Source organism: Mobula birostris, chromosome X, assembly GCF_030028105.1.
Source record: "Mobula birostris isolate sMobBir1 chromosome X, sMobBir1.hap1, whole genome shotgun sequence".
In the NCBI taxonomy this organism is placed as follows: Eukaryota; Metazoa; Chordata; class Chondrichthyes; order Myliobatiformes; family Myliobatidae; genus Mobula; species Mobula birostris.
Genome location: NC_092402.1, coordinates 80,396,451 through 80,861,473, shown reverse-complemented (window position 1 = coordinate 80,861,473; position 465,023 = coordinate 80,396,451). Strand labels below are relative to the sequence as shown.

The 465,023-nt window shown below is 42.3% G+C and overlaps 2 protein-coding genes across 3 annotated transcripts; one reads left to right on the top strand and one right to left on the bottom strand.

Moving 5' to 3' along the window:
* Positions 1-30,780: 30,780 nt before the first annotated feature.
* fam171a2a (family with sequence similarity 171 member A2a) lies at positions 30,781-324,773 on the top strand. Its single transcript, XM_072248783.1, has 8 exons — positions 30,781-31,104; positions 135,620-135,847; positions 169,220-169,312; positions 209,593-209,745; positions 215,513-215,689; positions 289,172-289,288; positions 301,855-301,978; positions 313,145-324,773. The coding sequence occupies exons 1-8, from the start codon at positions 31,014-31,016 to the stop codon at positions 314,706-314,708; spliced, it is 2,547 nt and encodes an 848-aa protein (XP_072104884.1). The 5' UTR covers positions 30,781-31,013; the 3' UTR covers positions 314,709-324,773.
* Positions 324,774-329,659: 4,886 nt separating this feature from the next.
* LOC140191912 (progranulin-like) lies at positions 329,660-408,175 on the bottom strand. Of its 2 annotated transcripts, XM_072249773.1 has the most exons (14): positions 408,137-408,175; positions 405,742-405,801; positions 380,106-380,249; positions 376,308-376,442; positions 374,645-374,794; positions 373,863-374,087; positions 368,792-368,870; positions 364,484-364,593; positions 363,787-363,934; positions 353,312-353,409; positions 351,819-352,037; positions 345,628-345,858; positions 339,385-339,600; positions 329,660-332,281 (listed from the first exon to the last, which is right to left on the bottom strand). In XM_072249773.1, the coding sequence occupies exons 3-14, from the start codon at positions 380,244-380,246 to the stop codon at positions 332,141-332,143; spliced, it is 1,893 nt and encodes a 630-aa protein (XP_072105874.1). In that variant the 5' UTR covers positions 380,247-380,249; positions 405,742-405,801; positions 408,137-408,175; the 3' UTR covers positions 329,660-332,140. The 2 variants fall into 2 exon arrangements, with proteins under 2 accessions (XP_072105874.1, XP_072105875.1); XM_072249774.1 differs by lacking the exon at positions 345,628-345,858 and having other exon boundaries at positions 408,137-408,173.
* Positions 408,176-465,023: the final 56,848 nt, after the last annotated feature.

The window sequence follows — 465,023 nt, the reverse complement described above, 5'->3', positions numbered from 1 at the left end:
CTGTGAGGTGAAGAATGGTTGCAATGAAACCAGCAGAGTTGAGGCAGTGATGCACCCCTGTTTGACCCCAGTCTCAGCTTTAAAAGGTGCTGTTTCAGAGCCACTGTGGCACTCATAGCAAAAAGGGTGACAAAGCTGACTGGAAATTATAGAGGCACCTCCCTCCTCTCTACAACAGGAAAGGTTCTCACCCAAATTTTATGTGACTGGCTTTCTTCTCTGGCAGAAGATCTCCTGCATGAGTCTCAGTGTGGCTTCCATCCAGCCAGAGTAACATCTGACATGTTTTTTACAGCGTGGCAATTGCAGGAGAAAGCCTGGGAACAAAATCTCCCACTTTATATGGCCTTCATAGACCTTACAAAAGCATTTGACTCTCTAAATTGTCCTGCTCTTTGGCAGGTACTGTCCAAAATTGGGTTCCCACAGAAATACCTCAAGATCCTGCAGCTCTTGCACAATGATATGAGTGTTACACACACACACACACACACACACACACACACACACAAACATTGCCATGTGATTGCGCTGAGTGTACGCGCTTCAGTGTCTTCCCCAGTATATTCTCATAATGGGTCCTAAACCCAGCTGGTGTGCTTGAGATGGCTTCATGGTGCCTTTCCCGCCATACACAGTGGAATACTCCAATTCTTTAGTCATAGAGATTTGTGACTGTGTATAATATTGTTTGTATGTTGTATTTAAGGTAGATACTTCTATTTATTTTGTAATCTGATTGTAACTGCATTGTGGGGTGCATCATATTCTAATTCATGTGCAGTTTTGTCTTAACTTTGTGGGTAATTAACAATGGTATGTCTAGGTGCCTAATAAATGGAGCTCATCACTCTCAGTAGGAGAGGGAGATAGGGGCTGCCAGGAGTTCACACTGGGCAAAAATAGTATGGAGCTATGATTGTGTTTTCTGGTAGTTACCTTTTTGTAAATATTGGCAGTTTTCTTTTCACTAATTTTTGTAAGTTTGATTTTTGATGCACCTAATAAATAACCTTGCACTAAGTGCTAAGCACTTCTAGCTATTTTTCCTTTGGTCAAGACACAGGTATATACCTCAAGGATATAATGTTGAGATTTTATAAGGCATTGGTCAGACCACATTTGGAGTATTGTGAACAGTTTTGGGCCCCACATGTGAAAGAAGATGTGCTGGCATTGGAGAGGGTCCAGAGGAGGTTCACAAGAATGGAAGAGTTAAAGTATGAGGAGTGTTTGACGGCTCTGGGCCTATACTCACTGGAGTTTAGTAGAATGGTGGGGGGGAATGGAAATCTCATTGAAACCTATCGAATATTGGAAGGCCTAGGCAGAGTGGATATGGAGCGGATGTTTCATATAGTTGGTGAGTCTAGGACCAGAGGGCACAGCCTGTGAATTGAGGAGCATCCACTTAGGGCAGAGATGTAGAATTTTTTCTTTAGCCAGTGCGTGGTGAATCTATGGAATTCATTGCCACAGATGTCTGTACAGGCCAAATCACTGGGCATACTTAAGGCAGAGGTTGATAGGTTCGTGATTAGTCAGGGCATCAAAAGTTACAGGGAGAAGGCAGGAGAATGTGGTTGTGAGGGATAATAAATCGGCCATGATGGAATGGTAGGGAAGACTCGATGAGCCGAATGGCCTAATTCTGCTCCTATGTCCTATGTCTTATAATTTTGTGGTAGTAATGTGCAGCTCCCTCAATTGTCCAGCCAGTCTCCAGAGATCTCTACTTCAGATAGCTGGTTTGCCCTTTAGATGTTGCAGCTGCAGGGACCAGAACTCTACAAATCAGCATTCCCCTGGAAGTGGCCAAGGCTTTTGTTAAAACAGAGAAATGGCCCAATTTCAGCTGGAAACACTACAATGGGCATTGTGCAATGGATGATGTCACTCTGTGAATGACCAGCTAATGATTTGACTTGCAGAGTGCATTTCATGATTAGAAACACGTGTTGAATACTGCAAAACTGCATGATTCTCATAAAGTAACCATCTTGTTGTGATTTACTAAAAAAAACTTTGAAATTAAGTTGCATAACACTTAAAAACACAGTGCCATAAACCAATTTTGAAGTAATTTCACTAATTATATTTTTCCTACTGTAGGTTTTCACAAATGAAACATTTTATGTTTCAGAAAAGCCATAGCAACTTATTTATTGAACACCAAAAAATTGAACTCAAAGCACTCTAAAAATCCTTTACATAATTGCATCATCATATCAGACCAGTGATGGGCAGAAGGAACAACAGTCTACAGATTAGTGGATTCGAATGAATCAAGGACAGGGGAAGCAGACAAACCAATTGTCTTTGTTGCCGCCACCCCCCACCCCTTTATTTTGTGGACTCTGAACTGATTTTTGCTCTGGGACAATCTAATCAGAGCAATTGAATATGGACACAAGGAACTTCAGGTAATGATCAGCTAAACTTGAGACCATTCTCAGATCAGTAGCTATTTATGTAAAGTGCCAGATCTACCAAAGAAACAATCCATAATCTCATTAAACTCAGTGTCTAGTTTAATTGTTTTGAAACAGTCAGAGTTGAAAGGAACAAATACACATGACTGGGGGCGGGGGCAGACCCATGAAACAATGTTGGCTGTAGCCCTGGCCTAGAACCAGTAAGAAGGTGACCCAGGTAGGTCAGGTGACCTTGAGACAATGGGATGGAGATCCACAAGTTCAATTGATGAGGAACACTATGAGTCAGGAGCTCCAAATACACAGGGGCGATAACTCCAGTAACCAGAGACCAACCATTGTGAATAAGGAGGACCCCACGGACACTTGGAGATCAGGACCACAAGAACCGCCTGGCCAGTGTAAACTCCTTTCCCGGGTAATACCTTTTCTCTTCATTGACTGTTCATGGAGTGTCAGGGTTTCTAGTAGGGTGCACACAGGTAGATAGTTTGTGAACCCACGTGCCTTTTAGTTGAGGCAATAAAGGTACTTGTTGGTAATTACAGATTCTTTCTGTGCCTCTCTGATCATTATTACAAGGGCTGATTTTTGTAACACCAGCCTCCTAAACTGAAAACCCAACTCAATGTCGGTGGTTGCGAATTATGCACATTCTCACCAATTATGTTACCCTATGCAGAGTCCCCCAGAATTCACTAAAGTTGGCACTGTGAGCCTGTCTGGAGCTTGGGCGAGCAGCCTGAATCAGGTCCTATGTTCCAAAGGATGGAGGAACAGCACGTGCCTCTGACTCATCCAGAGGTGCATTGATGGCAGGAGCATGGTAGTGGAATCCTCCAAATCATGATGGGCCAGTTTAAGACGATCTACCAAAATACGTTTGGTTTTACCCCTCTTATCTATGGTGAAAGTCTTTTCTCTCCATTCTAAAACATGGAACAGGCCATCATAAGGGGCCCTAAGGGAATGTTGCTGTGCATCATGGCAGATGAAAACAAATGAGGCAGGATGGAGGTCAACAAGAACCCGTGATGGGAGGTAGGATTCAGTGAAAAGGAATTGAATTTACTGAGGAGGGTGGAACGCTGCTGAGAGGCTGACCAGGCGGTCATGGTGTCAGGAATAAAATCACGAGGAAATATCAGATGGGTGCCAAAATAAGCAATCTAGGTGCTGATGAACACTCGAGCCATGTCTGCGGCCATCGTTGATGCTAGAGGGATGACCTCTGGCTACCTGGTGGTACAGTCCACTATAGTAAGGAGCTACGTGAACCATGGGAGATGGTAAGAGGACCAACAAGGTCCACATCGACAAACACAAGAAAATCTGCAGATGTTGGAAATGCAAGCAACACACGCAAAATGCTGAAGGAACTCAGCAGGTCAGGCAGCATCTATGGAAAAGAGTAGAGTCGAGATTTCGGGCCGAGACCCTTCAGCAGTAAGTCCTGCTAAAGTGTTTCAGCCTGAAACATCGACTGTACTCTTTTCCATAGATGCCATCTGATGTGCTGAGTTCCTTCAGCATTTTGTATGTGTTACAGGGTCCGTGACAGCCAATCAGCCATGGCATTATTTTACCCCTTGATATGTTGTATATCAGTTGTGAACTCTGATATGTAGGCCAAGTGGTATTGCTGCCATGTAGACCAAGGGTCTGATATTTTGGCCATCGTATCCACAAGGGGTCTGTGGTCACCAAGCGCTGTGAAATGGTGACCCTCTAGAAGAAAATGAAAATGGCGGACAGCCAGACAGAGATCGAGAAGCTCACGGTTAAATGTGCTGTACTTCCTTTTGGGGGGGAATGAAGCTGCCGGCTGAAGAAGACGAGCAGCTGCCACACACCTCCAACCAAGTGTTTGTGCACAGCACCCACAGCGCAGTCTGAAGTGTCGGTGGTAATGGATATGGGTGTGTTGGGGAGCAGATGCTCTGGTAGGGTTGCATGAGAAAGAGCTCGCTTGGTGTCTTCACATGCCCTGGTCATGCCCACTGACCAGTCAAGCGCCTGATTAGGGTTATTGCCTTCAAGCGCACTACACAGGGGAGCATACGTTCAATAGCTCACGGAATGAAGCGGTGACAGAAACTCACCGCGCCCAGAAACTCCTGTACTTTTTTAGTAGTGCGAGGCGGTGGGAAATCGATAATAGTGGCTACTTTTGATGGGAGGGGTTTCACACCTCCTGCGGAGATGCGATAGCCCAGAAGGTCAATGGTTGACAACACAAACTGACATTTACCATGGCTAATAATCAACCCGGGTTGGCTTAAGCACTTGAAAAGTGTGCGGAGATGGGATATGTTTTCAGATTTCGATGCACTGGTGACAAGTATATCATCTAGGTAAACAAAAAGAAAGTCTAACAGTCTACAGGGCTTATTAGCCATTTGGTAGTCTGTGCTGCATTTTTCATCCCAAAAGGCATGTGCAGAAACTCAAAGAGGTCAAATGGGGTTATCACAGCTGTTTTGGGAATGTCCTGTAAGTACATAGGCACCTGACAGTAGCCCCTAACTAGATCGACTTCAGCTAAACCTGCTGAAAAGTCTTGGATGTGTGGGATAGGGTAGTGACCGGGGATGGTAACCTCATTAAGGCGTCAGTAATTGCCACATGGGCAGCAACTACCATTGGACTTGGGGACCGTATGGAGAGGCAAAGCCCTGGGGCTATTCAACTGGCATATAATGCTAAGTCTTTCCATGTTGGCAAACTCAGCTTTCACGGTTGCCAGCTTTTCTGGGTCCCATTGACGCACACGGACATGAGTTGGCTGGCCAGCTCTGGAAATGTGGTGCTCGACCCCATATTTTGTGACTGTAGTGAGAATGTGAGCTTGGTGAGGTCTGGGAATCCATCCAGCAGTCAAGTAAACTCACATGTGGTGGTGTATGCACTTGACAGGACTCATTGTGGGGAACTTACCGGGGGAGCAGGGTAAGGACTCGAAGTCCTTCACATCCACAAGCCAGCAGTTCTTAAGATCGACCAGCAGTCTTTGAACACACAGAAAATCAGCACTGAGCCGAGGTTTAGCCACTTTAGCCAGGTCGAAGACCCATGGGTAACATCACCCGCTGAAGCAGAGCGTCACCCATCCTGTCCCATAAGTCTGGATTTTGCTACTGTTGGCGGCCTCCAGCGAAGTTTTGCACACTTTACCTTCTGATCAATAGGCAATGCCAGCAGCACACTCGCTTGAGCACCCGTGTCTCACAAGAAGTGTTGCCCTGGACGGGTGTCCGTAATGAACGGTAGATGACCCTGGGAGCTGGAACCCATGGTGTTCACAGACCTCTGATGTCCCGATGAGCTGGCACTGTCGAAGCTGCAAGGTGGTCAGCACTTCCTAGTGTTCCTACCAAAGCAAGCGTGGTAAAAGCACAAACCCAGCATGGTCTGTTTTGCAGCCGCCGGTATCCATATGTTGGGGGCCTTGCTGACTGGGATTATTGAGGTAGAGAAAGAAGGAGGAACAATGCATTGCTGCCCGGCTGAGTGTAGACTATCGGCCAGTTTAGCCAACTCCTTATGGTCCCTATTGTCTATTAGAGAAGGTTATGCAAACTTGATCAGGCATTTGCTACATGAAGAGTTCTTTAAAAATAAAACAAGGATGGTGATTTCCCAGGAAAGACACCATGTGGTCCATTCGCTCCGAAGGCATAGCATCTCTAGGGCTGGGCAAAGAGAGCAACTGTTTGGTGGGCTCAGACTCCGATAGTCCAAAAGTCTGTAAAAGGTGAGTTTTCAGCAGCTGCTGTTGATCAGCCAGGTGTTCTACTGGACCCTCCGCTCTTGCAGCCGTGGAGTTGCTGAGCGCTGCTACTACATAGAAATATATGGTGTTGTCAGCAGACATTTCTCGAAGTGCGAATTGAGCCTCAGCTTGTACGAACCAAGTGACAGCATTTTGCTCCTAAAACTCCAGTAGTTACAAAGCGACTGCGTTGGCCGACATGTTCAATAACTCTGGAATCTTCCTAGAGCATTGAGGTCACCAATGTAGATTTCACAAATAAAACAAAGTGAGGCATTTTATGTTTCAGAAAAGCCATAGCAACTCATTTATTGAATCCCAAAAAACTGAACGCAAAGCACACTAAAAACCCTTTACATAATTACCTCATCACATCAGACCAGCCTCTTAGAGTGCACCCCAGCCCTATGTCGGTGTTTGGAAATTATGTTCATTTCCACTAATTACGTTACCCTACACAACTTGCTTTTGAGGCAATATATGTAATTTCAGTTCAATACTGTATGATATGTACAAACAGATGTGTTTGTTAGTCACATCCCACATGCAAAACAACATTTAGTCAAATATTCTCATATGAATAAAACTATGTATCCTTACATTTTTATCTTGCACGTAATTAGCACCGAGGGACCAGCTATCTACAATTGAGTTCCTTATGTTCAAAAGGAATTCGCCTGAATATCTAGATTTTTTTCAATGTCTGAACTCCTAAATATATCAGTGATAGCATTGCCTTTCCAAATTTGATATTTACAAGAAGCTTCTCAATTTCAGCAAACTGAATCCGGTTTCAGCAAATTATACATTCAGCAGGAGAGATTGTCATTTATGTTGGTCTGATGCAATGGCTTATATTATCAGATCCTGATCGGCTTACTAAACTCCTAAAATTGTCAGCAAGAAGTACTTCCAGTTTTTCTGAAAGAAGTCCATGTAAATATTGGTGAAGGAATAAAAGTAGTTGTTTAATATCTGTACCTTAAGCAGGGAATTAAGGTGCACAATAAATTCTGTTTTATATTTGGATGCCATTGGTAATACTCACATGCAATTTCCATTCCTAATTGCCTGCGAATTGAAGAAACAGTTAATGGTTAGTCTTATTGGAGGATTTAGAGTCATATCAATCAAACTGAGAAAGGATAATAGATTACTTCCATGAAATGTTTTTAGGAAATGTGTTCAGTTAACACAATGCTATTACAGCTTGGGGTGTCAGAGTTCAGAGTTCAATTCTGTTGTCATCTGTAGGGATCTGGACGTCCTTCCCATGGAAAGCGTGATTTCTCCAGGTCCTCCGGTTTCCTCCCACAGTCCAAAGAGTCAGTACTTCCAGTTGAACTCTGTCTTTTCATGTGTTTCCCCCTAGCTGTCAGTCTGTGGTTTTGTATTGCCATGTGCTCCTGTCCCCACTCCTGCTCTGCTCCGGCCCCTGTATTACTGAGTACTCTGTCTCTCACCTGTTTCTCATTATTACCTATATTGCTGCCACCTGTGTCTCATTGTGCTCCACCTATCATCTGCTTCTCTGTTTATTGTCAGTGTATTTCAGTCTTGTGTTTTCACTTGTTTGTTACCAGATTGTGTCAGTGAGTTTTCCTGAGCCTTTCCATTATTTGTATCTCTACTCTGTCCATCTGAATATTGACTCTTCCTGTTTCCTAATTCTGGTTGTTGGATTTCTCTGGATGTTTTGATCTCTGCCTGAACTTTGAAGCTGACTTTGTTTGCGCCTTGGGATTTGTTACTTAATTTATGTCACTGTGTGCACAGTACTGGGTCTGCGATTGGATCCCTGCTCCAGTGTCCTGACAGAAAGTTATGTTGGGTTGGTTAATTGTTCCATGATTAAGTTAAAATTAAATTGGGGTTGTTGGGGTTTGCTTGACAGTGTGGCTTGAAGGGCTTATTCCATGTTGTATCTCTAAATTTAAAAAAATAAATATATCATTGTTAGGGGACCATATTCTAATATCAATATCTATGATTGTTAATTCCTTTAATTATTGCAGTGCAAGCTCTGCTATGGAGTTCTGGACTCATTCAATTGCTCAGCTTCTTAGTGGTTTGGATATTCTCTCACCACCACCACCACCAAAATGGGTAGGAATTTGCTTTGGTAATTGACAATTCCCCCCCCCCCCAAATGATCTCCACCAACTAATGGACTTGGTGCAATCTTTAAAGACATGAATCTGTCAAGGATTAACTGGATACAGTATCTCCAATGATCAGGTGACAATAATCAAAAATGCCCTCATTTTGAACTTCAATTTTTGCTGCTCCTCCATCTTTTCATTGATTAACTCCAACTCTGCCCTTTCCACCATTTGTTACTCCAAATGGTAGTATGTCACCAGTTATAGTTTTTATTCCACAGAGATTTTCAAGTTCAACATCAGTCTTTGCTGGTCCCTCTGGTGGTGTGTGGACTCCAATTGACAGTCTTTTCTAATGGCATACTGAAATAAGTTAATTACAAACTCTCTTCTTTGGGGTCTATCAAACCAAAGATACAGGAGCCAGAAGATATTGTAATCTGTAGCAACACACAAGATGAAAGGTCTTGACTCAAAATGCCAATTGCCCATTTTTCTCTGTACATGCTGCCTGACCCATTGAGTTCCTCCAGTATCATGTGTATCAAGCCTTTCCTTATGTGAAGCACAATTATAAACCTTTCCCTTTACCCTTCAAGCAACACACAAAAAGTTGCTGGTGAATGCAGCAGGCCAGGCAGCACCTATAGGAAGAAGTACAGTTGCCATTTCGGGCTGAGACCCTTCTTTCAGGACTAACTGAAAGAAGAGCTAGTAAGAGATTGGGGAAGGGGAGATCTGAAATGATAGGAAAAGACAGGAGGGGGAGGGATGGAGCCAAGAGCTGAATATCATTTTGGATCTCCCCCTCCCCCTCCCACTTTCAAATCTCTTACTAGCTTTTCTTTCAGTTAGTCCTGATGAAGGGTCTCAGCCTGAAACATTGACTGTACCTCTTCCTAGAGATGCTGCCTGGCCTGCTGCATTCCCCAGCAACTTTGATGTGTGTTGCTTGAAATTCCAGCATCTGCAGATTTCCTCATGTTTGCCCTTTACCCTTGCCTGGCAAAACATCTTCCTTTATTTTCATAGTATAGTGGCCCCTGTCAGAGCTCTGCTGGGACTTTCAGGTTGAAGCAGATTCTCAGCTTTCTACACCAAGCTGGATATCCAAAGGGTTTAACACATCTGTGGGATTACAATCTTTGCTTTAACCAGTCTTGGTAACTCTGCTTCAGGTCTCTTGAGAGCCACTAGAATGTATTCAGGTAGTCGCTTCCTCTCAGAGGAGAAAAGGCATCTGTATGTTCAACCAATGAATGTGTGGTTACTTGCGTTGATTAAATCAACTTTATTGTCAAATTTACCTTTACTGGTTCCACCTGTTAGACATTAGTCCTTTCAGGGCTGAGTGCAATTTCATTCAGGTCTATTGTAATGAATTCCATATCACAGCTCTCTTGAATCTTTGGGTCCAGCCCCTTGGGAGAGCATCCTCCAGCGTGGTTCTGCTGTAGTTTAACAAAATATATTTATTAGTTTCAACTGCATGTTTGTGAAGGTTATTAGACATTTTTTCTGAGCCAAGTTGAAAAGCCGCTGGTTACTTTTGCAGAAATATTATGGCATAGCAGTGTGGAGATGCATTGGTAAGGTGCTCCTTCCCTCCACTAGGCCTGCAGATCACCCTTGGGAAAGGTGTGGCAACCCCCTCCCACACCCTGTGATCAGGGTCACATGAAGCTATGGGAGCAGGTGATGGATGGTCACATGAGCAACTGGTGCATATCACAAGTCCTGGTTATGCAACCACTGATGCCATGCAGACAATCTCTGAAGGGTATTGATAATGACTGTGGTCACCCGTCTTGAAAAGACACTGCCTAGCAGAAGGCAATGGCAAACAAGTTCTCTAGAAAAATTTGCCAAGAACAATCATGATCATGGATAAGACCATAATTGCCCACATCAATACAACATGGCCCATCATGATGATGATGATGAGTGTGGCTTTATTAACGCCATTGGGATTCTGTGCAGAATCAGGTACACAGTGAAGAACATCATTGGCACTGGGAGCATGCAGCAAACATGGAAATCAGCAGACAGCAAGAGAAGGCCTATTTGCATTGTTTCTTCCACTGAATTGATTTGTTTGGCACCAAATACCCTGCTTTCATTTGGTAATCGGAATCAGTGTCTATTACTGCTCCTGCACAACTCACCCCATCCATTATATGGACTTTGGCTTTTCAAAATCCATGTGTGTTTGGAGAAATGATCTATCCATAACGTGTACATTTTTCCTTCACAAACAAGGTATTTGTTTCTCAGCCATTCAAAATAATAAGCTGCAGTAGTGGTATTTTCTCCTTATTAACATGAGTCTCTCACTTTCTATATTTGTACTTCGTTTGGTCACACAATAAATTTTGTTGAACGTTGGATATCTCTGCAACTTTGCATGTGTGTTTACAGTTGCCTAAAATAAATTCTGTCACTTAACTTTCAACTAAATTTGCAGATCCCACAAATAATCTGACAACTCCTGATAAACTAGTCCTTTAAATCTGGGAAATTGTTATTGCCTGCTTATAATGTTAGTTCTATTTTTAAAAAATCAATAAATTCTCGTCACTCCTGGTACTGTGTAAAGAATCAGCAACAATCACCAGTTTTACTTTTCAGCTGATTGCAACTTGCTTAGAATAAATCTTTCTTTCTGTAACCAGTTAGATAAACAACTTCATTACAATAGTCTACCCTCGTTTATTTGTCATATCCAGCTCAATGTAGAAGACAAATTCTTCATCCCTTAGTCTACTTTCTCCAGACAGGTTACCTGCCTGCAATTTCAGCAGCCCAGGTGACTTCACTTCATCCATCATGTACCCTTTTGGCCGTCACTCAACATATACCAATGCATTAGCTTGCTTAGGAGGGATCAAATCTATTGGTCTGTATTCAGTTAAGGCTCCAATTTTTCCTACCCTTCCCCCCCCCACCCCCAGATCCCCTTCACTAATCTTTGTCTCCCTCCACCTCCTGGCTCCATCCTCCTACTTCAAACACAGGATCTTCCATCCCATATGCATTCTAACTGTTGGTCACCTCTCCTCTAATGGCTCTCATTAACACCTCCTTTACTTATCTAAATCGAGCTCTGGTAACGTTTTGTGTTTCTGCTTATCCCTCCCTAGTTGGGATCTCTTACCTTCACATTCCCTCCACTCCCCCACTCCCCACTTTGCTCCATCTGATTTTCTTTTTCCCTCTCTCTGTCAGCCTCCATCTGTCATTCACCTGCTACAATCTTCTAAATCCACCCCACCCCCACACACTCCCCTACATGACACTGTCTGGCATCTCACACCCGTCCTCAGTCCACCAATTGCATTTCTTTCCATTCTCTTTCTCCTCTTGGCTATCTCATCTCTCCACTCTCAGTCCTGAAGCAGGTTTTCAACCTAAGATGTTGACAATTTCCTTCTTCTCAAAAATGCTGCTCGATTTGTTTTTGTTTGTTTTTTCAAATTAGCAATTCTACTGAGCTTTGCCAAACAACAAGAAAAAAAAGTAATGAAAAGGGACTTGACCAATATATAAAAACCTTCAAGCGGACCACAAACTTGTCATGCTTTGGAGGCTTGCGTGCCTCAGTGACCCAGACAGCTATGCTGGCTGGAGTCAGGGCCTTTTGCTTTTGCTGTTGGTAGGGTCAGGCATGCCAAACAGGTCAAAGGGTAGAGGCCAAGCGAGTACTGGCCCACCAGTCCTCTGGGTTCGGGGGTTCTGCTCGGCTAATAACCCTGGCTGAGCAAACAAAACTATTATAGGAACAGCGATGAAGAATCCTCCTACATTTGAGTGTGACAATATTCCTGAGTCTCCACCCAGGACTTGCATGACTGACAGTAGTGAAAACCGAGAGGAAGCTACTGGCATGATGAAGGAAGCACTGAACACCATCAAGACCAAGACCAAAATTGGTTTTGCCAAGGACAGAGATGGAGGACCTTCATTGCTGCCCTATACTACAATATAAGATGATTTCTAAATGAATGGAAGGAAACCCTTTTCTATTCATTCTGTGAATGATTGCTAACTGATGGTGCAGTGTACCCTGAGGTTTTAAAGAACTAACTGCATTTCATATTTCAGACTCCTTAATGTGCAGTGGGGACCCATTTGTCTAAAGCACATTCCTCCTAATTGTAACATACAAGGCAGTTTTATGCTGAGCATAAACTTTCCACACATGGCAAGATTTACTCCAAATTCCCCTGAAGAAACAAAGTCTACTGCCAAATGTACCTTTGGAATACACAACTCAGTGATGTCTTAGGGTTTCATTTCGGACATGTGATGAATTAGCCACTCTGAACCCAGGTGGACTGGCTGTAAATGAGCTTCAAAATCCCTGGGCCAGGTAATGGGAAAACTGCGCCTGCTTTTGACCTCTCCTGTGAAAACGTACATGAAAACAGGTTAGGCTTTCAGTGTTATTGTGAAAATTTCAAAAGGAAGGTGACAACACTCGAGGAGAGGACAATATTGACAATAGCAGTTAACATGGAGAGAGAGGGGTTGGGTTCTGAGTAGTTTAGTGTAAGTAGAGTTGAAAGTGTGGAAGATGGGTAGCTCTGAAAGGAGATGAAATGAAGGGCTGTGATGGAAAAGAGAAATATGCTCAGGGAGACAATGGCAAGAGGGTGAGAAGAATGGCACAGGGGCACCAAGTGGTGAAGTAAGTGAAGAAGGAAGATGGGGCAAGTAGGGCTACAGATAGAGGACAGCAAGAAACAGAGATTCATGAGGAATCATAGTTCTCCGCAGGGTGAGGACAGCAGGGGGTTTCAACCTTTGCTCAGCAGAAGCGAGGCTATAGTGGAATGTAATGGTTAGGATCTTTGGGAAGTAAAGTGGGTGAGAGAAGGAATTAAAGCTATCAGAATATCCAGCAAATTCCTAACCATTTTCTTTCTTTCCAAATAGGTTTCCTCAAGTACCAGAAGTAAGAGAATGAGTCATCTTCTGTTCTTGGAGTTATTTGCTCCTCTGGATCCCTGACTGTTGTAGTGTGTAACAAGTAGCTTTTCCCAGTTTCAGTGGTTGATCACATAGACTGAGAAAACAGTCATGACACGTACAGGTCAACTCATTACACAGTGCGCTGTACAGCTCCCCCACCCATCCACCTTCGCCCTCACCTGGTCTCACCTTTCATCTGCTGGCTTGTACTCTTCCCATTGCCCCTGCCCCCGCCTTCCTATTCTGGCTTCTGCCCCTTCCTTTCTAGCCCCGATGAAAGAGCTTGGTCCTAAACATCTATGTTTATTTCCCTCCATAGATGCTGCCTGACTTGCTGCGTTCATCCAGCATTCTGTCTGTGTTGTATTGAAGTTAAAGCAGAATAAAGAGTTCCAGCTGCAGAGAGAGTGCAGTGCAGGTAAACAATAAGATGCAAGATCATAACGAGGTAGATGGTGAGGTCAAGAGTCCATCTCATCACATTAGTCTGATAACAGTGAGTAGAAATCTGGTGGTACGTGTTTTCAGGCTTTTGTATCTTCTGTCTGTTTGGAAAGGGAGAAGAAAGAATGAAAATCATGTCAAAATAACAATACAGGACACTTAGACATACCACTTATGTTTAAATTGTTCCTTTGCAAAACACAAGAAATATAATGTATTCAGCTGCACATGCAGTACTTAGATTAATGGACGTAAAGAATTAATGGCATCATTCATTGGTAGCAGACAAAGCACTTCCCACTCTCTGGCATTGCCAATTCCTGCTGTTATACAACTCCTTCACTGCCACCAGCCACTGGCATGCCCCTACATAGTCTTTTTCCTAGTGTAAGTATTTTTTACATGTTTTAATGTCCAATTCTTCATCAATGTTTCCTCTCATGTGTGAACATATAATTAGGAATGCATTGTAGAAAAATAAGGGGTTACCCATTTATAACAGATCTTTTTGTCTCAGAGGATCTTGAGTCTCTGAAACTCTCTTCCTCAAAGAGCAGCTGAAGCAGAATCTTTAAATATTTTTTGACATAGAGAGAGATGGAATGTTGATAAGCAAGGGGTTACAGGTTACCAGGGGTAGAAGAATTGTAGATTTGAGGTTATTATTACACCTGACCCTCAACACAGGTGCCCCCAGGGCTGTGTCCTAAGCCCCCTCCTTTACTCCCTGTATACCCATGACTGTGTCACCACCCACTGCTCCAATCTGCTAATTAAATTTGCTGATGACACTACATTGATTGGCCTTATCTCAAACAATAACGAGGTGGTCTACAGGGAAGAAGTCATTGCTCTGACACAGTGGTGTCAAGAAAACAACCTCTTCCTCAATGTCGCAAAAACAGAGGAGCTGGTTGTGGACTACAGGAGGAATGGAGACAGGCTAACCCCTATTGTCATCAATGGATCTGGGGTTGAGAAGGTGAACAGCTTTAAGTTCCTCAGCATACACATCACCGAGGATCTCACGTGGTCTGTACATTCAGCTGCGTGGTGAAAAAGACATAACAGTGCCTCTTTCAGCTCAGACGGTTAAAGAAGTTTGCTATGGCCCCCCAAAATACTAAGAACTTTCTATTGGGGCATGACTGAGAGCATCCTGACTGGCTGCATCACTGCCTGGTATGGGAACCGTATTTCCCTCAATCACAGGACTCTGCAAATAGTAGTGTGGACAGCCCTGCATTAGGACTATTCCCACTATTCAGGACATTTACAAGGACTGGTACGTAAAAGGGCTTGAAGAATCACCGGGGACCCGAGTCACCCCAACCACAATCTATTCCAGCTGCTACCATCCAGGAAATGGGACTGCAGCATAAAAACCAGGACCAACAGGCTCCGGGACAGCTTCTTCCACCAGGCCATCAGATTGATTAATTCATGCTGACGCAGTTGTATTTCTCTGTTATATTGACTATCCTGTTGTACATATTATTTATTATGTATTACTATAATTGCATTTGCATGGAGATGTAAAATAAAGATTTTACTCCTGAAGGATGTAAGTAATAAAATCAATTCAATTCATTTCAACTCACTGAATGGCAGAGCAGGATCTAGAGGCCACATTACTGCTCCTCATTATTTGTACGTTCAAAATTGTAAAGCAGATTTAGAAGACCCCAAGTCTTGAAGAACCTCTCCTCAGTGACTCCCCTCCTCACTTAGGATTAAATGCAGTCTATTTGATCAAAGGTTTCATAACTGTAGCACTGGGTCCATCACACATTATCACATCATCAAAAACACATCATCCCTACCGTGAAGCATGGTGGTGGCTGCATCATGCTGTGGAGATGCTTCACTGCAGCAGGCACTGGAAGGCTTGTGTAGGTAGTGGGTAAAATGAATACAGAAGAATACAGGAAAATCCTGAAGGAAAGCCTGATGCAGTCTGCAAAAGAACTGTGACTTGGGAGATTTGTTTTCCAGCAAGACAATGACCCCAAGCATAAAGCCAAAGCTTAAAAACAATGAAGTTAATGTCCTGGAGTGGCCAGGTCAGAGTCCAGACCTCAATCCAATTGAGAATTCACGGCTGGACTTGAAAAGGACTGTTCACTCACGATCCCCATGAAATCTGACAGAGCTTGAGCAGTTTTGTAAAGAAGAATGGAGAAAAATTGCAGTGTCCAGATGTGCAAAGCTGATAGAGACTTATCCACACAGACTCAAGGCTGTAGTTGCTGCCAAAGGTACATCTACTAAATATTGACTTGAAGGGGGTGAATATTTATGCAATCAATTATTTTGTGTTTTATATCTGTAATTAGATCACTTTGTTGAGATCTGTTTTCACTTTGACATGAGTCTTTTCCTGTTGATCAGTGTCAAAAAAAGCTAAATTAAATCCACTGTAATTCAATGTTTTAAAGCAATCAAGCATGAAAACTTCAAAGTGGGGGGTGAATACTTTTTATAGGCACTGTATTTCTTTCATTCCCTCTCCCCCACCTCCGTGTCTGGAATGGGGAGCCAACATCATTTTCTCTCTTGTTTTATAAATCTTTGGTCAGACTACATTTGGAGCATTGTGAGCAGTTTTGGGCACAATATCTAAGAAATGATGTGCTGGTACCGAAGACAGCCCAGAGGAAGTTTACGAGAAGTTATCCCGGGAATTAAAGGGTTAACATATGCGGATTATTTGATGGCTCTGAGCCTGTACATACTGGAGTTTATAAGAATGAGGGGGCATCTCATTGAAACATATCAAATATTGAATGTCCTAGATAAAGTAGACAAGGAGATGATGTTTTCAAGAGTGGGAGAGTCTAGGACCAGAGGGCACAGGCTCAGAATAGAAGTATCTTCCTTCTATATCTTCCTTGAACAGAGAAGAGGAGGAATTTCTTTAGCCAGAGGGTGGTGAATCTGTGGAATTCATTGCCACGGATGCTATGGAGGCCAAGCCACTGAGTAAATTTATAGCAGAGGTTGTAGGTTCTTGATTAGTAAGGGTGTCAAAAGTTATGGAGTGAAGGCAGGAGATCAGCCATGATGGAATGGCAGAGCAAACTCGATACGTCGAATAGCCTAATCCTGCTCCTATATCTTGTGGTCTCTCATACCATGTGCTGCATGCTTTCTCCAGGCCTAATGGAACAGTAGCAGTGCCCATAATGTGGATGCTAACAACAAGGCTGGAGGTTCCTCCCGAGATACCCCACCATCTCATGTTCCAGGCAATTCACGACACTCCAAATAATATTAGGAAATGATTGATAACAGTGGCTTTGGAACCATACAACAACCCAGCCATAGTACTGAAGACATGAGCTGCAGTGCTGGCTGTACCTCTAGCCAAGCTATTCAGCATATTTATGACAGCAGCATCAATCCAATAATGCGAGGGTAATCTCTCATGCGTATCTTACTCACAAAAGACAGGCCAAATACATCTGGCTATTTACTAGTCAATCAGTCTGCTTGTATTTGTCGATAAAGTTATGGTAGATGTCATAGGAGAGGTCTTAATCAGTACTACCACCAATAACCTGCTCACAGATGCCCAGTTTGCTGTTGACTTGGTTCCAGACCTCATGACAGCTTGTTCCAAATATTGACCAGAGATTCCAGAGCCATGCTGAAAACCATTGCTTCCGATCTCAAGGCAGCATTTAACCAAATGCTGCATCAAACAACCTGATAAATCAGAGTTCAATGACCATCAAGGGGAAAGCACACCAATGCTTGGAGTCATATCTCACACAAAGGACAATAGTTGGGAGGTCAATCATTCCAACCTCAAGACATTACTGCAGAGGTTCCTCAGGGTAGTGCCCTAGCTCTGACCTCCTTGTGTAGGGCTTCACAAATAACCTTCCATTAGGTCAAAAACAGAGCTGTTCACTGATTTTTGCACTATGTTCCATTTCATTTGCTACGTCTCAGCAAATGGAGAAATTCATGCTTACATGCAGGAAAAGCTAGAGAACATTTAGGCATAGAAGGAAAGTAATACTTATGCCTCAAAAGTGCCAGGCAGTGACTATCTCCATAGCAGAGAGTCTAATTATCTACCCCTTTCATTTAATTGTCAAATTTGCCACCATCAATGTCCCAGGCTCACCAATAATTAAAATCTTAATTGGAACAGCCACATATATACCACAATGACAAGAGCTAGCTACCCTACAGTGAAAGTGATTGCACCCCAAAGTCTTTTCACTATCTGCAAGGCACAGGTCAGGAGAGTAATGGACAACATTGCAGTTGTCTGGATGAGGACAGCATTAAAAGCTCTTGGGGTTTGCATTGAGCTTTTTTTAAGATTGGAAGCCCATCAACTCTCATAAACTCTCCTAGCGGCATCAAAATACCAGCAGCTTCAGGCTCCTATGCAAGTCACACACCATCCTGGTGTGAAAATGTATTGCTGATCCTTCATTGCCAGTGGCTACAATTATGTAACTCCTTCGTCAGCAACACTTCAACAGAAAGAAGGCAGTAGTACAGAACAGTACTTCACTTTCTCTTCCTGAAAGGCAATAAACTTTGGCCCTATTAGTAATATCCAGATCTCAAACAAATAAGTTATTTTCTTCATGAAAGTAACAGATTTTTATCATCCTTGTGTGAAGAACTGTCTTGAATAATCTATCTCTAATCTCCTTTTACTGGATTTTCTCACCAGAATAACTAACTTCACTGTATCCACCCTATTTAGTTATCTTCAGCATTTCAATATTTCCAACCATTTCCTAAAGAATACAGATTGGTCCATGAAAAACATCTTCAGCACCAGTGACTGATGAACAAGAATCTAGGTGTCCTTGCTCATCAGTCACTGAAAGCAAGCATGCAGGTACAGCAGGCAGTGAAGAAAGCTAATGGCATGCTGGCCTTCATAACAAGGGAAGTTGAGTATAGGAGCAAAGAAGTCCTTCTGCAGCTGTACAGGGCCCTGGTGAGACCACACCTGGGTGTATTGTGTACAGTTTTGGTCTCCAAATTTGAGGAAGGACATTCTTGCTATCGAGGGAGTGCAGCGTAGGTTCACGAGGTTAATTCCCGGGATGGCGGGACTGTCATATGTTGAAAGATTGGAGCGACTGGGTTTGTATACACTGGAATTTAGAAGGATGAGAAGGGATCTGATTGAAACATATAAGATTATTAAGGAATTGGACATGCTAGAGGCAGGAAACATGTTCCCAATGTTGGGGGAGTCCAGAACCAGAGGCCACAGTTTAAGAATAAGGGGTGGGCCATTTAGAACGGAGTTGAGGAAAAACTTTTTCACCCAGAGAGTTGTGGATCTGTGGAATGCTCTGCCTCAGAAGGCAGTGGAGGCCAATTCTCTGGATGCTTTCAAGAAAGAGTTAGATAGAGCTCTTAAAAATAGCGGAATCAAGGGATATGGGGAGAAGGCAGGAACGGGGTACTGATTGTGGATGATCAGCCATGATCACAGTGAATGGCGGTGCTGGCTCGATGGGCCGAATGGCCTACTCCTGCACCTATTGTCTATTGTCTATTGATTCTGATGAATCCTTTCTCCACATGTTAAAGTCAACATATCGCTCCTATATTGCAGTACCAGGAATGAAGATAATACTCCTAACGGGGAACAACTGGAATGTTTCACGGCTGTATTATCATTCCGTTCTGTTTGTATTCTAGCTTCATGATTTTAAAAATGAATATTTCATTATCTTTTAGAAATTAATTAATGCTTATATATTAATGTTATGGTTCATTAAGGTTGTCATAGCCAGGAGAGGTGGTGGGTTAAGCTCCCACTACCTATTAAATGCTCCTAATTCTGTTTAGCCTCTGATAGCCTCTGACAACCAAATCCAGCTCCTGGCCTTCACATGTGGCTTAGTTACTAAGCCCCTGTGAAACCATTTCTACTGACAGGAGAAGGGGCAAAGGCGGGTTACTGGTACTTTAAAACCAGTCGCTTCGGGCAGATGGGCTTGTTAGCCATGGTTGGCAGTTCATCGAGGAGAAGGAAAACTCTGATCTCAAACCTCTGCTGCTTTATGGCTATACCCACTCGTGGGGAAGGCTTCAGGAGTAAACCACAAAGAAAAGTCCGGAGCTGGAGTCTGTAAGGCAGTCCTATGTTTAGTTCAATGCTGACTGGCAACTCCTGTGGCACCGCTGGTGCCAAACTGTATTGGTCTCTGCCATTCCTTTGGATTCATCAGCTGCTTGGAGAGACGGAGCAGCTACATGGGCAACAGTTTGCTCTCCATATCGTACTGCACGGGCTTGTGTAATACTAGGATGCAATACTCATGGTCAACCCTAACCATCAGAGGGCCTAACATCGAAACATAGAAACATAGAAAGCCTACAGCACAATACAGGCCCTTTGGCCCACGATGCTGTGCCAAACATGTCCGTACCTTAGAAATTACCTAGGGTTACCCATAGCCTTCTATTTTTCTAAGCTCCATGTATCTATCCAGGAGTCTCTTAAAAGACCCTACTGTATCTTCCTCCACCACCATCGCTGACAGCCCATTCCACGTACTGACCAACCTCTGCGTAAAAAGCTTGCCCCTGACATCTCCTCTGTATCTACTTCCAAGCACCTTAAAATTGTGCCCTCTTGTGCTAGCCATTTCAGCCCTGGGAAAAAAAGCCTCTGTTGATCCACACGATCAATGCCTCTCATCATCTTATACACCTCTATCAGGTCACCTCTCATCCTCCGCCACTCCAAGGAGAAAAGGCCGAATTCACTCAACCTATTCTCATAGGGCATACTCCCCAATCCAGGCAAAATCCTTGTAAATCTCCTCTGCATACTTTCTATGGTTTCCACGTCCTTCCTATAGTGAGGTGACCAGAACTGAGCACAGTACTCCAAGTGGGGTCTGACCAGGCTCCTATAAAGCTGTAACATTATCTTTAGGCTCTTAAACTCAATCCCACGGTTGACGAAGGCCAATGCACCGTATGCCTTCTTAACCACACAGTCAACCTGCGCAGCAGCTTTGAGTGTCCTATGGACTTGGACGCCAAGATCCCTCTGATCCTCCACACTGCCAAGAGTCTTACCATTAATACTATATTCTACCATCATATTTGACCTACCAAAATGTACCACCTCATACTTATCTGGATTTAACTCCATCTGCCACTTCTCAGCCCAGTTTTGCATCCTATCAAGGTCCTGCTGTAACCTCTGACAGCCCTCCACACTATCCACAACACCCCCAACCTTTGTGTCATCAGCATATTTACTAACCCATCCCTCCACTTCCTCATCCAGGTCATTTATAAAAATCACGAAGAGTAGGGGTCCCAGAACAGATCCCTGAGGCACACCACTGGTGACCCACCTCCATGCAGATTATGACCCATCTACAACCACTCTTTGCCTTCTGTGGGCAAGCCAATTCTGGATCCACAAAGCAAGGTCCCCTTGGATCCCATGCCTCCTTACTTTCTCAATAAGCCTTGCATGGGGTACCTTGTCCAATGCCTTGCTGAAATCCATATACACTACATCTACTGGTCTACCTTCATCAATGTATTGTGTTTAGTCACGTCCTCAAAAAATTCAATCACGCTCGTAAGCCACGACCTGCCTTTGACAAAACCATGCTGACTATTCCTAATCATATTATGCCTCTTCAAATGTTTATAAATCCTGCCTCTCGGGATCTTTTTCATCAACTTACCAACCACTGAAGTAAGACTCACTGATCTATAATTTCCTGGGCTATCTCTACTCCCTTTCTTAAATAAGGGAACAACATTTGCAACCCTCCAATCCTCTGGAACCTCTCCCGTCTCCACTGATGGTGCAAAAATCATTGCCAAAGGCTCAGAAATCTCCTCACTCGCCTCCCTCAATAGCCTGTGGTATATCTCGTCCAGTCCCAGTGACTTATCCAACTTGTTACTTTCCAAAAGCTCCAGCACTTCCTCTTTCTTAATGTCTATATGCTGAAGCTTTTCAGTTCACTTTAAGTCATCCCTACAATCGCCAAGATCCTTTTCCATAGTGAATACTGAAGCAAAGTATTCATTAAGTACCTCAGCTATCTCCTCCAGTTCGACACACACTTTTTACACACTTTTTAATGAAATAATTTTATGTGATTTGGTTCTCCAAATCTCTTGGTTCTTTTGTCTGGCCAATCCAGAATGCTACAGACATCACTAATCTCCACTTGGCCTTGGATTACCTGGACAATAGCAATATCTATATCAAGCTGCTGTTTATTGACTGCAGCTCAGTTTTCAACACAGTCATACCCTCGGTCTAATCAACAAGCTCCAAAGCCTGGGCCACTGTACCTCCCTCTGCAAATGGATCCTTGACTTCCTCAGCAGGAAACCGCAGTCAGTGCAGATCGGAAATAATATCTCCTCACTGACAACCAACCAACACAGGTGCGCCTCACATATGCATCTTTAGCCCACTGTTCTACTCTTTACACTCATGACTGTGTGGCTAGGCACAGCTCAATCTCCATCTATAAATTTGCCGATATAACAAATGTTGTAGGCAGAATCTCAGCTGGTGACGAGGAGGTGTACAGGAGTGAGATAGATCAGCAGCTTTGAGTGGTGTCACAACAACAGCCTTGCACTCAGTGTCAGTAAGACTAAGGAATTGATTGTGGACTTTAGGAAGGGGAAGTCGAGGGAACACACACCAGTCCTCTTCGAGGGATCAGCAGTGGAAAAGGTGAGGAGTTTCAAGTTTCTGGGTGTCAACATCTCTGGGGATCTATCTTGAGCCCTACATATTGATGACAATGGCTATATTTCTTGAGGAGTTTGAGAAGATTTGGTATGTCACCAAAGACTCTATCAAATTTCTACAGATGTACTGTGGAGAGCATTCTAATTGATTGCATCACTGTTTGGGAAGGAGACACCGATGCACAGGTTTGGAGGAAGATGCAGATGCAGAGGTTGCAAACTTTATAAAGCACAGATGAGGCCTCACTTGGAGAATTGTGAGCAATTTTGGGCCTCTTATCTTAGAAAGAATGTGCTGACATTGAAGGGAGTGCAAAGGAGGTTCACGAAAATTATTCCAATTGCAGGGCTTATCATATGAAGAGCTTTCGACTGCTCTATACTCACTGGAATACAAAAGAATGAGGGGGTTCTCATTGAAACCTATCGAATGTTGAAAGGTCTTGATAGAGTGGATGTGAAGACGATGTTTTCTATTTTGGGAGAGTCTAAGACCAGAGGATCAGAATTGAGGGGCACCCATTTAGAACAAAAATGAGGGGGAATTTCATTAGCCAGAGAGTGGTGTATCTGTGGAGTTCATTAACACAGGTGGCTGTGGAGGCCTAGTTTTTGGGTATATTTAAGGCAGAGGTTGGTAGGTTCTTGATTATTCAGGGCTTGAAGGGATACAGGGAGAAGGCAGGAGATGGGGGCTGAGAGGGAAAGAATCAGTCATAATGAAATGGCGGAGCAGACTTGATGGGTCAAATGGCCTAATTCTGCTCCGATGTCTTACAGTCTTATGGTTATATGGACGAAACTCCACCAGCAGCATCGTGGGTGCTAGCCTCCCCACCAAAGGGGATGTCTCAGGAAAGTGGCATTCATCATGAAGGACCTTTATCATACAAGACATGTTCTCATCTTATTACTACCATCAGGGAGGTAACCGCTCCACCTTCCAATTTCTGAATCGTCATGAACCCATGATCTCTACTTAACCACTATATATTTCTCTAAATTTAAACTATTTATTTATTTATTTATTTATATTATTGTAACTCATAGATTTTTATGCATTGCACTGTACTGCCGCAGCAAAACAACAAATTTCATATCTATCAGTGATAACATCTACCTATGTTTCATTGACTATACAAAAGCTTTTGACACTGTCAGACAGCAAGATCTTCTGGAAATGATTCAAAATAGAAGGAGAAGTAAGTGAGTATGTGAATATCATGAGAGGAGTCAGGCAAGGTTGTGTCTTTTCGCCAGACTTATTTAACCTGTATAGTGAAAATATCTTGAGAAATATCAAAGACATCAAAGGATTCACAATTGGAGGCCATTATATAAATAACACCAGATATGCTGATGACATCGTACTAATAGCTGACTCAGAAACAAAATTCAAGAACTACTCACTATAGTGGCAGCAGAAAGTAATCGCAGAGGCCTCTAAATCAACACCAAGAAGACAGAAAGCATGGTCATCTCCAGAAAGACAAGCATCCCATAATGTGTGATCAAGATCGGAAATACAAACATCAAACAAGTCAACAAATTCAAATATCTTGGCAGCCTAATAACAAGTGATGGCAGGTGCGACACAGATATCAAATACAGAATAGCAATGGCGAAAGAAACTTTCCAAAAAATGAAGACCATATTAACAGACAAAGATGAGCACGTACACTAAAAACAGAATACTGCAGTGCTACATTTATTCTATCCTGGCTTATGGAAGTGAATGCTGGACCATTTCTCCAGCAATGGAAAAGAGACTAGAAGCAGCTGAATTATGGTTCTACAGGAGAATGTTAAAAATATCATGGAACACACACACATCAAATAAAGAGGTTTTCAGAAGGGCCCAAGCAGTTCGATCACTCATACCAACAATAAGAGAAAGACAACTCAGATTCCTAGCACACATCATGCGGAAAGATGAACTGGAAGAACTCATACTCTGGAAAGATCAAGGGGAGCAAACCTAGAGGAAGACCTCAGCTTATGTACATCAAAAGCATAGCCAGGTGGTTACACATCGAGGAAATGTAAGTCATCTAAAAAACGAAGGATAGATCTATCTGGAAGATCATGGTCACCAAAGTCCACATCGGATATGGTACCTAGACAGACAGACATCAGTGATAATAAACCTGATTCTGATAAAAGCCAATTTAACAAAGGCTTTTCTAAAAGGAATGGACAAATGATGCCATAGAGTCATCTGTGAGGCAACAGCTCTACGAGCTACACTGATGTGTCACCCCAAAATATAAATACTTTAACGGATTAAAGCATAATATTCTTTTGTTTGTTTGCCAATTTACTCTAATGCCTCTAGGACTCACCAAAACCAGATTTGGCAGGTACCTCACAGAGATAGGTAGATTGATAGATAGGTATATTATTGACCCTAAAGGAAATTACAGTGTCACAGTAGCGTTTCAAGTGCATGGATATAAATATTAGAAGAGAAGTAGAAAGAATACAAACTAAGTTACCACAGACAGTCCAACAAGAGGAGATCATTACTTCCCTGGCTATCTTCCAATCTGAATGAGTATGCTGCAGTTGTTACCGACTTCATTAAAACCTGTGTGGATGAGTGTGTGCCTACAAAGACTTACTGTACGTTACCAAACCAAAAGCTGTGGATGAACCAGGAGGTACGTCGTCTGCTGAAGGCTAGATCTGTGGCATTCAATTCTGGCAGCCCAGGTCTGTACCAGAAAACTAGGTATGATTTGCTGAGGGCTACTTCAAGAGCAAAGAGACAATTTCGAACAAGGTTGGAGGCGACACCGGATGTACAACAACTCTGGCAGGGTTTTACTTCCTACAAAGCGAAACCCAACAGCATGAATGGTAGCGATGCTTCACTACCAGATGAACTCAACGCCTTCTATGCACACTTTGAAAGGGAAAATATAACTACAGCTGTGAAGACCCTGCTGCACCTGATGACCCTGTGATCTCCGTCTCAGAGGCCGATGTTAGGCTGTCTTTAAAGAGAGTGAACCCTCGCAAGGTGGAAGGTCCCGATGGAGTACCTGGTAAGGCTCTGAAAATCTGTGCCAACCAACTGGCGGGAGTATTCAAAGACATTTTCAACCTCTCACTGCTATGGGCGGAAGTTCCCACTTGCTTCAAAAAGGCAACAATTATACCAGTGCCTAAGAAGAATAGCGTGGGCTGCCTTAATGACTATCGCCCGGTAGCACTCACATCGACAGTGATGAAATGCTTTGAGAGGTTGGTCATGACTAGACTGAACTCCTGCCTCAGCAAGAACCTGGACCCATTGTAATTTGCCTATCGCCATAATAGGTCTATGGCAGATGCAATCTCAATGGCTCTTCACACGGCTTTAGACCACCTGGACAACACAAACACCTACGTCAGGATGCTGTTCATCGACTATAGCTCAGCATTTAATACCAGTATTCTCACAATCCTGATTGAGAAATTACAGAACCTGGGCCTCCGTACCTCCCTCTGCAATTGGATCCTTGACTTCCTAACCCGAAGACCACAATCTGTGCGGATTGGTGATAACATCTCTTTCTCGCTGACGATCAACACTGGTGCACCTTAGGGGTGTGTGCATAGCCCACTGCTCTACTCTCTCTATACACATGACTGTGTGGCTAGGCATAGTCAAATACTATCTATAAAATTGCTGATGATGCAACCATTGTTGGTAGAATCTCAGATGGATATGACAGGGTGTACAGGAGCGAGATATGCCAATTAGTGGAGTGGTGTCACAGCAACAACCTGGCACTCTACGGTAGGATGAAAGAGCTGATTGTGGACTTCAGGAAGGGTAAGACAAAGGAACACATACAAATCCTCATAGGGGATCAGAAGTGGAGAGAGTGAGCAGTTTCAAGTTCCTGGGTGTCAAGACCTCTGAGGTCTTAACCTGGTCCCAACATATTGATGTAGTTACAAAGAAGGCAAGACAGTGACTATACTTCATTAGGAGTTTGAAGAGATTTGGTATGTCAACAAATACACTCAAAAACTTCTATAGATGTACCTTGGAGAGCATTCTGACAGGCTGCATCACTGTCTGGTATGAGGGTGGGGGGCTACTGCACAGGACCGAAAGAAGCTGCAGAGGGTTGTAAATTTAGTCGGCTCCATCTAGGGTACTAGCCTGCAAAGTACCCAGGACATCTTCAAGGAGTGGTGTCTCAGACAGGCAGTGTCCATTATTAAGGACCTTCAGCACCCAGGGCATGCCCTTTTCTCACTGTTACCATCAGGTAGGAGGTACAGAAGCCTGAAGGCACATGCTCAGCGATTCAGGAACAGCTTCTTCCCCTCTGCCATCTGATTCCTAAATGGATATCGAACCCTTGAACACTACCTCACTTTTTAAATATATATTATTTCTGTTTTTCGTACAATTTTTTATCTATTCAATATATATATATACTGTAATTGATTTACTTATTTAATTATTATTATTATTTTTTCTTCTTCTATATTATCATGTATTGCATGGAACTGCTGCTGCTAAGTTAACAAATTTCACGACACTTGCCAGTGATAATAAACCTGATTCTGATTTTGATTCTGATATAGGTTAACACATTATAGAGCCTGATGACTGAGGATAAGAATGACCTCATACAGTGCTCTTTGGAGCAGCACAGTTGTCTTAGTCTATTACTCGAAGTGCTCCTCTGTTCAGCCAAGTTGGCATGCAGAGGGTGAGAACCATGATCAAGGCTTTTCCAGAGGGCCCTTTGTTTTACCACAGCCTCTGGTATGTCCAGTTTGACTCCCATAACAGAACCAGCCTTTCTAATCAGTTTATTGAGCTTGTTGGCATCACCCGTGTTGATGCCATTGCCCCAGCACACCACTGATTGTACTGGTGACAACAGACTGGTAGAACATGTGAAGGAGGGGCCTGCATACTCCAAAGGACCTTAGACTCCTCAGGAAGTGGAGGTGACTCTGGTCCTTCTTGTACACAGCCTCTGTGTTGGTGCTCCACGCAAGTCTGTCATCCAGGTGCACCCCCAGGTACTTGTAGGTTCTCACCACACCCACGTTCTCACCATCAATAGTAACAGGGAGCAGTGCAAGCTTAGTCTTCCTAAAGTCCATCACCATCTCCTTTGTCTTACTGATGTTGAGCAGCAGATGATTCAGCTACCCAAGGGAGGAAATACTGTTGGGTCTCTTAAAGAGCACTAAAGTGGATATCTCCCTGGGGCCTGATGGGATATATCCCAGGTTATGGAGAGAGGCAAGTGAACGGATTGCTGAGACCTTGACCATTATCTTTGTGTCCTCCCTAGCCAGAGCTGAGGTCCTTGAGGACTGGCGAGTAGCTAATGTTGTTCCATTATTCTTATGTCAGTGGTCAGGATGTTACTGGAGAAAATGACTAGGGATAGGAATTGTGAGCATTTGGAAAACTATGGCTTAGTTACAGAGAGCAAGTACAGATTTGCGTGGAGCAAGTTGTGCATTACTAACTTGATTGAGACTTTTCATGAGGTGATGAGGGTGATTGACGAAGGTAGAACTGTGGATGTTGTCTACATGGATTTTAGTAAGGCATTTGACAAGGTCCTTGATGGGAGGCTAATCCAGAAGATTAAGGTGCATGGGATTAATGGTGAATTAGCTGTTTGGACTCAGAACTGGCTTGTACATAGAACACAGAAGGTAGTGGTTGAAGGGACTTATTCGAGTTGGAGGTCTGTGACTAGTGGAGTTCCACAGGGATCTGTACTGGGACCTCTGCTGTTTGTGATGTACACTGTATATAAAAGACCTGGTGGAAAATGTAGAGGGGTGAGTTAGTAAATTTGCAGATGATACAAAGATTGTTGGTGTTGTAGATTGTGTAGGAAACTGGCAAAGAATACAATGGGTTATAGAACAGTTGCAATAATGGGCAGAGAATTGGCAGATAAAGTTTAACCCAGCCAAATGTGTAATGTTGCACCTTGGAAGGTCCAATGTAAAGAGACAGTACACAGTTAAGGGTAAGACCCTTAACAGTGTCGATGAGCAGAGGGATCTTGGGGTCCAAATTCATAGCTCCTTGAAAGTGGCTACTCAGGTTGATAGGGTGGTTCAGAAGGCACACGGCATGCTTGCAATTATTATTCAAGGCACCCAGTTCAAAAGTCAAGAAGCTATGTTGCAGCTTTATAAAAGTCTAGCTAGGTCACATCTGGAGTATTCCATACTAGTTGCCCCACTATAGGAAAGATGTTGAGGCTTTGAAGAGGATGCAGAAGAGGTTTACCAGGATGCTGCTTGGATTAGAGGGCATGGACTTTAGCAAGAGGTTGGACAAACTTGGGTTGTATTTCTGGAGTGGTGGAGGCTGATTGAGGTTTATAAGATCATGAGAGGCATACCTGTAGATAGAATAGGCAGAAAGTATCTTTTCTCCAGGGTTGAAATGTCTAATACCAGAGGGCATACAATTTAAGGTGAGAGGGGATAATTTCAAGAACGTGAGGGCCAAGTTTTGTGAAAAGAGTGGTGGGCGCCTGGAATGCACTGCTTGGGGTGGTGGTAGAGGCAGAAATATAAGAGACTTTTAACAGACATTTAGATAGGCATATAAACGTGAGGAAAACGGAAGGGTACGGACATTATGTAGGCAGGAGAGATTATTTTAGTTGACCATTTGATCATGCCCTCTGTTATTGTCTTACCTTGTACTATCATAGTGCACTGTGGTAATGAACTGATCTGTATGGATGGTATGCAAGATTTTTTTTACTGTGCCTCGGTAAAATAATAAACCAGTTTACCAATCTGTTCAAAGAAGTGCAACAAATAAATTGCCGTACTTTGAATATTTGTGCCCCTTTGAGCTGTTGCAAGGAATTCAATGAAAAGGTCAGTTAAAGTTATAACGCTTTGTTATAGTTTGTGAATGTGAATCAATTTTAATACTCACAGTCAATTCACAGTAGACTCTCCTAGATAAGCAATTCTACCCTGCTGCTTCCCTTTTTCTCTCCTCACCTGGATCCACTTGCTGCCCCTTCCCCTCACCTCTGGGCATGACTATCTGCCTTCTAGTTCTGATAAAAAGTTTCGACTTGAAACGTCCATTGTCCATTTCTCTCCACAGATGTTTTGGTCCTCTAGCACCTGCAGTTTTGCATTCTTTCTATTATCGAACCTGAGAGTTACAGGATTTGCCATTCGCGCCCAGTGAGAACCCCACTATTCACTTGTGCTCTGCTAACACTGGACTGGAAATAATTCATGGACGGTCCTGTACTTCCCTTTTACGGACACAGCTATGCTAGAGCGGAACACAGGATGGCACTGGGGGCAGGATCTATTTTCCTTCTCTTTTCTTCCTCTAAGGACGCTTAAGGCTGATTTATACTTCTGCGACAACACGATGCCGTAAGGTCTGTGTCGCCGAACCCTACGCGACAGCCTGCGTTGCTGCGACGCGCACCTCTCCCAAAATGTAACCGCGCGTCGCGGCCACGCAGAACGAACTACTGTGATTGGTCCGCTTGGTAGCATCGCATGTCATCCTACGCTGCAGTAGCTTCCCATTGGGCGACTGAAGGGCAGGGAAGGAACTCTGGCTGCAATGCTTTCCATGAAGCTTTACAGACCTCCAAAATTACAGAGGACACATTTCGCATGAAAAAAGACGCTCACGGCTTGTTTACCCCAAGTCTCTATTTCCTGAGGAGACTGAGGTCCTTTAACATCTGCCGGACGATGCTGAGGATGTTCTACGAGTCTGTGGTGGCCAGTGCTATCATGTTTGCTGTTGTGTGCTGGGGCAGCAGGCTGAGGGTAGCAGACACCAACAGAATCAACAAACTCATTCGTAAGGCCAGTGATGTTGTGGGGATGGAACTGGACTCTCTCACAGTGGTGTCTGAAAAGAGGATGCTGTCCAAGTTGCATGCCATCTTGATCAATGTCTCCCATCCACTACATAATGTATTGGGTGGGCACAGGAGTACATTCAGCCAGATATACACTCATACCACCGAGATGCAACACAGAATGTCATAGGAAGTCATTCCTGCCTGTGGCCATCAAACTTTACAACTCCTCCCTTGGAATCTCAGACACCCTGAGCCAATAGGCTGGTCCTGGACTTATTTCCTGGCATAATTTACATATTACTATTTAATTATTTATGGTGCAACTGTAACGAAAACCAATTTCCCCTGGGATCAATAAAGTATGACTATGACTGTGACTATGACTATGTGAGACTACTATGACCATGAAGCCTTGCGCGGGCAGGTGTGTGCGCATGCGTGACGTGCCGAGATACGCAGACACAGCAAGAAACAAGTATAAATGCTCACAACAAGCGTAGCCTACTTGCATAGGTTACGACGTCCAGTTACCGCAGAAATATAGACTAGGCTTAAAACAAACCATTACGCAAGAGCGAAGGGGAGGAGGGGTCGGAGAAGGAGGGATTCGGGATCAGCAGTCTCGGCGATTTCTAGGGAGTCCAGATGGGTGGCTGATATCCGAGGGAGACGGCGGCTGCGACCCAGTGATGTCCCTGTAATAATGCCACCTCTTGCGGCGTTGAGATTCTGCTTTCTGTGCTTGTTGGGCTGCAGTGTACGGGGAGGCTACACCAAAGCGGTAAACGTGCAGGGTGAGTCCAGTACAATGAATGCAACACGTTTCGGGGAGACCATTAGGGGCATGGGGCTCATTCTCAAAGGTAGTTGATGGGCGGTCGGTTGCAATGCTCGCTTCACAACGAGGAGGCGAGAAGCAAGCGGTCTGGATTCGCTGCTGCACAATAGCACTTTCCTCTCTGGGCTACCCGGCGGCGAGGAGGAATGCCGGCTGGGGAGGTGAACAATGACGAGCAGGACAGGGGGACGGGGACACAAGCTCCCTTGCCTCCAATTAATTAACGGCGAAGGGATGCTTTTGATTTCTTGAAGCTTAGCCTATTTTTTTTGTCTTGGGTGGGGCTGGAGGTCACTGTTCGGAGAGTTTCACCAGCTAAAGTCAACTGGAACGTATGAATTTCAGTATAAATCATCCTGTTGGTATTGTCAACAGGGTGTGTAACAAGCGGATTGTTCTGCATCTGAGAGTGATGGCTTCTGTGTATGTGTAAGCAAATTCATAAGCATTGGAGAGATTTTCTTAAAAGTGTACCACTCTCAACTATGCAGATCTAGAGTTAGGTGTGTAAAAGTCGGCAAAATGCCAGTGAACGTTCCCCGAGAAAAAATGAACAGTTGGCCATTCCAGTCTTTATAGGAAACCCTTGTGTCCCTTCGAGTCGAAGATAATTAACTGCTCTCTATTCGTGGAACTCATCAATTTGAAATGATTCCAAATATCGTGAGCTATGTTAAGATTCAAAATAAAAGACCATAAATGGTTTCAGTGGTAGTCGTGGGGTTGCTTTGGTGGTAAAATGCTATAATTAGTGCAGAAGATGTATTGTGATCCGAGCTTTAGCGTACTAACATTGAGGAGGGGTTAGCCAATTGCAGTTGATGTAGGTCAGCCATGATCCTATTGACTAACAGAGTAGGTTTGAGGGGCTGACTGGCAAGCGCCTACTTCCGCTTCTTAAGTTTGAATGAAAAATATTTCCCCCAAAATCTTATTTTCAGTAAACTGTCTTCCACCACCTCTCTGGCCGCCCACTCGTGTTCCTGACCAATAGAGTGACAGTTGGTCCCAAGCTCCAGTCAAAACTCAAGCTCCTCTTGTGTGAAGAGGTCTTCCCGTCGCGTGAGCCTGCACTTCCAATCAATGAGCTCATAATGAGCTAATTTCTTGCCTCAATATTGCCGCTTAAACTGCAGCCCAAAAATGGAATGGGCTGTTCTGAGAGAAGAAATTCACCCTCACCTTCATTTTTAGGGGCTGGCTGTTTATACTGACAATGTTGCCCCCTCTCCTATCAATACAACACAATACTCTTCTGTCAATCCTTGATGTGCCTTGCAATGCATACACCTTTTCATTCTTTTAATGTATAGGTCATTCTGCTAATTTTTTTCCCCTTAAGATGTTACTTTCAGGAATTAGTGAATCTTTGTGACGCCAATTAGAAGGCAAGTCTTTCCTTCATTACTGAGATACAATCTGTTATTTCCAGGTTTGCTCTCATGAAACCCCAGTCCAATTCAAAAAAAAAACTTCCCTTATCTTTGTACTCTTAACACTCCTCATCAACCTCTGTGCAATTAAAGCCAGCATTTCATTTGACTTCCTCCTCTTTTCGCTTTTGGCTAACTTTCTGTTTCTAGTACAAGGACAACAAATCCTCTGAGTAACCAAAGTATTCCTTTCGTTCCTTGCTATCTACTGTCCCTGGCTCTGCAGTTGATTTCTGGGGAAATTTCTCTCTGAGAAAATGTATAGGGGTGGTGATGTGGAGAGGAGGAAGAAGTCATCTGTGCCCAGAAAAGAAACAAACTGTTTATTTATGTTTCTAATTTAAAATCGAAGGTGTTGACAAGATGATGTTTTACTGTAGTGTTCCTTTCACATATAGGTAAACAGAAAAGCAAGATGTGTGCAATGTTTTAAAGCTAGCTGTGTTGCATTAGATTGGCTTCTTCCATCGTCCTTTCATTCCATCATGTTTTCCACTTTTGTTCTGTAATGTACGTGCTTCCTTTTGCTGGAAGTAAGTATCTCGATGGTCTGCATCATTCTGTGTCATCCCTACTATGCTTGCTTGCTTCACGAGTTAGGGTCTTATTGGGGTCAAATGCTTTCGGATTGCAGCAGGCCATATTGTGCAAACCCCCCCCCCCAACAACTTTATCAGCATTCACTATTTCCTCTAAGCTGCGCAGTAACTGAAATGCTCCCGCGCTCATAGCCTTTGTTGCCACGTAGCTGGAATTTTCTTTTGTATAATATAATTTTGAAATTATGCTAAACTAATTTTTGCATCTATGTTAGTGATTTTCATTCTAAATATTCATAATGTGCATATTACAAAAAGCATTTAAAGTGCAACACTGTTTTCAGGCTGTGTTTATATAAGAAAAATAGTAAATTTCCTGCTCAGAGCAATGGTTGGTCCGCACAGCTTTTTTTTTAAAAAAAGGGGAACATTGGGTGTAGTGACTATGATACAAGAATGTGAAATGGAAATTTTAGAATTCAGATCAAAACAGTTTAAGAAGGAGTTCATTTAAAAAAAGAATTATTATGAAGCTATTGAAATGGAGAAATCCAAATACCTTTCACCTGTTTTTGGTGGAGTTTACAAACAAATCTGAGCTGTATGCAACTGCAGAGCAGATCCTGAAATAGCTATGTTGCATTAAACCAATATGGCATAGTATGGGCAGCACATGCCAGTTTTAGGAGGCAGCAATGCAATCATCCTGCAGTAGACTACTAATTGTCCATTTTTGGCAATCCAAATCCAGAGCAGGAATTGTTTCGCCATTCCCATGAACATTGGTTATATTGAGCCTTCATTATGTCTGAGGTGGACCTGGAAATTAAATTGGCAAATTTCTTTAAAATTAACAGCTCAATTTTCTGGCTTTTGAATTGTAAGAAGACTATTGGCTAATAATAGAAAGTTAACTTCAGATGTATTTATCAGACACAGGGAAATGTATCATTTGTGTTGACAGCAGTACAACACTAATGGAGTGTCAGCACACATTCCAGTGCCAGTGTAGCATGTCCACAGGTTTTGTTTGAGATGAAACTATGCAACATAGAAATGAACCCTCAGCACACCATGTCCATGCTGACCACTGAATGCCCATCTATACCAATTCCATTTACCAGCAGTTGGAGTCTTGTTTCTCTACTTTGCCAATTCAAGTAATCCTGCAGATACTTTATTTAAATGCTAAGTGTGCACGTTTGCATTTCTATAACCAACTGCAATGCTCTTCAAATAAATTGCGGAATTGAAAATTAGCTGGTGAGATTCTTATCACTTTCATTCAATGTGTATTTAAAAAGGGGTTTTGCTAATGCACAGCAGGTAGGATCCAATGGATTATGCAAATTTATCATCTGATATGTGTGATTTACATGCAGCTGTTGATACCAAGCATGAACACTGAGTAACAAAGCACAGAACATTTCTCCTTGTACAAAGAAGGTAGTTAAAACAAGTTGATTTCATTCTCTTCAGAGCCACCCCCACCACTACTTTAATGAGAACCCAACCGACATGACCGTGTATGAAATCCCTGACATGTGGGAATCATTTCCAGTGCATTATTACTGAGTGTGCTTTCTCTTTCCCCATCAAAAAGAACTGAGATGAAACAATTAAATGAAACAAGAAGCATAACTGGTGCAATGGTTAATTTTTGAAATAAGTCCCTGATCATCAATTATTGTTCCCAAATTGAAAGTTCTGCATCAGTGGTGATTTATTTATTTTCATGAGTAGACAACATCCCCTGAATATCAGCAAAGGTTCATCTGGTAGCACAGCCAGGCAGGATAGTATGGGGGTCAAGTATCACTCCAGAGACTTTGTCACATGTGACCCAGAGTGGTGCTACCCTGTGTAGTATTTCAGGCTAGTTCCAGAGGAGAATATTGGTCTGTTAATGTGCTGTCTCTTGGTTGAGACACTAAATGAACACGTAGGATAAGGAAGTCTCCATGTCTTGAGCTCCATTTATCCTTTAAAACTTAATTACAAAAATGGCAAATGTTAGAAGTGCCCAGTTAGTCAGGCTGCATCTATGAAGAACGAACCAGAGTTAATATTTCAGGTGAATAAGCCCTGGGCTGTCCACTCTGAATATCCCTCCATAGACATTGCATGGTAAGTATTCTTTGTTTTAGATTTCCATCCACTATCTGAGGTTTCTGGTTCCTAATACTGTCTGTCTGTGCAGGTCATTTCACTGTTGGCCAATGCTGTCTGGACAGCCTGTCAACTTACCCACAGGACTAATCTGATAGCGCTCCAAAAATGCTTTTGGCTGTAAAGTGCTTTGGAATTCCCTGAGGGTGTAGAAAGTGCTGGGTAAAGGTAGTTCCATCTGTCTGCTATCCATATTACACCTACAAGTTCCTGATATGAAACTACTCTGTTCTTGTAATCCTGGTTCCAAATCAAAATTTGCATCACATCTAGCTCCTGAATGTAGCAGTGTAGTAATACACTTGCATCACGTTAAAGCAATACAAACGCTGTTGCTATATGTTTACTTTTGGTCTAATTATTCAGTGGTAGTATTTATGATCTGTGTGTCTCCTAGCTCTTTAACTCTATCAATATTTCCTTAACCTTTTCCTCTTGCTTTCTTTAAGTGATTCAATGCCATTTGATTTAGTGGTGATATGTTGCACATCAGAACCACTGATTGGCTGAAGAAACTTTTTTTGAGCGACCTACTAGACATAATGGTGTCCACCTAACATTTATAATCCTTTGTTTTCACTTCCCCCACAAGTAGAAATATTTTCTTTGCCTTCTGAATTAGACCTTCTGATCTTTTAATATTTCTATGAAGCCCAACGTGGCTTATGTTTTCTTTTCTGTGGAGAAGTCTGTCTGTTCATCCTCCTCTGATACTTGATTGTTTATTTAGCAATATAACATGGAGTCTGCCCTTCAAGCTATGCTGTCCCAGCAGCCCCACAATGCTGATCAATCTTAATTTTTTTTTAATCACGATGATAATATATCAGCACTAAGAATGTATACTTGTGAATTTACTCTGTACCTTCTCAGATGTCGCTATATCCTTTTATTAATATGAAGGAAAGTCCTGTCCAGGGATAGTCCAAGTGGAGTTTAACCAAGATCCTTGTTCAACATAGCCGTTTGTAAATTTCATCCCTTTAGAAATAAATCTTTATACTTTCATTGCTTCCAATGTACCCCAAGCCCTTTGTTCCACTAGGTGAGATTCCTAGTATTGTTGTCCCTTTGTTCTTTCAACCAAAACGCTTCATCTGGCACTGGCCTGGAAACACCAATGCCCTTGAATGGAAAAAGTAGTGAATATAGCCCATCATCAAGGATCCCTCACCACCCGGGACATGGTCTCTTCTCGCTGCTGTCATGAGGAAGGAGATACAGGAGCCTCAGGACTCACACCACCAGGTTCAGGAAGTTATTACCTCTAAACCATCAGGATCTTAAACCAAAGGGGATAACTTCTCTTGCCCCATCATTGAAATGTTTCCACAACCTATGGACTCACTTTCAAGAACTCTTCACCTCATGTTCTCAATATTTATTGCTTATTTATTATTATTATGATTATTTCTTTTTGAATTTCCTAGTTTGTTCTCTTTGGCACACTAGTTGAACACCTAACTTGGTGCGGTCTTTCATTGATTCTATTATGGAATTACTGAGTATGCCCACAAGAAAATGAATCTCAGGGTTGTATATGGTGATACGTATATATGTACTTTGATAATAAATTGAACTTTGACATGAACATTTATTTTTATCCTATTTTATTTACTGCAGGCTTTCTTTTGATGCCATCTGCAGGTTTAGAGTTTGTACTTGGTTCGGAGAATGCAATTTGCAATTAAGAATCCCAACACCTCTGCCCATGGAATCCTCCTTCCTCTTGTTTTGCCAGTATTTGAAGCTGTCTGCAATACAGAAGGTTTTATCTTGTCTAAGTTTGATGTGCTTATCAATTGCCAATCCTCTTTTTATCTCTAAGTACTTTTTTGGTCTTTATTTTGGAATATTATCTTCTTGATAAATCTACGTGCAAGGGAGTTATTTAATGCTACTGATATTGTCTGTGATTTATGACTGTTCTAATCTAGATCTTGTTGCTGTTATGTGTTTTTAAACTCAATCTAATTTCATAGTTTCTTTATTTTCTTTAGTTTGTATTACTTTTTTTTACTCACCTTCACAAATTCTGGTCTGTCACCACTCTTTTATTGCTCAAGCACTTGGTGTATGCATTTTAGGAGTGAATTGAGAGCAATCCACATACATGTGAGCTAGACCAAAAGTAACCATGCAACAGCAGTATTTTAGATAGATACTTCACTGTTGCCATCAGGTAGGAGGTACAGAAGCCTGAAGACACACACTCAGCAATTCAGGAACAGCTTCTTCCCCTCTGCCATCCGATTCCTAAATGGACATTGAATCCTTGGACACTACCTCACTTTTTTTAATATACAGTATGTTTTTGCATGCATTTTATCTATTCAATATACATATACCATAATTGGGATTAGAATCAGAATTCTGATTCTAATTCCAAAGGAAATTGCAGTGTCACAGTAGCATTACAAGTGCACAGATATGCAAATATTAGAAGAGAAGTAAGAAAGAATAAAAAAACTGGACAACAAATTTTTTCCAAAAGTGTTGCTTCCTCAGAATTTTTTTTTTGTTAGACTGCTTGACGATGAACACAAATATAATTTCAGACTACTTGTATCACGTAGGAATTTGGAGAAACAACAAATTAACTTTTATTGAATATAATGTGTTTAATTGCATATTGGTGCTGATGCTTTGCAATAGTTCAACTAAGTTAAAAAAAATTTTGTTAATGATTTTCATTTGTACTCAGTGTCTGAGGCTTCTCGCTTAAGTGTCCAACAATAATTCGCCAGCATTGATGGATTCCAGTTGCCCTGGTATCTTTTCTCCATGACTGCAACGTCCCGGTGAAACCTTTCACCATGCTCATCACTGACAGCACCAAGATTTACAGGGAAGAAGTCTAAAGGGGAATGCAGAAAATGAATCTTTAGTGACATGTTGCATTTCATGGTTTTATATGCTTGAAGCATGCTTTCAACCAGCTGCATGTAGCTTGGTGCTCTGTAGATGTCGAGAAAAATTTCAACAACTTCCTTGAATGCCTTCCATGTGATTTTCTCCGGTCCCACTAGAAAGTCTTCAAATTGCCTGTCATTGGTGACCTGTTTGATTTGTGGACCAGCAAAAATGCTTTCCTTAATCTTGGCATCAGTTATTCTGGGAAGCATCCGTCTCAAATATCAAAATCCTTCATAGAAATTTTTGTGCCTGGTGATAGTAAATTCCATCCATACAGTCCTGAACCCAATAATTATGACTAAAACCTGGCCTGCCATGCAGCAGCTGCGCTGCCTAAGCATGCCTGGTCAAGATAGGAAACTTTTCAACTTACATTGTAGGCAACATTCTAATTGACTTGAATTATGAATTGAAATAATAATCATAAGTGATTTCAAAAAAAATGGTGCGTGATAGGGAAATTTCATGGTGATTTTCATGATCAGTAGCCCAAAATTCATAAGATACACCTAAAGGTATTCAAGAAGCAAAATCTTTGTTGTCCAGTGAAATAAGTTACCTCAAATGGTCTAATGGGGGGGGGGGGGGGTCATCACTTCCCTGGCTATAGATTGACTCATTATAGAGCCTAACGGGTTCTACCGCAGCCTCCAGTATGTTAATCGTTATGTCATTGATTTGGACTATGGGATTAATGGATTTGTAGCTAAATTTGCTGATGATACAAAGATAGGCGGAGCAGTGGGTAGTGTTGAGGAAACAGAGAACCTGCACAGAGACTTGGATAGCTTAGGGGAATGGGCAAAGAAGTGGCAAATTAAATACGGTGTTGTTAAATACGATGGTTATGCACTTTGGTGCAAGAAATAAACGGGCAGATTATTATTTAGATGGGGAGAGAATTCAAAAGTCAGAGAATTGCATTTTGGAAGTTTTGTGCAGGATACCCTGAAGGATAACTGCAGGTTGAGTCAGTGGTGAAGAAGGTGAATACAATGTTGGCATTCATTTCTAGAGGTATAGAATATAAGAGCAGGGATTTGATGTTGAGGCTCTATAAGGCACTCGTGAGACCACACTTGGAGTATTGTGTGCAGTTTTAGGTTCCTTAATTTAGAAAGGATACACTGACATTGGTGAGGGTTCAGAGACTATTTACGAGAATGATTCCAGGGGTGAAAGGGTTACCGTATGAGGAACATCTGGCAGCTCTTGGGCTGTATTCCCTGGGGTTCAGGAGAATGAGGGGGGCTCTCACAGAAACATTCCAAATGTTAAAAGGCCTGAACAGATTAGATATGGCAAAGTTATTTCCCATGGTAGGGAGGTCTAGGACAAGAGGGCACAACTTCAGGATTGAATGATGTCCATTCAGAACAGAGATGTAGAGAAATTACTTTAGTCAGAGGGTGGTAAATCTGTGGAATTTGTTGCCACGAGCAGCTGTGGAGACCAAGTCATTGGGTGCATTTAAGGCAGAGATAGATAGGTTCTTGATTAGCCAGGATATCAAAGGGTATGGGGTGAAAGCAGAGTGGAGATGACTGGAAGAATTGGATCAGCCCATGATTGAATGGCAGAGCAGACTCGATGGGCTGAATGGCCTACTTCTGCTCCTATGTCTTATGGTCTTTTCGTGTGTCCAGTTTGACTCCTCTAACAGAGCCAGCCTTTCTAATCAGTTTATTGAGTATGTTGACATCACCTGTGTTGATGCCATTGCTCCAGCACACCACCACATAGAAGATTGTACTGGTGACAACAGACTGGTAGAACATGTGAAGGAGAGGCCTGCATACTGCAAAGGACCTCAGACTCCTCAGGATGTAGAGGTAACTCTAGCTCCTATTGGACACAGCCTCTGTGCTCCATTCGGGTCTGTCATCCAGGTGCACCCCAGGTACTTGTAGGTTCTCACCACATCCTCACCCTCACCACCAATAGTAACAGGGAGCAGTGTATGCTTAGTCTTCCTAAAATGCATGGAATGGTGCCTTTAGTCCACCAAACCCTCACTGAGCACCAAATGCATTCATCCTATACTAATTTCATTTTATTCTAACACTGACCTACACATTAGAGGCAACTTGGTGGTCCATTAACCTATCAATACAGTTTAGTTTTTGGACTTTATTCATCTCTGTTAATTTGTTATTGGCTAGCTATTTAATAAAATTTGCTCTTCCTGCAATCTTTTTTTCTCAAGAGGAAATATTCCCTGTACTACTTTTTCCCCACAATTACTTAGAGGAAGCACTCCTTCCTTTTCAAATATGTTTTTGGTCTGTTTTCTGAGAAATGATCAACTCCTATGCAGATAATGTGCCCCATGACAATGTGGCAGCTTTTTGGTCTGAGTTTGATGCTCATATGTTAATAGGCTTCTCCTGATACATGGGCATTTAAAACATAGAACCTCCCAATAGATTCTAATAGTCATCCCATCTGTGCTATAGAGTTGGGACATGGGATTAGGTGAAGTAGTTTTTGTTTTCTTTGGCAGCATGTTTATGATTGACCATTTGGTGTCTATTGGAATAAATTTCAATGCCAGTTAGTGTTTGGGGCGGGGGGGGGGCGGGTCTGAATTTTGGAAGAAATAAGCAGAAATTCCACCTACCCTCATGGTTATGCACTATTTCTGGCCAATATTTATCCCTTGGTCAACAAGAGCACAAACTCTCCTTTAGCTCTCTGTTTATGGATCTCTTTATGTCGTGGTTGATCCATTTCACTACATGACCACAGGGTAGTGTATTTCAAAAATGATTTTCATTGAACTATTTCTGGGCATCCTGCATTGTGGAAGGTGTAGTGAATACAAGTAATCTTTTTTAATGCAAATATAGTTTTGCAGTTCTGACCACTGTCATTTCCTCTTAATTAAAGCATTCATTGATTAGATGGTATTTTAGGCTCAAAAAAAGTGTATAAACTATGCACATGATTTGCAAACAAAAATGCTTGTACGGGTTGAATGACAGGAAACAATCTTTCTCATCAAATAGTACTTGTAATTACCAAAATGTAAAGATGGGAAGCAATGTTTATGTTAAGGAATTTGAGAGTGTTTTTGTAGTACTAATCATTGAAATGGCAGGAAAGATAGTGAATTGTAACAGGTGCAATGATTAGGTTACTGTCCATTATTAGTGTGGAGGTACAGGTGTCCCCTGCTTTTCGAATGTTCGCTTTACGAAACTTCACTGTTATGAAAGACCGACATTAGTACCCCGTTTTCGCTTTCAGAAGGTGTTTTCACTGTTACGAAGAAAAGCAGCGTGCGATAAAAGGCAGCGCACGCCCCGAGCAGCCGGTCTCCCCCGGATTCGGAACGGCATTGCTTAAACACATTGCATTGAGCAGCCGTTAGCAAGATGAGTTCTAAGGTGTCGGAGAAGCCTGAAAGAGTAAGGGTGTTACACTTAGCGTAAAACTAGACATAATTAAGCGTTTTGATCGTGGTGAACGAAGCAAGGTCAAAGTGAGTTTGGCTTGTGGAAGCTGATGAAGATGATGAAGAGGTTTTGGCATCCCATGACCAAGAACTGGTAGATGAAGAGCTGATGCAATTGGAAGAGGAAAGGATAACAATTGAAACCGAATGCAGTAGCGAAATGAACGTGAAGCAACTGCGTGAGAGTTTCACTGCAATGATGAAGTATGACTTTAATTTTGAAAGGGTACGTAGGTTTAGGAGATATTTGCAGGATGGTTTGAGTGCTTACAAACAACTGTATGGTAGAAAAATGCACGAGGCTCAGCAGTCAAGCAAGCCTTCCACATCAGCCACAGCAGACGACGAACCTCTACCTTCGACATCAAGATAGGCAGTCATAGGAGAAGATGGGCTGCCTGCCCTGATCGACAATGAGATGACACCCCCGGGCCCCGGACAGATACTGTACCGATTCGTGGAGAATGCAGTGGTAGCCGGGAGGCGCACAGCTTTAAGAAAAAAGCCGAAATAAACATGCTAATTAATTAGGTGACACCTAGCACGTAATTGTCGGCCCAGATCAGAGGCAATGAAATCGGCACTGATCTGGGCCGACAATTACGTGCTGGGCAGCACCTAATTAATTAGCATACTTATTTCGGCTTTTTTCTTAAAGATATTCTGTGTGCCTCCCGGCTACCGCTGCATTCCTGCATGCTTTGTGACAATGTACCACTCGGTGGCCTGGAGGGTGGGGGCCACTGCACCACCCAACCTGCGACGACTCAGTCTAACACACCATCATCAGTGTGCTCGGTGCTGTCCCGATTCTGGTAAGTGATACTACACTGTACATACATTATTTCTACTTTTTATAGGCTGTATTTTTGCGTGTTATTTGGTAGATTTGGCAGCTTCATAGTTTAAAGGTTACTGGAGAGTGCGTTTATGCCAACAGCACTTGCGTGAGATCTTCGCTATGGAGATCTGTGCAGGCAACCGTTGTAGAGAAGTATTTCTACTTTGTATAGGCTGTGTATTTATCATATCTTTCCTGCTTTTACTATATTTTACTGTTATTTTAGGTTTTATGTGTTATTTGGCATGATTTGGTAGGTTATTTTTGGGTCTGCGAACGCTCACAAAATTTTCCCCATATAAATAAATGGTAATTGCTGCTTCGCTTTACGACATTCCGGCTTACGAACCATTTCATAGGAAAGCTGTACCTTCGGATGGTGGGGGAAACCTGTACTTCTATAGATGTGTATTGTTTGTTCAGTAGAGCACACTGTAGTGCTCCTTAGTTGTCAAGAGACTATCAGATTAGCAAATGCTTTTTCTTGTAGTCATGTGTATACCATGAAAATGTGTCCTCACCACCTGTGCTTACATAACTCTTGGAGTTCTCTCTACTACGGGTACCTCATGAAATGGGATGCTTTATGTGGGACGTCGATGCCAAAACTTTGGATAGACTCGGCCTCGAGTACCCAATCATATTCTAACATTCTATGCTTTTGGGAGTCTTGTATGATTATCTCAAATGTCCTGATTATAGGCATTTCAAAGCAGTTGAATTGTATTTAATTAATATTACCATTTTAAAAAAAAAGCAAAGCTAGTTTAATGGATTAAACTACCAAATTTATTGGAAAAAATGAATGTAAAGTGAAATAAAAAAACAGCCACTGCTGCTTGCTCTTTTAATGAAGGCTGCTGACCCATCAAAATGAATGAACCATCAGAAATACAGGTGAAAAGCTGAGGGATCAGATACTGACCAGGCCACTTAGCTTGGGAAAACCTGGAGTTGTCCCAAACCTGGCAGTGATCCAGTGGTAGTGTGAAAGTTCAGATGCACCTGACCTCCAGGTGTTCTGAATTTCAGGAATGCAATGTTGCAGGCATAATGCGCTGACTGAAATGAAGGACAGAAATAGCAGTTCCGTCATGAGCTGACAAGGATGCCAGGAAGCAATTCCCTGCTCTTCGTAATGTCACGGAAATCTTTAATAATTGACCCAAGTAGATTTAACGTTGCATCTGATGCTGCTGCCTCATTGCTGTGAGGTTTCCGAGTGTGATTTGAATCCATAATCTCCTAACTCCGTGCATTACCAACGGGCCACAGTGGGAATAGATGGTGGGAACAGGCCATGAGGCATGTACAGATCATTAAATGAAAACTCAAAGGAAGCTGCTTTTTGCATATATTACAGTGATTGAGCAGATGGAGAATGTGCATGTTGCAAATGTCGGTGCAGCAAACAAACTTAATGGGATGGTGGGGGAGAATGGATTTCAGAGAGAAAATTCATTGGATTGCTACATGAAATCGCGATGCAGTAGGCATGTGCAGAAAATGTAATGAGTTGTCAAGTTTCATCATTGTTTACATGCCTCTCAGCAGTGGAAAAAGACACACGAGCCTTCTGCCTGCTCTATTATTTCTGCATATTACAGCTTCTAAGACGGGGGCTCGGGCTTCCCAACTTGGGGTCCATGGACCCCTTAGTTAATGGTAAGGCTCAATTGCATTAAAAAAAGGTTGGGAACCCCTGTTCTAGGAGTATCTACTGCTAATTGTGGGCTCAACATTTTAATAATTTGTTGAAAGTGAATTATCAGGCATTCAACAGGAATTCTGCAGATGCTGGAAATTCAAGCAACACACATAAAAGTTGCTGGTGAACGCAGCAGGCCAGGCAGCATCTGTAGGAAGAGGTGCAGTCGACGTTTCAGGCCGAGACCCTTCATCAGGACTAACTGAAGGAAGAGTGAGTAAGAGATTTGAAAGTTGGAGGGGGAGGGGGAGATCCAAAATGATAGGAGAAGACAGGAGGGGGAGGGATGGAGCCAAGAGCTGGACAGGTGATAGGCAAAAGGGATATGAGAGGATTATGGGACAGGACGTCCGGGAAGAAAGACAAGGGGGGGGGGACCCAAAGGATGGGCAAGGGGTATATTCAGAGGGACAGAGGGAGAAAAAGGAGAGTGAGAGAAAGAATGTGTGCATAAAAATAAGTAACAGATGGGGTACGAGGGGGAGGTGGGGCATTAGCAGAAGTTAGAGAAGTCAATGTTCATGCCATCAGGTTGGAGGCTACCCAGACGGAATATAAGGTGTTGTTCCTCCAACCTGAGTGTGGCTTCATCTTTACAGTAGAGGAGGCCGTGGATAGACATATCAGAATGGGAATGGGATGTGGAATTAAAATGTGTGGCCACTGGGAGATCCTGCTTTCTCTGGCAGACAGAGCGTAGATGTTCAGCAAAGCGGTCTCCCAGCCTGCGTCGGGTATTCATATTGTTGTGCCTTTATCTTTGAGCCTTTATTGTGGTGGAAGTCTTTGTATTGTAATCCGATATTCACATTTTCAATACATATATCAATGGGTTCCAATGTTTTTTGTTTCTCTCTGAAAACGAGCACTGGAATTGGTGTGGTGCAGCTGAGGTTGTTGAGCAATGCAGTAATGACCCTATGCTCGGGGATTGTATTGTATCGACTCTTGGTCCAGCTGTACCTTCTCAACATTCTCACTTTTGTTTTCAGTATGCCTCATGATCAACAATTCTTGGTGCACAAATATATCAGTGCTGTCCCAATTCTGCTCACCAGACCTGGAATATCTAGCATTTAAGTGCCGTCCTTTTTACTACCACGAGAGTTTTCCAGGGTCATTTTGGTAACAGTATACATTCCACCTCAGGCCAAAGTAAATCAGACTTTAGATGATCTGAGCAATGGGATCAACATGCACGAAACAGTGCACCCAAACGCCTTCATTTTAACAAGGCCAGTCTGGAAAAAAAAATCACTAAGCAATTACCATCAACCGATCACTTGCAATACCAGAGGAAACAACACACTCGACCATTGTTACACCACCATCAAGGATGCCTACTGTGCTATTCCACACCCTCACTTCAGAAAGTCTGATCACCTGGCTGTACTTCTACTCCCTGAGTATAGGCAGAGACTGAAGACTGCAGCACCAGTAGTGAGGACCAAGAAGGTTTGGACAAGGGAAGCACAGGAGCGCCTACAGGACTGCATTGAATTGGTGGGCTGGACTGTATTCAGGGATTCATCTTCAAATCTGGATGAATATGCTGCAGTTGTTACCGACTTCATTAAAACCCGTGTGGATGTGTGTGTGCCCACAAAGACTTACTGTACATTCCCAAACCAAATGCTGTGGATGAACCAGGAGGTACGTCATCTGCTGAAGGCTAGATCTGTAGCACTCAAGTCTGGCAACCCACGTCTGTACCAGAAAACCAGGTAAGCTTTGTGGAGGGCTATTTCAAGGGCAAAGAGACAGTTTTGAACGAGGTTGGAGGTGACATCGGATGCACGACAACTCTGGCAGGGCTTGCAAGACAGTACTTCCTAGAAAGCGAAACCCAATAGCATGAATGGCAGCAATGCTTCACTACCAGATAAACTCAACGCCTTCTATGCCTGCTTTGAAAGGGAGAACACAACTACAGCTGTGAAGATCTCTGCTGCATTTGATGACCCTGTGATCTCTGTCCAGAGGCCGATGTTAGACTGTCTTTAAAGAGAGTGAACCCTCGCAAGGTGGAAGGTCCCGATGGAGTACATGGTAAGGCTCTGAAAACTTGTGCCAACCAACTGGTGGGAGTATTCAAGGACATTTTCAACCCCTCTCTGCTATGGGCAGAAGTTCCCATTTGCTTCAAAAAGGCAACAATTATACCAGTGCCGAAGAAGAATAATGTGGGCTGCCTTAATGACTGTCACCCGGTAGCACTCACATCGACAGTGATAAAATGCCTTGAGAGGTTGGTCATGACTGGACTGAACTCCTGCCTCAGCAAGGACCTGGACCCATTGTAATTTGTCTATTGCTACAACAGGTCAACAGCAGACGCAATCTCAAAGGCTCTTCACGCAGCTTTAGACCACCTGGACAACACAAACACCTATGTCAGGATCCTGTTCATCGACTATAGCTCAGCATTTAATACCATCATTCCCATATTCCTGATAAGTTGCAGAACCTGGACCTCTGTACCTCCCTCTGCAATTGGATCCTCGACTTCCTAACCAGAAGACCACAATCTGTGTGGATTGGTGATAACATCTCCTCCTTGCTGACGATCAGCACTGGCGCACCTCAGGGGTGTGTGCTTAGCCCACTGCTCTACTCTCTGTATACACATGACTGTGTGGCTAGACATAGCTCAAATATCATCTATAAGTTTGCTGACGATACAACCATTGTTGGTAGAATCTCAGGTGGTGACGAGAGGGCGTACAGGAGTGAGATATGCCAACTGGTGGAATGGTGTCGCAGCAACAACCTGGCACTCAACGTCAGTTAGACAAAAGAGCTGATTGTGGACTTCAGGAAGGGTAGGACGAGGGAACACATACCAATCCTCATAGAAGGATCAGAAGTGGAGAGAGTGAGCAGTTTCAAGTTCCTGGGTGTCAAGATCTCTGAGGACCTAACCTGGTCCCAACACATCGATGCAGTTATAAAGAAGGCAAGACAGCGACTATATTTCATTAGGAGTTTGAAGAGATTTGGTATGTCAACAAATACACTCAAAAACTTCTATAGATGTACTGTGGAGAGCATTCTGACAGGCTGCATCACTGTCTGGTATGGCGGGGTGGGGGAAGGGGCTACTGCACAGAAGCTGCAGAGGATTGTAAATTTAACTGGCTCCATCTAACCTACTAAGTACCCAGGACATCTTCAAGGAGTGATGTCTCAGAAAAGTGGCGTCCATTATTAAGGACCCCCAGCACCCAGGACATGCCCTTTTCTCACTGTTACCATCAGGTAGGAGGTACAGAAGCCTGAAGGCACACACTCAGTGATTCAGGAACAGCTTCTTCCCCTCTCCCACCCGATTCCTAAATGGACATTGAACCCTTGGACACTACCTCACTTTTTTAATATATAGTATTTCTGTCTTCACAATTTTATAATCTATTCAATATATGTATACTGTAATTTAGTTATTATTTTTTTCCTATATGTATTGCATTGAACTGCTATTGCTAAGTTAACAAATTTCATGTCGCATGCTGGTGATAATAAATCTGATTCTGAGATCCCGGCCTGATTTGTTGCCCATTAACCATGTAACTTTAACCAGCACTTCATCCTCAGGTTGATTCTCTCTCAGGTTTGATTTTCATCACTTGTCAGTGGTGATCAGACCTTTGACTGCCTGATCGATAAGTTTGTTCCTAAATCTCTCCAATTCTTTTAAATTGTACTTCTAAATCTTCCTCCTTAACTGTGATTTTGTCACCTCCTCTATGACCACTTTGTGTTATCAGCTTTTTACTGTTTTAAGGATGCTATATAAATATAGCATCTTAGATCTTTGGAATATGGCAAGATAGGCAGAACTCAGCATGGTTTCCTTAAAGGAAAATCCTGCCTGACAAACCTATTACAATTTTTTGAGGAAATTACAAGTAGGCTAGACAAGGGAGATGCAGTGGATGTTGTATATTTGGATTTTCAGAAGGCCTTTGACAAGGTGCCACACATGAGGCTACTTAACAAGATAAGAGCCCATGGAATGACGGGAAAGTTACATACGTGGATAGAGCATTGGCTGATTGGCAGGAAACAGAGAGTGAGAATAAAGGGATCCTATTCTGGTTGGCTGCCGGTTACCAGTGGTGTTCCACAGGGATCAGTGTTGGGGCTGCTTCTCTTTACATTGTACATCAATGATATGAATTATGGAATAGATGGCTTTGTGGCTAAGTTTACTGACGATATGAAGATAGGTGGAGGGGCTGGTAGTGCTGAGGAAACAGAGTCTGCAGAGAGACTTGGATAGATTGGAAGAATGGGCAGAGAAGTGGCAAATGAAGTACAATATTGGAAAGTGTATGGTTATGCACTTTGGCAGAAAAAATAAACGGGCAGACTATTATTTAAATGGGGAAAGAATTCAAAGTTCTGAGATGCAACTGGACTTGGGAGTCCTCGTGCAGGATACCCTTAAGGTTAACCTCCAGGTTGAGTCAGTGGTGAAGAAGGCGAATGCAATGTTGGCATTCATTTCTAGAGGAATAGAGTATAGGAGCAGGGATGTGATGTTGAGGCTCTATAAGGCACTGGTGAGACCTCACTTGGAGTACTGTGGGCAGTTTTGGGCTCCTTATTTAAGAAAGGATATGCGGATGTTGGAGAGGGTATAGAGAAGATTCACTAGAATGATTCCAGGAATGAGAGGGTTAACATATGAGGAACATTTGTCCGCTCTTGGACTGTATTCCTTGGAGTTTAGAAGAATGAGGGGAGACCTCAGAAACATTTCGAATGTTGAAAGGCATAGACAGAGTGGATGTGGCAAAGTTGTTTCCCATGATGGGGGAGTCTAGTACAAGAGGGCATGACTTGAGGATTGAAGGGCGCCCATTCAGAACAGAGATGCCAAGAAATTTTTTTAGTCAGAGGGTGGTGAATCTATGGAATATGTTGCTATGGGCAGCAGTGGAGGCCAAGTCATTGGGTGTTTTTAAGGCAGAGATTGATAGGTATCTGAGTAGCCAGGGCATCAAAGCTTATGGTGAGAAGGCAGGGGAGTGGGACTAAATGGGATAATGGATCAGCTCATGATAAAATGGTGGAGCAGACTCGATGGGCTGAATAGCCGATTTCTGCTCCTTTGTCTTATGGTCTTATGGAATCGATTCTAGAGGAGGTATGACCTGTATAAAAGTGATGGATTCTGGAGATCCATCATGCTGTGAGACGAAATTTCTGTATACTTCAGTTTTAAATCCCCCTTAGCTTGTGACACTCAAGATTCTCACACTAATGAAAACTTCTTGACATCTACCCTGTTATGTCCCCTTAGAATCCTGCATTCTTCGATTAAAGTCACCCTTCTTTCTAAATGCAACACATTGAGGCAAGCTGTCTAACCTCTTGATAGAACAATCCTCACATTCCAACAATTAGCTTGGCAAATCACTTTTGGGTTACCTCCAAAGCCACTGTATCCTTTAAAAGCAAGGAGACCAAAGCTGCATGCTGTACTCCAGGTGTATCCTCACCAATGCCTTGTACAAATGTAACAAAACTTACTAACTGTTAAAGTCTTTTGCAATTAAGGCCCAAGTCCTGTTTGCCCCCCCCCCCCCATTTGCCACACCTGCCTGCTAATGTTTTGTGATTCCTGCACAAAAAAATACATATTTGGAGGTTATCAGACTAGATAGTTGGTACTGATAATTTCCAAATCCTGAGGCAAGTGTTGATTTCTTTTGTTATTCTAAAAACATAAATTAATTATTGGATTGAAGAAGTATCAGCTTCAAATGCCAATACATATTAGGAAGTATATTTCTCTGTAGGAAGCTAAAAAAAAATCTTTCAGCATTCCTATTTTAATTGCTGGTGAATAACATTCCCTGTAATGATTGTAGTTTATACATTGAACAGAGACCAAGCATAATGATTAATCAAATTGCTTTCTTGCATATACCAGGCATTTTCATAACCTTGAGCTGGATCAGGATGAAGCAGGTTCATTTGGTTCAGCTGAACTCATTGATTCAGGAGCCTGGTATTCAGATTGCTATATATTTTAGATGTACATGGCCTCCATTGTTGTACCTGGAGTTTAATACAACTGTTGCTTTACTTGCTGAGCAAATGAATTGTAATCCAGAGAAGGGTATAGTGTGAAAGGCAGGTAAGGGATGGAACTATGCAAAAACTATATTAGAAACTGGTGAACTTCATTCGTTGAGATGCAAAATAGCAGACCACAGATGGGGCGGTGTTGTCCTTGCTTCTGGAAAGGTGAGATGGGATACTGTGAACAGTTATAAACATTATATTGCAGGGTGAGTGTGGATTGCACAAGAGGGTGCACTGGACACTTTCCAGGATATTGGGGAAATGTGGTGGGGCTGTTAGAAAAGCTTATATAAAGTGTCAAGTGGGTAGGAAGGAACTGTTTCCTGCAGTAGTAACAAACATATTATAGGGAAAAGATTTTTGAGAAATTGTCAGAAGGAAAATTTTGTTTTCCTTTCTGCAACGTAGTAGAGGTCTGTAAATTACTGCCTGGGCAGCAGAAACCCTCTCTGCATTTTAAAAAGTATGTAGCTGAATACTTGATGTGCACAACTATAGAACTGCGCACTAAGGGGTTGAAAGTTCAATTAGACTGCTTTGTACTTCAAGCTAGTGTTGACTCATTCAGTTGAATGTCTTCCTTCTGGCTCGTAACTTTCTGCTGTTCTTCCTGTTTTAAAATTGTATGGTAACTTGAGTCAGGAACAGTTAGTTTTTTGTTCAGCTTGTCCACTTGCAAGGCTCTGTTATCCTGTACCCTACAATCTCTTCTGTTCTGTTACAGCTAATCCCACCTTGCATCCTTCAAGTTCCATCCTACAGATCCAAAGGTGCAGAGAGATCCACTCTGTAGTTGCTACAGATTTGCTTTTGATATTCTGCATCTCTTTCCATAAACTAATTTATTACATTAGTTATGATGTTAACCATTTTGCATTGAGACTAAATTGTGAACTTTAATGCCCAGAATATCTCTTCTTTTCAATCTCCTCTTTCATTTGTTTTGGTCTTAACTTTACTTATGGTGCCTTATATTCTAACAGCATCTACTATAGAAGTTTGGATGTTGCTTATTTAGCCCCATATGCAAATTGTTGATCAGCAATGCCTCCCGAGCTGAATGTTGAAGCATGGATGCCCAAATCAACCTCTCTGATTCCTCATCTGAAAATTTAGTGAGTTGGGGAATAGTGCAATTTTTTTCATAATTATTTACCCCTTTGTGCTATTTTACTGGAAGTCCACATCTACCACTTTCCCCACCATCTGATCTGCCTGGGACCTTGCACTTACACTGTTCATCCGTTAAAGTCTGATGCCTCTCAATGGTCCATGAGGGAGAGTAGGAGAACATTTAGGAATGGGTGAATGGAAGGAGGACAAAAAGCATGGAAGAAATTATTCCTGCAGTCGAGCATCTTTTTGTGCCAATGCTCCATGTCCCTTGTGTAAACTGCCACTTGTTAATAACTGAGGCAACCAGTAAAGTTTGGTAGTCCTTTGCGATTGTATTGCCTTAGTGTTGATTGTTCATTGTATTGTTACATGGTTTATTCTGGCTGCTGGGCTACATAGTATTTAATAGATTTAGTTCAGGGTCTCTGATGTATTTTAATGAATAAACTTGCTCGACTTTTTGAATTGTTAGAGAAATTACTTTGATGCTTTTACAGTGGGTCTGTTAGAATGGATTATTTTGAAGGATCTGGTAAACTTTGCTGGCACTGGTGTAATTTCGCCCTTCCCACTGGTTTGAGAGGAGATTACATTCCGTGAGTGTGAATTATGACCTATTCTACCTCAACGTTACCCCTTCTCTACGTACCTTTGTTATGATGCTGCTCGGATATCCAGTGTTGAATGAGAAGGTATAGGCTCTAATTAAAAGTGTCATGATTAATGCATTGTCTTTGGTTACTCCCACAAATTCTATTCTTTCACCACTCGTACCTGGCCACTGCACTCTTCATAATATCATTAAGTGGGTTTCTGGATGAAAAGTCATCACCCTGAATAATTGAACCTGTATTACAAGAGTTTAACTTTTTATTATGATTGTGTTTCTAACCTGTACACTTATTAAATAGTAGGAGAATGAAGGGTTATGGGGAAAAAGCAGATGGATGGAGCTGAGTTTACGGACAGATCAGTTGTGATCTTATTGAATGGTGGAGCAGGCTCGGTGAGCCAGATGGCCTACTCCTGCTCCTATTTCTTGTGTTCTTAAATGTAAACTTAAATAAAATTACCTTCTCCATGACTGCCATTCCTTGATTTAGAAAAGGGATACATTTCTAGAAAGCATTGCATGAAATTTTAGAAAATGATGAAGCTGTTTGAGTTGCATTGTGGTTATTTTGTTAGTGTACTTCTAATTGGGGGGGGGAGGGAGTGGTGTGCTTTTTATTACATTGAAAAATTGATTTGTAGATTGTACCCCAGAGAGTTAAGATGCTTCCACTAAAAGTTGAAAATATTCATAAATCAAGCAGTGACCATTATCACCCAGGCTGTGTCATCATCTTGTTGTTACCATCACAGAGGAGATACAGGAACCTGAAGAGAGACACTCAATGATTCAGAAATAGTTTTGTCCCCTCTGCTGTCGTATCTCTGAACAGTCCATGAACACTACAGTTCATAAGTTATTTAACAGATTATTTTAGTAATTTCTAGTAATTGTGTCTTTGTACTGCCGCAGAATAGTAGACTTCACATCATATGTTTTGGTGAAAACAAATCTGATTGTGATTGAACCCAAGTCAAGACTGCAGCTCTGCTAGCAACACCACTGTGCTTTCCTGGATGTGTGTGTTGCTGGGTAGGCTAGCATTGTTGCCCATCATAATTGCTACATCTATGACACTGCTTTTTCTATTCCTTCCTCAGTCTATCTGGTGCTAAATGTCAATGAGATGGTTATCAGAAGTTAAAGATATACTGCTGGAAATACATGAAGTGCTGGTTAGATGGCCTTTGCAGAGAGGGGGGGAAAAATGTTTCAGTCAGCATTTCCAACATTCTCTCCTTGGCTGATTCTAACCAGCAAGCTTCATAAATCAAAGCTCATCCAAATCTCATTTCTCAGCCTGTTCATTAACTGCTGTACCAAACATCTCAATATCGACCTTCACATTCTTCCAGCCTGAACTCTGCTGACCTCCTTGCTGCTGCAGTTTGAATGAACCACATTCTCACCCCTTCACTATGGATTGCCTTTGCCTGGTCTCTATGATCAGGAATCCTTTATATAAACACAGGTGGTTTATTACATTAATTGCTAGTGGTTTTAGAAATTATGTCTAGTTTTCCTTATCACGCACTAGATAAAAATGTTACTGCCAGTCTGGGTATGGAGGACCCCTTCCTGCAATTGGTTAACAGGGAATGTGTGCCAGAGTATGGGGCAGTGCTTTATTAGTAATGCTTAGAAAACTTTCCTTGGCTTTCTTGAAGACCTGGAAAGTTCTGTAGGCACAAGATGATTGGAAAAATATAAACTGCTGGAAGAATTCAGCAAGTCAACAGCATCTGTGGAAGCAAAGGGACAGTCAGCATTCACGGTCGAGACCCTATATCAGGACTCAGCATGTACTGACCGTAGCAAGTGTATAGGGTGAGAGAGTGAAGTGAGACAGGCTGATATATTCACATCTTGCTCAACATCACTGAAATAGACTGGCTGCTGCCACAATGCAGACATCTCACCCTGCAAAAACTCATTTCAGGGAGGTAGCACCATCAATTTGCGGGAGACTCCCGGAACTTCCGGGAGAGGTGGGATGCCTGCAATAGAGTAGCTCCTTAGCAGCTAGCCAGCTAGTTTAAATAATATTAGCTATGCTAATGAATGAATGACACCTGTTAAACTCACCTCAACATGTCTTTTATAGTCTTAACCCACCATGGGCAATAGAAAAGTCACTGTTGCAAACAGTGCAGCGAGCAACACTGTCATTATTTTTGACCCCTATTAGGCAGGGATACACTTTAGTGTAGTCTGGGGTGACGTATATTTTATATTTTCTTTTTTTGGAACACTCTGCCATGGTGCGTGCGTTTGCTCTCTCGCTCGCGTGGTCGCTGTCTCAAAAAAAATTTCCAGGACATTGTATATAATTTGTGGGCATCAGGGAGCCACTATTAATATACAGGAGACTCCTGGAACTTCCGGGAGAGGTGGGATGTCTGCACAATGTATCCTGTAGGATCTTGCTAAGTATATCATGTCTAATGTGTTTCTTGTGACAAAAGTGGTCTTAGGAAAGGGACTTCATTGGTTATGGAACACTTTGGGTCGTGCATTTAACAGTGTAAATGCAGTCAAATTTCCTTTACCTTCCTTTCTGAAGGAAGTGGCGATTGGTTATGTTAGAGTGTCCTCACATTCAATAACACATTAACCAAGAAGACTCATTTCCTAGAAACATGCACAAAATGCTGGAGGAATTCAGCAAATCTTTGGCGAGGAATAAACAGGTGGGGACCCTTCAGGATTGAAAAGAAAGGGGGAAGACACCAGAATAAAAAGGGGGGAAGGAGGACCAGCTGGAAGGTGATGGGTGAAGCCAGGTGGGTTGGGGAGGAGAATGAAGTGACAAGCTGGTGGAGGGGGGGTGAGGGGTGGGAGTGATAAAGGACTGGAGAAGAAGGAATCTAATAGAGTGAAACATGGGAGAAAGGGAAGGAGGAGGGGGCCTGAGGGCAGCTGAGGAGGAGAGGAAAGATGGGGGTCAGACTGAGGAATTAAAGAAAAGGGAGGGGGGAGGGGCAAAGATTACTGGAAGTTGGAGAAATTCTTGTCCATGCCATTAGAAAGGAGGCTACCCTGAAGTGTTGCTCCTCCAATCGGAGAGTGACCTCAGGGTGATGCAAAGCAGCTTGGCTACACTTTGATGAAAAAATCTTAAAAAGATGACCACTTAATACTATAAACACAAAATGCTGGAGGCAGCATCTATGGATAAAAGTACAGTCGACGTTTCAGCATTTTGTGTGTGTTGCTCGGATTTCCAGCATCTGCAGATTTTCTCTTGTTTGTCACTTAATACTATAAATGTCCCTTTATTGACGTCAATGGATCTGGACTTGAGAGGGTGAACAGCTTTAAGTTCCTTGGCATAAACATCACCGAGGATCTCGTGTGGTCTGTACGTACTGGCTGTTTGGTGAAAAAGGCACAACAGCACCTCTTTCACTCAGGTGGTTGAAGAAGTTCGGTATGGGCCCCCAAATCCTAAGAACTTTCTACAGGGGCACAATTGAGAGCATCCTGACTGGCTGCATCACTGCCTGATATGGGAACTGTACCTCCCTTAATTGCAGGACTCTGCAGAGAGTGGTGTGGACAGCCCAGCGCATCTGTAGTTGTGAACTTCCCATGATTCAGGACATTTACAAAGACAGGTGTGTTAAAAGGGCCTGAAGGATCATTGAGGACCCAAGTCACCTCAACCACAATCTGTTCCAGCTGCTACCATCCGGGAAACGGTACCGCAGCATAAAAGCCAGGACCAACAGGCTCCAGGACAGCTGCTTCCACCAGCCCATCAGACTGATGAATTCATGCTGATGCAACTGTATTTCTATGTTATATTGACTATCCTGTGTGACAAAATACCAAGTTATCAGAAGATTGAGGCCAATAAGAAAGACAATGGGGGAACATTCAGAAATGTTAATTGGAGACGAGAGAGATTAACGAAAGGAGACACAGTTCCGAGTATTGTCAGAGACCGGTTGCTTTGAACCTGAACTGTTTGAAGTTTGATGGACAGGCGATACCCCAGCAGGGGGATAAAAGGAACAGATTCGCTAAGGCAAGACACACCACGAGATAACGAGACCCTGGAAAAGCGGTGTGCCCCACAAGGTGGGAGTTTTTGGAGGTCTGGTTGCGGTGTGTGTATGTCCACCCTTGCCTGGGTGCCGGGTTCACCGCAGAAGAACGATTGTATCTGGAACGGAGGGGTCACAGTCGGTGACCCCAGAAGACATTACAAAGTGCTTGCCCGAAAGCTAACTGTGAGGAATATCAAAGGTCTGTTGAATCCGATTTGAATATCAGCATTCGGTCTCTCTCTCCCCCCAACGGCACAACAGCGATTACTGCGAACTGAACTGAACTCTGTGTCACTTGAGACTGATCATTTACCCCTAGACTGTGATAGAGCTTGATTGATCCTATTATCATAGTTCTGTGTACATGTGTGTTTTATCATTGCTAAACTGTTGCATTTATATCCTTACGTTTACAGTACTGGGTGTTACTTATTTCTTTAATAAAACTTTCTTAGTTCCAGTAATCTAGACTCCAACTAAGTGGTCCATTTCTGCTGGTTTGGCAACCCAGTTACGGGGTACGTAACATCTGTTGTACATAATATGAAGATTGGTGGAGGGGCAGGTAGTGCTAAGGAAACAGGTAGGATGCAGAAGGAATTAGATTAGGAGAATGGGCAAGAAAGTGACAAATGAAATACAATGTTGGAAAAATGCATGGTTATGCACTTTAGTAGGAGAAATAAATGTGCGGACTATTTTCTAAACGGGGAGAAAATCCAGGAATCTGAGATGCAGAGGGACTTGGGAGTCCCTGTGCAAAACACCCTGAAGGTTAACTTACAGGTTAAGTCGGTGGTGAGGAAGACAAATGCCATGTTAGCATTCATTTCAAGGGGTCTAGAATACAAGAGCAAGGATGTGATGCTGAGGCTTTATAAGGCACTGGTGAGGCCTCACCTTGAGTATTGTGAACAGTTTTGGGCCCCTCATCTTAGAAAAGATGTGCTGGCATTGGAGAGGGTCCAGAGGAGGTTCACAAGGTTGATTCTGAGAATGAAAGGCTTATCATATGAGGAATGTTTGACAGCTCTGGGTCTGTACTCGCTGGAATTTAGAAGGATGAGGGGGGGATCTCACTGAAACCTTTCAAATGTTGAAAGGCCTAGACAGTAGATATGGAAAGGATATTTCTCATGGTAGGAAAGTCTAGGACAAGAGGGCACAGCCTCAGGATAGAGGGGTGCCCTTTCAAAACAGATGTGGAGAAATTTCTTTAGCCAGTGGGTGGTGAATTTGTGGAATTCTTTGCCACATTCAGCTGTGGAGGCCAGATCGTTGGGTGTATTCAAGGCAGAGATTGATAGGTTCTTGAATGGACATGGCATCAAAGGCTATGGGGAGAAGGCTGGGAACTGGGGTTGAGGAGGAGATAGGGGAAAAAAAAGGATCAGCCATGATTGAATGGTGGAGCAGAGTCGATCGGCCAGATGGCCTAATTCTCCTCCTATGTCTTATGTATTATAAATTACTATAAACTGCACATTTAGATGGAGACATAAAGATTTTTACTCATGTATATGAAGGGTGGAAGTACTAAAGTCAAGTCAATTCAATTCAGTAGACATGATTCAGAGAAGGAAGGTAAATAGAAATTCTGTTAGAAGTTCCTCTGGTTCAATGGCTTCATATCAGAATGTATACAATATACAACCCGAAATTCTCACTCTCCACAGACATCCTTGAAACAGAAGAAAAACCCCAAAGAATGAATGACGAATGAAAAGAATCCCAAAGCCCCCACCCCCTCCCATGCACAAGTGGCATCAACCTTTCCTTCCCCCCCTCCCCCCTCCCCCCCCCCCATTTATTCTAGCATAAAACATTGGCATTCCCACCATGCAAGCAACAGCAACCCCCCAGGGAGTAGAGAGAGAGAAACTAATTGACCACTCAGTGCAGAGGCCTCTGACAGTTGCTCTCGCTGCCTTCAATGTTCCGGCTTCTGCTATCCTTCAGTTTGCAACATTGGTGAGAATTCGTGTCCACAGGGCTGCGCAAGGCCATGCCCCAAAGGCGTCTGACTTCAGGCTGAACCTGGACACATCGAAAACGCAACCGATCAGAGAATCCCAAGAATGGGAACACGCCGCCATGCAGAACCACAGTTTGAGTGTAGATCAAAGACCCTGGCAGGAACCCAGCCACCCTGAAAAAGAAAATAGCAACAGTAGGTGTGAATTTTCAGTTGAGAGCTGGAGAGAGAAATTAAAATTGGGTAACAACTTGGAGCAGTGAAATTTGCACAAGGTTTTAAATGGCTCCAGGAAAAGAAAGAGATGGCTCAGATTCTGTGCCCAGTGATGTATATGACCTGGTGGAAATGCCTGGTTTGTTTGGAAAGAATATTGTTTTTGTGTCTATTAGTTACTAAATGGACATTTGATTACAATAGTAACAGTAGTACATCTGTTTCATGGCTACAAAAACCCCTGAAAGAGTCCCAGCAATTGCTGCAGAAAGCAAGAAAAGTTAATGTACTATGCTTCTCAAGCCATTAACCACAGAATTCCCCAACCAGGAGATATGGATGATGCTGGCAGTCATCAGTAACTTGAAATGTTGCTGAATGGTCCAGGACTGTCCTGAAAGGAAATGACACAGGAGTCAAATATGACTTCCTTTTAATTTTGTGTCTCAGTAAACTCAACACACATGTAGCGTAAGTATTACAATAATCAAACGATTAAACTCCCTTCCCTGCCCTAAGTGCTGCTACACAGCTGTCACTGAATATTCAAATAGTTCCTCACAAACAATGGAAGCTCTTTATGATGTCATCCTTTATTCAGTCCTGAAACACAAACACAGGGCTTCAAGTTTGTACAGAGGCCCTTGTGAGAATTTAATGTATTTAAACATGGCCTGTTTGAGCTGCTTTTTTGCTGCTGAGCTGGTGTATTCAATTCAGCGCACATAGAAAACCTACAACACAATACAGGCCCTTCAGCCCACAGTGCTATGGTGAACATGTGCTTACTTTAGAAATTACCTAGGGTTACCCACAGCCCTCTATTTTTCTGAGTTTCACGTACCTGTCCAGGAGTCTCTTAAAAGATATCTGCCTCCACCACTGTTGCTGGCAGCCCATTCCACACATTCACCACTCTCTGCATTTTTAAAAAAAAACTTACTGCTGACATCTCCTCTTAAATCTCTCTCGCTCTCTCTCTCTCTCTCCATTTCAGCCCTGGGAAAAAAAAGCCTCTGACTATCCACACCATCAATGCCTCTCATCTTATACACCTCTATCAAGTTATCTCTCATCCTCTGTCACTCCAAGGAGAAAAGGCCAAGTTCACTCAACCTATTCTCATAAGACATGCTCCCCAGTCCTGGCAACATCCTTGTAAATCTCCTTTACACCTTTTCTATAGTTTCCCCATCCTTCCTGTAGTGAGGTGACCAGAACTGAGCACAATACTCCAAGTGGGGTCTGGCCAGGGTACTGTATGGCTGTAGCATTACCTCTCGGCTCTTAAATTCAATCCCACGGTTGATGAAGGCCAGTGTGCTGTATACCTTCTTAACCACACAGTCGATCTGCGCAGCAGCTGTGAGTGTCCTATGGACTCAGACCCCAAGATCCCTCTGATCCTCCATACTTCCAAGAGTCTTGCCACTAATACTGCCATTATATTTGACCTACCAGAATGAACCACCTCACACTTATCCGGGTTGAACACCATCTGCCACTTCTCAGCCCAGTTTTGCATCCTATCAATGCCCCACTGTAATCTCTGACAGCCCTCCACACTATCCACAACACCCCCAACCTTTGTCATCAGCAAATTTACTAACCCATCCCTCCACTTCCTCATCCAGGTCATTTATAAAAATCATAAAGCGAAGGGGTCCCAGAACAGATCCCTGAGGCACACCACTGGTCATCGACCTCCGTGCAGAATATGACCTGTCTACAACCACCCTTTGCCTTCTGTAGGCAAGCCATTTCTGGATCCACAAAGCAAGGTCCCCTTGGATCCCATGCCTCCTTACTTTCTCAATAAGCCTTGCATGGGGTACCTTATCAAATGCCTTGCTGGAATCCATATACACTACATCTACTGCTCTACTTTTCGTTAATGTGTTCAGTCACATCCTCAAAAAATTCAATCAGGCTCGTAAGGCTCGACCTGCCTTTGACAAAGTCATGCTGACGATTCGTAATCATATTATGCCTCTCCAAATATTCATTAATCCTGCCTCTCAGGATCTTCTCCATCAACTTACTAACACTTTTTCACCAACTGCTCCAAGGTAGAAGGTGGCACTGTGTTTTGCAGTATGTCTCCAGTGATTCGGGTTTGATTGTGACCTTGGGTGTTGCCTGTGCAGTTTGTAAGCTCTCCTTATTACCATGAATATGTGCCGGTTGTCAGCTTAATTAACACTAACTGTCCCATATGCAGGTAATGGGAATAAATAGCAAGATTGCTCATAGAACTGGTCCAGGCTTGATGGGCCAAACAGCCTCCTATGCGAAAGTAAGAGGATTGAAATATCTAACAATACACAGAAGATGGTGGAGGAACTTGGCAGTTCAGGCAACATCTATGGAGGTATAAACAGTCAATGTTTCAGGCCAAAATGTTGACTTTATTTAATCAATAGATGCCAACTGACCTCCTGAGTTCTTCCAGATTTTTGTGTGTGTTGCTTAAGATTTCTAGCATCTGTAGAATCTCTTGTGTGGCTGGGATTGAAATATCTAAGACTGGTTTGCATCACAAATTTTATATTGCAAGGTGAGTCAAATTGAGTTCAAGTTTAAGTTTTTCATTCAACTGTTCACAAGTAGAGGCTGCTGTGGATAGACATATCGGAATGGGAAGTGGAATTAAAATGGGTGGCCACTGGGAGATCCTGCTTTCTCTGCTTCCTCTACTGTCAAGATGAAGCCACACTCAGGTTGGAGGAACAACACCTTATATTTCGTCTGGATAGCCTCCAACCTGATGGTATGAACATTGACTTTTCTAACTTCTGTTAATGCCCCTCCTCCCCTTCTTACCCTATCCCTTATTTATTTACTATTTTTTATTTTCCCTCTTTTTTCCTCCTTTTTTCCTCTCTGTCCCTCTCACTATAACTCCTTGCCTGATCTCCATCTTCCTCTGTGCTCCCCCTCCCCCTTTCTTTCTCCCTAGGCCTCCCGTCCCATGATCCTCCACCTTCTCCAGCCTTGTATCCCTTTTGCCAATCACCTGTCCAGCTCTTAGCTCCATCCCTCCCCTCCTGTCTTCTCCTATCATTTTGGATCTCCCCCTCCCCCTCCCACTTTCAAATCTCTTACTATCTCTTTTTTCAGTTAGTCCTGACGAAGGGTCTTGACCTGAAACGTTGACTGTACCTCTTCCTACAGATGCTGCCTGGCCTGCTGCGTTCCACCAGCATTTTGTGTGTGTGTTGCTTGGATTTCCAGCATCTGCAGATTCCTCGTGTTTGCGTTTACTACCCCATTGTTGGCTGAGGTCAGTTATTTGACCAGTCCTGAAGCTGAGAACAAAGAAACAAGCCATTCACCGCAAGCAATCCATGTTGACATTTACCATCTATACAAGCGAATTGTTCTAATTTCATTCAGCCAGATATTTCTCGTATTCTAACAATCTCTTGCCGTGATCCATAAACTTGTCTCGTCTTAAAAAGCAACAGCCGCCACCTCAGAATGAACCCCATGACTTCTCAAATATGCAAGAAGTTGTTAGCCAGTGGAGTCTGTAGGAAGTGTGCTAGCCCAGGCACTTGGACAAAAGTTTGATCAAGGACAGCTCTCTGATATTACACCACTGTCTTCCTTCCATCATATGCAAACAGAAAGGAAGAATGTGTCAGAGAAGCTGGGAGCAAGCCAGTCTGTTTGCATGCAATCTTCATATGTTTAAATTTCTCTGTCTAAATAGCTCTTTTTAATGAGATACAGCAAAACGTTTGTGCTGGTGATAGAACTCAAATAAGTTCTTAATTATTATAGCTTTATTAGAAACAGTGCTGAATTCTGCAGCTGTTTGTGTAGGAGGAATGGCAAACTAAGTGGAAAATATTATTCAGACTCTAGTAAACTGTCACTCTTGGCAATATTTTCCTCTTCTGCCTGTGTTTCATGTTATTCAACATATTTGTACCTCTTTAAAATGTGGATTTTTGTCACCTCTTGGTTTCATTTTAAGTAATATGTTTTAATTGTATTTACCCAACCTCTTCTCATTTTGATTCACGAGACTAACGTTGAATAGAGTCAGAGAAAAGTAGAGCACAGAACCAGGCCCTTTGGCCCATTTAGTCTGTGCTGGCCGAACCATTAATCGGCCTAGTTCCATCAACCTGTGCCCAGACCGTATCCCTCCATACCCCTCCCATCCATGTACCTATCTGAATTTCTCTTAAATATTTAAGTTGAAGCCACATCCACCACTTGCGCTGGCAACTCGTTCCCCACTTTCACCACCTTCTGAGTGAAGAGGTTTCCTTCATGTTCCCCTTAAACATTTCACCTTTCACCCTGAACCTATACCTTCTGTTTCTGGTCTGACCCAACTCAGTGCAAAAAGCCTGCTTGCATTTACCCTGTCTATACCCCTCATAACTTTAAGGGGTATAGATAGGGTTAATACAACTATAATAGTTTCTGTTATATTCTTCCTTTAATGCTTGTCAATGGTTTTGTTCTAGTATTATAATCAGAACTGAATGTTGTCCCCTCGGGTAAGAACCCATCACTGTCTCAGAATGTTCTTTGGCAGACTTGAAGGTAATGTCCCAACATCATATTCAGTATTCTATTAAATGTTACTAATTCTGCATACAGATCCTCCCCAGTTTAGGTGCTCTGAGCTACGTACAGCCCATACATTGAAACAATTGTTGGGAGACAATGGAAGGTTTGCTTGTTGTTGGGCTATAGCCATCTTCTGTCACCTGGGAACTGTTCACGGCTGCATTTCTGACTTGCAAACTGTTATCGTTATTAACAGTTCGCCGGAATGGAACCCTGCAGTACCTTGGGGGCGACCTAATTAGCAAGTATTAATTTACCATTAATTGCAGTGTGTTAGGTAAAAGTGACTAGAAATTTGTCTTACTGTGGTACTAAATGCCTCGTAGCAGTAGCAACATGATGTGCTTTGTGTCTGAAATTTGTTTCATTGACTACAATGAGAGAGATTTCAGAGACAGAATGCAATACATGGATATTGTCGCAGTGTGTGGTCTGGGTAAATTTCCAGGCAAGATGTTTAAATGGATGGTCATCATGCTGTTTCAAGCACTGACTGTGAGTTGTGGGGAGTAAGAACGAGCAAATATGAACACGTATCCTTGACAGAGCATTCACTATAACCCTATTGTACAGGGAGTTCCCTGTGAGGTATTTACTGAATGCTCATCAAATAGATTCCTCCTCAGAACAGGCTAAGTAGCTAGAGTTTATTCTGTTTCGGTCATTTGTATTGTTCTAGGTGCATTGTTAGAATCCTGTCAATAGCTAATGAGTATCTGCTGTTATGAATTTTGATGGTGTTTACGTACATATTTGCTGACAACATGATCCATGTCAGCTCACTGAATTTATGTCAAGCCCATTCCCCCACTAGTGTTCCCTGCAAACAGTTCTCCCCACATTCCCACCAAATGTCCCTGGATTCTACCAGTTAGCTGTATGTTAGGGGCAATTTACTATCAACTTCCCAAACTCAATATCTTTGGGAATGGTGAGGAGAACCAGAGCTCCCAGAGGAATTAGTTTCAACTTGATCATGGACAAGGATAGATCTGGTCCTAGGGTTGAGGTTCTTAACTGGAAGAAGGCCAAATTTGAAGAAATGAGAAAGGATCTAAAAAGCGTGGATTGGGACAGGTTATTCTCTGGCAAGGACATGATCGGTAGGTGGGAAGCCTTCAAAGGAGAAATTTTGAGAGTGCAGAATTTGTATGTTCCTGTCAGGATTAAAGGCAAAGTGAATAGGAATAAGGAACCTTGGTTCTCAAGGGATATTACAACTCTAATAAAGAAGAAAAGGGAGTTGTATGACATGTATAGGAAGCAGGGAGTAAATCAGGTGCTTGAGGAGTATAAGAAGTACAAGAAAATACTTAAGAAAGAAATCAGGAGGGCTAAAAGAAGACATGAGGTTGCCTTGGCAGTCAAAGTGAAGGATAATCCAAAGAGCTTTTACAGGTATATTAAGAGCAGAAGGATTGTAAGGGATAAAATTGGTCCTCTTGAAGATCAGAGTGGTCGGCTATGTGCGGAACCCGAGGAAATAGGGGAGATCTTAAATAGGTTTAGTGCGTCTGTATTTACTAAGGAAACTGGCATGAAGTCTATGGAATTGAGGGAAACAAGTAGTGAGATCATGGAAACTGTACAGATTGAAAAGGAGGAGGTCCTTGCTGTCTTGAGGAAAATTAAAGTGGATAAATCCCCGGGACTGTCAAGTGTGAGGTATTGCACGTTGGAAGGACAAACCAAGGTAGAACATACAGGGTTAATGGTAAGGCACTGAGGAGTGCAGTGGAACACTGGGATCTGGGAATACAGATACAAAATTCCCTAAAAGTGTTCTCACAGGTAGATAGGGTCGTAAAGAGAGCTTTTAGTACATTGGCCTTTATTAATCAAAGTATTGAGTATAAGAGCTGGAATGTTATGAGGTTGTATAAGGCATTGGTGAGGCCGAATCTGGAGTATTGTGTTCAGTTTTGGTCACCAAATTACAGGAAGGATATAAATAAGGTTGAAAGAGTGCAGAGAAGGTTTACAAGGATGTTGCCGGGACTTGAGAATCTCAGTCACAGAGAAAGGTTGAATAGGTTAGGACTTTATTCCCTGGAGCGTAGGAGAAAGAGGGGAGATTTGATAGAGGTATATAAAATTATGATGGGTATAGACAGAGTGAATGCAAGCAGGCTTTTTCCACTGAGGCAAGGGGAGGGGAAAAAAAAAACAGAGGACATGGGTTAAGGGTGAGAGGGGAAAAGTTTAAAGGGAACATTAGGGAGGGCTTCACACAGAGAGTGGTGGGAGTATGGAATGAGCTGCCAGACGAGGTGGTAAATGCGGGTTCTTTTTTAACATTTAAGAATAAATTGGACAGATACATGGATGGGAGGTGTATGGAGGGATATGGTCTGTGTGCAGGTCAGTGGAACTAGGCAGAAAATGGTTCGGCACAGCCAAGAAGGGCCAAAGGGCCTTTTTCTGTGCTGTAGTTTCTATGGTTCTATGGGTGTTCCCTCGGACCTTGAAGGAGACTAGTGTTGAAATTGCAGGGGCCCTGGCTGAAATATTTAAAATGTCGCTGTCTACAGGTGAGGTGCTGGAGGATTGGAGAGTGGTTCATGTTGTTCCGTTATTTAAAAAAGGATCGAAAAGTAATCCGGGAAATTATAGGCCAGTAAGTTTAACGTCGGTAGTAGGTAAGATATTGGAGGGAGTACTAAGAGACAGAATCTACAAATATTTGGATAGACGGACTTATTAGGGAGAGTCAACATGGCTTTGTGCGTGGTAGGTCATGTTTGACCAATCTATTGGAGTTTTTCGAGGAGGTTACCAGGAAAGTGGATGAAGGGAAGGCAGTGGATATTGTCTACATGGACTTCAGTAAGGCCTTTGACAAGGTCCCACATGGGAGGTTAGTTAGGAAAATTCAGTTGCTAGGTATACATGGAGAGGTGGTAAATTGGATTAGATATTGGCTCGATGGAAGAAGCCAGAGAGTGGTAGTAGAGAATTGCTTCTCTGAGTGGAGGCCTGTGACTAGTGGTGTGCCACAGGGATCAGTGCTGGGTCCATTGTTATTTGTCATCTATATCAATGATCTGGATGATAATGTGGTAAATTGGATCAGCAAATTTGTTAATGATACAAAGATTGGAGGTGTAGTAGACAGTGAGGAAGGTTTTCAGAGCCTGCAGAGGGACTTGGACCAGCTGGAAAAATGGGCTGAAAAATGGCAGATGGAGTTTAATACAGACAAGTGTGAGGTATTGCACATTGGAAGGACAAACCAAGATAGAACATACAGGGTTAATGGTAAGGCACTGAGGAGTGCAGTGGAACACAGGGATCTGGGAATACAGATAGAGAATTCCCTAAAAGTGGCGTCACAGGTAGATAGGGTCGTAAAGAGAGCTTTTGGTACATTGGCCTTTATTAATCAAAGTATAGAGTATAAGAGCTGGAATGTTATGATGAGGTTGTATAAGGCATTGGTGAGGCCGAATCTGGAGTATTGTGTTCAGTTTTGGTCACCAAATTACAGGAAGGATATAAATAAGGTTGAAAGAGTGCAGAGAAGGTTTACAAGGATGTTGCTGGGACTTGAGAAACTCAGTTACAGAGAAAGGTTGAATAGGTTAGGACTTTATTCCCTGGAGCGTAGAAGAATGAGGGGAGATTTGATAGAGGTATATAAAATTATAATGGGTATAGATAGAGTGAATGCAAGCAGGCTTTTTCCACTGAGGCAAGGGGGGGGAAAAAAAACCAGATGACATGGGTTAAGGGTGAGGGGGGAAAAGTTTAAAGGGAACATTAGGGAGGGCTTCACACAGAGAGTGGTGGGAGTATGGAATGAGCTGCCAGACAAGGTGGTAAATGCGGGGTTTTTTTTTTAACATTTAAGAATAAATTGGACAGATACATGGATGGGAGGTGTATGGAGGGATATGGTCCGTGTGCAGAAAATGGTTCGGCACAGTCAAGAAGGGCCAGAAGGCCTGTTTCTGTGCTGTAGTTCTATGGTTCTATGGAAATCCCCAGGGAGCATGTACAGACAGCACCCAAGGTCAGGATTGAAGCTGAGAGTCAGCAGTGCCACTATCCCTGCAGGTTTGATTACCTGAGTTCTGAGTTTCAAATTCCTAATCCATTCACCCTTTGTCTCTATCTCAGTGTGTTCAAAAACCATTGACGTTTGTGGGAAAGATGCAATATTTTAATACCCTGTGGTTTTTTTTTCCTCCCTGGTATCTATAACAGTATTGAGAATATTAATCTTTTAATTCATAAAGGGTCAGTAATTCTGCTGTGTATTCCTGTTGCTGGAAATTTTCTAACCAAATTTACCTTTTAATCTGTTGGTCATTCAAGATTTTTATTAATTGTAATGTGACTCTTATTAATAAATATACTTTTTATTTTAAACACAGTTTGTACAAAATTTATTTTAAGAAAGGCTTCCACCATGACCATCCAAAGCAACAGATGGCTGGAATTGTGCTTGCTGCAAAGCTGCTGCTGTATAAGACTCTTCTTGTATCCCTTTTGCCAATCAACTGTCCACCTCTTAGCTCCATCCGTTCCCCTCCTGTCTTCTCCTATCATTTCGGATCTCCCCCTCTAACTTTCAAATCTTTTACTATCTCTTCCTTCAGTTAGTCCTGACAAAGGGTCTCGGCCTGAAACGTCGACTGTACCTCTTCCTAGAGATGCTGTCTGGCCTGCTGCGTTCACCAGCAACTTTGATGTATGTTGCAGGAGTTGCTGTATTAGACTGTCTACCACAATCTATCCTGTTATTTTTAATGCTCCTGTTCTATAATCAGGAAAATCCTACCATGCAGCACTTACTCAATTTGTTTTCTGGCGTGTGTGTGTGTGTGTTATAAAGCATATATCCTTTCCTTAGAGGGCTATGTGGTAGTTTGCATGGTTGGTACAACATTGTGGGCTGAAGGGCCTGTAACGTGGTGTACACTTCTATGTTCTGTGTTCATGTCTTTGACCTGCGACCATTCCAAGAGCAGTTCATGCACAGAATGCAACTCCATTGGGAAGAATTAACTAAAAAGTAGATTCATCTGAGTCTGCTTGCAAGTCAATGATCTCCTTCTGGTCTTTATAGAGGGTGTCAAAAGAGATTGTGCAGTATGTTCACTAGTTTGAGCATAATGTGAAAGCAGCCTTTTGGTGTATTTCTTGAGGTTAATTATGTTTTGAGTATTAGGTTTTGGGATGCCTCAGTTTCAAATAGTTTCCCTGTAATTCTTGCCCTGTAAGTTTGAGGATGGATCTGCACTTTCTCCAACTCCAAATCCATTTATCTCTCTCCTATCTGCACATCTGAGTTCAGTGTACTTGAGTTTGAACATTGACCACACTTGTGCCCCACCACTGGTAGTTTTCTCTTAAAGTGCTTAAATGGTAAGTTCAGAAGTTTCCTCTCTAATTTGCTGTGCCTTCCCTAGGACCTTTTAAGGCAGATCATCAATTTATGTAAACTACTTGTTTCTCCATTTGAAAATCTTAAATTTTTATTTTATTTCCATTCATTGATGTACCAAAAAAATTTGCATTATATTAACAGCAGTGTGAAAGCAAGGTTTTTTTGTTCTAATGTGAGAAAATTTTTTTCATCTGAGTAGTATTTGGGTTTCTCCATCTTAGTGTGTCCATTCTCCACTAGACCATAGCTTGCTTGCTCTGAGCAATGTAGAACCACACTGATGTTCTTTGCTATGCCTAAATATGGTTAGTTATTTAAGTCCCATCACCCTACCAGGGCAAAGGCCGCCAAAAGTAACTTGCCAAAATCCTGAGTCTTGGGCTAGTCTTTCATATTGTCTCCTGGTGTAGCCCATCTTCGAAGATCCTTCCTCTCCCAGGGATAAGGCCTTTGGACTTTCAGTTGGTGTTTCTCTAGCTCTGTTTTCTATGGTATGGGGTTGCTAGTCCTATGCACAACTCTCCTCCTTTCTCAGCCTGGTTTGGAGCCATCTGTGGCAGAGTTCCTAAGCATGGTTCTTTGCTAATTTGAAGGCATGATGATGCCTTTGGTACTACTTCAACGGCGTGGTGTACTGTTTAAAATTACAGCTGTAGGGTTTTCAAGAGCCTTCAAGATAGTGACTTGAGAATTTCTCTTGGGACATGAGTTTATTGAGCTTTCTTTTACGCATTTGAGGGTCATGTACATTTTGCAATATTTTTTTAAGATATCAGAATTTGGAAAGAATACTTAAATTTTATAGGAGTCTATCTGCACAAGCTGTATCTCTTCAATGATGATTTCATTGGACTCTGACAGTGCCTCATGGGAGTGTGAAAAGGTTTGGGGTCAAGCCTCAGTATGGACTTAGTGCATGATTTCAGATAATGGTCCACATCTGTATTGAGGAGAGGCATGGTTGCAGATGCTATTAGAGGAATTAAATTAAGATTCTGTCTGCCTTTTCAAGATGACAGGTTGCAACTTGGGGAGCATTGCAAGTATTAGTGCCTGGGCCTTGACTGTTTCCAATCCATGTCAATAAGTTAAATGAAGAGACCTGATGCAGTGTATTGAAGTGTGCTGAGAGTACAATGTTAGGAAGGGAAATAACCCATGAGAAGGATGTAAGTGAGCTGGGGGGGGGGGGGGGAGGTCAAAGTGGGAAACAACTGCAAATAAAAACAGAGAATGCCGGAACCTTTCAGAAGTTCAAGCAGTATGTGTGGGAGGAGGAAATTGTTAACTTTTTGGGTTCAAGAGCCTATCGTAACTAGAAAATGGAGATAAAATGATGCCATTTGATCTACTGAATGTTTTCACTATTTTCTGTTTTTAAGTGTAAAGGGCCTGTGAAGTGACAAACCAGTTTTTCACCCTGTCACTTAAGTGGTTTGTGCAAAAGCATGAAAACACCCAGTTTGGTAGGGTGAATGAAAAAGTAGTGATTTGCTTTTGAAACAAGTGTAACTCGTGAATGAAGTTATGCAGCAGCAGTTGGCAGAGTTGGTATGTGAATCGCTGCAGCTGCTTTGTAGGTATAGATTGAAATTAAGGAAGCAATTGATAGGGAGACACAAGGTCTGTAATTGGTAGACATCTGTTCTGTGTAAAGATGATGATATTGGCCATCGACTTTTGGTCTGCAGAGGGGCAATTGAAAGCAAACTTCAGCTGGTGTTTACAGCTGATTTCTACCTGGATCTTGGATTCTGGAGGGTGCTTATGGAGGTTTGTACATGTAGATCATTTCTGTGAATTCCTGGACTTGGTGGCAGAAGGGCTCGGCAAGTATAATAAAGAGAGGGATACTTGACTCTTTAAGTGAGCCCTGCCACATAAAGGTTAGCTATATTTGTTATATGTATATTGATACATACAATGAAATGTGTAGTTTGTGTCAGCACGGCACAGTAGCATAGCAGGAGTGCCAGCAACCCAGGTTCAAATCCTGCCGCTGTCTCCAAGTTTGTACGTTCTCCCTGTGACCATGTGGGTTTCTTCCAGGTGTTCCGGTTTCATCCCACAGTCCAAAGGTGTACAGGTTAGTATGTTCATCGGTCACATACATATATTTGGGCTCATTGGCTGTGCCGTATCTCTAAACAAAAGAATTTTAATGATGAACAAGTGATCATCTGAAGATGCTAGAAATCCAAGCAACACACACAAAATGCTGGAGGAACTCAGCAGGCCAGGCAGCATCTATGGGGGGGGGGCGGGAACTACAGTCGATGTTTCGTGGTGTGACCCTTTGGCAGGACTTCATCAGTTCACAACTTACTAACTGATATCTGTACTAGTTTGGACTGTGTGAGGAAATCCGAGCACCCACAGGAAACCTATGCAGTCACGGGGAGAATGTATAAACTTATAGTGGTGGCAATTGCACATGATCGTCCAATTGCTGTTAAATAAACCGCTATGCTACTGTGCCACTGTAAAAGTGAAATTTAAAAAATATATCTTGCTGGTTGCAGATCTTCATGGAATCAACAGCTCTTGAAATAACTTTCAACCCTTGCATAATTGTCATGATTTTGGTGAGAACTAAGGATTATGCTGATCACCATTCTTTGATAACTGATTCTTAATGAATTCAAAATGGTGATAACATTGTAGTACTAATCTTAAAACTGCTAATGTTTCGAAAACACTGCCTATTCTAGTGTGAAACAGTTGCAATGCGGGTGCATGCTCCTGCGGTGTGGTTCTTTGCTTTGAGGATTTTGTGCTTATCTATTCCAAACTGACATCTCTAATTTGTGGGAATTCCATTCCTGCACTTGGTGCCTCAAATAGCAAGGAGGAGGGCTGGGATGTGAGTAGTCAGTGGAATAAATAGCAGGATTTCCTCTTTGATAACCCATACATAAATCTATCAGGAAGAAAGCACAATTGGTGAAACAGACATGGAATTCAAGGACTGAAATGCGCCAAGTGGCGTCTCTAGTCTGGCCCAGTTCTATATGGCATGGATCATACTTTAGTGTGTGGTATGCCTCTTGTTTTGGTGCTGTTCGGCCTCAGCTCAGCATTACATGAACTGCTCTTGTATGATAAAGGAAATAATATATTTGTAAAGACCTTTCTCTACAGTTTACAGATTTTAAAGAGCTGGTGTTTTAGTCTAGTTATTTTAACACTTAGAAACGGAGCATAATAGGAAGAGGAGGAGTGACTTCTCTCCTCTGAGGCTGTCCATCATTCAACACAAAGCAGATGTGTTCTTAATTCCCATACCCTGGAACTGGCAGCTTCCCTGTCATCCCTCTCAGTGTTGAATGCAATGATTTTGACTTCCAAAAATAAGCAATCCATAGGAAAGAAATTTATCCTTATTTCAAGGATAATTTGATGACTAACTGTGCTGAGACAATCCCATGTATTGCTGCTGCCACAAAAAAACAAGTTTCATGACGTGTGTAAGAGATGATTAACCTGATTCTGATATGGGTCTTTATTGTGGACTGAGAGTGGGAAGGGGGCAGGGAGAGGGGAATCATGGTTGGGGAAGGGAGAGGGAAGGGAGCAGGAAGCACCAGAGAAACATTCTGTAATGATCAATAAACCAATCGTTTGGAATCAAATAACCTTGCCTGGTGTCACAGGGCTGGGTGTGTCTGCACCCATGCTACCCCGACCCCTGGCATTCCTTCTGTGCCACCTGTCCCACACCCCTCTGGTGGCACTCCACCCTCACCATTCCCAATGTCTTTTCAACCTGACAGATTAACAAACTTGCTCTCTGTTCTATGTTGACGAATAGAGTACTGTACAAACTTTTTGGGCACCCTATCTATATATACTGTATGTGCCTGTGACTTTTACACAGTTCTGTAGTTCCAGCCTCCCATATTAGTGGAAGCATTCTTAAAGCATCTACTCTGTAATGCACTGAAGAATCTTATGGCCTGGAAAAGCATTAGTTGTTCACCTTCACTTCACAAAAGTGGCCCAATGCACCATAACACCACACTCCTGCATCATAAATTGTGTGTATTCAAGATGTAGTAAAGCTAAAGCAACTTAATGTTTTTTTAAACTAACGCAACACACATCAAAGTTGCTGGTGAACGCAGCAGGCCAAGCAGCATCTGTAGGAAGAGGCGCAGTCGACATTTCAGGCTGAGACCCTTCGTCAGGACTAACTGAAGGAAGAGTGAGTAAGGGATTTGAAAGTTGGAGGGGGAGGGGGAGATCCAAAATGATAGGAGAAGACAGGAGGGGGAGGGATGGAGCCAAGAGCTGGACAGGTGATTGGCAAAAGGGGATATGAGAGGATCATGGTACAGGAGGTCCAGGAAGAAAGACAAGGGGGGGGGGGGGGAACCAGAGGATGGGCAAGGGGTATAGTCAGAGGGACAGAGGGAGAAAAAGGAGAGTGAGAGAAAGAATGTGTGTATAAAAATAAATAACGGATGGGGTACGAGGGGGAGGTGGGGCATTAACGGAAGTTAGAGAAGTCAATGTTCTCACGCTCTTAAACTTTTCAATGATTTTAAGTTCCCTGGCCCCCACTGCTTTATTTTCACCATGGATGTCCAGTCCTTATATACTTCCATCCCCCATCAGGAAGGTCTCAAAGCTCTACGCTTCTTTTTGGATTCCAGACCTAATCAGTTCCCCTCTACCACCACTCTGCTCCGTCTAGCGGAATTAGTCCTTACTCTTAATAATTTCTCCTTTGGCTCCTCCCACTTCTTCCAAACTAAAGGTGTAGCTATGGGCACCCGTATGGGTCCTAGCTATGCCTGCCTTTTTGTTGGGTTTGTGGAACAATCTATGTTCCATGCCTATTCTGGTATCTGTCCCCCACTTTTCCTTCGCTACATCGACGACTGCATTGGCGCTGCTTCCTGCACGCATGCAGAACTCGTTGACTTTATTAACTTTGCCTCCAACTTTCACCCTGCCCTCAAGTTTACCTGGTCCATTTCCGTCACCTCCCTCCCCTTTCTAGATCTTTCTGTCTCTGGAGACAGCTTATCCACTGATGTCTACTATAAGCCTACCGACTCTCTCAGCTATCTGGACTATTCCTCTTCTCACCCTGTCTCTTGCAAAAACGCCATCCCCTTCTCGCAATTCCTCCGTCTCCGCCGCATCTGCTCTCAGGATGAGGCTTTTCATTCTAGGACGAGGGAGATGTCTTCCTTTTTTAAAGAAAGGGGCTTCCCTTCCTCCACTATCAACTCTGCCCTTAAACGCATCTCCCCCATTTCACGTACATCTGCTGTCACTCCATCCTCCCGCCACCCCACTAGGAATAGGGTTCCCCTGGTCCTCACCTACCACCCCACCAGCCTCCGGGTCCAACATATTATTCTCCGTAACTTCCGCCACCTCCAACGGGATCCCACCACTAAGCACATCTTTCCCTCCCTCCCCCCCCCCCTGCATTCCGCAGGGATCGCTCCCTACACAACTCCTCTTGTCCATTCGTCCCCCCCCATCCCTCCCCACTGATCTCCCTCCTTACACTTCCTCCCTTACCACCATTCAGGGCCCCAAACAGTCCTTCCAGGTGAGGCAACACTTCACCTGTGAGTCGACTGGGGTGATATACTGCGTCCGGTGCTCCCAATGTGGCCTTTTGTACATTGGCGAGACCCGACACAGACTGGGAGATTGTTTTGCTGAACACCTACGCTCTGTCCGCCAGAGAAAGCAGGATCTCCCAGTGGCCACACATTTTAATTCCACATCCCATTCCCATTCTGATATATCTATCCACGGCCTCCTCTACTGTAAAGATGAAGCCACACTCAGGTTGGAGGAACAACACCTTATATTCCGTCTGGGTAGCCTCCAACCTGATGGCATGAACATCGACTTCTCTAACTTCCGCTAAGGCCCCACCTCCCCCTCGTACCCCATCTGTTACTCATTTTTATGCACACATTCTTTCTCTCACTCTCCTTTTTCTCCCTCTGTCCCTCTGAATATACCTCTTGCCCATCCTCTGGGTCCCCCCCCCCCCTTGTCTTTCTTCCCGGACCTCCTGTCCCATGATCCTCTTGTATCCCCTTTTGCCAATCACCTGCCCAGCTCTTGGCTCCATCCCTCCCCCTCCTGTCTTCTCCTATCATTTTGGATCTCCCCCTCCCTCTCCAACTTTCAAATCTCTTACTAACTCTTCCTTCAGTTAGTCCTGACGAAGGGTCTCGGCCTGAAACGTCGACTGTACCTCTTCCTAGAGATGCTGCTTGGCCTGCTGCGTTCACCAGCAACTTTGATGTGTGTTGCTTGTATTTCCAGCACCTGCAGAATTCCTGTTGTTTGCGTTTTTTTAAACTACCTTTTTGTTTAAAATGGAATTATGATGGGCTAATGAAACACTAGGCTTGGGGGTCATGTTTGAGTTGAATTCTAAATCCAGTGCTTTGTCTGCCTTTTCCAAACTCTCCCTTCTGGAAAGTGTTATAGGACTATTAAAACAAAAACTTCACGCCATCTTAAAAGTACCCCCCACCTTCCTCTGCCTCAGTCACTGCACACTTGTTATAAAGCTGTTTACATTGTAAATGCAGGCTGGTGTTTATGTATTTCTGTGCATTTTATTCCATATCTGTACTTCTAACTTTATTTCTAGATAACTTATTCTTTATGTTTGAATTTTTTTGTTACATGTTACAGCAACACACCACTGCAAATTCTAAATACATGTCAATGGCAAATAAAGTTGATCCATGATTCTCTGACCTTTTCAACCCTGCACTGATGTTTTTACAGCAAGGCATCATCTTAATGGGACCAGCTTCTGTTGAACCTATTAATTTCCCCAAGGCTGAAATATTTACTTAAATGTAGTTTAAAATTGAATTGTGTTTTAATTGTCTCCATCACAAATGAACTAAATAATGGTGCATGGACAATGTCAGGCCTTGGAAGCTTACTAAGGAATTTGAAAAATGTAATGAAATTTCTTGAGGTACAGAATAATGATCTGTCACATTGCAAGCAAGTCTCTTGGTGCCATTAGTATCGTACTTGATTGCAGACAGTTATATTGATGCATTCTGTCAAGTAAATTGTACAATCAGCAGATGAGCTCTATTGAAAATGACATTCAAGCAATTGTGAGAGAGAGTAGTAGTACTGAGTCAAGTTGAAGAAAATTTGAATTTCCCGGTGCCCAACCATTTTAATTCCTATCCTCATTCCTTTTCTGACATGTCGGCCATGGCCTCCTCTTTTGTCATGGTGAGGCCACATTTAGGGTGGAGGAGAAACACCTCGTATTCTGTCTAGGTAGTTTCCAATCATGGACATCGATTTCTCCTTGGGGTTTTAAAAACAAAAAATTCCCTCCCCCTTCCCTTGTCTTCTATTCCCCACTCTGGCCTCTTGCCTCTTTTTCTCACCTGCCTATCATCTACCCCTGTGTCCGTCCCTCTCTCCCAGATGGGTCTATTGAGGAATATAGGGAAGCAAGAAAGGAGCTTAAGAAGGGGCTGAGAAGGGGGCATGAGAAGGCCTTGGTGAGTAGGGTGAAGGAAAACCTCAAGGCATTCTTCAATTATGTGAAGAACAAAAGGATGACAGAAGTGAAGGTAGGACCGTTTAGAGATAAAGGTGGGAAGATGTGCCTGGAGGCTGTGGAAGTGAGCGAGGTCCTCAATGAATACTTCTCTTTGGTATTCACCAATGAGAGGGAACTTGATGACGATGAGGACAATATGAGTGAGGTTGATGTTCTGGAGCATGTTGATATTAAGGGGGAGGGGGTGTTGGAGTTGTTAAAATACATTAGGATAGATAAGTCCCCGGGGCCTGACGGAATATTCCCCAGGCTGCTCCACGAGGCGAGGGAGGAGATTGCTGAGCCTCTGGCTAGGATCTTTATGTCCTCGTTGTCCATGGGAATGGGACCGGAGGATTGGAGGGAGGTGAATGTTGTCCCCTTGTTCAAAAAAGGTAGTAGAGATAGTCCAGGTAATTGTAGACCAGTGAGCCTTACGTCTGTGGTGGGAAAGCTGTTGGAAAAGATTCTTAGAGATAGGATCTATGGGTATTTAGAGAATCATGGTCTGATCAGGGACAGTCAGCATGGCTTTGTGAAGGGCAGATCATGTCTAACAAGCCTGATAGAGTTCCTTGAGGAGGTGACCAGGCATAAAGATGAGGGTAGTGCAGTGGATGTGATCTATATGGATTCTAGTAAGGCATTTGACAAGGTTCCACATGGTAGGCTTATTCAGAAAGTCAGAAGGCATGGGATCCATGGAAGATTGGCCAGGTGGATTCAGAATTGGCTGGCCTGCAGAAGGCAGAGGGTGCTGGTGGAGGGAGTACATTCAGATTGGAGGATTGTGACTAGTGGTGTCCCACAAGGATCTGTTCTGGGACCTCTACTTTTCATGATTTTTATTAACAACCTGGATGTGGGGGTAGAAGGGTGGGTTGGCAAGTTTGCAGACAACACAAAGATTGGTGGTGTTGTAGATAGTGTAGAGGATTGTCGAAGATTGCAGAGAGATATTGATAGGATGCAGAAGTGGGCTGAGAAGTGGCAGATGGAGTTCAACCTGGAGAAGTCTGAGGTGGTACACTTTGGAAGGACAAACTCCAAGGCAGAGTACAAAGTAAATGGCAGGATACTTGGTATTGTGGAGGAGCAGAGGGATCTGGGGGTACATGTGACAGATCCCTGAAAGTTGCCTCACAGGTGGATAGGGTAGTTAAGAGAGCTTATGGAGTGTTAGCTTTAATAAGTCGAGGGATAGAGTTTAAGAGTCGCGATTTAATGATGCAGCTCTATAAAACTCTAGTTAGGCCACACTTGGAGAACTGTGTCCAGTTCTGGTTGCCTCACTATAGGAAGGATGTGGAAGCATTGGAAAGGGTACAGAGGAGATTTACCAGGATGCTGCCTGGTTTAGAGAGTATGCATTATGATCAGAGATTAAGGGAGCTAGGGCTTTACTCTTTGGAGAGGAGGATGATGAGAGGAGACATGATAGAGGTGTACAAAATAATAAGAGGAATAGATAGAGTGGATAGCCAGCGCCTCTTCCCCAGGGCACCACTGCTCAATACAAGAGGACATGGCTTTAAGGTAAGGGGTGGGAAGTTCAAGGGGGATATTAGAGGAAGGTTTTTTACTCAGTGGTTGGTGTGTGGAATGCACTGCCTGAGTCAGTGGTGGAGGCAGATACACTAGTGAAATTTGAGACTGCTAGACAGGTATATGGAGGAATTTAAGGTGGGGGGGGTATATGGGAGGCAGGGTTTGAGGGTCGCACAACATTGTGGGCCGAAGGGCCTGTACTGTGCTGTACTATTCTATGTTCAATGTCCATTCTCTTTTCCTATCAGATTCCTTCTTCGGCCTTTTGCCTTTCCCACCCACCTCGCTTCAGCTATCACCTTCCAGCTATCTTCCTTCCCCTCCGCCTCTCCCCCCACCTTTTCATCCTGGCATCTTTCCCTTTCCTTTTCAGTCCTAATGACGGATCTCGGCTTGAACCGTTAACTGTTTATTCCTCTCCATAGATACTGCCTGACCTGCTTGCTGAGTTCCTCCAGCATTTTGTGTGTGTTGTTGAGGATTTCCACACTGTTTTAACTGAATTGAACTCCCCATGTAATTATGTGATGCATACCACCCATTCCTAATGTGATTAGTCAGTTTGTTTTTCGTAACTTCAATTGCCCAACTCTCTTGGAAAATAGGCACCTACCAATCAAGCAACACACAAAAAAGTTGCTGGTGAACGCAGCAGGCCAGGCAGCATCTCTAGGAAGAGGTACAGTCGACGTTTCAGGCTGAGACCCTTCGTCAGGACTAACTGAAGGAAGAGATATTCAACGAAACAATCTCCCAGTCTGCGTCGGGTCTTGCCAATATATAGAAGGCCACATCGGGAGCACCGGATGCAGTATATCACCCCAGCCGACTCACAGGTGAAGTGTCGCCTCACCTGGAAGGACTGTCTGGGGCCCTGAATGGTGGTGAGGGAGGAAGTGTAAGGGCATGGGTAGCACTTGTTCCGCTTACACGGATAAGTGCCAGGAGGGAGATCAGTGGGGAGGGATGGGAGGGACAAATGGACAAGGGAGTTGCGTAGGGAGCGATCCCTGCGGAATGCAGAGAGAGGGGGGGAGGGAAAGATGTGCTTAGTGGTGGGATCCCGTTGGAGGTGGCGGAAGTTACGGAGAATAATATGTTGGACCCGGAGGCTGGTGAGGTGGTAGGTGAGGACCAGGGGAACCCTATTCCTAGTGGGGTGGTGCCCACAAAGCAGGAGAAGGCTATAAGAAGATAGCAAAGCATTTTCAGGCAACACACATCAAAGTTGCTGGTGAACGCAGCAGGCCAGGCAACATCTCTAGGAAGAGGTACAGTCGACGTTTCAGGCCAAGACCCTTCGTCAGGACTAACTGAAAGAAGAGCTAGTAAGAGATTTGAAAGTGGGAGAGGGAGGGTCTCTTACTCACTCTTCCTTCAGTTAGTCCTGACGAAGGGTCTCGGCCTGAAACGTCGACTGTACCTCTTCCTAGAGATGCTGCCTGGCCTGCTGCGTTCACCAGCAACTTTGATGTGTGTTGCTTGAATTTCCAGCATCTGCAGAATTCCTGTTGTTCTGTGCCGTAGGGATCGGTTCTGGGTTCACGAGGGGGAGGTGGGGCATTAGCGGAAGTTAGAGAAGTCAATGTTCATGCCATCAGGTTGGAGGCTACCCAGACCGAATATAAGGTGTTGTTCCTCCAACCTGAGTGTGGCTTCATCTTTACAGTAGAGGAGGCCGTGGATAGACATGTCAGAATGGGAATGGGATGTGGAATTAAAATGTGTGGCCACTGGGAGATCCTGCTTTCTCTGGCGGACAAGAAGAGTGTGGATGCTCAGCAAAGCGGTCTCCCAGTCTGCGTCAGGTCTCGCCAATATATAGAAGGCCACATTGGGAGCACCGGATGCAGTATATCACCCCAGCCGACTCACAGGTGAAGTGTCGCCTCACCTGGAAGGACTGTCTGGGGCCCTGAATGGTGGTGAGGGAGGAAGTGTCTTCTCCTATCATTTCGGATCTCCCCCTCTCCCTCCCACTTTCAAATCTCTTCCTAGCTCTTCCTTCAGTTAGTCCTGACGAAGGGTCTCGGCCTGAAACGTCGACTGTACCTCTTCCTAGAGATGCTGCCTGGCCTGCTGCGTTCACCAGCAACTTTGATGTGTGTTGCTTGAATTTCCAGCATCTGCAGATTTCCTCGTACCTGCCAATCAAGTCCTTCAATTTTCTGTTTTTCACCTGGGATAAGAAATTCCTCTGGGATTATAGGCTGCAGGGTTTTTGAGGAGCTAAAGGTACTGAATATCCCAGCACTTATTCTCAGTTTGTGAGCTTTGAGTGGCTTTATTTTCCCCAGAAGGCATCACATAGTACATCATCAGCAAGTAGTCCTGCAGTGGCACATCATTGCAAAGCTTAATCTATCCCTGTGCCATTCTTAACCAATTTTCCCCACCTTCCTCATGTTAACTCTGTTTTATACAAAGGCAAGGCCAACTCTTATCCACAGGTGGGATGTTATCTTGTGACATTTGTGAATAATGACACACTGAGACATCATTATTCCATACAAGATCTCTCACAGCACCAAGCATCACCTTCAGCCATTAGGCTGGTGTCACAGTCAGAGTAATACAGCTCAGGAATGGCTCCTTCGACCCAACTTGTCCATGCCAACCATGGTGCCCATCAAACTAGTCCCATTTATCTGCAGTTTTGCCTATTGCTCTAAACCCCTCTTATCAATGTACTTTTCCAAATATCTGTTGAATGTTGTTACTGCACCTGTCTCAGCCACTTTCTTTGGCAGCTCATTCTGTTTATGCACTACCCTCTGCATAAAGTTGTTTCTCAGGGTCCCTTTTTAAATCTTCTATTAAGCTTAAGCTTCTGAGTTTCCTGAGCCCCATAAAGAGAGTTAGGTGCACCAAGTTCCTGGGAGTTCATATCAGGGATGACCGCACCTCGTCCCTCAATGTCACCTCCCTGAACAAAAAGGCATAGCAGTGTCTCTTCCTAAGGAGACTGAGGCATCTTCTCTCCCCCCCCCCCCCCCCACCCACCCGATCATCTTATCTGTGTTTTACAGGAGCACCATTGAGAGTGTCCTGACAAGTTGCATCTCCATCTGGTGTGGGAGCAGTCAATATCGAACCAGAAGTTCCTACAAAGGATTGTGAGAACGGCTGAGAGGATTGTAGAGGCCTCCCTTCAGGGACATTTATTGACACTGTGTATGCAGGGCCCTTGGTATTATCAAGTATCCCACCCAACCATTCAGCATTCTCTTGACTTTCTACCATCGGGCAGGAGACTCCGATGCATAAAAACAAGAACGGGCAGAATGGACAACAGTTTCTTTCCCTCAGGCCATTTGGCTTCTGAACTCCCTGCTGCATCACATTCAAAGTGTCACTGGGTAATCTGTACAGTACCCTACAATATCTAATTTATGCACTTTGTTTATGTGTAATTCATCTTTAGATTTTAACCTTATTTCCTAAATTATTGTGTGTTATGTGTACTACTGTGCTTTACACCCTGGTTTGGAAAAACATCTTGTTTGACGGTATGCATGTACAGTTAAATGACAATAAACTTGACTTGAGTTTAAGTTCCCCTTTCTAGGGACAATGACCGTGTGTGTTCACTCTAGCTATTCCCCTCATGATTTTGTACCCCTCTAAGGTTTACTCCTCAATCCCCTGTGCTCCATGGAATAAAGTGCTGACCTGTTCAACCTCTCCCCTCAAGTTCCGGCAGCATCCTTGTAAACCTTCTCTGCAGTCACTCCAATTTAATTATGTGTTTTCTATAACACGGCATCCGAAACTGTACATGGTACTCGAGTGTGGTCTCACCAATGTGTTGTGCAACTGTGATAGAATATTCTCACTCTGACACTCAATCCCCTGTCCCTCAGGGGTCAGTATTGGGATCGTGGTGTTTGTCAATGATTTGGATAATGGAATTGATGGCTTTGTGACAAAGTTTGCAGATGATATGAAGATAGGTAGAGGGTTAGGTAGTGCTGAGGAAGCAATGCAATTGCAGCAGGACTTAGACAAATTGGAAGAACGGGCAAAAAAGTGGCAGATGGAGTACAGTGTTGGGAAATGTATGATGCATTTTGGTAAAAGGAATAATAGTGCAGACTATTACCTTAATGGGGATTCAAACATCAGAGGTACAGAAGGACTTGGGAGTCCTTGTGCAAGTCTCCCAGAAGGTTAATTTACAGGTTGAGTCTGTGGTAAAGAAGGCAAATGCAATGTTGGCATTTATCTCAAGGGGAATAGAATGTATAAGCAAGGAGATAATGCTGAGGCTTTATAAAACACCAGTCAGTTTGCACTTGGAGTATTGCCAACAGTTTTGGGTTCCATATCTCAGATAGGATGTGTTGTCATTGGGAGAATCCAGAGGAGGTTCACGAGAATGATTCTGGGAATGAAGGGGTTAACATATGAGCATTTGGCAGCTTTGGGCCTGTGCTCACTAGAACTTAGAAGAGTGCGGAGGGATCTCATTGAAACCCACCAAATGTTGAAATTACTAGATAGGTGGATGTGGAGAGGAGGATTTCTATGGTGGGGGTATCCAGAACTAGAGGCCACAGCCTCAGAATTGAGAGGTGACCCTTTATAACAGAGGCAAGGAGAATTTATTTTTTTTAAGCCAGACAGTGGTGAATCTGTGGAAAGCTCTGCCACAGACTACGATGGAGGCCAAGTCTGTGGGTATTGAAGTTGATCATTTCCTGAACGATTAGGACATCAAAGGATATAGCAAGATGGCAGATGTGTGGGGTTGAGTGGGATCCAGGATCAGCCATGATTGAATGACAGAGCAGACTCGATGGCTGAATGGCCTCATTCTGCTCCTATGTCTTATGGACTAGGGGGCAGCCATCACCACCCTTTCTAGCTGTGATGTTACTTTCAATGAACTATGTGCATGTAATCCTTTGTCCCTCTGTCCATTATTCCCCAGAGCCTCAACTATTCTATTTCTGTCTTGTGAAGAATTCTGTTGTCAATTATGGAAATAAAGAGTAATCTCTGCTAAGGTCAATTTAATGTAGAGACAGCATAAAGCAGCCATGGGTTTGATTAATATTTACCCTTCCATCATTCCAATGATATTGTTTTCATCTGGGTATTGTCACACAGGCATTTGTGGGATCTTGCTGTGTGCACTGGCTAACCTATCTCCATTACTGCAGCAAATACATGTGAAGAGAATTTCATTGGTTGGAGAACTGTTGGAGCCTGTGATTTGCGGTTAGGAGATGTTTGAGTGTTCTAGCGCTCCGCAGTCTCAGAGGATTCTGAGGGGGCAGAAACATTGTGTGCGAACCTCATGGGCAAGGGGACTGTGGGACAGGGTGCAGTGATGTTTGACTCCATGTTGCCAATTAAAGCTTCCATTGATCACCAATTAAAATATCGAGGGTGATTGAAATATTGAGGCCAATGTGGAAGGTGAGCTCCGACTACCTGCCTTTTGATCACTGGTGGAATCACTCTGCTGCAAGAGAGGGGAGACTGCCTTTTGATCACTGGTGGGATCGCTCTGCTGTAGGAGAGGGAGAGGCCTGCCACTGGGCCCAGAGAATGTTACCCAGGTTTTCTGCGTTTTGGATATGGATTTGGACTATAGACTCTTTTTAGTCTTGTAGTTTTATCACCCGAAGTTTCTTGATTTTATTTGTGTACTGGTCGATATGCCTGTTCCATTTTTATTTTTTTTTGTGTGGGGAGGAGATTGATTGTGCTGCTGTTCTTTTCTTGGTTTTGTGGCCATCTGGAGTAGAAGAATTTCAGTGTTGTATACTTTGATAATAAATTAACCTTTTAACCTTTTATTACGTGTGACAGACTTATCTTTTCCTTTTGAGTGAGATGTCCCACAGCAGGTGTTTGGTGCTGCTCAGCAGGGAATTGATTGTGATTACTAGGACCCATTCTATACCAGAGATTCATCAGCTAATGGGGAGAGTGAAGGTTACCTTTTATCTTGGCTGGATTTTGACCTGAGTCCCAGAGCTCTGCTAATTGCCTGCACATCCCACACCACATATGACCTTAAGATTTATATTTTCCACTTTCCCTTTTAACTGCCTTCCAGTCTAGAGAGCAGCAGAAACAGCAGTTGGAAACAATTTCTTTGGCAACCTTATGCATTCATCTGGAAAAATTGGCCACTGGCAAAATAGGTCTTGAATACCAAGTAACTATTGCTCTTCATATGCCAGGGACAATTCATCTTTAAAGCCTTCTGTCGCAAACCTTTCTGACATGTGTTGTATCACTTTTACAGCAAATATTCTGTCTGGTGATCGTGATAGCACTTTTCATTTTTTAAAAGATAGCTATATCACTCTGAAAGGGACTGTTTCTGTTCTTATTTTTAAACAATACTCAATTGTCATGAACCTTGCTCATTAGATAAGGTAGGGAAATGATTGGTATGATAATGAAGCAATTGTATTGCAGTCTTTCACACTGTTGTAAATCTACAGATGGATGTCCTTCCCCAAGCCTTCCAATTTGCGCATGTTGGGTGAATTGAGCAATGTGCTCCACTAATATCACTCTTACATTTAGGTGCTCTGGCGTTCATGGTGACAGTTGCATAACAAATGGCACACATGCAGTAATTTGTTTTTGGTTAGTAGGTCTAGACTTCAGTCAAATTCAGAAGAAAAGTTCATAAATTTTCAGATGATTCCAAGGTTGGGGGTGTAGTGGACAGTGAGAAAGTATATCGTGGCTTGCAGCAGGATCTGGAACATCTGGAAAAGTGGGCTGAAAAATGGCAGATGGAATTTAATGCAGACAAGTACGATGTGTTGCACTTCAGTAGCACCAACCAGGGTTGGTCCTACACAGTGAACAGTAGGGCACTGAGGAGTGTGGTAGAACAAAGGGATCTGGGAATACAAGTACCTAATTCATTGAAAGTGGTCACAGGATGATAGGATTGTAAAGAGAGCTCTTGGCACATTAGCCTTCATAAATCAATTTATTGAGTACAGGAGATGGGAAGTTCTGTTGAAGTTGTATAAGATGTTGGTGAGGCCTAATTTGGAGTATTGTGTGCAGTTCTGGTCACCTACCTGCAGGAAAGACATCAGTAAGATTGAAAGAGTGCAGAGAAAATTTACAAGGGTGTTGCTGGAACTTGAGGAGCTGAGCTGTAGAGAAAATGTGAATAGATGAGGACTTTATTGCCTGAAAGAGAATGTGGAGAGATCTTGTAGGGGTATACAAAACTATAAAGAGTATTGATAGGGTAAATGTGGAGAGATCTTGTAGGGGTATACAAAACTATGAAGAGTATTGATAGCGTAAATGCAAGCAGGCTTTTTCCACTGAGATTGGGTGGGACTATAACCAGAGGTCATGGGTTGAAGATGAAAGGTGAAATGTTTAAGGGGAACATGAGGGGAAATCTACAATCAGGGTGGTGAGTGAGTGGAATAAGCTGCCAGTGAACGTGGTGGATACAGATTTGATTTCAAATTTAAGAGAAGTTTTGAAGTTCAGCATCCTGATTGATTGTGAAAGAATGGGGAATATAATGCCTTGGCTCCACTGCTGTTAAGCCCAACCTTTAGTCCATTTGAGCTTGTTACGTGCTTACGTGGTGAAGTACAGTACAATGAAACAGGATCACAGACACATAAATACAAAATATTATTTATTAATAGGGCAAAAAATGTAAAAAAGCAAAATCTTAGTTCAAAAGAGAAGGATGCCATTGAAGATAAGTCCATTTTATGAGGTGGTCCACAGAGTTGCTTTTGCTGAAGTAGAGTTGGGGTTGTGCGAGAAGTGTCCCGAACTAAATGGTTGTTGGAAATTAGTTCATGAACCTGGGTCTCAACTTTAACGGCAGGGGATTTTAAAAGTTAGCTCTCTCTCTGATTTATGATTAATCTTGGCAGGACGTAAAGGGATGGAAAGAGGTTGCTGGGAATCTGTAGCAAAAACGTTCAGTGGAGGACAGTTAATATTGCTCATCAGTGAGAATGTACACAATTGCCAAAGCAGGAATGTGAATTGTAATTCGCTGTTTAGAATCAGAATCAGGTTTATTATCACCGGCATGTGACGTGAAATTTGTGAATTTAGCAGCAGCAGTTCAATACAGTACATAATATAGAAGAAAATAAATCAATTACAGTATACATATATTGAATAGATTAGAAGTTGTGCATATTCTCATGTAAATGTGCAGCTTGCTAAATATTTATCCCAAGACAGCAAAACGAACAATGCCTCTGGAAGGTGAGTGAAATCCAGCAGCTACTTTGGCAATCAGTGCAGCCAATTCTAATTGTTCAATGAAAGGGTGGAACTTTGAGCTGAAAACTGATCTTGCTATTGCTCCCACTCAACTGGCTGCTCTCCATCCACACTCTCAGTTGAAGTGGTCATGGTGCTGAGATGTGTGGTATGTCTTCAGGTGTGGATTCAATACAAATAAATTATATAAATCAGAGTGCAATCGAATGTTGTTTTGTCAGTACTATTGGGACCTTTGGTTTATTGTGCATGGCACCTGAAAACTTTTTATTGATCTTATTGTCAGGCTTGGCTAACAACCACGTCAATGCTTCAGGAGTCTGAACAAGGCATGTGTATGATTACATGAATGTTTCTGAATGCTTTCAGGGTTAAATATTCACAGTGGCCAAGTGAGATTTACCTCAATTCCACTTTTACATGAATCGAGCAATGGTAATCAGTGAACCAGGACATGATGACATCTCACTGTGGTAACAAATTATGTTCAATAATTTTAACTTTGGTCTATACCACAGTACAGCTGGGTTGAAGTTAATCTCATGGGCATTTCACCATTATAAATCGAGGTGGCAGGGTGGAGATGTGTCTCTACCAAAGGAGGTCTCCCTCCACTAGCCTGCAGGTCACCTTGGGCAAGGTGTAGCACCTGCTTAGCCCCCCACGGCCCACCCCCACAGATCAGGGTTACATGAAGCCATGGGAGCCATGGGTGGATGGTCGTTTGAGCAGCTGGTGCAGTTCACAAGTCCTGGTTATGTGACCACTGATGACAGGCTGACAATCTCCGAAGAGTACTGATAATGGCTGGGGTCACCCATTTTGTATAGATAGTGCCTGGAAAAAGGCAATGGAAAGCTACTTCTGTAGAAAAATTTGCCAAGAAAATCATAGTCATGGAAAGATTATGATCACCCACATCATACGATACGGCACATAATGATGATAAATCCATAAGACACATGAGCAGAATTAGGCCATTCAGCCCGTTGAGTCTGCTTTGCCATTCCATCATGGCTGATCCCAGACCCCACTCAACCCCATACACCTGCCTTCTTGCCATATCCTTTGATGCCCTGACCGATCAGGAGACGATCAACTTCCGCCTTAAATGTACCTTTGTACTTGGCCTTCACCGAAGTCTGTGGCAGAGCATTCCACAGATTCACCACTGTCTGGCTAAAATAATTCCTCCTTATCTCTGTTTTAAAGGGTTGTCCCTTCATTTTGAGGCTTTGCCCTCTTGTCCTGGATACCCCCACCATAGAAATCATCCTCTCCACATCCACCCTACCTAGTTGTTTCAATATTTGGTAGGTTTCAATGAGATCCCCTGCATCCTTCTAAATTCCAGTGAGTACAGGCCCAAAGCTGCCAAATGCTCCTCATATGTTAACCCCTTCATTCCTGAACTCATCCTCGTGAACCACCTCTGGACACTCTCCAATGACAACACATCCTTTCTGAGATATGGGGCCCAAAACTGTTGACAATACTCCAAGTGTGGCCTGACTAGTGTCTTATAAAGCCTCAGCATTATCTTCTTGCTTTTATATTCTACTCCCTTTGAAATAAATGCCAACATTCCATTTGCTGCCCTTACCATGGACTCAATCTGTAAATTAATCTTCTGCGAGACTTGCACAAGGACTCACAAGTCCCTCGTCACCTCTGATGTTTGAATTTTCTCCCCATTTAGATAATAGTCTGCACTATTGTTCCTTTTACCAAAATGCATTGTCATACTTTTCCCAACACTGTATTCCATCTGCCACTATTTTGCCCATTCTTCCAATTTGTCTAAATCCTACTACAATCGCATTGCTTCCTCAGCACTACCTACCCCTCCACCTACCTTCGTATCATTTGTAAACTTTGCCACAAAGCCATCAATTCCATTATCTAAATCACTGTCAAACAATGTGAAAAGCAGCGGTCCTAATAGGGACACTTGAGGAACACCACTAGTCACTAACAGCGAACCAGAAAAGGCCCCCTTTTATTCCCACTCGCTGCCCCCTGCCTGTCAGCCATTCCTCTATCCATGCTATATCTTGCCTGTAATGCCACAGGATTTTATTTTGTTCAGCAGCTTCATGTGCGGCACCTTATCAATTGTCTTCTGAAAATCTAAATAAGTGACATCCCCACTACCTCCTCCTTTGTCCACCCTGCTTGTTACCTCCTTGAAGAATTGTAACAGATTTGTCAGGCAAGATTTCCCTTCACAGAAACCATGCTGACTTTGACTGACTTTATCATTGGTCTCCAAGTACCTCGAAAACTCATCCTTGGTGAGAGACTCGGACACTTTCCCCACAACTGAGGTTCGGCTAACTGGCCTATAAATTGCCTTTCTGTTCTGTCCTCCCTTCTTAAAGAGCAGAATGATATTTGCAATTTTCCCATCCTGCAGGACCTTGCCAGAATCAAGTGATTCTTGAAAGATCATGACCAATGCATCAGGTATCTCTATAACGACCTCCTTCAGGACTCTAGGATGTAGTCCCAGAGAGCCAAGGTTTTGTTTAGCTTCTATTGAACACAAGAAGTGCTAGGAATCTTATATAACTTCATCCAACCTGCTGTTGGTATTTTGACTTATCCCAAACCAATCTCCATCTTTTCACCAAATCCCTCTTCTCCCACATTTGACCTATGTGGCAAATAATAAAAAACTTGATTGAAGGGTGCAGTTCCTGCATTGTTCACTTTGATTGCGTTGGTGCAGTGTCAGCAATGGCTTTATATTTGCTACCACTGGACACACTGCTTCACTTCAGCAAGGTGATAAACAAGGGCTCATGAAGGAAACTAATGGTCATTCTTGTCTGCTGATTGCCAGAGCATTCCTTTTTGCCATTCTACAAAAAAAAATCGATTAATCAGGAAAATCTTGAACGATTGGAAATGGATTGAAAGTGCTTATGCTACTGAAAGTAGATATAGAGTTCAGTCCATGTTGAATCAGCAACTCACCAATTTAGGATCTCTTGCATCAAATGTTTAAATTTGAAGATAGTTACTCAGCTAAGAAATGTGGAAATATCAATGCCCCTTCCAATGGATTTTAGAAGATTTGGTAAATGCAGAGATTTGGTTGTCAGATTCACATTAAGTTTGTTTTTTGTCCAGCACAAAATCCCATCTATGAGGACTGGTGTGAGTTCCCGCAGCTTCCCTTGCTGTTTTGATTAAACATGTGAAAACTATTTCAGACCCGGAGAGTCTCCACGAAGAAATAAGACGATTGCACACGTTTCCACAGATTGGCTACAAGGTGAAGGAAATCAATTAGGCCCTTAAAAGGGCCAACAGAAAAACTTGGAAACCTAACAACAAGGAGAAACCTGTCGCTACTAGCTGTCTTCCCTGTATTTCCACGGTTTCTGGATGGATCGCTAGGATCCTGAAGAAATTCCAAATTAATACCATCCACAAACCCATGAGGAAGTTCAAATCACAGCTCATAAGGGTCAAAGATGACTTAGGACAGTTGGCGTTTACAGGATTCCTTGTGAATTCGGAGCAGCATATATTGGCCAGATGTGACGCATGGTGGAATCCCGCATCAAGGAGCACAGGAGGTGTATCTGTTTGGGTTACCCAGAGAGATCAGCAGTAGCAGAACACAATGGCCATAAGATTGACCTCAGCACAAAACTATTGTGCCGCGCCAGTGACTTTTAGGACATCCTGGTGAAGGAAGCCATTGAAATAAACCTAGAGAAAAAGAATTTTAACAAAGGCAAAGGTCTCGCTTCAAGTAAGAACTGGAATTCGATTGTTAACAAGGTGGAACAGCAGAAACCTGATTGGTTAGCCATCATCCAATCGGGAAGGATGCATGGCAGGGGTGTATATACTGTGACAGGGTCCTTCTCATTCATTCATTCATTCATTCATTCTCTCTCTCTCTCTCTCACTCACTCACTCACTCACACACACACACTTATTTACCTCTAGACTTGAAAAAGCTTGGTTTTCATATATTTCCACACTTATATATAATGATTGCTAACCTGTTTGATTTATCTGCATTTATATTGCTGTATTGCATAGTTACTAATAAATGCCATTAGTTAATAGCGATACTGGACTCCAAAGTGTTTTCCATTTCTACTGGATCTTTAACCCGTCACGGGGTTCGTGATATGAACAAATTGGTTGGGGGGCTTGTTTGAATTGATTGGGGGAAATCCCTTTTGATTTGCTTGTGTACGTGACAATACTGCCAGACTAGACATGACCAGGCCTCATCCCTGATAAAGATGGCAGAGTATGTCATTGAAACATTGCCTGAAAAGAGTTTATTCGTCAAATACACTGGAAAAGCACTAGCTCCTTTTTCTCCTTTCCTAAAGTCCACAATCAATTCCTTGCTGTCACTGACTTTGAGTGCAAGGTTGTTGTACTGGATGAAGTTGTTTCTTTCACCAGAGGGTGGTGAATCTGTGGAATTCATTGCCACAGACGGCGGTGGAAGCCAAGTTACTTGACACAGTTAAATGGGAGGTGGATAGGTTCTTGATTAGTCAGGGCCTCAAAGGTTACAGGGAGAAGGCAGGAGAATGGGGTTGAGAGGGAAAATAAGTCAATCATGATGGAATGGTGGAGTAGACTCGATGGGCTGAGTGGCCTAATTCCGTTCCTATGTCTATGCAACACCACTCAACCACCTGATTTATCTCTCAAAATCCCAGGCTATTCTACAGCCAATGCAGGAAAATTCTCATTGTTGTCGAGTCTGGGAGACCAATGCCTTTTTAAAAAGTGTGAGGAAGTCTGTTTTAAGTGGACCATCTAAGAGATCAATGCAATCAAAAGGGAATTTAAAAGCAAAAGAGCCATTTTGGTCAGAATAATTCTCAAAGTAGACAAAAGGGAAAAGGTCCTGCAAAAGGGAAACATGAGGTACGAAATTCAGTTGAACAGTTCAAACTATTAAAGAACAAGTTCAAGATTTGGGTTTTGTGGTAAAATCCAACACTTAGTAGCAGTTTCCTTTCTTTGTGGTGAAGGCTGGAGTGATTGTCAGCAAGGAAGTGTTGAAGAGAGTGCATGCATTTTTATGAGCTCTCTCACGTCCTCCTGTCTCTCATTCTCTTTTTCTCAATGAGTCCTTTTATTTTAAAGTTCCTTTTAAGTATGAAAATAGTTCAGACCTGTGATAAATCCAAGTCTTGAGGGGATAAGGCCATCCTTAGAGCTGCCTTTGGTACCTGTTTTCTCGAGTCACAGTTCCATGTTTTGTGGAGTGGTAGTATTAATTCTTTAGTTCAGCAGTCCTCTGTCTTGAGGAATGAACTGAACAGTTGGCCTTGTAAAAGCCAGATGCTGCATGACCCGAGTTCCTCCAGCATTTTGTGTCTGTTGCTGCAGATGAAGTATGGATTTCTGGCCTGGAAGAAAATGCATCGAAAGCTAGACATTTATTTGGATTCATCCGAAAGGAAAGAAGCACCTCGAGCCAAACCACATTTTCTTTTCTTTATCCCAGCCAGTTTTATGTCTGGCTTTCAAGAAGTGCTTCTCTCTAAATTGATTTATTTTTTGGGGGCCTTTGTGGGATTGTATGGCGCTGAGGCCTTGTTGGGCTTGGCTTATGATTTTAAGTATGTGGGTTATGTATGAAGAGACCAGTCAACTGTTGTTTGTGTATTGGGAATCCCTGTGGTTGTTAGTTCAGGGAGTCACTGTTCCTGTTGTATTCCACCCTGTTAAAGTTGCAATTACTGTGGTGAAGGATGATTGTTTCAAGTGCCTCCCTCTCACCTATTTCAACAGAGATATTAACTGTACTTGAAAAAAGAAAGTAAAATTTGATTTTAAATGCTTAATCAACGTAGTCATCTCAACACTCCTCGACAGAATCTTTGTTGGGTTGTAGCTGTCAGAAGAGTTTAAAATGCATTTTTACCTGAATGCGCAATGTGGATTTATTTCAAGCAGCCAAATCTATTGGTGTTCCACTGACGAGTTGCCTGTTGACCAATGAGCCAGCAGGCCATAGATGGTTAAAGTCAATGTCCTCTCTGTGTTCATTGCCCTCAGTCCACGCTCCTCATTATACATAGGGTCTCTGCACCACCCCAGCCCAGTACAACTCTGATCTGCAACTGGTTCCTGATCCAAATCCCTACCCCACCCTCTCCTCTCCCCATCTTGTGTCATTCACCTTCTTCCCCTTGCAGGGGTAACTGCAAGTCTGTGTCTTTGCTGTTGCTTTGCTCATGCTTGAGGGCTTGGTGGTGAGTGCCGTTGTTTTTTTTGGCCGGTGGGAGAAGGGGGCGGGGGGGATTGTTGCTTGCTGCTGCTTACGCGCGGAAGGGGGGAGCTTTGGGGGTAATAATGTTTAACTGTTGTCCATTCTTTGGGGGCACTCCTCTGCTTTTGTGGATATTTGCGAAGTAAAAGCATTTCAGGATGTATACTGTATACATTTCTCTGACATTAAATGTACCTTTGAAATAAAGTGCTATTCTACTCCCTGATCTTGCACCCCAACGTCTGATGTTCGATCCACTGTCTGGGAATGCCAGGAAGTTTGAGTAAATCATTCCAAAGGAACCGACCCCCACCCTGGTTCTCCTCCTGCCTTCCCACAAATCTGACGTGGACAACAAAGACTCTGCTGGAGGAACGATGGGTTGAATAGTGGGCTTCCTCCAGCAGAGTGCTGCTTCAGATTCCAGCGTCTGTAGTCCAGCTCTGAGGCTTTTTCCAGTTTTTTTTCTCATGGGGATATTATATAAAGGAATACTTTAAAGTGGGATCAGTCTGTGGATGACTCTCTTTGTGGACTTCAAAACTTTATTTGCTTGCATTTATTGTTTGCACGATTTGTGTTTTCTTCCTCTCTGCACAGTGGGTGTTTGACGATTTTTTAAAAATAGGTTCTTTTGGGTTTCTTGGTTTTGTGGCTGTCTGTAAGGACATGAATCTTCCGGTTGTACAATGTATACATACTTTGATAATAAATATATTTTGAACTTTGTGTACAGATCCAGCAGGTAGCACTTTAAGGGGGAAAAGCTTGAGTTCACTCCCAACTCCGAGTCACATGTCCTGGTGATTAAATGATTCTCAAACAAGTTATGAACCTTACCTGTAAAATTTGAATACAGGAATGAAAGCTTTAATTGTGTTGTAGTTTTACATTGTAGCCAGGTTTACAGTGATATGGCATGAACAGAGTATCAAACCAGTGTAGAGGACTGCTAGTGTTGGTGAAAGGCCTACTGCTGAGAATGTCTGTTGCCATGCTCCTGGGGTTCCAGTTACTGAAGAAGCAGTGTGTACTGCTGGCAGTGTTTGGGGTTGTGATGTTCGTGCTTAGGAATGTAATGTCATCCAATCAGGATGGTGGAATTGGGAGAAGATTCTAGAAAATGCTGGGCAGGGAGGCTTTGTGATGAACGCTGAGGTGGGTTGAGGTCTTTTTTTTGGCAGGAGATGGAGAGAGAAGAAGCTCGAGAGAACCAGCCATAGGACTCGATCCGGCGGGCATGTGCGATCCAGTAGAGCCCAGGGTGGGGAGGGGAGAGTCATTCTACTAGGGATCGGTGAATATGGAATTGGTGCCGTGAGTACATCAGACACAACAGATTTTGGAAGGTTTGAGCTCCAACCTGTGCAACCTGTTTAATTATGATGGGCCCCTTTGTTCTTCTTTCCTTCTTTTCTTCTTTATTAACAGTTTGGTTAAGTTAACATCCATCAATATACTTTCTCTATAATTGTATGGTCTGTTATTTCTTGCCTACGGGGGATTGCATGGGGGCCACAATTACACAGTATTCACACAGATCGGGGTTCGGGTGGATGAGACATCCCAACCTCCCGGGTTTGGTGGGACCAAGTCAAGTCATATTGACCCTAGACATATGGAGCCTAAGAAAAATGATTTTCTCACTGCTGGGTCTGGCGACTGTTAGCAGGGGTTTTGGGGGGGGGGGGGGTCTAAAGAGCCCTATCTATAGATGCCCAGAAAAAGTTTTTTTTATATATATTTAAATTAGTAGTGCAAAAAGAGAGGGAAAAATACTAAGTGTTTATGGGTTCATTGTCCATTTAGAAACTTGATGGCAGATGGCAAGAAGGTGTTCCCGAAATGTTAAGTGTGTATCTACAGACTCCTGTACCTCCTCCCTGATGGTAGTAATGAGAAGAGGGCATGTCCAGGGTGATGGGGGTGGGGGGGCCTTAATGATGGATGTTGCTTTTTGAGGCATCGCTCCTTGAAGATGTCCTCAGTGTTGGGGAGGATAGTGCTATGATGGAGCTGGCTGAGTTTACAACTTTCTGTAGCTTTTTCTGACCCTGTGCGGTTGCCCCTCCATACCGGACGGTGATGCAACCAGTTAGAATGCTCTCCACGGTGCATGTGTAGAAATTTGCTTGAGTCTTTGGTGTCATACCAAATCACTTCAACTCTTAATGAAATACAGCCACTATCATGTCTTCTTTGAACCCTTGAAATAACTTTCAGGTCTCGGAGAATCCCTGCATAAAAATTATTATATCTACTGCTCGCGGTACATTAGTGTGATCAATAAATTATAGATATAATAATCCAAACATAATTGTCAATGCTCTTTTGAGTAGAGAATGAATTTTAGCCAACCTTTCTCAGAGGAAAAGAAACAGTTGAGCTTAGCTTACCTTTCTTGAAATTAATCTTTTTCCCTTTGATAAATTTTAAAAACTCAGAAGGCAAACATCAATTCTGGTTCGAACTTGAGATACGCACACACGGATTTCACCTTCAACTGAAATGAGACGATTTCTAACCTTGCTCTTGATGCCTGTTAAACAAGAAAAAGCTTCGTCACACATGTAAGAAGTTGAAAACTGCAGCAATATGTTCATTGCTTTCCTATGAATGGCAGGTGACTCTTCTTTCACAGAAATCCAGAGCTTTTTCCAGGTCAGTAAGTCTCATCTTCAGTGCACGATCAGAGTACAGCCCACAAAGTTCTTCCTCTACTCTCAAAGCCAATTTGTCAGGCTGAGCAGAAGATTCAGAGAAAGGGTCCCTCACCCAGTCATACACTTGAGTTGAAAGGGAAGAAAAATACTGTTCAATTTTGTTCTGCAGTTCTTCCAGGTGGTCTTCAATAAGACATAGAAAACCTACAGCACAATACAGGCCCTTTGGCCCACAAAGCTGTGCTGAATATGTACTTACTTTAGAAATTACCTAGACTTACCCATAGCCCTCTATTTTTCAGCTGGTGGCGCAGTGACATCAGCACCGGACTCCGGAACGGAGGTTCCCGGGTTCGAATCCAGTTGGGCCACTCTCGAGTACACTTTTCATCCGTGCTGGGTTGAGTGTCGAGCTCGCAACTTGACATCATAAAATAAAGAAAAATACTGCGAAATGTCTGTGTGAGGAGTGGCGCCCCACACAGCCTTCTGATCCGGGCCTTGTAAGGCATGAAGATGCCCGATGCTGGCCTCTCAGGCCTGAGTCGACGTCATCATCATCTTTATTTTTCTAAGCTCCATGTACCTATCCAGGAGTCTCTTAAAAGACCCTATCGTATCCACCTCCATCACTGTCACCAGCAACCCATTCCACGCAATCACCACTCTCTGCGTAAAACCCCTAACATCTCCTCTGTACCTACTTCCAAGCACCTTAAAACTGTGCCCTCTTGTGTTAGCCATTTCACTCCTGGGAAAAAGCCTCTGGCTATCCACACGATTAATGCCTCAAAGACTTGAGATGTTCTGATATCCTTCCTCACTCTCAAGCTCAAGCAGCAGTGGAAACATTTCAGGATTTCCTTTTGCAACATGATTTTTCCAAAGATTCCGTTTCCTTTTAAATCCAAGAATCTTGTCACTTGAAGTCAACACATTTTCTCCAGGGCCTTGCAGAGCCTTGTTTAACTGGTTCACATGATGAAAAATGTCTGTCAAGTAGACTAGTTTCTGCAGCCATTCTTCATCTTCAAAGCACTCAGCAAAATCTGGCCTACTATTTTCTTGAAGTACTCCTGCAATTCACCTTTCAGCTCAAACACCCTGTTGAGAACTCTTCCTCTGGTAAGCCACCGGATTTCCGTATGTAGCAGGAGACTGGTGTGCTCTTTCTCCAGGTTTTCACACAGGTTTTTTAAATATTCTTGAGTGAACTGGTCTTAAAGCTACTAACTAACTTGCTTCCTGAAACCTTTTACTGACGTTACTTTAATTTCAAAAGCTTTAATCTGTTTGTTTTGAGATTCTAATAATCGTTAAAGATAATCAGCAATTTTGCGTGCCATATGGCTGTGAATTGTTGTTAAGTGTCTTTTCAATTTTGCTGGAGCCATTGCTACATTTGTAAGTTTTTTGCCACAGACTAGGCACAATGGAATAGGACAACTTGGGTCAGCAGTCCATGTAAAACTCATCAATAATTAGCTTTCATTGTAAAGACAGACTTTTTTTGTGTCCTTTGTTGCACTAGGGCAGTGAAATGACGCAAAGATTGTAATTCTTCATCATTAACCTGATCAGAATTGGCTATAGGCCTAGGCCTAGAATCATCCTCTTCTATCTCACACCACCTCTTCAAAAAATCGCTACACTGGACCATTTTAGAATGAAAATTTCCCTCTATTTTCTACTACACTGGTACAGTGTTTGTTCCCGTAAGTTATTTGGTGGCGCTTCAGGGGAATTTGGAGGTAATTCGGGAGAGAAAGGCTGATGTCACAACCCAAGTTGAGCAAGTCTATTCTATGTTCGGAAAATACATTTCACACTCTTTGTCAGCCTACCGTCCTTCCCTTCATGCGATACAGTGCTCACCATCAGCCTACTGTCCTCCCCTCCGTGCAATACAGCGCTCACCAATTATCAACAGCCTCCCCTATCTTGCGTCAAAAACTGAGAATGGGCTCAACCAAGTAAACGCAGTCCTACTGCACGCTGCCATATACTAGGGTGAAGGACCTCTAACGAGATTGTTAACGGGGCTGCTCAGTCATTGACCACCACTGCGAGCGCGAAGTTCAAAAAATATTTTTTTTTTAATCACGATCTCTTGCGGAACCCCTAGCAACCTCTCACAGAACCCTGCTCCAGAGAGAGAGAGGCTGGACTGTATAAAGTAAATTGGAGAAATAGATAGTATAGGAATAATTTTAAAAAAAGATACAATTCCTCTTGAGCTACCAGTTTGCTTTGATGAAATCTCCATGGTCACTTTTCTGATAGGTTCTTTGATATGTTCTTGCATCCACACTGTGAGTGTTTGCCAAACCATCTGCTCCTTTAGCCTAGTCTTTCAGGACATCAAAGTGCTCAGTTTTCTTTCATTCTTACAGTCTACAGGGCTTTTAAAGCTAAACTTAGGAACAATTAGTCCTTGATCAACTGTTTTTTTTTGCATTTTATTCTTTTTAGCCTGTATTCTGGGCTTTGGACTGTCATCCACCATTCTCATTTTTAACAGAAACTCGTGTCAATTGAAGAGCTACTTCAGCATTCACTGGCTAGCCACTCTGAAACATGAGATTATCTCAGCAATTAGGAAAATTCCTTTAATGGCTCGGGAGCAGTAAGATTTGCCGCATTTTTTTTTTACATAATACTCGGAACGTGTCTCCAATTCTAACGTATAACTGCAGTTGATTAATATCTTTCCAATCCAAGTGGTATTCTGAGCCAACTCTAAAATTCCAATCTCCCAGATGGTTTCCCACTGTATTCCAAGCATAACAGAAATGCAGATGCATGATGGAAGCAAAGAATATCCCCAGTTTCTCAGCTTCACTTTTGTTCAAAAACATGCTCAAAGCACGGTTTACAAATCTGAGTCATCGATGTCAAGGATGCTCTCTGCTGGAACATTTTAATTGAGTGAAGCGGCTTTTCTCTGTTGTATTGATTAGCACAGAGTGGGTGGGAGAAAGGCTTAAATCAAATTGCATAAAGATGGATGATTAAGGGTCATTTAATTCAGGTGATTAAAATATATATTTGCCCTACCAAATCTTTTAAGTGCAAATTGATCCGAGTGTGACATCACATGATATAAATGCCCAGAATCTAATAATATGGGTTGGGCAGTGATTTTAAACATAGAATGATTAACCATGTGATTATAAAAGAATTGAGTTAGTTGTGGTTTACATCGCATTTAAAACAAAGCAATATCAATTTTTCCAGAAGTAAGAGTTGGAGCCTGTACTTGCAACACTGAGTGTTGGAAGTAGAGTACAAATAAGTTCAGCTGTTACTGCTGTGTTTCAAGGCCATGGGACCCAGAGGCAAGAGGGCCTGTGAGATTCTGGCTTCTAAGGTTTCAAGGATGGGGGGCTGGGGGTTTTCCAACAGTGTCCAACTTGCTGGCAAGGCCTTTTCTCCATATGGGAGTGGTGGAGTGCCACTTTGTCAGTGTGCAGACTCTGAGCTTAGATTTAGCCATATGTCGGGGACACTTTCTGATTATGTGTGCTGCATCTCCTCCGATCATTCTACCCAGAACGCAAGATTTATTTATTTATTATTGTGACTTGTGGCAATTTGTTATGCCTTGTCTGTACTGTTGCCAAAAAACATCAAATTTCAGGATCAATGTCGGTGACAATAAACCTGATTTTGATGTATGTGCTTTAAAACTCCTCTCGCCTTTCTGCTCAGAGGCAAGGATTTCACATCTACTTAGGCTGAGTGGCCTCCTCTGTCATCAGGAAGTACAAATATGAAACATGTGGTTGAAATCTTTTGGTTCAACATCAGAAAACACCTTGCACAAAGACGGTGGAAATCTGGAACTGTTCCCAGGGAAAAGGCATTCGGCCTGGGGCCAATTGAATATTTTAAATTCAAGATCAAGTTTAATTGTCACTCAACCATACCATGAATACAGCCAAATGAAACAGAGTTCCTCTGGGACCAAGGTGCAAAACACAGTACCAACAGTTATACACAGCACAAGACACACGTGGCACATATAATTATGATAGCAATAAACCATACAGTCACCAAAAAATCTAGCCCAAGTTCCTGAATGTCATGGCCTGTAGATTGATGGTACATGGGATGTTGTCCTGGAGCCATGTTTCTGCAAGGACAAGTGTGCACCAGTTCCCCATCATGTGCTAGTACAGCCGCAGGTGAACACAATCCAGCTTGTCTTCAACTGAGTGAACACTGGAGGGCAGCACAAATGGGTGGGGCCATGCCCCAACCCAGCCTGGATGCCAGCTGTGCCACACCATGCTTCACCACCACTGGCATCCCCTCCCCTGGATGCCTACAGCAGTGGCATGAGGGTCTGATCCATGCGACACCAGAGGCCACACAGCCCCCCTGCTCTCAATCTCGCCAATGAGCCAGTGAATTGGACTTGCGGTATTCTTTATTACCAATGAGAGTACAAGGTTGCTAGGTTTCACTTAGGGGGTGGTGTGATGGGATGCTGGCTGTCAACTGCTCCAGGCCACTTATTTGTCTTTAAAGCCACATTGAAGGTCAGTCTAATACTCTGTCAAAGTTAAATTCAGAGCAGAGCTACACTAATGAGGTTGACATTGTCAGGTTTCTCCATGTAAAACTGGGCTGCAATTCAGTGTTCCTCTGGGTCACAGCCAGGAGCTCCTGATAAGAAGTTGCCAGAGAGTTCTGTAAGGCTTTCCGAATGCCTGCACCCTGAGGAAGTGCTGTGCTTCTTTCTCGTCTCTGCTCTTGTGGGTGAAAGGATTAGCAGATTAATCTGCCACTCTTTGAGAGTGGAACATGGTTGACCTTCCTAATGCAACAATGGGAGACAAACTGAACCTTGGCAGAGACCAGCTGCCTGGAAAGATTCTCCACAAGCAATGCATCATGGTCCTAGGAAGTCACCTCACCGATCTCTGTGAGGACAATGGAGGCAGTGTCAGTTTGGTCCTTTTAAAGAGCATGGTTTTAGGGAAAATTAGGGTAGTAAAAATTGGTGACTCTCAGTTGAACAAAAGTGTCATTTCCCATGATCTTGAACATCTGGCTTCAAAAGATAGATTTTTTTCATGGCCTGTGGTTCTGGGTGTATTTAGGAGAATGTTGTCAGGAAATGAAATGAAACAAGAATGATATTGCCATAAAAGAGAAGTGACAGTTTCTTGATTATCGCTATGGTATTTAGAAAAGATGACGCCAGTCTTCAGCAGTAAAGCACCACTGATTTTTGTAGTTGTGTGCAAGAAATTTCCAGCCCCATGGGGTACATCATGTACCATTTGTGACCAGGAAGAGTTGAATATTCTGACCCCTCCACTGTGGTTTGAGGAGATGCTGATGTCTTTCCATTTTTGGTCATGCCTATACTTTGAGGAGTTTAACACAACAGCCTTCTGAGCTGAATACTGATAGATCTTAGTTTCTTTACAAATTAGAATCATGGTTAAATGCTGCATATGTTGCAGAAACCCATCCTGAGGTTGCGGAGATGATCAGTATGTGCATCCAAAAGGACAGGGCAAGCCTGTTGGTTTAGATAATTTTCTTCCTAAATAAAAGAAATGTAATGTTGCCTGGTGAAAAGGCAATAAAAATATGAATATAAAGTACGTTAAATAGTAATCAAATCCTAATACTTGATTTACAAGCATTCGATGGGCAAACTTGCACTCTTGCCATTGACTGTATAGGTGTGGACTTCTGATTTCTGAAGTCCTGCCTTGTTTTATAATGAGTAGTACACTGCTCTGCACATGAATGAATGCACTGTGCTGAAAATCCAGAATATGTTTTACTCAGCTTTTTTTTTTGGATTTTAAAATTTCATTTGGTGTTTTTTTTAAGGAATGTGTCACTTTTGTACATTTTGGAATAGCTGTGTAAATGATTGATTAGATCAAGAGCAAATCCAAAGGCTGGTATTGTTCTTGTAAAAGCAAAAGTCAGATCTCTTGAGTATTGTGGGTAAGCCATGAATTATATCATTATTTTAAACAGAAAGTTCTGAAGCACGTAACAAAAATGATTAAATTTAAACCAATCAGTAGTGGGTTGTTGAACAGAATGGGATAGTTATTGATAAGTGGTTTACAGAGGGTTTGTTGGGGATAGGAGAGTAGTGATGGAGGGAGAAGGAGTGATGGCATTCTTTCGTCTGTTGGCCCTTGTGCAAGGAAATCACTTGCTGGTTGGATCCGGCAACCCTCAATTTCCTGTGCTTTCAGGTTCTCCGTGATCTGCAGAACAGATCCAGCTGGTTATGAATTCTGTGGAATGCAATCAAATTCATTCATTTGTTATGTGTCATGTCATGTGACAGGCGATTACGGTTATGACCATGATTGTTTTTGGCAATTTTTTCTACAGAAGTAATTTGCTATTGCCGCCTTCTGGGCAGTGTCTTTACAGGGCAGGTGACCCCAGCCATTATCAATACTCTTCAGAGATTGTCTGCTGGAATCAGTGGTCACATAGCCAGGACTTGTGATTGGCACCAACTGCTCATACAACCATCCACCACCTGCTCCCATGACTTCACGTGATCCTGATCCGGTGGGGGGGGGGGGGGGGGGAGCGGTGTTGGGGTGCTAAGCAGGTGCTACACCTTGTCCACTTGCCTAAGGATGACCTGCTGGCTAGCAGAGGGAAGGAGTGCCTTACACCTCCTTTGGTAGAGATGTATCTCCACCCTGTCAATCAAACTTCCTGTCAAATTAAACAATTTAAATGAATCTCCTGCCCCTTGAGAGTGGGTTGGTTACCCACCACAGTTGTACTGTAGGAACCTTGCCTGACTGGTGTTAAAGGCAAAAGCTGTGTGTAGAGTTGAAGTGACAGAGCAAACTTGCTAGTTTGGAATGAAGTCATCTTCCTGGTTTCCACATGGAGCAGATGTCTAATACACTGGACAAGAAAGTGATGAAGTTAATAAGTGATAGTGTGGTAGATTGGTTAACCAGTTTCTGTAAAATCAGAAAAAAAAACTGAGTGGGTTTGAAGAAAACTTGTTCAGCTTTGTGATTTATATTTTAACATCCTACCCAACTTAAATATGACTAACTGTGCGGTTGAAAGTTCCGCTTTTGTAGCAATGAGGAGACATGTTAATGGTTGTCTGTTTTGATCTGTATTTTGCAGAAATTCTTAGCCAGTTGATAGCAGTTCTTATCAAACTAGTTTTAGATGTGTGTGGAACGCAGATAATGGAAATAGGACACTTTCTGACAAAGTCTTTGCAGATCAAAAGCTGGTCATCTCCCTTCCACTCAGGGAATTCCTGGATGGCCATTCCCAGTGGTGGTGAGCTACTGGGCAGTGATTGACAGCAGCCTGAGTTCAGGGATCTCTGGGATGCACCCCATCACAATCCAGGACCAGTACAGATTGACTTTTGACCTGGTCAATTAGCAGATGAAATAGTCATTCAAATGAAAACAAATCCAGAATCAAAATAACAAATAAATCATCGCCAACAAACCAATTGTTGGCTTTCTGTTTGTTTATTTATTCAGGTTGGGAAAATTAAGCTGGTGGCGCAATGACATCAGCGCCAGACCCGGGAGCGGAGGTTCCTGGGTTCAAAACTAGTCAGGTCCGCCCCCGAGCACGCTTTCCATCCATGCCGGGTTGAGTGTCGAGATCGCAACTTGACCTCGTGAAATAAAGGGAAAATACTGCAAAAATGTCTGTGTGAGGTGTAGCACGCTCTCTCTCGCTCTGCGCCTTGGAAAAAGCCATGAAAAATCCATCATCACGGATACACAGACAGACGCACACGCACAGACTCTCATGCACGCAAAAAAAAACACACCTCAGTGAAGCGTCATCAAATAATGTAGTATGTGATCTTCACCAAATGGTAGTCTTTGAAGAGTGCCTTAATAAAGGAACTATAGAGGTTTTAAGCTTTGTCTGTTGAAGATATAAATTCCTTTGCTGGAGGGAATAAAATGAGTGATGTACAAGAGGCTGGATTTAGTGGAGGACATATACTGCAAAGGCTGAAGGTTTTAAAAACCTAGGTGTACTTTATACCTCATACTTTATTGTCGCCAAACAATTGATACTAGAATGTACAATCATCGCAGCAATACTTTATTCTGCGCTTCCCGCTCCCTGGAGTACAAATCGATAGTAAATATTAAAAATTTAAATTATAAATCATAAATAGAAAATAGAAAAATGGAAAGTAAGGTAGTGCAAAAAAACCGAGAGGCAGGTCCAGATATTTGGAGGGTACGGCCCAGATCTGGGTCAGGATCCCTTCAGCAGTCTTATCACAGTTGGAAAGAACCTGTTCCAAAATCTGGCCGCATGAGTCTTCAAGCTCCTGGGCCTTCTCCCGGAGAGAAGAGAGACGAAAAGTGTGTTGGCTGGGTGGGTCGTGTCCTTGATTATCCTGGCAGCACTGCTCCGATAGCGTGCGGTGTAAAGTGAGTCCAAGGACGGAAGATTGGTTTGTGTGATGTGATGTGCTGTGTTCACGATCTTCTGCAGCTTCTTCCGGTCTTGGACAGGACAACTTCCATACCAGGTTGTGATGCACCCTAGAAGAATGCTTTCTACGGTGCATCTATAAAACCCTCACTAATTTTTAGGGGACAGGCCAAATTTCTTTAGTTTTCTCAGGAAGTAAAGGTGCTGGTGGGCCTTCTTGGCAGTGAACTCTGCTTGGTTGGACCAAGTCAGGTCATTTGTGATATTGACCCCGAGGAACTTAAAGCTTTTGACCTGTTCCACTTGCGCACCACCGATGTAAATTGGGTCGTGCGGTCCGCTACTCCTTCTGAAGCCAACAACCAATTCCTTCGTCTTGCTGACGTTGAGGGATAACTTAGAAGCATAGAAAGCCTACAGCACAATACAGGCCCTTAACTGGGAGCTGTGGATTAGCAAGCTTCATGTGATAGCACACCTTGGTGTTCTTTTTTGGTCAGAAGCAATGGAGATTTCTGACCAAGCTTACCTAGTGCAGAAAATGGGTGGGTTAAAGCACTCACTCTGGCGATAACGCAAGCATGAATGAGTCTTTTGAGAGCAGCTGAGTGAGACAAAGTTGGATACTGTAATAGAGATGGAAAAGGATGGCAGGGTATTGTTTACAGCTCTGGTCAATTGTGTACAGTTCTGGTCACCGAATTATATGAAAGATATCAATAAAATTGAGAGAGTACAGAGAAGATTTACTAAAATGTTGCCTAGGTTTCATCTCCTAAGTTACAGAGAAAGGTTGAACAAGTTAGGTCTTTATTCCTTGGAGCGTAGAAGGTTGAGGGGGGACTTGATAGAGGTGTTTAAAATTATGAGGGATAGATAGAGTTGACGTGGATAGGCTTTTTCCATTGAGAGTGGGGGAGATTCAAACGAGGACATGAGTTGAGAGTTAAAGGGCAAAAGTTTAGGGGTAACATAAGGGGGAACTTTACTCAGAGTGGTGGCTGTGTGGAATGAGCTTTCAGCAGAAGTGGTTGAGGCAGGTTCGATGTTGTCATTTAAAGTTAAATTGGATAGGTATATAGACAGGAATGGAACGGAGGGTTATGGGCTGAGTGCAGGTTGGTGGGACTAGGTGAGAGTAAGAGTTTGGCATGCACTAGAGGGGCCGAGATGGCCTGTTTCCCTGCTGTAATTGTTATATGGTATTGGGCTTCTGTCTCCCACCTCCCTCATCCAAAACCCAGTCGTGGTCCACATTGTGTGAAGGGAAGTGTGTAATTCCCCTTGGGCCTAGATACTACTGAAATTTGGTCATGGAGTCATGGTCATATAGTACAGAAAGGCCATTCAGCCCACTTCATTGATCTGACCATCAAGTACCTATCCATATGAATCCTATATAATAGCACTTGGTCCTTAGTCTTTTATGGCCGAGCAACTGTAGATGCATTTTAAATGTTGTCTGAGTACCTGTCTCCTCCACCACCTTAGGTAATATTTTCTCTGGGTGAATGTATTTCTTCAATGGGTTTCTCTGTCCCTCTTACTCCTCAACTTAAGCCTATCCTCTCTGGTTTAAAATTTCTGTTATAGAGAAATGATTCCTACAATCTACCCTATCTGTTCTCCTCATAGCTTTGTATACCTATCGGCTCTACTTTCTATCTCAACTTCAAGGAAAACAAGCCCTTCCCATTTAGTCTCTCTTCATCACTGAAAAAAGCAACACCCTGATGAGTCTCCTCTGCACCCTCTCCAGTGCCAGCACATCCTTCCACAGTTCATTTGAAATTTTAATGTGCACCCAGTACTGTATAATATAATGGCAATTCTTGCACTACCATCTTGTCAGTGTGAACTTGGAAATCTGGTAAATCTTCTACTCTTTGACTTGTAAATTGTGTACATCTTATTTTTAAGGTAACTTTTATTTTGTTTTCACTTTTAATATTTGTATATCTGTGCACTTCTAATGCTACTGTGACACTATAGTTATCTTTGGGATCAATAAAGTATCTATTTACCTACCTTTCTATCTGTTTCATTGATTAAAACATGCCTCAATTTCGAGGTCAGTATTGCTCTCTCAGTAGGCCCATGGTGCTGCTATAAATAGCTTAGACTTGGGGATCAGTGTGCAACCTACAAATATAGGGTCCAAACTGACTGAATTAACTACGTTGCAACATCCTTTAAGGTGTAAAGTGAGGCTCTGAGCTGAAATAATAGTGAAGGTATCTGTGAATTGGACACAATCCTTTCCTGTGTGATAGATTCAGGATTGCTTAATGTCATTTCCTGTACGCAAGTGTAAGAATAATTAAATAATTGTTACTCCCGATGTGATGCAGCACAAAAAAAGATAAAGAATAGAATAATAAAATAAGATAGCTTAAAATGACGTATTAAAGTGACGCTAGGCTGTACATAATGCGACTGGTAGGCAGTAATAAAATGGTGGAGTTGGTGGGTGGAAGTGTTGATCAGACTTGCTGCTTGGTGAATGTAACTGTTTTTAAGTCTGGTGGTCTTGGCATGGATGCTATGTAGCCTCCTTCCTGATGGGAGAGGGACGAACAGTCCATGGGAAGGGTGGGTGTGATCCTTCATGATGTTACTGGCCTGCTTCAGGCACATTACTGTACAGAAACCTAGAAACATAGAAAATATGTACTTGATGACAGGTAGGCTGGTGCCAGTGATGCATTGGGCAGTTTTGGCTACCGGTTGTAGAGCCTTCCTGTCTACTGTAGTACTGTATCGTTTCCATACCAAGCAGTGATGTAGCTTGCTAGGATGCTCCCTACTATCTATCTGTAGAATGACGTGTAGAATTTAATAACCCACTCAATGATCATTGAGCAATTTCTGCAATTGGTAACCAACTTGCCCAGTAGTGAGGTTTGCAGATTCTATGTACCACCATCCTTCCTGACCTTAATGTTGCAGTTATACCCACTAGACTTAAGTGTAATACTTTTCCACTTTGTCCCATAAATGTATTGGAGATCAGTTTCCAAGTTCAGTAATAATTTTCCTTTTCCTGAGCTGTCAGCTTTTTCTACAATTATCTCAATCCCTGCATTGAGAACAGCACGGTTCTATGTAATAAAGCAGTCTGGAATTTTCCCTCCCTATTCCTTAAGGGATGAGGAATCACTATTGGATTCCTTTGTATATTTGAGTCTTATTAAATTGTTAATCTTTAAAAGAAGATAAAAATCATTACGTATAATGGTGGTCAACAGTGGGGGGGGGGGAACTTGCCTACTTTAAGGTAAGTTTGGATCTGAAAAAAATTATTTTTAGAGTTCAATTATTAGTCTTAAATGAGAATATTAATACCACTTTTTATGAATAAAGTGCCCAAATCTGTTTTATTAAATGATCAGAGTACATTTATTATCCTCTCACCCCTTCTCTTTACCTGCCCTAACAGGCATCTAGATGCTGCTATTCTTTGTCCTGGAACTGGCCTTAACAGACGAACTCTTCCTGTAGCCTTCTATGAGTATAAACTTGTCAATCTGCCATGTTATTCAAGAAGGAGGATTTTCTTCTCTCTATTTACTTTGTGTTTTTAGGTGTGTGTGTGTGTGCGCGTGTGTGTATTGTGACTAGAAGGATCCTATCACATGACATGATAATTAGTCATTGGTTAATAATGATGATTGGTCATTTAGTCTACAAAGAATCCTGATGAAACATGAGGTAAATTCCATTAGGAAAATTTTTGAGATTCAAAGATCTAAAGTCTCCTTTAACCTTCCAAATATTAAATCTGCCACAGCTTGCTCGTAAATTGTATCCCAGAACATTATGTTCTGGTTGCTTTAATACACATTAGTTCTAATCAATCCTTGGTGCTTTTACCATCTCCCCAGGGAGTTTCCCCATATAATATCTACTTATTCACCAGAATGTTGTTCCTGTAGATTATTAGTTTTGAACTTTCTCCCCACGGAATGCAAGCTAGTATCTGATTCCCTTGTTGTGCTCCAGTGACGAGTGCTAGGACCTGGTAAATGTAGACTATTGGCAGTTACTTGCAAGTAAATCTACACTTAAGTGTGGGAGTCCTTTAAAAGTGAGATAGAGTTTAGTGCTGCCATGATCCTGTTAGGGGAAGGGTAAAGACAAAGCTTTGACTTTTAGAAAGGAACCATTTGATGGGTATAAAGCACTGAAAATTATCCCCTTTCAAACCTCTCTTTCACCTTGTATCTATGCTCTCTCATTTTAGACACCCCTACCATTAGAAACACAGGCTCTATCTTACCAATATACTTCTATAATGTCAGCTCTTGGCCTCCTTTACCCCTAGGGAGATAACACTTGGTCTATCCAATCTCCCCTTATAACTCAAATCCTTCAACCCAAAACATCCTTATGAATGTTTTCTGTGCCTGCCTCTAGCTTTATCGCGTCCTTTCTATAGTGTGGACACCAGAACTGCACGCGTTACTCTGACCTAACCAACATTTCATACAAGCATAACATAACATTCCAACTTGTGTACTCACTGTCTCAGCTGATGCAAGGCACGCTCAACATAATCCACAATGTCAGCAAGACCAAGGAACTGCTTATTGATATCAGGAGGAGGATACCAGAGGTCCTCATCAGAGGATCAAAGATGGAGAGGGTCAGATACTATAAATTCCTCAGTTTTATCATTTTGGAGGATATGTCCTGGGCCTAGCGCGTAAGTGCAATTACGAAGGAAGCACAGCGAAGCCTCTCCTTCCTTTGGAGTTTGTGAAGATTCTAAAACTTTGACAAATTTCAATAAATGTGTGGTGGAGAGTATATTGACCAGTTGCAACATAGCCTGGTATGGAAACACCAATGCCTTTGAATGGAAAATCCTACAAAAAGCACTGGATGCAGCCCAGTCCATCATCGACGAACCCCACCACCCAGGACATGCTCTCTTCTCACTGCTGCCATCAGGAAGAAGGCACAGGAACCTCGAGACTCCCACCATCAAGTTCAGGAGCAGTTGTTACCCCTCTACTGTCAGGCTCTTGAACCAAAGGGGATGACTCCTCTCAATTTTACTTGCCCCATCACTGAACTGTTCCCACAACTTAAGGATCCTCTTTCAAGGACTCTTCATCTCATGTTCTCAATATTTATTTATTGTTTATTTATTATTATTTATTTCTTTTTGTACTTGCACAGTTTGTTGTCTTTTGCACACTGGTTGAACGCCCAGTTAGTGTGATTTTTCCTTGATTCTGTTATGGAGATTATTCTATTTTGGATTTATTGAGTATGCCCACAAGAAAATTAATCTCAGGGTTGTACATGGTGACATGTATGTACTTTGTTAACAAATTTACTTTGAACTATGTACTTGTATCCCAAGCTGTCTCTGTTCAACAGCAGTCCCCAAGGCACTGATATTCACTGTATGTATCCTGGCCTAGTTTAATCTCCCCAAAATGCAGCAATTTACATTTCTTCTGAGTTAAATTCCAGCTACCATTCCTGTGGCCACTTTCCCAGTTAATCTATATCCAGCTAAACTCCTTCGTTGTCCACTATACCACCAATTTTGGTGTCAATATGCAAACCAATTTCCCCCGGGATCAATAAAGTATGACTATGACTATAACTTGCTAATCGTACCACCACCTTTGTCATCTGAATCATTAGTGTACAATAAACCACAAAGGACCCAAGATCAGTCCCTGCAGAACACCACTAGTCACAGGCCTCTGGTATGAAAAACAATTTTCTATACCATCTTCTATCTATGTTGTCTAGTTCACTCTGGATCCCATATGTTTTAACCTTATGGACCAGTCTGCCATGTGGGACTTTGTCAAAGGCCTTGCTTAAGTTAATGTAGACCAATGTTTTCCAACCTTTTTTTAGCCCAATGTCCCTCTAAAGCACATTCATACTTGCCAACACCCCTCTTGGGCACAATGTACTTTCTGGCACCCCCATAGTGTAAAAACATGTCTATCATATGCTAACATAAGAAAAATTATTCTGCCTTAAATTTTTATTGTTCTTTAAACCTAGCTTACGCAGTACCTGTGCACTGTACAACAGCTTCGATGTCAATGCGATCCTTGAGCTTCATGGTTTTTAGCAAGAATTGAAATATCTGTTTCAAGTTGCGATAGCAAAAGCCTTAAGTTGCCATCCATAACAATGTCCAAGCGGTTTCTGTTTTTTGTACGTATGTGGTTCACTGCATTGAAGCCTCTTTCAGCAAGGTAAGAGGATGGAAATGCAATGAAGAGCAGTTTGGTTCGTCTCCAAACACCAGGAAACTTCATATGATAGGGTAGCCATGTACCACAAAAGCTGACATTTTTGAAAAGCATTTTTGTTGTTCCATTCTGAATTTTGATCATTTCTTCTTGTAAGCTCTCTTCCTGTTCTTCCACCTCACAAAGAAATTGGTTAATTACTCAGTCCAGAATTTCTAGATTGTTCAAGTCCTAGAATCGATTCTGAAAATCCTCCTTCAGTGACTGCAGGTGTAATCAGTACCCTAGCAAATCACAGTCTGGGAAAGAGAGTGCCATACTTTCTCTGCAGGGAAACTGTGAGAATGTTCTTCCTCAAATGTTTTGCTTCAATTTTCAGATAAAAGTGGACTCTTTCCTTTTTGCTTGGATTAAATTGAAATTCTCTCACTGCAGTTTCATGTTTAGAATGTTCATTTTGTCATACAGATCAGCTAGATATGCCACATCTCTCATGTTTCCCAAGCTCTTGTCGACTGAGCAAAAATTCAACCACACTGACAAAAGGATCAAAGGAATATTTTAAGCAGCAGCCTTTTGACAGCCAATGAACTTCAGTGTGAAGAAGTAAGCGTTCAAGCTCTTCCTCATTATCTTGGCATAACTGGCAAAGTATTCTGCTATTTAATGGATGAGATTTAATTTTGTTGATAGCAGATATTACAAGAGTCATGCTTGACAAAATCTGGCTGAGGTTTTTGGCTGCAAGATGTTGACAATGAACTACACAATGGATTGCAAACGGATTTGGAATTTCTTTTCCCATAAATGCCACTAAACCAGCATGGTGACCTGTCATATATGGTGCTCCATCTGTTGCACAAGAAATAATGTTCCAAATTGCAAAACTTTTATCCTTAATATACATTTTGAGCATGTTGTAGATTGATTCTCTGTTGATATTTGTTTTTAACTTTTTGCAAAAGAGAATCTCTTTACCTCAGAGGAATCCTCGGGGTGGGGGGAGCTGGGGGGAGGGGTGCAGGTTCACTGTTTGGTTCCAGCTAGCACTGTATTGTTGCTGACCTGTTTTCCGTAGATCTGTAGAGAAAGTTGAGAGAGTGTACTTGACTTACCAATTGTTAAATTGCATGAACTCGTTCCGTGCCGCGAGTCAAGGGGAACTGTTGGGCACCTGGGTTGTTGATTTATGCATCCCTAATAATGTCTGTTTGGTTGGTAAGGTCAGATGACCTTTTTGTAGTTTTTGTATTGTTTCATGTAGCACCATGGTCCTGAAAAACGTCTCGTTTTTACTGTGTACTGTACCAGCAGTTATGGTCGAAATGACAATAAAAAGGTGACTTGACTTGACTTGACTTGAGATTGTCGAGTTTCAGACCTGTTGTAATGAGTGCTTACCGGCTGCAGAGCTGTGTTCACCAGCAACTTTTTTGTGTGTTGCTTGAAATTCCAGCATCTGCAGATTTCCTCGTGTGAGCTGTGGTTCTTCCCATGTTCCAGTGCCTCATCACTTTTGGAAGTGGATACTCTACTAATGGTCAGTCAGGTCTCGTGCCTCAAGTTTGGGTGCCGTTTACTGCCCCACCCCCCAAGAATCTTGAACCCCCCCCCATGACTTCTATTTCCCTAAACACCCCCTTAAGATACGTAACCGCCCCCATTTAGAATCACTGATGTAGACAATGTCCTGTTCTGTAAATCCTCATGGATACCTTTACAAAAAAAAATTGCTCAAGTTCACAAGACATGAATATCCACAAACAAAGCCATGCTGATAGTTGATTATTTGCCCAAATGCAAATACCTTTCCTTGCCCCTCTGCCCACCCTGTCCTCCACTCTGCCCCCCTCTGTCCACCCTAATGGTGGCGGATCTCAGCGGGTCAGACAGAGGAGTGGAGACAAATAAACAGTTAACATTTTGAGCCAAAACCCTTCATTAGAACTGGAAAGGAAGGGGAAAGAAGCCAGAATAAGAATGTGGGCAGAGGGGATGGAGTACAAGGTGACAGGTGAAGCCAGGTGAGGGGGAAGGTGGGTGGATAGGGGAAAGGAGGTAAAATGAAAAGCTACGAGGTAATACGTGGAAGAATTAAAGGACAAGAAGAAGGGATTTGATAGGAGAGGATAGTGGACTATGTGAGAAAGGGAAGGTGAAGAGAATGGGTGCAAGGGGTTCCAGAATGAAGAATGGAAAAAGAGAGAAGGGGAGGGGGGAAAAATGACTGGAAATTAGAGAAATTGATGTTCATGCTTTCAGGTTGGAGGCAACCCAAAAAGAATATGAAGTTCTGCTCCTCCAACTTGAGAGTGACCTCATTGTGATCGTAGAGGAGGCCATGGACTGATATGTCAGAGTGGAAAGTAGAATTAAAATCGTTGGCTACCAGGAAATCTTGCTTTTAGTGGACTGAGCAAAGGTGCTCGATAAGGTGGTCTCCCAATCTATGTCGGGTCTCACTGATGTAGAGGGGGCTGTATCAGGAGCGCTGGATACAGTTGATGACCCTGACAGACTTCCAGGTGAAGTGTTGCCTCACCTGGAAGGACTGTTTTGGGTCTTGAATGATGGTGAGGGAGGATGTGCAGGGGCATTTCCAGGGATAAGTGGCAAGAGGGAGATTGGGGGGGTGAGATGAGTGGATGTGTGGACAAGAATGTCACATAAAGAGTGATCCCTAATGAAAGTGGAGAGTTGGGGTGAGGGAGGGAAAGATGTGTAGTGGTTAGGATCTTGCTGAAGATGGCAGAAGTCACAGAGAATGGTATGCTGGTGGCATTAAACCAGAAACTCTAGTAAAGCTGCCCATATAAATATTGGTCTCCCTTGGATTCAAGTGCAACACGTCCCTTTTGTACAGGTCCTACCTGCCCCAGAAGAGGTCCCAATTATCCAAAAATCTGAATCCCTGCTCCCTGCTCCAGTTCTTCAGCCACGCATTTATCCGCCACCTCATTCTATTCCTATCCTCACTGTCGCATGGCACAGGCAGTAATCCTAAGATTACTACCCTTGAGATCCTGCTTCTCAACTTCCTTCCTAACTCCCTGTAGTCTGTTTTCAGGACCTCCTCCCTTTTTCTAACCTACGTAGTTGGTACCAATATATACCACCACTTCTGGCTGCTCACCCTCCCACTTCAGGATATTGTGGACGCGATTAGAAACATCCTGGATCCTGGCACCTGGGAAGCAAACTACCATCCGTGTTTCTTTCCTGCATCCACAGAGTCGCCTGTCTGACCCCCTAACTATAGAGTCCTCTATCACTGCTGCCATCCTCTTCCTTTCCCTACCCTTCTGAGCCACAGGGCCAGACTCAGACTCAGTGCTAGAGGCACGGCTGCTGTTGCTCCCCCCCTCCCCCACAACAGTACTCATAACAGAGAACTTGTTGTTGAGGGAGATGGCCACAGGGGTGTTCTCCACTATCTGACATTCTCCTTTCCCTCTCCTGTCAGTCACTCATTTTTCTGTCTCCTGTAGCCTTGGGGTGACTACCTCCCTGTAGCTCCTGTTTCACTTTCCGTAACGAGCTGAAGGTCATCGAGCTGCAGCTCCAGTTCCCTAACATGGTCTCTAAGGAGCTGCATCTTGATGCACCTGGTGCAGATGTGGCCATCGGGGAGGCTGGAGGTCTCCTGGAAGCCCTACATTTGACAGCCAGGGCAGAACAGTGGCTCTGAAGACATACCCCCTATTCTCTCAATGAGGATTGAACTTACCTACTTACCTTGCCTCCACCTGTTCTTGCCAAAGCCTTACCACCCTGACTCAGACCACTCTGACAAGGTCTGCTCCACTGGACAGTACCTGTTTTTTATGGAGACTGGTTTTTAAAGCTCTTCGCTGGACTTGCACGGGAATGCTTCTACTGCGTCTGTGCAGTACTCCAGTCAAAGCCGTGAGAAGTGTTTGATGACTCTGGGCCTGTACTCACAAGAGTTTAGAAGAATGGGGGGGGGGGAATCTCATTGAAACCTATCGAATATTGAAGAGAGGATGTTTCCTATAGTGGGAGAGTTTAGGACCAAGGGCACAGCCTCAAATGGAGGGATGTCCTTCAGAACGAGATGAGGAGGAATTTCTTTAACCAAAGGGTAGTGAATCTGAAATTTATTGCCACAGACAGCTGTGGAAGCTAAGTCATTGGGTATAGTTAAAGTGGATGTTGATAGGTTTTTTTGAGTCCTGACGAAGGGTCTCGGCCTGAAACGTCGACTGCACCTCTTCCTAGAGATGCTGCCTGGCCTGCTGTGTTCACCAGCAACTTTTATGTGTGTTGCTTGAATTTCCAGCATCTGCAGAATTCCTGTTGTTGATAGGTTCTTGATTAGTCAGGGTGTCAAAGGTTATGGGGAGGGGTGGAAGGCAAGAGAATGGGGAAAAAAATTGGAAAGGATGAGCAATTTCAAGGCCCTGGGTGTCAACGTCTCTGAGGATCTATCCTGGGCCCAATGTATCGATGCAGTTACGAACAAGCCAAGACAGTGGCTATAGTATTTCATTAAGAACTTGAGATTTAATTTGTCACCAAAGGCGCTCGCAAATTTCTACAGGTATACCACGGAGTGTGTTCTAACTGGCTGTATTACTGTCTGGTATTGAGGTGGGGTGTGGGGGTGCACGAGACACACATTTGAAATAAGCTGCAGAGAGTTGTAAACTCAGTCAGCTCTATCATGGGCACTAGCCTCCCCAGCATCCAAGACATTTTCAAGGAGCGATGCCTCAAAAAGGCGGCATCTATCATTAAGGACCCCCATCACCCAGGATGTTCCTTCTTCTCATTGCAAACATCAGGAAGGAGGTACAGGAGCCTGAAGGCACACACTCAGTGATTCAGGAACAGCTTCTTCCCTCTGCCATCTGATCTCTGAATGGACAGTGAACCCATGAATTCTACCTCACTACTTTTTTTTTCTCTTTTTGCTCTACTTTTTAATTTAACTTTTTAAATATATATTTAACTTACTGCTTTTGTTATTGTGTATTGCTTATGCCAGTGATATTAAACCTAATTCTGATGCGATTCAGAAGGATAATAAATCAGCCTTGATGGAATAGCGAAGCAGACTTGATGGGCCAACACGAGGAAATCTGCAGATGCTGGAATTTTAAGCAACACACATAAAAGTTGCTGGTGAACGCAGCAGGCCAGGCAGCATCTCTAGGAAGAGGTACAGTCGACTTTTCGGGCCGAGACCCTTCAGCTAAATGGCCTGATTGTGCTCCTATGTTTTATGAAAAGTCTCGTCCTGAGAACAGATGCGGTGGAGACAGAGAAACTAAGAAAAGGGAAAAATGAAAGTGAACATTCCTGTCTCTCAGAATCACTTCCAATAGCTTACCTTCATTGATAGGCACTTACTGGCCTATTATATTGTTCCCTGGCTTTCCTCTATCGCCCTTCTTAAAGGTACGACATTAGCTATTTTATTTTTACAAGCATTTCCTTTTCAAATATATACTAATGGGCAGTGTGCTCCTATCTTTTTCCCCTTTGGCTATGTAATATTATTTACATTCTTCATTGTAGAAGGGCCAACAGTGGAAAAAAATGGCTGAAGATTTGATGTGGAATCTTGCAGAATTGAGATAAGCTAACTGATGATGGATCGCTTTAACTAATGCACAAGCTTGCAAGGGAGACCACGATTTTAAAATCTCTCACACACAATTTTTTGGACCTTTGGAAATTTCTTTATTTTCCAACTACCTTCTATGCCATAAAAATTTCAGAAGCCATTCCTAAGCTCTTTTTAGAAGGAATTGGGTTGTTTTAAATATGCATGTAATAAAGAAACCCAGGACAATGGGATCAGTTGTAAGGAAAAATGTTGGTGCAGTTTTGATGGACCATATAACTCTTTATACCAGTTGAAATACAGTAGTGGAGAAAATTGGATCAGTTTTCTTTCATTTAAATAGCCCTCCTAAGAAAACACAATGTTACTTTTTTTGACCTGGTGTAACTTTGCGACTTGAGCCTTGTTTTAGAAAAATTAGGTGAATGTCTTGAGACTGTGAAGTTTCTGTTATCAAGTTTATATTTTAAATGTATTTATATTGACCAGAATAACACAATATACTTACCAGGCCATTGCTGCTGCTAAGAACATTGCACTATAAATCAAACTGCAGCAGTTTCCTATTAGAATTCATATGAAGAATCAGCTTTGTGTCTTATGAGAACATTATTCTACTGCTTGTATATTTAAAATGAGTATCCAATTCCTTTTACAAAGAGCTTAGGTGCTGCTTCTAGTAGGTTTCTAAGTGCCCCTCCCTACTGTATGCCCAGAGTTTCTTTGTCCATAGTATAGCAAAGCCACTGATTCCCAGGTGGTGCAGTCATGCTGCACGGAACTGAGGCCCAGAAGGCTACAGGCTTCATGCCTGTTCTGTATTGAGTTACCTGATCTCAGACCAGGAAACACTTGGAAGTGCCAAAATTGGCTTGGTGCCTAGAGTAAGAGATAAAAATATCAGGTGCACAGTTTCAGCTAGAAATTGCTACTTATTTCCGATAATTCAGCTTGATAGAGATAAAGACCACATCATGATCCTGCTGTTGAATTGTTCCTCCATTATGTTAACAGTCAATGGCATGGAGTAAGGTAGCCACATTGTTTGGGGGTGTAACTAAAAGAAGACCTGAGCAATAGAATTTTAGTACCTGCAGTTCCTACAGGCCGTGTACCAATTGTGAATTGTGTGGATTCATGGAAAGCACTTTTTATTGCAGCCCTTGGTTTCACTTCACTTTCTCTCCACTTTCTCTCCTCGTTGATGTTTCATACTGCTGTTGAATGCATATCTTGGCAAATTAACAACACCCCACCAGTGTAGATATTTTAGCTCACTCAAAGGGCCCTGGGGAAATGAAAGAAAATTAAATCTTGAAGTGGTAGGCTGATTGAAGGGGCCAACAAATGACTGATGTTGAATGGGTGATGGAAATCAAGAATGGAGCCAGAAAATGACTGGTTGGAAGAAGGGGCCATCAGGTAACATGCATATGAGAATGGCTTGTTCGGCAAATGCCTCACCTGACAGACATCTAATACAATGTTGCACTGGAAAGACTATGTTGGCCAAGAGAGCAGAAAGATAGAAGCTCCCACGTATCCATGGTCCAAGTTACCTGGCAGTGCTCCAAAGGAGTATACATGAGTGAGGTTCTTAGGAGATGACCCACACTGGAAAATGGTAGACTGAATGGTCCCAAATGATCCGGAAATGGGCATTAATGTAGTTTTATTTGTAGTAAGGTCCATGTTCAACTACTTAACATTAGGAGGGGAAAAATTGATGTTCTGATTGGGTGGCATTGTTTATTTTAGCACTACATGATTAAAATGCACATTGAAGAAAGTGTTTTCAGATCATTTCACATCTGACTGGGACCACCATATTGTGATATATTCCTCATTTAGTGCATCTCTTGGAGCTTTGCTGCGGAAGTTAGTCCAAAATCTGTCAGTTGTGACCATCATCATTCACTCTCACTACAGCATTGTTTACATAGGTCGTGGTGTGCTTATCCTTCATATACTCCAAGGGCTATTGAGCATTTGAGAATCAGAATTTAGATGAATCACTCGGGTTACAAAGGCTAATGGAGAACTCACTGAGCCTCAATTAGTTTCCATGTTTGGTATATCACAACATAAACAGCATTTCAGAAATAATTTATTAAATATAAACTACTTAGAAAGATCATGAATGGACCTACTAAAGTTCAAGTTCATTCGTTCTTTCTCATCAATAATGAAACTACATTGGGAGAAGATTCTCCCTCTATCCATTCTAAATCATTTCACTAGCGTAATACCTAATATGTAATGTACCTTTGATCATCTAACCTGCAACCTTACACCCTTCTTCACCCTGGAGGATTAAAATAAAAAATGATTAAGCAGAATTAAGATGATTAATTTCTACGTATCTTCCATCTCACCTGACTTCACCTATCACCTTCTAGTTTGTAATCCTTCCCCTCCCTTGTACCTTCTTAATCTGCTTTCTTTCCCCTTCCTTTCCAATCCTGTTGAAGGGTCTCAGCCCAAAAGGTCGACTGTATTCTTTTCCACAGATGCTACCTGGCCTGCTGAGTTCCTCCAGCAGCTTGTGTGTGTTATTCTGGATTTACAGCATCTACAGAATCTCTTGTGTTTATGATTAAGCAGAAGCTGTCGATTAGACATTCTAAGGTACAATCAAAATTGTTTTTTTCTTAAAAGTTGCTATGAAGTTATGTGGATGTGTGCTTTTTTGTAATGGGTGTTTCTAATGCTTGTTGAAAACTAGTGGTGGTTACAAGGATGTAGGACAGTCCACTGCCAACCAGCTGGTATTTATGAAGTGTGACAAGCTTGAGACTCATTCCCTGGAAAATGCTATTTGTGGCTCATTTTGAAGGCAGGTTGTTTTGAATGTCAGTTTGCATTTGACTTCCACTGCTCATGTATTTGGCCAACCTATACTCCATGTGATGGGAGTTTAACACAAACTTACATTGGCAAGCTTGGTCAGCTTTGGGTAAGGGAAGTTGTGCTGTTGCAACATTAGTGCTTCAACATTACAATGACTTGAGTGTCCCAGGAGTTCCTGTTCTTGTTTTAGGAACAGATTTTTTTAGTGGATCAATTTGAAACTTGCTCAGATGACTGGGAGGCCATTCCTTATTTGGTTGCTGATTTGAAGATGTTAGCCATAGTATGTCACGTGAGTGAGTGGATGAGGAAGTATTGTTTGCCAATGTGCAGAGTCTATTGGTGGATTATTTAGTGTGCTTTCTTTTCATTTCCAATATAAGACCATAAGACAAAGGAGCAGAAGTCGGCCATTCGGCCTATCTAGTCTGCTCTGCCCTTTATCATGAGCTGATCCATTCTCCCATTTAGTCCCACTCCCCCGCCTTATATATTGGCATTGAATTGATTAAAAGCAATTTTCTTACAATTTGTGAATGGAATAATTGGATTAATTTTCGCATAGTCAAAAAGTCTTTAGCAGGATCCTAGCCGTTACAATTCATTTTTCTCCTATTTTTTTCCTCATGGTGATTAACTTTTGATCAGTTTCAGTGATTCTAACTGCACTTTGACTAATAAGCCAAATTTGAGATGAGATTGGAGTGTTAATCTTATTTTTCAGCCACTAGCTGTAATCTCCTTGCCTTTGGGTGCATGCCTTCAACTGGATGTCATTGGTTGCCTGTTAGGCATGAAATTTGGGGGAACTGAGGTGAATCACAGATGCCCTACACAGCACCACCAAAGATCAGTGGTTGAAGCTGAGGCCTTTGTTGCCTGACTGAGGTGACAAAACATTACAGACGATGAGTACTTCTCTTGTTGTTTTGACCTTATTTATTGTGTATCTCATTGGAATTGTTCCTTTACTTGTTTTTTTTTAATCTTTCCCATTAATCTGCGAGGTTCTTCCAGGTATAGTTCCTTTATCTCTATCTATACTGAGCATGATGACTAAATGTTCAGCACTGGTCAGAAGTATCACCAGTTTGATATCAATAGGATGAATTTCAGGAGACTACGCCTCTGGGTATTATGAGGGGCACGTTTTGTGCTGCTGATCATTTAGGGATTTCTCAGTATGGCCCTTAGCAGACTACTTTTTTTGCAAACCAGCCTAAAGTCTCAAACATCTGTCCTCAATGTGAATCTGCTTTACTTCCGGGTGGCAAGTACAAAGTTCAGAATGCCACAGTATTGTGGGCTGAATTGTGTATATCCCTGAAAAATCCGAGTTCAAGAATAGGCTTTGTGCTTATCTTCATGTACTTGCTAGCAACCCCAGATCTATTTTCACCTTGTGTCACACTCAAAGTCAGCATCGTTCCAGCTGAAGTGAGTCACTCATACTTTGGAGGTAAAAGTATTGCCATTCAGAATCAGCAATGGTCAGAATATACTGGGGGATTATCAGAAGCTATTGCCCACTGTCTGATAACTCAAATCTTCTGCCATTTATTTCTACACAATGAGTTATTAAGAACTGGGATGAAGTGAGAGACTGGTTTTGTATTGAGGCTCATTGACACCTTATCATCCACAGTATCTCCCTTTTGTGATCATTAAACAGTTGTTCCTGTAAAAATATATTGTTGACTTCAACAATGCTGTTTTCTATGGTTGAATGGTAAAGTAACATTTACCATTGTGATTCACAGTGTAATAATGGCAGTGCTTGGGTAGATCAAGTGAGATGAAGAGTGAAGGGAATGCTGAAAGGTTTGTGCCATGATTGCTGGGCGTGGACTGTAAAACTACTTAACATGGGCTCTACAAAACACATTATCCTCTAAATACCAGAATTCATGGCACAGACAGTACCAGAGAGCTATGCTTGCAGCAATTGGGTAGGGAATTTGTACACTGACTCAACCTGCCCCTTATCAATTACAGTCTGAATGCAGCGTTAACTCTAGGTTTCCTGTGTACCTTGTGAACAGATTCAGATAGCTGAACTAAGACAAGTTTGATCAAAATCAAGGTCCAAAAAGTCTTAGACACACATACAGTATATAGCTAGGGTGCTTAAGACTTTTGCACAGTACTGTAGTAATTTTATGTATTGCACTGTACTGTTGCCACAAAAACACATTTTGTGATGTATATGAGGGATGATAAACCTGATTCTGACATGGGTCTCTATTGTCTAAGAGTGGGAAGGGAGACAGGGAGAAGGGAATCATGGTTGGGGAAAGGATGAAGAGAGAGGGGAGGGAGCGGGAAGCACCAGAGTGACATTCTATAATGGTCAATAAGCCAATTGTTTGGAACCAAATTACCTTGCCTGGTGTCTCAGGGCTGGGTGTGTCTGTACCTACACCCCCCCACCTCCGCCCCAGCACTTCTTTGCCACCTGTCCTACATCCTTCCTGCGGCACTCCACTGTCACCATTCCCAGCATCCTTTACTCCTGCCAGATTTACAAACTCGCTCTCTGCTCTATGTTGACAAGTACAGTACTGTGCAAAAGTCTTGGGCACTTGTGTATAGCTAGGGTGCCTAAGACTTTTTAATCAATCTCCATTGTGGAACAACCCTGGAATTGAAAGATTAGTTAATTTAATATGTTTAAATTTTCCTGCTCTTTTTTCATTAGGCAAGTTTCTTCAAATGCCAATTTTTAAAGCAATCTCCCAATAAATCTTCTTTGACCCTTTCCCCTTGCTATGATTCAGGAGATTTTGTACTGAATGGTGAATTATGGTGGTTAGCGTCTGGGAGCTCAGACTGGGTGCAGGAATCCCACATAGCGATCATTCAATGTGTGTTTGGTTTCTCCAATGTGGATGAAGTCACACTGTAAACACCGAATGCAGTACACTAGATTAGAAGTACAAGTGAATAATTACTTCACCTGGAAGGACTGTTTGTATCACTGGATGGTGGGAAGAGAAGAGTTAAAATAACAGTGCACTTCCTATGATTTGCAAGGTGGGGTGCGATATGATTGGAGGGGTGAGTGGGTCTGTAAAGAATTATGGTTTTGGATGAGTCTTTGACTGGTAGCTTTGAGGTCTCAAATGAGATAACTGGTCTATCATCAAAGGAGAGATTCAATAGTTTTTGGAGCAGATCTCAAACCTTGTGAGACTTGGTTAACTGGAACTTTTCAGTGTTGATGAGAAGATGAAAATCACTTCTGTATGCAGAAAAACAAATCACATTTTAGCTCATTGTACTTAAAGGTTCAAGCAACATCGTTTTGTTCTGTTGATCATCAGAAACCAAAGTTCAGTGAAACTGCAGGACATAACTGTTGGCTAAAATGATGCGGGTTGTGGGGCGGTGTGGGGGGAAGTCTCTTTGTTATATTCCTAGGATACAGAGATGAATAAAAAATCTCTTGTGGGTGTAAGTTGCCTACATGATTAATTGAAATGCAGATTGTAGACAGATTATAAACCATATTAAAGTAGAAAGATATCACAAAGTACTTAAAAGATAATGTGAAGCTGAGGAAGATGGTACTCAGTGGTGGCTTTAGGAACGCAGGCTGGTGTTTGCCAAAGGGTTAAGTGTGTGTTGAGCACTCCTGGTTGTTGCCTTGTCAAGGTGAGACATGAGCTCCTGCAGGTGGAACTCGATGTTGCTGAGTCTCCCTGGCAATTAAATCAGAGATTAGATCTTTAGATCTATGACTCTGTTGGAGGCCCTCCCATTGATTGAGGTCAACATTGAATGTTGTGTCCCAGCTGTCTACATGATATGCAAGCCGGGGCAGTACAATATAGAGAGCAAGCTGGTGCCCATGTATCAGGCTCCCCCTCTCCACGCAGCTGATAAATCCAAAGGAACAGCAGAGACCGGTACAGTTTGGTACCAGCAGCATTGCAGGAGTTGCCAGTCAGTCTTGAACTCAGTGTAGGACTACCTTAGGGACTCCAGCTCTGGGTTTTTCCTCTGGGTTTACTCCTGAAGCCTTCCCCATGAGTGGGTATAGCCACAAGGCAGCAGGGGTTTGAGATCAGAGTTTTCCTTCTCTTAGATGAGCTGCCAACCATGGCTGACGAGCCCCATCTGCCTGAAGCGACTGGTTTCAAGTTGCCAGTAACCTGCCTTTACCCCTTCTCCTGACGGTAGAAATGGTTTCACCGGGCTTCGTAGCTAAGCCACACGTGAAGCCAGGAGTTGGGCTTGGTTGTCAGAGGCTGTTTGAGGCACACAACATTGGGAACATTTAAAGAACTGACCTGATTGATGTCCGTGGAAATTCTGGTACAATGAAAAAGTTTAATGTTTATTTAATGTTTATAGTTTTAATGTTAAAAGATATTCAGAAACATTTTTGTGCCTGCTGCAGTTGTAACAGTTGATGAAGCTGGAGAGGAGCTTTGCCAGATACCAATGTTTTCAGGGGAGGTTTTAGAAGCAGCTACCTCACCATCTTCAGAGATTCTAAAGTCTGGATGCATCAGGACCACAAGCAACCCACTTACTTACTGTCAGTTTGTATGTGGGATGCTGTTCTGGGCACTTGCCAGTAAGAGCAGGCCTGTTATTTTGCAAGTTTCTAAACTTTTTGTGGTCAGGCAGGAAAGACTAATCAATTGAACAAAGTGTACAAAAGTTAATTGCAATTTAACTGAAAGGGGCAGAGAAAAATTACTTGCGTTTTGTTACTAAGGGTTCCTTGAAACCTCATTTAAGTACTAGAAATGCTTACATGTGAATGGGAGAGATTATCCAAACAATTTTTTTCTTCTCAACCCAATTGACTGAAGTAACAATGAGGATGTTTGTTTTGCTGGAGAAGGGTGACAACATTTCTGAATGTGTGAACTGGGTTAGAGAATAACTGATGTGAAATGAAACTGGCTTGGAATCAATTCTCTTATACATTTATTATGAGAGCGGGCATGCACAGAAGAGAAGGTAGTGGTCTAAGAAGAGTTTTTGACCTCATTCCTACTTTTTCTCTCTTTCCCACCCCTTCACTTCTCCTTTACATGCTGTTTCATTTCTCACACCCTTTCCCTTCTCTTTTGCTCCTCTTCTCATCCTCCTCTCTTGCTCCAGCCCACCCCTCCTCCCTGTGTGCTGATGGATGAGGTTAACCTGAGGGTAATGCATGCAGAAAAAAAGTTGTGCAAACCATCTGCCGCCAGTTTTCCACAGCAGAAACAAATCAATGAAAAGGAGTACATTCTAGACATTGTTAATGGACCTGGATAATCATAGCACTATGTGTGATTTAATCTGTGTAGACATTATTTATTTTTAGGTTCAAAGCATTCAGATAGATTATATTCATTAACATTTGCAAGGCCATGTATGATTTCAGCTGTAAAACTGGAAGATTGGTGGGGTTTGTGGGTTAACTTTACCTTGAAATGACCCATAACAGAAGACCTTTTATGGTCTAAGGAAAAGCCCACAGTAGCTGTAAATTGAAAGCTTCTGGATCAAAACACATTGTATTCATTATTGTAATATCTTCTAGCAATACAAATATTTTTTTTAAAAAATCTCTTCTCTGTTTGGTGATAAAGAATGTGTACTGTGGGAAGCCCTGTGCTGTACTGATTGAGTGTCATTAAATATTAGTAGCCAAAAATAAAGTCTTGCAGTGTTTCTCTGCAAATGTATAACTCTTCACTATGATATCCCTTCAGTAAAGGTTTGTGATGTTGGGTTCAAAGAAAAAAAACTTCAGGAATTCATGGAGGGAAGAGGAAATGAAGAGATATCAGTATCTGGCAACTATCTAAAATCGTTGCATCATAAATATGTTTTCACTTGGGCTGTAACCATTCATGCATTTTTTCATTAATGTTTTAAAATCGTCCAGTGGCAAGATTGGATTTTCAATTTTGAATTGATCTCCTCTTTCAACTGGCCTATCTGCAGTGGAGAAGTTCCAAAATGGTGGATGCATCACTGTACAGAACAGGCAAGAAACAACAGCTGGAGCTTTGCAACTACCTGAGGAACAGTATTTTTATTTACATTCTGCATGGGGCCTAACATCTCATATTTGGTCTGGAGGTCTGTACAGGGCAGTTTTGTTAATTAGATGAGTCAACACGTGTGTTGCTAATGATTTTGATGTAGATTTGACCCTTGAAGGTTGTCCTCCTTAATCACTTCATCTGAAGATTCAATTGCATAATGCTGAAACACTTTTTCCATGAACAAATTATGACAATGGTCACTTCTGGAAAATATTGACTGAGTACGTTTCATTTGTAAATTGTATTTGAATCCCCACTGTAATCCATGACAGTGAGGTGTGGGGTGATGCTATTCCCTGCGCAACATCTGGAGTTACAAGTCAAAAAGGATACGTGCCAGCTAAAAGCAATCTCCAAGTCCTAGGTAGCAGATGGTATCCCTACAGAAATTCTTAAGCCTGACAGAAAATGACTTCAATCACAAATTTGAAAAGGGGACAATATGTGATAGTGATTCTCAGATGCTGTAATTATTTTACTTCAAGAAAGGAGATGAAATTGACTGTGGTAACTATAGAGTGGAGATTTAGAGGTTAGACTGAAGAAACCTTTCAAGGCTATGCTCAAAGCATCAAAACAATGCAGTCACCCCACGGTCTCCTGGGATTTTCTGGACTATAATAACTCAAAGTGGAAAAAGAATAAAGAGTCATAGAAAGGTACAGCACAAGGTCCCACATGGGAGGCAGGTCAAGAAGGTTCAGTCACTCGGCATTCAGGGTGAGGTAATAAATTGGATTAGACATTGGCTTTGTGGGAGAAGTCAGAGAGTGGTAGTAGATGGTTGCCTGTCCGACTGGAGGCCTGTGACTAGTGGTGTGCTGCAGGGATCAGTACCGGGTCCTTTGTTGTTTGTCATCTATGTCAACGATCTGGATGATAATGTGGTAAACTAGATCAGCAAATTTGCAGATGACACCAAGATTGGAGGTGTAGTGGGCAGTGAAGAGGGCTACCATGGCTTGCAGAGGGATAAGTAACAGCTGGAAAAATGGGCTGAAAAATGTCAGGTGGAATTTAATGCAGACTAGTGTGGTTTTGCACTTTGGTAGGACCAACCAGGGTAGGTCTTGCACAGTGAATGGTAGGACACTGAGGAGTGTGGTAGAACAAAAGAATCTGGGAATACAGGTCCATAAGTCATTGAAAGTAGTGTCACGGGTGGGTGGGGTCGTAAAGAAAGCTTTTGGCACATTGGCCTTCATAAATCAAAGTATTGAGTACAGGAGATGGGATGTTATGTTGAAGTTGTGTCAGGCATTAGGGAGGCCTAATTTGGAGTATTGTGTACAGTTCTGGTCACCTACCTACAGGAAAGATGTAAATATGGTTGAAAGAGTAGAGAGAAAATTTACAAGGATGTTGCTGGGTCTGGAAGACCTGAGTTACAAGTAAAAATTGAATAGGTTAGGACTGTATTCTTTAGAACGTAGAAGATTGAGAGGAGATTTGATAGAGGTTTTCAAAATTATAGGGGTATAGTTAGATAGAATAAATGCAAGCAGGCTTTTTCCACTGAGGTTGGGTGGGACTACAACCAGAGGTCATGGCTTAAAGGTGAAAGGTAAAAAAAATTAAGGGGAACATGAGAGGAAATTTCTTCACTGAGAGGATCGTGAAGGTGTGGAACGAGCTGCACACCCAAGTGGTCCATGCAAGCTTGATTTCAACACTTAAAGAGAAGTTTGGGTAGGTACATAGATGGTAGGGATACGGAGGGCTGTGGTCCTAGTGTAGGTCGATAGGAGCAGGCAGTTTAAATAGTCTCAGCATGGACTAGATGGACCAAAGGACCTGCTTCTGTGCTGTACTTCTCTGACCCTTTGGCACAGAAAATACCCTTCCAATCCAACTTGTGTTTACTGACCAACTTAATTCACCCAAATTATGTGCATGTTAATGTCCACCATGAAAACTGCTGTTCCATTCTTGCATGCGTCAGATATTTCTTGATTTTTGCCTATGTCACTGTAATATCATTATTTGGTGCCCCACCCCCCACAATCTATTATGCCTAATCTCTACCCAGGTGGATTAACATCCTGCTCCTTAGATCTTGTATCGTCTCTCGCTATCGCCCTGATCTTGTCCTTAATTACGAGTACTACCCCACCTCCCTTTCTCCCTGTCTTTCCATCTTACCTAATACCCTGGGACCACATTTCTGTAATGGCCACTAAATCATACTCCTTTGCATTGACTTGTTCCACAAGTTCACTGAGCTCATTTCGATACTGGTTCAACTTCAAGTTTAGTTGTCATTCAACCGTACCTGTATTCAGTGTCAAGGTGCAAAACACAGTGCACACTGCATGTGCACATAGGGTTATGTGCACATGCTTATAGGCATTCAGTTAGAGCGGTTAGAATAATCTGTCTGAATGGCGTATAAAACAAAATTTTTCCACTGTATCTCAGTACATGTGGCAGTAACAACCAATTTCCATTTATTAAAATCGTGTGGCACTATTTTGAAGAGCAGTATGGTTCTGCTCGGTATCTGAGGCATATTTTCTGCAGAGACACAGTCGCTTCTCAGGCTCCCAATAATGGCGCTAGTTTTAAATCCTTAGATGGTCTTTCAAAGTTTCCAGTCAGGTATTTCAGTCAATCAAAGCTCTGCGATAACAGCACCACTGAACTCCTGGACAAAGTTACTTTTAAGCTGCTGCAACAGAGTTAGTAGCAGTGCAGAGTGGACTAGGGATTATACGGACAGCAACCTGGCCTTGGTGGCTCAGGAGAGAGTGGCAGATGCAGGAAGCAGAAAAATAGCAGGAGAGCTAAGCTAAGAACTAACCCGATCAGAACGGCAATACCATCATTTTTCCTGAGCAATGTCTGCTTGCTGAATAATAAAATGGACTCACTGAGAATGAGAATGAATTTAGAAAAAGAGATAAGAAACTGCTGCATTCTGGGTTTCACCAAAATGTGGCTAAACAACAAAATGCCCAACTCATTGTTTTACCTCAACGGGATGACTTTGTTCCATGCAGATTCATAATATGTCATGAAATTTGTTGTTTTGTGACAGCAGTACAGTGCAAAAACATAAAACATTACTATAAAGTTACAATATAAAAAATAACTGAATAGTGAGGTTGTGTTCATGGGCCATTAGAAATCTGATGGCAGAGAGGAACAAGCTGAAATGTTGAGTGTCTTCAGATTCCTATACCACCACCTGGATAATAGCAGTGAGAAGATGGTATGAAAAAAAGGCTGATTTTGTTTTTGCATTTTATGCTTCTGTACAGGAAAACCAAGAAACATACAATGATTCAGAATGTAACCCATTCTACTCTGGACCATTAGTTTCATCCAGTAACGTCTGTGAAGCCCTTTGGCTAAGTTTCATTTTGTTCGAAGTGATTTTGGAAATGCTAAGTGGTATTGAAAAGAGGTGAACTTTACCTGTATAAACTAATTTTTTGTGCATGTTAATTGGGCTGGGTTGTTCACAGCCAGATGTTTACAGATCTTCATCAATTCCATTACTTTTTAGCCAAATTGAAAATGAATATGCTTTTCCTCATGAAGTCATCATCCCTTATTGTCAACACAGCAGGCCAGGCAGCATCTATGGAAATGAATAAGGAGTCAATGTTCCTGGCTGTCTGCTGAGCTCCTTCAGTATCTTGGTGTGTGTTGCTCTGGATTTCCAACATCTGCAGGATCTCTTGTGTTGAATATCCCTTTGAGAGGATGAGTTGCTGGTAACCTCATTGGGGAGGGCTACTGAGCCCTGGACTGTGCAGGAGTTTTAATAAACATCCGTAGATTAATTGACAAGATCACCCATCTCACAAGATGAAGGGTTTAGATAGTGTAGGTGCAAGCAAGCTTTTTCCACTGGGGTTGGGTGAGACTACACCTAGAGGTCATGGGTTAAGGGTGAAAGGTGAAATGGTTAAGGGGAATATGAGGGGGAAACTATTTCACTCGGAGGGTGGTGAGTGGAATGAGCTGCCAGCACAAGTGGTGGATGTAGAGTCAATTTCAATATCGAGATGTTTGGATAGGTATGTAGATGGGAGGGCTATGGTCAGAGTGCAGGTCATTGGGCCTAGGCAAGTTAATGGTTTGGTGCAGACTAAATGGCCTGAAGGGCCTATTTCTATGCAGTAGTGTTCTCGACTGGAAAGCCAACAACTAGGCTTTTTACAAGAAGGGGATGAGCAGACTCTATTTTCTAAGGAAGCCGAGATCCTTCAATGTGTGCAGCTGGATGTTGGAGACCGTTTACCAGTCTACTGTCGCGAGTGCAGTCTTCCTTGCGGCTTTATGTTGGGGGAGCAGCATCGGTGCTGGTGATGCAAAAAAATTAAATAAACTCATCAAAAAGGCTGGATCGGTTCTTGGCTACAACCTGGACTCTTTTGAGTTGGTGGTGGAGGGGAGATCACTGAACAAACTGTTACCCATTATGGACAATCTGGTACATCCTCTTCATGACTTACTGAATAGGCAGTGGGGCACCCTTTCAAACAGGGTCTGCTGTCACAAGGATTGTCACAGAAAATCTTTCCTGCCAAATGCAGTAAGCATATACAACAGTTCATCTCCGTGCAACAGGAGAACACACATAGTGCAAGAATCTCTGTTTTTATTATTTTGTGAATTATTATTGCACATTGATAAATTATTGCAAAACACATAAAATGCTGGAGGAACTCAGCAGGCCGGGCAGCATCTATGGAAAAAGAGTACAGTCGACATTTCAGGCCGAGAACCTTCGGCAGTACTCACTGAAGGGTCTCATCCTGAAACCATAGAACCATAGAAACTACAGTACAGAAACAGGCCTTTTGGCCCTTCTTGGCTGTGCCGAACCATTTTCTGCCTAGTCCCACTGACCTGCACACGGACCATATTCCTCCATACACCTCCCATCCATGTATCTGTCCAATTCATTCTTAAATGTTAAAAAAAAAAACCTGCATTTACCACCTCGTCTGGCAGCCCATTCCATACTCCCACCACTCTCTGTGTGAAGAAGCCCCCCCCCCCAATGTTCCCTTTAAACTTTTTCCCCCCTCACCCTTAACCCATGTCCTCTGGTTTTTTTCTCCCCTTGCCTCAGTGGAAAAAGCCTGCTTGCATTCACTCTATCTATACCCATCATAATTTTATATACCTCTATCAAATCTCCCCTCATTCTTCTGTGCTCCAGGGAATAAAGTCCTAACCTATTCAACCTTTCTCTGTGACTGAGTTTCTCAAGTCCTGGCAACATCCTTGTAAACCTTCTCTGCACTCTTTCAACCTTATTTATATCCTTCTTGTAATTTGGTGACCAAAACTGAACACAATACTCCAGATTTGGCCTCACCAATGCCTTGTACAACCTCATCATAACATTCCAGCTCTTATACTCTATACTTTGATTAATAAAGGCCAATGTACCAAAAGCTCTCTTTACGACCCTATCTACCTGTGACGCCACTTTTAGGGAATTTTGTATCTGTATTCCCAGATCCCTCTGTTCCACTGCACTCCTCAGTGCCTTACCATTAACCCTGTATGTTCTACCTTGGTTTGTCCTTCCAACATGCAATACCTCACACTTGTCTGTATTAAACTCCATCTGCCATTTTTCAGCCCATTTTTCCAGCTGGTCCAAGTCCCTCTGCAGGCTCTGAAAACCTTCCTCATTGTCTACTACACCTCCAATCTTTGTATCATCAACAAATTTGCTGATCCAATTTACCACATTATCATCCAGATCATTGATATAGATGACAAATAACAATGGACCCAGCACTGATCCCTGTGGCACACCACTAGTCACAGGCCTCCACTCGGAGAAGCAATTCTCTACTACCACTCTCTGGCTTCTTCCATTGAGCCAATGTCTAATCCAATTTACCACCTCTCCATGTATACCTAGCAACTGAATTTTCCTAACTAACCTCCCATGCGGGACCTTGTCAAAGGCCTTACTGAAGTCCATGTAGACAACATCCACTGCCTTCCCTTCATCCACTTTCCTGGTAACCTCCTCGAAAAACTCCAATAGATTGGTCAAACATGACCTACCACGCACAAAGCCATGCTGACTCTCCCTAATAAGTCCCTGTCTATCCAAATGCTTGTAGATTCTGTCTCTTAGTACTCCCTCCAATAACTTACCTACTACCAACGTTAAACTTACCGGCCTATAATTTCCCGGATTACTTTTCGATCCTTTTTTAAACAACGGAACAACATGAGCCATTCTCCAATCCTCCGGCACCTCACCTGTAGACAGCGACATTTTAAATATTTCAGCCAGGGCCCCTGCAATTTCAACTCCGCTCCAATGTATGGAAAACATCGACTCCGCTCTTTTCCATAGATGCTGCCTGGCCTGCTGAGTTCCTCCAGCATTCTGTGTGTGTTGCTTGTGTAACACCCTGGTTAAGAGTTTTACTGCAATGCTGTAGGTATTTCATTTTAGCAGTTGGGTAAGAACAGTCTGTACTGCTTTCAGCTTGTTTGGGTCTGAGCTGAAATAAGAAGCTTTGTTCAACTTGGGAATGTGCTGTCAGCCAATTAGGATGGTAGATTTGGGAGAAGATTCCGGAGAATGCTGGATTGAAGGTCTTTGTTGGTGGGAGCTGGGAGAAGACAGGAGGAAAGATGGCTGAGGATGCCATCCCTGTTGCACAAGGTGCTTTGTACAGATGAATGACTTCAAGGAGGAAGGACCAATGCTGCAGTGGGAGACCCGTTTGTTTGAGATGGATTTTGAACGACATTGAGAAGGTGGTGTGTACTTTCATGCAGACCGAGGGTCCAACGTGTGAGTGTCAGGCAAGTTGAAGATGAGCTTCTACTTAAGTGCACATTTGACTGTTTCAGAGTAATGGGCTCTTTTTGTTTTTTTTCTTTTTTTCATTTAATAACTGTTCACTTAACATTCTTAAATATACTTTATAATTGTATGCAGTGTACGATCAGTCATTTCTTGCCAGGGACAGTAAATAACATTGCATTCACGTAAACCGGGGTTTGGGTGGGCAAGACATCCCAGTGTCACGGATTTAGCGGGACCAAAGTTGTATACACCCGAGATGAACGAAGCCTGAGACAGGTGGGTTTCTCGCCGCAAAGTCCAGTGGCTAATGAGCTGCGTTTCCAGAGACGCCCAGTAGTAAGGGGGTTTCACCGCGATTTCCAGCATCTGCAGATTTTCTCTTGTTTGTGATTGGTAAATTATTATTGTGTATATTATTATTAGTTTGCACACTGCTAAGTGCGTTTTTAAATGTTGCTGTAATGAAAGAATGTCCCGGTTTTGATCAATAAAGTAATTATTACTATTATTATTTATTATTATTCTATCACTGAACTAATGAGTGTTTCCACCTGTGAGTGCATCTCTCATCTTTGGGGCCTGTTTCTTCCTAGCCCGCCTTGCTGTGATGTTCTCTGTACTCTGAGTGTGAAGGAAACAAAGTGTGGAAAGGAATCATTTTATACTTTCATCTCAGCATACTTCAACACTGTAGTTCTATCAATCGGTAAAGAGCTGGGATTAATTGAATGGTTCTCACTGATGAGAGCTTCTATCAGTACAATGAGTCAAAGGAAGAAAGGGAACCCAAGTTCTAATTTTCAGGGCCTAGAAACCAGTCTGAAAGCTGCATTTGTTGTGCTGTTGAGAGCTTTACCTCAAACTTAATATAGGTCGAATTTATTAAGAGGCTGTTTCAAGTATGTCAGGATCAAAATATTGCAGTTGTTTGTAAACGGTGAAAAGCTATTTAAATTACTGAAATGTTCTTGATTGTTAATGGGACACATTGCTGGAGGAGAACAGCCTGTCCAGCTACTAGATGCCTCTGTGCAAGGAGTCAAGGAGAGGTAGGAGGTTGCTAATAACCTCATTCTGTTATTGTTGAACATCTGGAAGAAATTTATTTAAGTGGTTTAATCTTGTTGGCCTTCATACAGATTTCATAGACCTATCAGAATCAGGTTTATTATCACTGGCATGTGTCGTGAAATTTGTTAACTTAGCAGTAATTGCATATATATATATATATAGAAAAAATAATAATAAGTCAATTACAGTATATGTATATTGAATAGATTAAAAATCATGCAGACAACAGAAATAAAAATAATATGTTTAAAAAGTGAAGTAGTGTTCACTGATTCAATATCCATTTAGGAATCAGAAGGCAGAGGGGAAGAAGCTGTTCCTGAATAGCTGAGTGTGTGCCTTCAGGCTTCTGTATCTCCTCCCTGATGATAACAGTGAGAAAAGGGCATGTCCTGGGTGCTGGAGGTCCTTAATAATGGACGCTGCCTTTCTGAGACACCGCTCCTTGAAGATGTCCTGCGCACTTTGTAGGCTAGTACCCAAGATGGAGCCGACTAAATTTACAACCCTCTGCAGCTTCTTTTGGTCCTGTGCAGTAGCCTCTTCCCCTGTCAGAGTCCTCTCCACGGTATATCTATAGAAGTTTTTGAGTGTATATGTTGACATCCCAAATCTCTTCAAACTCCTAATGAAGTATAGTCACTGTCTTGCCTTCTTTGTAACTACATCAATATGTTGGGACCAGGTTAGACCCTCAGAGATCTTGACACCCAGGAACTTGAAACTGCCCACTCTCTCCACTTCTGACCCCTCTATGAGGATTGGTATGTGTTCCTTCTTTGATATGCCATTACATTCATGGACTTTTGAAATGGCAGCTGGTCCATCAGTTTTACCTGTTGTTTCAGCAGAATATTTCATAGGCAATCCCTCAAGATCATTAATGGTCTATGTCTTCTCCAGTTTGATGATTCTGAGATGGCTGTTGAAACCAATGTAGGAACTGCAAATTCCTCTTTTGGCTAGAAGGAGAGGACTGTTTGTGGGATGGTCTGCTACTTCTGCTGTTTACCCAAGGTTTCATTGTGTTCCTAATACTCATCAGTTTCTATACCGTTGTGAATGCTGCTCTTGAGATCCCCAGGAGTGAGACATTGGATTATAGACAGCATGGAAGCAGGCACATTGGGCCAACTTGTCCATGCCAGCTAAGTTGCTGAACTGAGCTACTGCTATTTTGCCTGCATTTGGTCCATATCCCTTTAAACATTTCCTATCCATTCACTGTCCTATCTGTAGTGATGTTGCTTTACTTCAGGGAGGGTTTGAGCATGTATTTGAATCTCTCTGCTTGGTAATGTCTTCCAGTGCCAGAGATTGGAACAGAGTGAATGTTCTGAGGGTCTGATGGTAGACACACAAATAATACAACCTGCCCAGCAGGTGCAACTGAATGTAATTAGATCCTCACTGCTGAGACGATGTTGGCTGCAGAGATTCTCTTTTCCCACCGGCAATGTGAGGACATTAATGTAATAGAGCAAGTAGCTGTTGACAATGCACGAAATGTGTGCATTGTAGAAATTGAGATGTGTGTTGCTTTGAGTAGCTGTTTGTTGACTTGAGGAGAACCTGAGCACACCTACATGGAGCACTATCCCAGGAAAGCAGCATCCATTCAGGGACCCCCACCACCCAGGCCATGCTCTCTTCTCGCTGCTGCCATCAGGAAGAAGGTACAGGAGCCTCAGTACCCACGACACCAGGTTGAGGAACAGTTATTACCCCTCAACCATCAGGCTCTTGAACCAAAGGGGATAACTTCACTCAACTTCACTTACCCCGTCACTGAAATGTTCCCACAGCCTATGGACTCACTTTCTACAACTCTTTATCTCTTATTCTCAATATTTATTGCTTATTTATTAATTACTATTTTTTCACTCAGCTTATCATCATTATTATTATTATTATTTTCCTTTTTTGTATTTTCACAGCTTGCTGTCTTTTACACACTGTTGTCTGTCCTGTTGGGTGTGGCCTTTCATTGATTCTATTGTCAAAATCAGAATCAGGTTTATTATCACCGGCATGTGACGTGAAATTTGTTAACTTAGCAGCAGCAGTTCAATGCAATACATAGTCCAATGCAATATAATAATCCAACAGAGAGGCAAAGAAAAAATAATAATAAATAAAGTAAAACAATAAATAAACAAATAAATCAAATTACGTATATTGAATAGATTTTAAAAAACATGCAAAAACAGAAATACTGTATATTTAAAAAAAAGTGAGGTAGTGTCCAAAGATTCAAAGTCCATTTAGAAATCGGATGGCAGAGGGGAAGAAGTTGTTCCTGAATCACTGAGTGTGTACCTTCAGGCTTCTGTACCTCCTACCTGATGGTAACAGTGAGAAAAGGGCATGTCCTGGGTGCTGGAGGTCTTTAGTAATGGACGCTGCCTTTCTGAGACATTGCTCCCTGAAGATGTCCTGGATACTTTGTAGGCTAGTGCCCAAGATGGAGCTGACTAGATTTACAACCTTCTGCAGCTTCTTTCAGTCCTGTGCAGTAGCCCCTCCGTACCAGACAGTGATGCAGCCTGTCAGAATGCTCTCCATAGAAATTCTTGAGTGTATTTGTTGACATACCAAATCTCTTCAAACTCCTCATGAAGTATAGTTGCTGTCTTGCCTTCTTTATAGCTGCATCGATATGTTGGGACCAGGTTAGGTACTCAGAGATCTTGACACCCAGGAACTTGAAACTGCTCACTCTCTCCACTTCTGATCCCTCTATGAGGATTGGTATGTGTTCCTTTGTCTTACCCTTCCTGAAGTCCACAATCAGCTCTTTCGTCTTACTGACGTTGAGTGCCAGATTGTTGTTGTGACACCACTCCACTAGTTGGCATATCTCACTCTTGTACACCCTCTCATCACCACCTGAGATTCTACCAACAATGGTTGTATCATCAGCAAATTTATAGATGGTATTTGAGTTATGCCTAGCCACATAGTCATGTGTATACAGAGAGTAGAGCAGTGGGCTAAGCACACACCCCTGAGGTTTGCCAAATTTGATCATCAGCGAGGAGGATATGTTATCACCAATCTGCACAGACTGTGGTCTTCTGGTTAGGAAGTTGAGGATCCAATTGCAGAGGGAGGTACAGAGGCCCAGGTTCTGCAACTTCTCAATCAGGATTGTGGGAATTATGGTATTAAATGTTGAGCTATAGTCGATGAACAACATCCTAACATAGGTGTTTGTGTTGTCCGGGTGGTCTAAAGCCGTGTGAAGAGCCATTGAGATTGCATCTGCCATTGACCTATTGTGGCAATAGGCAAATTGCAATGGGTCCAGGTCCTTGCTGAGGCAGGAGTTCAGTCTAGTCATAACCAACCTCTCAAAGCATTTCATCACTGTGCTACTGGGTGATAGTCATTAAGGCAGCCCACATTATTCTTCTTAGGCACTGGTATGATTGTTGCCTTTTTGAAGCAAATGGGAACTTTGGCCCGTAGCAGTGAGAGGTTGAAAATGTCCTTGAATACTCCCACTAGTTGGTTGGCACAGATTTTCAGAGCCTTACCAGGTACTCCATCGGGACCTTCCACCTTGCGAGGGTTCACTCTCTTTAAAGACAGTCTAACATCGGCCTCTGGACAGAGATCACAGGGTCATCAAATGCAGCAGAGATCTTCACAGCTGCAGTTGTGTTCTCCCTTTCAAAGTGTGCATAGAAGGCGTTGAGTTCATCTGGTAGTGAAGCATTGCTGCCATTCATGCTATTGGGTTTCGCTTTGTAGGAAGTAATATCTTGCAGCGTTTCTTGTATTTACTGCAAATGCCCATAAGAAAATGAATCTCAGGATTGTATAAGGTAACATATATGTAGTTTGATAATAAATTTACTTTGAACTGCTTTGTAAATTGATACAAAAATGTTCAGTTATGGTGGCAGAGGTTAGGTAAACTCTCTTATTCAACATGTGGCTTTGGCTTGGAATGTGTCTGCGATATGGTAAGTGTTGAATATAATTAATGGGCCTCTTCTCGCTCTCTTTTCAGATGTGTCTATAAAAGTGCAAGTTTTTGATAATGGTGACCTCTCTCCTCTGGCGGAGGCTGCAGTGGGCGTGTACGTGAACCAGTCCTGGTTGGCTGCAGGAATCACGGATAAAGATGGAGTAGCACTAATCACTTTCAAGTACCGCCTGGGAACACGACTGATAGTCAGTGCTGCAAAATATGGCTTTGTGACAAACTCTGCTCCCTGGCATGTCAACAAAACACCATGTAAGTGCAAAGTTGTCAGCGTAATCTCAGTGCACTTTTTTGTAGGTGATATATTGTTTTTAAGTGCTGTTATTTTGTGGTATAGAAAATTGTACAGGCCAAGTCTTCTGAGGATGTACTTGAAAATTTTGCTCTGCTGACAGTGTTTTAAAGTCTCTCCCAGAGGGCATGCGTGGGTAAAGATTGCCCCTAAACTGACTCTCCCTCAGAAAGAATCCATGAGATTTACACATCTTGGCAATGGGAGTTTTTGTCAGGTAGTTAACCTAAGGTACAATAATGCTCAAGGCTGCATTATTTTGCTTGAGGAAGGTCCAGGTTGTACGCAGTTGTCAAGGAGACAGTAGTTCATGCTTCTGCCTCACACCTGTGAGGACCTGGGTACAATTCTGACCTTGGGACTCTCCGTAACGAATTTGTATGTTCTCTCTGTGTCTGCATGTGTTCTCTTTTGATCCTCCAGCTTCGTTTCCTGCATCAGAAAGAACTGCTACTAAGTGAATTAGCTGTAAAAATTGCCTCTTAGTATAGATATGTAACAAAAAGAGGTAAAAAGGTGTTTATGGGTATCTGAGAGACAGAATAAGTTGCAGAGGTGTAGGAAAATGGGAAGGTTCTTATAGAACCTGGCCCCATCCTGTATAGTAAAAAAAAATCTGGAGATGATCGAGTTGTGTTCCCTTCACCGACCAATTTCCTACTCTCCATGTGTACTTTTACAGGGTAGCTACAGGATAATGTGACTATTAGAGGACAGGCTGGCATCTAAGATCCCACTCTGCGTTTGAAGGCAAGTGATGTGGATGTGGTTGGCAGACCAGCAAGGACAAGGGCTGGTGGCCACTCACCCCCTTGCTGAGCAAGTTATTGCCATCTTCTTGGATCAGAGTTCTCTGTGGGCAGGAGGCATGAGGTCTGGTGACCCAAAGGTTCGCGAGTTGGTGAGACCAGAGTTTGGGGTCCTGTCATTAGTGAGTCCAGACTTTGAGGCCTAGTGTTTGAGGTCCCGTTCTCGGTGAGTCTGGAATTACAGGGCAGCAGTTTGGGTTTTCATTTGTTTTCTTCAGCTAGTCCTGGGTGGATACTGAAGATCAAAGCCCAAAGCTCAATTTGGCAGTCCAGAAATCTATAATCAGGAATCCATTATATAAACACAGGGTGGTTTATTACATTAATTGTTAGTGATTGTATTGAATTGACATTATTTATATCCTTCAAATACATGAGGAGTAAAAATCTTTACGTTCCGTCTCTGTCTAAATGTGCAATGTGAAATCATAGTAATTTGTAATAGACAGTATGTACAACAGGACTGTCAGTATAGCACAGAAATACAGTTGCATCAGCATGAATTAATCAGTCTGATGGCCTGGTGGAAGAAGCTGTCCCGGAGCCTGTTGGTCCTGGCTTTTATGCTGCGGTACCGTTTCCCAGATGGTAGCAGCTGGAACAGTTTGTGGTTGGGGTGACTTGGGGCCCCAATGATCCTTTGGGCCCTTTTTACACACCTGTCCTTGTAAGTGTCCTGAATCATGGGAAGTTTACATCTACAGATGCCCTGGGCTGTCCGCACCACTCTCTGCAGAGTCCTGCGATTAAGGGAGGTACAGTTCCCATACCAGGCAGTGATGCAGCCAGTCAGGATGCTCTCAATTGTGCTCCTGTAGAAAGTCCTTAGGATTTAGGGACCCATACCAAACTTCCTCAAACGTTTGAGGTAAAAGAGGCACTGTTGTGCCTCTTTCACCACACAGCTGGTGTGTACAGACCACGTGAGGTCCTCAGTGATGTGGATGCTGAGGAACTTGAAGCTGTTTACCCTCTCAACCCCAGATCCATTGTTGCCAGTAGGGGTTAGGCTGTCTCCATTCCTCCTGCCATCCACAACCAGCTCCTTTGTTTTTGTGACATTGAGGGAGAGGTTGTTTTCTTGACACCACTGTGTCAGGGTGATGACTTCTTCCCTGTAGGCCACCTCGTTATTGTTTCAGATAAGGCCAATCAATGTAGTGTTGTCGGCAAATTTAATTAGCAGATTGAAGCTGTGGGTGGCGATACAGTCATGGGTATACAGGGAGTAAAGGAGGGGACTCAGTACGCATCCCTGAGGGGCACCTATGTTGAGGGTCAGAGGGGTGGAGGTGAGGGAGCCCACTCTTACCTCCTGCCGGTGATCTCACAGGAAGTCCAGGATCCAGCTACACAAGGCAGGGTCAAGGCCGAGTTCTCTGAGCTTCCTGTAGAGCCTGATGGAATTATGGTGTTGAATACTGAACTGTAGTCCATGAACAGCATTCTCACATAAGCATCCTTCTTCTCCAGATGTGTAACGACGGTGTGTAGAGCTGTGGCTATTACGTCGCCTGTCAATCAGTTGTGTCAGTAGGTGAATTGTAGGGGGTCCAGTGTGGGTGGTAGCATCCTGCAGATGTAGTCCTTGACCAGCCTCTCAAAGTATTTGCTTATTATTGAGGTGAGTGTGACAGGACGCCAGTCGTTCAGGCATGTTACCTTGGTCTTTTTTGGTACAGGGACAATGGTGGATAATTTGAAGCAGGAGGGCACTCTACACTGGGAGAGGAAGAGATTAAAAATATCAGTAAATGCACCTGCCAGTTGTGCTGCACACATCCCGAGTACTCTCCCTCGGATGCCGTCCAGTCCCACAGCCTTGCGACTGTCCACTCGTTGGAAACACCTGCGTATTTTGGCTTCAGATATGACCAAGCTGCCAGTCGCATCATCTGCAGGTCTCCTCAGGGGCTCAGTATTGGCGACATCAAATTGAGTGCAAAAAAGATTTAGCTCCTCTGGGAGAGGGGCATCCATATTAGAAATTCCACTAGATTTAGCTTTGAAGTCTGTGATGGTGTGCAGACCTTGCCATAAGCTGTGTGTGCTGTTGCTGGAAAGTTGAGTCTGAATCTTGTTTCTGTATTGTTGTTTTGCTGCCTCGATGACTTTGCGCAGATTACAGATGCATTTCTTGAGATCTTGCTGAATACTGGCAATGCGAGGTCTGCGTCATGTGGTAAGTGCTGCTTGCATGGAACTGTTGATCCAGGGTTTCTGATTTGGGTAGACCCTGACCGATTTCTGGGGGATAACATCCTCGATGCACTTCTGGATGAAACTCGTGATTCCATCCGTGAACTCAGAGGTATTCTCATCATGGAAGATATTCCAGTCAGTGTCATCGGAGCAGTCTTGCAGCATGGAGGCCAAATGATCAGACCAACAGTGGACGGTTTTAACACGCCTCTTGTTTCAGCTTCTGCCTGTACTTTGGCAGCAGGAAAATGGAGGAGTGATCTGATTTTCTAAATGGGGGGCGGAGGAGGAGTGCTTTGCCTCACGAAGATCTTATCAGGAGCGAGGGATGAATGGACACTTGGACCATTATCTATGTATAGCTTGAGTAAGCATTGCTCTTTCAAAACACTCTTTAAACCAGGGGTTCCCAACCTTTTTTATGCCATGGATCCCTACCATTTACCGAGTGGTCCATGGACCCCCAGGTAGGGAACATCAAGTAAGTAATTGAGATTCTACTTTAACAACAGACCATGTACAGTCACGTTCCTGCACTAACCTCAGAATATTGTAAGTGGTGAACATTTCCCCTCCTGTGTTATTCAGATCCTTGCACAGCAGTCTGAAGTTTTGTGCAGACCGTAGAGAGGGTTTTGTTCAACTCAGAAATTTATCACTGTGCTCCAGGCTGACTCTAAGCAGATTCCATAATAACTTCATTCCCACCCCCCCCCCACCCCCCCTCATCACTGAACTGTTCCAACAACCCTATGGACTCATTTTAAATGACTCTTCATCTCATGTTCTCTATATTTATTATTTATTTATTGCTATTTTCTTTATTTTTGTGCTTGCACAGTTTGTTGTCTTTTGCACATTTGTTGTTTGTCCGCCCTGTTGAGTGCAGTCTTTCATTGGTTCTATTGTGTTTCTTGTATTTCCTGCAATTGCCCGTGAGAAAATGAATCTATGGTGGCATGTATGTACTTTGATAATAAATTTACTTTGAACTTTAAAGGTCCAAAGTCGATCCATAATTGTAGCAGGTCCCAGACCAGCATCACTCTTAACTCTTTATACAGGAAAACTGTTTGGAAATCCGCTGTGCTGGCTTTCACAAAAAGCTGGTCAGTTTGCCATAATTCATTTGTATCATTGTATTCAACTTCTTTCATCCACAGTGATTTGAGAGCTACTTCTTGGCAATATCTAACTTCCCTGTAAGGCATAAATAGTACCTCCTGTGAAGTAATCATGGGCTCAGTGAAGTGTATTGTGTTTTGTGTGACATAGGTTGCATTTTTCATCTTTGTGCTGCAGGCTTGCCTGTTGGGAGCCCACGTCAGGGAAAGTGTGCAGCCCATAATTTTCTACTTGCCAGTGGTCATACTGTGAAGCAGCAACATTCAACTAGATAGAGGTTCAATTATAAAGGTGAAGAGGCTGCTTTAGGATAGATTTATGGGTCAGACTTCAACTAGAGTATCAAAGGCAAGGGGCGTCAGTGAGTTAGATCGATGGGCAGAATTTAAAAGGAGAGGATTTTTTCTTCAGTGGTTTGATCAAGGCACGACTACGCAGGCGCGTGGACGTCAGTGAGTTAGACTGGTGGGAAGAATTTGAAAAGAAGACACCTTTTATAGAGTGGGTGTCAAGTAGAGGGAGTCAGAGTAGGAGGGCATTGGCGATAACTGGTTGAGGCGAGGTCAGTTACTTGTGAGGAATAGGAAGTATGTCTGTGAGGCCGGTGTTCTGTACTGGGTGTCGGATGTGGGATGTGCAGGAGACTCCCAGTCTCCCAGATGGCCACATCTCACCAGGTGCGTCGAGCTGCGGCTCCTTAAGGACCAGGTTAGGGAACTGGAGCTGCAGCTTGATGACCTCTGTCTGGTCAGGGAAAGTGAGGAGGTGATGGAGAGGAGCTACAGGCAAGTAGTCATACCGGGCCTCGGGAGACAGATAGGTGGGTAACAGTCAGGAGAGGGAAGGGCAAGAGTCAGAAACTAGAGAGCACCCCTGTGGCTGTCCCCCTTAACAATAGGTACTCCTGTTTGAGTTGTGTTGGGGTGGGCAGCCTACCTGGGGGAAGCAACAGTGGTTGTGCCTCTGGCACAGAGTCTGACCCTGCAGCTCAGAAGGGGAGGGAAAGGAAGAGGAAGGCAGCAGTGATAGGGGACTCTATAGTTAAGGGGTCAGACAGGCAATTCTGTGGATGCAGGAAAGAAGCACGGATGGTAGTTTCCCTTCCAGGTGCCAGGGTCTGGGATGTTTCTGATATGCTGAAGTGGGAAGGTGAACAGCCAGAGGTCGTGGTACATATTGGTACCAATGACATAGGTAGGAAAAAGGAGGAGGTCCTGAAAGCAGACTACAGGGAGTTAGGAAGGAAGTTGAGAAGCAGGACCTCAAGAGTAGTCATCTCAGAATTACTGTCTGTGCCATGTGACAGAGAGTATAGGAATAGAGTGAGGTGGAGGATAAATGCGTGGCGGAGGGATTGGAGCAAGAGACAGGGATTCAGATTTCTGGATCATTGGGACCTCTTTTGGGGCAGGAGTGGCCTGTACAAAAAGGACGGGTTATACTTGAATCCGAGGTGGACCAATATCTTGGCAGGGAGGTTTGCTAAGGCTATTGGGGAGAGTTTAAACTAGAATTGCTGGGAGGTGGGATTGAACTGAAGGGACAGAGGAAGGGGCGGTTGGCACACAAATAGAGAAAGCTTGTAGGTAGTGTAAGAGGGAGGACAGGCAGTTGATACAGAAGGGATGCACTCAGACTCATGGTTTGAGTCTATTTTAATGCAAGGAGTATTATAAACAAAGCAGATGAGCTTAGAGCGTGGATTAGTACTTGGAGCTATGATGTTGTGGTCATTACAGAGACTTGGATGGCTTAGGGGCAGGAATGGTTGCTTGGAGTGCCAGGCTTTAGATGTTTCAGAAAGGACAGGGAGGGAGACAAAAGAGGTGGGGGCGTGGCACTGTTGATCAGAGATAGTGTCATGGCTGCAGAAAAGGAGGAAGTCATGGATGGATTGTCTACGGAGTCTCTGTGGGTGGAAGTTAGAAACGAGGGGAACAATAACTCCACTGGGTGTTTTTTATAGACCACCCAATAGCAACAGGGACATGGAGGAGCAGATAGGGAGACAGATTCCATGTACCTATCAGGTCTTTTTACACCTGCAGTTCCTTAGCTCTATCCACAATGAATCAACAACTCTGACCCTATGTCACCTCTTCCTAATGATTAAAATTTCATTTTTTAGCAACAGAGCCATGCCACCCCCTCTGCCTTCCTACCTATCCTTTCAATACAATGTATATCCTTGGACGTTAAGTTCCCAGCTATGATCTTCTTTCAGCCATGATTCAGTGATGCCTACAACATCATACATGGGAATCTGTAACTGTGCTACAAGTTAATCGACCTTATTCCGTATACTGTGCATATTCAAATATAATGCCTTTAGTCCTGTATTCACTCTATTCGATTTTGTCTGCCTTTTATGTTGCAACTCTTCCTGTTGACTGCAATTTTGCCCTGTCTTCAGCCTCTACTTACTTAGAGTGTCACTACACATTGCTTCTGTTTGTAAACCAATTTCCTCATCTTCAACACACACAAAATGCTGCAGGGACCCAGTAGGCCAGGTAGCGTCTGTGGAAAAGTATGCAGTCCATGTCCTTCGGCAGGACCTCCGCCACACATTCACCTGCCAAATCATCCTATTTTCACCTTCACTAGCATGTGGCACAGGCAGCAATCCAGAGATTACTACCCTGGAGGTCCTGTTTCTCATCTTTCTACCAAGCTCCCTAAAATCCCTCTTCAGGACATCCTCACCTTGTCTACCCATGTTGTTGGTGCCAATATGTACCAAGACTTCAGGCTGATCGCCGTTGTCCTGGAAAATGCTATGGACCCGATCCGAGACATCCTGATCCTGACACCAGGGAGGCAACATACCATCTGGGTGTCTCTGTCGTGCCCACAGAACCTCACCTCTGTTCCTCTGACCAAGGAATCTCCTACCAACACTGCAGTCTTCTCCACCTCTCTACAGTTCTGAGCCATAGCACCAGATTCAGTGCCACAGCCAGTAGTGCATCCTCCTCAATAGTATCTGAGGTCCTGTACTTACTACTGAGGGGAACAGCCACAGGTGTACTCTGCTCTGGCTGCGCATTTCCCCTCCTTCTCCTGACAGTCACCCAGTTACCTGTCTCCTGCAATCTAGGGATGGCAAGCTCCTTGTAACTCCTGTCTATCATCTCCTCATTCTCCTGTACGACTCAGCATTAGTTAATAGTTACTGTAATTATTGGAAAGCAGCACTTGGATAACCTGCAGCATTTGAGCTTTTCTTCCTTCCATTCAAAATGAGAACTTGTAGGGGAGTACAACTCCAGACTAAATGGTAAAGAATTAGGTTGGCTATGCATTTAAGGAGCAATTAGCAAAAAATTGTTTAATTAATACACCACAGCTTAACATCTCAAACCATCTCATATCTAACAGAGTGCTTTTGAAGGCAATTCAGTCACTTTTGGCATTATGCACGTATCCTACAATCCAAGTTACTGTGCTCTAAGGATGCGTAGAACTTGCTAAAGGATTGGAAGGATGGAGGGAGCACTGTCAAGAAACTACTCAACTGTGACAGCTCTAACTAAAACTAAACCTCCAGAGAGCTGTGGGAGAAGATATGGGGGAATCTCCCAGTATAAATGAGGTCCATGATGCCATCAGGAGCCTGAAAAGCAACAAGCCATTGGTCCTGACAGGATCCTGAAGGAAGGTTGACCAGTATTCCTGCACCACATGCATGCCTTGCTGCTGTAGGTCTGGGAAAAGGAACAACTACCCTCAGAGCTCAGGGATGGTCTAATAGTGACCATATTCAAGAAGAGAGACAAGGCTGATTGTGGCAATTCCAGAGGCACCTCCCACTTGTCAACCAACTCCTTCCACTGTCTAAAGAAGTACTCCCTGGATCACTGTGTGATTTCTGTCCATCTAGAGGTACCACAGACATGACCTTCACAGCATACCAATTACAGGAAAAAAATCCGTGAACAAAGGCAACCTTTGTACTTTCATAGATTTGACAAACACATTTGATACAGGAGACCGCTAAGCTCTCTGGTGTATGCTGTCGTAATATGGCTGCCCTGACAAGTACTTAGAAGTAGTGAGGCTACTGCATGATGGCATGTCAGCCACAATACTGAGCATTTGTGACCCATCACTGTCCAGACAGGAGTCAGACAGTCTGCATCATTGTGCCCAGAGCTGTATCACTACACCCACCCTATATGCCATCTTTATTGCTGCCATCTTTCATCTCATTGGCCAAGACCTGCCACAGGGAATCCCAATCGTATATAGAATGGACAACAGGCTTTTCAACCTCAACTGGTTCGAGGTCAACACCACCACTATCATGGAGCTTCAGTGTGTAGATGACAACACCATCACAACACACTCTGAAAAAGACCCCCAGTGTATCCTGAATGCCTTTGCCAAGGCATATAGGGTGCTGGGTTTTGTTTTGAATATAAAAAAGGACTCGGGTCCTATATCAATCACTGCCCAACCAGCCATTGATCCATGAAAGTTGACAATATCGCCCTTGAAAACGTAGACCATTTTCCCTACCTTGACAGCATTCTCTCCTCAAGAGCAGACAGACAATGCCTCCGAGATCAACCGCTGCCTGTGTAGTGCTTGTGGAGCCTATGTAAGTTGAAGGAAAAGAGTCTTTGAAGACTGCAGCCTACAGGTCCAAACAAAACTTTTGGGCTATAGAGCAGTCGTCTTTCCTATATTACCATATGGACCACCTACACCAGGCACCTGAAAGCCCTGGAACAATAACACCAGACAACCTTATGAAAGATTTTGAGGATGTCAACATGAACTGCATCTCCACCATGATAAAATAACACCAATGCTGATGGATGGGTCATGTCATCTGGATGCCTAATCACACCACCACAAACAGATGCTTTACTCCCAGTTGAAGGAAGTTTAGTGAGCCCCTGGTGGGCAAAGGAAACACTTCAAAGATAACATCAAAATTAGCTGGAAGAAATTCAACATTACATCTAAAAACTGGGAAGACATTGAACTTAATAAAAATCTGTTCAAAAGAGAGCTGTGCTACATGAGAATGACCTCTGTTGTGCTGTAAAGAACAGGAGAGACTGAACAACCGAAAAACCCAACTGCTAACCACTTGCTCATGTACACACTACACCAATAAGTGAATCCTGGATTGGCCTCTTAGAGCCACCTATTGACCCACCAATAGACAACCCCTAAGGAGAACATCGTACTGGACTCAAGTGATCACACTACTATTGTGCTTTACCCTTGTATTACCTCAGTGTACATATGTTTTAAAATGATCTGCGTGGCTGGCTTGCAAAAGTGTTTTTCTCTGTATGTTGGGGCATGTGACAATAATAAGCTATTTCCAGTTCCAAATTAGTACACAGTAAGCTCCCATGGCTGGCATGAACTCTGTCTGTTTCTACACTGAACGACTCTACCTGTTCTGATTATACTGCTTTGGGGTTAAATATTGGGCTATCTTTAAAATCTTCAGTTTGCTTGTGACTCATTCTTAACCAGAACTGACAAATCAGTTCATGTTTAAGGAGTGACCATTGCATTCGTTGATGAAGGTGGTACATTAACTTCATGAAGTGGCTTAACCCAGCTGCTTATGTGCCCATGACGTTGCATTCTCTCCAGAGCAGTGGGATACCTCAACTTTTGAATGGCTAACTCAACCCATGTTGGTATCAGTCATTGACCATATTAATGTGCTCTGATTTGATCCACAAAGCTCTTGCAGGTGTAATGGCTTTGAAGTTCATTTTTGTGTCATAAATGCACATCCTTCTGAAAGTCTGTGCTTGACGTGTGCTGACAGAACTGCTTGTTGCCCGAGGTTTGATATTTATTGTAGGAATTAAAGCTGGGGTCCATTTGAAAAGACTTGAGTTGGCTCACCCAGGCTCTCCATGATACGCAATCAAGAGAAAACCTGCAGGTGCTGGAAATCCAAAGCAACACACACAAATTGCTGGAAGAACTCAGGAGGCACTCAGCATCTGTGGAAAAGAGTACAGTCAACACTTCAGGCCGAGGCCCCTCAGCTGGACCTCATAAAGGGTCTCGGCTTGAAACGTCGTCTGTACATGATGTCCTGGAGATCAAGTAGCCCAAGCCTTTGTCATACACCACAGGATAGCAAGTCCACTTTCCCAACCATATTTCAAAATCAGAATCAGGTTTATTATCACCGGCATCTGTCATGAAATTTGTTCACTTTGCGGCAGCAGTTCAAGAGTTCAATGTCCATTTAGAAATCAGAAGGCAGAGGGGAAGAAGCTGTTCCTGAATCGTGTGCCTTTAGGCTTCTGTACCTCCTACCTGATAGATAACAATGAGATGAGGGCCTGTCCTAGGTGGTGGGAATCCTTAATGGTGGACATTGCCTTCCTGAGGCACCACTCCTTGAAGATGTCTTAGGTACTACGGAGTCTAGGACCTATGATGGAGCTGACTAATTTTACAACTCTGCAGCTTACTTTGATCCTGTGCAGTAGCTCCTGTCCCCCTCATCTCAGTAATGCAGCCAATCAGAATGCTCTCCATGGTACATCTGTAGAAGTTTTGGAGTGTTTTAGGTGATATTCCAAATCTCCTCAAACTCCTAATGAAGTATAACCCGCTGTCTTGCCTCCTTTATAGCTGCATCAATATGTTGGGATCAGGTTAGATCCTCAGATATTAACACCCAAGAACTTGAAATTTCTCACTCTCCACTTCTGCTCCCTCTACAAGAATTGGTGTGTGTTCCTGCATCTTACCCTTTCAAAGTCCACAATCAGCTCTTTGCCACATTTCCTGCCATGTAATTACTGAAATATTTCATTAGCTGTAGCACAGCCCAAGGTTGTGAAAGCACTGAACAAAATTCATTTCTTTTCATCCTGAAGCACAGATTCCACTCATTCAGTAATTGGAAAAATAGTGTATGTCTGCTCCTTGTTTATTTGGTCCAAGTAAAAACTACGTATACCACATATCTGTTTAAATCATCTCAATGCTGGAAGAGCATGTGGATTTCTGTTCAAGAATAAGACTCATTAATTGTAATGCAGTAGTTATGACACTAAGCATTTTACAGTGTTTTCGTCTTGTGACTAATCCTGTGATGGACAATTCAGCACTACATGGTGAAAGTCAGGCTGCTCTTTGTTCCTGCTTCTGTTGACTTCAAGTTTGCCCGTGAGGGCCATGAAACTGGATCCTGCAATAAATCAGTATGTTCATGTTTATCAAGGATTTTTGATTTTAAAAAAACTTCCGGTTCAGGCAGACAAGAATATAGTGACCTGTGATTAGAGCACTTCTGGCAGACAGCAAAATTAGACATACCATGCTACAGTTTACCTGCCAGAGGCACTGATGATACACAAGGCGAGTGCATTAACTTCACTTGCTTCTCCCTGCCCCCACCCTCCCCATCCAGTTCAACTATTACTGGGATGTCAAATTTTGTATTGACATTGACAGAACACGAGGTCCCAGATACACCATTCTTTCAATGATGACCTCAGCTGGGATTGGAGTTAGTGAGTGAGGCAACGGCTCTCTGTCCCCTAGGGTAAGCTGCAGGTTTAATTGCTGGTCTAGTGAGCTGTGCTGAAGAGGAAGGGCAACATATGAGTGATCTGTTTATGCTAATGGTTTCTCTCCGACAAATAGTTGGTATGAGACTTTTTTTTAAATTGCAGGGACACACTACCAGTGTGCCTTTGCAAGGTGGCAGGTCAGATCACAGTAGTGTAGTGGTTAGCATAAAACTTATTTCAGCGCCAGCGACACGGGTCAATTCTGCTGCTGTTGTACGTTCTCTCTGTGACTGCATGGGTTTGCTTCCGTTTCTCCCCCTTCCAAAAACGTAGGTGTTAGTAGGTTAATTGTCACATGGCTCATTGGACCAGAAGAGCCTTTTATAGTAAATAACTCTTGCAGTTTCCTCATGTACACAGCAAGATCCTACAAGCACCACTGTGGAAATGATGCTTTGGGGGATGTTTGTTCAGGGACTTTTGTTGGTTACAGGGTGTTGATGATCAACTCCAGTGCTCCTCATGGATGCGGGCTTGGCCCACTTCTCTACTCTTTCTACACCCATGACTATGGTTAGGCACAGCTCAAATGCCAGCTATAAATTTGCTCATGACACAACAATTTTTGGGAGAATTTCAGATGGCGACGAGGAGGTGTGCAAGAGTGAGATAGATCAGCTGCTTTAGTGGTGTCGTCACAACAACAACCTTGCACTCTATGTCAGTGAGACCAAGGAACTGAGTGTGGACTTCAGGAAGGGGAAGCTGAGGGAACACACACCAGCTTTTGTTGAGGATCAGAAGTGGAAAGGGTGAGCAGTTTCCAGCTCTTGAGTGTCAACATCTCTGTAGATCTATCCTGGGCCCAATATATTGATGCAGTTACTAAGAAGACATAACAACAGCTATAGGAGTTTGAGGAGATTTGATATGACAACAAAGACACTCACACATTTCTATAGATGTGCTGTGGAGAGCATTCTGACCAGTTGCATCAGGTCTGGTGTGGAGGGGCCACTGCACAGAATCAGAAAAAGCTCAGCCAGCTCCATCATGGGCCTCCGCAGCATCCAGGACACGTTCAAAAGGTAATGCCTCAAAAAGGCAGTACCAACCATTAATGATCCCCATCACCTAGGACATGCCCTGTTCTCATTGCTACCATCAGGGAGGATGTACAGAAGCTTGAAGGCACACACTGAACGAATCAGAAACAGTTTCTTTTCCCCTACCATACGATTTCTGAATGGACAGTGACCCATGAATGTCACCTCAGTATTTTTCCCTCTCTTTTTGCACTACATATTTAATTTATGTTTATATATTCTTGCATTTTATAGTTGTTTATTATATATTGCAAAATACTGTTGCTGAAAAACAACATATTTCATGACACAATATCCAAAGCAACACAGCCAAAATGCTGGAGGAACTCAGCAGGTCAGGCAGCATCTATGGAAAAGAGAAAACAGTCGACATTTTGGCCCGAGACCCTTCATCAGGACCTGACGTCTGCCAGTGATATTAAAGCTGATTCTGATTTGTTGGTGGCATTTTTGAGGAGCTGAGCAGTTGGGTTTCTGTTGGATACAAGGTTGGAACGTGAAGCTGTACATCAGATCCAACAATGCCTTTTATTTGTTTCCTGTGGTCTGTTTGAGTCATTGAGATGGACGGCTGGGCTCCTGCACTGCTGACAAATGGTGAATTTGCTCTGTGTTGCACTGATGTACTTCAACAGGTTTTACATTTTGTGTAAGCCAGAAGCAACTTCATCAGCACAGTCTGTCTACCTGGCTTAGAGAACATACCAGATGACAAGGTTGTTTAAGCCTTTATTCTGAAGCAAAGTGTATGGAGTTTCTTAAAGCTAGATGTTTTAAGGAAAAATCTGTTCCTTTTAAATGAAAGGTTCTGAAGTACTGTGCATACTGCGATGTAGTAAATTCACAGTGTTACTGTCTCATTGTTTATTTGTCAGTAATAAACTGGGGAATCCGTGAATTACTCAGCAAGGTGCGTGGGAGCAAAGAAAATACTTGTGTTCACCTACTCACATAAACCTGCTTTTCATTTCAGCCTAATTAAATTGAACGCTATGTGCGTTGTTTTCGCCAGCAGACAGGTAAATTCACAGAGAATGGGCTTCTCTCTAAAGCTCATTCATTTTGCTCCCGTGATGCTTGTTGCTTCATTGCACTCAGTGTATTTGCAGCTTGCAGTTCTTCCTCACAGACTAAATGCACCGCATGGGGCTCTCCTCGCCTCACGGTGCATTTCAGTGTCTGACCTCTAAGGTGGCATTGACGGGAATTTGTGTTGCTTCTCTATGATCTTTGGGCACTCCAACTCTACATGGATAGAATCTGATCTAGAAGACCAATCAGTGTTGTATACGACACAGCAATCAGGACTGGCAGTTGTGAAAGCAAGCTAGCAGGAGATGGAGGCAGGAATGTGCTCAAGACCAGAAGGCTGAAGGAAGAGCTGGAGAGCATGGGGATAGGGATGAGATGTTCTCTGTGCAATTGGAGGGGAAAAGCATGATTGAGACTGAGAGTATGGTGTAGGCTAGGTTTGGGTAAGGGACTGAGTTATTTGGTGTAGGTCAGTGGATGGGGAGTGGCTGTGGAGACCTGAGCCTTCATTGTGCCCTTGGGGACTTGAGCATAGTGTGAAGGATTGGCAGTGATGCATTTTATATGAATGTTGTTTATTAGAATGAAATTTGTCCATGTAGTTCCAAGATGTGCTTAACTCTCTGAAGAAAAAACTTTTAATGGAGCGACCATATCTCTGTGGTCCTCAAACACAGTAAAGCCCTGCTCATTTAATGAGGTGCTTGTGGTCCTCATCAATTCATTTAATTGAGATCGCCAGTGGGGCTACTGAGACAGAATGAGGATTCTGAGGTCCACTGCCAGCCCTCCTTTCAGTCATCCCTTTTGGAAATGGGCACTGGCATCGTTGTACACCCCTCGAGCTCTGGGGCCATCTCCCTGCTGATCCCCGATCCTTTAAAATGCTCTTTAAATATTCTCTGTTTGTCCATACTTGGGATACCCTCAATTATTTGGATATCCTCTATCTGTTCCCATCTCATCTTATCCTCTCCTGTATGAAATTACTTATGGAAAGGATATTTCCCTCCTGAGGGACTCTAATAAATGCATCTGTTTTCTGGAGACAGGAAGCTGGGATGGGAATGTATCATGGACATGGTGAGCAGGAAGGTCTTTTTTATGATATATGTTTTTAATCCCAGTTGCATATAATGCACAGAGCTGAATAGAGTGGAGCTAACAGTTTGGAATCCCTAGGTTGCCATGCCTTTGATGTGTTCTTTAGTACATTATCTAGCTCCAACACGACGACTGGCAAAGTGAGGCTCAGGATATAATGAATTCAACAGGGTAATCCCTTGAAATTAATTTCAGCTAGTTTATTTGTTTTTATTTAGAGATACAACATGTTAACAGGCCGTTCTAGCCTGATGAGCCCACACTGCGCTATTACACTCATGTGATCAATTAAGCTACTGAGCCGTATGTCTTTGGACTGTGGGAGGAAACCAGAGCACCCAGAGAAAACCCACACAGTCACATAGAGAACATACAAACTTCTTACAGGCAGTGGAATTGAACCTGGGTTTGCTTGTGCTGTAATAACATTGTGCTAACCACATCTCCTGAATATCGTGACTATCTTACTGTGGTGGTGTTACAGCTATTGATCCTTTAATCTGAGTATTGTCTGCTTAAGCCTGGGCAATACCTGCACCGAGTGCGTGGAATGGGCTGCTGGCGACAGTGGTAAAGGCAGATACGATAGAGTCTTTTAAGAGACTCCTGGACAGGTACATGGTGCTCAGAAAAGTAGAGGGCTATGGGTAACCCGAGGGAATTTCTAAGGTAAGGACATGTTCGGCACAGCTTTGTGGGCTGAAGGGCCTGTATTGTGCTGTAGGTTTTCTATGTTTCTGTGTTTCTAAATAGGCACAACAGATTCTGCAGATGCTGGAAATCCAGTGTAGCACATACAAAATGCTGGAGAAACTCAGCAGGTCAGGCAGCATCTATGGAAAGGAATAAACAGTCAGCATTTCAGGCTGAAATTCTTCAAAGATAGACCAAACAGTTCACCAAAAATTAAATATTATTAACAGGAACCATTTCAGGATTTCAAACATCAATTTAGTGTTTGTCGGTTTTTTCTGTTTTAGTATAGCTTCTGTGATATTCTATTGTATTTCTTTTTTCCCTGTTAATGCCCACAAGAAGTTGAAGCTCAAGGTTGCCAAAGATAATAAGTACATCAATAATAAATTTACTTTGAACGATGCTGCCAGCAAATTATTGTGCTTTATGGAATTTTGTATAGAGAAAGATTGCATTCATAGCAATCTTTTTTGTTTCTTTTTGAATGTTAAGTTTTCCAGATATTTATTAATGGTCTTATTAAAGCAGGATATTTTACTTGCTCTTGTGATAGAAACATAGAAAACCTGCAGCACAATACAGGCCCTTTGGCCCACAAAGCTGTGCTGAATATGTACTTACTTAGAAATTAACTAGGGTTACCCATAGCCCTCGATTTTTCTAAGCTCCATATATTGATGCTGGTAGGATGATACTTATCCAAGCAGAGCTCTGTATAAAAGGCTCTCAATTCTCTTTGTTGCCTTGGAGATGAATTTTATCCTGCTTACTGACAAACTACCCAGTGATAGTGGGGTTTCTCTCAACTTAACCTTTTCCAATACATTTTCTGAAGACATTTGAACTCCTCTATTAATCTGAGTAATGGCGGGGGGACATGAGTTTTCTTGTTACCCCCTTCTAATTCTGTGTCATGGCTCTATGGTTTTGTGATAGCTAAAAGCTTAACAGATCATAAATCCCTGGTGTGAATCCAGATGTGCAAGCAGCTGAAGCTACAGTTGGAGACATTACTGTGGGGTAGGAAGAGAAAATATCAACCTAACCCCAGATTGCTAATGGTCATCGTGTGTGGTCTTGATGGGGAAATAGTCTGTCACTATTCACCATCTAAGTTCCCACATGAGTGAATTAAACTCAAGTCCCTGAAGACTGTTAGCATTTATAGAGCAATGACTTTCAGGATACTGGTAGGGTGCAGGAAGAATGAAGATCCTGTGCATTTTGAACTGAGTCTTGTGCCTCTTGCTCTCTGCACTCCCGCAGCCACATTTAGTGACTCCTTCCTTCCTGCAGAGTATTGAGGGTTGGGTTGAGGTGGTTGGGGTGTGGATACCAGCACTCAGGCCTTGTTAAACATATTGAGAGTACTTCCTGCCATATTTACCATTCCTGTACACGATGCAGGCGTGCCATTTCAGTTCCCATCTGCCTGATAGTATTACTGCGATTTCACATTTCTGCATTTATGTCATACCCTACATACCTTTTGCCTTATCACCAAATTGATTTTGCCTTGTGAAGCAGCCTCTTTGATTCCCAGCTGGTGCAGTGACAGCTGAGCCTGGTCTTTTGCCTTCCTGGCTACTAAGGTCAAACTTAAACTATGGTCTCACCACTGGAAGACTTTGAGGAATTTATGACATAATTGACATTACAGTATGCTTATAAGGTTATCGATTAATAATGCTGGCTGTTGAAATGATGCAAATTTAAGTAATGAAGAAAATTCTGAAATGGAAGTGGATCTTAGTAAACTAACCCACAATGAGTTTAGTCCAGCTTTGTCAGTACAAAATACACAAGGTGTTTTCAATAATGAGTTAGTAAGTTGATTGAAGTGAAAGGTTGAATCATAATAATGTGACTTCCTGAGCTGGTTCAGAGGAGAAAATACTGCGTGTACATGCTAGCCCAGTTGCTTGTCAACATGCTGTTACATTCTGTGCTGCCCTATTGTATTTGTTTAATAACAATCTTCGTCTTGGCAAGTGAAAGCAGAAGGTGTCGGAAATATTCACCAGGACGGACAGCATCCGCAGAAGGAGAAACACCATTAACAACTCAGGCCCTTCATCAGTGCGTGTCCTAGGCTGGGCTTTTCCCAGTTCTGCAAAACTGCCTTTGAACTGAAATGTTAACTGTTTCTCTTCTAGCAGATGTTTCCGGACCTGTGGAATGTTTCCAGCATTTTCTGTTTTTGTTTCCATTTTCCAGCACCTGCACTTTTCTTTTTTGATCTTTATTCATTTTGCATAACTTGTCCTCTTAAATACTTAGATATGAAAAGTTATAGCTATAGGAATGAATTTTGGTAAAGTTCAGTAAGTGAGAAATAAAAAGAGTACTTGATGGAAACTATCACATCACATAGTGCCTGTGGTGAGAGTAACACAATTCATGTGTTGGGTCAGGAGGGATGAATCAGCAATGTTTGTAATATTTGATATTTGGATAATAACTTTCTAAGGGTCCACTTACATTGGCCATTATGTTGATATTGAGAAGAATTTTTGTCTGGCACAGTTGCACTATGTGCCTGGCTTGAACCAATTGAATCTTGAAAACTTTAAACATCCTGGAAAGCTTGGGAAATGTTATTAACATGACGGAATGAGAACCAAATTGCTGAAGGATATTGAGCATGCTCATTGCAAGCTGTAACAAATGCTGGTTGTCCAGTACAGGGGTGGGGGGTGGAGAGTTAAAACCCTGCAGTAGTAGGAACTGTTTCTCTTTGTCACATCAATTCCTTTAATATGTTGAAAGCCCTCAGTTTTCTAAATTCTGCAATGCTCTACATAGGTTTTTGTAATTTGTCCAGGATATGAGTTGCTATAAATTGTCCCTTTTGTAGAATGCACCCATTTCAATTCTTCCCGTTCCCATTCTGACATGTCAGTCCATGGCCTCCTCTATTGCCGCAATGAGGCCACACTCAGACTGGAGGAGCAAAACCTTTCTATTCTGTCTGGGTAGCCTCCAAACTGATGGCATGAACATCAACTTCTCGAGCTTCTGGTAACTGCCCCCTTCCCTCTCTTTCACCATTCCCCATTCCTGTTTCCCTCTCTCTCCTTATCTCCATCACCTCCCTCTAGTGCTCCTCCTCCTTCCCTTTCGTCTGTGGTCCTCTATCCTCTCCTATCAGATTCCCCCTTCTCCAGCCCTTGATCTCTTTTACCAATCAACTTCCCAGCTCTATACTTCACCCTTTCCCCCTCTCCTGGTTTCACCCATCACCTGTCACCTTGTACTTCCCCCTCCCCTCCCCCACCTGACTTCTCTGACTTCTTTCTTTGCAGTCCTGATGAAGGGTCTTGACCTGAAACATTGACTGTTCGCTCATTTCCATAGATGCTGCCTGGCCTGCTGAATTCCTCCAGCATTTTGTGTGTGTTGCTTGGATTTCCAGCATCTGCAGATTCTCTCGTGCTTGTGCCTTTTATTTTATTTTTTGTCTGCACTTACAGAACTCAACAAATGCACTGCAAGGGTCTAGCAACACAGAGTGAAAACCGTCATTAACTGAAACACTTTTTCTTTAATGTCTGTAACAGAATGTAAATAATGAAGGTAATAACATGTATTTGGGGAAAAACTGGGTCTAGAATTGAGTTTGACATATTGGGTATGATTTAACTAGGGCTTTAAACAGCTGGAGTATGGCTTCTGACCACATGTACATCAGCATTTAATTAAACATTTTGATTATATTGACCTATTCCTGTCAATTCAATGATCTAATTGCATGGCCCGTTAAGTCTCCAGGCTGGTACTGACTGACCTTTCCAGCATTACAAAAGAGTTATAGAGTACTACAGCACAGAAACAGGTTCTTTGACCCATCTAGTCTGTGCCGAACTATTAATCTTCTTAGTTCCATCAACCTGCATCCCTCCATACCACTTCCATTCATGTACCTATCCAAACTTCTCTTAAACATTGAAATCATCTCCGCATCCCACCACTTGCGCTGGCAGCTTGTTCCACACTCTCACCATCCTGAGTGAAGAAGTTTATCCTCATGTTCCCATTAAAATTTTCACCTTTCATCCTTAACCCATGATTTCTAGTTCTAATCTCACTCAACCTCAGTGAAAAAGCCTGTCTATATCCCTCATAATTTTGTATACCTCTGTCAAATCTCCCCTCAGTCTTCTAGGTCAAGGAATAAAGTCCTAACTTATTCAACCTTTCCCTATAACCCAGATCCTCAAGTCCTAAAAACATCCTTGTAAATTTTGTCTGCACTATTTCAATCTTATTTAAACCTTTCCTGTAGGTAGGTGACCAATACTATACACAATACTCCAAATCAGGCCTCACCGACATCTTAGACAACTTCAACATAACATCCCAACTTCTGTACTCAATGCATTGGTTTTTATGAAGGCCAACATGCCAGTCAACAGCAAAACTGTATGAGGGAGACATTCCCAATGTTCAACCCATTTTGAATAGATTAGCTTTATTTGTCACATGTATATTGAAACATAGTGTGAGATGTGCTGTTTGCAAGTGTCACAGTACCTCGAGCGCCAACATAGAATGCTCACAGTTCACTCACCCTAACACGTACAGTATGTCTTTAGAATGTGAGAGGGAACTAGAGTCGCACTCCTTACAACCGACAGATTGTAGAGCAAACTTGCTTCAATTCTTGAATACATTTGAACAAACCACTGAGTTCTCCAGATGAAATGTGAGGCTCAAGATTTCCAGCATCTGCAGAATCACTTGTGTTTTTTAAAAAAATAATAGCTTAGCAAAGCAGTTGCCACTTAAACTTAGAAGGTCAGGCAGTAAAAATATGTGACTGCTGGTGGGATGTGTTAGAGCCATACTCCCCTGTCTGTATTTCACAGGAATCAATTAATTCATGACTCCCCGGTCCACTCTTTGATCTTTCTCTAACTTCACCTTACCAGGCAACATCTAATCAACCATCTCTTCCCTTTCCACAATCCTTGGACCCAAGCAATTTTGCCTGGTGAAACAGTGATTCACTTGCACTACTTCCAGCCTAGCCTACTGCACCCTATTACAAATACTCTCTTTCTTCTACCCATTGCCCTCACCCAACTTCTTGCTGACTTAGACATGCTTTTTTCTCCACAGTGTCTACCATCTTCAACAGGACTCTACCTCCAAACCTATATTTACCTCCCCACTTCTACTTTCCACTTTCCATAGTCAGTCTCTCGCTCTCGCTCTCATTCCCTTGTCCCTTCGTTGCTCCTCATTGATTTCCCTCCTGGCACTTGCCTATTCCATTCCTCCCTCGCCTCCATTCAGATCCCAAAACAGTCCTTCCAGGTGAGGCGGCACTTCACCAGTGAGTCTTTAGGGGTCATCTACTGTAGCCAGTGCTCCCAATGTAGCTTCCTCTACATCAGTGAAGCACAAAATAGATTGGGGGACTGCTTTGTTGAACACCTTCTCTGTAAAAAGCAGGATTTTCCAATGGTCAACCATTTTAATTCCAATTCCCATTCTGTTCTGACATCTCGGTCCGTGGCTGCCTCTACTGCCACGATGAGGCCACTCTCGGATTGGAGGAGCAACACCTTATATTTCATCTCAGTCTCCAACCTGATGGTATGAGCATTGATTTCTCTAAGTTCTGGTAATTTCTTCCCCCTCCCCCTTCCCTCTTATTCCATTCCCTATTCTGGCTCCCCTCTTCCTTTTTCTCTTTTCCTTACCTGCCTATCACACCTCTGCTGGGGCCCCTCCTCCTTCCCATTTTCCCATAGTCCACTCTCCTCTCCTATCAGATTCCTCCTCCTTCAGTCCTTTACCTTTTCCACCTATCAACTCCCAGCTTCTTAATTCATTCCTCACAACCCACCTACCTACCCATCCACCTGGCTTCGCCTATCACCTTCTAACTTTTCCTTCTTCCCCTCAACACCTTCTTATTCTGGCATCTTCCCCCATCCTTTCCAGTCCTGAAGAAGGGTCTTGACCCGAAACATTAACTGTTTATTCATTCCCATAGATGCCGCCTGGCCCGCTGAGTTCCTCCAGCATTATGTTCTAGATTTCTGGCATCTGCAGAATCTCTTGTGTTTATACTTTCTTTCTTATGAAAAGTCTTTGATCTGAAACATTAACTTTTTTCCCATGATGCTGCTTGAATGGCTGAGTTCTTCCAGTGTTTTTGTTTTGGTGACAGGTTCCAGTAACTGCAGTTATATTTTCTCTCTCCTTATTAATCTGTATCAACATGATTCCTGCGAATGTCATGATAATAATGTTTACTTTCTTTGTTTTTGCCAGCTTGTGGCTGCCTAAGTGTCAAAGATTTTCCAGCCAGTCACAAAAGTAAAGTATTTGCATCATGAGCCGGAAAATGGAGTGTCCGTTGTTGTTCTATTTTCAGCCAGATGTGTCACTGATGGACATTTTGATCCAGAACTTTTCTGGGTTTGACAATGCATCTTCCACCTCAGGAAGAACGTAGAACAAAAAGGACAGGAAGTTTGTACAACTTGTCACCTAAAGTTTGTTGCCTGGTTCCTCTGGGACTGCAACTTACTGTCCCTATCTGCCCAATCGAATTGAATCATGTAAGCAGCATGAAATGGGGCACCTTGCCATTTTGGTTCTTCTAGAGTTGGAGATTTTTTTTACCACATGACCCACCACACCAGTGTGACTCTTACAATGCTATTCAAATTCTTGTATTGAGAAGTTGTCAGAGAAAGAAAACAAGGTACCACTATACCAAGGTACAGACATAAATCACTATAATGGCCTGCTAGTGTTTTGTTTATTTGTTTGTTTGTTGTTCTGCTCTTTCCCCCAACGTCATTTTCTTTTTATTATTTATTTATTGGAATACAGCGTGGAATAAACCCTTCTGACCCCTCGAGCAGCCCCCCCACCCCCCGCCAATTTAATCCTAGACTAATTACGGGACAATTTACAATGATTAATTAACCTATCAACCAGTACGTTTTTGGACTGTGGGGGGAAACCGGAGCACTCAGAGGAAACCCATGCGGTCATGGGAAGAACATACAGGCAGCAGCGGGAATTGACCACTACACTACCGTGCCACCCTGTTCTGTTAGAAATAAATTTACTTCCCTCCTTAAAGCTATTTTGTATATTACTACAAGCACAGAGAATCCCGATCAGCAAAGATATTCAAGGAAAAGGAATGATTTCTGTGGAATTAAAATTGAGAACCAAAAATGTGTCAAACTTAACTCCCTGTGAAAATTGCTGAAGTTGTTAAGTTTGAATTGGAGGCTTCAAATATGATAAAGCATGAGTTAAAACATGTATCTTAATCTTCAATATTAAAAGAGAGTTTAGGATTTTGTATGCAGCATGTTAGATTGCTTGCAAACTTTGATCAGAGACTGCTTAAACATTTTTGACAGTATAAGAATTAAATCCAACTCTTATCTGTAGATGTAAGGTGGTGTCATCTGAGCTAAAGATGTAAGAAGACAATGAACAAAGAAGAAGGGGAATTTTGAAGAAACAACCTAGAAAGTGTATGAAGTTATTGCTTCAAAATAAGTTCACCACCTAGCAAATCAAAGCGGGTGTAGGTGTTTATATTAATAATCATCCAAGATTGACATCAACAGAAGAACATGAACGTAAACTAAAATTGGCAAATTGAGGCAGACAGTTTCCTAAACATCAAAGCTGAATGTTGTTAGTGTGCTGTCCAAATTTATCATCTTACATTCAGAGGTGGTAATGACTTGAATTAAAGTAAACCTGTTATTGTAATTTGAAAACCGGGTGACCATTAATTCCACAACTGGCTTATCCTTGACTCATTAGGAATAACTCTATTAAAAGATTTATCAGTTGCAATCAGATCTGTGCCCCTTTGAGGCCTGACAGCTTTGGAGTCCTCCACAACCTGGATCAACACGTTGATATCATGTGGAGGCTTGCGTGCTTCAAGAACTCCATCAGGCGATGCCATCTCAGGGCTATGCATGTTGGAACGGCTGTGGATGAGATGCCAGACAAAGACTGATCCAACCCTGGCTCCCAAATGGACAGACTTGCATCTGCCCCTCCTGGGCCGTGCCACATGAAACAACAGCAACTTTGGAGTATAGCAAGAAGAAAAGTCTTCATTTTTACTGCTTGCTTCATGCTTTTGTAAGGGGGTTTCGACTTTTATGTTACTGCAGAGGCTAATTAAAATGGTGTCTTTGTTATGTTAATACAGGGAATGTGGCTTTGTTGTGTTAAACGCTGAGAAAGTTTGCGCTAGCAGCTTGTTTTGGTTTAGAGGGTGATAAGAGTGTGCTATTAACCAATTTGGATAGTTATGGTTTTGGTGTATTTGAAGATACTGTATGCGCAGGGTTTTGGGGCAGAAGGCGGGAGAGCGAGACAGAGGATGCACGAGGTGCTGTGAGTCCGCTAACGGGGTCGGACCCCGAACGGGACGTTCGGCGAGGAGACGGACTCGTGTGGAGCGTCTGGTCGACCACCGTTGTTGGTCCCAGGCGGCCGGTCGAGGTGGTCCGAGGGGTCGCAGGGTGAAGAAGAAGGTCCTTGAGCTCCAACTGTTTTGTGCACGAAGAGATTGAACTTTGATAAGTGTGGTGCCTTTTATTATCCTTTTATATTTTATTCTCTATTAATTATATAGTTCCAGTAATATCTATAAACTGTAAATCATTTAATCGTATCTGGTGTATTGTCTGTTATTTGGGCGGGGTGGGGTACATCACACAGCATCCACACAAACTAATTACCCAGTTTGGCGGGGCCGAGGGTTGTTTCCCTAGACGACAGCGAGCCGAGCGACCCTGAGGGTGGCCGGGGGGGGGGGGGGGGCTACACATTGAAAAATGTTTTACTAAGGATGGTTCACGATAGAATTGTGGTTGCTATTCTGTTAAAGGATTTTCCCCTTAGTAATAATGATCAGAGAGGTACAGAGAATCTGTATTTACTGACAAGTATTTCAACTGAAGAGCATGTGCATTTACACAACTAAATTCACTTACTAAGTTTTCCTGACCCTCCATGAGAGTCAGGAAAGAATAGAAAAGGTAATATCCGAGAAAGAAGTCTACGCTGGCCACGTGTTCCTCATGGTCCCGATCTAATCTCCACATGTCCATGGGGTGCTCCACATTCACAATGGTTGGTACCTGGAGAGTCGGCGCTCCTTTGCATTTCAAGCTCCTAACTCATCAGTTCAAATGATGCATTTCTATCCTGTTGGCTCAAGGTCACCTGACCTACCTAGGTCACCACCTTATTGGCTGTGGTCCAGGGCTACAACCAGCATTGTTCTGTGGTTTCTGCCCTTGGCCTCAGGCCTTTGTTCTTTTCCAAGTAATCCAGACACCGAGTCTAACGAGATTACAGATCGTTTCTCCTGCAAACCTGTCACTTTACATAATAAATAGCTACTTGTTTGAGAATGGTCTCAGGTTTAGCAGGCCATTAGCTGAAACTACTTGTGTCCACATTCAATTGCTGTGGTTAAATTATCCCTTAGCAAAAACCAGTTCATCATATAGTTCACAAAGAGTCCTCCTCCATTCCTGTTCACTGATTTACATTCTTTCTGGTCAATAATTCAAATCCAGGAAATCCAGCAACTAATTTGTAGACAGTAAGTTGCAGAAACAGCAAATTGATTATATTCAAATAAATAATTTGTTTTAGTCATACAGACTGAGCAATGTATGTTTGTCAAAGATACTGGGGCATTCATGATTGGCAATCCAGAACCCTACACAAAGTCCAGGCACGACCCACAGAAGGTCATCGTGAGAGTGAGAAGGCAATTCAGTGTGACGTTGAAGACACATTTGGACGTACAGACTATTACTTCCTACAAGACAAAACCTAACAGCATAAATAGCAATGATGCTTCACTCTCACATGAGCTCACTGCCTTTTATGCACATTTTGAAAGGGAAAATAAAACCACACCTGTGCAAATCTGGTGACCCTGTGATCTCTGTCTTGAAGGCTAACATCAGATCATCCTTCAAGAGAGTAAACCCTTTCAAGGCATCAGCCCCTGAGAGCGGCAGTGTAGTGAAAACCTGTGTTGACCAGCTGGTGGGAGTGTTGAACGACATCTTCAATCTCTTCCTGTTGTAGTCAGAGGTTCCCATCTGCCTAAAAAGGCATCAGTCATACCAGTGCCCAGGAAGAACAGGGTGAGCAGCCACAGTGACTGTCGTCCAGTAGCACTCATATCTATCGTGACAAAGTGATTTGAGAGGTTGGTTGTGACTAGAGTTAATTCTGCCTGAACAAGGACCTGGACCCACTGCAATTTGCCTATCGCCACAATAGTTCTGCACCAGACAGAATCCCATTGGCTCTTCATACGGCCTTAGATCACCTGGACAATAATATCAGGCTGCTGTTTATTGATTGCAGCACAACATAGCATAGTACTAACTACCAAGATTCAAAACCTCAGCCTCTTTATCTCCTTGACTTCCTTATCAAGAGACCACAGTCTGTACAGATTGGAAGTAACATCTCCTCCTTGTTAATGGACACCCCTTTATTTTGAATCTATATCTTCAAGTTCTGGATAACCCTGAAGACATGAGACTGCAGATGGCGGAATCTGGAGCAATGTCACGGTGTTGGTGGAGCTCAGTGTGTCAGCCATGTCTGTAGAGCAGGGGTTCCCATTCCCAATCTTTTTCTATGACAAGGACCCTTACCATTAACTGAGGGGTGTGTGCACCCCAGGTTAGGTACCCCTGCTGTAGAGGGAATTGGTCAGTTGATGTTTTGGATGAAGACCCTTCATCTGAACTCCTAGGGCTATTTATATCACAACATTCGGAGTCCTCTTCCATTTTTATTTCAAAGGGCTGCTTTTTCATCCAAAGTAGATATTCTTACAGTTTCTGACATTGCATTCCATCAGTTGATTTCTTGCTCATTCACATAACCTCTATATCTTTTTGCAGGCTCTGACCTCACAACTTGCTAACTGATGTATTTTTTGTAACATTAGCAAATTTAATCCAGTACAGTTGGTCCATTCATCTAAGTCATTAATATAGAGTGCATTTAGTTGAGGCCCTATCACTGACCCCTGTGGCACACTCTCTGGTCTCTAGTTGCCAGCCTGAATATAACACATTCATCCTGTCTCCTGCTTCCCGTCCTAACCATCCTAGTATATTAGCTCCAAACTTGTCCACTCATCTTTTATTTGGCACCTTAATGCGTTCTGAAACTCCAATACACTGCAGCTTGTCTACTTTGCTTGTTACATCATAAAAGAAAATTCAAAGAAATATATTTGTGGTTCTCCAATCCTTTGGGACCTTTGCAGAATCTACTGAATTTTAGGCGATCACAACTGTTATCTATGCAGCTACTTTTGTTCAGATCCAAGGCTGCAGACTGTCATGTCTGAGCAAAGTGGCAGCCTTTAGCTCCATCACTTTTGTTGTGTTTTGTAACTCCAGAAACAAATTGAAAGAAACAAATGAGAGCTGGGTGTGTACCCTAATGCACGTACCCTTAGTTTTACTTTTACTGAGGCACGCATTTAAGATTTGGTCACTTAGTGATGTATGCCATTCATGTACCACTTACATATAATCCATAATGACTTACTTGAACAATAAAAAATGCTTAATCAAACAATATATCTAGAATATTACTCAAGTATTGAAAACACTATAACTTTGGAGTGTTTTTTCTTTAATAAATATTGTTTTTAAGTCTTTCCTCTTTATTGCTCCCCATGAGTTGTGCTGCTCTGAAAGGGGGCATTCAAAAGAAATAACACTTCTATGTACTGTTTTAAATGGTGTGTGCCTTTAGCTAGTAAAATGGTTTATGTTGCTGCTATACTTGATGATCACAAGAGAAATCTACCTTACATGGTACAAGCATTTTTGTAATTTGCACTCAAGTACAAAAATTCAACTTGATTGTTTGTCCGCCCAGTGTATATTGGAGAGTTGTTCAGTTCATGCTGGGTATCCACACAATGTCTGACTTGGATGCCGGAAGGTCATCCAGGAGCATAAGCTGCACTCGTGCCTCTTCCCTTCTTTCTCTAAATCTGTTAATGTCTTCTGTTTTCCTAAAACTTGTCCAATCTTTAAATGTATCTCTGCTGCTTGTCTCAACCACCCCCTGTGGTAGCAAGTCCCACATTTTCCTTGCTCATTTTTCAAAGAAATTGATTTTGAAATTCTTAATCAACGATGTTGATAGCCTCTAGTTATGCCTTTCCAGACATGTGGAAACATTCTCTCTACAGTTACAATGTCAAAACTTTTATTATCTTTATAGATTTTATATAAATGACCACACCTCGGCCTCATTTTCCAAATCCTTTCCTGAAATGGGTTATTTTCCCTGGCAGTGTGGGGAACTGAGTTCCCCAAAACAAAATATACTGGAAGTATTCAAAACTCCAGATAGCATCTGTGGGAAGGGGGGGAGGGGAGTCAATATTTCAGATCAGAAGTTTAAGTTTTAGTCCACAAGAAGATATCAGTGGATTGGTTAGATGAGATTCACAATAAGTGGTGTTTACTTGTTTATGTTGTTTGCTTTCCCAAATGGATTCTTTCATACTGTTTGCCACAGCTATGACCACATAAACAAATTGTTGATATTTTCTTGAAGCTTAGAACCTATTACCTCACACTGCTGGTTATAACATTACCAGCAGACTTCCTGCCTTCTCACTGCACACAGCCATCCCATCACCAAAGCTCCCATTGACCTTTAATTTTTCAACAGCCTGTCACTATTTAGATCTTGTAGGTTTTTAATTTTTCAATCCAGTTGCAATGCAGCATTTTATCGCGTCTTGCTGTTTTCAGTTATCTTTTAATTATTGCTTCTCCGTTAAATGTAACCTAAGAAAAAAATCTTGATTATTCTTTATTTTTAGATATCCTGCAGCTATGACTTAGTGATTGTGTTGCAGTTTACGGGATTTGAGTTCATGCATGGGAGTGGTTCTATATGAAAGACATATCTTGAATAAGATCGAGCAATGTAAAATTAATAGTTAATTTCTGGAGTGGTTTTATCAAATACTGAGGGTGAACGTGAGGATTGAAACTTAACAGGCAGCGTTAGTGAATCGTCAGGCTGCCCAGAAAGGTATCTCAGGAGTAAAATAAAGAACAGTCCAAATTACTTATTTCCTGATTTCTGTTGGTTTGACCTGAGATATTTATATATCCGGGACGTATCTGATGTCTCAGTTAATGAAATGTTATTTACAATGAAGGTGGCTGATAGACACTATTGATTATGAGATAAAACCAGTTGAATATATTAATAAGATCCGTAAACCTGCCTGTCCAGGTAGACCCATTGTCTCAGCTTGCTCCTGCCCCACCGAACTCATTTCTGCATACCTCGACACTGTTTTATCCCCCCTTGTTCAATCCCTTCCCACCTATGTTCGTGACACTTCTCACGCTCTGAATTTTTTCGATGATTTTAAGTCCTCTGGCCTCCACTGCCTTATTTTCACCATGGATGGCCAGTCCCTATATACCTCCATCCCCCACCAGGAAGGTCTCAAAGCTCTCCGCTTCTTTATGGATTCCAGACCTAACCACCTCCCCTCCACCACCACTCTGCTCCGTCTAGCGGAATTGGTCCTTACTCTTAATAATTTCTCCTTTGGCTCCTCCCACTTCCTCCAAACTAAAGGTGTAGCCATGGGCACCTGTATGGACTCCAGCTATGCCTGCCTTTTTGTTGGCTTTGTGGAACAGTCCATGTTCCAAACCTATTCTGGTATCTGTCCCCCATCTTTCCTCCGCTACATCGACGACTGCATTGGCGCTGCTTCCTGCACGCATGCTGAGCTCGTTGACTTCATTAACTTTGCTTCCAACTTTCACCCTGCCCTCAAGTTTACCTGGTTCATTTCCGACACCTCCTTCCCCTTTCTTGATCTTTCTATCTCTATCTCTGGAGACAGCTTATCTACTGATGTCTACTATAAGCCTATGGACTCTCACAGCTAGCTGGACTATTCCTCTTCCCACCCTGTCTCTTGCAAAAATGCCATCCCCTTCTCGCAATTCCTCAGTCTCCACCGCATCTGCTCTCAGGATGAGGCTTTTCACTCCAGGACGAAGGAGATGACTTCCTTTTTTTAAAGAAAGGGGCTTCCCTTCCTCCACCATCAACTCTGCTCTCAAACACACCTCTCCTATTTCACGCACATCTGCTCTCATCCCATCCTCCTGCCATTCCCTAGGAATAGGATTCCCCTTGTCCTCACCTACCACCCCACCAGCCTCTGGGTCCAACATATCATTCTCCGTAACTTCCGCCACCTCCAACGGGATCCCACCACCAAGCACGTCTTTCCCTCCCCACCCCCCTATCTGCTTTCCGCAGGGATCGCTCCCTATGTGACTCCCTTGTCCATTTGTTTCCCCCCATCCCTTCCCACTGATCTCCCTCCTGGCACTTATCCATGTAAGCGGAACAAGTCCTACACCTGCTGTTACACTTTCTCCCTTACCACCATTCAGGGCCCCAGACAGTCCTTCCAGGTGAGGCGACACTTCAGCTGTGTGTTGACTGGTGTGATATACTGTTCCCGGTGCAGCCTTCTATATATTGGCGAGACCTGATGCAGACTGGGAGACCGTTTCGCTGAACACCTACGCTCTGTCCGTCAGAGAAAGCAGGATCTCCCAGTGGCCACACATTTTAATTCCACATCCCATTCCCATTCTGATATGTCTATCCACGGCCTCCTCTACTGTAAAGATGAAGCCACACTCAGGTTGGAGGAACAACACCTTATATTCCGTCTGGGTAGCCTCCAACCTGATGGCATGAACATTGACTTCTCAGACTTCTGTTAATGCCCCTCCTCCCCTTCTTACCCCATCCTTTATTTATTTATTATTTCCCCCCTCTTTTTTTCTTCTTCTCCCTCTGTTCCTCTCACAATCACTCCTTGCCTGCTCTCCATCTTCCTCTGGGCTCCCTTCCCCCTTTCTTTCTCCCTAGGCCTCCCGTCCCATGATCCTCCCCCTTCTCCATCTCTGTATCCCTTTTGCCAATCACCTGTCCAGCTCTTGGCTCCATCCCTCCCCCTCCTGTCTTCTCCTATCATTTCCGATCTCCCCCTCCCCCTCCAACTTTCAAATCCCTTACTAGCTCTTCCTTCAGTTAGTCCTGATGAAGGGTCTCGGCTCGAAACGTTGACTGTACTTCTTCCTATAGATACTGCCTGGCCTGCTGTATTCAGCAGTATTTTTTTTGTGTGTTGCTTGATATTAATACAGTTGTTTCTTTCAGTCGTGATAATCTGCAGCTTTTGTGTTTTATATAATAAGTGTGATTTTTGGGTCTGCTCACTGACTAAAACAAATTCAGGTTATAACACTGACAGGTGTTGTGTATCTTGCAGTGAGTAGCCTGAAGTTGTTTACATATGTATAGTATGTTGAGAGTTTTTCTCAACTGAGTGATTTATCTCTGCCCAGCCGATTCATACACTCTCAAGTGCTAGTACTCTTCAGTATCAATGGAGAGAAAAATAAATGCATGTTAGGCCATTTACAAATCCATCATGTCACCGGAGCACAGTCCTTGCTGCACTCTCAGTCCAGCATAATGTGCTTTAGTCTAGCTGCTCAAAAACTCGTCATGTTCCCATGAACATCTTTTAGTATTGTGTTTGTTAATGTAGATAGGTTAAGTTCATTATATTTAAATCTAAATGAATGCTTATGAAAATAGCAATTCTATATTGCAGAAAGAAAATTTATATTTACATATTTTTTAAGCTTCTCTTAAAACACTGCACACCCAACAACAAGCTTTCAGTGTGTCATCAAAGAAGATTCTCTTGAAATTGAGGGAGTTACGGACAGTGGCGAGGTCGGTAAAGGATAGAGCAGGATATAGATGAGTTATAGTTTTGGGTGGAGGATGTTGGAGCAGGTGGAGTTTAACCTGGATAAGTGTGAGATATTGCACTTTGGAATTTCCAATAGAAAGGGCAAGTATGCAGTTAAAGCAGAACATTTAACAGAGGAATTTTGGGGTCCAAGTCCATACTTTCCTAAAAGCAGTAACACAAGCAGGTAGGGTGGTAAAGGTGATTTATGACATGCTTGTCTCCATCACTAGGGTCAATAGAGTATAAGAGTCAGGAAGTTGTGATGCAAAAACGGATAAAACTTGGATTAGAACACAGCTGGAGATGGTGTGCAATTCTTGTCACCTCATCACAGGAAGAATGTGGAGGCCTTACATGGCTTCAGAAGGATGCTGCCTGGATTAGAGGGTATTAGCTATAAGGAGAGGTTAGAAAACATTGTTTTCTCTGGAGTGTTAGTGGCTGAGGGGAGACCTAATGAGAGTTTATAAAATTATGAGGGGTAGATAGGGTAGACAGTCAGAATCTTTTATCCACAGTAGAAATGTTGAATACTAGAGGGCATAACACCAACGTGAGAGGAAGCAGTCTTAAAGGAGATGAACAAGGCAAGTTTTGTTTTACACAGAGAGAGTGGTAGGTCCCTGGAACACACAGCCAGGGATGGTAGTGGAAGCAGATATAATATTGGTGTTTGAGTGGCATTTGGAATACAATATGAAAATAAAGGTAATATAGGTTTATTGACCATGTTTGGTACAGACTGACATTGTGGGCCAAAGTTCTTTTCCGTATAAATGTCACATGGCACAGCTCTCCATGCAGTCGCATTTATGATGACACGGCTTTCCTTTTTGGGTGAACATAAGACGCGTTGCAACTGTTGTCTGTGGTTTTCAGATAGTGAGAAGTTTTCCTTTCGAGTTCCCCAACTTGGGTGATCTTCTAGGAGGCAGCAATCAGAAGCACCGGTGATCTATTTCTGCGCAAGGGCATTGGGTACGCTCATGTAACTGTCTCCAAGGTCGGAGGCAGTTTGTGATGCGAACACAAAAAAAAAGTGGGGGGGTGGGTGGTGTCAATGAGCTGAGAAACCGGAAGCAGAAGCTGACGTGGAATTCCTTTATTGATGGTGGGATAATAATGAGGAAAGAATGATTCACCATAGTCTGAAAACCTATAATGAATCAAAGTTAATTAGTGGAGCAGCTTGTAGAGCTGCTGTCTCACGGCTCCATTGACATGGGTTCAATCCTGACCTCTGCTGTCTGTGCAGATCTGCATTTTCTTTCCCTGTAAAAGTGAGGTTTCATCAGGTGCTTTGGTTTCCTCCAGGTCGGGAGATTAATCAACTGCTCCTAGGTATATGAGTTGCAGAAGATTTGAGGGGGAAATGGTGAGAGCACAGTGGGGATTACTGTAACTGGGTGCTTGATAGTTGCTATAGACTGTGGACTGCATGGCCTGTTGTGTGTTTTGATTCCATGAACTATGAAATGTCATTCAAAAGGGCTGACATTCAACCTTTGATCAATGTACAAAGTGCCATTTAACTGTCTGTCTTATTTCCTGAATGTTGCTACAACACAATGAATGCAAGTGATTGGCTACAAAACACTTATAAACATCCAAATGATATAAGATGTAATTTCAAAATGTAAACTAGTTCTTCATTTGGTTTTGTGCCACTTGTCTGTAGTAATTAGTGGTAAAGTCTTGCTGTAGGGTATTCATACAACGTAGAGGTATTCCTGGTTTTCTCAAATAGTGAGGACTTCCCATAAGCAAGTACTGTATAATGTATTTTGATTTTATGATTTTAAATTATAAATGGAGAGGGTGACCTGAATCTGTTCTGTTGCAGTGTTTACATCGGTGTGCCTATATCTCCTTCCGGAGCGGCCAGCTACCCTAATGCTGTTTGATGATGTCGTGCAAATCCTATTGGGATCACCAGGTAAGTGAGGAATTCTACATTGTGCTTTCTGCTGCTACATAAGTGAAACATTTGATACTCTTGCAGCATCTAAAAGGAAAAACCAGTAATTTGTGAAGAGATGATATCCTTCAATGTACATGTTCATTCAACGGAAATAATATGAACTAAAAACAAAAAAAAACCTTTGCTGGTCAGCGACCACATGGAGAGGTTAGAGTTGGTCTTTCTCATCATTTAGCATTTTTTTAACCTGCAGAATAAGTAAAACTGATGATAAACACTTTAACCAAAAGGGTAAAATGAAATGGAGAATATCAAAATTAGGATGCAATTATATAAGTAGCAAAAATTTAACATTACCAGTTGTGACAATATAATAGAAAATATGGAGATGATTATGCCATAAACTGTATTTGTATTGGAGAAAGTCTGATGTTGTAAGGGAGTTCAAGTTTAATTGCCATTGAACCATATATGAATAACCATGAATACAGCCAAATTAAGCAGCGTTACTCCAGGGCCAGGGTGCCAGCACATTACCAAGAGGCACACATAGCACATATAAAATATCAGTAAAATACAGCCACACAATAATTCAAGACCCTGAGTCCATGAATGTTGCTGCAGTCTGCAGTTGAGCATAATATGGCTCCTCTTCTCCAGAGCAAACACTAGAGAGCAGCACTGACTCCAGCTTGTATGCTGCACCGCACTGACTCTGACAGCACTGTCCTGGGCAACACCATGGCTAGAGGCCTAGTCCTCGCTACGGCCGAGGCCTTGCAACTCACCCATTGTCCACCCCTGCTGTCCGCCAGTAAATTAGTGAATCGGACTTGCAGCATCCCACATTGACAATGTCCAACGGGGTGTTGTGATCACAATAAAAGCGACTAAGACAATCACTCACTGTTAGACTGCTCACTGCCTTCACACACTGACTCCTCCGACACGTCTCTGACATAGACAGCAGCATGATCTGAACCAGGTCCAGCCCCTTCGGTTTCTCCACCAACGAGTAACTCGCTGATGGGCTAGACCTGCAGTACTTTAAGGTTTTAATGTCCAGCAGTGTCTCGCAATCATAAAAAAAAACATTTAAAAATTTAACACCTTTGTTTAGCTCCTAGAAGCCACTGCATCTGAGCGCACCACCATCTTACCAGATATTAACAATAGTGACTTGCATAAGCAAAATAACAGTGAGGATGATAATGCTTTAAAGAGGGATCAGTCTCCAGGAGAAGCTGATCTTCATTTCAGAATTTTAACAGAAGTACATAGTAATATTGTAACTGCCCATACACACTTTGTTCTTTAAAAAGGTTGAGATACCCCTCTCATTCTTCTAAACTCCAGTGAGTACAGGCCAGAGCCGTCAAACCATCAAATTCTCTTCATACATTAACCCTTTCATTCTGAGAATCATTCTCGTGAACCTCCTCTGCACATCTCTTCTTAGATAAGGGGCCCAAAACTGATCACAATACCAGTTCAATAGTTCCATTTAATATCAGAAAATGTATACAATATACAACCTGAAATTCTTGTTCCTCACAGACATCCATGAAAATAGAAGTGCCCCCAAACAATGGGTGACAGTAAATATATTAGAACCCCAAAGCCCACCCACTTCCCCCTCCCATGCACAAGCAACAGCAAAGCATTGACCCTCCCCCCTCCTCCACTTCCCAGAAAAGACCATGATCTGCAGTCCAACAACAACTAATATTCACCGGACTATTCAGCGCTCTTTTTCACTCTCTCACTCTTGCTCTCTCTCTTGCACGCTCTCTCTCCCTCATAAAGGGGCAGACAGGTGACACTCAGAGAGAGGGAAGACATAAACAAAATAGTTCATTGATTATGGTATTGAAGTCTGCTGCATCGCTTTTTCCGAGTTCTCCAACTTGAGGATTGGCAACACGCTCTCCCCCACCAACGAGAGAAAGGGAGAGAGAGTGCGATCCAAATAAAGTGACACTGGTTGTGAGGCTAATTGGACTCTTGGCGTTGGGTGGTAACATTGGAGTCAGCTTATGAGTTTGGGGTTTGGGAAGGGTTGTGAACACACTATCTGAAGAGGGGGAAAAGTAAGACGGTGTGTCAAGGATATGTTGGGACACAGTCCAGTGCTGGGAAGCCTAAAGAAGGTCTGGACTGAGGTAGGGGTTTTGAGTGGAGAGGTAAAAGGAAAAATCTTAAAGTAATTCTGATCTGTTGGAGTAATTTCGCTGCAGAGTCTAGGGGCATAAGCCAGCCCTTTAAAACTGCAGAAAGGCAGCTCTTGCCCATTAAGCTATCAAAGTTCTTGAGCCTTTTGCCCATGCATCAGTCTGCAGATATGATTGAAATGCAGAGGCTTTTTACCTCACTCCCGACTCTCTTGCTTCTGAATGTACAGTCTCTGAAAATTAAAATTGAAGACCTCAAAGCAAGATTGCTGTACCAGAAGGCCATCAGAGACAGCTGTATACTTTGCTTCATGGAAACATGGCTATCGCCCAGCATTTTGGACAGCACAGTGCTGAAGCGCGATGGTTTTACCATTCACCACAAAGACAGGACATCTGAGGCTTTTAAAGGTCGAGTAGGTGGAGTATGCTTTATGATTAACTCAGAGGTGTACAGACATGGCAGTTCTGTCTCAGTCCTGCTCACCTGACCTGGAACATCTAGTGGTCAAATGTCATCCATTTTATCTGCTAAGGGAGTTTTCTGCTATCGTCCTGGTAGTGGTGTACATTCCACCTCTGGCCAACGTCAGTCAGGCACTGGAGGAGCTGGGCACAGGGATCAGCAGTCATGAAACTGCACACCCTGATGCCTTCCCCATCATTGTGGGGGATTTCAAACAGGCCAGCTTGAAGTCTCTGAACAGCTACCACCAACATATCACCTGTGGAACCAGAGGCGCCAGCACACTTGACCACTGTTATATCATATCAAGAATACTAACCATGCCATCTCACGCTCACACTTTGAGAAGTCTGATCACCTGGCACTTACAGGACTGCTGTGAGTCGGTGGACTGGACAATATTCAGGGATTCATCTTCTGATCTGAATGAATATGCTACAGCTCTTTCCGGCTTTATCAAGACCTGTGTGGATGAACGTGTGCCTTCGAGAACATACTGGACATACCCAAAACAAAATCCGTGGATGAACCAAGAGATTTGCAGTCTGCTGAGGGCTAGATCTGTGGCATTCAAGACTGGTGATCCAGAACTATACAAGTAGTCCAGGTATGACCTATTGAATGCTATTTTAAGGGTGGAAAAAACAATTTCGATTCAGGTTAAAGAAAGAATCGGGTGCACGTCAGCTCTGGCAGGGTTTGCAGGCCATTATTTCCAACAAGGTGAAACCTAACTTCATGATTGGCTGTGATATGTTACTTCCAGATGAGTTTAACACCTTTTATGCATGCATTGCAAGGGATAATAAAACTACATCTGTGCAAATCCCTGCAGCACGTGGTGACCCTGTGATCTCTGTCCTGGAAGCCGAGGTCAAAATATCTTTCAAGAAGGTGAACCATCGCAAGGTGTTCGTTCCTGACAGTGTACCTGCTAGGACTCTGAAAAACTATGCCAACCAGGAGTATTCAAGGACATCTTCAATCTCTCACTGCTGCAGTTGAGAGTTCCCACCTGATTCAAAAGAATGATCATTATACCAGTGCCCAAGAAGAGCAGGGTGAGCTGCCTCAATGACTATCATCCAGTTGCAATTCATCACAGTAGACATGAGTGCTTTGAGAGGTTGGTTACAGCCAGAATCAACTCCTGCCTAAGCAAGGACCTGGACCTGCTGCAGTTTGCCTATCAGCACACTAGGTCTACAGTGGATGCCATCTCACTGATCCTCCACTCGGCCTTGGGTCACCTGGTCAACAGCAATACCTACGTCAGCCTACTGTTTGTTAATTACAGCTCTGTGTTCAACACAATCACCCTCAGTACTAATCAACAAGCTCCAAAACCTGGGCCTCTGTACCTCCCTGTGTAACTGGATCTTTGACTTCCTCACCGGGAGACCAGTCTGTGCGGATCAGAAATAACATCCCCTTCTCACTGACATTCAACACTGGCACACCTCAAAGATGCATGCTTAGCCCACTGTTCTGCTCTCTCTACACCCACAACTGTGTGGTGAGGCACAGTTCAAATGCCATCAGTTCATTTGCCGATGACGCAACTATGCCAGAATAAAATGATGGGTGGGAGGTGGGGGAAGGGAAAAGAGGACAAGCTGGAAGGTGATAGGTGAAGCCAGGTGGGTGAGAAAGGTAAAGGGCTGGAGAGGAAAGAATCTGATAGGAGAGGAGAGTGGACCATAGGAGAAAAGGAAGGAGGGGGGCACTGGGGAAGGTGAGAGGCAGGTGAGAAGAGGAAAGAGGCCAGAGTAGGGAATAGGAGGGGGGGAGAGAGTTTTTTTTAGCAGAAGTAGAAATCGATGTTCATGCCATGAGGTTGGAGGCTATCCAGGTGGAATATAAAGTGTTGCTTCTCCATGCTCAAAATGGTCATCAACCCATTCAAGTGTACAGGGAGTGGTGTGTACAAATTCCTCGGTGAGGACTTGTATGATCATTTTTTTTTCAGCTCAGTTTTCCTGTTTTCTTATCTGAACTGACACCATGTTGCAAGATTTACTGTACATAATCACAACATTACATTGGCTCTGACCTGGTTGGTTTACAGTGGTTGGTGAGCAAGGTGAGCTGCCTCAATGACTTTCATTAGATCTCTCAACCTCATTGTCCCTAATCTCTGATCAGATGATCTCAATTGTCTGATCGTTCAGGAAGCAGAGTCCTAGTTTGCCACTGTTTGTTTGGACACGTTCTCATGAGGTCACTCCTGAAACACATGCAGCTAATCTTAAAGTCATAACACTGTTGGTGCAGATTCCCTCACCCACCCTTACTCCATTGTGAATCAGCTTTTTCATAATATCAGAAAGAAGCAGAGAGAAGTTCACTTGGCCAGAAGAGAGTGTGTCCTTGAATGGCACAAAATTGTTTTTATAGATTGTTGCCACTTCCAGGAATTGTCCTGCTCCCTGCTATTTCCATACGCTTAACAACTTGCTCCTTCAACTTGAAGTGGTGGAACTCAGACTTAATTGCAGTATAATGATGTCTGTAATGGGTCATTGTGCCCAACTAAAATTAGACACCCAGATACTGCTTTTCTCTGGGCTGCTCATTAGGGATTTTTAATTGCTATCTTCCTGACTCTGTCTAGACCAAATAAAGAACTAACTGTGTATATCATGACTCGGCAGCATAATTTCCCTTGAGTTGCATCAAGGACTTGCATCTCGTCATAAAAAAAAATTCAGAGATGAAGCCTAAAATGCTAAGAGAAAATGGCAAAAAATTTTAACAGCAGCTGAGCACAATGTAATTTGCTGCTTTTTTTAGGATTCATAAACCAAATATCATATCATTAGGGAACCCAGCTGCAATTGAACTGATTGCTTCCTGATGTTTAAGTGGTTGCAGAACTGAATTAATGAAGATTTCAGTAGTGTTTAGAAATGTAGATGCTTTCAGTGTGCTAGGAACTACAGCTTCCATTGATGTACTGTGCAGCCTTTAATGTAACCAGATCACTCAAGGCACATTGCAGGAGCCTTATCAAACAAAAAAAACCTGTCATAATGAGAGTAAAACACCTGACCAAGAGTTTGGTCAAAGCTTATTCTCTGAGAGCACCTGGAAAGAAAATTTTGGGATGATAGAGGCCGATTTGCAGGGAGGCAGGCATCTCTGGGGATTACAGAGAAGATTGTGTGGAAAGAGGGGAATTCAGCTACAAGGAAGTGAATTTGAGAATGAGAATAGTGAGGCATTTCTTAAACAAGAGCCAGTGTACATCGACAAGACAGGATGATGTGGGAACAATCTATGGAATTCAGTTGAAATGAGTTTGTCATTCCTTGAAGTCCATTCAACCCCTTACCCATGAAGCTCTCAAGATAATTTTCTGGTAATTCTCAGAATGCTGATAATCTCCAGCAAAAAATACAATGACTTTATGCCATTCATTACCAGCAGAGTTCACTGTTGACAGTGAGCAGAAGGTGGTTGGCCGTGCCCATCAATTACAAGGTTTATAGCAACAAATGAGCTGTGGCAGGGTTGCATGTGGAAAGGGTACAGAGATAGAGGTGTGGATATGAAATCTGCAATTCAACTAGGATAGACATGATGCCGTGGTTGTAAATTGCCTGGTTCAATCTCAGGCCAGGTTCTTCCAACACTTGTAGTTTTTTTTTTTGCTGGACAATCCAGTGTCTGCATTCTCTTGTGCCTTTGCCTTGTATCCCGAGTGATAGCCTCTGGTTGCCTAGTTTGTATTTCTGGGATCATATCACTAACATGAGGTTAAAGTAGTTGTCCAGCTTCCGGTTATATGCCAAGTGTGTATCATGCAGTATGACTTTGGATGCATTACAGTATCAGCCATTGTTGTTGAGATCCATCAATAAAGGGATGTTCGGTTAGCTCATCTTGTTTACTCATCTGAGCAAAACAATATTAAGAACTGACCTACAGGTACTACGAGTGCAACAAGGATAGGATATCGCTAAGGAAACAACAAGGGAGTAAGTGGGGGAAAGGACAGAAGTATTCCCTAGGTGGAGCATTAATGATGGCAGATGGTGAATATGTTAATTAGCTCCTGGGAACCATATGATTTACAGAGAGTAATCAGATAAAGGCAAAGGAGCATTGTCAAAAATGAAGCTTCATTTGTGAAGACAATTGTGAAACCTCAAAATATTTTAGAGATGATGTATGCGTGAAGAATTGCCACAGTAATTATTGGGTGAGTTGTTATGCTTTAAGTTTACAAATGCATATCATGCACCATTTATGGTTATGTGTAGTTATGAAAGCAGTTTAGAGCAAGATATAAAATGTATCACATTTGCACCTTTGGGAGAATTATTCATTGGGCATATTAACACAAGAGATTCTGTAGATGCTGGAAATCCAAAGCAACACACACAAAATGCTGGAGGAGGTCAGGTCAGGCAACATTTATGGAAAGGAACAAACAGTCAAGGTTTTAGGCTGAGACCCTTCAGCAGGACTGGAAAGGAGGGGGAAAGACACCAGAATAAAAAGGTGGAGGAGGGGAAAGAGACTAGCTAGAAGGTGATAGGTGAAGCCAAGTGGATGGGAAAGGTAAAGAGCTGGAGAGGAAGGAATCTGACAGGAGAGAAGAATAGACCATGGGAGAAAGGGAAGGGGGAGGGGACCTGGGGGATGTGATGGGCAGATGAGAAGAAGAGGTAAGAGGCCAGAGTGGGGAATAGAAGAGGGAAGGGGGAGACAAGTGAAGGCAAGTTCCAGGAAGGATATATGGCTGTGGTAGTGAGTCTAGGTGAGTATATGATTGAAGAGTCGGAGGGCATTGGTTTTAGTGTCAGGGATGCATTGTGTTAAGTCGTTTATTCTCTCGGGTTATAGTTGAAGATTAGAAATCCATAAGTATCTGTTTAGCTCAATTTAAAGTAGACTGAATGTATAGCATTTTACAGAAAATATGTATCATGTCAGGCAGCACAGTGTAGCCAATAGAGCCACTGCCTCATAGCTGAAGCAGGTTCAGTCCTGACCTCCAGTACTGTGATGGTATTGGGTTCACTGTCCGCAGAGCCCTGAACTCAAAAAGGAGATGTTAAGCACTATCTGATGTAGGTAACTATGGGTAACCTCACACTACGGAAGGTATACTGCTTCAACCTAACTCTTCAGAAACTAGCTTACTTCCCTGTCGAGTCTCTGTGGCGAGGTCTAGCAGCCAATACCCACTGCTTGTATGGTGGGTTCCCCCTCCCTACCAAGGAGGAGGTACTTCCAGCTAACAAAGTGGTATAAACAGAGTTTCTTTTATTTTTCATGATACGCATTTAAATTTAGACAAATAGTTCTTAACATTGACATGCACAGAGGATTTCTGTAGGTAGTTATTGTTCCTGGTTTGTTATGTTTTTGAAGTAATCTGTGACCTGTGTACATTTTAAACAACTCAATAGTGTGATACACTATGTGTATCTGTCACTTTTAAAAAATCCTCCTTTGTCCATACTCTGTTTTACATTGCAGCTCTCACTTTGCTTCATTATTGTTCGTCATCTATAAAGTAGATTTGGTTAGAAGCTCTATCCTTGTAAAAAAAAAACACAAAAATCCTCTGAGCTGTCAAAGACAGCGTCTATGGAAAGAGAGAAAAGTTAACATTTCAAATGTGGAACAGTTTCTCTTTCCGTTAGATACTTCCTGACCCGTTGAGTGTGAGCAACATTTTGTGCTTTTGGTTCATATTTCTAGCGTACTAGATTTTGTTTTTGTTTTCATTTTCATTATCCTTGTTTCTAGTGTAAATGAACATGAAAGTAGAACAAATTGTGGAAGCTACACCTCATTTCACTTAATTTTTAAAAAATTTACAAGGATGCTGCTCGGTCTGGAGGGCCTGAGTTATATGGAAAGATTGAATAAGTTATGACTTTATTCCCTGTAACATAGAAGATTGAAAGGAGATTGGATAGAGGTATACAAAATTATGAGGGGTATAGATAGGGGAAAGGTCATTTGTTAAGGGTGAAAGATGAAAGGTTTTGAGGGGAAAATGAGAAACCTCTTCACTGTGAAGGTGGTGAGAGTGTGAAACGAGTTGCCAGTGCAAGTGGCAGATGCGATTTTGATTTCAATGTTTAAGCGAAATTTGGACAGGTACATATATGGTAGGGGTATGGAGGGCTATGGTCCTGGTACAGGTCGATGGGACTAGGCAGTTTAAATGGTTCGGCATGGACGAGATGGGCCAAAGGGCCTGTTTCTGTGCTGTAGTTTTCTAGGACTCTAAACCAGGGGTTCCCAACCTTTTTTATGCTATGGACCAATATCATTAATTAAGGGGTCCATAGACCCCAGGTTGGTAAGCCCTGATCTAAACCCATCTGTTGCAATAACTCTTTCAAACTGCACTTGTTCATTGAATACGAATGGACCAGCAATGAAGCCTGCTCTGTCACTCTGAGTTCTTGGCTGATGTGTGATGCAACTCTGCAAAGCTACCTTTGGCCCACTACCTTTAATACATTAGGTAAACAAAAATCCAAAAAATTCAGATTTGAAATTAACAGTTTATGTATTCATCTTTAATAATGCAATAGTGGGTGGGATTATGAGTAGCAAAGAGCATTCAAAAAGGCTTCAAAGGGATATTGAGTAGACAGGCTGAGTGAGTAGGTGACAGCATGGCAAATGGAGTATAATATGGAAAAATGTGAAGTCATCCACTTTGCTGCATGAAGCAGTAAGGCAGAGTATTTATTTTAAAATGGTGACAGAACATGTCACCATTTTAAATACTAAAGTGTTCTTGTAGACAAACCACTAGCATATAGGTGCAGAAAGCAATTAGAGGTGTGTTAAGCGAGGATTTAAGCACAGGAGTTATACAAAGACTAGGGCTTTATTAGCCTTTTTGACTGTTTCTGTACACTGAGCTTAATTCCAGCCTCTGTGAGCCCTCGCTGACCAGATGTTTGCGAAGTGCTTCCATCACCTCTGATATGAAGTTCCGCACCACTGCACCCTGAATGATTACTGTGGTAACGCTTCTCCTTTGTGACATTACCGCAAGACAGATAATCCGCAAAATGTCACTAAATACTCCTTGCAAAGCACAGAGAAACTGGCTATTTCCAAAGCACATGAAATTGGTACCGATGCAATGAATTATTGGAATCAAATCAAGGCAGAATTAATTGATGTTGATGGTATTTATAATAACTGTTTGATGCCAAATTATTTTTGTTGTAAAAAGCATTAGATTTTCCATGTTAAGAGCTTAAGTTTGTTCCCTGTTTTATTTTACTACAATATATTGTCTGCATCTTTGATTTGCAAATAATTTTTTATTATCTTGGGTTTATCACCAGGGAACTTTGAGGTAGAACATCACAAGAGGTGTTTATAGTGTCAGGCTTCAGTAAACCTGAGATTTATTTTAGCAACACACACAAAATGCTGGAGGAACTTGCTGCCTGGCCTGCTGAATTCCTCCAGCATTTTCTGTGTGTTGCTTAGGTTTCCAGCATCTGCAGATTTTCTCGTCTGTGATTTATTTTATTATTTTATTTTAGCAATACAGCGCAGAGTAGGCCCTTCGGGCCCTTTGAGCCACATTGCCCTAGCGACCCCTGACAAACCGGACTAACTCTAGCCTAATCATGGGACAACTTACAATGACCAATTAACCTACCTGGTGCATCTTTGAACTGTTGGAGGAAACCAGAGCTCCCAGGGAAAACCCATGCATTCCACAGGGAGATTCCTTAGAGAACGATGCCAGAATTGAACTCAGACATCCCACCTCTCCCGGAAGTTCTGGGAGTCTCCCGCATATCGATAGTGGCTCCCTGATGCCTGGAAATTATATATAATATCCCAAAAATTGATTTTTTTGAGAAAGAGAGGGAGAGTGAGCATCCTGATTGGTCTCTCTTCATGATAAGAGTGGTCCCCAACTACTGGGCCACGAGGAAACGATATGATTTGGCGATATGAGTCAGCTGCACCTTTCCTCATTCCCTGTCACGCACTGTTGAATTTGAATGCACGCGAGGGCATTATGCACACATCATCCATGTCAGCGCGGGAAGAAGATCAACTCCTCGAGCTTGCAAATGACGGCGGGCTGAAAAGTATGTTTGACATAACATCTCTGCCGGCATTCTGGATCAAAGTCAAGGTTGACTATCCTGAGATAGCTACAGAAGCACTTTAAACGTCGCTTCCATTTCCAACATATCTCTGCAAAGCGGGGTTTTCTGCAATGAATGCAACGAAAACTAAATTGCGGAATAGACTGGACACAAGGAACCCCCTTCGAGTATCGCTGTCTCCCATCACCCCTCGATGGGACCGTCTTGTTGCAGGAAAACAAGCCCAGGGCTCGCACTGATTCAGCAATATTGGTGTGTTGCAATAATTTTATATGTTCATAGAGGAAAATATGCGCTGTGTGTTTAATATCCAAACGTTACTTAAAATGTTATGATGCTATTGACTTATAATTGACTTATTACTATATTCACTGTGTATTTAATATTAAATTCATTAGATAAACCCTTTTAGAAACAAAATTGAGTGTATTAGCCACTTATAAGTGACTTATAGTTGACTTTTCACCTATATTCCGGTCATGATTAACCCACCGCCCCAGTCGGCCAGTCCGCAAGAATATTGTCAATATTAAACCAGTCCACGGTGCAAAAAATGTTGGGGACCCCTGCTAAGTAGACATCAGTTTTCTCTGTGGGCGGGTTTTATAGTCGACCTCAAAAATAATGAGTGTTGCTCTCTGCTCTGTTTGCAACAGTGACTTTTCTATTGCCCATGGTGGGTTAAAATGTAAAAGACATGTTGAGGTGAGTTTTAGTGTCATTCGTTCATTAGCATAGCTAATGTTATTTAAACTAGCTGGCTGGCTGCTAAGGAGCTACCCTGTTGATGTCCTATGTGATGAGGCCAAACTCCCTGTAGACTTGCTTAAAGTTGTAATAGAATAAACATGATAATATAATATAAGTACATATTTTAATGTCACATTTTCTGCATATACCCAACTTGGTTTACAGATTAGACAAAATCACTGAACAAAGTATTACATACACCCTTGGAGGTCGACCGTGGGGGGGAATGCTACCTCCCTGAAATGAGTTTTTGCAGGGTGTGATGTCTGTGAACTCCAGAAGGCTCCGAGCTGTAATAGCACCACACTAACCGCTACGCTACCATATTGTCTTTCCACAGATGAATCTGTAAGGATATTATCAGATTATGAACTCTAGTTAAAGTGACACTCTGGTGTAAATTGGCAGTTCTGTTAAATGCAGTTCTGAAGTTAATGAATCTCGACAAGTTACAGAACAAGCTAGGGAGGTACACCAATCATAGTCAGTGTGATTCACAACCAGATGCGGCCTTGCAGAGTAATGGGATTTGACCTGGGAATTGGCAGGTTCATGTTCCAGTCTGAAAGCAACTCATTTTCATGTAGCACTGGGGAAACAAGTGTTACAAGTCAGAATTCCTTGACTGTTGCCTTGATTTTTACCCGTTGCAGGGATTCCAGACAGAATGAACACACAGTTGTCTTTGTATGGGTATGCAGCACACAGCCTTGGGAGTCGTAAATACATTCCACAGCCACAGTATTTCCCACCTCTAATCCGCACTCCTTACGTAAATGACAACTCTACTGGGAGTGCAGTGATGTGCAATATGCTATTTAAGGTTTCCTTTCATGTTCTTGCTGGCTTGCTTACTCCATCTCAGGGTAATTGTTGCTAGACACTTTCTTCCTCCTTTTGAAAATACCATCTCATGATCTCTTTATACCGACAATGAGCCTCAGTTTAAAATTAATAACGTGAAATAGGATCAGAAATGGGCCAAGCCTGCCCCACCACGCGGTGTGGTTGTGGCTGATCGGCTTCCAGCCTCACTTGCTCCATGCCAGGCCCTCAATTCCCTGATCTATCAAAAATTTCTCAGCTTTCTCTTTAAATGCTTCTGTAACCCCTAGGATAGAGATTTCTAGTGCTTCGCCACACTGTGAGAAGTAAGCATCTCAATTTTAAATTTCCTTAATCTCTCACAAGTGGAAACGTTTGCCCTGTAATGCCTCCTAAGGATCCTGTAAGTTTTAATAAGACCATCGCTCTTTCTTCTAAAACGAAGAGAATATAGTTCAGGGAATATAGATACACTGTGATTTGGTTTGGGGGGGGGTATAGTGGACAGTGAGGAAGATTATCAAAGCTTGCAGCAGGATCTGGACCAGCTGTAAAAATGGCAGATAGAATTTAATGCAGACAAGTGTGAGGTGGTGCACTTTGGGAGGACCAACCAGGGTAGGTTTTACACAGTGAGCAGAAGGGCACTGAGGAGTGCACAGAGGGATCTGGAAATACAGGTCCATAATTCATTGAAATTGACATTACTGGTAGATGAGGCCGAAAAGAAAAGTTTTGTCACATGTCCTTCATACAATGTATTGTGTGCAGGAGTTGGGATGTTATGCTAAAATTGTATAAGAAATTGTTGAGGCTTAATTTGGAGTCTTCTGTGCAGTTTTGCTCACCTACATACAGGAAAGATATCAATAAGATTGAAAGAGTACCGAGGAAAATCTACAAGGATATTGCTGGGACCTGAGAACCCAAGTTATAGGGAAAGGTTCAATAGGTTAGAACTTTATTCGCTAGAATATACAAGATTGAGGGGAGATTTGATAGATGTATACAAAATTATGAAGGGTATAGATAGGGTAAATGCAAGCAGGCTTTTTTCTACTGAGTAACACACACAAAATGCTGGAGGAACTCAGCAGGCCAGGCAGCATCTATGGAAAAAAGTACAGTCGACATTTCAGGCCGAAACCCTTCGGCAGGACTGGAGGAAAAAACGCTGAGGAATACAGTTAAAAGGTAGGGGAAGGTGGGGAGAGAAACACTTGGTGATAGGTGAAACCTAGAGGGGAGGGATGAAGCAAAGAGCTAGGAAATTGGCGAAAGAGACAGAAGGCCATGGATGAAAGAAAAGGGGGGAGGAGCACCAGAGGGAGGCAATGGGAGGGCAAGGAAGTAAGGTGAGAGAGGGACAAGAGGATGAGGCATTACTGGAAATTTGAGAAATCATTGTTCATGCTATCAGGTTGGAGGCTACCCAAATGGAATATAAGATGTTGTTTCTCCAACAGAAGTGTGGCCTCATTGTGGCAGTGGAGGAGGCCATGGATGGACATATCAGAATGGGAAGTGGAATTAAAATGGGTGGCCACTGGGAGATCCCGCTTTTTCTGATGGACGGAGCCAGAAGCCTCCAATGTGATGGCATGAACGTTGGTTTCTCTAACTTCCAGTAATTTCTGCCACCCCCTCCCTTCACCATTTCCCATTCCCTTTTCCCGTTCTCACCTTATCTCTTTGTCAGCCCATCGCCTTCCTCTGGTACTCCTTCCCCCCGCTTTTTCTTATTTTCATGGCCTCTGTCTCTTACACCAATCAACTTCCCAGCTCTTTACTTCATCCTTGCCCCCCCCCCCCCAGGTTTCACCTTTCACCTGGTGTTTCTCTCTTCCCTCCCCCTACCTTTCAAATCTACTGCTCAGCTTTTTCTCCAGTCCTGCCGAAGGGTTTTGGCCTGAAACATCGATTGTACTTTTTTCCATAAATGCTGCCTGGCCTGCTGAGTTCCTCCAGCATTTTGTGTGTGTTGCTCGGATTTCCAGCATCTGCAGATTTTCGCTTGTTTGTGCTTTATCTACTGAGGTTGGGTGAGAATACAATTAGAGGTCATGGATTAAAGGTGGAATGTTTGAGGAAAATGAAGGGAAACTTCTTCACTCAGAGGGTAGTACCAGCAGAAGTGGTGGATGTGAGGTCAATTTCAACATTTAATAGAAATTTGGATAGACACATAGATGAGACTAGGCAGATTAATATTTCAGCAAAGACCAGATGGGCCAAAGGGCCTGTTTCTGTGTTCTATGACTATCTAATTTCTTTCGTTGCTGGTCATAGGGTAATCCACTTGCCCAAGTAGTTAGCCCCACGAATCTCTTACGGACATGCGAGTGTACCCTTGCTGGAATAAAGAATCCACAACTGTGCACAGTACTCCAGTTGTGGCCTCACACATACCCTGTTCTTTTGTATTTCTGTGATTGCCCACAACAAAATGGATCTTAGGGTTGTATATAGTGACAGATATGAACAATAATAATAAATTCACTTTGAACTTTGAAATGCCAAGCCTCTTGCAATCAAGGCCAGTGAGCCTTTTGCCTTCCGCCTTTCTAACTATTTGTTATTCCTGTTTGCTAACTTTCTGATAATTCATGCATACAGACACCTGGTTCCCTCTGTAGTTCACTCATCTGCAATCTTTCTCTAAATAGATAATCTGTCTTTTGGTTTCTTTTACTGAAGTGCATGACCTCACACTTTTCCAACATTAAACTCCAGGTGGCAGATTTTCACCCATTCACTCAACCTATGTGTATCCACTTACCAAATCCAAATATTCTCTCTGCAACATGCCATTTCATGTATGTTTGTGTTATTGGCAAAGTTGAATACCTTGCACTCTGCTCTTTCCTCCAGGTCAGTCATGGAAATTGTAAATAATTGAGAGCAATTACACAGTTTAAGAAACTCCACTGGTTACAGCATTCAGCCTGAAAATTATCTGTTTATTATGATTTTACAATAACCAGTCTTCAGTCTATGCTAACACACTTCCTCTAATTTTGTGAACTTTATCTCGTTCTCCTGCTTCTTCAGCGGCACCTTGTCAGCTGTGTACTGAAGATTCAAAAACACCACATGCAGGTTTTTGTTATTGGCTCTGCATGTTATATCCTCAAAGAACTAGTAAATTTGTCTAACGTAATTTACTTTTCATAAAGCCATGCTGACTTGAGTGAAATGCAAAAGGAATTAATGTAACCAAACTAAAGGCAAGCTCTTATCTCAATGGAAAAAGCTTTCAGATGAACAAAGTGAACAGAAACCCAGGTGGTGATGAGTGTTAATCGCAATAAGTTAGCAAGCAAGTACAGCAAGCAGTTAACAAAGATGCCCTCACCTGCATCTCTTCTTTTTTCTGTGTGTCAGACTTCACACCATCCTCCTGCCACCCCACCAGGGATAGGGTTCCTCTTCCTCACCTACCACCCCACTAGCCTCTGTGTCCAGCACATAATTCTTCATAACTTCCGACATTTCCAACGGGATCCCACCACCAAGCACATGTTGCATTCCCTCCCACTTTCCACTTTCTGCATGGATAGCTTCCAATGCGACTCCCTTGTCCACTCATCCCTCCCCACTGATCTCCCTCCTGGTACTTATCCTTGCAAGCGGAACAAGTGCTACACCTCCTCCCTCACTACCATTCAGCATTCCAAACAGTCCTACCAGGTGAAGCAACACTTCACCTGCGAGTCTGTTAGTGTCATCTACTATATCTGGTGTTCCCGATGTGGCCTCCTGTATATGGGTGAGACCTGATGTAGATTATGAGACCGCTTCGACGAGCATCTACACACAGTCCGCCAGAAAAAGCAGGATTTCCCTGTAGCCACCTGCTTCCTATTCCCATTCTAACATGTCAGTCCATGGCCTCCTCTACTGCCGTAATGATGCCACACGCGGGTTTGAAGAGCAACAGCTTATATTCCGCCTGGGTAGCCTCCAACCTGATGGCATGAACATCAATTTTCGAGCTTCTGGTAATTGTCCCCTTCGCCATTCCTCATTCCTGTTTCCCCCTCTCACCTTATCTCCTTACCTGCCTATCACCCTCCCCCTTCCCTTTCTTTCTTGGTCTTCTGTCCTCTCCTATCAGATTCCCCCTTCTTTCAGCCCTTTATCTTTCACCAATTAACTTCCCAACTCTTAATTCAACCCTCCCCCCCCCATTTGACCGATCACCTACTACCTTGTACATATCCTCTTCTTCCCCCCAACCTTCTTACTCTGACTCCTCATTTTTTTTTCCAGCCCTGAAGAAGGGTCTTGGCTCAAAACGTCGATTGTACTCTTTTCCATCAATGTTGCTTGGCCAGCTGAGTTTCTCCAGCAGTTTGTGTGTGTGGCAAAATGAAAGGTGCATTGGCCTTTATTAAATGGTGTTGGAGTTTAGTAGTTTAGCATTGTACAGGGTATTGGTGAGTATTGTAAATGTCCAGCTATTTCTTCCTTGATTGTAAACTTCACCTTCAAAGTAAATTTATTATCAAAGTACATATGTCACCAATTACTACCCTAAGATTCATTTTCTTCAGACGTTCGCAGTAGAACAAAGATAAAATGCACACGGAGACTGACAAGCCACCAATGTGCAAAACAAGGGGAACTGCAAAAACAAGAAGAAATAAATAATTAAATAATACTGAGAATGTGAGTTATAGAGCCCTTGAAAGTGAGTCCATAGGTTGTGTTCAATGATCATTTCAATGATGGGACATGTGAAGTTGAGTGAAGTTTTCCCCTCTGGTTCAGGAACAATAACTGTTCCTGAACCTAGTGCTGTGGGTCCTGAGGCTCCTGTACCTCCTTCCAGAAGGCAGCAGCGAGAATACAGCATGGCCTGGGTGGTGGGGGTCCCTTGATGATGGATGTAGCAGAAGGAACTTGGGTTTCGATTACTTCATTAGTTGAATCTCCTCATAGCAACAGAGAACATGGATGCCTCATTGTCTACTGACAGTACCAGGGCCTCTCAGAAGCATCTTTATGCATGAATTGAAAGGGGTCAGTGGGAAGTGTATTACCTCAGACTTGACAGTACTAGAGCATTAGCTGCCTCTAGAATGCATATAAATGAAACAAACGCCATCATTTTCATTAAACCATTTATTAATTTGTGAACTTTGATTGCATAATATTTTCATATCAGTGTTTACTTAAGTAACCACCAAAACACTATTCTTTACAGCCATCCATCAGTAGCATAACACTAAATTCAGGAGCACAAATAACATTGGACATTGCATTTTCCTATAATTTTAGACAGTTGCGGATGATTGATGTGCGAAGAATATAGAACATAGAAAACCTACAGCACAATACAGGCTTTTCGGCCCACAAAGCTATGCCGAACATGTACTTACCTTAGAAATTACCTAGGGTTACCCATAGCCCTCTGTTTTTCTAAGCTCCATGTACCTGTCCAGGAGTCTCTTATAAGACCCTATCGTATCTACCTCCACCACCATCGCCAACTGCCCGTTCCACGCACTTGCCACCCTCTGCAGAAAAAATCTTACCACTGACATCTCCTCTGTACCTACTTCCAAGCACCTTACAACTGTGCCCTCTCATGTTAGCCATTTCAGCCCTGCGAAAAAGCCTCTGACTATCCACAAGATCAATGCCTCTCATCATCTTGTACACCTCTATCAGGTCACCTCTCGTCCTCCGTTGCTCAAAGGAGAAAAAAACAAGTTCACTCAACCTATTCTCTATTGTCATCCCTACAATTGCCAAGATCCTTTTCTGTAGTGAATACTACAGCAAAGTATTTATTAAGTATCTCTGCTGTCTTCTCCGGTTCCATACACATTTTTCCACTGTCACACTTGATTGGTCCTATTCTCTCACGTCTTATCCTCTTGTTCTTCACATACCTGTAGAATGCCTTGGAGTTCTCCTTAATCCTGCTCGCCAAGGCGTTCTCCTGTACCCTACCATCCTTTCCCTGTCTCATTGGAATGTACCTATGCAGAACATCACGCAAATATCCCCTGAACATTTGCCACGTTTCTGCCGTACATTTCCCTGAGAACATCTGCTACCAATTTGTGCTTCCAAGTTCTTGCCTGATAGCTTCATATTTCCCCTTCTTCCAATTAAACACTCTCCAAACTTGTCTGTTCCTATCCCTCTCCAATGCTATGGTAAAGGAGATAGAATTGTGATCACTATCTCCAAAATGCTCACGCACTGAGAGATCTGACACCTGACTAGGTTCATTTCCCAATACCAGATCACGTACAGTCTCTCCTCTTGTAGGCTTATCTACATATTGTGTCAGAAAACCTTCCTGAACACACCAAACAAACTCCACCCCATCTAAACCCCCGTGCTCTAGGGAGATGCCAATCAATATTTGGGAAATTAAAGTTTCCCACCATGACAACCCTGTTATTATTACACCATTCCAGAATCTGCCTCCCTATCTGTTCCTTGATGTCCCTGGTACCATTGGGTGGTCGATTAAAAAAGACACCCACAGAGACTCAGTAGACAATCTCTCCATGACTTCCTCCTTTTCTATGGCCGTGACACTGATCAACAGTGCCACGCCCCCCCCCCCCCCCCCCCCCCTGTGCCTCCCTCCCTGTCCTTTCTGAAACATCTAAAGCCTGGCACTCTAAGTAGCCATTCCTGCCCCTGAGTCATCCAAGTCTCTGTAATGGCCACAACATCATAGTTCCAAGTACTGATCCACGCTCTAAGCTCATCCGCTTTGTTCATGATGCCTCTTGCATTAAAATAGACACATCTTAAACCATCAGTTTGAGTGCGTCCCTTCTCTGTCACCTGCCTATCCTCCCTCTTGCACTGTATCCAAGCTTTCTCTATTTGTGAGCCAACCGCCCCTTCCCCCATCTGTTTCAGTTCAGTTCCCACCCCCCAGCAGTTCTAGTTTAAACTCTCCCCAGTTGCCTTAGCAAACCTCCCTGTCAGGATATTGTTCCTCCTCGGATTCAAGTGCAATCCGTCCTTTTTGTACAGGTCACACCTGCCCCAAAAGAGGTCCCAATGATCCAGAAACCTGAATCCCTGCCCCCTGCTCCAATCCCTTAGCCACGCATTTATCCTCCACCTCACTCTATTCCTATACTCACTGTCACGTGGCACAGGCAGTAATCGCGAGATTACTACCTTTGTGGTCCTGCTTCTTAACTTCCTTCCTAACTCCCAGTAGTCTGTTTTCAGGACCTCCTCCTTTTTCCTACCTATGTCGTTGATACCAATATGTACCACGACTTCTGGCTGTTCACCTTCCCACTTCAGGATGTTGTGGACGCGATCAGAAACATCCCGGACCCTGACACCTGGCAGGCAAACTACTATCCGTGTTTCTTTCCTGCATCCACAGAATCGCCTGTCTGACCCCCTAACTATAGAGTCCCCTATCACTGCTGCCATCCTCTTCCTTTCCCTACCCTTCTGAGCCACAGGGCCAGACTCTGTGCCAGAGGCGCGGCCACTGTTGCTTCCCCCAGGTAGGCTGTCTCCCCCAACAGTACTCAAACAGGAGTACTTATTGTTAAGGGGGACAGCCACAGGGGTACTCTCTAGTTTCTGACTCCTGCCCTTCCTTCTCCTGACTGTTACCCACCTATCTGTTTCCCGAGGCCCCGGTGTGACTACCTGCCTGTAGCTCCTCTCTATCACCACCTCGCTCTCCCTGACCAGATGAAGGTCATCGAGCTGCATCTCCAGTTCCCTAACGCAGTCCCTAAGGAGCTGCAGCTCAACGCACCTGGTGCAGATGTTGTCATCTGGGAGGCTGGGAGTCTCCCGGACATCCCACATCTGACACCCAGTACAGGACACCGGCCTCACAGACATGCTTCTTGTTTCTATACTTCACAGGTAATCTACCTTGCCTCGACTCATTATCGCTGAAGTCCCGTTGAGCCAAAGCCCTCCTACTCTGTCTCCCTCTACTCTGTTGCACGCTCTATAAAACAATCTCCTTTTAAACTCTTCGCACTGAACTACCTCGCTGACATCCACGTGCTTGCACAGTCGTCCTTCGTCCTTCCATTAAATTTCTTGGCACCTTCAGAATCAGATGTAGTATTACTAACTTAGATGATGTGAAAATTTGTAAGTAGTGCAAAAAGAAAAGAATGGTGAGGTGGTGGTCATGTGTTCAAGGATGACTCAGAAATCTGATGACAGAGAGGAAAAAGCTGGTTCTGAATTACAAACTGGGCATCTTCAGGCTCCGGTACCACCACCTCTGATGGTAGTCCCTCGTAGTGAGGGTCTGCAGTGATGGATGATGCCTTATTGAGGCACTGCCTTTTGAAGATGTCATGGTAGTGGGGAGGGACTGCAGCTGACTGAGTCCACAACCTTTTGCAGGCTCTTGCAGTTCAGTGCATGGGAGCCATCATACCAGGCTGTGATGCAATCGGTCAGAATGCTTCTCCCGTTCATCTACAGAAATTTATAAGAGTGATGACAGACCAAATCTCCTCAAACTCTGAATGAGATAGAGCCACTGGCATGCCACCTTCACGACAGCATCAATATGTTTGGTCCAGGATAGATCCTGTGAGATGTTGACACCCAGAAACTTGAAGCTCTCATCCCTTCTCCTGCTGACCCCTTGAAGAGGACTGGTGTGTGCCCTTACTTCTCATCATAGTGATTTTGACAAGTTCTTACAGTGTGCAATTGGGCCATCAAATATTTTTGGAATATTTGCATTGTCCTCCACCTTGACGACTGAGGTAAAGTATTGATTTAAGCTACTTGCATTTCTTTGTTTTCTGTTATTAGTTTCCCAGTCTACGAATCTCAAACTTATCTTTCTATTTATATGCTGATAGAAGCCCTTGCTGTTTGTTTTGATATTACTTGCCAATTTTATCTCATAATGAATGTTCTCCTGCATTAGCTTTCTAGTCTCTCATTACTAGTTCTTGTAAAATTCCCCATCCTCTGATCTACCACTAGTCCTTGTCATTATGTATGCAATATTTTCCTTTAGAATCAGAATCAGAATCAGGTTTGTTATCACTGGCCTGTTACGTAAAATTTGTTAACTTAGCAGCAGCAGTTCAATGCAATACATAATAGAGCAGAGACAGAAAAAATAATAATAGTAATAAATAAAATAAAATATAATAAATAAACAAGTAAATCCTCCTTTCTTAGCCACAGAAGTCGAGTCAAGTCAGGTCAAATTTATTTATAAAGCACATTTAAAAACAACCCATGTTGACCAAAGTGCTGTACAATCCATAACAGGTAGCTAAAATCACAAATACAAGAAACACAGATATAAACAACAAGGCATACAGCTTATAGGCACAAAATAAACAACACATGAGTCTAAGCACAAGCCAAAAAATCAGCCACATCAGGAAGATTCAAACACTAGTGAATAAAGAAGTAGGTTTTGAGCCTGGACTTAAAAGAATCAATGGAGGGGGCAGATCTGATAGGGAGGGGAATGCTGTGGGGCTACAACAGCAAAGGCGCGGTCAACCCTGAACTTAAATTTAGGTGGTGGAACAGCCAGGAATGCTTTACTTCTGGAATCCTTCTTTCTAAATGGGATAGATTTCTCCTGCTGTGTGTTATGAATTACATGTTTAAATATTTGCTACTACTGATCCATTGATATATCCCTTAGCTTTATTACTCACTTCATTCCAAACCATTTTCCCTTCATACCATTGTAATTGTCCTTTATTGTTGAGGACATTGGGCATAGACCCTGGTTGTTCAGCCTCAAATTATACTCAGAATACTACCATGATCACTGCTCCCCTAACCACGAAATCTTTAATCCCGTCTCCTTGCATATGACCAGGAGTGCTGGAGTGGAGTGTAAGGTGGACCAGTATTCCTGCACCACATGCATGCCTTGCTGCTGTAGGTCTGGGAAAAGGAACAGCTACCCTCAGAGCTCAGGGATGGTCTAATAGTGACCATATTCAAGAAGAGAGACAAGGCTGATTGTGGCAATTCCAGAGGCACCTCCCACTTGTCAACCAACTCCTTCCACTGTCTAAAGAAGTACTCCCTGGATCACTGTGTGATTTCTGTCCATCTAGAGGTACCACAGACATGACCTTCACAGCATACCAATTACAGGAAAAAAATCCGTGAACAAAGGCAACCTTTGTACTTTCATAGATTTGACAAACACATTTGATACAGGAGACCGCTAAGCTCTCTGGTGTATGCTGTCGTAATATGGCTGCCCTGACAAGTACTTAGAAGTAGTGAGGCTACTGCATGATGGCATGTCAGCCACAATACTGAGCATTTGTGACCCATCACTGTCCAGACAGGAGTCAGACAGTCTGCATCATTGTGCCCAGAGCTGTATCACTACACCCACCCTATATGCCATCTTTATTGCTGCCATCTTTCATCTCATTGGCCAAGACCTGCCACAGGGAATCCCAATCGTATATAGAATGGACAACAGGCTTTTCAACCTCAACTGGTTCGAGGTCAACACCACCACTATCATGGAGCTTCAGTGTGTAGATGACAACACCATCACAACACACTCTGAAAAAGACCCCCAGTGTATCCTGAATGCCTTTGCCAAGGCATATAGGGTGCTGGGTTTTGTTTTGAATATAAAAAAGGACTCGGGTCCTATATCAATCACCGCCCAACCAGCCATTGATCCATGAAAGTTGACAATATCGCCCTTGAAAACGTAGACCATTTTCCCTACCTTGACAGCATTCTCTCCTCAAGAGCAGACAGACAATGCCTCCGAGATCAACCGCTGCCTGTGTAGTGCTTGTGGAGCCTATGTAAGTTGAAGGAAAAGAGTCTTTGAAGACTGCAGCCTACAGGTCCAAACAAAACTTTTGGGCTATAGAGCAGTCGTCTTTCCTATATTACCATATGGACCACCTACACCAGGCACCTGAAAGCCCTGGAACAATAACAAGGTTGTGATTGTGGGAGATTTTAATTTTCCGCACATAGACTGGGAAGCCCATTCTGTAAAAGGGCTGGATGGTTTGGAGTTTGTAAAATGTGTGCAGGATAGTTTTTTGTAGCAATACATAGAGGTACCAAACAGAGAAGGGGCAGTGTTGGATCTCCTGTTAGGGAATGAGACAGGTCAGGTGATGAGGTTTGTGTTGGAGAGCACTTCAGGTCCAGTGATCACAATACCATTAGTTTCAATATAATTATGGAGAAGGATAGGTCTTGACCCAGGGTTGAGATTTTTTATTGGAGATGCGAAAGGATTTAGAAGGAGTGGATTGGGACAATTTGTTTTATGGGAAGGATGTAATAGAGAAATGGAGGTTATTTAAAGGTGAAATTTTGAGAGTACAGAATCTTTATGTTCCTGTTAGGTTGAAAGAAAAGGTTAAAAGTTTGAGAGAACCATGGTTTTCAAGGGATATTGGAAACTTGGTTCGGAAAAAGAGAGATATCTACAATAAATATAGGCAGCATGGAGTAAATGAGGTGCTCGAGGAATATAAAGAATGTAAAAAGAATCTTAAGAAAGAAATTAGAAAAGCTAAAAGAAGATATGAGGATGCTTTGACAAGTAAGGTGAAAATAAATCCCAAGGGTTTCTACCGTTATATTAATAGCAAAAGGATAGTGAGGGATAAAATTGGTCCCTTAGAGAATCAGAGTGGACAGCTATGTGTGGAGCCAAAAGAGATGGGGGAGATTCTGAACAATTTCTTCTGTATTCACTAAGGAGAAGGATATTGAATTGTGTAAGATAAGGGAAACAGGTAGGGAAGTTATAGAAACTATGATGATTAAAGAAGAGGAAGTATTGGCGCTTTTAAGGAATATAAAAGTGGATAAGTCTCCAGGTCCTGACAGGATATTCCCTAGGACCTTGAGGGGCGTTAGTGTGGAATTAGCGGGGGCTCTGACAGAACTATTTCAAATGTCATTAGAAACGGGGATGGTGCCGGAGGATTGGCGTATTGCTCATATTGTTCCATTGTTTAAAAAGGGTTCTAAGAGTAAACCTAGCAATTATCGGCCTGTGAGTTTGACGTCAGTGGTGGGTAAATTGATGGAAAGTATTCTTAGGGATGCTATACATAATTATCTGGATAGACAGGGTCTGATTAGGAACAGTCAACATGGATTTGTGCGTGGAAGGTCATGTTTGACAAATCTTATTGAATTTTTTGAAGAGGTTACTAGGAAAGTTGATGAGGGTAAAGTGGTGGATGTTGTCTATATGGACTTCAGTAAGGCCTTTGACAAGGTCCCACATGGAAGGTTGGTTAGGAAGGTTCAATCGTTAGGTATTAATATTGAAGTAGTAAAATGAATTCAGCAGTGGCTGGATGGGAGACGCCAGAGAGTGGTGGTGGATAACTGTTTGTCAGATTGGAGGTCGATGACTAGTGGTGTGCCTCAGGGATCTCTACTGGGTCCAATGTTATTTGTCATATACATTAATGATCTGGATGATGGGGTGATAAATTGGATGAGTAAGTATGCAGATGATACTAAGATAGGTGGAGTTGTGGATAATGAAGTAGGTTTTCAAAGCTTGCAGAGAGATTTAGGCCAGTGAGAAGAATGGGCTGAAAGATGGCAGATGGAGTTTAATGCTGATAAATGTGAGGTGCTACATTTTGGTAGGACTAATCAAAATAGGACATACAGGGTAAATGGTAGGGCATTGAAGAATGCAGTAGAACACAGTGATCTAGGAATAATGGTGCATAGTTCCCTGAAGGTGGAATCTCATGTGGATAGGGTGGTGAAGAAAACTTTTGGTATGCTGGCCTTTATAAGTCAGAGCATTGAGTATAGGAGTTGGGATGTAATGTTGAAATTGAACAAGGCATTGGTGAGGCCAAATTTGGAGTATTGTGTACAGTTTTGGTCACCGAATTATATGAAAGATGTCAACAAAATAGAGAGAATACCGAGAAGATTTACTAGAATGTTAAAAACGCAAACACGAGGAATTCTGCAGATGCTGGAAATTCAAGCAACACACATCAAAGTTGCTGGTGAACGCAGCAGGTCAGGCAGCATCTCTAGGAAGAGGTACAGTCGATGTTTCGGGCCGAGACCCTTCGTCAGGACTAACTGAAGGAAGAGCTAGTAAGAGATTTGAGAGGGGGAGGGGGAGATCCAAAATGATAGGAGAAGACAGGAGGTGGAGGGATGGAGCCAAGAGCTGGACAGTTGATTGGCAAAAGGGATATGAGAGGATCATGGGACAGGAGGCCCAGGGAGAAGGAAAAGGGGGAGGGGGGGAAATAACTGAGGGGGACTGAGTTGAGATGTTTAATAATTCAGTATCTTGGATCAAAATATCCTGATAAAGAAGTTTGGTTTCAGCATTTAAAATAAGTGAGTGCTGAGTTGAGGGGAAAGTGAGATGCTCAAAGGGAAATCGAGCAGTGTTTAGTTGAAGTGTACATATTGAGAGAAGGAACTGGCAGGGTGTGGACTTTCATGGGGTTGAGTTTTTGCTTTTGTTTTTTTTTTGCTTCAGTACATTCGGATGAAATGAGATAAACCAGTGTAAAAGTTCAGGAAATTTTAGATCACAATCTGTTATGGTCAGAACTGGTTATTTTTGGTTATTACACTATTAAGTTGGTTCAAGATTTAGGTTGAATGAATCAGCCTGCGAGCACAAAAGTGGCCACCATCCAAGGTTGAAATCAAGAAGTCCCACTGACTGCAGCTGTTGACGAGCCTTTTAAAATTCCACCAATCTTCATCAATATATGAGCATCGTGACAAAATTTTATCTGTTCATTATTTGTTTAAAGGACGAATCAGAATTGGGTTTAATATCACCAGCATAGGTCGTGAAATTTGTTTTTATGCTGCAGTAGTACATAGCATAGTAATAAAAAAAGCCTGTAAATTACAGTTATATATAAAATTGTTAAATTAAATAAGTAGTACAAAATAACAAAAATTAAAGTAGCGAGGTAGTGTTCACGGGTTCAATGTCCCTTTAGAAATCTGACAACAGTGCAGAGGAAGCTATTCCTGAATCGTTTAGGTTTCTGTACCGCCTTCCTGATGGTAACAATGTGAACAAGGCATGACCTGAGTGACAGGGTCCTTAATGATGTATGCCGCCTCTTTTTGCAGCTTATCTCAATCCTGTGCAGTAGAACCCACCCCCCGCCATACCAGATGGTGATGCACCCAGTTAGAATGGTACAACTGTAGAAATTTGCGAGTGTGAGGATAAATGGACCCAGTTAGAATGGTACAACTGTAGAAATTTGCGAGTGAGAGGACAAATCCATGCCTCTTAATTAAAAGATTATCCTTCTGCTCATGGCTTTGCCGCTCACTATTTTGTATCACTTCCTTCAGCCCTCTGAACTCTAACTCTGGACCCTCCTACCACCATTGAGTTGTTTCCTAATTGAAGGGTGTATCACCAAAAGCTTATCTTCTGAATTCCTCCTGCAGACTCCACCTTTATCACACCAGCCTTCGAATTTAGCTCTTTCACCAAATTCCTCAAGACTCTTCTTAGTCTTTCCACTTTGGTATCTTCCCATTAGTCAGTCTGTATCTCTGTGAAGTGCCAGAAGTCTTGGTACACGTTGGTACCAATGACTTGGCAAGAAAAAGGGAGGAGGTCCTGAAGAGAGAATTCAGGGAGTTATGTAGGAAGCTGAAAACTAGGACCTCCAGGGTAGTAATCTCAGGATTGCTGCCTGTGCCACGTGATAACGAGTGCAAGAATAGCATGATCAGGCATGAGCAGGGTAACCAAAGGAGATGCAGTAGATTGTGGTGTACTTGGATTTTCAGAAGGCCTTTGACAAGGTGCCACACATGAGGCTGCTTAGCAAGACAAGAGCCCATGGAATTACAGGGGAGTTACTAGCATGGGTGGAGCATTGGCTGATTGGCAGAAAACAGAGAGTGGGAATAAAGGGATCCTATCCTGTCTGGCTGCTGATTACCAGTGGAGTTCCACAGGGGTCGGTGTTGGGACCACTGCTTTTTACGATGTATGTCAATGATTTGGACTATGGGATTAATGGATTTGTGCCTAAATTTGCCGATGATAGGTAAAGGAGAGGGTAGTGTTTAGAGCCTGCAGAGAGATAGTTTAGGAGAATGGGCAAAGAAGTGGCAAATTAAATACAATGTTGGAAAGTGTATGGTCATGCACTTTGGTGGAAGAAATAGATGGGCAGACGATTATTTAGATGGGGAGAGAATTCAAAATGCAGGGATACAAAGAGATTTGGGAGGCCTTGTGCAGGATACCGTAAAGGTTAACCTGCAGGATGAGTTGGTGGTAAAGAAGGCGAATGCAATGTTGGCATTCATTTCTAGAGGTATAGAATATAAAAGCAGGGATGTGATATTGAGGATCTATAAGGCACACGTGAGACCACACTTGGAGTATTGTGTGCAGTTTTGGGCACCTTATTTTAGAAAGGGTATACTGACATTGGAGAGGATTCAGAGAAGATTCACAAGAATGATTCCAGGAATGAAAGGGTTACCATATGAGGAATGTCTGGCAGCTCTTGGGCTGTATTCCCTGGAGTTCAGGAGAATGAGGGGGATCTCATAGAAACATTCCGAATGTTAAAAGGCCTGAACAGATTAGATATGGCAAAGTTATTTCCCATGGTAGAGGAGTCTAGGACAAGAGGGCACGACTTCAGGATTGAAGGGCGCCCATTTAGAGCAGAGGTGCAGAGAAATTACTTTAGTCATAGGGTGGTAAATCTGTGGAATTTATTGCCACGAGCGGCTGTAGAGGCCAAGTCATTGGGTGTATTTAAGGCAGAGATAGATAGGTTCTTGATTAGCCAGGGCATCAAAGGGTATGGGGAGAAGGCAGGGGTGTGGGGATGACTGGAAGAATTGGATCCACCCATGATTGAATGGCAGAGCAGACTCGATGGGCCGAATGGCCTAATTCTGTTCCTATATCTTATTGTCTTATGGAAGTGCCTTAGCAACATTTTTCTATCTGAAAGCATGAAATAAAGACAAGTCAATGTTGCTATTTGTCTCCGTTGGCCAGATTACTTTGATGAAATATTCACCTCTGTTTGGAAAACTATTGTATTGGCAAATCCGCAAAAAGAATCAATGATCAAACCTGATGGATGATGGAAGAAGGCACACAGGAGCTAATTGATCATGATTCTTTGAATTTCAGAACCATCCAATAACTTCCAAAACCTAAGCTAACATGAGAACAAAGAGCATGTCAGTAATTCTATGTAAGGTATGTTATAATATCTCCAGAAAAGAAAAGTTAAAAATTCCACGCACTCCTCTTTATATGTCATTGTTAGGGCATAATTAGTATATTCTGTATTCGTATTAAACGAGTTAATAATTGGGGCAGCAAAGTGATGTAAGAGCTAGTGCTGTTTGTGTGTCATTTGCATATTCCTTCTGTGAATATGTGGGTTTCCTCCTGGTGCTTGAGTTTCTCCCCACACTGAATGGTGTGCAAGCAGGGAAGTTAACTGACCACTCTAAACTTTCTCTAGTCTGTTAGTGAGAGGCAGAATTGTGGGAATGTGAGGTGAATAAAATGAGATTAGTGTAGGGTTAGACTCAGAGTTTGATGGTGTTCTGAGAGCTTGTCTCTGTGCTCAATGACTCTGTCAATGCATGTTAGAATTGTATTGAACATACTGGTTACTGTGGTTGTACGTGTGCTCATTTGATTTTTAATCTGAAAGTATTTAGTGAGAATGGGTCCAGGGTAAGTGGTGTGTTCTTCAAGTCAAATGTGGGAACTTTGGGTGTCCTCCAGTTTACCTGATAACTACATCTGCACAAAGTGCACTGAGCTGCAGCTCCTTAGAGACCGTGTTAAGAAACTGAAGCTGCAGCTGGATAATCTTCTGCTCAAACAGGAGAGGGAGGTGACAGATAGGAGCTACAGGAAGGTAGTCACCAGTAAGGGAATAGGCAGAGTACCCCCGTGACAATTCCCCTAAATAACAATTATACAACTGTGGATACGCTGGGGAGGATGACCTACCATGGGAAAGCTGTGGCACTGAGTCTGGCAACGTAGCTTAGAAGGGAACGTGGGAGAAGAGGAGTCCAGTAGTCAGAGTCAGAATCAGGTTTATTATCACCGACATGTGTTGTAAAATTAGCAGCAGCAGTTCAATGCAATACATAATTCAATAGATTCAATAGTTAGGGAAGCAATATTTTCTGTGGATGTGAAAGAGACACATGGATGGTCTGTTGCCTCCCGGGTGCCAGGGTCAGGTATATCTCAGGTTGGATCCACAGGATTCTAAAGGGGGAGAGTGAGCAGCTAAAAGTCATGCTGCATATTGGTACCAATGACATCGATGGGGGAAACAGGATGAGGTGCTGAAGAGAGGATATAGGGAGCTAGATAGGGAGCTGAAGTGTGTCCACGTCCTTAGATTGCTCAAATTTCAGAATCAGAATCAGGTTTATTATCATCGGTGTAGGTCCATAAGACCATAACAGATATAGGAGCAGAAATAGGGCAGTCGGTCCATCAAGTCTGGTTGTGAAATTTCTTAACTTATCAGCAACAGTACAATACAATACTTAATTAATATAAAAAAAAGTATATCAATTACAGTAAGTATATATGTGCATTAAATAGAACATAGAAATTTACAGCACATTACAGACCCTTCAGCCCACAATGTTGTGCTGACCATGTAACCTACTCTGGAAACTGCTTTGAATTACCCTACCGCATAGCCCTCTATTTTTCTAAGCTCCATGTACCTATCTAAGATTCTCTTAAAATACCCTATTGTATCGGCTTCCACTGCTGCCGCTGGCAGTATATTCCACGCACCCTCCACTCTCTGTGTGAAAAACTTACCCCTGACAACCCCTTTGTACCTATTTCCAAGCACCTTAAAACTGTGCACTCTAGTGTTACCCATTTCAGCCCTGGGAAAAAGCCTCTGACTATCCACACGATCAATGCCTCTCATCATCTTATACACCTCTATCAGGTCACTTCTCATCCTCCATCACTCCAAGGAGAAAAGGCTGAGTTCACTCAACCTATTCGCATAAGGCATGCTCCCCAATCCAGGCAACATCCTTGTAAATCTCCTCTGCACCCTTTCTACAGTTTCCACATCCTTCCTATAGTGAGGCGACCAGAACTGAGCACAGTACTCCAAGTGGAGTCTGACCAAGGTCTTATATAGTTAAATTAAAAGCAGTGCAAAAACAGAAATAATATTTTAAAAAATGAGGTAGTGTTCATAGGTTTAATGGGTTCATAGGAATCGGAAGGCAGAGGGGAAGAAGCTGTTCCTGAATCGCTGAGTGTGTGCCTTCAGGCTTCTGTACCTCCTTCCTGACAATAACAGTGAGAAAAGGGCATGCCCTGGGTGATGGGGGACCTTAATATGGACACTGGCTTTTTGAGGCAATGCTCCTTCAAGATGCCTTGAGTACTACGGCGGCTGGTACCCATGATGGGGCTGATTAATTTTACAACTTTCTGTAGCTTTTTGATCCTGTGCAATAGCCCTCATACCAGCCAGTGATGCAGCCTGTCAAAATGCTCTTCATACTACTTCTATTGAAGTTTTCAAGTGTTTTAGGTGGCAAACTAAATCTCCTCAACTTCCTAATGAAGTATAGCCGTTGTCTTGCCTTCTTTATAGCTGCATCGATATGTTGGGACCAGATTCGATCCTCAGAGTTCTTGACACCCAGGAACTTGAAACTGCTCACTCTCTCCACTTCTGACCCCTCTGAGGTTTGGTTCATGTTCTCTTGTCTTACTCTTTCTGAAGTGCACAATCTTACTGATGTTGAGTGCCAGGTTGTTGCTGTGACACCACTCCACTAATTGGCATATCTCACTCCTGTACACTCTCTTGTCTCCACCTGAGATTCTACCAACAATGGTTGTATCATCAGCAAATTTATAGATGGTATTTGAGCTATGCCTGGCCACACAGTCATGGTTATAGAGAGAGTAGAGCAGTGGACCAAGCACACACCCCTGAGGTGCTGATCATCAGTGACGAGGATATGTTGCCACCAATCCGCACAGACTGTGGTCTTCCGGTGAGGAAATCGAGGATCCAATTGCAGAGGGAGGTACAGAGGCCCAGGTTCTGTAGGTTATTGATCAGGACTGTGGGAATTGTGGTGGGAATTGTGGAGCAAGTTGATAGGGTTGTTACAACAGCATATGGTGTGTTGGTCTTCATTAGTTAGGAAAGGGAGGAGAAGATGGCAGCGCACCGCGTGTGCGCAGCTCTCCGGTGAAAAATGATGTCGTATCTGTTAAATAGGGGCCGTGGACAATTTCTGATTTGATGGAGATAGACGTGAAAGCACAGAGGAACATCTGGAGAAATTTCTGAAACGCCTGTTTGCTGCTGTTGTTACTGCGTGGTCGGGACTCTTTCGGAGGGTAGGCCTCAAAATCCCCGGCCTTGCCTGCTTTTGGCGACCGAGAAAGAGGTCGAATCGCTCGGACAGAGATGGCGCTCAGTACTTGGTGCCGGAGAGCTGATCAGAGCTCGAAGTTTTCGGATGACTCAGAGTCAGATTGTGGTCGGAATGGCAGGGAGAGTCTTTCTTCCCTCTCCCGTCTGTGTGAGATGTGGGACATTTGAGAGACTTTGAACTTTACTGTGCTCACGGGCTTTCTTCATCAAGTTATGGTATTGTGCACTGTTGTAACTGTATGTATAATTATGTGGTTTTGTCAGTTTTTTCAGTCTTGGTTTGTCCTGTGTTTTGTCATATCACACCGGAGGAAATAATGTATCATTTCTTAATGCATGCATTACTAAATGACAATAAAAGGGGACTACGTGTCTTCATAATCTAATTGAGTTCAAGAGCCGTGCGATAATTTTGCAACTCTATCAAACCCTGGTTAGACCACACTTGAAATATTGTGTGAAGTTCTGGTCACCTAGTTTTCAGAAGAATGTGGAAGCTTTAGAGAGGGTGCAGAAGAGGTTTATCAGGATGTTGCATGGACAAGAGGGTATGTCTTATAAAGGCAGGTTGAGCAAGCTTCTTGGAGTGAAGGAGGATGAGAGGTGGCTTGATGGCGGTGTACAAATGATAAGAGGCATAGATTGAGTGGATAGCCAGAGTCAATTTTTCAGGGTGGAAATGGCTAATACAAGCAGGCGTAATTTTAAGGTAATTGGTGGAAAGTACAGGGGTGGGGAGTGGGGTTGGGGAGAATGTCAAAGGTAAGGTTTTTTACAGTGTTGTGGGTGGGTTGAACATGCTACTGGGGTGGTGGTAGAGGCAGATGGATGATAGAAAGATGGAGGGCTATGTAGGAGGGAAGGGTTAAATTGATCTTAGAGTAGGTTAAAATGTTGACACAACATTGTGGGCTGAAGGGTAAAAACTGCTGTAATATTCTATCTTCTATTTTACCCCCTTTTAAGTCAAAATTCCTCATTAGACTAGGAAGGTACTAGAGCAGAAAATTAGCTAGAGAGATAGTGATATTCTTTTTTCTCTTCTATGAGATTCCATTTGTATTGAATTTCACAATTGCGACGAGATTATGACAGTGGATACTGGCCTCTTGCAAATAGACACTTGTAGATTCTTATCAGATTCTTTTGTCTTGAAGTGGATTCTTTACTCTGTTTGTATATCATATCTGCCTGATATAGATAGGTACTTTATTGATCCCAAAAGAAATTAGTGTCACAGTAGCATTACAAGTGCACAGATATACAAATATTAGAAGAGAAGTGAGAAAGAATAAAAAAAAGTTACCTTAAAATAAAACGTACAAGATTTACAAGTCAAAGATCACAAGATTTCCAAGTTCACATTGATAAGATGGTAGTGCACGAATCACCATAATATTATACAGTAATGGGTGCACATTCATACCATCCAGGTAAGAAGTGATTGCACAGTATTGCACAGAGTATCCACAATAGCACAGTGTGGTAAACATAGCTCTGGGAAACAGAGGTTAATAACAGTCTAACAGGAGGGGGGGTCATCACTTTCCCGGCTATAGGTGACTCATTATAGAGCCTGATGGCTGAGGGTAAGAATGACCTCATGTTGCGCTCTTTGGAACAGCGCAGTTGTCTTAGTCTATAACTGAAAGTACTGCAAGAACAATGAGTCAGCATACAGAGAGGAGGTGCAGCAGCTAACGGACTGGTGCAGAGCCAACAACCTGTCTCTGAATGTGAACAAAACAAAAGATGGTTGTTGACTTCAGGAGGACACTGAACGACCACTCTCCACTGAACATTGATGACTCCTCCGTAGAGATAGTTAAGAGCACCAAATTTCTTGGTGTTCACCTGGCGGAGAATCTCACCTGGTCCCTCAACACCAGCTCCGTAGCAAACAAAGCCCAGCAGCGTCTCTACTTTCTGTGAAGCCTGAGAAAAGTCCATCTCCTACCCCCCATCCTCACCACATTCTACAGAGGTTGTATTGAGAGCATCCTGAGCAGCTGCATCACTGCCTGGTTCGGAAATTGAACCATCTTGGATCGCAAAATCCTGCAGTGGATAGTGAGGTCAGCTGAGAAGATCATCGGGGTCTCTCTTCCTGCCACTACAGACATTTACACCACATGCTGCATCTGTAAAGCAAACAGCATTGTGAAGGACCCCACGCACCCCTCATACAAACTCTTCTCCCTCCTGCCATCTGGCAAAAGGCACCGAAGCATTCGGGCTCTCATGACCAGACTATGTAACAGTTTTCTTCCCCCAGGCCATCAGGATTCTCAATACACAGAGCCTGGACTGACACCAACCTACTGCCCTCTACTGTGCCTATTGTCTTGTTTATTATTTATTGTAATGCCTGCACTGTTTTCTGCACTTTATGCGGGCCTGGGTAGGTCTGTAGTCTAGTGTAGTTTTGTGTTGTTTTACGTAGTTCAGTGTAGTTTTTGTATTGTTCATGTAGCACCATGGTCCTGAAAAACGTTGTCTCGTTTTTACTTGTACTGTACCAGCAGTTATGGTCGAAATGACAATAAAAAGTGACTTGACTTCTCTGTTCAGCTAAGTTGGCATGCAGAGGGTGAGAAACATTGTCCAAAGTTGCCAGGATTTTCTGGAGAGCCCTTTGTTCTACCACAGCCTCCAGTTTGTCCAGTTTGACTCCCATAACAGAATCAGCCTTTCTAATCAGTTTATTGAGCCTGTTGGCATCACCCGTGTTGATGCCATTGCCCCAGCACACCACTGATTGTACTGGTGACAACAGACTGGTAGAACATGTGAAGGAGGGGCCTGCATACTCCAAAGGACCTTAGACTCCTCAGGAAGTGAAGGTGACTCTGGTCCTTGTACACAGCCTCTGTGTTGGTGCTCCACGCAAGTCTGTCATCCAGGTGCACCCCCAGGTACTTGTAGGTCCTCACCACATCCACGTTCTCACCATCAATAGTAACAGGGAGCAGTGCAGGCTTGGTCTTCTTAAGGTCCATCACCATCTCCTTTGTCTTACTGATGTTGAGCTGCAGATGATTCAGCTTGCACCATTTGACAAAATCCTCCACCAGGGCCCTGTATTCATCCTCCCATCCTCCATTTATACACCCAACTATTGCTGAGTCATCAGAGAATTTCTGTAGATGACATGGCTCAGTGTTGTATCTAAGATCCGAGGTATACAGGGTAAACAGGAAGGGAGCCAATACAGTCCCCCATGGGGTTCCAGTGCTGCTTAAGTATTAAATCTACTTGGGTTTAAACTTTAAATGTCAACAGAACTAAATTAAAAACACATTGTTATTGGTATCATTATGGCATTTGTCAATTATTTCTATTTCAACTCCACTAGTAATACATTTACTTTTCTGCCTCTGCAAAATGTATAAAGTATAGCACTGTTAATATCATCTGATGTGTTGAGGCCCACTAAACTTAGCTGTATAACAGAATATGCAGCTGAATTACAAATACACAGGGTGGTACATTCCGACAGAAAATACAAAATCACAGATCCAGGAACACTTGCAACATTTCAGTAAGTCCCAGTGAGAGGTGTACCAGCCACCAGACAGCAAACTGAACAATTGGAGACCCAAAATGCTCAGTCATTTTCTTGGGACCATTTGCTGCTTGCTCCAATAATAAATCCAAAAAATGACATTGCCTCAGTTTGACACAAAACCTTAATGCATTCCATAAGGTCAGTATATTTCCATGTCTTTTCTGCATGTGCTTTCTCTAGTGAAACACTGCTTTTTAAAAAGCTTAACTGTTATGTTAATGACTGCAACAACTCTGGGAAGAAGTGGTAGTAATTTTATTTCCTGAACTTTATAACTATAAATTACAACTACAGTTCATCAAAATACATAGGTAGAAAAAGTAACGATTGTGCTAATTTTAAAACATTGCAATCAAACTAATTTCTGAGTTAATATTGATAAGCGGCTTACAGGGTATATGTTGCCTCTAGGCTTGAAGAAATAAAATTCCAATTATATCCAGTGTTCTTTAATGCAGTATTCTTTTCATTTTTGTGTGGTAATCTGAACACAATTGATCTTGCCTGTGTCTGCATTGTACTTTGCTATATATAAGATTATAAAACATAAGATTTGGGAGTAGGAGTAGGCTATCCAGCCCCTCAAACCTGCTCCCTCCAATTCAATGAGAATTGGTCTAATTTGATCAAAGTCTCAACTCCACTTTCCTACTTCTCTGTTGCTTTGTAACTGTGCTGATTAACTGTCTGAAGTATTCGCCGGTATCTTTAACCTCTAGCTTTGCCAGTGTGAGTTACCCACTCAATTTTACCAGTACCTAAGAAGAATGTGATAACCTGGCCCAATGACTATCACAGAGCAGCACTTGCACGCACTGTGATGAAGTGTTCTGAGAGGTTGCTGATAAAGTATATCAACCCCTGCCAAAGAAATGACTTGGATCTGCTCCATTTTGCCTACTGGACCAACATGTCCACAGCAGGTGCCATCCCATTGGTTCTTCACACAGCCCTGGAACACCTGAATAGCAAAGGTGCATACATCAGGATGCTGTTTATCAACTACAGCTCAGCATTCGACACATCCCCTAAAAACTAATCGGTAATCTTTAAAACCTTGACCTCAGCACTTCTATGTGCAATTGAATCCTCGACTTCTTTCATTTGGATTGGCAACAACATCTCCACAATCTCTATCAACACAAATACACCACAAGGCTGTGTGTCAGCCCCCTGTTCTACTTGCTTTACACTCATGACTGTGAGGCTAAGCACAACTACAATGCCATATTCACTTTGCTGATGACACCTTTGATTTGGCCAACGATAATTGTGGTGATGAATCAGCATACAGGTGGGAGATTGAAAATTTGGCTGAATGATGCCACAACAACCTCCTACTCAATGTCACCAAGATCAAGGAACTAATTATTGACCAAGAGGAGGAAACCAGAGGTCCATGAGCCAGTCTTCATTGGTGGAGAGGATGAGCAACTTTAAATTCCTCGGTGTTATAATTTCACAGGATCTGTCCTGGACCCAACATGTAAGTGCAATTATGAAGAGCACAGCAGCACCCCTACTTGCTTAGAAGTTTGTCAAGACCTCTAAAACTTTGAGGAACTTCTATAGATGTGTAGTGTATAGTATATTGACAGGTTGCATCACAGCCTGGTATAGAAACACCAATGCCCTTGAATGGAAAATCCCAGTAAAAGTAGTGGATACAGCTACTATATTGGAGCTATTGAGTGCAAGAAAATGAATCTCAGTGTTATATATGGTGACTTATATGCACTTTGATAATAAATTTACTTTGATTTTCATACCTTAATGCCTAAAAATCCACTTACGTTAGCTTTGGACATATTTCATAACTCAACAGTGCTATCTCAGGCACAGGTAATTTTGGAAAGATTAAATCTAAGTGGTATTGTGGGTATCATTTCAAGATGCTTTAATAGTGATATTGATGGTTCTCAAGGAGTCATACCTTGCTATTAAAGATTTATTAATCAATATTCGAATAAAATTGTTTCTATATACAGTATTAGTATAATTAAAAAGCAGACCAATTTCTCAGCTTAGTGCTAAGAGATGAACATAAAGAAATGCTATGTTGTGTGAATGGCAGAGGGGTGTGCTGAGGGTTTGTTCTGTGACCTCACAAAATCTGCTCCACAATGAGAGCTTTGAACACCTATCATTAGGCCTGTCTGATTCCCTTTTTACAGCACGATGTTTATTGTACAGCGGCTAAAATTGACACACACAGCCAGAGTTCCATCCAAGTGAGGAGATTGGGTAGAATTATCTGGACTAGAATTACTTTCATGGAAAGTACAAGCGAGGTCAGTTGATGGGGCAAAGAGGACAGTAGAAACGGAGTTAATATTGAAAATTTTGGAAATTTATCTTTTTGTAGAAGGTTATGCAAATTTGGAATACGTACTTGTGTTTGGGATGATCTGTATGGATGGCTTTCTAAACAAAGCTTCTTTTGCTATCGCAGCACACAAAATGCTGGAAGAACTCAGCAGGTTAGGACACAAAGTGTCAGTGGTACACTTCCCTCCATAGATGCTGCCTGACCTACTGAGTTCCTCCAGCATTTTGTGTGTTGCTCCAGATTTCCAGCAACTGCAGTCTCTGGAGTCTTTTTTTAATTGTATCTCAGTACGTGTCGCAATATTAAGCCAATTGCCACATAATTGTAGCATATTCTCCAAATTATTCAAAGAGGGAGCTTAAGTTACTTGAAAAATATTATTGGAAGAGATTACATGTCGTGGAGGACTAACTCAAAGCAGATCCAGTGGGCTGTATGGTTTTTAATTTCCAACATCTTTGGCCACCAGTCATTCTGATACTGCCAGAGGCGATGTGAAAAACTACCTGTATATCATAAAGAGATTCCCTACTTCAACAAAGGCGGCAATACTGGCCCCTACATTCCTTATGTTCATGGTAAGACTGCAAAAAAGATGGCACAGTAGCATAAAGATATGGGCTAGGATGTGGAATTCCCAATTGTTTTAGTGTCAGAATACTGACACAGATAATTGTCAAGTCAAGTTTATTGTTATTTAACTATATACATGCATACTGTCAAATGCGACAACATTTCTCCAGATCAAGGTGCAAACCACAGTAGCATACATGGCACACATATGACACACAGTAATTTAGGAAAGAAAGGATAAAGTCTGCAGATGAATTATACATAAAGTAAATTCATAAATATTGTAGGGTACAGAACAAATTGCTCTCAATGGTTGAGATAAATGTAAAAATGATCGTGGAGCCTTCAGATAATAGACAAATAGAAAAACTATGATTTTTTAATCATATTTCCTACAAAAGGAAGTGGATTCAGCCCAGTACATCAAAGGTAAAGCCCTCCTAACCATTGAGCACATCTACATGAAATGCTGCCATAGGAAAGCAGCATCTATCATCAGAGATCCTCACCACCAGGCCATGCTCTCTTCTCACTGCTGCCATCAGGTAGAAGGTACAGGAGCCTCAGGACTTGCACCACCAGGTTCAGGAACAGTTATTACCTCTAAACCATCAGGATCTTGAATAAAAGGGGATAGCTACCCTCACTTGCCCCATCACTGAGATGTTACCCCAGTCATCTCACTTTTAAGAACCCTTTATCTCATTGTCTCATGTTCTAATTATTTATTGCTATTTATTTGTACTTGCATTTGCACAGTTTGTTGTCTTCTGCACTTAGTTGATCTTTCATTGATCCTGTTAGTTACTATTCTATAGATTTGCTGAGTATGCCCACAGAAAATGAATCTCAGGGTTGTATATGGTGACTTACGTGTACTTTGTTAATAAAATTTGCTTAGAATTTTGAACTTTATTTAAAATTGAGGAAAATAGGGAGTGAATAGAAAAACAAAGATACTAAGTAAAATAGTTGAATGTGGTGCAGGACTAATTCAATCCTGGTTATTTATGAACTATTTAACAGCTTTGCTTATAAGAGATTGATGATGCTACACAACTTTAATCCTGAAGGTCTTTCCAAGTCAAGTCAAGTTTATTGTCATTTCGACCATAAGCTGCTGGTACAGTACACAGTAAAAACGAAACAATGTTCCTCCAGGACCATGGTGCTACATGAAACAACACAAAACTACACTAGACTACGTGAGGCAACACAAAACTACATTAGACTACGTAAAACAACATAAAAACAGCACTGGACTACAGACCTGCACAGGACTACATAAAGTGCACAAAACAGTGCAGGGCAGTACAATAATTAATAAACAAGACAATAGGCACAGTAGAGGACAAGTGACAATATAATAATAAATGATGTAGATGTCAGTCTAGACTCTGAGTATTAAGGAGTCTGATGGCTTGGGGGAAGAAACTGTTACACAGTCTGGTCGTGAGAGCCCGAATGTTTTGGTACCTTTTGCTAGATGGCAGGAGGGAGAAGAGTTTCTGTGAGGGGTGCATGGGGTCCTTCACAATACTGTTAACTTTGCGGGTGCAGCATGTGGTGTAAATGTCTGTAATAGCAGGAAGAGAGACCCCGATGATGTTCTCAGCTGACCTCAGTATCAGTTGCAGGGTCCTGTGATCTGAGATGGTGCAATTCCCGAACAGGCAGTGATGCAGATGCTCAGGATGCTCTTGTATGTCCTCTGTAGAATGTGGTGAGGATGGGGGGTGGGAGATGGATTTTTCTCAGCCTTCGCAGAAAGTAGAGACTCTGTTGGGCTTTCTTGGCTATGGAGCTGGTGCTGAGGGACCAGGTGAGATTCTCCACCAGGTGAACACCAAGAAATTTCATCTCTTATTGTTTGATTTCCCTCTAACTTCCAATAATGTTACTATCAGGAACAGTCTTAATGAAGAATAGGTACAAAGATTTTCATCTTTTTAAATAAATTGTAAGTGACACTGCAAGAACAAGAAGAGCTCTGATGTTAGAAGTGGTTAGTTTTTTTCATTGTAATTATAATCTGTTTCCTTCTCATTTAGGTGCCAAGAGTCAACCATGTGTCCAGTTCCAAAGGAAGAATGTTAGGCTTCCAGAAAACACTTCGTACAGTGATCTGTCTGCCTTTTTAACAACAACCACCGATGAAGTGGAAAGATTCCCCTATCTCTTGGGCTATGAAACTGATAAAACAGGTACAAAATGGGTAAAAATGGATTTTGAGTTGCTGGGGAATTGGAGGCATTTGTCATAAATGAAAGCAGAAAGTCACTGATATAATGATGCAACATTGAAAATCAAACCAATACTTATGATATGTGTCCTCACCTTACATAGTTTATTTGCCATTTTAATTTACCTCAGTGGCCACTTTGAGGCACACCTGTACACCTATACACCTACGCATTAGTGCAAATATCTAATCAGCCAATCATGTAGCAGCAAGTCAATGTGTAAAAGCATGCAGACATGGTCAAGAGGTTCAGTTGTTGTTCAGACCAAACATCAGAAATGTGATCTAAGTGACTTTGAATGTGGAATGATTGTTGGTGCCACACGGGATGGTTTGAGTATCTGAGAAACTGCTGATCTCCTGGGGTATTCCTACACAAGTCTCTGGAGTTTAGAGAATGGTGAGGGGAAAAAAAAAAACACCCAGTGAGTGGCAGTACTGTGGGTGAAAACGTCTTGTTAATGAGAGAGGTTAGAGGAGAATGGCCAGACTGGTTCAAGCTGACTGGAAGGCGACAGTAACTCCATTAACCACACCACAACAGAAGTGGATAGGCTACAGCGACAGAAGACCATGAACATTCGGGAGGTACCTAGTAAAGTGGCCACTGAGTGCATATTTCATTTTTTCTGTTTCTCTTCTATATAAATAAAATTTACCTAATGTACCTGTGAATAGATATTATACAAAGGCAGGGAGGATTGGCAAAATCTACACAATGTTGGAGATATTGACCAGATTCGGCATAGCTGTGAAGGAAGAGTAAAGAGTTAACATTTCCTGCCAGAAACCTTTCATCAGAATTGGAAAAGGAAGGAAACCTGTGTATGTTAAGATGTAGACAGGTGTGAGGGTGGATAGAGTGGGGATTACCTGTGATAGGGTAGAGACTGAGATTGTCCACGTAACTGCTTCTAGTGTTTCTGTTGCTAAGAGCATGGAATGAATACTATTTATTGCTGATGTGTTTAGAGAAATGGTAAATGAAGAGTCGGCGGGGTGGGATAATATTCTGAAACAGATACATAACACAGCAGCTGCTAGAAATCTGGAGTAAGAAGGTTGGAGATATATGAAGCATGTATTGCATCTATAGTACTGTGCAAAGTCTTAGGCACGTCTATAGAAATTCTTTAAAGTGAAGATGCTTTCAAAAATAATAAAATGAAAAGTTTCTAAATCTCAAAAAAAATTGCTATAAAGATCAGTAAAGAAATCAATATTTGGCATGACCATCCTTTGCCTTTAAAACTACATCTATTCTCTTAAGTACACTGTTATACAGTTTTAATAGAAAATCGGCTGGTAGGTCGTCCCAAGCATCTTGGAGAACTTGCCACAGTTCTTTTGCGGACTTTAGCCGTCTCACTTGGTTCTGTCTCTACAGGTAATCGTGATAGCCTTGATGTTGTTGAGATCAGGGCTCTGTAGAGGTCATACAATCTGAAACCAAATTTTTAAACAATCTCGGGTGCCTAAGACTTTTGCACAGTACTGTATGAAGTGAAAAAATCACAAATTAATGTTGCAGGTGGGTGATATTTCATCACATTTGACCATAAACAGGGAAGGCAGTTATATGAATTTTTTGAATTCAATAATAAGCTTTCAAGGTCAAGCGCAGGATGAATCAGCAAAAATTCTGACTTCTTGTTGTCATGGAAAGGTATGTTGCTCCGTGCATTGTTAGTGTAAATAATATCTTTGTGCCATGGATAAGTTGGGAAGAAGGACCTGTTACAGTGCTATATAAGTTTCTAAATCCATTTCTCATCTGACCCACTATACAGGGAACCCAACACTGCTAGTGCACGTGGACTATTCTAAAAACTGATTCTGGAACTTTAATTGAAAGTGTCTGGAAATGTCTTTATGGTTATGAAATTCACATTGCATCTATAATACTGTAGTGGAAGAGTCAACCTCTTTAAACTCTGCATCATACTGCCAGAAGTAAGAGCGTATTATCAGCACCAACAACCTATATCTCACAATGTCTGTTGCATTTATCTCTGAAGAGATGTGATGTGATGGAGTGAGTATTAATAGAAATGCCGTGAATGGACCTGTCACTACTTATTTCAATTCATTCTCAGGATATGGGCCTCACTGAACAATCCATTATGCATTGTCTAGTCACTATTTGGCAGATAGTTGTGGGCTTGTCATCTAATGGTGATGCTCATGCATTGAATATCTTAATGACAAGCAAATTTGGTGCTTTTCTGAATTCTTTTCCCATGGACTTGCACTGAGGAGCAATTCACTGTCTACCAACACATCTTTGGGATGTGTGAGAAACGAGAGAACCTCAAAGTCAAAGTGCATTTGTATCAAAGTATGTGTACATCATACAATCTCGAGATTCATCTCCTTACAGGCAGCCACAAAACAAACTCTACAGAACTCATTTTTTAAAAAAGACTGTCAAATACCCAATGAGCAAAAAAAAATAAAAGCAAGCTGAAGTTCATGAAAATGAATCCACAGCCACTGCAGCCGATCCAGTAGGCCGTTAGTTGCAGGCCACAGACTCAGTTCAGAGCAGAGACGAGTAGACCTTGCAGAGCCACGAGCCAAACACCAGCCCCAACACCCTGAACTTTTAAAATCTGGCCTGGCGCTTAAACCTGGAGAGAAACTCACACAGTCACGTGGACAACATGTGAACTCTGCACAGACAGATCGCTGAACTGTGAGGCAGTGGCGATAACTCAGTGTATATTACAAACATGAGAAAATCTGCAGATGCTGGAAATCCAAAGCAACACACACAGAAAATTTAGGAGGAACTCAGTAGGTCAGGCAGCATCTATGGAAAAGAGTAAACAGTTGATGTTTTGGGCTAAGACCTTTCATCAAGACTGAGAAGGAAGGGGGAAGATGCTAGAATGAAAAGGTGGGGGGAGGAGAAGGAGGCTAGCTGGAAGGTGATAGATGAAACCAGGTGGGTGAGAAAGGTCAAGGGCTAGAGAGGAAGAAATCTGATAGGAGAGGAGAGTGGACCGTAGGAGAGAGGGAAGGAGGAGGGGACCCAGTAGAAGGTAATATCCAGATGAGAAGAAGTGAAAGGTTAGAGTGGGGAATAGAGAAACGAGGGGGGAAGGAATTTGTGTACATTCCCACTGCAGAATAATAAATTACAGGATTACTTTTATTTATTCCTTCCTAGGAAGAGGCTGCTACTGACAATGGTGGCATTTATTGTGCATACCTAATTGCTTCTCACACTGAAGAGGCAGGTGAGAATCAGCTATCTATGTTCTGTCTCCTTAGCTGAAAATTGATTGTCCCAGAGCGGCCACCATCATAGTCTCTCGCTCAACGTTCACCTTTTAACTTGCTGGTCCTAACTGGGTTTAACAATGCTGCTGCTGTGATAGAACATGAATGGCATCAGAAGTTGGCCAGACTTGACAAAGCAGTATTTTTTATGCTTACCATTATGCATTTTCTTCAAATACATCTGGAACATTTATTTTAAACTTTTGAATTTTTAAATAATCTCCCATGGCGGGATTTGAACCTAAGCCTCTGGGTCAATGCTCTAGAGCTCTGGCTGCTAATCCAGTAAATTAACCATGTGACCACTGCCCTTTGACCTATGACAACGAGGATGGTGTGTGTGAGGCTTATGGCCTTCTCTATTACCCTTTATGTTCATGGTGATAGAGGTAGCAGGTGTTTGTGACTGAAATGGGGAAGATGATTTGTCAGTGGTCCTGGATCAGTAATCAACTTGAAAGGACAGAGAAGAGAATAAAGGATGTTGCTGGATTGATAAATGAACACCATTTTGTGTGCTTCACTTCAGACATCTTGTATCAGATGTTGTTTGTTTTTGTTTGGCACCTTTTCACTGGGAATCCCCTTGTCAGTTTGACCCTGTTCCCTCAATCATTATTTAGAAACAAAAATGACACAGATGCTAGGTTGAGCTTTGGAGACAGCTTCGATGTAGATGCGTGTACCAGTGTGGGAAAGGTTGAAGTGAGGCATGACCAGTTTGAAGTGTCATGGTGCAAAGCTCTTAGGTTTAATGCTAGTGTAAGGGAACAAAATTCACAGCAGCAGCATTGTTAAACCCAGTTAGCATCAGTAAGTTAAAAGGTGAATGTTGAGCAAGAGACTATGATTGTGCTCACTCTGGGTCAATCAATCTTCAGCTAAGGAGATAGAACATAGATCAGTACCACACAATACAGACCCTTTGGCCCACAATGTTGGCTGTAACCTACTTCACAATCAATCTAACCCTTCCCTCCTACACAGCCCATAACCCTCTATTTTCTTCCATCCGTGTGCCTAAGAATATCTTAAATGTCCTTAATACCACCCTGCTGACAGTGTATTCCAGGTATTTGCCACTCTCTGTAAAATAAAACCTGCAAGTTCAAGTTCAAAGCAAATTGCTGGAGGAACTCAGCAGGTCAGGTAGCATCTATGGAAATGAATAAACAGTCGACACTTCAGGCTAAGGCCCTTCTTCTAGACTGAGAAAAAAGGGGGAAGATGCCAGAATAAAAAAAGTGTGGGGAAGGGAAGGAGGCTAGCTGAAAGGTGATGGGTGAAGCCAGGTGAGTGGGAAAGGTCAAGGGCAGGAGAGGAAGGAATCTGATAGGAGGGGAGAGTGGACTCTAAGAGAGAGGGAAGGAGGAGGGTTCCCACGGGAATGTAATACACAGGTTAGAAGAGGTGAAAGGTCAGAATGGTGAATAGAGGAAGGGGGGGAGAGGAAATTTTGTTCAACAAGAGGAGAAATCGATATTCATGCCGTCAGGATGGAGGAGACCCAGACAGAAGATAAGTTGTTGCTCCTCCACCCTGAGAGTGGCCTCATCTTGGCACAAGAGGAAGCCATGAACCTACATGTCAAAATGGGAACGGGAATTAAAATGTTTGACCACTGGGAAGTCCCACTTGTGGGAGATGGTGTAGAGGTACTCAACGAAACAGTCCCCCAACTTACAATGGGTCTCACCAATGTAGAGGAGACCGCATCGGGAGTACCGGACACAATAGATGACCCCAGCAGAATTACAGGTGAAGCGTTGCCTCACCTGGAAGGACTGCTTGGGGCCTTAAATGGAGTTGAGGGAGGGAAATTCCAAATTTCTTGTCAACTGACTATACATATATGCAACCAAATGAAACAACGTTCCTCTGGACCACAGTGCACCCACAATACATACATCACACACACCACATAAACCAAAATATTATCACAAATAAGTTAGTAAAATATCAATCAAAATGTGTAGCACAGGTGAACAATTCTAGATTGAGTGTTGTGTAATGAACTAGATTTGATTTGGAAGCTTAAGTTAAAGGAACCCTTAGGAGACAGTGATCTTAATATTATAGAATTCACCCTGCAGTTTGAGAAGGAGAAGCTAAAGTCAGATATGTCAGTATTACAGTGGAGTAAAGGGATTACAGACGCATGAGAGAGGAGCTGGCCAAAGTTGATTGGAAGGGGACACTAGCAGGGATGATGGCAGAACAGCAATATTTGGAGTTTCTAGGGAAAATTTGAAAGGTGCAGGATAGACACATAAAAGGATTAGGCTGCGGTTAAATTGGGGGTTGCTGGGTGGTATGGCTTGAAAAGCCAGAAGGTCCTACTCCATGCTGTATCTCAATAAATAAATAAATAAACTGACTTTTGTATACTATCCGTTATTGATGGGGGTTACTGATGATGTATTTCATATCTATTTTTAATCTAGTCAACCGCTCCAGGTTTGAACTGACTCCTGTGGCTGCCATCAGCATTCACCTGTTCACCAGCAATGGCTCTAACGTCAAAGTCTCAGGCCCCATCCAGGTTTCTATCCCTCTGCCCACCGACAGCCTTGTGACAACTGTGAGGGAAATCCCTGCCTGGAGGTTTGACAAGAAGATTGGTGAGTAGCTCTCACTTTGATGGTCATTCTGTATTAGATAACATTGAACCAAAAAAGTTATACTGCAAACAAATTCCAAACAAGACTAGAGGATACTAGAAAATCTTAGCATTGTATGCAGAGAAATAATGAGCTAATGGCTTCAGATTGACAATATTTTACCATTTATTCAGATAAAGCTCTTTATTAATGCGCTTTTTGAAAGATGGTGTTGCTGGTAATGTTTCTATCCCTGGTTCCTTGGGAAGTTGGAGGCAAACTACCTCCTTGAAATATTGAGCTAAGTGTGACAAAGGTACTCCCATAGTGCTTTGCACGCTGTCTTCCACGACCTTCAGTCAAGGATGATGAAGGTTCAGTGGTGTGAATCCATGACTTGTCAGTGAATTCAAAGGCATTTGTGTTAGTTTAGGAATCCTCCACATATCCATTTGAGGTGGTAAAATCTGGGATTTAGATTCAGTTGAATGAAGCACATTCACTAAGGTTAGACTGAATGTTTTTCTGAATCAGAATCAGGTTTATTATCACCGGCATGTGACATGAAATTTGTTGACTTCAGAGCAGCAGTTCAATGTAATACATACATAAAATAGAAGAAAAAAATTAAAATAGTAATAAATAAATATATCAATTACAGTATATGCATAGTGAACAGCTTAAAACTGTGTGAAAAAGACCCAGAAATTTAAAAAAGTGAGGTAGTGTTCATGGGTTCAATGTCCATTTCGGAATCAGATGGCAGAGGGGAAGAAGCTGTTCCTGAATCGCTCGATGTGTGCCTTCAGACTTCTGTACCTCCTACCTGATGGTAACAGTGAGAAAAGGGCATGTCCTGGGTGCTGGAGGTCCTTAATAATGGACACTGCCTTTCTGAGGCACCACTCCCTGAAGATGTCCTGGGTACTTTGTAGGCTAGTACCCAAGATGGAGCTGACTAGATTTACAACCCTCTGCAGCTTCTTTCGGTCCTGTGCAGTAGCCCCCACCCTCCATATCAGACAGTGATGCAGCCTGTCAGAATGCTCTCCATGGTACATCTATAGAAGCTTTTGAGTGTATTTGTTGACATGCCAAATCTCTTCAAATTCCTCATGAAGTATAGCTGCTGTCTTGCCTTCTTTATAACTGCATTGATATTTTGGGACCAGGTTAGATCCTCAGAGAACTTGACACCCAGGAACTTGAAACTGCTCACTCTCTCCACTTCTGATCCTTCTATGAGGATTGGTATGTGTTCCTTTGTCTTACCCTTCCTGAAGTCCACAATCAGCTGTTTTGTCTTACTGACGTTGAGTGTCAGGTTGTTGCTGTGACACTACTCCACTAGTTGGCATATCTCACTCCTGTACGCCCTCTCGTCACCACCTGAGATTCTACCAACAACGGTTGTATCCTCAGCAAATTTATAGATGGTATTTGAGCTATGCCTAGCCACACAGTCATGTGTATACAGAGAGTAGAGCAGTGGGCTAAGCACACACCCCTGAGGTGCGCCAGTGCTGATCGTCAGCAAGGAGGATATGTTATCACCAATCCACACAGATTGTGGTCTTCCGGTTAGGAAGTCAAGGATCCAATTACAGAGTGAGGTACAGAGGCCCAGGTTCTGCAACTTCTCAATCAGGATTGTGGGAATGATGCTGAGCTATAGTTAATGAACAGCATCCTGAAGTAGATGTTTGTGTTGTCCAGGTAGTCTAAAGCTGTGTGGAGAGCCACTGACATTGCATTTGCTGTTGACCTATTGTGGCAATAGGCAAATTACAATGGGTCCAGGTCCTTGCTGAGGCAGGAGTTCAGTCTAGTCATGACCAACCTCTCAAAGCATTTCATCACTGTCGATGTGAGTCGTTAAGGCAGCTCACACTATTCTTCTTAGACACTGGTATAATTATTGACTTTTTGAAGCAAGTGGGAACTTCCACTCGTAACAGTGAGAGGTTGAAAATGTCCTTGAATACTCCTGCCAGTTGGTTGGCACAGGTTTTCAGAGCCTTACCAGGCACTCCATCGGGACCTTCTGCCTTGCGAGGGTTCACTCTCTTTAAAGACAGTCTAACATCGGCCTCTAAGACAGAGATCACAGGGTCATCAGGTGCAGCAGGGATCATGTGAAATTCAAGCTAATTCTGCCTGAGCTGTCAAAGTGGAAAAACACAAGGATGTCCTGACATCTTTTCAAATGAAATCTTTGTTACTTGTGTCATTTCAAAACTCAAGAACTGGATCAGGTTGACATTTTGATTTTGTTCAGCTGGTTTTTCTTTCTGGGGAGGTAATTAATAGGCCAGTGTCTAATTTAGCTGAAAAGAAATGTGTGCCTTCAGGACAAGTGGCTCCCTCACTCTGTTGCCAGTATAATTATTTTACCAAATGATTTAGTTTACAATATGATATCTTCATGAATATCTCCTGAACTTTTTGGAGTCCTGCTTGAGTAATGCTTTTTTCTCATTAAACTATCTTGTCTGTCAGGTCAATGCTGTTCAATGAAAAACAATGGGAAGGTTAATATTGAGTAAGCTTTTGAGGCTAATATCCTTGTTTTGGCATGCTTAACTACTGAATGCATTTTTGTGATCCTAAAGTGAAGTTTCTGGTCCTGCCTCACTAAAACTGCCAGCTACCCTTCAGAAGTATGCACAATTCCTGCCCATCTTTTGCTGAAAACTCTCCTCCCTTTTCTCCTGCTATCTCGGCTATATTTCATTGCTCTTCTGGTGTGCTTCCTTCTTCTGATCACTGTAACATAAGGTCATCCAAAATGTCTGTTACACCCTGGGAAAGATTTCACTGCTAATGTAATGGTTTCTCTGTAGCAGCAGTGTTTGGGTTATGACTAGAGATAATGGGGGCTTTGGAATGTGCGACGTCCAATGGGGGGAGTGTTTTTCTTTTTTGTGTGCCTGAGAGCGAGGGATTCGTGGGCTTTTGTTTGGCAGAAGATGGAGCGAGAAGATGCCAGAATAGAGAGGTTGTAGACTGCAGGGCGGAGTAGACTTGGAATGGGGTCGGGAGTCGACGACGCCCGGGGCGTAATCGATAGAGAATGAATGGACGGGAAAATCATGAGCTCCAATGTGCGCATTATACTGTTTCATTAAAATGGTCCCATTTTCTGTTTGTTTTCTTTACTAACCCTATATTCAAATTAAGAATTATAAAGCTCAATCATTTAATTGCATATAGTGTACTGTTTTTTTATTTAGTGGTACTGATTTGTACAGGGAAAACATCATGCAACATCCACACAAACCAGATTTCACAAGTTTGACGGGGCCAGAGACTGTCTTCCCCTAGACTACTGCTGTCGGCCGAACCTGAGGGTTATATGTCCAAATCTCAATTCAACCTGAAGCAGCCAACATTTTGGGTTGAGACCCTTCATCAGGACTGGAGAAAAAATGATGAGGAGTCAGAGTAAGAAGGTGGGGGGAGGAGAGGAAGATAGGTGAAACCAGGAGGGGTGAGGGGTGAAGTAAAGAGCTGGGAAGTTGATTGTGAAAGAAATACAAGCCTAGAGAAGTGAGTATTTGATGGGAGAGGACTGAAGGCCATGGAAGAAAGGATGGGTGGAGGAGCACCAGAAGGAGGTGATGTACAGGTAAGGAGATAAGATGAAAGAGGAAAATTGGGAATGGGGAATGGTGAAAGAGAGAGGGGGCATTACTGGAAGTTAATAGTGAAGAGGGAGGTATTTTTCTTCTTTCACCTTATCTCCTTACCTGCCCATCATCCCAAAACAATCTTATCAATCCTATTGTCCCACTTTCCCATAACCATCCTTTTTCATATGCTCAATAGCTGTCCCCTCCACTCCCCCCCCCACCCCCATTCTTTGGGCAACCACCTATACATGGGACAGTTTACAACAACCAATAATCTAATGAAATAATCTAGTGTGTCATTGTCTTAAAGGGCTATCAATGATTGGCAGTAATCAGCTTTGGTCCACCTTGTTATGACCGTTCACCTTATTATCTATCTGTACCACACTTTCTCTGTAACTAGTATTTTATTCTGCACTCTGTCATTGTTTTACCTTGTAATTCCTCAATTCACAGTTGTAATGAATTGGACTCTGCAGACAACTTTTCACTGTGTCAATAATAAACCAATTTACCAATTGCCTACCCAATGATGCCTGCATTTCATGAAGGAATAAAATGTTGACGACGTTACCTGCTGAGGCCAAGTCATTGAGTATATTCAAGGCAGAGGTTGATAGATACTTGATTAGTCAGGGCATGAAGGGATAAGGGGAGAAGGCAGGAGATTGGGGCTGAGAGGGAAAATGCATCAGTCATGATGAAATGGCAGAGTAGACTTGATGGGCCAAATGGCCTAATTCTGCTCCTATACCTTATGGTTTACATTATGTAAACACAACAATGTGTGGAAACTGCCGATAATGACAGCTTGTTCTGAACGTGAAACTTTTTCATCACTCACCTCACCCACTGGTTGGATCCTTGTATGAGTCCTACCATGTGCCTATGAAGTTGGCAATGGAAGGGTGATGGAGGAAATAATCATGGCTTCCATTAGTGGGTGGAGCCTAGAGGAGGATGACTGATCATTAAACAAAGTAATGTGCTTACGTCTTTGATGACCGTTGGGTTGGCCAGATTCATGCCTGTCGAAATTAACAGTGCAGATCTACACAAGTCTGCAGAGTTTGAAGCAGCTCCCCACAAGTCGGCACAGTGATAAGCCAAGGAGATGCAAGATGCAGTTGCTGGAATTTGGAGCAACAAGCAATCTGCTGCATGAACTCACCGGGCTGAGCAGCATCTGTGGACGAGAAAGGTTTCTGTCCTAATGCAGGGTCTCAACCCAAAATGTCAGTTTCTGGTGCAAGACTCTCAGCCCGAAATACATTTCCCCCCACAGATGTTGCTCCATCTACTGAGATTCTCCAGCAGGTTGTTTGTTGTTGATAATGATAAACGGATTTTGCCCCATGTTTTCCGAAAGGAGTGCAGATAGTGGGAGGAAGGGAGAAGAGAAGAGAGTTGGAGTTTTATTATGAAGATATCAAAGGTCTCAGATGATTTCAGAAGACCTATCCTGGGCCCAGCAGGTAAGTGCAATTACGAAGAAAACATGGCAGCACCCCTACTTTCGTAGGAGTTCATGAAGATTTGACATGACATCTAAATCTTTGACAAACTTCTATAGATGTGTGGTGGAGAATATATTGACAACCAGGTGTGGAAACACCATTACCCTTGAATGGAAAGTCCTACAAGAAGTAGTGGATATGGCCAGTCCATCACGAGCAAAGCTCTCCCCACCATTGAGCACATCTACATGGAGCACTGTCACAGGAAAGCAGCATCTATCATCAGGGACCCCACCACCAGGTCATTCTCTCTTCTTGCTGCTGCCATCAGGAAAAAGGTACAAGAGCCTCAGGACCCACGCCACCAGGTTTAGGAACAGTTATTACCACTCAACCATCAGGCTCCTGAACCAGAGGGTTAACTTCACTCAGCTTCACTTGCTCCATCATTGAAATGTTCCCACAACCTATAGACTCACCTTCAAGGAGTCTTCATATCATTATTATTTCTCCTCAGCATTATTTAGTGGGAGGGTGAATAGCCAGAGGTTGTGGTTAATGTAGGTACCAATTTGAACATTGAATTCTCCAACTTCTGGTAGTTCCCTCCCCCTCCCTTCCTCTATCCCTACGTCACTCTGCCCCCTCACCTAGCTGCCTACTACCTCCCTCATGGTTCCACCTCCTTCTACTACCCATTGTGTTTTCCCCTATTCCTTCTCCACCTTTCCTGCCTACCCCGTCCCTGCTTCCCCTCCCCCACCCCTTTATCTTTCCTCTTACTGGTTTTTCACCTGGAACCTACCAGCCTTCTCCTTCCCACCCTCCCCCCACCTTCTTTATAGGGCCTCTGCCCCTTCCCTCTACAGTCCTGACGAAGGGTTCCGGCCCGAAACGTCGGCCAATCTTTTCCACGGATGCTGCCTGACCTGCTGAGTTCCTCCAGTGTGTTGTGAGTGTTGCTTGTGGTTAATGTAGGTACCAATGACATGGGTAAGACGAGTGACGAGGTTCTGCAAAGGGATTTTGGGGAGTTAGGTGCTAAGTTAAAGAGTAGGACCTCCGGAGTTGTGATCTCAGGGTTGCTACCCATGCCACGTGCTAGTGAGGTCAGAACTAGGAAGATTGTACAGTTTAACATGTGGCCAAAGAGTTGGTGCAGGAGGAAGGGCATAGATTTTTGGATCATTGGGCTCTCTTACAGGAAAGGTGGGACCTGTACGGAAGAGACAGTTTGTACGTGAACTGGAGGGGGACAAGTATCTTAGCGGAAATGTTTGTTAATGCTGCATGATGGGGTTTAAGCTAGAATTGCATAGGGATGGGAACCAGAGTGCCAGAACAGATAGTGGAGAGGTTGTGGAGGCAGATGTTGGTAAGACCTCAGACAAAGTCCAGAATCAAAAGGTTGAGCATGGTGCAACTAGCGTACTAAACTGCATATATTTCAATGCAAGAAGAATGGTGGGATAGGCAGATGAGCTCGGGGCAAGAGTCAGCACGTGGAATTATGACATTGTAGCTATTGGTGAGACTTGTAGCAGGTATAGGCAAGTGGGAACAAATGGGGTGCTTATGGAGTACAAGAAATGCAAGAGATCACTTAACAAAGAAATCAGGAAGGCTAAAAGGAGGCATGAAGTTGCACTAGCAGACAAGGTGAAGGAGAATCCCAAGGGATTCTCCAGGTATGTTAAGAACAGAAGGATTGTAAAGGACAAAGTTGGTTCTCAGGAAGACCAGAATGGTAATCCATGTGTGGAACCAAAACAGGTGAGGGAGATATCAAATGAATTCTTTGCATTTGTAATTACTCAGGAGACAGCCACAAAGTTTATAGAAGTCGGGCAAAGCGGCATCAACTTCATGGACCCTATATAGATTAGATTACAGAGGAGGAGGAGGAGTTTGCTACACTGAGGCAAATCAGAGTAGATAAAATCCCCAAGGCCTGACAAGATGTTCCCTTGGACCCTATGGGAGGCAAGTTCAGAAATTGCCGGTATTCTAAAGGACCAGATATTTAAGTATTTGGATAGATGTGGACTGATTAAGAATAGTCAGCATGGCTTTGTGTGAGGTAGGTCATATCTAACCACTCTTATAAAGTTTTTCAAGGAAGGTACCAGGAAAGTGGATGATGGTAAAGCAATGGCTGTTGTCTACATGGACTTTAATAAGGCATTTGACAAGGTCCCTTCTGCATGGGACTCTGGTCAAGAAAGTTCAGCATTCAGGATGAGGTAGTAAATTGGATTAGACATTGGCTTTGTGGGAGAAGTGAGAGTGTTAGTAGATGGTTGCCTCTCTGTCTGGAGGCCTGTGACTAGTGGAGTGCCACTGGGTTCGATGCTGGGTCCTTTGTTGTTTGTCATCTACATCAATGATCTGGATGATAATGTGGTCAACTAGATGACACCAAGATCAGGGGTGTAGTGGACAGTGTGGAAGACTATCACGGCTTGCAGAGGGATCTGCATTAGCTGGAAAAATGTCAGATGGAATTTAATGCAGGCAAGTATGAGGTTTTGCACTTCGGTAGGACCAACCAGAGCAGTTCCATACTTCATTGAAAGTGATGTTACAGGTGGATAAGGTCATAAAGAAAGCTTGTAGCACATTGGCCTTTATCAATCAAAGTATTGAGTACAGGAGATGGGATGTTATGTTGAAGTTGTATAGGACGTTGGTGAGGCCTGATTTGGAGTATTGTGTGCATTTCTGGTCACCTACCTACAGGAAAAATGTATACAAGGTTGAAATTGCGCAGAGAAAATTTACAAGGATGTTGCTGTGTCTGGACCACCTGCGTTATAAGGAAAAATTGAATAGGTTAGGATTGTATTCTTTAGAACGTAGACGATTGAGAGGAGATTTGATAGAGCTATACAAAATTATGAGAGGTATAGATAGAGTAAATGCAAGCAGTCTTTTTTCACTGAGGTTGGATGGGTCTACAAACAGAGGTCGTGGGTTAAGGGTGAAAGGTGACAAGTTTAAGAGGAGCATGAGGGGAAACTTCTTCACTCAGAGGGTCATGAGAGTGTGGAATCAGCTGACAGCACAAGTGGTGCATTAGAGTTTGATTTCAATGTTTAAGAGAAGTTTGGATTGATACATGGATAGTAGGGATATGGAGGACCCTTGTCTCTGTGCAGGCCAGTAGGAGTAGCAGTTTAAATGTTTTGGCATGAACTAGATGGACCAAAGGTCCTGTTTCTGTGCTGTACTTCTCTATGACTCTATGATCCACACTACAAGGTTCAGGAACAGTTATTACCCTCAATTATCAGACTCTTGAACCAGAGGAGGTAACTTCACTGACCCCAACAGTGAACTTTGGCTGTCTGCCGTGCTGGTGCAGTCTTACATTGGTTGTATTATAGTTATTGTACTTACTGTGATTGCTCACAAGAAAATGAATCTCAGGGTTGTATATGGTGACATATATGTACTTCGATAATAAATTTACCTTGAACTTTGAACATGACTAAACAGAAAACCATATTTTGATGCTTGTTTGCTCAAATGTAGTCTGAAACCTGTTTAGTGAAGGGAACTATTTTTAACAGAACAGTTGTTGCTGGAGATATTTGAGTGATGTCACTAACATTTCTGGAGTCACAAAGGGTTTCAGCTTCTCCTGGGAAACGTTGAGGTGGATTTCATATGCAGCCCATTCAGAACAGATGAAGTAAACATTGGCTAAATGTTGTCTGGAATGCAAGGAACGGCGAGGGATTGCTGAAAATTATGTGGCTCCTTTTAGCATGTCTGTTTCAATTGAGATGTTCTCCTGCACCTCCCCCTTTTCTACATGTGATTACATTTTAAGAGCACGTTGAATACTTGTAACATCTGATGTAGGAAATACCGGCACGGAGTCGTTGGGTGGGTCATCAATAGGAGATTCTCTGGATGCCTAACTCCTGAGCTCTGTATTACTTTTCTAAATCAAGGGTTAGATACAGCCATATTTTGGATTATTGCTTTAATAGACCAGCATTATTCTGTTTAGATGATTTTTTGTGCATTTGGTGCCTGGAACATGGGAAGCAATAAATGGGGGACCCATTGGTAGCAACCTCCACCAAAGTTCTTCCAACTTCCAATCTCAACTGCACACCACCAATAGAGGGCTGGTGCCATTCAACGACTGATTCTAAGCCTCATCAGCCTTCTAAAAGACTCCATGCATCAGTGAACATTCGCTACCTGTGTGTTCCCTTGCTTGGAATTTCCAGTGCTTTGAAAAGATGATATGATGTCTGTTTTGGTCATTGTCTCACCATGATGCTTTTGTCAGGTACTTCCAGCATTGACAACACACCAGCACCCTTTTGTGATGAGTATGGGAAAGGGAAAGGTTTGGATGCTTCTTGCGGTTGAAAACAATCAGATTTGGAGAGGTTGGACTGTCATGGTCAGATTTAGGAGAGTAGAATGATTGGACTCTTTTGTGGTTGTGTGTGGGAAGAGAACAACGCCATGTGTTTCAAAGATTGACCTAATTGAAGGAGTGAAGGGGCAGATTGGATCAGCATTTGGGAAGGGACTTGTTCGGTTCTGGCTGGTTGATCATGAGCTTTTCAGACATGGAGAATGGGTGCAACAATATGAAAGGTAAAGGGTCATAAGATTCAGTAAAGATGATGCTACCAAACATGTGCGACAGCTTCCTGGTAGTCAAGAAACCCAACTAAAATCATCAGGAAAAAAATACCTTTTCTGAGGTACATTGTGCTAAATTATCACCACAAACAGTGAAGGGGTGAGTGATGTCATGGTGAGTTGGGGGGATGAGTCGTTGAAGGTGGAGTTCCAATGCCCATACAGCTGGCCCGGGAGCGAGGTTGGACCACTCTGGCCGCTGACTGATTTGAAGAGCTTAAGAGTGACTTCGAGCTGAGTGACAAAATTTAGGCCTGGATTGCGTCACTGGGTAGTGTGGTCCAGGCCCAGGGCCCTTCACAGCTGTGGTGCCCAGGTCCTAGTGTGAGGTACCTTACGCTGTTTAGACAATTTAAATGCCGGCCCAGATCGGAGGCAAGAGCCAATTCTGCATACTCTCTGCAATCTCTAGGGTGCCGGAGCCTTTCGCAAAAATTTTCCGTTGTTTGATGAATTTAAGTGCTGGCCCAGAGAGACTGAAAAGGCAGGATGTCGGTCGGGATGAGAGCCAATTTCACTCACTCTTCACGATGGTCATCTCCATGGTGTTGAGGCTATGAAGGTTGCCCTGGCTGCTGTGCTCCATGACCACTAATGTGATGAACTGATAAGCAAGGCTTTGGGCCTACTCTGGGCTGCTCTGGGGTTCAGATCAGAGGGCTCAATTTTGCTTTGAAATGTTGTTTGTTTCAATTGCTTGCATGATTTGTATTTATTTTTCTCTCTCTTGTGCATCGAGTGTTGATCTTTTATTTTTATTTTTATTCTTTTCTTTAATTGGGTTCTTGCTTTGCGACTACCTGTGAGCAAGCAAATCTCAAGGTTGTATAATCTTTACATTCTTTGATAGTAAATGTAATTGAATCAGAGGCACTGGGGTTCAGGAAGTGGGATGAAGATCAGGGATAGTTATGGCAGTGTATATTTGCAGATGACTACATTACTTCAAGTACATATTTCACTACCAGTCTTCCAAGAGGGCTGGAAATAATCATTTTGCACCAGGAGAACCTAACAATGGGCAGGATAACATGATTCAAGTCACCTCACAGTGCACCAAAGGGGTGTTGCATGGCGAATTATGTCATCACATTCACTCCTGGTATAGAACTCGTGTCAGGTCACAAGAATGCTTGAAAGAATGTACCTGGTGGAATTTCATGATCAATGTAATTTGATGTGGAAGCACAAGTTTTCCCTGGTGGAGATGTTTGGCAGGTCAGGCAGCTTTGGTGCAGAGAGAATATATCAGATCAGTGTTGTTTCATTAGGACTATTCTGATGAAGAATGGTAAAGATTAAACATCAAACCTCTTTCCCTCTCTACAGATGCTGACTGGCCTGCTGACTATATCCCAACATTTGCTGTTTCTGTTTCAGATTACAGCAGCATTTTGATTATTAATTACTTCCAAGTTCAATTGATTTGCTATTGCAAGGTGCTGTTCAGTTAAAATTTTAAGGCCATATTCTATTTGTTTCAGACACCTGACAGCAAGCAAGGTAAACTGACCAGTTGCACTAGACCAAACACAGTGTTAACTGTTTCAATATAGAGACCATTTGGCCCACACGGTCTCTGACTCCTGGAAGGGCTGATGACCTGAGAAAGAGGATGGCAAAAGTACATGTCCCTAAGGACCGTGGTGCTAGAAAGTTTGTGAACTCTGTAGAATTTTCTCTATTTCTACATAAATATGACCTAAAATAAAAAGAGATCAGATCTTCACCAAAGTTGTAAGACTAGATAAATTGACACAAAAAGCTTTATACTTGTGCAGAAATAAAGACATTTCTACAAGGTTTTAAAACTTCCTAGCACCAATGTATTATATCATTTGATCAAGAAAGGTCAACGCAATTTTATTAACTGAGATAGCCTGTTTTAGAAAAACGTTGAATCGCATTATGGGGACTGTATTTTATTTAAGAAAGCATGGTCTGAAAACTTTGATATGGGTATGGTTGTTAAACGGCTAGGCCATGGTATGATTCTAATTTTTTGGCTAGTTGTCTCATTGTCCATACCTTTTGTAGAAACAGCAGCCACCCAATCAATAGCCAACCGTAGAAAGCACCAGCTGCTGATTTACCACAACACCAAAGTAACTCTCCATTTAATACAGGCTGGACAGGGTATTGTGGATCAAGCAAGCAAAGAGTAATTCAGCTGCTTCACAGCTAGATCGCCAAACATGAACTTGTTGGACAAACAACAGGAATTCTTCAAATGCTGGAAATTCAAGCAACACACATCAAAGTTGCTGGTGAACGCAGCAGGCCAGGCAGCATCTCTAGGAAGAGGTGCAGTCGACGTTTCAGGCCGAGACCCTTCGTCAGGACTAACTGAAGGAAGAGTTAGTAAGAGATTTGAAAGTGGGAGGGGGAGGGGGAGATCCAAAATGATAGGAGAAGACAGGAGGGGGAGGGATGGAGCCAAGAGCTGGACAGGTGATTGGCAAAAGGGATATGAGAGGATCATGGTACAGGAGGTCCGGGGAGAAAGACAAGGGGCGGGGGGAACCAGAGGATGGGCAAGGGGTATAGTCAGAGGGACAGAGGGAGAAAAAGGAGAGTGAGAGAAAGAATGTGTGTATAAAAATAAATAACGGATGGGGTACGAGGGGGAGGTGGGGTATTAGCGGAAGTTAGAGAAGTCAATGTTCATGCCACCAGGTTGGAGGCTACCCAGACGGAATATAAGGTGTAGTTCCTCCAACCAGACAGCTGTGGAAGCTAAGTCATTGGGTATAGTTAAAGTGGATGTTGATAGGTTTTTTTGAGTCCTGACGAAGGGTCTGGGCCTGAAACGTCGACTGCACCTCTTCCTAGAGATGCTGCCTGGCCTGCTGCGTTCACCAGCAACTTTGATGTGTGTTGCATGAACTTGTTGGACAATGTTTTCTGTGAATGAGTTGTTCACCAACACAGCCCTTAATTGAATATACAACTGCCCAAAGAAGCTGGAATTTTGAACATTGAACCATGTAAGCAGAACGTCTTGTAAAAAAAAATTGGAGCTTCCTCTACGCTAAATATTAGCTTATCTTTTACGAAAGGGTTAACAGGAATCAAATTTGTTTTTAAAGGATGCCCTGCTGAGATTTCATCAAGACTCTCCAGCTTTTAATTGCTGCATTTTAGTGTTGGATAGTAGGGTATAAAGACTGTCTGACAATCTCTACAGTGGCTGAGCTCTAATTAGCTCCATCATCATCAAAGGCAGCAGCTGGTAATCCATGTTGTTTGAGCTATCAGCCATTAGGGAGTTTGGAGGGAATTCCTCCCTCCCAAGAATGTTATCATCTGTGCCTTACAATAACAGAAATGTTGGTACAATTGATGTCAGCATTTGATCATTAACGATCTGCTGTAGGCCATTTGATGTCAGCATTTGATCATTGACGATCTGCTGGAGGCCATTTGATGTCAGCATTTGATCATTGACGATCTGCTGGAGGCCATTGAGCAGCATCAGGCCACTCAGCCCATTAACCCCTTCCAATCTTAAAGCAGGTCAAGGCTGATATCTGCTTTAACCCATCATTAGGATACGGTTCCACCAGTAGCCCTGTTGCATTTAAGTCCACAAGACTATAAGATATGGGAGCAGAATGGGACCACTTGGCTCATTGAGTCTGCTCCGCCATTCCATCATGGCTGATTTATCTTCTCTCTTAACCCCATTCTCCTGTCTTCTCCCTTTGACGCCCTGTCTAATAAGAGATAGGAGCAGAATTAGGCCAGGCGATAGCGGATTTAAGCTCTCAGATTTGTGCATATGAACCTATGCTGGTATTTGTCCCTCAATTAATGATAAAAGCATGGTAGTTAACCCTGTTGTTGCCAAAATATTTACAGAAATGTTATCTGCTCTTTATCAGGTTGCTGATTGTAGGATCTTTCTGTGCATAAGCTGATAGTTTCCACTATGACTACACTTCAGAAGTACTTTATTAGCTATAAATAGCTTGGAGATACACTGATGCACAGCAGAAGTGTGTGTCTTCTTTGTCAGTCTTTTGTTTAACAACAAATCTAAATAATTTTGAACTGATCACCTGCCACTGTTGTACTTTGGGAAAGAAAATGCCCGATATTCACTCTATATAACTAAGTACTTTTTGACCTTCCTCTGGAACAGCCTAGCTCTGTTCTATACTAAGTCCACTTTTTGTGGCTCCTCCACCACAGATATAAATTCTATCTGTTTCCTTTGATGATTTCAAGTACCTCAGTTTTCCAATCATTTAATGTCCAGAGTGAAGCTGAAGGTTTGGGGGGAGCTTACCACATCTGAGTCCCACACGGTGCACTGCCTTCTGTTGTAACCATGACACAAGAGCCCAGTGCAGTGCCCATCTAGTGAATCCTTTTAGGTGCACTAGAATTTCCAAGCCTAAATTTAGATCTAAAAAAGGAAATAACTGTTAAAAGTCTGTGCCTTTTAGCCTTGTGAAGATCACAAATTCATGAATATTTTGTTCACACTTACTGTATTTTACACAGTAAGCCCTGGGTCTATATATATCTAATTTACAGATTTTTTTCTGTTAACATGATTAACTCTTTTGGGTCTGTATCTTCAATTTATGATGTGGATTTATGATATGCCACAACAACAACCTCTCACTCCATGTCAGCAAAACCAAAGAGCTGATTATTGACTATAGGAGGAGGAAACCGGAGGGTGGGGGGGTTATCCGTGAGCCAGTCTTCATCAGGAGATCAGAGGTGGAGAGTGTCAGTAACTTTAAATTCCTCAGTATTATCATTTCAGGAGGATCTGTCCTGCTTCCAGCACATAACTGCCATTACAAAGAAGCACGGCAGGGCCTCTACTTTATTAGACATTTGCGCAAATTTGGTATCTCATCTAAAACGTTGACAAACTTCTGTAGATATGCAGTGGACAGGATACTTTTTTTGTATTTGCACAGTTTGTTGTCTTTTGCGCATTGGTTGCTTGTCCGTCTCTGTTGAGTGCAGTTTTTCAGTGATTCTATTGTGTTTTTTTGTATCTACTGTGAATGCCCGCAAGAAAATGAATGACAGGGTTGTATATGGTGACGTATATGTACTTCGATAATAAATTTACTTCGAATTTTGGAGAATCCACATTACTGAAGTACTAAAAATGTATGCAACGCGCACAAAATACTGGCTCAGGATCTGCAGATTTCCTCTTGTTTGTACTAGAAATATATTTTGCTCAGCCTTTGCAATGTGGCTTAACAAAATATTTTCTGGAAACGTTAATTGAGGAATGCCTGAACCACCTCTTAAAAGAAACAAAATAATTTCGGGGAACAGACATCAGTCAGGATTTGGACAAAAACAATAAGCTGCTTTCAGTGGGTTGGACATCAGATGTTCTTTTTACAGTTCATAGATGTAATGTGTTAACCCAAGGATATGAGCCTAATTAGTTGATATAGACTGTATTAGTGATCATTTACATTATTTAGATTTTTATTCTGAATGTTCATATTTACCTCCTGATGTAGTCTGAACTAAAGGAGTCACTATAGGGCAGAAATTGGGACTTTCCAGCACCATGCCAATCCTGGTGCTCTTTGTGAACCCAGTTTCAAATGCTGGTCTAGGCTTACTCCCCTATGGTACCTTGGGCTGTGTAGGGAAATGTCTAAATAGGAAAGATTCTCCACACAGATCATGGTGAGTATATGGAAGAAGCAACCAGAGGAAGGGGTAAAGGTATGTACAGTAGCAATGTTTAAGAGGCATTGAGACAGGTATATGGATAGGAAGGATTTAGAGGGATGTGGGTCAAACACGGGCAATGGGACTAACCCAGGTAGACCACTTGGTTGCCGTGGACAAATTTGGGCTGAAGAGCCTGTTTCCATGCTGTATGATTCTGACTAAAAACTGGCCACTAAGAAAAATGTAAGTGAAGATTTTCTTAAACATTTGTTAAACTAGTTGGTTTGGTACATGTTTTAGTTTTGAAGAAAGAATCTGCAATTTTAATATTGAATACTTTTATATTCTGGCACATTTTGATGTTTCTGAGTGGGCCAGGCATTCACAGGCATTGATCACAGTGATAACTTTGCCAAGGGGTGAGAGCGCAGCGACTGTCAAGCCCATTCTATGAGTACAGCTGGCTCCCTGCTCTGAACCAGTTCCCCCATGCTATGTTGAACATGTGCACTTGTGCCCAGGACTAAAAAGCCTGTCCAAGGGAAACAGCTAGCGTTCTCAGCAGAGCAACAGTAGATCAGCCCCGTTGATTTTCCTTTGCTTTAAGGAGGCTCCAGAAGCACTATTAGCGATCATCCATTCTGAATATTGCTGCCACTTAACTCTTTATATACTCTGAATTAAAGGAGTCATTATAGAACAAGAATTGGGACCTTCCCACAAATGCCATGCTAATCCTGGTGCATTTTGTGAACCCAGCTTCAAGTGCTGCCCCAGGCAATCAAAGAATCCAAGTAATTGGCTACATATGCTACATGATGCATAATTGCTTGTGCCCTGCTTTATCACAGTCTCTGCCATGCACAGTGCGGTAAATTGTTTGGCATCCAAATTAAACATCATTGATATTCAGACAGTTCTCTCAGAGGAAACCATTCAAAAATACAGCGTACTATAACCGTGGCTTGGGAGTTTGGGTAAACAAAATAGATCCTGTCTAATGTGTAGCCTGCTGAGCTTCATATTGCTGTGACAGGCACTCTCAGTTGTGCTGTAAAGTCGGGTCATTCCTGAAGTCCCAATGAGGCCCTACTTGCAAAAGCAGCAAATGCCCCAAGCCATTTGTCATGCTCGGATACCCTGGCGAAAATTCCATGCTGCTCTGTGATCGGTTTTCTGCTTACAGTGCTGCTTGCTTCAGACTGCTTGCTGAATTGGGGGAAGGTTTGGAGAAAGCCTTCAACCTAATCTTGTTTCAAACTCAAGTTCTAGGTCGTTGGAGGTAAGTGAGTAGTAGTAGTGTTGAGTGTCATTTAGAGTTAACTTGCTGTGCACTCTGTGATTTGAAATGCCTATCAGTTGCTGTGCAAGTATGCAGTGATACATGGGTACTTAATGCCTCAATAACATTTGTTAGCAGGGAGTAGAGTGTGTTGGAGTGAATGAACCTTTTTCTGTTGTTGGAAAGATAAACAGAAGCAGGTTAAACTCAACAGGGTGAAAGAACAAATGCCTGTTGGACTGGAGAGGCAATCAGTGTGATACATCCACTGCTCATTCACCATTGCTAAGTTCCTCAGTTTAGTGTCGAAAATTTTTTAGTAATTTCTGTATTACAAAGAAACACCATGTTCCTTCAATGAAACTTATTCTTTCCAACGTTGTTTTTAGAAACACAGACATTTTCACATGTGTTTTGTCAACTAATTTAAAGACTGCCTTTTTTACGTAGACTGATCATGCAAATAAAATGATAAAAGCTGTGCTGTCTGGTACCTCTGTGGACTCAGGTCCATTCATCATGTTCTACAGCAGATGTGGAGAACTAATCCTTCCGTTTACTGCAGTTGGATGAGTGAGTCATTTCAGGATTTTATTTGTGACCCCAGGCTGTGTCAATACACTGAATGCCGTGTTGCTGTTGTAAGTGAAGGCAGGGCATCAGTTCCCATCAAGCAACAATGAAATAATGAGCGGATAATCTGTTTTGTTGATGTTGGTTGAAGGATGATCATTAGCTCGGACACTAGGAAAGTTTGCTGCTTTTCTAATACTACCCTCATTTGCCCCATTGTTGAGATGTTCCTACTACCAATGACCTCACTTTTAAGAATTCTTTACCTCCTTGTCTCATGTTCCAGTTGTTTATTGCTATTTATTTGTATTTGCATTTGCACAGTTTGTTGTCTTCTGCACTCCTGTTGATCTTCATTGATCCTGTTACTATTCTATACATTTATTGAGTATACCCACAAGAAATTGAATCTCAAGGTTGTATATGGTGACATACATATACTTTGATAATAAAATGTTCTTTGAATTTTACTTAAATTGAGGGTGAGCCTCAATTTGTTTAAATTTCTGAAGTGTGGCTTAGAAATGTGATCTGTTGCTTAAAGAGTTAAGCATGTGAGTCAGAAGTGACATCTAACTCGGCTTAAACTGACAAACTAATTCAGTCTCATTTTTGTGACGGCACCAGACCAGTATCTGGGGTTGATCTTCAGTAGATGGCATAAGAAGAGTAGTGAATAGCATAATGCACAACAGTTCCTTGTTCTGATTTGGTGCTTGAAAGCGGGTACAGAGGAGATGTCAGGGGTGTTTTTTACGCAGAGAGTAGTGAGTGCGTGGAATGGGCTGCCGGTGATGGTGGTGGAGGCGGAAATGATAGGGTCTTTTAAGAGACTCCTGGATGGCTACATGGAGCTTAGAAAAATAGAGGGCTATGGGTAAAGCCTAGGTAGTTCTAAGGTAGGGACATGTTTGGCACAGCTTTGTGGGCCGAAGGGCCTGTATTGTGCTGTAGGTTTTCTATGTTTCTATGGTTAGGTTGTTGCACATGCTACAGTTAGAGTTGCCATAATGTGAAAGCTCTCAGCATTACTCTGAGAAGTAACCCTTATATTTTCACCCAGATGATGCTTATCTGTGGTTAATAGCATGAGGCAAAAGCAAATAGGCTTGCATATTGTGAGTGCTGTTGTAATATAGTCTGTTCAGACCTAATGCTATGAAAGCATAGCCTTTCAGTCTTTTTTTTGGTTTTCCCACAAGGGTGTGTACTTTAAAAGAAGTTTCCTTAGGAGGGTGTACAAAGGGATATCCTTACGAGGGTGTGTAAAGGGATGTCCTTGCGAGGGTGTGCAAAGGGATGTCCTTGCAAGGGTGTGTAAAGGGATATAAAGAGATGGATAAACGTGATTGGAAGATTGCCTTTCTTTCCCTTTTTCTTTATTTAATCATTTCTCCCTCACAGACTTCTGACTTGTAAATAAATAGGAAAGTATAACCAAATGCATTTTCCAAAGGTTTGTGAAACTTGCAGTCTGACTTTTTTTTTTAGTTTTCTGTCAATTAGACATAGAAAAATACACAGCACAGAAACAGGCCCAATGGTCCATCTGGTCCGTGTCAAACCATTTAAACCACCCACTCCCATCGACCTGTACCCAAAGCATAGCCCTTCATATCCATCCCATTTATGTACCTATCCAAAGTTCTCATAAATGCTTCACTGATTTGTAGAACGTGGGAGTGGCTTCGGGCCAGACGGCAAAATCTTAGCCTGGATCGAGTTGCTGGACGATGTGGTCTAGGCCCCGAGCCTTTCATAGCAGCGGTGCCTGGGCCCTAGTGCAAGGTACAATGTACTGTTTAGAGAATTTAAACACTGGCCCAGATAGGAGGCGAGAGTCAATTTCACTCGCTCTCTGCAGTCTTCACTCCTCTCTCCAGGAGCAGAGCTTTACGCTGTTCCATTGTTGGGTCAATTTAAATGCTGGCCCAGATAGACTGGAAAGAAGGTGCCAGGATCGGAGATGAGAACAGATTTCAGTCGTTCGCTGAGATCTTCACTCCTCTTTTTAGAACACCGGAGCCTTTTGCTGTTCCACTGTTTGGTCAATTTAAGCACCGGCCCAAAAAGACTGAAAAGATGGTGTCAGTCAGGAGAAGAGCTGATTTTGTTCCTCCTCTGCAATGGTCATCTCCATGGCTCTGATGCTGTGAAGACTGCCCCAGCTGCTGTGCTCCATGCCCGCTAATACGATGAACTGATAAGGGAGGCTTTGGGCCTACTCTGGGCTGCTTCGGGGTTCAGATCTGAGGACTCAATTTTGGTTCAGAATGCTGTTGTTTACTTCAATTGCTTGCATGGTTTGCATTTTTTTTCCTTTTTCTTGCACATCAAGTCTTTTATTCTGTTTTTCTTTAATTGGGTTCTTTCAGGTTTCTTGCTTTGTGGCTATTTGTGAGCAAGCAAATCTCAAGGTTGTATAATTTGTCCATTCTTTGATAATACTGTAAATGAACCTTGAATCTTGAAATCAAAATTGCATTCACCACCTGTGCTCATTCCACACTCTCACAGCCCTCTGAATGAAGAAGTTTCCCCTCATGTTCCCCTTAAACATATTTGTTTAAGTGTCTTAATTTTCTGAAGATGAATTGGGATCAGGAAGTGAAAATTGATCCTCCTTCAATGTTTCACTCAGGACACCTATGGTAGATGCTGATTGCTTATGAAAAATTAAGCTGCCTTTTATCACTTGTTTTGCATTGCATTTTATAAATCATTTATAAGTATTGATTACACATTTGTTTTTTTCAGTCTTTGTAGAATGTCCCAGCCTTTCAAGGTCAACAGCCTACTTTGGCAACCCCTCATTACACATAGGGTTTGTGTACAGTCACAGGCATCTCACAGGAATGTTATTGAACAAGTTTGCTAAGCAGTTTATGGAAATTTTATCACAGTTGGCCAAAAACTCAAAGAGGTAGGCTTTAATAAACATTTAGATGAGGCAAAAGATGTGCAGAGACACGGACTTGGGGATGTAATTCTGAAATTAGAGTCGAGGAGCTTGACAAGCAGTAGAGAAGCAAAATAAATGATTGAAACAGAAAAGACAAGAGTTAAAGAAGTATAGAAACCTGTCCATTGAAGATCTTAAAAGATGACAAGGGAAAGACTGACTAAAATGTGGAGGGGCTTGTTTTAAAAGTTTCTTTAAAATTCTCTTGCTTCAGAATTTTAAATTTGTGATGTCCTCACATACTTTCCACGTCTCAGATTTTAGCTGGTTAAAACATTCTGAGATCCTCCACACTGAACTGTAAGCAATGCACAAAGGCACTCAAATGGTGCAGAGGGGTTTGCACACAAGAACAAAAAGCAGACGAGATGAATTTGGTTAAAAATTTAATTTCTTTTGATTCTCGAGGGAAAAATTTTGAATGCAGTTCCTGATTTTTCAATACAGTGGATGTTTCAATGTTCAATCTGGTCAGAAGACAGCTTCATTCAGTTGTTTATTTACCACAGAATGAACCAAAGTGATACTCTGTATAAGAGTGTCTTCTGCAAACATGTAATGTTTAGAATTGGGATCAAATCACTATGTATAAATGAACTGTTTAATAGGCTATAGTAAATTAATTTTGCTAGTTTTGCTGAGTGGGATACTGTAACTATTTTAACAATCTTGTATTTTCTGTGTATTTAATTGGTTAATTGGAGGAGTTCACTTTACTTTCAGGAATGTTTCTGACACCAGGTAGAAAGTTGTTGGAATTTGTGATAATTATAAGGAAATGATTTTATCTGTACTTTGAATGTAATTTTGCATGCATCCTCTTATAGCAAATGTTCCATCTTCCTGACAGTTGTAGCCATGACAACTGTGAGGATGATCTTGTAATAAAATGCAGGGTCATCTTACCTCCAGAGGCCTATCTGCAGAAGGTGAGGCAGTAATACTCAACTTTAAATGATATTGATTTATTATTGTCTCATGTACTGAGATGCAATGGAAAAGCTGTTTTGCATACTATCCATACACATTGAGGTAGAACAAAGGGAAAAGCAATAACCAAATGCAGAATATAGTGTTGCAGTTTGAGAGAAAGTGCAATGCAGGTAAACAATAAGATGCAAGTGCCATGTTGAGTTAGATTATGAGGTCAAGAGCAACATGTACAAAATGTGTACCTGGATGATCTCAGTGTTCGGGTCCACCCTGGAAGAGCACAAGTCAAGGCTACTGAAGGTGCTGGGCCACTTGAAAGCTGAAGGGTTAAAACTTTCCCTGGACAAGTGCCAGTTCTGTGGGGTGTCTGTCAACTATGTTGGGCACATAGTCTCATGGGATAGAATAGCTACAGATCTGTCGAAGATCAAGGCGGTAACCACATGGCCAAGGCCAAGAATGTGAGCGCCCTACACTTGTTGCTTGGATTCTATGGGTAATATTGCAGGTTCGTGAAGGACCACACTCTAAAGTGAGTCTCCCTTTGAATCCGCTTCTGTGCCGTCACCCCACGCACAAATTGGAGTTCCTGTCATTGAAATGGTCTGTGGTGGATACGTTAAATGATTATTTATATGGTGCCAAGTTCAAGGTGAGGACGGACAACAATCCATTGACTTATATCCTGACCTCAGCGAAATTGGATGCCACAGACCATCGTTGGTTGGCGACATTGTCTGCCTATGATTTCAGCCTGAAGCACCGGCCGGGGAGCTGGAACATTGATGCCGATGCTTTGTCCCGATGTGCGCATGAAGGGCTGGACAGGGATGGAGAGTGGGAGAGCGTTCCTGCCCTGGGAGTCAAAGCCATGTGCCAGTTTTCCGTCACGGGGAAGGCAGAGGAAAGGCAAGGGCAGAATCGAGTGGTAGATCAATTGGGAGTTTCTGACAGTGCCGTTCCTCAAGCTTACTGTAACCTGACTGCTCTGAAGACAAAGCAGTTGCCAGAGTTGAGTCCAGGGGAAGTGGCCACTGCTCAGCAAGATGACCCTTGTATAAGTACCATTTGGTCAGCTTTATGAAAGGGACCCAAGCTGAAAGGATGAAACATCCTGCCGTATCTTTACTGCTGAGAGAATGCAACAGACTGGAGTTGAGGAACCAGGTTCTATACAGGGTCACGTGTCCCCCAGACAGGCCTCGGCATTACCAGGCTCGTTCTGCCTGAGAAGTATTCGAGGATTGTGTTGAAGTCACTTCATGAAGCTTCTGGCCATATGAGGGTTGACAAGACCTATGGATTGCTCAGAGATCAATTCTACTGGCCCCCAATGAAACCTGAGGTTGAAGAATACTGCAAGTTGTGAATTCAATGTATTCGGAGGAAGATGCTGCCTATGAGGGCTGCTCAATTATCCCATTTACAGAGAGTGAGGCCACTTGATCTAGTATGTGTAGATTTCCTCTCCATAGAGCCTGATTCCAGCAACACGGTGAACATCCTGCTTATCACTGATCACTACACCAGATATGCTCAAGCCTTCCTTACAAAGGATCAGAGAGCGTCCACCACAGCCATAGTGTTATGGGAAAAGTATTTCATTCATTATGGCCTTCCCAGATGGATACATAGTGATCAGGGAAGGGATTTTGAGAGTAAGCTCATACATGAATTATTCAGCATGCTTGGAGTCGAGAAGTTGAGGACTATGCCTTATCATCCTCAGGGTGATCCCCAGCCCGAGAGGTTCAACCAGACATTGCTACACATGCTCAAAACCCTGAAGATCAGCAAGGAGAACAAATGGAGTCAGTATATTGGGCATCTGGTCCACTGCTACAACTGTACACAGAACAAAAGTACTGGGTACTCACCGTATTATTTGATGTTTGGGCGCGAAGCAAAATTGCTTGTTGACCTCTGTTTTGGGGCTGGTGGGGAAGATTTGCTACATGAGACTTAAGTGTGTGTCTGACATGAGGGAATTGCAAAAGGCTTCTGCACTAGCAGAGGTCTCTGCTACCAAGCAGAATCAAGGAAATAAGAGGAGATGTGATCAAAAGATTAAGTTCTCCCTACTGATGCCTGAAGGCAGAGTTCTCATAAAGAATGTGGGGCTACCTGGGAAGCATAAGTTGGCTGACCGCTGGGCAGCTATGCCCTATATGGTGGAGAGTCAGATGCCAAATGTACCAGTTTTCCAGGTGAAACCAGAGGATGGGAGTGGACCTGTCAAGATTCTCCATCGGAACCACCTTCCTCTGGGGTACGGGGTACGAGGTACATGTTGACCCAGAGCCTGACATGGACTCTATACCTAGTAAGAGGACTCTGCGGTGACATGGGAGAACAGAAGGACGAGCAGCAGGAAGGCCTGGAATGGACTTAACCATTGAAGGTGGTAGGGACTCAGAAGATGAGGAAATGGGAGTATGTTATATGCTATCCTTTGCAAACTCCACAATAATTGACGAAGAGATTCCCAAACATTCCCATGCTGACGTGGGTGAAATGGGGGAACTAGCTGTGGACAGGCAGGTTTGCGGCTGGACAATGACGGGAAACTAGGATCTAAAGTAACTGGGAATGAAGCCAAGCTCAGCCAATTTGCAAGGGGACCTGAGCTGCTGCAAGGCATGAGTAATGGACAGGGGGAGGCCTCCCCACATAGACAGGAAGGTCCCAGGGAGGTCTGAAACTGAAGAAGTAGATGATGGGATAAGGAGGTCCCAATGGTCAGGAAACCACTGGATAGGCTGGTCTATGATGCAATGGGGGAACAGAGTGTTGCACCTATTCCACTAGTGAGATGCATCACTACCACTTACAAATGGATTAAAGGCTCTGACATCACAAAATTCCTCTGAAAACTGTGTTATTAATGAGGGGATGGTAAATTTCATGAGGCTATGACTATTGGTTTGGGGGGGGCACAGGGTTGAACTGTAACACCCTGGTTCCCAGTTTTTACTGCTATACTGTAGGTATTTCATTTTAGCAGTTCCGTAAGAGCAGTCTGTTCGCTTTCTGCCTGTTTGGGTTACCGTTGAAGATGAGGGATGCTTACAAATGTGTGTCATCCAATTTGGATTGTGGAACTGAGAGAAGGTTCCAGAGAACGCTGAGGGGAGAGGTTTTGTGAGGGGCAGGAAGGTTGGTGTTGGTCTTTGTTCAGTGGGAGATGAGGAGAGAAGACACTGGAGAGAACCAGTCGTAGGATTTGATTCTGTGGGGACTGTGACTCAACGGAGCCAAGGCTCGAAAGCCTACTGAGGATGGGTGAATATGACTTTTGGAAGATTTGAGCTCCAACCTGGGCACATTTGACTGTTTAATTATAATGGACCCTTTTGTGTTTTCTTTCTTTTCTTTACTGGCTCCTTAGTTAAGTTAATATTCATAAACATACTTTAATACTGTATATATTTAATATTCTTTCATATTCATGTCAGTTAATATTCTTCAATACTGTATGCAGTGTGCAGTCTGTTATTTCCTGCGATGAGCTGTAACAGGGCAGCAAATCACACAGCATTACACAAACTGGGGCTTGTGCAGGAGAGACATCCCAATCTCACGGATTTGGCGGGACCGGAGTGTGTATACCTTAGACGTACAAGGCTGGAGAACAGAGACTGCCAGCGAGGACTAATGAGCCGATTCCGGAGATGCCCGGGAAGAAAGGGGGCTTCACTAGGGAAGGTGATTTCCATGGGCAACATGCACAAAATGCTGTTGGAAGTCAACAAGTCTGGCAGCATCTATAGAGTAGAATGAGTAGTCAATGTTCCAGGCCTGAGACACTTCATCAGGACTGGAAAGGAAGGGGGGAGAATTCAGAATAAGAATGAAGGGAGGGGAAGGAGGGAATGAAGTAAGAATCTGGGATGTGATAGATGGAAAATGCAAAGGGCTGAAGGAGGACAGTGGACCATGAAATGAAGGGAAGAAGGAAGAGAACCAAAGGGAAGTGCTGGGCAGGTGAGGGGAACAGGTGTGAGAAGGTAACTAGAAAGGGAAATGGGGGGAAAAAAAGAGAAGGGGGAGGCTGGACAAAATTACAAAAAGTTGGAGAAATCGATGTTCATACCATCAAATTGGAGGCTACCCAGACGGAATATGAGGTGTTTGATGATCATTATGCTCTGAGACTGAGACATGCTTTGAATGTGTTTCCAGGGATGTAAGGAACTGGAATGAATTGAGAAGGTTAGTAGAAAGCAGCAATCAAAACAAGACAGTTTACCATTGTCAGAGTGTATATCCTGGTTCCAGAGTTGCTGACGACTCCCCTTTCCAAAGGACTTCCCTTTCAACAGACTATATCTGAGCTCAGTCAGTCACCTGGCAGTGCTTGAATGAGTGAGGCAGAGGCAGTCAGTTGGACATTATGGAACTTCGTCAGTGATGACTCAGTGTAATTCTGCTGTTTCTGCGTGTGCATCAATTACTAAAAGACACAAATTAGTTTTATGAAGATACAATAACTCCATACCTAATGCATTGATTGGCATAATACTAATCCATTGTGGGCAAATGGGGCGTGTCAGCTATGGTTAGCAGCTCATCCCAGAGAAGGAAAATTCTGATCTCAAACATCCACTGCCTTGCAGCTATACCCACTCATGGGGGAGGCTTCAGGAGTAAACCCTGAGGGAAACTCCGGAGCAGTCCTAGATGGAGCTCATTGCTAACTGGCAACTCCTGCAATGCTGCTGGTGCCGAACTGTATCAGTCTTTGCTGTTCCTTTGGATTCGTCAGATACTTGGAGAGGGGGAGCTTGCTACATGGGCAACAATTTTCTGTCCATATTGTACTGGCCAGGCTTTGGAAATGACTTCCACAGCTAGGATGCAACATTCATGGTCAACCTTGACCAACAGAAGGCCATAATACTAATCCATTGTTGCTAGATAGAATTTGATCTGTCAATGTGATAGAGTGCTGTGTTTTCAAAGGCTTTTTCTCAGATTTTTAATTGGGTTTTATTGTTCTTTAACACCTGGGTGTGACCAAATATTACTAATAATGTTTGTGCTACTGAGTGAGCTTGTAATATATTGCTGTTTACAGCAAACTTATCCATTCAAGGACTACATTCCAAGAGGAATAATATCCTACTTGAAGCCTGGTGAGCGATCAAATAGGTATTCATTATTTAACTGATGCTATGCAAATTGATCAACAATAGACCACCATTTGCCTAAAGAAATTCCTGCTCATTTCTGTTCTAAAGGGGCATCTTGTATTCTGAGACTGTGCCCCCTGGTCCTAGACTCCTCCACTATAGGAAACATCCTACTAAAATCCACTCTATCTAAGCCTTTCAATATTTGATAGGTTTTAATGAGATCACCCCTCCTCCCTCATTCTTCTAAACTCTAGCGAGTACACCCAGTGCCATCAAATGATCCTCATATGTTAACCTTTTCATTCCTTGGATCATTCTTGTGAACTTCCTCTGGACTCTCTCCAATATCAGCTCATCCTTTCTTAGATAAGGCCTTTTTACCCCATAACCTTCCTTTCCCCATGTTTGGCCTCATTTCATTCTGAGACATTCCAGCTACTATCCTTTGTATGCTCTGGGATGCACAAAACACTGTTGAACCAAAACCATCATTGACTTGCTGCTGTACCTGTTATCTCTACCTCTTCAGGTCTGATGAATTTTTAGACCAGCACTTGTGGCAAATTTCCCTACTCAAAATGGTTTCTGCAGTTGGGAAGAAATTCATTGTTGTGAACTTTTCCATGTTCTGAGGATGTGAAAGGGGCCTTTCAATGAAAATTTGCTACTAGGTACAAAAAGACGGTGACAAATGTTGGTTGCGTCTTTTACTGGTTCAACAGCTATGTTTCATTCCTCACAAAGTACAAAGTAAATTTTATAATCAAAGTACAAATATGTCACCATATACAACCCTGAGATTCATTTTCTTGTGGGTATAGTCAGCAAATCTATAGAATAGTAACTATAACAGGATTGATGAAAGATCAGCCAAAGTGCAGAAGACAACAAACTGTGCAAATGCAAATATAAATAAATAGCAGTAATAACTAACGAGAACATGAGACAACAAGATAATAAGTCCTTAAAGTGAGATCATTGTTTGTGGGAACATCTCAATGATGGGGCAAGTGAATGAGGTTATTCCCTTTTGTACAAGAGCCTGATGGTTGAGGGGTAGTAACTGTTCCTGAACCTGGTGGTGTGTGTCCTGACGCACTTGTAACTTCTCCCTGAGGCAGCAACAGGAAGAGAGCATGTCCTAGGTGGTGGGGGTTCCTGATGGTGGACCTGCTTTGCTGTGACAGTGTGTCACTGCAGATGTGCTCAATGGTTGGGAAGACTTTACTCATGATGGACTGGGCCATATCCACTACCTTTTATAAGATTTTCCATTCAAAAGCATTGTAGCTAAAGGAACCACAGTTTGGTTCATAAGGCAGCCTAAGAGATTTGCAGGTGTAATGTTGCTTTCTTCATACTGGTCCTCCCCCAGGTTATAAAAGCTGACTTGGGTACAGCCCATACAGATGAAGAAGCATTTGGGGCTGTCGGTGTTGTGACCATTTACTCCTGGACTTAATTTGGACTTCAGTGATTCAGAGACCGTGTTTTGATTACGCATTTCACAGTGGCTGTTGGGTTGCATCTAGTGTTCTGAGTTTATGGGCCAGGTACAAACAGAAAACCTCTGCAGTCGTACATTGTGAGTGGCTTTACTGTGAATTCTTTAACTGGTTTAGAGATGGATTGTAGTCTCAATATACAATGTCTTTTGGGGCAAAATAAAAACCAAGGCAAAAAAAGTCTTCAGTTACACTTTTAAATCTAAATCATCTTTAAGAAGACAAACCTAAATCTTCAAAAAACAAGCTCAAATCCTTTATAATTCAAACAGTTCATAAGGGAGAAGAGAGAAGCAAATCAAGTTAAGCAAATATCTTTGTTTGTAGGATATCGTACTAAATTAAAACACAGATCACTTTAAACTTGTTAAATTTGTATCCCCATTAGGACTCTAGCTCCATGGATGTAAGTATAATGAATTGTGCTGAGTGTTTAAATGAATACATAAAATGGTATTTGGTTTCAACAATAATGTCTCATCAGTGTTATAAAGCGTAACACTTTATTATATCTGCATGCACCACCACCTCAGGTGCTTTAGATTCAGCTACTCTCTCAATGACTTTTTCTCCTCAGATCCCCTCCAACCCTCTTACTCTTTACCATGAGCATAAACTCTCTAATTTTAGATCCACCATTATTGCTAAATATCAGAATCATCTCTCCTGCAGTCGCAGGTCATTACTATTCAAATCTTTGCAAACCAAACCTGAAAGCAGATGACTCAAACTTGGAGGGTAGTTTCCAGCCACTGACTAAGGAGATAATGTAATCTACTCTGCTTTCCTCTAAACCAATTATGTAATAATTGGTATAAATTTATTTTTCACCCTTATTTTAATTTTGCCATTTTACGATCATTGCTCCTTCTTTAGCTAGTCCCAGATGTTGTTTGTTTGGAAAATGGAGATGTTGAGTGTAATTTTATGTGTGGGAGGAGCAGGTGAGGGAGAAGCTTTATAGGAGGCTTTTTGGTTGATCATTCCATTTATCAGTGACACCCTTGGGATCTCCTCGATCTATAAATTTTACAGTGCTATAATACCATTGAATCTTTGACATATGGGGCTTCAATTTACAAAGTTATATTTTTCTATAAGAATAATGCATCAATCACAACACAGGAAGAAATACATTGTACTAAAATTCCTTTAATGCATTTCAGTTTGTGAATCTTTGCTTAATAAAATGCTTTTTTTAAGGAATGCGTTCCTTTTACAAAGTATGGAATGGCTACGTTATTTAGAAGTGTGTTTCTTGCTTTAATGAGGATGTCAGCAGTGTTTAGTCTTGTTGCAGGACTGCACAATGGGAACATGCAATGAGGCCGATGCCACCTGCCAGTCTCTCCTGGCATTGATCCCATTCAAAATCCCAAGGGTAGGTCACTCAAGTTAAGGGAATAGGCACTTGGTCCTTTTCCAGTATTTCATGGAAGTCTACGTCACTACAGTGGAGAAGGGGAGGAAAATTATTACAGCACTATCTTGGATTAACTTCAGTTAAGGCACATCATAAATGCCATTCCTAGGATGTTTTGTTCTGTTGTACAACCGTGCCAAGTTATTAAGCATCCCTAATGACATCAGTGGTTAGATATGATGTGTGCAAATATGCATGACACATGTTAAAGATGTGAAGCATACAAGAGTAATTTATTCATCTTTGTAACCAATATGTTTAGAATCTTGCGATTTTGCCTTTCATTTTCTCATCAATGAGTAGTTTGTATTTAGTGCCACTGCAACCTTAAAACTTTGGCATACTTGTCCAGTTTGTATTCGTGACTGCCAGGAACATTCTGACTGGATTTATCTGAGTGACTGGTAGAGCTGGTAGAGTCACTGGTAGAGACCCGGATACAACCCTGAACTTGGGTGATATTTGCGTGGGGCTTGCATGTTCTCCCTGTGGTCACGTGAGTTTCCTCCGGGTGCTCCAGTTTCCCCTCGTATCCCAACACTGTTAGTTGACAAGTTAATTGGCCATAGCAAGTTGTCCTTGGTGTGAGGGTATGTACAGTTCACAGGAAATGAACACTGTTGACAGGGGAGAGCCTGTACCTGTTTATGCTAATTAGCTGCCTGCACACTCAGTATTGCTATTATTCTGCACTGTTTGATACTGGTTTTTGAAGTAGTGACTGTTAAGAATATCACTGAATAAAAGATTAATTAATAACAATAGTTTTTATTATGCTACCTTTGAAGTAATTAGGAAATCCCAAAATGATTCACAGAGGTGAAACCAGGTACATGAGTGAAGGGGAGAAGTTGAGACGGGGCCAGAGTTATAGTCAACCAGGTGTGCTTTCAGGAGAGCATTGAAAATGAATAGAGAGGATTGAATGTGTGATGAGCTTCAGAACATGAGCTCCAACGGAGCCATGAAAGTGAAAAAATCTGTAGGCAAAGGATGGAAATGTTTTGTTTCCCGTTAGTATTAAACCCAGTACTGAGTGGACGTAGGGACTTGATACAGTGCTGCAATGTGAAATTGGAATAAAAATATAATCGAGAGTATAGATGACAGTGAAAGCGAGTGACAGTGTGTATTGATGGGATGGAGTAGATAGCAATGATGGGTAGTTGTGGAGTTGGTTTGACAATCAAACCAAGATCAGACAGGACCTTGCAAATACTCTTAAGTCGTAGGAACTAGGAAGGGGGGCAGTAGTTTTAGTGGTAGCTGACTGGGACGCCGAGTGTCTTGCCGATAATAACACCTATTGGAACAGAAGCTTGTGAATTAATATCCTCGAAATTGACTGTATAATCCAGACAAACACATCAGCCACATTGCTGTAGTAGGTCCCAGCTTTAAAATGATATCTTCGCCAAACAATTTAATTGTGTAGTTCATGTATTCTGCAAACTTGTATAATTGATTAAATCATTTCTGAACATGATTGGACACTTCCAGACACAAATGCAGCTCAGATTTCACATTGGAAGATTATAGCTAAAGCATTACAAATCTCAGTTATTCAGAACTTTCTGTTCCTTTGAATTTTGTCAAAGTCAGGTTTAATATCACCGGCATTTGTCGTGAAATTTCTTGTTTTCACTCATTGCAAAACAACCACTTTGAATGTCTCAGCTCTTTGCAAGAACTAACCCCTTTGAACAACTCCATCCCCCTGTCTACAGTGCCCTTTAGGATTCTTGAATTACTGAGTGTGTGTCTTCAGGCTTCTGTACCTCCCCCCCGCCCCGATGGCACTGCTCCTTGATGGTGTCCTGGATGCTGGGGAGGCTAGTGCTCATGATGGAGCTGATTGAGTTCACAACTTTCTGCAGCTTATTTCGATCCTGTGGAATGTCCCCCCCCCCCCCCATATCAGACAATGATGCAGCCAGTTGGAATGCTCTCCACAGTACACCTGTAGAAATTTCCTCTCTCTCTTGCTATTAAATACAAAGCCAAAGTTTTAAGCATATATCATCCCTTCGTATTTTGTTATGGAAAAATAATCCCATTTTCTCCAGGTTTTTTACATAGTACAAGTGAAGAGTGAACGTTTCTGCTTGAAATCCTTTTGTCAAAACTGACTCAGCATTCTGATCAGGTCTTTGACCTGAAACGTTAACTCTGTTTCTCTTTCCACAAATGCAGCCTGATTTGATGAATATTTCCTGCAATTTTTGTTTCTATTTTAGATCTCTAGCAACTACGGTTTTTGACCTTTCACTTTAGGATATTTCTTACGTTGGTTTTGATACAGGTCAGCAATTCTATGCCCTATGTCCTGCTGAGGTCCTCTGCCAATTACTACATCATCTTCACTGGCACACATTCTCTAATGTTCCACATTTTGAGTAGTTTCTGTTTTATTCCAATATCCACCACTTGAATATTTTTTTCTTTTGAACAAGTGTAATTTTCGAGCATGGGAGCTGAAGGCAGACGATCAGAGTTAGGCCATTCGGCCCACCTACTCTGCTCTACTATTCAATTCTGGCTAATTTTTTCCAACCCCGTTCCTCTACCTTCCTCTCCACATCCTCTCTACCTAGATCTTTCAGTATCTAACTTTAATAAGATCACCTCTTCCCCACCCTCATCCTTCCTTTGGACAATCCTACTGGGAAAACTGTTTAAATGATTTACTCTTGTACCTCTAAATTAAACTCCTCCCAGCAGGCAATACTAACAGTACTGATTATACAGTAATCAAATGATTAATGATTATACTTTGAACCTTAATTATTATGTTTTGTATTTACTATTGTGGGATAATGTCCTTTCCTGACAAAGGGGGTGGGGGGATCACTCTGCTTGGCAGGTTCTCTGGTTCTGGGGCCTACTCTGTACTGGTTGTAGGAGCTGACTCTGGGACTGAAGGAAGTGGTTCTGACAGCTCTAGACACCTTTCTTCTGGACATGTTGGCATCCGGAACAATGCATGGCAATCTTCACTGGGCAAAGGTATGGAGCACAATAGCCAGGTTTGGCAGGAACCTGTTACAGACATCCCACCTCTCCCAGAAGTTCTGGGAGTCTCCCGCATATTGATAGCAGCTCCCTGATGCCCGGAAATTATATACAATATCCCGGAAATCGATTTTTTTGAGAAAGAGAGGGAGAGCGAGCATCCTGATTGGTCTCCCTTCGTGCTAAGAGTGGTCCCCAACCACCAGGCCGCAAGGAAACGATATGATTTGGCGATATGAGTCAGCTGCACCTTTCCTCATTCCCTGTCACACCCACTGTTGAACTTGAAAGCACGCGAGGTCATTACACACGTGTCATCCATGTCAGCGCGGGACGCAGGAAGATCAACTCCTGGAGCTTGCAAATGACGGTGGGCTGAAAAGTATGTTTGACATAACATCTCTGCCGGCATTCTGGATCAAAGTCAAGGCTAAATATCCTGAGATAGCCACGGAAGCACTGAAAACGTTGCTTCCATTTCCAACATATCTCTGCAAAGCGGAGTTTTCTGCAATGAATGCAACAAAAGCAAAATTGTGGAATAGTCTGGACATAAGGAACCCCCTTCGAGTATCGCGGTCTCCCATCACCCCTCGATGGCACCGTCATGTTGCAGGAAAACAAGCCCAGGGCTTCCACTGATTCAGCGATATTGGTGTGTTGCAATGATTTCATATGTTCATACGAGGAAAATATGCGCTGTGTGTTTAATATTAAATCTGTTAGATAAACCCTTTTAGAAACGAAATTGAATGTATTCGCCACTAATAAGTGACTTATCACCTATATTCCGGTCGTGATTAACAACCCCCGCCCTGGTTGGCCGGTCTGCAAGAATATTGTCAATATTAAACCAGTCTGCGGTGCAAAAAAGGATGGGGACCCCTGCTAAGTAGACCTATCAGTTTTCTCTGTGGGCGAGCTTTACAGTGGACCTCAAAAATAATGACAGTGTTGCTCGCTGCACTGTTTGCAACAGTGACTTTTCTATTGCCCATGGTGGGTTAAAATGTAAAAGACATGTTGAGGTGAGTTTAACAGGTGTCATTCGTTCATTAGCATAGCTAACGTTATTTAAACTAGCTGGCTGGCTGCTAAGGAGCTACTCTATTGATGTCCTACGTGATGAGGCCAAACTCCCTGTAGACTTGCTTAAGGTTGTAATAGAATAAACATGATAATATAATATAAGTACATATTTTAATGTCACATTTTCTGCATATACCCAACTTGGTTTACAGATTAGACAAAATCACTAAACAAAGTATTACATACACCCTTGGAGGTCGACTGGGGTGTGGGGGGGGGGGGGGAATGCTACCTCCCTGAAATGAGTTTTTGCAGGGTGGGATGTCTGCTGTTATGGTAATTGACACATACTAAAAATTACTGCAACTGTGACACGTCCTTTGGCCTTGGGGCATCCACCACTGCTTGACTTTTCTCAGCACACTTGTGTAACCCTTGTGTGACCATAGTAAGTGATCCTCGGTTTAAGGAATTCACACTTGTTTCGTTGTGCTCTGTGCCCTGACTAATCAAGAACCTATCAACCTCTGTATTAAATATATCCAGTGAATTGACCTCCACAGCTGTTTGTAGCAATGAATTCCACAGATTCACTACACTCTGTCTAAAGACATAATCTGCAGATGCTGGGGTCAAAGCAACACTCACAACACGCTGGTTTCCAGCCTGAAACGTTGACTGATCACTTCCACGGATACGGCCCGAACTGCTGAGTTCCTCCAGCGTGTTGTGAGTGTTACTCTGTCTAAAGAAATCTCTCCTCATCTTTGTTCTAAAAGGACATCTCTCTATTCTGAGGCTGTGTCCTGAGAATCCCAGTCTTGAGTCTGACACTCCACCACTATAGGAAACTACACCTTTCCACTCTGTCTTGACCTTTCAGAATTCAATAGACTTCAATGAGATACCCCCCCCCCCTTCTTCTAAACACCAGCGGGTACAGGTCCAGAGCTATCAAATGCTCTTGAAACATTTAATTCTTTCATTCCTGGAATCATTCTTGTGAACCTCCTCTGGACACTCCGATGCCAGCAGAACTTTTCGAAGATGATGGGCCAAAAACTGTTGGCAATACTCCAAACGCAGTCTGACCAATGCCTCATAAAGCCTCAGCATTACCTCCTTGCTTTTATATTTTAGTCCATTGGAAATGAATGCTGACGTTGCAGTTCCCTGCCTTACCACTGACTCAACCTGCTAGTTCACCTTCAGGGAATCTGCACGAGGACTCCCGGGTCCCTCTGCATCTCAGATTTTTGAATTGTCTTCCCATTTACAAAATAGTCTACACTTTTATTTTGTCTACCAAAGTTCATGATCATACACTTCCCAACACTGTATCCCATCTGCCACTTCTTTGCCTGTTCTCCTAATCTGTCTAAGTCCTTCTACAGATTTCTTGCTTCCTCTACATTACCTGCCCCTCCACTTATCTTTGTATTGTCCACAAACTTGGCCACAAAGCCATCAATTCTATCATCCAAATCATTGACCTATAACGTAAAAAGAATCGTCCCAACACAGACCACTGCGGAACACCACTAGTCACCGGCAGCCACCAGGAAATGCTCTTTTATTCTCACTCTTTGCCTTCTGCAATTAGCCACTGCTTTATCCATGCTAGTATCTTTCCTGTAATACCATGGCCTCTTAAACTGCTAAGCAACCTTGTGTGGCATCTGAAAATTCAAGTACACAACATCCACCAATTCTCCTTTGTCTATCTTGCTTGTTATCTTGCTTTTATGCTGTCATCGTCATAGAGTCATAGAGAAGTTCATCGCAGAAACAGGTCCATGTTAAAATCATTTAAACTGCCTACTCCCATCAATCTCCATTGGGACCTTAGCTATCCATGTACCTACCCTAACTTCCCTTAAACATTGAAATCAAACTCTCATGCACCACTTGTACTGGCAGCTTATTCCACACTGTCACAACCCTCTGAATGAAGAGGTTTCCCCTCATGTCCCCCTTAAATTTCTCACCTTTCATCCTTAAGCCATGACCTCGGGTTGTAGTCCCATCCAACCTCAGTGGAAAAAGTCTGGTTGCATTTACCCTATCTATACCCCTCATAATTTTGTATACCTCTATCTAATCTCCTCTCTGTTTTCTACATTCAAAGAATACAACCCTAACCTAGTCATTCTCTCCTTATAACTCAGGTCTTCCAGACCCAGCAAAATCCTTGCAAATTTTCTCCATGCTCTTTCAACCTTGTTTCCATCTTTCCTGTAGGTGGGTGACCAAAACTGCACACAATACTCCAAATTAGTGTAAAACCTTGCACTTACCTGCATTAAATTCCATCTGCCATTTTTCCAGCTGATGCAGATCCCTCTGCAAGCCATGAGAGCCTTCCTCACTGACCACTACGCCCCCTATCCTGGTGTCATTCACAAACTTGCTAATCCAGTTAATCACATTATCATCCAGATCATTGATATAGATGACAAACAACAAAGAACCCAGAACCGATCCCTACGGCACAGAACAACAGGAATTCTGCAGATGCTGGAAATTCAAGCAACACACATCAAAGTTGCTGGTGAACGCAGCAGGCCAGGCAGCATCTCTAGGAAGAGGTACAGTCGACGTTTCAGGCCGAGACCCTTCGTCAGGACTAACTGAAGGAAGAGTTAGTAAGAGATTTGAGAGGGGGAGGGGGAGATCCAAAATGATAGGAGAAGACAGGAGGGGGAGGGATGGAGCCAAGAGCTGGACAGGTGATTGGCAAAAGGGATATGAGAGGATCATGGGACAGGAGGTCTGGGGAGAAAGACAAGGGGTGGGGGGAACCAGAGGATGGGCAAGGGGTATAGTCAGAGGGACAGAGGGAGAAAAAAGAGAGTGAGAGAAAGAATGTGTGTATAAAAATAAATAACGGATGGGGTATGAGGGGGAGGTGGGGCATTAGCAGAAGTTAGAGAAGTTGATGTTCATGCCATCAGGTTGGAGGCTACTCAGACGGAATATAAGGTGTTGTTCCTCCAACCTGAGTGTGGCTTCATCTTTACAGTAGAGGAGGCCCTGGATAGACATGTCAGAGTGGGAATGGGATGTGGAATTAAAATGTGTGGCCACTGGGAGATCCTGCTTTCTCTGGCGGACAGAGCGTAGGTGTTCAGCAAAGCGGTCTCCCAGTCTGCGTCAGGTCTCGCCAATATATAGAAGGCCACATCAGGAGCACCGGACGCAGTATATCACCCCAGCCGACTCACAGGTGAAGTGTTGCCTCACCTGGAAGGACTGTCTGAGGCCCTGAATGGTGGTAAGGGACGAAGTGTAAGGGCATGTGTAGCACTTGTTCAGCTTACAAGGATAAGTGCCAGGAGGGAGATCAGTGGGGAGGGATGGGGGGTGGGGACGAATTGACAAGAGAGTCGCGTAGGGAGCGAGCCCTGCGGAAAGCAGAGAGAGGGGGCGAGGGAAAGATGTGCTTAGTGGTGGGATCCTGTTGGAGGTGATGGAAGTTAACGGAGAATAATATGTTGGACCCGGAGGCTGGTGAGGTGGTAGGTGAGGACCAGGGGAACCCTATTCCTAGTGGGGTGGCGGGAGGGTGGAGTGAGAGCAGATGTGCGTGAAATGGGGGAGATGCGTTTGAGAGCAGAGTTGATAGTGGAGGAAGGGAAGCCCCTTTCTTTAAAAAAGGAGGACATCTCCCTCATCCTGGAATGAAAAGCCTCATCCTGAGAGCAGATGCGGCGGAGACGGAGGAATTGCGAGAAGAAGATGGCATTTTTGCAAGAGACAGGTGAGAAGAGGAATAGTCCAGATAGCTGTGAGAGTCAGTAGGCTTATAGTAGACATCAGTGGATAAGCTGTCTCCAGAGACAGAGACAGAAAGATCTAGAAAGGGGAGGAAAGTGTCGGACACAACTAGTCACAGGCCTCCAGTCAGTGTGCAACCCTGTACTACCGCTCCCTGGCTTCTCCCACAAAGCCAATGTCTAATCCAATTTGCTACCTCTTCTTGTATGCTTAGCAATTGAACCTTCTTGACCAGCCTCCCATGCAGGGCCTCGTCAGATGCCTTACTAAAGTCCATGCCTTGCTTTCATCCTGTTTCCTGGTAACTTTCTCAAAACTTTGACTTCTCTTGTCAGCCATGGTTGCCTTTTCCTCCATTTAAAATACTTCTGTATCTTCCTGCTGCTTTTAAATTGCTCCCAGAAATTTCAGCCATTGCTGCTCTGCCGTCATCCCCGCTAGTGTTCCCTTCCAATCAACGTTAGCCAGCTTTTCTCTCATGCCTATGTTATTCCTTTTACTCCACTGTAATAATGATACATCTGTTACCTTTGCAGTTTCTTAACTCTACCCACAAGGATTCTACTTCTTCTGACTCTATGACACCTCTTCAAAGGATTTGATTTTGTTTTCTACCAACAGAGCCACCCCACCCCCATCTGCCTAGCTGCATGGCCTTTCAATACAATGTGTATCCTTGGATGTTAAACTCCTAACTATGATCTTCTTTCAGCCACAACTCAGCACTTTTGTTGCATATAATGGCTTTTTTAATCCGAATTAATTTAAGAAAGTAGTTATTTAGATTAATTAACCATTTTGGGGTATGACAGATTAAGGATCATGATGCTAAATGCAGAAATGAGTAAGCCTGTTGTGATGCAAGTCTGGGGCATTAAATGTAGGAGTGGCTGTCTCTGCCATTAATTTACATTATGAAGCATTGATTAAGGATAGGACCTTGTTGAAGTTGCACTATCATGGCAATGCTGGGATTTTCATTCAGTGATCTTTAGCTATTAATTATATGTTGGGTTATATTGACTGAACTTTTATTGCAGTCTCTTATTGTTGGTCTTAGAGATAGCCAGTTAGGGATGCTGGTGTAGATGTAGATCTACAAAGGAACATGGTAGCAAGGAATTGTGGAGGGGATCCCAAATGAAGGACATTTTCGCCTACCCTGATTAATTAGATCACTCCTTAAAGTTAGGCTTCCTGGGACTGATTCCTGTCAGAGGTATGTTAAGGATCATTATTTAAAAGGTGAACAGTGTTGGACAGCATAATTATGGGTTATCTAAAATGAGAATTTAGATGATACCCTGTTCACAATTTAATTTCCATACTGGTACTGTGGCTGGTGAAACCAATTATTCTGATTCCATCCCATGAAATTACACAGGGGAAGACAACAGATGGATGTTCCTGCTATCAGCACATTGTTAAATGTGTATTTCTGCCATAATGCACAATTCAAGAGAGATCTGATTTGTCAAATAACCTTCAGGTTAGTTGCATATTAATGAAGTCATGATTTTTCCAGTCAAGATGGCGCCAAGATGTGATCTCCATCGAGATTGTGCCTCAGACTTGGTTTCTTTTTAAAAGTGCATAGGGATGGTTTTGGGAGCAGAGAAGGGAGTTAGGTTTAGGGATATGGATGTGCATGAATTAGAGGACAGACTGGCGTGTAAGCCTCCGCTGCACATTTGAAGTCCAGCAACGTGGATGTGAGGATGAGGGCCGATGATCTCCTAGGTACACATGTCAGTGAGACAAGTTCAAGGCCTTGTGTTCGGGGTCCTGTCATCGGTGAGTCCAGAGTTCAAGGTCTGGAGATCCTCATCATCATTGGCAAGTGCTGAGTGGATACCAAAGATCAAAGCCCGAAGGTCAATTGGAAGTCCAGATAAAAGCCTAAAAATTGTTCGGAAGTTGATGCCTGATGGTCAGAGCCCCGAATCTGTGAATCTCTGCAAGTCCACTGGGGATGTCAAAGGCCCAATATTGGAGAATCTACAAGTTTACTGCAAGCTGAAGATGACCTGTCCTCGGGGGGTGGGGGGGTGTGATTTAGAGGACTGTGTACGTGCACGGGTGTGTTGGTAGGAGGGGCGAATGGGTCTTGTTTTGCTGTTGTTGCTTTGTCACTAGAGGTGTTCTGTTTGGTTGTGTTCTGCTGAGTGTTGTGGGTATGCTATGTTTGTGTTGGAATGTATGGCAACACTTGCGGGCTGACCCCAGTGCACCTTTGGGTGTGTTGGTTGTTAATGCAAATGACTATGTTTCAATGTAGAGTGCATCTAATAAATCTAAATCTGAATCTTTATTGTATAGGTGCTTTGACATGCATAGAATAAAGTAACCAATATTTCAAAACACAACACAATCACACGTAGTTGGTACACCATGGTCACCAATTACAGGGTACGAGAATTCACGCTCACAGTATTTGGAGTTGGAACTTGGTGTTGAAGGCAGTAGAATGTAGCTCTTGATATGGATGGGGCCCTGAGACAATGTTGTCAGTCTTCAGTAAGAATCAGGGCCAATGTCCATCTCACCCATGACCCACACTTTCAGCTCAGGGGGAGGGAAGCCTGGAGTGTGCCAGGGGTTCTTATTTTGAGATTGCGCTTAAAGCCATTTGAGAAATGGTGGTAGTTTTGATACACATTTGTTCTGACTTCCCTGAGATAAAAAATGGAATGATGCTCATCTCTACACAACTAACACCACTCACATTAAAAAGCACAAAATACTAATATAGATTTGCAATGGGGTCACATGATAGTGATTTCAGAAACCAGTTCATCTTTGCTGTTGTGAACGTGACATGAACAGACCCTCATGATTAATTGCTGCTTTTTAATTTACTAGCATCCAGTTATCTTGTGTGTCCACTGGGGCCAGTATTTACAATAATTGTGTTAGCAGTGCGATTTTGATAATGGGTGCACCATCCCATCACACAGATGCCTCACACGTCTTATCACCTGAGAGCTGAACTCTGCACAAATTAGTTCAGAGGAGGTTTCTGAGCCTGTAGTCGTCAAATAGAACTCGACAATTGGCACATCAGTCATCCCCAACCAAATCAAGTCAAGTCACTTTTTAATTGTCATTTCGACCATAACTGCTGGTACAGTACACAGTAAAACTGAGACAATGTTTTTCAGGACCATGGTGCTACATGAAACCATACAAAAACTACACTAGACTACGTAAAAACAACACAAAAACTACACTAGACTACAGACCTACCCAGGACTGCGTAAAGTGCACAAAACAGCGCAGGCATTACAATAAATAATAAACAAGACAATAGGCACAGTAGAGGGCAGTAGGTTGGTGTCAGTCCAGGCTCTGGGTATTGAGGAGTCTGATGACTTGGGGGAACCCGAATGCTTCTGTGCCTTTTGCCAGATGGCAGGAGGGAGAAGTGTTTGTATGAGGGAATGTGGGGTCCTTCATAATGCTGTTTGCTTTACGGATGCAGCGTGTGGTGTAAATGTCTGTAATGGTGGGAAGAGAGACCACGATGATCTTCTCAGCTGACCTCACTATCCACTGCAGGGTCTTGCGATCCGAGATGGTACAATTTCTGAACCAGGCAGTGATGCAGCTGCTCAGGATGCTCTCAATACAACCTCTGAAGAATGTGATGAGGATGGGGGGTGGGAGATGGACTTTCCTCAGCCTTCGCAGAAAGTAGAGACACTTGCTGGGCTTTCTTTGCTATGGAGCTGGTGTTGAGGGACCAGGTGAGATTCTCTGCCAGGTGAACACCAAGAAATTAGGTGCTCTTAACAATCTCTACGGAGGAGTCGTCGATGTTCAGCGGAGAGTGGTCGTTCCGTGTCCTCCTGAAGTCAACAACCATCTCTTTTGTTTTGTTCACATTCAGAGACAGGTTGTTGGCTCTGCACCAGTCCGTTAGCCACTGCACCTCCTCTCTGTATGCTGACTCATCGTTCTTGCTGATGAGACCCACCACGGTCGTGTCATCAGCGAACTTGATGATGTGGTTCGAGCTGTGTGTTGCAGCACAGTCGTGGGTCAGCAGAGTGAACAGCAGAGGACTGAGCACACAGCCCTGGGGGGCCCCGTGCTCAGTGTGATGGTGTTGGAGATGCTGCTTCCAATCCGGACTGACTGAGGTCTCCCAGTCAGGAAGTCTAGGATCCAGTTGCAGAGGGAGGTGTTCGGGCCCAGTAGGCTCAGCTTTCCAATCAGTTTCTGAGGAACGATTGTGTTGAATGCTGAACTGAAGTCTATGAACAGCATTCGAACGTACGTGTCTTTTTTGTCCAACACGCTAGGAAAATGCAATAGGCAATTTAGTGTTATGCTACTGATGGATGGCTGTAAAGAATAGTGTTTTGGTGGTTACTTAAACACTGATATGAAAATATTATGCAATCAAAGTTCACAAATTAATAAATGGTTTAATGAAAATGATGGTGTTTGTTTCATTTATATGTATTCTAGAGGCAGCTAATGCTCTAGTACTGTCAAGTCTGAGGTAATACACTTCCCACTGACCCCTTTCAATTCATGCATAAAGATGCTTCTGAGAGGCCCTGGTACTGTCAGTAGACAATGAGGCATCCATGTTCTCTGTTGCTATGAGGAGATTCAACTAATGAAGTAATCGAAACCCAAGTTCCTTCTGCTACATCCATCATCAAGGGACCCCCACCACCCAGGCCATGCTGTATTCTCGCTGCTGCCTTCTGGAAGGAGGTACAGGAGCCTCAGGACCCACAGCACTAGGTTCAGGAACAGTTATTACCACTCAACCATCAGGCTCTTGAACCAGAGGGGATGACTTCACTCAACTTCTCTTGCCCCATCACTGAACTCTTCCTACAACATATGAACACACTTTCAAGGACTCTTCATCTCATGTCCTTGATATTCATTGCTTATTTATTTATTGTTATTATTTATTTCTTTTTTTTATTTGCAAAGTTTGGTGTCTTTTGCACATTGGTTGAATGCCCAAGTTAATGCGGTCTTTCATTGATTCTATTATGGTTATTATTCTATTATGGATTTCTTGAGTATGCCCGTAAGAAAATGAATCTCAGAGTTGTATATGGTGACGTATCTGTACTTTTATAATAAATTTACTTTGGACTTTGAACTTTAGTGCATCAAAAATTAAATACTTAAAACTAAATGATGTTACAAGTGTCCATCAGCTGTGCCACTTCCAATAATGTCATGAATGGCCCCCAATGTATCCATCCATAGTTAATAGGACAGGGATGTAAGTGATTGAAATAATGCACTCTACATCACTGTGTTCAATCCATAATGAAACATGTCATTTCCGCTTGCCACTTTGACAAATAATAAATAAGGTGTACCATAAGAATCCAGTAAATCTGTCCACTGGCAAAACAGCTGGGGTGAGCATATGGTTATTTAGAAAAAACCTCTGAGCTGTGCTGTGTCAAGGACACAATGTTCAGACATCTCCTAAGGGAAAAGCACTCAAGGTGCATCAGCTGATCAAACCCTAACCGAGAACTGAAGCAGCAGTGTGATTTACAGTGCATGTTAACAAGGTGAGGTTGTCTGGAGGACTAACCCTCACCACTGATCTTTTTACATAGTTCTGAGATCATTCCTTTAGCGTATAAAATATACCCTATTCCATTTGTGATATTTGCATTTTTATTAAACCATTTATCAATTTGCATCCAATTCATTGCTTGACTGTAGTTGTAGAATTCAATGAAAGGACAAAAAGAGAGACTTGCATGTACGGTATGTAGAGGTCATTCATAACCTTCAGGAATTCTGAAGTGCCTCACAGCCACTGAAGTTCTGTTAAAGTATAATCAGTACAGTAATATTAGAAACAGCAGACAGTTTTCGCAGAGCAAGGTTTTGTAAACCCCAGACCATCTGTATTTTTAAATAACATTAGTTAATGTTGGCTGCTACCATCAGGAAGAAGGCCCGGGACCCACACCATCAGGTTCAGAAACAGTTAGTACCCCTCAACCATCAGGCTTCCCCCTCAGTGGTCTGGCTAGTCAATATACAGTATATCCTTCAAAGTTTAAACTAAATTTATTGTCCAAGTACATATATGTCACCATATATAACCCTAAGATTTGTTTTCACGTGGGCATGCTGAGTAAATCCCCATAATGGAATCAATGGAAATCTGCACCAACAGGGCAGACAAGTAGTGTGCAAAAGACAACAAACTGTGCCTCACAGTCAAGTGTAAAGCGAGTAGAGCAGGGGGCTAAGCCCACAGCCTTGTGGTGCACCTGTACTGAGAGAGATTTTGGAGGAAATGTTGTTGCTAATCTGAACTGACTGGGATCTGCAAGTTTGGAAATTCAGGATCCAAGTGCACAAGGAGGTATTGAGGCCAAGACCTTGAAGCTTATTGATGAGTTTTGAGGGGACGATGGTACTGAATGCTGAGCTGTAGTCTATAAAGAGCATCCTGATGTGTGCATCTTTGTTGTCCAGATGTTCCTGGGTTGAGTGAAGAGTCAATGAAATGGCATTTGCCGTGGACCTGTTGTGATAGTAAGCAAATTGGAGCAAATCTAAGTCGCTTCTCAGGAAGAAGTTGATATGTTTCATCACCAACCTCTCAAAACACTTCATTACACTGGATGTAAGTGCTACTGGACGGTAGTTATTGAGCAGGTTAACCATGTGCGTCTTCAGCACTGGTATAATTGAAGCCTACTTGAAGCAGGTGGGTATGACACACTATTGAAGTGAGAATTAAAGATCTCAGTGAACACAGCAGCCAGTTGATCAGCACAGGTCTTTAGTACTCAGCCAGGGATATTATCTGGGCTGGATGCTTTCTGTAGGTTCACCCTCCTGAAGGATACTCTCATGTTGGCCTCAGAGACTGAAATCACCCTTCTATGCAATAGTAAAATAGATCTTCTGTGTTCATCTGAGCATATGGCCTGGAGTTTAACATATAATCTAAGAGGCAGTATGACTGACTTCACATCACTGATTTAACACTGTATTGAAGGATTGGTCTAGATTAAATGTTCAAAAGAAACAGAGAATGGCATTCCTAGTGGAATTTCCTGAATGTGCTGTCCTTCTATTGTGAAGGTATGTTAGTACTGATACAGTGAAAAACTTGTCTTGCATATTGTTCTTACAGATCATATCATTACACAGTGCATTGAGGCAAAATAAGGAATATTCTGCAATAATGATGCAGAATAAAGTGTAAAAGCTACCGAAAATGTGCAGTGCAGGTAAACAATAAAGTGCAAGATCATAATGAGGTAGATTGTGAAGTCAAAAGTCCATCTTATCGTACCATAGGGCTGTTGAAGAGTTTGATAACAGTGGGGTAGAAACTCTCCTTGAGCTTGGTGGCACTTGCTTTCAGGCTTTTGTCTCTTCTGCCCGACGGGAGAGGGGAGAAGGGAGAATATCTGGGGTGAGTGGGGTCTTTGAGTACGTTGGCTGCTTTACTGAGGCAGTGAGAAGTATAGAAAGAGTCCATGGAGGAAGGCTGGTTTCTGTGATGAGCTGAGCTGTGCCCACAACTCTGTAGTACTTTTATGGTCTTGTGCAGAGCAGTTGCCACACCAAGCGTTAAGCATCCAGACAGTATTTTATGGTACATCGACATAAGTTGGTAAGAGTCCATTGGGACATGCTGGATGTATTTAGCCTCCAGAGGAATTAGAGGCACTGTAGAGCTTTCTTGGCTGTACCATCAATGTGTTTGGACCAGGATGAGCTATTGGTAATATTCACATATAGTTCTGAGTGTACAGGTTCATAGAGCAAGCAGCTGAGGGTGCAACTACAAGATGCATTTTATTTACCTACAGGATGTCGATATTGCTGGAAGTGCCATTATCTATGAAGCAAATACCTAATTTTGTTTTTCCATTCCTGAATGGAGAACACACTTAACAGAGCCACATTGGTGGGTCTGAGGTTATTTAGTAGTCTAGGACAGGTAAGAATTAAAGACAAGGCTTTATAACAGGATGTTTTCTGTTATCATTATTCCTACCAGTTCTCCTATCTCTGGCCAAATAACCACATTATATTTAAGACAATGAATGCCAGTAATGAGCAGCATAGAGTCACAGAGTACTACAGCACAGATACAGACCCTTCAGCCCATCTAGTCTATGTTGAACTGTTATTCCTGTCCATTGACTTGCACCTGGACTATACCCCTCCCATCCATGTACTGTATTTATCCAAACTTCTCTTAAATGTGGCAATCAAACCTGCATCCCCCACTTCTGCTGGCAACCTATTCCACACTCTCACCAACCTCTGAGTTAAGGAGGTCCTCTCTCAGGTTCCCCTTAAGTAATTCACCTTTCACCCATAATCTATGACCTCTTGTTCCAGCCTCATACAACATCAGTGGAAAAATCCTGCTTGTATTTACCCTATCTATACCCCTTATAATTTTGTATATCTTTATCAAATCTCTCCTCAATTTTCTACATTCTAGGGAATAAAGTCTTAACTTATTCAATCTTTCCTTATCACTCAGATCCTCAATTTTCCCTGTACTCTTCCAATGTTATTGATACCTTTCCTGTAGATAGGTGACCAGGAACTCAATGGTTCAGTTTAATATCAGAGAATGTATACAGTATACAACCTGAAATCCTTACTCTTCACAGACATCCACGAAACAGATGGAAAAAAAACTCCAAGAATGAATGGCAGAAAAACATTAGAACCACAAAGCCCCCTTCCCCCTCTCATGCACAAGGAGCAGCAAAAGCATCAGGCTCCACCCCCTATCCCCCACCCCCCAGCACCCACCATCCACCATGAAAGCAATAGCAAGCCCCCAGAGACCATGATCTACAGTCCATCAGAAACAACTTCAACATCTCAGACAGGCTCTCTCTCTCACTAGCTCCTGCAACAGATGAGAGGGAGACCAACAGCTTGCTGTGTTGATGGTAAAATTTGGGGTGTCGCCTATTCGAGTTCCCCTGTCCTGAGGGCCTTCTTTTGACACCAGCATACACTGCAATCTTGATGTTACAATCTCCCACAATGCTTCAATCGGCAATATCGGTGAGGAATCAGGTGGTCCAAAGGTGCACTTGGAGATCCAGAAATGCAGGCCGCTCAGCAAGTTCCAAGAGCGAGAACCCACTGCCGTGAAGAACCATAGTTTGAGTGCAGCTGTAGGTCACGGGCTCCAACAGGACCCTAGCCACGGCAAAAAGGGAAAAAGAGAAGACATTTAACTGTTTCACGAATGAACTGGAAGAAGTCTGCAAAAACCTCTGGTGCCATCATACTGCATGCACTACTCTATATTTGGCCTCACCAATGTCTTATACAAATTCAGTATAACATCTCAACTCCTCTCTCAGCACTCTGATTTATGAAGGCCAATGTGCCAAAGGTAGAGTCTCTTTAAGACCCTATCTACTTGCGATGTCATTTTCAAGGAATTATGGACCTGTATTCCCAGATCTCTTAGTTCTACTGTACTCGTCAGTGCCTTACCCTGGTCCTACCCTGGTTTGTCCTTTCAAAGTGCAGCACCTCACACTTGCCTGCGTTAAATGCCATCTGTAATCTTTCAGCCCATTTTCCTGCTGGTCCAGGTCCCATTGCAAAACTCTGATAGTCTTCCTCGCCATCACCTACACCATGAATCTTGGTGTAATTTCCATATTTGCTGATCCAGTTAACCACATTATCATCCATATCGTTGATATAGATGACAAACAACAAAAGACCCAGTACCGATCCCTGTGGCACACCACCAGTCATAGGCCTCCAGACAGAGGGGCAACCATCTACTACCACTCTCTGGCTTCTCCCACAAAGCCAGTGTCTAATCCAATTTACCACCTCATCTAGTCCAATTTACTACTTCATCGGAGTAGAATCTTAGTAGAATGTGAATAATGTCACAGTCTAGTCAACAGCTAACCATCAGGTTCAGTAACCTTGGTTAGTTTTCCGTTCTCTTGCCTCTCCTCAAGTTTATGTCAGGAATGCTGAGTTCTAAAGTAGCAACCCAGCCTGAGTTCAGCTACTTATTGGATTGAGCTATGGTCCTTCAACATGTGTTAGGAAATAAAGTGGTTCCCTTTTTTTTGTTAAAATGGTCACTAGGCAGTGTAATTACAGCTGGCTTGCTTCCCACTTACAAAATGTTTAATTAACATGTTCACTCAATATGGCCAAGGCCTGTAGGCCCAGCATTTTTTTTCATCATCTCTAGTTGCTGTCACTGAATTGTACAACTTGAAGGGCCTTTTTCAAAGCTGGTGACATTGATATGTCTGTGAGCAGAGATGTGACAGGGAGGGCGACAGATTTCCTTCCCTGAAGGTCATTACTAGGTAGGCTTATAAACCAGTCTTAGTAGTTTCATAATCATCAATATCCATATAAATATTTTATTTGTTTAATTTAATTACTTGTGTAAATTCTCAATAATGCAGCTGGAGAAGTTGAGTATTTATCACTGGCCTGATGTGAGTTCCGTTCCAGTAAGTTAATCACTATGCAACTGTACTGTTGAACTGTGTGTAGCATCAGAAAATCCTTTCCTGCTTATCATTTCAGTAATATTTAAAATCCCCTCCTGAGATATGGTCATGCTTGTCAAGTCCCTTAGCATTGCAATCCTTGTGATATCACACATGTGGTCTGATATAGTTGAACAACTTACCCAGAAGCCAGTGAGTACCCACATTGAAGCATACTGAGTAAGAATCCAAATGCAAAATCTAGTAGCTTCTTTGCAGGGTGACTCAGCATAAATATTTCAGGTTGATAATGTATCACCGAAACTTTCTGATGAAAAGCCATTGGCCTGAGCTGCTCATTCTATTCGTCATACCACCAGATGTTGCCTGATGAATTGGTTGAACATGACAACTTTCTGTTCTGCCAGTAATACTGTTGGGTTTTAATGACAATCCAACAAACCTGTCATCTGTTTTCCCAACATAACAAACACTATCTTCAAGTCTTAATGCTACATGCAGAGTTTAAATGTTCCTATTTCCTGAATTATTATTGCTACAGGCCTTGTCTTTATTATTCCACTAACTACGACACCACTGTTCACCTAAGGGATAGAATTGTTTTTGTTTTATTCAGTTCTCAATGCACTTCTGTATCCTCAATGCAAAACAAAGTATTCACACATGAGAATTACTGAGTTTGCTGCTCCTTGTTGCAGGTTTACAGAGAAGTAATCTGCCAGCGATTGACATAAATTTTGCCTCCATTACATATCATATTATTTCATTTCCATTTTGGTGAATCAGCTGGCAAATTCACTTGTGTGTTATTTGTTTTTTAATTGGATTCCTGTTAATCATCCTGCTAATTTGATTTATCATTGAGTGGAGGCAGGAGGGGGGAACAGAGCCTTGAACTTGATGTAGGGAGGCTTGGGAGTTAATTCCCATTTCATTGAGGCTGCTTGTAAAAGAGAGAGAGAGAGTGATTTATGACGGGAACATTCTTCAATAAATTACTGGTAGTGTTGATTGCACAGAGCATTTTAAGGACAGTAAAATGACCTGTATCAGATTGGTGTGCGATGTTTAATACAAGGTGCAAGCTGAGATGGGATCTTGCAGACAAAGAACAGAGGCTCTGTTCTGACAAAGGCTTCCAGGCGTGAAAATGTTAACCATTTCTTTTCTGACTAATGCTGCTTGATCTGCTGAGTGTTTCCAGCATTTTCTGTTTTTATTACAAACAACTGTTTTGTAATTTATTGCTGTGTTCAGCTCTCTTTGACCTGTGTTGCAGAGATGCATAGATGGATATGTTGTCTTTCTGTGAAGGAGATTAAACAAACTCCCCCACAGTGTATTGAACATCGTCACAGTCAGGTAAATGGCATTGATCTACTCTAACACACACCATTCAGATGTGAGAGAATTTATTCATCTTGTTTTTAACAAATGTGTTATGGTAGTTGTTGAGGACAGTGTCAACTCCTAACAAGAAATTCTGTCTGTGAGGATCAATCGCAGCACAGAGCTAATAGATGTAAAGTCTATGAGACTGTGATTATGCTCACTCCAGGGTGACTTCTTGTCCATGCTTCTTGGATAACATTGTCACCTTTCACCACTTTCTTTCTCTATTTCACTGGGCACTCAGAGTTTAACCAGTTCCTTTAGGTCCTTAGCTCCTCTGTCAGCCCAGCTTTGTGTTGTTTCAGAACCAGGCTCTCCTCCTCTCTAGCAAATTTCTACAGATCTACCATGGAGAGCATTCTGACTGGTTGCATCACCGTCTGGTATGGAGGCTCCAAGGCAAATGATCGAAAGAGGCTGCAGAGGGTTGTAAACCCAGCCTGCTCCATCATCGGCACAAACCTGGTCATCGAGGTCATCTTCAAAAGGCAGTGCTTCAAGAAGGTGACGTCCATCATTAAGGACCTTCACCATCTGGGGCATGCCCTTTTCTCATCAGTATCATCAGGGAGGAGGTACAGGAGCCTGAAGACATATACTCAACATTTCAGGAACAGCTTCTTTCCTGCCATCATCAGATTTCTGAATGGACATTGAACCCATGAATACTACCTCAGTACTTTTTGCACTATTTATTTATTTGTTATTATTACTTATAGTCATTTTTTATGTCTCACACTGTACTGCTGCCACAAGCTAACACATTTAATGACATATGTCAGTGGTGGTCTTCCTGATTCTGATACCTCACTGTCAGTGTGCCACATTCTGACCCTCTGCTCCTTGCCTGGGGCCTCTTGTCAACTATAATTTGGAAATCTGTGGCTGAGGTTGGAGTATGGCAGTAATGAGAAGAGAGCATGACCTGGGTGGTGGGGATTCCTGATGATGGATGCTGCTTTCCTGTGACAACACTCATTGTAGATGTGATCAATGATGGCGAGGGCTTTACCTGTGATGGACTGAGTTGTACCCATTACTTTTTGTAGGTTTTTCTGTTCATGGGCATTGATGTTTCCATACCAGTCTGTGATTCAGCCATTTAGGATCCTCTCCACTGTGCATCAAAAGAAGTTTGTCAAAGTTTTAGGTGACATTCCAAATCTGCAAAAAAAAAAATTCTAAGAAAGTAGGAGTGCTGTCGTGGCTTCTTTGTGATGGTACTGGCATGCTGGTCCCAGGACAGATCCTCTGATATAATAGCACCAAGGAATTTAATGCTACTGACTCTCTCCACCTCTGATCCCCGATGAGGACTGGCTCATGGACCTCTGCCGCCTTATTTTTGGAGTTGGTAATCAGCTCTTTAGTCTTGCTGACATTGAGTAAGAGGTAGTTGTTGTGGCACCACTCAGATTTTCAATCTCCCTCCTATATGCCGACTCATCACTACCTTTGATTCGGCCTATAACAGTGGTGTCGTCAGCAAACTTGAATATGGTATTGGGGCTGTGCTTAGCCTCACGGTCAGAAGTGTAAAGCGAGTAGAGCAGGGAGTTAAGCACACAACCTTCTGGTGCACCTGTGCTGATGGAGATCGTGGAGGAGATGTTGCTGCCAATCCAAACTGACTGGCGTCTGCAAGTGAGGAAATCAAGTGTGGAGGTTTATCAATCTACCCTTTAATCTTTTTACGAACGATTCTTAATTTCTTTAAAAGAAGTCATTGTGAGGGAGAGGGTGGAGAATAAGGGAATGGGAAACTCAAGTGTTTAAGATAAAGAAAAGTGGCTGTGTGGTTGATAGGAAAGGAAACTGGAGGCTGCTGTTGTCAGAGTAATTCACAGTGAGGAGAGGTTGCTTCCGGTTAACCTGGAGTGATAAATATTTGAGGGAAAAGTAAAAACAAAAGTAGTATTATCTGGTTGATAAATATAGAAATCAGATGTGAGCATTCCTCATTGATAGCATAATGGATGGGAAGGCAAGATTCTGCTTTTCACTGATTGCACTGAAATTACAGTGACTGTACATGAGCAACAGAGGAACTTTGCAAAATCCTTCACTATCTTCATATTACTCCTATTCTGTGCAGCATTTGTTAGGTGCTAGGGTGTTGGAGTAATGCCAGCATTTGTGCCAGGGTGGAAGAGGGGTATGGCCTGGCAATTTTTTCTACTAACTGTAGCTTCCTTGCTGAACCCACACTGCATAGCACACGTGCCTTTTAGTTCACTTGGCAGAGTTTGATTGGCATTGAGCAGAGCAGGTTTTAAGGTAACAGAAAGCCAAAGTTCATTCATTATCAGTGGCAGAAGCTCAGAACATAGATGGCCTAAAGCAGAAGGTCTTATTAATGAAAATAGGAATGATCATCCAATCATTTCTCACTTCTGAGAGTATGCAATATCATGTGGTTGCCTGCAGTTCTATACACATCTTTCTCCTTCAGTGGAAGAAGTAAAGCACCATGCTGGTTCCTTTGCCATGCATCCTCAAAATTAATTCTTAAAAATATCCTTTCTTGAGTGTAGTTAGTGCAGGTAAGGGCAGGTTATTACTCATGCTTAGTGCCATAACATAGAAACAAAATTAGGCTATTCAGCCCATCAAGCTGATTTATTTTCCCTCTCAACCCTAGTCTCCTGCCTTCTCCCCATAACCTTTGACACTTACTAATCAAGGATATTTCAATATTTGCATTAGATTCAAAAGATATAGGAGCAGAATTAGGCCATTTGGCTCAACGAGTCTGCTCTGCCATTTTCATCATGGCTGATTCATTTCCCTCTCAGTCCCAATCTACTGCCTTCTCACTGTATCCCTCATGCCCTGACCAATCAAGAATCTGTCAACCTCTGCCTTAAATATACATAAAGACTTGGTCTCCACAGCCATCTGTGGCAATGAACTCCACAGTTCCCTTTGGTCCTAGGCTCTCACAATATTGGAACATCCTCTCCACATTCACTCTATCTATGCCTTCCAATATTTGCTAAGTTTCATTGAGGTCCCCCCTCATTCTTCTAAACTCCATTGAGTACAGGCCCAGAGCCATCAAATGCACTTCGTACACTAACCCTTTCATTCCTGGGATCATTCTTGTAAACATCCTCTGTATTCTCTCCAATGTCAGCACACCCTTTCTTAGATAAGGGGGCCAAAATTGCTCACAATACTCCGTGTGATCTCACCGATGTCTTATAAAGCCTCAGCATTACATCCTTGCTTTTATATTCTAGACCTCTCGAGCGGAATGCTAACATTGCATTTGCCTTCCTTACTGCCAACTCAACCTGCAAATTAACCTTTAGGGAATCCTGCACAAGGACTCCCAAGTCCCTTTGCATCACCGATTTCTGAATTCACTGCCCGTTCAGAAAATAGCCTACACCTTTATTCCTTTTATGAAAGTGCATGACCATACACTTCCCTACACTATATTCCATCTGCCACTTCTTTTCTCATTTTCCCAGTCTGTCTTAAGTCCTCTGTAGACTCCCTGCTTCCTCAACACTACCTGCCCATCCACCTATCATTGTATCACCTGCAAGCTTGGCTACAAAGCATTCAATTCTGTCATCCAAACCATTGACAAATGACGTGAAAATAAATGGTCCCAATACCGACCCCCTGCAGAACATCACTTGTCACTGAAGTCAACCAGAATAGGCTTCCGTTATTCCAACTCTACCTCCAGCCAGTCAGCCAATCTTCTATCCGTGATGGTGTCTTTCCTGTAATACCATGGGCTCTTATCTTATTTAAGGTTCAAAGTACATATATGTCACCATGTACAACCCTGAGATTCATTTTCTTGTGGGCATACACAATAAATCTAATGACCATAATAGAATCAATGAAAGACTGCACCAGCAGGGCACACAAGTGTCAAAGGCTGCCTAAAAATAAAAGTAAACAACATTCATAGGCTCTTTTTTGTCAGTCCTGCCCTGAGAAGGCAGTAATGGGCCTCAGCAATTATTGTGAGTGGTATTCCCACCTCAAGAGTGAAATTCCAGGGTTCTGTCCGAGTGACAATGAAGCAATGGCGTATGCGTTCAGTGCGAAAGATACCTGACACAGACGCTGTTATTTCCGTGATATTGATGGTTCTTGCCCTTCATGCTAGGCATCATTGGGATGATGAATTGCTCTGTGCTATTAATAAACAGTTGTAATGCTGTTGATAAATATTTTCCAGTATGGATATCGGCATTGGTTAATCAGAGAACAGAATTTGTAATATCTTGTTTTAGTTTTGGCTGGTTATTCTTCATTATTTTTTATAATTTTATTGCTCTGCTGCTGGTGTCAAACTGTTTCAGTGACTGCCTTTGGATTCATCAGATGTGTTGAGAGGGGGAGCATGCTACATGGGCAACAGCTTACTATTCTTCATATCGTACTGCCCAGGCTTGCGTATCGCCTAGACAGCTGGGATGCAGCATCCATGGTCAACCCTGACCAACGCAGGGTCTCAATTGTTCCCACAATTCTTTTCTACCCATTCCCTAGATGGAAGTCAAATAAATCAAAAATATTTCACAATTTTATAAACAGATGCAAACTGGTTTGGCTTAATGCAAATTAGCTATGGCATTTCTTTTAGAGAAATGTTCTGAATTTATAGTCAATCCAATCAAGTAATTTGATAACTCAAATGAAATGCTGCCGTTTCCCTTTTCACAATCCCTAAATCTGATTGAATATAAGGTAAAAGAATGCTGAAGGTTGAAAGGGAAGGGGAGTGTTTGATTTATGATGGTAATTACATTGAGTCTTCAGAGGCCCCGGAAGAGGAACTCATTCACACACAAAAACAGGGCACCTTGAAAAATCTGTAGAGCTAAGCAGCTAATCTGGGACTGCTGACAGACTGGCTTATTATGATGTTATTGGAATTTAATCGGTATGCACAAGTGCTTGTTGAACAAGGATGCATCCTACATTCTGAAAGGAGAAACACCAAGTTTCAGTTCGTAGGAATTGAAGCTGAAAATGCAGTTAATTGACAGTTGTTAATTCCCGCTGTTGTGTAGATGTGTGGCAGAACCTGGTGGAAGTTTATAAGCAACACACATAAAAGTTGCTGATGAACGCAGCAGGCCAGGCAGCATCTCTAGGAAGAGGTACAGTCGACATTTCGGGCCGAGACCCTTCATCAGGACTAACTGAAGGAAGAGTGAGTAAGAGATTTGAAAGTGGGAGAGGGAGGGTCTCTTACTCACTCTTCCTTCCGTTAGTCCTGACGAAGGGTCTTGGCCTGAAACGTCGACTGTACCTCTTCCTAGAGATGTTGCCTGGCCTGCTGCGTTCACCAGCAACTTTGATGTGTGTTACCTCTGGTTGTAGCCCCACCCAACCTCAGTGAAAAAAGCCTGCTTGCATTTAATCTATTTATCTGTACCCTTCATAATTTTGTATACCTCAATCAATTCTCCTTTCAATCTTCTACGTATAAAGAATGCAGTCCTAACCTTTTCAATCTTTCCTTATAAACTCAGATCCTCCAGACCTGGCAACATCCTTGTAAATTTTCTCTGCACTCTTTCAACCTTATTTACACCTTTCCTGTAGTTAGGGGATCAGAACTGCACACAATACTCCAAATCAGGCCTCATCAATGTCCTATACAACTTCAACATGAAATCCCATCTCCTGTACTCAGTACATTGATTTATGAAGGCCAATGTGGCAAAAGCTTTCTTTACGACCCTATCTACCAGTGACAGCACTTTCAATGAATTAAGGACCTGTATTCCCAGATCCCTTTGTTCCACCACACTCCTCAGTGTCCTACCATTCACTGTGTAAGACCTACCCTGGTTGGTCCTACCAAAGTACAAAACCTTGTACTTGACTGTGTAAAATTCCATCTGCCATTTTCAGCCCATTTTTCTCACTGATGCAGATCCTTCTGCAAGCCATGCTAGCCTTCCTCACTGTCCACTACACCCCAATCTTGGTGTCATCTGCAAATTTGCTGATCCAGTTAACCACATTATTATCCAGATCATTGATAAAGGTGACAAACAACAAAGGACCCAGCACCGATTCCCTGCAGCACTCCATTAGTCACAGGCCTCCAGTCACAGGCCTACTGAGTTCTTCCAGCAGTTCTTTTAGCCCCAGGTTCCAGCATTTGTAGTGTCTTTTTTCTGACAATGGGCTGTTCAAGGTTGCTGGGAGTGAAGCACTTACATCTACATTGTCGGTGATGACTGCCATTTGGAATGCCTGCAATGTTGGAAAGTCCCTAGGGCTTAAGTAAATACTCACAAGATCTGTTTTTCCTCGAGTGTAAATTGGGTTGCCTTTCTAACGCAGCTGTGTGCAGAGTGAAATATAGAACAGGTCAGAGACAGTGAATTCATGGGGAACTCTGCTTCATGGAGAAGTGTGGAATGGTTCACATGGACACATTAGAAACAATGGAAAACCATAGAAAAACTACAGCACAGAATCAGGCCTTTTGGCCCTTCTTGGCTGTGCCGAACCATTTTCTGCCTCGTCCCACTGACCTGTATACGGACCATATCCCTCCATACACCTCCCATCCATGTATCTGTCCAATTTATTCTTAAATGTTAAAAAAGAACCCACATTTACCACCTCGTCTGGCAGCTTATTCCATATTCCCACCACTCTCTGTGTGAAGAAGCACCCCCCCCCATGTTCCCTTTAAACTTTCCCCCCCCCTCACCCTTAACCCATGTCCTCTGGTTTTTTTCTCCCCTTGCCTCAGTGGAAAAAGCCTGCTTGCATTCACTCTATCTATACCCATCATAATTTTATATACCTCTATCAAATCTCCCCTCATTCTTCTACGCTCCAGGGAATAAAGTCCTAACCCATTCAACCTTTCTCTGTAACTGAGTTTCTCAAGTCCCGGCAACATCTTTGTAAACCTTCTCTGCACTCTTTCAACCTTATTTATATCCTTCCTGTAATTTGGTGACCAAAACTGAACACAATACTCCAGATTCGGCCTCACCAATGCCTTATACAACCTCATCATAACATTCCAGCTCTTATACTCAATACTTCGATTAATAAAGGCCAATGTACCAAAAGCTCTCTTTACAACCCTATCTACCTGTGACGACACTTTTAGAGAATTTTGTATCTGTATTCCCAGATCCCTCTGTTCCACTGCACTCCTCAGTGCCTTACCATTAACCCTGTATGTTCTACCTTGGTTTGTCCTTCCAACGTGCAATACCTCACACTTGTCTGTATTAAACTCCATCTGCCATTTTTCAGCCCATTTTTCCAGCTGGTCCAAATCCCTCTGCAGGCTCTGAAAACCTTCCTCACTGTCTACTACACCTCCAATCTTTGTATCATCAGCAAATTTGCTGATCCAATTTACCACATTATCATCCAGACCATTGATATAGATGACAAATAACGATGGACCCAGCACTGAAGTGTCGCCTCACCTGGAAGGACTGTCTGGGGCCCTGAATGGTGGTGAGGGAGGAAGTGTAAGGGCATGTGTAGCACTTGTTCCGCTTACACGGATAAGTGCCAGGAGGGAGATCAGTGGGGAGGGTTGGGAGGGACAAATGGACAAGGGAGTTGCGTAGGGAGCGATCCCTGCGGAATGCAGAGAGAGGGGGGGAGGGAAAGATGTGCTTAGTGGTGGGATCCCGTTGGAGGTGGCGGAAGTTATGGAGAATAATATGTTGGACCCGGAGGCTGGTGAGGTGGTAGGTGAGGACCAGGGGAACCCTATTCCTAGTGGGGTGGTGCCCACAAAGCAGGAGAAGGCTATAAGAAGATAGCAAAGCATTTTCAGGCAACACACATCAAAGTTGCTGGTGAACGCAGCAGGCCAGGCAACATCTCTAGGAAGAGGTACAGTCGACGTTTCAGGCCAAGACCCTTCGTCAGGACTAACTGAAGGAAGAGCTAGTAAGAGATTTGAAAGTGGGAGAGGGAGGTGTGTTGCTTGAATTTCCAGCATCTGCAGATTTCCTCGTGGAAGTTTATAAGAATGTGATCAGTATAAATGGGTACATGAAGTCAGTGGCTGAAAGGTCTGCTTTTGTTTTGCACAACTCTCATCTGTTGAGCTACTTGGGAAATCACTGAAGTTTTGTTTTAAAAGAAATTCTTCGGGTATGAGAATTACTGGCCAAGCACATCCCTAGTTACAATCCAGAAGGCGGTGATGAAGCTGCCTTATTACATTGTCACAACTCCTTTGACAAAAATAGGAAGGAAGTTCTAGTGCAGCCATGATGAAGGAATAGTATCTATTTCCAGGTCAGAGTATCATGTAATGGGAGAAACTTAATAGTGCTGGGTGTTTCTAGCATCATTGGTAGAGGTTGTTGGTTGGGAGATGAAAAGAAAGAGGTAGGGTGTCTTGGAGATGGTGCACATTACTGCCACAATAAAGCAGATGGTATTGATTGGGTTGCTCATCAGATGGACTTTTTTGTGATTAATGATATCAAAACTTCACGAGTGGCCCAGTTTACGATCAGGGACTGAATTGTGCTGAATGAAGGAGATTCATAAATCAGAAGGAAATTTATAGATGAGAAATAAGAGCATGACCTTTTCATTGCTCAGCACAATGGCTGTTGTGGTCATGTTCCGTACTCGACAGATAAGGGCCAGATTTGATAGCACACATGTTGAATGAGCGAATCTCAGCTGCCATAATTGTTGAGCTCAGGTGAAGAAAAATAAATTGTAGCAACACACAGAAAATGCTGGTGGAATGCAGCAGGCCAGGCAGCATCTATGGGAAGGAGTACAGTCGATGTTTCGGGCTGAGACCCTTTGTCAGGACAATAAATTGTAAATCTCTTTGCTTGATTATGATGCAGAGTGTCTTCCTGGAAATGCGTGCACTATGCATAGATTTGGTTTGTGGCTGTATGGAGCAATTAAAACCTGATTTCCAACGATGGGTGCTTCTGAAGAACATTGACTCATTTCCTCCACAAGGCTCAAGTAAGACTGAAGTGAGAAATGCCAGATTAATTGCTTGAGTAAATCATCCTGACCTAAAGATGATCACTAAAGTTTATCAGGCCAGGGAAAATCCATGCTCCAAACAAATTACACTGTATGCATTTGACTTTTCAGGTAATGATTCCAAAAGTAACATTGTCATATGATTTCAAGCATTTACTGTGCTTTTGAGTTTATTAGTAGAAACTGATCATCGTTGAGAACTGCCCAAGGTCGTGCGAGAATCTCTGTTGCAGGAATGGTGTAGGACATTTAAGTGGAGAGCTGGTTAACTGCTTCAGTTGAATATTCTTACTGATGCTGAACAAGGAGCCTATAATAGAGCTAACCTTCCAAGCAATGATCACTCAAAATACATCTTCAGAGAACCATTCTTGAGTAGCTCACCCATTAGGTGATTAGTGTGGTTCCTGTCAGTTGTTGCACAGCTGTAAAGGTTTTTAATTAAATTGCCTCTTGGAAAAGCTGTGAATTCTGGTGCTTAGTGCTTCTTGATGTTTATAGTTACTGTTCTATAGATTTGCTAAGTTTGCCTGCAGACAAAGAATCTCAGGATTGTATGTGGTGACATGTATGTACTCTGATAATAAATTTTATTTTGAACTTTGGTTAAACTACAAGAGGGTCAACTAGTGCGAGTGAAATAGAGTTTAATGTGATTCCGCTTCATTCACAGCTCTGATCAGTTCTGATATATTTGTTGGTGCTGCCCTCCAGTTTTTGCTCGGTGGAAGACAAAGGTAGACCGAGACAATCTACAGTCATGTCAGTCAAGGGCTTGCGCTATATTTTTTTTCCTTTGTGACTGTATGTTTTTCTAAAATCATAACCATATGTGCTATGTGCTGTTGATGGTGTGCTTTTCACCTTGGCCCCAGAGGAACGCTCTTTCGTTTGGCTATATTCATGAATTGTTGAGTGATAATTGAACAGGAACTTGGTGGAAATCAGCTGAACACATCTTTTATTTTTGCTATGTGTTTTCCTGTTTTTATTGGAGGGTAGGGCGATGTGGAAGACAAAGAACCCTTCTCCCCAGTGAGAGAACAGTGTACTCGTCGAGAAGGAGTTAGATACGTGCCAGTGAGTGGAAGGGGGGAAGGGGTGGACATTACACAGTGTGTTGGATGACCTGACTATCAGGAGATATTGTGTACCTTATATCATGCACTCCACCACTGACTTATGTAGTCCACAGAGTACATGCAACTGTGATTCCTAGCTATATTATTTTAGAAACGAGAGAATCTGCAGATGCTGGCTATCCAAAGCAACACACAGAGATGCTGGAGGAACTCAGCAAGTCAGACAAATGAATAAACTGTCGATGTTTTGGGCCAAGACCCTTCTTCAGGACTGAAAAGGAAGGAGGACTAGCTAGAAGGTGATAGGTGAAGCCAGTGAGTGGGAAAGGTAAAGGGCTGGAAAGGAAGGAGTCTGATAGGAGAGGAGAGTGGACCATAGGAGAAAGGGAAGGAGGAAATTTTTTTTACCGGAAGGAGAAATTGATATTCATACCATCAGGTTGGATGTGACCCAGATGAAATATAAGGTATTGCTCCTTCACCTTGAGTGTGGCTTCATCATGGCACAAGAAGACCTGAAAACTGAGTTGGAAACCTTGTGTAAACAAGATGGTGATGAAGACAAGTTCTGTGGCTGTGGTAGCAGGTCTGTGTCAGTACATGATTGAAGAGTCGGAGAGCAGCAGAGACCACAGAGTTGTATAAGACGGTGGCGAGGCTTAATTTACATTATTGTGTGCAGTTTTGGTCACTTACCTACAGGAAAGATGTAAACAAGGTTGAAAAAGTACAGAGAAAATTTACAAGGACTGGAGGACCTGAGTTATATGGAAAGATTGAATAGGTTAGGACTTTGTTGTTTAGAATGCAGAAGTTTGAGGTGAAATTTGACAGAGGTATACATAATTATGAGGGGTACAGACAGGGGAAATGCAATCAGGCTTTTCCCACTGAGGTTGAGTAGGACTACAACTAGAGGTCATAGGTTAAGGGTGAAAGGTGAAATGTTTAAGGGGAAGATGAGGGGAAACTTCTTCACTCCGAGTGTTGTGAGAGTGTGGAATGAGCTGCCAGCACAAATAGTGCATGTGAGCTTGATTTCAATGTTAAAGAGAAGTTTGGATCGGTACATCAATGGTAAGGGTATGGAGGGCTGTGGTCCCAGTGCAAGCCGATGGGAGTAGGCAGTTTAAATGATTTTGGCATGGACTAGATGGGCCAAAGGGCCTGTTTGCTGTGCTGTACTTCTCAGTGACTCTAGGAAGCAGCGAGAGTGAGTCCCACTGAACTCCTGTCAAAGAGAAGATTTTTAAACTTCAGGATAGGGTTCGTCATTACCTGTCTTGCTCACCAAGTAAGTCCACGAGAGATGCTACTGCACATCCGGAAATTGCTACAGGTGTTATCATTCAGTTTAACAGGCATTGTTATAAACTATGTGATTCTTCTGGCGAGAGTACAGGGGAGTGTTGCTTGGATTGGAGGATGTTAGTTATGGAGAGAGATTGGATAGCTTGGGCTTGCTTTCCCAGTGGAGGATGAGGAAGCTGAGCAGAAACTTGATAGGAGTTTATAAAGTTATAAGAGATCTGGATAGGGTAGATACAATATGAGGGGTATCAGTACCAAAAGGACATAGCTTTCAGGTGAAAGGAACATATTTTACAGGGATCTGAGGGAGAAAATGCTCCACACAGAGTGGTTGATAACTAGGCCTTGTTGCCAGAGGTGGTGGTGGAATCGGATATGGTCACTACATTTAAGGGGTAGCATACTGGTTAGACTCAAGGCTCTACAGTATCAATGACCCGGGTTCAATTCAAACCGCTGTCTGTGAGGAGTTTCTACGTTCTGTCTGTGACTGTGTGGGTTTCCTCCGGGTGTTCCAGTTTCCCCCCCACAGTCCAAAGACTTACCAGTTGTCATTGTAAATTGTCCCGTGAATAGGCCAGGATTAAATCGGAGTGTTGCTGGGCGGCATGGCGGGAAGGGCCTATTCCAGGCTGTATCACAATAAATAAATAAATAAATAAAGATGTATTTAGGCAGGCACCTGAATGAAGGATAGAGTCCCAATGCAAGCAAATGGGATTTGTATGGATGAACAAAAAGGCACAAATGAGATGGGCTGAACAGCCCATTTCTGTGCAGTGCATTGAATCTGTATGCTGCTTTTGGTGTTCAACAGCACATTACAGTCAATCAAATTCTTGAAGTCTAGGTCAATAGACTTTCTAATGTAATAATCACAGGAGCCAATTTGGAATTCATCATGGTTCTACAAATGGAATTTGACAAGGAGTGTTTTGACTGAGAATTAAATCTTGGCCCGAACACCACAAATAACATTATGGGATGTTTTATGCCCACCTGGGATAGCAGACAAGAGTGCAGATTAATGCTGCATCTCCAACAATGCAGTCCTTCCTGCTGCAAGGCATGGTTGGGATGACGCTAGCCAGCACGATGACTGTAGACCACTTTTATGGTGGCTTGGCGCCCAGGATTTTTATTACGCTGATGTTTAAATACGCCATAAAATGCCTTGAATTTGATATTTGTAAAATAGAGGAAAGGAAGAAGTGGTTTGGTTAGAGAAGTGGTCTTCTAGCCTTAAATAGAATTCAGATAGAACTTGCTATTATTAAATTTCCTGTACAGCAATAAAAACACTAAAATATTAACTAGAATTCTTTTATATCAAATATTTATGAAAACCTTTCTCCTTACCCATAGAGTACAGCCAGTTGCAATGCACAGACAATACAGTGGAATGATTAGATCAATGGATCTGAGGTACATGAAGCTACATTTTGACTGTGCGTCTGATGGGAGAATCTTATTGCTAAGCACATCCTTTCTGCCTCTACTCCCCCCCCCCCCCCACACACACTCTACCATCCACTTTTCAGCATTCTCTCAGTGCCATTCGGAAAAGGAATCGGCCAATTTAAATTGGTTGAACTTGCTGTGTCTCTGCTTCATACCTCCAGGTGGTTGATGTTTCAGTGATGATGGTGCTTTGAATCATTTGTTTTTTTTATGTTGTTAAAGGTGAGAAGGGCAGTATTATCTTCAGAACTGGTAGAAGGTGTGACAATGTATTTATTTTTATTCCTGGCATTGATTGTTAAATTGAGGAAGCTTTAAGGACTAATTTGCATGTCTATAAGTGGATAGGTTGATTATATACAATTGACAGATTAGAAAGTTCAAAGGTTCGAACTAAGTTTATTATCAAAGTATCTATACCATATACAACCCTGAGATTAATTTTCTTGCAGACACCCACAGGAAAATAAGAAATTAAAGAGAATCCATGAAAAGTCATGCACATCAAAGGCAGAGTCCCTAAAAGTAAGTTTACAGGCTGTGTAGTCAGGTCAGCACTGAGGCAAATGAAGTCGTCCACATCAGTACAGGAACCCAATGCTTGTAGTGCAACACTGTTCATGATGCTGGTGCCACAGGACCCAAAGTTCTTACTTGAAGAGAGGGAGACAGGTCAAACGCAGGCAGACGGGATGGGCTCAGGTGGGGGATCTTGACTGGCATGGAGTAGAGAGGATGAGCACTGGTTCGCTTTCAGCTCTCAGACATCGATGCTTTAATCTGGTCTGAATTACTGACCATTCTACTTACCAAGAGAGTTCCCCTCTGTGATTCTGACCACAGTTTACATACCACCAAAGGCAGATGTTAAACAAGCAGTTGATAAGCAAACAAGAAACATCCTACCTCAATGCCTTTCATATAATTGCTGGGGACTTCAATCAGGCTTGTTTGAAGAAAGCTCTGTCCAATTATCATCAACATATCTCCTGTTGCACCAAGGTCCCAACACACTGGACCACTACTACACTGTGATTAGAAATGCCTACTGTTCCATACCTAGACTGTATTTTAGGAAATCTGATCACTTGACTGTTTTCCTCCTACCTGCATACAGGTAGAGGCACGTTGGTCATTGTCTTGCTGGAAAACAAATCTCCCAAGTAGCAGTTCTCTTGCAGACTGCATCAGGTTTTCCTCCAGGATTTCCCAGTATTTTGCTGCATTCATTTTACCCTCTACCTTCACAAGCCTTCCAGGGCCTGCTGCAGTGAAGCATCCCCATAGCATGATGCAGCCACCACCATGCTTCACAGTAGGGATGATGCCTTTTTGATGATGTGCAGTGTTTGGCTTACACCTAACATAGTATTTAGTCAGATGGCCAAAAATCTCAATTGTGGTTTCATCAGATCATAGAACTTTCTTCCAGCCGAATTCAGAGTCTCCCATAAAGCTGCAACTGGTGAAACACCCGGACAACAGTTGTTGTATGCGCATTCTCACCCATCTCAACTACTGAAGCTTGTAACTCCTCCAGAATTGTCGTAGGTCTCTTGATGTCCTCCCTCATAGTCCCCTTCTTGGACAGTCAATCGGTTTTTGAGGACGGCCTGCTGTAGGCAGATTTACAGTTGTGCCACATTCTTTCCATTTCTTGATGATTGGCAGGTATGATATTGTAGCCATCACTGAGACGTGGCTAAAGGATGCATGTCTCTGGGAGCTGAACGTCCAAGGATACACGGTGTGTCGGAAGGATAGGAAGGTAGGCAGAGGGGGAGGCGTGGCTTTATTGGTAAGAAATTATTTTAAATCATTAGAAAGAGGTGATATAGGATCGGAAGGTGCAGAATCTTTATGGGTTGAGCTAAGAAATCGCAGGGGTAAAAGGACCCTGATGGCAGTTATTTATAGGCCTCCAAACAGCTGCAGGGATGTGGACTACAAATTACAACTGGAAATAGAAAAGGCTTGTCAGAAGGGCAGTGTTATGATCATTGTGGGGGATTTTAACATGCGAGTAGATTGGGAAAATCAGGTCAGCATTGGATCTCAAGAGAGAGAATTTGTAGAATGTCTGCGAGATGGCTTTTTAGAACAGCTTGTTGTTGAGCCCACTAGGGGATCGGCTGTACTGGATTGGGTATTGTGTAATGAACCGGAGGTGATTGCAGAGATTGAGGTGAAGGAACCCTTAGGAGGCAGTGATCATAACATGATTGAGTTCACTGTGAAATTAGAAAAAGAGAAGCCGAAATCTGATGTGTCGGTATTTCAGTGGAGTAAAGGAAATTACAGTGGCATGAGAGAGGAACTGGCCAAAGTTGACTGGAAAGAGACACTGGCGGGAAAGACAGCAGAGCAGCAGTGGCTGGAGTTTATGCGAGAAATGAGGAATGTGCAAGACAGGTATATTCCAAAAAAGAAGAAATTTTCAAGTGGAAAAAGGATGCAACCGTGGTTGACAAGAGAAGTCAAAGCCAAAGTTAAAGCAAAAGAGAGGGCATACAAGGAAGCAAAAATTAGTGGGAAGAGAGAGGATTGGGAAGTTTTTAAAACCTTACAAAAGGAAACCAAGAAGATCATTAAGAGAGAAAAGATTAACTATGAAAGGAAGCTAGCAAATAATATCGAAGAGGATACTAAAAGCTTTTTCAAGTATATAAAGAGTAAAAGACAGGTGAGAGTAGATATAGGACCATAGAAAATGATGCTGGAGAAATTGTAATGGGAGATGAGGAGATGGCAGAGGAACTGAACAAGTATTTTGCATCAGTCTTCACTGAGGAAGACAGCAGTATATTGGACACTCAAAGGTGGCAAGGAAGAGAAGTGTGCGCAGTCACAATTACGACAGAGAAAGTACTCAGGAAGCTGAATAGGCTAAAGGTAGATAAATCTCCTGAACCAGATGGAATGCACCCTCGTGTTCTGAAGGAAGTAGCTGTGGAGATTACGGAGGCATTAGCGATGATCTTTCAAAAGTCGATAGATTCTGGCATGGTTCCGGAGGACTGGAAGATTGCAAATGTCACTCCGCTATTTAAGAAGGGGGCAAGGAAGCAAAAAGGAAATTATAGACCTGTTAGCTTGACATCCGTGGTTGGGAAGTTGTTGGAGTCGATTGTCAAGGATGAGGTTACAGAGTACTTGGAGGCATATGACAGGATAGGCAGAACTCAGCATGGATTCCTTAAAGGAAAATCCTGCCTGACAAACCTATTACAATTTTTTGAGGAAATTACCAGTAGGCTAGACAAGGGAGATGCAGTGGATGTTGTATATTTGGATTTTCAGAAGGCCTTTGACAAGGTGCCACACATGAGGCTACTTAACAAGATAAGAGCCCATGGAATTACGGGGAAGTTACATACGTGGATAGAGCGTTGGCTGATTGGCAGGAAACAGAGAGTGGGAATAAAGGGATCCTATTCTGGTTGGCTGCCGGTTACCAGTGGTGTTCTGCAGGGATCAGTGTTGGGGCCGCTTCTTTTTACATTGTACATCAACGATTTAGATTATGGAATAGATGGCTTTGTGGCTAAGTTTGCTGACGATACGAAGATAGGTGGAGGGGCCGGTAGTGCTGAGGAAACAGAGAGTCTGCAGAGAGACTTGGATAGATTGGAAGAATGGGCAGAGAAGTGGCAAATGAAGTACAACAACAGGAATTCTGCAGATGCTGGAAATTCAAGCAACACACATCAAAGTTGCTGGTGAACGCAGCAGGCCAGGCAGCATCTGTAGGAAGAGGTGCAGTCGACGTTTCAGGCCGAGACCCTTCGTCAGGACTAACTGAAGGAAGAGTGAGTAAGGGATTTGAAAGTTGGAGGGGGAGGGGGAGATCCAAAATGATAGGAGAAGACAGGAGGGGGAGGGATAGAGCCAAGAGCTGGACAGGTGATAGGCAAAAGGGGATACGAGAGGATCGTGGGACAGGAGGTCTGGGAAGAAAGACAAGTGGGGGGGGGGGGACCCGGAGGATGGGCAAGAGGTATATTCAGAGGGACAGAGGGAGAAAAAGGAGAGTGAGAGAAAGAATGTGTGCATAAAATAAGTAACAGATGGGGTACGAGGGGGAGGTGGGGCCTTAGCGGAAGTTAGAGAAGTCAATGTTCATGCCATCAGGTTGGAGGGTACCCAGACGGAATATAAGGTGTTGTTCCTCCAACCTGAGTGTGGCTTCATCTTTACAGTAGAGGAGGCCGTGGATAGACGTGTCAGAATGGGAATGGGATGTGGAATTAAAATGTGTGGCCACTGGGAGATCCTGCTTTCTCTGGCAGACAGAGCGTAGATGTTCAGCAAAGCGATCTCCCAGTCTGCGTCGGGTCTCACCAATATATAAAAGGCCACATCGGGAGCACCGGACGCAGTATATCACCCCAGTCGACTCACAGGTGAAGTGTTGCCTCACCTGGAAGGACTGTTTGGGGCCCTGAATGGTGGTAAGGGAGGAAGTGTAAGGGCATGTGTAGCACTTGTTCCGCTTACACGGATAAGTGCCAGGAGGGAGATCAGTGGGGAGGGATGGGAGGGACAAATGGACAAGGGAGTTGCGTAGGGAGCGATCCCTGCGGAATGCAGAGAGAGGGGGGGAGGGAAAGATGTGCTTAGTGGTGGGATCCCGTTGGAGGTGGCGGAAGTTACGGAGAATAATATGTTGGACCCGGAGGCTGGTGGGGTGGTAGGTGAGGACCAGGGGAACCCTATTCCTAGTGGGGTGGCGGGAGGATGGAGTGAGAGCAGATGTACGTGAAATGGGGGAGATGCGTTTGAGAGCAGAGTTGATAGTGGAGGAAGGGAAGCCTCTTTCTTTAAAAAAGGAAGACATCTCCCTCGTCCTAGAATGAAAAGCCTCATCCTGAGAGCAGATGCGGCGGATAAAAAATGAAGTACAATGTTGGAAAGTGTATGGTTATGCACTTTGGCAGAAAAAATAAACGGGCAGACTATTATTTAAATGGGGAAAGAATTCAAAGTTCTGAGATGCAACGGGACTTAGGAGTCCTCATACAGGATACCCTTAAAGTTAACCTCCAGGTTGAGTCAGTAGTGAAGAAGGCGAATGCAATGTTGGTATTCATTTCTAGAGGAATAGAGTATAGGAGCAGGGATGTGATGTTGAGGCTCTGTAAGGCGCTGGTGAGACCTCACTTGGAGTACTGTGGGCAGTTTTGGTCTCCTTATTTAAGAAAGGATGTGCTGACGTTGGAGAGGGTACAGAGAAGGGTCACTAGAATGATTCCGGAATGAGAGGGTTAACATATGAGGAACGTTTGTCTGCTCTTGGACTGTATTCCTTGGAGTTTAGAAGAATGAGGGGAGACCTCATAGAAACATTTCGAATGTTAAAAGGCATGGACAGAGTGGATGTGGCAAAGTTGTTTCTCATGATGGGGGAGTCTAGTACGAGAGGGCATGACTTAAGGATTGAAGGGCGCCCATTCAGAACAGAGATGCGAAGAAATTTTTTTTAGCCAGAGGGTAGTGAATCTATGGAATTTGTTGCCATGGGTGGCAGTGGAGGCCAAGTCATTGGGTGTATTTAAGGCAGAGATTGATAGGTATCTGAGTAGCCAGGGCATCAAAGGTTATGGTGAGAAGGCGGGGGGAGTGGGACTAAATGGGAGAATGGATCAGCTCATGATAAAATGGCGGAGCAGACTCGATGGGCCGAATGGCCTACTTCTGCTCCTTTGTCTTATGATCTTATGGTCTTATGATTGATTTCACTGTTCTCTCAGGGATATTCAGTGACTTAGAAATTTTCCTACATCCATTTCCTGACTTGTGTTTTTCAATAACCTTTTTGCAGAGTTGCTTGGAGTGTTCTTTTGTCTTCATGGTGTAGTTTTTGCCAGGATACTGACTCACCAGCAGTTGGACCTTCCAGATACAGGTGTATTTTTACTACAATCAATTGAAACACCTTGACTGCACACAGGTCTCCAAAAACATTAACTAACAAGGGCAGGTCATGTCTTACGAGCCTGATTGAATTTTTTGAGGATGTGACTAAACATATTGATGAAGGAAGAGCAGTAGATGTAGTGTATATGGATTTCAGCAAGGCATTTGATAGGGTACCCCATGCAAGGCTTATTGAGAAAGTAAGGAGGCCTGGGATCCAAGGGGACCGTGCTTGGTGGATCCAGAACTGGCTTGCCCACAGAAGGCAAAGAGTGGTTGTAGATGGGTCATATTCTGCATGGAGGTCGGTGACCAATGGTGTGCCTCAGGGATCTGTTCTGGGACCCTTCTCTTCGTGATTTTTATTAATGACCTGGATGAGAAAGTGGAGGGATGGGTTAGTAAATTTGCTGATGACACAAATGTTGGAGGTGTGGTGGATAGTGTGGAGGGCTGTCAGAGGTTACAGCAGGACATTGATAGGATGCAAAACTGGGCTGAGAAATGGCAGATGGAGTTCAACCCAGATAAGTGCGAAGTGGTTCATTTTGGTAGGTCAAATATGATGGCAGAATATAGTATTAATGGTAAGACTCTTGGCAGTGTGGAGGATCAGAGGGATCTTGGGGTCCGAGTCCATAGGACGCTCAAAGCAGCTGTGCAGGTTGACTCTGTGGTTAAGAAGGCATACAGTGTATTGGCCTTCATCAATCGTGGAATTGAATTTAGGAGCCAAGAGTTTAGTTGCAGCTACATAGGACTCTGGTCAGACCTCACTTGGAGTACCATGGTCAGTTCTGGTCGCCTCACTATAGGAAGGATGTAGAAGTCATAGGAAGGGTGCAGAGGAGATTTACAAGGATGTTGCCTGGATTGGGGAGCATGCCTTATGAGGATGGGTTGAGTGAACTCGGCCTTTTCTCCTTGGAGCGACAGAGGATGAGAGGTGACCTGATAGAGGTGTATAAGATGATGAGAGGCATTGATCGTGTGGATAGTCAGAGGCTTTAAGAGGACACAGGTTTAAGGTGCTGAGGAGTAGGTACGGAGAGGATGTCAGGGGAAATTTTTTTACACAGAGAGTGTTGAGTGCGTGGAATGGGCTGCCGGCAACGGTGGTGGAGGCGGATACGATAGAGTCTTTTAAGAGACTTTCGGATAGGTACATGGAGCTTTGAAAAATAGAGGGCTTATAGGTAAACCTAGTAATTTCTAAGGTAGGGCCTGTATTGTGCTGTAGGTTTTCTATGTTTCTATATAATTACATGTATTCTAAAACCAATTGGCTACACCAGTGATGATTTGGTGTGTCACATTAAAGGCGTTGAATACTTATGCAATCAATTATTTTGTGTTTTATATTTGTAATTAATTTATATCACTTTGTAGAGATCTGTTTTCACTTTGGCACAGAAGTGTCTTTTTCTGTTGACCAGTGTTGTTAAAAAAAGCCAAATGAAATCCACTATGATTCAGTGTTGTAAAACAATAAAACGTGAAAACTTCCGAGGGGAGTGAAGCAACACACATCAAAGTTGCTGGTGAACGGGGGTCCTACTTCTTCAGCAAGGAATCTTCCACCCCCACCGATGACCCCTTCTCCCGAAAAAAACTCTTCGAGGGGAGTGAATACTTTTTCTAGGCACTGTACACATTGATCAGAAGGAGTATGACTGGCAAATGCTCTTCCTTAGTGGAGTGCTTGATCTCCAGAGGTCAGCACCCTATGCAGGTACCATGGCATAGTTGTCTACAGTAGGCTAGCAGTTAGCGCAACGCTGTTACTGCTTGTGCTGTAGGAGTTTGGAGTTCAATCGCAGTGTCCTCTGTAAGGGGTTTATATGTCCTCCCCGTGGAATGTGTTCTGGTTTTCTCCCACAGTCCAAAGGCCTACCAGTTAGTAGGTTAATTGATTATGGTAAACGGTCCCACGATTAGTTTAGGGTTAAATCAGGGTTGTTGGGTGACACACATCAAAGTTACTTGAATTTCCAGCATCTGCAGAATTCCTGTCGTTGTTGGGTGATGCAGCTTGAAGGGCTGGAAGGCCGATCCAGAATCAGAATCAGGTTTATTATCACCGGCATGTGACGTGAAACTTGTTAACTTAGCAGCAGCAGTTCAATGCAATACATAACATAGAAGAAAAAAAAAGCAAAATAAAATAATAACAATTAATAAATAAGCATATCAATTACAGTATATGTACATTGAATTATTAAAAATCGTGCAAAAGCAGAAATAACATATATTAAAAATGTGAGGTAGTGTCCAAAGGTTCAATGTCCATTTAGGAATCAGATAACAGAAGGGAAGAAGCTGTTCCTGAATCACTGAGTGTACCTTCAGGCTTCTGTACCTCCTACCTGACGGTAACAGTGAGAAAAGGGCATGCCCTGGGTGCTGGAGGTCCTTAATAATGGATGCTGCCTTTCTGAGACATCGCTCCCTAAAGATGTCTTGGGTACTTTGTAGGCTACTACCTAAGATGGAGCTGATTAGATTTACAACCCTCTGCAGCTTCTTTCAGTCCTGTGCAGTATTCCACCCCCATCCCCCCCCGCCATACCAGACAGTGATGCAGCCTGTCAGAATGCTCTCCACAGTACATCTATAGAAGTTTTTGAGTGTATTTGTTGACATACCAAATCTCTTCAAAGTCCTAATGAAATATAGTCGCTGTCTTGCCTTCTTTATAACTGCATCGATATGTTGGGACCAGGTTAGATCCTCAGAGATCTTGACACCCAGGAACTTGAAGCTGCTCACTCTCTCCACTTCTGATCTCTCTATGAGGATTGGTATGTGTTCCTTCATCTTACCCTTCCTGAAGTCCACAATCAGCTCTTTCGTCTTACTGACGTTGAGTGCCAGATTGTTGCTACGACACCACTCCACCAGTTGGCGTATCTCACTCCTGTACGCCCTCTCGTCACCACCTGAGATTCTACCAACAATGGTTAGCAAATTTATAGATGGTATTGAGCTGTGCCTATCCACACAGTCATGGGTATGTAGAGAGTAGAGCAGTGGGGTAAGCACACACCCCTGAGATGCATCCACACTATGTGTCTAAATAAATAAATAAAATACATAAAATACATAATCGTATATTTTTCATTCTGTGCCTCTTCCACCTCTGCCCAAAGGGAAACATGATTCTTGATTGTTCTGTGTTGCTCCTGAAATTCACCCAGAAACTCCCCAGAGTGATTCAGCCTTCCCATGCAATCCAGCACTCAGAGTATTGCAGGGGATCCCAGACCATGCTGTTCCAGGAACAGCCACTTGTAGGTATGTTTGTTGAGGAGCTGACCATTATTACTTGTGTGCTTGTGTCAGTGAGATTGGTATCGGAATAAATAGTGGACATTTTAGAGGAAGAAGTTCATGAGCAAAACTTTTATCTGCAGATAATAACTTGTGCATTAATAGAAATTAACTATCAACAAGGTACAAAATCAAAGAAATGTTTTTAAAACTTTGAATACACGGGCTTAGCAAATGAGTTAATTAATTAGCTGAGCCTATGAGTGATTTGATGTGAAGTGATAACTGATAAATGAAGTAATGCTGGAATTTGAATGATTTAATACAGTTTGACTCAAGAGGATAACTGATTTGCTAAATTGTTGAGTTTGTCTTTCTAGCAGTTGTTAACTATTTCCTCAGTCACAATTTGTGGAAGTGTGTTGCTGCAAAAGTCTCTTCATCTTATGAATTGGTGAGATTGTCAGCAAGTACAGTCAGTTCCTCATGACCAAATAAGGAGGGGGTACCTGTGGTTGTCCATTTGTCATTGAGAGTTTCTCTTTTATAAGTCCTTTTGCATTTCTGCTCATTCTAAAGTTGGAGTGGATCCAAGTCGCTCTTCAGGCAGGAGTTGATAGTTTCATTACCAACCTCTCAAAGCACTTCATAGTGGATATAAGTGGTGCTGGATGATGGTCATTGAGGCAGATTACCATGTTCTTCTTGGACACCCATATAATTGGGGCCTTCTAGAAGCGGGTGAGTATCTCAGGCTGCCAAAGCTAGAGGTTAAAGATATCAGTGAATACTCCAGCCAGTTGATTAGCGCAGGTCTTTAGTGCTTGGCCGGGTACCCATTCTGGACAGGGTGCTTTCTGTGGGCTTAACCTTCTTAAGGATGCTCTCATGTCAGCCTCAGAGACTGAAAATACAGGAACATTGGGGGCTGACAAGTCTACTGATGACTGAAACCTCAATTGTAGAACATAGAGCCGTCCCTTCAGCCCACTGTGTCTGTGCTTTGCATTATGTCAAATTAAACTAATCTCTTCTGCCTGCACGGGATCTATATCCTTCCATTCTCTGCAGTATTCATGTGTCTGTCTAAAAGCCTCTTGAATCCGCTTCCACAACTACCCACAGCAACCACTTATCAAGGCATTTGATGAGGTACCCCATGCAAGGCTTATTGAGAAAGTCAGTAGGCATGGGATCCAAGGGGACATTGCCTTGTGGATCCAGAACTGGCTTGCCCACAGAAGGCAAAGAGTGGTTGTAGATGGGTCATATTCTGCATGGAGGTCGGTGACCAGTGGTGTGCCTCAGGGATCTGTTCTGGGACCCCTACTCTTTGTGATTTTCATAAATGACCTGGATGAGGAAGTGGAGGGATGGGTTAGTAAATTTGCTGATGACACAAAGGTTGGGGGTGTTGGGGATAGTGTGGAGGGCTGTCAGAGGTTACAGCAGGACATCAATAGGATGCAAAACTGGGCCGAGAAGTGGCAGATGGTTTTCAACCCAGATGAAGCTGGCCAAAATGGGTTGAATCTGGTCTCATTGGAAGAGAATAGAAGGAACAGGAATGTTAAAGCTGCTAGAAATAGGGGTTAGCTACTGACCCCTGACCCCATAGAACTGCATGGGAACTTGGGATCACCCAAGGGCCAAAGGCCAACACTCACAAGGAGGAAACTTGAGCCCAGGAACCTCAAGTCAAGGCAAGTCGCTTTTTATTGTCATTTCGACCATAAGCTGCTGGTACAGTGCACAGTAAAAACGAAACAAGGTTCCTCCAGGACCATGGTGCTACATGAAACAACACAAAACTCTACTAGACTACATAAAACAACATAAAAACTGCACTAGACTACAGACCTGGGCAGGACTACATAAAGTGCACAAAACAGTGCAGGGCAGTTCAATAATTAATAAACAAGACAATAGGCACAGTAGAGGACAAATTACAATATAATAATAAATGATGTAGATGTCAGTCTAGACTCTGAGTATTGAGGAGTCTGATGGCTTGGGGGAAGAAACTGTTGTACAATCTGGTAGTGAGAGCCCGAATGTTTCGGTACTTTTTGCCAGATGGCAGGAGGGAGAAGAGTTTGTGTGAGGGGTACGTGGGGTCCTTCATAATACTGTTGGCTTTACGGGTGCAGTGTAAATGTCGTTGATTTATTTACTACGTTTTCCACACAGATTCTCCACAAGCAAATATTATTCTGTATCTCAAATCTTTGGATAGTGATTTCTGAATTTTGTAATTATAGCTAACACTGTTCTAATGTGGTAGTAATCTCTACAGGTTTAAAAATCCTATCGAGGTCACAAGCACATCAATCTGACAAAAAGAAAATCCTTGGGAAAATGTTGCACTTCCTCCAGTTGCAGTCTTTGAAACATGTAGCTCTCATCGCTAAACTAGAGTCGACCATCCTGAGCATGTGGAGAGGAGACGTTAAGTCTCAGCATATAGCCAGTTCTGATGCAGTAAAAATGACCGCTTCTTCATTTTCTGTGTTCCAGGGGCTTGGGTCAGTAGTGGAACGGGAATGATCAAGAGAGATGGGAGCCAGCTCACCTGGTCGTACCTCGCTCCCCAGCTGGGCTACTGGGTAGCAGCAATGCTTCCTTTAACCCAAGGTAAGCTGAACTGGATTTCTCTAAGTTTCCTCTCAGCATTTCAATAAGCAGATCTGATTTCCAAGTGGCTCTTGCTATTGAATCTGACCATTGCATGGAGTTTCACGCAAGGTTCTGCAGATTTAATTAATGAATGTTTGATTGGTAGGTGAGTAAAGTGTCCAACTAATGAACCACTCGGTTTCCTGCTTCCACTGGGTTAAGTTGAGGTAGGTTTGCATCTCTGAGAAGTTTATAATTGTGATGAGAGTGAATTACATATTGATTTTTGAATTTTTGGGACTTAGAATCAAATGAGATATGTGTTTATTTGGCATCCTCGTGGTTACCAGAAGTCCCAAAACAATGTGCAGCTAATTATGCGCTTTTTGAAGTGCATTCCTTGTTATAGTTCAAGAAACATGCTCACTTAATACGCAGCGATTTCCTACAAATAACAATGTGATAATGGCCTGTTGTTGGTTGAGAGAGAAATCTTGGCTCAATGCAGCTGCTCCTTGAAATGGTGCTGAAGGAACTCTCAGTGGTATCTGGCAAAGTGGATGATTTTAACATGTCATCTAAAGATGGGACCTCTGGCAGTGCAGCAAACGCTCCATATTGAAGTGAAGTATCAGCCTAGATCCTGGGCTGAGGTAGCAGGAGCAACGTTTGATTTACTGCTTCAGCAGCGAAAGCACAGCCTGTCTAGAAGTGGTTGAAACCCTAAGTAAAACATACCACGTCATTATATTGAATAGCATCACATTGTACACATTCTGAAATACGTACCAGCCAACTTTACTGCAAGGAAGTTAACAAGATGTAATGAACTTAAATTGGGACCAAGCTGAATTACAGGCTATTGGTGTGTAGAAACTGCATATGGCTCCCATCAAGTTATTCCATTGTTTGTTGTTAGTGATGCTGCTTTTGTGATAACTTCCTTCATTTTGTTTAAAAAGAGTGTTCTTTTAGAACTGGAATGTGTGCATTTTTTAGGGTGAGAGGGGGAAAGTTTAAAGGAAATGCACAGGGCAAGTTTTTTTTACACACAGAATGGTGGATCCCTGGAATGCACAGTCAGGGGTGGTGATGGAGGCAATTAAGAAGCTCTTAGATAGGCACGTGAAGGTGCAGACAGCAGAGGGGTATGGACATTGTGTAGGCAGAAGGGATTAACGTAGTGGGCATTCAATTACTAGGTTAACTTGGTGTTGCATCTTGGGCCGAATGGCCTGCTCCTGTGCTCTATTGCTCTCTGGTCAGCAAACTCTTTCAAATACAATCTGGCAGAATATTCTACATCTTGTCTGTAGGGTTGTTTGTTGAGCCAGGACATCAGGTTGCAAACATTTCATCATTGTTGGGGTGACATCATCAGTATGCAATTGAGTGTTGTTTCTGCTGAGTGCTCGCATTTATAGCGGTCTGTTCTGATTGGTTGGCTGTTGCGCTGGTCCTTAGTCTCCACTGGGTCGTGGCCAACGATAGCAGAGTGATCTCTGCTGGTCTGTATCCATGGTTATTGGTCGTTGTGAGCTTTGGTTCCAGCAGAGACTAGTGGCCAGTGCGACAGCCAACCAATCAGAATGAGTCAGACCGATATAAACGCGAGCACTCAGCAGGAACAACACTCAAGTGTGCACTGATGATATCACCTCGACTGGTGATGAAACGTTTGTGACCTGACCTCCAGGCTTGGCGAACAACCCTACAAACAAGCATCCAATCTGAGCTACCAATCTTCTCTTTCATTTCAAATTCCACATTTTAAGCATTCTCAGTTTGAAAACCTCTGTTAAGGAGCTGCTGTTGGGCAGTAAAGACTGTGTGAGACGCCAGCAAACATTTTGTTCAAGGGCTATGACTGGTGAATTCCAAAGCTGGCAGAGTGTCATGTAAAGTGGGAAAAGGAAAGAGGTAATTGTGGTATGACTGTATGACCAGCTAGGCCAACATTCATTGCTCTTGAGAAGGTGGCGATGAGTCACTATTTTGAAACATCGCAACCTCCTGGTGAAGGGATTTCCACTGTGTTTTTAGGTTGGGAATTCCAACAGTTGGACTTGGTAATGGTGAAAGACTGATGATATATTCCCATGTCGCTTGGACGGTGCAGAAGATGGGGTGAAGTAATTGGAAGGGAGGTTGGGGTATGTGTTAGTAACAAAATCAGTGAGGGGATTGGCAGAGGGATTAGCAAGGGATTGGTAAAGAGTTGGGGACTGTGTTCATTGTGGTTGCAGTCAAGCTGTATGGTGAGGGGGTGAGTACTTGCAGAGTATGATAGATAGATTCATACATAGATACTTTATTGATCCCAAAGGAAATTACAGTGTCACAGTAGCATTACAAGTGCACAGATATAAATATTAGAAGAGAAGTAGAAAGAATAAAAAATAAGTTACCACATTCTAACAGGAGGGGGTTATCACTTCCCTAGCTATAGGTTGAATTATTATAGAGCCTAATGACCAAGGGTAAGAATGACCTCATATGGTGCTCTTTGGAGCAGTACAGTCTATTATTAAAAGTGCTCCTCTGTTCAGCTAAGGTGACACTTGGGTGAGAAACACTGTCCAGAATTACCAGGATTTTCCGTAGGGTCTTTTGTTCGACCACAGCCTCCAGTGTATCCAGTTTGACTCCCGTAACAAAGCCAGCCTTTCTAATCAGTTTGTTGAGCCTGTTCACATCACCCATGTTGATGCCGTTGCCCCAGCACACCATACACACTACCGCATAGAGGATTGTACTGGCGACAATAGACTGTTAGGTATTGCTAGTGTGCGGTTGTGAGAATGGAATCAATTGGTTGTTGGGTGTGGTATCAAAAGTCCGGCTGGTGTTGGCAGGGTAGTAGATAAGGGGAAGGGCTATATTTGGAGGTGATTCAAAGGCTGTGTTATGTAGAGTGGAGGGGAGTGTGTTCAGGTGAGTTGTGCAAGCTTTATGGGCATTCTGAAGTTGGAGGAGTGCTGTGCTGTGACCAGCCGCGGGGTAATTACATTCCTTCTTGATTCCGGTTCCCAGCACCACACCTGCCGTGACGAGTCCTCTTTCAGTAACACTGAGCAGGCCTCACTCATGCTGCTTCGCAACGTGTGTATTGCAGAAGTATTATAGACGTGGTTGCAAACCACTGGATGCTGCTCCAGCCATTTGTATCCTCTTCACTTTCCCCACATTTCCATTCTATTGTATTTTTTCATTCAAATTACACAGTTTTGTTCCAACTCCTTGAAAACCTTCGCTCACCCCTCCCTTAATTCCTTTCCTGCTTTTCCTTGATTTATGTCTCCTGCCTAATAAATCACCAATCAGTAGAAATCGTGCATTACTCCTTATCATATAGCTTTTATGGGTTGCATATTAAAAAGTCAAGCTAACATAAAAACTAATCATAGACATCAGAAAATCTGCAGATGCTGGAAATCCAGGGCAACATACACAAAATGCTGGAGGAACTCAGCAGACCAGGCAACATCTCTGGAAAAGAGTACCGTCAATGCTTCGGTCAAAGCATCGACTGTACTTTTTTCCATAGATGCTGTCTGGCCTGCTGAGTTCCTCCAGCATTTTGTTTGGAGAGGAAGGTATCTGATAGAGGAGAGGAGAGTGGATCATAGGAGTAGAATTTGTGTTCTGGATCTGCTCGGGGTTGTTGGAACTGGGCTTGGCCATGATAGTGTCCCCGGTCTGGAGGAGTCCTGAGCTGCAAGAGCCAATGGTCCTGTGGCTCACTCTCCTCTCCTATCAGATTCCTTCCTCTCCAGCCCTTTACCTTTCCCACCCACCTGGCTTCACCTCTCAACTTCTGGCTATCCTCCTGCTCTCCCACTTTTTTATTCTGGTGTCTGCCTGCTCTCTTGGAATATATTTATCACTCACTTGGCAGTAGCTCACCAGAGTCCTCTGGCCTGGGCCAGTCTTTCATGTTGTCTCCAGGTGCAGCCCATCTCCTTGGTGCATCCTTCCTCTCCAAGGGATGAGGTTTTCAGAGCTTCTGTAGCTCTGGGTTTTTACGGGATGGGATTGTTCAGTTTTACACCTGCTGTTGTACTATGAATTAATAAGGGGGAAGCAAGTATGCAACATATGGAACAAACCCATAGTTATAACAATTAACAACCATTGTTATCAAATAGTGGATGTACTGAAATTCCTTGATTTATGAAAAAAGGTATTTTCCTGGTGAACCTTTAGTCAGGCAACATTCTGTAAATTGTAAAGTAGGTACTTTGATAATAGTGTGTTCCTAGCTAGACATGGCTTAATCAAAGATGTGACTGCAGGATATTTGTAAATTAAGGAATTACTGTACACTTCAGAAACCAATGTAAGCCCATGGAGAAAGACAGATAGGGAGGCCTGTGACTAGTGGTGTGAAATAGGGATTGGTGTTAGGTCTGTTGTTGTTAGTCATCTATGTTAATGATCTGGATGATAATATGATAAACTGGATCAGCAAATTTGTGGATGACACCAAAATTGAGGGTGTAGTGGACAGTGAGGAAGATTATCAAAGCTTGCAATGGGGTCTGGACCAGCTGGAAAAACGGGCTGAAACATGGTAGATGGAACTTAATGCAGACAAGTGTGAAGTGATGCACTTTGGTAGGACCAACCAGGGTAAGTCTTACACGGTGAGTGATAGGGCAGTGAGGGGTGTGGTAGAACAGAGGGATCTAGGAATACAAATTCATAATTCATTGAAACTCATGTTACAGGTAGATAGAATCGTAAAGAGAGGTTTTAGAACATTGGCCTTCACAAATCAAAGTATTGAAGTATTGAGGTATACAAAATTATGAGGGGTATAGACAGAGTAAATGCAAGCAGGCTTTTTCCACTGAGATTGAGTGAGATGAACTAGGGGTCATAGGTTAAGGATGAAAGGTAAACTATTTAAGGAGAAACCATCTGATGGGGAACTTTTTCGCTCAAAAGGTGATGAGAGTGTAGAATGAGCTGCCAGCAGAAGTGGTGGATGCAGGTTCAATCGAAACATTCAAGAGAAATTTGGATAAGTACGTGGATAGGAGGGGTTATGGAGGGCTGTGATCCAGGTGCAGGTCAGTGGGAGTTGGCAAGATAACAGTTCGGCATGGTCGAAGGAGCTTTTGCTGTGCTGTAGTGCTCTATGACACGGAAATCAGAATAAGCCAACTGACTGGTATTTTTCACCCTGAGACTAGTTTTATTGTGGGCATTCTCAGTAAATCTATAGAATAATAACTATAACAGAATCAATGAAAGACCACCTAACTTGGTTGTTCAACCAGAATGCAGAAGACAACAAACTGTGCGAATACAAAAAGAAATAAATAATAATAATAAATAAGCAATAAATATCATGAACATGAGATGAAAAGTCCTTGAAAGTAAGACCATTGGTTTTGGGAAAATTTCAAAGATGGGGCAAGTGAAGTTGAGGGAAATTAACAGGAGGAAATCTGCAGGTGCTGGAATTTCAAGCAATACACATAAAAGTTGCTGGTGAACGCAGCTAGCTCTTCTTTCAGTTAGTCCTGACGAAGGGTCTCGGCCTGAAACGTGAACTGTACCTCTTCCTAGAGATGCTGCCTGGCCTGCTGTGTTCACCAGCAACTTTTTTGAGGGAAGTTATCCCCTTTGGTACAAGAACCTGATGTTTGAAGGGTATTAACAGTTCCTGAACCTGTTGGTGTGAGTCTTGAGGCTCTTGTACCTTCTTCCTGATGGCAGTAGGGAAAAGAGAACATGACCTGGGTGATGGGGGTCCCTGATGATGGATGGTGCTTTCCTGTGACAGCGCTCCGTGTAGATGTGCTCATTGGTGGGGAGGCCTTTACCTGTGATGGACTAGGTTGTATCCACTACTTTTTGTAGGCACACTATAGTGCTGATTTCACATACAGCACATATAGAGGGAAATTATTTCATGGTGAGTTTTGGACAGATTTGAACGGTATGGGAACAGTCAAAGCGTTAGCAGAATCATAATACCCAAGGAGTAACGTCTTCAATTCAATCCAATGTGAGAATATTTGAATGGTATGGGCAATACCTTGATACTTGATTTGAACTAAAGTATACTTTGGCTTTGTTCTGTTTTATGCATGTCTTCTTACAGTGCAGAAGGGAACTACTTGGCCCATTACAACCTTGAATGAGCTATCTAGTTAATCTCACTCTGTCACTCATTTCAAAAACTTTAGTGGTAGTTTGAATTTTTATGAATTTACAGGTATCTGATTTCCTTTCAAAGTTTAATATCAAATCTGCTTTCATACTATGCTTTCTGCTGTGTATGCTTATGTAAGTGTGCAGGACAATGACACAGCTTGTTGAGCTGCTGCCTCACAGGTTCAGTCATGACCTCCCACTGCTGGCTGTATGGAGTTTGCATGTTCTGTCTGTCATGATGTAGGTTTCCTCAGGGCTCTTCAGCTTTAGGTTTCATCCCGAAGGCTCCTAGATTTGTAGGTTAACTAATTACCCTGGTGTGTAGATGAATCTGGGTGGTTGATGGAGATATCGGGAGATTAGGCTACAGAGGAGCAATTAGTGGAGGAATATAAGGGTGAATGGTGAAAAGTTTAAGGGGAACACCAGGGGAAACTTCCTCACTCAGAGGGTTGTGAAAGTATGGAACGAGGTGCTAACACAAGTAGTGCATGCAAGCTTGATTTCAATGTTTAAGAGAAATTTGGATAGGTACATGGATGGGATTTGGAGGGCTACGGTCCCAGTGCCGGCCGATGGGAGTAGGCAGTTTAAATGGTTTGGCGCAGACTAGATGGACTAAAGGACGTGTTTCTGTGCTGTACCTTTCTATGACTCTATGAGCTAGCGTGGATTCAGTGGGTGCAATGACTTCTTGCAACGCCTTAAAGAACTATTTGGGATTAATGGGAATGCTTTGGGAGCTGATATAGACTTAATGCCTCTTATGGCTTTGGGAGCTCATATAAACTTAATGCCTGTTATGGCTCCTCAATGTCGTTATGAATATAAATAACAACCCTTTCCGACTAAAAGCATCAGCTAAGCTAACCATTAGCCATTGTTGCCCCGAGAACAACAGCCCCATGTAACTGAGCTCATCCTTCCCTCCTATCTTTCAGTTGGCCAAAAACATTGAAGCGGTGTCTCAATAGCCTCTTGCAATTGCAATTCAAATTCTTGCTTTTAGTCTTTTATTTTTAATAAATATCTGCATTTCATTTAGAATCTGGATAGAATTGATGGCATTAATATGCTGCTTGTAATTTTAAAAAATTTTTTCGCAGTTTTAAATTTGCTGAGCGGGTAAGTGGAGTTTGCTAATTACTGATAATCCATGTGTTTTATAAATTGCATGCTTCCAACATATCTCTGCAGAAACTTAATTACCTTCTGTTTAAGCCAGATAAGAATTTTATTACCAATACTCATAAATTAAAATCAGGTTAGAGATTTATCTATTATTTTGTTGCAATGTACAGTTTTCTGCCACGTGCTTTAATTCATAGTTCATACTTCAAAGATGCTTGATCATTACTGTGTGTGATTTTTGTACCACATTCTCACCACCTTTTACAGCCACTATTTAATGTTATTAACATGTTCTTAATCACTGAAAGTGCTTGAGAGGTCTCTGGCTTTTCTGCTGAAATCCCTCTTGCTCGTTTGACTTGCGCAAAATAAAGGTGACTGCTGGACGCGCAAAACAAAGGTGATTGCTGGATGCGCAAAATAACTGTGGAGATGCACCGTGGCCATCCAAGAATCTAGTTTTGGGAGTTTTCATATGAAAGGATATACTCTAAATGCAAACGTGGGCTTCCTGTTTTCAACAGAGCATTTTCTCTTTAGAGAAATGCTGACAGAAACCAGGATCAGGTCTTCTCTTTCTGGTATGATTTCAAGGCTGGTGCTTTGTTTTTTCTGCCACGTAAGGGAATGAAATTGAAAATTTGTAGACCTGATGCCTTAACTCTGGTGTGCCGTGCATTTACTGTAAACAAAATGATACATGTAGTAGAATTTCTTTCTATAAATAATAAACTGGCAAACTATGATGTCTACTGTCCAACATAACCTTATTAATGTTCCATGGCGCAGTAGGTTTAAATATTTATGGCAGTATTGTGTTTTCCCAATAAAACAAGACACTTAGATGTCTTTTGGAGACAGTGTTACCAATGTTTCCCCTCTCTCCTCCCTGTCCCCACCCCATCACCACTTCTCCCCATCCCAAATTGCCACCATAGCATGAGATTGGAAATGATTGAAAACACCACTTTTTGGTTGATGGGTAAAAATGTTAATGATTAAAGGCAAGGAGGAAATGACCATAAGACATGGGGGCAGAATTAGACCATTTGGCCCATCGAGTCTATTCCAGCATTCCATCATGGCTGATTTATTATCCCTCTTCACCCCATTCTCCTGCCTTCTCCCTGTAACTTTTGACACTCTGACTAATCAAGAACCTATCAATGGGTACATTTAATGTCAGAGAAATGTATACAGTATACATCCTGAAATTCTTTCTATCATCATTCGCTTTAAATATACCCTATGACTTGGCCACCATGACTAAAGAAATTCCTCCTCATCTCTGTTCTAAATGGACTCCCCACCATTCTGAGGCTGTGTCCTCTGGTCCTAGACTCCCCCACTCACACATGATTAGCTCTTTCATTTATGAAATCATTCTTGTGAACCTCCTCTGGACCTCCTCCAATGCCAGCACATCTTTTATTAGAAAAGGGCCCCAAAACTGCTCACATACTCCAAGTGCAGTCTGGCCAATGCCTTATAACTCCTCAGCATTAGAACATAGTCATTCTACAAAAGTGCATGACCATATACTTCACTATACGATACGGTATTCCACCTGCAACTTCCTTGCCCATTCTTCCAATCTGTCTGAGTCATTCTGCCGACTCCCTGTTTCTTCAACGTTACCTGCCCCTCCCTTATCAGTATGGTCTGCAAACTTGGCTATAAAGCCATTAGTTCTGTCATTCAAATCATCAGCATATAACGAGGAAAGAAGCGTTCTTAATACCAGTCTCTGTGGAACACCACTAGTCACAAGCAACCAACCAGAATAGGCCCCCTTTATTCCCACTCTTTGCCTCCTGCCAGTTAGCCAATCTTCTATCCATGGGAGTATCTTTCCTGTAATACTGTGGGCTCTTATCTTGTTAAGCAGCCACATGTGCAGCACTTATCAAAGGCCTTCTGATAATCCAACATCCACAGACTCCTCCTTTGTCTACCCTGCCTGTCGTTTCCTCAAAGATTTCCTACAGATTTGTCAGGCAAGTTTCCCCTCAAGGAAACCATACTGACTACAGCCTATTTTATTATGTGTTTCCAACTACCCCGAAACCTCTCAGTTAACAATGGACTCCATCATCTTCCCAACCACTGTAGTCAGGCTAACTGGCCTATAATTTCCTTTCTTCTGCCTCCCTCCCTTGTTAAAGGATGGAGTGTCATATGCAATTTTCCAGTCCTCTGGAACCCTGCCATAATCTATTGATTTTTAAAGAACATTACTGATGCCTCCACAATCTCTTCAGCTACCTCTTTCAGAATCCTGGGATGTAGACCATCTGATCCTGATGACTCTACCTTCAGACCTTTCAGCTTCCCAAGCACCTCCTCCTGGTAATAACAACTGTACTCACTTCTGCCCTCTGACACTCTCAAATTTCTGCATACTACTGCTTGTGTCTTCTACAGTGAAGACAGATGCAAAATACTTAAAGTTCATCCACATTTCTTTGTCCCCCATTACTACCTCCAGTGTAATTTTCCAGAGGTCTAGTATCCACTCTCGCCTCTCTTTTACTCTTTATAAATCTGAAAAATCTTTTGGTATCCTTTTTTATATTATTGGCAGCTTAGTTCAAAATTTTGAAGTAAATTTGTTATCAAAGTACATATGTTATCATATTCAACTCTGAGATTAATTTTCTTTGCTTGGTTTCATATTTCATCTTTTGTCTCCTGATGGTCTTTTGTTACCTTCCTTATAAGCTTTCCAATCCCCTAACATCCCATTAATTATTGCAATACCATATGCCCTTTCTTTTCCTTTTATTCTGTCTTTGAATTCTCTTGTCAGCCACTGTTGCTTTATCCTCCCTTTAGAATACTTCATCATCTTTGGGATGTATGTATCCTGCACTTTCCGAATTGCCCCTAGAAACTCCAGCCATTACTGTTCTGTCGTCATCCCTGCTAGTGTCCCCTTCCAATCAACTTTGGCCAGCTCCTCATGCCTCTGTAATTATCTATACTCCACTGTAATACTGACAAATCTGACTTTATCTTCTCCTTAAACTGCAGAGTGAATTCTATCATATTATGACCACTGCCTCTAAGGTTCCTTTACCTAAAGCTCCTTAATCATATCTGGTTCATTACAAAACCTAATCCAGAATTGCCTTTCCCCCAGTGGCCTCTACCACAGGCTGTTCTAAAAATCTATCTTGTAGGCATTCTACAAGTTCCCTCTCTTGGGATTCAGCACCAACCCGATTTTCCCAATCTACCAGCATATCATAATATTTCCCTTTTGACATGCCTATTCCATCTCCCATTGCAATTTATAGCTTACATCATGGCTACTGTTCGGAGGCCTGTTTGTAACTCCCAACGGTCTTCTGCAGTTTCTTAACTCTATCCGCAAGGATTCTACATCTTCCGATCCTATGTTGCCTCTTTCTAGGATCTGATTTCACTTCTTACCAACAGGGCCACCCTACCCTCTCTGCCTACCTGCCTGTCCTTTCAATACAATATGTACCCTTGGATGTTAAGCTCCCAACTGTGATCTTCTTTCAGTCTCAATATTACACCTACCAATCACTTAACAGCTCTACAAGATCATCTACAGTGTCTGATTCCGTACACTGCGTGCATTCAAATACAACACCTTCAGTCCTGCACTCATCACGCTTTTTGATTTTGCCCCCATGTTACACTTCACCCCATCCCACTGACTGCAATTTTTCCTGATCTTCAGCCTGTCCTTCCACACAGTCTCACTACACAGTGCATCTACCAACTGCCCCATCACTTCAGTTCCCATCCCCTTGTCAAATTAGCTTAAACCTCCCCAACAGCTCTAGCAAACCTACCCTCAAAGATATTGGTTTCCCCCTGGTTCAGGTGTAATCTATCCCTTTTGTACATGTCATACCTTCTCCAGAAGAGATCCCAATGATCCAGAAATCGGAAACCCTGACCTGTGCCCGCTGCACCAATTCCTCAGGAAAGTGAGCTTGGAGCACAGAGTAAACTTCTACAAAGTGCTTCTGAAGCAAACCGAAGTTGAAATAGAGTAAATACTGTCTTTGTGAAGAGAGAGGGTAGGGGATATGCTGCATAGCCCCTCAGCAGGTGGCTAGTGAATTGATTTCTTGATTTAGATAGACTGACCCTATCGTAGGGAAGTACAGCACAGAAACAGGTCCTTCAACCCATCTAGTCCATGTTGAACCATTTCAACTACCTAGTCCCATCGACCTGCATCTGGACCATACCCCTCCCTTACCCCTCCCATCCATGTACCGATCCAAACTTCTCTCTCGTGTTGAAATCGGGCCCGCACCCACCACTTCTGCTGGCAACTCGTTCCACACTCTCATCACTTTCTCAGTGAAGAATTTGAGATTCAGATTTATTTATCACATGCACATCGAAACGTACGGTGAAGTGCATTGTTTGCGTTAACAACTAGTACAACCTAGGGATGAGCTTGGGGCAGCTCATATCTGTCACCATACAATCCGACATCAACGTAGCTTGCCCACGATGCTCGGCAGAACTGCACAGAAATTCCCTTTCAGGTACTTCACCTTTCACCCTGAACCCATGGGCTCTAGATTTTGTCTCACAAACCTCAGAAGAAAGCCTGTGCGTATTCATCCTGTCAGCTCTCCCCTCATATAAAGTCCTAACGTATTCAACCTTTCCCTGAGGAAGGATCGACCATGGATGTTGAATCGCAGTTGTCTATATGATACGCAAGCCGATATGGAGGGCAAGTTGTTGCCCATGTATCAGGCTCCCCCTCTCCACGCAGCTGATGAACCCAAAGGAACAGCAGAGACCGGTACAGTTTGGTACCAGCAGCATTGCAGGAGTTGCCAGTCAGTCTTGAACTCAGTGTAGGACTACCTTAGGGACTCCAGCTCTGGGTTTTTCCTCTGGGTTTACTCCTGAAGCCTTCCCCATGAGTGGGTATAGCCACAAGGCAGCAGGGGTTTGTGATCAGAGTTTTCCTTCTCCTAGGTGAGCTGCCAACCATGGCTGACGAGCCCCATCTGCCTGAAGCAACTGGTTTTGCCCCTTCTCCTGTCAGTAGAAGCAGTTCCACCAGGCTTAGTAACTAAGCCACTACTTCCCCATAACTCAGGAAAGGTGTGCTAATAACTCAACTACTGAAATTTCCAAAGATTCACCTTCCAGCAGACAACATTAAACAAGGGATTAGGAACTTTAAAAAAAAATGTTAATTATGTGCTTCTATCAGAAACTGAGTTTCTTTAGAAGTTTGTCAGTTCATAACTCTGCTCCTCACTGCTTGTTTACAGCTGCAGTCAGTCCATCAAGGTTCGGAGACATCACCACCTACCACACCATATTCTTGCTCACCATTCTTGGGGCTCTGGCTCTCTTGGTCCTAGTTCTGGTGTGTTTGCTTCTCTATTACTGCAGGTAAACCTATGATTAATTTTTATTTGTTTGTTTCACAGTTGGTGTAATATTTGTTTTCTTTTCCTTGTACCCCTTTACCCTACCCCACTGTTACCTACCTGTCAACGATTGCTGCGTCCCCAGCATCCAGCAGAGTGAAACCTCCTGGACTAAACATTATAACTGTGGCAATTTAGCCTCTTGGACTTTCAGACCTTGGGGTTTCTTTTTAAACATGTCTTTTGTGTTATGGGCATCACTAACAAGGCCAACGTTTACTGCTCATTCTTAATTGCCCTAGAAAGTGATAGAGTGTTGCTCTCTTGGACACCTTTGGTGAAGATGCTCACACAGTGTTGTTACAGAGAGAGCTGCAGGATTTAGACCCTACAGTGATAATAGATCAGTTAATGCATGGCTTGGAGTGTAACCTGCATGTCAGGGTGTTCCTATACACCTGTTACACTGGCCCTGGCTAGTGGTAGAATTTCTGATTTTGGGTGGTGCTGTTAGAGTAGCTTAGACAAGTTCAAATTTAATTGTCATTCAACCATACTTGTACTCACAGCCAAACAATATATCGTTCCTCTGGGGCCAAGGTGCAAAACACAGAACCAACAGTCACACACAGCACATATAAGTATGATGGCAGTAAAGCATAGTTATAAAAAATAATATTAAAACATATTAATGTAGCCCAAGTCCCTGAGTGTCATGTCCTGTAGGCTGATGGTGCATGCATGTTGTTCTGGAGCCATGTTTCTGTAAGAATAAGCCTGCAGCAGTTCCGTATATTGCGCAAGTGCAGCCGCAGATGTACGCAGTCCAGCTTGTCTCCCACTGAGCGAACACTGGAGAGCAGCAATAGTGGGAGGGGCCAGTCTCCAACCCAGCATGGCCTCCAGCAGCACACAGCCAGCTCCAGCATCCCCTTCCCTGTGGTCGCAACAGGTGACCCCGATGCCTGAGGGCCCGGATTCCGCGCAACATCCCAGGCCATGCAGCTCTCCCGCCGTCGGTCTCCCCGATGAACCAGAGAACCGGGCTTGCAGTATTCTACATTACCAGTGTTCAACAGGGTTTTGTGATTACAACAAAAACATCCAAGACAATCATTGTGCACCACCACTGACACCTTTCTCCTTGGATGGCTGAAGTTGGTGGGTGGTCGTATGAACAGCTGGTCCTGGTTATGCAACTACTGTCGCCAGGCAGACAATCTCTGAAGAGTATTGATAATGGTCAGGATCGCCTGTCTTGTAAAGATACTACTCAGAAGAAAGCAACAGTAAACCTCTTCTGTAGAGTAATTTGTCAAGAACGATCTCAATCATGGAAAGACCACGTTTGCCACATCATACAACACAGCACATAATGATGAATGAACACAGTGCCTCAACTCAGAACTCCAACAAAATAGTTACTAATTGCATTATAGCTGCCAGTTTTTGAATAGCTAAATGACTGGGCAAAACCACTAGCAGATTTTCAAGGTTGAGGCCAAATTAACTTCATAGGCCTTAGCCATTTATTACACATGACACTATCTGAAACCAAGTAGGGTTCATTTTAAACAGTGAATCAGGGTTCATTTTAAGCAGTGAAACAGATTCTGAATGCCATGAGTGTGTTCCAGGATCCTGATTCAGAGAATTGATAGATTTGATTGGGCTACCAACTGCCATCATCTAGCTGCTTCCATCCGGGAAACGGTACCGCAACATAAAAACCAGGACCAACAGGCTCTGGGACAGCTTCTTCCACCAGGCCGTCAGACTGCTCAACTCATGCTAACACAACTGTATTTCTATGCTATATTGACTGACCTGTTGTACATACTATTTATTATAAATTACTATAAATTGCACATTGCAAATTTAGACAGAGATGTAATCTAAAGATTTTTATTCCTCATGTATGTGAAGGATGTAAGTAATAAAGTCAATTCAATGATCCAAGCCTAAATTCACATTAATATATATGTAAACCTCTAAAACAGTTGAGCTGGTTGTTCAGCTGCAAATTTTGGTGATTAAATTATTATTATATCAAGATACAGTGAAAAACTTTGTAACCCACACCATCCAAATAGATCATTCCAAAACATAAGCACATTGAGGCAGTACAACTGAAAAAAAAATATTGTGTGATATAGCAAATAGATAAAGTTGAGGACCACACCGAGGTAGATTGTGAGATCAATAGTTCATCTTTATTAAAAAAGAGGTGCAATCATGAGTGGAATAGAAGTTGCCCTTGAGCTTGGTGGTACATAATTTCAATCTCTTGTATCTTCTGCCCGATGGAGAGGGGGTGACCAGAGTGGGATGAATCTTTGATCTGTTGTGATTCAGCAGCCCTGAGCTGTGAGAGCAGGGAGAGGGATGGCAGAGGCTGTCAGCATACCTGCCTGGAATCAACATCTCTGAAGGTCTATCCTGGGCCATACATATTGATGCAATTATGAAGAAGATAAGCTAGCAGCTATGTTTCATTTGGAGTTTGAGGACATTTGGTATGTCACCAAAGACTCTGGAAAATTTCTACCAACGTACTATGGAGGGCATTCTGACTGGTTGCATCACCGTCTGGTATGGAGGCTCCATCACACAGGATCAGAAAAAGCTGCAGAGGGTTGTACACTCAGCCTGCTCCATCATGGCCTCCCCACCATCGAGGACATCTTCAATAGGTGATGCCTCAAGAAGGCAGCATCCATCATTAAGGACCTTCATCATCCAGGACATGCTCTCTTCTCCTAGCTACCATCAGGGAGGAGGTACAGGAGCCTGATGACACCCACTCAGCTTCTCCACCTCCACCATCAGATTTCTGAACAAAGCATAAACCCGACCTCACTGTGCTCTCCTTTGCATGACTTATTTATCTTTTTACTCATTTCTTGAAATGTGTTGTATTTTTTACGCATTGCACTGTACTGCTGCTGCAAAACAACAAATTTCACAACATCCGTCAGTGATAATAAACCTAATTCTGATGTGAGTCACCTTCTTTAACAAAAAAGGATGTTGGAACATGTATATGCAACAATATGTGAGTTTGCTATTTGATTTAACCATCACCACGTCTCCATGACCCGCGAGGCAGAGATTTCCAAGGATTTGTCACCTCCATCCATATGAGGTGTTTTCTGAGGATAGGTTGAGGGAGCAAGGGCTTTTCTCTTTGGAGCAAAGGAGGATGAGAGGTGACTTGATAGAGGTGTACAAGATGATAAGAGGCACAGATGAAGACAGCTACCTATCTCAGGTTCCGCCTTGCAAACTTTTTCATATTTATGCTCCTGCAAGTTGGTTCAGCTGAAACCAAACAATGGGGTGAGTGGGTATAGAATTTCAAGGTAGGAAGACATTGGATGAATTTGAGGTAGCTGGGTTGGGGAGAAAATCCAGTGTGGTTGGATTTTTATTGAGAGCACAGGTCAGTGCATGGGACTATAATGTTGTGGCCATTATGGAGACTTAGCTTTCACAAGGGCAGGATGTTCTGGGATTTAGGTGCATCAAAGTGGACAGTAAAGGAGGTAAAGGATGCTGGGGAGTGGTATTGCAGTCATTCTCATGAACCTGCTCTGAACCCTCTCCAATACCAGCACATCCTTTCTTACATCAGGAGTTCAAAACTGCTCACAATACTCCAAGTGAGGCCTCACCAATGTCATATAAAGCTTCAATATTACATTCTTGTTTTTATATTCTAGTCCTCTTGAAATAAATGCAAACATTGCATTTGCCTTCCTCACCACAGACTCAACCTGTAAGTTAATCTTTCTCCTTCCCAGTCATAGTGCTGGGCCACTACTGCTAAGGTGAGCAGTCTGGTTGTTGGTAGGTGTGACGAGTGGTGTGCCACAGGGATCAGTGCTGGGTCCATTGTTACTGTCATCTATATCAATGATCTGGATGATAATGTGGTAAATTGGATCAGCAAATTTGCTGATGATACAAAGATTGGAGATGTAGTAGACAGTGAGGAAGGTTTTCAGAGCCTGCAGAGGAACTTGGACCAGCTGGAAAAATGGGCTGAAAAATGGCAGATGGAGTTTAATACAGACAAGTGTGAGGTATTGCGTGTTGGAAGGACAAACCAAGGTAGAACATACAGGGTTAATGGTAAGGCACTGAGGAGTGCAGTGGAACAGAGGGATCTGGGAATACAGATACAAAATTCTCTAAAAGTGTCGTCACAGGTAGATAGGGTCGTAAAGAGAGCTTTTGGTACATTGGCCTGTATTAATCAAAGTATTGAGTATAAGAGCTGGAATGTTATGATGAGGTTGTATAAGGCATTGGTGAGGCCGAATCTGGAGTATTGTGTTCAGTTTTGGTCACCAAATTACAGGAAGGATATAAATAAGGTTGAAAGAGTGCAGAGAAGGTTTACAAGGATGTTGCCGGGACTTGAGAAACTCAGTTACAGAGAAAGGTTGAATAGGTTAGGACTTTATTCCCTGGAGCGTAGAAGAATGAGGGGAGATTTGATAGAGGTATATAAAATTATGATGGGTATAGATAGAGTGAATGCAAGCAGGCTTTTTCCACTGAGGCAAGGGGGAGAAAACAAAAGAGGACATGGGTTAAGGATGGGGGGGGGGAGGAGTTTAAAGGGAACGTTGGGGGGGGGGGCTTCTTCACACAGAGGGTGGTGGGAGTATGGAATGAGCTGCCAGACGAGGTGGTAAATGCAGGTTCTTTTTTAACATTTAAGAATAAATTGGACAGATACATGGATGGGAGGTGTATGGAGGGATACGGTCTGTGTGCAGGTCAGTGGGACTAGGCAGAAAATGGTTCGGCACAGCCAAGAAGGGCCAAAAGGCCTGTTTCTGTGCTGTAGTCTCTATGGTGTATGGCCAGTCATGAATCTGGCACACGGAAGCAGTGGTTGGCAGTGGTGTGTGTTGCACGTTCAGAGTCGGTTGAAGTTTTTGGTGCCTGTTCATTGGCAATTTGGTAGGTGTAGGATCAGGCAAATGCCATGAACTATGGGGCTCGTGTATTAATTGTTCATACAGTAGGGCACCTGATGAAGAATAGTTATATAAGCAAATTAAAGAGGCCTTACCTAAGCAGGCTTCACAGTCCTGGTCTCTGTCTAGGTTGAGGGAAAGTTCCTTTAGTTGAACTACTGCTGAGCAAACAGTAGTGTATACATTTGTTTCGACTCAATTCCACATGGCAAGTGTGCTTTAGAGCAGGAGTTGTCGAATCAGAGAGCGCTACAGCACAGAATGCAACTGTTATTCCATCAATCCACACCTGGACCATAGATCTCCACACCCCTTCCATCCATATACCGATCCAAATGTTGAAATCAAACCCGCATTCACTACTTCCACTGGCAGCTCGGTCCACACTCTCACCCCCCTCAGAGTGAAGAAGTTTCCCCTCAGGTTCCCTTTAAGAATTCACCTTTCACCCTTAACTCATGACCTCTTGTTCTAGTCTCAGCCAACCTCAGTGAAAAAAGCCTGCTTGCATTTACCCTATCTGTACCCCTCATAATTCTGTATACCTCTATCAAATCTCCCCTCAATATTCTACCTTCCAGGAAATTAAGTCCTAGCCTATTCAACATTTCCTATAATTCAGATTCTCAAGTCCCGGCAACATCCTTGTAAATTTCCTCTGCACTCTTTCAACCTTATTTACATTTTTCTTGTAGATTGGTGACCAAAAGTGCACACAATTCTCCAAATTAAATCTCACTAATGTGTTTAATAACTTCAGCATAACATCCTGACTCCTGTACTCAGTACTCTGATTTATGAAGGCCTAAGTGCCAAAATCTGTCTTTACAACCCTATCTACCTATGATGCCACTTTCAATGAATTATGTACCTGTGTTCTCAGATCCCTGTTTTTCTATCACACTCCTCAGTGCCCTACCGTTCACTGTGTAAGACCTACCCTGGTTGGTCCTCCCAAAGTACAACGCCTCACACTGGTCTGCATTAAATTCCATCTGCCATTTTTGCAGCTGATGCAGAACCCTCTGCAAGCCACGATAGCCTTCCTCACTGCCCACTACACCCCCAATTTTGGTGTCATCCACAGTTAACCACATTATCATTGATATAGATGACAAACAGTAAAGGACCTATACAAAATACAGAAATAATTTGCAGAACTGAAATGACAGTACTCATAATCATTCTTGGAACAGGGCTGATGTGAAAAATTGTTGACTGGTGTGAGTGGAGTTGATAACAATTTTGAACTTACAGAGTGGCGCAAAACAGCCCAGAAGCTGAAAATTGCATGTTTGTTAGATTGAAGTTGGTCAGAAATCAGCTGTGACACCAATGAGTGACAAAGTATGCTTAAGTAGCTTACAATCCACTCCTATTTCTATGTTCCTCTCCTGTTTCTACATTCCAAACAAGGTTGTTTACATCTGTTTCCAAGTACAAGCAACTGAGAGAACTCTAGCAGAAGCCCAGTGGAAACCCTGTGATTTGTAAGAGTTGAAACCATCAGCAGATGGAGCTCAAAACATGGTGTTCTGGCCCTCCTGGTTTGTGGCTCAGGCTCCCCCTGCTGGGCATTAGAGCTCACCACAGGGTGGAAATTGAACAATGAGATTCACCAGCAAAACACTGGAGTGATTTTTCTAATCCAGGTTGTTATCACGTGATTATCTGTTGGAAAGATCTCGGATGTACCTGCTATAATTTCTTCTGCAGGGAAGAAATTATAGACAATGTGCCCATTATTTCTCTGTAACGTAATGTGGCCTTGCCGGAATTACTACTAAATCCAAAGTGCATTGATTATCAAAGTGTGCACATTATATACAACCTTGAGATTCTTACAGACAGCCACAAAACAAAGAAACACAGAAGAACCCACTTAAAAAAAACTATAGAACGAAAACTATCAAACATCCACTCAGTGGGGGAAAAAAATTGAGCAAACAATAAAAAATGTAAACAAATAACATGAACTACAGAGTCCCCGAAAGTAAGTGCACAGCCATGGAGTCGGTTCAGTGCTGCAGCCGTCCAGGAGCCCAATGGCTACAGGCATGTAGGTTGTTCAGTGCTTTGAGGAGTAACCTGTCACGGACCTAGTAAACTGAACACTTGTTCATCCTTCACCTTCAGCCTTGACACTCTGATCTCTTTAATCAGGCTCAGTGCTTATACAAGCTGAACATTGGTTTGTTTCTCACTTTTGCCGGGGCCCAGGCCCTGCCACTTCAATCTCACCTGAAGTCTGCTCCTGCAATGGCCGTCGCAGTTGTGCCTGCATTTTTGAGAGTCCTGTTTGACGAATCCTTCAAGATGCTACAAAAATGCCAGTTATGCAGATGGTTCAATGACATAACTCTGAAAGGGAAATTACAGGCTGTGGATTTCAGAGATTATAGTCCTGAAAAGTGTAATTAATAGAATAGTTAGTAGTTTTCTTTACTGCTCGTAAAGCATCTCCATGTCTCACCAGCACCACATTTGGCAATCGATCAGTTTGCATTCCATAGTTATTTTAATGTGTATTGTGGGTTGGTCTAGTTATGTCTTTTATCGATGTTGTATGAATTCACCATTGTATTCTAGTGTACTAGTTAGGGGTCTTTTAAAGGGAAGTATTGTGAGAACGTTAACATTCAGAGCTACAGTTGGAGTGCTTAACGGGCACAGGAGGGAGGCTCTTGATTTTGTATTTGTATTTATATTTCATTCAACAGAGGAGTTCATTGAATCCTTCAAGTGCAGCATGGAAATAGCCCTCCCAGTGAGCTAGTCCCATCTGCCTGCATTTAACCCATAGCCCTCTAAACTTGTCCCAACCATGTACTTAACTAGGTGGCTTTTATTTTTTGCTAATGTGCCACCTCAACTCACTCCGAATAAACACCACCCTTTGTGTGAAGAAGCTGCTCCTGATGTCCCTTTACATCATTTCACCTCTGATCTGAAAACTAAGCACTCTCCTTTTTAGCTGCCTCTTTCTGGGGAAAAGATTATGTACTTACGCCCTGTCTATGCCCCTAATGGTTTTATATTCCTCTACTGTGTCATCTGTCAATCTTCTACAGTCCAGAGAATGAAGTCCTGGTCTACTCAACCTCAAGCCCCCCAAGTCCTGGCAACATCCTGGTAAATCTTTCTTGCACTCTTTCTAGCTTAGACACATCTTTCCTATAACAGGGTATTAAAACCTCAAACAACATTGCAAGTGCAGCCTCACCAATATCTTAAATGGCTTCATCATAACTTCCCAAGTCCTGAACTCGGGGCCCTGATTGACAAAGCCAGAATGCCAAATGACTTATTCAACACCTGTCTGCCTATGATGCCATTATCATTGAACTATGCACTTCCGAGGTGCCTCTGTTCCTCAATACTTACCATTCACTGTATCAATGCTAGCCTGATTTGATCTCCCAGAATGCAATACCTCACATTTATCTGGATAGAAAGCCGCTTGCCAATCCTAGGTGATCAGGAACTCCTATAATTTTTCATAACCTTCTGCACCACGTAGAATACCATTTATTTACTATTACACGCCTAATTTTTTAATATTTACTATCAATTTGTAATCCAGGGAGTGGGAAGCGCAGAATCAAATATCGCTATGACGATTGTACGTTCTAGTATCAATTGTTTGGCGACAATAAAGTATGAAGTATAAGTATAAAGTATATAGTAACCATGCCTTGTAAATTCATGTCCTCATGCAGTCACTTTGATTTTTATTTATTGAGATACAGTGTGGAATTGGCCCTTTTGGCTCTTTTAGCCTCGCTACCCAGCAACCCCCCAATCCAACCCCAGCCCAGTCACAGAACAATTTACAATGACCAATTAACCTATCAACTGGTACGTCTTTGGACTGTGGGAAGAAATCAGAGCATCCAGGGAAAACCCAGAGATTCCACAGGGAGGACATAGACTGTGGTGGGAATTGAACCCGTGTTACTAGAACTGAAAAGCCTTGTGCTACTGTGCATATAAATTCCAAGGATGTGATAAGGAACAATGGAGAAAAGCAAAGTTGGACAGATACTGTTTTACACAATGCACCTGATTAGTAAGGCTGTTGGGCTGAGGGTGGAATGTGAAACTATCGCTGTCATAAGATATGGTTAAAAGATAGACAGGACTTGCAATCCAAGCTGGAGAGCACGGATAAGTCTTAACTGTATTCTTCTCATCTGAGTTCACTATATTGTAGGACATTTTAGTTGGGAAATTCAGGGAAGGCACATTCTCAGAGCAGTTATTAGAAAGGAGGAGGTTTTGGATGATTTGGTCGTCAGAAAGATGGATAAGTCCCCAAGACCTGATGAGATGTATCCCGGGGTTCTGTGGAGGCATGGGAAAAGATTGCTGCTGCATTGCACAATTTCTGGCCACAGAAGAGATGTAGGTGACTGAAAAGCAACAGATGTACTGAAACACACACAAAATGCTGGTGGATCGCAGCAGGCCAGGCAGCATCTATAGGAAGAAGTGCAGTTGACGTTTCAGGACTAACTGAAAGAAGAGGTAGTAAGAGATTTGAAAGTGGGAGAGGGAGGGGGAGATCTGAAATGATAGGAGAAGACAGGAGGGAGAGGAATGGAGCTAAGAGCTGGACAGTTGATTGGCAAAAGGGATACGAGGCTGGAGAAGGGGAAGTATCATAGGACGGAAGACCTAGGGAGAAAGAAAGGGGAAGGGGAGCATCAGAGGAAGATGGAGAACTGACAAGGAGTTATTGTGAGAGGGAAAGAGATGAATAAATAAATAAATAAAATAAGGGATGGGGTAAAAAGGGGAGGAGGGGCACTAACGGAAGTTAGAGAAGTCAATGTTCATGCCATCAGGTTGGAGGCTACCCAGACAGAATATAAGGTGTTGTTCCTCCAACCTTATATAGATGTACTGTACCTCTGTTCAGGAAGGGTGTCAAGGATAAACCAAGTAGTTACTTCAGTGATTGGGAAATGCAAGATTAATCTGCCTTAGAGCCAAGGATTAATTAAGAATAAAAATGATTACCTTGTGTAGGGGGATGCGTCTGACTGATTTGATCGAATTTTTTAAGATGATGACTATCGTTGAGTGTGGTAAGATTGATGTGATCTGGAGTAAGACCTTTGATAAGGTGTGATGTGGGAGACTGGTCTGGAAAGTAAAAGCCCATGTGATCCTGGGTAAAAGACAATGGCTGAGGGTTGTTATTTCAGTTGGAAGCCCGTAACTAGTGCTGAGGCCCTGGCTGTTGTGTACTATATCAATAAAGGAGACATGATTAGTAAATTCTGCAGAGGATACAAAAGTTGATCATGTAAACAGTGAAGAGTATATTCTTTGTCTATTGGAGTGATACTCGTCAGTTTGTGAGATATGCAGAGTAATGTCAGTTCATGCACTTAGGATATATAGAATGGAAGTCAGGATCCTGGGAATTACCCTTTGTATCCATTGGTCACCACTTGATGGACGAATTATCTTTTTTTCTGACATTTACAATTGGATATATATGATTGCTTACTTTTCATTCATGCACCAACAGTAAGAAGCATCAGGAATTAAATATCTAATCACTGTGTATTAAAGCTTTAAACATGCCATAATGAATACCTTCCAATTTATGCCATGTGCAACTTCCGATATTGACACATATGCTGATACTAATAGTTGATATTAATAGTTTATTGCAATGATAGGACTTCAGCTATGAGGACTCTAGCCCAATCTCTGTTCCTGCCTGACCTTGATACTCTTTTCTCCTCTCTGCTGCCTCCCACCACATTTCCCAGGTGTTAAGTCCAACATAGTGATCTTCATAAATCAAGGTATTGAGTACAGGAGTTGGGATGTTATGTTGGCAACCTTCGTGTGGCCAAATTTGAAGTATTATATGCATTTCTGGTCACCTACCTGCAGGAAATATATCTCTAAGATTAAAAGTGCCAGTTCATCTTCCAATTTATTCCCCCTGACATTAAGAAACTCAGTGCAAACTACTGATTGAGTAATAAAGTATAACACATTTTGAAATATGATTTTAATAATACAGAATTTTTAAAGGCATGTATTGAAAGTGAAGTGACCTGTCCTATATTTAGAAGTTGTTACCTGGATCAGGTACTGTCATTTAAATGTAGATGTGTAATGAGTTTAAGCTTATAGTACTTTTTTTTTTTACTAACAATGTTTTTATTTAATAGGAGAAGATGCCTAAAGCCACGGCAACAGCACAGGAAGTTGCAGATCGCTTCCACTTTGGACAGCTCCAAGAAGGACCAAGCCACCTCCATGTCCCATATCAATTTGATCAGTACCAGCCATTTGGAGTCAGTGTCATCCAATGGAGATATGGATGTTCACACACCTATCTTGAAGTCTGCCTTTAGTACATCTCGAGAGTTTGAGAGCTCTCGAGAAGAGTTCTTCAAGCAGATCCCATATAGAGATCCAGGTCCAAAAATGAGGCATATCAACAAAGCATCCACTGATACATTGGCCCATCGAGGAAATTCCAAGGAAGATTACCACAGGACAGTGGAGAGCTTTCCGTTGAAAGCTGCGAGGTCTATGGATGCCTCAGGAGAGCTGGAGCCACCTTTAGCGGATGACTACAGACACAGCTATAGTTCGATGGTTTCCCAGCAGCCATCTGACGAAAAGGGAAGAGAAGTTCAAGCCCGCCGCATTTTGGCTGAAAGTAAACTTTGTGCCAATGATCCACCCTCTCCTCCCCCACTGCCACCACCCTTTGAATCTCTCGTTGGTCACAAAATGGATAATAAGCCTTCGGAATACATGATGTCTCAGTCTGTTGATCATCTGGCCAGGCCCACAACATTGTCCCAGCCAGGCCAACTAATCTTCTGTGGTTCTATTGATCACATGAAAGACAACATGTACAGGAATGTAATGCCTACTTTAGTCATTCCTGCCCATTATGTGGGATTAACTTCTGATTATCCATGTATGGACCAGTCAGCAGGCGGCCCAACAGAGCAGCTGGAGATGAAGGGAGTTCAGATGGGAGTCCCCATGTCCCACCAGCCTGTACCCCAGCAGTATCAGCACCCACAAGTTCAACAATCAACCCCTCAGTCAGACGATGGAGAAGACAAAGCATGGGGCCCCCACTCTTCTTCCATGAGTGGTCCAATGGCAGTATTACTGAATGAATCGGCAATGGCACAGATGAATGGAGAATTGCAGGCACTGACCGAAAAGAAGTTCTTGGAGCTTGGGGTAAAGCCTCAACATCCCAGGGCCTGGTTTGTGTCATTAGATGGACGATCCAATGCTCACGTTCGGCATTCCTACATTGACCTGCAGACCGGGGAGAGGATTGGGAGCAATGACGCCAGCTTAGATTCTGGTGTAGATGTAAACGAGGCAAAGCCTAGTAAAAAGCTGAAGGAGGAGCGCGACAGGCACGGACCAGCCAATGTGGCCTACAGCAAACTGGTTTACGTGGATGAAAATGAGCAAAGCAGCAGTGAATGCAGAACAGCAGTCTGTTCGCCAGAGGACAACTCACTCACTCCTCTACTTGAAGAGAATTCCGAGCACAGGGAAGCCATCCATCGACAAGAGCACAGCAGAGGGAACAGCATGAGAAGCAGTACTAGTGAAACTCGCAGGGATTCCACCACCAGCCCTGAGGAGGAGATGCAAGATCAGTCTGAAGGGGCAGATGACCAAGGTGAGAACAAAAAGAGCCCCTGGCAGAAAAGAGAGGAGCGGCCACTGATGGTGTTTAACCTGAAATGAACAGTGGACTTTTCCAAGACCTCGAATCGGACCTTCACAAGTTTTTCGAAAATGCATCAGCATCCCATGAAAAAATCTGAGCACAAACTAAGGAAATCAATGAAGTTTAAAGCAACAAGCCCAACAGGCTTCTTGTAGTGGATCTCTGTCTGACAAAGCAGCAAACTCATTCTCCCAGAATTTGTGCAACTTTATATTGCTGAAACAATGGTTAAGAAAGCGGAAAGAATACCTGTGATAAAACTGCACATTTTCTGTAAAGGCAGTAAGGACATGTGTTCCTGTTCTCTTTAGAATGTCTTACTGAGTTTTTGTAAAAAAAATGTCATTGTGGTACCAACCCACACAATAAACTCATTGAATGTTGTTTTTCCTGAGGAAGATGAAAAGACTATTTAAATATTCAATCCTTTTTGTTACTTTAATTGGAACAACCCTACCAAATGAAGCATTTTCATGCTTGCCGATCAGTAATTTTACATGACATGACTTTTTTGAATTTTTGGAAGGTAGATTTTCTTTTCCTTTTTTGTGTGCTGTACTTCCCTTAACTTGACCCAAAACCAACTCCAGTAGCAGACCATTTAGATCTGGTTCAGAACTCTCCAAGTGCCTTCTTTATGTCTAAGTTGAGCAAAAAAGGAGGGAAAGCAACACTTTGGCTGTACTGACTTAAAATTGGAGAGCAATGACGTGGAGCCTAAAGTTAGGAAGTCAAAGTTTCTACCTATTTTATTATGTTCAATATGTGCAGAAACAGCTGAAGAAAAATATCCCTTTTACCACTGTGAATTTTCCTGGACTGTAGTCCATATGCCAGATAGGTGAAGCTGTCCTGCATGCAACTTTTTCACAAACTATTCTGTACTCAAAGTTGCATCAGAAATTATTGTTTAATTAATATATATATATTGAAAAATGACTATTAGGCTGAAGCCTTTTTGGATTACCAGGCTCACTAGTGACGTGTTTGATTTTTTTTGTGTAGATGAGCTAATTTTAATAACAGCTGCAATCCTAGCCAAGTACCCACTGAGCACAAAATTGGTGTGGCTGAATAGCTGGGTGTGGAATGCATGAGATTTGTTGAAAAAGATTGGGCTGAACTCCCAGTCCTTTGTCTGAAGATCAGGATATGGGGTGGTGATAGGGATCAGTGCCCTAAAAATGGTGGCCATTCACAACTGCCCTGATGGCATGGCACTGGATATTGAAAGCCATGGAGAGGGGGGAGTCCCAAACCTACTTCATACGAAATTTGGGAGGCTATAATGCTACTGGGGCAGTATGTGGCTTTTTTCTGTACATGGCTAGCTGGAGCATGTTGTTGAGGGCTAGTAAGAGTTTTGATGAAAGTGACCTTCCATCAGTTTGGCCAGGACCTTTGCTGCTGTGAAATTTGTTCACTACCTTCCATCAATGCCCTTCCAAAGTGGCTTGATTGCCCTTTGGTATAGAGACTGTCTAGGACACCATGGGGGGATCCAAGTTCAAGTTGCAGCTTGCTGTCCCAATGCAGATGTGACCTGGTCCTCAAAGTGGCTTGTGTCTCTCTCCACTGCTCAACACAGGAGTTCTGCCCACAGCTGTTGTAAGTAGCAAACATGCCCTTCCATTGTATTCTCAATTAAAATGTTTTAACGTTGTTGCAAAATCCATGTCAACTAAATGGTAAGAGACACTTTTACTCCCTTTAGTTTAATATTTAAGATTAGTATGTACTTCTAAAAGTGACTCTGATTTCTGGTAAAAACATAATAAAGTATTTAATTTGGGTTGTCCAAAAGTATTTATTCCTTTTTCTGTTTGGGTGCTGCTGGCAAAGTCAGCATTTAATGCCTATTCCTAATTGTTCTTGAAAAGGTAACAGATTTCCTTTTTGAGCCATTGCTGTCCATGCTGAAGATATTCCCACTGTGGTTTTGATTGATTCCCATGATACTTATCCCAAAATAATGAAGGATCGGCAATATAGTTCGGTCGGGATTCTGTGTGAGTAGAACATAGAACAGCACTGCACAGTACATGCACTTCTGCCCACGATGTTGTGCTGATCCTTTAACCTGCTCGAAGACCTTTCCCTCCTACATAACCCTCCATTTCTCTGTCATCCACATGCTTTTCCATGTGGAGGTGAACTTGGTGATGGTCCAATGTGATAGAGGGTGTGGGAGGGGCTAGTGCTGTCAGAAAAGACTTGGTGGACTACTGCAGTTTGTTTAGTCCAGCAGCTGAAGCGGAGGTAAATGCTAAAGATGTTGAAGGGGGTGAGTCAAACTTTGTGAATATTTTTGAGTCTGCACCAGTATTCCATTATGTGCTGATCTTGTCCCCTGTCTATGGAAGGAAACCTTTGTTGGGGTGCACAAGGAAGGATATTGAGGCTTTAATTTTCTGGCAAATTAAATTCAATTTAGCTTTTAGTTAATGTGGCTCTTCAGAAGATTATTGAAACAGATGTAAGGGAAGACATTGAACATAAACATCATTGAATCAAAAAGATCTTATAGAAATCTAAAATTATGAAAGGGATAGATAAGATGGAGGCAGAAAAGCTGTTTCCACTGGTAGGTGAGAATAGAACTAGAGGACATAGCCTCAAGATTCGGGGGAGTAAATTTAGGATGGAGATGAGGAGGAACTGTTTTCCCAGAGAGCGCTGAATCTGTGGAATTCTCTGCCCAATGAAGCAGTGGAGCCTTCCTCAGTAAATATATTTAGAACCATAGAAACTACAGCACAGAAACAGGCCTTCTGGCCCTTCTTGGCTGTGCCGAACCATTTTCTGCCTAGTCCCACTGACCTGCACACAGACCATATCCCTCCATACACCTCCCATCCATGTATCTGCCCAATTTATTCTTAAATATTAAAAAAGAACCCGCATTTACCACCTCATCTGGCAGCTCATTCCATATTCCCACCACTCTCTGTGTGAAGAAGCCCCCCCCAATGTTCCCTTTAAACTTTCCCCCCCTCACCCTTAACCCATGTCCTCTGGTTTTTTTCTCCCCTTGCCTCAGTGGAAAAAGCCTGCTTGCATTCACTCTATCTATACCCATCATAATTTTATATACCTCTATCAAATCTCCCCTCATTCTTCTACGCTCCAGGGAATAAAGTCCTAACCTATTCAACCTTTCTCTGTGACTGAGTTTCTCAAGTCCCGGCAACATCCTTGTAAACCTTTTCTGCACTCTTTCAACCTTATTTATATCCTTCCTGTAATTTGGTGACCAAAACTGAACACAATACTCCAGATTTGGCCTCACCAATGCCTTATACAACCTCATCATAACATTGCAGCTCTTATACTCAATACTTTGATTAATAAAGGCCAATGTACCAAAAGTTCTCTTTACAACCCTATCTACCTGTGACGCCACTTTTAGGGAATTTAGTATCTGTATTCCCAGATCCCTCTGTTCTACTGCACTCCTCAGTGCCTTACCATTAACCCTGTATGTTCTACCTTGGTTTGTCCTTCCAACGTGCAATACCTCACACTTGTCTGTATTAAACTCCATCTGCCATTTTTCAGCCCATTTTTCCAGCTGGTCCAAATCCCTCTGCAGGCTCTGAAAACCTTCCTCACTGTCTACTACACCTCCAATCTTTGTATCATCAGCAAATTTGCTGATCCAATTTACCACATTATCATCCAGACCATTGATATAGATGACAAATAACGATGGACCCAGCACCGATCCCTGTGGCACACCACTAGTCACAGGCCTCCACTCAGAGAAGCAATTCTCTACTACCACTCTTTGACTTCTTCCATTGAGCCAATGTCTAATCCAATTTACCACCTCTCCATGTATACCTAGCAACTGAATTTTCCTAACTAACCTCCCATGCGGGACCTTGTCAAAGGCCTTACTGAAGTCCATGTAGACAACATCCACTGCCTTCCCTTTATCCACTTTCCTGGTAACCTCCTCGAAAAACTCCAATAGATTGCTCAAACATGACCTACCACGCACAAAGCCATGTTGACTTTCCCTAATAAGTCCCTGTCTATCCAAATGCTTGTAGATTCTGTCTCTTAGTACTCCCTCCAATAACTTACCTACTACCGACGTTAAACTTACCAGCCTATAATTTCCCGGATTACTTTTCGATCTTTTTTTAAACAACGGAACAACATGAGCCACTCTCCAATCCTCCGGCACTTCACCCGTAGACAGCAACATTTTAAATATTTCAGCCAGGGCCCCTGCAATTTCAACACTAGTCTCCTTCAAGGTCCGAGGGAACACCCTGTCAGGTCCCGGGAATTTATCCACTTTAATTTTCCTCAAGACAGCAAGCACCTCCTCCTTTTCAATCTGTACAGTTTCCATGATCTCACTACTTGATTCCCTTAATTCCATAGACTTCATGCCAATTTCTTTAGTAAATACAGACGCAAAAAACCCATTTAGGATCTCCCCCATTTCTTTTGGTTCCACACATAGGCGACCACTCTGATCTTCAAGCGGACCAATTTTATCCCTTACAATCCTTTTGCTCTTAATATACCTGTAAAAGCTCTTTGGATTATCCTTCACTTTGACTGCCAAGGCAACCTCATGTCTTCTTTTAGCCCTCCTGATTACTTTTTTAAGTATTTTTTTGCACTTCTTATACTCCTCAAGCACCTGATTTACTCCCTATTTACTTCCTATACATGTCATACAACTCCCTCTTCTTCTTTATCAGAGTTGCAATATCCCTTAAGAACCAAGGTTCCTTATTCCTATTCACTTTGCCTTTAATCCTGACAGGAACATACAAACTCTGCACTCTCAAAATTTCTCCTTTGAAGGCTTCCCACCTACCAATCACATCTTTACCAGAGAACAACCTGTCCCAATCCACGCTTTTTAGAAACTTTCTCATTTAAGGCAAGGTTGGATAGATTTTTGCATCGTAGGGGAATTAAATGTTGTGGGGAAAAGGTAGGTGGAGGTGAATCCATGGCCAGATCAGCCATGATCTTATTGAATGGTGGGGCAGGCTCAACAGGCCAGACGGCCGACTCCTGCTCTTGTTTCTTTTGTTCTTATGAATGAGCTGGTGAAGCTGGTTGGGTATAGCGAAGTCAATGAAGTCATACAGCATAGAAACAGGCCTTTCAGTCCATCTAGTCAATTCTGAAACTATTTAAACTGCCTATTCTCATTTACCTGCACTGGGACCATAGATTTCCATACCTTGACCAGCCATGTACCTATCCAGACTTTGCTTAAATGTTGAAATTGAGCTCACATCCACCACTTGTGCTGGCAGCTCATTCCATTCTCTCACCACCCTCTAAGTGAAGAAGTTTCCTCTCATGTTCCCCTTAAACTTCTCACCCTTAACCCATGACCTCTGGTTGTAGTCCTACACAACCTCACTGGAAAAAGCCTCCTTACATTTACCCTGTCTATAGCCCTTATAGTGTGGCACTTTAGGGAATTCCTGCAGTCATGCCGGAATCTCAGCCAAGACTCTTTGCTAGTAGGCTCAGTCAAATGCAGCCTTGATAATCATAGAAACATAGAAAATAGGTTCAGGAGTAGGTCATTCGGCCCTTTGAGCCTGCACCGCCATTCAGTATGATCATGGCTGATCATCCAACTGAGAACCCTGTACCAGCCTTCTCTCCATACCCCCCAATCCCTTTAGCCACAAGGGCCATATCTAACTCCCTCTTAAATATAGCCAATGAACTGGCCTCAACTGTTTCCTCTGGCAGAGAATTCCACAGATTCATCACTCTCTGTGTGAAGAAGTTTTTCCTCATCTCGGTCCTAAAAGGCTTCCCCTTTATCCTCAAACTGTGACCCCTTGTTCTGGACTTCCCCAACATCGGGAACAATCTTCCTGCATCTAGCCTGTCCAATCCCTTTAAGATTTTATACGTTTCAATCAGATCGCCCCTCAATCTTCTAAATTCCAACGAGTATAAGCCTAATTCATCCAGTCTTTCATCATATGAAAGTCCTGCCATCCCAGGAATCAATCTGGTGAACCTTCTTTGTACTCCCTCTATGGCAAGGATGTCTTTCCTCAGATTAGGGGACCAAAACTGCACACAATACTCCAGGTGTGGTCTCACCAAGGCCTTGTACAACTGCAGTAATACCTTCCTGCTCCTGTACTCAAATCCTCTTGCTATGAATGCCAGCATACCATTTGCCTTTTTCACCGCCTGCTGTACCTGCATGCCCACTTTCAATGACTGGTGTATAATGACACCCAGGTCTCGTTGCACCTCCCCTTTTCCTAATCGGCCACCATTCAGATAATAATCTGTTTTCCTGTTTTTGCCACCAAAGTGGATAACTTCACACTTATCCACATTAAATTGCATCTGCCATGAATTTGCCCACTCACCTAACCTATCCAAGTCACCCTGCATCCTCTTAGCATCCTCCTCACAGCTAACACTGCCGCCCAGCTTTGTGTTATCCGCAAACTTGGAGATGCTGCATTTAATTCCCTCATCCAAGTCATTAATATATATTGTAAACAACTGGGGTCCCAGCACTGAGCCTTGCAGTACCCCACTAGTCACTGCCTGCCATTCTGAAAAGGTCCCGTTTATTTCCACTCTTTGCTTCCTGTCTGCCAACCAATTCTCTATCCACATCAATACCTTACCCCCAATACCGTGTGCTTTAAGTTTGCACACTAATCTCCTGTGTGGGACCTTGTCAAAAGCCTTTTGAAAATCCAAATACACCACATCCACTGGTTCTCCCCTATCCACTCTACTAGTTACATCCTCAAAAAATTCTATGAGATTCGTCAGACATGATTTTGCTTTCACATATCCATGCTGACTTTGTCCGATGATTTCACCGCTTTCCAAATGTGCTGTTATCACATCTTTGATAACTGACTCTAGCAGTTTCCCCACCACCGATGTCAGGCTAACCGGTCTATAATTCCCTGGTTTCTCTCTCCCTCCTTTTTTAAAAAGTGGGGTTACATTAGCCACCCTCCAATCCTCAGGAACTAGTCCAGAATCTAACGAGTTTTGAAAAATTATCAGTAATGCATCCACTATTTCTTGGGCTACTTCCTTAAGCACTCTGGGATGCAGACCATCTGGCCCTGGGGATTTATCTGCCTTTAATCCCTTCAATTTACCTAACACCACTTCCCTACTAACATGTATTTCCCTCAGTTCCTCCATCTCACTGGAATCTTTAAATGCTTGCCATTGCATATCCACCATCAATCCTTTAAGTGTCATTTGCCAGTCTATCTTAGCTAATTCATGTCTCATACCTTCAAAGTTACTCCTCTTTAAGTTCAGAACCTTTGTTTCTGAATTAACTATGTCACTCTCCATCTTAATGAAGAATTCCACCATATTATGGTCACTCTTACCCAAGGGGCCTCTCACGACAAGATTGCTAATTAACCCTTCCTCATTGCTCAAAACCCAGTCTAGAATAGCCTGCTCTCTAGTTGGTTCCTCGACATGTTGGTTCAAAAAACCATCCCGCATACATTCCAAGAAATAAGAACCGTCCATCATATCCTCCATCACGTCACTAGCTATTGCGAATAGACTGATGCAGTGATAAGTGGTGCAATTTACCTTTTGTGGACAGGCATAACTTGGCATATTTCTATGTTGTTGGGGAGATTCCAGTATTAACTGTATTAGAAGAATTTTACTGGAGACAAGACAAGTGTTTTTACTCAGATTTTCAACAGAGCAACTACAATGTAAGATCTGATTTCTCTTGTATCTGTCAATAGCTTCTTGACAACCTGTGGAGTGAATGAAATTCCCTGAATTCCCTTATGGTTGGCTCTGTTCTGATGAGGACCTAAGGATGTGTCATCTATCGGCGGTTTTAACTGAAAGTGGCTGCAGCTTCTTCATTCTTATCTTTACCCCTTACTTGTTGGGCTGTCATATCATTGAGAGTGGGATATTCAATGACCTTTCTCTTCCGTTCAACTGTTCTCCATCATTCTTGAGTTTTGATCTGGTCCGTTGGTTGTGTGATCACCATGTTCCCTTCACAATTTAACGTGTGTGGGATCCTGTGTTGTAATTCTATTTAGCAATAGCTGTAAGCTGCAGGAAATAGTTTTGACATTTTTTGTTTCTTTTATGGATCAAGTATCATCCTGATAGGTAACTGGATACAGTCTACTAACATTTTCATCTGGTAGACTTGTGTTCAAAACCCTGTCCATGCCAATGGGAAGAAAAATCTCTCTCTTGCCATCTGAATGAATGCAGAGCTCATAACTGCAACTTGCAGAGCAAACTTTAATAATGCTCAAGTCAAGGAGCACATGGAAGGGGTATGTGGGAAATTGAATTTGCCAATTTAACTCCGATATAAACTTTAGTCCATACCAGAGCTGGTGGAGGTAGTGTTGTAAAAATTAGTGGTCACCCAGTATTGATATCCCTTAAATTGAAAATAAAGATCAGAAAACGATTTGATTGGCAATGCATGTAATGTGAAATGAAATCGAACATGAGTTTACAACACTTCATGAGAAAGATGCAAGTGATTTTCAGATTTATTATCTACTCATTAGTTTATTTCTAGTTAAAGCTTTAAATCTTTCAATGAGAATGACTTTCTTAAACACACTCACATTACCAGATTGAAGTAGGCATCCAATGCATACCCAGTTTTCACTGACTTAATGCATTCTAATAGATTGTTGAGGTTAGAAAGACAATCTATAAGTGTCATGGTCCCAATTTGATAGATTCAAAATAAACAGAGCCTTCTTAATTAAAGTATAAAAATACAGAACTTAAATATTGAATTTGATTATTCAGCAAGTATTTAAATACCCATTCCCAATAGCTGAAGTGATCACTTCTTTGGGGAAAAACAAAAATAGATTTGACTTACTTTTCATTTTGTATCGACCAGATTTTGAACTGGTGTCCAACCACCTTTGCTTCTGTTGATATGGTAAAATGCTGACGGAAGTAGAGAAGAGTAGCTTGTCTCCTATAGCTGTGATAATCCTGTGCTTCATAATAATTGATTCTCTTTTGCATCCTGAAGCCATGGAGTCCAGTGCAGGGGTGTGAATCAGAGGCAGCATTGTAGGTCAAGCCCTAAGCCAGTTATACCCAAACTAAATTAGGAAAAGTGGCTTAAGATGTTAAAATAGTTTGATTTGATAGAGACTTGATGAGCTAGTAGTAGTTGAGACCAGCCTATTTATGTATTTCATATTTTTATCCAGTAGATTTACACACAAACATATATTTTATTACATTGGCCATTGTATCTCCCCAGTGAAAATCTATTCCCAGCTCTTGAGATGTTTCAATTGAATGGAAATTTCTAATATTCTCTTGAAAATATTTTTTTCAGACTGAACTTGTGATCGTAAGCAATATTTGTTCATGATTGAAATGCTGACCAGTGGCAAGGCTGTCCGCCTCTTTGCAAAGCAGTGCCCATACCACACAGACCCAGAAGGCAGGAATATTGCTTGTGGAATCAGAACATTGATTTTCCAGTCCTGGTTCAAACCTGTGTACTTCTAACTGTAGTGGAATATTGCAAACTCAGTCCCTAATAGACTACAGTGCCAGAAGTATTTTAAGGAATGTATATTTTTAACCTGATTTTCTCTTTTAAAAAAAAGTAATTCAACATCTACCTTTCCTGTTAATGCACATATTAAACAATGTAATTTTAGGCTCAAGACAAGAACTACTTTTTAAGGGTTTTTGGTATTGTAATTGTGAATGCTTTTTTTCTAAGCTAATAGACATTGTGCCATTAGTTCACATCTCCATTGGAGAGTTCATGTCATTGAGTTTCGATATTCTGCCACAACTAAGATAAGATGAATGATCCGGGACTGTTTTTACTGAATATGTTGTATGTGTGGCTACATTTTAAACTGATTATTAGTGCTAGTAACTTGGTGTCTCTTATTTGACTCTAGGCCACATTTTTTTAACATGATGTGGTCTTGAATAGAGATGTGTGCTTGCTTCCAGTTTGCTCTGATATTTTCAAAGAAAACATGGTCGAAATTCTGTGCAATCTTTTTGCTTGTTCCTAAAGTAAAATTGTTAAAATAAAGCTTATTAAAAACTTTTTGAGAAGTGAATAGCTTTCTTTGAACTGAAATTATAAAGTTATGTTATATGTTGCTAGGTTGAAGTTTTTTGGGCTATTTTCCTTTCCTCCTTCTCCCATTGCTCCAGGGTGGAGCAGGCAACCTTTGACGATGCTGAGCTATTAGATAATTCTAAGGCAAGGAGGGAGCATCAGATGTGAATGGACATCAGGTGGATTCTGGTATGGACTAAATAGTCTGTGAAAATGTTTTCTTTATGCACAAGTATAGAATGATCATTTAGCCAAGAGTAAGGAATATCAGTGGCAACATATATCAATGGACAAGTTAGTACCTTCAGGTAAGGAGTGGAGAAAACTGAAGTAGGGTGAGCTTTGCAACTCAGGGGCCACTTGTAATAATTTTCCCCCATTAGCACATTTACTATTGTCTGACAACTATCTTTTGTTGTCTCAATCTACATACATTAGTGAATCTGTTGACTTTCTTGACTATCACCTTGCTTCAATATTTATTTTTCTGCCCTCCTTAGAATGGAAAAGTTCTCAGGCTATGTTCACACTACGCCGGATAATTTTGAAAACGCCGGTTTTGAGTAAAAACGACAGGCGTCCACACTAAGTGTTTTTCAAAATATCTCTGTCCACATTAGAACAGATATTTGGGTGAATCTCCTCCTACTGGGCATGCGCAGGACACACAGAAAACAAGCGAAGAGGAAACGGTATACTTGGTGTGCATTTGTCGAGTTACAGAGTAGAAAAACTTAAAAGGAATTGCTTTTGGCTCTCGCGCAGGAGGAGTTAAAACCAAAAAAAAAACTAATACTGGAACGTATGGAGGCAACCGACGGGGAATTCACAGACAGTATGACCTGGCTGACGACAAACAGTGAAAAACTGACTAACTCTGTTGCATTAATAAAGCACCTTGTTAAGTGTATAAAACATGACTGCATCAGTGTTATCTTGTATTTCCGTACAATGTTACATTAGGCTGTTACACATCTATTGTCAGAGAAGTACTTACATAAATAGGTAAAGCACCTTGGTTCTTGGTTCTTGATCCTCCAAGATATTCGGCATGGAATTTAAACTGGAGGTGGCGGAGGGTGTTTTCTGTCCTTACCTTCATACAAGCAAGGACAGAAAACAGGGCAAAGTGAGTATACTTATTTATTCAGTAATCTATGGGTCGAAACTTTGTGGTGAGTACATTCCTAACTCTTCTGGCTTCAGTCTCGTTGCCATCTGTTCTGAAATTGTTAGGTTCTGCGAAGCACAGAATCAAATATCGTTGTGATGATTGTACACTCTAAACAATAAAGTAGTAATAATAATAAGATGAAGAAAACAATGAAATGCCGCTCTGTCACCATCTGTTCCGGCACATCATGACAGCGGTTTTAAAAAGCTCCGGTTACCCTGTACACACTGCAACGGATATTCGGCGTTTTCAAATTTATTCACACTGGAGACCGTTTCTGAAAATCTCCATTTTCGGGGGTTGAAAACGCCGTTTCAGTGTGGACGGAAGGTCAAAACGAAGAGAATAAGTTTTGTTTTCAAAATTATCCGGCGTAGTGTGGACTTAGCCTCACTCCCAGGGATGCCACATTCTATTCTCAACCTTAATTGTAGCTCCACAGTTTGATTTGGACAAGGAAAAAAGTGGATTGTTTAAACAGTAAAGAAAGTTATTGACAAAATTAAATTCAATAACTCTAAGTGAATTAAAGAATGAAGGCATAGGGCAGGTACAACCCGTAGTATGGATAATCTCCCCTCCATTTTAGATAGCAGCAGGGTGGTTCTTCAGGTACGTGGAGTCATAGATGCTTTTGGCAAGGCTCCAGGATTGTTAGTGATTTGCTGGATTTCCTGTACTCACCCAATATATGTTCTCTCAGTCACAAGTTTGAGTTGGATCTTATGTTAGTTGATTTCCACCCCAGTCCCCTCCAAATCTTGTGCCATGAGTCATAGACTTTGTGGCAGTACATAATGGAGCTTCCAATCCAAAAATGTTTCTGGATTTAATGAATTTTGGGTGCCTAATTATTTTCATCAAACCTGTTTTTTTGTTGTCAGGTATAGAAGGCAAGAGTATGCTCATAGGTGGGCTTGAATGCAGACCAAATGCTGCAGAAACTCCTGGTAATCGTAGGTCAATAGTGTCTGATGAACTTTTTTTCAGTGGTCCTCTGGACCTTTAACATTAATATTCTTTAGTAGTGCTTCTGTTGCTATTGTTATGTGGTGAGCTGATGAAGGTAAAACAGATGGAGTGGTAATCACTTTGCCACCAATGAAATTGCAGATGTAGGCATCCTTGTGGTCACTGATCTATTCTCACAAGTGACAGTGTCAGAATCAAGGATGTTGCTTTAAGATCTTGTACTTGATCATAACCAGTAAGTGCAGATGGTAAGGATGGAGAGGTACACAGTGCATGTGGAAAGGAACACTTCTCAGAAGTCATCAACTAAGACTCTTGTTCTTTCCCACAACACCTCATCTGGTCAGGCCTCATTATCCCAGTATAGGTACATAGATGCGTAGGTGTTTTGCTAAATTTAAAATTAGTATTTGGAGCAAACTTGCTGTGTATCCTATAATAACATCCTTTAGTATCTACTACTTGAGCAACTTTTGTATTATCAACATATTTGCTGATCAATCCACCTACAGTCTCATCCAAGTCATTTATTTATGACAAATAATATTTTTAGCACCAGAGGTTAGAGAAACACTCCTTGACAACTACCACCCCCCCCCCCCCATCTCCAATCAATTTTGGATCCATTTTGCCAACATACCAAGGATACCCTACTCTTCTGGACCAGCCTGCTATGTGGGACTTTGGCTAAAGTCTATGTAAACCATTTCTACTCTACCTTCAATTTTCTTAGTTCCTTGCTCAAAAAAAATTCAAATTTGAGATAGAATTCCCCCTGCCCAAAGCTATGTTGACTTTTCTAAACATTTTCACTAAACAATTTAGATCAGCATCTTCCCCTCCATCATATTTCTGAACAGTCCATGAACACCACCACGTTATTTATTTATTATGGAACTGCCTTGTAGTTTGTTGCTTCCCATCTTATCCCTGTAATTCATTTTGAATCAAGGAACAACATTGGTTATCCACCAGTATTTTGGCTCCTCACCCATGGCTAACAAAAAAAATCTCCCATAGATTCCTCATAATCAACCCCAAGACTGTTTTTGTGTGCTCTTCTTGCCATTCTAATTTATTTCTTGGGATCTCTCTTACACCCCCTACAAAACTCAAGGGACTCATTTAAAACCAAATTCCTTTAATTTTGTTTTGTTTACTAAGGTTCCCTGATCTAAACACCTTTTCTGCTTACCCATACAGGAATGTAGAACATAGAAAACCTACAGCACAATACAGGCCCTTCGGCCCACAATGCTGTGCTGAACATGTAGAAGTTACCTATAGCCCTCTATTTTTCTAAGCTCCATGTACCTATCCAGGAGTCTCTTAAAAGACCCTATAAAAGATCCAAATATACTGACTGAGTTCTTCTCATATCATTATCCTGATTTATAGTCATGTACTTTGTGTTCCTCTTTCTGAATAATGGAATCACACCAGCCATTATCTAATCTGCTGGAAAACCTTCAAGCAAGACCCTTGTCATTTTGCACCCATTTCCTTTAAAACTCTCAGTTGCAGCATATAGGTGTAGAGTTCTCAGTAATATTACTTGTAATGTTAATTGTTAAGGCTGACAAAATGGCTTCTCTGCATGTTAACTGCTGATGTAAGGGATTCTGTGTAGCAGTATGTTTGGGTTATAATTAGTGATAACAGGACTTATATTCGTTTGCTAACCAATGGAAGTCATGTTATTCTATCGGTCTGTGTGGGAACCGGAGGGAATGTGCAGTCTTTCCGTCGAGGAGGGAGACGAGGTCGGACGCAAGTCGAGGCTCTGGTCGATCACTGGGAGTGATCCCAGCCAAGGGTCGACGGGGTTTGGAGGAGATCGATGGGTGGAAAGGATACTGGATCTTGTGAGCTCGAACAAATTATTTGTGCACAGAACTGATAAATTTACTGACTTGGCGCCTTTATTTGTTTCTACTAACCCATCACCAAGAAGAAATTATAAATTAATTGCATATTGTGTCCTGTCTGATATTTTATGTTGGGGGCTTGTACCAGGGTGCATCACACAGTATACACACCGATGCGATTACAGTGCCGGCAGGGTCAAAGGCAGTTTACCCTAGATGAACGGGAGCATATTGGGGCAAAGACATTACATAGGCACCTGGTGACTTCTCTGCCATTAATTACATTATTTTTTTCATACTGGAAAACCTAAAATTTACACTATCAGATATTTTCAGGATAATTGCAGTGTTCCTTACTGAAAAACTGTGCAAAATAATGGATTTAACTTCTTGCTCATTTTCCCATTATTAATCTTCCTTTCTACTTTTCACATTTACTTACCCTCTTCCTTTTTATATGCCCATAGAAGTCTCCTGCTTTGTTTTCACAATTTTCTCCCTTTATCTTTTTGTTGTAATTTAGTAGCATGTAATTGATAGAGCAGCCAATAGCTGTTAACAATTTATTGGCATCACTTGCATTATAAAACTTGAATTATTCAATAGAATAGAATACCAGCTAGGAAGACCAAATCATAGACTATAATTCATGTTGCAGTTGAGTTAACTGATTTGGATCCTTAGTCCAAGATAAAGCAGAGATTATATTCAGATCTACCCACCCTATGGCCTCAGAGATGGGATGGATGCATATTCCCTGTACTTTACCCAAACCAGCCATTTTACTCCTTTGGTATGCAGAAGATACTGATGAAGCAGAATTACTGGAGGGAGGACTTTTAATAAATCAGTTCAGTTTTATTTAATAGCAAACAAAAGCTACATAGTACAATCAATTATGATCTTCAGAATGATAAATCACCTTCGCAGTAACACTAAAGCAGTAGATTGCCAACAATCAAGTGAGCTGATGCTCAAACCCAACAAGCTGACCAAGTCTCACTGATCAGATAAGAAAGACATTTAATTAAGTAGCACAGTGGAGGATACGATTAAAGAATTGTATTAACAGAAAAAAAGTACTCCAAATTAAAAACAAACTGAAATCAAGCATTATTTGATCTAGAAAATTGCCCAAATACACAACTCATTTGGAAATGATTTAAAAACATTAAACAATATGGTAGTATTAATGAGGGTAAGACATACCCCATTGATGGTAGGATCCTAGGAATAGACTGTTTGATCCTTGCAGATGGCAACATGGGTAAACAATGTGGCTGGGAAGTCACAGGACACTAGCCTTCATTAATCAGGGCATTCAATACAAAAATGGATGCTTATGCACCAACTTAAAACATTCCTCAGACTTTTATCTCAGTACTTGCATGCAGGTATAGGAAGGATATGATAACACTGGAGAGAGTTTTGAGGAAATTCATCAGAATGTTGCCTAGGATGCAGCTGTTCAGTTATGAGAGAAGTCAAGTCTTTTCCTTTGAAGTAGGAGATCGAGGGTACATAACTGAAGTATACAAAGTTGAGGAATGCCAACAGGTTTGATTGCAGGAAACATTCCCCCATAGAGGTGGGTAAAATTAGAGGAAATAGGTTTAGGACAAGGCAGTTTAGAGATTTAAGAGTGTATCTAGAATGCACTACCAGGGAGAGACGGGGTGGGAGAGAGTTTGAAGCTGGGTCTCTGACAGGCATAGAGGCAATGGACAAGTGGATAAGGGTTAATAGAGAAGGAGACCTACTGGTTGATGAGGACCAGTTAAGTTAAATGGGCTTTTTTTTCCTTGCTGCATGATGTTATTGTTGAATACTAGATTTTTTATCAACATTTACAGTAAGATTTAACAGTAACTATTACATGAAATGTGAGCCAGTATTCATCCTGTGCACAAACTGTGAAAAAATCTTAACATAGCTGAAAGTTTCTGTCATCTTACTGAGGCTGCTGGAATGCAGTTCTAATTCTGCATGCCAGCCAAAGACCTTGCACCAGCACATTTAGTGCCTTCATCTTTAAATCAGCATTAGCTTGAGTAAGATACTAAGTTTTAGAAATTGTAGGAAAAGACACACTAGAACTGAGCCAGGAATAGATAAAATGCACCTACCATCAACAATGAGGGAATATTAGCCTAATTAATACCTATCAAATTTTACACATGAAACTTAAAACCTCAAATTCCATTTTGTTGTGGGTCATTACTTCTATAGGATATTTCAGCATAACATCCAACCCCCAATTTAACAGCTAGCTGACACTTTGTCTTAAGCAATCGAAGTACCCTAGTTAAACTTATACCCTGTTAAAATCATCCTTGTTCTGATGAGACCCACCACGTCTAGGCAATTCAAGATGTGTGGGTCAACCAGCGAAATACTGAGGCAAGTGACTGAGGAACATCTGACACAACAGACTGTCAAAAATGTTATATAATAGCAGTTTTTTTTTAAAGAATAGACATTTACAGATCTTAGATTCCTGATATTCTTATTAAAGATGGAACAGCAGCAATTGACATCTGAAAACAACAATGGATCATTGGGTGTTGCATTTTTAGATAAAGCTAACTAGCCAATTTAATGCCAAGGGGCAATTTTAATATTGCTGGAGTCACTCGTGCCAGAAAAGATGCTGGAATACTAGTTCTAGGATGACACACTCAACTATGCCAGGTTCAAATATACAAAAAAAGGCACAGATAAAGAGATACACCAGAACCTTTCATTTGAGCATGTATAATAATATAGGCCAAACCAAACAATTATATACATCTTCTCTCCCTCACCCTACCCTCCACCATTGTCTACACTGCATTTACCAGAATTTTCAAATGTTTGTGTTTCTGTTAGATGTGATGGTTATGAACACAATCATGAACAGCATACTTAATACACAAAAAAAATTACAACTGAATTGAAAGATTTAGAAGTACATTTTTTAAAAAATCAAGCCAAGCAGGTAAGTTGTCTACTTTTGTTCTTTTGAGTTGCTTTATTTCAATGTAATGCAATTTAAAATTCAATATCTATGCAATGCACAAAAAACACAATTCAGTTCACAAAATCCCCAGAAAGCATTTTATTGCAAGCATTTAACCCACTGAAATCTAGTTCCAAGGCAGTTAGCAATCAGGATTTTGCCACCCAGAGATGCCTCATGGAGTACACGTTACCAGAAATTTCACTACTAAAAAAAATGCTAGCCAAAACTTTTTTTTGGTGAACAATTCTCAAGTTTACAAACTGAAAGATTTTGTTGCAGAGCATTAAATAGCTAGTGGTTCAGGGGCACAAAACAGGTTACAGGATGTTGAAGATCCTTTTGCGCTTCAAGAAAAGTTGGTCCCAGCGGAGCCGAGGCTGCAAAGTGCATACTTTAGCTCCTTTATTGCACATGTAGCCATTTGGGCAGCAGTGCATCTTATCTTCACAGCAAGTAGCCTGCAAAAGAATCAAATCAGATTAGTAACCCTCTAGATATTAGATTACAAAAGACAGGGTATGTGCACATCAGTTTGTTATCTTTAAAGCAAGCAATTAACTCAATTTCACCTGTCTTCAAATTCTTCTGACATTCCACCCTAGAAAAGCTACTCTGAGGCAGAATTACAGAAAGCAAGTGTGTACAAAATTACTATTGCTCTCTAGTCCAGAATGTTTTATTTCAACTTGTGCACGAGGTGTTGATGATAGTGAGTGAGCTCCAGTTATATATATTTTTAATTTTAACTATGTAAAATATCTACTGGGCTAAACACCTCAATTTTAGTGATAAACAAACCCTTAAACTTGGGTAGATACAGGATCTAGTGCTTTCTCAGCATATAGAAATATAAAACTACAGCACAACACAGGCTGTACCAAAACTGAGCACAGTACTCCCAGTGGGGCCTGACCACTCTCTGATGCTGATGAATCCACTCTTTCAATCCATGATCGAGATCTTTATTTTTCATTTTATGTGGTGTTTTTCATTTTTCATTAACTTTTTTTAAAAACACATGTGAGGTTACTTCTCAGAACTGTCTTTGGAACAGAGACCTGTACATCGCCTGGGAACCTTGTGGAATTTTCCATTTGTGACATCAAGTCAAAAAAAATTTCAGAGATTTTCAGATTTTGGAATTTCAGATAAAGAGTACTCAATCTGTACCCAATCATAGAAAAAGAAAACATAGAAAACCTACAGCACAATACGGGCCCTTCAGCCCACAAAGCTGTGCCGAACACGTCCTTACCTTAGAAATTACCTAGTGTTACCCATAGCCCTCTATTTTTCTAAGCTCCATGTCCCTATCCAGGAGTCTCTTCCCTATTGCATCCGCCTCTACTACCACTGCTGGTAGCCCATTCCACGCACTCACCACTTTCTGCGTAAAACACTTAACCCTGGCATCTCCTCTGTACCTACTTCCAAGCACCTTAAAACTGTGCCCTCTCTTGCTAGCTATTTCAGTCCTGGGAAAAAGCCTCTGACTATCTACATGATCAATGCCTCTCATCATCTTGTACACCTCTATCAGGTCACCTCTCATCCTCTGTCGCTCCAAGGAGAAAAGGCCGAGTTCACTCAACCTATTCTCATAAGGCATGCTCCCCAATCCAGATAACATCCTTGTAAATCTCCCTTTCTATGACTTCCACATCCTTCCTATAGTGAGGCGACCAGAATTGAGCACAGTACTCCAAGTGGAGTCTGACCAGGGTCCTATATAGCTGCCTCTCGGCTCTTCAACTCAATCCCATAATTGATGAAGGCCAATGCACCGTATGCCTTCTTAACCACAGAGTCAACCTGCATAGCAGCCTTGAGTGTCCTATGGACTCGGACCCCAAGATCCCTCTGATCCTCCACACTGCCAAGAGTCTTACCATTAATAATATATTCTGCCATCATATTTAACCTACCAAAATGAACCACCTCACACTTATCTGGGTTGAACTCTATTTGCCACTTCTCAACCCAGTTTTGCATCCTATCGATGTCCCGTTGTAACTTCTGAGAGCTCTCCACACTATCCACAACACCCCCAACCTTTGTGTTATCAGCAAATTTACTAACCTATCCCTCCACTTCCTCATCCAGGTCATTTATAAAAATCACGAAGAGAAGGGTCCCAGAACAGATCCCTGAGGCACACCACTGATCACTGACCTCCATGCAGAATATGACCCATCTACAACCACTCCTGTCTTCTGTGGGCAAGCCAGTTCTGGATCCACCAAGCAAGGTCCCCTTGGATCCTTACTTTCTCAATAAGCCTTGCATGGGGTACCTATCAAGTACCTTGCCTTGCTGAAATCCATATACACTACATCTACCACTCTACCTTCAATGTGTTTAGCCGCATCCTCAAAAAATTCAGTCAGGCTCGTAAGGCACGACCTGCCTTTGACAAAGCCATGCTGACTATTCCTAATCATATTATGCCTTTCCAAATGTTCATAAATCCTGCCTCTCAGGATCTTCTCCATCAACTTACCAACCACTGAAGTAAGACTCACTGGTCTGTAATTTCCTGAACTATCTCTACTCCCTCTTTTGAATAAAGGAACAGGATCTGCAAACCTCCAATCCTCTGGAACCTCCCCTGTCCCCAATGATGATGCAAAGATCATTGCCAGAGGCTCAGCAATCTCCTCACTCGCCTCCCACAGTAGCCTGGGGATACATCTCATCCGGTCCCGCAGACTTATCCAACTTGATGCTTTCCAGAAGTTCCAGCACATCCTCTTTCTTAATGTATGCTCAAGCTTTTCAATCCGCTGCAAGTCACGCCTGCAATGGCCAAGATCCTTTTTCATTGTGAATACTGAAGCAAAGTATTCATTAAGTACCTCAGCTACCTTCTCCAGTTCCATATACACTTTCCACTATTACACTTGATTCTCTCATGTCTTATCCTCTTACTCTTCACATACTTGTAGAATGCCTTGGGGTTTTCTTTAATCCTGTCCGCCAAGGCCTTCTCACGTCCCTTCTGGCTCTCCTAATTTCATTCTTAAACTCCTTCCTGCTAGCCTTTAATCTTCTAGATCTCTATCATTACCTAGTTTTTTTTTGAAACTTTCTTGACTAGATGTTCAACAGCCTTTGTACACCACGGTTCCTGTACTCTACCATCCTTTCCCCGTCTCACTGGAACGTACCGATGCAGAACGCCACGCAAGTATCCCCTGAACATTTGCCACATTTCTGCCGTACATTTCCCTGAAAACATCTGTTCCCAATTTATGCTTCCAAGTTCCTGCCTGATAGCTTTATATTTCCCCTTATTCCAATTAAACGTTTTCCTAACTTGTCTGATCCTATCCCTCTCCAATGTTGTGGTAAAGGAGATAGAATTGTGATCACTATCTCCAAAATGCTCTCCCACTGAGAGATCTGACACCTGACCAGGTTCGTTTCCCAATACCAGATCAAGTACAGCCTCTGCTCTTGTAGGCTTACCTACATATTGCACCAGGAAACCTTCCTGAACACACCTAACAAACTTCACCCCATCCAAACCCCTCACTCTAGGGAGATGCTAATCAATACTTGGAAAATTAAAATCTCCCACCACAACAACCGTGTTATTACACCTTTCCAGAATCTGTCTTCCCTATCTGTTCCTTGATGCCCCTGTTACTATTGGGTGGTCTATTAAAAACACCCAGTGGAGTTACTGACCCCTTCCTATTCCTAATTTCCACCCACAGAGACTCAGTAGACAATCCCTCCATGACTTCCTCCTTTTCTACAGCCGTGACACTATCTCTGATCAGCAGTGCCACGCCCCCACCCCTTTTACCTCCCTCCCTGTCCTTTCTGAAACATCTGAAGCCTGGCACTCGAACTAACCATTCCTGCCCCTGAACCATCCAAGTCTCTGTAATGGCCACAACATCATAGCTCCAAGTACTGATCCACGCCCTAAGCTCATCCTCTTTACTCATGATGCTTCTTGCATTAAAATAGACAAATCTCAAACCACTGGTCTGAGTGCGTCCCTTCTCTATCACCTGCCTATCTTCCCTCTTGCACTGTCTCCAAGCTTTCTCTATGTGAGCCAATCGTCTCTTCAGTTTGGTTCCCACCCCCCAGCAATTCTAGTTTAAACTCTCCCCAATATCCTTAGCAAACCTCCCTGCCAGGATATTGGTCCCCCTCGGATTCAAGTGCAACCCATTCTTTTTGTACAGGTCACACCTGCCCCAGGTGAGCCACAGGGCCAGACTCTGAGCCAGAGGCGCGGCCACTGTTGCTTCTCCCAGGTAGGCCAACCACCACCCCCCAACCCAACAGTAGTCAAACAGGAGTACTTATTGTTAAGGGGGACAGCCATAAGGGTATTCTCTAGATTCTGCTTCTCGTCCTTCCCTCTCCTGACTGTTACCCGTCTCCCGTATCCCCAGTGTGACTACTTGCCTATAACTCCTCTCTATCGCCTCCTCACTCTTCCTGACCAGACGGAAGTCATCGAGCTGCATCTCCAGTTCCCTAACACGCTCCTCAAGGAGCTGCAGCTTGACGCACCTGGTGCAGATGTGGCCGTCCGGGAGGCTGGGAGTCTCCTGGATTTCCCACATCTGACATCCAGCACAGAACACCAGCATCACAGACATACTTCCTGGTTCTATTCCTCACAGGTAACTTACCTCGGCTTGACCCATTATTGCCAAAGCCCTACCACTCTGCCTCCGATCACTCCGTCGATGACTGCTCCACTAAGCAGCATCTCCATTTTATGCCTTTTATGCCGTATATGACAAATAAACTCCTCTCCAGCTTCCAGCCGGGTATAGATATCGATTTTACCTGACATTTCCATAGCAAACTCATCTTCATCAGGGATGACACCTGGACATGTCTAGTCCAGTGGTATTTATACCCCCATTGTCCGTCCATCCTAATTGGTTAGTCCTCATCCAATCAGGCTCCCACTGTCCCACCTTGTTTATAGTTGAATTCCAGTTCTTGTGTAGAGTGAGGCATTCGTCTTTGCTAAAATTCTTTTCCTCTAGTTTTATTTCAATGGCTTCCTTCACCATCACGCCTCCCAACATAAAGTGGTTCTTTCTGCTTTGATAACCATATAAACTCTATTTTGGACCCAGAGCACTTCCACGAGGAAATATGATTATGCACAACATTCCTCCAGAATGGCTACAAGGTAAAGGAAATCAATCACACCCTTAAAGGGACAACAGAAAGCAGGAAACCTAACAACTCGTCGCTACCACCTGTTTTCCCTATACATTTCCACGATTTGTGGAAGGATCACCAGGATACTGAAATATCAGATTAATACCATCCACAAACCCATAAGGAAGCTCAAATCACAGCTTATGCGGGTCAAAGATAACCTAGGACTTAGGACAGCTGGCATTTACAGGATTCCCTGTGAAAGTGGAGCAGCATATAATCGACCAGATGGGGCGCACAATGGAAACCCACATCAAAGATCACAGGTGTCTCTTTGGATTGCCCAGAGAAATTGGCAGTAGCAGAACACTGCATTTGCAATGGCCATAGGATTGACTTCGGCACCAAACTACTGTGCCGTGCCTGGTGAAGGAAGCCATTGAAATAAAACTAGAAGAAAAGAATTTTAACCAAGATCAAGGCCTTGCTCCAAATAAGAACTGGAATTCAACTAACAAGGTGGGACAGTGGGAACCTGATTGGATGTGGACTAACCAATCAGGAGGGATGGACAACAGGGGTATATATACCACTGGACTAGACATGCCCAGGCATCATCCCTGATGAAGATGCCAGAGTTTATCAGAAATGTTGGTTAAAATTGATACCTGTACCCGGCTGGAAGCCCAAGAAGATTTTATTCATTAGGTCAATAGGTTTTACACTTTGAACTGTTCACTTTTACAAGTATAATGCCTTCTCATTCAATTGCTTTATTTCCATATCGTGATCCAAGCCAAGTATTGGAATGGATCTCTTATAATTAATTTGTTCATAGCATGTCTGATACTGCCAATGCCAGTTATTACTCATCTTCAGCCTACTTAAAGTCAAATGTCACACACTTAAAAATCTGAATCATATTTGTTCCCATGAGATCACTGGCACATATCTGCCAAATGATAGTTGGCATATGAAGGGCTTCTAGGAAAGATGGTCATTTGCTTCTCAAATTTAATTTTGCACTGATCACAATTGCTGACTGCCAGAGCAAAAATGGACCACCTCCAACCACTGGCTCACTGAGGGTAAAAAGATAAAATGCCAATCAAATATCTCACATTGTTTAAATCCAGTTAATTTAGTAGATGTATTGCAGGATTCTTCATTAATAAAGATTTCTAAGAACTGGGAGGAAAAGCACCCGAAGTTATTACATCCACAAATACATACTTTTACTGATAAAGACACTAGCAGTGAAACCTTTCCCAGGGTGTTAATGTAATGGTTTCTCTGTAGTAGCAGTGTTGGGATTAAGACTAGAGATAACGGGGGCTTTGGAATGTGCAGCATCCAGTGAGGGGAGTGGTTTTCTTTCTTGTGTGCCCAAGAGTGAGGGATTAGAGGGCTTTTGGTTTGCCAGAAGATGGAGAGAGATGAGAAAATGGAGAGGTCGTAGACGGCAGGACTGAGTGGATGTGGAATGGAGTCGGGAGTCGACGACGCCCTGGGGAAAATCGATGGAGAACAAATGGACGGGAAAATCGTAAGCTCCAACTTTATATACAAATTAGACTGTTTCATTAAAATGGGCCCTTTTTCTTTTTGTTTTCTTTACTAGCCCTCTAGTCCAATTGAGAATTATAAAGCTCAGTCGTTTAATTGCATATGATGTACTGTTTTTTATTTCGTGGTACTGATTTGTACAGGGGAAAACATCACGCAGCATCCACACAAACCAGATTTCACCAATTTGGCAGAGGCAGCGACTGCCTTCCTCAGACTAACGCAGCCTACCGAATCTGGGGGTTACAACACTTCAATGTTTTAATTATTCTCTCCCTGAAATAGAATCTGTAGTAGAAATCAGTAACTTGAACACTAATTACAAGATACATTATTATCTCAATCTTTCACATTACAGATCTCATCAAATTCAAATATAAATTTGAGGATAACTGAAGAGCTGCAGAGTTTAAATTTATTAGCACATGTCTCACCAGGCCAGAGAATGACAAACACCTTCAAGATGATGTCAAAGTAAGCCAAAGAACAATTTCTCGACTCACTGTGAACACTTATGTTGAAGAATTTGCTTTATATAACTTCACATTGTTACTTTTACTGCACTAATGGCAGGATATATTTTAAAGCAGCTCAGAGCAGTACTTGTTAGCAGCAATTTAAATAGGGAAGAGAGTGCATGTGCAATACAGCTTAACTTTATTATAGCATTATTCACTGATGCTGGTCAATTTAAGTACATGAACCTAATAGATGCAGTCTTCTCACCAGCTATGTTAGATCAGTATCCCCAGCAACAATCCAGCTCAGTTTAGACCTGGTCAGTGTTGACGTGTCTTACAGTCTTACAACTGTCAACCTGCAGACACCACACAATTGCTGAAGTACTTACTTCTTTGTAAGGACAGCAAGCCCATTTGCCTGAGGCATTCTTACAGCAAGTGGCTGGAGAAGGACACTGGACCATAGCATCACATTGTACATCAGAGGACAGAGACTCTTCGACATGCCGGAGTGCCAAGATACTTTGCTTTTCACAGGTCTTGGCTGTCAAATTACAGGTGTAGCCATTTGGACAGCAGTGCTTGTGATCCTCACAGCATACCGCCTAAAAAAAATAAGAAAATCAACAGCATCACTTCACACTGCAAAGGTTTTTCGCCTCTTTAAGCAAGGGAACAGAAGCTTTTTAGCAAAACCAGTTCTCAAACACAGCAAATTATAAAGTCCAAAAGGGTGGTGAAGTAGGTGTCTTAGGGAAGGTGGCAACAAAACAGTTTGAATGTTTATGGCATCAGTACCTTCCAGCACAAGTAGGATACAGACAAAATAACATGGTTCTTTTACTTATTTACATAGATTAACCCACTTCAGTTATTTAATGGGACTCAATCTTGCTTCTTAGATATTTTCAGTTAAACTTTGCATCCAAGTGCCGTCTGCAGGCCGTGGCAATTGGAGAGCACCAGTACTTGTATTCTGACAGTCAGTCTGTCCTATTGGAAAATCTTGGGCTTAGGAGACAAAAATTCATTTGTCCTGCTTCTCGTCACCAAGACATTAACAAGTACATTAATATCAAACAGCTATTCAAGAGATCCAGCAGCCGAAGCAATCAGACTATAGGGCTTACAAGTAAAAGTTTAGGGGTAAAAATCAAACCACACAGATAATATCCGAGATGTATCATTAGTTTCAAAACCAAAGGGTATAAGTGTACACGCCATTCACAAGAATTCTTAAGAAATGTGCTTTCTTTCTAAAGGCACAAAGTAAATATCAAAAATGCTTCATTTTATACACTATAACAGACATATCACTTTTCCACAAATTGGGAACACGTTATCGTTCTCTTGGCTGTCCAGTCAAAGTACAGACGTATGTGTCCTGGCAATAAAAAGGCAGAGAAACTGGCATGAACTTTTGCCTTCCCCACTGCTGCACCAGGATTGTGATAAGCCCTTTCCTACCTCATTGCTAGATGTAACTGTGCTAGTTGTTTAGTGTGAAATCCTGTCTTCGATTTGCTTGAACCCAGCAATGAATCCCCCAACAGATCAGTGCTGAAAAGCTGAATTGAGACCATTAGACATCGAAGATGAATTGGGCCATTTGGCCCCTCTGGTCCGCTCTGCCATTCCATCGCAGCTAATTTATCATCCCTGTCAATGCCATGCTCCTGCCTTCTCCCCATAACCTTTGTCTCCCTTACTAATCAAGACTATAAGATATAGGAGCAGAAGTAGGCCACTCGACCAATCGAGTCAGCTCTGCCATTTAATCATCCAATTCTTCCAGTCATCCCCTACTCCCCTGCCTTCTCCCCGTACCCTTTGATGCCCTGGCTGATCATGAACCTATCTATCTCTGCACCCAATGACTTGGCCTCCCACAGCCGCTCGTGGCAACAAATTCCACAGATTTACCACTCTGACTAAAGTAATTTCTCCGCATCTCAGTTCTAAGAGGATGTCCTTCAATCCCAAAGTTGTGCCCTCTTGTCCTAGACTCCCCTACCATTGGAAATAACTTTGCCATATCTAATCTCTTCAGGCCTTTTAACATTCAGAATGTTTCTATGCGATCCCCCCTCATCCTCCTGAACTCCAGGGAATACAGCCCAAGAGCTGCCAGACGTTCCACAGTAACCCTTTCATTACTGGAATCATTCTCGTGAATCTTCTCTGAACTCTCTCCAATGTCAGTATATCCCTTCTACAGACATGCCACCTCTCCCAGAAGTTCCGGGAGTCTCCCACAAATTAATAGTGGCTCCCTGATGCCCGCAAATTATATACAACGTCCCGGAAATTGATTTTTTTGACAGCGAGCGGGAGACCACGAGAGAGAGAGAGCAAGAAAGCAAGCGCGCGAGAGCGAGAAAGCGAGCGCGAGTGAGAGCAACGAGCGAGAGCGCACGCGCGATAGCGAGCGAGAGTTCCAAAGTCAGAGTGGCAGTGTGTTCCAAAAAAAGAAAATATAAAACGTACGTCACCCCAGACTACACTAAAGTGTACCCCTCCCTAATAGGGGTCAAAAATAATGACGGTGTTGCTTGCTGCACTGTTTGCAACAGTGACTTCTCTATTGCCCATGGTGGGTTAAGACTATAAAAGACATGTTGAGGTGAGTTTAACAGGTGTCATTCATTCATTAGCATAGCTAACGTTATTTAAACTAGCTGGCTAGCTGCTAAGGAGCTACTCTATTGCAGACATCCCACCTCTCCTGGAAGTTCCGGGAGTCTCCCGCAAATTGATGGTGCTACCGCCCTGAATGAGTTTTTGCAGGGTGGGATGTCTGCTTCTAAAATAAGGAGCCCAAAACTGCACACAATACTCCAAGTGTGGTCTCATGAGTGCCTTATAGAGCCTCAGCATCATATCCCTGCTCTTATATTCTATACCTCTAGAAATGAATGCCAACATTGCATTTGCCTTCTTCACCACCAACTCAACCTGGAGGTTAACCTTTAGGGTATCCTGCACAAGGACTCCCAAATCCCTTTGCATCTCTAAATTTTGAATTCTCTCCCCAGCTAAATAATCATCTGCCCATTTATTTCTTCCACCAAAGTGCATGACCATACACTTGCCAACATTGTATTTCATTTGCCACTTCTTTGCCCATTCCCCTAAACTATCTAAGTCTCTCTGCAGACGCTGTTTCCTCAACACTACCCTCTCCTCCACCTATCTTTGTATCCTCGGCAAATTTATCCACAAGTCCATTAATCCCATAGCCCAAATCATTGACATACATCGTAAAAAGCAGCGGTCCCAACACCAACTCCCGTGGAACTCCACTGGTAACCGGCAACCAGCCAGAATAGGATCCTTTTATTCCCACACTCTGTTTCCTGCTGACCAGCCAATGCTCTGCCCATGCTACCCTGTGATTCCATGGGCTCTTGTCTTGCTAAACAGCCTCATGTGCAGCACCCTGTCAAAGGCCTTCTGAAAATCCAAGTACACCACGTCTACTGCATCTCCTTTGTCTACCCTGCTTGTAATTTCCTCAAAAAATCTGCAGGAGGTTAGTCAGGCAGGATTTTCCTTTCAGGAACCCATGCTGGCTTTGGCCTATCTTGTCATGTGCCTCCAAGTACTCTGTAATCTCATCCCTAACACTCGATTTCAACAACATTGATGTCAGGCTAACAGGTCTATAGTTTCCTTTTTGCTGCCTCCCACCCTTCTTAAATAGCAGAGTAACATTTGCAGGTTGATAGGTTCTTGGTTAGTCAAGGCATCAAAGGTTACAGGGAGAAGGCATGAAAACGGCATCAAGAGGGATAATAAATCAGCCATGATGGAATGGCAGATAGACTCCATGGGCCAAATGGCCCAATTTTGCTCCCATGTCTTAATGCCCAGAGCCAAACGCTCCTCATATGATAACCCTTTCATTCCCGGGATCATTCTCGTAAATCTCCTCTGAACCTTCTCCAATGCCAGTACACAGTTTCTTACACAAGGGACCCAAAACTGCTCACAATACTCCAAGCGTGGCCTGACCAATGCTTTATAAAGCCTCAACATTGCATCATTGACTTAGATGAGGGAATTAAATGCAGCATCTCCAAGTTTGCGGATAACACAAAGCTGGGCGGCAGTGTTAGCTGTGAGGAGGATGCTAAGAGGATGCAGGGTGACTTGGATAGGTTAGGTGAGTGGGCAAATTCATGGCAGATGCAATTTAATGTGGATAAATGTGAAGTTATCCACTTTGGTGGCAAAAACAGGAAAACAGATCATCATCTGAATGGTGGCCGATTAGGAAAAGGGGAGGTGCAACAAGACCTGGGTGTCATTATACACCAGTCATTGAAAGTGGGCATGCAGGTACAGCAGGCAGTGAAAAAGGTGAATGGTATGCTGGCATTCATAGCAAGAGGATTCTAGTACAGGAGCAGGGAGGTACTACTGCAGTTGTACAAGGCCTTGGTGAGACCACACCTGGAGTATTGTGTGCAGGTTTGGTCCCCTAATCTGAGGAAAGACATCCTTGCCATAGAGGGAGTACAAAGAAGGTTCACCAGATTGATGCCTGGGATGGCAGGACTTTCATATGATGAAAGACTGGATGAACTAGGCTTATACTCGTTGGAATTTAGAAGATTGAGGGGGGATCTTATTGAAACGTATAAAATTCTAAAGGGATTGGACAGGCTAGATGCAGGAAGATTGTTCCCGATGTTGGGGAAGTCCAGAACGAGGGGTCACAGTTTGAGGATAAAAGGGAAGCCTTTTAGGACCGAGATGAGGAAAAACTTCTTCACACAGAGAGTGGTGAATCTGTGGAATTCTCTGCCACAGGAAACAGCTGAGGCCAGTTCATTGGCTATATTTAAGAGGGAGTTAGATATGGCCCTTGTGGCTACACTGATCAGGGGGTATGGAGGGAAGGCTGGGGCGGCATTCTGAGTTGGATGATCAGTCATGATCATAATAAATGGCGGTGCAGGCTCGAAGGGCTGAATGGCCTACTCCTGCACCTATTTTCTATGTTTCTATCATTGGTCTTATATTCCAGTGAGCTTGATTAGCTTCTAAAGTGTCTAGCTGTTCTGCATGAACGCAAAAGCCAAAACAAGTGGACTTGGTAATAGGGACAGCTAATGGAACGTGTGTCCTCATTTCAAGAGAATTGGAGCATAAAAGTAAGGAAAGCTAATAGCAAAACATCTGGAGTACTGCAGCAATCCTGCTGTTATTTAAGAACATATTTCATTGAGGATTTCTCAAAGACCACTGGGACAATGCTGTCAGGGTGAAATAATCCTGTAACAAGTTGATAACTCAATAAAGAATGAGGCAACCCTATCAAACTGCAAGGTTCTTAGACTAGCTTGGGGTAAATGCTGAGATGGCATTTTCTCTCATGAACAGGTCAGAACCAGAGAGCATGGTCTTAAAATAGGGGTACACATTTAACATCCTTCCCTGAGGCCTACATGTCCTCAGAACTCCTTGTCAGAGCTGTGGGAGCTGAATCAATATTCAAAACAGATGCAAATAGACTTGTGGAAAGGTAAATGAGCTTGATCCTACTAAACAGTGAAGCACATTTGAGTGTTGAATGGCCAACTCCCACTTCTACTAAAGGAGTTAGAGCCTAGGACAGGCCACAAATCCAATCAAGGAGATGCAAGACTGCAGATGCTAGAAAATTCACGTCTACAAATCCAAACAGTTGATAATTTCTGACTGGTGTTAAAATACGAGCATTCTTAATGGAATGACAGCTGTGGATTTTTAGATGACTAACTTGTATTTTGAAAAGCATGAAATGAGAACAAGTTAAACCTGTTACTTCCTACATTAACTGGTTTTACCTCCATTTGTAGCATTTTATTATCCTGCAAGAAAACCCATTACAATTTACAGGTGGCACTGTACCTTGTCATTCCAAATGAACAGCTCCATTTCAAACTAAATTCTAATCGTGTTTAGCATCTCTATATGCAAAATAAAAACTGAGCTAGATTCATTAACTTCTGTCCAACATCTTCAACTTTCTCAACCTTTATTCACTTTATAAACAATATGAAGGAAACAAGCAAGACATTTTAAAATTTAAAATGTTCGAAGCTTCACAGGCTCATTTTCCTGCCATGTAATGTAATGTAATGCAATGCCTGACCAGGGTGGTGGAGGGGGAGGTTTCATCCATAGGGTAGCAGGCAAGAGTCTGACACTCACTGCATACAAGACACAGCAGAAACAGGAAAGTAATTCAATGTGTACTTAAGGAGCTATGACTTCCAGGGCTATGATGGAATTAAACACAGTAGCTCTTTGACCAGCATGGAACAGCTTCTGTGTTGCAAATTTTCTGCATGCCATGAATGGTATGCAAACTCAGCTATAATTATCCCTCATCCAAAGATAATTGCTTATTGCACAAGAACAATGTGCTCATCTTTTTCCATCCCACATCGAAGAGCTGACTACAAAGTCTGAAAAGGCTTTATACTATTGCAAAAGGAAGCGCATGCAGAAAAGACTACATGCATGCATACAAAAACAAAGCACCAACCACATGGGAGCCACCATAACACGATGACGAGAATAAATATGGAAACATTCACTCAGATGGCTCAAAAACTAACAACCAAGCAGTACCAACTAACCTGTGGAAGGGGACAGCAGGCCCATGATCCCGAGGCTAGCTTGCAGCAAGTGGAGCCTGATTGACACTTTACAGTTTCATCACACTGGACGTCTAAGGCTCCATCTTTCAAAATACTTGGTATTTTTGTTAACAGAGGAACAGAAATACTTCCTTTGTAACAGAGCCCTGCTTGAACATCACATGCGTAACCATTAGGGCAGCAATGAATGTTATCGGCACAGCAAACTCCCTGACAGAGAAAAGAAAAAACTACTGTATCTCACAACCCAAATCATAATCTATATTATTTCATTCTAGTTGGTTAAACAGTTTTGCTGTAAAAGTTTATTGTCCACATGAAACCACAAGACTTGTACCACAGAGATTTTAGCATGCCATGCAATAAATTGAATGACCTGGCTTGCAAAACTAAATGTCATCAAAATGCAGCTAATATGGTCTTAACATCAAATAGTTGTTAAAGGATACCATATCTCAATTTTCTGCACCAGTTTCTTTCAATTGGTTTAAAATCTCCAGTGTCACCAAGCCTCGTGACTGAGGTCCAGGATTCAAGCCACACTCCAAAAATATGTCTCAGTACAAACAACCTGGTGCAGTACAGAAGTAGAGCTGCAATGTCAGGGTATTATTGGAAACAAGACTTTCAAATTGTTAAATGAGATCTCAAACTAAATTTCAAGGCCATGTAGAAGTATTTTTATTTAAATTGTATGTTAAATTGTATGCAAGCTTCTTCCCTCTAAATGGACATGAATCTTTGGACACTACCTCACTTTTTATAAAAAATATAAAGTATTTCTGTTTATGCATATTTTAAAAAAATCTATTCAATATACGTAATTCATTTACTTGTTTATTGATTATTATTTTATTATTTTTTTCTGCTAGATTATGTATTGCATTGAACTGCTGCTGCTAAGTTAACAAATTTCACATCACATGCCAGTGATAATAAATCTGACTCTGATTCTAAAAAGCAGGAAGTGACCTGAAGTACAACCATCAACATTTGAAGGGAAGCTCAATTAATCTTTAATTACCTATGGGAGCAGACAGTCTGTCCACATCCTATGCAGTGCTTGTTGGACAGTTAGAAGTTTCCTTCGGGGAGAAGGCTCAGGAGCTTGAAGACTCGTACGGCCAGATTTGGGAACAGCTTCTTTCCAACTGTGATAAGACTGCTGAACGGATCCTGACCCGGATCTGGGCCGTACCCTCCAAATATCCGGACCTGCATCTCGGTTTTTTGGACTACCTTACTTTCCATTTTTCTATTTTCTATTTATGATTTATAATTTAAATTTTTAATATTTACTATCAATTTGTAATCCAGGGAGCATGAAGCGCAGAATCAAATATCGCTGTGATGATTGTACGCTCTAGTATCAACTGTTTGGCGACAAGTAAATAAAGTAAAGTTTTATCATATAACATTAGTCAGCTTGCCTAGGACAACATTTTTCATTATTGCAGATGTTTAAATGACTATTAGGCAAAGAGAAAATGCTTCAGAACAAAATGTCAGATGTCAAACAGTGGCTCCTAATGTGTATAATCAGATGGCTGATTGAATGTGCATTATAAAAAGAATCAGAAAAGGTGGTTATCAGAAGCATTCCCCAAGGTCAGGTAAATGACAAAAGCCTCAGCCTTTGTACGCATTCCTGCAGCACGTCTAGCCTGCTATGCCAACTGTTGCACATTGCTACAATTAAGGTATAGTATATTACCTTTGAAAAAACACACACACACAGCTTAAGGTTAGGATCATGTAAATAGAAGCACACATGCATTTACAGATCCCTGCCTGAAGACTACCCTTGGGGCCATTGAGGAAGCAATGTATATGATCTTCACAGTAAACTGCCTGTTACAGCAAAGTTATAACATCAAATTAAGCTGTGATTGCCAAGAGAATCCTGACAGAAGAGTCAAGTTCTGAAAATCATTTAACCCTGAAAATCATTCTAATAGAGATGTGGATAGTGGGAATGTACCAAACCATCTCAATTCATAATACAGCCCTAGGCACCAAATTAACTAATTTAATGGAGATCCAAGATCAAAAATTAATCTGAGGCTAATTAGCATCAATTGCAATCTTAGTTGACAGTTATCTCAATTGATAGCATTTCAGATTTACAGAAATCTGAGATTACTTGGTTCTCTGATTCCTTATGTAATGGGAGTGCAGTGGGGGGGGAGAAGAGGCTGTAGTTATCTATAATTAAAGAATAATTCTGTTTAGAACTGAGGGCAATTTCTGTGGTCTGCTACTGATGGCAGTTGCAATAGCTTCATTCCCAATACTTAACATGCATTACACAAATCTCATTTTTATAAAGTCAGTAAAACAGAGGTTAAGTTTGATCTGTGAAACAACCTCAGAAATAGCTTCAGCACTTGATAATTCACTCAATGTTCAAGCAATCTATGAGAGACTAACATGTCAATTTGGATTTATTACTGGGGAAGTGGCTCAGGCTACAAGGAAAGGACTCATTCTGCTAGGAGGTCCATGCTGATTCTCAGCCAAAAAAATTCAATAGTCCCATGTTACAGGATTATATTCTTACATTTGCTCTTTGAGGCTTTTGCCACTTATCTGCTCCAGGGGCTAATTTACAGCAACCAATATACAAGCAAGTCTCGATACTTTTGAAGAAAAATGTAACAGTTGAAATGCACTGTCATGGACAGACTAACAATTAATATAATTAGCATCCAAGTTCAGGATCTGACTGCTCTGCATTGCTCTTATACATAACAGAAATACTACTTTAATGTTTATCACCATGTTGCCAAAGCTAAAATATTACTATAGTGGAAATTTGTGTTTAAAACTACAAACACAACTCAGACAACATTTTATGGGTGTAAACTCTGAAAACTGTTTCCCTCTTCAAAACTGCTCATTTGAATTGTTGGCCAAGCATAGCTAAGTTGGAGTTATAAGAACACAAAGATATAGGTACAGAAATAGGCCATTTGGCCCATCGAGTCTACTCCGCCATTCAATCAGGGCTGATTCCGCTCCCCCTCCCCCCACCCCCGGTCAGCCCCACTCTTAGGCCTACTCCTCATAACCTTTGATGCCATGTCCAATCAACAACATGTCAGGCTCTGCCTTAAATACACCCAACGACCTGGCCTCCACAGCTGTCTGTGGTAACAAATTCCACTAATTCACCCTCTGGCTAAAGAATTTCTCTGCGTTTCTGTTTTAAATGAGCGCCCCTCTACCCTGAGACTGTGCCCTCTTGTCCTACTACTCCCTCATCATGGAAAACACCCTTTCAACATCTACTCTGTCTAGGCCTTTCAACATTCAGAAGGTTTCAATGAGATCCCCCCCATCCATCTAAATTCTAGCAAGTACAGACCTAGAGCTAGAGCTATCAAATGTTCCTCATATAACCCTTTCATTCCCAGAATAATCCTTCTGAACCTCCTCTAAACTCTCTCCAATGCCAGCACATCTTCTCTTAGATAAGCAGCCAAAAACTGTTCATGATACTCAAGGTGAGGCCTTATCCCACCTCCTGTAATGAAGTGACCAGAACTGAACACAGTACTCCAAGTGGGGTCTAACTGAGGCCTTACATAACTGTAACATTACCTCTCAGCTCTTGGACTCAATCTCAAGCTTGATGAAGGTCAATGCACTGTATATCTACCTTCAATGTGTTTTGTTGCATTCTTACAGAATTCAATCAGGCTCCTAAGGCATGACCTGCCCTTGACAAAGCCATGCTGACAGTCCCCAATCAGATTAGGTCTCTCCAAATGCTCATAAATCCTGCCTCTCAGGATCTTCAACAACTTACCCACCACCGAAGTAAGTCTCACTGGTCTATAATTTCCTGGGCTATCTCCACTCCCTTTCTTGAAAGAGGGAATAACATCTGCAACCCTCCAATCCTCTGGTACTTCTGTCTCTATTGATGACGCAAAGATAGTCGCCAGAGGGTCAGCAATCTCCTTCCTCACTTCCCACAGTAGCCTGGGGTACATCTCATCTGGTCCTGGCGACTTGTCTAACTTAATATCTTTCAAAAGCTCCAGCACATCCTCTTTCTTAATGTCTATATGCTCAAGCATTTTAGTCCGCTGCAAGACATCCCCACAATTGTTTAAACCCTCCCCAATAGCATCAGCAAACCACCCTCCCAGGATATTGGTTCCCCTCCAGTTCAGGTGCAACCTGTCCCACTTGTACAGGTCACCCCTTCCTCAGAAAAGGTTCCAATGATTCAAGAACTTGAAACCCTGCCCCCTGGCACCATCTCTTCAGTCACTCATTCATCTGCACTATTTTCCTGTTCTGAACTTCCCTAGCTCGTGGCACTAGGAGTAATCCAGAGGTTACCACCTTGGAAGTCCTGCTCTTCAGCCTCATCCCTAACTCCCTAAACTTACTGTGAAGGACCTCTACCCCTCTCCTGTCTATGTCAGCGGTACCAACATGTACCACGACCTCTGGCTGCTCACCCCCCCTTCAAGAATGTTCTGCAACTGCTCAGAGACATCCTGGACCCTAGCACCTGGGAGGCAACACACTATCCTGGCATCTCTTTTACTGCCTCAGAATCTCCTTTCTGTCCCCCTAACTATCGAGTCCCCTGTGACTATTGCTCTGCCTGACTTCACCCTACCCTTCTGAGGCTCAGAGCCAACCACAGTGCTATTGGTCTGGCTGCTGCTGCCTTGCCCAGAAAGGTCATCCCCCTCATCAGTATCCAAAGGGGTATACCTGTTGGTCAAGGGAATGGCCACAGGGGGACCCTGCACTGACTTCTTTCTCCCTTTACCTCTGTCCGTGTTCACCCATTTACTCCCTGAATTCTGCACTCTGGGTGTAACCACCTGCTCAAAAGTCGTATTTATCAATTGCTCTGCCTCCCGGATGATCCTAGGTTCATCCAACTCCAGCTCCAGCTCCTTAATGCGGTCTTTCATGAGCTGGAGTTGGCTGTACTTCCCACAGGTGTAGTCATCAGGGAGACCATCAGGCTCCATGAATTCCCACATCCCACAGGAGGAGCGTTCCACTGCCATATCTGCAATCCTGCCTGCACTCTACAATGGGCAACCATGGCCAAACCTTCTAATCTGTGTCTTTGGCCTCAGCCTCTTCTTGTTGAAGCCTCGAGTCAAAGCCTGACACTCCTTCTCTCACCACTGGCCCACCCCCAAAAATGGCCACCCTGCTTGTCCCTTCTGTATTTTTATTTAATTTGCAGTGCTCTGCACCCAATGCCGAATTGACCTCTAGAATGTCTGAATGCCCCCAAAGCCATTTTGACACAGCTTTTCTATTTCCTGTTGTAATATGTGGCCTGACTCCCAGCTACTGGTGGGAGGCCTGTATATAATTGCCATCAGGGTTCTTTTACCCTTGTAGTTTCTTAACTCCAGCCACAAGGATTCAACATCTTCCGATCCATGTACATTTTCCTACTGGTTTGGATCTGGATATGTGCAAGATTGATGCTTTTGAGCTAATAATCCAGGGCAAAAATGTTCATTTGAAAAAGCAAGATAGCAATTGAGAATCTGAATAAATAGTAAAGCAGTTGTTTCAATAATTCATTAACCTTTTGTTCAGAAATAGGAGTGTATGGCACCTGACTCCCAAGTTTAATTTCCATGCTTCCCCTGAACTTGCTGAGTGTACTGGTTGCTGGATTATTAGAATGCCACTGTCTGGATTTTCAATTTAAAAAAAAACATGTTGACAAAATTAAACTGCATGTGATTAAAAGGCTTGGTAAATCCCAAATTGGCTGACAGATTGCATCTTAATCCACTTGTGCTCAGTGGGATAAGCTCAAGGTGAATACAGCAGCCAGAATCCCGATAAACCTTTCTTCCAATGGGACTAGTAGTCTGACCCAGCCCACTTATGTTGTGAACACCCACATTTATATCCCATTTCAGATGGGAAGCACCAGTACTTTTAAAACACAGAACAATACAGCCCAACACAGGCCTTTCGGTCCTCAACACTGTGCTGCCCTTTTAACCTACTCCACAATCAAGCTAACCCTTCTCTCCTATGTAGCTTTCACCCACCAGTTTTCTTTCATCTGTGCACCTTTCATCAAGTTCAATAAAAATCCTCCATAACAGATGCAATTGTCAAAGTTCACCTGATTCAATTAAACATTTGCTTTTAAAACTAACCGCTGGCAGAGGGCAGCATCCCCACTCTCCCAAAGGATTCTTGCAACACGTCTGATCACTCTGGCAGCTACACTTGACATAAGTCGCAATCTCTCTCACAAGAGCTGGAGATTTGGTCATCCAAGGGATAGAAATGTCCTCCTGGTGACATGTTCCAGTATTAGGCGAACAAATCCAGCCGTGTGGACAACAGTGTACATGATCACTGCAGCAAACTGCCTGATGAGAGAAAATAAAAGACTCATTGTAATTAGCTGCATGAGCAAAAATTAGTACATTGTTTTATATTATTACAATGTTAGAACTTGTATTTCTGACCATTCCTCTTGGTAAAACCATACAAATGAGGGATTCATGCAGAATAGAACACTAGAAACAAGCCTAGGAGTGAATACCATTGATAACTGTATCCATCTATGGATATATTTGTACCATGAAATTTTTCTTCAGTGTTTGAAAGAAGCCAAAGTATAACAAATCTCAAAGCTTAAAGCTTATATGCAAGAAATGAACATGGTCACATCTCCATAGTTGGCTGAAGATTGGGGAAAAACATGGCACTACAGGACAATATGGACAATTATTCAGATTATCCAATGGATTGCAGTGGCTGTCTACATGATAGGTAAGTATTCCTATTTCAATGGTTATGGATACCACCAAACTGGGGCATGTGATTTTTGCGCCTCCAAGACACACGATATTAATGAACTTCCAAAATGGGTATGTAAAATGCATGTGATTTTGCGCCTCCAAGACACACGATATTAATGAACTTCCAAAATGGGTATGTAAAATGCACGTGATTTTGCGCCTCCAAGACACACGATATTAATGAACTTCCAAAATGGGTATGTAAAATGCACGTGATTTTGCGCCTCCAAGACACACGATATTAATGAACTTCCAAAATGGGTACGTAACACGTGTGTGATTTTTGCGCCTCCAAGCCACATAATATTAATTAATTTGTAGAACTGGCAGATACATTACATTGTAAAGCAGTGAGGGCTTATTGAATTTGTACAAAATTAATTCACTGACAGTAAACAGTTCTGGTCTCCATGTTGGAACTAATAATTAAATCTTGCATTCAAGGCTGTGGCAGCCATTTTTCCCCCACCTAAATGAATTTCCTACTTATTTTCTGAAAAACTGTCCTTTTGTGGACTATAGTTCTGCCTCTTATTAGCCGAGCCCTGATAGTTACAAAGTTCAAGGCTGACCTTGCCCAACAACCACATGCAGGTATGGTCAGTTTGATGCTGAGAATTAAATCATTTTCCCTCTCCAAAATCTAAGCAACTAAAGCTTGGCACCCCATTCTTCAGATTTCTAATACAGAACTAGTAACTCAACATTGATCAGCAGTTTGCATGGCTCAACTGGTTCAGTACTTAAAACCTATTGTAAAGCTTCTCTACAATGCCGATACAATTGTCAAATAGGCCAAAAAATGAAGCACCTCATTTCAAGTGTATAAATAATCTTACATTTGGCAAAGGACAACATCCATAATCTCCTGAGGCAAGAATGCAGCATGTATTATTTTCAGGGCAGGCCACAGTCTCATTGCACTTCACTACATGAACTGCAAAGAAAATACGATAAAGTTACCAATTAATTGAACAAAACTACTGAAATCATATGTAGCAAGGAAAAAAAAAATCAGGAAAGAGAAGGCAGGGGGATGTGCAGGGGTAAAAAGCCAATTTAATTCTAATGGCAAGACTCACTTACAAAAACCCAAGATAGCAGCATATTTAAGTTTCTCCCTCTGCCATGAATTTGGAAGAGTTTGTTAAGGAATCTGAAGATAAGATTGTGTCTCCCACTTCAATTTGTTTCTTTTATATTTATTGAGTTACAGCACAGAATGGGGCCTTCCAGCCACGCAACCCAGCAATTCACCCAATTTAAATCTTAGCATAATCACACAACGATTTACAATGCCCAATTAACCTACCAACTGCTAGGTCTTTGGAAACCCACACAGTCATGGGGAGAATGTACAACTTCCTTACAAGCAGCAGTGAGAATTGTACCCTGGTCGCTGGTACTGTAAAGTGTTGCTCTGACCACTATGCTACCATGCAATGTATAACAAAACTTAGTTACTGTATAACAGCTTTGGATAATTACATTCAGTCCAACAAAAAAAGGTATGAAAGCTCAAGGTAATTATTAAATTGCATACATGTCACCAAGTTCTACCCCTAGATTCATTTTCTTGCAGGCATTCATAGTAACTAGAAAGAAACAACAACCAATGAAATGTACACAAAAATGAACAATGTGTAAAAAAAAGCAAATAAAAGCAATAATAAATAAATATGCAATAAATATCACCACAATGATACAAGTCCTTGAGAGCAAGTCCATAGGTTGTGGAATCAGTTCAGTATTGAGGTGAGTGAAGTTACCCACTTGGGTTCAAGAACGTGACAACTAAGAGGTGGTTGCAGGAGGCTGAGGAACAGTTACAGGATTGCTTTGAGTCAGTGGACTGGGCCATGTTCAAGCACTCATCTGAAGACCTGAATGACTACACCAGGGCCATTACAGACTTTATTAATACAGCTGTAGATGAGTGTAACAGCACAAAATCCTTCAAGGTTTCCCCCAATCAGAAGCCCTGGATGAAACTTGACATCTGGAATTTGCTGAGAGCCAGATCAGAGGCATTCAAGTATAAAGATCAAGAATGCTACAGGATGTGCAGGTATGAACTCCAGAAAGCAATCTTTCTGGGGAAGGAACAGATTCTGGACAGCTGAGGCCAGGTTTGAATGCTATAATCTCCAACAAAGTTAAATCATGTGACATAGGGGACAGCAGAGCTTTGTTTCCAGATGAGCTCAATGTCTTCTCTGATTACTCTGACTACCAGAACAGGGGGGAACCATTGCGCATCATGTCTCCCAATGAACCTTCGGTCTCAGTACCTGAAGATGACGTACGGGCTGCCTTCAAGAAAGTGAATCCAAGGAAAGCATCCAGTCCAAACGGAGTACCTGGCACCGAGTACTGAAGACCTGTGCCAACCAACTGCCTGGTGTATTCAGATATCTTTATCCTCACTCAGGCAGTGTGTGATGCCCACCTGCTTCAAGCAGGCTTCAATCGTACCGGTGCACAAGAAGAGCGTGGCAACCTGTCTAAATGACTACTGACCAATGGCACTTACATCCTTAGTGATGAAGTGTTGAGAGGCTGGTGTTGAAACATACCAGCTCCTGCCTGAGTGACAACTTGGATCCACTAATTTGCCGACTGAAGCAACAGGTCCACAGTAGATGCCACCTCATTGGCTATCCACACAACCCTGGAACATCTGGACAGTAAAGATGCATACATCAGGATGCTCTTTATCAATTACAGCTCAGCATTTCATACCATCATCCCCTCTAAACTTATCAGTAAACTCCAAGACCTGGGCCTTAATACCTCCTTGTGCAATTGGACCTGGGTTTCCTCACTTGTTTTTGCAAATCTGAACTGACTGTGGACTGAGGATTGGAGGGTGGCTAATGTAACCCCACTTTTTAAAAAAGGAGGGAGAGAGAAACCGGGGAATTATAGACCGGTTAGCCTAACGTCGGTGGTGGGGAAACTGCTGGAGTCAGTTATCAAAGATGTGATAACAGCACATTTGGAAAGCGGTGAAATCATCGGACAAAGTCAGCATGGATTTGTGAAAGGAAAATCATGTCTGACGAATCTCATAGAATTTTTTGAGGATGTAACTAGTAGAGTGGATAGGGGAGAACCAGTGGATGTGGTATATTTGGATTTTCAAAAGGCTTTTGACAAGGTCCCACACAGGAGATTAGTGTGCAAACTTAAAGCACATGGTATTGGGGGTAAGGTATTGATGTGGATGGAGAATTGGTTGGCAGACAGGAAGCAAAGAGTGGGAATAAACGGGACCTTTTCAGAATGGCAGGCGGTGACTAGTGGGGTACCGCAAGGCTCAGTGCTGGGACCCCAGTTGTTTACAATATATATTAATGACTTGGATGAGGGAATTAAATGCAGCATCTCCAAGTTTGCGGATGACAGGAAGCTGGGCGGCAGTGTTAGCTGTGAGGAGTATGCTAAGAGGATGCAGGGTGACTTGGATAGGTTGGGTGAGTGGGCAAGTTCATGGCAGATGCAATTTAATGTGGATAAATGTGAAGTTATCCACTTTGGTGGCAAAAATAGGAAAACAGATTATTATCTGAATGGTGGCCGATTAGGAAAAGGGGAGGTGCAACGAGACCTGGGTGTCATTATACACCAGTCATTGAAAGTGGGCATGCAGGTACAGCAGGCGGTGAAAAAGGCAAATGGTATGCTGGCATTCATAGCAAGAGGATTTGAGTACAGGAGCAGGGAGGTATTACTGCAGTTGTACAAGGCCTTGGTGAGACCACACCTGGAGTATTGTGTGCAGTTTTGGTCCCCTAATCTGAGGAAAGACATCCTTGCCATAGAGGGAGTACAAAGAAGGTTCACCAGATTGATTCCTGGGATGGCAGGACTTTCATATGAAGAAAGACTGGATGAACTAGGCTTGTACTCGTTGGAATTTAGAAGATTGAGGGGGGATCTGATTGAAACGTATAAAGTCCTAAAGGGATTGGACAGGCTAGATGCAGGAAGATTGTTCCCGATGTTGGGGAAGTCCAGAACGAGGGGTCACAGTTTGAGGATAAAGGGGAAGCCTTTTAGGACTGAGATGAGGAAAAACTTCTTCACACAGAGAGTGGTGAATCTGTGGAATTTTCTGCCATAGGAAACAGCTGAGGCCAGTTCATTGGCTATATTTAAGAGGGAGTTAGATATGGCCCTTGTGGCTACGGGGATCAGGGGGTATGGAGGGAAGGCTGGTGCAGGGTTCTGAGTTGGATGATCAGCCATGATCATAATAAATGGCAGTGCAGGCTCGAAGGGCCGAATGGCCTACTCCTGCACCTATTTTCTATCTCCTCCACAATCTCCCTCAGCACAGGAGCACTGCAGGGATGTGTGCTTAGCCACAGTCATAGGTGTAAGATGAGTAGAGCAGGGGACTAAGTACAGCTCCAACACTGTATACAAGTTTGCTGATGGCACCACTGTTGTGGACTGTATCAAAGGTGGTGATGAATCAACATACAGGAGGGAGACCGAAAACTTGGCTGAGTGGTGTCATAACAACAACCTCTCACTCAATGTCAACAAGACCAAGGAACTGACGATAGATTTCAGGTGAGGGAAACCAGAGGCCCATGAGTCAGTAACCCAGGTCCAATTGCACAAGGAGGTGTTAAGGCCCAGGTCTTGGAGTTTACTGATTAGTTTAGAGGGGATGATGGTATTAAATGCTGAGCTGAGTAATCAGAGGATTAGAAATATAGAGGATCAGTAACTTTAAATTCCTGGGTGTCACCATCTCAGAGAACCTGTCCTGGATCCATCAGAGAAATATAATTGCAAAGAAAGCATGACAGTGCCTCTAATTCCTCAGGAGTCTGCAGAGATTCGGCATGTCATCAAAAAATAGAAGTGTGCTGACTGGCTGCATTACGGCCTGGTATGGGAACACCAATGCCATTGAGTGGAAAGTCCTACACAAGATAGTGGATTTGGCCCAGTATATCACAGGTAAAACCCTCCCAACCATTGAGCACACCTACGTGAAACATTTCCTGTGAAAAGCAGCATCCAAAGATCCCCATCACCCAGGCCATGCTCTTTTCTCACTGCCATCAGGCAGAAGGTACAAGAGCCTCGGGACTCACACCACCTCATACCCCTCAATCATCAGGCTCTTGTACAAAGGGGGATAGCTACATTCATTCTATTTCATTTTTATTCTACACTCATTATATATAAAAAGAGGTGCTGCCATGCCTTCTTTGCAAAGGCACTTGCATGCTGGACCCAGGACAGATCCTCTGAAATATCAAGGAATTTTAAAGTTGCCGACCTTCTCCACCTCTGAACCTCAATATGGCACTGGAGCTGTGCTTAGCCTCAGTCACAAGTATAAGCGAATAGAGCAGGGGGCTAAGCACACAGCTTTGTAGTGCACCCGTGCTGATGGAGATTGTGGAGATGTTGCTGCCAATCCAAACTAACTGGGGTCTGCAAGAGAGGAGCCCGTTACACAAGGAAGTAATGTGCCCTAGGTCTTGGAGCTTATTGATTAGTTTTGCGCGGATGATCATGTTTATTGCAGAGCTGTAGTCAATGAAGAAGCAAGTCACTCCTCAGGGACTTCACAGTAGGTGCTACTTTACGATAGACATTGAGGCAAAGGGTTAAAGTCAACCAAAGATAATAGATATGTTAAGCCAATTTATTAAGCAGGTAGGAAAGGACAAGACAGTACATTAAGACGTTGGGATGTCATTCACATTTAGAGTTGTCAAGCTTTGCAGTACAGTAACAAAGTTTCAGCTATTGAGCTGAGGTCTCCATTGTTCTGTGAAACCACACCTGATTTCATCTCAACTTCAACTGCCTCCCTTGGTTTTACCAACACCATTTGAATTCTTGGCCAACTCCTGGCATAAAAGACGCCTTACTTCCAACTTCCAGTGTGTCTTAGAGGTGGCTTAATAAAGCCAATGTGGGAACAACATTGAGAGAGAGACAACATTATAGAGAGAGTCACTGATGGGTAGGCAGATGGCTGGTTTGCAAGGCTCAGTATTTTACTAACAGTCTGGTATTTTATTCCCATACAGGGCTCAATCCATTTGGAGAATGACATGGCTTGCTCAACACAACTGAGTATAACTAGAGCTTCAATATTGGGGATTTTGGTGAAAGAGAACATTGAATGGTTTACTTTTCTTTCCATAGAATTGGGAAAAATTCAGAGGCTGCATTTCTGGTATTATTCTATTGCCTTGAAATGTCTACTTCAGGTAGTCAGACAGGGATCACTATTGTTGATAAACCATGAGTTTTCTACAACTGCAGATGCTGCATCTGCCTTTAAACCTCTGGTGAAGCGGGAATTTCCTCTATTGACCAAAGGCACATTGAAAGCTGTGGAGAATTTCAACCGTTGCCTTGAGGGAGGGAATGTAGAATACCCTCCTCTAATATGGTTCCATTCAAAGAGACTTTAACAATTAGAATAAACTAAAGGAATATCTGTGGTAAAATAAAGTCCAAAACAGTTCATATTAAAGAATTGCTCATTCAAGTCAAAGGGCAGTAGTAATAGTACAGGGTGATTATAGGGACAAATCAGTAACACCTGGAAGGCTACAAATGGAAATAGGAAATCACCCAAATTAGAAGAGAGAAAACAAAAGGGGGAACGCTAAATATTAGATGCAATTTGGAAGAATCTAATATGCTCAGTCGGAAGACACGATAGAACTCCATGCTCACATTAATCTTTGCTGGAACAGTATAGGAGGCAGAGGGGCACGAGATCACAAAGGAGTAACAAGCAACTGGAAGATCAGCATCACACATCCAGAAGCAGCTAGCAAAGTAGTCTTCCACCATGTTTGGTGTCTCCAAAGTAAAGTCGATTACATTGTTCTACCAATGGTGTATACTGCTCGCAATTACTGCTTAATCGGGGAAGTACACAAGAGTCATAGAAAAGTAAAGCACAGAAAAAGGACCTTCAGTCTATCTAGCTCATGTCAAAACCATTTAAACTGCCTACTCTATCAACTTGAACTCCACACCCCTACCCGTGTACCTTTTCTGAAACACTGAAATAGAGTGCAGTTCACTCTGCACACTCATGACCCTCTGAGTGAAGTTTCCCCTCATGTTTCCTTTAACTTTTTCCACCCTTAATCCATGACCTCTAATTGTAGTCCCACCCAACCTCAGTGGAAAAAGCCTGCATTTACCATATCTACACCTCTCAATTTTGCATACCTCTATCCAATCTCCTCTCAATTTTATACATTCCAAGGAATAAAGGCCTAATCTATTCAATCTTACTTTGTAAAACAGGTCTACCAGGCCCAGCAACCTCCCTGCAAATTCTTTCTGCACTCCTTCAACCGTATTTACATCTTTCCTGTAGGTAGGTGACCAAAACTGTACACAATACTCCAAATTAGGCCTCACCAACTTCTTATACAACTTCAACATAACATCCCATTTCCTGTACTCAATAAAACACACAAAAAATGGAGTAACTCAGCAGGCCAGGCAGCGTCTATGGGGAAAAAAAAAAAGTACAGTCGGCTTATCAGGTGGAAACCCTTCAGCAGGATTCAATATTTTGATTTGAAGGCCAATGTGCCAAAAGCTTTCTTAATGACCTCATCTACCTGTGACACCACTTTCAATTACAGACCTGTATTCCCAGATCTCTTTGTTCTGCCACACTCCTCAGTGCCCTACTGCTCACTGTGTAGGACCTACCCTGGTTGGTCGTATTGAAGTACAACACCTCGCACTGTCTGCATCAAGTTCCATCAGATCCTGCTGCAAGTCATGATAGCATTTCTCACTATCCACTACACCCCCAATCTTAATATCAGCTGCAAATTTACTGATCCAGTTAACCACATTATCATCCAGATTGTGGATACAGAACAAGGACCCAGCACCGATCCCTGCAGCACACCACTAGCCACAGGACTCCAGTCAGAGAGGCAACCATTTACTACACTCCGGCTTCACCCAAAAAGCCAATATCTAATCCAATTTACTACCTCATCTTGGAAGGCCAAGCGACTGAACCTTCTTGACCAGCCTCTCATGTGAGACTTTTGTCAAATGCAACTACTTTTCCTTAACCAGGGCCTCAATATCTCTTGAAAACCTAGGTTCCCTAAACCTGTTATCTTTACCTTTTATTCTGACAGGCACATACAAGCTTTGTACTCAATATCACTTTGAAGGCATCCCATTTACTAATACATTTTTTGCCAGAAAACAGCCTGTCCCAATCCACAGTTACCACATCCATCTTGATACCATCAAAATTGACCTTTCTTCAATTTAGAATCTCGACCCACAGACCAGACCTATCTTTTTTGCACGTTTACCTTGAAACTAATGGCACTGTGGTCACTGGATGAAAAGTGATCCCCCTACACAACTTCTGTCACCTGCCCTGTCTCATTCTCTAATAGCAGATCAAGTATTGCACACTCTCTCATTGGGACTTATACATACTGGTTAAGGAAACTTTCCTGAACACATTGGACAAACTCTATCCCATCTAGTCCTTTTACAGTGTAATGCCCTGGTTAGGATTTCTACTGCTGTATTGTGAGGCATTTTTATTTTAGCAGTTTTCTGCAAAAGCAGTGTAAGTGTTCTGGCTTCAGCTTAAGACATGGAGCCATGTTGTCCAACTTAGGAATGTTGTGTCAGCCAGTTGTAACTTCCTGCCCAGTGGAAGATTTAAGAAAGTTGGGCAGGATCAGATTTCTGAAGGACAGTAGTCTGGTTTAGCGTCTTTTGGGCAGGAGCTGCTGAGCAGAGCACAAGGGAAGATGCCGCAGAATGCCATTCAAAGGAGAGATCCTATTCTAACAAGTGTTTTGTGCAGATGAATGGTTCCAAAGAAGTGCCAATACTCCTGAGAGAGACAGTTTGTTCAAGATGGTCTTTGAAGGAAAGTCGAACTGTAACTGGTGTCCTTCATCTGGAATGTGGGTTCAGCACGCGAATAAAGTGATACACCCGACTACTCCAGAAATGAGCTCCAATATCTGCGTGCAAATTTGAACTGGTTTGGCTGTAATCAGCCCTCTTCTCTGTTCTTTCTCCTGTTAGCTATTTGATAAGTTGAAGATCAGTAAATACACTTCCTTTGTAAATTATGCTGGTGTACAATCTGTCATTTCTGGGGCTGATAATTGTGTGTGAGCAGTATTTACACAGCATTCACAACAATCAACATTCCTCAACTGGAACATCCTAACCTTCCGGTTTGATCAAACCTCAAATCATTTCAACCCTAGACTTATTTTGCTTATGAGAGGTGGCCTTCTCACGGTTGAGTCACGTGGCTGTTAGAGTCAGCTAACAAGCCAAGTTGGTATACGAGCCCTGGTGAGAGAGTTGCAACAGTATGGGATTCTTCGTCAATCTAGAAAGTTAAAATCGCCTACTTCCAACAGTCTGTAAACTCTGCAAATTTGTTCCTCCAAATCCCTCAGACGGTTGGGTGGTCTGTAACATAGCCCTTTTAACATGGTCATACCTTTCTCATTTCCTTGTTCCACTCATAACATCTCACTAGTCAAGTTCTCCAGTCTGTCCTGATGAAGCATTTTGTGACATTTTCTCTGACTAGTAATACCACCCCTCCTCCTTTAATCCCTCCCACTCTCACGTCCAAAAGAACTGAAACCCAGAATATTGAGCTGCAAGTCCTGCCCCTCCTGCAACCAAGTCTCACTTATGGCTACAATACAACTCTAGGTGTTGATCCATGCCCTGATCTCATTTGCCTTTCCTACAATACTTCATACATTGAAATATACACAGCGCAGGACGCTGGTCACACCCTGCTCAACCTTTTGACTCCTAACTTTGCCTGAGGTCTTAACAACATCCGCCTCTACAATCTCTCCACTAACTGTTCTACCACTCTGGTTCCCATTCCCCCGTAATTCTAGTTTAAACCCCACCATGCAGCATTAGCAACCCCCCTCCCCCCGGCTAGGACGTTACTCCCCTTCCAGTCTCTCAATCATGTAGCATGGGTAATAATCCTGAGATCACAACCCTGGAGGTGCTGCCCTTTAACTTAGCACCCAACTCCCTATGCAGAACCTCATCAGTCATCCTACCCATGTCATTGCTACCAAGATGAATCACGACCTCTCTCAAGAATGCTGAGGACTTGATTAGAGATGCACCAGACCCCGGCACCCGGGAGGCAATATACCACCTGAGAAACTTGTTCTCATCGACAGAACCTCCTTTCTGTTCCCCTAACTAACAAATCTCCTATCACCACAGCTTGCCTTTTCTCCCCCTTCCCTCCTGAATCGCAGAGTCAGACGCAGTGCCAGAGACCCAACCACTGTGACTTTCCTCTGTTAGGTCAACCACTTCCCCCACCCCCACCCCCCCCAAAATAGTATCCAAAGTGATATACTTGTTGAAGGGGAATGGCCACAGGGGTACTCTTCAGTGGCTCCTTAACCCCTTTCCATTTCTTGACAGTCACCCAGTTTCCTGTGTCCTGCACCTTGGGTTTAACTACCTCTCTATATGTCCTGTCTATCACCTGTTCAGCCTCCCGAATGATCCAGAGTTCATCCAGTTCCAGCTCCAACCCCTTAACACAGTTTGTTAGAAGTTGCAGCTGGATGTACCTCTCACAGTTGTAGTCACCAGGGACACTGGAGGTTTCACTGCCTTCCTGCAAGAGGGGTATTCAACTACCCCGCCTGGCATCTCTACTGTCCTAGCTGAACAGATATAAAGAAGGAAGAACAAACTGTGTGTGCAAGTGCGTGGAACTCTACCAACAGCTTTTTTTGCCTTCTCACTGAAGCCTCAAAAAGCCCACTCTGTCCACTCCAATGATGGCAGCTCTGACAATGGCCACACCACTTGCTCCTGCCTTGCTTTAACTTGTTCTTGCCAATCAATCCCGAACTTTGAATGGCTGCTGCTCAAAGCTCCAAACTGCCACTAACTTTTCTACTTAATTGGCGAACCTGAGTGAACTACGCCTTCTCAGGCTTCCAATCTCTCCGATTTGGTGCTCTTAATGGCAAGGAAGGTACAGTATCTGCAACTACATGGCAGGAGAATAGCTCTTAATGGACATTGTATAACGAGCCAGAGCATCCCAGAGGCTACCACCCAAAAAAATTAAGTTTGTTATGTGGTGGTTTCAGGTTAAAGTTGAGATATTATTTAGTTTCCTCACTGATCACACAGAAGTTTTCATAATAGAAGCTTCAAATTAATGAAGAGATCCATGCAGGTTAAACCATAATTTAGGGTGTGAGGTAATAGTAATTAGGATTAAAAATACCTTCAGTGTTCTTCATGGCAAATCGTCTGCGGGCTGGAAATTTTTTCCACATTTCCATCACTCCATATTCGGACAAACACTTGAAATGCTTCACATCACACCTGGTATCAGCAGGACAACAATGCTGGTGGTCCTCACAACATACAGCCTTTACAAGAAAAAGTAGTGACAAGTACAGAAATATATTCTAATTATTCATATGGATGAAATATTTGTCAAAAAAGGAAGCCCTCTGCCATCAGATTTCTAATCAGTTCGTGAACTCAAACACTACCTCATTGTTTGTGCTACTTGTTATTGTAATTTAAAGTAATGTTACGATTGCAAAGTACTGCTGCCACAAAACAAATTTCATGATATGTCAATGATAATAAACCTGATTCTGATTTTAAATAAATCCATTTTCCATAGTGAAGCTATTCTATATTCCACAAGAGTATTTACGTTACCTGAATATACCTACCCACACCCAATCAGAACATGGGAATCAGTTTTATCTTGTGATTTGTTTCTAAATTATGTTGAAATTTTGCAGCTAGTCCACAGGTTCAAATATTATGGAAATTAATTTCATAATTCAAAGGGCCTAGCATACTACTGTCATTATTAGGGCACTTAGCCCATCTATTTAATCAAAATGTTCAGTAATGCATTCAGAAATCAATGTTTAAATGTTCCCAGTACACCCAAACAATACCTTTTCCAAAGGGCAGCATCCCCATTGCTCACTTGCAAGTAAACAACATGTGGAACCATTTGGGCACTCAGATTTGCCATCAGGACAAATAATTGCCTTTACATTCTCATCTGTAAACAACAAATCTTATTTCAGTAAATGGAAAGCATAAAGCAAAACTGTATACTGGAAATGTGAAGTAACAAAATGCTGGAAATAATCAGGTCAGGCCTTTTGTCAAAGCTAGGAAGAAAACTTTAGAATCAAACATGCTTTATTTAAGCTGCAGCGAAGTGATCCAGAGGACAAACATCATGACAGGGTAGAAACTATACATGTGACAGGGTGCTGGTGGGGACAGTGTAGGCCCAATCACCATCAATATATCTGAAAGTGATGAATGAGAACACTGGGGGGAAAAAAAATCACCAAAACAGGATAGTTAATTCACCAACTCAGAAACGTTTCTTGCCAAAAAGGATAGCACAACTAGGATTGTTATCCATCACCAAGCCAGCCAATGACATTTATTTACAATAAAATCAATGAGGGCCCTTTATCGTTACTCATTAAAAGAAACAGCTGGCTGTAGACAAGGTCCAAGGTAGGTCTGGCTCCTTTATCCTACTTAAAAATTTTATATTTATAATTCAAGCTCATTTTCAAACAACACTTCAAAATCATAATGTAAATAGCCTTTATCAATTATTCATGTTGATAGTTAACAATAACTTAAATCCTTTGCCCTTTATTTCAAAGCTATGATCTCTGGTGACTGACCCTCTTTCCATAGGTTATGATCTTTCTCTAATTTATCAAACTCCAACCACCTCTGGGAAGCTAATTAACAAAAACAAAAGTAGAGCTGTAGATGGATTCACTGCAAGAATTCACAATGCCGAGATGTACATAGATATCACAAGGTGAAATGGCGACACCACTAACATTATGTTGCAAGGCAGGCAGGAACTGACTGGCACTAGAAAAACGCAAACAACAGGAATTCTGCAGATGCTGGAAATTCAAGCAACACACGTAAAAGTTGCTGGTGAACGCAGCAGGCCAGGCAGCATCTGTAGGAAGAGGTGCAGTCGACGTTTCAGGCTGAGACCCTTCGTCAGGACTAACTGAAGGAAGAGTTGATAAGAGATTTGAAAGTTGGAGGGGGAGGGGGAGATCTAAAATGATAGGAGAAGACAGGAGGGGGAGGGATGGAGCCAAGAGCTGGACAGGTGATAGGCAAAAGGGGATACGAGAGGATCATGGGACAGGAGGTCCGGGAAGAAAGACAAGGGGAGGGGGGACCCAGAGGATGGGCAAGGGGTATATTCAGAGGGACAAAGGGAGAAAAAGGAGAGTGAGAGAAAGAATGCGTGTATATATATATATAAATAAATAAATAACAGATGGGGTACGAGGGGGAGGTGGGGCATTAACGGAAGTTAGAGAAGTCAATGTTCATGCCATCAGGTTGGAGGCTACCCAGACCGAATATAAGGTGTTGTTCCTCCAACCTGAGTGTGGCTTCATCTTTACAGTAGAGGAGGCCGTGGATAGACATGTCAGAATGGGAATGGGATGTGGAATTAAAATGTGTGGCCACTGGGAGATCCTGCTTTCTCTGGCGGACAAGAAGAGTGTGAATGTTCAGCAAAGCGGTCTCCCAGTCTGCGTCGGGTCTCGCCAATATATAGAAGGCTGCATCGGGAGCACCGGACGCAGTATATCACCCCAGTCGACTCACAGGTGAAGTGTTGCCTCACCTGGAAGGACTGTCTGGGGCCCTGAATGGTGGTAAGGGAGGAAGTGTAAGGGCATGTGTAGCACTTGTTCCGCTTACACGGGTAAGTGCCAGGAGGGAGATCAGTGGGGAGGGATGGGGGGACGAATGGACAAGGGAGTTGTGTAGGGAGCGATCCCTGCGGAATGCAGAGAGAGGGGGCGAGGGAAAGATGTGCTTAGTGGTGGGATCCCATTGGAGGTGGCACTAGAAAAAGATAGGTAGACACTAGCAAAAGATGACTACTAGAGAGGGGAAAAAATGATAAACTGTGAAACATTACAAAAAAAGAGCAACTGTCATTGACATCAAGGCAGAAATGGATCGAGCATAGCATCAAAGACCTCGGCTTAAACTGGAGTCAACAGGAATCTGAGAAAACCCTCCATTGGTTAGAATCACACTCAGCACAAAAGGAGGAAGGTTGTGGTGACTTAAGGTCAATTAGCTCAACCACAGGACATCTTTGCAAAGTGTTCTTCAGGGTATTTTCCAAGGCCCAATCTTCAGATGCGTTATAAGTAACTTTCCTTCAACCACAAGGTCTGAAGTAGAGATATTCATTGATGATTGCACAATGTTCAACACTATTAACTACCTCAGATAATGAAGCAGTCCACATTCAAATGCAGCAAATCCTGCAGAATAGCTCAGCCAAGTTTAAAAATTGCAAGTGACGTTGGTGCCACAGAAGTGCTGGACGATGATATGCAACAAGAAAATCCAACTGTCACCCCCCCCCCCCCCCCGCAATATTCAACAACATTACCATCAGTGAACCCTCCCCCCCCCCCCCAATCATCAATATCCCGAGGACTCCTAGAACCAGAAGCTGAATTAGAATAGTCATACAATGTAGCTACAAGAGGTGGTCAGACTAGGAATGCTGCAACAAGTAACTCAATTGCAAACTCCTGGAAGCTTGTCAACAAGGCTAAAGTCAGGAGTGTGATAAAATATTCTCCACTTATCTAGATGCATACCACATTCAAGAAAAGCTTAACACCACACAGGATATAGCAGCCCACATGATAGCCCTAACCTTTTGAGAAAAATAGGGGCATTAGATTCCACGTGGAGGCATACAAAATTGGCAAAAAAAAAAAGCAGCAGGTGCAAGGACACAAATATTAAGAGATAAGAGTATGCTAGAAAGCTTGCAGGGAATGAAGAACAGACAGCAACAGTATTGATAAAAAAGTAAAACAGTTAATGAAGTGAATTTCAGGCCCTCTAGAGTCAGGAACAGGAGTAGCAATTGGGAACAAAGAAAGGCAGAACAATTAAACACCTACTTTTGATCTATTTTCAGAAATAAGGACAACTTAGAAGTGTTAGAGAACTAAGAGTGTGTAGTGGGAGCAATCAAAAGAAACAATCTAGGGAAATCATGCTGAGGGTTAGCAATTTCCCAGAATTTGATCATTTACAAGCCGGAGTAGTAAAGGAAGTGGCTCCAGGTTCCAATATGGTAGCAGAGACAAGTACCCAGGAAGGAGTCCTGGCTGCGGTAGCGAGACTGGATAATTGTCTCCACTACCATCTTGTATCTACCTATTGCTTACTAACTCTTGCTCCACTCCTTCCCTTCACTTTTCCATACTGGCCACCTCCACTTCACCTTCCAGTCAACTGTACAATTCACTCCACACTGCTGCTTGGTCCACTGAATTCATCTAGCTTTTAGTGTGTTGCTAAATTCCAGCATTCTCAGTTTCTTGTAGCTCAGTATTTTAAATGGTGACTGATGGCTCTGGACTTTTGGTATGACCCTTATAAAAGCCTCCCATTTGCCAGTGGTTCCTTTGCCTTTCAAGAGGCACCTAGTTAATCCCAGGGTAGATCCTGCCTAATGCCCTCAAAGTTAACTCTGCTCCAGTTCAGGACTTTAACCTGCAGACTTACCACACATTCACAACCTTTCCCAGTTCCAATAAAAGATAATGAAAGGTAATAACCCAACAAGTTCAACTTAACACTCTCCCATGGATGCTGCCTGATCTGCTGGATATTTCCAACATTTTGTTATCTTTGATTAACATGCAGTTTTGCAAGTTTGTACAAACACTGACTGAATATTACGCAAGATATTGCTGTACTGACAGAATCAGTGCTACAATTATAGCTTGTGTTTATTTGTAATCTAGAATGTAATTAAATAGTCCACACCATTAGTATTTATTCCAATGGAGCTCCAAGCCTGTTTCAACATTCCATTCTCTTTTCATTCTGACACTGATTTTGCATAATTTAGCAACTCCGAAAAATGCTAATAAGCAGTTTCTTTGCAGAACACTGCACCCAGAATGACCACTCAGGCCAGGGGCACCTGGTGATTTGAGAGTCAAAATATACAGCATTTGCCAGTAAATTTAAAGGGGAAAGCAATGTATTTTATCTTTGCATCATAAACTTAAAAATCATGCAGCATTAATGTTGAAGTATATTCACCGTGGTAGGAAGTGATAAACATCATGTCATTTTAATACACTGGAATGGTGGTAATAACTGGAGTCAATATTTGCCAGATCAATCTTATAGTCACTTACCAATGGGTTTGATGCAGGTTTTCCTTGTTTTATCACACTGGAAACCTTTTGGACAGCATTGATTATCACAGCATACAGCCTAAAGGCAGAATGAAGTTGCAGATCATTTTTAGGAAAGAGCAATGGTTAAAAACTAAAACACTATCCGAAACCACTAAACTGAAAAACAAAATATCCAGTGCTATGCTTTGAGCACAAAACAATATTTTGGGTTACAGTAGATTTTTTTTAAATTCTTCATCAATTCACAATATACAGTACTGCATTAAAGTCTTAAGCAAACATATATAGCTAGGGTGCCCAAGACTTTTGCACAGTACTGTAGTAATTTCACATATTACACTGTACTGCTACCAAAAAAAAAAACAAATTTCATGACAACACACACAAAATGCCGGAGGAATTCAGCAGGTCACGCAGCATCAATTGAAAAGAGTAAACAGTCAATGTTTTGGGCCAAAAATCTTCTTCAGGACTGATTTCCTGACGTGTGAATGATGACAAACCTGATTCAGATATGGGTCTCTATTGTGGACTGAGAGTGGGAAGGGGGCAGGGAGAAGGGAATCATGGTTGGGAAAAGGGGAAGGGAGAGGGGAGGGAGTGGGAAGCACCAGAAAGACATTCTGTAATGATCAATAAACCAATTGTTTGGAATCAAATAATCTTGCCCTGGTGCTGCAGGGCTGGGTGTATCTGCACACACACCATCCTGGCACTCTTCCTCTACTGTCTGCCCACATGCCTCTCACAGCGCTCCACCTTCACCATTCCCAACATCCTTTGATCCCAGATTTACAAACTTGCTCTCTGCTCCATATTGGCAAATACAGTACTGTGCAAGTCTTAGGCACCCAAACTATAGATGTGCTTACGATTTTTACACAGTACATGTTAGAACAGTGAAGATAGGACCAATTAGAGATAAACGTGGGAATATGTGCCTGGAGGCTGTGGAAGTGAGCGAGGTCTTCAATGAATACTTCTCTTCGGTATTCACCAATGAGAGGGAACTTGATGACGATGAGGACAATATGAGTGAGGTTGATGTTCTGGAGCATGCTGGTATTAAGGGAGAGGAGGTGTTGGAGTTGTTAAAATACATTAGGACAGATAAGTCCCCGGGGCCTGACGGAATATTCCCCCGGCTGCTCCACGAGATGCGAGAAGAGATTGCTGAGCCTCTGGCTAGGATCTTTATGTCCTCGTTGTCCACGGGAATGGTACCGGAGGATTGGAGGGAGGTGAATGTTGTTCTCTTGTTCAAAAAAGGTAGTAGGGATAGTCCGGGTAATTATAGACCAGTGAGCCTTACGTCTCTGGTGGGAAAGCTGTTGGAAAAGATTCTTAGAGATAGGATCTATGGGCATTTAGAGAATCATGGTCTGATCAGGGACAGTCAGCATGGCTTTGTGAAGGGCAAATCGTGTCTAACAAACCTGATAGAGTTCTTTGAGGAGGTGACCAGGCATATAAATGAGGGTAGTGCAGTGGATGTGATCTATATGGATTTTAGTAAGGCATTTGACAAGGTTCCACATGGTAGACTTATTCAGCAAGTTAGAAGGCATGGGATCCAGGGAAGTTTGGCCAGGTGGATTCAGAATTGGCTTGCCTGCAGAAAACAGAGGGTCGTGGTGGAGGGAGTACATTCGGATTGGGGGGTTGTGACTAGTGGTGTCCCAGAAGGATTGGTTCTGGGACCTCTACTTTTCGTGATTTTTATTAACAACCTGGATGTGGGGGTAGAAACGTGGGTTGGCAAGTTTGCAGATGACACAAAGGTTTGTGGTGTTGTAGCTAGTATAGAGGATCATCAAAGATTGCAGAGAGACATTGATAGGATGCAGAAGTGGGCTGAGAAGTGGCAGATGGAGCTCAACCTGGAGAAGTGTGAGGTGGTACACTTTGGAAGGACAAACTCCAAAGCAGAGTACAAAGTAAATGGCAGGATACTGCCTGGTTTAGAGAGTATGCATTATGATCCGAGATTAAGGGAGCTAGGGCTTTACTCTTTGAAGAGGAGGAGGATGAGAGGAGACATGATAGAGGTGTACAAGATAATAAGAGGAATAGATAGAGTGGATAGCCAGCGCCTCTTTCCCCGGGCACCACTGCTCAATACAAGAGGACATGGCTTTAAGGTAAGGGGTGAGAAGTTCAAGTTAGAGGAAGTTTTTTTACTCAGAGAGTGGTTGGTGTATGGAATGCACTGCCTGAGTCAGTGGTGGAGGCAGATACACTAGTGAAATTTAAGAGACTACTAGACAGGTATATGGAGGAATTTAAGGTGGGGGGTTATATGGGAGGCAGGGTTTGAGGGTTGGCACAACATTGTGGGCCGAAGGGCCTGTACTGTTCTATGTAGAACTACCTAGTCTGAAGTTATAATTGGTCATTATTCATTATTTCACACTCACAGACAGAATACTGACGTTCAAGCTGTAGAGAAATATTGTAACAGTGTTGCTCCTTTAAAGTGACCAAAACTTAATCCTTTTCCTCTGTTTGTTAATCCTAACAAAGGGGCCAACTAACATTTCAGACAGTGGACTGCACTTTCAATAGCATTCAAGGAATCAAAATAAAATCTTGTGATAAGATCTTCAGTCATCTGGACCAAGGATATGGTGAAAGCATTTCATCTTTTGCTGCTAGTGATCACAACCAGTCATGCCACCTTAAATATTTGCCCTTTTAACAAGAGATAGTTCAGTGGTTGAATGAAGTTTATTGGCTTTCTGAAGGCAAAATAGATCACAGGCTTATGTACCACAGTAATAGCTAGTAGAGTGCTTATAGAAAATACTCTTCACATCCTGAAACAGAGCAAAATGAGCTTTTCATTCATCTGCATGAGACTTAGAATGAACACAGGCTGAATGCCCACCCTGCTATATCCTGGATTAAGCTTCAATACACAAAGATTTGATGACTGTTCCATTCCAAGGCAGATTTATAGGGGAACCAGAAATGAACCACATTTCCAGCAATAGGTAAGTGAATAAAGAGCCTCTTCGACAGTCAGATCTTTGAAATGAAAGTTAAAATTTAGTTGAGGAAAGATGAGAGATTCAAGTGGACCAAAAAAACAAAGACTAATTATGCCAAATGACTCATTTCTCTGCCATATTTCTTACATATTATTGTTAATGGAGACGCTTTGGTCAACTCAATGCTATAAACAGCAAAGTGAGGTGCATTACTCTTTTCATATTATTATGGAAGAACAATTGTGCTGAACTAAGTGAATCTGCCATTTAATGGTGTGCATGCTCACTGGCTGTAAAAGCAGCTTAAGTAACCAGTTTCAAGCCTTACATTACCAGGCAGTTTAAGCCCAACTTGGACAGAAAGGCAAGATCCACTTAAAGAAACCAAAATAAATGTTTTCTAGCATTTACTACATTGGCCAAGTCAATTGTCAGGGGAGGAAAAAAGGCTAATTGGCATGATATATCAAACCAAAAAAGGCATCAAAAGATAAGTTTATAATAGTGGGTAAAAACATGAAAAGGATTTAAAAAACCTCAAAGCTTGATGCAAAAGCTAAAAAATTGGAAATTAAAACAAAATGCCAGAAATACTTAAAACCATGAAAAGTTAGAAAAGAAACAGGCTTTAAACTGTTAAATATGGGAAGGGGCAGAGTGAACAAGTGAAAGCTTCTGCATGGGAATACCCAGTTAACATTTCACTCCACTTACATCTCCTGCATATATTCCCTTACCACCCATATTTAACCAGTACAACCACCCCTTACCTTCATTAAATGTCACCTGTTCTCCACGTGTTCATCCTGCCCCTTTTTCCTTTCTCTACAGTTTACCATTGTTTCATTCCTAATCTCCCACGTGCCCCCCCCCCCATCCAACTTAAGATCATTAGCTCAAAATGACAACTCTAAGATGCTGCCTGACATATGGATTTCCGGCACTTTGGTTTGGGGGGGGGGGGGGGGGGAAGAGAAGAAAGAGAACCACTCGGCATCAATATAGGCAAAGAGTGGGAAAATAAAGGGAGTCATTTCTGATTGGCTGCTGGTGACTAGTGGTGTTCCACAGGGGTCTGTGTTGGGACCGATTCTTTTTACGTTATATATCAATGATTTGGATAATGGAATTGATGGCTTTGTTGCAAAGTTTGTACACGATGTGAAGATAAGTGGACAGGTAGGTAGCTAAGACCACAGAGAGACTTTGTTTAAGAGAATGGACAAAGAAACGGCAGGTGGAATACAGTGTCGGGAAGTGTATGGTCATGCACTTCGCTAGAAGAAATGAAAGGGTTGACTATTTTCTAAATGGAGAGAAAATACATAAAAAGAGGCACAAAGGAACTTGGGAGTTCTTGTGCAGGATTCCCTAAAGGTTAATTTGCAGGTTGAGTCTGTGGTGAGGAAGGCAAATGCAATGTTATCATTCATTTCAAGAGGACTAGAAAGTAAAAGCAAGGATGAGACTTTATAAACACCGGTGAGGTCTCATTTGGAGTTTTGAGAGCAAGTTTGGGCACCTTACCTTAGAAAGGTTGTGCTGAAACTGGAGAGGGTTCAACTGGAGAGGTTCACAGAAATGAGTCCAAGATTGAATATCTTGTCATATGAAGAGCGTTCGATGGCCCTTGGCCAGCATTCACTAGAATTCAGAAGAATGAAGGATGACCTCATTGAAACCTATCTAATGGTGAAAGGCCTTGACAGAGTTGTGTCCTTTCAGAACAGAAATCAGGACTAATTTCTTTAACCAGAGTGGTGAATCTGTGGAATTCTTTGCCACAGGCAGCTGTGGGGGCCAAGTCTTTATGTATATTTAAGGCAGAGGTTGATAGATTCTTGATTGGTCAGGGCATAAAGGCATACAATGAAAAGGCAGTAGATTGGGGCTGAGAGAAAAATTGGATCAGCCATGATGAAATGGTGGAGCAGACTCGATGGGCCAAATGGCCTAATTCTGCTCCTATAGTTTATGGTCTTGTATGCAGAGAAAATTAGTTATGAAGAATAGCTGTTACATTAGCACAACTAGTTGCAAATATAGTCTGTAAAAAGGTAGTTTCATTTAGGGCTTACATTTTTCATAGGGCAACATCCCCAGCCAAAGTCATTAGAGGTACAACAGGTATATCCCTCGGAGCAGGACATGTTGCCACAAGACTCACTCTCAGCAGTAGGCAAGTTTCCTACTCCAGAAACCAATGGCAATTCTTCAAATCCAGTCCTTTTGCACTTAGCTTTGCCAAGGTCACACTTGTATCCCTTTGGACAACAATGCTCCAAATCCTTGCAAATAGTTGCCTTAACAGAAAGGAGAAAAATTAAGACCAATTTTTAAAAAAATATATACATTATAATGCCACTGCAGTGTAGCGGTTAGCACAATGCATTTACAGCTCAGGACGGAGTGTGGAGTTCAATTCCAACATCTGTGATAAATCTGTGCGTCCTCCTTGTGGCACGTGGGGCTTTTCTCCAGGTGCTCCGGTATTCGTCCACAGTCCATAGACATACCAATTAGTAGGTTAATTGGCCATTGTAAATCGTCCCATAATTAGGCGAGGGTTATGTCGAGGGTTGCTGGGCAGTGCTGAAAGGGCCGTTAGGCGCTGCAATTCTAAATAAAGGTAATAATCCAAGTAGATAAAACAGTTTAACGTAAAATAACTTTTGAAAAAAAGAACCCAAGATTCCTATGTAAAAGTATTTACAAGTTTGAACAAGTTTGCCATTACATTTTAATTGCATTAAGCAGGTGGCAACAAGGTATGGTGCAAGTAATTTAGTGAAAAGGACATAATTTTGCACATAATTAAGACAGGTATCATTAAGAATGCGATTCAATTAACTATTCTTACTCCAGTAAGTGGGCAGCAACCATAGGTTCCTTTAGAAGTAGGCATACAACTGTACTCAGGTGGGCATTCAGTATTATCCGGACACACATTTTCAGTCACTGCATTCGCTGTTCCTGCTTGTACCAGGGGGGTGGATTCTGTTTCTTCCCACTAGAATCAGAGAGAACACAAGCACTCATTTCCCATTCTTCAAAATGTTTTGCTTGTCAGGGACTGCAACTAGTTTTGAGCCAAGCATCTACATTGACGTGAAACCTATTGTTAATTTTCAGAAGCAAATATTTAATCCCCAAGACAATCTCTGTCAACAGCTCAGGGGATTCAGATTACCCAATAAGCAAAAATCTTGTGACATTTGCTCCTATATATTATAAATTGTTTACATTTTTTTAAAAAAAAAGGACAATATTTGGATCAAAGTATATGCTGCTGTACTTTCGCTGACTAGTCTACAACTGAATTACAGCTGCTCAAAGACAAAACTGGTTTCTTGAGCTTGTGTCACTGGCTTCATCAAGGCATTGCGGTGATGTTGGGAAACAGACAACAGGATCAAAATGTGCTCTATTTGGTAGTAACACACACAAAATGCTGGATGAAAGCAGCAGGCCAGGCAACATCTATGGAAAAAGAGTAAACGTTTCGGGTCGAGACCCTTCATCAGGGCTGAAAGAGAAAAAAAAAAAATGAGAAGTCAGAGTAAGGTGGGGCAAGGGGAGGAAGTTCAAGGTAGTAGATGAAACTGGGAAGGGGGAGGGGTGAAGCAAAGAACTGGGAAGTCAGTTGGTGAAGAAGACAAGGGGGTGGAGAAAGGAGAGTTTGACAGGACAGTACAGAAGACATGGAATAAAGGGAAGGGGGAGAAGCACCAGAGGGAGGTGATGGGCAGGTAAGGAGATAAGGTGAGAATGGGGAATGGTGATGTGTGTGTGTGGGGGGGGGGGGGGGGAGAGAGGGGGTTGGTGCACACAATTACCAGAAGTTCAAGAAATCGATGTTCATGCCATCAGGTTGGAGGCTACCCAGATGGAATACAAGGTTTTGCTCCAAACGAGTGTGGTCTCGTTGCAACAGTAGAGTAGGCCATGGACTGACATGTCACTCAGAATGGGAATGGGAAGTAGAATTAAAATGGGTGGCCACCGGGAGATTTTTCACTTTTTCTGGCAGACTCAGAAAAGTGGTCTCCCAGTCTACGTCGAGTCTCACTGATATACTAGAGGCCACGTTGGGAGCACCACAGCTGAAGTGTCACCTCACCTGGAAAGACTGTTTGGGCCCTGTATGTTGGTGAGGGAGGTGGTGTAGGGGCAGTATCTATGGAGGGAAATGGACAGCTGACTTTTGGGTCAAGACCTTTCATCAGGACAAGATAGAAAGAGAGAAGATAGTCAATATTAAAAGGTGGGGGATAAGGTGATATTTTGTGTGTTCCACCCACTTTCTCGCATTGAGTCACTTGTGGCTCAAGATATATGGAACACTGAAAAGAGAAAAATGGAGATGATAACAATTCTAAAACCTACACCATACATTTGGTTAAAATATAAATTGTAATTTAGGCTTGAAAATAAGTTCATACATTTCAGAGCATAATTGCCAAGTTTTTAAATTGCTTAAGTTACAACATAGAACTCCGCAATTTTAAACATCTTTGAATTACCAGGGTCGTCCCAGTGTGGGTTGCTGGGATTTTTTCCATCCAGGGTACAGTAGTCAGACCATTGCAAAGTGAATGTACTAGATCACAAGTGGTATTTTCAGGGCAGCAGTGCAACATATCTGAACAGCAAACCGCCTGCAACAGAGAAACATGACAACCCAAGTGGAAAATACACCAGCCTATGTATTATGTATAACATCTTAAAAGTGCTTAAATACAAGTAGTTCCAAATAATTTTTTAGCTTTTCAAATGAGATGAATCATTAATTAAATCTGCCTTTGCTCCTCCAACTCCCAAATATTATGCAAGTAGCACTTTTTACAAGTTATCTGAGAACTTCATTAACAGGACATTGTAGATTGTTTAATGAACAGTTATGAATTTAATTCAAATCAAGTGCAGAAGGAAAAGATGTTATTGAGAGAATTTATACAATTAGTTAAAAGAGAAAAACAACAAATTAACAATGTTACTGAAAAGTATGTCAATGACCTGCTGACTTGACAGTTTAGGGACTGCTTCAACAAGCACTTATGCCAGAAGAGCCAGTAGCCAACCATTTCAATTCAACTTCCCATATGTGGGTTCATGGCCTCCTCTACTGCCACAACAAGGCCACGCTCAGGTTGCAGGAGCAACACCTCATATTCTGTTTGGCTAGTCTCCAACCTGATAGCATGAACATCAATTTCTCCAACTTCCAGTAATCACACCCCCTCATTTCCTCTCCCCCCACCAACCCTTTCTCTTCTCATCTATCCATCACCTCCTCTGATGCCCCTCCTCCTTCCATGGTCCACTGTCCTCTCTTACCAAATTCCTCCTTCACCCTTTTACCTCTTCCATCTATTGCCTGCCAGCTTCTTCTTCATCCCTCCTCCCCCACCTACCCCCTCCTTCACAAACAAGAGGAAATCTGCAGATGCTGGAAATCTGAGCAACACCCAAAATGGTGGAGGAACTCAGCAGGCTAGGCAGCATCTAGGAAAAACAGTAAAGTCAACATTTCGGGCCAAAACCCTGCCAAAGGTGTGTTACCTTCTCCTTCACCTACTCTCACCTGTCAGCATGTACTACTTCCCTTACTTCCATCCTTGATTTCTAGATTCCTCCCCTTCCTTTCTAGTCCTGAAGAAATGGTCTTGGCCTGAAACATCAGCTGTTTATTCCCCTCATTAGATGCAGCCTGACTCACTGAGCTCCTCCAGCATTGTGTGCTGCTGCTAGTCTAGATTATCACCATCTGCAGAATCTTGTGCTATTAGGGAGTTTTTTCAGCATTGTTTTTATTCAGATTTTCAGCACCTGCATTTTAAAAAAAATTCTGTATTTGGACTCTGACAAATCCAATGTATAGCCAGTTTTGGTCAATCACAATCACATAAAACCATGAAACTATTTCATTGTTTAATCATTGAATTTGAATAATTCGTGAGATAGTTGTTGGTTAATTGCATTTACAGGACTTCTGTGCAGAGCTGAAGTTATGATAGATTTTCACAAACTACACAAGGCACAATAGTGCTTTTGACAGGAATCCTCATCCCATTACTTTAAAATGGTTGAGACACAAGAATCTGTTATCAAGACGGCTCCAAGCCACAGCATCAGGTTTGAGTTCTAGCCTGTATTAATTTATTCTGTTAGTTGCTTTGTTCAAATGTTTTTAACTTTACCAAACCATGGTAGTATAGTGGAGAGCGTGACATTATTACAGCTTGGGGTGTCAGAGTTTAATTCTGACAACATCTATTCTGACAACATCTATGTCCTCCCTGTGGAATAGGTGGGTTTTCTCCAGGTGCTCCGGTTTCCTCACACTGTCCAAGGACATCTAGTTAGTAGGTTAATTGGTCATTCTAAATTGTCCCATGATTAGGTAGGGTTAATTGGGGGGTTGCTGGGCAGTGAAGTTTGAAGGGCCAGAAAGGCCTATTCTGCACTGTCCCTCAATAAAATTTTAAAAGATTTTGTTTATCCAAGGTTGCAAAAAAGTACAGGGGGGAGGAGGGGAGAGAACAAAGCAACTCTTAGGCAAAAGACAATGTACAAGAAAAGCAGCCAATTTTCCATTACTGAAATGTGGCTCTCAAGACATTCAGTCCATCACTCAATACAGAATCCAGTTCTCTTGAAAAGTCAAGAAATATGATTCTTCCAGTCAGGCTTTCAGAGCAGCTCATCACTGCTGAGCACTGAGGAGCAAACACAGATGCAGCATGCTCTTTCTGGGTTTTTGATTTTGCAAGTGCTTGGAAAAATGATGATCTAGGAACAAAGCCTTTTCAGGCAGATAAAATGCAATGGACAATTGTAAGAGTGGTGTCAGGTGCCAGACCAAAAGGATTTAAGCTTCATTTGTGCTCACTGAAGCTTTTCAAAGCGGATTTCACTTTACCAGATAGTAGAAAGAATGAAGCAGTAAAATAGATTTCTATAAACTATGCCACTAGTGGCACTGTAAAATGGCCTTCAACTTAAACACATTTTCAAAAGCTTAAGATCTGAACCCAGTTTACATGGCAAGATTTACAGAACTAAAAAAATGCACTTTTTGCCAAGTCATTCCCGGGAGGGACAACATTTTTCAACTATTGCACACTTTTTTTTAAAAAACTGCCCAAGAACAAAGAAAATACCACTATTGTTTATAGATTTAGAGATTAAAATAAATCTAGGAATGCCAATAAAAGGAAGTGACATTTAAGAGCTACCTATACTTAAAATACAGAAATGTACTCTTAATTGTTTGTGATTTTTCTGGTTTGAAGAGAGCAATTATTGCAGCAGCCACTGTATGTGAAACCTACAGGTATTAGTTGACAAACTTGACAATTCAACTTATTGGAAGCCCTGGAGAAATTTTCATCTGATAAAAAAAAATGTGGGTTAGATTATAAGGCTAATATATCATGTTTTACACTATCAATCATAAAACAATTTTCAAAGACAGACTTAGATTAAAATCAACATAAAATAAACTTTTCTTAATTTGAATAAGTTTGCTAAAATAGGCAAGCAAACACCTCTCTGGATTCAGGAGCAAATTTCCAATTCTCTAGATTAAAAAAAAATCAAATTCCTTAGCTGAAGGTAGGCACAGTGATTAAATATTACAATGAGAGTCAGAGAAAAGGTGCAACTTCTTATCCTGAACTAAATTTTGAATTGGAAATATGCAATCATCATTTGAGGGGAAATGAGCGAATGAAATTCAGAACTCAACCTGTTAGGGCAATGAGTTGCAGAGAAAATTGTAATTCACAACTATTCATGTAAAGGAAAATCAAAAATGGCTCATTGTGGAAGGAAATCTAATCCAATTGATTTTGTTTTGGTTGTTATACTCGTAGACAATATTGCAATCGATACATTGATAACGTTCATAAATTAGCAAGGGTATTGTGCAAAACATACCGCAATTGTGATTTTTTTTAAAAATACAGGAAGAATAAAATATTTTGTTTGACAGCAAATTACAAATGTTCCTTTCAAATCTGGGGGGCTATTTCTTATAGCCTGTTCCACCATTAATTGAATTCATGGATGACTGGTTTTCATATACCTACCTTGTTTCACATATTCCATCAAACCTTTGGTCAGCAAAAGATTAACCAATGGACCTAGTATCAATTACTATTTGAGAAGTTCCAAATTTCTACCAATTTCTTCAGTGGGACATAACTTTAGTGGCTCTATGGTAAATAACAAGCATTTCAACATACTTAAAAAGGGGGAAAGCCCAATGAATCACGAGAAATGATTTATTTAAGTAGAATAAATAGGGTATAGCCTACATTGGGTAAAGGACAGCAGGAGTAGTTTCCAGTCTTCCCCTTACAGCAGGTTTGATCATCTGTGCACTTGTGGCCATCTGAGCAAGTTAAAGATGAAGCCAGGCCAGCAACCAGAGTTAGGATCAGAAACGTTTGAATCATGACCTACAACAGAACAGTCAGACACAAGTCAGTCATTTCTCTATCTATTTATACATAACCTGGAAATTCAGCTTTGAGAACACTCAAATAAGCACAGTAAGAGTGTGTCCTGCAACAAAACAATTACATTAGTTGAGAGATTCCATTCCAATCTTTACTGCACACCTTCTCAAAAGAAATTTTAACAACTCACTACAAATAGTGAATCAAGCCATTTCCCTACATTCTACTCAAAACTTAATTTAGAAACACTGCAGTTAATAGGAATACATTTATTTACCAGTTCAATGAAGATATGGTTTAGGGTTGGCTTGGGAAATGAGTGGTGTGTCTAGGATTGCCTCTATTCAAAGATCCCCATTGAAAACCCCAAAACAGGCATTTTACAAGAACATATTTACACCCAGCTGTGATGCCTTTTGAACTTATTTGCTATTGACCTCCAGGGAAAACAATGATCACTAGAATCAAGAATACAGATAGGCAAGAGAACTGCTGGCAATCATGGAAACAAGAACATTATGAATCACTGAAGATGACCATATTAAAAACAAAAATTTAAGGTATATCACAACAGTACTTTTTTGGGGGGGCGGGGGGGGGGGGAGAGAGAAGAAATGGGCAACAATCCTTTTGTGTCTATCACCTAAACTGAAACGCCTGGTCAATCCATTGAAGAGTCTTCTTTCCAAAACTCAAGCATGATACAGGAATGCTGAAAGCTTAACATGCATGGTCTAAACAAGCAATTCTTTTCCCTTATGCCTAGTCCCTTGATGAGATTAAGCAACATCATGCATTTGGTGTTGGTCTGCAAAATAAATCACCAAGATGGCATCTATTGCAAGTGGAGGAGTCTATGTGGCAGGTCAAAAAAATTAAAGTGGTTCTCTTTGATTAATGAAAAGCAAGCTTGTAATGTCAGAAAAGTACAAGTTTGAAGATAGCCTGGTGCTTTGCAAGATCATAAGAATCTGCACAGCAATACAGGAATGGGATTTTCTTTGTGAATTTTAACATTTACTTTTTAAAGTGACAATGGAACTTACTTTTAGCCTCACAGTTCACTCAAAAAATTCTTATTTATTCCTATCTCTTTAGCCAACAACCTCAAGTTAGTACTCTCTAGGCAAAAAGTCTTGTAATCATATAGTAGTTTTCACGACAGATCAAGATTGTTCCACAGCTGCATGAAATAATTTTGAACATAGGTAGTCACTGTTATGATGTTACAGATATGGCCAGTACCCACAAATAAAAATGCAATAACTAGTATGGATTGAGAAACACTTTTGCTATTTTTATTCATTCTTGGGAGCTGGGAATCATTGGAAAATCCAACATTTCTCAAGGCTAAATGCCTTAGATAGCAGCTGCAAGCTGCCTTCTTAAACCAGTGTACAATGATATTGGGTCATTGTTCCTAGATTTTGACCGACCATGAAGGCCTGGCAATGCAATTGTAAATCAAAATGGATTTGCAACTTGAAAAAAAAAAGCACCTATAAATGGCAGCGTTTCCCCAAGAACCTGCTCCCTTTCACTTCCGGGGATAGAAATTGCAGATTTAGGTGGTGATAGAATTGGCAAGGCAAGGGAAAGCACATGGCTGAGGAAACAAATGTTTGTGGCAAATTTGCGCACATCGAGTAGGCCCCTTTGTCCTAGATCAGGTGTTCCCATCTTTTTTATGCCATGGACCAATACCATCAAGCAAGAGGTCCATGGAACCCAGGTTGGGAACCCCTGTCCTAGATGGTTTTGAGCTCTAAAAGGTGTTGGATTGACCTCATCCAAGCAAGAGGAAAGTATTCCATCATATTTCTGACTTGCACCTGTAAATTGAGCAGCAGAACAAGTCGTTCAAGGCAGGTTATTCAACCTCTGATATGATTTTTATGACAGGCCCACCTACGTTTGTAGCCAGAAGATGGTGGGCAACTAGGTGATAGTAATGATAAGGTATCAAAGGATGATGATTAGCCTCTCCATAGAGATAGTCATGGCCTGGTATTTTTGTGACATGACTTTTACTTATCTGCCTATGACTAGACAATTTACAGATTTTGCTGTGCATAGGCACCGACTACTTGATTTGAGGAGATGCAAGTACAATTATACAAGAAACAATCACACTTCTTAAATCTGCAAGTTTCCATGAATTATGGAGGCACTTTAATCAATGCACGAACAATGGGGGGATTTTAAGACTTAAAGGTAGATTGGGCAAATTAAGTTGCAAGGGTTGCTACAAGAACAAATTCAGAAAGTGCATTCAGGACAGTTTCCTAGAGCAATATGTTATGCAGCTGACTAGGAACACTATCTTGAATCTGATAATGGATAATTATGCAGCCTTAATGGATGGCTTTAGAATAAAAGATGCCCTAGGAATTAGTGATCACAGGATGATCGTGTTTTTTTAAAATTCAGTCTAAGTGTGAGAAACTTAGCAGCAACAATCATTTAACTTAAAGAAAATTATAGGCTGAGAATGACCTAAGTGGGAAGGGCACATTAGGCAAGAGTACACAATAGGTGGGAGACAAAAACTCAGCAAAAGTATATCCCAACAAAGAGGAAAGATATCATGGGATGGACACAAGTACTGGTCGATCCAAAGATGGGGACAAATTGAGAATTAAATAAAAAGGAAAGAAATAGTGAAAATAAGGACAAATTAGCAAGGAAGATAAATGAAACTGTAATTACTTTGGCATACAAAAAGGATGTGGTCCAAAGGCCTTTTAGAGTTTTACAGTGAAGTCTTGGCCAGAATGGATCGAGGGAAGCGAGATACACTTTGGCTTCCAGAAAGGTTAAATCATGCAAGTCACAAGATAGATTTTCGAGGTAATATATAGACACAAGTAGAGGTTAATAGGCAAGAAAAAGTAGGGATACGAGGGCCATTTCCAGTTTGGCAATGTGAAACTACTGGGATATTGGAGGCTTCCGCATTGGAACTTGGGAGGAAGTGAATGCAGATATTTGCCAACAATACTAAAACAATTCAGCAGCAGTTTCTGTAACATCAGGTCTTCTACTTCTGCTTTCAACACAGCTGAGGTCAGAGCAGATTAACTTCTGGCAAGAGAATTTCCACATTTCACAAGAAAAAAAAGCAAAACAGGAGTTGGCCAAGGACTGCCCTGGCATTCAAAATGATCACGCTGATTTCAGCTCTTCTATGCCAGTTTCCTTAGCCCTTGTCATATCTCAGTTGTTTATATCCCAACTTACCTCAAGTCTATTTGTTCAAACCTACAATGTTCTCTGTCTAAACAAAGGGTCAAATTAATTTCATATTTCCAAATTCTTGTATGGTCTTAACCTTCTCCAACGCTTAACAATTTCAGCCCTATAATCCTTCAAGTTATATGTGCCCCTCCAATTTTGGCCTCTAAACATTCTGGATCTTGATCCCTTCACCAACTTTAGCGTGAATGTCAATAATCGATGTCGATAATATTCAATAGTTACCTTTTGACCAAGCTGCCCCAAATCTCATGCAACTCACGTGTACTTTTTTTTTGGGAGATTGGAGGATAAAACACCAAATATTGCCCAGGCAGTAATACGATCCACATCAGGTGAGATTTCTTAAAGTACAGAGCCAGCCAAACCCATCAAACCGAAGCTTTAATCGGAAAATATCCCCAATGCAAACCAAATATATTTCATCAGAAGGCAACTAAAAAAAGCTACAAGGAAAGAAAAGCTGAAATATCAAGGTAAGCTAGGTAACAATATAAAAGGGGGTGAGAATAGATACAGGACCACAGAAAAATGACATTGGAGAGGTAGTAATGGGGCAAAGAAATGGCGGATAAACTAAGTAAGTATTTTGTGTCAATCTTCACAGCGGAAGACACTAGCAGTATGCCGGAAATTCAAACGTGTTGGGCGCAGAAATGAGTGTGATTTCTATTTCTGAGAAAGTGCTTGGGAAGCTGAAAGGTCTGAAGGTAGATAAGTCACCTGGATCAGATGGATGACACCTCAGGGCTCTGAAAGAGGTAGCTGAAGAGATTGTGGGGGTGTTAGTAATGATCTTTCAAAAAGCACTACATTCTAAAATAGTTCCAGAGGACTGGAAAATTGCAAGTGTCATTCCACTCTTCAAGGAAGGCAGGCAGAAGGAGGGGAATTGCAGACTAATTAGCCTGACTGCAGTGGCTGGAAAGAAGTTGGAGTCCATTATTGATGAGGTTTTGGGGTACTCAGAGGCATATTATATTAAAAAATATATATCATCGGCCAAAGTCAGCATAGTTTCCTTAAGGGGAAATCTTGCCTAAGAAATCTGTTGGAATTCTTTGATGAAATAACAGGCAGGATAGACAAAGGAGAGGCAGGGGATGTTGTTTACTTGAATTTCTGGAAGGCCTTTGAAAAGCCTCAAGTAAGGCTCTTTAACAAGAGCCCACGGTATTGCAGGAAAGATACTGCAGACTGAGTACCCCTTATCCAAAGTGTTTCGGACTTTTTCCTGATTTTGGAATACATGAGATATCTTGGGATCACTTTCATTTCTGACTCTGAATTTACATGTGTAAGGGGTTTCTTTTTTTTAAATGTCACTGCGTAGTCTAATTAAAATGGCTTCTTTATTATGTTATAATTGAAAGGGCTTCTTCTGTTATGTTAACTGCTGAGAAAGTCCTGAAGCTGGCCGGGGGGGGGGGGGGGGGGGGCGCTACACATGCTACATGCAAGAAGCCTCTTGCAGAGACCTGGGCATTGTCTGGGAACCTTGCCAGCATCTTGTGGAATTTTCCATCTGTGACGTCATATCAGGGCTCAAAAAAAATTTCAGATTGAGGTTTTCTGATTTTGGAATTTTGATAAGGTGTATTCAACCAGTAGTATGGATAAATGATTGCCTCCTGCCAGTCAGCCAAAGAGTGGAAATAAAGGGAGCCTTTTCTGATTGGCTGCTAGTAAATAGTGGCGTTCTGCAGGAGTCTGCATTGGGACCTATTTTTTGTTTATGTCAATAACTTAGAAGATTGAATTGACAGTTCTGTGGACAATACAAAGATAGGTGGAAGGGCAGGCAGTGTTGAGAAAGTGGAGTCTGCAGAGGGACTTGGACAAATTGGGAGAATGGGCAAAGAAGCGGCAGACTGAATCGTGTGGGGAAGTATATGGTCATGCACTTTGATAGAAGGGATAAAGATTAGACTATTTTCAAAACGTGAAGAAAATTCAGAAATCAGAGGTGCAAAGGGACATGGATTCCCTAAAGGTTAATTTGCAAGCTGAGTCAGGAGTAAGGAAAGCAATGCAATATTAGCATTCATTTTGAGAGGACTAGAATATAAGAGTAAGGATGCGATGCGGTGGCCTTACAAGGCATTGGTCAGACCACACTTAAGAGTATTGTGAGCAGTTTTGGGTCCCTTGTCTATGAAAAGATGTGCTAGCATTGAAGGTGGTCCAGAGGAGGCTCATGACAGTGATGCCAGGAATGAAAGGATTAACATGGAGTGTTTGGTGTTTGATGGCTCTGTGCTGGTACTTCTTGGAGTTTCAAAGAATGTCGCGGGGGGGGGGGGGAGGTGATTTGCGGGCAGAGTGAGAAGAAACCCATTGAACATTGAAAGGTCTGGATAGAGTGGATGTGGAGAGGATGTTTCCTATAATGGGCGAGTCTAGGACCAGAGGGCACAGCCTCAGAATAGAGATGTCTGCTTAGAACAAGGATGACGAGGAAGATTCTGGAATGGTTCCAGAAGGGTAGAAAATTGCAAATGTCACTGCACTCTTCAAGGGAGAAAGACAGAAGGAAACAAAACTATAGGCCAAAAATCTGTTCGAATTCTTGAAGTAGTGCCAAGCAAGACAGACAAAGCTGAATCGGTTGATATTGTGTACAGGTGTCCCCTGCTTTTTGAATGTTCGCTTTACGAAACCTCACTGTTACGAAAGACCTACATTAGTTACCTGTTTTCGCTAACAGAAGGTATTTTCACTGTTACGAAAAAAGGCAGCGTGTGCCCCGAGCAGCCGCTCTCCCCTGGAACTGCATTCTCGCCGGCATTGTTTAAACACATGCCTGTGAGCAGCCGTTTGCAAGATGAGTTCTAAGGTATCGGAAAAGCCTAAAAGAGCTCATAAGGGTGTCACACTTAGCGTAAAACTAGACATAATTAAGCGTTTTGATCGTGGTGAACGAAGTAAGGACAAAGTGAGTTTGGCTTGTGGAAGTTGACGAAGATGATGTTGAAGAGGTTTTGGCATCCCATGACCAAGAACTGATAGATGAAGAGCTAATGCAATTGGAAGAGGAAAGGATAACAATCAAAACCGAATGCAGTAGCGAACAGACCGAAAGTGAAGTCGTCCAGGAACTGAACGTCAAGCAACTGCGTGAGATTTTCGCTGCAATGATAAAGTAAATGTCGGCCCAGATCAGAAGCGATTGCCGATTGCGCTGCCTCTGATGTGGGCCGACATTTATGTGCCAGGCAGCACCTAATTAATTAGCTTTTTTATTTCGCTTTTTTCTTAAAGATGTGCTGGGTGCGTCCCGGCCACTGCTGTACCCCTGCATGCTTCGCAGATTGGTATCGGTTAGCTGCACGGAGGGTGGGGGCCACTGCACCACCCCAACCTCTGATGACTCAGCCTAACACACCATCATGTGTGCTCTGCGCTGTCTTCCCAATTCCAGTAAGTGATACTACACTGTACATACATTATTTCTACTTTATATAGGCTGTGTATTTCTATGCATTATTTGGTATGATTTGGCAGCTTCATAGCTTAAAGGTTACTGGAGAGAGTGTTTTTGCCAGGAGCGCTTGCGTGAGATTTTCACTACGGAGAACAGTGCAGGCAATGATTGTAGAGAAGTATTTCTACTTTATATAGGCTGTGTATTTATCATATCAGTCCTGCTTTTACTATGTGTTACTGTTATTTTAGGTTTTATGTGTTATTTGGCATGATTTGGTAGGTTATTTTTGGGTCTGCGAACGCTCACAAATTTTTCCCATATAAATAAATGGTATTTGCTTCTTCGCTTTACGACATTCCGGCTTACGAACCGTTTCATAGGAACGCTCTACCTTTGGATGGCGGGGCAAACCTGTACTTGGATTTTCAGAAGGCCTTTGACAAGGTGCCACATACGAAACTGTTTAACAAGCTACGAGCCTTTGGTATTACAGGAGAGATTCTAGCATGAATAAAGCTGTGGCTGATTGGCAGAAGTCAAAGAATGGGAATAAAGGAAGCCTTTTCTGGTTGGCTCTCAGTGACTAGTGGTGTTCCACAGTGATCTGTGTTGGGACTGATCCTTTTTACGATACACGTCAATGATTTGGATGATGGAATTGATTGCTTTGTTGTAAAGTTTGCAGATGGAATGAAGATAGGTGGAGGGGCAGGTAGTTTTGAGGAAGTAGAGACTACAGAAGGAGAATGGGCAAAGTGGCAGATGGAATACAGTGTCAGGGAGTGTATGGTCATGCACTTCGGTAGAAGAAATGAATGGAGAGAAAATTAAAGAGACTGAGACACAAAGGGACTTGGGAGTCCTTGTGCAGGATTCCCTAAAGGCTAATTTGCAGGTTTAGTCTGCAGTGAGGAAGGCAAATGCAATGTTAGCATTCATTTCAAGAGGACTAGAATATAAAAGCAAGGATATAATGTTGTAACCTTATAAAGCACTGGTGAGGGGTTTGAGCACCTTATCTTAGAAAGGATGTACTGAAACTGCAGAGGATTCAAAAGGAGGTTCATGAAAAATAACTCCAGGATTGAATGGCTTGTCTTATGAAGAGCATCTAATATTGATAGAGTGGATGTGGAGAGGATGTTTCCTATGGTGGGTGAGTCTATCACCAGAGGACACAGCCTCAGAACAGAGGGATGTCCTTTTAGAAAAAAGGTGGAGGAATTTCTTTAGCCAGCGTGGTGAATCTGTGGAATTCTTTGCCACAGTCTTTATATTACGTTTAAGGCAGAGGTTGATAGATTCTTAATTGGTCAGGGCATCAAAGATTACGGGGAGAAGGCAGGAGAATAGGGTTGAGAGGGATAATAAACCAACCATGATGGAATGGAGGAGCATATCCGATGGCCAAGATGACCTATTTTGCTTCTATGCCTTATGATCAGGTCCTATAATACATCCCCTTCCTATGAAAGACAATCAACTTTTAAAAATTTAGCTAGATACTTAACATTTTAGAATGATCTATCACTGTGTTTTTAGTACTGAAAATACATTTATCAATATCTTATTAACTTCAAGATTATTTCAAAGAGCACTTGAAAATTTACTAAGGTGCTGAGTCTGAAATTTCAGCCACTGTAACCTTAAAACATACTACAAATTCTACAAGGCATGAATGCAGGTAATTCCAAAGTCAACCACTACTGCAAACAATTCTGAACCAACTGAGCAACAAGTTATTTCTGTATATGCAAGAAAAATACACATTTCATAATGCACTTCAGAATCTATGGAAATTCAGGTACAGATTAAGGATACGTCAGATATGAATACATAGACAAAAACTGATGGAAAGGCCCACAGAAAATCTTGTGTTAAAAATCAAAAAATTACTTTCTTGCAATAAAAAGTTTTCCCACTGATGCCAAAAACTCTTGCAAACAGATTGAAAGGATTAATTTAACCACAAGCAGAAACTACTGTTAGCCACATCCAAAATTGTACTATTTATTCCATATAGCTACAAATGCCACAAACAGTCTCTAGGGTAAAAGTGAAGGTAGCCTACATAAATTCTGATACACAAATTCATTAAAAAAGTCAAATCACATCCGGCTGTACTTTCAAATTCATGAACTGCTAATATTTTGGCCATCAATTCAACATAACACTTTCCCAGCAATCAAGTTCAATCTTTATTACACGCCATTAAAAAAAATACACACTTAAACCCATTGCATTCATTAGTGCCCCATTTTTACATAATTTACATATTACTATTTAATTATTTATGGTGCAACTGTAACGAAAACCAATTTCCCTCAGGATCAATAAAGTATGACTATGACTATTTTAATCCCATGAAGCTGAAACCACATATAGCCCCAAACCCAAGCATTCACAAATTGTGTTTCTCTTGTATTCTCAAGGCTTGTGTACTAGGATGTCCAAGACCTACTTCTAATAAATTCTTGGACATCAACCGTTTTTCTTAATCTTCCATGTTCAGTGCAGGATGTCCTGCATTTTCTATACAAAAATGCTCATCACTGCAAACTCCTTCCGCAACCACAATTCCTTTCCAAGCTCCTTAAATACACTTGCTTATAGAACGCACACTAGTTCATTAAATATCTTTAAAAATATGGATAGTAAATGAGGTTTTTGCCCCTTTCATAACACTGGCATGAGGCACTTCCCAGTCTCTTCACTTTCCAGCATTGTTTTTTTGTAATATAATTTTTATTGAATTTTCAAAAGGAATACATGAAAAAATAGAATCTACCCTCCCCCCCCCCCCCCCCCATATATAGTCCTACCTAAAAAGAAAGAAAAAAGAAAGAAAGGAAGAAAAGAGCCGCCTGGGTATTAGAAGGTTTCCACATGCTCCATGGAGTTCAAAATAAATTTGGTATAATTATTCGTTACTTTCCTCAAGTGACCAAAGTCTTTATCGGAGCACTTAAATATGCCATCCTATCTTTTGTAAATAAAGGCGCCAAATATTCAAAAATGTTACATATTTGTCTCTTAAATTATAAGTAATTTTTTCGAGTGGAATAGAACTAGCCATTTCATTATTCCAACGATCCATACTTAAATACGAATCAGATTTCCAAGTAACTGCTATAGTCTTCTTAGCTACTGCCAATGCAATTTTTATAAATTCTTTCTGATATTTATTCAATTTAAGTTTCGGTTTTATCCCTTCAATATCACCTAATAGAAATAATACAGGGTTATGTGGAAGTTGAGTTCCAGTAATTTGTTCCAATAAGACTCTTAAATTTATCCAAAAGGGTTGAATTTTAAAACAAGGCCAAGTAGAATGTAAAAAAGTACCAATTTCTTGATTACACCGAAAGCATTTATCAGATAGATTTGAATTTAATCTATTTATTTTTTGCGGTGTAATATATAATTGGTGTAAAAAATTATATTGTACTAATCTAAGTCAAACATTTATTGTATTTGTCATACTGTCAAGACAAAGTCTTGACCAATTTGTTTCATCAATATTAATATTCAGATCTGTTTCTCATTTTTGCTTTGACTTATGGGTTCCTTGTTTAATTGTCTGTTCTTGAATCAAATTATACATATAAGAAATAAATTTTTTAATTTTCCCTTTTTGTATTAAAATTTCAATTTCATTAGGTTTTGGCAAAAACATTGTTTGACCCGGCTTACCTTTTAAGTAAGCCCTTAATTGAAAGTAACAAAAGAAAGTATTATTAGATATTTTATATTTATCCTTTAATTGTTCAAATGACATCAATATACCTCGTTCAAAACAGTCTCCTATAAATTTAATCCCTTTTTGGTACCAATTGTATAAAAGTTGATTGTCCATTGTAAAAGGAATAAGTCTGTTTTGGAACAAAGGCCTCCTTGCTAATTGAGATTTCTGTGTTTCATTATCAACATTTATCTTATTCCATAGATCAATCAAATGTGTTAATATAGGAGATTCTTTCTTTTCCCGTATCCATTTAGATTCCCATTTATATATAAAATCTTCAGGTCTATTTTCTCCTATCTTGTCTAGTTCTATTTTAATCCATGCTGGTTTTCGATCATCGAAGAAAGATACAATAAATCTAAGTTGATTTGCTTTATAATAGTTTTTAAAGTTTGGAAGTTGTAACCCTCCTAACCCAAATTTACATGTCAATTTTTCCAATAATATTCTTGACATTTTACCTTTCCAGAGAAATTTTCTCACACATTTATTTAACTCTTGAAAAAATTTCTGTGGCAATTGTATTGGTAATGTTTGAAACAAATATTGTAATCTAGGAAATATATTCATTTTTACAACATTGACTCTACCTACTAATGTTATTGGTAATATCATCCATTTGTTAAGATCTTCTTGAATTTTTTTCAATAGTGGTAAATAATTAAATTTATATAAATTCTTTACATCATTATCAAGTCTTATACCTAAATACTTTATACCATTTACAAGCCATCTAAATCGGGTTACTAATCGACATTGACTATAGTCTCCTTTCGTAAGAGGTAAAATTTCACTTTTATCCCAATTTATTTTGTAACCTGATACCTTCCCATATTCATCCAATCTAGAAGATAATTTATGTAACGAATGTTATGGGTTTGTTAAATAGATCAAAACATCATCGGCAAAAAGATTAATTTTATATTCCTCCTGATTAACTCTAAAACCCATAATATCTGGATCAATTCTAATTAGTTCTGCTAATGGCTCTATCGCCAGTACAAATAAAGCAGGTGATAGTGGACAACCTTGTCTAGTTGACCTTTTTAACTGGAATGGTGTTGAAATTTGAGAGTTTGTCACTACTTTAGCTTTAGGGTTAGAATTTAAAGTTTTAATCCAATTTATAAAAGATGTTCCTAACCCATATTTTTCTAGTACTTTAAATAAAAAATCCCATTCTAATCTATCAAATGCCTTTTCTGCATCCAAAGCTACTACTATACTCTTCTCATCCCTTTTTTGTGCCAAATGAATTATACTGAGTAGCTGAGTTACATTATCTGCCAATTGTCTATTTTTAATAAATCCTGTTTGATCCATATGTATTAATTTTGGTAAATATTTAGATAATCTATTCGATAAAATTTTTGCTATTATTTTATAATCCATATTCAATAAAGAAATAGGCCTGTATGATGTTGGTTTCATAGGATCTCTGTCTTTTTTTGGCAATACTATTACAATCGCTGTTGAAAAAGATTCTGGAAGTTTATGTATTTTTTCTGCTTGACATATTAGTTCCATAAAAAGAGGAAATAATAAATCTTTAAATTTTTTATAAAATTCAGGTGGAAAACCATCTTCTCCTGGAGATTTATTACTTTGGAGTGATCTTAAAGCTTCTTCAACTTCTTTTAATGTAAAAGGCATATCTAATCCCTTCTGTTCTTCCAAATTCAATTCTGGAAGAGAAACTTGTGATAAAAACCTTTTTATCTCGTTAACATCATTTTGGGATTCTGATTGATATAATTCAGAATAGAAATTTTTAAAGGTTTCATTTATTTCAAGAGGTTTATAAGATATTTTATTTGCCCTTGTTCTAATTGCATTTATTGTTTTAGAAGCTTGTTCTGTTTTCAACTGCCAGGCAAGAATTTTATGTGCTCTCTCACCTAACTCATAATACCTTTGTTTAGTTCTTATAATTGCTTTTTCCATTCTATATGTCTGAAGCGTATTATATTGTAACTTCTTATTGACAAGTTGTTTTCGTTTTTTTCTTCTGACACATATCTTTGAGATTCTTTTTCTAATTTTGTAATCTCTTTTTCCTATTGATCTAGTTCTGCCATATATTCTTTCTTAATTTTAGACGTATAACTTATTATCTGGCCCCTAAGATATGCTTTCATCGCATCCCATAATATAAACTTATCATCCACTGAATGAAAATTTGTATCCAAAAAAAATTGAATCTGTTTTTTCATAAAATCACAAAAATCTTGACGTTTTAATAATGTTGAATTAAATCTCCATCTATAAGCCACTTCTTCCTTATCAGCCATCATTATTGTCATTAATAAAGGGGAATGATCTGATAATATTCTTGCTTTATATTCCATATTTTTCACTCTGTGTTGAATATGCATTGATAATAGAAACAAATCTATCCTTGAAAAAGTTTTATGTCTATGGGAGTAGAACGAATAGCCTCTTTCTTTAGGATTGATTCTTCTCCATATATCAATCAGATTTAAATTCTTCATCAATGATAAAGTTAAATTTACTACCTTCGATTTTATAACAGCCTTGGTTGATCTATCTAAGACTGGGTCTAAGCAAAAATTAAAATCTCCTCCAATTAATATTTTTTCATGCGCATCCGCCAAATTCAGAAAAGCTTTTTGTATGAATTTTGCATCATTTTCGTTTGGTGCATAAATATTCATAAATGTCCATAATTCAGAAAAAAGTTGACAATGTATAATCACATATCTCCCCGCAGAATCAATTATTACATTTTGTATTCTAATTGGTAATGTTTTATTGATCAACATTGCTACTCCCCTCGCTTTTGAATTAAATGAAGCCGCAACAACACTACCCACCCAATCTCTCTTTAGTTTCTGATGTTCTGTTTCCGTTAGGTGCGTTTCCTGTAAAAAAGCTAAATCTATCTTCATTTTTTTAATATGTGTTAAGATTCTTTTTCTTTTCACTGGTCCATTAAGCCCGTTAACATTAAAACTCAAAAAATTCAATAAATTAGTCATTATTCTTAACAAAGTTACTCCAATCTAAAACATTATTTATCTTCTCAACTCTCATAGTTCCTTGGGAAATCTCTTTAAACTTCACCATGTTGCTATGTGTCTCCCTCCCAACCTTCCAGGCAGAAAGAAAAAAGATAGAAAAACAAAAAAAAAAACAAAATACCCCCCCACTAATGTTGTGAATGAAAGGATACACAACACTACCCACCTCCATTTTACGGGTCGTGGCAAAAGCCATGCTTGCACACATGACTAGCGTAGCAATCGATCAGTGCTTCTTCCAGCTCCCCCGCAACAATTCCTCCAGTTTTAACCTTTCTTACCCCCCTCGTATAATTAATAATATATTTATACATTCATCCAGCTTCAAAATTCCAACAAGTCCATTCTTTAACCCAATCTTCATCTTCAATCTATCTCGCTCTCCTGGGTTTGTTCTTGTATCTGGTGAATATTCAGAGAATCTCGCACAAACTGCTCTGCTTTCTGGTAGTCATCAAAAAATCTTTTTTCTCCACCAGGCAAAAAAATCTTCAAGATTGCAGGATAACGCAGTGTAAATTGATAACCATGATCCCATAGGGTTTTTTTCACTGGGTTAAATTTCTTCCTTCTCTTCAAAAGTTCGTAACTTATATCAGGGTAGAAAAAAACTTTGTTCCCTTTAATTATCAATGGCCCTTTTCTATCTTTGGCAGCTCGAGCAGCTGCCTGTAGAATCCTTTCCTTGTCTTGAAATCTTAAGAATTTTATTAAAATCGATCGTGGATATTGGTCATCTTTTGGTTTTGGTCTTAAAGCTCTATGTGCCCGCTCAATTTCAATTGGTCGAACCTCCTCTTCCATTTGCAAAACATCCGGGATCCATCTTTGAAAAAATTCTATTGGTTTATCTCCCTCCATACCTTCTTTAAGACCAACAATTTTAATATTATTATGTCTACTAAAATTTTCCAACATGTCCACTTTCTCCAAGAGTTGGTTTCTTTCCGAATTCCAGACAAGCAGATAATTTTCTGTTTTTTCCACTCTATCATTCATATGCCCCATTGCTCTTTCCATCTTCTGAAGCTTCTTATCCATTTTGTCCTGTCTTGCCATAACTTTATCATAGCACGTCTTCGTATCTCTAAGCTCTTCTCTTACTTTTCTTAATTCAGCTGTTAACTGCAATATAGCCTCTCTCATATCTCTATCATCTCCTTTACTTCCAATCGCTTCCAATTCTTCCTCCTCTTCTTCATCTGTGTTCTCTGCAGAATCCAATTCTGACTCTGAGTCATTTTCAATTGCAGTGGCTGTCGGTTCTTGTAGTTTGAGTTGTGTCGATTTGCGCATGCACATTTCCGGTGTCTCCTTCGGAGAAACCGTTGCTGCCGCCATTGCTCCCTGTTCTACCGAAGGAGATCCAACCTGAGTCCGAGGCTCCATCGTTGCAGTAGGCCCTTTTTTCTTCCCGTCTCGCGGCTGCTTCGCAACAGCAGACTTCTTTTGTTGCGGTTTAGAAGGCATATCGTAAAGTAGTCTTACAAAGTTTATAAATAGTTTTCAGAAAATATTTACTAACTTTGTTTTGTTTAAACGGTACTTTACTGATTTGTTGCGGGAGAGCTGGGTTTACACGTCTCAATCCCACGTCATCACGTGACGCCCCCACTTTCCAACATTGTTGACTAATCACCAGCCTCCAATACTATCTTCACTGTCCACTTCAGATCATTTTTCCTATTTATTCCATTATTGATGATTGCATTTTTGCTGTCTTTCCCCCCCCCCCAAACAAAAGCGCAAGTGAAAAAGAGGAAGTTATGTAATCAGGTTGCTACTTCTATAATCAAATGCTAAAGTGCCAAGAATAGATATCAGCAAAATCAGCTAGTTTGTCAATTTTGAGGTTTCCTGTCCAAATGAGATTTCAAAGTCAGAAGTATTTTGATTATTCAAAGCAGCCCAAGTAGTCTTAAAGCCTCAGACATAAAAATTGCTGGTGAACGCAGCAGGCCAGGCAGCATCTATAGGAAGAGGTACAGTTGACATTTCCGGCTGAGACCCTTCGTCAGGACTAACTGAAAGAAGAGATAGTCTACCCTGTATTTTCTAGTTTATGTGGTAAATCTGAAACATTGTTTTCATCGCCAATTCTCCATCCACATCAATACCTTACCCCCAATACCATGTGCTTTAAGTTTGCACACTAATCTCCTGTGTGGGACCTTGTCAAAAGCCTTTTGAAAATCCAAATATACCACATCCACTGGTTCTCCCCTATCCACTCTACTAGTTACATCCTCAAAAAATTCTATGAGATTCGTCAGACATGATTTTCCTTTCACAAATCCATGCTGACTTTGTCCGATGATTTCACCGCTTTCCAAATGTGCTGTTATCACATCTTTGATAACTGACTCCAGCAGTTTCCCCACCACCGACATTAGGCTAACCGGTCTATAATTCCCCAGTTTCTCTCTCCCTCCTTTTTTAAAAAGTGCGGTTACATTAGCCACCCTCCAATCCTCAGGAACTAGTCCAGAATCTAACAAGTTTTGAAAAATTATCACTAATGCATCCACTATTTCTTGGGCTACTTCAGTTTAGTTCCATACACTGATCCAAAGATTCACAAATCTGAAACCCCGACCCTTGAAAAGTTCAAAACTGTGAAAGTTCAAAATTTTGAACTTTAAACCAACTTTTCAACCACACAGTCATCATTCTATTTTTATCCTCACTAGCATGTGGCACAGGCAGTAATCCATAATTACCACCCCTTCAGGTCCTGCTTTTTAAAATCAGGGATTGGAGAACTGTGCAGACACAACAGGCGCGTTCCTGCACAGGTCTGGCAAACAGCTTTAAAAATCCAGTCTCTATAAAAGAGGAGTAATGCCTAGTAGAGCAGTCTTATTGAGAGCTGTCATCAGAGTAGTCTGATGCAAGGTAGTAAGGATTTAGCTTAACAAGGCTTCTGAGAGAACAGGCAGAGGCAAGGTAAGTAGGTAAGTTCCTTCCTTATTTCTTATTTAACTCTAGTGGGAATAGGGGGTATGTCTACAAAGCCACTGTTCCGCTCTGGGTGTCAGATGTGGGATTTCCAGTAGACTTCCAGCCTCCCCGATGGCCACATCTGCACCAGGTGCATCAAGAAGCAGCTCCTTAGAGACCGTGTTAGGAACCTGGAGCTGCAGCTCGATGACCTTTGGCTTGTTAGGGAAAGTGAAGCAGTGATAGTCAGGAGCTACAGGGAGGTAGTCACTCCAAGGTTACAGGAGACAGATTAATGGGTGACTGTCAGGAGAGGGAAGGGAAAATGTCAGATAGTAGAGAACACCTGTGACCATACCCCTCAACAATCAGGACTCCATTTTAAGTACTGTTGGAGGAGACAACCTACGTGGAGGAAGCAATAACGGTCATGCCTCCTGCACAGAGTCTGGCCCTGTAGTTCAGAATGGAAGGGAACTGAAGAGTTTGGCAGCAGTGATAGGGGACTCTATAGTCAGGGGGACAGACAGACAATTTTGCGAACACGAGAAAGAAACTCTGATGGCACTTTGTCTCCCAGGTGCCAGAGTCCGCGATGATTCTGAATGCATCCACGATATCCTGAAAAGGGAGGGTGTGCAGCCAGAAGTTGTGGTACATATTGATGCCAACGATATAGGTTAGATATAGGGAGGAAGTCCTGAAGCTGAGAAGCAGGACCTCCAAGATAGTAATCTTGGGATTGCTGCCTGTACCACGTAACAGTGAGGATAGGAATAGAACGAGGTGGCAGATAAGTGTGTGGCTGAAGCATTGGAGCAGGGGGCAGGGATTCAGATTTCTGTATAATTGGGACCTCTTCTGGGGCAGGTGGGACCTGTACAAAAGGGATAGGTTGCATTTGAAACAAAGGGGGACCAATATTCTCGTGGGCAGGTTTACTAGAGCTGTTGAAAGTGGTTTAAACTAATATTGGAGGGGGATTGGTAACAGCATGATAGAGCTGAGAATAAGCCAACAGGTTTACCAGTAGATGATGGATGTAACATGAATGTAAGGAAGGACAAGCCAGTGATTGGGTACAAATTCAAAAGGGTGAAGAACTGCAGGACTGAAGGTGTTGTATTTAAATATGCGTAGCATTCGGAATGAGGTGACAAACTCGACACAATTAGATATTGGTCGGTACAACGTTGTGGGCATCACTGAGCTGTGGCTGAAAGGCCTCAGTTGGAGAATTAACATCAAAGGACAGGCAAGAAAGTAGAGACGGGGGTGTGGCTCTGTTGATGAGGCATGGAATTAAGTCTTTAAAAAAAATGTGACACAAGTTCAGACAACGTTGAATCTTTGTGGGTGGAGTTAAGAAACTGCAAGAGTTTAAAAAAACATTATGGGAATCATATGTAGGCCTCCAAATAGTAGCCAAGGAGTGGGGTTGTGATTGTAAAGGGAACTGGAAAAGACGTAATATGGGTAATGACACAATTGTTACAGGGGACTTCAATTTGCAAGAGAATTGGGAAAATCAGGTTGGTGTTGGATTGCAAGTGAGAGAATTTGTTGACTGCCTACGAGATGACTTTTTTTTTAAAGAGCAGTTTGTGCTTGAGCCTACTCTGGGAAAGGTATCTTAGATTGGGTGTGTGTAATAATCCAGATCTTATCAGGGAGCTTAATATAAAGGAACCCTGAGAAGGCAGTGATCATAATTCATACAGCAATTTGAGAGGGAAAAGCACAAGTCACGTACATCATTATCACAATGGAATAAAGGGAATTACAGAGGCATGAGAGAGGAGCTTGCCCAGGTGGATTGGAGGAAGATACTGGCGGAGATGATGGCAAAGCAGAGGTGGCTGAAGTTTCTGCAAATAGTTCACAGGGCGCAAAGACATGCCCCACAGAATTACTTCTCAAATGGCTGACAAGGGAAATTAAGGACTGCATAAAAACCAAGGAAAGGCCATACAAGATAGCAAAGCAAGTGGGTAGTTGGATGATTGGGAAGCTTTCAAATTCCAACAAAAGGCAACTAATAAAGGCTATAAGGGAAAAGATGAAATGTGAGACCAAACTAGCAAATAATATAAAGCAGGATACCAAAAGTTTTTTCAGTTGTATAAAGAATAAAAGAGAGGTGAGAGTTGATACTGGACCACTGGAAATGATGCTGGTGAAGTAGTAATGGGGTACAAAGAAACGGCAGATGAACCTAATGGGTAGTTTGCTTCAGTCTTCACTGTGAAAGACACTAGCAGTATGCCAGAGGTCCGTGAGCAGAAGTGAGTGCCATTACTATTACAAAGGAAAAAAAAAGTGCTAAGACTCAAAGGTCTGAGGAGGACAAGTCACCTGGACCAGATGGACTACATCCCAGAGTTCTAAGAGAGGATGCTGAAGAGATAACAGATGCATTGGTCATGATCTTTCAAGAATCACTTGATTCTGGCATGGTCCCAGAGGACTGGAAAATTGCAAATGTCACTCCACTCTTTAAGAAGGGAGGAAGGCAAAAGACAGGAAATTACACACCAGTTAGCCTAACCTCAGTGTTTGGGAAAGTGTTGCAGCCTATTATTAAGGATGAGGTTTCGGGGTAGTTGAAGTCTAATGATAAAATAAGTCAAAGACAGCATGGTTTCTGAAAAGGGGAATCTTGCTTGACAAATCTGTTAAGAGTTCTTCGCGGAAGTAACAAACAGCTTGGACAAAGGAGAGGCAGTGGATGTCATTTACTTTGATTTTCAGAAAGCATTATATAAGGTGCCACACATGAGGCTACTAACAAGATGAAATCCTATAGCATTACAGGAAAGCTAATGGCATGGATAGGGGAATGACTGACAGTGATTAATGGTGTTCCTCAGGGGTCAGTTTTGGGAGCACTAGTTTTCACATTGTTTGTCAATGGATAATGGAATCGATGGCTTTAATGCAAAGTTTGCGGATGATACGAAGATAGGTGGAGGGGTAGGTAGTGCTGAGGAAGCAATGTGATTGCAGCAGGACTTAGATTGGAAAAATGGACACCAAAGTGGCAGATGGAATACAGTGTTGGGAAATGTATGACAATGCATTTTAGAAAAGGAACAATAGTGCGGACTTATCTAAATGGGGAGAAGGTTCAAACATCAGAGGTGCACAGGGACCTCAGAGTCCTCATGAAAGACTCCCAGAAGGTTAATTTACAGGTTGAGTCTGTGGTAAATGCAATGTTGGTATTTATTTCAAGGGGAATAGAATATATAAGGAGATAATGCTGAGGTTTTATAAGACACTCAGCAGGCCACACTTAGGAGTATTGTCAATAGTTTTGGGCCCCATATCTCAGAAAGGATGCGTTGTCATTGGAGAGAGTCCAGAGGAGGTTCACGAGGATGATTCCGGGAATGAAGGGGTTAACATATGAGGAGTGTTTGGCAGCTTTCCACCTGCACTCACTGGTATTTAGAAGAATGCATGGGGATCTCATTGAGACCTACCGAATGTTGAAAGGACTAGATAGGGTGGATGTGGAGAGGACGTTTCTTATGGTGGGGGTATCCAGAACCAGAGGGCAGCGCCTCAAAATTGAGGGGCGACCTTTTAGAACAGAGGTAAGGAGGAATTTTTACAGCCAGAGAGTAGTGAATCTGTAGAATGTTCTGCCACAGACTACAGTGGAGGCCATGGGTATATTTAAGACAGAAGTTGATAGCTTCCTGATTGGTCAGGACATCAAAGGATACGGCGAGAAGGCAGGTGTATGGGGTTGAGTGGGATCTGGGATCAGCCATGATGGAATGGCAGAGCAGATTTGATGGGCTGAATGGCAGACTTGTGGACTTACGGACCTGATCCTCAGATCCTTCTGTTAAGGGTCCTACTGTAAACTTTCCCTTTATATTCCCTGTCAAATTGCAACACCTCACACTTTCCTGGATTAACTCCATCTACTGGCTCCTGACAGTAATGACTACAATTTAAAACTCTTGATATCAAATCCTTCTAAAAACTATTTTCCAACCCTATCTCTGCAGTCTCCTTCAGCCCTGCAGTGCTCAGATACATGCAACACTGATTCTGAACCCATCCTTGTCCAATTTACTTCTTTCCACCTGTCTACCTTCAGCTGTCAAGCCGTAGAACAGTAAAGCAAACATGAAGGAGTATAATGGAAAAAAAATTTAAAACTGCAGATGTGGTCACAAAAAACAAGCATGTATGCTTCCAAGGCTTGTTGTTTTAGTTAAAAGGAAAGACTTGCTGGACCAGTTTGATGTTTGGGCACCACAAATAGCACAACGCTTGGGGCAGAATTCGGAGTTCAATCCTGGTGTCCTCTGTAAGGAGTCTCTGCCCTTCTGGTAGCTCAAAGGGCCAGAAGGACCCATTTTGCGCTGTATCTGTAAATAAATAGATCACTGAAAGACAGAGACTGTGCAAAATAAACTTGCAGAATGGGAAATAATTCAGTGGAGTAGCACATAAACCACAGGGACTGCAGGCTTGTCCCCAGACCTGCCAAGTTTACAAAAGTCCCTATTTTAATTATTTTTATCCTGTTGACATACTGAAAATAAGGAAATGTCATAAAAAAAAAAGCAACTAATGCCAATCCATAATGCAAAATTACATTTCAGGAAATCCCCAACTATTTAGGCAGAAGGAAGACAGATCCGATTTAACATTCCAGGTTAATGGCCTTGCATCAGAATTGAAAGTAAACAGGCAAGATCACAGAATGGCAGCTTTATTCATTATGTGCTGTGTTGTATGATGTGGTTAATCACTGTATTACCCATGACCAGGATTTTTCTTGGCAAATTTTTCTACAGAAGTGATTTGCCATTGCCTTCTTCTGAGCAATATCTTTACAGGACAGGTGACTCCATACCCATTATCAACATTCTTCAGAGATTGTCTGTCTGGCATCAGTGATCACATAACCAGGACTTGTGATATGCACCACAGCTCCTCATATGACCATCAAGCACCTGCTTCCATGGCTTCAGGTGACCTTGATTGGTCTATGCAAGAATGTTCCCAGCAGATCTCCTCCTCTACCTTTTCCTTACAGCTCTGCAAATTCCTTCCTTTCAGGTACTTTCCAGCTTTCTTTTTAACATTGAAATACAGGAAAGGGTAAAGGAAGTGAGAACAAAAGATATAAAGTCTTTAGAAGAATGGGGACATAATTGCTGCATCTCAGGAGGCTGAGGTTTACTTACAACACATGAACAATTTGCTTAAGTTTTAAGCCAATGGTACAAACTGCATGTTCCAGCTTGTCTGAAATTTATATCAATGAGAAGTGGCATGAAAGAAAAAATGTTGATCTACAGGATCACATTATAAAACAGCAGCTTCCAACATTAAAGATCCATAATAGCAATGGAGTTTATGAAATAGATGGTCGTAAAAACTAACCTACCAAAGGATAAATAACTTAAGACAAAATCTTATGAGGACAGAATGCAAAAGATCTAGAATAAAAATATTGGATACAAGAGATTCTGCAGATGCTGGAAATCCTGAGCAACACGAAATGCTGGAGACAAGTGAGGTAGCATATGGAGGTGAACGAATGATCAACATTTTGGGCCAAGACCCTTTCCTCAGGACTGAAAAGGAAGGGTGACAGCCTGAAATGTTGACCGTTTATTCCACTCTATAGATGCTGCCTGACATGCTGAGTTTGTCCAACATTTTTTTTAAATTTTGCTAAAAATACTGGATTGCTGGTTATCAACTCAACATAAAAGACTCAGGCAATATTCCTCATACTTACCACAGTAATATTTACCACAGCATTGTGGGGACTCAAACACTGGAGTTACAGTGGAAGAAAGATGGAATAAAATGACAAGGACTGCAACATCGAAGTCATGTTAGTGCGCCAAACTGTCACCTAACCAGTACTTGGTTCTTCCGATGTACACGTAAATTGCTACCTCATGTGTAAAGTCTGCATAAAGCACTGAGCAATGGAAAGAGAGAAGGGGCAAAGCTTCTGCAATTGCAGTGGAAAGACCAGGAGCCCATCCCTTTAAAATGCCAGAAAGTGAGGACAGAATTACCTAGTGTTGGCATATCGCAGATGCCAGAAGAGTAATTGGATATGAATGCAAGTGGGTAGTGAGGATAAGGGCAACCCTATTCTGGTCCTGAGGTAGAGGGAGTGGGATAAAATTTGGGAAGAGATGGTGGTGTCTGCTCCACTTCTGCAAGGCTCATCAACTTTTGTGACCAGACAATAAAATGAAAGACAACGGTAACAATGGCTGGAAAGTGGCATCACCAGAACTGATGCAGATGTTATTATCTAATACATTACAAAAATCAACATTTTGGTTTTGCACCACACAAAAATATCGTACTGTTCAAACAGATGCATTAATTCAGATTGCTGGCCAGTTTGAATAAGTTAGTGATGGATTTCTGGAAGAAATTGCAACATTTCCCTTGTATAAAAGAAAAACATCTTAATTCAATTTCCGGTTTATTTTAGGAAAGACAACACCCCAACTCTTGATTTAAAAAAAAATGGGCTGTATCATTGATGCCTCCTCTTGTTCAGTTGAAACCAAAATGGAACATTTGTACTAAAATAACACCCTTAACAAAAACACTGCATTACATGAGCACAAGATGTGATGTCACTGACAATGCCCAAGCAGCCTGGAACTGAAGAACCTGTATTGAAAAAGACTCCAAGTGTATTGATGGTTTCTGGCAAATTTCAGTAGCTCCACTAACCAAATGCCCAACTGTTTAATCTGATTTTTTTTTTTTATTCAGACAAGTGACGTTTGCTAGACGTGAATACAGATTAAAGTAAAATTTAACTTCAAAACCCTTGTTTCTTTTTGTTCTGGAATGATAATAAATACCTTATTTCACAACAAAATAACTAATAGCAACATCATTGTATGGTCAATAATATAACAACCTTCAAATTAGATACCCCAGCACAAGTCCCAATAAATCCAAAGCTTAATGACCAACTTGCAAAGGAAGGAACTGCAACAAGGTAATTCATTGAAATAAGATTTCTGTCAGCAAGAAAAAAATTTCATTGGCAATTCAATTTCTTTCAAAAACAAAACAAAATGAGAGGCATTGATCCTGTGGATAGTCAGAGGCTTCTTCCCAGGGCTGGAATGGCTAGCATGAGAGGGCACATTTTAAGGTGCTTGGAAGTAGGTACAGAGGAGATGTCAGGGGTAAGTTTTTTGATAGATAGATAGATAGTTAGATATATTTATATATTAAAAAAAAGCAGAGAGCGGTGAGTGCATGGAATGGGCTGCCGGCGACGGTGGTGGAGGTGGACAGGTACATGGAGCTCAGAAAAATAGAGGGCTATGGGTAACCCTAGGTAATTTCTAAGGTAAGGACATGTTTGGCACAGCTTTGTGGGCTGAAGGGCCTGTATTGTGCTGTAGACTTTCTATGTTTCTAAAATCCAATAGCTGTTAATCTGTAGAAATGGCGAAAGCAAAAATGCAGACCAGTACGTCAACTAAAAGTAGGACTGTCAAAATACTTATATGCAACTCCTAGCCATAGACTCACTAAAATTACATTAACTCTTCTAGAATCTGGTTAATCTTAACATCGCAGCTCCTACTAGAAGCAGTACAAAGCACTGGAGGACATGTACAAGAAATTTACAAGAATTGACTTAAGCTACAAGCAAATAGTGAACACAGTAGAGCTTTTATTTAGCAGGAAAAAGAATTGGGAGACTTGACAGAGGTCTTTAAATTATGAATTCAATAACGTAGAAATGGACTGAGTGTTTCCATTTGTTATTGAATCAAACCATAGGCCTCAATTTCAAGGTTATTCAATCAGATTGTGAAAAAATTGGAGCCATTACTCAATCCTTGGGATGTTGAACGCTACCATAGGAAGCAACTTTCAAATGGAAATCATACAGAAAAGGGAATAGAAAGTAAAATCTAAAAGGCCAAGACATTATAAAATACAAGGCAGAGCATTTAGACTATGTTTTTCTTGCTTCTGTATTCAATACAAATCCAAATAAATATCAGGTACAACACCATAATGAACAAACCCGAAGATGAAGATAGTTAACCATGAAGATCAAAAAGGTCTGAATTACATTCCTTTATTTGGACAAACCAGCAACAGTGACTAAGCTGTTCTGTACAGTTAGGAAATAGAAAAGCAGCAGGAAAATTAATTGCAAGTTCTTAATTGTCATCTTGCACCAGAACTTTAGCTTTGAGCTAAGTAGTCAAAGCCCAAATTCCTTTTGGATTTAACCCAAATTAACAGCAATTCCATGATCACCATTCCCAGAGCAGAAGTGACCATATAAATTGTTATGCATGAGGCTACAACATATTTATTGCAGCATTTCTGCACAGCACTAATAAAGAGCCCAACTTATAGATCAAATACACCAACTTTAAGAGGGGTGATTGGTAAGCTCGTGGCCTAAGGTAGGAGTCAATTTTAGAAAACCTAGCGCATTTTATTTTTCAACATAGTCCCCTCCTACATTTACACACTTAGTCCAGCAGTCGTGGAGCATACAGATCCCTTCTTTGTAGAAGTGGTCCACAGCAGGGGTGATTGATAAGTTCGTGGCCTAAGGTACAAGGAGATGAGTTATTAACTTCAAACTTTCTGCATTATCACTCAAAGAGTTGAACTGCACATGCATGTAACAAGAACATCTTGGACCTCCAGGTGGTCCATAGCAGGGGCGATTGATAAGTTTGTGGCCTTAGGTAGAAGGAGATGAGTTATACAGCTCTTGTTACATGCACATGCAGTTCAACTCTGAATGAAAATGCAAAAAGTTTGAAGTTAATAACTCATCTCTTTCTACCCTAGGCCATGAACTTATCAATCACCCCTGCTGTGGACCACTTCTGGAGGTCCAAAACACCAACTTCTACAAAGAAGGGATTCATATGCTCCACGACCACTGGACTAAGTGTGTAAATGCAGGAAAAATAAATGTGCTAGGTTTTCTAAAATTGACTCCTTCTACCTTAGGCCACGAACTTATCAATCACCCCTCGTAATTTACTCATCCATTAAAGAAATACAATGGCATCTCACCCAAGCTTAGTAACTGCAACACTCTTGATGTTTCGAATGCAAGACTCTTAAGATTCAGATCTGAAATCAAACATGAGACAATTAGGTTTTACAACAATGCACCAGCAAACCAGCGCTCTCAACAAGTTAACCACATTTGGTTAAAAAAGAAATCAGATGCAGCGTAACCAATGGCAGAATTTCCCAACAGCCAGATCTTGTTTCAGTACTGAAGTTAATCAGCTCAGATTTGAACATCCCCATTGCTGTGGTTAGGTTTTTCAAAGAAACTCACTTATTCCTTTCTTGAAGACCTACATGCCTGCATAACCATGTGGTAAGGAATTACCAGAAAAAAAGTTACCATTCGGTGGTTACAAGGACAAACATTAATAGAACTAAATAATATAATCACAGACACTTCACAACTTCAGACAACAGTCACCTCAGATGTTACTCAGATCTAGGTTAAACTCAAAGTAGAACATACTTTGAACTACTAGCACATACTTTGTACTACTACATCCACTAGTTGTAGGTGATTCAATGGTCTTCTAATTACTTAATGATGTTTTGAGTAGTGGAAAAACAAAAACTTGCCAACATACGCAAGAAAGAATGAACCTTATGGAAAGCAAAGCAAAGCAGTTTGCTTAGTGTGAAGACCTCTCACATACCTTCACCACAAATCTGAGTAGCCTGAAGTTAAAAGAAACACAAGATCAGTGAACCAGCTCATAGAGCTGCGCCTCACTGCCCTCGCATCAAAATTTAACCTTAACCTCTTGGATGAAGTTTGCACCTTCTCCCTCTGACCACGTGGTTTTCCTCTGGGCTTTTCCTGGGGACTTAATGATAACTGTGGACTCAACGGACTAAAGGGCCAGTTCTTGCACTGTACGACTGACTCAAATTCAAAGCACAAGCAGGAAATAAAACAAATATTTCTGGAAAGCAATTGTGCCAGCACATTATCTAAAATTCAATCTGCTTCCTGGTGCAATACAAACCAGAATCAGTGAGCACTGCCAATAGATACAACATGAAGTTCTAATCAGAACTACTGACACTCTGACTTATTCTGCAATTTAAAGGAGGCAAGTCTTATAACCACAAGTGGCATCAAATTATTTAAAAACTCTTCAGTATGGGATGGCAGTTTTTGAACTGCTTCCTTTTATCCAATGCTTTTTTGTGTGCAATGCAACACATTACAGCCCAGTCTATCACAGTTAAAGCTCTCCGCACCCCCCCCCCACCCCACCGAGCACATCTACGAGAAGCACTGTCCCAGGAAAGCAGCACCCATCATCAGAGACCCCCCACCACTATCCAGGCCATGTTCTCTTCTCACTGCTGCCATCAGGGAGGAGGTACAAGAGCCTCAGGAGGATACCAGCAGGTTCAGGAACCATCAAGCTCTTGAACCAGAGGAGATGGCTTTACTCACCCCATCACTGAACTGTTCCCACAACCTATGAACTCACTTTCAAGGACTCTTCATCTCATGTTGTTGATATTTATTATTGTTATTAATTTTTTTTCTCATTTTATATTTGCACTGTTTATTGTCTTTTGCACATTGGTGCTTGCCCACACTGTTGGGTGTGGTCTTTCATTGATTCTATTGTATTTACTGTGAATGCCCAAAAGAAAATGAATAGTTGTATATGATAACATACATGTACTTTGATAATAAATTTACTTTGAACTTTCGATTAGAACCCGTTGCAACCTGAGAAAACCTTCTTTGCTGGCCTCCACACCACTAATTTTAGCTTCATTAATAAACTTACTAATCAATATTCACATCCTAGTGTTTAATAAACACAACACAGTAACATTCCCACTTAACACGTTTCATTTGTGAAAACGTATCTACAGCGCCTTAAGGGGCATTACAACATTAAAATATAAATGTTAACAGCGTGTGCACACCAAAATTGCCTGATCTCTAAAGAAGCGACCCAAGACTTGGAACTCTTGATCATGGTCAAATTCTCACTTCCACTAATACTTAACCTAGCTGATAGTTACGTACAGAAACACAATGGATCTTTACAAATCAGATGAGTTTGATCACCATCCTGCCAAACAGGACCACACAATCACAACTATACATAAAATTGGGAAAGTGGACGGAGGAGGAAAGGGCCGGAGACTTTCGGGGTGGGGGGGGGAGACGAGTTGGACAGAGAGGAGCGGGGAATGGGGTATGGGGCTAGGAGAGGAGAGTGGAAAGGCCGGGACGAGGTGGGGGGCGAAGGGGTGGAGACCGAGTCTTTTTTTCAGCCACTCTCCCGGGAACAGCTCCAAACGCTCTACACCCGACTCTGAACGATCGGCGGCCTTGTCACTGCCATTATTGCCGCCGCCGCCTCGATAGGGAGCGGGAGCAGCCGAGCACCAAACTTACCTCCACACAAGCACCGCTCCTTTGCTACACAGTCCCGCCTTCTACTCCGATTGGTGCAGATACCTGTCACATGAGAAGCATGTGAGCGCCGTGGCTGTGTCGTGTGGTCAAATAGAGAGCGGAGTGGCACGGAGGCGGGATAAGTGGGGGAGGTTTTCTTCCACTGAAACTTCGAAATGTTCATTTCTTTCTTTTACTCTTTAAGCGTGTTTTAGCAACAATAAAGGTGACCTAGATTTCATCAGGTTTAAATAGTAACGTACAATTTAAGCTAAAACGAAAGGAAAATGCTGGGTATTTATTCATAACATTATTACTTGTATTATTATTATTATCATCATCATCATTCCAATTTGGATCAAAGTAATACCAACAGGTAAGAACCAACTGCACTTCTTCAGTGCCCCCCCCTTGTGAAATAGACAGTGGTCCTTCATAACTTATTCAACGTCGTCCGCCTGTTCAAAGAATAGGCGGACAAGGAAGTCCTCTGATATTTCATTGTAAATCAATCTTTACTTGCTCAGTTGTGAAATAAATTGTTGCTAAGAAAAGCAATGTAAGATTAACATAGTAGGAATTACTAACTCAGTAGATAGTTCTCAAAGGATTTTTGAACTTCATACTGGGAACAGCATGTTCAAAATTCAGTTTTTTTATCACATGCGTTTTTCAATCACCATAGAATTGTAGAGTTTTAAACAGGCCCTTCAGCCCACTGTCTTTGCACTCATCATCATTCCAATCTAACTTATTGAATTGAATTGACTTTATTTCTTACATTTTTCATATACATGAGGAGTAAAAATCTTTACATTCTGTCTCTGTCTAAATGTGCAATCATGGTGATTTATAATAAATAGATGGTCAATGTAATATAGGGTACACTCAAATCAGTGTGAGTTAACCAGTCTGATGGCCTGGTGAAAGAAGCTGTTCTGGAGCCTGTTGGTCATGGCTTTTATGCTGTGGTACCATTTCCCGGATGGTAGCAGCTGGAATAGATTGTGGTTGGGGTGACTTGGGTCTCCAATGATCCTTTGGGCCCTTTTTACACACCTGTCTTTGTAAGTGTCCTGAACAGTGGGAAGTTCACAACTACAGATACACTGGGCTGTCCGCACCACTCTCTGCAGAGTCCTGCGATTGAGGAAGGTACAGTTCCCATATCAGGCAGTGATGCAGCCAGTCAGGATGCTCTCAATTGTGCCCCTGTAGAAAATTCTTAGGATTTGGGGGGCCATACCGTCTGAGGTGAAAGAGGTGCTATTGTGCCTTTTTCACCATGCAGCTGGTGTGTACAGACCACGTGAGATCCTCGGTGATGTGGATGCCGAGAAATTTAAAGCTGTTTACCCTCTCAACCCCAGATCCATTGATATCAACAGGGATTAGCCCGTCTCCATTCCTCCTGTAATCCACAACCAGCTCCTTTGTTTTTGTGACATTGAGGGGAGGTTGTTTTCTTGACACCACTGTATCAGAGAGATGACTTCTTCCCTGTTGGCCACCTCGTTATTGTTTGAGATGAGGCCAATCAATATCCTGTTGTCGGCAAATTTAATTAACTGATTAGAGCTGTGGGTGGTGACACAGTCTTGGGTATACAGGGAGTAAAGTACACATCCGTGAGGGGCTCCTGTGTTGAGAGTCAGAGGGTTGGAGGTGAGGGAGTCCACTCCTACAACCTGCTGGCGATCTGACAGGAAATCCAGGAACCAGCTGAACAACTATATCTACTTAGTTTGTTCATTATGTGCCGTGTTGTATGATGTAGATGATCACGGTCTCATGACCATGATTGTTCCTGGTAAGTTTTTCTATAGAAATAGTTTGTCATTGCCACCTTCTGGGCAGTGTCTTCACAAGAGGCCACACATGAGGCTACTTAACAAGATAAGAGCCCATGGAATTACGGGAAAGTTACATACATGGATAAGGTGTTGGCTGATTGGCAGGAAACAGAGAGTGGGAATAAAGGGATCCTATTCTGGTTGGCTGCCGGTTACCAGTGGTGTTCCTCAGGGGTCCGTGTTGGGGCTGCTTCTTTTTACATTGTACATCAACAATTTGGATTATGGAATAGATGGCTTTGTGGCTAAGTTTGCTGACGATACGAAGATAGATGGAGGGGCCGGTAGTGCTGAGGAAACAGAGAGTCTGCAGAGAGCCTTGGATAGATTGGAAGAATGGGCAAAGAAGTGGCAAATAAAATACAATGTTGGAAAGTGCATGGTTATGCTCTTTGGCAGAAGAAATAAACAGGCAGACTATTATTTAAATGGAGAGAGAATTCAAAGTTCTGAGATGCAACGGGACTTGGGAGTCCTCGTACAGGATACCCTTAAGGTTAACCTCCAGTCCTTGAGTCAGTAGTGAAGAAGGCGAATGCAATGTTGGTATTCATTTCTAGAGGAATAGAGTATAGGAGCAGGGATGTGATGTTGAGGCTCTGTAAGGCGCTGGTGAGACCTCACTTGGAGTACTGTGGGCAGTTTTGGTCTCCTTATTTAAGAAAGGATGTGCTAACGTTGGAGAGGGTACAGAGAAGATTCACTAGAATGATTCTGGGAATGAGAGGGTTAACATATGAGGAACGTTTGTCCGCTCTTGGACTGTATTCCTTGGAGTTTAGAAGAATGAGGGGAGACCTCATAGAAACATTCCGAATGTTGAAAGGCATGGACAGAGTGGATGTGGCAAAGTTGTTTCCCATGATGGGGGAGTCTAGTACGAGAAGGCATGACTTAAGGATTGAAGGGCACCCATTCAGAACAGAAATGCAAAGAAATTTTTTTAGCCAGAGGGTGGTGAATCTATGGAATTTGTTGCCACGGGCGGCAGTGGAGGCCAAGTCATTGGGTGTATTTAAGACAGAGATTGATAGGTATCTGAGTAGCCGGGACATCAAAGGTTATGGTGAGAAGGCAGAGGAGTGGGACTAAATGGGAGAATGGATCAGCTCATGATAAAATGGCGGAGCAGACTCGATGGGCCGAATGGCCAACTTCTGTTCCTTTGTCTTATGGTCTAAGATGGGTGACCACAGCCATTATCAGTACTCTTCAGGGATTGTCTGCCTGCCATCAGTGGCCGCATAACCAGCACGTGATATACACCAGCTGCTCGTACGACCATCCACCACCTGCTCCCATGGCTTCACGTGACCCTGATCAGGGGGCTAAGCAGGTGCTACCCCTTGCCCAACGGTGACCTGCAGGCAAGCGGAGGGAAGGAGAGCCTTACACCTCCTTTGGTAGAGACATATCTCCAACCCCTATCTGACTCTTATTTAATAATAAAAGTAAATATTTTGCTGTGAGCATCTTAGCAACTTGGAGACCCCTGAAACTGCATTAAAATTTGCCGTAGTTCTCAACAACCATGCTGAAATTTTGTAGGGTAGAGGAGGGAGAAACCACAGAGTTTGAATGTTATTTAGTTTACAATTATCCTAACATATTTCTAGCATTATCCAGAATACAAAAGAAGACAACATTCCTGAAAGTAGCATCAAAATGTGAGACTTAATGTACAAAGAAAATAAGTGCCCAACACAATATTTTAGTGAGATTTCAGCCTTCTCCGCACCAAGTTTTATGCTCAACCAATTAACATGACAGAAAACCCCTTGACGAGGATGTGAAAGGCTGGAATTAAATCTACAGTGTCAGGACTTGCGGATGCATTAACATCCATTTTATTGCAATTTGCAAATAAGCTAATGCAATGCTTTTTCAGATAAGTAAGAATTGCTTGGTTACGTACCTTATCGTTGAATAAAGAACTAAGTCCACCAAAACTATCACAGAATGATCAAGGATCAAAGATCAACTTCATTTGCCATATACATTTACATATAATTCGGAATTTGCAGTGGTGTTAGTCAGGCAAGATATGCACCACAAAGCAACATTCAACAATTATAAAGAATTATATAAAATATAGAAATTATACTACAGACATGGAATAAAATGTGCATAAGTATATAAATACCAGTATGTATTCATAATGTAAACAATATTATAAAAAGTGGTTTAAAGTGTTTACAGTGCAGTGTGGTGACTGAGGTAATAGAAAGTGGGGGTGGTGGGGTCTAATTAGAATGGTTGATCAGATTAATTGCTTGAGGAAAGAAACATTTAAGATGGTATGACATTTTTGTTTTTATAGCTCTATAGTACCTTCCAAAAGGGAGCTTTGCAGTTATAGTATTTCTACAATTTAATGTGTTTGCATGCAATAGAAGTCCTAATAAAGGTGTAAAATATTAAAATAAATTTTGTTCCTTCATCCATTTGAAGTGGCTATACATTTATTTCTCTGGTCATGAAATAATATATGAGGTGTTTGCTCTTGAAAAGGATTGGAATTTTCACTTCCGGTATTTGTCAATATATGAGGGAGTTTTGTTCAAGGAGAATTTGCAAATTGGCTACACATTGGTATTGCAGTTAGTGCTGCTGCCTCACAGCTATGTTGACCCAAGGGTTATCCTGATCTTGAGTGCTGTTTGTGCAGAGTTTCCACATTTTCTCCGTGATAGCTGTGATGCTCTGATTTACTGTTATGTATCAAAGATGTGCTGGTATGTTTATTAGCCACTCTATATTACCCCTTGGTTATTTATTTCGAGTAATAATATGGAATAGGCCCTTCTGGCCCTTCAAGCCACACCACCCAGAACCCCTGACAATCACCGATTTAACACTAACCTAATCATTGGACAATTTACAATGACCGATTAACCTATTAACCAGTACATCTTTGGATTGTGGGAGGAAACCAGAGCACCAGAGAAAACCCACACATTCCATGGGGAGAATGTACAGACTCCTTACAGAGGACACTGGAATTGAACTCTGAACTCCGATGCCCGAGCTGTAATAGTGTCACGCTAACTGCTGCACTGTTGTGGCATCCATGGTGTAGGTTAATAGCCAAAACATTAAAAAGGGCTTTATTGGCATGTGTGAGAAAGAATACATTACAGGGGTATGAGGAAATAAAGATTATTTCTACAACCAATGGTGCTCTATTTCTCATAGCCAATTAGTCAGATAGTCACTCCACAATTATGGGCTGCACTGACAGGAAGGAAATTAGGGATCGCAGGATGAATGAGTAGATTGCAATTAGGAATTCACTGTGGCAATCTCCTCTCAAGTAGAAACACAAATGATTCTGTAGATGCTGGAAATCCAGAGTAACACAGACAAAATGCTGGAGGAACTCAGCAGGTCAGGTAGCATCCATGAAAAGGAATAAAGAGCTAACGTTTTGATTTGAGACCAGGTCATGAGGGCTCTCAGCTCGAAACAGCAGCTCTTTATTTCTCTCCATAGATGCTGACTGAACTGCAGAGTTCCTCTATCATTTTGTGTGTGTCCTATCAAATATATATACCATTTTGAATACCACTGGTAGGGATCACACCCAAGGAAAAACAACAACAGCAAATTTTTGGCACCATGGCTGGCTCTAGTGAACAGGGGTAGGTGTGGTGCAGGATGTGGGTGAAGGCTAGGAGTACTACAGTGATAATGGACTCAATCATAATTTCAATTCTGTGGCCACAAATAAGATTCTCAAATTGTATGTTACTTTCCTGGTGCCAGGGTCAGGGATGACTTGTAGCAACTATGGGACATTCTGAAAGGGAAGGTAAACAGCTGGAATCATGGTCAACGTTGGTACTGGCAATATTAATTAACAGAGAGATTGGATCTCAACATGGTTAGGTCATAGATTAAACAGCAGGATCTCTGAAATTGTAATATTTGGATAATTTCCCATGCCACATGTTAATGAGCATGGAAGTAAGAGGCATGGCACAGGGAACAGAGCACAGAATAGATATATGATATGATTATGAAGACACGTAGTCCTCTTTTATTGTCATTTAGTAATGCATGCATTAAGAAATGATACATTATTTCCTCCGGTGTGATATCACAAAACACAGGGCAAACCAAGACTGAAAAACTGACAAAACCACATAATTATAACATATAGTTACAAACAGTGTAACAATACCATAACTTGATGAAGAAGTCCGTGAGCACAGTAAAGTTCAAAGTTTCTCAAATGTCCCACATCTCACGCAGACGGGAGAAGGAAGGAAAACTCTCCCTGCCATGACGACCACAATCCAACTCTGAGTCATCCGAAAACTTCGAGCTCTGATCAGCTCTCCGACACCGAGTACTGAGCACCATCTCTGTCCGAACGATTCGACCTCCTTCTCGGTCGCCAAAAGCAGGCAAGGCCGGGGATTTTGAGGCCTACCCTTCGAAAGATTCCCGACCACACAGTAACGACAGCAGCGAACAGGCGTTTCAGAAATTTCTCCAGATGTTCCTCTGTGCTTTCATGTCCATTCTCCATCAAATCAGAATTGTCCACGGCCCCTATTTAACAAATATGATATCATTTTTCACTGGAGAGCTGCGCACAGTTGTACAGATATACAGTTGGGGAGAGCTGCAGTCAAGTATAGAGGAAATGCAATGTCAAAGTAAGCAGATGTTGACATAGAGGATAGGAAAGGCTTTGGAAGATTTGATGAAGAGTTCAAGTCTGTGGTTCCCTGAAGGTGGCAACAAATGCAGATAGGGCAATGAAGAAGACCTACGGTATACCTCCGGTAATTTTATTCCCTCCCACTTCCCTCTTCTTTGATTCCCCACTCTGGCCTCTTATCTCTTCTCCTCACCTGCCTATCACCTCCCCCGGGTCCCCTCCTCCCCCCCCACCTTTCTCCTATGGTCCACTCTCCTCTCCTATCAGATTCCTTCCTCTCCAGCCCTTTACCTTTCCCACCCACCTGGCTTCACCTATCACCTTCCAGCTATACTCGTTCCCCTCCCCCCCACCTTTTTGTTCTGATGTCTTCACCATTTCTTTCCAGTCACGAAGAAGGGTCTCAGCCGAAATGGTCAACTGTTTATTCACTTTCATAGATGCTGCCTGACCTGTTGAGTTCCTCCAGCATTTTGTGTGTGTTGCTCTGGATTTCCAGAATCTCTTGTGTCTATGGTACGCTTGCCTACATAGGTTAGGCTTGAATACGAAAACTGGGATGTTATGTCGCAACCTTACAAAACATTGCTTAGACCCCACTGGGAGTACTGTGTGCAGTTCTGGTCACCGCACTATAGGAAGGATGTGATTGTGCTGGAGAAGGTGCAGAAGAAATTTTGCAATTGCTGGGCTTTAGTTATGGGGCATGATTTGTGTTCCCTCGACCTTGAACACCTAATGATGAAGTGCCATTCTATTTACCTAGGGAGTCCTCATCCCTGATCCTTGCTGGAGTTTACATACCACCAGCGGCCGAGTATCATCAAGCTCTTGAGATACTGCATGATGCCATCTCTAAATAAGAAACTGTCCATCCCGACACATTTCAAATCATAGTCAGGGACTTCAATCAGGCTTGTTCGAAGAAAACCTGCCCAAATACCATCAGCACATAACCTGTAGCACCAGAGGTCCCAACACACAGGACCACTGTTATACTAAGATAAGGAATGCCAACCGTTCCATGGCCAGACTGCATTTCAGGAAATCTGATCCCTTGGCTGTCCTTCTACCTGCACACAGGCAGAGGCTAAAGAGCAAAACTCCAGAGATTAGGACAACAAAGAGGTGGTCACAGGAGGCAGAGGAGCAGCTACAGGATTGCTTCAAGTCTGGACTGGACTGTGTTCAAGGACTCATCTGTGGATCTGAATGAATATGCTATGGTTGTTGCAGACTTTATAAAAACAGTTGTAGATTTAGAGGTCCAGGTACGATCTCTGGGAAGCCATTTCACAGTGCCAAATTTGGACTAAGCTTGAATCAATGAAGGATGCTCAATAGAGTTTGAATGCTATCACCTCTCATAAAGTAAAATCAAGCAACATAGGTGACAACAGGGCTTCGCTTCCAGGAGAGCTCAATCCCTTCTATGATTGCTTTGACCATCAAAACATGGAGGAGCCATCACGAGCTACTACAATGCCCGACAGTCCTGTGATTTCAGTCTGAGGCTGACATGCGAGCAGCCTTCAAGAGGGTGAACCCATGGAAGGCATCTGGCCCAGAAGGAGTACCTGGCCAAGTACTAAAAACCTGTACTGATCAACTTGCTGGAGTGTCACTGAGATCTTTAACTTCTCACTTCGTCAGTCTGAGGTACCCACCTTCATCAAGCAGGCTTCAATCATACCAGTTCCTAAGAAGAATGTGGTAACCTGCTTCAATGATTCTCGTCCAGTAGCACTTACATCCACTGTGATGATGTGCTTTGAGAGGTTGGTGAAGAAACATATCAACTGCTGCCTGAGAAGTGACTTGTATTCACTCCAATTTGCCGACTGGCACAACAGTTCCACAGCAGATGCCATTTCATTGACTCTTCACTCAACCCTGGAACATCTGGACAGCAAAGGTACATACATCAGGAAGTTCTTTATTGACTACAACTTGGCATTCAATGCCATCATCCCCTCAATCAATCAGCTTCAAGACCTTGGCCTTAATACCTCCTTGTGCAATTGGATGCTCAATTTCCTCACTTGAAGACCCAGTCAGCTTGGATTAGCAACAACATCTCCTCCACAATCTCTGTCAGTGCAGGTGCACCAAAAGGATGTGTGCTTAGCCCCCTTATAGGAGGGAGATGGAAAATCTGGCTGAGTGGTACCACAACAACACCTCTTACACAAGGTTGAAATCTGTTCAATTTAGTTATAAATAATTGTTTGAATAATGTGCTAAAAGAGTTAATGATTATCAAAAATAATTAAGTTAATGTGAATATAATTTCATGTTGAGAAAAAAGGGATATTATTTTAAAGACATGTGAATGTGTTTAGTTGAAAATTCTGAGAATCTGTGTGCAAGGTATTCTTTTATAGTATTGGGTACTGACTTGTAAGATCTTACGTTCAATCTTCAGCACATGATTGATTGCTCATGCCTTCCATTGGCGAATTGACACATTTATGTTCTCAGAAATCTGTTAAGTACTTTTTCTCCAAAGTTTTCTATAATTCTTTGAGATATATATTTGTTTTAAACTGTGGAAAATGGCTGTTTTCACCCATGTGGCTTATATGATTGAAGTGTTAAAGCTGCATGAAGACAGTGCCATAAACGCACAGCAGAACTGTTTGGATACATGGTATTCCAAATAAAAGAAGTGATAGTTTATTGGTTCCTTAAGGTTGTTATAGCCGGGGGTGGTAATAGGACAAGCTCTCTCTACATATTAAATGCTCCTAATGGCATGCATCTCAAATAGCCTCTGACAACCAAGTCCAGCTCCTGGTCTTCATGTGTGGCTTAGCTACTAAACCTGGCGGAACCGTTTCTACTGACAGGAGAAGAGGCGAAGGTGGGTTACTGGCAACTTGAAACCAGTCGCTTCGGGCAGATGGGGCTCATCAGCCGTGGTTGGCAGCTCACCTAGGAGAAGGAAAACTCTGATCTCAAACCTCCACTGCCTTGCGGCTATACCCACTCATGGGGAAGGCTTTGGGAGTAAACCCAGAGGGAAATCCAGAGCTGGAGTCCCTAAGACAGTCCTATATCGAGTTCAATGTTGACTGGCAACTCCTGCGATACTGCTGGTGTCAAACTGTCTCTGTCTCTGCCATTCCTTTGGGTTCATCAGATGCGTGGACAGGGGGAGCTTGTTCTCCATGTCGTACTGCCCAGGCTTGCATATCTAGACAGCTAGGATGCAATATCCATGATCAACTCTCACCGACAGAGGCCTTAGTTTATTGAAGTATTTTTATATTTTGCGTTATATTTTTGATAATTTAGAATTGAAGTGATATGTCCCCATGGAATAACAGAAATGACTGTTAAACCAAAAAAGGCCTTAATGTTAAATGAGTAACAGCATAAATGGGAAAAGAATTGAAAACCATAGAAAAACCATAGAAACTACAGCACAGAAACAGGCCCTTTGGCCCTTCTTGGCTGTGCCGAACCATTTTCTGCCTAGTCCCACTGACCTGCGCACAGACCATATCCCTCCATACACCTCCCATCCATGTATCTGTCCAATTTATTCTTAAATGTTAAAAAAGAACCCGCATTTACCACCTCGTCTGACAGCTCATTCCATACTCCCACCACTCTCTGTGTGAAGAAGCCCCCCCTAATGTTCCCTTTAAACTTTTCCCCCCTCACCCTTAACCTATGTCCTCTGGTTTTTTTCTCCCCTTGCCTCAGTGGAAAAAGCCTGCTTGCATTCACTCTATCTATACCCATCATAATTTTATATACCTCTATCAAATCTCCCCTCATTCTTCTACGCTCCAGGGAATAAAGTCCCAACCTATTCAACCTTTCTCTGTAACTGAGTTTCTCAAGTCCTGGCAACATCCCTGTAAACCTTCTCTGCACTCTTTCAACCTTATTTATATCCTTCCTGTAATTTGGTGACCAAAACTGAACACAATACTCCAGATTCGGCCTCACCAATGCCTTATACAACCTCATCATAACATTCCAGTTCTTATACTCAATACTTCGATTAATAAAGGCCAATGTACCAAAAGCTCTCTTTACGACCCTATCTACGTGTGATGCCACTTTTAGGGAATTTTGTATCTGTATTCCCAGATTCCTCTGTTCCACTGCACTCCTCAGTGCCTTATCATTAACCCTGTATGTTCTACATTGGTTTGTCCTTCCAACGTGCAATACCTCACACTTGACTCAATGCACATTTCATTGCCTATTGTTACAGTCAACTGGATGTACTGTAATTTATTTTGATTCACCATAAAATTACTGAGGAGTAAATTTAAATCTCCCTTTTTCAGGGGTACTACATCAGCAAGACCAAGGAGCTGAATTTTGATTTCAAGAGGAGGAAACCAGAGGTCCGTGAGCCAATCCTCGTCGCAGGATCAGAGATGGAGAAGGTCAACAACTTTAAGTACCTCAGTCTTACTATTTTGGAGGATCTGTCCTGACCCAGCATGCAAGTGCAATTATGAATAAAGCATGGCAGTGCCCTTACTTTCTTAAGGAGTTTGCAAAGATTCAGTGTGAAATCTAAAACTTCGATAAACTTGTATAGATCTGTGGGGGAGAGTATATTGACTGGCTGCATCACAGCTTGATATGAAAATACCATATCCCTTGAATGGAAAATCCTTCAAAAAGTCATGGATACATCCCAGTTAATCACAGGTAAAGCTCCCCCAGACCATTGTGTACATCTACATGAAATGTTGTCACAAGAAAGCAGCATCCATCATCAAGGACCCCCACCACCTAGGTCATGCTCTCTTCCTGTTGCTGCCATCAGGAAGAAAGTGCAGGAGCCTCAGGACTCGCACCACCAAGTCAGGAACAGTTATTATCTCTCATACATCATGTTCTTGAACCAGAGGGGATAATTTCATTCAACTTCACTGCACCCATCACTGAAATGTTCCCAAAACATATGGACTCACTTTCAAGGACTCTTCATCTCATGTTTTTGATATTTATTGCTTATTTATTTATTGTTATACCTCTTTCTTTTTGTATTTACACATTTTGTTGCGCTTTGTACATTGGCTGAATGCCCAAGTTGGTGTGGTCTTTGATTCTGTTATGGTTATTATTCTATTATGGATTTATTGAGTGTGCCTGCAAGAAAAAGAATCTCAGAGTTGTTTATGGTGCATAGAACCATCGAACCATAGAACACGACAGCACAGAAAACAGGCCATTCAGCCCTTCTAGTCTGTGCCGAAACTTTATTCCGCTAGTCCCACTGACCCGCACCCAGTCCATAACCCTCCAGACCTCTCCCATCCATGTATCTATCCAATTTATTCTTCAAACTTTTACCACTTCAGATGGCAGGTCATTCCACACTCTCACCACTCTCTGAGTGAAGAAGTTCCCCCTAATGTTCCCCCTAAGGACCTTTCCTCTTTCACCCTAAAGCCATATCCTCTCGTGTTTATCTCTCCTAAACTAAGTGGAAAGAGCCTACTCGCATTTACTCTGTCTACACCCCTCATTATTTTGTAAGCCTCTATCAAACCTCCCCTCATTCTTCTACGCTCCAAGGAATAAAGTCCTAACCTGTTCAATCTTTCCCTGTAACTCAACTCCTGAAGACCCGGCAACATCCTAGTAAATCTTCTCTGCACACTTTCAATCTTACTGATATCCTTCCTATAGTTAGGTGACCAGAACTGCACACAATATTCCAAATTTGGCCTCACCAATATTTTATACAACCTCCCCATATATTTTGATTTATGAATGCCAGGATGCCAAAAACCTTCTTTACCACTCTGTCCACCTGTGACGCCACTTTCAGGGAATTATGTATTTGAACTTCCAGAACCCTTTTTTCCTCCGCACTCCTCGGTGCCCTACCATTTACTGTGTATGTCCTACCTTGATTTGTCCTTCCAAAATGCAACACCTCACACTTGTCTGCATTAAATTCCATCTGCCATTTTCTAGCCCATTTTTCCAGTTGGTCCAGATCCCCCTGCAAGCTTTGAAAACCTTCCTTGCCGTCCACAACACCTCCAATCTTCATGTCATCAGCAAACTTGCTGATCCAATTTTCCACATTTTCATTTAGATCATTGATATAGACAACAGACAACAATGGTCCCAGCACAGATCCCTGAGGCACACCACTAGTTACAGACCTCCAGTCTGAGAAGATATCATCCACTACCTCTCTCTGTCTTCTCCCACACAGCCAGTTTCGAATCCAGTTTACAACCTCTCCATGGATACCTAGTGTCTGAACCTTCTGAACTAACCTCCCATGTGGGACCTTGTCCATGTAGACAACATCTGCAGCCTTTCCTTCATCTACTTTCTTGGTAACCTCCTCGAAAAACTCTACAAGATTCATTAAACACAATCTACCACGTACAAAGCCATGCTGACTATCCTTAACCAGCCCTTGGCTGTCCAAATACTTGTATATCCGATCTCTCAGAACACCTTCCAATAATTTACCTACTACTGATGTCAGGCTCACTGGCCTGTAATTACCTGGTTTACTTTTGGAGCCTTTTTTAAACAACAGAACAAAATGAGCTACCCTCCAACCCTCCGGCACCGCACCTGTGGCTAAGGGCATTTTAAATATTTCTTCCAGGCCCCCAGCAATTTCTACACTAGTCTCTCTCTAGGTCCAAAGAAATATCATGTCAGGCCCAGGGGATTTATCTACTTTTATTCGCTGTAAGGCAGCAAGCACCTCCTCCTCTTTAATCTCTGTATGTTCCATGACACTACTGCTTGTTTCCCTTCCTTCCATATACACTCTGCCAATTTCCTGAGTAAATACTGATGAAAAAAAACTGTTTAAGATCTCCCCCATCTCCTGTGGCTCCACACATAGATGACCACTCTGATCTTCTAGGGGACCAATTTTGTCACTTACTATCCTTTTACTCTTAATATACTTGTAGAAGCCCTTCGGGTTTACCTTCACATTATCTGCCAAAGCAACCTCATGTCTTCTTTTTGCCTTCCTGATTTCCTTCTTACTATTTTCTTACATTTTCTATACTCTTCAAGTACCTCATTTGTTCCTTGTTGCCTATACCTGCTATACACCTCTCTCTTTTTCTTAGGCAGATCGTCAATATCCCTTGAAAACCAAGGTTCCCTATGCCTGTTAATTTTGCCTTTAATCCTGGCAGGAACATGCAAACACTGCACTCTCAAGATTTTGCCACTCCTCCCCCTTTCATCCCTCCCCCTCTGGCACGTCTGAAACAATGGAACCCCGGATCATTAAGCTACCAGTTCTGCCCCTCCTGCAACCAGGTCTCAATAATGTCGTAATCCCACATGCCTATCCACACCCTAAGTTTATCTGCCTTACCTACAATACTCCTTGCTTTGAAATAGATGCACCTGAGGACATTTCTATCATGTACAAACCTTTGATTTCTGCCTGTACATGCAGTTCTTGCATGACCTTTAACCTCCTCCACCTCACTATCTGCTCTAACACTCTGGTTCCCCTCCCCCTGCAAATCTAGTTTAAACCCCCCCAGAGCAGCCCTAGCAAACCTACGTGCAAGGATGTTAGTCCCCCTCCAGTTCAGGTGCAGCTCGTCCCGTCAGAACAGGTCCCACCTTCTCTGGAACAAAGCCCAGCTGTCCAGAAACATGAAGCCCTCCCTCCTGCACCAACTCCTTAGTCACGTATTTAGCTGCATTATCTTCCTATTTCTAGCCTCACTAGCACGTGGCACGGGTAGCAATCCTGAGATTGCAAACCTGGAGGTTCTGTCCTTCAACTTTGCACCTAACTCCCTAAACTCTCTTTGCAGGACCTCCTCCTTCTTCCTACCCATGTCATTGGTCCCTACATGGACCACAACAACTGGCTGCTCCCTCTCCTTCCTGAGAATACTGAGAACTCGATCCTAGATGTCGCGGACCCTGGCACCAGGGAGGCAACAGACCATCCGGGATTCTCGATCTCTCCCACAGAACCTCTTATCTGACCCCCTAACTATCGAATCCCCTATCACTACTGCTCTCCTCTTTTCCCTCCTTCCCTTCTGAGCTGAGGGTCCAGTCTCGGTGCCAGACACACAACCACTACAACTTGTCCCTGGTAGGTCGTCCCCACCACCAGTATCCAAAACAGTATACTTATTATTGATGGAAACGGCCACAGGGGTGCTCTGCTCATTCTGTCTGCTCCCCTTCCCTCTCCTGACAGTCACCCAGCTACCTGCCTCCTGACTTTTAGGGGTGACTGTCTCCCTGTAACTCCTCTCTATTTCTGCCTCTGCCTCACAAAGGATCCGAAGTTCATCCAGCTCCAGCTCCAGTTCGCTAACTCAGTTTGTCAGGAGCTGCAGCTGGATGCACCTTTTACAAGTGTGCTCGCCCTGACTTCCCACATACTGCATACGGAGCACTCGACTGCCCTAACTGCTGCCTCCAATACCTACTCCTAAGTTAATTAAATTAGTTAAATGTACTTTGAACTTTGCACATAGAAACTGGATAAGCTGGGCCTGTTTTCCCTGGAGCAAAGAAGCCTGAAGGGAAAATGAAATCTGATGGTGATTGCCCAATGGAGAGATGTATAAAATTATAAGAGACATAGATGGTCTGGATAGTCAGAATCATTTCCCCATGGTACAGGGATATCAAAAACAAGAGAGCAGAGGTTTAAGAGGAGAGCTAGGAGATTTAAAGGGGATTTATGGGGAAAGCTTTTGACATAGGTTAGGTGATAGAATCAAATACAATGACCAAGTTTGAGTCATTTAGACAAACAAGGTATAGGAGGATACAAACCTAATTCAGGCAAATGGAGCAGGTGAGATGGGGAAAAAAGGTCAGCACAAACATGATGACCAACGGGTCAACTTCTGAACTATACAACTTTATGACTGGCTGTAAAGATAAATTGAAGGCATTTTACAAAAGGAAGCTTAACCAGTAAAGCAACTGAGCATAGAGCATTGATCCAGCTGAACACGGTACATACACATGATAATAATAATAGTGTTGCAATTACAGAGGGATGAGTGACAGAGGAGTAAAACCACTGTTCATCATTCAGCATTCCGCACTGTAGAGAATTGTGCAAAAGTCTTAGACACATACACTGTATACAGCCAGGGTGCCTAAGACTTTTGCACAGTACTGTAGTAGTTTTTTTGCACTGTACTGCTGCTGGAAAGAAATACATTCATGACATATGTGAGTGATGATAAACCTGATTCTGATATGGGTCTCTATTGTGGACTGAGAGTGGGAAGGGGTCAGGGAGAAGGGAATCATGGTTGGGAAAAGGAGGAGGAGAGGGGAGGGAGTGGGAAGCACCAGAGAGACATTCTGTGATGATCAATAAACCAATTGTTTGGGATTAAATGACCTTGCCTGGTGTCTCAGCGGTTTGATCAAGGCACGACTGCACAAGCGGATGGATGTCAGCCGGTTAGAACAGCGAGAAGAATTTAAAAATGAGAAGAGTTAAAAGGAGACGGTTAAATCTTCAGTGGTTTGATCAAGACACGACTGTGCAAGCACGTGGATGTCAGCCAGTCAGAACAGCGAGAAGAGTTTAAAAGGAGACAGTTTTATACAGTGGGCTTCAGAGTAGAGGGAAATAAAGTAGGAGGGCTTCGGTGATAATAGGTCGAGGTGAGGTAGGTTGCCTGTGTAGAATACAGACAAGAAGTATGTGTGTGAGTCCGGTTTTCTGTGCTCGGTGTCAGATGTAGGAAGTCTTGGAGACTCCCAGCCTCCCGGACGGCCACATCTATGCCAGGCACATCAAGCTGCAACTCCTTAGGGACTGGAGATGCAGCTCGATGACCTTCGTCTGGTGAGGGAAAGTGAGGTGGTGATAGAGAGGAGCTATAGGCAGGTAGTCACTCCAGGGCCTGGGGAGACAGATAAGTGGGTAATAGTCAGGAGAAGGAAGGGCAGGAGTCAGAAACTAGAGAGTACCCCTGTGGCTGACCCCCTTAGCAATAAGTACTCCTGTTTGAGTACTGTTGGGGGGGGGGGGTAGGACGGCCTACCTGGGGGAAGCAACAGTGGCCGCGCCTCTGGCACAGAGTCTGGCCCTGTGGCTCAGAAGGGTAGGGAAAGGAAGAGGATGGCAGCAGTGATAGAGGACTCTATAGTTAGGGGATCAGACAGGCGATTCTGTGGATGTAGGAAAGAAACATGGATGGTAGTTTGCCTCCCAGGTGCCAAGGGTCCAGGATGTTTCTGATTGTGTCCACGATATCTTGAAGTGGGAAGGAGAACAGCCAAAGGTCATGGTACATATTGGTACCGAGGACATGGGTAGGAAAAAGGAGGAGGTCCTGAAAACAGACTACAGGGAGTTAGGAAAGAAGTTGAGAAGCAGGACCACAAAGGTAGTAATCTCGCGATTACTGCCTGTGCCACGTGACAGTGAGTACAGGAATAGAGTGAGGTGGAGGATAAATGCGTGGCTGAGGGATTGGAGCAGGGGGCAGGGATTCAGATTTCTGGATCACTGGGACCTCTTTTGGGGCAGGTGTGACCTGTACAAAAAGGACGGGTTGCACTTGAATCCTAGAGGACCAATATCCTGGCGGGGTGGTTTGCTAAGGCTATTGGAGAGAGTATAAACTAGAATTGCTGGAGGGTGGGAACGGAACTGAAGAGACGGAGAAAGAGGCAGTTGACTCACAAATAGAGAAAGTTTGGAGACAGTGTGAGAGGGAAGATAGACAGGTGATAGAGAAGGAATGCACTCAGACCGATGGTTTGAGATGTGTCTATTTTAATGAAAAGGATATTATTAACAAAGCGGATGAGCTTAGAGCGTGGATCAGTACTTGGAGCTATGATGTTGTGGCCATTACAGAGACTTGGATGGCTCAGGGGCAGGAATGGTTACTTGGAGTGCCAGGCTTTAGATGTTTCAGAAAGGACAGGGAGGGAGGCAAAAGAGGTGGGGGTGTGGCACTGTTGATCAGAGATAGTGTCACGGCTGCAGAAAAGGAGGAAGTCATGGAGGGATTGTCTACGGAGTCTCTGTGGGTGGAAGTTAGGAAGAGGAAGGGGTCAATAAATCTACTGGGTGTTTTTTATAGACCTCCCAATAGTAACAGGGACATCGAGGAGCAGATAGGGAGACAGATTCTGGAAAGGTGTAATAACAGGGTTGTCGTAGTGGGATATTTTAATTTCCCAAATATTGATTGGCATCTCCCTAGAGCAAGGGGTTTATATGGGGTGGAGTTTGTTAGGTGTGTTCAGGAAGGTTTCTTGACAAAATATGTAGATAAGCCGACAAGAGGAGAGGCTGTACTTGATCTGGTATTGGGAAATGAACCTGGTCAGGTGTCAGTTCTCTCAGTGGGAGAGCATTTTGGAGATAGTGATGACAATTCTATTTCCTTTACCACAGCATTGGAGAGGGATAGGAACAGACAAGTTAAGGAAACGTTTAATTGGAGTAAGGGGAAATGTGAGGCTATCAGGCAGGAATTTGGAAGCATAAATTGGGAACAGATGTTCTCAGGGAAACATATGGAAGAAATGTGGCAAATGTTCAGGGGATATTTGCATGGAGTTCTGCATAGGTACATTCCAATGAGACAGGGAAAGGATGGTAGGGTACAGGAACCGTGGTGTACAAAGGCTGTTGTAAATCTAGTCAAGAAGAAAAGAAAAGGTTACAAAAGGTTTTGGAAAGCATCAAGTTGGATAAGTCACTGGGACTGGACAAGATGTGCCCCAGGCTACTGTGGGAGGTGAGGAAGGAAATTGCTGAGACTCTGGCGATGATCTTTGCATCGTCAATGGGGACGGGAGAGGTTCCGGAGGATTGGAGGGTTGCGGATGTTGTTCCCTTATTCAAGAAAGGGAGTAGGGATAGCCCAGGAAATTATAGACCAGTGAGTCTTACTTCAGTGGTTGGTAAGTTGATGGAAAAGATCCTGAGAGACAGGATTTATGAACATTTGGAGAGGCATAATATGATTAGGAGTAGTCAGCATGGCTTTATCAAAGGCAGGTCATGCCTTACGAGCCTGATTGAATTTTTTAAGGATGTGACTAAACACATTGATGGAAGTAGAGTAGTAGATGTAGTGTATATGGATTTCAGCAAGGCATTTGCTAAGTTACCCCATGCAAGGCTTATTGAGAAAGTAAGAAGGCATGGGATCCAAGGGGACATTGATTTGTGGATCCAGAACTGGCTTGCCCACAGAAGGCAAAGAGTGATTGTAGACGGGTCATATTCTGCATGGAGGTCGGTGACCAGTGGTGTGCCTCAGGGATCTGTTCTGGGACCCCTACTCTTTGTGATTTTTATAAATGACCTGGATGAGGAAGTGGAGGGATGGGTTAGTAAATTTGCTGATGTTACAAAGGTTGGAGGTGTTGTGGATAGTGTGGAGGGCTGTCAGAGGTTACAATGGGACATTGATAGGATGTAAAACTAGGCTGAGAAGTGGCAGATGGAGATCAACCCAGATCAGTGTGAGGTGGTTCATTTTGGTAGGTCAAATATGATGGCAGAATATAGTATAAATGGTAAGACTCTTGGCAGTGTGGAGGATGACAGGGATCTTGGGGTCCGAGTCCATAGGACACTCAAAGTTGCTGCGCAGGTTGACTCTGTGGTAAAGAAGGCATACGGTGCTTTGGCCTTCATCAGTCGTGGGATTGAGTTTAGGAGCCAAGAGGTTGCAGCTATATAAGACCCTAGTCAGATCCCACTTGGAGTACTGTGCTCAGTTCTGGTCACCTCACTACAGGAAGGATATGGAAACCATAGAAAGGGTGCAGAGGAGATTTACAAGGATGTTGCCTGGATTGGGGGCATGCCTTATGAGAATAGATTGAGTGAACTCAGCCTTTTCTTCTTGGAGTGGCGGAGGAGGAGAGGTGACCTGATAGAGATTTAATAAGATGAATAACGAATAAGATGATGAGAGGCATTGATTATGTGGATAGTCAGAGGCTTTTTCCCAGGGCTGAAATATCTAATGTGCTGTAAGTTTTCTATGTTTCTATGTTTCAATAAGTAGTGCTAAGTGGAATCATTGCACTAAAAGAAATAGATCCATACATTACACTAACTGTGCAACTTTGGAATGTAGGAGAAAACCGGAACACCCAGAGGAAGCCCACGCGGTCATGGGAAGAATGCACAAACTCCATACAGACAGCGGTGGGAATGAAACCCTGATCGGTGATTGCTGGCGCAGTAAAATGATTGCTCTACCATACTGTGAGAGGAACAGCAGAGGTAAGCAAGGTCATTACAGACCAATGAGTCGAATGTCTTGGCAGGGACATTATTGGAAGAAATTCTGAATCTACATCTGGAAAGGCAGAAGTTGATCAGGGATAGTCAGCAGTGGGAGATACTGACTAATTTGAATGAGTTTTATGAAGTAACAAAATATATATGTTTAAGTTGTATAAGATTTTGGTGAGGCCTGATTGTATGCAGTTTTGGTCACTTACCTACAGAAATATGTAAACAAGGTTGAAAGAGTGCAGAGAAAATTTACAAGGATGTTGCCAGGTCTGGAGGACCTGAGTTATAAGGAAAGAGTGAATAGGTTAGGAATGTATTAGAAATATAGAAACATAGAAAACCTACAGCACAATACAGGCCCTTTGGCCCACAATGCTGTGCTGAACATGTCCTTACTTTAGAAATTACCTAGGGTTACCCATAGCCCTCTATTTTTCTAAGCTCCACGTACCTGTTCAGGAGTCTCTTAAAAGATCCTGTTGTATCCGCCTCCACCACCATCGCCATCAGCCCATTCCACGCACTCACCACTCTCTGCATGAAAAACTTACCCCTGACATCTCCTCTGTAGCTACTTCCAAGCACCTTAAAACTGTGCCCTCTCATGTTAGCCATTTCAGCCCTGGGAAAAAGCCTCTGACAATCCACACAATCAATGCCTCTCATTCTTTAGAATGTAGAAGACAGAGAGGAGATTTGATAGAGGTGTACAAAATAATGAGGAATATAGACAGGGTAAATGCAAACAGGTTTTTTCCACTGAGGTTGGGTGGAACTACAACCAGAGGTCATGGATTAAGGTGAAAAATGAAAAGTTTAAGGGAACATGAGGGGAAACTTCTCACTTAGAGGGCTGTGAGAGTGTGGAATGAGCTGCCAGCACAAGCTTAAGAGAAGTTTGGATCCGTACATGGATAGTCTGGATGTGGAGGGCTCTGGTCCTGCTGCAGGTTGTTTAGAGTAGCTAGCATAGGTGGTTTCAGCATGGACTAGATGGGCCAAAGGGCTTGTTTCTGTACTGTATTTTTCTATGACTCTATATTGATGAAGGCGGTGTGGTTGATGGACTTCAGAACAATGTTTTACAAAGAGCAGACACAGCTGCGCACATTGGATTTCATTTGGCACCTATCAGCAATGTTCATAAAATCTCACCCTTTCCACCAGCGCCCAACCATAAAGGATTGTTCATTATAGCAACCCATGATACTGAAGCAAGTCTCTCTCAATCATGAGGAACTATCAAAGTAAGAGAAGATCTGTACCACAACATTGTCAGTTTTATGGCCGTTTACAGGTGGCAGTCTTTGGTCTGTGCCTGATTCACTCTCACAGCTTTTATTTATTTACTTAAACATAAAATGATGACATTACTGTCAAGGGCAATATTACGCATCCTTCGGTGCCCTTGGCAAGGAAGTAATGCACTCCCATATTTAATTGTGACTGCCTGAGTGATGATGGTTCAGTTTATGAGGAAGTTGTAGGATTCTCACCCAGGAAATGATGAAAGAAGGACAGCGTATGTATGAAACAAAAGAGTTTGAGACTTGATGAGGGACATTGGGATTGTGCTGATGCAACACAGCATTGGCCCTTGACCTTCTAGGTGACAGTCATTGCATATTTAGTTGAAAAAGTCTTGGAATTTGCTATTATGAAGCTTTCAGACTGTAGAAATTTAGTTGTGATATCCCAACATTGCAGAGTTAATATTTACAATTGTGGATTGGTTCCAATTAAAGATGCTGCTTGATCTTAGATTGTTGCAAACTTTACAGTATGGCTATATCATTCTACACTCAGCTAGTTTTGATATCATGCAAAGAAGTGATCATAAGAATTTCAAGGGAAATTCAAAATGAATTCTGCTTTTTGGACTTCCATATGAGGTTAACTGTGCATACCAGTAGTTGCTTTTCTTAATTTTGTTTGTCTTCATCTTATATGTATGAATATGGATAGAATTTAGATTTGTTTTAATTTCATTTGATAGGGGCTATGGTTTCTTCTCATGACTGGTTGATGGATGCATGCAATCGCTTGAAGTAATGAAGTGTTTAAAGCTATTCTTTCTATGACAAACAGGAGAAAATCTGCAGATGCTAGAAATCCAAGCAACACACACAAAATGCTGGAGGAACTCAGCAGGCCAGGCATCTATGGAAGAGAGTACAATCGATGTTTCCGGCCAAAACCCTTCAACTGGACTGGAGAATAAAATATGAGGAGTAGATTTAAATGGTGGTGGGAGGGGAGAGAGAAGCACAAGTGGTAGGTGAAACTGGTGGGTGGGGGGAGGGGTGAAATAAAGAGCTTGGAAGTTGATTGGTGAAAGAGATACAGGGCTGAATAAGGAGAGGACAGAAGGCCATGGAAGAAAGAAAAGGCAGGAGGACCACCAGAGGGAGGTGATGAGCAGACAAGGAGATAAGGTGAGAGAGGGAAATGAAGATGAGGAATGGTGAAGGGCGGGACCATTACCGAGAAATCGATGTTCATCCCATCAGCTTGGAGGCCACTCAGATGGGATATGAGGTACTGTTCCTTCATTGCAACAGTAGAGGAGGCCATGGACAGACATATTGAAATGGGAATGGGAAGCGGAATTAAAACAGGTGGCCACTGGGAGATCCCACTTCTTCTGGCAGATGGACTGTAGGGGGTCAGCGAAATCGTCTCTCAATCTGTGTCGTGTCTCATCAATAAACAGGAGCAGCAGACACAGTTTATGAGCTCAAAAGACTCACAGGTGAAGTGTTGCCTTTCTATGACTTGTTTCATATTTAATAGGATACTACTTAATAGAATGACATTTACTACCTTTCGATAAAAGTTTCTATTGACTTAGTTTTGTCAAATCATTGCAAAATGAGATTGTCAAGACCACATGACAAAAGCTAAGACAATAGACCAGATTAATACAATTGCTCAGTCTTGTGAAAAGCACATCGACGCATGTGTAAAGTGAGTCATGTTGTGTCAATGGTTGACCAGTGATTCTGTCAAGATTGGGATCTTGTTGTGTGTGTATATGTCAGAATATTTCAAAATTCCATGTTTGCACACTGCAGCTTGAAAATTATGGAATATGTAAAGGGTCAGATGAGAATCTTACCTATTCCCTGGGCTTAGTAGTGAGTCCAGGAATTGTTCCTAATCTAACTGCATAATATGCCAGGTACAGAATGGCTCTTCATTGAAGTGGCATTGTCATTCAGGGTGAAACCGTGTTTCTTATGGTGCTTTTTCATCAAATCATGTAAGAACGGCTATTGCATCATAGTAATGGCCAGTGGATCCCATACCGATGACCTGCTGAGCTCCTCCAGCATTGTGTGTGTGTGTTGCTCTGGATTGCCAGTTTCTGCAGAAACTCTTGTGTTTAAAATTAGTTTGCTCTTTGTCCCAACTCCCCAAAGCATGAGCAAACTTCCCTGCAAGAATGTTGAACCTGTTCCAGTTCAGTTACAAGTCTTCCACCTTCTCGTGGGATGAGTAAGAAATCTAAAACCCTTACTCTTTGATTTACCTTGGGGAATGCTTAACTTCCAGAAAAGGTTGTGGAAAAAGGGAAAGAGGGAGAAGAGGGGAGCAGTAGTGATAGGGCATGCAATAGTCAGAGGAACAGACAAGAGATTCTTTGGATGTGAATGGGACACTGGAATGGTATGTTGCCTGCCAGGTGCCAGGATCAGGGATGTCTCGAATCACGTCCACGATATTTTGGAGGGGGAGGGAGAGCAGCCAGATCTCTTGGGACATATTGGCACCAATGACATAGGAAGAAAAAGCAAAGGGGTCCCGAAGAGAGAATTTAGAGAGCGAGCAGAAAGCTGAGAAGCATAGCTCCAGGTAGTACTTTCTGGATTGCTGCCTGTGCTATGTGCCAGTGAGGCTAGAAACAGGATGATTTGGCAGGTACATGCATGAGTGAGAAGCTGGTGGAGGGGGCAGGGATTCAGATTCTTGGATCACTGGGGTGTCTTCTGGGGGAGGTATGACCTGTATAAAAGGGGTGGGTTGTACCTGAACCTGAGGGGAACTAATATTCTTGCAGGCAGGTTTGCTGGAGCTGCTGGGGAGGGTTTAAACTAATTTGGTAGGGGGTGGGAACTGGCGTGAAGGGACTCAGGATAGGACAGGTGGTAAAAAAGCAAAGATAACATGCAGTCAGACTGTCAGGAAGGGCAAACAGATGATAGGACACAATTGCAGCCAACAAGGTATCAGTACATTAGGGATGCAGAATCAAAAAGGGTAGCAAATACAGCACGCAAAGTGTTATATCTCAATGCACGGAGTATAAGAAATAAGGTGGATGATCTTGTTGCAGTATTACAGATTGCCAGGTATGATGTTGTGGCCATCACTGAATCGTGGCTGAAGGATGGTTGTAATTGGGAGCTGAATGTCCAAGGTTACATGTTATATTGGAGGCATAGGAAGGTAGACAGAGAGGGTGGCATGTTTCTGCTGATAAAGAATGGCATCAAATCAGTAGAAAGATGTGACACAGAATTGGAAGATGTTGAATCCTTGTGGGTTGAGTGAAAAAACTGCAAGGGTAAAAGGACCCTGATGGCGGTTATATACAGGCCGCCCAACAGTAGCTGGGATGTGGACTACAGATTACAACAGGAAATAGAAAAGGCGTGTCAAAAGGACAATGTTATGATAGTCATGGGAGATTTTAACATGCAGGTCGATTTGAAATTCAGGTTGGTAATGGATCTCAAGAGAGTGAGTTTGTCGAATGCTTACAAGATGGCTTTTTAGAGCAGTTTGTCATTAAGCCTACAAGGGGATCAGCTATGCTGGATTAGGTGTTATGTAATGAACTGGAGGTGAAGAGGGAGCTTAAGGTAAAAGAACCCTTAGGAAGCAGTGATCACAATGTGATTGAGTTCAACTTCAAAATTGAGAGGGAGAAAGTAAAGTCTAACATATCAGGATTTCATTGGAGTAAAGGAAATTACAGCGGTATGAGAGAGGAGTTGGCCAAACTAAATTGGAAGATGTTAGTGGAGATGACAGCAGAGTAGCAATGACGTAAGTTTCTGGGAAAAATGAGGAAGGTGCAGGATGGATGTATTCCAAAAACAAAGAAATACTCAAATGCCAAAATAGTACAACCATGGCTAACAAGGGAAGTCATAGCTAATGTAAAAGCAAATGAGAAGGCTTACAACAAAGCAAAAATTTGCAGGAAGGTAGATGATTGGGAAGCTTTTAAAAACCTACAGAAAGCAACTAAAAAAAATCACTAGATGAAATATCATCTAGATGAAAAATCAAAAGATGAAATATAAAAGCAAGCTAGCGAACAATATCAAAGTGGATAGTAAAAGCTTTTTTCAAGTATGTAAAGAATAAGACAGATGAGAGTGGATATAGGACCGCTAGAAAATGAGGCCGGAGAAATAATAACGGAGGACAAGGAGATGCCAGATAAACTAAATGAGTATTTTGCATCAGTCTTCACTGTGGAACACACTAGCAGTGTGCCAGATGATGAAGGGTGTGAAGGAAGAGAAGTGGGTGCAGTTACTATTACAAGGGAGAAGGTGCTCAAAAAGCTGAAAGACCTAAGGGTACATAAGTCACCCGGACCAGATCAACTGCACCCTAGGGTTCTGAAAGAGGTGTCGTTAGAGATTGTGGAAGAACTAGTAATGATCTTTCAAAAATCATTGGACTCGGCATGGTTCCAGAGGACTGGAAAATTGCAAATGTCACTCCAGTCTTTAAGAAAGGAAGAAGGCAGCAGAAAGGGAATGATAGACCAGTTAGCCTGACCTCCGTGGTTGGGAAGATGTTGGAGTCAATTGTTAAGGATGAGGTGATGGAGTACTTGGTGACACAGGACAAGATAGGACAAAGCCAGCATGGGCTCCTTCAGGCAAAATCTTGCCTGACAAACCTGTTGGAATTCTCTGAGGAGATTACAAGTAGGATAGATAAAGGGGATGCAATGGATGTTGTATATTTGAACTTCCAGAGGCCTTTGACAAGGTGCCACATATGAGGCTGCTTACCAAATTAAGAGCCCATGGTATTACAGGAAAGTTACTGGCATGGTTAGAGCATTGGCTGATTGGTAGGAGGCAGCGAGTGGGAATAAATGGATCCTTTTCTGGTTGGCTGCCAGTGATGAGTGACGTTCCACAGGGGTCGGTGTTGGGACTGCTTCTTTTTATGCTGTATATCAATGATTTAGATGATGGAATAGATGGCTCTGTTGCCAAGTTTGGAGATGATACCAAGATTGGTGGAGGGGCAGGTAGTGTTGAGGAAACAGGTAGGATGCAGAAGGACTTAGACAATTAGGAGAATGGGCAAGAAAGTGGCAAATGAAATACAATATTGGAAAATACATGGTCATGCACTTTGGTAGTAGAAATAAATATGCAGACTATTTTCTAAATGAGGAGAAAATCCAAAAATGTGAGATGCAAAGGGACTTGGGAGTCCCTGTACAGAACACCCTCAAGGTTAACTTGCAGGTCGATAGGTAGCAAGGAAGGCAAATGCAATGTTAGTATTAATTTCAAGAGGTCTAGAACTTAAGGGCAGGGATGTGATGCTGAGGCTTTATAAGGAACTGGTGAGGCCTGATCTTGAGTGTTGTGAACAGTCTTGGGCTCCTTATCTAAGAAAAGATGTGCTGGCATTGAAGAGGTTTCAGAGGAGGTTCAGAAGGATGATTTCAGGAGTGAAAGGGTCGTCAATCAAGGAACGTTTGATAGCTCTGGATCTGTACTCGCTAGAATTTAGAAGGCTGAGGGGGGATCTCATTGAGTCCATTTGAATGTTGAAAGACCTAGACAGTGTGGATGTGGAAAGGATGTTTCCCATGGTGGGAGAGTCTAGGAGAAGAGGACACAGCCTCAGGATAGAAGGACGTCCATTTAAAACAGAGATGCAGAGAAATCTTTAGCCAGAGGTGGTGAATTTGTGGAATTTTGTACCGCAGGTAGTTGTGAAGGTCAGATTGTTGGGTGTATATAAGGCAGAGCTGGATAGGTTGCTGATTGGACATAGTATCAAAAGTTATGGGGAGAAAGCCAGGGAGTGGGGCTGAGGAGGTGAAAAACGGATTATCCATGATTGAATGGTGGAGCAGACTGGATGGGCCAAATGGCCTAATTCTGCTCCTATGTCTTATGGTCTCAAAAAAGACACCAGATACATAAAGCTATGGAAAAAGGACTCCTGATACAGAATGGCCACTCATTGAAGTGGCATTGTCATTCAGGATGAAACACTGTGTTTTTTGTGATCCTTGTCCACGTGGTACTTTTTCATCAAATCATGTAAGAATGGCAGTAGATCCCATACACGTGCATCATACCTAGTTTCAGAATACTGTATACAACATTATCATACAAATTACCCAATTACCTCCATATGCACATTTCTTTAAAGGTGAAATTAATAAATGAATAACATAAAATTAAGTTAATAAGGTTATTATTGAACTTCTTTGGACCTGCATTTTGCTAGACTTTCACCTGTAGTTTCCCAAGTTTTCAGAAGGTGGAATTGCAAGCCAACTTGATGAACTTCTCTGGATAACTTCTTGGCCATTGGGCACCACATGAAATTCAGCAGTGGTGCAGGAGCTTTGAGATTCTCCAGCACTGAAATCTGTTTCCATGTGCTTTGACATGGACCTTGTACTGAAACTGCATGTATGGGAATTCCCCCAGCTTTAATGGAGATTGTTGAGTTCTAATGGAAGAAATATCAGAACAATTTAAAAAAATTGCATTTAGTTTAATGTTCTTAATTTTTAAAACATTATCTTAAATGCTTTAGTTGAATTTGAAGTTTACATTTAATAGTTTTGAAAATATTTTATGGCATATTTCATTTTATAATGCTTAATTGATTTTGACGAGACAAGTGTCTCTCAAGTCATACTGAATACTACACTAATGAGTTCAAAGTTCAGTGTTCAAAGTAAATTTATTATCAATGTCAACATATGCACCACTGAGATTTGTTTATCATGAGTCTGCTGAGTACGTGAGGAACAAACAGATGAGTCAGTGTGTAAAGCTGACTTGACAACAGAGCTCCAATTCTGAAGTTCAACATTTCAGCAAGTCCTCTGTTTAAATATTTGACAACAATACTGTTTGAAGGGATGGTGAAAAACTTATTTATTTAATTGATATTTGACTTGCAACATTTCTGCAAGTGTTTTGTTACTTTCCTGAGTTCTTTAAAGCTGCTAATAACTATCGGGAAGGGTGCAAGACATGGTGAAGTTCACCGGGACAGCAGTAAATTAGTTCAATTTTTCAACACACGCAATCATATTGATAACATGAAAATGCTTCTGAACTCAGTATCAAATAGCTAACGTTATTCAGGAGAGAGAACCATTTCTTTCAACCATTAAGGCTTTGATTCCTCCTACATTGAAACACTCAGAGTTAAACATGTGGGCTTTCTTAAAAGTGTTTGAAACTGAATTTAAGTGGAGAAGAATGTTGGATATAAATTGGAACAACTGGGACTAGAGTAAAACAAACGGTACTAACAGATAGGTAGAAGTTTTAAAAAAAGAGAGGGAGGATCTTTCAAGTGCAGCATTTCTTGAGTTTTCTGTATGATAATTTTAAGTTCTCTTTATCTCTAATTTAAGATTAAGTTATAGAGTCACACAGCCTTTGGCCCACCATGTTCATGCAACCCATTGTACTCTAATCCTGTTACCAACATTAGGTCCATAGCTTTCTGTGCCTTAGTGATACAGGAGCTTGTCTAGATGTTTCTTAAATGTCATGAGAGTATCTGCCTCTATCACCTCTTCAGACAATGAATTTCAGACTCCGACCACATTCTGTAAGGAAAAATTTCCCCTCAGATTCCCTCTAAACTTCCTACCTCACCCTTTTCTCATACCCACATTGAGAAATAGATTTTTGCTATCTCTCCTCTTTATCCCCCTCATAAGTTTGTACACCACTTTTAGGTCACCCTGTCAGCCTTCTCTACTCCAGGAAAAACAAACTTAGCCTCTGCAGTCTTTCCTTATAACAAAGGTTTTTCATTTCATGCAACATCCTGGTGAATCTCCTCGTCAATGCAATCACATCTTTCCTACAGTGTGGTGGCCAGGGCCGCACACAGTACTCGGGTGTAGCCGAATCAACATGTTATAAAGTTGTAACATGACGTCCCAGTCCAGCTATAACAAACATCCCATTGTTTTCTTCACTACCTTATCTACCTGTTTTCAGGGATTTATGACATTGTTACTGTTCATGAAAACTCCTTTGGGCTCTTCCATTTACAGTGTAATATGTATGAACTTGACCATCATGCAAATAGCTTGGAAATATTGGCCTTCTGCAAGAGGAAGAATGAGTGAAGGGTTACAGGTCGTTCCAGGCCATAGCTCCAGGAAAGAGATTCTTGGAATACTTTATGCATTTAAGCATTGCAAGCATTAAATTATGATCTTTACTCTAGTTTAGCAGTTCTGCAAAAATACACTACCTTGGTCTGATGACATCTGCCATGTGCTTTATTAAATCTTGCACATCTTGTTTATGCAGAAGCTGAGTACTATAACCAGAAGGGGAAGGAAGTACTGTAACAGGAGCGATGCAGAAGTGGTCATAGCCTTTATAAACTCTTATATCCACACTTCTGTTTGCATGTTTTTGAAATATAATCAAGTAGATTTATTTCGAAGGATTATTATCAGGTGTAATGTGGTTTACTATAAATTATGTCAACATCATTAATATGGTTTTACTTCTCAACTATTTGTTTGAGGGAACAGAATTTGAAAGCCAAGTTTTATACATTATTAGAATTGAAGGCAGCAGATTTGGTCACTAAGAATAAAACTGAAAAGGGGAACAAAAGCCTGATGCTCATTTTCAGTTACCTTAATCTGTGTTATTTTGGTATCACTAACTTGTTTCTTTCCATTAGTCATAATGAAACAATGTGTCACTGTCACAACTTCTGGCGGCGCCGCAATCCTCTACCTTTGCTGGCAGTGCATTCCACGCTCCCACCACTCTCCACAAAAAAAAAATCAAATTTTATGACATATGTGAGTGATGATAAACCTGATTCAGATATGGGTCTCTATTGTGGAATGAGAGTGGGAAGGGGGCAGGGAGAGGGGAATCATGGTTGGAAAAAGGGGAAGGGAGAGGGGAGGGAGCAAGAAGCACCAGAGGGACAATGTGTAATGATCAATAAACCAATTGTTTGGGATCAAGTGACCTTGCCTGTTGCCTGTTGCCCCTGGCACTCCTTCGCTGCCACCTGCCCTACACCTCTCCCATGGTGCTCCCCTTTGCCATTCCCAACATCTTTTGCTCCAGCCAGATTTATAAACTTGCTCACTGCTCCATGTTGACAAATACAGTACTGTTCAAAAGCCTTAGGCACCCTAGGTATATATATGTGCCTAAGACTTTTGCGTAGTACTGTAGCTAACTGATTTTACAGGCAAAAGATCTGACCAAGTCTCTATGGTCCTGTCACATTCTAGTGAAGACAAATAAAAAAGCTTAAATAAGTGCCAAGTGTCAATGTGTATTTTGAGCTAGAAGTGGTGAGTGAGTGATTCCTCTTGGCTTCCTTCAAATCCTCACCATGACAGAAGCCAGGATTCATTGAAGTCATTGAATTCTAACTGTAATGTGGAAGACTTTCCTGATATGTCCTGTCCAAAAAAAGCAGAACAAATTCAAGGTGTCTACTACTGGCTAGTCTTCTCTCATTCATAGTAAAGTGATTGAAGGAGTCAGCAGCAGGCGCTATCCATGCATCAACAATTTACTCACCAATATCCAGTTTGTGTTGGCCATTCCTGGCTACCACCAAATTCAGGCAAGAGAGAAAATTCAAAGATGTGTGGGATTTGGAATGCACCGTTAGGTGTGCTGGTGGAGAAAGATACAATACAAATGTTTAAAAGGCACTTAGATAGGCAAATGAATAAGCAGAGAATGTAGGGATGTGGATTGCGTGCAGGCAGACTTTAGCTCAGCACAATATCATAGGCTGCAGGGCCTGGGCCTGTGCTGTACTGTTCCATGTTCAATATTCTATGGGTTTTGACAGGACTAGTTAGCTCCAGATCTCATTCCAGAGGAATTGCTAGAGGTCTATGTGATTCTCCTTGATAACAGGACAATATTTGACTATTGCGCAGGAGGGATCACTGCTCATCTAAAGTCAATAGGAATCAGGGAGAAAATGTTCAAGTGGTTAGTTGTCACCTTGTGCATTGAAAAGTAGTTGTGGATCTTAGAGGTCAATCATCCCATCCACAGAGAATCACTGTAATTTTCAGGGCTGTTTCTCAGGATCAATCATCTTCATCTGCTTCAACCTTCCATCATAAAGTCAGAAGTGGAATGTTTGATAGTGATTGTACAATGTTCAATTATGTTTATAATGCCTCAGTAAATGAAGTAGTTCAAACCTTCAAGAGATCACTGGAAATGAACAAAATTGAATTGAATTGAATTGACTTTATTTCTTACATCCTTCACATACATGAGGAATAAAATTATTTACACTATGTCCCCATCTCAATGTGCAATCATAGTAATTTATAATAATTTGTAATAATTAGAACAGTCAATGTAATATAGAGTACACTCAAATCAGTGTGAGTTAATCAGACTGATGGCCTGGTGGAAGAAACTGTCCCGGAGCCTGTTGGTCCTGGCTTTTACGCTGCGGTACCGTTTCCTGGATGGTAGCAGCTGGAATAGATTGTGGTTGGGGTGACTCGGGTCCCCAGTGATCCTTTTTACACACCTGTCCTTGTAAATGTCCTGAATTATGGGAAGTTCACAACTACAGATGCGTTGGGCTGTCCGCACCACTCTCTGCAGAGTCCTGCGATTAAGGGAGGTACAGTTCCCATACCAGGCAGTGATGCAGCCAGTCAGGATGCTCTCAATTGTGCCCCTGTAGAAAGTTCTCAGGACTTAGGGGCCCATACCAAACTTTCTCAGCCATCTGATGTAACAGGGGAGATGTTGTGTCTTTTACACCACACAGCGAGTGTTTACAGACCACGTAAGGTCCTCGGTGATGTGGATGCCGAGGAACTTAAAGCTGTTTACCCTCTCAAACTCAGATCCATCGATGTCAATAGGGGTTAGCCCATCTCCATTCTTCCTGTAATCCACAACCAGCTCCTTTGTTTTTGCAACATTGAGGGAGAGGTTGTTTTCTTGACACCACTGTGTCAGAAAGATGACTTCTTCCCTGTAGGTCATATAACCATATAACAATTACAGCACGGATACAGGCCATCTCGGTCCTTCTAGTCCATGCCGAACGCTTACTCTCACCTAGTCCCACCAACCTGTACTCAGCCCATAACCCTCCATTCCTTTCCTATCCATATATCTATCCAATTTTATTTTAATGACAATATTGAACCTGCCTCTACCACTTCTGCTGGAAGCTCGTTCCACACAGCTACCACTCTCTGAGTAAAGAAGTTCCCCTTCATGTTACCCCTAAACTTTTGCCCTTTAACTCTCAACTCATGTCCTCTTGTTTGAATCACCCCCACTCTCGATGGAAAAAGTCTATCCACGTCAACTCTATCTATCCCCCTCATAATTTTAAATACCTCTATCATGTCCCCCCTCAACCTTCTACACTCCAAGGAATAAAGACCCAACTTGTTCAACCTTTCTCTGTAACTTAGGTGATGAAACCTAGGTAACATTCTAGTAAATCTTCTCTGTACTCTCCTATTTTGTTGACATCTTTCCTATAATTCGGTGACCAGAACTGTACACAAAACTCCAAATTTGGCCTTACTAATGCCTTCTACAATTTTAACATTACATCCCAACTCCTATACTCAATGCTCTGATTTATAAAGGCCAGCATACCAAAAGCTTTCTTCACCACCCTATCCACATGAGATTCCACCTTCAGGGAACTGTGCACCATTATTCCTAGATCCCTCTGTTCTACTGCATTCTTCAATACCTTACCATTTACCATGTATGTCCTATTTTGATTAGTCCTACCAAAATGTAGCACCTCACATTTATCAGCATTAAACTCCACCTGCCATCTTTCAGCCCACTCTTCTAACTGGCCTAAATCTCTCTGCAAGCTTTGAAAACCTACCTCATTATCCACAAAGCCACCTATCTTAGTATCATCTGCATACTTACCAATCCAATTTACCACCCCATCATCCAGATCATTAATGTATGTGACAAGCAACATTGGACCCAGTACAGATCCCCGAGGCACACCACTAGTCACCGGCCTCTAATCTGACAAACAGTTATCCACCACTACTCTCTGGCGTCTCCCATCAAGCCACTGCTGATGGGAGTGAGTTCACCTCACTATTGTTTGAGATGAGACCAATCAAGGTAGTATCATCTGCAAATTTCATTAGCAGATTAGAGCTGTGGGTGGGGATACAGTCATGTTGAATTAAGTATTGGAATTTATAGATTAAAAATAATTAAAAACCTATATTCATTGTTTTTGCCTATCATTGATGGCATGTAATTGTGCAGATCACCACTAGGTTGCACCATTGTGTCACAGATGCTCGTGCAGAACTAATATAATTTATAATTTACATACAGTACTGTGCAAATGTCTTAGGCACAGATATATAGCTGGGGTGCCTAAGACTTTTGCCCAGTACTGTATTTGTTATCACGGAGCAGAGAGTGAGTTTGTAAATCTGGCGGGAACGAAGGATGTTGGCCGTGGGAGGGGTGATGGGCGGCAGAGGAGTGCCAGTGCCGGGGGATGGCATGGGTGCAGACACACCCAGCCCTGTGACACCAGGCAAGGTTATTTGATTCCAAACAATTGGTTTATTGATCATTACAGAAGGTCTCTCCGGCTCTGGCTCTTCGTTTCCCTTTTCTCCAACCATGATTCCCCTCTCCCTACCTCTTCCCACTCTCAGTCCACAATAGAGACCCACATCAGAATGGTTTATCATCACTCACATATGTCATGAAATTTGTTTTTTTGTGGCAGCAGTACAGTGTAGTACATAAAATTACTACAGTACTCTGCAGAAGTCTTAAGCACCCTTGCCATATACATGTACCTAAGACTTTTGCACATTACTGTACATGTGCATACCATCACCTTGAAATCCTCTATATAAGCACACAACATGCTACTTTTTGCTATTTACTGTATCAAAATGCCACATTCTGACTTTCTCTTTAGTCTTCGGTCATATTGATCCTTGCTCAGGGGTGCAATAGCATAGAGAAGTTAAAGGGAATGTTACAAAAGTACATGAGGAAGAAGTGAATAGAAGGTCATGCTGACAGTGAAATATATTAGGGCATAGGCAAGCTCATGTGGGGCCTATTTAGCTGGGTTTAATATCTTGTTTTTTATTTGTAATCTGTATTTAATTCAATGCAAAATGTCTTATAAGATGCATGTCTGAAAGATTTCAAAGTTTGCTGTGTACATTTTAAAAAGAAAATGACACAAAGCTGATTAAGAAAAGATGGATAGATCTGTGATCATATTAGCAGATGCCTCTGGCTATCAAGTTCAGTCTCCATGTGAGGAACAAGACTGCTACATCTTTGATTTGGCAGAGAAAGAGCCACTGACCAGTATTAGACTCCACAAATAGAAATGATGACTACTGCTACAGCACAAAATGATAGCTTAGCACTTATAGAAAAATGTCTAATGCAAGATTTGGAATTTCAGACTGTTGCTGTAATGTGCAATTTGCAAAGCTATGAAACTGTTCAAAGAATATACTGGTTTTGCAACCTGATTCTTGATTAAGTATTTGTCTAATAGTTTCTGTAAGAAACTATATTTGAAATGCAACAATCTTAATTACATTTCCAGCATAAACTAATATTTAGGAATGACGGTTTGTGATTTTAACAAATGATGTTTAATCAGCTGAATGTTTATCTGCATTGTACTCTTTCGACAGGAGCCTGAAGATGCACGCTCAATTTTTATGAACAGCTTCTTCCCCTCCGCCATCAGATTTCTGAGCAGTATCTGAATGCATGAACACTACCTCACTGTTTTGCTCTCTTCTTGCACTGTTTTTTTTATATTCTTATTGTAATTGATAGTATTTTTTATGTGTAATGCTCAGCTATATTGGCTCGCATATGTCTAGGGGAAATCCCACCCAGCACCTGCCTCGACGCTTCCCATGGAGTTGGTTGCCGCCCGAATCAATCCCAAACATCAATCATCAGCCAGCACACCCAGTACGTTTTACCAAGTACACTTCATAGATATTACTAAGTCTATGACATTAATATAAATTCCATACAGAAAAGGAAGTAATGAAAAAAAGGGCGCCAAGATGCACTGTAATGCTTCTGCAAAACAACAAATTTCATGACTTATATCAATGATGATCAACCTGATTCTGATTCTCTTACAATGCACAGCCTACCAAGGGTCTGTAGAGCATATTTCTACATTCTTTTAGGATTGAACAGCAGAGGAATCGAAAGGCAGAGTACTCAGGTTTAAGGTAAGGGCTAGAGGTTTAGTGGAGTTCGTCAGAGGAACATTTTCACCCAGAATGTGGTTAGAAAACCATAGAAACCATAGAAAAGAGGATGCTGTCCAAGTTGCATGCCCTCTTGGACAATGTCTCCCATCCACTACATAATGTACTGGGTGGGCACAGGAGTACATTCAGCCAGAGACTCATTCCACCGAGATGCAACACAGAACGTCATAGGAAGTCATTCCTGCCTGTGGCCATCAAACTTTAAAACTCCTCCCTTGGAGGGTCAGACACCCTGAGCCAATAGGCTGGTCCTGGCCTTATTTCCTGGCATAATTTACATATTACTATTTAATTATTTATGGTTCTATTACTATTTATTGAGTATAAGAGCTGGAATGTTATGATGAGGTTGTATAAGGCATTGGTGAGGCCGAATCTGGAGTATTGTGTTCAGTTTTGGTCACCAAATTACAGGAAGGATATAAATAAGGTTGAAAGAGTGCAGAGAAGGTTTACAAGGATGTTGCCGGGACTTGAGAAACTCAGTTACAGAGAAAGGTTGAATAGGTTAGGACTTTATTCCCTAGAGCGTAGAAGAATGAGGGGAGATTTGATAGAGGTATATAAAATTATGATGGGTATAGATAGAGTGAATGCAAGCAGGCTTTTTCCACTGAGGCAAGGGGAGAAAAAAACCAGAGGACATAGGTTAAGGGTGAGGAGGGAAAAGTTTAAAGGGAACATTAGGGGGGGGCTTCTTCACACAGAGAGTGGTGGGAGTATGGAATGAGCTGTCAGATGAGGTGGTAAATGTGGGTTCTTTTTTAACATTTAAGAATAAATTGGACAGATACATGGATGGGAGGTGTATGGAGGGATATGGTCTGTGTGCAGGTCAGTGGGACTAGGCAAAAAATGGTTTGGCACAGCCAAGAAGGGCCAAAAAGCCTGTTTCTGTGCTGTAGTTTCTATGGTTCTATGGTTCTATGGAGAGAGGAGTTTAGTTCACAAATAGAGAAAGCTAGTTGACAGTGTGTGAGGGAGGACAGGCAGGTGACAGAGAAGGGGAGCGCTCAGACTGAAGATGTAGGGGAGATGGAAGAAAAAGATAATAAAGTTGTTTGCAACATTAGGGATAAACAGTGGGTAAGAGGTGGAGAGTTTCTTAAATGCATCTATTTTAATGCTAGGAGCATTGTAAGAAAGGTGGATGAGCTAAGAGCATGGATTGATACCTGGAAATATGTTGTAGCTATTAGTGAAACATGGTTGCAGGAGGGGTGTGACTGGCAACTAAATATTCATGGATTTCGTCGCTTCAGGTGTGATAGAATCAGAGGGACAAGAAGGGGAGGTGTTGCATTGCTTGTCAGAGAAAATATTACAGCGGTGCTTTGGCTGGATAGATTAGAGGACTTGTCTAGGGAGGCTATTTGGGTGGAATTGAGGAATGGGAAAGGTGTAGTAATGCTCATAGGGGTGTATTTTAGACCACCTAATGGGGAGCTAGAATTGGAGGAGCAAATTTGTAAGGAGATAGCAGATATTTGTAGTAAGCACAATGTTGTGATTGTGGGAGATTTTAATTTTCCACACATAGACTGGGAAGCCCATTCTGTAAAAGGGCTGGATGGTTTGGAGTTTGTAAAATGTGTGCAGGATAGCTTTTTGCAGCAATACATAGAGGTACCAACTAGAGAAGGGGCAGTGTTGGATCTCCTGTTAGGGAATGAGATAGGTCAGGTGACGGAGGTATGTGTTGGGGAGCACTTCGGGTCCAGTAATCACAATGCCATTAGTTTCAATATAATTATGGAGAAGGATAGGACTGGATCCAGAGTTGAGATTTTTGATTGGAGAAAGGCTAATTTTGAGGAGATGCAAAAGGATTTAGAAGGAGTGGATTGGGACAATTTGTTTTATGGGAAGGATGTAATAGAGAAATAGAGGTCATTTAAAGGTGAAAATTTGAGGGTACAGAATCTTTATGTTCCTGTTAGGTTGAAAGGAAAGGTTAAAAGTTTGAGAGAGCCATGGTTTTCAAGGGATATTGGAAACTTAGTTCGGAAAAAGAGAGAGATCTACAATAAATATAGGAAGCATGGAGTAAATGAGGTGCTCAAGGAATATAAAGAATGTAAAAAGAATCTTAAGAAAGAAATTAGAAAAGCTAAAAGAAGATATGAGGTTGCTTTGGCAAGTAAGGTGAAAATAAATCCAAAGGATTTCTGCAGTTATATTAATAGAAAAAGGATAGTGAGGGATAAAATTGGTCCCTTAGAGAATCAGAGTGGACAGCTATGTGCGGAGCCAAAAGAGATGGGGAAGATTTTGAACAATTTCTTTTCTTCGGTAAACACTAAGGAGAAGGATATTGAATTGTGTAAGGTAAGGGAAACAAGTAGGGTAGTTATGGAAACTATGATGATTAAAGAAGAGGAAGTACTGGCACTTTTAGGGAATATAAAAGTGGATAAGTCTCTGGGTCCTGACAGGATATTCCCTAGAACCTTGAGGGAAGTTAGTGTAGAAATAGCAGGGGCTCTGACAGAAATATTTCAAATGGCATTAGAAATGGGGATGGTGCCGGAGGATTGGCGTATTGCTCATGTTGTTCCATTGTTTAAAAAGGGTTCTAAGAGTATACGTAGCAATTGTTGGCCTGTGAGTTTGACGTCAGTGGTGGGTAAATTGATAGAAAGTATTCTTAGAGATGGTATATATAATTATCTGGATAGACAGGGTCTGCTTAGGAACAGTCAATATGGATTTGTGCGTGGAAGGTCATGTTTGACAAATCTTATTGAATTTTTTGAAGAGGAAAGTTGACGAGGGTAAAGCGGTGGATGTTGTCTATATGGACTTCAGTAAGGCCTTTGACAAGGTTCCACACGGAAGGTTAGTTAGGAAGGTTCAATCGTTAGGTATTAATATTGAAGTAGTAAAATGGATTCAACAGTGGCTGGATGGGAGATGCCAGAGAGTAGTGGTGGATAACTGTTTGTCAGGTTGGAGGCCGGTGACTAGTGGTGTGCCTCAGGGTCCAATGTTGTTTGCCATATACATTAATGATATGGATGTGCCTCTGGGTCCAATGTTGTTTGCCATATACATTAATGATATGGATGATGGGGTGGTAAATTGGATTAGTAAGTAAGATAGGTGGCGTTGTGGATAATGAAGTAGGTTTTCAAAGCTTGCAGAGAGATTTGGGCCAGTTAGAAGAGTGGGCTGAAAGATGGCAGGTGGAGTTTAATGCTAATAAGTGTGAGGTGCTACATTGTGGTAGGACTAATCAAAATAGGACATACATGGTAAATGGTAGGGCATTGAAGAATGCAGTAGAACAGAGGGATCTGGGAATAATGGTGCATAGTTCCCTGAAGGTGGAATCTCATGTGGATAGGGTGGTGAAGAAAGCTTTTGGTATGCTGACCTTTATAAATCAGAGCATTGAGTATAAGAGTTGGGATGTAATGTTAAAATTGTACAAGGCATTGGTAAGGCCAAATTTGGAGTATTGTGTACAGTTCTTGTCACCGAATTATAGGAAAGATGTCAACAAAATAGAGAGAGTACAGAGAAGATTTACTAGAATGCTACCTGGGTTTCATCACCTCAGTTACAGAGAAAGGGTGAACAAGTTAGGTCTTTATTCTTTGGAGCGTAGAAGGTTGAGGGGGGACTTGATAGAGGTATTTAAAATTATGAGGGGGATAGATAGAGTTGACGTGGATAGGCTTTGTCCATTGAGAGTAGGGGAGATTCAAACAAGAGGACATGAGTTGAGAGTTAAGGGGCAAAAGTTTAGGGGTAACATGAGGGGGAACTTCTTTACTCAGAGAGTGGTAGCTGTGTGGAATGAGCTTCCAGTAGAAGTGGTAGAGGCAAGTTCGATTTTGACATTTAAAAAAAAATTGGATAGGTATATGGGCAGGAAAGGAATGGAGGGTTATGGGCTGAGTACAGGTAGATGGGACTAGGTGAGAGTAAGTGTTTGGCACGGACTAGAAGGGCCAAGATGGCCTGCTTCCGTGCTGTAATTCTTATGTGGTTATATGGTTGTAAGATTTATCAGGATGGAGGCTGGATTAGAGAACTTACCTTATGAGGAAAGATTCTCTTTGGAACAACGGAGGATGAGAGGCAACTTAACAGAGGTTAATAAGCGTATGAGAGGCATAGATAGAGTGCACGATCAGCACCTTTTTCCCAGGGTGGCAATGGCCAATACCAGAGGATGTCCATTTGAGGTAAGTGGAGGAAAGTTTAAGGGAGTTGTCAGAGAGATATCTACACAGAGAGTGGTGGGTGCCTGGAATGTACTGCCAGAGCCTGATACAGTAGAGATATATAAAAGATTCTTAGATAGGCATGTGGATGCAAGGAAAAGGGAGGGCTATGGGCTGTGTTGTAGGGAAAGGTTTGATTGAAGGATTAGGCTGTTTGTCCCCACTCCCACCAGCCTCAAAAGCAGTGAGGCTGATCGACAGCTCCACTTACTAACTCCACCTGACAGTCACCTTATGTACAACCTATTGTATATAAATATATACACATATACAGTTATACGCTATCTTACGTATTTATATTTATTGTGTGTTTTAATTTTGTGTTCCTTATCTTTTATGTTCTTTTGTGTTACATCAGATCAACAGTAACAATTATTTTGTTCTTCTTACACTTGTGTACATTAAACAATCTTGAATATAGGCCAGCCGAATATCATTGGCCAGAGTGGTGGTACTGTGCTGTACTGTTCTGTGCTCTACGGTCTATATCATCCTCACTCCTTTATCACTTTACTCCTTTCTCCAACCCCCAATTCTGAGGTTCAAAGCTGACACTGAATCTGATGTAAGATGACGTTGACCTGAATATGGACCGTTATCGGCAGCTCGTCAAGCTAATAGGTCCATTCAGGAACTCTGATCATGGCCTGACTTTTTGTGCGCTCAAAAGTATGTACAGAAACTTTCTGGACCAGTGCATCTGCTGTGGGTCAATACTGGCATAACAATAACAAAGTAATTTTATATGACCATGTTAACTATTTGTATACTAATATCGCAAACAGTAATTACCAAGCTTAAAGCTTATTAGCAAAGCTATATCGGGAATTATGTACCCACACTGAACAACTGTTACCCGAGATTCTTCTGCTACTGGGATCCGTTCCTGTATTCAAGGATACAACTCATCATGATATATAAAATATGAAAAGTTTGTTTCCTCTCCAGACTTAGAATTTGTACAGGATCTCTTGGATTACCAACTTCTAAATTTATGTTCAAAATTGAATGAACCGGAAGGCAATTTGTACCAAAATAATACTGTAATGTGAACATCCTGAACCTCAGGTTTCATTTACTGAGTGGATCAGTAAGCAGAATACATCTGACCATTTTTAACATTCAAAGAAAAAACTTGATCTCTGTGTCCTCTCATGTCCAAGAGAGTTCTCTTTCTGCTCCACATAATGGACAGCTGCTACTAGAATATCCATCCTTATAAGGCTGAGCAAGCCTTTCCTAGAATCACAAAATTTCTGCCGATTGACAAAAGCAACTGCTTACATGCATGATAAAATGGACAACTTAGAATGCTGAGAGGAGGCTACGTAGTATCTCTGCCAGGACCACAAGACTCAAAAGCAGTTCCTTTCCTGAAGCAGTAAAGCGAATCAACACCTCCACCCACTAACTCCACTGCTACTTTCTTATTTCCTGTACAGCCTAGCATCACTTTATGGACGTACAATCAATCTGTGTATGTAAACTATCTTATATATTTATACTTATTGTGTGTTTTATTAAATTATTATTGTCATAAACACAAAAAATTCTGTAGATGCTGGAAATCCAAAGCAACACACACAAAATGCTGGAGGAAGTCGGCAGGCCAGGCAGCGTCAATGGAAATGAATAAACAGCCAATGTTTTGGGCTGAGAGCCTTCTTCAGGACTGGAAAAGGAAGGGGGATGACACCAGAATAAAAAGGTGGAGGGAGGGGAAGAGAGACAAGCTGTAAGGTGATACATGAAGCCAGGTGGGTGGGAATCTGATAGGAGAGGATAGTGGACCATATAAGAAAGGGAGGAGGGCCCCGGGGGAGGTGATAGGCAGGTGAGAAGAGGTACAAGGCCAGAGAGGGGACTAGAAGAAGAGGATAGGAGGAAGAGAAAAATTGCCAGAAGGAGAAATCAATGTTCATGTCATCAGGTTGAAGGCTACCTGGACAGAATATAAGGTAGTGTGCCCAGGTGCAATATAAGGTGTTCTTTATCTTTTGTGGTTTTTTTTGTGTTGCATCAGACCGGGAATAACAATTATTTTGTTTGCCTTACACTTGTGTACAGGAAATGACATGAAGCAATCTTGAATCTTGAAATCAATGGCCAGAACCATGCAAAATTAGAAATTATGCATGTTTTATTTTGCAGAGAAGGGGAGCTGTGCTGAGTACAAAAGGAAGTTATGTCATGGAGTGGAGGCCAACTGAGACAGAACTCTGCAGATGCTGGTGGTACCAATTGACAGAGAGTAATGAAGGGTTGTTGTCTGCCTGGACAAGTGTAAATCGACTTTATATTGATGGAGTGGAAGAGTAAAGCAAGGAGTTATAAATGGTTACTTTGGAGTTCTGAAGGTGGAGGGGAGGGAAAGATGTGACTACTGAAGGCATTATATTAAAGGTAATGGATGATAGGGAGGATGAAGTTTTGAAAATAGAGTCTGGTAAACTGGAAGGCAGAGGAAAGGGAAATGAACCCAGGTTACTCTTTTTCTCAACTTCCCATACAACTGTAGGGGATGCAACATTTGCCCATTTGCCCCTTACCTCCCCACCATTCAGGGATCCAAACACTTCATTCAGGAGAAGCAACAATTCACTTGTACTCCTTTCAGCTTAGGACATTGCATTTGGTTCTTACATCATTGCATGTCTTCCTCTGCACTAAAGAAACCAAATATAGATTGAGTGTCTTTGCAAAATACCTCTACATCAGTTTAATTCCCCATCTCACTTCTACACTGACCTCTTTAGGCTCTTGTGAAGAACAGTATAACCTTGATGAACGGTATCTTATCTTTTGTCTCGGAACATTACAACCCTCAGGACTTAACGCCAAATTCATTAGTTTCAGATAACTACCCATTCCTATTTTTATCAGAACTGGTCAGTTCTGATGAACAATGCTCAACCGGTAATATTAATTTACTTTTTTTCTTTCCATACATGTTTGACTTAGCCTGGGGAATTCAGTTTTATTTCAGATTTCCAGCAACTGTAGTATTCCATCTCCCAGTAATCAGCTTTATTGTAAAATTCTGATAATCAGCTTTCTGGTTGCTCAGAAGTTGATGTAGTTTAGTATCTAGTTCACAGGGTGCTGATTCCATGGTCATTTCATCACATGGGGGCCCTCAGTTTTCATGCTCCCTCTTGCACATCAGGTGCCCATGTTCTCTAAATTCACCAGGTCCTGGTTTTCACACTCCTGCAAACCTCAATGGGGCCCAACTTTCCACATTCCATTGATCCTCACCGAGCCCAGTTTCCTGTGCTCCCTTGAAACTTAACAGTCATCTGCAAACTTATGAATCATATTCACTTGATAATTTCAAAATTGTTAATGCATAGTGTACTGTGCAAAAGTCTTAGACACATATATATAGCCAGAGTACTGTAGTTGTCAGTGTGGAATGGAAAGAGAGTTTATAGTCACAGAGACGTACACCAACAGAAACAAGCCACTCAGCCTATCTAGTGCCTGCTGAAACCATTTAAACTGCTTACTCCCATTGACGTGCATCAGGACCAGAGCCCTCCATATCCTAACTATCCATGTACGTATCAAAACTTCTCTTAAATGTTGAAATTGAGCTCACATGCACCACTTACACTGGCAGCTCATTCCACACTCGCACAACCTTCTGAGCAAAGAAGTTTCCCCGCATGTTCCCCTTAAACTTCTCACCTTTCACCCCTAAATCATGACCTCTGGGTGTAGTCCCACAAGCCTCAGTGGAAAAAAAGCCTGCTTGCACTTACCCTATCTATACCCCTCATAATTTTGTATACCTCTGTCAAATCTCCTCTCAATCTTCTATATTCTACAGAATGCAGTCATAACCTATTCAATCTTTCCTTTTAACTCAGACCCTCCAGACCCAGCAAACATTCTTGTAAATTTTCTCTGCAATTTTCAACCTTGTTTATATCTTTCCCGTAGGTAGGTGACCAAAACTGCAGACAATACTCCAAATTAGGCCTCACTAATATCTCATAGAACTTCAACATAACATCCCATCTTCTATACTCAATACATTGATTGATGAAGGCCAATGTGCCTTCAATGTCTTTACAACCTTATCTACTTGAGGAAAATCAGGGTGGATAAATCCCCAAAGCCTGACAAGGTGTTCCCTCGGACCCTATGGGAGGCAAGTCCAGAAGTTGCTGGGGTCCGAGCAGAGATCCTTAAAACATCCTTAGCAACAGGAGAGGTACCAGAGGATTGGAAGATAGTTAATGTTGTTCTGTTGTTTAAAAAAGGCTCTAAACAGAAACCAGGAAAATATAGACCAGTATTTGTGATGTCAGTAGTGGGAAAGTTATTGGAAGGTATTTTAAGGGACCAGGTATATAAGTATTTGGATAGACATGGACTGATTAGGGATAGTCAGCATGGCTTCGAGTGTGGTAGGTTATGTCTAACCAATCATATAGAGTTTTTGAGGAAGTTACCAGGAAAGTAGATGAAGGCAAGACAACGGATGTTGTCTACTTGGACTTTAGCAAGGCATTTAACAAGGTCCCACATGAGAGGCTGGTCAAAAATGTTCAGTCACTTGGCATTCAAGATGAGGTAGTAAATTGGATTAGACATTGGCTTTGTGGGAGAAGCCAGAGAGTGGGAGTGGAGGGTCGCCCCTCTGTCTGGAGGCCTGTGACTAGTGGAGTGCCACAGGGATCGATGCTAGGTCCTTTGGTGTTTGTCATCTACATCAACGATCTGGATGATAATGTGGTAAACTAGATCAGCAAATATGGAAATTACACCAAGATTCGGGGTGTAGTGGACAGTGAGGAAGGCTTTCAGAAGGATCTGCATCAGATGGTAAAATAGGCTGAAAACTGGCAGATGGAATTTAATGCAGATTTTGTACTTCGGTAGGACTAACCAGCATAAATCTTACACAGTGAACAGTAGGGCACTGAGGAGTGTGGTAGAACAAAGGGATCTCAGAATACAGGTACATAAATCATTGAAAGTGGTGTCATTGGTATGTAATCTGTACAGGGTCCATGAAGTTTATGCCGCTTTGCCTCACTTCTATAGACTCTGTATCTGTCTCTTGAGTAAATTTAGATGCAAAGAATGCATTGAAGATCTTCCCCATATGTTTCGGCTCCACACATGGATTACCATTCTGGTCTGTCTGGTCTGGTCTGCCCTGTCTCATTCCCTAATAGCAGATCCGGTATCATACACTCTCTCGTTTGGACTTTTATGTACTGATGAAGGAAACTTTCCTGAACACATTTGACAAACTCTATCCCATCTTGCCCTTTTACAGTGTGGGAGTCCCAGTCAATATGTGGAACATTAAAATCGCCTACTTTAACAATCTTATGTCTCTTGCAACAGTCCGTGATCCCTTTACAGATTTGTTTCTCTAAATCCCTAAGACTATTGGGTGGTCTGTAATATAGCCCATTAACGTGGCCATACCTTTCTTATTTCACCCCTATCACCTCATTAGTCGTGTTCTCCAGTCTGTCCTGACAGAGCACTGCCAAGACATTTTCCCTGACTAGTAATACCATCCCTCCTACTCTGTCACTCTTAAAACAAAATAACTCTGGAATATTGAGCTGCCAGTCCTGCCCCTCCTGCAACCGGGTCTCACTAATGGCTACGATGTCATAATGTCTGGGTGTTGATCCATGCCCTGAGCTCATCTGCCTTTCCTACCATACTTCTTGCATTGAAATATATGCAGCTCAGGACACTAGTCGCACCATGCTCAACCTGTTGACTCCTGACTTTGTCTGAGGTGTTACCAATATCTGCTTCCACAACCTCTCCACTAACTGTTCTGGTTCCCATCCCCCTGCAACTCTAGTTTAAACCCCACCGTGCAACGTTAACAAACCTTCCCAATAGTATATTAGTCCCCCTGCAGTTCAGATGTAAGCCATCCCTTTGTACAGGTCTCAACTTCCCTGGAAGAGAGCCCAATGATCCAAAAATCTTATTCCCTTGCTCATACATCAACTTCTAGCCATGTGTTAAACTGTATAATCTTCCTAGTTCTGGCCTCACTCACATATGGTATGGGTAGTAATCCTGAGATCACAGCTCTGGAGGTCCTGTCCTTTAACTAGCATCTAACTCCCTCAACTCCCTGTGCAGAACCTTGTCACTCATCCTACCCATGTCATCGGTACCTACGTGGATCACAACTTCTGGCTGTTCAGCCTCCCACTTAAGAATGCTGAAGACTCGATCCGAGATATCCCAGACCCTGGCACCTGGGAGGCAACATACCATCCGGTAATCTTGTTCTTACTCACAGAACCTCCTGTCTGTTCCCCGAACTAATGAATCCCCTATCACTACAGCATGCCTCTTCTTCCCCCACCCCTTTGAGTCACAGAGGAAGCCTCAGTGCCAGAGACCTGACCACTGTGACTTTCCTCTGTTAGGCCACCCCCTCCCTGACAAAGTGATATACCTGTTGTTGAGGGGAATAGCCACAGGGGTACTCTGCACTGGCTCCTTGACCCCTTTCCCCTTACTGACACACCCAGTTTCCTGTGTCCTGCACCTTGGGTGTAACTACCTCTCTATGCGTCAATCAATCACTCCCTCAACCTCCCGAGTGTCCAGAGTTCATCCAGTTCCAGCTCCAACTCCTTAACATGGTTTGTTAGAAGCTGCAGCTGGATGCACTTCTTGCAGTTGTAGTCATCAGGGACACTGCAGGCCTCCCTGCCTTCCCACATCCTGCAAGAGGAGCATTCAACTATCTTGACTGGCATCTCTACTGTCCTAGCTGAGCAGATATATAGAAGGGAGGGAAAAAAATTAACCTGGAGCTTTTATTTTCTTTGCTTTCTCTGACTGAAGCCTCGAAGGGCTAAAGCCTCAAGATCACCACTCTGACTCCATCCACACAGACGATGGCTGCTGCACTTGCCTCTGCCTTCCTTTAATTTGCTCGTGCTAATCAAGTCCAAATGCAGATTGGTTATTGGTCAAAGCTCTATACACTGCCATGAACCACTGCTGCCTTTTTTTATTCGGGCGGTGGCCCTGAGTGAAATCACCTCCTTTCAAACATCTGATATCCGGATTGGTCACTGGTCAAAGTTGTGTTACACTGCCGTGACTCGCTGCTGCTGTTTTCTACTCGGGCAGTGGAGCTGAGTGAAATCCCTTCCAATGTCTGGATTGGTCGCGATTAAAGCCAACCATGCTGCTGCGATCTGCTGCTGACCCCCTCCACACGGGCAGCGGACCCGAGTAAAATCCGTTCCTTGCAAACCTCCGACGTCTGGATTTGTCACTGGTCAAAGCTGAATTAAAGAGAGCTGGTCAAAGAGTTCATAAATCTGGCGGGAGCAAAGGATGGTGGGAATGGTGAGTGTGGAGTACCACAGGAGGGGTGTGGGACAGGTGGCAGACAAGGAGTGCTTGGTGCAGGGGGTGGCATAAGTACAGACACACCCAGCCTTGAGACACTGGGCAAGATCATTTGATCCCAAACAATTGGTTAATTGATCATTACAAAATGTTTCTCTGGTGCTTCCCACTCCCTGCCCTCTCCCTTCCCCTTTTCCCAAGCAGGATTCCCCCTCTCCCTGCCCCTTTCCCACTCTCAGTCCACAATAGAGACCCATATCAGAATCTGGTTTATCATCTCTCACACATGTCATGATATTTTTTGCCGCAGCAGTATAGTGCAATACATAAAATTACCACTGTACTGTGCAAACGTCAAGGCACACTTGCTGTAGATATGTGCCTAAGACTTTTGCACAGTATTCTATTAAATTAAAGGTATCCATTAGTCTTCCAAGACCATGGTTTTGTGCCTGGAGTCTTCATTCCCCAGGGTGCAGGCCTGGGCAAGGTTGTATGGAAGACTGGCAGTTGCGCATGCTGCAAGTCTCCACGATATCGATGTTGTCCAAGGGAAGGGTATTAGGACCCATACAGCTTGGCACCAGTGTCGTCGCAGAACAATGTTTGGTTAAATACCTTGCTCAAGGACACAACACGCTACCTTGGCTGGGGCTCAAAATCACGACCTTCAGATTACTAGTCGAATGCCTTAACCACTTGGCCACGTGCCCACACACAGTATAACAAACTGAAAAAGCCCCAGCGCTGATCCCAACTTATTAATGCATTCCTCCCATGTGGCTACTCTGCCTCTTTTACTGATTGGATGCAGGCCTCTAGTTATGGGAACAACTCTTCACCATTATCCTATACCTCCTATTACCAATCCCATTTTAGATCCAGTTTGCCAATACTTTGCATCCCATGAGCTCTAAATTTTTGAACTAGTCTTCCATGTGGTACCTCGTCCAAGGCCTTACCAAAGTCCATGTAGGCTGCATCAGCCCCACTGCCCTCATTAATATCTTTCAAAATGGGTTGCACAGGATCTCCAGCACATGAGACTATGTTGTCTATCTTTGATTAATCCCTGTTTTTCCAGGTGTAGATTTATCCTGAGCCTCAGAAATGTTTTCCAATGGCTTTCCTTCTAGAGTGACAGATCTGGCTTATTATTATTCCTCCTCTTGAATAAAGGTACCATATTTTCTTTCCTGAGTCATCTGGTACTTATTTGCTGGTCAGTAAAGATTTAAAAAATCTTTGTGAGGGCCCCAGAAATCACCTCCCTTGTCTCTAGAGTAGCCTGGGATTACCACTCATCAGGCCTTTGACACTTATTCACCATTATACCTGATATCTAATACCTCCTTTTTAATTATAATATGTTATAGAATTTTGCTGCCCTCTTTGAGAGGTTGGTTATGACTAGACTGAACTCCTGCCTCAGCAAGGACCTGAACCCATTGCAATTTGCCTATCATCACAATATGTCAACGGCAGACGCAATCTCCATGGCTCTTCACACAGCTTTAAACCACATAGACAACACAAACACCTACGTCAGGATGCTGTTCAATGACTATAGTTCAGCATTTAATACCGTCATTCCCGCAATCCTGATTGAGAAGTTGCAGAATCTGGGCCTCTGTACCTCCCTCTGTAATTGGATCCTTGACTTCCTAACCGGAAAACCACAGTCTGTGCAGATTGGTGATAACATCTCCTCCTCACTGACGATCAGCACTGGCGCACCTCAGGAGTGTGTACTTAGCCCACTGCTCTACTCTGTATATACCCATGACTGTGTGGCTAAGCATAGCTCAAATACCATCTATAAATTTGCTGACGATACAACCATTGTTGGTAGAATCTCAGGTGGTAACGAGGGGGCGTACAGGAGTGAGATATGCCAACTAGTGGAGTGGTGCCACAGCAACAACCTGACACTCAACATCAGTAAGACAAAAGAGCTGATTGTGGACTTCAGGAAGGGTAAGACGAAGGAACACATACCAATCCTCATAGAGGGATCAAAAGTGGAGAGAGTGAGCAGCTTCAAGTTCATGGGTATCAAGATCTCGGAGGATCTAACCTGGTCCCAGCATATTGATGTAGTTATAAAGAAGGCAAGACAGCGGCTCTACTCTATTCGGAGTTTGAAGTGATTTGGCATGTCAATAATACACTCAAAAACTTCTACAGATGTACTGTGGAGAGCATTCTGACAGGCTGCATCACTGTCTGGTATGGAGGGGCTACTGCACAGTACCGAAAGAAGCTGCAGAAGGTTGTAAATCTAGTCAGCTCCATCTTGGGCACTAGCCTACAAAGTACCCAGGACATCTTCAGGGAGCGGTGTCTCAGAAAGACAGGGTACATTATTAAAGACCTCCAACACCCAGGACATGCCCTTTTCTCACTGTTACCATCAGGTAGGAGATACAGAAGCCTGAAGGCACACACTCAGCAATTCAGGAACAGCTTCATCCCCTCTGCCATCCGATTCCTAAATGGACATTAAACCCTTAGACACTACTGCACTTTTTTTTAATATACAGTATTTCTGTTTTTGCACATTATTTTTTAATAATCTATTTTGATTTACTTGTTTATTTATTATGTTTTATTTATTATTTATTCTCTCTCTCTGCTATATTATGTATTGCATTGAACTGCTGCTGCTAAGTTAACAAATTTCACGTCACATGCCGGTGATAATAAACCTGATTCCGATTCTGATTCTTCTCACTCCTGATGCTCAATTAATTCCTTCAACTGAAATGTCCTTTTCCTTTATGAATGCCTTTCTAGAGTCGTTGGTGCCAAGAGACAATGATATTCTTAACTATCTATTTATATGTTCTGGTCCTGCATGGTCTTGATCTAATGCCAATACATATAACCCCTGGAACACTGCTGAAATGTATGGAATGTTCACCTCTTCTTTGGTAAAGTGAGGGATATTGGTATTGATTTATTATTATCTCGTGTACTGAGATACAGTGAAAAGCTTGTCTTGCTTACTGTTCATACAGATCAAGTCATTACACAGTGCATTGAGGTAGAATAAAGTAAAGCAATAACAATGCAGAATAAAGTATAAACTGCAGTGCAGGTAAACGATAAAGTGCAAGATCATACAATCATATAACAATTACAGCACGGAAACAGGCCATCTCTGCCCTTCTAGTCAGTGCCGAACGCTACTCTCACCTAGTCCCACTGACCTGCACTCAGCCCATAACCCTCCATTCCTTTCCTGTCCATATAGCTATCTAATTTAACTTTAAATGTCAAAATCGAACCTGCCTTTACCACTTCTACCGGAAGCTCGTTCCATACAGCTACCACTCTCTGAATAAAGAATTTCCCCCTCGTGTTACCCCTAAACTTTTGCCCCTTAACTCTTAACTCATGTCCTCTTGTTTGAATCTCTCCTACTCTCAATAGAAAAAGTCTATCCACGTCAACTCTATCTATCCCCCTCATAATTTTAAGTACCTCTATCAAGTCCCCCCTCAACCTTCTACGCTCCAAAGAATAAAGGCCTAACTTGTTCAACCTTTCTCTGTAACTTAGGTGCTGAAACCCAGGTAACATTCTAGTAAATCTTCTCTGTACTCTCTCTATTTTGTTGACATCTTTCATATAATTCGGTGACCAAAACTGTACACAATACTCCAAATTTGGCCTCACCAATGCCTTGTACAATTTTAACATTACATCCCAACTCCTATACTCAATGCTCTGATTTATAAAGTCCAGCATACCAAAAGCTTTCTTCACCACCCTATCCACATGAGATTCCACCTTCAGGGAACTATGCACCATTATTTCTAGATCCCTCTGTTCTACTGCATTCTTCAATGCCCTACCATTTACCATGTATGTCCTATTTTGATTAGTCCTACCAAAATGTAGCACCTCACATTTATCAGCATTAAACTCCACCTGCCATCTTTCAGCCCACTCTTCTAACTGGCCTAAATCTCTCTATAAGCTTTGAAAACCTACTTCATTATCCACAACGCCACCTATCTTAGTATCATCTGCATATTTACTAATCCAATTTATCACCTCATCATCCAGATCATTAATGTATGTGACAAGCAACATTGGACCCAGTACAGATCCCTGAGGCACACCACTAGTCACCGGCCTCCAACCTGACAAACAGTTATCCACCACTACTCTCTGGCATCTCCCACTGTTGAATCTATTTTACTACTTCATAACCAGGTAGATTGTGAGGCCAAGAGTTCATCTCATCATACAGAGGTCCATTCAGGAGTCTGATAACAATGGGATAAAAGCTGTCTTTGAGCCTAGTGGTACATGCTCTCAGGCATTTGTATCTTCTGTCTGATGGGAGAGGGAGAAGAGAGAGTGTTGGGGTGGGTGGGGTCTTTGATTATGCTGGCTGCTTTACTGAGGCAGGGAGAAGTGTAGACAGAACCCATGGAGGGGAGGCTAGTTTCTGTGATGTGCTGAGCTGTGTCCAGAACTCCGTGATTTCTTGTAGTCATGTACAGCGCCGTTGCCACACCAAGCTGTTATGCATCCAGATAGAATGTCTTTTTCTATGGTGCATCAACACAAATTGGTAAAAGTCGACAGGGATATGCCGAATTTCTTTACCCTGCTGAGGAAGTAGAGATGTTGGTGCACTTTCTTAGCCATGACATTAATGTGGTTGGATGAAGATTTCCCCTTCGTAAATCCATGCTGACTTGGACCGATCCTGTTACTGCTATCCGAATGTACCGCTATTTCATCTTTTATAATTGACTCCAGCATCTTCCCCACCACTGATGTCAGGCTAAGTGGTCTACAATTCCCTGTTTTCTCTCTCCCTCCTTTCTTAAAAAGTGGGATAACATTAGCCATCCTCCAATCCACAGGAACTGATCCTGAATCTATAGAACGTTGGAAAATGATTACCAATGCATTCATGATTTCTAGAGCCACCTCCTTAAGCGCCATGGGATGCAGACCATCAGGCCGTGGAGATTTATCAGCCTTCAGTCCCATCAGTCTATCCAACACCATTTTCTGCCTAATGTGAATTTCCTTCATTTCCTCTGTTACCCTAGGTCCTCTGGCCACTATTACATCTGGGAGATTGTTTGTGTCTTCCCTAGTGAAGACAGATCCAAAGTACCTGTTCAACTTGTCTGCCATTTCTTTGTTCCCCATAATAAATTCACCCGTTTCTGTCTTCAAGAGCCCAACTTTGGTCTTAACTAATTTTTTTCCTCTTCACATACCTAAAGAAGCTTTTACTATCCTCCTTTATATTCTTGGCTAGCTTACCTTTGTACCCCATCTTTTCTCCCCATATTGCCTTTTTCGTTATCTTCTGTTGCTCTTTAAAAGTTTCCCAATCCTCTGGCTTCCCGCTCATCTTTGCTGTGTTATACTTCTTCTCTTTTATTTTTATACTGTCCTTGACTTCCAGTGGGAGAGCATTTTGGAGATAGTGATCATAATTCCATCTCCTTTACAATAGCATTGGAGAGAGATAGGAACAGACAAGTTAGAAAAATATTTAATTGGAGTAAGGGGAATTACGGGGCTATCAGGCAGGAAATTGGAAGCTTAAATTGGGAACAGATGTTCTCAGAGAAAGGTACGGAAGAAATGTGGCAAATGTTCAGGGGATACTTGTGTGGAGTTCTGCACAGGTACATTCCAATGAGACAGGGAAGTTATGGTAGGGTACAGGAACTGTGGTGTACAAAGGCTGTTATAAATCTAGTCAAGAAGAAAAGAACAGCTTACAAAAGGTTCAGAGAGCTAGGTAATGTTAGAGATCTAGAAGATTATAAGGCTAACAGGAAGGAGTTTAAGAAGGAAATTAGGAGAGCCAAAAGGGGCCATGAAAAGGCCTTGGCAGACAGGATTAAGGAAAACCCCAAGGCATTCTACAAGTATGTGAAGAGCAAGAGGATAAGACGTGAAAGAATAGGACCAATCAAGTGTGACAGTGGGAAAGTGTGTATGGAACCGGAGGAAATAGCGGAGGTACTTAATGAATACTTTACTTCAGTATTCACTATGGAAAAGGATCTTGGTGATTGTAGTGATGACTTACAATGGACTGAAAAGCTTTTATGTCTTACATGTTTACATTGTTGATTTTGTGCTTTTAACAGCAATGAGTGCGACTGTGTGGGTAACTAGTGGTCACCTCCCAACAAATATGTAAATCAAGTTTGATTTAGTTAATAATGCATAGTTTATTACAACTTTACAGAGAAGTTTTCAGCTTCCCTGAAAAAAAATCTTTTCCTTCATTATTGATACATCTTACATCTCCAAGATAGCAATGTATATTACAGACAAGCAGCCTATCACAGATTCAGCTTTAATCCTCAGAAATGGTATAATACAGTTGCAGTGCTCAAAATCCAGTCCATACTGGAAATATTTCAAAACAGTCACATACCCAAGATTTAAGGACTTGGCAAATAAAAATAAATTGGAGATGGGCAGAGGAAAAGCATCAGATTTATTCATCGATCCTCTCTTTTCTGGTGGATTCATGATAATCGTAACCCATAGCAGAAAAAACCCATTATTTTCATTCAGAGTTTAACAGTGTTTGTACAAGTAGAAGACTAAACACGTTACTATATATATTCTTTATCTTCCTTTTTATCCAAGGATCTAAGGCATAAAATACAACAGGTTGGTAATAGTGCTTACAGAAAGTAAGAAAGAGATGCTAGCAGTCATATCATATCTTAACATGTAGATCAAATGTCCTAAAGCATTTTATACAACAGATTATTTAATGGAGCAGTGATTGTTACTGTAGAGACATACATAGAATTACATACACATTTATTAGATGCAATTTTCTCTCCTCTACCTCTCAATAAATGATCCTGCATTGGACAATCATGGGCTCAGTTACACTATCACATAGTTCAGATATGTGAGATTGCTGAACTCTCAGAGGCGCCTTCTTTCACCTCAGATGTTAAACTGAATAGTGTCTTGGTGGACACTAATAATCAAATAGCACTATTCAAATAGGTGCAAAATAGGGTCCTTGTCGATATTTATCTCCTGATCAATATGACTAAAGTGATTTATTTGATTGTTTATCTCAATCTTTTGAAATTTATTCTTTCACAGGATGTGGACATCACTAACAAGTTGGCAATGAGCCATTTTCCTGAACATCTGCAGGCATTCTCCACAATACCATCTATCAGGGAGTTCAAGGATCTAAGCTGGTTTTAATGAAAGAGTGGTAATGTTGTATATGTCCAAGTGACAATGTCCTCACGTATGGGAAATTACTTTGCATAAATTGGTTGCTTTGTTTTCCAACAGTCTAAAAGCAAATGCACTTAAAAAAAAAGCATTGGCTATAATGCAGGGAAAGGTGGAATCTATAAAAAGGTGAAACAATCAAGAGCTTCAAAGAAACTTAAAAGAGGTGTCTTTTTAAGAGGATTTTAATGAATGAGAGAACATTGGGATGTGAAGAAGTGTAGAGAGAGAATTAGAGAATATGGTGTTAAGATAGTGGAAAGTGAAGCTGCCTAAGGTGGGAAATTTAACTTATGTTCCTGAGATTATCACTGCACCTTTGCGGACCGCAGCAAAATAATGGAGTGGTACGGTAAATGTATTACTGTATCATCTTTGTAACAAGTTGGGAATGATTTAAGGGGTTTGGAATATTTTCTAAGTCATTATTGTGGTTAAATTTAACTTCTAGCAGACATTATGAAGACATCAGGCAGAACGACTGTATTGCCCAACCAAGTGAAAAGAGGCTCAATTTTATCAATTGATGGACTCATTTACATGGATTTTGCAAACTATTACAAGACACAAATGGTGCTTGGCATGTTTGAAGAGGTTGGGGTAATCTAGAAACTCCACTGTGGGTCTAAATGAATGGATAGGAAACCTACACATCTTGTAACAAGCTCCAGGGCCAATTGGAAGTGGCAGTGGGAATAATATGGCACTCATTCTGACTAATGATCAGATTTAAGAAGTAACCTCTCCATATCAATGCCAAGCATTTTAAGTACTCTTACAAATGACTAAACCTTATAGCCACTCTCCTGGTTCTTCATAACCTTTCAAATTGTCATCAATTATCTTTTGAAAGTTGCTTTTCTACCTGCATCCTGCATCTACATTCAGTGAAATGCAGAACACAACATTGTGCTGTGGATTTTTCTTTCTTTTAGTCAAACTTTTGGTTCTTTAGATATTTATCCAAAATGTCTTTTTTTGTTACAGACCCACCTGCTACTTTCCCCTAACCTGCTGAATATCTTTATTCAGAAAAACTGATTCACCAGCATTGTGCTTTAAGTATTAAACCTTAACTGGTGAAATAGTTGAGACACAGAAATTTTATTTATTTATTTAGAGATACAGTGTGGAATACGTCTTTCTGGCCCTTCGAGCCGTGCTGCCCAGCAACCCACCAATTTAATCCTAGCCTAATCACGGGACAATTTACAATAACCAATTAACCTACTAACCGGTGCAGTTTTAGACTGTGGAGGAAACCAGAGCTCCCAGAAAGAACCTATGCATTCCAGAGGGAAAATGTATAAACTCCTTACAGATGATGTCAGAATTAAACTCTGAACTTTGACGCCCCAAGCTGTAACTGTTTGATGCTAACCACTCCGCTACTGTGGCACCATTATTTTATTCTTACGTATCAAACTGCATATTGGGATAGTGGATTAAGGACATTACTTGAGCCTGATAGTACATGAGATTGCAAAAAGACAAACTGACCTCTATGAAGCATTTGGGATCAGTATAGAAAGGTATTTGATGGACAACATAGATATATTGGGTCACAAGACATGTGGTGGATGGCTCTATAATCTTACGACATGTTAAGTTAGTTGCTGTTTCCTAACAGAATATAAGTACACATGGAATTATGAGAAGGCTTTGGGATGGCACAGTGGAGTGCAGGTAGAGCTGCTTTCACAGAGCTCCAGCAACCCAAGTTTGATCCTGATCTCTGATACTGTATGTATGGTGATTGCATATTCTCCCACTTCCCAAAGAATATAAATTATCCCTAATGTACGTGGCTGGTGGGAAAGTCAAGGTGGAGATCATGGGCATGTGAGATAAAATGAATTCCAATGAAAATACGTGGGGGAATGGAATTGGTCTGAGAGGTGCATAGATTGGATGGGCTGAATGGCATTCTCTGTCATGAGGAAATGGGAACATAGTTATGTCTATGAGTTTGGTTTATCAATCTAAATAACTGTGAGGAAGGCAGTGGGGAACACAAAGCTGCATTGTCTTACAAAATCTAAAGTAGCAAGCTTAGGGTCCTGAAGGAACATTGGTCGTTGCTTATGGGCATATTCATGAAATAATAATGTTTATACATAACCTACAGCACAGATACATACCGTTCAGTCCCATTGATCTACCGTATATCAATGTTTATAATCCTTATGAGAATATTTCTGGTCCATACAATTCTTTTTGAACCCTGAACTGAGTGGCCTTGATGGTTCCTTTCTGGACTAGATAACTTCTCCTAAATTCAGACTTTATTATTTTTAGTAGAGTTAGAGAGTGTTTTACTACCTTCAATGCCATCCTCCTCATCTTTGCCTGTCCAGCAGGCTCCACATTCAGCAGAGATTTTGTCTGGGCATCAGTGAATTGTCAAGGACTTCGAGTTTTCTTACTATTTAAAATAAAATCTTCCCTTGACGTTTAGTTATAATCTGCAACTTTCAGGAAAAGGGAACAAGAATGAGGGTTGATCAGAATGCAAATTATTGCTTTAATTTAATTAAATCTGCTACTCTGCCATAATATACCAATGGATCTTTGTATATCATTATTTATGACCTGTTGCATTACCTGTCAACAATCTTACATCACGGTTTTGGCCTCAGTTAGAAAGAAAAGTTTGGCTGTCTCACATGT

Excerpts from the sequence above, each read along its gene's own strand:
- fam171a2a (XM_072248783.1), top strand. The coding sequence starts at position 31,014 with ATGCCACCTCTTGCGGCGTTGAGATTCTGCTTTCTGTGCTTGTTGGGC. Across the intron at positions 209,746-215,512 it reads CTATGAAACTGATAAAACAG|TCAACCGCTCCAGGTTTGAA; the intron begins GTACAAAATGGG and ends TTTTTAATCTAG. Across the intron at positions 215,690-289,171 it reads GAGGTTTGACAAGAAGATTG|GGGCTTGGGTCAGTAGTGGA; the intron begins GTGAGTAGCTCT and ends TCTGTGTTCCAG.
- LOC140191912 (XM_072249773.1), bottom strand. The coding sequence starts at position 380,246 with ATGATTCAAACGTTTCTGATCCTAACTCTGGTTGCTGGCCTGGCTTCA. Across the intron at positions 374,088-374,644 it reads GTTGCTGCCCACTTACTGGA|GCAACTATTTGCAAGGATTT; the intron begins GTAAGAATAGTT and ends CTTTCTGTTAAG. Across the intron at positions 368,871-373,862 it reads GATGTTGCCCTATGAAAAAT|GCTGTATGCTGTGATAATCA; the intron begins GTAAGCCCTAAA and ends TTCTGCCTTTAG.